Source organism: Diorhabda carinulata, chromosome X, assembly GCF_026250575.1.
Source record: "Diorhabda carinulata isolate Delta chromosome X, icDioCari1.1, whole genome shotgun sequence".
NCBI lineage: Eukaryota > Metazoa > Arthropoda > Insecta > Coleoptera > Chrysomelidae > Diorhabda > Diorhabda carinulata.
In genome coordinates this window covers 12,441,383-12,986,826 of record NC_079472.1, presented here as the reverse complement: position 1 = coordinate 12,986,826, position 545,444 = coordinate 12,441,383, and the positions used below count along the sequence as shown (strand labels likewise).

At 32.3% G+C, this 545,444-nt stretch overlaps 34 protein-coding genes and 4 non-coding genes across 94 annotated transcripts in view; 19 read left to right on the top strand and 19 right to left on the bottom strand.

Moving 5' to 3' along the window:
* Window positions 1-39,546: 39,546 nt before the first annotated feature.
* Window positions 39,547-64,621, top strand: LOC130902795 (homeobox protein DBX1). The gene is made up of 4 exons (XM_057815123.1): window positions 39,547-40,116; window positions 53,920-54,099; window positions 57,448-57,671; window positions 64,090-64,621. Exons 1-4 carry the CDS (start codon window positions 39,687-39,689, stop codon window positions 64,393-64,395), a joined length of 1,140 nt encoding a protein of 379 aa, XP_057671106.1. The 5' UTR covers window positions 39,547-39,686; the 3' UTR covers window positions 64,396-64,621.
* A 6,590-nt stretch (window positions 64,622-71,211) lies between these two features.
* On the top strand, window positions 71,212-73,928 carry LOC130902800 (uncharacterized). The gene is made up of 4 exons (XM_057815128.1): window positions 71,212-71,291; window positions 72,755-72,835; window positions 73,161-73,411; window positions 73,582-73,928. The coding sequence occupies exons 1-4, from the start codon at window positions 71,246-71,248 to the stop codon at window positions 73,792-73,794; spliced, it is 591 nt and encodes a 196-aa protein (XP_057671111.1). The 5' UTR covers window positions 71,212-71,245; the 3' UTR covers window positions 73,795-73,928.
* Window positions 73,929-74,603: 675 nt separating this feature from the next.
* LOC130902785 (mitogen-activated protein kinase-binding protein 1) lies at window positions 74,604-151,755 on the top strand. 11 transcript variants are annotated; one of them, XM_057815078.1, is made up of 25 exons: window positions 74,604-74,732; window positions 83,799-84,051; window positions 124,677-124,765; window positions 128,108-128,223; window positions 129,647-129,780; window positions 129,892-130,104; window positions 130,203-130,385; window positions 130,446-130,606; window positions 131,397-131,532; window positions 131,608-131,799; window positions 132,576-132,744; window positions 132,814-133,093; window positions 135,500-135,710; window positions 135,763-136,103; window positions 136,190-136,368; window positions 137,676-137,937; window positions 138,002-138,143; window positions 138,425-138,569; window positions 139,483-139,643; window positions 140,750-140,834; window positions 145,073-145,174; window positions 146,598-146,819; window positions 147,003-147,155; window positions 147,266-147,346; window positions 149,023-151,755. In XM_057815078.1, exons 2-25 carry the CDS (start codon window positions 83,971-83,973, stop codon window positions 149,376-149,378), a joined length of 4,194 nt encoding a protein of 1,397 aa, XP_057671061.1. In that variant the 5' UTR covers window positions 74,604-74,732; window positions 83,799-83,970; the 3' UTR covers window positions 149,379-151,755. The 11 variants fall into 11 exon arrangements, with proteins under 11 accessions (XP_057671061.1, XP_057671068.1, XP_057671069.1 ...); XM_057815081.1 differs by lacking the exon at window positions 74,604-74,732 and adding an exon at window positions 114,199-114,411 and having other exon boundaries at window positions 83,804-84,051; XM_057815079.1 differs by lacking the exons at window positions 74,604-74,732; window positions 83,799-84,051 and adding exons at window positions 88,226-88,472; window positions 114,199-114,411.
* Window positions 151,756-153,323: 1,568 nt separating this feature from the next.
* Window positions 153,324-154,437, bottom strand: LOC130902799 (ATP synthase subunit C lysine N-methyltransferase). Its single transcript, XM_057815127.1, has 4 exons — window positions 154,273-154,437; window positions 154,042-154,221; window positions 153,813-153,994; window positions 153,324-153,526 (listed from the first exon to the last, which is right to left on the bottom strand). The coding sequence occupies exons 1-4, from the start codon at window positions 154,355-154,357 to the stop codon at window positions 153,350-153,352; spliced, it is 624 nt and encodes a 207-aa protein (XP_057671110.1). The 5' UTR covers window positions 154,358-154,437; the 3' UTR covers window positions 153,324-153,349.
* Window positions 154,438-155,365: 928 nt separating this feature from the next.
* Window positions 155,366-158,052, top strand: LOC130902796 (uncharacterized). Its single transcript, XM_057815124.1, has 3 exons — window positions 155,366-156,089; window positions 156,201-156,476; window positions 157,910-158,052. Exons 1-2 carry the CDS (start codon window positions 155,469-155,471, stop codon window positions 156,453-156,455), a joined length of 876 nt encoding a protein of 291 aa, XP_057671107.1. The 5' UTR covers window positions 155,366-155,468; the 3' UTR covers window positions 156,456-156,476; window positions 157,910-158,052.
* A 58-nt stretch (window positions 158,053-158,110) lies between these two features.
* LOC130902793 (TRAF-type zinc finger domain-containing protein 1-like) lies at window positions 158,111-167,346 on the bottom strand. Of its 5 annotated transcripts, none has more exons than XM_057815117.1 (6): window positions 166,990-167,346; window positions 166,609-166,919; window positions 164,929-165,611; window positions 164,670-164,876; window positions 163,142-163,249; window positions 158,111-158,519 (listed from the first exon to the last, which is right to left on the bottom strand). In XM_057815117.1, the coding sequence occupies exons 2-6, from the start codon at window positions 166,644-166,646 to the stop codon at window positions 158,221-158,223; spliced, it is 1,335 nt and encodes a 444-aa protein (XP_057671100.1). In that variant the 5' UTR covers window positions 166,647-166,919; window positions 166,990-167,346; the 3' UTR covers window positions 158,111-158,220. The 5 variants fall into 5 exon arrangements, with proteins under 5 accessions (XP_057671100.1, XP_057671102.1, XP_057671103.1 ...); XM_057815119.1 differs by having other exon boundaries at window positions 166,609-166,931; window positions 166,990-167,246; XM_057815120.1 differs by lacking the exon at window positions 163,142-163,249.
* Window positions 167,347-167,384: 38 nt separating this feature from the next.
* Window positions 167,385-175,791, bottom strand: LOC130902794 (arrestin domain-containing protein 3-like). Its single transcript, XM_057815122.1, has 10 exons — window positions 175,437-175,791; window positions 175,069-175,200; window positions 174,945-175,015; window positions 173,845-173,954; window positions 173,175-173,343; window positions 172,505-172,758; window positions 172,326-172,449; window positions 171,213-171,327; window positions 170,133-170,223; window positions 167,385-170,045 (listed from the first exon to the last, which is right to left on the bottom strand). Exons 2-10 carry the CDS (start codon window positions 175,178-175,180, stop codon window positions 169,988-169,990), a joined length of 1,104 nt encoding a protein of 367 aa, XP_057671105.1. The 5' UTR covers window positions 175,181-175,200; window positions 175,437-175,791; the 3' UTR covers window positions 167,385-169,987.
* On the top strand, window positions 173,514-173,585 carry Trnat-ugu (transfer RNA threonine (anticodon UGU)). The gene has a single exon. It is a non-coding gene; the product is annotated as a tRNA-Thr (tRNA).
* Window positions 175,792-178,460: 2,669 nt separating the features above from the next.
* Window positions 178,461-268,332, bottom strand: LOC130902787 (enolase-phosphatase E1). 21 transcript variants are annotated; one of them, XM_057815089.1, is made up of 22 exons: window positions 267,899-268,332; window positions 235,498-235,605; window positions 233,896-235,233; window positions 230,326-230,448; window positions 227,909-227,965; window positions 227,564-227,635; window positions 220,799-220,885; window positions 217,477-217,551; window positions 217,221-217,313; window positions 213,243-213,373; window positions 211,133-211,227; window positions 201,808-201,879; window positions 198,066-198,225; window positions 196,483-196,961; window positions 194,393-194,502; window positions 194,075-194,251; window positions 191,221-191,383; window positions 190,945-191,096; window positions 190,746-190,885; window positions 189,450-189,531; window positions 181,436-181,566; window positions 178,461-178,797 (listed from the first exon to the last, which is right to left on the bottom strand). In XM_057815089.1, the coding sequence occupies exons 2-22, from the start codon at window positions 235,603-235,605 to the stop codon at window positions 178,650-178,652; spliced, it is 3,993 nt and encodes a 1,330-aa protein (XP_057671072.1). In that variant the 5' UTR covers window positions 267,899-268,332; the 3' UTR covers window positions 178,461-178,649. The 21 variants fall into 21 exon arrangements, with proteins under 21 accessions (XP_057671072.1, XP_057671073.1, XP_057671075.1 ...); XM_057815090.1 differs by lacking the exon at window positions 201,808-201,879 and having other exon boundaries at window positions 267,899-268,292; XM_057815092.1 differs by lacking the exon at window positions 217,477-217,551 and having other exon boundaries at window positions 267,899-268,292.
* LOC130902792 (MAPK/MAK/MRK overlapping kinase-like) lies at window positions 222,738-224,329 on the top strand. The gene has a single exon (XM_057815115.1). The coding sequence runs from the start codon at window positions 222,801-222,803 to the stop codon at window positions 224,268-224,270; it is 1,470 nt and encodes a 489-aa protein (XP_057671098.1). The 5' UTR covers window positions 222,738-222,800; the 3' UTR covers window positions 224,271-224,329.
* Window positions 268,333-268,880: 548 nt separating the features above from the next.
* LOC130902801 (protein phosphatase inhibitor 2-like) lies at window positions 268,881-272,536 on the top strand. The gene is made up of 3 exons (XM_057815130.1): window positions 268,881-269,041; window positions 269,095-269,256; window positions 269,308-272,536. Exons 1-3 carry the CDS (start codon window positions 268,953-268,955, stop codon window positions 269,570-269,572), a joined length of 516 nt encoding a protein of 171 aa, XP_057671113.1. The 5' UTR covers window positions 268,881-268,952; the 3' UTR covers window positions 269,573-272,536.
* A 357-nt stretch (window positions 272,537-272,893) lies between these two features.
* On the top strand, window positions 272,894-281,521 carry LOC130902797 (ras-related protein Rab-7a). 2 transcript variants are annotated; one of them, XM_057815126.1, is made up of 3 exons: window positions 272,894-273,207; window positions 275,769-276,033; window positions 279,085-281,521. In XM_057815126.1, the coding sequence occupies exons 2-3, from the start codon at window positions 275,775-275,777 to the stop codon at window positions 279,450-279,452; spliced, it is 627 nt and encodes a 208-aa protein (XP_057671109.1). In that variant the 5' UTR covers window positions 272,894-273,207; window positions 275,769-275,774; the 3' UTR covers window positions 279,453-281,521. The 2 variants fall into 2 exon arrangements, with proteins under 2 accessions (XP_057671109.1, XP_057671108.1); XM_057815125.1 differs by lacking the exon at window positions 272,894-273,207 and adding an exon at window positions 273,230-273,575.
* Window positions 281,522-282,815: 1,294 nt separating this feature from the next.
* Window positions 282,816-284,076, bottom strand: LOC130902802 (ubiquitin-fold modifier-conjugating enzyme 1). Its single transcript, XM_057815131.1, has 5 exons — window positions 284,021-284,076; window positions 283,637-283,768; window positions 283,449-283,580; window positions 283,228-283,395; window positions 282,816-283,174 (listed from the first exon to the last, which is right to left on the bottom strand). The coding sequence occupies exons 2-5, from the start codon at window positions 283,757-283,759 to the stop codon at window positions 283,091-283,093; spliced, it is 507 nt and encodes a 168-aa protein (XP_057671114.1). The 5' UTR covers window positions 283,760-283,768; window positions 284,021-284,076; the 3' UTR covers window positions 282,816-283,090.
* Window positions 284,077-284,247: 171 nt separating this feature from the next.
* Window positions 284,248-298,823, top strand: LOC130902790 (mucin-2-like). Of its 2 annotated transcripts, none has more exons than XM_057815113.1 (13): window positions 284,248-284,558; window positions 284,630-284,836; window positions 286,914-287,066; window positions 287,128-287,284; window positions 287,426-287,591; window positions 287,673-288,027; window positions 288,403-289,258; window positions 290,195-290,498; window positions 290,588-290,909; window positions 290,975-291,417; window positions 291,470-291,757; window positions 291,812-292,160; window positions 293,428-298,823. In XM_057815113.1, exons 2-13 carry the CDS (start codon window positions 284,725-284,727, stop codon window positions 293,772-293,774), a joined length of 3,852 nt encoding a protein of 1,283 aa, XP_057671096.1. In that variant the 5' UTR covers window positions 284,248-284,558; window positions 284,630-284,724; the 3' UTR covers window positions 293,775-298,823. The 2 variants fall into 2 exon arrangements, with proteins under 2 accessions (XP_057671096.1, XP_057671095.1); XM_057815112.1 differs by having other exon boundaries at window positions 291,812-292,190.
* Window positions 298,758-309,954, bottom strand: LOC130902791 (cytosolic 10-formyltetrahydrofolate dehydrogenase). The gene is made up of 14 exons (XM_057815114.1): window positions 309,675-309,954; window positions 308,449-308,602; window positions 305,947-306,181; window positions 305,615-305,885; window positions 304,527-304,794; window positions 304,291-304,471; window positions 303,954-304,230; window positions 301,321-301,658; window positions 301,075-301,268; window positions 299,745-299,938; window positions 299,458-299,668; window positions 299,238-299,397; window positions 298,982-299,181; window positions 298,758-298,926 (listed from the first exon to the last, which is right to left on the bottom strand). The coding sequence occupies exons 1-14, from the start codon at window positions 309,684-309,686 to the stop codon at window positions 298,871-298,873; spliced, it is 2,751 nt and encodes a 916-aa protein (XP_057671097.1). The 5' UTR covers window positions 309,687-309,954; the 3' UTR covers window positions 298,758-298,870.
* Window positions 309,955-315,407: 5,453 nt separating this feature from the next.
* LOC130902784 (THAP domain-containing protein 5-like) lies at window positions 315,408-324,325 on the top strand. The gene is made up of 5 exons (XM_057815077.1): window positions 315,408-316,451; window positions 316,525-316,771; window positions 316,900-317,223; window positions 318,369-318,517; window positions 323,675-324,325. The coding sequence occupies exons 1-5, from the start codon at window positions 316,381-316,383 to the stop codon at window positions 324,273-324,275; spliced, it is 1,392 nt and encodes a 463-aa protein (XP_057671060.1). The 5' UTR covers window positions 315,408-316,380; the 3' UTR covers window positions 324,276-324,325.
* A 1,483-nt stretch (window positions 324,326-325,808) lies between these two features.
* On the bottom strand, window positions 325,809-334,030 carry LOC130902783 (bleomycin hydrolase). Of its 2 annotated transcripts, XM_057815075.1 has the most exons (9): window positions 333,807-334,030; window positions 333,495-333,658; window positions 328,699-328,944; window positions 328,462-328,641; window positions 328,183-328,389; window positions 326,556-326,782; window positions 326,376-326,496; window positions 326,090-326,318; window positions 325,809-326,018 (listed from the first exon to the last, which is right to left on the bottom strand). In XM_057815075.1, exons 1-8 carry the CDS (start codon window positions 333,823-333,825, stop codon window positions 326,103-326,105), a joined length of 1,380 nt encoding a protein of 459 aa, XP_057671058.1. In that variant the 5' UTR covers window positions 333,826-334,030; the 3' UTR covers window positions 325,809-326,018; window positions 326,090-326,102. The 2 variants fall into 2 exon arrangements, with proteins under 2 accessions (XP_057671058.1, XP_057671057.1); XM_057815074.1 differs by having other exon boundaries at window positions 325,809-326,318.
* Window positions 334,031-334,976: 946 nt separating this feature from the next.
* On the top strand, window positions 334,977-337,399 carry LOC130902781 (uncharacterized). Its single transcript, XM_057815072.1, has 3 exons — window positions 334,977-335,282; window positions 335,336-335,857; window positions 337,189-337,399. Exons 1-3 carry the CDS (start codon window positions 335,261-335,263, stop codon window positions 337,323-337,325), a joined length of 681 nt encoding a protein of 226 aa, XP_057671055.1. The 5' UTR covers window positions 334,977-335,260; the 3' UTR covers window positions 337,326-337,399.
* Window positions 337,400-337,849: 450 nt separating this feature from the next.
* On the bottom strand, window positions 337,850-338,836 carry LOC130902782 (uncharacterized protein F58A4.6). The gene is made up of 2 exons (XM_057815073.1): window positions 338,362-338,836; window positions 337,850-338,294 (listed from the first exon to the last, which is right to left on the bottom strand). Exons 1-2 carry the CDS (start codon window positions 338,729-338,731, stop codon window positions 337,999-338,001), a joined length of 666 nt encoding a protein of 221 aa, XP_057671056.1. The 5' UTR covers window positions 338,732-338,836; the 3' UTR covers window positions 337,850-337,998.
* An 846-nt stretch (window positions 338,837-339,682) lies between these two features.
* On the bottom strand, window positions 339,683-362,727 carry LOC130900624 (uncharacterized). The gene is made up of 7 exons (XM_057811347.1): window positions 362,270-362,727; window positions 352,233-353,163; window positions 343,520-343,703; window positions 342,013-342,213; window positions 341,444-341,953; window positions 340,154-340,538; window positions 339,683-340,096 (listed from the first exon to the last, which is right to left on the bottom strand). Exons 2-7 carry the CDS (start codon window positions 353,148-353,150, stop codon window positions 339,760-339,762), a joined length of 2,535 nt encoding a protein of 844 aa, XP_057667330.1. The 5' UTR covers window positions 353,151-353,163; window positions 362,270-362,727; the 3' UTR covers window positions 339,683-339,759.
* Window positions 345,560-345,631, top strand: Trnat-cgu (transfer RNA threonine (anticodon CGU)). Its single transcript has one exon. It is a non-coding gene; the product is annotated as a tRNA-Thr (tRNA).
* Window positions 346,210-346,281, top strand: Trnat-ugu (transfer RNA threonine (anticodon UGU)). The gene has a single exon. It is a non-coding gene; the product is annotated as a tRNA-Thr (tRNA).
* On the top strand, window positions 359,123-378,537 carry LOC130900623 (dynein axonemal intermediate chain 3). Of its 3 annotated transcripts, none has more exons than XM_057811344.1 (17): window positions 359,123-359,312; window positions 365,220-365,342; window positions 366,982-367,136; window positions 367,241-367,391; window positions 367,445-367,634; window positions 367,695-367,901; window positions 369,848-370,093; window positions 371,017-371,178; window positions 372,243-372,429; window positions 374,309-374,520; window positions 374,593-374,845; window positions 374,913-375,172; window positions 375,229-375,400; window positions 376,756-377,055; window positions 377,108-377,279; window positions 377,336-377,562; window positions 378,266-378,537. In XM_057811344.1, exons 3-17 carry the CDS (start codon window positions 367,022-367,024, stop codon window positions 378,430-378,432), a joined length of 3,021 nt encoding a protein of 1,006 aa, XP_057667327.1. In that variant the 5' UTR covers window positions 359,123-359,312; window positions 365,220-365,342; window positions 366,982-367,021; the 3' UTR covers window positions 378,433-378,537. The 3 variants fall into 3 exon arrangements, with proteins under 3 accessions (XP_057667327.1, XP_057667329.1, XP_057667328.1); XM_057811345.1 differs by lacking the exon at window positions 359,123-359,312 and adding an exon at window positions 362,685-362,882; XM_057811346.1 differs by lacking the exons at window positions 374,309-374,520; window positions 374,593-374,845.
* A 68-nt stretch (window positions 378,538-378,605) lies between these two features.
* LOC130901034 (tetratricopeptide repeat protein 28) lies at window positions 378,606-404,217 on the bottom strand. Of its 5 annotated transcripts, none has more exons than XM_057812104.1 (34): window positions 403,685-404,217; window positions 399,722-399,781; window positions 399,436-399,644; window positions 398,270-398,489; window positions 398,061-398,212; window positions 397,546-397,705; window positions 396,574-396,819; window positions 396,247-396,365; window positions 396,019-396,191; window positions 395,677-395,958; window positions 395,149-395,325; window positions 394,880-395,092; window positions 392,622-393,018; window positions 392,332-392,570; window positions 392,078-392,278; window positions 390,429-390,587; window positions 390,156-390,373; window positions 389,914-390,106; window positions 389,612-389,860; window positions 387,560-387,865; window positions 385,718-386,289; window positions 385,499-385,663; window positions 384,225-384,415; window positions 383,895-384,165; window positions 383,686-383,839; window positions 383,484-383,634; window positions 382,174-382,325; window positions 381,941-382,121; window positions 381,692-381,881; window positions 381,153-381,326; window positions 380,669-381,101; window positions 379,615-379,809; window positions 379,351-379,552; window positions 378,606-378,925 (listed from the first exon to the last, which is right to left on the bottom strand). In XM_057812104.1, the coding sequence occupies exons 1-34, from the start codon at window positions 403,706-403,708 to the stop codon at window positions 378,706-378,708; spliced, it is 7,248 nt and encodes a 2,415-aa protein (XP_057668087.1). In that variant the 5' UTR covers window positions 403,709-404,217; the 3' UTR covers window positions 378,606-378,705. The 5 variants fall into 5 exon arrangements, with proteins under 5 accessions (XP_057668087.1, XP_057668086.1, XP_057668083.1 ...); XM_057812103.1 differs by having other exon boundaries at window positions 379,351-379,561; window positions 403,685-404,196; XM_057812100.1 differs by having other exon boundaries at window positions 379,351-379,561; window positions 381,680-381,881; window positions 403,685-404,178.
* A 2,195-nt stretch (window positions 404,218-406,412) lies between these two features.
* Window positions 406,413-407,175, bottom strand: LOC130901035 (cytochrome b-c1 complex subunit 6, mitochondrial). The gene is made up of 2 exons (XM_057812106.1): window positions 406,937-407,175; window positions 406,413-406,661 (listed from the first exon to the last, which is right to left on the bottom strand). The coding sequence occupies exons 1-2, from the start codon at window positions 407,066-407,068 to the stop codon at window positions 406,488-406,490; spliced, it is 306 nt and encodes a 101-aa protein (XP_057668089.1). The 5' UTR covers window positions 407,069-407,175; the 3' UTR covers window positions 406,413-406,487.
* Window positions 407,176-407,730: 555 nt separating this feature from the next.
* On the top strand, window positions 407,731-420,947 carry LOC130901372 (histone-lysine N-methyltransferase SETD1). 4 transcript variants are annotated; one of them, XM_057812711.1, is made up of 19 exons: window positions 407,731-408,003; window positions 408,078-408,312; window positions 409,728-410,013; window positions 410,064-410,422; window positions 410,476-410,803; window positions 410,855-411,202; window positions 412,469-412,654; window positions 413,037-413,220; window positions 414,474-414,494; window positions 414,584-414,610; window positions 414,923-415,262; window positions 415,322-415,904; window positions 415,973-416,224; window positions 416,321-416,596; window positions 417,083-417,419; window positions 417,477-417,770; window positions 417,827-418,008; window positions 419,442-419,612; window positions 419,705-420,947. In XM_057812711.1, the coding sequence occupies exons 2-19, from the start codon at window positions 408,080-408,082 to the stop codon at window positions 419,876-419,878; spliced, it is 4,581 nt and encodes a 1,526-aa protein (XP_057668694.1). In that variant the 5' UTR covers window positions 407,731-408,003; window positions 408,078-408,079; the 3' UTR covers window positions 419,879-420,947. The 4 variants fall into 4 exon arrangements, with proteins under 4 accessions (XP_057668694.1, XP_057668696.1, XP_057668695.1 ...); XM_057812712.1 differs by lacking the exon at window positions 414,474-414,494 and having other exon boundaries at window positions 407,733-408,003; XM_057812709.1 differs by lacking the exon at window positions 407,731-408,003 and having other exon boundaries at window positions 408,065-408,312.
* Window positions 420,948-422,422: 1,475 nt separating this feature from the next.
* Window positions 422,423-423,434, bottom strand: LOC130901977 (mediator of RNA polymerase II transcription subunit 21). 2 transcript variants are annotated; one of them, XM_057813711.1, is made up of 3 exons: window positions 423,095-423,434; window positions 422,823-423,041; window positions 422,423-422,677 (listed from the first exon to the last, which is right to left on the bottom strand). In XM_057813711.1, the coding sequence occupies exons 1-3, from the start codon at window positions 423,134-423,136 to the stop codon at window positions 422,498-422,500; spliced, it is 441 nt and encodes a 146-aa protein (XP_057669694.1). In that variant the 5' UTR covers window positions 423,137-423,434; the 3' UTR covers window positions 422,423-422,497. The 2 variants fall into 2 exon arrangements, with proteins under 2 accessions (XP_057669694.1, XP_057669693.1); XM_057813710.1 differs by having other exon boundaries at window positions 422,423-422,683; window positions 423,095-423,418.
* A 438-nt stretch (window positions 423,435-423,872) lies between these two features.
* On the top strand, window positions 423,873-423,944 carry Trnat-ugu (transfer RNA threonine (anticodon UGU)). The gene has a single exon. It is a non-coding gene; the product is annotated as a tRNA-Thr (tRNA).
* Window positions 423,945-424,222: 278 nt separating this feature from the next.
* Window positions 424,223-430,758, top strand: LOC130901972 (glucose-6-phosphate exchanger SLC37A2). Of its 5 annotated transcripts, none has more exons than XM_057813701.1 (13): window positions 424,223-424,493; window positions 424,749-424,868; window positions 425,476-425,639; window positions 425,689-425,909; window positions 425,992-426,124; window positions 426,180-426,343; window positions 426,408-426,500; window positions 427,461-427,502; window positions 427,700-427,901; window positions 428,558-428,706; window positions 428,764-428,965; window positions 429,017-429,203; window positions 430,454-430,758. In XM_057813701.1, coding segments are annotated over exons 1-12 (1,665 nt in total). In that variant the 5' UTR covers window positions 424,223-424,491; the 3' UTR covers window positions 429,190-429,203; window positions 430,454-430,758. The 5 variants fall into 5 exon arrangements, with proteins under 5 accessions (XP_057669684.1, XP_057669683.1, XP_057669685.1 ...); XM_057813700.1 differs by having other exon boundaries at window positions 424,722-424,868; XM_057813702.1 differs by lacking the exon at window positions 427,461-427,502 and having other exon boundaries at window positions 424,224-424,493; window positions 424,722-424,868.
* On the bottom strand, window positions 430,579-432,995 carry LOC130901976 (gamma-secretase subunit pen-2). Its single transcript, XM_057813709.1, has 3 exons — window positions 432,395-432,995; window positions 432,238-432,342; window positions 430,579-432,133 (listed from the first exon to the last, which is right to left on the bottom strand). Exons 1-3 carry the CDS (start codon window positions 432,453-432,455, stop codon window positions 431,994-431,996), a joined length of 306 nt encoding a protein of 101 aa, XP_057669692.1. The 5' UTR covers window positions 432,456-432,995; the 3' UTR covers window positions 430,579-431,993.
* Window positions 432,989-436,755, top strand: LOC130901974 (beta-ureidopropionase). The gene is made up of 7 exons (XM_057813704.1): window positions 432,989-433,178; window positions 433,447-433,706; window positions 434,061-434,155; window positions 434,209-434,526; window positions 434,578-434,784; window positions 434,859-434,945; window positions 436,584-436,755. The coding sequence occupies exons 1-7, from the start codon at window positions 433,078-433,080 to the stop codon at window positions 436,674-436,676; spliced, it is 1,161 nt and encodes a 386-aa protein (XP_057669687.1). The 5' UTR covers window positions 432,989-433,077; the 3' UTR covers window positions 436,677-436,755.
* A 135-nt stretch (window positions 436,756-436,890) lies between these two features.
* Window positions 436,891-444,607, bottom strand: LOC130901970 (glycogen [starch] synthase). 2 transcript variants are annotated; one of them, XM_057813695.1, is made up of 12 exons: window positions 444,321-444,607; window positions 443,839-443,982; window positions 442,537-442,910; window positions 442,274-442,474; window positions 442,099-442,207; window positions 441,766-442,040; window positions 441,501-441,667; window positions 440,069-440,261; window positions 439,830-440,004; window positions 439,563-439,774; window positions 439,302-439,499; window positions 436,891-437,235 (listed from the first exon to the last, which is right to left on the bottom strand). In XM_057813695.1, exons 2-12 carry the CDS (start codon window positions 443,975-443,977, stop codon window positions 437,209-437,211), a joined length of 2,070 nt encoding a protein of 689 aa, XP_057669678.1. In that variant the 5' UTR covers window positions 443,978-443,982; window positions 444,321-444,607; the 3' UTR covers window positions 436,891-437,208. The 2 variants fall into 2 exon arrangements, with proteins under 2 accessions (XP_057669678.1, XP_057669679.1); XM_057813696.1 differs by having other exon boundaries at window positions 444,378-444,607.
* LOC130901971 (bromodomain-containing protein 7) lies at window positions 443,583-448,669 on the top strand. Of its 2 annotated transcripts, XM_057813698.1 has the most exons (8): window positions 443,583-443,660; window positions 444,986-445,228; window positions 445,511-445,773; window positions 445,863-446,223; window positions 446,290-446,566; window positions 446,640-446,917; window positions 446,973-447,266; window positions 448,466-448,669. In XM_057813698.1, the coding sequence occupies exons 1-8, from the start codon at window positions 443,627-443,629 to the stop codon at window positions 448,609-448,611; spliced, it is 1,896 nt and encodes a 631-aa protein (XP_057669681.1). In that variant the 5' UTR covers window positions 443,583-443,626; the 3' UTR covers window positions 448,612-448,669. The 2 variants fall into 2 exon arrangements, with proteins under 2 accessions (XP_057669681.1, XP_057669680.1); XM_057813697.1 differs by lacking the exon at window positions 443,583-443,660 and having other exon boundaries at window positions 444,736-445,228.
* On the bottom strand, window positions 448,653-451,652 carry LOC130901975 (E3 ubiquitin-protein ligase FANCL). 4 transcript variants are annotated; one of them, XR_009060344.1, is made up of 5 exons: window positions 451,413-451,652; window positions 450,790-451,360; window positions 450,514-450,687; window positions 449,815-450,017; window positions 448,653-448,864 (listed from the first exon to the last, which is right to left on the bottom strand). XR_009060344.1 is itself a non-coding variant. In XM_057813706.1 (5 exons), exons 1-5 carry the CDS (start codon window positions 451,518-451,520, stop codon window positions 448,769-448,771), a joined length of 1,050 nt encoding a protein of 349 aa, XP_057669689.1. In that variant the 5' UTR covers window positions 451,521-451,652; the 3' UTR covers window positions 448,653-448,768. The 4 variants fall into 4 exon arrangements, 3 of the variants coding, with proteins under 3 accessions (XP_057669689.1, XP_057669688.1, XP_057669690.1); XM_057813706.1 differs by lacking the exon at window positions 449,815-450,017 and adding an exon at window positions 449,611-449,783 and having other exon boundaries at window positions 450,514-450,615; XM_057813705.1 differs by lacking the exon at window positions 449,815-450,017 and adding an exon at window positions 449,611-449,783 and having other exon boundaries at window positions 451,413-451,645.
* A 43,407-nt stretch (window positions 451,653-495,059) lies between these two features.
* LOC130901430 (chitinase-3-like protein 2) lies at window positions 495,060-503,546 on the bottom strand. The gene is made up of 6 exons (XM_057812824.1): window positions 503,316-503,546; window positions 503,131-503,267; window positions 502,692-503,079; window positions 500,127-500,363; window positions 499,741-499,956; window positions 495,060-498,695 (listed from the first exon to the last, which is right to left on the bottom strand). The coding sequence occupies exons 1-6, from the start codon at window positions 503,375-503,377 to the stop codon at window positions 498,332-498,334; spliced, it is 1,404 nt and encodes a 467-aa protein (XP_057668807.1). The 5' UTR covers window positions 503,378-503,546; the 3' UTR covers window positions 495,060-498,331.
* Window positions 503,547-505,036: 1,490 nt separating this feature from the next.
* On the bottom strand, window positions 505,037-518,369 carry LOC130900969 (uncharacterized). Its single transcript, XM_057812001.1, has 3 exons — window positions 518,181-518,369; window positions 508,877-508,999; window positions 505,037-507,976 (listed from the first exon to the last, which is right to left on the bottom strand). The coding sequence occupies exons 1-3, from the start codon at window positions 518,258-518,260 to the stop codon at window positions 507,844-507,846; spliced, it is 336 nt and encodes a 111-aa protein (XP_057667984.1). The 5' UTR covers window positions 518,261-518,369; the 3' UTR covers window positions 505,037-507,843.
* Window positions 518,370-529,747: 11,378 nt separating this feature from the next.
* On the bottom strand, window positions 529,748-533,993 carry LOC130901235 (testis-specific serine/threonine-protein kinase 3-like). The gene is made up of 5 exons (XM_057812443.1): window positions 533,671-533,993; window positions 533,100-533,324; window positions 532,766-533,042; window positions 532,566-532,710; window positions 529,748-530,074 (listed from the first exon to the last, which is right to left on the bottom strand). The coding sequence occupies exons 1-5, from the start codon at window positions 533,919-533,921 to the stop codon at window positions 529,776-529,778; spliced, it is 1,197 nt and encodes a 398-aa protein (XP_057668426.1). The 5' UTR covers window positions 533,922-533,993; the 3' UTR covers window positions 529,748-529,775.
* A 6,225-nt stretch (window positions 533,994-540,218) lies between these two features.
* The window catches only part of LOC130902190 (uncharacterized), a 21,891-nt gene continuing 16,665 nt past the window's right edge, over window positions 540,219-545,444 (bottom strand). The window contains exons 17-24 of the mRNA XM_057814091.1: window positions 544,660-544,726; window positions 543,446-543,572; window positions 543,307-543,382; window positions 541,800-541,900; window positions 541,239-541,307; window positions 540,937-541,102; window positions 540,503-540,682; window positions 540,219-540,450 (exon numbers count right to left, since the gene is read on the bottom strand). Coding sequence (XP_057670074.1) covers window positions 540,290-540,450; window positions 540,503-540,682; window positions 540,937-541,102; window positions 541,239-541,307; window positions 541,800-541,900; window positions 543,307-543,382; window positions 543,446-543,572; window positions 544,660-544,726 — 947 coding nt within the window. The 3' untranslated portion in view covers window positions 540,219-540,289. The remainder of the gene's footprint in view (window positions 540,451-540,502; window positions 540,683-540,936; window positions 541,103-541,238; window positions 541,308-541,799; window positions 541,901-543,306; window positions 543,383-543,445; window positions 543,573-544,659; window positions 544,727-545,444) is intronic.

Genomic DNA, 545,444 nt, shown 5'->3' with positions numbered 1-545,444 from the left:
AGAAATATCTACAGAGGCTAGGATTTATCGAAAAACCATGTAGAGGCTTGAGTTTTGCTAAGAAATTATCTAAAAATGTAGAATTCATTGAAAAAGCATCTAGAAGGCTGGAATCTGATAAAAAATCTTCTACAGAGGCTAGGATTTGTTGAAAAATTATCTGTGGAGGCCCAGATTTGTAGAGGCTTAATCCATTGAAAATATCTACAGAGACTAGGATTAATTGGAAAACCATTTAGTGGCTAGAGGTTTGCTGCGAAATCATTTAAAACTGTAGAATTCAGTGAGTAAGCATTTAGGTGGCCGGAATCTGATGAAAAATCATCTACAGAGGCTAGGATTTGTGGAAAAATTATCTGTGGAGGCTCAGATTTGTAGAAAAGGTTATGTAGGAGGCTTAATTAATTAGAAATTCATCTACACAAGCTCGAGTTCGTCAAAAAACCATCTAGGAGCTTGAGGTTTGCCAAGAAATCATGTTGTGTAGAATTAATTAAATGTGAAAAAAAGTGAGAGAGTAGAGTTTGTTAAAAAATTTTCTAGGAGGTTAGGAATTGATAAAAAATCATCTATAGAGGCTATGACGTATTGGAAAATTATCTAGGAGCTTGCAGTTTGTTAAGAATACATTTGAATGTGTAGAATTTGTTATAAATTTTCTCAGGAAGCTGGGAATTGATGAAAAATCATCTATAAAGGTGAGAAATCATTGGAATGTGTAGAATTTGTTGTGAAAAATTATCTAGGAGGCTAGAATTTTCTGAAAAATCATTCCAAAGGGCTAGGATTTGTTGAAAACCCATTTATAGAGGCTAAGGTTTGTAGAAAAGATGATCTAATATGTTTTGATCCATTAAAAAACCCTCTACAGAGAATAGGATTTGTTGAAATGCCATCTAGGAGCTTGACGTTTATCAAGGCTACGAATTGGTGAAAAATCTTCTATAGAGGCTTGAATGTGGGAGCTTACGACTGATTACAAAATTAGATATTCAATCTCACGTTTGTTTTGTTTGCCATACAAAAATAACAATCATTATGATGGCTAATACATCTCATCAAAAAATTAATTTGTTGCTTTTTCTACAGTGTTGCTAGAAAAATACTAATCCAAGTGAATTTTCCATAATTAATTCATATTATTTTTAATTAATAAACGTTTAAACCAGAACTAATTTATCAAAATTAAATTTTTCCCTAAAATTTCAAGCTTTCTTTAATCATCTTGATGCACGAAAGAATTAAAAGACGTAGAGGAGAATGATTAAGATTTTCTTAGGCAGGAAATAAGTCAGACGTGGATCGAAATAATGAAAAGAGTGAAAAGAAAACGACAGGCCCCTGGGCTCGGGTGAAAAACAGTTTAAAAATTTAATTATCTTGACATAAACTGCGGAAAAATCGGTAAGTGGAAAAGCTCTTTTCAGAACCAATTAACTTAAAAAATCAAGCGACGTCTGTTTTACTTTTTTCGTTTATTTAATGGTAGTAGAATCGGGGTTTTATTTTATGCTTTTTATGACCCAAAAAGGGAGAAATAGTCGTTTGCTTTATTTTGGATTTATGTAAATGTAATTATCAAAAGTTGTGAAAAGAAATAACACGAATTATTTTTTTTTTTAATATTCAATTGAATTACAAATCAAGCACAAAAAAGGGCAAATCCTTGGAATTTCTGAGCAGTGAGTGGGATCAAGATGCAATTAAGTGCATTCCATTTGGGAAAACCTCAGAAAAATCTTTGTAGTAGTTATGAAATTGGCCGAAATTATGTATCCTATAGGTTTTCGAGGTCGCTGAACACGAATATCACAACAGAGATGACCTGCAATCAATAAGCTTGAAAAACAAACAAGTGTTTGTTATAATTTCATAACCAGATGCTTTTGTGGATTGTTTTGAGACTTCTAATCTTCTAAGAAGAATGTTTAGAAAACAGGTTCAATTAGAAGTTATTAGAAATATTTCTCCTTTTCTTTCTTTTCTTGTATTTCTTCGTTCATATCCTTATAAAAATCCCCACGGGCCGTTTTCATACATCCACAATCCCTCTTTAAAAGCTGCATAAACAAGTTTTCATCGAGGGTGCTTACGATATACAAAAAAAAAATAAAAATTCAACTGGCATTTCCAAACGATACGTCTATTACGGTTATTTGGTATGTTACATAATTTGAGTATGGTTTATTCTACGAAAGCATCCGAGTTGAAAATTGGAGAGAAAACACAAAAGGCTGAAGGGTTCAAGGGTTCTAATTGATGATAAATTGATGAATCTTTGTATGTAAATTGTGTATGCCCATGAATCGAAACTAGAGCTACCAACCAGAGACGTATTGCAATTTTAACAATTTAAACAGAAAAAATCAGTCTCATGATTATTTTAACGAGAGGACAGAAGAACAGTAAAACAAAAAAGGAAAAGGTAAGATAAAGGAGACGGAAAGATAAAGGAAAATACAATAGAAAAGTAAAATAACAGGCAGACAGATTGGCAGGAGGATAGAATGAAGGACATATAGATAGAAGAATAAACAAAAGAACAGTAAAACAAAAAGGCAAAAGAACGGAAAGACAATATGGCAGAAAGACCGAAAGATAAAAGGAAAGGATAATAGGAAACTAGAATAACAGGAAGATAGATTGACAGATTGGCAGGAGGATAGAATGAAGGACATATAGATAGAAGAATAAACAAAAGAACAGTAAAACAAAAAGGCAAAAGAACGGAAAGACAATATGGCAGAAAGACCGAAAGATAAAAGGAAAGGATAATAGGAAACTAGAATAACAGGAAGATAGATTGACAGATTGGCAGGAGGATAGAATGAAGGACATATAGATAGAAGAATGGACAGAAGAACAGTAAAACAAAAGGATAAAAGGAAAAAAAGACAAAATGATGGAAGGGTTGAAGAAGGACATATAAATAGAAGGATGGGTAGGAGATCAAAACGAAAAATAGAAAGACAGTAAGATAGAAAGACGAAAGCCAAAGGACAAAAATGTGAAAACACAAGGCGACGGAAAGAAAAAATCATAGAGTGGCAGAAGGTCGGAAATACAGAACGATCCAAGGAATAAAGGAGGATGTACTTAAAAAAAGGATAAAAAAGAATGACGAAATGAAAGGAGAAGAAGGAAAGGAGGATAGAAAAATCTTGTGATAAAATGACATAATGACAAGACAGAAGGACAGGTGGACAGTGGAAGAGGATATGTATGGAACAGTTAAGCTGAAAGTTCAAATAACTGAAAGAGAGAAAGACGAAAATATAAAAGGACAAGAATATTGAAACATAAATGGACCAAAACTAGAACATTGGGACAGAAATTTAGTTAGAAAAGCAGGGAAACCGAGAGCTATAAATACAGAAGGAGAGTGGGATATAAGGAGAGAATAACAGGAGGATGGAAAGTTAAAATGATAAAGCGACAAAAAAATGAAAAGAGAAAATGATAGAGTGACAGAAGAAGAGAAATATAGAAAGATGTGATAATAAAATGACAGAATGACCAGACAAAAGAACTCGTGGACAGAAGAAAGAACAAATAGTAAAAAACAGAGACAGGATATGAGATTAGAAGAAATAAAGAACAATACAATAGAAGTGTGAACGGATGGGAAAGATAAAATGACAGAAAGACGGATAAACGAATAAAAGAGAGACAGAAAGACGAAAATATAAAAGGACGAGAATATAGAAACATGAAAGGACAGTAGATAAGACAATTGGGCATAAAATGACAGAAGACATGTTAAGAGAAAGATAGGATAGAACAACAGGGAGATAGGGAATAAGGCAATAAGTAGAATGACAGAAGAACGGACAGGTGGAATGTGAGTCTTTTCTTCAACTAACTCATGATTGGCAGTTGTAACCCCTTATCCAGAAATATAAATATATCGAAATCGTTGGATGAGGAGGGGGAAATTGATGGAATAGTCACCGCGTTTACCCGATCTTAACTTATCAGATTTCTCGTTGGCAGATGGCAGAATTATTATTTCACATTCAACAATTTTCAGTTTTTGTGATTTTTCGTACCGAAATTATATGAAAACTACATTTATTCATAAAAATATGAAATTATGTGATGAATTTTAAATGCATTCTGATTAGTTATTTTCTATATAAATAGAACGTCTTCTATTGATTGCTGATTTATATCCGGCTCGAAGGACCAGACGATGTAATTGTAATAAATAGCACATTTTACTTTGTACATATAACATTATATACTAAATATGTGTTTTTTGGGCGAGTTAGTCCCTGTATTATCCGACACCCAGATAATACATCATAAGGTGCGAGCCGAATATCACAAATGACAATTGAGTAAATTTGTAGCCATATACCAGGATTAGAAATTTAAATTTGTTTGACGAAATTAAAAATAACTGTTTAATATGCACGTCGGCAGGTTTTTGTCACGGTTTATTAACTTCAGATAAAAGTTAACAGTCGGTTAATTGCTGTCTAATGGAAATCGGGGAGACCCACTATCAAAGCTCAACTTAAATTTATGGGTACGGCAATGTTTAGTAAACAATGCTACTAACGAGAGTCGTTGAAGATATTTATTAGGGTTTATATTTGATTTGATTGTTCTTTTCATTTAGTTTTTGAACGGTAAACTGTTTGGTTCCTCGGTGATTAATTAATTAAAGATGGCGTGAACCTGCTAAACTACAATTCTAAATAAAGATCTGATTGGGTTATCTGTTTAATTTGAATAATTTCAATGTGAAATATGATACCGAATAGAGAAACCTTCCAACGAAAATTCAAGAATTTTCTCGACCCTTTGTCCCTCAATTTTAATTTAATATTTTTCCACGAATTTAACTGGAGGAAGACATCTTTACGTAGCCGTTGCATTTGACAAGTAAAAAATTATATCGGGGTGTATTTAATTATTCTTTATTAAATAAATTAGTTCTTATTCTTTCCCCCAGTCGGATTTGAAAAAGGGCCGGTTCTTCAGCTTGCCCAAAAAGGACCGTATTAAATTCGTTTGAAAGTTTATAAGACGTTGGATTTGTATAAAGTGCAGGTAGATGTTTTTTAATTATTTAATTTATTTAATTATTGATTAGTTTCGGGGTATTTCTCCTTTTTGATAATGCTGCAAATCGAAGAAATTTCCAACACCACTCCTACTGCTTATTAATTGCACTGTTTCATCAACATTTTCACATAAATATTTGTCTGTTAATGATTTTTCTTCACCATTAAAGGACCCTATTGAGTGAGAATTAGTTTTTCCTACTATGTTTGAGGTAATTTTTTATATTATTAAGTTTGAAGACACGTTGTTTAGTACTATCTTGATAGTCATCAATAGTGAACGTTTTCATGTAAATATGTAAACAATTGATCATTGCAAAAGCCTTACTCTAACCAATATAAAAGCTGAACTAGATTTAACTCTGGGTGAGAATGCTCCTTCGTTATTAACAGTAAAATATTGGGTAGCAAAGTTTAGACGAGACCGTACGATCTGCGAAGACCAGCATCGCAGTGGTCGACTAAACGAGGTGACAACTCCAGAAATGTTGAAGAAAACCCACTGGATGATGGTCGACTGGAAGTGTGCTAGCTACCAGACATAGTAGGCATTTCAAAAAGTGCATTACATCGTATAAAAACTGAAAATTTAGAAATGAGAAAACTTTGCCTGGGATGATTGCCGCGTTTGCTCACATTGGACAAAAACAGCGTTTCCATCGAACGTTTGGCAATGTTTCTTAGAAATGGAGCCGTTTCATAACCATGGATGAAACGTGGGTCCATCACTTCACGTCCAAATCAAAAGAACAATTAAAACAATGGATTGAAAAGGGGGAATCGACTCCAAAGAAGACAAAGACCGTTCTATCTGCAGGCGTCGGGTTTTTAGGGTGCCCGTGGGATAATTTTCATTGACTATGAACGACGAGTGTTATGCGAATATATTGCAACGTTTCAGCAGAGAAATCCAGCAAAAACGGCCGTATTCGGCTAATAAGAAAGTGTTGTTATTGCAATGGCCAAAATTGATGAATTAAAGCTGGAATTGCTACCCCATTCGCCAGATTTAGTCCCTGCAGACTATTTTCTGTTCCTAAACTTATAAAATGACTCGAGGGTCGAAGATTTTTCAATAAAAAGGGATTGCGTTGCAAAATAAATATATTTTTTCCAAAATTTTTGTTGGGTTTTCCTTGTTGGTCCATATAAAATGCAAATAATTAATTTAAACAAAAAGTTTATACGGATTTGTAGACCCCGAGATACTCGCGCGTTTTTAAACTGAAAATAAAAAAGGTTTTTCGTTTTGGTAACGCCGAAAAGTAATACGTAATAATAAAATCCAACCCCGTCCCCTTCAACGTTACCAATATACTATATCCATTTTAATTGATATACATTTAACAAGCGTATCATTATGACTATTATGCAATGGAATGATCGATCGTTATGGAAAGCGCACCTTTCCGATTCTACGATCGATCCCACTGATTATTGTCGATTTCCCATTGTCGTTTGCAATGGCAACAAAAGCTCGATGACAAATCAGATTTTATTTGTGTGATTGATGATAGGAAATCGCTGAACTCGATTCTTGAAAGGTATTGACGATGGGTTATTGTCGAGAATATGTCACTTGTACATGGTTTTTTTGGATATAGCGAAATTTTACCTTAACGAATTCATTTCGAAACGAATCCAGTTTGAATATTTGTCACTAGCTTGCAGAATGTACTACAGAATGTCCCTTAAATACTTTGAGTTAAGGACGAAATATTTACAAGCAATAAAAATTTCTTCTTTCATGACAATGTTCGTGTCCACACGCTTTCCAAGGCTACTGTACAAGAATGTGTCTTCACGGGGATTTAACACCCACATTTGTTAATACGGGTAATTATTTAGAATTGGGGCTGCGGGCAAAAATCGTTCCAAAAAAGTTTTCACGCATTTGGGGTTGTTTCTAAGGGTATAAATAGTAAATTTAAGGCGAGGGAGACATATCATTTTAGACATTACATGCTACAACTCACATATAATACATCAATGAAACCTAACCTAACCAATTCTTAATATTTACCATCTTGGTTTGGTTAGGTTAGGTTAGGTTAAGTTAGGTTAGGTTACGTTTCATTGATTTATCATATGTAAGTTGTACCATCTAATGTCTAAAATGATATGTCTCCCCCGCCTTAAATTTACTATTTATACCCTCAGAAACAACCCCAAATGCGCGAAAAATTTTTTGGAACGATTTTTACCTGGAGCCCCAATTCTAAATAAGTACCTTAATACATGCTAATTAAGCAAGTTGTCAATGCCAAGTCATATTTTGTTAAAGACCGAAACCAGTTTTAAAATCTATTTTTCAATCAGAAGAGACCTAGAATAGATACAATTTGGCAACAAAAACATATAAAAGGTTCTAAGGAATACGAAATTAAAGAAATTTATAATAAAAATATAAACTATGTGTTTGGGTAATCTACATGTGGACGTTTGCTTCATAGACTTAAGTCTTAAGGTAAACTTAAAAGAAAAGTCTATTGGAGTCAGGTACGGTTTTTGTACCGGCCAGGGCAAGTCTCCTCTTCGAGATGTTAAAGAAAAGTGGTGTTAGAGGTATCAGCAGTTGTGTTATTTTCTGCTTTAAGGCTATGCGTCATGGTTATTCCAGTAGCGACAATTTTGCTTGTTGACATGACTATTGATGTGGAAGTGAGCCTCATCAGACAATAACACTAGTTCTTTCTATAAAAACTTTATTACAAACGACGCTGGTTGTCTTCTAATGACAACAAAATATCTAAATTTACATCGTCGCTTGCAATGTTGCTTACTATGTTTGTAGCAATTACAGATCTTTCAAGAAGTCTATATCCATGACCTACTTACATTTGAATTTTCATCCTTTTTGGTTAAAGGAACCTTAATAATAAAATTAGTATCAAACTAATTGCAAGAGTGACACAAACAAAATAAATGATTCATACTATTCAACTCTGAAATAATTTCGAAAATGTACCGTTTTTCGAAGGAGAAAACAACTACTTTCCTGGCTAATGCCTTGACTAATATTCAATTACAACTTCTCTGAAGATCGTGATCGCCCTTTTTGTTTATATTACCATCTCCAATGGCTCGCAATTACAATGAGAGGTTCGTAACCACTGACTAGTTTCGACGTTACTATGTCTCATCAGAGGTTCAACAACTCTCGTTCATGATTGAGACCCGGACTGAAGACAACGTCAAAGAGCGTCGCTCTTTTGTTTATACAATTAAACAGTCCTCAGTGAACAATAACTGGCGCCATTCATAATCTAAGCAATCAAAAATTAATGAAAATTCCTATAGTAACCAGAATTTTGAATTCTATGAGTTTAAAAATTTTTACAAGCTTTAATAATATGAAAAATCACCGGAAATCTTAATTAATTATTGTAAGTAAAATTTCATTGTTATACATTTATACATATTTCTTATTTGACCATAATTCCAGTCCCAGGCGATGAATATATAAGTATTCGAAAGCTCGGAAATATATTAGTTAGTACACTTTGGTGTTTCCTTGCAACGTTCCCAAAAAAAAACCGCTCATTATATATATATATATATATATATATATATATGAAAAAAATCAACTAAAAATTATTTTGGATAATAAAGTTGGTTTAAAGGCATTGTTCCACTTTCTCGCTCCTCCACGAACGGGCGTCTATGATCCCGGCAGGAATCTGACACCCTTATAAAAGCTGTCACTTGCAGAAACTCGTCCTACGAGGGCCGCGATCCGATCCCTTCGGGGTCCTTTTCGCATTGGGGCACGTCACCGCTGGACTATTAGTAATACGATTAACGCCCGTTTTTGCAAATACACTCGGTGTACACTGATTGATTTTTACCGCATCCGGCACAATGGCTATTGTTTTTGACTCGTTTCAATTAATAATACGCGATGGTCTTATTGGGCGCTTTGCTTTTTGTAACATGAACGAAACCGACAAAAGATATAAAATAATATATAAGGATACAAGAAAACTGAGGTTTTCTGGGAAAATCACCATCTACGTCAATGCATTTTTGGAAGTGAAGTTTATACAATTTAATGATGGAACGCTCTCAACGAGTTATTCCATCTATTATATTATCTTCCACAGCAGTGGCTATTAGAACTATTACATACAAAGAAATAACTATAAACGAAGCAAACCAAAAAGTACAAACGAAGAAAGTATAAATAAAAATCATAGACGTAACCTAACTTTACATGATGCACGTGTCATTTCTTTAAATCAACGCTAAGTGTATGGATTTCCTTGATGTTTTTAATTGCTAGTACAGCTATAGTTTATTTCAGAGAGGTATAGAATAATAAAACCTCATTAGGTATGCAAAGGGACCACAGAGTGACCCAACGAATACTTAAACCACTTTCATACTTTAGCATTGATTTCATTGTAAAATTCTTTCTTTTTATCAAGTACAGGTACTACCACCCGGGATCAATTTATGGGTTTAGCCTATTGTTATCCATTCCCAAACACTGAAAATAGTGTGCCAAAGGCGTGCTGATAGGATACTCCTAAAAACGAAAGCCGAATCTGAAATAGGGTTGGAATGAGGCAGAGGCATTAATAGAAGGTTAAACGGTACCTGTTAAACGCAAAACGTAACTAATAATAATCTACTACCTAAGTAATCCCTACCCAATATTTCAAGACCTACACCTATTGCCGACACCAAAATTGAGCCGAACTGGATAGAATTCCCCATTTTATTACTCTATACCTTTCAAGACACTGAAAGATCGTTCTGCCGTTGAAGTAGATAGTCAAAAATAGTTGCAGAAGTGTAAACAAATGGGGAAATACACAGACTTGAATTAAGAAACCAAATGCCGTGTGGATATTGATCTTGAACTTTCGTAGTTTGTTCGGGGCAGACGTGTCTTGGTAGCTGATTCCACAGTGCTCATGAACCACGTCTGCCTGTCGAGGAGGTCTTGCAAATACTTTAGGGGTTCTGCTGGACAGCTCGAAAGAGGGCTAGTATCGGTAAAATAGAGTCTACGCTCTAACTGTCGAAACTTCTGGTCAACTCTGGATCGCCTATAAATCGAATTGCTCTCTTCTGTATTGAGTCGAGCTGTGATGCTTGTGAGCCGAGCTCCAAATGTGTGAACGATACTCCAAAGATGGACGAATCTGAGCCTTGTAGAGATTTGGAAGCTGTTGCGGAATATATTTCTGTGAAGCGAATTTGCGGTGATTTTAGTTGGTATGGCTAAATCCTGAGCTGCAGTACCACCGTTTTTTGTAAAAACAGCAACCTGGGTCTTTGCTGCATTAAACTCAATCAGATATTGTCCACCAAACTTCAAAATGATTTGAAGATCGCTATTAATGGTGATGATCTGTTACAGTCAACGGATTTGGGTGGCAGAGTTCATTAGGACGGTTGATTTTAACGACTACACTGATATCGTCAGCTAAGCTGTAAATCGAGTTTGCAGGTTTGTCGAGTAGATGCAACACCAGCGTTCACCTCAAAGGTTTCTGAAGTGTTTCCATCGATAGCGACCTGGATGGATCGATCTTCGAGAAAGTTACTAAGCTAGACAATAAACCTTACGATCTTAACGGCACAACAAACTCTGTCAAAAGCCTTCGATATGCTCTAGATTCCCCATATTTATCTATAGCTTCAGTCCATATGTTGGTGATATAGGCCAGGAGATCTTTGGGTGATCTGTTTACAGAATCCGTATTGATTATTGATGATAATGTTATTAGACTGAAGATATCTCAATCTAGAGCAAAAAATGGAAAAAATAGTTAATGCAATGGAAGCACCATTCTCTGGAAAAGCACCAAAAACCATAACAATAAAATTTTTTCGATCATATCGACTTTAGCTTTAATCATGTATGTAGCAGCATTGATCCAAAAATATTATGGTTTATTATTTACTTTCTATAATAATTTCCTCGTGGTCGAGATTAACGACAGCCACCTGTTTGTAGTTATCTGAAAATATGTCCGGTATTGGTGTTTGAAATAACACAAAGCGGAAAGCGATATATATATATGAAAGGGAGTATTTCCTTTGGTCACTTTTACACCCCCGTCAAAAAATCAAAATGAAAAATAACACCGTCAAATGCACTTGCGTTCTGACGCAAGGGAGAAGTCGACTTTATATTTTCGTGTCGCTTTTCTATTAAGTTGTGTTTATTGTACATTGAAAACGGTCGTAGCCACTGATGAACAATGTCTTATCTACAAAAGATTCTAATATATTTATGTAATGTATGGAAAATTTCTTTATTTATTATATTATCCACCTGTTTATCTTGTTTCATAACCTAACTTTAAGATCGTTTCCATGAGAGATGATTCTCCCTGAAGTAGCACGCAGCTAACCTAACCTAAAATATTGAAAATCCCTACCAAATAGTTCAGTAAACTTTGATCTACTCCGTATATTAAAATTAATATGGATACTATTTTTTTTTTGACAATATTTATATGTTTCCAATTAGTTCCAGCCCACCCTTCATCTTTGGTGTACAATACGATGCAATTTATAATTGTAACCAGACAGACATAGAAATTTTACACACAATAAAAATTTCCGCCGTACCAAATAAGTTTAAATTAATAAATATAAAACATTTACGAATGATATTGAAAGGGACACGCTTCCTAGATACCAGCACCGGCTTTCAAACATTTGTATAATTTATAGGAACGTTTTGATTTTATTAAAATCAAAACAAAAAGAAATGCATGTCAGTGTAGTCCTTCATTTTAAATACTTATACTTTAACATATGAAAACCATATTTATATTTATCACTTGTAGTTTTTACTGCTTAAAATGATTCCAAGATATTAATAAAATCAATATTTAAAAAATTGGGCTACTAGAAAACGTTCAAACAACTGGGTTGTATCGATGTATTACATCACTCAATCGTATGACTAACACACAGATGGCGCTGCCATTGTCAAATCCTATATGACGTTTATTAAGTACCAACTTCCATATGACTGTGGGTGAAATTTCATGACATTTAGATTATTTATAAAAAAGTAACAGCCATTTAAGTAAAGGTAGTTTTGTTATTTTCAAAACATCGCATTCAGAACAGTTTCGTGTGTAAATTAAGCATTAATTCTTGGCGAAAAAAATACTGTGCAAGCTCAGCGATGGCTTCAAAAGTGTTATCCGGACTCTATTCCATCGAAAAGAACCATTTATTATTTGTTTGCTAAATTTAAACCGATCATGGTGAACGTTCTGGTCCTCCGACTGAATATTCTGTCAACTGTCATCAACGAAAAATATTACGTGTGTTACCAGTCTAGAACTTGAAAACGTTCAAACAACTAGGCTGTATTGATGTAATACATAACTCAATAAGTCATGTGACTGACACATAGATGGCGCTGCCATTGTCTAATCCTTTATGACGTTTATGAAGTACCAACTTTCAAAAGACTGTGGGTGAAATTTCATGACATTTAGATTAGTCATAAAAAAGTGACAGTCATTAAAGTGAAGCTATTTTTGTTATTTTCTAAATAATGAATTCAAAACAGTTTCTTGTGTAAATTTAGCATTAATTCTTGATAAAAAATACTGTACAAGCTCAGCGATTGCTTCAAAAGTGTTATTCGGACTCTGTTCCATCGAAAAGAACCATTTATTATTGGTTTGCTAAATTTAAACGTTGTTTTACTCACAGTTGATCAAAAACAACAACGTGTTGATGATTCTGAGCAGCGTTTGTACATGTTTAGACGTAATAAATTAGATTTTTTGCGTCGATATGTGACAATGTATGAAACTTGGATCCATAACTTCACTCCAGAACCAAAACAATCATCATCTGAATGGAATGCAGTCGGTGAACCATGTCCGAAGACACAACAGTCAGCTCGGAAGGTTATGACTTCAGTATTTTGGGAATATTATTCATCGACTATCTCCAAAAGCGAGAGACAATCAATAGCGAATACTAAATAGAATTGTTGGATCGTTTGAATGCAAAAATCAAGAAAAACGGCCTCATATGTCGAAGAAAAAACCACTGTTTCACCAAGACAATGTCGAATTGAATCATCATCCACCAAACCGATTTGACTTAAAATGGGTGGGAAGGTAGCTTAGAACCAGAAGGCAATATTATACTTTTTTTTACCGTTTCTGCAGAACATGACATCAAAAATCAACGCAACAAATAGAAACGAAAAATATCGAATCGATTGAAGTAAACTGATGCGTACGACGAAAGTCAAAGAAAAATTCGAAGGTGAGGAAGTTTTCATTCCGAGGATCTCGATGTTCCCAGCCGATTTGCCGTTTGAGTTTTCATTCGCCGTGACCGTGACATCAAAAGGCCAATCTTTGAAAGTGTGTGGTCTGAATCTATAAAATCCATGTTTTTCCTATTGGTTCCCAAATATTAATTATCGTAATAAAAAATTGAGTATAACAAAATCCAAAATCTGAACAAAGCTCGCTGGTTTAGCTAGTAAGTATATTATATTGTAAACTCCGGATCTGTATGAAACGCATATGTCTTTTCATCCTTTTGTTTGCGCCTTTTTTTATACATTTTCCACGGTTACATCCCTTGCCTTCACTACCACCCCTTCTATTCGATATACGATTTTAATGAATCGAAAGACCATTGGTTACAGTCAAAAATTATTTTCGGTTTACATATTACCCCATCATATCACCATGAATAACATTTAGTACAAAAAATAAGGTTTTAAAGGCAATTATTATTATTTTGTTTCAAAATGCACACGTTTTTATTGGCTGAATTGTATCGATTGCTGTTAATATTCTCCAACCAACTTGTTTTGATTCGAAAAGTAATCAGCCATCATCCAGAATTCGTCTTCTGATAATGAACGTTTACCTTTACTTGAAGGATGTTTTAGTCCAGTTGAAAGTCCTTCTAAGTGAGTCCCTCTGGTGTTATAATGTCCTTGTCTACCCATGCTTAAGTTATCTGCAGCAACCCAGGTCTCATTTAAATAACAAACCTTCATACTTTCATACCATCAGGTTCATTAGAAGGACATGTAATGGAATATATGGGATAGTTAAACTTTTGTATGGGGCTTATTAGCTTTAGTCTTTTTCTTGCTCTATCTGGTACAACAGCCGATTTTTGGACCATCTCCACGAAATTCATTCTGTATCGATGACGATTGGATCCAAAAAACCAGCTCGATATGGTGCTTCATCGCCAAAAATCGAAGCGACTGCTGTTGGTTTAATCGTTGGAAGTCATAGAAAATGTCAAACTTTATAATGACAATGTCAAATTTAACATATTCACGTCGGTGCTGCCACATCTCAAAATTCAAAGAACAGTCCTCAAATTGCGATCAAGTCTCAATATATCCGGATTTCTTCCCAATCGAGAAAGTTTAAGACGGAAAAGGTTGATAGAGATACAGAATTTTCTTCTAGCTCATCTTAGGGCTCTTCAATTTTTATTGATTGTTCGTGCTTTTAAGTATATTTCCATATATAAATGGTGTGAATATTTAAGAGAAATTAAATTAGAACAAGTAATTTTCTCATCAAACATTACTTAACTATTTCTATAGTGAAGAAACCCGATAAGACTCAATTTAATCGAATAAAGAATCCGGATATATTTTGGGGAAACTATGACTTCGTCATTTAGTGGTCCATTTGTAATATTATACTTTCGAAAGCGCGTGTCAAATATTTGCAGATACTTCAGATATTTCGCGAAACATATGTCGGCAAATATTTGTTTTACAATTATTGATTCATTTTGGATACATTTCTATTATTTTTTAATGTAAATTGATCTGAGACAGCTATAAGTAGATTTATTATTATGGACATAATTCGATAATTTTAGTATTTAGTAAAAAATAAGATTTCTATACTAAATTAGAGGAATTGTATGTTCTTAAATACAATAAGTAATTTCAAAATAATTACTATAATCATAGTAAAAAAGATGAGAGTAATTTTCAGTATATATATTCGATATTATTCAAATTAATTCATTCCACTATATTGAATATTCTGTCAACTGTCATAAACAACATATATCACATGTGTCATTTAGTCTAGGACTAGAATACGTTCAAACAACTGGGTTGTATTGATGTATTACATCACTCAATAAGTCGAGTGACTGACACACAGATGGCGCAGCCATTGTCAAATCCTATATGACGTTTACGGTACCAACTTTCACAAAGCTGTGGGTGAAATTTCATGACATTTAGATTGGTTATAAAAAAGTGACAGCCATTTAAGTGAAGGTAGTTTTGTTATTTTCAAAACAACGCATTCAGAATAGTTTCGTGTGTAAATTAAGCATTAAATCTTGACGAAAAAAAATTCTGTGCAAGCTCAGCGATGGCTTCAAGTGTTATCCGGACTCTATTCCATCCAAAAGAACCATTTATTATTGGTTTGCTAAATATAAACGTGGTCGTACAGATACCGATCATGGTGAACGTTCTGGTCGTCTGTTTGAATAGTCTGTCAACTGTCATCAACGAAAAATATCGCGTGTGTAGTCTAGAACAAGAAAACGCTCAAACAACTGGGTTGTATTGATGTATTACATCACCCAATAAGTCGTATGATTAACACACAGATGGCGCTGTCATTGTCAAATCCTATATGACGTTTATTAAGTACCAACTTTCAAAAGGCTGTGGGTGAAATTTCATGACATTTAGATTGGTTATAAAAAAGTGACAGCATTTAAATGAAGCTATTTTTGTTATTTTCTAAATAATGGATTTAAAACAGTTTCTTGTGTAAATTTAGCATTAATTCTTGTTGAAAAAAATGCTGTACAAGCTCAGCGATGGCTTCAAAAGTGTTATCCAGACTCTGTTCCATCGAAAAGAACTATTTGTTATTTGTTTGCTAAATTTAAACCAATAATGGTGAACGTTCTGGTCATTCCATTGAATATTCTGTCAACTGTCATCAATGACACATATCGCGTGTGTCATTAGTCATTTTGAGTATTAAATTATGCTCCCATCTGTCTATGAACCTAAGTAAGTCATCTGTCACATAAGGCAGCCATCTTGTGTGATGTGATGTCTTTAGGAATTTTCAATAAGAATAGGACAGTCCTCCGAACCAAATCTGCCCGACTGTTTTCTGATGTCACAAATTAGACGAAATAACCTCACTTTGAGGTAAAATTTAAACAAATAACACAATAAATAATGTGGTTTCTGTCACATAAAAATCAATAATGAGGTGAATAAAATTTGAGTAGCTTGTCGAGTTTGAAAAAAATGATAATCGCAACATGAGAAACTGATCCAAGAAACTAGAGTTTCTGGAATAATAGTTTTGGGGATGGCATCGCATATCTAATATTATTTTTGGTTAGCAGAAAATTTTGATTGGGATAGAATCGTCTAAAGTTAAATTTTCAGTGGTACTACTACTCTGCTTGTACCGCGACAGACCTCCACGTCCATCACAGCATCATTTAATAACACGCTAAAGCTCGGCCAAAAACTTTTTTAGCTGAATAGTCATTGACCTATATATCTTGGGGATAGCAGGCGTTTTTGGCACGAAGGACATCGTGGTCATAAGGATATAATTTGACTTTTTTTGTCTCCTGCGCTTTTACGAATTAACAAGTAATATCTTTAACTGAAAACACACAATCAAAGATAGAGATTATTTTAGAGAAAATCCTGGTGCAGAATTTAGGACCGTCTGTAATTTATTTATGCCACGTTTCAGCGAGAGAACAAGCTCTTCTAACAAATTAGCTGCATTCTTACTCCCTAAGTTAACTCTAGGTAGCAAAAACAAGATCATTCAAGAAAGATTCATCAGTTATATCTTTTATTTTCCTTATTTCTTGAAGCTTGACTCGAAATTTCAAAAGATCTTTTGGATATTCCTCCCACGGCAAAAGTTTTGTTTTACTCGAGTTGTCGAGCTAGAATAACTGTGATGGCTTGGAAAACTTCCATTGAGGATATTTTCTCAAAAGTGATTGAACAATTTCCACGCCTCCTCTATGAGAGAGCTTATTTTTTCTGAAAAAAACATTTCCAATTACACCAATTTGTAACTCATTTGAAGAGTTAGGTTAGAATTGGAGCGAAGTAGAAAACTTTATGAGCGGTTTGATTCGAGGCACCCCAAATGCGGTGGATCAGATTACATTGCTACGAATCAAATAAAAAGTGAACCGGAGCAATGGATTTGTCCGAGAAAGGACTTGGAGACGTTTGGATCCCCTTCGAAACGATGTAGCAAATGATGAAATTGATGATAAAGGCGGAATATGTAACTTAGAGTTCACAATAATAATCCAATTATGTGTTTATGGCTATGACTTTGATCTTGATCTTAGACTGAGACTTATGCGGTGCTACGTTTGGTCAGTGCTTCTTTACGGGATGGAGGGTTGGACCCTTAAGGTAAAAAACATCAACAAATTAGAGGCATTCGAAATGTGGGTATATCGTAGAATCTTGAAGATACTATGGACTGCCAAAGTGAGGAATGAGGATATTCTCAGGCGTATCAATAAAGACCGTGAACTCTTTAACATCGTGAAGAAACGAGAGATTGCATATCTTGGCCATATAATGCGAGGCCATAAATATTAATTCCTTCAGCTGATAGTCGAGGGCAAGATTGAAGGTAAGAGAGGATTGGGACGGAAGAGGATGTCATGGTTGCGGAACGTGAGGCAGTGGACGGGTATACAAGATATTCAGACATTGATCCATACCGCTAGAGTTAGAGAAGCCATGAAAAATGTGGTCGCGAACATCCATTAATGGATAAGCATTAAAAGAAAAGATGTAGATGGTTAGACGAAAATATTGATATCGATATTGGATTCACAATGATAGAAACGAATATAATAATAAATTTAGTGACAATGACCAAGTTTTCGATACGCCTCGTAAAAACGATTATCCACGCCAAAATTATTCCTCGGCCAAAATGTTATCGTAATAGAAATAATGAAAGTAAGAGAAAGAGAAAAGGAGCAGCAGTCTCGGGTGTTTTTGTGCAGCGCCATGTGCTTTTATAATCTTATATTAATAATTCAATGTTCCCTCTATTATAGTAATAAAGTAATATGTCATAAAGAAGCCCGATGGGACCAGATGTTGGAGATTTAATATCGTCCCCCTTATCGTTTCGTCCGTCTTCGGCCGTGTTCGGCATCCATCGGCGGATGTAACACTTGAAATCGACGCCGGCAGATAATGGGAATTATTAAAATCCAGCCGGCAATTGTGACTTCATTTCCGGATTTATTTCACTTTTATTGGAGTTTGCGACGATCGTAATTTCATAAGGATTATTCCATAGATAAATTTAATTAAATTCTCATCGACACTCGATTCTAAAAAGATGATTTTCGATTTATTATCTATTATTAAAAAAAATTATATTAATTACAAACATACAAAATAGAAGTAGAAAAAAGAAAATTAAAGCAATGAAAGACAAAAGATAGTGGAAATGGAAATGTACCATTCGAAGAAAAAGAAGAAGCATCGGTTTACCACTCTCTATTTCTCTCTACTCATTTCTGATTAGCGTGTCCAGCCGCGAGGAAATAGAGAAATATAGAGAATGGAAAACGATGTTATTTCATTCTCTATCATCTTTTCGAATCCACTTAAACAACCCCCTCACCTTGCTCTCTTCCTCTTTAATAACTATATACAGGGTGTTGATGCAAAAAATTCGGGAGGGAGTATATGACGTGAAAATAATACTGGGTGATAAAAAAATGTCTCATACGAGTTACCAATTTCTTTCTACATTTTAATGTTCTACAGTATGTAGTTGAATTAGAAATGTTTGTTCGTGTTTTAATAACTCCTGTTAGCATTTTCAATAAATAATCACAATTTATGATAATTTTCTTCAGAATTTCAAATTCTACGTATCTCCTAATCCTTAAATTTCATCGAGTTAAACAAGGAGTACCTTTTTCCTAAAAATCGATTGAAAAATCCATTATTGCTATCTTTAGATTGTGTACAGGTTGTCCCTGTAAAAGTTACGTATTGTTAACTATTGGGCATGAGCCACTCCTGGCTTTCAGATAGTAGTGTAGAATTATTTAATCCGTCAAATACACTACATGAACATACGTAATCATCCATTAAAAATTCATGATATTCGAATTTATAATTTAGAAAATATACTTGAATATAAGTTCTAATTTCGCAACTTTAAATGCCTATAACTCATAAACGAGGGATCGTATGAGAAATTTTTTTGTCACAGCATTATTTTCACGTCTACTCATTTCCGAATTTTTTGCATACAATCCTGGAATACCCTGTATAATAAATTCCATATAATATTTGAAAAAGAATATACAAAATAGAGAAATGATAACGAGATGAAAAGTTAGGTTAGGCTAGAACGTTAGAACGTTCAATAAACACTGCACACGAACATTGTACCAATTTAGGAAAACAAAAATATTATAGGTTAGATTTAGTTTAAAACAATGAGTCCGGTCCAAATTTGATCGGACCGTGTGTAAACTTTTTGCTAGTAAAAAATTCAAATCAACCCAACAAAAATAAAGCCATTGAATGATATTTAATAACAGATAGAAAGTAAAAAAAAAAACTATTCAATTCAAAACTCCACATTAATGCAAATTAGTATTGACACACGATTTGCCTGTAAACAGAACTATGTTTTGTAGTGAGCTCTGTATTGGGGACATATCAGTAGCGTAGACGTATCGCAAATATGGTATTTGATATATTTTGGAAAAGCGGCTTAAATTTATCCCAATACTTTTAATTTGACATGCAATATTAATAATTATTACCACACATAAAAGTTATGATATTTTCAATTTAAATCTCCTGCTAAAACACTTTTTACCAATATGGCGGTGTTCTGACGTCAGTACATAGTAAACTTGTAAACAATTGACGATATTCTGTATTGTTTATTATTTTTTGTCCTTTAAATATGGTGGGAAGTCTTATGTTATTTTATTTTTTATAATATTTTAAACAAAATACACAGTTTCGTAGTTAGAACACTTGTTTTTAATGCTTTACACTGAAAGGTTACTTGTCTTCTACTTTTTTATAACATCCTATTACCTACATTTTTAACATATAGTGCCTCAGTGTACTAATACTTCTTTGAAACTACTGGGAAAATTATTAATTCACGTACCTATAGAATAAAAGACTTTATAATCAAATTATTACAATAACGAAATGAATTTCTCCCCTTATTAACACTAATATCATAATTACATGAAAATCTTCCCATTTCTAAATTCAGCAGTACAAAAATTACTGATTGCAAAGAAGCCTATCAACAAATTAACTTAAAAGGTCTCTGGGGGCCAGATCTGGAGAATACGGTTGATGTGGAAGCCCAATTTATGCGATTTTGTCATATTTTTCATTGGTGCACTTTCTTTGTCTTCCAAAGGGGCAGTTTCTCCTCGATTTCGTTCTCCAAACTCTCCAAGAACGTTACCAAATAGTTGATGTTCACGATGTTTTCCTTTTCAAGAGAATCGTTAAATACTATACCATGTGCTTCCCATGCCAGCCACTTGGTGAGTCTTTCCAAACTTTGGAGTCGATTCATCACGTGCAATCCACTTGGCTGATTGTCGATTGGACTTTTGATATGACATTATGAAGTCATTTTCTGTTTATTGTCACACTTAGACGTAAAAGTTTGATTAAACTCCTCCAAACATTTCTCTTAAGCAACAGCTCGTTGTTATTAATCTCTTGTGAGCTCGCGCTTCACCTACTTTGAATCTTAATATTCATCCACGATATGTCCAACAGGCTTCTTCGATATCTTTAAGTTCGTGGACTGTGGGGGGTCCACAGCGTGCATCGACCTTGAAGTTCATTTCGCTTCACTTAAACCTAATAAATAATGTTTTATTAACACACAAAAATCTTTTTTATAAATTTTCTCCACTCAAATAGTATGATAGCTGTCAAATTTATACACGTGTTTTTTGGGAATTAATTCTAACTGGAACTACCAGTAGGGCCATCTATGTATCAGCCCACGTACTTTTGCAAGCTGGAACTACAGCTTATTATGGTAAATTCACGTATTTACTATTTAGTGACGTCAACGTTGAATATTTCTGGTTACGGTTAATTTTTTAATTTAATGACTTTCTTCAATTAAAATTATGTTTTAAACAAACAATGACGAAAAATTGTTTTAGGAATTTGTGAGATTTTTAGTAATGAATAAAAATCAGTATGAATTTATTTTTACAACTGTCAAATACCTTATTAATGTACAAGTGAATATTAATTTGCTCTCCGATAATACTCAAATCAATATTCGGTGGTAATCTATATAATAATAATAATTTTGATTCTATTTACTGTCTATATCCTTATATCGCTAATTTTTTTTAATAATGACGTATGTTATAAAAAATTCCCTTCTCCGTTGTATAAAAAGCGCCGCTGCGGTAAATATTCGAAATCTATACACGTCCAAAGGGTAAATATTGTGACAAGAACCGAGGGAACACAACCCATTTTGACTGATTAACATATTTGCATATACATATCGATATATAACAAAAGACAACACGATAGAAACCTTTAAAATAAACATTTACGTTGGGCTTGTTAGCATAAAATGAAGTCAATATTTAATGTTTCAGAATACTATGTATTTTTTGAGTCTTTTAAATTCGAATTAACTTAACAATCAAAATATTTTGATAAAGACTGAAAGAGGTCGAACTAATTTTATAACAAATAAGACCTAATATCAAGGAGGTTTATCAAAAAAAGCATTGGGAATTCACCAATCATATAAACTCTCACAAAAACGACAATAAATGATACCCTAGCAGGTGCTGGTTTGCTTCACATGTTTTCTATGAGGATCATTCTATGGATTATGGATCTGGCGTTTTGAGAACTGGAAATAACTTTAAAAATCGTTTGGTTTCGTAAATACCACATATTGCTCAAAATGACCAGTGTATTAATTAAAAAACTGATTTAAATAAACTTGGTGTGGTTTTTGCATTTCTTTTAAATATTTGAAAAACAAATTATATTGAAAATCAACGTCATCAGTAACCAACTAACCTTACATAACCTATAATATTCTACTTCATTCATAACGACTTAACCTATTCTAACCTAAATAAATTCAATCTCATTCATAACGAAAATTTATATACGAGGATTGCTACTTAAATTTAAGACAAACAAAAACAAATATTTATAATTGGATACGGTTTTCTTGAATTTCAAAATTTACTTCATTATTATCAATACATCTTTGCATGCATTTGAACGCTTCTTCAGGTATAGAAAAACGTTGACCTTGAATTTTTTTTTTGATCTGAGAAAATAAGTGAGTAGTTTGAATTAATGTGTGAGAGCTTGCATTTTCGAGGTGGAGAATGATTCGTCTTCAACAATTGGCTTCCTTGATTTTTTAAAACAAATGCTGGTGTACCATTCAGAATTGACCTTTCCACGTTTCTCTAATGGAACATGGAGACATTACAGCCGATTTTGGACGAAGTAATTCATTCTGTAGCGAAAAGAGACCACGATTGAAACTAGCAAAACACTGTTGCTCGAGATGGTGCTTCGTCGCCAAAAGCTGAAGCGAGAAGATCGGCAGTTTGCTGTTGGTTCATTCCAGGTCGAAAGTCATAGAAAATCATCGTACGAAAATGTTTAAACGATTTAATTCAATTTTTCGTCCGACTCTATGAAGGCAATGCAATCTCGCAGCAGCAGGAGTCAACAAATATTGGTTTTTGATTATGTTATTAAATTTCTAATGTTTTTAAACTTTTATATGTATTATGACATTGCACTTTGATCAAAATTTGTCTTCAACGATGACGTATTCGAAAGCTACACTACACTAGATCAAACAGCGGCTTATAATTACGTCATCAAAACTAATAATGGTCCGGAACACATCCCATCAAGAACCATCAAAACCACTATTCGGCCTAGAGACCATTATCCTCAGGATCTCTGCATCTACAAGAACTTTTATATAACGGCGACGTAATGGCCACGTGTCATTGCTATTGCGGTAGTTGTACATATTATACATAAATGTCACTTACATGTCTTTGGAGATGGGGTCGCCGGACTGGGAGTCATAGGATATTTAAACGCCGCCTTAGGGTATAATTGCTATTAATCGTGTGTGCGTTAGACAGCCTGGCTGCCTTTGCATGTTATGGACACGATAATGAGGCACAAGAAGCGGGGACCGTTTATATGCATCGTCGGTTTCACAAGGCCTCTCGAATATCGGGACCTTTTCTTCTTCATCGTCTCCTTATTCTCTCTCATTCCCTCTTCGACCGCTAGCCAACCGTACCGTTGATCATAAGGTTATATTACTAGATTATGATTTTATTTTCAGATTATGTCCGTTATCAAATAAATTTATTCGATAAATTAGGAAATTTTACTTTAAACGTCCTACTGATTTTATAATAAATCTTTTCTATACAGAAATTTGTGATACAGTTAAGTAATCAAAAACAATCCTTTTCACAGCGGCGCATCATCATCAATTACCTATTTATTATTATGAACTCTAACCTCATTAAGTTATCGTTACTATAAATTGTCTGTGCTTAGTATTTCTGTCAGTTTTATAGATTCAACTTCAACCCCATTAAGGTATCATCTTCAATTATTTATTCGTCTAGTACGCCGGTCAGATAAATGTAACTTGTAACTTTAAATTATTAAATCCTCAGTTTGCTAAATAAATTTTTTAAAAAAGCAAGTTGAATTTGTTTCTTTGATATTTCATGGTTCGTAAATGCAATTTTATTTTTTTTATCGTATTGATGACCTTTTAGTCTATTTTCTTAATACTGAAATGTCTGCCCTATGTACACAGAGTCCCCATTAGTACAAGGCACTTGATATATAATATTACTTCTTTTGTTTTTTGATGTTTTAGATACTAATTTAGTGAAATATTTGGAAAATTGTTGGGAAAGTCCTTGTACATATGGTAAGGAACAATGTTTTATGTTTTGATGTTTAGTTTCTGTTTTGTTTTTTCATTGATTATTAAAGTTAGAGATGTAAATGTACTTTGTAATCTGTATAACACTTTCTGTTGTATTTGTAAATTTCAAATAATAAAAAATAGTGTTAAATCGACACAACTGTCCGCATTTATTGAATCGTACAACAAATTTTTCACTCGACTTCTTTTCACACTAATATTCCACAACATAAAGAAAACGATTTGTCACTTTTTAAAAGGAAGATCATTTTCAACGCTCCAATTTTTTACAGCGAATTATTAAATGTTACCGTCAGGGTGGTCTCTAATCAAACCCTAGAGGGTTAAAAATTCTCAAAAGCTTTTATGGGGGCTTGTTAAGAGCGATTAAGTTTTTTTTTTATACATTTGTTTGATAAATAGTTTGTTTTGTATTTTCTATTATGAAAATACAATGGTATACGAAAACTACCCTTAAATTTACAAAATCTTGTGTGAAACGAATCACTTTCTCATTTCAGAAATTGCCACAATGTTATAGTGGCTGAATTCACATCATAATAAATCAAATTCATACTTTCAACTATTGAACTCAATTTCTAGTAAATCCCGTTGACGTTAAACAAAACTCTCAAGCTCCTGTCTTTAAATACAGACATAAATCCGGCAACACTCACGAAAAATCAACATAAGTCTGACAACGCTGTCGAAAAAGATTAGAACGAAGCATGTTCGTGCCTCAGACAAATATGTCTGTGTCATGATAACACGTGCTTGTCGAGTAGACGCTTTTTCAGAATGAATAACCGATATGAGCTCAACAGTGTGGAAGACATACTAGAAATTGTTAAAAACGGGCTCTGTTGGCGACGCGCCGCGTTTTGGACGACCGGTATCTTAACCAACTAACGGCGTGTTAGTTGAGCAGCCGAACCAATCTGCAGTGCAGCTAGAACTTCAAATATGCATGAACTATCGAATTTATCGTCCGCGTCTTCTCTTTCACGATGATCATGATTTTGTGGTCGATTGAAGCAACCTTCAAGGTCAAACGGCGTAACTGCGTGTACTGGATTGACCAGAATCCTCACGTCTTCATTGAGAAATAATTAAACCTGCCTTGTGTGTGTGTGTGTGTGTGTGTGTGTGTGTGTGTGTGTGTGTGTGTGTGTGTGGGTAGCTATCGTTGGTTCGTACTAGATTGAATATTTGGTTCCAGTTTCATTGCTCTACACGTTGTGTTATGTCTAGTCGATTTGTTTTACCAGTACTTAAATCATTTACAGCACACAAGCTAAAAATAAAGATGGAAGGTGTAGCAACAACTTTTGTTCATATTTGCTTAAATTTTAGTAATTGTTTAGTCTTTTTTCGTCGCTTCTTTTACATTAAATAAAGTTTTAACTCATTACTTCATATTTGTTACATCAGTAAAGTAAAGCAGTATCAGTGACTTGACATTTTTTGGTCCAGTTTTTGTTGTTAATACAAATGTTTTCGATATATTCTTCCCGTAATTTATAACTTTTTGTAGAAATATTTAAATGATTCATCATTTTGCAATGTTGTGTGTTTTTCTTGATACTGCATATTTGATATATCAGAAAAGTAAAGCGGTATCAGTTACTTGACATTTTTTAGTCCAGTTTTTGCTGTTAATACAATTTTTTTGATATAATCTTCATATAATTTATGACTTTTTGTGGAAATATTTAACTGATTCATCATTTTGCAATGTTGTGAGTTTTTCTTGATACTACATATTTGATACATCAGTAAAGTAAAGTGGTATCAGTTACTTGACATTTTTTGGTTCAGTTTTTGCCGTTAATACAATTTTTTTGATATAATCTTTATATAATTTATGACTTTTTGTGGAAATATTTAACTGATTCATCATTTTGCAATGTTGCGAGTTTTTCTTGATACTACATATTTGATACATCAGTAAAGTAAAGTGGTATCAGTTACTTGACATTTTTTGGTTCAGTTTTTGCCGTTAATACAATTTTTTTGATATAATCTTCATATAATTTATGACTTTTTGTGGAAATATTTAACTGATTCATCATTTTGCAATGTTGCGAGTTTTTCTTGATACTACATATTTGATACATCAGTAAAGTAAAGTGGTATCAGTTACTTGACATTTTTTAGTCCAGTTTTTGCTATTAATACAATTTTTTTGATATAATCTTCATATAATTTATGACTTTTTGTGGAAATATTTAACTGATTCATCATTTTGCAATGTTGTGAGTTTTTCTTGATACTACATATTTGATACATCAGTAAAGTAAAGCGGTATCAGTTACTTGACATTTTTTAGTCCAGTTTTTGCTATTAATACAATTTTTTTGATATAATCTTCATATAATTTATGACTTTTTGTGGAAATATTTAACTGATTCATCATTTTGCAATGTTGTGAGTTTTTCTTGATACTGCATATTTGATACATCAGTAAAGTAAAGCGGTATCAGTTACTTGACATTTTTTAGTCCAGTTTTTGCTATTAATACAATTTTTTTGATATAATCTTCATATAATTTATGACTTTTTGTGGAAATATTTAACTGATTCATCATTTTGCAATGTTGCGAGTTTTTCTTGATACTGCATATTTGATACATCAGTAAAGTAAAGCGGTATCAGTTACTTGACATTTTTTAGTCCAGTTTTTGCTGTTAATACAATTTTTTTGATATAATCTTCATATAATTTATGACTTTTTGTGGAAATATTTAACTGATTCATCATTTTGCAATGTTGCGAGTTTTTCTTGATACTGCATATTTGATACATCAGTAAAGTAAAGTGGTATCAGTTACTTGACATTTTTTAGTCCAGTTTTTGCTGTTAATACAATTTTTTTGATATAATCTTTATATAATTTATGACTTTTTGTGGAAATATTTAACTGATTCATCATTTTACAATGTTGCGAGTTTTTCTTGATACTGCATATTTGATACATCAGTAAAGTAAAGCGGTATCAGTTACTTGACATTTTTTAGTCCAGTTTTTGCTATTAATACAATTTTTTTGATATAATCTTCATATAATTTATGACTTTTTGTGGAAATATTTAACTGATTCATCATTTTGCAATGTTGCGAGTTTTTCTTGATACTGCATATTTGATACATCAGTAAAGTAAAGTGGTATCAGTTACTTGACATTTTTTGGTTCAGTTTTTGCCGTTAATACAATTTTTTTGATATAATCTTCATATAATTTATGACTTTTTGTGGAAATATTTAACTGATTCATCATTTTGCAATGTTGCGAGTTTTTCTTGATACTGCATATTTGATACAGCAGTAAAGTAAAGCGGTATCAGTTACTTGACATTTTTTAGTCCAGTTTTTGCTGTTAATACAATTTTTTTGATATAATCTTCATATAATTTATGACTTTTTGTGGAAATATTTAACTGATTCATCATTTTGCAATGTTGCGAGTTTTTCTTGATACTGCATATTTGATACATCAGTAAAGTAAAGTGGTATCAGTTACTTGACATTTTTTAGTCCAGTTTTTGCTGTTAATACAATTTTTTTGATATAATCTTTATATAATTTATGACTTTTTGTGGAAATATTTAACTGATTCATCATTTTACAATGTTGCGAGTTTTTCTTGATACTGCATATTTGATACATCAGTAAAGTAAAGCGGTATCAGTTACTTGACATTTTTTAGTCCAGTTTTTGCTATTAATACAATTTTTTTGATATAATCTTCATATAATTTATGACTTTTTGTGGAAATATTTAACTGATTCATCATTTTGCAATGTTGCGAGTTTTTCTTGATACTGCATATTTGATACATCAGTAAAGTAAAGTGGTATCAGTTACTTGACATTTTTTGGTTCAGTTTTTGCCGTTAATACAATTTTTTTGATATAATCTTCATATAATTTATGACTTTTTGTGGAAATATTTAACTGATTCATCATTTTGCAATGTTGCGAGTTTTTCTTGATACTGCATATTTGATACAGCAGTAAAGTAAAGCGGTATCAGTTACTTGACATTTTTTAGTCCAGTTTTTGTTGTTAATACAAATTTTTTTGATATAATCTGCATATAATTTATGACTTTTTGTGAAATTTTTTTTAGAATATGTGGCTCATAATGATATTTCAACCAAGAATTATTTTTGAGTATTGAAGAATATGATATAATGAGTAGCAAAATTATTTACAGCATGCCTGGAATTAAATATTATTATTAGAATGGAAATCGTTTACGAAGTAGAAGGTACTTTCCAGTTAGTATTGCAAAGGCAATTTCATAGATGAATTTTATCTTCGTCTATATTTGTGTTGACATTATACTTTGTCATTGACGACATCCATCATTAAAATCAGTCTCGAAGACCTCAAAGGTTTACGCCAAAAGTTTTATTTTCTAGATAATATTGTTTTTAAAATTATTTTATTAGTTTTTTATTATATGATCACAAGACTGAATGCCCCTCTTTATCACCAAAAAACGTCCATATACATGTTTCCGATTTAACTAAAATTGAATGTACAATAAATAATCCTGAACCGATATCTTAAAAAGACATTTCTATTTCACATAAGGCACGGCCGGCCATAATTCACAGAAAGCAACATACACTTGCGAATGCCAATATATCATTTAGTTATGACTTTTTGTTGTGTCGTAAATTTAAAAAAATCCTTTTGACTCGAGAGAAAGAGAATCACCCCTTTCTCGCCGAATCAATTCCATATCAATAAATATTGATTTACGAACTAATCGCTCCGAAAAAAGTAGTTTATTTAGCTATAATGTGTGCCATAAATAAAAAAATAAAGGGGTATAACGGTATTTCATTTTATATATATTTAATATAAAAATTATTTGAATTTTATCTATTTAATTGCAAATAATAATAATCCCAAAAGTCAGATGGCTAGGACATGCTTGCAGAATGAATGCAAACAGAATTGCCAAAAGAGCACTAATGGATTTGGTCTCATGGTAAATGGAAATGCAACAGCAAAGAAAGAATCAAGTGGAAAACAGACACAATTGGTCCAGATCCCAAAAGTCAGATGGTTGGGACATGCTTGCAGAATGAATGCAAACAGAATTACCAAAAGAGCACTAATGGATTTGGTCTCATGGTAAATGGAAATGCAACAGCAAAGAAAGAATCAAGGGGAAAACAGACACAATTTGTCCAGATCCCAAAAGTCAGATGGTTGGGACATGCTTGCAGAATGAATGCAAACAGAATTACCAAAAGAGCACTAATGGATTTGGTCTCATGGTAAATGGAAATGCAACAGCAAAGAAAGAATCAAGTGGAAAACAGACACAATTGGTCCAGATCCCAAAAGTCAGATGGTTGGGACATGCTTGCAGAATGAATGCAAACAGAATTACCAAAAGAGCACTAATGGATTTGGTCTCATGGTAAATGGAAATGCAACAGCAAAGAAAGAATCAAGTGGAAAACAGACACAATTGGTCCAGATCCCAAAAGTCAGATGGTTGGGACATGCTTGCAGAATGAATGCAAACAGAATTACCAAAAGAGCACTAATGGATTTGGTCTCATGGTAAATGGAAATGCAACAGCAAAGAAAGAATCAAGTGGAAAACAGACACAATTGGTCCAGATCCCAAAAGTCAGATGGTTGGGACATGCTTGCAGAATGAATGCAAACAGAATTACCAAAAGAGCACTAATGGATTTGGTCTCATGGTAAATGGAAATGCAACAGCAAAGAAAGAATCAAGTGGAAAACAGACACAATTGGTCCAGATCCCAAAAGTCAGATGGTTGGGACATGCTTGCAGAATGAATGCAAACAGAATTACCAAAAGAGCACTAATGGATTTGGTCTCATGGTAAATGGAAATGCAACAGCAAAGAAAGAATCAAGGGGAAAACAGACACAATTGGTCCAGATCCCAAAAGTCAGATGGTTGGGACATGCTTGCAGAATGAATGCAAACAGAATTACCAAAAGAGCACTAATGGATTTGGTCTCATGGTAAATGGAAATGCAACAGCAAAGAAAGAATCAAGTGGAAAACAGACACAATTGGTCCAGATCCCAAAAGTCAGATGGTTGGGACATGCTTGCAGAATGAATGCAAACAGAATTACCAAAAGAGCACTAATGGATTTGGTCTCATGGTAAATGGAAATGCAACAGCAAAGAAAGAATCAAGTGGAAAACAGACACAATTGGGCCAGATCCCAAAAGTCAGATGCTTGTAGAATGACCAAGAGAGCAGATATGTATAAGGGAGGTAACATCAGATTTGAGAAGAATGGAGAGAAAGGAACGAGTATAGAAACGCATGGAGAGGTACAGTAAAAAGAGTAGAGGAATAAGATCGAAGCGGAGCTTAAAAAATTTGAAATATATATTTTATAACTTGTTAATTATGAAGAAAAAACTAGCCATTGGCTTTCAAGACATTAAGTGCTGTATTACATGTATATAATTATAATTCATGCTCGGGGAACCTATCGTTGAAATACAAAAGAAGCTACTCCAAGAAATACTGCACCAATCTTCCTATCCATCATTGTTGAAAGGTTTTGCCATGGAAGTAACTCCAAGGACTACTGCATAAAATAAAATTTTCCTATCCACTGTTATGGAAAGTATGTTTATCCTTTCTTCGTTTTCATCGTCTTCTTTTTCACTAATTTCATTAATTTCTTTTTTAGTTCAATATTATCTTTTGTTCCCATAAGCAGGTGCTTTAAATATGAGATATTTCCATTATTTTTGCCTTCTCTGTTAGAGTTCCACCATTTTCATCCTTAATGTATATTTCGTTTTGATTCTTACCCTTTTTTGAAAGTTTAATTGTTTATTGATTGATTAATTCTATTTATAAATTGCTTTAAAAAATTTTACAGCGACAAGTCTTCAATTTTTCCAAATACTTATATCTTTATGTTAAAGTCTTCAGAATACGAGGTGTGGCTATTGAATAACGAGGCTGGAGATATTATGTATATTTATTCATTATCAGCCTCAATATATACCCTTCCTTTATCCCTACATTTATCCATGCGAATCTTCCATTGTTCAAAACAGTACAGTCTTCTTCTATCAGTTCCTTCTAGACGCGCTGATTTTTCTTTCCCAGCTTCCACAGGATCTAATATTTCTCCTTTTAATGCAGATACAACATTAGGAAATAGATAGAAGTCGCACGGTGCAAGATCCGGCGAATAAAGTGGAAGGTATTATACTGGGATGTTGTACTTGGTTCTACTTCTTGATGGACAGTGAGAAATGAGCTGGGCCATTGGCTTGATTAAGAAGCCACAATTTGGATCGTTTTTTTCTTATTCTTCCAGGAGTTCAGTAAAAACATGAAGATAATAATGTTGATTAACAGTTTAATCTTCAAGAATCCAGAGAATAATTACATGATTATTGAAAAAAAAAACAATCTTAATTGCTTTGAATTTTGACTCTTTTTCGATATTTTCATCGTTTTTGACATGAAAGGGCGACCCGAACGTAAGTCATCTTCAACATCTTCACTATTTATACGGCAAAATACAAAACAAACCCCTATACAAACGAAGACCGCGGCTACACTGGTTTATCTACAGACATTCGAAAGAGTAGGTTCCATACTAAATAACTGACAGTTCTTTGGCGCATGCGTACTCTTTCTGTAGCAGACAACCTCGTAAATTAGAGCATATCTTCCTTATTAATAGTTTTATAAATTTTGAAAAATTATTTAGAGCTTTATAGGTAACATAAACCAACGTCCATCAGTGTTATAAATATGACCATTATTGGATTTTGTCGGGGAATATTTAATAACATGTAAATAATTATATAGTGTATACAAATTATAGTTTACAATTCGACAAAATGAAAACGGTTCATTAATTTAATGATTGACATATAAATCGAACGTCAAATTATAACCAGTTAAGCATCGCCATGCTTTATATCCGACGATACAAAAATGTTCATGATTTTACAAATATTAAATTCGTAGAGAAAAGCCGCTGCTCACATCACGGTGAATGGCAGCCCGTCAAGAACAGGCCATCGGGAAAAAATTGAAAAACGTTTCATTAAAATCACGAATTTCAGCATTGTTTTTCTTTTATTTTTTTTTTTTTCAAATAATCCCAGCGCATTGTACAGGAAATGTATTTAATCAGGCACGAAGCTATACAAAAAATGACTTTAATGTTTCATATTAAGTTTTATTTTGGTTAAATCCTGCGGCTACGTAAACTTTTTTTTAAAAATTCGATAATTGAATAATGACATGATGTTAAAATGCTAATATACCCTCTTTTGTAATTAATATTGGTGTAAAACCTGCATCCCATAGGCGTGCTAAAAAACATCGATGTTCACTGCCGAAAAAACCATCGACACGCATGTCATTCAATGGAAATATCTCGAACTAACCCTAATAAACTTCTTTGGAACAAACATGAATAGGAGAGAGGAGAGATCCTGCTTAGGAAAGTAACGCCGATCATCACGTTTGAGATAGATGCCTGGAGCATTAGAACTGATTCTAACGCCACTAGAATCAATCTGTAAAAAGTAAACTCTTCTAGAACAAACAAGAGAAAAAGATAATCGGTAAAATCACGAAATCCCTGCTAATGTGTAGAAACTTCATAGGAAGATCTGAAGCTGTACCCCAAAGATCCTGCTGGGGAAAGTAAAACCAGTCATCACGTTTGAGATAGTTGCTTGGAGCATTAGAACTGATCCTAACGCCACTAGAATCAATGTTTAGAGAGTAAACTGTTCTAGAACAAACAAGAGAAAAAGATAATCGGTAAAATCACGAAATCCCTGCTAATGTGTAGAAACTTCATAGGAAGATCTAAAGCTGTACTCCAAAGATCCTGCTGGGGAAAATAAAGCCGATCATCACGTATGAGATAGTTGCCTGGAACATTAGGACTGATCTTAACGCCACTAGAATCAATGTTTAGAGAGTAAACTGTTCTAGAACAAACAAGAGAAAAAGATAATCAGTAAAATCACGAAATCTCTGCTAATGTGTAGAAACTTCATAGGAAGATCTAAAGCTGTACCCCAAAGATCCTGCTGGGGAAAGTAAAACCGGTCATCACGTTTGAGATAGTTGCTTGGAGCATTAGAACTGATCCTAACGCCACTAGAATCAATCTTTAGAGAGTAAACTGTTCTAGAACAAACAAGAGAAAAAGATAATCGGTAAAATCACGAAATCTCTGCTAATGTGTAGAAACTTCATAGGAAGATCTAAAGCTGTACCCCAAAGATCCTGCTGGGGAAAGTGATGCCGATCATCACGTATGAGATAGTTGCCTGGAACATTAGGACTGATCTTAACGCCACTAGAATCAATGTTTAGAGAGTAAACTGTTCTAGAACAAACAAGAGAAAAAGATAATCGGTAAAATCACGAAATCTCTGCTAATGTGTAGAAACTTCATAGGAAGATCTAAAGCTGTACCCCAAAGATCCTGCTGGGGAAAGTAAAACCGGTCATCACGTTTGAGATAGTTGCTTGGAGCATTAGAACTGATCCTAACGCCACTAGAATCAATCTTTAGAGAGTAAACTGTTCTAGAACAAACAAGAGAAAAAGATAATCGGTAAAATCACGAAATCTCTGCTAATGTGTAGAAACTTCATAGGAAGATCTAAAGCTGTACCCCAAAGATCCTGCTGGGGAAAGTGAAGCCGATCATCACGTATGAGATAGTTGCCTGGAACATTAGGACTGATCTTAACGCCACTAGAATCAATGTTTAGAGAGTAAACTGTTCTAGAACAAACAAGAGAAAAAGATAATCGGTAAAATCACGAAATCTCTGCTAATGTGTAGAAACTTCATAGGAAGATCTAAAGCTGTACCCCAAAGATCCTGCTGGGGAAAGTAAAACCGGTCATCACGTTTGAGATAGTTGCTTGGAGCATTAGAACTGATCCTAACGCCACTAGAATCAATCTTTAGAGAGTAAACTGTTCTAGAACAAACAAGAGAAAAAGATAATCGGTAAAATCACGAAATCTCTGCTAATGTGTAGAAACTTCATAGGAAGATCTAAAGCTGTACCCCAAAGATCCTGCTGGGGAAAGTAAAACCGGTCATCACGTTTGAGATAGTTGCTTGGAGCATTAGAACTGATCCTAACGCCACTAGAATCAATCTTTAGAGAGTAAACTGTTCTAGAACAAACAAGAGAAAGAGATAATCGGTAAAGGCACGAAATCCCTGCTAATGTGTAGAAACTTCATAGGAAGATCTAAAGCTGTACCCCAAAGATCCTGCTGGAGAAAGTGAAGCCGATCATCACGTATGGTATAGTGACTGATCTAAGCACCACGAGAATTAAGTAGAAGGACTGTCTGTAGTAGTATGTACAAAAGGGTCGATAAGAACATGCCCAACGACTTCATTATAAATGATTGGATATTGGAAAACCTGGGGGTAAAACACTTAGATTGTTTAGAGAAGAAGTCATCAGTGTTGAGCGATATGCTATGATGGTTTATTAAAGTGAACAAAGCTAAAAGAAAAAGTTGAAAAATGGAAATAGATTAGGAATCGGATGATGTAAAGGTGAGTAAGAAAGTAATTACAAATTTATTATAAATAAATTAATATTATCGATATATGCACATCAATTTTTTTTCTATTAATTATTGACAACCCTTTTGTATTTAAAAATCACACAGATACCATCCTCCCCATCGAATACAAAAGAAATTATCCGAAAAGACCCGTTACTAATTTCTCTATGGATAAACGGATGCTACTTTATTAAGTATTTTGAAAATAAATAAGGGCGCTACGGCTCATTTGAATGATTAAATTTGCATAATTTACACGCTAGTCCCTAACACTACTACCGCATGACCTTGTTTCCGAACAATCTGCTTCTAATTTATACATTTCTATGTCTGTTCTAATCTATATAAACAGTGTTTCTAAAACGTTAGAGTTAAATTTCAAGATGAAATTAACCTAACATATTGTAATGTAATATAACAGTAACATACTAAAAACGTGACTGAAAGATCCTAAACGAGTTAATTACGAAAAGATGGATGAAATTCGAAAATGTGAGTACGCTGGGTTGTCAGCTTCGGGTGACAGAAATCCGGGGCACTACATTAAGTTATGAAAAGCTCGGTTCTTATGAAATCCGCACTGCAGAGGTTTCTGGACTTTCTCCATTTCTACTGCAAGTGAGAAAATACCCTTTCGACATAGAAGCATCAAAAAGAGCAGCTTCAGAAAAAACTAGTATTACAATAGAATGGATATCGAATAAATGATCTACGGAGATCTTTTCTCCAAGCTCAGTGCAGTTGCAGCTTTTAAAAGACCTTCAAAAGAGATATCCTCTGTCTTGGATAGACAAGATATTTTCTTTAAAGGGTTATTGTCGCTGAAGTCACAATCAAAAGTCAAAAAATTGGAAATTGGAAACTAAACTTCTATGTCTGCTTGATTCTCAGTCATCCTCAGGCGGAAATCAAAAAATTATTCTTCTATTCTATCAATTATTTCTTCTTTTGAACTTTCCATAGTTCAAAAGCGCTGGTTTCAGTTTGTCTAATGAAGTCTATTTGATTTTTCTATGGTGGCGCATATATTTGCAAGAAAATGAAGATATGAAGCGGTTTCTAGTGATCAAATGTTTCTGGTTGATCTTGGCCCAAATCTTCTAAGCTCAACAGTTGTTTCAATGCATTCAGGCAATCTTCTATCAAAGAGAGAAAATACAAATAGAAGCATTTCAAAATTTTAGATCCTTCTCTTCATGTCTGCTTGATTCTTAGCCATTCTCAAGCGAAAACCAAAAATTTATTCTTCTTTTCTATCAATTATTTTTTCTTTTGAACCTTCCCTAGTTGCAAATAGTTCAAAAGTGCTGGTTTCAGTTTTCTGAGGAAGTCTATTTGGTTTTTCTATGGTGGCGCAAATATTAACAAGAAAATGAAGATATGAAGCGGTTTCTGGTTGATCTTGGCCCAAATCTTCTAAGCTCAGCAGTTGTTTCAACGCATTCAGGCAATCGTCTCTCCACGAGAGAAAATACAAATAAAAGCATTTCAAAATTTTAGATTCTTCTCCACGGTAGGCTTAATGACAACAACCTAGTTGGTACAAGTTGGGCAAGCTGTTTAGAGCATACGTTTTCTAACAAATATTGATTGGTCAAAGCGTGTTTTTTAATTTCTTTTAAATCCATATTTGCAATCGAATAGTTGCAGTAAAATGGTTTCTAGAAAACAACATTTTATTATTGTATATTTTTCGATTAGTAGTGAGATAAATATTTTCCGCTATTCTATATCCAATTTTAGCTAAATAATTAGCGAAGTGAAATATCCAGTATTACAAAAATAAATTTTTAAGCTTCAGAAACACGCGGAAATCACTTAAAACAGGCGCTCGAGTTTCGTTTATCTTTAACTCATTTAAAAACAGTTTTCCATTAATAATTTAAGTGCAGTTAGTTAAAGTGTTGATTAAAAATTAAATTTTTTGGGGAAAAAACCCTTTTTCAAGACTATAAATTAAATCAAACCCAGACTCAAACCGTCGGGTTTTACCATTATAACGGCTGACTAATTTTCAATTTGCTTACATAGATTGGAGCCAAAATAACCAAGTGAAAAAAAATACAAATCGGGATAAAAGTCAATTCGACTTATTATAAAACATTTGACAATACTCTTTCAATATTTTTTCATCGACAGCATGTGCTCTGATCTCTAAACTCTAACCTATTTCTTCCACAAATCCACTTGCACTTTCTACAAAATTTGATGTTAATTCTCACACTCTCTCATAATAATAAATATAGTACATAATTATAATTAAGTTAAATTCAACAAATTTTGCAGACTAGTAGCACTTGAAGCAGAATTGTTACAAAATTTAATGGAACGGGAATGCTCCAAAATCTGGAAGAGCAAAAATAAGCAATATCCGTACATAAACACGGATGTATTTAGATATATACTTCTCTATCGACATTAATCTGTCAAAATAACTTAATGCGGGAATACCACATTTTATCTTGAATGTTAAACCCGGAAAATGACAGAAATTATCCCAAAAAAAAACACTTTCCCATATTCGAGGTTTTCGTTTGCCTCGTCACGAAATTAATGTACCTTGGGGTCCCTCTAGTGAGACTGACTCTTCCTTTATAGAAGGTTAAAAAGGTGGATCTCGCCTTTTCGAATCGTGACCTTAGTTCCTGGTTCTTGGTCAAATCCTCGTTTACAGTAATACCAATACATTGTTTGACTCTTTTATTGAAACTTGATTAATATAAAGTTGCCTTTCTGTGTCGAAGTTGTTTCTATGATCTTCAAATAATTTTTCAAGATATACTTTACAATTTTGTATTCTTTATTCATGATTATATTGCTTTTCGCGTCCGTCAACTTTCGTTGTTGCATCGTTTCATTTCTTTCTATAATTGTTTTCTCTACGTCGTCTTTTCTTTCTGTTAAACGTTGAGGTTATGGTCTTAAGAGACTTTACCTCTAATCTGCGAGGAAGATAATTTGGTAATGGAGATTCTTCTCAATATTTTGACTTTAATATCTCACGAATATAATAAAATGGTTTCTATAAATCAGTCATCATCATCAATTTTTGTCAATATGCATTTCATATTTTGTTTATTTAGATATGAGCGTGGTATCAAGTCGAATCAACATGTATCCGGCGAAATTTCAGTAAAAATAAAATTCATTTCCCGGGATAATAAAAAATCATTGATTTACTGCAAGTCTTTACAGTTGTATAGCGTAGCGGGGGTAGAACCAATCAAAATAGATTATTTCCGAGGCACGCCTTTTATAAATGTGCTTCTCTTATGTTTTTATTTCTTTTTTATGAGGATTTTATAGCCCCTACTACCGCAACAAAAGCCCTCTTGTTTTTATTTCGGTATTATTTTGTGTTATGCTAGGATACTAGTTAGCGAGGTTGCCGTTTATGTTCGTTAAAATTATTATTAACCGATATACTTAACGAATACGTTCAACTTTCTCAAATGGAAGTAAATATAAATATAATTCGTGGGATATTTGTCGTTTAAAGTCCCAATATAACGATTTATGATGTAGGCAACAAAAAAAATATTTCATTAAGAACGAAATGGAAGTAAGAGACGCCCTACTGCGATCTAAATAGTAAACAATTTGTCCAGGTCTGCTTTAGAATATTTACAGAATCATTGAATCATTTAAAAGTATAGATAAACAACATCATACAAAATATTAGTTCTTTTGAATTCCTAAGAAAAACTAGTTACTAAATCGAATAATAATAAGTAAATATTAGATAGATTTTCGATTCTTAGTGTATTAAAGGTCAATTTATATTTAAATAAAAGTTCTCTGTAAAATAAAGTATGTGGCAACCGTGGCTTCAAGATCAACCATCAACAAGTCGATTTGTAGATTCGTTAAACGTCCTACAGGAGCCTAGCACAGAGAGAGGACAAACAGTTACAAAGGATGTCAACCTCTATCAACAGAGGTTCAAAAATTGATTTTAACTATCTTCAATCAACTTTGCAGTCGAGGAATGTCAATGTTATTGACAATCTACGTACGTTCGCATTAAACATGATGCAAAATTGGAAAGGAAACATATATTTGAGGTATATTCGGCACGATTACTAGAAAGATTTAATAAAAATCTAGTTTTAGATACATAACAGTAGATTACTTGGTTGAAACATGGTTTGACAGCCATGACATGGTTTGTGCAGCGTGGACAAATGATAATTGGGAATGTAAAACGATACCACCACATTCTAGAAGCAAACCCTCGAAGGATGTTAAGGATAGCTCTTTAGATTACCACCAGGATATTGAAGGGACCTTTTTCGAGTCTTCGAGGCAGGAGTTTCTACCCGAACAAAGATTTATATTTCGGAGAAGAAGTTTTAAATCCAATCAAATTAATATGGTTCCAACTATGAGGTTTTATGGGAGAAACATTCTGGTCTAATTATTCGAAAGTAGTGAAGAAATTACGCGGAAGAGCTTGGTGGTATTGAGCGCCTACCATATCCAGTATTTACCCCGGACCTTGCACCGTCAGATTATTATTAATTGTTTTACCAAGGTCTTAAAGACCTTGCCAAACGTTGAGCTAAAAATGATGATTTAAAAAACGAAGTAACCTTTGAAAATTGATATTATTTATGAGACATACCCTGTATAATTCATTTTGTGAATTGACCTCGTACGTTTTCAATATTATATTTAACCGAAAAATCACCAGATAGCCGCTATAAAAGTGCAGCTTAAGGGTGCTACAAAATCGAATCAAAATATAAAGAAAACTCCACCCCTTCGAATAACTCAAGCCCAACCCCCTTTGCCGGTAGTCTAAGGGTGAATTTCAGTAGAAATACATCAGTTCAGTTAAATAACTACCGCTGCGCAGAAGGGTGCAAATAAAAACCGTGTTCATTACTGTGTATATGTATTTATTCAAATATCACATTTTCCACGTGTTTCTTTATAAAATGACAATTACCCTGTAACGAGAACGGATTTATTATGTATCAAAGTACGTTACAATTTTTGACCAGCCATCGAGAAAAGATGTTGAAAAGTATAAACAACAATCAAAATTCTTTTTCGATGGAAAACCTCTTGTCCAACGGTAAATTATCTCCTGAGAATTTAGAAACTAGTAAAGATTCAGAAGAATTTAAAAATTCTCACCTAAACAAAATCGAGGATGACGACGACAGATTATCGCCTATATCTTCGGGTAGTTTACAAGCTGAAAAAAATGACGTTTTCTTGAGGTTTAATAGTTGTTTGAGAAATAGGTTATGTTCGAACTGTGGAAGATTAGACTGTAATTTTATTCAATGTAGATTAAGTGAAGGTGTTAAAGATTCTAAACCGGTATTGAAGTTTAGTGTAAGTGCCATTTTGGGTGATGATAAAACGCAACAAAGAAATAGTAATAATAATAATGGTGAGTATTCTACGAGTTATTGTTAAACAGTACATTATTCACTAATGTATAATGGAAGTTATTATTCACGAGGCGGAGTTTACTGCCTCGATTGCTAGCGAGTGAATAATAACTCATTATACGTAAACAGAATACTATACTTTACCCACGACTATTAAATATTTTTGTTGGAAAATTTTGTTATATTATTATTTTATTCTTACAAATATTCACTAAATTTATTAAACATAGTACATAGTTATCGAAAATTATAATAATAAATTTTATTAGGAAACTTCAGCAGCTCCTCTAATTTCTGGTGGTGCTAAAGAAAAGGAACTTTCATTTTCTGTCAATTTTTAGTTGATTTTTAAACCTAATTTTACATAAAATATCAAAATACAGAAATGTTGACAGTTGAAGCTATTTCGATTTATAACTTATTTCACAAACCATGATACGTTAAGAAACAGATATACGTCAAACACATTAATGTTACTGACAGCTCAGAGTTAATGTTCCGTGCCTTCAAAATGGAGGTCCCGGTTTCGAATCTTGTTTCGGAAAATTTACTTTTTTTCAATTTTTTTTTTTTTGTGTAGAGAACTAAATTGAGAGTATGTAAAAGTGTTTTACACGATAAAATTATAAAAACCTATTTATTGTGACAGCTAAATGAAGAAAGCATCTGAAAATATTGATTAATGATTCATTAATAAGGATTGAAATTGGGACCTTCCATACTCTAGTCTATTTTTATGCACGAGTGAGTAATAAAACTTACTAATCTAAAATATAGTCCGGTCATTTTAAATATTAAAAAAGAATAATGTGAATATTTTCAAAAATTCCTTGACTTTTCCGGCAATGAACAAATTAGGCAATTTCTCAAGCTCCTGTAATTTCTGGTGGTGCTAAAGAAAGGAACTTTCATTTTCTATGTCAATTTTTAGTTGGTTGTCAAACATAATTTTACATAAAATATCAAAACACAGAAATTTTGACAGTTGAAGCTATTTCAATTTATAACTTATTTCACAAACCATGATACGTTAAGAAACAGTTATACGTCAAACACATTAATGTTACTGACAGCTGAGAGTTAATGTTCCGTGCCTTCAAAATGGAGGTCCCGGTTTCGAATATGGAAAATTTACTTTTTAAATTTTAATATCAAATATTGATTAAGAATAATCTGAATATTTCCTAAAATTCTCAAAAATGTTCCTAAGCTAAAACAAGTTTTCGCTCTGTTATTAGTCTTTTATAACTATAAGCTGTACAAACATTAGAAAAAGGTTTTGACTGGTCGTGTGTATTGAAGATTACATAGCTGCATCATAAGATTTTTTCCAATAACTACCTATTTGACAATAAAAGCTAGAAATTTTGATTCCAATAATATCTTCTTGAAAAATTCCATCGAAAATACAATTTAGCTTAGTTGCAACTTGCCAGCTACAGTGTGCAATTTATTGTAAATTCTAGTGAGATTATGGAAAATCTGGAGAAATCTGTAAAGGCCTAAAAATCGATCTTTCAACAGTTAATGAAAAAACATTAATATATAATTGTTTCAAATCATTTAGAAATAAACATTTATGTAAAATGTTAAAACCACAGTGAAATTTGCACTACGCCTACGCTTGGTATTGGGAAATCAACGATTTGCATAGTTATTAAAGAAGAGGAAACTAAAATTTCATACAGAAAATCATTTGAAAGGAAGAAAGTGTATTTTCAAAATAATTTCAGACAGTAGGCTAAGGACGAGATGATAAGTACTACCCTAAACTGAGCTGAAAGAATTTCAGAAAGTCTGTTTTAATAGTATTACGGCCTCGTCCCCGATATGAAGCCGGCCCTGTCCGGTTATAACGAAGTTCTAAGATTTGGCCAAGTCACGTCCCATTTCATTTTTTCATATAATAGACTATAGAACACTCGCATAATGTGAGATTCTACAATATGTAGTAAATTTATATCAAACACTCTATATAATCTGTTTATTTTGAAATAGTTTAGTGTACCACAAGTGTTGAAATGAAAGTTTTCACACGAGTTTGCAAATTTGAGCAAACGAGTGTGATATCGAATTTTCAACACGTGTTGGTCACAGAAAAACCCAGCGGTATTCATTTCTCAACTTAAAGAAATTGGTATAATTCTCTCAAATTCGATCTGTCACTTGTCAAGGGTTCAAAAGTCAAATTTAAAATGACATTCGGCAAAGCACAAAATGAATGCTGTTGTGTGGAAATGTAGATATCGGTAATCATCGACCTATGTGCAAAATAAAAATACACAGCCGACGGCCAATCAGATTTCCCAAAGATTTCAAATTGGTATACAGTTCGTTCGTTCACTTGTCAAGGGTTCAAATGTCAAATTTAAAATGACATTTGGTAAAACACAAAATAAATGCTGTTGTGTGGAAATGTAGATATCGGTAATCATCGACCTGTGTGAGAATAAAAATACACAGCCGTGATCCAATCAAATTTCCCAAATTTTTCAAATTGGTATACCGTTTGTACGTTTCCGTGTTGACAGTTCTATAAGTTTTCCAATCTCTGTCACTTGTCAAGGGTTCAAATGTCAAATTTAAAATGACATTTGGTAAAACACAAAATAAATGCTGTTGTGTGGAAATGTAGATATCGGTAATCATCGACCTGTGTACGAGATGAAAATACACAGCCGTGATCCAATCAAATTTCCCAAATTTTTCAAATTGGTATACCGTTTGTACGTTTCCGTGTTGACAGTTCTATAAGTTTTCCAATCTCTGTCACTTGTCAAGGGTTCAAATGTCAAATTTAAAATGACATTTGGTAAAACACAAAATAAATGCTGTTGTGTGGAAATGTAGATATCGGTAATCATCGACCTGTGTACGAGATGAAAATACACAACCGTCGGCCAATCAGATTTGCCTAATTTTCACACAACTATGTCGTTCGTTCGTTCGTTTCAGTGTTGACAGTTCTATAATTTTTTCAATCTCTGTGGCTTGTCAACGGTTCAAAAGTCAAATTTAAAATGTCATTCGGCAAAGCACAAAATAAATGCTGTTGTGTGGAAATGTAGATATCGGTAATCATCGACCTGTGTGCAAAATAAAAATACACAGCCGACGGCCAATCAAATTTCCCAAATGTTTCAATCGGGTCACATTTTATGATATTGAACATTTAGAGATGAACCCGTCAAATAAAAAATGACAGAAACAAAAAATAAATATTATATAAATTACCACTTATTATTTTAAATGATTAAAAACATAAATAGAAGAGAGTTTCTCTTCCTTTATTCCAAAACACCTTATCAAAACATCCCATTATGTATCTATCTATTCACAATGTTCAACAAACCATTGTATTGCGGGTTCACAATGTTTTTTTTTCGTGTTAATCCCTCGTATATTTACAGTAAGGATTTAAGAAACGCACCAACAAAAGGGCATTTTTATTAGCTTCATAGATACATTGTGTTTTCATAAGTCCCTTTGCGACTGTTCTTTTCAACGCAATAAATTCAACAATATCATTCAATAATACATAACATGATCGTTGTTTTTTTAATGCCTTCGGTGATTTTTTTTTCTTATATCCCGCGATAAAAAAAAGGAAAAATGGGCGTACATATTAAAAATAAATGTATTTCGGGGATTTGTCATGGGCGTGTGAATATTATTGGTTGGTTAATGCCCGTTGAAACGTATCAGAGACGGGCTAGGACATGGGTTCCCAAACTTTTTTGTTTCATACACCACTTTCAAAATGCTTTTGAATCCGGTGGAGCTACATCACTACCAATTACCACATCTCGAAAAAAAAAAATGATTAGATTAGATTAGATCCAGTATCAACGACGAATTAATAGTTTTCTAAAAAAAAAAGTTGGAATTGATTGCTTGATATTTAAAAATAAAATCCATTGAACAAATTTTCAATTAAGCGTTAATTGATTGTGGTATTTCTATCGACAGAATATCTGATTTTAAAATCATCAAGCAATCAAATCTTGAACATAAGAGGATAGTCCCAGAGCTACCTGGTCTGACCCCTAGATGACGGTAGTTGCTTGAAAAATACCAGCCCCCCTCGGACTATTTTCTGTTCCCAGACTTGAAAAAATGATTCGGTGGTCAAAGATTTTCCAACAATAAAGAAGTGATGTCGGCAGTTAATGGGTATATTGAAGAGCTTGACGATGCCTATTATAAAAAGGATATCGAACTTATTGAACATCGCTGGTAAAAGGTGTATGGATCTTAAAGGAGATCACGCTGAAAAATAAATATATTTTTTTCTTCTGAGACCATTCTCGTATTTCTGAATATCTTCATCGAGGTATTCCCCTCTGCGACAAGTTTGAAAACAAGTAACAATCGCTGAGAACTCCCTTGGAGTGTCCCATGGACCCATGTTGTTCCATTTGGATCACTTTGGTAATCACGGGGTTAGTATGTTACTACGATTTGTTTTCAACATGATTCTTTGAGGATTCAGGTTGAAAACCTATATTTACATTAATGCATCTAAACGTTCTTGATTTTAGATCTCTTCTGTTTTAAAATTAGTTTTTTTTTGATAATTTTTAAAAGAAACATAAATTTTGACGTTTAGAAACAATTGAAACGAAATTGCAGATCAACACTTCAAAGAAATCTCTTCAGGAATCTTAGTCCATAGCTTGCGAATGATATCAAATGTGTTTTCAAAAACCTCATCTAAGAACCTTGACTCTATTATATACCTAAACAAATATCATGAAAGATTGAAGGAATAAAAATCAGATCATGTTTTGAATTTGATCCACACTTAGCACATAGATGATTTACTAGATTTCAGATCATAATTTTCGAAAAGCCTTCGCGAACAAAGACAATTTTTATACATCTATATTTTTAACTAAGGTACGCTTGTTTATATCGGTGATTTGATGTTTTGTTTTACAATTTTTCCCTACTCCTACCATAGATACTCTAATAAAAATCCCAAAGAACCTCTGGCTACGGCTAAGTTACAATAAAGACGGCTACGTTTCACTATAAATAGTTTCAACTTCAGAAATCTTTACTATTATCGGTGTTTTCGATTTTGGACGTTTTTTTGTAACTTGGTGAAACTTCGTGCCACCGACAATACCAGTTTGCAAAAGAAATGTCTCTCACTCGTGCGAATTGTTTGTTTCAATTCAAATATTTGCACTTTATGAAACAATACACTATGATTACACGCATTTTATTTAACTGAATCAGTATCGAGTCAGCTCGCTTTCCAAAAGCTCCCACAACGTCTTTTGCATAATGAGCAGTTACCTCAGACCTACGAGTGAACCACAACAAATCTAGATCAAGTTTGTCCACACTAACTGAAAGAGAAAGATCAATAATCAAAGCTCCAGAACTACTTAAAACTTACATATACATAAAAAAGGTGAAATTAAAATTAGCCGCGCATGCCTAATCTCTAAGAGCAGCGTAGAAGCGTCTAATGGCCCTTACACACCAAACGAATCCGAATCAATCAGAATCACTACGAATCAAGTTGAATCTGATTGACCAAGATTCGACTTCGAGCGCTCCGTTTAAATGTGAAGGGAATCTTTTCCCGCCTTCAAGCCGGACGAATCTGGTTCAATCAGGTTTGATTCGAGGTCGCACTTGATTCAACTTGTCAGATTCCTCGTCCAGTCAGTCTTGAAACAACAACCATACGAGATGGACGTGGAGTTATTAATTTTAAAATTTAAAGAAAATAGTGCGATTTATCTCATATCTTCTGTGTGGAGGAAAATTGGCGAAGAATGATGATGATAGCTCAAAAGCAACTAAAAGAAGGAAAACAAAAAGAAGATGAAAGGATTTTTATAGATTCAGGTTGATTCAGCTGGTGTGAAAGAGTGGAGATGACGAATCAGATTCAACTTGATTCGGAGTGATCCAAATTGATTCGGATTCGTTTGGTGTGAAAGGGGACTAAGCTTTTGAGATCTATTCGCTTCCCTGTCCTGAAAAAGAGTGACTCCTAAAGAAATAGTATGGGGTGTCGTAACATAGTGTGGAAGGTAGAAGAAGAACCAATTCGGAAGAAAATGGATTAGAAGACGTAGATTAATGTAGTGGCCACCTAGGTAACCAGATCTTACTTTTCTTAATTTGACTTATGAAATAAATCATATACTTCCGCTGTAAATGAGGTCTACGTCTACGTCGTGAACAGGAGGACAAAGTTTGAACAATTGCTGTAAGAAATAATTTTTAAAAAATGAACACGAGACAATATTTACAAGTCTGTTTTTCACAATACTCTAAATCTTGTAATCAAATGAAAGTCACGTTCGAGATAAGAAAATTAAGACGATGGCGGCGTCACAAAAACCTTTTCGAGAAAACTTTTCACCATCAATAAACAACAAGGCTAAATTGTCCGCTCGACGGAAATGCTCGTCCGAGTTACGAGGGGGTTGATTCCGGCGTGCGTCAGCTGCGGCGGCACTTATCTACTGCTTAAACTGTAACGGTCTCTAAGTCGAAACGCCCTAAGGGTTCAAATCCCGCCGCTCTCGACTAAATCTTTTCCTCTGGCGGCGGCTTTTCGGCTTCGGCCTGTCGAAAAAACCTGCCGCCGCATTTCGCACGTATTAATTCAAACGCGCCATTCCGAATGCTAAATTCGGGAATAAATTGACTTGCATCCGTACGGAATTTTATTTTATTCTATTCAGATGCCGACGACGATGTCGAGGTATCGTATAAATCAGGGAATGTGTTAGGGAAATTTTCTCATTCTCCGCGGGATTGTTTTTAAAAACGCTTTAACTGCAAACTGCCCATTGATATTTCACCGATTAATTGTTATTGACTTTGTGTTTTCAACACGTACAGCTAAACAGACCTATTGACTGATAATCTTTTATGCTAAAAAAGAATATTTCGTATATAAAGAGACCTCTTGACATGATGGAAAATAGAACGTAAGATAAATAAGAAATCCTTGGCATGAGACGTAAGATCAGCAGATCGGAAACTCATTTCTCCATGGAATTGCACCAAACCCATAATGTTGCGAGATCGTGTATCAAACAATCAGCTGGCGCATTCTTTTCATCATTAATACTTTAAGTATCCATTGCATTGCACGTTGTCTTGTATCATGTCGAGCTAGTAAAACTTTCTAATAACTCACGGACTAAAATAAACTACATAAACCTATTTATTTTCAATTTTTTCACTAAACGTTTCTCATCCCATACAAGAAACCCCAGAGTTGAAAGGGGCCAAGCCTGAGCCAGTCCTAGGAAGCCTAGGTTCGACGTACCTGTTTTGCCAATGCGTGGGCCAGGCTACCTAACCCAGCTTCGGCCATACCAATGATTACCAAGCTTGGACCAAGCCTGGATATCCCAGCCTTGGCCATTCATTGAAAATCCAGACTTGAGCCAAGGTTGGGCCAATCCTGGTTAGGCTGTTTGGTCGCATCCGGCGTGTTTCGAGTTTTTCGCCCAACACCCCGACGGCAGCTATACTTTTTTTTTATTATGGGTCTGGTCAATTCGATCTCTAGTTTATTCAGTGTGTGTGTTTTTTATCCAACATCACGATAGTGGTTGGCCCTGTCCTGGCATTTAAGCATGGCCAGTCTTGGCGACCAAGCTTGGCCCATCGTTATCACTCCAGAGTTTTACCAAGACTGGGCCAAGCATGGCTTACAAGCTTGGTACAGAGTTCTAAATAGTTGGGCCAAGCCTGGGCCAAGTTTGTACCCTTGGCACTTTCCTCTATGGGATGTCATGCGTGGAAATGAGAAAAAATCACATAAGACCAAGTCAAACTAGTAAAAAGAGATGCATTATCATATTGAAAGAATCAATTTACAGTCTACTACAAACAGCTTTATTTTGATAACTACTTTGAGCTGACGACATTTTTTGTACCACTGCGTTTTCCATTGAGTATACTATTACTTTGATTCCAAATTATACGAGGGTTTGTATCCGTAAACAATTCAAATAGCACTCGTATGACAACACGTTCTGAGTACGTTCACCATTAAAATTGTCAAACTTCAACAGAGTTGCCATATCTCAACAATTAAGTAGCAGTCCTCGTAATTATATCAGCTTGACTATTTACCAGTAATGATCAGATTTTTCAAAGCACGTTTCGACATTTTAGGATTTAGAGACGTAGAGAACGTTGTAAGAGATCAAACAACTAAAGCCTTAAGAATAGCGGCATGTTTGAACGAAACCTCATGGCGAGATATTGGAATAGAAGCCAAATCGAGAATATACAAGACTTATAATGACTTACACCGCAGAGACACGGCCAGAAACGGCGAAAACCAAAAGATTGATGGAAACAGCAGATATAAAAGTGCTACGCAGTATAGCCGGAAGAACCCTACTGGACAAGGAAAGTAGTGAGAACATCAGAAGATTGTGCAAAATAGATGACGTTAACGAATAGATTCTATTAAGAAAGAAAGAATATAAAGAATTCATAAATCGTATGAATAACAACAGACTGGTCAAGATAGCGCGCGATAAATCCGCATTGGGCCGAAGGAGTACCGGCCGATCCAGAAAAAGGTGAAGCGACAACCTTGAAAAAGGATAGGAGGCAAGGATATCAAAGATAAAACAAGCGACTACGCCTTGTAAGGGTTGATACAACGATGCCTTCTTGCAAGCCAATGGAATGTGGAGTTCCACAAGGCTCAGTACTAGGCTCTATGTTGTTTCTTCTGTTTATAAACGACATTGTACATGTAGACATCAGTGCTACTAGTTTCTCTTGTAGCAACCCTGGTATCACCGCACTTCATAGGACATATCTAGTGACTTAATCATCTTTAAATCATGGTGTGATTCTAATTTTTTCTATCTCAACGTTTCTACAATCAAAATTTTATCATATAAAAATACATTGCAACCACCATTGATGTCGTTGAATCTGTAAAATTCTTAATGCTTGTTGTGGACAATTCCTTGAAATGGTAGCTGCAGATTGTCGCCTTAATTAAGTTCCTCCTGTTTTGCGCTGAGATCTGTTTTCCAAAAAACTGAACTTATCCACCCCTTCAACAGTTTATTATGCTCTTCAAACTACACAAGAGATCTGTTGGATATTTACTCGAACTAAGGGCTGATTGCAAAGATTTTAAATGATTGAAAATTCAGACTGTTTCTTTTTTCATTGAATTCGTTTGTCTAATTCCACGTTCAGAATTAGTTGAGGGCTCAATATTTTACAATACAAAAAAATGCACAATCACTTGCTAATTGAAATCAAATTGTAACATATTTTTCCTGATTCCGCAATAATTTGAAGGTATATTTACTGGAAAGTGCCTTCTACTTCTGTATATTGAAATTTTATTGAATTTGTAACTTTATTTAGTTATTTTTATGTTTGCTGTTCAGTTTTTACAAGCTTTTGTCTACTTTCTTCAATACTCTAAAATAATTCTTGGTTGAAATATCATTATAAGCCACATATTTAGTGAATTTATTTCTTTGAATCCGTTTGCCTAATTGGTAAGCACGCTTCTCCAATTTTAGAACGATCGTTGCATGGCTATGCACTTAGGAACTATAAAACAACATATACCTACACGTTCAGAATTAAATAAGGGCTCAATATTTTACAAAGCAAAAAAATGCACAATCACTTGCTAATTGAAATCAAATTGTAACATATTTTTCCTGATTCCGCAATAATTTGAAGATATATTTACTGGAAAGTGCCTTCTACTTCTGTATATTGAAATTTTATTGTATTTGTATCTTTATTTAGTTATTTTTATGTTAGTTTTTCAGTTATTACAAGCTTTTGTGTACAAATTTTAACAGTTTTTTGACAATTTAACGTCTTTCTATTTACAATGTCCTAATTTACAAAAATTTCTTCTATCGGCACAACAAAATAACGCATTTGTCACATACTGATTTTTTTGACAACCCTGTAGTAGTTTTCCATTGATCATATTGTGTTTCTCTTTTCATTATACAAGAAATTTATCTAGCAAATAAATCATCAACAGTAGAATTTGGGAAAATATTCGTACAGTTAAAGCAACTTGAAACGTCACTGTAACTATGGTAACGGTCTTGGGAAGGGCGCGTACACTTGACGAAGGTGTTGAAGTGTGTGACATCATTTGCTCCTCCGGTGCAGCCGACGGTTCAACTTGGCACTTTCCCGACGGGCGTCCCAACGCCACCCTGTTGCAGACAACTTAATAATATTACGTTAGAACAATGTAAACATAATTATTTATCTCTGATTTTACGTGATTTAAATTTGTGTTTGTCAAATAATAATTCAGTAGAAATTAGAATTTCAGAAGTTTAATCCATTAATACAGGGTCTTCCACGACGAACTGAATCGTTATGCATATGGGAACGTACTGGGACTAGTGTTATGAAAATTTTCAGCTAAAATAATTTCAGTTTTTTTAAACTTCCGGTTATTTTCAAACTTCGTTATTTTAAACGGAATGCTATGGTTTTTGTTAAATTTTTGGAATCTACGAAAAATTTCGATATAACTTTATATAAGGCATCGTATGCCTAAAGTCCACCATATTTTAATTATTTCACATTTTCGAAATTTTTGAATACATGCAGCCCTCCACTAAAAAAATTATATTTCCAAGTTTAAGTGAGTCAGTTCTAATATTTTGGGATTTTGAAAAATAACACTTATAGTATTCGAAATCTGTGAAAACCTTGACAAAAATATATATAGGGTGTTCAGAAAATGGTGCCGAATTTCGCTGTCTAAAAAATTTAATTTATTCAAAACACAACCCTCATTTTTCTCTTTACCATTTAATTAAATTAAGGGATTAGTTAGTTAGTAAATTCATATATCTCAAATTAACGGTTTTTTTTAGAAACTTGATCTTGGGGACAACCATTTCGAACATTTACTTTAGTTTAATTTTTAGTTTTGTTCTCTTAGTGTAGTGCTTTTAAATATTTTTCAATTAACTAAAGTATTTTAATTTTTGATACGTTAACTTTTGTTATTCGATGTTGGGTGACAATTCAGAACCATTCAACCATTCAAGTTTCTACAAAAACCGTTAATATATGAATATTTAGATAGCGAAATTCGGCACCATTTTCTGAACACCCTATATAAATTTTTGTCAATGTTTTCCCAGATTTTGTTTGATTAGCTGTAAGTGTTATTTGTCCAAATCCCAAAAATATTTAAACCTGACTCAATTAAACTGGGAAATATTTTTTTAGTGGAGGGCTGCATGTGTCCAAAAATTTCGGAAATGTGCATTCCGTTTAAAATAACGAAATTTGAATATAACCGGAAGTTTCAGAAAACTGAAATTATTTTAGCTGAAACGAACATTTCGGAAAACCCATGCAAGCAAATTTTTATAACACTAGTCCTAGTACTTTCCCATATACAAACCGAATCAGTCATGAAAGACCCTGTACATAAAGTTTGTTATAGTACTTAATTCTATTACTATGATAAATAAAGGACAATTGTGATCAAATTAAGGATTTACTTAAAAGAAAACCACGCATCTATTTAAATTTATTAACTTTTGGGTCCCAAAAGCACCTGGCCCAACAAAGAAAACAAAAAAAATTTCGAAAAAAATATATTTATGTCGTCGACATCGCCTCTTCATTGTTGGAAAATCTTTTTTTCAAGGCTGGAAACAGAAAATAATCCGCGAGGGGTAAATCTGGCGAATAGTGTACATGAGGTAGCCATTCAAACTTTAACTCATTAATTTTGGCTTTTGTAATATTGGATGTGTGAGCTGGTGCATTATTTATGAAACAACACTTTCTTCTTAACCAAACGCGGCCATTTTTGCTTGATTTCTTCGCCAAAACTCTGCAATAAGGTCGCATAACACTCGCCGTTGATAGGTTCTTCATTTTCTCAAAAAAGTCAATGGAAATTATTCCACGCGCACCTCAAAAAACCGACGCTTGCAAATGGAATGGTCTTTGTCTTCTTTGGAGCTGGTTCACCCTTTTCAGTCCATTGTTTTGATTGTTCTTTTGTGTCCGGTGTAAAGTGATGGACCCACGTTATGAAACGACATAAAAATTTGACTTTATATCTGTCAAACATAGTCAAACCCTCGATGGAAACATCTTCACGACGCTGTTTTTGTTCCATTGTGAGCAAACGCTTTTTCATGTCATCTTCAGTTAATTTACGATGTACCGCACTTTTTGAAATGCCTACTATGTCCCCTAGCTCACCCCCTTTTAGTTGACGATCATCCAGGAGATTTTCTTCGACATTTAAGGAGTCGTGACCTCATTTGGTCGACCTCTGCGTTGCTGGTCTTTGCAGATAGTACGGTCTCGTCTAAACTTTGCTACCCAATATTTTACTGTTGATATCGAAGGAGCAATCTCCTCCAGAGTGAATTCTATCACATAATGATAACCAATGTTTTCCATGTTTACAAATTTATGATTGCCAAACAAATAATAAACAATGTGGCGTCTTCAAACTTGAAACATATGCTGTATAGAATAAGTACTTTCTAATACGGTGAAATTTCTCAAACTACGGCCATCTTTAGGTCAGACCAGGTACTTCTGGAACCATCTTCGTACACTAGATGTTCAGCGATAAAAAAAATACGTAGTCAGACATCCTGTAATCGCTGTAGCCCCATTCTTCCCTCTCAAACTGATTGACATCTTTTAACGGGCAGCTCGTAACACGGTTAGCCCTTATTGTGCCAATCGCATAGTAGCCAAACTCTCGCAGATATCAACGAGGCGAAAAAATTGTCAAACACTTGGAGCTGTCTTTCTAGACACAGCTTCACCCAGTGTACAAACTACAAGCCGCCATGTAACAAGTACTGACACATATACTAAGTTGGAATTTCTGGAACCGTTGGTGATGTTCATGGTGAATACACTGTTTACACTGCCACTATACCAACACTCACAATTACACAGTATAACGCGCGTTTCGATAACCAAGTTATCGTCTTCAGAGACCGAAAGTAAACAGTTTACCTTTAGTCGCGCGCGCGCGTGTATTCAGTGTGTTACATATATCCCAATTTTTGTAGCCAAATCTTGTGGGTTTTTGGCTTTTGGCTTTTATCGTTTTTGAAATAATTCGCCCAAACTGTCTAGCAGCAGACGCTTCAAATCTATCACATCTTAAACTTTCTGCAAGAATTTTCGGCACCCAAAATCACATAAATAAATAAATTTTTCTGTCCCGCGTAGAGGTTTGTTTGGTCTACAATTATTTCATTAAATCTTTGTGGAAAAAGAACCTGAAATATTCTAGGAAATCCTGATTTTCTTCAGACTTTGATTGTGTGTTGTAGTCTGTGTATGGAGACTTAGATAATTATCGTCATTTTCTTATTAATTTGTGATTTTTTAAGCGGCCGCAAAGTTCTGGTATTTGACGATTGGATTCCTGAAGATATTGAGGGCAGATTATCATCTCTAATTGCTTAAAAAACGTAGTAGTTCAGATCTAATCACGTCGTGGTTCAACATAAATAAAGTTTCATTAACATCCTCGCATTCCAAAGCAACACCATCGAACCCAATGCGCATGATTTATCTTGAATTATAAACAACATTATTTTCTTTATTTCTTTCCATCGCTAACACCTCCTAGAGTTTTCCAAACATCAATATTTCTTGTAAACAATAAATACGCACGTGAATGTCGAATCAAAATAAAAAATTCTCGTAATTCCAATGACAATTGACAAGTGTGTGCTTTGTGTCGATGATGTTCTTCAATTTAACAAAAAATTTTCGTTTGTCGGCAGATAATTTAGTGCACGTTACGACAACAGCGGCGCCGACGGGTCCACCTAGTTTATTAGGCCTCTCGACCTACCTCAACAATCATTCTACTTCGATAGCTAAACCTGTTGCGAGTAGACCACCGCATTTTAATCCTCACCTATTACTAGCAGCGCACTGTAGGCCGCAACCTTATTTAACAGGTAAGTCAATTTATATCGTGAATAATTTTCGAAAGAGATGCTTTTCTACATTCATATTTCGCCGTAAATAATGTCTAAATTAGTAAAGTAATGCACCAAATTTATAAAACGTACTACTTTATACTTTTCTGATAGTCTTTCCGATTTTGGAGCTGTGTACTAGCAATTGGAGCTCTTTCAATATGTGCTTCGTTAAATTAAATCACAGGATATCAGTTCACGTGAAGGTGCGGTCCATTCAACTAATCCTCTTCTTCCTATCCATTCTCCAAAACGAACATTAAGGTACTGCATGAAATGACGGATGTTCGCGAGTGTTGGATCGATATTCATTTGCCCACGTAAATCTCCGAGCGTTTTCAGATCAATTTGGCCCGTCACGTGACCATCAAAAAAGTGCGGACCCACGAAACATCCCTTAAAGATACCTGCCCACAAACACATCCCAGGCAGGTTTGATTCTTCTTCAATGGTAGACGTGAAGATTCTGGTCGTTTCAGTACATTCAGTTATGCTGATTAACCGTACCGTTCAGCTTGAAGGCTGCAGATACAATTGTATGAAGCAAGGACATGCTTCGTTTTAATATTTTTTCGATTTATTACGACCTCTGTATATTATTAAATTGAGCATTTAACAAATAGGGGCGGCTACACGTAGAAACTTGTATGAAAATAACTTTTATAAATGTTTTTCTCTTATAAGAGCTCAAATTTCTTTGGTAGCTAGAAGAAATTAGTTAATATAATTATAGAAATCACAAATCCATTTGTCAAACTCTGGCTCAGCACAGTCACTATGTGCCCAGGGATTACACATTTCCGGGAAAAGTTTCTAACAAAACATACACGCTGCATCGGCAGGAGTTTCTCTTCCTATTGGGGCATCTGGTTCACTATCTGAATTAGCTTGGATATCTTCTGGACCTTCACTTTATTCAGTGTCCCTGGTCTTGGTTTTTTTTTACTTTATTTTCCAATTTTCTTCTTATTTGTTTCAATGAGATCATTTTTATAAGATGACGAAGTTATAACCGAGGACAGAGCAGCTTTTCTACTTCTAGAAGATGTCTTTCTACTTTTTTTGCGCTCGAGGTTTATGTCTTAAGGAGATACTAGACCTAGACTGCTGCTATCAATTCCGTAAGATCAAGATTTGCTGTCATATATTGGTTCAATGACCAGTTTCAGAAGTAGATTCTTCTATGTGAGTATCAGGTCTCAGTGGAAGCTCATTTTTTGACTCAGACCCATATTTAAGACCCTTTGCCATTCAACGTGAATACGATTCGGACCAATAGTGCATATTTATTATACCACTACTATAAAATGCAGTCTCAACTGTTCATTAAATTCATGAAAGTATTTCAGAATCGTCGTGTATCAAATTTAACAACGGCCAGTTATAATAATCCAGTCTAATATCAAAATAACAACGCCATCTAGGATTCACATTAAATAACTTAGAATTTATTTATTTCATATTGCTGGATAAAATATCTTCAAAATAACAACAAATTTATTAAAATGAACTAAACAGAACGGGACTTACAAGCATTTTCTCATAACAAAGTTCCCATTCTCCCCCACGTCTTATTTTAAGAGATAGATTAAAAGTTGTTGAATAAAAAATGCGCCGAATTTATTGAAGAATTTGATTATTGTATAAAAAGTGCCACTGAATTGGGTAAATTCTAAAAAAATTCCCTTTTTTAAATTTAATTTTAAATTAAATATAATCCATTCCGGATATATGGCCGACGGTCTTTCTTAGTTGCTCACCCGGTATAATATGTTCTCTGATAAATAATTATGCACCTCAATGTGTATTGCTGGACATAATATCTTCGAAACAACAACAAATTTATAAAAAATGGACTAAACAGAACGGGACTTACAAGCATTTTCTCATAACAAAGTTCCCACTTTCCCCCACGTCTTATTTTAAGAAATAGATTGAAAGCTGCTGAATAAAAAATGCGTCAAATTTATTGAGGAATTTGATCATTGTATAAAAAGTGCCACTGAATTGGGTAAATTCTAAAAAAATTCCCTTTTTTAAATTTAATTTTAAATTAAATATAATCCATTCCCGATATATGGCCGACGGTCTTTCTTAGTTGCTCACCCGGTATAATATGTTCTCTGATAAATAATTATGCACCTCAATGTGTATTGCTGGACATAATATCATCCAAACAACAACAAATTCATAAAAAATGGGTTAAACAGAACGGGACTACAAGCATTTTCTCATAACAAAGTTCCCACTCTCCCCCACGTCTTATTTTAAGAGATAGATTAAAAGTTGTTGAATAAAAAATGCGCCGAATTTATTTAGGAATTTGATCATTGTATAAAAAGTGCCACTGAATTGGGTGAATTCTAAAAAAATTCCCTTTTTTAAATTTAATTTTAAATTAAATATAATCCATTCCGGATATATGGCCGACGGTCTTTCTTAGTTGCTCACCCGGTATAATATGTTCTCTGATAAATAATTATGCATCTCAATGTGTATTGCTGGACATAATATCATCCAAACAACAACAAATTCATAAAAAATGGGTTAAACAGAACGGGACTACAAGCATTTTCTCATAACAAAGTTCCCACTCTCCCCCACGTCTTATTTTAAGAGATAGATTAAAAGTTGTTGAATAAAAAATGCGCCGAATTTATTTAGAAATTTGATTTTTGTATAAAAAGTGCCACTGAATTGGGTAAATTCTAAAAAAATTCCCTTTTTTAAATTTAATTTTAAATTAAATATAATCCATTCCGGATATATGGCCGACGGTCTTTCTTAGTTGCTCACCCGGTATAATATGTTCTCTGATAAATAATTATGCATCTCAATGTGTATTGCTGGACATAATATCATCCAAACAACAACAAATTCATAAAAAATGGGTTAAACAGAACGAGACTACAAGCATTTTCTCATAACAAAGTTCCCACTCTCCCCCACGTCTTATTTTAAGAGATAGATTAAAAGTTGTTGAATAAAAAATGCGCCGAATTTATTTAGGAATTTGATTTTTGTATAAAAAGTGCCACTGAATTGGGCAAATTCTAAAAAATTGCGCTTTTTTAAATTTTATGTTAAATTAAATATAATCCATTCCGTATATATGGCCGACGATCTTTCTTAGTTGCTCACCCGGTATAATATATTCTCGGATAAAGTATTATGCATCTCAATGTGTATTTTGAAATTTAAAACATTGAGTCAAATATGAATGTAGTAAATTAAGTCATACGAATTTTTAATGTTTTGATGAAGAGCGCAAATTAAGATAAACCACCGAACTTACGTATAATAATAAATTTTGTGGGTTTATTTCAGTATCCACACCTATATCCGGTAACCATTCGGCTGTTTTTCCTTTACCCGGTTCGTTTCCATGGGCGCACAGCGGTCGGGGGAAGCCCCGAAGAGGTATGATGAGGCGTGCCGTGTTCAGCGATTTACAACGAAAAGGACTCGAGAGGCGGTTTCAAATACAAAAATATATCTCGAAACCCGACAGGAAGAAACTTGCCGAAAAGTTAGGATTAAAAGATAGTCAGGTTAGTTATGAATAAAACACACATAATTTCGATATAAAACGATTCTTTGTGATAAGTCGACGCATATCTCCCGTGAAGAATTTTGATTATCAACATTGCAATCTAGTAATGTGGAAGAGTTGATGATTTATTGAACCAGAGTCTTCAACATGATGTTCATCTCCTTTCCAAACATTTTGCCTTTGCTTGGCATATCCAGATTAAAAAATCTCGGCTCTTTACTTTTTATTCCTGTTTCTCCTTAATTTTTCCATGGTTGATTCGATCGAATGCCTTTTTATAGTCTATTAAACATTGCAATTTATCTCTCTGCATCTTAAAAACAAGACCTGTACTGAGTACAAAGTATGTTTAAGCCCCAAATCTTCTGGGGATATTTTGCTCTCACATTTTGTAAGATTTTTGGAGTGTCCACTGCCAAAAAAACAATACAAGAAATTCCTTTTTGGCCATTGTTTCAAACAGATAAAAGTTTTTTCACTCAAAATTTTATAATAGGTACACAAACTATTTGTAGTATAGCTGTTAAATTTATATACGTATAGATTTAAAGCTAATAGCGCGCCATCTATGTGTCAGTCTACAAGGTTTTCATGATACTCATAAGCGTTTTCGTAGTGAGAATGTAGTAAAATTAAACACCGAACACCAAAATTCAATTTTCAAATTGACCCTCGATAGAAATTATCAAGTAAAATATAAAAAATTTTGGTGTTTAATTTTGCCACAATCCCACCTCGAAAACGCTGATAATCTAACGGACATTTAGAAATGTATTAAATTTAAAAAAGGAAATGATTAATCGATAATCAAGGAAATAATTCCACTCCAAATTAGAAGAAAAAACGTAAACATATACCGATAATCCGATTTTCAAGAATGAATCCAAACATTCAAACCGATACACATTTTCTGTGTGCGTGTGTGTTTGTGTGCGGTTAGGAGGGTGACTGCAAGTAAATATTCGCATCCGTAAACGTCGTGTTTTTAAATGGAGATAGAACTACCCCTTGTTAAGAGCGCTATCAAAAACATATGTTGCAGATCTAACGCAGAGGATAATATAATAGCCGAGACTTTTGACTGAGGGGAAAGAATCTATTAGGAGTCGGTTTCTCTGTTGATGTGCCATCGATCAAAAACATCGGTTGTAGTACAATGACTTATTATTTCGTTTCCAGGGCTATTTACTTATTTCTTTTTTTTTATTTTAATTAATAAAAATAAACAGAAACACATAGGAAAATGAGAAATTGAAAAAAACTACATACTGTCCCTAGAAGAAAAATGACGAATATTCAGCAAAGAATGAGATAAAGAAAACGGATATAAACGGCACAAAATATGAAGAAACGAAGAAAAAATAGCAAAAATGCATAGGGAAGGTCAGAAAAATGTAAATTATGAAGAAATTCAGAAAACAAAACAGTATAAAGAGTACCTAGAGGAAGAACGAAGAAGATTCAGTAATAATAGAGATGAAAATAACGAGATAACTGTCGTAAATTATGAAGATATAAAAAAAACAAAAGGACTGTGAAACAAAATGACAAAAAAAACACTACAAAGAAGACGTAGATGAAGAATGAGAAATATATAATGAATGAGAGCAAAAAACGAAATAAACGACGTAAATTATGAAGAAATTCAGAAAAAGAACAGTATAAAGATGATATAGAGGAAGAACGAGGAAGATTCAGCAATAATAGAGATGAAAATAGCGAGATAAACGTCGGAAATTATGAAGAAATAAAAAAACAAAAGGACTGCAAAACAAAATGGAAAAAAAACACTACAAAGAAGACGTAGATGAAGAATAAGAAATATATAATGAATGAAAGCAAAAAAACGAAATAAACGACGTAAATTATGAAGAAATTCAGAAAAAGAACAGTATAAAGAGTACCTAGAGGAAGAACGAAGAAGATTCAGTAATAATAGAGATGAAAATAGCGAGATAACTGTCGTAAATTACGAAGAAATAAAAAAAAACAAAAGGACTGTGAAACAAAATGAAAAAAAACACTACAAAGAAGACGTAGATGAAGAATGAGAAATATATAATGAATGAGAGCAAAAAACGAAATAAACGACGTAAATTATGAAGAAATTCAGAAAAAGAACAGTATAAAGATGATATAGAGGAAGAACGAGGAAGATTCAGCAATAATAGAGATGAAAATAGCGAGATAAACGTCGGAAATTACGAAGAAATAAAAAAAAACAAAAGGACTGTGAAACAAAATGAAAAAAAACACTACAAAGAAGACGTAGATGAAAAATGAGAAATATATAATGAATGAGAGCAAAAAAAACGAAATAAACGACGTAAACTATGAAGAAATTCAGAAAAAGAACAGTATAAAGATGATATAGAGGAAGAACGAGGAAGATTCAGCAATAATAGAGATGAAAATAGCGAGATAACTGTCGTAAATTATGAAGAAATGAGAAAAAAACAAAAGGACTGTGAAACAAAATGACAAAAAAAATACTACAAAGAAGACGTAGATGAAGAATGAGAAATATATAATGAATGAGAGCAAAAAAAACGAAATAAACGACGTAAATTATGAAGAAATTCAGAAAAAAAACAGTATAAAGATGATATAGAGGAAGAACGAAGAAGATTCAGTAATAATAGAGATGAAAATAGCGAGATAACTGTCGTAAATTACGAAGAAATAAAAAAAAACAAAAGGACTGTGAAACAAAATGAAAAAAAACACTACAAAGAAGACGTAGATGAAAAATGAGAAATATATAATGAATGAGAGCAAAAAACGAAATAAACGACGTAAATTATGAAGAAATTCAGAAAAAGAACAGTATAAAGATGATATAGAGGAAGAACGAGGAAGATTCAGCAATAATAGAGATGAAAATAGCGAGATAACTGTCGTAAATTACGAAGAAATAAAAAAAAACAAAAGGACTGTGAAACAAAATGAAAAAAAACACTACAAAGAAGACGTAGATGAAAAATGAGAAATATATAATGAATGAGAGCAAAAAAAACGAAATAAACGACGTAAATTATGAAGAAATTCAGAAAAAAAACAGTATAAAGATGATATAGAGGAAGAACGAAGAAGATTCAGTAATAATAGAGATGAAAATAGCGAGATAACCGTCGTAAATTATGAAGAAATGAGAAAAAAACAACGAAAATGGATAGCAAAATTTAACAAATAGTAGGAAGAAGACCTACAGGATGAATGGAAGAGAATCAGCAACAAATATGTATAAACGAAAAAAATCAATAAAAACGAATTCGAAAATGAAAAATACAGAACGAAACAACACAAAAAGGAACCTGTGGATATTTACAACATAAACCAAGAAATATTGTCAGTTATAGTGGAAGAAAAACTATAATGACGATACTAAATCATTGACTTGGAAATATATTTATGAATTTTGAATGATGTATCGTTATTTCTTAATAAAACACGAATTTCTGCGAGCAGAACCTTAGAATAGTCGCGCGTACCTAAAGCTCAAGGAGTAGCTTAGTTCCGCAGCCACCTAGGCGTTAGAGAACTGCTATCTTCTCTGTCCCCAGAGAGAATGAATTTCTCTTCGATTTGAAACGTCTCGCCTGGGTTCTTGTACGTGTGTTGGTTTTCCCTAAAACGTGTACCAGGTATATCAGAGAAAATAAACTGAATTGCATGCAGTTAAATCATAAATAAATTTATAACAGAATCGGAATCCAAAAAAAAGGAACTTTGAAAATTTGGCGACGTGGGTATTTATACAGGAGTGAACGAAAAGCATAGGAAATAGTCAAACAAGCTGCGTTAATGGTATTCTTTGGACCGAAACCCTTCTGCGTAACTAAAATTCATCACAAAACTGATCAGGTAAATAAAAGAAAACAGTCAAAACCCTGATGAGTTCAATAAACCACACAGACGAGTCTTTATTTTGCGTTTGTGATTTGGTGGATAAGAAAAAAGTCGAATGACGATAGATCTAGCGAATAGGGTGGCTGTGGGTGCTAAGCACGGCGTCATAACTAGCAGTTTGCATTGTTGTGATAAAATACGTAATGTCAGGGCAATTTATGACAGTTTCACGTAGAACACACATTTTAGAGGACCGTAGGATAAACGAAAAATTTAATTCGAACTTGGCATTAGTATTGGTGGGGTACCTAGAGTCTATCATCCGGAGTCGGAGTGGAGAAGGAAAGAAAAAGGATCGGCGAAGTGCCATTCTTCTCCAGGACAACCGCGCCTTCATACCGCGCATCTCAGAACTAGAACATCCCCCCTACAATCCGGACTTATCATTCTGCGACTATTACATGTTTGGACCAATGAATTTGACACCTACGACGAGATAGAAGAGTTTGTATGTACATAGCTGTCCGAGTTGTCTCTTCTTGGATATCGGCATCGAAAAACTTCCGAAGACGTTGCAAAAATATGTAATTAGTGAAGGAAATTACCTGTGAATATTTTCGATAGTGAAACGAGTTTGTTTATTCACATTTTGTGATGTATTGAATTCTAAGTTTTTTGGGGTAATTATAGTAAAATAATGTAAAAATCCAGATAAGAATCTCCTTGCCTTAAGAACACGTAATTAAAGAAATACACCCGAAATCAAAAAGAAAATAAATCTTGATGAAATGATTTCGTAAGATAAAGCGTTTTCCGAGGAAGTTAGCGTGGTACACAGATCAATTGTCGGGACAAACCAAAAAAAAAAAAGAAATATTCTACCTCGAAAATTCACAGCAACGAGTCTGACGGAAAGGTTCGAGTTTTTCGTTCTCTCACAAGGGGTGGTCGATTCATCCCTGAGAGAAGCGACGAAAGGCATTTGTAGGAAGAGAGTGGGGATTTGTCGTCGCTTATTGGTCGAGATTCTTACATAATCTTCCTCGACGGCCCGCCTAGTACGATTTATTAAGTTGAAAGGGAAGGGGACGAGGTATTTTCAACCCCAAACAGAGCTCTTAAATACTCGTTTAAATCAGTTCCTTTGAGATTAAATCTAATATAATGTCGTTTAATTATGATTGCGATAAACCTTGATTGTTTAATGGGAAAACTGTTTTTCCTCCTTTCTCTCTTTCTCACTATATAGATATATCCGGGTTTTCCGGTTACGGAAATTCACGCCTTAACGTTTTGATATACTATACAAGGGATATCGTAAATGATTTATGCATTTCTCTAATTTAATTTCGAAAATTGTTCTGTCAGATTCGTCCAGCATCTCTGTAAGTTCCTTTCGGGTGTTAAACTTCTTGAATGCACATTATTTTATTTAAGAGGGTTTCGTGTTAAAACGTTTCATTAAAAGGTTGTTTATACATTCATTGACCTAAAAAGTTACTGTTTTTAATATAATGCAGCTGCGTGTGATTTATGCATTGCACAAAGCGCCGAAAAGGAATTGAGAATGGAAAAAAAATCGATAACGATTGAAGTGTAAACACCAAACGGGGTGTGTGTGTGTGTGTGTGTGTGTGTGTGTGCTTCTAAACACACACGGCGTGTGTCTAATTATTTACAGATCAATGGGATTAAATTGAATTTTCAAAGAACGACATTTTCGATTAGAATATAGTACGAACTTTGTTTCTAACAGTTTCAAAGAAAAAATTTGGAAATCAACTGGAGCGGAACAAGCTTTTTACATAGTTTTATTGTTCACGCAGCTAAAGGTCGGTTTATAAACTTTTACGCTCGCGCCTGGATCGGCGTTCAACATAAATTCAACGAAGTATGAGCCCGCGCTAAAGTTGCAACGCTCATCCAATGAGAAGTAGAACGTAACGTCTACGAGAGCGTCAGCACGGGCGCGAACGTCAGAGTTCATAAATCCATCTTAATTTCCAACGCGAACGCGCACGTGAGCGTCAGCGTAAGAATTTATAAATCCATCTAAGTTCTTTGTGGTTTGGATGAGAACGTCATGTTGAGAAAGATTTGTTGTGGAGGGTAGAGTCTGAAAGACAAAAGAAAAAGGAAGAAGAGGAAAAGAAAGTAACCACTACGCTTATAGAACGAAAGAACAATCAAGACAGTTGATTCATATAAGTAATACTCCTAAATGGACATCTGATATTGGAAAAAACGTCCCTACGTTATAGTTCCGTCAATATTCATTTTCTCTCTCGTTCGAGACACTTTATCTATACTGCGCATGCTTCAAAGATATGCTCGGAGGAGAGAGAGAAAGAGACACTACTTGTTTCACTTATAGGAACAAATGGCGACTTTTGTTAATTTCATCAGTATCTAATATTTCTCCAATGTACTGCATTTTTCCAGTTTTCACTTGTTTTAGATCGGGAACATTTAAAAAATTATAGAAAATATTGAGATTATTCTGTAACGATATTTGAATTGGCCGTACTTTGGATTAGAAATTAGTTAAACTTATCGATTTATTTCAGGTGAAAATTTGGTTCCAAAATCGGCGTATGAAATGGCGCAATTCCAAAGAAAGAGAACTTCTTGCCGCCGGTGGTTCCCGCGAACAAACCCTCCCCAATAAAAATAATCCACATCCGGATCTCAGCGACGCTGACGGTGACAAACCCAAACTAGACCTTAGCGATATACAAGATATTTCGCCAGCCGGTTCGCCGATTGAACCAATGAGTAACGTCGTTCATACGTCAACTGTCAACTATCAAATGTACGACGGAATGGATTACGAAAGTTCAAATGACAGCGACGAAGAGATAAACGTCACTTGATTTGTTATTAGGAAAAAATTGGAATCGAATACATAGAAACGATTCAATCTGATAGCTTCATTTTATGTATTATAAAATTGTTTATGATGATTTACAAAAATATGTACTATAACAGTTTTAAAATTTTGAAAATCAAATTTAAATGTTATCAATTCTTTTTGGACTGAACAAAATCAGTAATTTTTAGAAGAAAACGATGATTTTTCCATTTTCTACAACCAAAAAACGAAGTCACCGCCATAGTTTGAAATTATTTTAAATTTTATGCTCTTTTTCATTTCGATAATTGTCAAAAAAAAACTTTTACACTCAGCACAATCACGAGTAAATATTTTTTTGTAAATAACAATGGTAGAAATAAAAATCCCCTTAGATATTCTGTAATTATTATTGCAAATTATTGTAAATATATAATTTCGAAGATATTAATGTATAAATAAAATATTATAAATGATTTTTGTTTTAATTCATACCAAAAAACCTATTGAGTAAACCATCACACGTACGTAATCCTCGCAACCATTTATACACTTTTACCCCATTGGAACTTTCCAATTTCATACTCGTAACATTTGGAACTATATATTTTGAACCTCCTTCACCACATAAACGATTTTATCTCCCCTCTAACAATTGAGCTACTTAGTTATTTCACCTATTATAAAACGTTTTTCTAATTTTTAAATACGTTAAATAAGTTGTAATTGAAAAAAGTTAATCTTCAGATATTCATGATTTCGTATTTTTGCAAGAAAAATTACATTACAGTCTAAGATGTCCTCCATCTGTCATATGTCAACAACGCGGTCAGTAACGTGTATCATCTGTTCTATGCTCACATTTTGTGTGTCATCTGTCACCGGCCATTTTGTGTATCCTATATTTTATACGACATTTATCATCTTATGTATCACATATTATAATATCCAATATCGTGAGTCATCTAAAGGCTTAGAAGGTGGGTAGCAAGTGCACTGTTCACTATTTTAGAATTTGACCCTAGACAAAAAGTAAAAATTTCTTCCAAATTTATCAATTATATTAGTTTATTCATGTTCAAAAATTTGTTTCATTAAGAGTATACATTCATAATGAAATACGTAACAACACTGTTTATAATAGTCAAAACCATTTGTCATATGTCATCTATTACCAACATGTGTCATCTGTCATTTGTTCCATGAACCCATTTTGTGTATCATCATCAGCCATCTCGTGTTTCTTATATTCTATAACTTTCTTGTGTAAGTCATCTGTCATCAGCCAACTTGTGTTTTATGTGCAATATAGTGTCTAATGTAAACGACTAGGAAGAAAATGACAAAGAAAATAAACTGAAGATGACCTAATTATTTTTAATAGCGTCTTTCATAAAAATTGATATAAAATATGTTTTCAGAGAATTTGGTCCTGTACAGAATAATTAAAAATTGAAATTACATCTAAATTGTACAATGTAAAAACTTAAATGTAAAATATGATAAATTTCACTTAAATTTATATCAATTGATATTGGAAGATCTCAATTTTTGAAATGAAAAAGTTTAAAACAACTTGGGAATTTCCATTTGTTTCATTATTTTTATACGTTTATAATGAAATACGTAACAACACTGTTTAAAATAGTCAAAAATCATTTGTCATATGTCATCTATTGCCAACATGTGTCATTTGTCATTTGTTCCATGAACCCATTTTGTGTATCATCACCAGCCATCTCGTGTTTCTTATATTCTATAACTTTCTTGTGTAAGTCATCTGTCATCAGCCAACTTGTGTTTTATGTGCAATATAGTGTCTAATGTAAACGACTAGGAAGAAAATGACAAAGAAAATAAACTAAAGATGACCTAATTATTTTTAATAGCGTCTTTCATAAAAATTGATATAAAATATGTTTTCAGAGAATTTGGTCCTGTACAGAATAATTAAAAATTGAAATTACATCTAAATTGTACAATGTAAAAACTTAAATGTAAAATATGATAACTTTCACTTAAATTTATATCAATTGATATTGGAAGATCTCAATTTTTGAAATGAAAAAGTTTAAAACAACTTGGGAATTTCCATTTGTTCCATTATTTTTATACGTTTATAATGAAATACGTGGCATCACTGTTTAAAATAGTCAAAAATCATTTGTCATATGTCAATTATTGCCAACATGTGTCATTTGTCATTTGTTCCATGAACCCATTTTGTGTATCATCATCAGCCATCTTGTGTTTTATGTACCATATAGTGTCCTCATGTAAACGACTATGAACAAAGAAAATAAACTAAAGATGACCTAAATATTTTTTAAAGCGTCTATCATTATTGTACAAATTAGCTATTGATTTGTCTCGTTACCGAAAAACAGAAATCAAAAATTGATATAGAATATGTTTTTAGAGAATGCAGAATAATGAAAAATTAATATTACATCTAAATTGTACAATGTTAAAACTTAAAAGTAAAGAATGATAAATTTTAATTAAATCAATATAAATTCATGCTGGAAGATCTTAATTTTTGAAATCAAAAAGTTTAAAACAACTTGGGTATTTCCATTTGTCTCATACTGTATATGAATTTATAATGAAATAATGTTAAATATAGTCAAAACTTCCTAAACGGACCATTAAATTAGAGAAGCTATTAGTTAAATCGTTTTTCTTTTAATTTGTGACATTATTTGTTTTTACACAGGACCGTAGTCAGCATTTTAAGTTTAAATATTGTTCTAAGGAAAATTGTGCGTGAGTTTTTGGTCGAAACTTAATCACCGTGATAGACCACTCGCCTTATTCACCCGATTTAGCCCCTTGTGACTTCTTTTTGTTCAGACTAGTGCTTCGGGGACGGGACTTGGGAGATGTGGAAGTTATCAAGGCTAAAACGATACAGCAACTGAACAGCATCACAACTGAAAACTTTCAACAATGTTATCAACATAGGAAACGGCGTTAACAGAAGTGCATCTTGTCTCAGGGATAGTACTTTGAAGGAGAAACCTGAATAATTGTAAAAATAAAATTATAGTTCAACTTTTATACGTATTTTCCAACCTCGTAGTTAAGTCCGTCTCTGATCATCTGAAATTGTCCCAACGCCCAAATTACTTTCTAATGTATAGTAAATAAATAGGACTGGAAGAAGTGACAGGTGTTTGGTTTTTGGGAAAGTTTGAAAAATGTTAAAAATATCGTTTTTAAATATTTGGATCTGTTTTTGTACTTTTGGTAAATATGCTACGAAACTATCTGTTCAGTTTCTTATTTCTTTTATATGTTTTCGTTACTAAATTATCTCAATTTCAGACTACTTCAAATTAGAAATTAGATTTTATAGCAGGTGAAAAATCAACATAAAATAAACACAATTTAGCTCGAAATTAAAATTATAATTAAATAATATCAAATTTTACGTGGAATTTTAAAATTTTCTCTTTTTTTCCAAATTTCTAAATTGTTCACAGCTCTGGAAATATTTGTAATAAAACGAAGTGAAAGTTAAAAAGTGTTTTATTTATTTTATATATTTGTTTTAGAAATTAATTCTGCTTTTCTCATTATACCCGAAGAGATAATGTCATTGGGTCCACCCATCTATTCCCAAGTTCCAACTGTACATGCAGGTAAGTTTATTAAAGAAAATACCGATCGATTTTGAGTCATCTATGTAACCCACTTTTGTTTTAATTATTTCGGTGTACAATTTTGGCTTTCTCTGTAAAAAGAACGTACTATAGTTTCTTTTCATATTTTTTTTAGCTTTATTTCACCAAAATCCTTTAAATTTTTATCAAATATTCCCTCACCCTTCCTCCAAAACATCCCCAAACTATCACCGAGCTTTGTTAAACGTTTTCTATCGCCAAAGCTTCTGGTGGATGCATATCTTTTCACGTTGTAGTCCACGGAAACGGGATAAATACTTTTCTATGCCCTTTTCCTGGTTCTAATATACCTTCTAACCAATTTTGAGCCAAATCGGTTCAGCCGTTCTTGTTCTTTTATATAGTATAACCAACACGACCTCTCGATGGTGCGGGTCCAACTCAAACTTCGCTCACTTATATCAGTCTACTTTTCCACTTCTTTTATATAATGACCTCCAAATTACTTTCTATTTTTCTTGTTTATGCATTAATTAGTTAGTTAGATACACTGGCAAGACCTTTAAAACGATTTATTACACGACGAACATCCATAATTTAACCGCACACTGTATATTTCAAGTTATATCTTTTATCAGGAACTGATTCACGATTTGGTTGGGGATTTCGACTAGGTAGATATGCTGATTTTCAAGTAATGGTTGAGCTAGGTCCTCAAACTTATACTCAACCTATTTATCAAGAAAACAAGGCATCTGGGAGTAGTAACAGCTTTAAGAGAAGTATAACAAATAATATTGGATATAATACTAGAAAGAAAACTCTATCGGGATATCAGGGAAGTGGAAAGGTAAATCAAATATCTCAAAGAATACATTATATACGAACTTTTAAGACTTAACATATGTTAAACTACCTCTATTCTTAGATATTCTAGTGAATATTTGATAAATTTCTATTTTTCTAGGGGACAAATGTCAATAGTGTAAAAACAGTTTCAGAATTAGTACAAAGATGGAGGAAAGGAACAAAGAAAAGAGAAAAAAATTCAGTAATTGAGGAAAAACCCTCAAAAAAATTTTAAGTTGATGGAAGTTAATGAATAATGTTTATAATTTACTATGTTTGTATCATATGAAACAAAATAAATTAGATTCTTTTGAAAATAAATTCGTTTTATTAAAATGGAAATGTATGTTGTACTGCCATCTGTGAGACAATAGATGTACTAAATTTGTTTATAATACAGTTTTGTGAACGTAGCTTCATATAAGATTTAACGTAGTTTGTATAGATGTCATCACCTGTTTTATTTATAGAAAATAAAAGTAAAAAGATATTAGTTAATAAGTTTCAGCTCCTAATGTACTTTTTTCAAATTTTTTATTTATTCTTTCATCATTTGAGCTATTTATTAATTGAATATAATGCTATACATATATTGTTATACATGCTATATTGGGAATCAATTAAAAGTGTATTCCTCGTAGTTTCATCATGACTGACAATTGAATTGATAGTTTGGACGTGAAAAAAGAGGATAAGGGCCCTTTGGAATTGGAAATAGTTTATTCATCAACTATTTTAATAATACTGAATCACATTTTACGCAGTAGTATTATGTATTGCCTAACTAATGGTGTCTAGGGAATCAAATATTAAATCTCTCTAGTTTCGCCATTATTGATGATTGAATTTATAGTTTGAGCGAAAAAATAAGAATAAAGGCACTATGAAATTCAAAATAGTTGACAATGTTTATCAATCAACAATTTCATTAGTAGTGGAACCCCTTTTTGGTATAAGGTAATGGTATATTGGAAATCAATCAAAAGTATTATCTCTCTAGTTTCGTCTTTATAGATAATTAAATTAACAATTTGGACATGAAAAATCGACACTTTGAAGTTAAAAATAAGTGTAAATATTCATTAATCAACCAATTTAATAGTACCATACGTAGTAGTATTGTGTATTGCCTATCTAATAGGTCTAACCTCTTTTGCAGTATCGTTTACGAAAAACGTAAAGTTGATTAGTTGATGATTGATAATGATTGTGAAGTAATTACTGAAATGGTTGAAAAGTAATATCCATGTCAAATATAATCACAAACATGAATTATGATCTCATGAACGCGAATTCATCATGACAAATATATAAAAGGAAAATATAATTAAGTTTATATGTTTATCCAAGTAATTGTGCAATATAAACCTTGACAACTTCACGATCTTACGAAATCACATTAGAAACCAGAAGCGGAGACACACCAATGTAAATTTACACATTTTCACTTTAAATATTTAGTGTTATTGAATTTCATAAAACTAGTATCACATTGACGAACAGGGTTAATTGATGTTCGAAGTTCTTTGTATATACGAGGGGCATAAAATTTATACGTATACCTAGTAGTTTAGAAACTAACGTTTTATTGTTTTGCATATCTTGTTATTTAGATATTAACACAGGTCCATTTTTATGTTTCGGAAAATCAGACAGTATTTCAATTGTATAATAATCCAAGAAGCTAATAGAAATGTATTGCGCATATGCAATTGTAGGGTTTGTCAGACACAAAAAAACATTGCTAAAGCGCAATCGCAAACCAGGGCTGTCGAAACTAGAGCAAAAACGGCGGGTAAGGTGCAACACTAGTATTTGTCAGACAGAAATAAAACGTGCTGTCAAATGGAACGGTAATGGCGGGTAATGTGTATTGCTGGTATTTTTCAAATGGGAAATAATACGTGGTGCAGTAACAAAGTACTTTCATTTTTTTTATTTGGACCTCCTGAGCCCTTCAATCATTCACTAGGTTAGCGTATTCATAAAGGGTACGTATATATTTGTATTGTTGTGCTTTTCTCGGATTTTCCACGGTTATTAATTTTTTTCAATTATTCATTTGTTGTAGTTCAATTTCTTATTACGTTATTTTTGAAATTATTTAAATACGGACCTGTAAATGAATGTATCAATACATACTCGCATTGACTAAGGTATAAGGGAAAGTTGATATATTGCAGCTGCCTCGTACGCGCGATTTGGTTTTTCTTGAAATTTAAAGTTCAGTTTAAAAAGTGCTAGGACACCGAAATGAACAAAAAAATGTCTAAACGATGTTTATAGTCGAAGAAATTGCGTATAAATAGATAATTTTTTTTTCATTCGAAAGTGAAATCGGTAATTGACACACCAACGAACATATTTTTTGTTTCACTTTTAGCGAGACTGCGGAATATGAAAGTGACAGTGTTTTTAAGTGTGTTACTTTGTTGTCTATTAGGTAATGTAATTCAATAGTTAAATAAACAAATATTGTTCAGAATATGTCACTATAAAAGTATTACAAATAATAAATTAGATATTTTGTATCAACTTGAATAAAAACATCGCTCTCTATTCATCAAATTATATTTAATTCAATACTATGTACATAAAATTCTATTCAAATCATCTAGAAGCTGTAAGATTTCAATTTATAGCTGTTGAGGGATGAAATTGAGGCGCTATCTATAATTCTACCTACAAATCAAATATGGTAATAAAACAAATCAAACACTACAGACTCTTCATTCGACTAGATTTCTACATATGATTTTTCTACTTAGTTCTAGCTTACATTAATAGATAGCGCAATTGCATTTTCTTCAATTTTCATAGTAAAAAACGAGAATAAACTAGATCCCCATTAATATCAGCTTAAATAAAGTGAATTTGACGAAGCCATTATTATTTATGTGACTTTAAATCATTTAAAACCGTTTTTACATTTGAATACATTTTATTTATTAGTTATAACCTATCTTAATAGATAACGAAACTGCGTTTTCTTTAATTTTTATTGTGAATAACGAGAATCAATTCGATTCCTGTTGATTGGATTTTAAATAAAGTGAACTTTGAGCATATCATCGTTATTTATGTGGATCAAAATAATTTAAATCTGTTAGTGCACTCGATTAATTGAGAAATACTCATTAGTTCTAGCTTATCTTAATAGATGACGCAACTGTTTTTTTCAATTTTAATTGTTTATAAGGGTCAATTTGAGTTCTATCGATTGTAAAATGAATGAAGTAAATTTTAACGAAACCATTGCTGTTTTTTTATTTAAAATCATTTAATGCCGTTGGTGTATTTTGTTAATTGAGAAGTAGATTACTACATCGTATATATTAGTACTGACCTATCTTAAGAGATAACGCAACTGAGCTTTCTATAGTTTTTATCATAAACAAAGAAGATCAATTCGGTTCCCATTGATTGAATCAAATTAAAGTAAATTTTGATCAAGTATTTATTATTACTATGACTTAAAATCATATAGAGCCGTTATTACATTCGATTGATTGAGATTACTACATTTTATTTACTAGTTCTAATCAATCATACGAGATGGAGATATAGTATCATCTATAATTTCAATTTTATGTGCAATATAATGAATTGAAGTAGCAATTAATATTCTCCTAAGTGTCATAAAATAAGAATATTATATCTAATGGATAATACAATACAATACAATAAATTATCAAACATAATTTCTCTTAAGAATTCTAATCAATCGCAAGAGATGGCGTAACTGCGTAATATGTTACTGAATACTCCAGTAGGTGTCAGTGTGATATATTTTTTCATAAATTCTTATAAATGTTTTTCAAAATTTATTTCGATTTAAAAGTGATTTATTGGATTATTATCGTGTTATTAAAAACTGATTATCTTAAATCCGATAATTTCTTCTAGGTTGCGACACTTTGATTGTCCCAGATGAGATACCATCTTTACTATCAGTTGTTTACTCAAATATTCCAACTGTAAAAAAAGGTAACTATATTTTGTTTTTATTTTGAGCTATTATCGATCTTCGTAGTTTTCTAGTAAATACAAGACGGATCTTTTTGTGAATTTTTTTATATATATCAATTAAGAATACAAAACTTTTCATGAAATTTATTTATTTATGAGATATTTGCGTGTTTTTCTTTACAACGTTTTTGATATATTCTCAAATTGCCATCTTGTACGTGTATATTCCATGTTAATCCAGAAACTATTTCTTTTTATGCATAATCTCGAATATCTTATTCTAATTACGTTTTTATGTTAAAAAATAGATCCTACAAGTACTATAAGAATTGTTTCAATGTAGGTACCGACTCTAGGATAGGTTGGGGATTCAAACTAGGCAACAGAGCAGATTTTCAAGTGCTGGTAGAATTAGGACCGCAGACTTACACTCAACCAATTCAAAATCAAAACCCTAAGGAAAATACCAACAAAAGGAACACTTTAGAAACTTTGGCCGACACCTTGTATGCCCAAAACAATGAATTGAAGAGGTTGAAAGCTCAAATTCAAAACGAAGAAGCTTCAATACCCGTGAAGAATGAAGAGAAGAAGGTAATTCATTTTAACCACTGACAAATTATTTTCCAAGCATAATAATAATAATTAGATTCAATCAAGTCTGTCTTTTATATAACAATATCAATAAAGCAGGATTAAATAAAGTAATCCATACCCTTGGACGAAAATATCTACCTAAATATTTTTTAATAATAATTTTTCAGTCTATTGATAACATCGCTGGTTCCGAAGCTGCTGATTGGCTGAAACGTTGGAGTGCATCGGCCGAAAAAACATCTGATTACGTCTCTGTCGGAGTAAAACCTGGTTTAGGTATTGGGGAAATTGATGCGAAATCTGTTATTCCAGAAGATGAGGACGATAAACTAAGGAACAGTGCAACAGAAATGCAAAACAAACATTCAACGCAAAAATGAAAAAACACGTCACATGAAGATGGATTAAAAATTGTTAAAATGGATAAATAATTTAATTTTACTATGTTATAATGTTTATATTAAATTATTAGAAATATATAATACATACATACATGTTCATTTTATTCAAAGTAAAATATTCCCTAATTATTAAGACTTCGAATTTTTTATCAATCAATATATTATGAATTTACGAAAGCCGGTCCTGTTTGATTCTTATATCGTTAGCTTCTAATCGCGTTCGACTAACGCCGATATTGTCGCGTCTGGCAACAGTAATTTCAACTATAAGCATTTTGAAACATAAAAAAGAAAACAGTCTTTAGAAAAAGTTATCTACCTGCTCAATATAAATTTTGACTTACCTGTTTGTATTTATTAAAAAATACCATTGAGAAATTGAACTCTTATTGTTTTCATTGTATTTCTGCCGCCTATTGTTACATTTTGAACAATGTTGTCATATCGTTAAAAATCAATCGGGTTTGAAGAATTGACTCCATAAGAGCTTTTTCTTAAAATGTATAACAACAAATTATTAAGTATTAGAAGAAAATTATCAAATTTTCCAATATTTCTATATATTAACTACAATTAGTATTTTTTGAAATCATACATTGATACAGCGTTTTATTACTTTGTCAAATCAAATACATTATAATGTTATGTAAGCGTATTTATAATTTAAATTTAATATCAACATTAATTTGATATAAGAAAAATAATTATAAATCACCTTTATTTTCGTCTTATAATTTATAAAATTAGATTAATCCCAGTTTATTAAGTCTGACAACGCCGCGTTAAATAGACAGATCAGTTAAATATCCAATATGGCGATATCTCTGTTTTTGTGTTGTGTAGTGTTGATGTGATTGTAGTAGTTTAATAAGACTTTTTGAGGGTTTAACCACAGATAAAATATAAACCATCAAATGGTAAGTGTAAATAAAGATAATTTTCTTTTTTTTAATTCACAAATTTTACCTACACGCCAATCCAATTAGTGAGGTTAAACATTGAAAAATCAATGTTATTAGGTTAGGATACAAATGATTTATCACTTTATTGTTTGTTACTGTTTTAAATTTTATAACTGTTGATGATGAATAATACATTATCACGTTTTTTTGTTCAAATAGAATACAAAAAGGTTTTAATTTGAATAATAAAAAAGTAATTATAACAGGAGGAAATGAAAGATTTTTTTTTGAATAGATCAACATATGAAAATAAAACATTTGTTTACCTTTTGTAATACAAAAATCAATAAATTACTTAATTAAAGGGCTCTAACCCTTCGAGCCCTACCTTTAACTTGCATGTTAATATGTGTTTTAATCTAGGGGAGACTTTATGTTCTAAGTAAACTATAAAAACTTATTTTCTTATCATATATACGATATATGTTTTTCAAAATATTCATTTTTTTGCCTGTCATGCTGTATATTGATATGTTTCGTTATTATTTACTATCAGAAATAATTTGTATAAAGCAAGTTTTTGTATAATCCAAAATGATGATACAAAATTTTTATATTTTGTTTAAATTATGATGTCAAATAAAAGCAATTTATTGTAAATTAAGTACGAGATATAAGTAAATTGCAAAGAAGATACATGTAACTTATTGATAAAAAATATACAGGGTTTATTGAAATTATGTAATACTACATACATACAAATCTCAACATGTTATAACATACAGGATGATTTATTTAAAAAGCAAAATTTATTGTATTTGTTAATGAGGAATCTATAGTAAAACAGGTTTATCAATAAATCATACCACTTGATACCAATAATCATATTTTCTAGGAATCTCTTTGTATAATTTATGTTCCTTTGTGAGTTATTTATGCATTAATATGGTAATAAAGACGGAAATGACCTTCAGAAAAGACAACAGAGAAATCTGTGTCTATTTCTTGAGAACAATACGTAAACTAGACAACCATTGTGTCAGGCAGTCTAACGTTAGATTTATTTCTATTATACAGGGTAATGCATTTCGAATACTAAATGTTTGAACTGTATATTATTAGTACTACACTGTAGGATCTATACTAAGAGAGGAATATATTTCTCAACACGACTTTAAGTGATAACTACCATTTCGTGACGGATATTTTCTTTTATTCGTGCCAGGGAAGGCGCTGTATTAGCTTAAACTTTGGCCTAACCCCACAGGAAAAAGTCCATAAGTGTTAAATCGAGATTTATGTCACCTCTTCTGGAGATCAATTTGTCAGAAAAATATCACGATTTCGTTGCAGAGATCTATTGGACGTGTGTGAAGTTACTTCTTCATGTTGGAACGATTTTCTTTGGTTTTGCAGTTCATACATCTGGCACAAAACTTTCTGAATTCACTGTAACTGTGCGTTCCCTTTCAAAAAAGTGCTCACATCGCAACCCATACGGTCATTTCAGGCGAATGCAAGGTTTTCTGCTGTTTTAGATTGGTTACACTCCAGTAGCGGCCATTTTTCTTGGTGACGTCTACATTAAGATGAAAATGAGCCTCGAAATCAAGATGTTGGTAAACGTTGGAACGCGTTAAATCGATTGGTTTACGCAGTCCAACCTCTCACCAACATACTGAGGCTTAAATATTTGCACGAAGTGGATTTTGTAGCCCCAAATCGCTACATAGCCACTAAATTCCCAAGAGCCAATTTTTCATCGTATTAATGACTTCTTAATCTATTTTCCAATTACTTTGATGTGTGTCCTATATAAATAGCATCACAATTACAACGAAAAATTTCATATACGACGATTTGACCATGAAAATGTAGGCATCTTTTCAATATTGATGCTCCCATAGTATAGCAATAATTTTTTTGATATGGGGTGAGCAAATATATTCGAATTATTCATAATGGATTCTGTTTTAACTATTAAAATAATGTTTTTGTTATTATATGGTTAGTTATTGTTGTTTTTTATCGTATTGATGACTTCTCAATCTATTTTCCAACGATTGTGATGTTTGTCTTATTTAAAAAGTATCATTATTTAATATGGATACTTCCATTGGAGAGGAATTAATTGTGTTCACGAAGTTTGTAGCTAGTAGATGAAAAAATATTAGAAATTCAATTTTTTCGCTTAAACAATTCGGGCAAGGCCTACACTGACTCGATTCAATGCAGAATTTTCGTGGATTAATTCGAGGCGTTATTATTATAGTCCAACCCAGTTGAAAAGGTTTGCTAACCATAATTAGCTACTTACATAAATCATATCTAGCGAATAACCTATGTGGAATGAAAAGGGCTAGGCAGAGGCAAGTAGTCAAGGCCAAGATATGAAATTTCTACAAAAAATTTAGTTCTATATTTGGATATAAACGGCTTTCTCGATTTTTTGCATTAATTTACTAGTTATAGAATCATTTGCTACCGCATTTCTAAGTTCGTACCAAATATAGAAACATGCCAACTTTTTCTGATTGTTTATACATGGTGTCAATTTGAAAACGTCTACAGGGTGTTTGAGAAAAGTTTTACCTCGAGTATTTTTATATGAAATTACATTTTTATAAAAAGCTGACGAATATGCAGACATTCCCAAAGGGGGAATTTTGAAAATTTCATTTATCAATTGAGATTTAAATTTATATAAAGAAAACTGTTTTCGTTATTAAGTAAATACAGACAAAAATTGAGATTCAATTGAACATATTTTTCACGTGGAAAAATAACGAAAAAAAAACCGATGAAAAGTTACAAAAATATTAATTCTCCATCCCGTGGAATGATTTGTTTTCTTTTTGTACAAATATCGTTTTTTCGGAACAGTGTTTTGGGTTTCCGAAGGCGTAAACTTGCGCGTAATTTAAAAATTTCACTGACTTAGAAAAAAAATTATATTGAATTTGAACATACTCGTTCTCTTATAGGAATTCACTTTTTGTTGCATGTCGTTAATCTCATTAATCACGTAACTCAGTTCAAAGTTGTTACAAAAATTAATAATCTCACGATTAGGTCATTATGTATTGATAAAATTAACTGCTACAAGGAGACGATAAGAATATATTTATTTTTTTTTATCTAATTCGTCGTCAACGTATCACCATAAAAATATACAAGGTCATGACGAAAAACGTCATCGTAATACGTTACATTCAATACTTATAGGATACGAGGGTTGTACTGAAGTTTTTAGATATGGCGAATATGTCAAATCTGACATTGACATTAACTCGATTCGGCTGTTGGTGATAAAGCAACATCTCGAGTGACGTGTCGTGGTTTTCCGAATTGTATCGTGGTCGCACATAAATTGATCTTAAAGGATAATATTTTGAAAACCAACAAATCCGCATACAATTAAAAATATTTGTTTTTATTTGTCTTCATGGAAACTTAAGTAGAAACCCTCGTATTCTATGTTTTTTTTTTGGTTATTCCGTATCTGTTTTACACGCCCTTCTAAACTCATTTATCTAATTCAGTTTTATAATTTGATTGGTGTTGAAACCGTGATACCATCTGCCCTTTCAGACTGTTAACAACAGGAACCAGATCAAACCAATTAATTGAACTTAATGTGTGATTTATGTCTGTGGATATAGGGTGGGTTCATCGAACGTCACAAAAATCGCAAAAAATGCGTCTACAGTTTAATTTTATATGTAAAAAAGTAAATAAAAACTTTCTTACAACCAAAATTGGATATAACTTAGTCCTTTTGGAATGTTAGAAAATAAGAAAGCAAAATCATTTCGACGCTTGGTACGGGGATTTTGGAACCTTTAAGGTTTAATTAGGGTTCCTTTCATCCATATTATTTGTAATGGCTGAATCTGCGACGTTATGGAATGAATAGTATTGAAAAACCTTCTTCTGGAAATAATTTTGTTCTTCTAAAATTTTTCCGTTGATTTTAATTTAAAATAAAATTCGAAAGAAATTAATTTAATAAGATTTAAATTGCAAAATTGATGAGGTCGTTATATTTATATGTAAATGGGGCGATTCCAAATGACTTTTTAACGATTTTCCTGAATATTTTTGAAGAAAAATGGTAACTTTTACCCCATATGACACAAACAGCTGTTTTATGCCGCAGGTGACATATGACAGCTTTGAACATTTTTGCTTAAGAACCGGCTTAATTTTAATTCTTATATAAACGAAATATTCTATTTTTTTCTTTGTTATTCTATAATAATATTTTGAATCTATTTAACTCGATTTTACAAATTTCATTTGCAAAAAAAGCACCACGTTTCTCTTGCTATTCAACTTTAGACTGCAAGAAAACGACGTCTCTGTTGTTACATCACCTTTACAAAAGACGACGTCTCTATTGCTGTTTAACCTTTAAACTCCAAGAAGACGACGACTCTTTTATTATTGTACTTTGGAATTCAAGAAGACGACGTATCTCTTGCTACGCAACTTCGTACTCCAAGAAAACGTCGTCTCTGTTGTTACTTCACCTTTAAACACCAAGAACACGACGTCTTTGTTACTACGCAACTTCGTACTCCAGGAAAACGTCGTCTCTCTTGCTATTTAACCTTGAGGCTCCTAAAAGACGACGTCAATATTGCTGTTTAACATTTAAACTCCAAGAAGACGACGTCTCTTTTAGTTTTCAACGTTGGACTCCAAGAAGACGACGTATATTGCTATTCAACTTTGGAATCCAAGAAAACGTCGTCTCTATTGCTGTTTAACCTTTAAACTCAAAGAAGACGACGTTCCTTTTATTATTCAACGTTGGACTTCAAGAAGACGACGTATATGGCTATTCAACTTTGCAATTCAAGAAGATGACGTCTCTCTTGCTACGCAACTTCGTTCTCCAAGAAAACGTCGTCTCTATTTAACCTTGAGACTCCTAAAAGACGATGTGTCTATTGCTGTTTAACCTTTAAACTCCAAGAAGACGAGGTCTCCGTCGCTACTCAAATTGGACTCCAAAAAAACGACGTTTCTCTTTTTATTCAACCTTTAGACTTCAAGAAGTGGACGTCTCTTTGCTATGCAACTCCAATAAGACGTTCTTTCTTTTGCTACTCCTAGAAAAAGACGTTTCTCTTGCCTTTTAACCTTCAGAATCCAATAAGACGACGTCTCAGTTCTTTCTCAACTTAGGATACCAAGAAGGCGACATATCCATTGGTAAGAACGTGCGTTAATTTCGAGATATTGTGTATAATACAAAACGGAATTTTATCTAATCATACTGTACAGTACAACGAACTTAAAAATGTTGATAAACTCAACTGCTACAAAATAATTTCTCCCAGATTACGTAATATGTTTATTACCTACATGACGCGGTGGTTTCGGATGCCCATTGTCTGTCTAAATACAATTATATAGTGCAATTACTTGGATAAAAGTGTCCCGTTAAGGTTAGTCGTCGTTAATGCCGTCGGTATTCTTTTTTATTTTCGTTCCTTTCACATTCGCTGAGATGCTTTTTATTTAACCAGCTATTTAAGTGACATTTAAAGTTATTTCAACTATCGATACTGTCTCGATATCTGGCTGCAGTTTATAAATAAAATGTGTAAACATGGGCGTACACTTTTCGATTGTATTTTCAAAATTATTAATAATTTATTTACTTTATGGTTATATCCTGTATCGGGCGCCTGATTCTCTGTATCTCAGAAACTATCCATCGTATATATATATATATACCGAAAGTGATGAACTTGGTTACCGAAATGCGTTTAATTTAGTGTTCAGTATAATTTCTTTCTAGAATTTTCGACTTAATAACTGAAAGCAATAACAATACGATTACATTTACATTTATTTCAATATGGAGTCCTTCAATGGACTCGCCCTGACATAAAATGCACTTCTATTTGTAAATGAATTCCATATGCACATCTCCCAAGTATTTGCATTTCGGAAACAAGGAGGTAAATCGGGTGAATCAGGCGGATGGTCTATCACGGTGATAGATTCGTGCGAAAAACTTACGCTCAACGAGCGACGTGTAAGTGGGCGCATTGTTCTGAGACGTCTCAAAACTTCATCGTAATAATTCACGCTTACGATTGAGGGGAACAAATTCCCCGTAAAAGTGTCCTTAGAATCAAAGAAAACAATCAACATTGATTGCAGCCTTTTTTAATCTCGGTTTTCCCGCTAGTTTGTATTCTTGCTTTGAGATTTTAGTTCCACATTGCATTTGTAAAACCAGGACTCGTCTCCATTGATGGCTAGATGGAGAAAGTCCCCTCTTCGGTACGATTTTCGCACAAAATTTGTTGATTTCTAGTTTTTGCGTCGGAATTTCGTTAACAATTGTTTTTGGGATTGACAGCTCGTCAGCTATCGCTCTGACTGTCAATCTACGTTTTTTAAGAACACAAGCCCGAATTCGTTTTTTTTTTCATCAGAACTCTTTGTCCATACGCTTCCCTCAAAGAATCGTCTCCGTAAATGTGTTTAAAACACTCTAAGATATCATTCTTGCCCAGCTTTGCATGGAACTTGTAAATGATACGCTGTTTCTCAATGAGAGCTCCGTGCCGACGGTAGGCGTAAAGGGACATCTTTCAACAAGCAGCTTCTCACTCCAACTTACACGCGGAGCGCTCTGAATCGCACCGAGCGTTGATGGGATTGGATATAGCAGCAGTACAACCTAGCGGCGCCTGCAACCGATAAAATAAAGTTATTATTCAACTTCTATACGTATTTTCCGGACAAACCTCGTATATCGGTGTCTGTAAGTCTCTGTTGCAGGCCTGTGGACTTCCGTACGTGTCTGTGGTCACTTATTGATATCTGTTTAATGTCTGTCAGTATCTATGTTGACTTGTGAATGTCTGTTGCAGCCTGCGGATTTTTGTAGATATCTGTTGATGTCTGTCAATATCTGTTGATGTCTTCGTTGACTTTGTGAATCTCTGTTTCAGTCTACGGATTTTTGTAGATATCTGTTGATGTCTGTCAATATCTGTTGATATCTTTGTTGACTTTGTGAATATCTGTTTCAGTCTGCGGATTTATGTAGATATCTGTTGATATCTTCGTTGACTTTGTGAATATCTGTTTCAGTCTGCGGATTTATGTAGGTATCTGTTGTGGTCTGTCAATATATGTTGACGTCTGTCAGTATCTGTTGTCTATATTGACTTTGTGATATCGAAATTATGTGTTTTTATTCGCCAAAACGAATTTTTTAGCCTTAATCTCGCCTTGTCCTAGTAATGATGTTATACTTGTACGATTTGTTTTTGAAATACAGCGCGCTATCGAAACATCCCGTACATCTAATAATTAGAGCAAGGTTTGAATTATTACCATGATGGGTCGATTACGTGATATGTTAGGGCATATAATCTTCGAATCAGCACCAAATTGAGCATAAAATTACTGTTAATGAACAGTTTAACTGAAAATTAAAATAAAATTCGTTCCAACGAGAACAAAAAAAAAAATCAGAACAATGTGATTGAATCGGTGACAGCGTAGCGTGAAAATATTTCGATTCTCGATGCTGTTCGTGATCTCCTCTTCGATATTCTTCAGTGAGTATTTAGATTGAATACGCGGCATCTACGAGATTGTTCTAAATCATTCGTCTTTGTTTATTTATAATGAAAATTCAATTTTTAATTAACAACAGATGCGTGTGTGTCTCTAGTGAATAGAAGTGAATTTCTAAGCTCTACAATCGAAAGAAAAATATATACAGTATGTATAAAATGTAAAGTACTTTGCTGATATTTCGATTTCGTTGGTTTTAAAATTTTTTAGGGGGATTAGTGTGAAGTTAAATTGCAACCCTTGTCTCTCAACCGACATCTTTAAAACAGCTGTATTATAGCGTTATACAGCCAGACAAAAAATTAGAATACATGAATATCAGGTTTTTTTTATTTATTTAAGTACTTTTTAATCACAAAGCGCTGGGGTTAATTTGCAAACACTCGCGTAATTTATTTTATGTAACTCAACTGCTGCTATAACTCGCTATTTATTACACTATATCACTTTCTAGAATATTCGATTTCCTGGAAACCTTGAAAATTAAAAATAAAAAATAGTCACAGATAAACAATATAAATAGGTAGATTCTCCAGGAAGGAAAAGTTATAGTGTATATTTTTGTTAATTACTTTGTTGTTATTAATTTTATCGTTAAAATCTATAGAAATACTTGTAGAGAATTTAATTTACAACAAAAAATGTCTGCACAAATTCGTTCTTCGACCAATAGATCGTGGAATAGAGCATAAATACAATTCCACCCCTTTTTTCAATATGGCGATCGAGGGATAAGGGTTTTGGTACTACTATGAGGTCATAAAGTTACTTCGAAAGTCATTTTCTATGGAAATATGAGTACTATAAGAGATAAGATCAATTTTTGTCAATTTTTAATAAAATTGGTCTCTGTATGTTTCTAATAATTTACCGCCATCTTCCGGCAGTGGATATTTATTAAACATTATGCCTCTAATATAGTAGATTTCGTTTATGAGGCTGCATTTCCGAAAGGAAACTGTTAACCTGATGTACCTGATAAGGACAATGAGACAAAATTATTAAATCACTATTTTGTTATCGAATTTTGATAGGTGCGTCAATTTTTATATTCATATCACCGTTTTAAAGTGGGTAAAATCAACAGATTTCGTTACGTCCTGGTTATCCTAACAAGAAGACTAATTCGAATTTTTAAAATTAGTATTTCGACATCAATAAGTCTACAAAAATTTTTGATTTTTATGTGGGTAGAAATCGAGTTACCAAATTTTGTAATATCCTGCTTGGCCTGACAAGAATATTGGCGCGAATTTGTTAAATTAGTATATTGACGTTTATTCTTGATAACCGTGCAAAATTTTATATTTTTCTAAGCGTTAAAAATTGTTAAAAATCGAGTAGACAGATTTCTTGACATCCTGTTCATCCTGGCAAGAATTTTAGCACGAATTTATTAAATTAGTATATCGTTATCGGTTTTTGATATATGTGCCACTTTTATAACTTCTATAATTTTTGTTTCAGATATAATAAAAACGAAAACTAAAAACAATGAAAGTGCCAATCGCGTCGCTGAAAACGTTGTAGTGATAATAGCAATATTTTCCGTTACTAAAATGTAAAGAAAAAAAAAGGCCGTGACTTTTCGTGTAAATTCGTGGTATCGAAATTTCTAAACTACTTCGGAAAGTGAATTATGGATAAATTCGATGGCGGTAAAGTCATTAGAGCAAGAAAATTGAAAAGAGGAAAGATAGAAGAAAGAATAACTGATAGGGTGAGTACGTTTTTCACTTACAAATGATTTTATTTTTTACTTAAATATTTAATTCGCATAATTTACGTGATTCAAGTACTTTGATACTCAATTTTACATAGGACAAACATCTTATAATTGAGAAATAAGATCAAGGAATCATCAAAACGAAAAAATTAATAAAACACGCGATATAACGTTACTACTTACTTAAAAAATTCAGTGTTGCCATTTCGAACTCTTCAATTTACACAGATTGACCTTCATTTACAACAATCAATTTCTGTTGAGACTGTTTTACTCCAACTAATAATTTCTAGCAATATTCTTTTCTAATTTAACAGAGATTAATTGTGATATTTACGTAATTTGAAAAATTCGACGTAAATTTACTGTCGACTCAGAACTGCCGCAGTTTACATAGGACAATCATCTCAATATTAAGAAAACAGATTAAGAAATCATAAATACGAAAAAAATGGATAGAACACGCGATTCAACTGAAAACGGTAGTTACTACTCAAAAAATTCAGTGTTTCCGTTTCTAATTCTTCAATATATACAGATTGATCTTCGTATTCAGCAATCTATTTCTGATTGACTATTAACTTTGAAAAAATATGAAGTAAATACATTATTTCGACCCGGCGCTGCCGCAGTTTACATAGGACAAACATCTCAATAGTAAGAAAATAGATCAAGGAATCATGAATACGAGAAAATGGTTAAAACACGCGATGCTGCTGACATCGGAGGTTACTACTGACTCCAAAAATGCAGTGTTGCCATTTCTAACTCTTCAATATATACAGATTGATCTTCGTATACGGTAATTCATTTCTGGTAAATTGTTTTATTTACCTAAATTATTAATTTCGCACGATCTTATATATTTACGTAGTTTAAACTAAATTTATTTTTCGAACCCGGCGCTGCCGCTTAAATAAAATATCAGGATATAAACGTCCAACGTTTAACTTCTGGGAAATTTATGTGACCGTAAAAAATGTATGATGCGTTTTTGCAATTTCTAGCCGTCATTTTGAAACATGAATTTATTCTAAAAAAACTTCGAAACTTAGATAGAGAAAAATTGCTAGAGAAACATTAATAAAAAATTAATGTTTTCAATTTTTATTTGGATTTCAATATAAATCTGATTAGTGATACTAGATTATACAAGGTGTCTCAAAAGATAATACCTTTTTTAACATCGAGTACGTAGATGAGATTCATGACGAATTCAGTATCTTGAATGTTGATGATACAAATTTGTTTTGGCTTAAAAATGAGTCAGGAACGGAACAAAAAGATCAGTCTTTAGTTGAAACAAGAATTATTTGTACCTATTGTCATAAGCTTGCTTAAAATCTATAAATATAACATGTAGGCCTAGATTTCACTCATAGCTTTTACTCATTATCGTCTTAAGGGTAAGGATCTGATCAATTATTCCTCCATTTTACTTTAAACCTCCTTGATATTTTTCCACTATCATTTCTTGGTACTCGTTCACACATTTAACTTTATTTCCATCCTTGAATGTTATTCCATCTCCAGGGCCTCTAAAAATTTCTTTTGGATCTGCTGGATCCCCGTTTTATTTAAAATTTTCTATCTGTTTCAAGATTTCTTTATCTTTTGGTTCCTCCACGATATTTTCTATTTCTCCCTTCCATATTCTTTCTAGAGCATTCAACAATTCTTTAAAGTATTAATCTCGTTTTTCAACTTCTTCTTGTGGTTTATTCATAGTCTTGTCTCATTATTTCTGATAACATCAACCAATAAGTCGTGTGACTAAGAAAAACAGATTTTTTTTTTACAAAAATCGATTCTATATAATCTTCACGAGCAATACAATCATTTCAACGCTTCTCTAACTTCTCGAGTCCGTGCTTGTAGAGGGATTTGTCTTTTGCTCCAAAATAGGCTTCAGTTTTAGTAATTGCTTCTCAATTTGAGCTGAATTTCTTACCGACGAGAATTTTTTCGAGTTCAGTGAATAGACATTAGTCACTTGGAGAAAACTCTGAACTATTTGTTGGATGAGGAGGCAATTCGTTCAATTTAATCATAATTGCCAGCGACTTGTGCATGTGGTTTCCTCTTCGACATTTGAGGTCGTTTTTCCATGATTTTTGCATTCAATAATTCTATCTAGTATTAGATATTGATTGTCTCTCGCTTTTGGAGATAGTTAATGAACAATATTTTCAAATTACTGAAGCCATAATCTTCCCCTTCTCTCTGTTGTGTCTTTGGACGCTTAGAACGTGGTTCACCAGCTGCAGTCCACTCAGATGATGATGATGGTGGTTTTGATTCCGTAGCGAATCCATGTTTTACCCATTGCTTGGTCGTACTAGATTTCTTCCCTCCAGTTTCTTTTTAGACCTCCCTTCGAACCATCCTTCCTTCTTTACTCTCCTCTCCAAGCCAAAGGGCCAATCCTAACCTCGTTTTGCATAAATTCCTGATTACAATTCGTTTTATTGCTTTATCTCCGGATCAAATCATTTGTAAAATTTCAATCTTCTAATTCTGATGCAACTTGCACCTTTGAGGAGTTATAGGGCTTCAAAGTAATGCCCAAAAAATAGCATCAGCGCGACTTGAACCTGGGACTTTCCGCATGTGAGCCTCGCGCTTTAACCACTACACTACGGAGACCTTAATAATGCACTACTGTTTAAAGCATGTCCTTTGAATTGAAAATACTAAATTTGGTAAACAATATGAAACTGTTGAGGTTATCAGTCATTTTCTTGGACTATATTTGTAGTTTCTTACTACCTTTTTCTATTTCTGTCTACCCGACATGCAGCCGTTGAAACAATGACCTATTGTTCATTTAGACCGATATCAATTTGATCATACATATCTATAATAATAAATTATTCAGACTCGTCTTTTTCCTTTTACCATAGCTGGTAGTTGAATACTAATAAACAGTTTTTACGTAGACAAAAAGGAAGCCATGTCCATACGCCACGGGCAATATAAAATATGATAAATTATATACGTATGCACTTTACGTACTGGGTGTTTCGTAATTTATGCGACAAAAATCAGAAGGTGATTGCTAGCATGAAATTAAGATGGGTCTTTCCTATAACAAAATTTCCTCAGCCCACCCCTTTCCTAGATAAAACCCTTAAAATGTGGTGACTGAAATTGAGTTATTTTTCAAGCTCTTTTACTTAGAAAATTTTCCTGCACGAGTTGATTTTGCGAATGAAATCTTCAATTTTTCGAGGCACAAGATTATCTATCATAAATTTTGATATATGGACAGACGGGAGTCCCTACGAGATTATGGAGCAGCATTTTCAGTGAACGTATGGATTGGTATTGTCGGGGGTAACTTAATTGAACCATAATATCTCCCTCAGCCATCAAATTGAATTTCTCATACCAGTTTTCTCGAAAATGATCTCCCTGAACTTGTTTCTCTTCACTCGGACTGCTAGGCATCAGATTGGGCGGGTAGGGCTCCAACTTTGGCCTCCTCATTGTCCAGAGCTAAATCCTTGTGATTTATGTTGATATCAAGAATGATATTCATATAACGTGCGACACCATTAGAAATAAACCTCAAATTTTTGAACTACGTTCATTTATTTTGGTTAAATGTGGTTTAATGGCTTTAATTAGTGGGGCTTTAAAAAATAATTAATTATGTAACAAATGTGTAAAGTAGACTTTTTCTATAAATGTGAATATCGTCGCATAAGTGAAAAAAGGCCTTTCCACACGAACTGCACACAATATTCTTCCTCCTAGCGAAAATTTTATCAAAATCAAAATTTAATTAAAACTAACAACAGACGAAATTTATCAACGCTTCTCTTTGAACTTGAACCTGAGACCTTAATAATGCACTACTGTTTAAAGTATGTTTCTTTACGTACTTTACGTAGTAATGCGTGAAGTTTTACGCACTCGAAAGTGTATGTATAGTAGGTACTTAACGTACGGTAGTAGAAAAAAATCAATTTTACAGAATTTTTTCAATTTCAATATCTCGTACATCGTAAACATCTAATATGTAATTAATGGAGGTTGGGTTTGTTAATATGACCTTTAACGTATACAAATAAACAAATACATAATGAACAAAATAGGCGAAAATGAAAAAACGCGATATGTAGTTGAGTTTTGAGTTCGTAGCTTGCCCCCCACGTCCATAGTCACTCTTCGGTTCTCGTGACGTACTTTCGGACTGCGAAACGTCAGTTGTTTTTGATATCTAGCACCTTGCGGACGGCGATTGTCCGCGTTTGTTTATATAGTTAATATTTCCGTACAACAAATATTGTTTAGTATTACAAAATTTATGTAATTTGTGTTTATTATTGTTCATGATGGATAATGTTTAGAAGTTGTTTCGTTCGTGATTAGAGTGATTGTTTTCGTTTTGTAGCATGAATATGCAGCAGGTCTGTATTTACATAATTTTTATAATGTATATTTAAAATAAATGTAAAATTCTTTTAAATTTATCGTGGTAATATGTTGGAATTGAAAATTCGTAGGTCCCCATTGCTAATAATCAACCAATTGTATGGAATTAATTCAATTTATTATATTATTGTGTACTATGTGAAAAAAAAACTGAAACAGGTCGATGTTTATTCTTAAATTGATTACTTTACCTAGAATGAAGATGATGATGTTTTTGTTAAATATTTAAACCAAATTTGGTTTCAAATTTTTAACATACACGCCCCCGTTTCACCCCGAACAAAATTTTAATGAACATGAATTAATTATTGAAGAGTAAGGTTCAGACATAATGAAAAAAATGTTTAACTATTACTTTTTCTAATTATTCAATAAATCATCAATTTCTAGAGGATACATTGCCGATATTTCGTTAAAAAATTTATTTATTCTTTCTACATACGAAAAACCTAACCTAACCTAAAATAAAATAACCCCACCCCGCGCCTGGACCCTATCAATAAACATTGAATGTTTGCAAGATATCAAAATTTCAATTAACATTAAACATATTAAATTTTCAAGGTCATCGAAGCTGTGAGGGTTAAACTATACAATTACCTCAAAATGACCACCATTTACTTCTTGACAATAACCGAAACGATTTTGGAAGTCTCGTACAACATTTTGTATGACCTCAAGGGTTATTTTTTTAAATTCTTCCGTTTTGCTAACTTTTAAATAAACGATATTGTCTGGTCTATAAAAATATACCTTAAATTCTTAATAACTCCATAAGAAGTAATCGAGAGGAGTCAAATCGGGGGGTCTAGCCGGCCATTCGAACGTTCCACGTCTTCACCTATTGAGAAAAATCTCGTTTAAATAATTTCTAACTGTATGTGATGATTAACATCGGGAAAAAGTCTTTGGCTCTAAGAATTTATTCTAAATCAGCCCCACTATTAACTGTGCCCCCTCAAACTTTTACTTTTTTAGGATATTGAGTGTGAGCCTCAAACATTTACTTTTTTAGGATATTGAGTGTGAGCCTCAAACATCCAGTGATGATTTTCTCTGCTCCAATATCTACGGTTCTGTTTGTTCTGTCAAGCTTGATGGGTTTGAGGTTGAGTTTTTTCTTCATAGTAAAGGAAATTGGGTAGTTCTTGTTCGAATTGACGCTTAGACCCATCCATCGACACCAACTTTTTGTACAGTTGAGTCCTTTTTGAACTATGTCTCTCAAAATAGATGATTCACTTCATCATTGTCGGCAGTAAGTTCTCGAGTTGTCTTGTGCGGATTTTCTTCAATCTCTAGAAGTACATATTAATTTCTTTCATCAGTTAATTGTACCTAGGTTTTCAATATTTTTCACATGTCCAGTTTCACGAAACTTGTTCAATTTTGTTAACTGTAGACTGCGAAACGTTTTGGCCAGGGTTTATTTGGCTTCTTGACTAATATTTTAGTATCTTCAAAAAATTATTCTGATGCTCAACAGAACAGATACGAAAATACCTGATTATTTCTAAAGTATATTCTAATAGACCAGACAAACAAAATTTTATATTGCTGAGCAGAGGACTAAAACCCCTTTCCAGCAAGGTGCTACACGACCCCCTTTCCTATTTAAAGCTCAAATTCAGGAGTGCTACTGGAGCAGGATAATATTTTATATCTTTAATGAAAGCTTCTCAACTAGGCGTAATTTTCCGCGAACTGACATGATATTAAAATACAAAATCAACTAATTCAGTAAGACACTTGTTGAAATACCTTTCAGAATCTACAGCTACAGCTCTCGAACTATTTGTGGGAAGTGGTTTGCTAAGCTTAAACGAGGAATGAGCCTTAATTTGGTCGCCACTGACAAAAAAATATAAAATAATTTCGGATAACTGTAAAATGAAGCTGATTGAGGTAACTGGACACCACCGTTCAATTACGAGGATGTATTGATATCTAGTTAGCCTAGACCAGTTCCATGCATAAACAAAATATTGCGTTACCATAACAACGAACAATAACTTATTAGAAGTGTCAGTGTAAAGTTTGACGTCAAAAAAGTAAATCAGAGTTACGCTATAAATTAAAAGAAAAAATATGTCCACCGAAATTGTGAAAATCGAACAATTGGAGTATCAAGAACTGTATTTAAAAGGGTTAAGAGGTAAGCAGATTTACGAAGATATGCTTAATACCCTTGGTGATCAATGTCCTTCGTATGCGATGGTGAAAAATTGGACTGCAAGCTTCAAAAGAGGTAAATTTTCCATTGAAGATGATGTCCGATCGGGAAGGCCAGTTTCTGTGTCAGTTCCCGAAAATATTAATGCAGCTCATGACATGATTTTATCAGACCGTCGAATTGAGCTAAAACGGATATCAGAAGCACTGAATATTTCATACGAACGCGTTCATCATATAGTTCACGTCAATTTGGACATGAAAAGATTGCTGCAAAATGGATCCCCAAATGTTTGAATGTTGACCAAAAGTGTGCAAGGGTAGAAGCATCGCGTTCGATCTGTGCTCGATTTAAAAACGATGTAGATTCCTTAAACCGAATTGTTACTATGGATGAGACTTGGGTACATTTCTACGATCCAGAAACAAAGAAACAATCGATGGAATGGCGACACTCTGGTTCTCCAAGACCTAAGAAGTTTCGTGTCCAAAATCTGCTGGAAAAGTTCTTGCTTCAGTCCTTTGGTAGAACAATAACTGGAGATTACTATTCCACATTACTAGGGGAAAAATTTAAAGAGAAAAGACGCGGAAAGCTATCCAAAGGTGTTTTGTTTTTGCAAGATACTCCCCTGCACACAAATCTCATACAAAAAACTTCGCGATTTAGGGTTTGAATTACTAGAACACCCCCCTCATTCACCAGATTTGGCTCCGTCCGACTATCATCTCTTGCCTCAACTGAAAAAAAGTTTAAAAAGTCGTAAATTTTCTTCCGACGAGGAGATAATAAAAGCTGTGGAGCTGCAGAGCAAGAAGAAAATTTTTTTTAAAGATCTAGAGATGGTTCGCTGTAATAAATGTATCCAATTAAGAAGAGAATATGTTGAGTACTAAAAATATTTTGACATTGAAATTTTGTTTGGTTCTATACCAGGCTAAGAATTTTTCAATATATCCTCGTAGAGTAACTTAAATGGTCAATTCTGAATGGTTCAAAAGCGTTTGTTTGCCAGAAGTGTTCGAAAAATCAATAGTTGAAGAGGAATTAATTTCCACCACGACAATGCGAGCTCTTACCAATCAGATTACTCACCTTTCGGAGTTTTCATAAGATTTTTCACGGTATTAAACTATCCCTCTTTAAAGTGTGACTTGATTTGGATTTATTTTTAAATATTCTTCAAATATAAACTGTGGTACTGTTTCAAATTAAACACGTGTATATGGTGTATTAAAAATAATTACTACCATGTAAGTAAACTTATAATTTCCGTTTCCCTTATTATGTTATTGATGTTTGCTACATCGGAGAAAGACCCGATAGACTCTTACTTGTCTTTATATGGTTATCAAGTGGTCACTTTTACCTACGAGATTAATGAACCTTATTTAAACAAGAAGTACGCTTCAATTTAATGCAATTCTATAGAGAAATTTCGAGTTTTGGTCTCATATACGAGGATATATTGAAAAATTCTTAGCCTACTATAGAACCAAATTTACGACCTTTTAAACTTTGTTTTAATTGAGGAAAGAGATGATAGTCGGACGGAGCCAAATCTGCTGAATAAGTGTTGTGTTCTAGTAATTCAAACCCCAAAACACCTTTGGATAGCTTTCCGCGTCTTTTCTCTTTAAATTTTTCCCCTAGTAATGTGGAATAGTAATCTCCAGTTATTGTTCTACCAAAGGACTGAAGCAAGAACTTTTCCAGCAGATTTTGGACACGAAACTTCTTAGGTCTTGGAGAACCAGAATGTCGCCATTCCATCGATTGTTGCTTTGTCTCTGGATCGTAGAAATGTACTCAAGTCTCATCCATAGTAACAATTCGGTTTAAGGAATCTACATCGTTTTTAAATCGAGCACAGATCGAACGCGATACTTCTACAGTTGCAAGCTTTTGGTCAACATTCAAACATTTGGGGATCCATTTTGCAGCAATCTTTTTCATGTCCAAATTGACGTGAACTATATGATGAACGCGTTCGTATGAAATATTCAGTGCTTCTGATATCCGTTTTAGCTCAATTCGACGGTCTGATAAAATCATGTCATGAACTGCTGGTTTACTTTTTTGACTTTACACTTACACTTCTAATAAGTTATTGTTCGTTGCTATGGTAACGCAATATTTTGTTTATACAAGTCTAGGCTAACTAGATATCAATACATCCTCGTAGTAAATGCTTTCGCACGCATCGTTACTTGTAGTCCAGTCATTATTATAGTAGGTTAACCTCTGAAAATCGACATACCCAGTATATTACCACGTAAAATTTTGTATTTTGGCACCCTGAAACTATTCTCAAAATTCTTATATAATTAAATGGTCGTAAGTTGTGGAGAATTGAATTCTCTACAATATTGATAATAAAATAAATAGCGTAAAACCCTTGGAAAACGAGATATTTGCAAAAAATTTAAAAAAAATCGATTTTTGTGTCCTTCCACCCATAACCTTAAAACTTGCGACCATCCAATTATATGTGAATTTTGAGTATAGTTCTAAGATGCCAAAATACAAGTTTTTACGTGGTAATATACTGGGTATGTCGATTTTCCCAAATTATCACCTATTTTGGCCTAAGATGACTGGACTATTGTTGCTTCGATCCACGATCGAACGATCACTCAGTCAGTAAATTAGTGGAAGAAATTGTTCTAAGTAATCGGCGCTTAAAAATACAACAAATTGCAACGTCTGTGTTGCTATTTCCATGCCATATTTAGAACAACGTAATTAACTTATATTTTGAGGGTGAAAGGCTTGAAATGCCATTTCTTTGGGGGAGGACTCGTCCTAATACTAATGATCCCCCTTTTCAATTCCCTGGATCCGCCATTGCGATGCTCCAGTCCAAAGTGCTTCGCTTTCCAAGGCTACTCTAAAAGAATGTGACTTCGCAAAGATTCAACATTCATCATATAGCCCCGATCTGTCTCCGTCCGACTATTTTTATTCGTAAAGCTGAATTAACATTTTGATTCTAAAGATGCATCTTTTTATAGGGATTATAGAACTGGTTTTTTAACGATTGATAGTGTTTATAAACAAAACAACTTATAAGAAATTTACCAATATCAATATACGAGGTTTGTCTAAAAAATTTCCGACGCAACTTATATCATCGTAAAGTCGGAGTCCGGTATTTGTCAGACAACCTTCGTATATATTTACAAGCCGAATGGTCGAAGTGGAACACTCCACTATTTTTAATGGAAAAAGTGATGTCACTCAATGAGATGACGACTCCAGAAATTATGAAGAAAACCCACAAAATGGTACTGAATGATCATCGACTGAAATTGCGCGATCTAGAAGACTTAGTAGGCATTTCTGTGTTTTTTTTGTTGGTCCAGTTACTTCTTGGACCATCCTCGTAGACTAAATCAATTTATTGAAATTGATATAAGAAACTTCTAACATAACCCACAAGCTAAAAAATATTTCAGCAATTTATGTGGGCATCTCAAGGTGAACCATCTTAAGATCTCCATTTTTTACGTTTCAAGATATTCATTTGAACGTAAATAAAATTAGCTATATACAGGATGTCCAGAAAATGTTTCAGTGATCTAAAAAGAAACGTAATCGTATTTAACTTCATGGTTCTTCACTAAAATTCATCGTATTTAATTTCGTTGCAAAAAGACAACATCTATCGTCTATTTTTTATGTATGTGAGAGTATTAAAATAATAAAGCATTCGTTATGAAGTATAGAATAAATAGAAGTTGGGGTAGATACCGAACAATTCGCGGAAATCAAAATCAACAACTTTGGCCATTTTGTCCACAATCTCCTAGGAAAATCATTCGAATTGCTTTCGTTCCTTATCAGCCACTTACTGATTGAGTTTTTCCCATCCGCCTTAAGTTTTAGTATCCATTTTTTTCTGTAAAATTGCCCTTATTGTCTGTACCCTTATGTCATATAAAAATAAATATAAATTAAAAGTAATTTATACTCCTGCTATATGTCATCCTCACGTGACAGCTGTCAAATTATCACTTATTTACTTTGAAGTTATAGTCTATGTTTATGAATGTGAGAGTAATAAAATGATGAAGCATTTAGTCTTCTCGAACCGCTTAGTGTGAAATGTGTGAGCTGCTGACAGTTTTCATGTCACGTTAGCGACTTCATTTTCAACCCTCAAGCCCTTTACGCTCAAGGCTATCAGCAATTCTCTCACGTGATTTTGACGTATGACGTTAGACCGTGATGTTGAGGTTATTTGTTTTCCTGTTTGTTTGTTTATTGTTGTTTTTTGACTTTGCTTGTTTTGCTTAGTTGTTTTTTAATATCGTCCATTAATACCAGATTACAAAGAAAAAATAGTGTAAAATAAAATTTTCACCACTGTTCGATGACTCTTAAGGACTATTCATAAACATGACTTCCGTTCGCCGTTGCCGTTTGCTGTTACAAAATTAAAAACATTGAAATGCGTAATACCATTCATAGTTGCCGTTTGACGTCGCCATCTGTAGTTGGTTTTATAAGAGTCAATCACATCCTCTTGCGTTTGTCACGTGATTTTGACGTATGACGTTAGAGCGTGATGTTGAGGTTATTTGTTTTCCTGTTTGTTTGTTTATCGTTGTTTTTTTTAACGGCAAGTCAAGTTTATGAATCGGCTATTATCAAGCTTTTGACCAGTCCAAACCTTTTCTATTGTTCTATACAACTTATTGTCAAAAAAGAGGTCAAAAATTGGGTTTTATTTATCACCCCTAAATAAAAAAAGACTATAAACATAATATATTCTCGAGACGCTTAATTATTACTGAATATAAAGAAAATTCATCCTTGCAAGGACAGTTAATACGGTGGTAATAATAAAAAAAGTCCTCTATGTTTATTTCAAATAGGCTGGGTGTGAAACAGGTGGGACATACTTATTAAATTATCTGAGCATAGCCTACACGTTTTCATTGTTTTTATTATGAATAATGATGTAGACGATATGAATATTCTCAAGGTCGTAACATCGTATAACCTACAGATATAAGAAATATACAAAAAGGCATTAAATATTCATATTTAATCGAATTATAGGTTATACACCTATATCACAGACTTGAATCGTCAGAAATATGTAATGAAAAACTGTATGATACAGTTCAATAACCGTCGCGGTGTATAGCCGGATGATTGTGCCCGATTTGAGGTTAATATCTGACAGATGTACGTGTGGGGTTATTATTACGTTCTTGACTCAAAATGGAGTGTCTTAACACGTTATGTAAGCTTAACATTAAAAAAAATATTAATATATTGTTTTCTATAATATAATGTGTATAATTATAATGATAGATCAAAGTAAATGATTTTTAAAATGTATTTATTCTTAATCGAAGATTTCAAACAACTACCGCCATCTCTAGGTCAGACTAGGTACTTCTGGGACCGTATTCTTAGTTATCGGATTTCGTTATTAATATTAAACCAATTTCCATAAATCTATAAAGTAATCAAACTACAGTTTTTGTATTAAAAGTTAGGTTAGATCAATAACTTTCAATCTCGAAGTTGTTTTTTTCTACTAGACGACGAAACTTTTAGGTTAAGTTATTTATTTTTCAGTACCAATTTCAGGAATTCAGTAATCATTACGATTTGTTTCTTTCCTGCATAATTCAATAGTTATCACAAAATAGATTCTTTGAAATAAATTGTGAGAATCGTTTTTTTTACACAAATCTCCGAGCTAGGGAGTGTCAGATAATGTGTGAAAGTTTCAATGAAGTAGGTACTTTCATTAACTGCATGTTCACATTCAAAGGAAATACTTTCTATAAAAATTTACGTTATTATTAGTAAAATAAACAAAGAAAAGATAAATTAGGAGTGAAGGTATTCAAAAAACCTTTGATTATACGAGGTCTGGCTATTAAATAACGAGAGTGCGCGCCTAGAGGGCGCCCTAGACGGATGGGGTGAAAGACTATTATAGTATTTGTGCACTATCGATTTGAAACGAACGTATCAATCTCAAATGTCTTAAATTGAGAAAAAAGCTCCGATTGAATGCAATAAATTGTTGCAAGAGGCCTCTGGGACAATTCTCTATCTCCTGCGCGTTTTTTTGAGTGGTGTAGGCCCTTTGGTTAGGGCCGAAAGAGCACTGAAGATGACCAGCGCCCGGATCGCCCCGTTACTGTTTCAACTCCGCAAACAGTGACCAAAATCAACCAAATTATGCGTGCAGATCGTCGAATGAGCATCCGGATGATTGCCGAGGCTGTAAACGCCGAAAAAGAAAATTTTACACGAGGAATTACACATGACAAAAATGTTTACGAAGTTAGTACCAAAAAGTCATAACCAAAAGCTCTTGCGTCAACGGGTCTGCTCAGATTTCCTTGAAAGGTTAGAAAAAGATCTGCTTCGAAAGGCACTAACCAAAGAAGACTTCCAACACTGCTTTGATCAATGGAAAAAACGTATGGAAAAGTGTGTGGCGAGGGCATGGGAGTATTTTGAAGGGGAGCATTCGAATGTAGAATAATTTTTGTAATAAAACCCTTTTTCCTAACCAGTCTCGTTTTTTAATACCCAGACCTCGTATGTGATATTGAAATTCGTCGTATATTTTAAAAATATACAAAAACACTTTTAATAAAAACAAATTTGAGCATAATTAAAAGCTGTAGATGACTAAAGGAATTAAAACTAATAAGAATAAGGTTCAACTTCAACAACTGTACAATAAGTTTTTCCACTTTTCTGAAAATCTACGAAAAATATTTTTCAGGTATAAAATCATTGTTGATATAATTTTTAAATTTACCTTGGTTTCCTCTTCTATTTTATTACCCATATTTGAAAATAATCATTTGGAAGATAAGTAATTTGTTTTTTGATTTTATTCCTTTGTGAACATTCGCATCCTTTTTATTAAATTATTTTGTAAACAAATAAAAAAACGCTATCTGGGTATCAACATTTGATTAATAAATTATCAACCTCCCTCATCGCTGACAGTTTAGAAGTTTATACCGGACCGAGTGCACATGAAATCAGTGCACTTGTATTGATAAATTGGTGTTCTAGGCGTTTGTAGGCATCACGTCTGCCTGTCGAGTAGTATTTGAAAATACTGCTAAACAGAACATCTGCCGTGGTAGTATCGGTAAAACAAAAACTGTTTCTAGTCAACTCTGGATCCCCTACAAATCGAATTGCTCTGTATTAAATCGATCATCCTCGGGGTATACTTGGAAACCGAACCTATTTAATAGCCAGACCTCGTAGATATGAAAATTCCGTAATTATTCGTATTTCAATTCGATCATAATAATAATGGCAGAAGATGAAAAATCAAATATGTATCAAAAGCTTCAAATACCTTGGTATGACACTGACACAAGATGGAAGATTGGAACTAGAGGTTAACGAGAGAATTGGAGCTGCTGGAAGATTGTTCGAGGCGATTAAGAAAGACACAGTTTCTAGCCCAAAAGAAAATTCCAAAATAAATAGAAATAGATATTTCTTAGAAAATCGAGGAATAAAACAAGATAAGACAACAATATAAGAGAAAATTTTAACTTGAAACCCAGTCAAAACAGAATCGAAGAAAAACCAATTAAAATGGTTCGGCCACGTTAGGCCGCGTTAGCAGGCGAAAATTGAGGAATAAGACAGGAAAAGAAACAAAAAACACATGACAGGAAAGAATGGAAACTGCCATGGAAGGAAACAATGGAAGCTGCTGCGGAAGGAAACAATGGAAACTGCTGTGGAAGGAATGAATGGAAACTGCTATCGAAGGAATGAATGAAAACTGCTGTGGAAGGAAAAAATCGAAGCTGCTGCGGAAGGAAACAATGGAAACTGCTGTGGAAGGAATAAATGGAAACTGCTGTGGAAGGAAAGTATGGCAACTGCTGCGGAAGAGGGAGTGAAAGGTAGAATGGCAGAAAAGCTTAAGGCTTAACCAAAGTAAAGTACATTTCAATTTGTTACACGTTAATATTTAATTGTGTCTTTTCGAAAATCTTATGCAATCTTTAGATATGGCTGTCGATGTTTTTTGAAAAATTCCGATAGATGGTCTCTTATATCCCCAAATCTATTTCTTTGTGATTTCCTATTTTCTCTAGGAAAGTTTAGTTGTATAGGGTTTGAAAATGTTCGTAGAGACTTTATTTTACAATTAAAAATCGGAGGCTTGGAATGAATCGAAAGTTCTTATTTCTAGAGGCTATGATAAGACAAAAAAATCCATTGTTCAGTGTGTTTGATTAATTTTTAAAATCACGTTTTTTTTAAGCGGACATTTCACTTTCCTGCCCCGAAGGAGAATCTTCGGAGGACCTTCACCTTGATATTTGTTTCGATAAGTCGTTTTAATGTGATGTGTATATTTTAGAAACTGAACCAAGGAAGAGATAAAAAAACAGAGAGAAATTCGTTCGTTAAAGTTAGGTAGGATAAAAAGTATTTTTGTAAGAAAGGTGGTTTTTTTGAGGAGACCCTGATGTAAGAATAGATCCTCTGCAGGGCTGAGGTTGTGGTGGTTTCGTTGGGTTGTGTTTGCCTATTTCTAGGGGAGATTTTGGCCCAATCAAAACGAAATTATACCTTGTAAGCAAAAACGGTCCTTCTCGTTTGTTTTTTTTTTTATTTTTGAGGGGTTTTATTTGTTGTTTTCTTTGGTTTTTTGAAATTTTGTGTTTTTTTGATTTGTTTATTTTAAATTTATTTTGGGACGGGAGGGTACAGCTGTATATATAAATATATGTTTCTTTATAACTGTTTCAAAATTAAATGAGAAATCAGATTTTTATAGAAATGAAATAATTATTAAATTTATTCTACTTCAACTTCCATTGAAAAAAAAACAATGTTTTGTATGCTACATCTAAATGTAGTAATCGCATATCTATAAGACAACGTAAAATAGTGAATTGACAATACTAAGAAGTGGGAAATTACTTCATAAGTGGTGAGAGGTGTTAGTTACCTTAAATGTCAACTGTCACTTGTCATATGTCACGAGCTATGTTGTGGACATAGACAAAGTAATACCAGACTGCACTTTCAATAAAATTCGTGTTCCAATATTAGAATGATATACAAAGAAAGTTACTGTCAAGACCAGAGGATGTTTCATTCTAAAATTAGCACAACTTTTCATTATAGAAATTATATATTTTCAGCAGTCTAGAATTGCTATGTCTATGGTTGTAGGTCATCTATCATATATACTATAACAATATCTGTCACAGATGTATGTCATCTGTCAAATTCTTTTCTTCTTCAGGGGTTGAAAGTGAAATGTCATTGGTTTCATTGTGGTTTTCAATATTCTGTTAATTTTTATTCACTTTTCGTTTTATATGAGTTGTTTTTATGAATTTTCCCGATTTCCCCGTAGATATTCCACTATAAAAGAAAACTACGACTACGACTTTATACGAAAATTTTCCTCACAAGAAAAGCGTTTTTTCGACCTATAAAGTCATGTCCATGTTAATTTGCGATATCAAAGGTGTCTTGTTGACTCGTTTTGATTCGGTGAATCATGATGGCTATTACTCATTCATCCATTATATTAGTAGTAGTAGTACGGTGAATTTCCAGTACCATTTGATGAACTTTTTCGATGATATCGCAGGTTACGGTCGTCCCGAACTCTTATCCTCAGGCTAGGATTCAATTCAACTGACCAAAATTTTGCGTAAACTTTTTACTTCTTAAAAACGAGGTTGATGTAGAAAACTTTTCATATAACTCTCGTAAATTATTATAAATACGAAACGTAACCATCATTTCTTATCAGTAGCCAGTATTCAATAATTTCTACCGATAATTTATAGGTTATGTGAAATATCGGAACAGATCGTGGGAAGTTTCATTATATTTACAACCGGAATTTTTGGTTTCCAAAACAATGTTTCCAATATAACAATAAGAAATTAATTGTTTTAATAATAATAACAAGAAATCATTGGGTGCTAAACTAGGACTATATGGAGGATGACCCATCAGTTCGATGTTATGACTTAGTAGTCGTAGAAAATCATTGCACGAAAAGGTTTACGATTTAATTAAATTTTTTGACAAAAACGATAACATGTTTTGAGTACGCTTACCATTAAAACTGTCAAAATTCATGATGGCGATGTCAGATTTGACATATTCACATCAGTGTTGCCATATCTCATAACTTAATTAGCATAATTAGAAGAGGGATAACCTTGCTTGGATTTACGATAGAAAATACTCTGAATAATACGTAGAAATTGAAAAAATATATGAAATCACTATTACCGAGAAATTTCAATCGAAATATAATCCAGTATGCTATAAATGCAAATTATCGACCTTGTATATTGAGAGAAATAACTTAAGCCAGTTTTTCTATTTATTTCTTTTCATACTTACAAAATGACAACACGTTCTGAGTAAACTCACCTGCTGTCAAGTGTCAACTGTCAAAATTCATGATGGCGATGTCAGATTTGACATATTCACATCAGTGTTGCCATATCTCATAACTTAATTAGCACAATTAGAAGACGGATAATCCTGCTTGAATATACGATAGAAAATACTCTGTATAATACGTAGAAATTGAGAAAATATATGAAATCACTATTACCGAGAAATTTCAATCGAAATATAATCCAGTAGGCTATAAATGCAAATTATCGACCTTGTATATTAAGAGAAATAACTTGCGCTAGTTTTTCTATTTATTTCTTTTCATATTTAAATTGCTGTCGTACCGATTAGTAGAAAAGGCAACATTGCTCTGAAACGTAAATTGTTATTAAGTAATATTTTATTAAGTTGAAAGAAAATTTCGTTGTTCAACACGAACAGGTTTAATATTAAGAAATGGCTCGCCCACTATTTTATCAAATCTATCAAAATGGTATCTATTAAAATAATTGAATATGTACGAGGTTAATTGTAAATAGAACAAAAAATTTTTTAGATAATTATCTTAATTTTTCATCAAGCGGCTTTTATGCTGTTTGAGGGAGTTGAATGAATTCAAGTGATATGTCTACCAAACCATATTGTATCTGAATCAAACTGCGTCTATTCGCGTTCAGTCCAAACTGACGAATATAGTGGAAATCACTCCACTGAACAATCTATTCTATGCAGACTAGAACATGCAAGATCTATAGAACACGTTGAATAATGTCGCCAAGTGCTATGAGCTCTCAGGCTTTTTATTTGGTGTCGAGGATTGCACCCTTAAGACGTATTGTCTAGTTAAGACTAGAATATATGTGGGCCAATCGTAGGATGCTTAGAATATCATGGAAATATCGTGTGATCAATGTAGGTGTTTTGAAAATAATTGAAAAGGACGAAGAAATCCTTCATAAAGTAGAAATAAGAAAACTATCTTGGTCACATCGTTCGGGGTTCAAAATATGAGATCCTAATTTAGGGAAAAATTCTAGGAAACAGATCTAGCGGCTTAGGAACCTGGAAAAAAGGTTTAATGTCACATCATAAGACTCATTCAGAGTTGTAGCTCCAAAGTCGGAATATCTATGATGAAAACCAACCTCCGAAACGTACATTTGAGCAGAATTTCTTACCGGCGAGCATTTTCTTGAGATCAGCGAATAACCAGTAGTCACTGAAGGCCAGATCTGGACTATACGTTGAATGAGGAAACGTAATTCGTTCAATTCAACCATCGTTGCCATCGACTTGTAAATGGGTGCATTGTAGGTTAAACAATGGTTTTTTCTTCGTCATATGAGGCCGTTTTTCCTTGATTTTTGCATTCAAACGATCCAACAACTCTATGTAGTATTCGCTATTGATTGTTTCTCCCTTTAGGGGCTGCCATCCCAAAATACTGAAGCCATAACCTTCCCAGCTGACTGTTGTGCTTTTGGACGCTTCGGACGTGATTCACCGGCTCAGATGATGATCGTTTTGGTTCCGGAATGAAGTTATGGATCCATGTTTCAATCATTGTCACATATCGACGCAAAACATCTGGTTTATTACCAAACACTGCTCTGAATCATCAGCACGTTTTTGATCAACTACGAGTAAACGCGGCACCCACTTTAAAAAAAGCTTTCTCATGGTCAAATGTTCATGCATAATTGTAAACACATTGCCCTCTGGAGTCTTTACGATCTCAGCTATCTCATGCAATTTCAATTTACGATTAGGTATAACCAAATTGTGGACTTTTTTGATATTTTGACATCAAGTGGACGATCAGAACTTTCACCATCATCGGTGTTTGTACGACCACGTTTAAATTCAGCAAATCAACGACAAATGGTTCTTTTAGATGGAGCAAAGTCCGGATAACATTTTTAAAGCCATTGCTGAACTTGTACAGTATTTTTTCCACCAAGATTGTTTTGAAAATAAAAGTAGCTTCACTTAAATAGCTTTCACTTTTTTCTGACTAATCTAAATGTCATAAAATTTCACCCACAGTCTTTTGAAAGTTGCTACTTCATAAACGTCTTATGGATTTGACAATGGCAGCTCCATCTGTGTGTCAGTCACGCGACTTATTGAGCGATGCTTGTTTCAACTCGAACATTCAATTGTTACAACTTCCTCTTAGTGTTTCCTGTTCAAAAACTAGACGTGAAGTCGTTTCAGTCATGTAAAGTGTCAGTCGCGTATTTTGCTACTGAACAATATGTTTTTGATGGTTTGAAAAACTTCTCAACTAAGAGTTCGTTGGAAAGTCACTTTTTTGCAAATTTTCGTCACTCACTACAACTTTCCTAATTTTATTTTGTGAAATAAACATACAACGATCTAATACCATAAAATTTTTTGTGTACGAGTATCCAAGTAGTATTTTTTCGAACATTTCTGGCCAAAAAAACAGACGACCATTGTCTTCGTGCGAACTTTGGTCTTTTATAATATAAAAAAGGGCTTAGACTTGTGAAAATTACGAATGCTTAATCATTTTATTACTCTCTAGTTCATAAAAATGTACTATAGTGACCTATTAGCCCATATTATTAAGCGTATTATTCTAGTATTAAAAGGCGATGAAATTTTTTCAACAAAGTGTGTTTGTCATTATGGTAATTATTCACCACAATCACTTTTCACTGAATTGTTTTCGTTGTAGGTATTAAAGATAATAATATTCCATTCACATGTGCCACATTACAAAAAACAAAAATCTAGTTCATTTAGTTTGTTAAGAAACGTGATAAAGAAACATTTATACTGTGGATGTAAATGTTCAATTTCCACTATACAGTTATTATTATCAGGTCTATTAAAAATAGTTAATCACTTTCAATAAAAGTTAATATAGAAAAGTTTAAATAAGTTTTTAAATTAAAAAAGTTAACATAAAAACGTTTTATGTTCCGAGATATCTTAATAAAGGTGTAAACAGCCTTCAAGTACTTGACCCAACGAAGAAAACAAAGAAATTTTGGCAAAAAAATATTTATATTTCAACGTAAGCTCCATACACCTTTCGCTTCGATGTTCAATAACTTCTATACACTTTTTATAATAAGAATCGTTAAGTTCTTAATTATTCCATGCGCTTCCCAAAAAACCGACACCATGATGAATATTCAGACTCTCGCGTCTCTCCTGCATTTCCTCATCTATGACCTTTTTCTAGCTTCTTCGTGGTCTTTTTTTGTTCTTTTCCCTTGTGGTATCCACTTTATGACCTGTTTAGGTATTTTTTTCTCTTCGTACTATACCAGATTAGTTGTTTGGTTCTTATGTCATCGATTAATGCGTGTCTCTCCTGCATTTCCTCATCTATGACCTTTTTCTAGCTTCTTCGTGGTCTTTTTTTGTTCTTTTCCCTTATGGTATCCACTTTATGACCTGTTTAGGTATTTTTTTCTCTTCGTACTATACCAGATTAGTTGTTTGGTTCTTATGTCATCGATTAATGCGTGTCTCTCCTGCATTTCCTCATCTATGACCTTTTTCTAGCTTCTTCGTGGTCTTTTTTTGTTCTTTTCCCTTATGGTATCCACTTTATGACCTGTTTACGTATTTTTTTCCCTTCGTACTATACCAGATTAGTTGTTTGGTTCTTATGTCATCGATTAATGCGTGTCTCTCCTGCATTTCCTCATCTATGACCTTTTTCTAGCTTCTTCGTGGTCTTTTTTTGTTCTTTTCCCTTATGGTATCCACTTTATGACCTGTTTAGGTATTTTTTTCTCTTCGTACTATACCAGATTAGTTGTTTGGTTCTTATGTCATCGATTAATGCGTGTCTCTCCTGCATTTCCTCATCTATGACCTTTTTCTAGCTTCTTCGTGGTCTTTTTTTGTTCTTTTCCCTTGTGGTATCCACTTTATGACCTGTTTAGGTATTTTTTTCTCTTCGTACTATACCAGATTAGTTGTTTGGTTCTTATGTCATCCATTAATGCGCGTCTCTCCTGCATTTCCTCATTTATGACCTTTTTCTAGCTTCTTCGTGGTCTTTTTTTGTTCTTTTCCCTTATGGTATCCACTTTATGACCTGTTTAGGTATTTTTTTCTCTTCGTACTATACCAGATTAGTTGTTTGGTTCTTATGTCATCCATTAATGCGCGTCTCTCCTGCATTTCCTCATTTATGACCTTTTTCTAGCTTCTTCGTGGTCTTTTTTTGTTCTTTTCCCTTATGGTATCCACTTTATGACCTGTTTAGGTATTTTTTTCTCTTCGTACTATACCAGATTAGTTGTTTGGTTCTTATGTCATCGATTAATGCGTGTCTCTCCTGCATTTCCTCATCTATGACCTTTTTCTAGCTTCTTCGTGGTCTTTTTTTGTTCTTTTCCCTTATGGTATCCACTTTATGACCTGTTTACGTATTTTTTTCCCTTCGTACTATACCAGATTAGTTGTTTGGTTCTTATGTCATCGATTAATGCGTGTCTCTCCTGCATTTCCTCATCTATGACCTTTTTCTAGCTTCTTCGTGGTCTTTTTTTGTTCTTTTCCCTTGTGGTATCCACTTTATGACCTGTTTAGGTATTTTTTTCTCTTCGTACTATACCAGATTAGTTGTTTGGTTCTTATGTCATCGATTAATGCGTGTCTCTCCTGCATTTCCTCATCTATGACCTTTTTCTAGCTTCTTCGTGGTCTTTTTTTGTTCTTTTCCCTTATGGTATCCACTTTATGACCTGTTTAGGTATTTTTTTCTCTTCGTACTATACCAGATTAGTTGTTTGGTTCTTATGTCATCGATTAATGCGTGTCTCTCCTGCATTTCCTCATCTATGACCTTTTTCTAGCTTCTTCGTGGTCTTTTTTTGTTCTTTTCCCTTATGGTATCCACTTTATGACCTGTTTACGTATTTTTTTCCCTTCGTACTATACCAGATTAGTTGTTTGGTTCTTATGTCATCGATTAATGCGTGTCTCTCCTGCATTTCCTCATCTATGACCTTTTTCTAGCTTCTTCGTGGTCTTTTTTTGTTCTTTTCCCTTATGGTATCCACTTTATGACCTGTTTAGGTATTTTTTTCTCTTCGTACTATACCAGATTAGTTGTTTGGTTCTTATGTCATCGATTAATGCGTGTCTCTCCTGCATTTCCTCATCTATGACCTTTTTCTAGCTTCTTCGTGGTCTTTTTTTGTTCTTTTCCCTTGTGGTATCCACTTTATGACCTGTTTAGGTATTTTTTTCTCTTCGTACTATACCAGATTAGTTGTTTGGTTCTTATGTCATCCATTAATGCGCGTCTCTCCTGCATTTCCTCATTTATGACCTTTTTCTAGCTTCTTCGTGGTCTTTTTTTGTTCTTTTCCCTTATGGTATCCACTTTATGACCTGTTTAGGTATTTTTTTCTCTTCGTACTATACCAGATTAGTTGTTTGGTTCTTATGTCATCCATTAATGCGCGTCTCTCCTGCATTTCCTCATTTATGACCTTTTTCTAGCTTCTTCGTGGTCTTTTTTTGTTCTTTTCCCTTATGGTATCCACTTTATGACCTGTTTAGGTATTTTTTTCTCTTCGTACTATACCAGATTAGTTGTTTGGTTCTTATGTCATCGATTAATGCGTGTCTCTCCTGCATTTCCTCATCTATGACCTTTTTCTAGCTTCTTCGTGGTCTTTTTTTGTTCTTTTCCCTTATGGTATCCACTTTATGACCTGTTTAGGTATTTTTTTCTCTTCGTACTATACCAGATTAGTTGCTGGGTTCTTATGTCATCCATTAATGCGTGTCTCTCCTGCATTTCCTCATTTATGACCTTTTCCTAGCTTCTTCGTGGTCTTCCTTTTCTGTATATCCTTCTCTTTGATTGGTGTATCGAGTATTCTGTTTTGTAGTAACTTACAAAATTTAAAATTTCACCATTTGTAACTTTTTTATGGTTCGATGTCGATTTCTGGGAATTCATTTCAAATTTTAAACCCAACGTCTTTACGGAAATTCAGTTCATCGAAACTATTTGTTATTAGAATAATATTTTTTGGTATGATTTGTCGTAAACAATTAATATGTTAGACCACTATGTATGTTTTGTGATTAAATTAAAAAAAATACAATTTTTACGATATATAAATTTTATTATAACTTATCGCCTCATATTATCTTGATAGATTACACTTGAGAAGTATTCCGTCCGATAAATAGATGAAATGTGAATTTTTTTATTACCTAATTGTATTCCTTAATACGTTTATAAACACCAATGGAAAGTGTTAAGTGTTCGACACAGAAATAGCTATGACATCAAAGATTTCTTTCGCCGATGAAAACAAGGTAACATGCAATTATTTATACTCAAAAACCACTTTGGAAACTTCCTTATTAAGTCCAATATTGAGAGACTACAAAAGCTTTTCTTCTTCCTGCTTCCCTGATCCTGAATTCCTGTTTTACATTCTACCCGTTGAGGAAACTTCTGCTCGAACATCATCGTCGCTCTTGAAGCCTTTACCACCTTCTTCCGATCACAAACTACTCTCATCATAACCTTTACTGCGAACTGCTTTGTTTTGGTTGTGTTTCGTTTCAGTATAAAGTCTAAAAACTTCTTTTTACCTACCCCTCACTTTATCGAATAAAAAAACACAGTCAAGGCGTTGTTTCTTGTGACCGTCTGTCAGCATTCGGGAGACCTAACAACCACTCACTTTTGGAAGCTTCAGGAATGCATCCTGCAAGCTTACGGTCACTGACTTTCTGTTAGACGATCGTATACGAAACCGGCATCTTCCGGTCCGTTTTTCATCGTGAACTTCCATGTGATACTGAACAAAAGTTCGTTGTCGGATTTAGCCTAGCACCTTTTTTCGGGACCGTAGCTCGATGGGAATTTTACTTTTGCTACTCCCCCGTATGTCGACGTAAAATCTAACCTTTTATTAACATGAGCCATTAAAGTGAGAAGTTTAGAATGCGTCACAGATATAACCTAGCGGTAATAACTAAGTACCCAAGTAGTTTTTGTGCTAAACTTTTCGACGAACCCATTGTAAGAGGTCATTTATAATACAGGGTGCGGCAGCATAACTTCCTTTTTTAAAAAGTTCGCCATTTAGTCGGTAGATGTCGTAACGGAGTGCTAGTGGTCTCGTTCGAGAGGGGGGACTATAAAGTTTTGTCCCGGCACAGTTCAGTCGCCATCATGCGTTGGAACAGTGAGGAGCGTGCGTTTGCCGTTGAGGTTTACTTTTCGAGCGGATGTTCTGTGATCGCAACCCAGCGCGCCTTTCGGAATCGCTTTAATTTAGCCCCCTTGGCCCCTGTCCCGGACCGGAAATCAATTGTTACGTGGGTCACTACGTTCAGACAAACTGCAAGTGTGACAAGACGAAGAACTGGAGTCCCTCGGCCCATTAGATCACCGGAGAACATTGAGTTAGTTAGAACTTCAGTGTTGCGATCACCACGGCGTTCTGCGCGCAAACATGCGTCTGCCCTTGGACTTTCCGATCGTTCTGTGAGGAGAATACTTCATGATGATCTTCATTTTCATCCATACAAGATGGCAATTGTGCAGGAACTTTCTGAACGTGACTTCAATTCTCGGAGGAACGCGTGTGAGGTTTTTCTGGAAGTCGTTCCTGAGGACGCTATTGTTTTTTTTAGTGATGAAGCCCATTTTCATTTGTGTGGATCCGTAAACAAACAAAACATGCGCTACTGGGCTGATACCAATCCTCGACAATTGCATCAACGGCCTTTGCATTCACCTAAAGTCACAGTGTGGTGTGCAATTTACTCACGTGGAATTATTGGTCCCTGGTTCTTTGAGGAAAATGAAGTCACAGTGACAGTGAATTCGCACCGGTATGTAAACATGTTACAGGAATTTTTTTTCCCACGGCTAGATGAGTTGGACTTAGGGGACACTTGGTTCCAACAAGACGGAGCAACGGCACACACTTCAAGAACATCGATGGCTGTTTTGAGGGAACACTTCCCAGAGCGCCTTATCTCAATTAGGGGCGATTTGGAGTGGCCAGCCCGCTCTCCCGATTTGACCCCTTGTGATTATTTCCTATGGGGTTTTTTGAAATCCCGTGTGTATGTGAACCGTCCAAGGACCCTACAAGATTTGAAGACGAACATCCAGGAAGAAATTGCCAACATAACGCCTGCTATGCTGGCAAGAGTCATGACAAACGCCAGAAATCGGTTTACTCAGTGTATGGAGAATGGGGGACGTCACCTAACTGATTTGATCTTCAAAACTCAGTAAAACAAAACTTTATGTATGTGCCTGTATTATAAAAAACGAATAAAAATTTTCTGATTCATACAATAAGTTTTATTAACTTTTGAAAAAAGGAAGTTATGCTGCCGCACCCTGTATAATAATTCGACGAAAAGCGCGCGAGAGTCAGTTAGTTGCTCAGAAGACGTAAGCACCACTGATTGCTCAAGATATTCTGTGATTCCGAAAGACGTTTTATTATTTTTCAAGACTTAAAAGACGTAAAGTCGACTGAAGCCTGAAGGGGTAAGATTACATGTCCGAGTTCTTTCAGATTCCCAGCTCCATCTCAATACATTCCCCACTATCGATTCAATTCAAATCGCGAAATGTTCTAGGCTCGGTGTGCAAAATCTTCAAAAATTCTAGCAACTGCAGAGACAGTTAAAGAAAATACGAGACATTTCATGAAGAACAGAGGAAATGGTTCAAAAATTTCAGCAACTGAATAGACAAATGAAGAAAATAAGAGACATTTCTGAAGAACAGAGGAAATGGTTCAAAAATTCCGGTAACTGCAGAGGCAGTTAAAGAAAATATGAAACATTTCATGAAGAACCCAGGAAATGGTTCAAAAATTTCAGCAACTGAGAAGACAGATGAAGAAAAGACGAAACATTTCATGAAGAACAGAGGAAATGGTTCAAAAATTTCAGCAACTGAGAAGACAGATGAAGAAAATACGAAACATTTCATGAAGAACAGAGAAAATGGTTCAAAAATTCCAACATTTGAAGAGACAAATGAAGAAAATACGAAACATTTCATGAAGAACAGAGGAAATGGTTCAAAAATTTCAGCAACTGAGAAGACAGATGAAGAAAATACGAAACATTTCATGAAGAACAGAGAAAATGGTTCAAAAATTCCAACATTTGAAGAGACAAATGAAGAAAATACGAAACATTTCATGAAGAACAGAGGAAATGGTTCAAAAATTCCGGTAACTGCAGAGACAGTTAAAGAAAATATGAAACATTTCATGAAGAACACAGGAAATGGTTCAAAAATTTCAGCAACTGAGAAGACAGATGAAGAAAATACGAAACATTTCATGAAGAACAGAGAAAATGGTTCAAAAATTCCAACATTTGAAGAGACAAATGAAGAAAATACGAAACATTTCATGAAGAACAGAGGAAATGGTTCAAAAATTCCGGTAACTGCAGAGACAGTTAAAGAAAATATGAAACATTTCATGAAGGACAGAGGAAATGGTTCAAAAATTCCGGTAACTGCAGAGACAGTTAAAGAAAATATGAAACATTTCATGAAGAACAGAGGAAATGGTTCAAAAATTCCGGTAACTGCAGAGACAGTTAAAGAAAATATGAAACATTTCATGAAGAACACAGGAAATGGTTCAAAAATTTCAGCAACTGAGAAGACAGATGAAGAAAATACGAAACATTTCATGAAGAACAGAGGAAATGGTTCAAAAATTCCAACATTTGAAGAGACAAATGAAGAAAATACGAAACATTTCATTAAGAACAGAGGAAATGGTTCAAAAATTTCAGCAACTGAGAAGACAGATGAAGAAAATACGAAACATTTCATGAAGAACACAGGAAATGGTTCAAAAATTTCAGCAACTGAGAAGACAGATGAAGAAAATACGAAACATTTCATGAAGAACAGAGAAAATGGTTCAAAAATTCCAACATTTGAAGAGACAAATGAAGAAAATACGAAACATTTCATGAAGAACAGAGGAAATGGTTCAAAAATTCCGGTAACTGCAGAGACAGTTAAAGAAAATATGAAACATTTCATGAAGAACACAGGAAATGGTTCAAAAATTTCAGCAACTGAGAAGACAGATGAAGAAAATACGAAACATTTCATGAAGAACAGAGAAAATGGTTCAAAAATTCCAACATTTGAAGAGACAAATGAAGAAAATACGAAACATTTCATGAAGAACAGAGGAAATGGTTCAAAAATTCCGGTAACTGCAGAGACAGTTAAAGAAAATATGAAACATTTCATGAAGGACAGAGGAAATGGTTCAAAAATTCCGGTAACTGCAGAGACAATTAAAGAAAATACGAAACATTTCATGAAGAACACAGGAAATGGTTCAAAAATTTCAGCAACTGAGAAGACAGATGAAGAAAATACGAAACATTTCATGAAGAACAGAGAAAATGGTTCAAAAATTCCAACATTTGAAGAGACAAATGAAGAAAATACGAAACATTTCATGAAGAACAGAGGAAATGGTTCAAAAATTCCGGTAACTGCAGAGACAGTTAAAGAAAATATGAAACATTTCATGAAGGACAGAGGAAATGGTTCAAAAATTCCGGTAACTGCAGAGACAATTAAAGAAAATACGAAACATTTCATGAAGAACACAGGAAATGGTTCAAAAATTTCAGCAACTGAGAAGACAGATGAAGAAAATACGAAACATTTCATGAAGAACAGAGAAAATGGTTCAAAAATTCCAACATTTGAAGAGACAAATGAAGAAAATACGAAACATTTCATGAAGAACAGAGGAAATGGTTCAAAAATTCCGGTAACTGCAGAGACAGTTAAAGAAAATATGAAACATTTCATGAAGAACAGAGGAAATGGTTCAAAAATTCCGGTAACTGCAGAGACAGTTAAAGAAAATATGAAACATTTCATGAAGAACACAGGAAATGGTTCAAAAATTTCAGCAACTGAGAAGACAGATGAAGAAAATACGAAACATTTCATGAAGAACAGAGAAAATGGTTCAAAAATTCCAACATTTGAAGAGACAAATGAAGAAAATACGAAACATTTCATGAAGAACAGAGGAAATGGTTCAAAAATTCCGGTAACTGCAGAGACAGTTAAAGAAAATATGAAACATTTCATGAAGGACAGAGGAAATGGTTCAAAAATTCCGGTAACTGCAGAGACAATTAAAGAAAATACGTAACATTTCATGAAGAACAGAGGAAATGGCAGATTTTAGGTACATTCTGCTTGAAAAAGGAAATTCGTTGAAGTAGAATATTCTAAACTTTACCTCATCTATTATTCAGTAATATTCAAAGCGATCATTGATGGTAGCTCATGAAACTGTGATCTTGAAACACGGTAATACAACTGGACATGTTCTTGTCTACGTTGAATGTGTTACCCAAAATTTTGGTTTTTGTCTTTCTTTTTTTGTGTTTTCTGTGTTTAGTATTGAAATCGTCATCAAAACCTTCTCCATCTTGTTACATCTTTTGAACTCCATATACGAGGATGGTCCCAGAAATACCTAGCTTTACCTAGAGACGATGCTAGTTGCTTGAAACGACCACTGTATCAATTTCTAGTATTATGCGAACTTATTGCAACGTTTGGGCAAGGAAATCAAGCAAAAACGGCCGTATTTGGATAAGAAGATAGTGTTGTTTCATCAAGATAATGCACCAGCTCACAAATCCATTATTACAATGGCCAAAATTAATGTATTAAAGTTGGTTTAGTTTAGTTATCTAAGCTTAGCTGGGACATATCTTAGCTCTTGGTCAACAACCCGCTTCAAGCTTCAGTGGAAATGGTTAGAGAAAAAAAAGTAATTGGGAGTTTCCTAACGTCCCTTCACTAATATCTGAGATTTAAACGTCGCAGATACGAATAGAAACAAAAAGATATGTTGACTAATCAAACTAATATTTACATATCGTTTACAATGTCGTCTGAGAACAAACGTAGGTTTTACACCTTCTTAATTGATTACAAAGAAAAAAAAAACTAGATACCGTTCAATACTTTTCACATGTTTTCAATAATATCGTATTTGCATAAAAATAACAAGCACAAGGTTAAAAGATGTATTAGGTTTCATACACGTTTTGGTACAGGATCGTATCTAGAAATAAAACACAATCAAAATAAAAATTTTAAGGTGAATAACGCAATTCCAATAACTGGAATACATTTCATTTTTTTTTCAAATAATTCCGATACGGCACTCAGTGAAGTGTGAAATAGTTTGAAACATAGGCAAAGTGAATTAAGAATGGATTCAGCACTAATGTAAGCTGTAGATGGTGGCAAGAACAAATCTGATAATTGGAGTTTACTGTGTGTGTGAGTCGGTACATTTGAACTACTTTCTGTTTTTCATTCAATCAAATATCTCTCCAATTATTTTCGATCTTCTATTTATTCGTAGGGAACTTTCGATACCGATTAGATTCGAACAATGCTTGGATACAACTTTTTCTGTTTTCTTACAGGGTGGCACCTAATTAAGAATGGGGCCCAGCAGTAATGTGAACTGTAGATGGTGGCAAAAACAAATCTGATAATTGGAGTTTACTGTGTGTCTGTATTCTAAAGAGTCGGTACATTTGAACTACTTTCTGTTTTCCATTCATTCAAATATCTCTCCAATTATTTTCTATCTTCTGTTTATTCATTTTGTACCTAAAACAACCTTGACGAAATCACGACGACATGAATGCAGATTGGTTTAAATCTGTCCTATAATATGTCAGCTATCACTTTATTACCCCGGGGTAAGGTACAAACTTTCGTAAGGGGAGGGTCAGGGCTGCTGTTGTTATTATGGTTCTTTTCACGGGACATCTGGGCTTCATCTCTGTTTCTAGATTTTTAGATTTTTTTGGAATATGAACTGAGTTGAACTTACGCGAGGACAAGGTCGATAAGATATTTCACTATTCCATGCAAGTGACAAGTCATACCCTTCTATTTCACGTTATCCATCTGTTTTGAGTAATAAAAAGAGAATGATTAAATGAAATTGAAGCAATTTCATGAAATTAGATGTAGTAATTGCTGATTTGCTTTTAGTCCACTCTGTTTTCATGTATTTTTAATTTTGTTATAGGTATTTGGTAATCTGCTCCTTCAGGAAAACGATACATTTCATATTTCAAAAAAATATAGATACGCTTATTGAATTACTAGAGATAGAAAATATAGTGAAAGGTGTTTAAGTCTTGTTTCATTCGTAAAGATATGCGACGCGGCTTTCGTTGGTAATATGATGCCGAGAAATTCATCTCCGATTATAGAAAAAGAAGTGCTCTGCACGTATCAGGTAAAAACAAAAAACGAAAATACTAAAAAATGATTAATACAATCATCTTTTACTAAAAACAATTACATTCTAACAAATTTATATTTCCATCCGTTTTTGACGTGGTACGGGAATTATCTTTAACTTCTTCTCGGTCAAATTGACAAAATTATTCAAAAACACGTGAACGGGACAAATCTTCATTGTTTTACACTTGTTGCAATAAATTATAAGTTTCAATTGCAGTTTTTACAAGTTTCATGTGAAATTTCACGACAATCCGTTGTGTCTCGTTACTTAATAGTCGCACCTCGTATATTTTTCTTATATTTTATCAACTGTCTAATTGAATTTCAGTTTATCAAACTTTAGTTAATTATTACGCGCAAAACAAAATTTTTTACAAATAAAAATACTATAAATTAGAGGGAATAATTTTGAAATATCATCAACAGAAATTCAAATTTTTCATAGGCTACCATTCTTTAAAGAAAAGTCAATCGTATTACCTTTGTCGAATTATATGATAATCCTGTGAACATAGACATTTTAAATGAGAAAATATTCCGACAGAGCAAAGTTTTCTCAAAAACTTTGGGTACTCTAGCAGAACTGAAGATCCAAACAAAGGTCCGTTGCATAGGCTACTAATCTTTAAAAAAAACGTCAATCGTATCACCTTTGTCGAAATCTATCAATAATTCTGTCAAAATGAACAATTTAAGTGAGAAAATATTCCGACAGAGCAAAGTTTTCTCAAAAACCTTTGGTATTCTAGCAGAACTGAAGATCCAAAAAAAAGTCCGTTGCATAGGCTACTAATCTTTAAAAAAAAACGTCAATCGTATTACCTTTGTCGAAATCTATCGATAATTCTATCAAATGGACATTTCGAGTGAGAAAATATTCCGACAGAGCAAAGTTTTCTCAAAAACTTTGGGTACTCTAGCAGAACTGAAGATCCAAACAAAGGTCCGTTGCATAGGCTACTAATCTTTAAAAAAAACGTCAATCGTATCACCTTTGTCGAAATCTATCGATAATTCTGTCAAAATGAACAATTTAAGTGAGAAAATATTCCGACAGAGCAAAGTTTTCTCAAAAACCTTTGGTATTCTAGCAGAACTGAAGATCCAAACAAAAGTCCGTTGCATAGGCTACTAATCTTTAAAAAAAAACGTCAATCGTATTACCTTTGTCGAAATCTATCGATAATTCTGTCAAAATGAACATTTTAAGTGAGAAAATATTCTGACAGAGCAAAGTTTTCTCAAAAACCTTTGGTATTCTAGCAGAACTGAAGATCCAAACAAAAGTCCGTTGCATAGGCTACTAATCTTTAAAAAAAAACGTCAATCGTATTACCTTTGTCGAAATCTATCGATAATTCTGTCAAAATGAACATTTTAAGTGAGAAAATATTCTGACAGAGCAAAGTTTTCTCAAAAACCTTTGGTATTCTAGCAGAACTGAAGATCCAAACAAAAGTCCGTTGCATAGGCTACTAATCTTTAAAAAAAACGTCAATCGTATTACCTTTGTCGAAATCTATCGATAATTCTGTCAAAATGAACATTTTAAGTGAGAAAATATTCCGACAGAGCAAAGTTTTCTCAAAAACCTTTGGTATTCTAGCAGAACTGAAGATCCAAACAAAAGTCCGTTGCATAGGCTACTAATCTTTAAAAAAAAAACGTCAATCGTATTACCTTTGTCGAAATCTATCGATAATTCTATCAAATGGACATTTCAAGTGAGAAAATATTCCGACAGAGCAAAGTTTTCTCAAAAACTTTGGGTACTCTAGCAGAACTGAAGATCCAAACAAAGGTCCGTTGCATAGGCTACTAATCTTTAAAAAAAACGTCAATCGTATCACCTTTGTCGAAATCTATCGATAATTCTGTCAAAATGAACAATTTAAGTGAGAAAATATTCCGACAGAGCAAAGTTTTCTCAAAAACCTTTGGTACTCTAGCAGAAAATTAATTTCAATCAATAAAAAATCAATTAAATAACCTGACTAGCGTTGCTACAGAAAAAGTACGCATGCGCCAAAGGTTATCGACTGTCAGTTATTTAAAATTGTCTGTAGACAAACAATGACAGTTGCGGTACTTATTTTATTTTGACGAAAAACCGATAAAGAAACATAAACATATCAAAAGAAATAATAAATTAAAGAAATTTACATCTTTATGTTGAGGTCGGAAACTTGTCAGACAACCCTCGTAAAGCGTCACCTATGTAGTATAGGTTTAATCTAAAGTAAAATGATTTATTATACGCCCATAAATAAACAACAAATACCAGTTTATGGCGGGCAGTTATTTATAATCTTTTCTAATAACAGACAAATACAGATGATAGATAAAATACGAGGCCTGGCTATTAAATAACGAGACCGGTTACGACTTTCCATACGTTTTTTCCATTGATCGAAGCAGTGCTGGAAGTCTTTTTTGGTGAGTGCCTTTTCTAACCTCTCAAGGAAATCTGAGCAGATCCGTTGCCGCAAGAGCTTTTGGTCAGGAGTCAGTTTTTTTGGTACCAACTTCGTCATGTGTAATTCCTCGTGTAAAATTTTTCTAACCGTTTCTTTATCGGCTTTTACAGCTTCGGCAATCATCCGGATGCTCATTCGACGGTCTGCACGCCCAATTTGGTTGATTTTGGTCAATGTTTCCGGAGTTAAAACAGTCACAGGGTGGCCTGGGCGCTGGTCATCTTCAGTGCTCTCTCGGCCCTCACAAATCGCTTACACCAATCGAAAACACGCGCACCAGATAGAAAATTGTCCCCATAGTCCTCTTGCAACAATTTACAGCACTCAATCGGAGTTTTTTTCAATTTAATAAGACATTTGAGATTGATGCGTTCGTTTGAAACGTGTTTTAGGACGTGCCCGTCTAGGGCGCCCTCTAGACGCTCAGTCTCGTTATTCAATAACCGGACCTCGTCATTTCAACTATATTTTTAACACGCTGACGAAGTCCTTATTATTTATGGCGAAAGAACACACTGTAATTCAATTATACAATTCAATTTTGATATAATCGCCTCCGTAACTTTTTTTATTTGTTATTGTATAAATATTATTGCTAAATTGATATTAACGAGACTTTAAACCATTGCGTAAAACAATAAATTTTTATAAACACAAAATGCAAAATAATAGTCAACTAGTCTATTAATAGTTCTTATGGTAGGTATATAGGCATCTCACAGGTGTTACCAAATGATCCTTTTTTACTGGGAGACGTTTATTACAATAAATATTCAATACACAGGGCCGGGCTTTCCCAAATAAATCGACTAAATTTTTTAAAAATAAGTCGTAGTAATGGGCAACTAAGAACAGTCGTCGACGATTATATTTCAGCTTCAGAGAAAAAAATTGAAACAAAAGTGGTACTGAAAAACACGTGGAAATTATTTTCGAAATATTTGAAAATTAAAATTTAAAAAAAGCAAAATATTTAAAAATTCAGTCTACACCTTCAACTAAGAGTTAGGAGAGAGTAGGAACCTTGTTATAATAAATTGTCTGTAAGTCCGGTTCTGCTTAGCCGATTTTCATAAACTTGATATTATTTGAAAGAAAAATTTACTCTGAAAATATTTAATTAAATCGAATATCAACGTATAGCGTGAAAATATCATCTCTGTCACGGCTGAACGTCGATTAAAGAGATACAGCGTTCCTAACCTCGAAATTCCCCCATGAAAAACATTATTTTGGTAATTATACGACACCCTGTATAAATAAATTCACAAGAACAAATTGCTCGACATAATGTTATTCATAAAAATACCTATTAAAATAAATAGAAACAGTTACGGGGATACCAAATGTTGTCTGGATAATTGTAGGTATTAATAATTATAGAATCGAACTTTCTCCACACTCACTGATCTTTTAACAAATTGTAGATAGGCATCTAAATTGCATTCCGTTCCGTCTATTTTGTTACTTTTTTTTTCATTTAAAACAAATTAATGTAACTATTGTTATGTTTTAATTTATTCAAATCACAAAACTTTGGAGTGAATTTATATTTATCTTACGTGATTTATCAACACACTTCACCATTCACTAACACTAACACACTAAACTATTCGCTAACACTCACACACTAAACTGTTCGCTAACACTTACATTCTCAACTATTCGCTAACACTTACACATCAAATTATTGACTAACACTTACACACTAAACTGTTACTAACACTTACACACTAAACTATTGGCTAACACTTACACATTCAACGAATAAACGACGCATTCACCAAACTTTAGCTTCGATTGCGTATTGGGACGCGGTCTACATCATTGGACGAGTTCGTTTCATTATTTGTTGGATTATTGAATCTTTTCGATCAAAATTGTTCGACTTATGATATATATTAACATTTTCAGAAATACTACAGGATAAATCGAGATAACAGAGCCGTGATTTTATTGTACACATCCGTGACAGCTCAAAATAATTTTTTTGGAGCAATTTATTTTAAAATGACGACTGTGTAGCTTTTTTACGATAAAGACTTGTTTTTATCAAGGTCTACGGCTGGTCTAACAGCTCTTGTAATGTTTATAAACATAATAAGCCGATGAATTTTTTCGATTTGGCCGATTGTCAGAATTTTTTCGTATTTCCTGACTTGAAGAGCAACACCGCTCATGTAAGTGGTTATCTGTCATTCTATTGTCAAAATTTGACTCGAAATTTAACTAAAATGGGGTTAAAAAATGGTTTTACTATGGTTTCTTCGTGACCAATCGCCCAGGTTGAGGTTTTTACCCCCTAAACAATAGAAAAATTTCACGATCTGCTATTTGGCTACCGTAGATTGAAAGCATTTGAAATCATTTAACCAATACTGAAGTTCTTTTGCACCAGGAGAAGGCATGAGTGCACACGTGTGCCTTTCCATTATAAAAATCCATGAATTAGGTTATCAATTACACCCTGATAAACCTATATGAGTCGGTATGCTCATATTAGCTCGAAAAGAAGCCTATTTTGAGGGTGGCACTAAATATTTGGATGAGCATACGTAAAAATGTTATTTTCTAGCCAGTTCGCTTCAAATGTGGTTTCTTAAAAAAAAACTTGACAACTATTTTTGTGTTCGAAAAAGATATAAAATTGTAGAAACGTTTAACTCATTAGGAATTAATTGACAACTAGAAATTGAGTACATTTAATATAAATGATCATTTCTTTGATAAAATACAAACTTTCCTTTCTTCATTAATGATCAAAATCATTCAACTGAAATAGTTCTGTCCGTTGAATATTTAGAATGTCCGATATAATTTCAGATAAATTTGATTACTATACATAAAAGAATTGATTATTCTTACAAGTAAATTACCAATTCTAAAACGAATAATAGTTGTTGAATATAACTAAACAAAGTTCGATAACTTAACCTTACAATATAAGATGAAATTACGACGCGCGAGCTGAATCTCTGGAAACGGCGTTGTTTCACTGAGATCTCGCCATTCGAGATCCGTTCGCTTCGCTGCCTCGAGACAGAATGAATTTCTCCTCGATTCCAAAAGTAGTGATGTCACAAATACTGAGGAATTCACACAAATAGACATTTCTGAATATTCCACAATCTTAATATTAACAGGAGAGACATAAGAGTTCCTTTTTTGATAGGAGGCTCTGCATGTTTGGTTTTCTGTCTCTGGGTATTCTGAGTAGCTTTGTGGTTGTCGTTACCGGTGTCAATTCCTTATGGAGGAGCAAGTTTCAGTGGTAATATAGTATACATACAGTATTCGAAGAAACAACGATGATGCTTGTACTAGACTTACACAACGACATATGTTGGACAAGCTAGGAGGTCTCTTAATGTCAAGATTGAGGAGCATCAGGCTCTTTTGAAATTTTTAAAGAGATTGAAAATATATGGAGATTGTTGGAATAACTTGAAAACCAATTTTGGTCTTATTGCTTCTCATCGGCGTATATTTTCTTTCAGAAATACGTTTACTCGTTAACCAGTTTGGGGGTTATTGTATCTCATCCCGTATATGTGTTTTCTTTGACTAAAAGTTGAAGAAGTTAGTTTCGAATGGTTTTAATTACTGGTATTAGACAGTGTCACTAAAAATGACAATAGTATTGATAATTCTTTACAGTATACGAGGGTTGCTACATAAGTTTTTTAATAGACAAATAATAACAAATATTTACCAAGGGCCGTTTTTTTTCACCTCCGATAGGCTATAAATAAAAGACAAGTTCATATAAAACGATAATTTTATCAACAAAAAAATAGTACGCTTACATATGTCATATCTGTGGACAAGCTTTTCTTTTCTCTTTCTCTTTTCTCCTTCAAAGAAAGCAGACCTTGAAACTTCTGGAAATTTCGTAGACAAAGCAGTAATGGTGAATTTGCGGTTCGCTTTAACCATTCTGTGAACTGTTTGAACCAGATCATCTGAACCGAAAGATTTGCGTCCTTGACCCCCTTAATCATTCACTTCATTACGGCCATCTTCAAACCTATGGGCACCATTCACATACCACACCATCACTCATGAAGTTTTCCCCATATACCCGACTCATTCTCCGATGGCCTTCAGCCTGTAGAAAACGAAATACACTTCGCAATTCACGCTTGATGGAATCATCAGTAATGGCGGGTATGTTTACGTGGCTGTAGCACAACGCCGACTGACGCCTGAATGTCAACAATGGCGGAGTGTGTAGTGCGAGAGCTTCGCTTTCTTCTGCCCAAATAAGAAAACACAACAACTTTGGAAAAATATAGACCTCTCTGTGTACCAATAAACACAACCATTTTTGAACGATTGTCAAATTATGCGGTATCCAAACAAATTTTTTTGCCAGCTAAACGTTCATGTAATATTGAATGTATGCGAGTGGAACTAATGCCCAAGTATGCCTCCAACTCACGGTATGTCACCATTTTCCAATATCAGTTTACACACAGCATCGATATTTTCTGGCACTGCTGATTTTGGACGATTTTCACGAAGTTCATTCTGTAGCGAAGTGCAACTGCAAGATTGAATTTGGAAAACCAGCGAAACACGGCGGCTCGAGATGGTGCTCCATCACCAAAAATAGAAACGAGTTGATCGGAACGCTTCTATTCGAAAGTCATAGAAAATCATCGGACGAAAATGTTTTTAAATATGACAACACGTTCTGGGTACGTTCACCATTAAAAATCAAACTTTATGATGTAAATGTCTTATTTGACATATTGACATCAGTGTTGTCATATCTCAAAACTTAGAAGCAACCCTCGTAAAAGATTAAATCGAGACGAAGTGTTTATTAGATAGGAATTGAGTATGGAATTTAAGTACATACAAGTATGTCACCTTTGATATATATGCCGGTATTGGTATAGTGGTAGTAGTTAATTTTCTGTCAATTATTAAAATATTATTAATAACTCATATTGCTAAGCCGTGGCGCTTGTTTTATCTACCGATGACGTCGCTGACTAATCTCAATTTTACTTTGTTATATTATAATTATGATCAAGGAAAGAACAAACTTGGAATAAACACGCAAATAAATCTAAATAAAGGTTGTATTCCGAATAAAGCGCATAGTTTTTCTATCATAAATTACAAAAAAAAAATGTCGCATTTACACTCGACGTTGCCTTATACATTCGTGTTATTTATTTACTAAAACAAGATGTGTTGATGCCCATGAGAAAATTTATTATGATACCAGAAATCGACTTTAAACGACAACGGAAATCAATGTTTTAAAAAAATAAAAAAACAATTGATGTTATGCTGCTTCCTGAAACAGAAATTACCCCTATAAACTTAAGATTGTATGAAAAGTGTCCATCTATCAACAAAAATAAATTATAAAAGTGACCTGCAAAGATTTGTTGTGCTGACTGAAGCTGAATCAATCAAGTAGTCATTGGATATGACCCCGAGATCCGCGAATGGACGGGAACTAAAAAAAAGCGAAGATGTCCATCGATGGTTATGTTTATTCGTTATCCACAACATCGGGAATATGCACATGCAGACCAAACAGTGACAGGATAGTTTGATGGCACTCGTTCCAGTTCCCTATCTATCCCTATATTGCATCATGCGACTTTACGTTACCTTTTGCATCATTAGATCATCATACATATCACTATTACTAAAAATGAGGAGGCTTTGCTGGTACTAATTGCTTAGGTAATTTATTTGTCACTAGAATCGGTCTATCCCAAAGAGGCTCTTTGATTAGGTCCAATCCTTAGATTTTTCCCAGTATATGGAGTTTTTTTTTGGCGTGGTTACAATCATCTTCATTTCTCTTTCCCACAGTTTAATGCGCTAGTAAGACCACCAGCTCGTTCTCCAAAAAAAGCTTACCTTCCTAAGGGTAGGACATTGCACCTCTCTATCACTTTTTGAAGGTAAGCTGATCTAATTTTGGTTCCATTTCTTCCTACCGGTAATATCCCAACTGGCCAGATCGTTTTCACGATTTAATGAATACAATTATTTCATTATTGAAGCTTTTTTTTTCGATTTTTCAAATCCTAAACGAACAAAAATGAAAACATCACTCACATAGCGATCTGATCGAGCTTCCGTCTCGCTCTGACGTTGCAAACTCTCGCGAGGCGTGCTTTTTAGCGGCTCTCAACTCGAGTCTTGGCGAGGGGACGCTAGCGATCCACACTCTCGATTTATACTATAATTAAATAACTCAATTCACCAACTTGCTTTTTTAAAAACAATTTATTTAGCAAACTCAGGATTTAATAATTTGTAGTTACAATTAGTTGCACCAATCTGACTTACGTACTAGACGAATATCAAATTGAATGAACGAAGCTTCTTTATATATTAGTTCTAATCTTATACAATAATAATTATGAAATTAGATAAATATATTTATAGTATGGTTAATAATAATTAAATAATAAATTATTGAAGAAGATACCTTAATGGGGTTGAAGTTGAATCTATTAAACTGACAGAAATACTAAACAGAGATAATTTATAGTAACGATAGCTTAATAAGGTTAGAGTTCTTAATAATAAATAAGTAATTGATGATGATGCGCCGCTGTGAATAGGTCTTTTGACTCGCGCCCGAAAAACCGATACAGAGGCGAGATGAGGGACAGTCCCCACTCGCGCACTCACGTATGTGACGCAGTTCGAGTATAAAACTGAGTACAATAGATACTTTCTTTGCTATTGCCATTTCCTGTCTCACGTTTACCCGGAAAATGAATAATAATAGAAAGTATACGTTGGGTCGTTAATTAGTTCATTTCAGTATCCATTTAATATGTGTAATGTATGAATCCGAAGAAGCGTGTACCGATCTATGAAATTTCAACAAATTATAACAATTTGAAATAATAAATAAGCGTTAAATTCCGTATTATATAACCGTTTAAGATCGTATTCTATTCGGGATATTTTGTAATTGATATTATGTATAAATGAATATGATATCATATTTTTTTTATTTGCATTACGTGTAGGTTACGGAATACATTTATTAAGAGTATAGATAATGCCCGTGGGACGTAATGGTGCGATTTATTCGATCACCAGTGTCGTACAAACTCTAATGATGATAAAAAATCTACGATCGATTAGAAACTATCGTTGACTGATGTTTACCGAAATTATGTTGTCTCTTTTCATGTGAGGAGAAAAGAAAAGGTCACGTGAAGTCAAGTCAGGCGAGAAAAGTGCACGGGGCAGCGTACTCATGCCATTTTTAGTCGAAATGGAGATTACTGTTTGTGCAGGTGCGTTGTCTTAATGGGAGAACCGCACAACAGATCTTTTTTGACGAACACTGTAGCACAAGCTTCTCAACACTTCCAAATTAAGAGATTGATTGAGGCTTTGACCTTGGATGCATGAATTACGCCCTTGGCATCAAAAAATCTAATCAGCTAATCTAATGTTTGACTTTACGGCATTTTTTGACGATGGCGTCTTCCGTTGTTGTTATAACCATGGAACCAAGACTCGCTACCTTTGGCAGAATTTCTTTATTACATCATTGTCTTTGATAGAAATTTTGTCAGTTCTAAAATGTTCTTTCAACTTACAACATTTTCTTTCTGATTGTCAATCAGAACAATCTTATAAACCTTGCAGTTGATAGTTGATCAGTTGTCACTCGACCGTCTGTAGACACAAGAATTTTCGTCTGTTATCCAACTCCTTGCGTACTACCAAAAGCATTTCATAATACAACTTTTTTTCCTCACGAATCTTTTTGTTTCAGATAAAATTAGAAAAGGTATTAGGAGTGACTGTTTCCAGTAATGCAGCCTTAACATGTGATAATAATGGGTTGATAGCATATCCAGCCGGGTAAGTATAATAAAACTTTTCCACCAAGTTAGTAACCCCCACATCGAGTGCAATCCTGCCGATTCCGAAAAGCAAATAACGATGCATTCCATCTTATTCTTCCTTAGGTAAATCCATTGCGTCTTGAAGTACCAAGAGGCGTTCATTGTTTATTTTTGGCTGATGTTCTACAGAGCTTGAAGCTTCTTATAATTTTTCATACTTTAGATACAATAAGGGTACGTTTGAAGAGGTGGTTCCAGCTTAAACAGTCTTCCAATGAAAACTACCGTGTTTCCTTCTGCTTTCTTTCACTTTTCTACTCGATAGTCGTGATTATTTTTGAAGAATCTTCTCCACGTTGATGCTGATTCTCCATCAGTTATCGATTCGAAAATTTTTGCGATACTCCTGTCAGGAATATCATCTCCTGCTATTTTCTTTTGGTAGATCCACTGCGTCTTGAAGTACCAAGAGGCGTTCATTGTTTACTTTTGGCTGATGTTCTAAAGAGAAGTAATTTATTGAAAGCTTCAACGAATATGATCTATTACCTTTTTTCGGGTGGACTCTGGGTGAAAAAGATTTTGGACTGAAGGCTTGGTCAAGACGCTCGGCGAATTAGGGGAAGCCCACCAACGAGATGGTGCAACGATATTAAGAGAATGCAATAGAGAAAAAAATACCATGGACGGATCGGGTAACCAACGACGAGGTGCTAAGACGAATGAACAGAGAACGAGAACTATTAACCATTGTAAAGAGAAGGAAAACTTTCCTACTTTGGCCACATTTTTAGAAATCAAAAATATGCCTTGTTACAGCTGATCATGGAAAGGAAGATAAAAGGCAGGCGCGGCCTGGGTAGAAAAAGATTTTCATGGTTGAAAAACCTTTGAGATTGGTTCCATGTACGTGATGCCATAAATCTAATACGCATGACTGAAGATCGTCAGGAATTCCAAAGGATGATTGCCAACCTTCATTAGAATGAAGCAGGCACTGGAAGAAGAAGAATAGAGAAGGATTCTTTTATGAGAGAATTAGTCCAGCAGTGGATTCAGATGAGCCGAATCAAGTTAATCAAAGGCCACGACATAGATTTAGAACTCACAAAAAAAAATCATGTAGAAATCTAATTCAATATTTTTTTTAAATATTATTTTATTAAATATTAAAGTATTTTCTAAATAATCCTTACATTTATATCCTTTCAAAAAATCGTACTTATCTATGAAGTATGTTGCAGATCCTTTGCAACGAAATTATCGACGTGCCCCAATTTTTTTACTCTCAATTCAACCCCTTATCCGCTTTCGGTGCATCAATCAAATATGAATTTAATTACAAGGATGATTACGTGACGAATACTCTATACCCTCTATTATTTTCTATTTTCTTTTCGGTTCTGTCCCTTTCAGTTTTCTTTTTTGATTTGTAGTATACGAGGTGCAGTTATTAAATAAGAGAGCGACCATAAACCACGTGGTCATATTATAGTCCTTTCGAGACCCGTCCCTCCCCGCATGTAGTCTATTCATGTCCCTCCCCGCATGTATTCTATTCATGTCCCTCCACCCCTGACCGATTTTACGTGGTTTTGTTTCACAATATTGTACATTTTCATGTGCCAAATAAAATCATTTTCTTTAACGAAATTTCATCTGATAGAGCTACTAGTTTTTTTTTTCACCTCCTCCTCCCTGTCTCGTGGCTCAGCTTAGTATTTGAACTTACGGACGTTACTTAACGAAAGAAAATACGCATGCGCTAAACGACTATCAGCTGTTTAGTCTTAAGCCTACTTTTTGGAATGCGATGTCTACCGTGTCTGTAAACAAACCGGTGTAGCCGTTTCCTTTGTTTGTATATATAAGGGGTTGTTAACTAGTTTTTGAATGGTTTAAGTGTGTTTAAGATGGCCGAGAAGATATTGAAGATTATTCACGTTCGGGTCGAATCAAATCTGATTTAAAAGAATGTACGTCCTGGAGGAACCTACAGAAAAAGATTTACTGCACTGTTTCGAACAATTCGCTTGGATGGATGTATATAGTATCAAAATAAAATGTTTTTTTTTTTATCACCGGTTACGTTATTTAATAACCGCACCTCGTATTTTTATTGTACAATTTGAAAAATTTATTGTAATGTCGAATGTGTTGAATTGAAGGTTTTACTAGTAATGATGCTTCCAAATTAACCATCAACTTTCCAATTTCCATTTACCTGTAGGAAATGTACCGTAATTGATGAATATGAGTCGTAGTCTACGAATTTCCTGTCCCATTCCTTGCTTCGTTTAATCCCGAACCGAATTCGCAGAACTAGGTCACATTTTATAACGCCCGGAGGCCGTAAAACGATTACGCGATAAATTTTGTTCAACAAGTGATGAAAATTTCCGAAAAATTCGATTTTTTTGACTTAAATCTTCGGATTAAATATAAAAATAAAAAACTTACTATGACTAAGAGTTTTCGGATTCGTTTTGACATTTGACTTGTCAATTTTTCAATTTTTTGGACAGCTGTTATGTTGTGTTATTTTTTTATTTACGAAACTTTAATTCGAAAAATGAAAAAAGCAGTGTTGTCTCAAGATTTAGTGGAAACCAATTTAATTATCATTTTCGAATGAATCCGGAAACATTTTAAAACCTGGTATTTAAATATCCGTAATGTTCGTTGCGGCGTTGGATATTCCCTATATCACTAATTACTGTTGTGACAGCTGATTTCAATTATTTTCGGTTAAGTTATTTTCGTAGAACGTATAATCACACGACACAAATCGCACTCTGCTCGTTCTGTTCCGCGAATAGCTAATCTATGTCAAAATGGCGCCCGTAGGGTAAACAATCGATTTTCAATTTCAAATTTCTTAGACCTTTTGATATGTTTATGTTTCTAAATCTTCTTAATTTTAGGTCTCATCTGTTTCAAAATTGTCAATGTCAATATTATATTTTGATATAAAGACTTAAAGATGAGTCGAAACGTAAATTTAATCTATCTTTCAAAAATTATTAAAAAAAAATAATTTTCAAACAGAAGAGACCTAAAATCAAGAAGATTTTGAAACATGAACAATCGATTTTATTGTTAAATGGACTCTGTAGATCATTTTTATATATGTTTCAGTGAAACTAATGCAGTTGAAACTGAGTATTTTTGCAGTTTATTTAGTCAGTCTGCAAGTCAGCTTACTGTAAAAGCATTTATCCCACAGCGGTCATATTTAATTGGGCATCAGCTGTTTTGACAATTCTTTCACTAAAGAAAAACATTAAAAATTGCAGCTAACTTCTTTCTAATTTCGAAAAAAGAAGAAGAATAATCTATTTTCTTATTATTATTTCAGGTGCACAGTAGTTCTTTTCAATACCCGGACAGAACAACAAAGTCATATAATAAATACATGTCGAAAAACTATTACTTCACTATCGTTTTCAGCATGTGGTCGATATATTGTTACAGGTAAAATTATTTTTTCCACTTGTTTCGCCCCATTACAATTGTCCCTAAATGTACACTACCGGCCAAAAGTTTTTTTCCCACCCCATAATCCATTTATCAAATAATACACTTCAACAAATTCTTCTTTCATATTGTGAAGCAAAGGTCAATCATCTAGACAAGGTTTGGTCTCATTTGGTGAACAAACAAGCAGAAACTGAACAGGATTCAAAGGCTGATCTATCACTACCCCTCTACAGTCTTAAAGGCGCTACTAAACCTGCCTCCCCTTCAACTTACAGTGAAAAAGAGGCATTTAGCGGCACCTACAGGCTAATACAGACAGAAAAACTAAAGCCAGGAAATCTGATAGGTTACCTGAAAATTCTACAATTGGTAAAGCTAGAAAGTGACAAACCAATGAACCAAATAACCTCCAACCATGGATCAATAAAGATCTCTCTGATATAAAAATGGTTTGAGAAGCTAGCGCAAGGAGTTGGATTGGGCTAAAATGCAAACTTTCCGTTCCAGTAGGAAAATCATTCACAATTTTCAGGTAGAATTGCTAGCAATTAACAAATGTTTGTCAGGAGTGTTTGGATAGAAATTTATCTAGAAAGCACATTTACATCCTCTCAGATAACCAACATTGAAGACAACCTTGCAAAAAAACGGTCAACGACACCTTACTTAGGTCCAGAGTCCTATTATGGCTTCGTGAGATGCCACATCAATAACAAACAATTGGAAAAACACTCTTCGCTAAAGATAATCCAAAAGATTCATTACCATGTTAGTTAAGAAGTCTGAGAAATCGTGGAAAGAGCAGAGCATCCATGTCCTGCCCATTAAAAGGCTGAAGTATTTCGAAAGAATGCTGTAGCACTAACACCTTAGGAAGGAGTCTACGTATCTTGGAAGTAGAACAATGAGATGTAGACTCTTGTCCAAAATATCTTCTAGGTTTAGCTACGGAGTGACTGAAAAACCAAAAAGACTTGCCAAACTATCTACAATATCTAATGTGTACCGCAGTTTTGGTTAACAAAAATTTTATGAATTCGTATCAGTTAAAAAGTCTGAGGAACTTCTCGTGATTAGCAGAAACGACATTAAACTGATAGTCGGTCTTCTGACAGGTCACTGCCTTGCCAATTACCATCTTAAGATGATAGGTAAGGTAGAGGACGACAACCACAGATTCAGCGAGCTATCCTTGAAAAAAGTGGAGCATTTACTCTGCGAATGACCTGCTCATTTCATTAAAAGGTTTAAGTACTTTGAAGAAGTATTATGGCGCCAACACCATGGGAAGTGGGACATAGGAACCCCCGAAAAATAGCTTCCTTTGGAAGGAGTCTACGTATTTTGGAATGAGAACAATGAGATGTAGAGTCTTGTACAAAATATCTTCTAGGTAATGACTCGGTACTTTTTTTAGGGGAATGTGGACACCAACCGGCCGTAAGGGTATGGGATCTTCAATCAGATCCACAATCGGGTCAACCAGGTCTAGCTCCTCAGCCCCAACAAGTAGCCGAATCTGTTGTCCACAAATTTGGTATCAACTGTGTGGTAAGTAGTTCAAACAAAACCTTTTTGGATTTTTCTCTGCAGTAATAATTCCAAATTTAACAGTGCTGTACAGTTTGAATGACTTTTTTTGCATATTTCTTTTCTTTGCAGGCATTTTCACCTACAGGTAAATACGTTGTTAGTATAGGTACCCAACATGACATGATAGTAAACGTATGGGATTGGAAAAACAATATAAAAGTGGCTAGTAATAAAGTGAGCACGAAAGTGAAAGCCATCGCATTCGCTGAAAACGGTAGTTATTTTGTTACTGTCGGTAATAGGCACGTGAAATTTTGGTATCTGGAATACGGAAACGCCAAGGTAAGTCCAGTTTATATCATTCCTTTTCCATCTAGTTGTTTGTCCTCCCTTATCGCCACCAACATTCTTCTTGTTTCCATATCGTTGAAAATTTCTAGTACAAGGACACGGTTCCGTTGATGGGTAGATCGGCCATATTGGGTGACCAGAGGAATAATTATTTTTGTGACGTTGCTTGTGGTAGAGGCGACAGCGCGGATAGTACTTACGTTATCACTAGATCGGGACTTCTTTGCGAATTCAACAACAGAAGACTTTTAGATAAATGGGTAGAATTAAGGGTAAGGAAAAATCCGGTCAATTTTCTGCAAAAAAAAAACAATCGATACTTCATGTTTTAGACTGCGAGTGCCAATTGTATAACTCTAGGCGAAAAATATATTTTCGTGGGCTGTGCAGAAGGTATAATTAGGTGTTTCGATCCGGCTACTCTTAGATTCGTTACGACGCTTCCTAGGAATCACTATCTAGGTGTTGACGTTAGTCTAGGGACTAGTATACAGTAAGTACATGTTATAATCGATTTTTCATTTTTTTATATTTTTATTTTTCCCAAATAATGTTACCCCATTCAAAATAGTCCCGTCCGGAAACTGTATACCTCTTACTAGCACTACTGGAAGTCTTAAACTGATATTCTTCTCAAATAGTTGGTAACAGTGTCTAGAATATTTCAAAATTACATCATTTCGAAGGATATTTCAATTTTTGGATAAGGATATGTCATAAGGACTCTTATCGGTTGAATATAGGGCTTAGGGAATGAAAGAAATACGTTTCAATGTCAAATACTGGAATATTGAAGCATCGGTTTATTTATGACGTTTACTTTCACATTATCCTTTCAAGGACACTTTCATAAAACACTTGATTGTCAGATTGTACTGGTCAAAATAATAAAAAGCATGGTTTGACATTTTTTATTACAATTAACGTCATATTTCTATTACACCTCGTATATGTTGATATATCAGTTGATCAATTCCAAAGATAAATAACATATTTTGTAATCTTAAGAGTTATAGAGAATCTAAATAGTAATTAAAGTTAAAGTATTGGATGTTCTATTAGAAAAAATAACTTTAATATATTGCGACCTTATGAAACACCCTGTATATTAAAAAATAATTTCGAAATATGAAGTTTTTTTTTCTCTAAAACTTTGTTAGAAAACTTTTTTTGATATATTTTAATATAATGGAGTTATTGGGGTATATATCTTTTCATGGTGTAAATGACATTGTTGCCAATTTTGTTAACGATTTTTGTTAATAAAAATTTAACTTTTATAGACATATGGCGACCCCCCCTCAAGATGCCAAATATCCAGATACAATAGCCATAACGTTCGACGAAACAAATAACAAATTAACTTCGGTTTATAATGATCACTCTGTATACGTTTGGGATGTGTTCAATATTCAAAGGGTAAATTTTTGATTGCGCTTGTATACAATAGGATATTATTAATGTCAATTTCGACTAATTGAATATATGTTTTAGGTGGGAAAATCGTTTTCTTTCCTTTACCATTCGGCTTGCATATGGGGTGTGGAAATGGCCCCACCGAATAGTCAACTACCTCCTGGTAGTTTCTTAACTTGCAGCTCAGATGATACAATACGGGTGTGGATTCTTGATAAAATAAATGAAAACAATTCCAAAGGAATATATCAACCAAATATTTATAGTAATGTGAGTAAATTTTCATTTTCTTCGGGAAGTTTGTTTATTATTGTCAATTACGTTTATATAATTGGGGTAGTTTCGGAATATATGGGCTCTAAGTTAGTGTGTGATGGTCTAGGGCTACCATAACCTTTTCGTTGGTCTCTTTATCTAATTTTTTATACTTTTCTTCATTTTGAATTGTTCTATGGTACATATAAGGTATCGGAGTGTTTTTCTGTGTATAAACACCATTAATATTCCATTTAGGGATATAACTGTCTCCTCTAAAGTAAAAATCAAACAATTATTTATTTTAATCTGAGTTAATTCCATTTTCTCCCTTAAATTTGTTTATTATTGTCAATTACACTTTTAAAAATGAGGTGGTTTTAAAATATATGAGCTTTACATTGTTATGTGAAGGTTTATGGCCACTATAAACATTTTTTAGGTCTCTTGATCAAGTTTTTGACACTTTTCTCCATTTTGAATTGTTTTATGGTACAAAATAAGGTAACGGTGTGTTTTTGTGTCTATAAACATCATTAACATTCCTTTTAGGGGTAGAAATGTCTCCTCTAAAGTAAAAATCAACCAAACATTTATTTTAATCTGAGTTTATTCCATTTTGTCCTTTAAATTTATTTATTATTATCAATATAACTATACTTTTGAAAATGGGGTGGTTTCAAAATAAATAGACGTGTGAAGGTCTAAGGCCACTATAACCTTTTCGCATGCCTTTCGATCGATCTTTTACATTTTTTTCCAATTCCAACGGTTTTCATATAAATTTTCAGGAGTTACTCAAAGTTATATACGTAGATAGAGACTTATCCTTCATTAAAGACTTAGATATATCGGGTACAACGGAAAAACAAGAAAATACATCATATGATGGTCGAAATGGGGTCAGATGTATAAGAATCAGCCCTGATGGTAAACATTTAGCATCCGGAGACCGAGCCGGTAAATATATTTTTAATATTTAATCCTCAAAAAGAATACTTTATATATAATTGTTTTTTATATTTCCAGGAAATATCCGTATCCATGATATTGCATCGTTAAGGGAAATCTGCAAAATCGAAGCTCACGACGCCGAAGTTTTGTGCTTAGAATATTCGGGTACTAATCTCAATTTAATGGCTAGCGCCAGTCGGGATCGTTTGATACACGTCTTCGATATGCAAGAAGGTTACGAATTCATTCAAACTTTGGACGATCACTCTTCTTCTATAACAGCTGTACGATTTTTGAATCACGGAGGAAATACACAGATGGTGTCATGCGGAGCAGATAAAAGTCTCATATTTAGGTACCGTTCAATTTTTCTTTTCGCAGTATTTCTTCGGAGATGATACTTTGAATAATGATCTTGGTGGTGTAGTCTTTTTCTATGTATCTACTCCCCTTATTATTTCTTCAGGAAAAAATGTTTTCCACAGTCCTACAGTACTAAAAAAATGTTTCTTTTTTCAGATTTTTTTTGTGATAAATATTTTTTCTTGTTGTAATTTATGTCTTCTCTGCTACCAAAATTACAAAACTTTAATATAATTTAATAAACCAACTTTAATGCCCTTTACTTCAAATAATGTGTTGCTTTTTATATTTTTGGCCTACCAAAAACAAAAAAACAAGTATTTATGATCGAAAATAGTTTTCATGGTTTTCCGAATATTCTCTGTTGAGATTAAAACATTTTTCCATTTGTTTGAAACAATTTTCCAAACACTTTTTCCACTTCGATTGAAGTAGCTTTAAAATATCTATTTTTAATACAAACAACTTCATCTGGTAGTGAAAATTATTCTTCATACAGTTTATTTTTGATTCTGTGAAGAAAAAGAAATCAGTGGGTGTTAAATCAGACCAATATGGTGGATAGACCGTTTGACTAATTGAAAATGCAATTTTTGACTTGGCATTGTGATAATGCAAAATTATTATTTTCTAAGAAACAAAAATTTGTGTTCTATTTGAAAATTGACTGTCTTTAAATTGATCTGTAATGCTTGGATGTGCTTTCAACTTTCGAAGCACTTTTACCACTTCAATTGAAATAGCCTCAAAATATCTCTTTTTAATACAAAAAGCTTCATCTGGTAGTGAAAATTATTCTTTATACAGTTTATTTTTGATTCTGTAAAGAAAAAGAAATTAGATGGTGTTAAATCAGACCTAAACGGTGGATAGACTTTCTGATAAATTAAAAATGCAATTTTTGACCTCGCATTGTCATAATAAAAAATGATTGTATTCTGAGAAACTAAAATCTTTGTTCGATTTGGAAATTGAAAAACCATTTGCTTCAATGTGCATCTAACTTTGGTTGAATTTGGCTGTTTATAAACCCATACAGTTAATTGCACTTTTTAATTATCAAAATTAATTGCACTTAAATGATTTGGTTCACAATTAGCAATCTATGGATGATAGATTTTTTTATTTAGCCCTTTTTAACTTCTTATTTTCCAAATTGAAACGTTTAAAAACATTACTATATCAATTCCTAGTCATCTGTCAAGTGTAGGTAACGCACAATTTATACTTTTGTCTATAATTTGTTTAAGCACAAATACCTGGCTTATTACAGATTTTATTTTCACAAAAATCCCATTGATTTTGATCTGTTTTCCCTTCAGGACTATAATTTTGCAAATAGCACAAATTTGTACTGCAGTGTTTTTAAAAAGTGGTCGTACTAAGCTTCCTTTCAATTTTGGGGCACCGTATCCTGTCTCCAAGATTTTATTAATGTAACATCTACTTTTTATTTTCTCATAATTTTCTAAGTAGTTCAAATGTACCATCACAATATATATTACATGATGTATCATTCCTATAGCACAGATTTATACTTAAATGTCTTCATAAAGTAGTTGTACTACGACTTCTTTTTAATTTTGGGGCCCATATCCTGTCCCCAGGTTTTATTTATCAAGTGAAATACATTTTGCATGAAAAAATTCTGAAAAGGGACTACAATTCATAGTGTTAGCTATAGTTCGTTCCACCATAGATACCTGTTCTATTTAAATATTTTATTTCCACAAAAATCTCATTTATTTTAACCTTTATTCGTTTTGGCCCATATATTTGATCAATTTTTAAATACGTTTGGTATAGTATGGCATCCGGGGCTATAATTTTGCAAGTAGTACAGATTTGTACTTCAGTTTCTTCATAAAGTGGTTGTACAACAGCTTCTATTCAATTTTGGCACCTCGTATCATGTCCCCTGGTTTTATTTATTAAGCAAAATAAATTTTTCACGAAAAATTGTTGAAAAAGAACTACAATTCATAGTGTTAGCTATAGTTCGTTCCACCACAAATACCTGATATATTTATATATTTCATTTCCACAAAAATCTCTTTTATTTTGATCTATGTTATTTTTTGTTTAATGAAGTTGACTCATAAACCTGTTAGCTGAAACTAGGTTAGGTTCGATGTTTATTCTTCTTTTCGCTTTAATTAGACCTTTGTCTATATATTTATGTAGCTATTGAATATACTGAAGTGTTGAGATTATGTTTGAGACATATTCAGCAGTGCACAAGGGAAAGGAAACAAAACTGATTTTAGTAATATTTTAATTTATTAAATTTTCTTTTTTAATAGAAAAATGTGTATTACAATAAATTCGACCATACTGGCCATGGTACTGATTCTTTTCTGGTTTTATCACATTTTTTTTTACATTTTAATCATTCCAGATCATTGGGTGAATTAGGTGGAAAACCGCAATTCACCAGAGCTCATAACGCTACTGGTAAGACTACTCTTTACGATATGGAAGTAGACACTGGTCAAAAACACGTTTTAACAGCTTGCCAAGATCGAAATGTTAGAATTTATAGCGTAAATAATGGAAAACACACGAAAAGTTTTAAGGGAAGTACAGGCGACGATGGAACTCTCATTAAGGTAAAATTTTCAACGATAATTGTTTCTCGTTAATTTTTTTTTTCAATGGTAGGTCGTCTTGGACAGATCCGGTATATATTTAGCTACATCTTGTACCGATAAATCTCTTTCTGTCTACGATTATTATTCGGGGGAATGTATGGCGACTATGTGCGGACATTCCGAATTAGCGACAGGACTTCGGTTCACCAACGATTGTCGTCGTTTAATTTCGGCAAGCGGAGACGGTTGTATATTCGTATGGAGAGTACCCCACGATATGGTAGTCACCATGCACGCCAGATTAAGTCAACAAGCCATCAGACAGGGTAAACAATTGGAACAGGAAGTTTTCAGCGATGGTAGCACGTTCGATTTTTACGATGGTATTAATACCGTCGATACCAACTATAGGTAAGGAAAAATATGTTGCGATACCCTTTCCGGTACATTCCTAGTATGGTATGTAGTCTGGTATTGACCGATTTAATTTATTTCAGGTTTAGTATCGGTCAGCTTCCACAGTGGGCCAAAAAACAATTAACTGAAGATAATAGTCAACCTTCTAGTCTGAGTAAAGGGGTGGCGGTTCCGAAAGGTAGATGGGCTGAAAGAGCGGAAAATGCGATGGGCGTTAAGTCGTTTTATTCACATCAACCGTATCCATTCCCACCGATAGGTAAGAAAATGAAATTTATATGGAATATAGGTTAAGGAACTTCGGTTCATAGTCTGTTGGGGATGCATTTTCGATCCAGTAAAGATTTTAATGGAAATAAAGTTGATGAATCACCAAAATCAGCAATTTTTTATCTTTCGATAGGAGTTTCGATATATTTGGCGTACCAGGTATAACAGACATTGATTTTTTTGGTCGTTTTGGTACCTCTTAATAGGCCATTACAACCTTAGATATATTAGATAATTGTTGATGTACCCCAATTCTTACTATCATCTCAATAATAGGCCATAAACACCCCTTATGCATGGTTTTAACCTCTTTTTTGCTTCAAGTATCGAAATAAAATAATATAAAGGAATTTCTTGATTATTTTTCTATAATGTCCAATTTTTTTGAAAATACAGCGTTTTTGTATTATTAAAAAATATATTGTTATATATACAGGATGTACCATTATGAGTGTGATTGGTCTATGGTATACCAAAAGTGGGTTTTTTAATGGAATAACGAGGATTTTTAAAATCTGTAATGATTCTCTTTAAAATACAGCAACTTTATATCCAGTTGAAAGCAAAAAATATATTGTTATACATACAGGGTGTACCATTATGAGTGTGTTTAGTCTACGGTATACCAAAAGTGGGTTTTTAAATGGAACTACGTGGATTTTTAGAATCAATAATGATTTTTTTGAAAATACAGCAACTTTATATCCAGTTGAAAGCAAAAAATATATTGTTATACATACAGCGTGTACCATTATGAGTGTGATTGGTCTACGGTATACCAAAAGGTGATGAATTAAGGGATTTTTAGAATCTTGTCAAGATTATTTTGAAAATTTCAACATAAACAGATGTTCACAATAAAAAATTGTAAAAGAAAGAATTAGGTCAAAAATTACCTGAAATAAGTGTTATAAGTACAAACTGCTCCTATTTTCCACTTACTCATTGAAAAAAAAAGATAAAATATTCGAAATAGACATATAGTTTTTTTTAATATTTAGGAAACTTTATACATTCTTTCTGGATGTTTTTGGCCTCTTTTTTTTATAGCTATATCAGTCAAAATTTTTCAAAAATTGAAATAACATTAAACCTGAACCCTTTAGACACATATAAAGCAATCTAAACCAAGTTGGGATCCATTTCCGGTACAACAGGAAGATATAGACAACTAAATTTTAAAATATCCCCTATTAAAATTTAACATAAAATCTCAACTGTAGTTTCCATTATAAAAACTCAAATTATGGTACACAAAAAATTCTTTTACCTCCTTTTTTAACGTTGAAATTTTAGATCGTCGATTCGATTCTGACGGAGGCTCGAAAGATAGTTCATTAGATAGCGGCACCGAAGTGAAATATTCCGAATTGCGTAGAGAAGTAACGTCCGTGTCAAAATTGACAGCTCGAACTGAAATTAGTAGTAGGAGAGGTATAATGACTGACGATAGCGCCATAGGTGATGTCGAATGTACTGCACACGATGCCGATATCGATTCCGATATGGAATATAGGCATCGACCGATTTATTATCCTACGCAATCGGGATCCCAAAGGTGAGAAACTGTTTTTAATTAAAAAAGAAAAATGTGATTATTATGTAAACGATTTGATTTTTAGCGGTAGTGAGTTTACAATAACAAATATAGATGCGGATGAATTGAGAAAATCTCAAAGGAAAAAGAAGGCACCGCAGATTTTAATTCAGCAGGCTACATCTCCAACTTATGGTAGTAATGATTCAGACGATGACGATGATGAGGTAAATCCCCCAATTCATATCTTTAATGATATTTCCAATCGGTGCTCCTGCTGCTACTCCTTTTATTGTCCTTAGTAAAAGAAAAGTGGCAAAATATCTACTAGGACTAATAATAAGTAATAAAAACAATTTTCAATTTCTATGGAGTCATTAGATGGACTCAAATGGATCTTAATTTATTCGACTTAATACTTTTACTACATGTTTTGTCACTTTTCCGGTCAAACTAACAGCAATAGGACAAAAACACCACCATAATGATGTTATAACCATTTTTTTAGGCATCAACTCCAAGCGGAGAAAGGAATCCTATGTCTCTATTTTCCTTAAGTTCGGAATCATTGGATCAACTCGTCAGTAGAGAAAGGTATCTACAATCGACGTTTGAAAGTATGTCCGGGATGGATAATGATGTACAAACACCTTGTAAGTATGGTAATAGTACTGGAATGTATAACCATTCACCAATTCAGACCTTATATGTTATAAATATTAGAATTTCCAGCGTGTTTTATTAAAAATTTGAACGATTTGTATCCATTACTCTCTATTTGACATATGCATGTCGTAACAAGAGGTGTGAGGCAGTAGTTCAAATGTACCGTTATTGAATGTATCTTTCCTAAATCTTTCACACCACAATCACTTATCCTTTTAGTACGCCACTGATTGTCGGCTATGGAGTACAAGTAGTGAAAGTGAATATTTTATGTTATTAATGAAGGATTTACTTTTTATTTTCTCATAATTTTCTAATTAGTTCAAATGTACCACGAAAGAATATGTATTACATTCCTATTTCCTGCACCACAGTCACTTTTCTCTTCGTGCATCTATGATTGGTAAGAGAAACCCTTTTTTCAACATCCTGTAGAATATTTACATTCTTTTTTGACAGTAATATGTCAAATAGTTTGAAAATACGAAGCACAGGTTATTAAAATGAATATTTTCAGTTAATAATGACACATTCAGTACTTATATTCTCATAATGTTATAAGTAGTTCAAATGTATCACGAAATAATAAGTTTTACATGATTTACCAGTCACTATTACTGGCGAATAGAATATTAGAGGTAGCAATTGAAGTTTTACTTTGGATTTTCTTTGCCATTTAAGAGTTGTCACCTCATTTAGTGGACCGATATGATTATTATGTTGGTAATCCGTTTAAAATGTTGTAAACCAACCAACAGAATCCCAAAAATAGTCTCTAGTTTATATTTTGGTTGGATCGAATCCTTTCGAATAAAAGTTTTGTAGTATATAATGATGATCAATGTCGTCTATTTTTACAAATATCCTCAAATGTATAATGCGTCGATATACCCTTTTTAGCCAACAAAACTTCAATTTCTTCAAAATTTTTAACAAAATCGAGCGAAAGGAATTTAGAGGCCATAAACGCTGTTAAACAAACGAAAAACGATCCAGATGCTATAAGGAAGAGACAAGAGCTGAGTAAAAGAGTAGCGGAAACTAGAAAAAAATTAGAAAGTGTAAGTTAATAGTTTTTCCTCAAATTTTATATGCAAACTTCACCCCTGAGATTTTTCTGAAACATCTCGCCCCAATATATCTGTTGTAAATATACTAAATGACATAGAAACACCAGAACACTCAGTATTGATAAATTTATTTCACACTTTTTTGGTGTAAATGTGTCCTAGAGTTGGGAAAGTAATAGTAAGAGCTCTTAGAAGATCAGGTAAATGGAATAAACATCATATAATGTCTCAAATGTGTTCTGCGATAGAAATATTCGTAGATCTATGGAAACAAAGACGATTAATCTACTGGATCGTCTTCAAAATGACCCGATATGATTCTAGCTACATGTAGCATTATCGTGTAGGAAAACTGGGTTGGATAATGTGTTCAACAGCTTCCACTACCTCTTTGATATAATTCATGGCGATAATGGTGCTTCTGATGGAAATCAATGGTGTTTCCACGACCTTTTGGATATAATCCACAATGGTCATGTTGCTTCTGATGGATATCAACTGCACCACCTCTTTGATATACTCCGCAGCGTTAATGGTGCTTCTGATGGAAATCGATAGTGACTCCACGACCTTTTGGCTATAATTCACAATGGTCATGTTGTTTTTGATGGATATCGACTCCACCACCTCTTTGATATAATGCACGATGGTCAATTTGCTTCTGATTGATATCAAAGGTGATTCCATCACCTCTTGGATATAAATCTTCTGATGGATACCGACTCCACTATCTCTTATATATAATGTACTGTAGTCAGGTTGCTTCTGATAACCTAAATTCATTCTTCAGTTGAGTGTACAAACTTCTTCACCTTAATATATATTCAAACAAAATTTTCATATCATAGTTCAGCGATTCTTTGTACCAAGCGAATAGGAGTGAGTAGTAGGACAAACTGAGAATGGTATGAAGTAAATCCAAAACTTTATCTCCACTTGGTTGAAGATTTTGAAGTAGATAAGGTTGTCCCGGTGCTTAGATATTGGGTGTGCTGGTTTCTATGTGTCTTAGTATAGATGATAAAAATATTATTATTACAGATCATCTTTTTATTTAGCTTAATTGGTGGTTATTTGAAGTTAATTTTTATTTTTAGGTTGGTCATAGTCCTCTGAAGTACAGTCAATCCATCCACGACCTTTCCCATATTCCGGAACGGGACAGGTGGTCGAAAAAACAAGGTAACATACCATATGATCCTACATTAGACCCGTCAGATCATAACAATTGCTTGCGCGATTCAGATGCTAACCAGTATCATCATTCTAATAAAGGCAGTATATCGATTACTAACTTAACTAATAGCACACACGCAGATTATGAGCAGAGCGGTTCAGTACCGTCAGATTTACAACTGTGCGGTTGTTTTATGAAAGATATAGCGAAAAACACTTCACAGCTTTCTTGTATGTTGAATTTGAGTCACAGGTACTTAGATTACAACACCAAAGACAGTATAGTAGGCGCTAGGCTCAGTAATGTCACCAAAAGTCCAGAAAAAACTTTAAACGATCTAATCCGTCCTAGGAAATTACAATTAGATAAAACTTTGGTTAAATATAAACTACATAAGAGTTTACCAGTTAGTCCGGTAAGCGAAGAACGACAATTTTCTGATTACGTAGACCAAAAGAAAGAATCTACCCCAACTACTAGAAAATCTTTTAGTTATTTCATAGATTTCGATAAACAGAAAACAGAAGAAGGTTTTAAACAAATTTGTAGCGACATTGAAAAATTTAGTGAAGATTTTAGTAAAAAATACGAACAGATTGAAGAAAAATTCGATAGCCAAATAGAAAAACCAAAAGAAGTAATTAAGAAAGAAGAAGACGACGGTAATTTTAGCTCTGATTCATTAGAAGATTACTGTTTTACAACTGTATGTAATAAAAAAGATAAAAAATTAATACCGCCTAGAAGATGTGTATCGAGTAACGAAATTTACAAACAAGATGATTATTTCGAAGAAATACCGAAAAGCGAAAGTTTCTATTTGAATCAAAATATAAAAAATTCTCAAGACAGTATCCTTTCCGATGAAAATATGTTGGAATACGATTATTATACCGGTAAATCGAAAAGTTATTGCACAAGTTTAGAAAGCGTATTATCAAACGAATCTGAATGTAAATCTGCGCCACTAGAAATATTATTCGAATCCCAAAAAAAATCTCTACCTCATTCCCAAAGTTTACCAAAAAATATGTTCGAAACTGATTTCATCGGTGACGTCGGTAGTTCAAAAATAATTAAATCTACAAAAACGTGTCAGACTCAAACGGATTTCGCTACCCCTCAAGAAATAGTTAATAAAAAAGCTATAAGGGGTAGTGAGGAATTTCAAAAAAAACTACTTAAATTCGAACAAAAAAAACCGATTAGTTTTTTTATTGAAACGAAAAGTGCCAAAGAAAATCAACCGGTAAAATCGAAAAAAAGTACTGAAATGTATATACCGAGTTTGGCGAGTAAAAATAATCAATACAAATCGAAATTTTGTAACGTTCTTAATAATAAACCCGAATTTAATACCGAAATTTTCGAAACTGGATCTAAAGACACAAACAGTACATTCGCTTTATCGAAAATTAATTTCGGTAAAAATACCAATAAACAAATACAAGAAACTACAAGTCTCGATAGACATTTATTCACCAAAAGTTTATTAACTAGCGACAAAGTTTGTCATAAACCCCCCAAAGCGATAAGAAGACACAGTTCGAAAATAAAAAAAACCAAAACCAGCTACGAGTATATAAGAAAAGAAGATTTTTACACCAACGCCGTTAAATGTAACAAAATATTGAATAACCTCACAAATCAAGATATAGTAACCGACGAAAACACCATAGAATTCAATTTTAAAGAAAAAATAATAGACAGGGAACTCGAAACCGGCAACAACACGAATATACTAAACGAATTATTCGATAGTTTGGATAAAAAAACCTTTTCAAAAACAAAAATCGATTACGATTCTTTAGAAGTGAATTTAAACACCGAAGATAAACCATACGATAGTTTAGAAATGAACGTTTGGTCGAAAAGTAACGTGATGTCGAAAAATACGGCGTTGCAATTGGAAAACGTTCTGAAAAAATCGAATCCGACTTGTCGCAAAGACAAAATAGCCTTCGCCATAGAAAACATCAAAATATTAAACGCCATACAGAAAAAGATACACAAAATCAACGCGCTAGTAGATGTTTTTAAAAGGAATATGAGTTCGGGAAAAGTTAGAACGCTTTCAAGTATGTATGAGTCTATGCAGAGTTATTACAACGATCTTACGAAATTGCAAACCACCCCGATTCGATTTAGGAGAAGAAATTTGAGTCTACCGAGTTTTGTCGAGAGGAGGTTGAACTGTGTCGGCGGTAAGGAAGTTGTCAAAACGGAAGGCGTCGAACAACAAACCGAAGGTGATTAACGTAAATGTCAGCATGGAATGTATTGCGAAAAGAACCCTTATAATGGCTTCCTAAAAAGGACTTTACTGTCGTCTAATTTTATTTGCAATTTTTTTGCATGATATTATTTTAGCATGCGTTGTATACTGAGCTACAATATCGCGAAACTTCGTGATTTAATCGTATGAACGAGAATAGGACTGGCTCGAAAGTTTATGTATAACAGTTCCTACCGCGCTTGTCAATTCCTACCACAATGAATTTTTTTAGATAGGGAATATAGAAAGAAATCATCTCACATTTGTAAAAAACCTCATAATATACTCAAATTAAAAATACGAGGTGAAAATGAGAGAGACTGCATTTGATTTTTTCACCTAACCTCAAGGTTCCAAATAAAAACGTATAAAATGGATTTTTTTCTTTCTTTCTTCCCCTCCATTTCTGGAAACTTAATGAACTCGAGTTTCTATTTTAGTTTTGGGGGAGGTTAGATCTTCGCTCCTACAAGTTCCTTAACATTTCTTAATTAGTTTCTGCTTGATCTAATCACATCACTGCTTCAGGAAGCCAGTGGGAAGGTTTTTGTTCAATTCTAAATGCTGTTTGAACGGTAGTGAGGTTTTTTGTTCAGCTCTAAACCCTTTTGAGTAGTGATTTGTTTTTTAATAGGTTTCTAACCCTTATTAGGTAGTAAAAAGGTTTTTTGTTCAGCTCCAAGCTCTTTTTTGACAGCTCGGAAAGTTTTTGTTCACCTCTAAATACTTTTTGGACGGTGGGGAGTTTTTTATTAGGTTCCTAACCCTTATTACATAGTAAAAAGGTTTTTGTTCAGGTTCAAGCTCTTTTTGGATAATCGGGAAGTTCTTTGTTTAACTCTAAACCCTTTTTGGGTAGTGAGTAGGTTTTCGTTAAGCTCATAATCCTTTTTAGATATTAAAACGGTTTTTTGTTCAGCTCAAAACCTTTTTTGGACAGTAGGGAAATTTTTGTTCATCTAAAAACCCTTTTTGGACAGCGGAGAGAATTTTGATCAGCTATAAACAATTTTTTGACAGTTGGGAAGTTCTTTGTTTAGCTCTAAACCCTTCTTGGGCAGAGGGTAGGTTTGTGTTAAGCTCTTAACCCTTTTTGAGAAAGTAGATTGGTTTTTGTTCAGCTCCAAACCCTTTTTTGACAACGGAGATGTTTTTGTTCAGCTTCAAACCTTTTTTGGACAGTAGGGAAGTTTTTGTTTAGGTAAAAACCCTTTTTGAAAAGTGGGGATGTTTTTGTTCAGCTCCAAACACTTTTTTAACAGCGGACAGTTTTTTGTTCAGCTCCAAACTCAGTGGGGAGGTTATGTTGTTCAGTTAAAAACCCTTTTTGGACAGTAGGGAATGTTTGTTTAGCTAATAACCTTTTTTTGTTTAGTTGGTAGGTTTAGCTTGTTTCTGTTGAGACCCAAACCATTTTCAGAGTGATCCAACTCAGAAAAGCATCATCAGATTCCTTCTTTTGATACTGTTCGATGTAGAAATTTCTTCCTATGCCACCAAATGGTTTCGAGCTAAAAATTGACCAGATACTACAAATAGAAGTTAACGATGACTAAAGTTTGAAGAAAAATTTATGTTCAAAAATGTTTTTTTCTTCACATCATCTATAAAATCAAAAGGAGTAGTATATTTATGTAAAAAGAAGAGAAAGTACCCAAAACTTGACCTATAGAAGAATTTTGATTCTAATTAAAACATTATCCATGGGGTTATGCTTCTCAAGTTTTATAAATATATCAATTTTGGTATCGGAATGATTTTTTTCTCAAAATTTTCTTTAAAAAATAGTTTAATAATAATTTGCATCTACCAGTGGCTTCAGATTTCAATCTGGAAGGCTGAGTTGTCGTACCCGTTTTCGTTTACCTGTACGAGCTACAATCTTTATTTATTCTTTAACCGTCCGGAAAAAATTGTAGCTTAGTACTTGCACTTTTTATTATTATTTTTTTCTGCATGTTGTTTCAGTCTATTTGGACGAAAGTTCCCCAGATAGCAGTTTGCGTAGATCATGCAGCTTAAGCGATTTAAGTTTGCAATCTTCTGTGCCAAAAAGAAAAATCGAACAAGGTAAGTAGAGCTTCTATCGGAAAATGTATTCATTGTCTTTTCGGAAATGGAAATATTACCAACCGAATGGTGAATACCACAAATAATATTCGGATCATTCTTCGGTGACTTTCCAGCAAAGAAACATCGATATTTATTTAAAAATCCACCCCTATTACATTGTAGTAGCACGATTTATTTAATAAATAGTAAAATTAACACACTAAACTTATTTAAAAAAAATAATCATGTCGGAAAAGACAATCTATACATCGCTTGCTTTTTAATTTCTTGTCTTGTTAATTATCACTAACTTTCATTTATTCTTTTATTTAACCACTCTTAACATATTTTTCTTCGGTTCACTTTAATCTTCACTTTGCTGTCTGCTTTTTAAATGTATTAAACTGCGAAAAGACTTTTTTTTAATCATAGGAAATATATGAGGGTGGGTCAATACATCAATGACTCTTTTTTAGGTTATTAGATGAAAAAAAAAAATTAATTTCAACTTTTCTCCAATTTTTTTATCGTTTTCAAAAAATAAGGTTTGTAAGTGTCATTATTTCATCGTAGAATCGATTCTATTTTCGCCAAGCCGTTTCTTCATATTTGGAAACAAGAATTAGTCACTCTGGGCTAAATACGGAGAAAAAAGTGGATTTGAAAGTAATCTGTAGCATATTCTAAGGATTTTTGTCATGGGAACTGCACCTTTGATTTATACTGATAGAAAAGGCATCTTTTTGACTAAAAGTAAAGTTTTTAGATGAAAAAAACTTAGTCATTGAGGGTAATACACTTTATCCACCGTTTCCCTCTTTTTTATCCGTTCCAAAAAAAATCAGATTTGACGATGTCCTTGTGTGATCCTCGCTGTCAAATATCAAAGCCGGAGCCATTTCTTCACGTTTAAAAACAAAAAACAATCACTCGAAGATAAATCTGGAGAATAGGGTGTATGAGAAAGCAATCCACAGCCTAATCCATGTATTTTTGCCGTGAGAAGTGCATTGTACTGATGCAAAAAATGGTAGGCGCATCTCAAAAAATTGTTGCCATCATTTTTATTTGCTGACAAACCTTATTTTGGCGCTGATTTATCCCAAAAAAATTCCTTCGATCTGTCAAAACTATAAAGTCTTATTCTTTATCAAAATATTTTAATAAAAGAAGTCGAAAAGTTAAATTTGTATCAGTCTCTAAAAAATTATAAAAGAAACTAATTTTAAAACAGAACAGACCTAAAATGTATTTTTGGTTTGAGATGTTCTAATATATTAAAAAAAAACTGATTTTCAAGGTGGTTTTTCCCATTTTTCCACCCTCAACTATCAAATAATTCAATTGTATATAGTTAAGTGAAGTTAGAAAGATTTTTCGCAAGTTGTTCTTGACATGAAGTTAACCAATATCCTTAAATGAAAATACAAATCCCGTATAGTTTCAGGAAAGAAAACGGCCAGTAACAACGTATCCAGGAATAATTCAAGATACGTAAAGAACAATTTAATCCAACGTAGTCGATCCAGTTCGGTTCTGAATCAATCCGATTCAGATCCAGAAGAAAAAACTGTTTCCAGACTTATGAGACCGACGATTAGTTCCCACAACAAAATTAATAACAAATCGTTGCAAAATCGAAAGAAACATTCTTATTCGGCAAGTAAGTAGATTTGATTTAACCGATTAGTAACTTGAACCGATTAGAGTAATTGGGGGCTTAGCTTTCCATTCATACAATACGAAATTAAATTGACATTAGTGATAATTTTATATCTAAAATCACTCAATTTGTTGGCCAGTATATGGAAAAACTTGTACGGTACATTATATTTTATTCCATTAGGTAATCTTAACACCCTTGGTACTGTGGATAACATATCAACTTCGGACGAAGAAACAACCCCTACTGCCCCTCCTAGAAACAGGCAATCATTCGAAAATGGTTCCCCTTCAATAACACCTAGACGCCATTTGAACAACAAAGACAAACATAGGGGTAAGTTGAGATACGACTGGCCAACATTCATTTATCATGCTTGAAAATCACTAAGTGCTTTCGTAATTTAGCTTTTTTGTTATTGTAACCGGCGCTTGTTTATTTTGTAGCTGCGAGGCACACGATTCATTTCGATGATCTAGTAACGAACGACGATTTCGAATCGAACGAAAGTTATTCATCGGTGGAAAGTAAGTTTTAATCATTCCGATGCATGCCATGTACAATAATTTTAGTTTAAATCTTCTGGTATTTAAAATAAAAAAAAATTAAATCATTGTCGTTAGAAGTCCGGTCCTGTCGCTTATTCACATTACCTTTTTAGATGTTTTGTCATTTTTTCATCAAAAGTAGCAGTTCATGTAACTTAACCTAAATAAATGTTCTTATAATGTTGGGCCAACATAATTTGGTCATTAGTATACAGCAAGAAACAGATAAAATGTATTCACAACCTACAATAATTCAAATTAGAAAAAAATAATCTTTCTTTATTTAAAAAAAAAACTAATTCACACCTTTGGTATCATTTGAGCCAGTTCGGTACTGCTGTTTGTTTACATTTTTAAGCGAATCTGGCAAGTGTCTTGAAATGTAAACAAACAACAGGGTCGGACTGACTTGTACGTTCCAAAATATTTATATGGCCGACGATAGGACATAACGAAGCCGCAACTGTTTCCTATTAGATATTAAACAATTCAAAAAAAAATTACAAGATATATTTTGACTGGAGTTTTTCTCTTTTTTCTTCTTTCTTCAAATCCAGCTTGGTTGTTCGTTTTATCTCTTTTTGAACCTGTAGCAGCACAATCACAACCCCAACCCCACAATCTTTCTCACTATAAAAAAGTTTTTCTCATCCCACCCAAAATATATCCAACGAATCTCTCCCCCTCTCTCTGTTATAATAATACATTGGTTTTACACAAAATTAAAAACTATATTTGTTTCTTGATCTATTTTTTTCTTCCGATTTATACAAGTGTTTAATTTGCCATGTTCAGTTTTTTAACATAAAATAAAAAATTTTCATATTAGGAAGAAAAAAACTTGATGTTTGGTATAGAGCAACGTTATTTCAAAATGTATTCATTTCCTGACAACTTTTGAATGAAAAAAAGAATTTTTCAAAAAGAGAACAAATTCTTGTATAAGAACATTGGAGGCAGTTCGGCGCTGCAGTTTGTTTACATTTTTAAGCGAATCTGTCAAGTGGCGTTGTGTCTTGGAAATGTAAACAAACAACAGGGTCGGACTGACCCGTACGTTCCATAATATTTAAATTGAAATATATCCAAAGTTGTATTTAAAAGCACTATATTATGGGACAGTTTTTTTACTCATGTCTCTCCTCGTATTTTTTCTTTTTCATAAAGACCAGTAAAGCATTGTTGTTCATTTAAAAATAATAATCGTTTTTTGCAGTTGTACGTATTTTTTTTAATTTGTACAAGTCCTATTTGTCTCATCATGGATTAAATATTCTCATAATATTTGGCTCAAATCACTTGGCCATTAGTACGCAATAATTTTCAAAATTTCAAAAAATTACCCCTCCCCCACGTTCCAATACAAAATAACACTCATTCTTCTATAGAACAATATGAGCCAGTTCGGCTCTGCAGTTTGTTTACATTGCTGTCAAGTGGCATTATATAGAAACCGCGCTTGAGATGTAAACAAATAACAGGGCCGGACTTACTCCAATTTTAAACTGACTCAATTATTATAAAAATTGAGATTTGCGCAGATGTAGATAGATAATTTTAAACCTGCTATTGAATTGAATTTTTTAATCTGCCTTTAAAAAATATTTTATATTCCTTTAAAAACTTGAAAAAACTATTACCATCTAAATTTTCAGTTTCCAATCAAGTTTGCGATGACCTGATTGATCAACTAACTTCAACAGCGGAAAAAGTAGTCAAACTTTACGACCGGCTTAACGAAACCGACGTCGGTCACGAATCTCAATTAGATAGAATCGATAAAGTGAAAATGTCGATGATACGCACCCACAAAATCCTCCACGATTGCATTCTCAAAGAACTGAAACAGAATAACGGCAACACCGACGTTAATCAAACCGATACAGTGAAAAAACTCAACGATTTAGTGTCTAAAGGCCCCAGCGGACCGAACGTCATCAATATAATGGAACAATATTCCGATATTTTGTTGGATATGGTTCAACAGAAGATGCACAGTGCAAACATGTGACATCCGTTGAGCGTTAACTTTGAATTATCGTGTTAACCTGTGATTATTATCCTGTATGTATGTGTGTATATCGTTTTTAATTAATTTTTTTAACCTAACCTCTTTTAGAGTATCATCGTTACTCCATTTAAATTAAACAAAAAATATTCAATTTGATATACTTTTTGAGTATTTTTTTGTTTTTCATTATTTCAGTAACTATTTGTCTAGTATTTTATTTTACATCGTTAAATATAGATATTTAAGGTGAAAATTTCACTAAAAACATTTCATTTAAACTTAAACTTTAAATTTCAAAATACTTCAGAGATCAGTTTTAATGATGCATTGTTGAGATTTTTTGAAAGATGCAGTTTTTTCTTTCAATCAAATTAGCACGAATCCATTTGGATGATTTGCTTTGAAGAATTTGGTTCCTACAAGTTGCAAATTGAAGAAAACACTCGAATTTTTGAATTTTTTTTTCCATTATTTACTACTACTGCTTTTCCTTATTTTTGTACGTTTCCTGAGAAAATTGAAGCCATTCATTTAAACTTGATAAACAGTTTGTTGTAGTGGATGATTTTTGCTTTCGTTTATTTTCTATGTAACGGTATTTCCTGTATTAGTCTTTATATCATAGTTTCTCCATTTTTTTTATATTTATACATTCAGCGATTCCAGTTTTTATCTCCGAGAGCTCTGATTCTACTTGTTCTTTCCATACTAACTTCCATTATCTCTTCTATCTTCCGTGCAGATATAACTATAGAAGATAGAAATGATAAAGGAACTTGTTGTACGTATCCACTTTTTTTCAATTTTTTTACCTTTTTTCCATTAGGTATTTTTCAGTTTTGACATTAATTATCGACTTATGTCAATCTTTTTTTTTTATTAGACATTCTCAGTTTTCACTTGTTCTTTCCCTCTTAACTTAGGTTTTCCCTTCTATCTTCTATTTAGCTATATCAAATCTTCTTCTTCTGGTGTTATACATCGACTTTTCTTCATTTTTTTCTCTATTTTCTATTAGAAGTTTCCAATTTTCACATTCATTTATTGAAGTCTATTTCTACTGATTCCTTCCATTATAACTTCGGTTGTTTTTTCTATCTTCTATTTAACGTTATCAAATCTTCATATCTGGTTTGAAAGACCAACTTTTCTTCATTCTTTCTCTCTATTTTCCACTTTTCACTTCTATTTTCTTGCAGTCCGATTCTACTTGTTCCTTCCTCTTAACCTTCATTATCCTTTCTATCTCCTATTTTGTTGTATTTAATTTTAATCTTATAGGTTCCATACACCAGCTTTTCTCAATTTTTTCAGTTTTTCATTCAATTATCTTAAAGGTTTATTTTACTTGTTCTTTTCATATTAACTGTTTATCTACTAATTAGCATTATACAGACTCCTTCATATTGGTCTCTTGTACAAATTTTACTTCATTGTTTTTCCTATTTTCCATTAGGTGTTTCCAATTTTTTCACTTTAATTTTCCTTAGGTCCAATTTAACTCTTTTTTTTTTCACCTTCACTTGTATACTTTATCTTTAGTGGAATCCGGTATCCTTTAGATTGCTCTTTTGCACACAACTTTTCTTCTTTTTCTTTTCTATTTTCCAATTTTTTACATCAATTTTCTTTACTTGTTCTTTCCACCTTAATTTCGGTTGTCTACCTTCTATTTAGCTATATCCAGTTTTGTTATTATGTACCAACTTGTTTCCATTTTTTTTTGTATTTTCCTTTCGATGTATCCACATTCATTTTCATTCAGACTGATTCTACTTATCATCTCCACCTTCACATTGTAGAATCTCATTGTTTTCTTTTTTATTCGATCTCATGTGTATTCTTTCATTTATTTTGTATCCTTTTTGACTTCTTCCAACATATACTTCCCAATTCTTTACTCTGTCATACTTTTGAGTTTTCTTTTCCAATCAGTTTATTCCTAATCTTTTTTCTGGTCTTTTTGCCATATTGTTTGAATTGATTTGTTGCTGATTGTATCGTTTTCAAAGTTTTTCTGCATTCTTATTAAAACTCTTAGCAAACACTGAACATTTAGTTACATGAAATCTAATTTTTTTAAATTGTGTGAATGAAATAATTTTTAATTAGCAAGTTTTTGTATACGAATTTGTAATGTTTTTTTGGTTGACAAATCTTTTTATCAAGAAATTCAAATTAAATATCAAAATGTTCAAAAATATGTCTTCGGTTAACTGAATTCAATATAAAAATAAGGTTAACTTCCACGAAAGCTCCTCGATTCAAATTCCGTTGAATTACTTGGAAGCAGATAGAAGTTCAGACGAATTTATTTTAAATCCTGTTTTACTTTCTGCTCGAGAAAAGATATACAAGGATTTTAATATTGAGAAAACTATTAAGGGCTTCCCATTTTCGTATTTGACTCTACCAAAAAATTATTGCAAATGAAACTATTTCTTGAAGACCGATATTTTGAACTACAGCACCAACTACTATGGTATATAACTTAGGGAAAAAATGTGTTTGAGATGTTGTTTAAATTCATGTGATATCTCAGAATGTTTCTTCTCCAATTCCAGTATTTCCTTTTTTGTTTCGAAACAGTCTTTAAGAAATTGTTCATTTCCTCTTAATGTTTGTTGTATCTAAACCATTCCATTTACCGCTGTCTGGCTGTAGAATGTCAGAAGAGCCAAAAATCACTTTTGTAGCGCCAAACTAGATATTAGTAAGAAATTTAGTGAAATAAAATTGGAATTTATGAAAATGGAATTGTTATGTTGTGCTTCCTTATCCAAGTACACACCAATATTTTTTTGTATATTTACCATAATTGCATATAGTGTACAATGGTTAATTTCTTTAATTGTGAAAATTGTTTTATATGTAAAGTTTATATTTAATGTGTTGTAATTTTTAACTCTTTTTTTTTAATAGTGCGTAAGGAATTTGTCAATTTTTATTGTAAGCTCATAATGTACACACTAAATAATTATTTGTAACCATCAGACTGTATTAATTAATTGTAATTTCATAATAAAGCATTATTAGAAAAAAATTCTCTCTATTCCACTTTATAGACCCCCTTGACCCGAATAAGTGAAGATTATATAGCTAGCAATGTCTAATTTGAATTAACCGAACTGTCATAAGCTGGAAATCTCGAAAAACTTTTTTTTAGGAAAAGTTTACCAACTTACCACTTTTTAATTTTGTTTCAATAATCTGGTCTAAAAAAAAATGGTATATTTGGTGACATCTAGTGAAAAAAGTTTGAACTGACAATTTTTTTTACAAAAGTGGGAAAACTGCCTCTATTGTTTGAATTTCATTAGGAAATGAGAAAGTTTGTTAGATATTCACATTTTACATCACCCCATGACTCTTCCATTTTATAGTGACTTATTTACATAGTCTGGCCTCAAGTGTATGTAAACATGGTATAGTTGATGAGATCTAGTAAAAATAGTTTGTACTGAAAATTTTTTTTAGTCGAATGTGGGAAAATCATTACCAAGCTGCCTTTTTAGTATGAATTTCATTTAAAAATTACAAATGGTAGAAAATCACTACAAAACTACCCGTTTGGCTTGAATTTTACCGGAAAATCACCAAGTTTGTTAAATATTTACATTTTACAGGACCTCACGACTCTTGCAAAAGTATGAATTTACCAGAGAAAAGGGAAGTTTATGATTTGAATTATTAATTATCAAACACATTTTTTAAGTAAATTGCTAAAAAAAACTCAAAAAATACAAAGGAGTCCCAATAAAACCAACTAAAGGTTTAGATAATTATATAATACTCAACTTTTTCAAAAAAAATATTAATAAAGGCAACACTCCTATAAATCAAAATTTACAAACTGTATTGTACATTTTCCATTTTTTTTTGAACATGCACAAAATTTTAGGAACATTTATTGAAAAAACACAATATTTCAATTATAAACTCATGGGGGGTTAAATAATACTTTATTGTTTTTAATGAGACAGTCGATCAACATTTAAATTCAATTTTGTCAAATTATAAACCCACACAGTGTCTATCCCATGTCCAACAGTCTTTATGGGTTTGACATTAGGTAAAGGAAACCTGCATGCTACTATATTACAATCTAATTTACATTCTCGAAGAAATTTCTTCTCTAAATCATTCATCTAAAAATACAGTAACATTTACTATAAGATTACTCAAAATAAGCCCTTATGTTTGCCATAACTTCTTTGATAGAAATTTCTATCCCCAAACTAAATTGTTACATAAGGAAAAGGGAAAAAGTTATTAGGAACAAAAAAATGTAATAAATTCACCCCTTGTAACATATTTCTTTGATACCTCAGAAGTTATGAATAGCTTAAAAATGCTAGGAACAACTAATCATGGAAGCTAACACTGAAATTTCAACATTTATTGACAATTTTGTACAGAAATATTAAAACTTACCATATGTTCCACTCCAAAAATTACTACATTATCATAAAGTGAGAGATCGTATTTCCACAAATCTTTTCTATAAAATTTAACCTTATTAGATTTGCCTTCCCGAATTGCATTGATTTTAGAAAATAATAATAACCATGGATTAAGTTCTACACCATGTGAAATGAAATTATGTTTAGCAGTTTCTGAAAATACTACGTTATTCACACATTATTAAATACAGAATACATACCTAAAACTATCCGTCCATCACCTGATCCTAAATCTAAAAGTGTTCCACTCCTTCCTTTCAAAGCAGATAAAATATTGGCGATTTGTTCATTTGTGGCGGGTATATAAGGTAGACAATACTTTCTTAGTGCGGGGCTAATAAATGGGGCACATATTATAGTTAAACCAATAGCGATACCTCCTAGAATTAATTATAAATATAACAATTATAACATAGTATAAAATTTTTTACCTGTAATTCCGACGAGCGCTTTACCTATTGAAGATATTTTTCTTTGTGGATTTGTATTATTAGTAGTTTCTATGAATTGATTCATTAATAATTACTTTACCGTAATGGTAAGATTAGTTATGACTTCCTTATAACCTATACATATTCTTCTTCTTCACTGTTGTGATGGGAAAAAATCTATATATCTGTCAACCATAGACAAATTAAAAATATAGCGAAGATTTCTAATCAACATAAAGGTGTAATTTCATGTTGACGCTCGAGCATTAAATGAGACCACGTAGTATAATCACTACTGAAGCGCTTAAATTACTGCAGCATCCAAACTAAACATTTTTCAGATTTTTAGATTGGATGTTATAACGGGAAATGTTAAAATATATTATCAGTGTTCTGAAAGTTGCAATAAACTACGAGGTTATTTTATCAATAACATTATTGGTATAATGTGTTAGTGTCAAAACAATATAATTTAATTGCTTGGCTATAATTATACCTGTATATGATTTAATATAAATCGACAATATTTTTATTGCGTTGGTATGTTGCGATTTTATATGGAATAGTCGCTAAACACGCTCTTTTAAGAAATTTTCGATGAAGTTTTGAAAATACCCATTTCCCCGATCAATTTGAATGTGGTTGATTCACACATATATAACATTTCCCATTCCAATAACTCCAAAGAAATCAATCTCAAGATGTTGGTGGTTAGTTGTCAACGGTGTTTCAGGAAAGTCGTTTTTGTCCCCCAGAAATCACTTGTTGGTCAAATAAAAACCATTCAGTTTAAACCCCAGATATATCACCTCCTGTAAATACTACAAGATCTCCTGTTACTCTAAGGGGGTCATATTCAAATTGTATTTTCTTATAGAAACCCCAAAAAAAATTACGATGAATCGAAAATATTAATGATGAGGTTACTCATTTTGAAATTGTCGAAATGAAAACTTTGAAAATTTCAAAAATTCGTTTTATTTTAAATCCGAAAACTATGTATTCTAAATTGGTTGGTAACAATAATAGACCCAAGAGAATTCTCTGTGGAAGGGTCCTTGCAATATACCGGGATACGTGGGTGTAAGAAAATCAAAAAGAAGAAGAACCAATGCTAATATTTATTTTTAATTTTTTTATCAGTTTTTTATTTTAAAGATGTTTATTAACGATTCAAAGATTAATAACCATTAAAAATGGTAGTAATGGGAGAAAATAAGAATTTTTCTTCAAATCATCTGGATCAAAGTGAATATGAAATACCTTATTCATACGACAAGATTAAATGGAAATTAGGCGAAACTTACAGAATTCGTGTCGGCAATATTTACGATCCTTCAAAATTTTGGATAGTTCATTTCGAAAACGAATTAAGCTTATTTTTCAAATACATGAATAGTTACTACGAAACAAAAAAAGAGGAATATCGAATGCGACCTGCATCTATTAAAATAAAACGTTATTGTGCAGCTTTTACAGATGGTGCATTCTACAGGGGAATCATAGTTGATATACCTTTATTTAATAAAAAAGAGAAACAAGTAGTAGTTTTTTTATTTGATTTTGGGTTTACTAATGTCGTAACAATTGATAATTTGTATTTTCTCTGCGAAAAAATGTATAGCATACCTCGGTATGCTATAAGAGCTCGACTACATGGTCTCGAGCCATTCAAAACTGATACTTGGACCAATAAATCTGCTGATACTTTTAAAGAGATGACTCAAGGAAAAATACTGTTATGTGTGCTGACAGAGATTGATCCAGTGCTTAGAACGATTTTTATTAGAGTAATGGATGTACCGCAGTTTAATAAGGTAATAAATGATCAAGTTTTATAGTATTTATTCCCTATAATGCCATATTTAGATTAGATTTGTTTATTTATGTCTTTTGTTTATCAAAAATTATTATTTCTTAATTTATAGATAGTCGATATTGGTCAGGTTCTGATTAGTGAAAAATTAGCGAAACTAACTACATCGAGAAAATCTAAGAAACATAATAAAAGTAGGCTAGTTTCCAAAGTTAGGTATCCTTATTTATTCCCATCTTTTGAGGCACTAGAAAATGGGAATATGCCGTCCACTGTATTCATTAATGAATCGCTAAAACAGTGTATAACGAGTTCCATATTATTTAAACCTTATTACAATTTCAATGGAGTTGAGCTTAGGGATTAATATAAATTTAAATAAATATTGGTAAGTTTTTCATAAAGAACTCTAGAGAATTCAGCTATTTATTAATAACTCGGGAATGAACATAAATTATATTTGAAATTTTGAAGTATTTCTATCACTTCGACAACTTGACACTTCCCTCCTCTTTTGTAGTGAATTTAATCATCATAACTAGCGCTACAGCCTTACAGGAGGCCTCGACTGTCTCTAGCTTCTAACGCCATTCTTTCCGGTCTTCAGTTTGTTGCACTGATTTTTGTAGCATCTTCAAAGACCCTGTCTCTCCATATTAGCCTTAGTCTCCCTCTTCACTGGTTTTGTTAGCAAACATTAAGTTATTTGGTAGTATCTACCAAATAGGTGATCTGAAGACCACACCAGTTGAATATTCACTTGCTTCTATCTAAACACCACTGGAGCTTCATTTCACTATTACAGTTGTCTGAACTGACCACTTCTTTAACTGCATCTTTATCTTTTTGGGCCCATCGCCTGTTGTACTTCATTCAAGTTTTTTTACCACTTTGTCAACTTTCATAGTGAAATTATGTCTCAAAGTGACAATTTATAGTGAAATACTGAGTTTAATTTAGTTTTCTTCCCTCAGGGTGACATTCTGTAGTGAAAATACTGAGTTTTTTGTTTTTTTTTTCACTTAGGTTGATTTTGTGTCCTAAAGAGACAATTTTTAGTAAAAATACTGACTTCCTCTTGTTTTTTGTCGCTCAGGGTGATTTTGTGTCCCAAAGTGACAATTTTTAGCAAAAATACTGAGTTCCTTTTGGTTTTCTTCTCTCAGGGTGAAGTTGTATCTGAAAGTGATATTTTATAGTGAAAATTCTGAATTCTCTTTTTCTTCTGCCAAGGTGAAATTGTTTCTCAAAGTGACAATTTTTAGTAAAAATACTGAATTTCTTTTGGTTTTAATACCCTGGGTTGAAAAAATCTCAAAATGATATTTTATAGTTGAAATACTTCAATCCTTTCAGTTTACTTTCCTTGGGGTGTTTTTGTGTGTCTTAATTAACATTTTTCCAGCTTAAATCATCATTTCTTGTTCTTACTCAGCTATTTACCATCCTCTTATACATGTAAACTTCAACGGTTTCATGTTTTCGGTATTACCATAGTTTCTTCACGCTGTTTTTCTGATATCATTCACCCAATTGCGTTCATATCTTGCTATCTTTTTCTATGCCAGTCAGTCATTTTCCTCGGGGTGAAATTCCACAGATAGATATAGTAAATTATATTATTATATATATAGTGTTGTCATATTTAGTTTGTCCTAGAAGTAGAGGTAATTTGCAAAACTGAAAAATCATTGATGTCAGTAAAACTTCGACAAATTTTGTTTAACCCCAATATAAATATATTTTTAAAACAGTAAGAGTTGGGTAATTTATTATTAACCATTTATTTTAATTTTTTAATGTATTTTTCCGTTTTTGTAGACACAGCGCAACAATGTATACCCCAGTGACCGAAATTATATTGCAAACATTATTTTTTGTAATTTTTACAAATTTATTATATTTTTTGGTTTTATTTATTATCATTGGACAAAATTATGATGAATATATTAATTGATTATTAATTTTTGCAGTTTTCTTGCGTATAAAAGGGGTTCAAATGCTGCAAATGAAAAAATCACATTAATTAAATAATTTTATTGAGCTGTAAATTTCATATAAACCATAATAAATGTAATCCTACTCTATATTCCACACGATTTAGCACAAAATGTTTAATTGCGAAAAAAAATTTAATTGCATTGAATTTGATGGGAGTATAAGCGAGACGCCGGGATCATGTCTCCGCAAAACTCACAAGGCAATTCCTCATCGTCGACAGAATTCTGTCTAGGTTCAACGTAATAATCATCTTCTGATGATCTTCTTCGTCTCGTATTCAATCTAGCTAAATCTGGACGACATCCGGTTTCGTGTTGAATTAAATCTTCGTGCGGAATTGGCACGTTACAAAATTCGCAAGGTATAACTAATTCCGTGGGCGGATTACGACGTCTGTATACAGGAGGTGGCGTTGGCGGACCGATAGGACCTGAATAAATCGTATATAATAATATAAATAACTGAAAAAAATATCGAAAACATATGCCGTTATAAGATTATTATTAATTCGTAGCCGCGTAAATTGAAATGGGTTTAACTCTACCAAGAGCTTTAAATTTAACTTTGTACTTTTAAAAAATACTCACTCATGTTTGATTAATTTGAACGCACCAGTGGAAATTGATTTCCAAAAAAATTTTAGTATTATAAATTTTGAAAAAATACTCAGTTTCATCAGTATTACTTCCACTGAAACAGATCCAAAAGTATCTATGGAGTCCTCTTAGCACAATTAAAAAAAAAACAATACAAAACAACCGAACCACTGGAAAAAACAAGAAAAGCTAACATGAGTACATACAAGAAAGTCGATTGTTTACCCCACGGTCGTCATTTTGCTGTAGATTGCCTAAATTGAACCAAAAGTGAAGGAAGGAGTAATCAGTTTCGTACCCATGATGGCGGATGGCATTATCCTCTTTACCATATACGTGCTATATAAAAATTATGTTATAGCGAATAATAAAAATAAAGAGAATTGAAAAAAAATTGTCTTGTAGATACAATAAATTTAATGTTATTAGTGAATAGTAATAAACATCAATCAATTTCAAAATAAAATATTTGATGATTGATCATAATATTCTTTTTTATAGAGCGTTCTTGAAATTTTTTAGACATTAGATTCAGTTTTATTTGTAAAAATAGATATAGTTTAAGCAAACCATTAAATTTACTATATTTACACCTTAAATTTTTCTCTGTTTTCTGGATTTACATTATTCGCTACAAAATAATTTTTATATAGCACGCCTATGGTAAAACGGAAGCGACAGCCATCATGGGTACGAAACTTCTGTTTATTCTTCTTTACTTTACTTCTTATCAGATGTTTTATCATTAACTTGATATATATAATTTACTAAAAAAGGCCAATTTATAGAAAAAAGAAGAATAATTTATCTAACCTCGTAACAGTACAATTAGTGTTTATATATTTGATTTCAAACTACAAAATAAAGACTCAAACAAGCAATTCATCAGTATTTAGCTTAAATAAAATTAGATATTTTATTGGGAAGCACTAAAATCTACTACTCTTGAATACTATATCCATTTTGTATAAATGTTACTTTGCACTGGAAGGTTTTAGTACAAGATACATATAATTAAATGACACATTTAAATTCAAAAAATATAAATGAATAAATTGCGATCTAGAAATGAAAGTTTGCGGAAGTTGATTTCACCAGTCTTATCTCATAAGTAACAAAAAATTTAAATAACAGAAGTGAAATCTTATAATTTTATGTATATAACATTTACGCACTGAAAACTGGCAAATTTATATAAAATTTGAATTTGATTCTTCTAATCATCAGAATCAAGTATTTTGAAAATAATTTTGGGCAGGTTTTGACGTTCTTCATATGTGGCTTGATACAAAAAAATTATGGAGTGCGAAAGAATCGAATTTAGTGCAAGTGTTAATACACAGGATGTCTCGTAAATTACGAGAATATTTACATGTTCCAATAGAATTGCCAGCAGGTTTTTATATCTAATGTGATACAAAGTAAAGGAAAAATGTGTTTATAATCAGATTTTCACAGTATAAATGCTTCATTGAAATAAAGAAACTTGTTTTTTCTCCCACGAAGATTGGTTAAACGCATATAAATGTATTGTTTTTCGTGATAATTTGTCTTTTTTATTATTAATTATATTCTTTTGCTGTGGCACTAGGTATATTGAATGAAAAAAGTTGAGAAGCACTGGTTTAAATGCTTTTTGTAACTAAATTGAACGTAAATATAATTATTTGTGTCACGAGTTGAAAGTACTGTAGGTATATTTCAAATTTGGATCGAATCCAAATAAATGTCTACTAGAATATTTTTATGATTTTTGCGTCTGACGAACTTTTATTAGATTTTCGATTGTTAAATTTTAATAAGGTCAAAGAAACGGCTTAAATTTGGTCTCTGTTAACAAATTTGGATCGACGATGGACGTAATTTCATTGTTATAATCACAAAAGAATAATTTTTCGTTCGTCGTTGTTATTTTCAATAAACGACAAAATATTCATATTTTCAGAAAGCTTATACCTTATTAGTTATTTTGTTTATTTTTCATAATTAATACAAGGCCATTGACACTAATTCCAAATAAAAAACTATACTTTGTTCGCGGTACTTAATTCGAACACATTCCGAATAAATTCTAGATATCTTCTGAACGTTTCCAGGGTACATGATTTGTTCAAAATGTGCTTTGAACATGCATTATTCCTCGAACGATTTATTTAGTTTCATTTCATTATTTAGCCAGGTATGAAGAGACATTTATTCAGAACACGTTCGGAAATAGTTATCAGTGCTCCACGAACACAAAATTTAAATTTTCAATTTCAAACTGCACATAAATATGATGAAAACATGTTCGGGATCACTACGGCGAACAAAGCATGTATAAACATATAGGTAAAGGCTCGGGGGAGGAAGAAGAAAAACCTAACCTATTTAGTTGTGTTATCATACTAAAATAAATGATTTTATAAATGGAAAGATTCTGAAATAAGTAGAAGCCATTTGAGATGAAACCGATTGGATAAGTAAGAGAATATAAAAAAAATGAAAGGAAAAATAACTTGCGGGGGATTTGAGGTCGGGAAAGGAAGGGGATGAGTTTTTAGGGGTAAAAACGGTTTACCTTGATTTGAGGGAATACTACTAGTCCTATGGAAAAAAGACAAATTGCGAAATTGTAGATAATGAGATAATGAAAAGATCTACAGTTTATGTACACTTTTTTCACATAACCTCGGAATTTATGTTAAAAATTCAATATTAGTAGAGTGGGAATAAAATATTCGAAATATTTGAAAACATATTTTTTGGAGTATTCTACAGATTGAAATATATACAAAGTGTCTATGTAAGTACATGAGCGAATATTTTTATTACCTAGAAAATAAACTGTTATTGGCAAACGTTCAATGTTATTGTATTAATATTGAAATTTCTACCTGTGTATTTATCAAAACTACGCACGTTTCTCTTTTCCATGAAAAGTTAAATGAGTTTAGTTGTTTTAGAGTATCCTACAATTCTATTTTAATAACACATCCATCAATAAATTCCAGTTCTAATAAACAAGTTTTTTAAGCCAAATTTCGTTTTATTTGTCAAAATAGTTTCCTTTAACAGTAATTCAACACTTTTACACGATTTTTTGTGATGTTTAAAAAAATTTTAGTCTTATCCCAATATTGCTTCCGTTTCAGCAACGGCTTTCTCATTTGTTCATTATTTTCCTCTTTATATCATTTTTTCAAGTTTAAAAACAGCCAGAAATCACTGAGAACCAGATCTGGACTATATAGTGGGCGGGGAAGCAATATATTGAATATGATAATGGCGTTCGTCGAATTGTGACATGATGACACTAAAAAACGGGTCTAATAAACAAAAATTAAAATTGTCTAAGCTAAATTCCGTTTTATTAATGAAAATAGTTTCCTTTGATAGAGAATCAACAGTTTTACACAATTTTTATGTGATTTTTTGAAAGGATTTTAGTCTTGTCTCAAAATTTGCTTCAGTTTCAGCAATGACTTTCTGTTGATTATTTACAGTGGGTTTGGGTTTGTAGTTGCAAATAAATTGAGTCCAATCTTGATCAATGTTCGATTTATTGAACAGGATTTCAAAGTGCGTTCAAATCGCATTCAAGGTTTATTTTATACCATGCAAATTGTTTGTTTGTTTATAATAATTACAAATACTGTGAGAGAAAATAATGAACAAAATTAAGCATGTGGCGACAAGATTTGAGTACAAAAATACAGTTTAATTTGTTACAATTTTAACATATCTTTTGAATATTCTGACACTACTTGTTTTGTTAAACAAAACTCTCGCCAAACAATCGACGGATTGTTGCGCAATACTTTCAAACAAACGGAATAACAATTTCGGAGCACGTTTGTCTTTCGCCTTTCTTTTCGCTTGTGTCACTGTTACATGAAACTGTCAAAAGGTGCTATATAAAACAAAAGTATAGTGTTAAGTAGGATAGGGTCAAGGTTGGGTTGGGTTCGGGTCAGCTGTCAATTGATCAATTCTCAACACTCCTCCTTGATCAATTTACAGCGAAGTGTTTCAAAAACTTTTCTGTTGAGTGCTTTTGTGAAAATGTCTGCAATCTGTTTGCTGCTCTCGACGTGTTGCAGTGTCACAGTGTTGCTGAATGTGTTTTCGTGGTATCTCAATTCTCAACAATTTCTCATTTTTCTCCTTAAATCATTTTTTGAAGTCTAAAAACAGCCGGAAGTCACTGGGAACCAGATCTGGGGAATATAGTGGGTGTGGAAGAAATATATTGATTATGATAATGGCTTTCATGGAACAGCGACATGATATATCCACCCAAAGATCATTATTAGCAATTTTTAAAATAGCAAAATTTATTAATGAGCAAATTGTAAACATCTGCAACACAAACTATAGCAACTTGTTTATTGCCTATTTAATGCAATTAAGCGTTGTTTTAATTATTATCATTATTGCAAAACAAAAAAATTTCATGCAATTGAAAAACCGAGACCTTTCAAATCGTGATAGAAATAATTTCTAGGGGCGGTTCCGCTTCTCCTTAAAGGTACCGTTATAGCAGCTGAATCATGAAGAATATTTCTAATGTATTCCGTTTTGCCTAAGAAGGAAACATAAATTAACCAAAAAAAATATGTTATTTCAATTTGCACAAAATGGCATCACTAATAAAAATCATGTAAGTAATTTTATCCCTCTTTCTGATTGTGTCCTTCCCCTCTCCCTTAAATCTATAACTTCTCCCTGTCTTATCTCTCTCTGTCACTGTTATATTTGTCTTGTATCTCTATGTCACTGTTATATTTATTTTGTCTCTCTCTATCTCTGTTATATTTATCTTGTCTCTTTATGTCAATGTTAGATTTGTCTTGCCTCTCTTTCTGTCTTATTACTGTGTTACATATATGTTTGGTCTCTCTCTCTCTTTCTGTCTTCTCTCTCGATTCCTCTAGCTTCTGACTGTCTCTCTCTGTTTTATTTCTCCACGTATTTATCTTCTATGTCTAATTTATGACTGTGTTGTATCTATCTATCTTTGTGTTGTTTCTCTATGTCTTTGTGCCTTTGCTGCTCTGTCTGTCTTCAATTTACTCTCATCTATTTTCGGACTGTCTCCCTCTTTCAGTATAGTCCCAATGTTGTCTTTGTCTTTATGTTATCTATGTCTGTCTCCGCCTTGTCACTCTCTCTCTCTCTTTCTCTTTTTGCGTTGTCTCTTCTCTGCGAACTTTGTCTATCTCCTGTCTTGTCTCGGCTTCTTTTCTGTACAGTTTCTGTGTTGTCTCTTTATCTCTACCTCATTCCTGTGTCCTCTCTGTCTCCCTCTGTTTATATATCTATGTCTGCCCCTGTATTGTCGATCTATCTCTGTGTCCTCTTTGGTTCGTTTCCATCTCCTCTCTGTCTTGTTTTAATCTCCTCACTATTTAGTCTCTGCCTGCCTCTTTTTATCTATCTTCATCTGTATTGTTTCTCTCTGTGTCTTCTTTGCCTGCCTCCCATATCTTGTCTCTACGTTTATCTCTGTTTATCTACCTCTGTGTCCTCTCAATCTCTATGTTCTCTTTGTTTACATCCCCACGTTCTTTCTGTTTTGTTTCAGTCCTCTCACTGTCTAGTATCTATCTGTCTGTCTTTATCTGTGTTTGATTTTTTCTGTCTCCTATGTATTGTTTCAGCTTCCTTTCTGTCTAATTTCTGCTTGTTTCTGTGTCCTCTCTGTCTGTCTCCTACGTCTTATTTCAGTTTCTGTCTGTTTCATTTATCCATATCTCTGGGTCCTGTCTGTATGTCTCCTATGTCTTGTCTCAGCTTCCTTTCCATTTTGTTTTTGCTTGTTTCTGTGTTGTCTCTTCTTATCTAGTCTGTGTGTCCTTTTTGGTCTTGTCTAAATCCGGTCTTCTTCTTTCTCTGCATGTCACGTACCATTAATTATTGTCAAAAAGGCTTATTTCTGACTACCATTATCAAATAATTCATTGAGTGTTAAAAATTCTGATAAATAAAAAAAAATAACTCACAATCCAGCCTTCTAGATATCTCTTTATAGCTGTCCCCTTCCTTTTTCCTAGCACCGCCGCCTGGTGATTGATAAGCAGCAGGTAAATATGGCATCGGATCATAGTCGAATTCACCAAAAGTTCTAACATTTCCATTTCTTCTTGACCGGGTATCGGATGATGCTTCGTCACGTTGAGTAGACGAATCCCAACCAACGTTCCTTTTACCTAAAAAAATAATTAAAATGTTGTAGATCATACAAAAAAAAGTGAAACTCACCTTTTTTCTTCAAATGCCCGTGATTAGAATCCATATGGGCTTGTTTATCCTTGAACATGACTAATTCTCCGCATTCCAAGCATTTATCTGTCCTTGATCCACAATAATTTTCGTGTTCTTCTAATTCCAGTTTGGGCAGATCTAAGTCGCAATATTTACATGCTAACATTCCAGATGATTTGGATGGTTCTGATCTTTTAACTAGAGGTGGTACTGGAGGTTGTGCGGTTGCATTTTCTTGACCTACTACTTTTTCTTTGTTTTTAACTTCAGTTTTACTTTTGCTTGTTAATCCGTTTTCTCTTGATTCGTTGGTATTGTTCATTCTAGTTGAATATTTCGAATCCCTACTATAGCTCGGAACTTCTCTACTATTATAGCTACTGGAATTGTTTTTTAATGTATATCCAGTATCCACCAACTTTTCCATACGTTGAAGGTAACGTTCTTTTCTTGCATCAACTTTTTTATCTTCGATAGTTTTCCTAGTTTGATAATAGGAACTTTTTTCGAAAGTTGTTAGAGGCGGTGGTAAAGGTTTGGGTTCGACTGGTCTACATGATTTTTCGTGAGATGAAAATTGTGATTTCGGTATTGGTTCTTTGCAGGTTTTACATAAAGTTATGTTCCTAGCACAGTGCATAGTATGCATGACATAATTAGGTTGAGGGATTTCTTTTTTACTAAAAATCAACACAGAATCATAAAAATATTATTAAAATACGGATTAGAATATCTAATAAAACCTTCAATTAACATTTTTTATAAAAACAGTGTGTATGAATATAAGACGCCCCTCTACATAAGCTCATATTTTAAAAATGGTTGTTGTTAATGAATTATAGATAGTTAACCATTGGGCTCAAGCCCCTTTTGGATTTTTGTATGTAATAAATAGACTAGAAATATAGCACGTGGATCCACGTAATCGAAATTTTATGATAATTCAATATAGAATTTAAATTTTATGTATAAATATATTTCAAAAGTTTAGAGATTTGAATTTGGTATCAAGTTTCTGGACACCCTTTATAAATAACATATATAAGAAGTCAAATAATAATGTTTGATATTAGTTCAATTAGAAATAAATATGTATTATTATCAATAATAAAACTGTTAAACAAAGTTACTTGTTGAGTTGGAAAAATTGCGTTTTATTACACACTTTTTGCCTATTTTCTAATCAACGAATGGAGGTTATCAAAATTGTTTCTTCAACATTTCAACCTCAATCCTCAATTTGTATGAGAACTTTTTTTTTCAATTTTTGGTTTGAAATTTAAACCTGACAATGTGTAGTGGATTATTCAGCAACTATTTTTAGAAGCAGTGAAAACTTGAGTGGGCTAACATTCAAACACACATTTATCACAGGGAATAGACAATTTTACGTATTAAATTTTCGATAAAAATATAGAAATATCTAAAAAACGTTAAAAAATGTATAAATTGATGATAATACTCAAGAAAAACAGTTTTCACACCACACCAACAATAAGGATCTCACATCCACTGTAAAGTAATTAGAAAAATCATCAAAAGATCTCACATACTCAATAAAGTTAGGTTAACTTATTTTAAACCCAAATAAAACGAAATGATACATATAAATTAAGAAAAGAAAACTGCTAATAACTAATTTTCAAGTATATGAAATATTCAAAAAGATATACTTACCAATTATTACAGATTTCATGTTCGATGTTATTGTCCATGTTTCCTTGCACTAATTAACTAATTTCACTAATAAAAGCACAAAGGAATAATTACGTAGTAAAAAACTATCTAGAGCGCACAATTTGATTTTTTTGATGTGAATGCACTGAACATTTAACAAATCTGCGAAACAAAAAGTTAAAAACTTATTTTTAGAACATCGTCCGTGAATATGACTGAGAGTCTAAAGATATCAAAGTTATTTTTGACCAAACTGTTGACTTATCAATAATCTGGCTACTTTTACGTGCACTATACTTCGAATTAAAACTCTGAAACAAATTCTGATTAGGTATTGTGAAGTTTCAATTACGCTATTTTAGATATATCTAAATTACTTACGTGGAACATAAAAATATGTTACTATTGATAATAAACCACACTTGTATATATTAAAAATGTGATACCAAACATGACAGTTAGCTTATGGGAACCCCCAAAATATAATATCCTTACAATGAATATCACAAATATTAAACAACTCATCTATTCATTAGAAAAGTGAGGTTAAAGGTAAATTTTCATGTGAATTGGAATTCTATGATTGGCGCTACAATTTATGTTCCGTTTATAGCAATTACTATTATGAGAACTGTGCATAACTGGAGATTGCGTAGAAAATATCTGTAAACGATTCCAAGAACGGTCTAGATTAGCAGGTTGGAACAAACCGATTATCATTTATTGTGATTGACATTTCACTTGAAACAGTGGCGGGTACGTTTAAAAATTCTAACTTTTATTTAAGTTTAAAACATTTATTTTTTAAAATTGTACAACAATTAACAATATAAATATATATATATTACCGATTTAGGCTACTCCTATAAACATTTTAAAACATTCATTTTCTATACATCCAATTTAAATATATTTTTTTGTATTAAGATTTAACAACACCCAAATTACAAAACAATTATAAATGAATATTATTAACAAATAACTAAGTCGTTTCTATAGAACAATTAATTATGAAAACACATTCTATATTTTCAAAGTATGTATTTAAATTTTTAGGTTAGGACAAGCACAATGTTTTTTTTTTTGAACTTATTGCCGTTGATTTAGCAAATTTTTGCTTTTATATTTAGTTGTTTATAATGAAGTATTTATTATATATAATAATTTGCAAAAAATATGAATTTTTCCAAACTAGCGGGGTTGCCATGTATTGTAATTTTGTATAATAATTACTCTATATATTAATTAATTTTTTTTAAAACTCATATGAGAAGTTATTTCTTCTTCTTCTAACTAGGAAAAGCCGGGAACAGATGTGAAATAAATACGAACATCACTAATTTAAACCATAGACAAAATTAATGGAATAGAGGTTTTGACAAAATTAACCTTCATTGCTTGTAATCCAGTTTCCTGTGTTTTAAAATGTAAGCAATCAACAACTACAAACCATAGAGCACAATATAATGATTCTGTGTTCCATACGCAATAAAATACGACAATGCTATGCTGCCAAATCGATAAAAAATGGCAAACTTCCAGTAAATAACGTAATATTTCATCATTATTTTGATATTTATTGTGTTTCCAATATAAAATGAAATCATTTTATATCATCATTGTTTGGAAATCCAGTATAGCTAACTTAAAGTAATAATGGAAACACAAACCATAGAACACGAAATAATGATTCTGTGCTCCATATGCCATACATTATGATCATGCTATGTTGCCAAATCGATAAAAAATGGAAGATTCTAGTAAATATCATCATTTGGTTACTGCTCCAACATTATTTTGATATTTTTTGATCATACGTTCAGTAGATTTGTATAAAATTGTTACCTACCTAGAGAATTAAATGAACAATAATTAAAAAACTGATAATCACTGTTCTAGACTTTCCCTCAATTCACGATATTAAATTCTTGTGGCAATGGTTTTAGCTATTTCCTACTTTTATTGAGCTTTTCTCCCTTATTTAACAATTGACATAATATATATAAAAAATTTCTAAACATCAATCACTTCTGTTTGTGTCGAAAATAACGATTTCGAAATAAAATTCCAACGTACCTTGTATCTATATTAATATTCGTCGACCGGTTTTGATCTCTTTGGGTCTCATCAGGACATAACAATGCCTTATCTTTCGAAATATTTGATTCAAACTAAATTTCTCCACTTTAATTGCGGAAGAACACAACTTATGACTAACATTGGTCTTGGAAGATTTATATATTTTGAAGTGTACACTGTATTTGTGCATTTATGTCTATTTCACGCTATGTAAGATTAAAATGTAAGTATAATATTATGAAAATTGATGAAATTGTTTTGAATATGTATAGATAAAATTTGTTTTGGCACTAGATATTATAATAACGTTGTAAAACACGTTCAATATGAGATGACCAAGAGCCACAATGTGATAGAAACTTTAATCGTTGAGCTTAAATAATAACTGTCATTATAATGTTGACAGCTGTTACAGTCATCTTGATAAAGATAAAAATTACAAAAGTATCGATAATTTGCATTGATAAAATGGCAATATTAGTAACGTTGTACGTTGCCTATTTCCATAAACCATGTTTATTGTTAAGAAAATATTTTTATATCAATTTTTTTCCAATTTGAACTATTCAATAAACAATCAATGCATATATATTACATTTTTTACATATTTTATATTTTAGTTTGGTTATAAAAGATTTTATGATACGTCACTGATGTCATCTGTTGATTTTACTCGTTTAAATTATTTGCGAGTGAAAGAATAATCAATTGATAAAAACAGTATAGATTTTTTTCTATGACAGCTGACTGTTAAAATATGACGTAGTATCTTTTGTCTGTTTCTAACACATTGTTACCTGTATTAGGCCAAAGGTACTTACCTCATTCTACACTGTTAAAAATTTTACATTATTAAATATTTTCTTAATATAAAAAAGTCAAGATGCAGGTTATTTTACGTCTGTTGATTTATTTTCGGTATTTAGAATTGTTTGGAAAGTTTTGGTATTAAGTAATGAATTTTTTCGTGAATTGTGAAGTATAAAAATTATATTTATATCTCAAACTGAAATAAATATTGATAAAACTTTTGCATTAAGCGTAATTTTCACTCGAATGATTTTGTACTTTTATGAATTTAAAAATGGCTTCATATATTTAATAAAAATCAAAATAACCCGTTCTTGACTACGCATTAGAAGAATTTGGAAAAATTATCTACAAATTTGTCATTTTTCAGTCTTAATGGCGATAAAAATAAATTGAGGTAATACCCTGTAAAGGTAATTATTTTTGTTTTTTTAAAAATTTAAAAAATACACATTAATAGTTATTGCATTCACCCAACATTCCGAACTAATTAATTGTCAGACTTGTCAACTGTCACGTATAAGGGTTTATAGAGAATCAAGGGATCCCTGTAAACATAAATTATGACAATAAAATTCAACATATTCGAATTATTTCTTTATAATAATTGTTTATATGTATACGTAAAAACTTACTTTAAATGATGTTCATTTCCATCGTAAACTTGTCCTAAAAGAAATTCCGGAGCTAAATACATTCCACCTTCCACTACTGGACAAGCATGTTCTGAAAAACATTGAGAAACAAACTGCACTAATTGTCTAAGTACACTAATTCACGTAATTACCACACACAATTGCATTATATACTATTTATGGAGGGTACCTTTCATAATACTATTATAGAGTTATAGAACTGTCAACGAATTCAGCCAATAAAATCAATAGTCATACCCTTTATATCGATTTTCAATGATCAATACTTCGCGACAAAAAATAGATCCAATATTTTCGACTAAGATATCCATAAAAATTATTAAATTGAATTAACCACACTAATAAATCACATAAATAATTTGATTGTTTTTTTAGTAAATTTCAAGTAATAAGTGATAAGTATTTTTTTAATGCTTCGATTTCGATTGGTCGGTCGGTTTGACAAAATGTCAGAATTAGAGCGTCAATGATTTCAAGTTGTTGCAGTGTTTGTGCCTGTGATCGTAGTTTATAATAAAAGGTATGTTTATATATTTCAAATATTTATAATCATAATGTAAACTAAAGAAAAAGTCTTTTTTCAAATATTTATAATAATTCGACGTCCTATTTTCCTTTGTGTTGTATAAAAAATATCACAATTGTTATTAAGCAGGAATACAAAATGGTTGTTGTTGTACGAATATTTCAACGACTTATCCAATTTACGGAAATTTCAAATTGAATTTGTTCTTCACATAAAACTAGTCCAAAATAATTAATTACGCGTTAAATATTAATTACCAAGATTTGGTAATAAAGCAATGGTTAAGTTACACTGTCTGACGCGCGTTTCGAGAACCAAGTTATCCTCTTCAGAGACTGAAAATAAACTTTTTTCCCTTAATATCTGAAGACGATAACTTGATTCGGTTCTATGAGTGTTGGTGTAGTATAAAAAGTTTGCTGTGAATAAAGCAATTACAGATAGATATATAATTAAAATATTAAATATAGAAGCTTATATCGAAGTGATGATATAAAAACATAAACAAATTGAAGTAGAAAGAAAGAACTTACCATATTTGATGGTCGGTTTTTTATTTGTATTCGGAATTCTGAACGGGACTGTACCTATTGTGATAGGGCAACTGACTTGTAAAATATCGAATTCTTTGTCAGTGTCCAAGTAAACCTGAAAATAATTTTAAAAATAAATAAAAATGAGGTTATTACAACAATTATGAAAAAATCCATAATTATGTACAAACTATTGACGAAGTTTAGATACAGGACATTTAAACTTCGCAACGTGACGTCACGTAACACGACGCATGACCGAAAGTTGCTACGTTGCCAAAGTGAGATTTTTTCAAGTTTATTCTCGTTGATTTAACAAACTTTTGCTTTTATGTTTAATTTCAGTTGTTTAATTCAAAATGTTTGTTATATAATCTCATATGAGTTTTTTCAAAGTAGGTATGTTGCTAGTGTTGAATAAAACATTAATCGGCAACATGTTGATACGCCGTGAAGTTGTATGCGAGTGCAAAATATACATTTCTGCGTAACCGGAATTAGGTTATAACAAAAATGAACTAAAACTGCAATTTCATTTTAATGAAAGAATAACAAGATTCGAAATTAATACTTCAAATCATAGACAAATATTATGGAATAGAGGTTTACGATAATAACCTAGAATGTTTGTAACCTGCGCCGAATTTAATACGAAAGCAATCACGAATCATAGAACACAAAATAATGATTCTGTGATCCATTCACGTATTCAAACCATAGACAAATCTCATCTAATTGAAGTTTACGACAAAGTTAACATGAATGCTTGTAATAAAAAAGAATGAAAAATAATTCACTCATCTACACCATAGACAAAACTCATCTAATAGAGGTTTACGACAAAGTTAACTTTGATTGCTTTTAATTCAAAATGGCCTTGCTGAATTTAAAATGATAGCAATCAACAATCACAATAGATCGATAATGATTTTGAAATCCAAGCGCGTTATAAAGTCACCACGAGGCGTAGTAACAATGCTATGTTGCCAAATCGATAAAATAGCGTAATATTCTAGTAAATATCGTAATTTTCATAATTATTTTGGCACAAATTGTGTTGTTAACCTTAGATTTTGTAAATTAAGTTGTATATAGAACCTCATAAATACTTACTGTTAACAAATAGTAAATTTGGACTAATCGACAAATATGTACTAGAGTAGTAGGCAACGGTGGTATCACTAAACAATTTGAGCTGTCCCATTTATTTCGTGTGTGCGGTTTCACGTGGCATCCGCTAAAAATTAATCAACTTAACGATACGTTTTGTTGCCAAATTTAACACCATTTACCCGTATTCGAATATTAGATGTTTAATATCTTTGCTTACACCCAAAACACCCCTGTCTATAAAAAATTCACAGACTTGTTCCAATTTAACTCTAAGTTTTACTTCTTCTTCACCTTGATTGTCGATTGTCACTTTGAGCTTTATGCTTTCCTTGCATACGTAAGCGGATCGTGCTAATACGCACCTCAAACTGATGGTACCTTTTTTACAGCACCAACAACACATAGATTTACGGTTTTCCAATACTATAGGTTTCTAAAAAATACCAATCATATGTTATCTGAACACTATAACCAATCTTACAGTGTAAATTTCATTAATACTTCACGATAAACTTAACTATTCCACTGGATTTTAGTTTTACACTATTTATTATAATCGAAATCGATCAGTATCAAAATGAGAACGATAAGGGATACGTCAAGAATTGCTCAGAAATGCGGGACGTTAATTTTAGGATTAATTTTAAAATACAAGAGAAATAAATATTTGTCTCACTTGTAATTTCAAAAAATAGTGATATATACAATTATTTTTATCGCATGGCACGATTTAGTAGCCTCCCCAATTACCAGATTTATTGAGATGTGATTTTTTCGTTTATTTATCAAAATATAGTGTCCCAGTACTGAGATAACGTTTTTTTTAAACACGCAGTATATTCTACTTACCAGATATTGTTCTTCCATACAATCTATGTGCGGTCCGATTACCGTGAAATATTTAATGCCTTGCGGTGGACTCGCGTACGGAATATCGATTGTTACTTTGAAAAAATATCGAATGTAACACGATTTGCTTTCGAATGAACAGGGTAAATTTGATTCTGGTAAGGAAAATCTAAAATACAAGAAAATTACGCTAAGTAGGGCATGGATTTGAAAAAAAATCAATCGAGAAATTTTGAGACTTTTTAGTATCACCCTGTATAATTAATTTTATATAATTTTTAATTTAGTTTAATTTTTACTGTGGTGTACTTGTTAGGTTTTCACAAGATTATTTATATCGCCTCTTTAGCTCAGTGGCAGAGCACTGGTCTTGTAAACCAGGGGTCGTGAGTTCAATCCTCACAGGAGGCAGCGGTGCTGAATTTTTTTTTTTTCATTCTAAAACAGTCGATTAATTAATATGTTGATGTATTACGAGGATTGTTTGAAAATTTTTGGCAGAAAAAGTTGTTTTAACTTTCAATATCAAATAAGAGGAATTTTAAATACAATGTTAATTAGTTTCGAGTTATTATGAATTTTTATCTTTGTTATGGAAAAAATACATAGAAACGTTTGAAATAAATGGATGAAATTGTGAATTTTTTTTGCTTTAAAATATTTTACTCACTTAAATGGAAATTTATGTACCCCTCTAGGAAGAATTGGTATCGTCGATTCTAAATTATTTTCCCCCCATATTATTTGCCTTTCATCGACAAATATTTGATCGTCTTTTACCTGAAATAAATATACAAGGTGTGATCGAAAATTAATATTATTACATAATCAAAAATTTGCATACATTAAACCACGACACACAATCATTAGAGGAAAATTAATTTAATATACAGGGTGGAGCAACGTAAACTAAAAAAATTGAGGAACAAAACTTGCGGAGCACCTTACAATTTTGCGAGTCCAACGTTTATTCTTGCCTATTCTATTCTTATTTACTTTTTGATTATTTGATTATAGTGACAATTGTCCCACTTGTAATTACAAAATTATCACGAAAAACGGTAACATATACAATTATTTTTATCACGTGGCACGATTTAGTGAGAAATAGTTCATATATAACTTTTATTATAATTTTTTTTAATTCTTTGATCAATATTTATAGAGAAAAATTATTGAAAATTAAAGAATTTTGTGGGTAGTTTAAACATTTCAGTAAGGCCGTCATATTGCGTGACGTCATATGTTAAAAAATAAACATATGATTCAAAGTAAATACGTCAGTTATTCTAAAATAATCGTTATAATTAAACTTTGTTTAATCTGAAAATGGTATATAAATCGTGTTTTGTGCCAAGGTGTAAAAATAAAAAAAGTTCAAAAAAAAAGTGTCAACTTACAAATTAATGCCGGAAAGTCTCATTTTATCAGAATATCTTGACAAAAATTCTTTTTTTGGTATTTCAACTTTTCTTAAACCTTCTAAAAATTTCATTTTGCGTCAAAATACAGGAAATATTTTTCAATAGACTGTATTATAAGAGCACACGTTACGTTGCCGGCAACGATAACCTCGTAATCATCAACCAGACATCTACTCAATGTTTTTATTAAACCTATGACGTCATGTGAGTATCCGAATAATACAAAAAGTTTCTTCGACGAGTTTTAGTTTTGAGTTGGTTGTTTGCGTGTATTTATTTAAAAAACAAAACATTAATTATTGGGATATTTAAATTTAAAACGAAAAAGAAGTTTTCATGTACTTACCGTTCTTCTATCTCCAGAAAGTAAAACTTTCCATTCGGCGTGTGCCTTTCCTCTCAAAATGACTCTAATACCTTGAAATACAATCGACATGTGACATTTTCTAATACATTCCATTCAAACTTACTTCTCAATTTGAAATTTTCCACTGTATCCAACACCACGTGACCTTTAACTGTCTCTCCGGCGTAATAATATTCACGTTCGAGTTGTATGTCGAATTCTCTGATATAATCCATGATTGTTGTTAATAGAGAATCTAAAATACTACACTTAGACAATACAGGGAAAAATAAGTTTTATTTTGTTTTATATATCATCTAAAATCCATTGGAAGAAGAAGGTTTATTGAATAGCATGCAAGATTGCCCGATTTAACGCACCTAGATTTATTTTTGTGAGGTTATTTAAAAGGCATCTTTATAAAATCGAACTTGATTACTCACAATATATTAGAACTTTAAAAAGCCACCAGGTTTTACCTGAAATACTTACATTATATAAATCTGGTGTAGATAGAAAATTATCGATATAAACTGTACCAGTAAAATTTGAACATTTGGTAGAAAATAGAATTGTCACGTTTAGGGAAGATCTGGAATTAAAACTGATTCTCTCAGCTGTTTTACGGATCAATATTCAAGGAACAGACGCACGCCGATATCGGATACGCAGCTATAGTTGAAGGATGTACAGGGTGTGGTATCGTGAAAACAAATATTTATGATCAGTCTTAATGTCAAGGATCTGATCGCTTCGTTGTCTCCTCGATTCCAAGCGTCTCGGTTGGGTTCGTGTAAATATGCAACATTGAGTGGGTAGAAGAATACAGTATATTGGTTTTTCCTAAAAAGTGTATAAGGTATATGCTATTAGGATATTAAAAAGGTTATTTGGAATTTTCTTGGTCAGGTATCGGTCAGTCGGGGGTGCAAGGATGATTGTTTTGTTGAGGAACTATTATACCAAGTGTTTTCAGTAAACTCCTCTTGAGAAATTGCTTCGTATGATTTTCACCTGATTATAATTAGTTAGGTTATATGCGTCTTCCGAAGTTTTTCACTTGCGAGTATTAACCAGGATTTAACTTTTTCATACATTCAGGTTTAGAAAACGCATCAAAACTTGTTTTTTGTTATAGACAATTTTGTAATACGAGGGTGATTACATTGTTAGTTTCCGCCGTTTTTCTGTCAGAAGAAAACTGCTTTTATTGAATTGAGTTGAAATTACTTTTTGATTATTTTTAGAATGTTTTTAAGTTTTTAACTAAGAAAAACACGTTTTTTGTCAAAAATCGATTTTGTTCAACAATGTTATTTCCTTCAATAGCTATACAATCATTCCAACGCTTCTCTAACTTCTGGATGCCGTACTTGTAGAAGTATTTGTCTTTTTCCTCAAAATAGGCTTCAGTTTCATCAATTGCCTCTTCATTTCAGATGAAGTTCTCACCGGTGAGCATTTTTTGATATGAGCGAATAGCTAGTAGTATTTGGGGGTCAGATCTGGTCTATACGGTGGATGAGAAAGCAACTCGAAGTGTAATTTGTTCAATTTAATCATCGTTGCCACTGACTTGTGACAATTATTGCATTGTCTTGGTGAAACAGTCGTTTTTTCGTCGACAAATGAGGCTGTTTTCCTCGATTTTTTGATTCAAACCATACAACAACTCTATGTAGTATTCGCATTTGATTGTCCCTCTTTTTTTGGAGAAAATGGATGAAGAATATTCCATGCGCATCCCAAATACTGAAGCCATAACCTCTCCAGCCGACTGTTGTGTCTTCGGACGTGGTTCACCGGCTGCAGTCCACTCAGTGATGATCGTTTTGGTTCCGGAGTGAAGTGATGGATCCATTGTCACATCGATCCAAAATATAATTTATTATGTGTAAACATGCCCAAAACACTGCTCTGATTTATCAACTCGTTGTTGTTTTTGATCGACTGTGAGTAAACGCGGCCCCACTTTAAAAAAACTTTCTCATGGTCGAATGTTCACGCATAAACATAAGCACACTGTCTTATGATATCCTCAAAGCCTCAGCTATTAGTTAGTTACGATTAGAAATAACCAAATTGTGATTTTTTTGATGTTTTGACGTCAAGTGGACGACCAGAACGTTCAATAACATCGGTGTTTGTACGACCACGTTTAAATTCAACAAACCAATAATAAATGGTTCTTTTCGATGGAGCAGAATGCGGATAACACTTTTGAAGGCATTGCCGAGCTTGTACAGTCATGAAGCTGGCGGTCAATCCTCTGAAAGGTCACTACCCAGTCAAATACCACCTTAAAACGACAGGCTCAGCAACGGACGACAACTGCACATTCTGTGAGCAAGAAGCCATGGAAACATCGGGGCAAATACTTCGAAGGACTAATACTAACACTTTGGTAAGTGGGATGCAAAAACCCCATAAAAATAAATAACCTTTAAAAGGAGTCTATGTATTTTCGAAGCACAACAACGAGATTGTACAAAATATCTTCTAGGTATAGATACGAGTCTCCAAATAATCTACAACAGAAAGGATCTATTGGGTCCCCTTTTCTCCTTGTGGCACTGGGGATGCTCTGGTTATTTATAAATCCCACTTTTTTTAGACAGTTCAGGATCTGGGATAACTCTAATCACTAATAATTAGATATAATCAATTTGTGGACGTTTTTTGGAGTTTTCTGGAGTAACCACCACAATTGGACGACCAGAACGTTTACCATCATCGATGTTTGTACGACCACGTTTAAATTCAGCAAAACAATAATAAATAATTGTTTGTAGCCATTGCTGAGCTTGTACAGTATTTTCAGTTTTACAGTAGCTTCACTTAGTTCGCTGTCACTTTTTTCTGACTGATCGAAATGTCATGAAATTTCACCCACAGTCTTTTGAAAGTTGGTACTTCATAAACGTCTTATGGATTTGACAATGGCAGCTCCATCTGTGTGTCAGTCACACGTCTTATCGAGTGATGTAATATATCTACCAGTGGTTTTAATTCCTCGGTAAAAACTTGCTTGTTTTCAGCACTGATCGCGGCATATTGTCTGAGTATTCATATCACTTACACCAAAAGTTTTTTATATTATTAAATCCACAACTGGTGACCCGGTTTTACAAGATCATATTTTTAATATGAAAGCCAACCATTACTAAGTTGCCTCTAGAACAGTTTTTAACTAATTTTAAAACTTCGATCTTATGCATATTGTTTCCCGCCACTATTTTCTAAAAAGCGGGAAGATATCAGTGTTGCCTGAACTCGGAGGTCTACGACTTTTGATTCTACAACCACATAGAGATACAAGCGACCGAACATAGGCAACTAAATATACTGTGAGATGTGAGGTTGGTTGCCGATATTTGTTGTTCTTTGCGTCGTTTTTTCGCAATTAACCGTTTTGAGAATGTATAACATCGTTTTGATACGACAAAGTGAGGTTAGGGTTGAATTCTAATGTATCGTAGTCCATAGTTTTAAGTTTAAAAGGAAGCAAATACAATATAACTTTTATAATATAAAATTTATTGTAAATAATCACAAATAATGGGTAATGTTTATAAAAAAGTGTTAGTAAAATTCTATACTATAAGACATTACAAATTAAAAGCAATATTTTTAATTTATTCTTAATGATACATATATATGTGTACTTTTAAGTACATAATATTTATCGGCAATTATCACATTATATTATGCCATTGTTGCATTTACGTTATTCCATTTTTCTTTGTGTTGATCGAATCCGAAGCCCGTGTCGTAGTTCCCTTTGGAGATGAACAATCTTTTAAAATGTGGTGTGCAATAGAGCAATCCTTTATTATAAGAGTAAGAATCCATTCTGCAAATTTCCAAAAAAAAAAAATAATATTTCAACCAAAAACAGGAGATGGGAAAGTAAAAAAGGGTTGGTGTAACCCTTAGTTCTAAACAGGACGTACTTTCATTAAAAAAGGGACTTTTTTATTAGATATCAAAAAAGATTATTGATTTGACAATGAAAGCTGTGCACAGAATGATCGCGAACATGACGCTGTTCGCACGTAAACATAATCTTAAAAGTGCATGTATATAAATAAATTTGAACAGTGATTAACGCCCCAATCTCGATATTGTGTTTGTGAGATCAATTTTAATCTACAATCGATATTTTCATCAAAATAATCGTTTTTTTAGAATCGAGTTGAACCAATCTCGATTTGATTAATATCGATTCTCATTCGATGACTTCGACAACACGAAACTTATTACATATGATGGTTATATAGTTTGTACCGTTTTCATGAATCGACTCACATTTTTTTACTACTTGTTAGTTGGATCATATTAAATATCATCATTGGTATCCATTTTAAATAAGTATAAATTCCAAGTCGATTTCAAAATGAAAATTCGACTTTTTCGCGCGCGATTTCCATCCCAGTTTTCATACACACACAAAATTGTTGAGGTTATGTTCACCAAGGTATACTTCACACCGGTTATGTCAATAATAGGAACAGTGTTGCCAATGTGAAAAATATAAACAGCAACCCTCATATAAAACGGTGCACAGAATGAACGCGAACGTGACGCTGGTTCGCCAGTAAACATAACCTTGAAAGTGCGAATTTGAACAGTGATCAACGTTTTTTAAATTATTTGGAATGTATTATATACTTACAGCATATTTTAAAATGAACGAAACAGATCCAGATGAATTTTTTAAACATAGAAGAATGAATCGAGGTTTATATTGTAGACGTTGCTTAACGAATTTGGGTTGGTAGCTGGGATAATATTTTTGTGGAAGTCAACGAAGTTAATTAATTATTTCCATATCATGTCTGTAAACGAAGAGGCTCGTTTAGGGATAGAAATTATTTTTTCGCGGTATTTCCAAAATGTGCAAGATGTATTACCAGAATTTGATACTGTCAAAAACGACATTGAAATCGATTTGTGGATAAAGAAATCGAAGAGTTTGGAGAACTGTATGATTGGGATGAGGAAGCAGTCAAGCATTGTGCTTTATCTAAACTAACTGGCGTAGCAAAAACATGGAAAGACAGCCGACCATCAAAATAAATCATGGGCTGATTGGAAAGCTTTAATGGAATATACTTTTGAGTGCATTAGCGTGGTCCTAAAGAACGTTTTTCTAAAATAGATTATATTTTTATAACAAAGGTCCAAACTATCATTTGACTGAACCGTTCGGAAAAATACGACAATATGATCAACTTTTGAACTTATTGAACAAAGATTCAACAAAACATTCAATAAAAGTTACGATTGTCGATTAGATCACGAATATGGCATGGAATTTTCAAATGAGAAAATGATTTCTAACAAATTTTAGTTTTCTCATATCCAGCCGACTGTTTTTTATACAAACACTCATGAGCACGTACAAATTCCATCAGCGTTTCGCTCAAAGAAGTTATTTTGAACGTAATTGCATCTACAAACTACACTAGATAAGTGAGGTTATATTTTTGACATTTATGAACGTCAGGAACGTAAACAGATCCTAGAAATTGTGATAACGCACGTCGAAATTAAACAGCTTTCTACTTTTTACTCGCTGATCGTCACCGATCGTCAAAAATATAACCTCACTTATCTAGTGTAGTTTGTAGTTGCAGGTACCCTGAAAAATAACTTCTCCAAAGGAATTTGTACGTGCTCATGAGTGTTAATATAACAAACAGTCTGCTGAATACAAGAAAACTAAAGTTTGATAGAAATTATTTGCTCATTTGAAAAGTACATGCCAAACTGGTGATTAACTCCCTGATCTAATCGAAGTTCAAAAGTTTATATGAGGGCTGCTGTTTATATTTTTCACATTGGCAACACTGTTCCTATTATTGACATAATCGGTGTGATGTATACCTTTGTGACATAACCTCAACAATTTTGTGTGTGTATGAAAACTGGGATGAAAATCGATTTTTATCGACTCGAGATTGGTTCAACTTGATTCTAAAAAAAAACGATTATTTTGATGAAAATATCGATTGTAGACTAAAATCGATCTCACAAACACAACTTCGATATGGGCATGCGCCCGCTGGTGAATTGAAATTTGACAGGGCCGGATTAAGATTTATAAGGCCCGGGGCTAAAATAATGACGGGGCCCCCTTAAGGAATTCGGAAACCCGGAAAAATTCACAAAATAATATCAATACGTTAGATTTGTGGTATCACCACATCAAAAAATACATAATGATTTCCAAATGATGAGGCCCTCTTGACCCTGGGGCTATAGCCCCCCCAAGCCCCTGGCTTAATCCGGCACTGAAATTTGATGAAAGTATAGTGACAGAAATTTACTACGTGAGTCTTTCAAATTAAAAACTGGTACAAACTAAAAGCAACACTCGTGGCTGACAGTGTTGTTGCTGGAAAAGGACTTACAAATAAGATAACAATTAGATGTGAAATGAATGTTTCCTAGTCTTGGCGCAATAATTAGAGAACCTAAATGCTTACCTTAAAACACAAGAACATTCCATACATTTGAAGCATCTTTTGTGGTACACGTGTCCGTGGACGGATATTTTTTCTAATGGGTAGACTTTTTCTTTGCAACTTTCGCATTGTTCGAAAACGCTCGATATTTCCTTTGCAAAATGAATATATAAAAATTAATTTTCCAGAAAAATTGATGATATCTAGAAATGTATGACTTATAACGTTGAAAATACATAACGTCATACAACATTAATTTATTTGTGATTTAAGAAAACTGTCATTTGTATATTGACACTTTGTAATTGATGCAGAAAAGTGTGAGGTTGGTTCATGTTCAAACTCCTTAATTTTTGGCCTGTTTATTAAAATTGACAGTACTAGAACGACCATACCAAAATTTGACAACAAATCAGGCCTTAAGCACAAGAGATGCGGCTTGGATCTTGTTAAAAAAATCCAGAAGTCAAATAATAGTCAAAGAAATGGAGAGTAATACAAAAGAAATTAAGAAGCATGCTCTCATCTGGTTTTATCCTGATCCACGACAATGCTCAACTCTAAAGAGCAATGTGACGAAAGAACTACTAAAAAAGTTCAATTGGGAAGCCTTATAGCCTTCATTTAGCGACTAGAGACTATTATTTCGTTCTAGAAGTAGCTTATATGGATAATACTAACAACGAAGAGGTTAAGAAGATATAGGGATTAACTAAGCCCACTGGCAGAAGACATGGTAAAAGACTATTCAAAAAGTTCAAGTAGAAAGCCTTATAGCCTTCATTTAGCGACTAGAGACTATTATTTCGTTCTAGAAGTAGGTTATGTGGATAATACTAACAACGAAGAGGTTAAGAAGCTATAGGGATTAGCTAAGCCCGCTGACAGAAGACATGGTAAAAGACTATTCAAAAAGTTCAAGTGGGAAGCCTTATAGCCTTCATTTAGCGACTAGAGACTATTATTTCGTTCTAGAAGTGGGTTATGTGGATAATACTAATAACGAAGAGGTTAGAAGCTATAGGGATTAGCTAAGCCCGCTGACAGAAGACATGGTAAAGGACTATTCAAAAAGTTCAAGTGGGAAGCCTTCATTTAGCGACTAGAGACTATTATTTCGTTCTAGAAGTAGGTTATGTGGATAATACTAACAACGAAGAGGTTAAGAAGCTATAGGGATTAGCTAAGCCCACTGGCAGAAGACATGGTAAAGGACTATTCAAAAAGTTTAAGTGGGAAGTCTTATAGCCTTCATTTAGCAACTAGAGACTATTATTTCGTTTTAGAAGTAGGTTATGTGGATAATACTAACAACGAAGAGGTTAAGAAGCTATAGGGATTAGCTAAGCCCACAGGCACAAGACATGGTAAAGAACTATTCAAAAAGTTCACGTAGAAAGCCTTATAGCCTTCATTTAGCGACTAGAGACTATTATTTCGTTCTATAAGTAGGTTATGTGGATAATACTAATAATGGAGAGGTTAAGAAGCTATAGGGATTAGCTAAGCTTTTTGGCATTTTTTTGCTTTTCTGCCTGATCGTGACTTTCTTTTGATCGAAACGTCGACACGCCGATAAAAGTCGTGAATTTGTTTGTCCGGCTTGAAAGATTTCTTCAGATCTTGATTTCGTTTATACAAGTTGGCAATAACTTTACTTCGTTTGTTTTTTTAGATCTCCCATACTTCTCACAAAGACGTAAAGTTTGTACTTGGGGGGACATTTGATAACTGCCAAATCACGAGAAATAATAACATTTGCTAAGCTGTTTAAAAATGTATTTTTTTTGTCCCCGGACCCTCAAATATATTCGGTAACAAAATAATTCGATTGATGACTGCATTTTGTTGATAATTAAAACACGAAACGACATTAAAAAATTCAATTTATTTTCACTCAAACATCAGTATAAATTGGCACAAATATATCGAATAAAATATAAATTAATTTATCGAAAATTATAATCTCGTAATCTAAAAAATAATTATATCCATTGACGGAACGATTTCTTTTTTTTTTGGTTCTAATTTCACAGATTCAAGAATTACCGAAATATCTAACAATTACTCATTTACAACATAAACGAGAATGTACAACAAAATATTTTATTTCTAATTATTATCAGTATATATAATAATCACTTTAAAATATGAAACAAGCACTAAAATAGGGAAAACTTAATAAAAATATCTAGATATATATTTAATAGAAAAATTACCATCTAGAATTATTATTGCCTGTTAAATCTAAAGGTCTTATCTACAATTTTTTCGTATTACGAATCTTCTCTAATGCACCTCCCTGTACTATTTCTAGTACTCAGTCCGCGAATCTACACTAAAACCTCTTAAATGTTTATACAGAACATCCTGACGAACATTAAACAGAATCTATATAAGAAATTTTATTTTTTCACAATTCTAAACAAATTTTTTTATCCCTATAATTTTCTCTAAACTTTCCGTTATAATGCGAAAATGGAAAGTTAGTATAACTTCCAAAAATATCATTAAAAAACTTTGGTACCAAAATGATTTCTCATAAGCATCAACTTAACCTCAAAATGTCATATTTCGATTCGATTTATTAATAATGAAGTTTAATTGTATGGAACGCGGATATTTCAAAATGGCGTTGTTGCCACTAATGCGTAGTACCTGTTTAGGTTTCGTCAAGTCTCCTGTTTCAACAATATTTATTAATATATTACGATACATTTGCAAGGACACGTGATCCTCTTTGAATTTTCACTTCATATAATCACACCAAAAAAGAATAAGGAAAGTAAAAATAAAAATTTCGATCTAACCTAATCTCGATTTAGAAGAAAAACGAAGCAAACGTTTGGCAACACTGTTTATGACTATCACTGACATTTCCGGTGTATAATTTACATTTTTGAACATAACCTCAAACATAGTTTGTTAGTTCATTTAGTGGCGTTTAAACTTATTTTTCAAAAAAAAGCGCTTTAGTGATCTGAATACATTATACGTGGTGGATGTTCACTATAGAACGAAATATTTGAAAGCCATCGAAAATTTCTCGTTGGGCTTAAGAACATCGATGCTGTGATCGTCGACATAAATTATTGTGGCTCGTGTAACTTGACCAATACTCAAAAGCAGTCTCGAAGCGATAGGTGCATTGAAATTTGCATATCAACTGTCTAGGTCTTCCAAAACGAACCAAATCTAGCAAAAGTTGTTTCTAGAAGAAGCCCACGGAAGAAAATGGTTGCCTGTTTCTCTGGAATCACCAGCAAACTAAGACGGTCAACTTTGAATTATATACAATGGTTTTGTATGTCATTGGAGGAACTAGTAAAATGTAAAAGCGAGGGCGAATCACGATAATAATGGACTCCATCCACCTTATAGCCCTAATTTGGCACTTATTCCTTCCCACACAAGCTGCGTGATAATTTTCGACTTAAGAAGTTGCGTTGGTGTTGAAAACGTATATTTTGGAGTTAGCTAAGCTGAAATGGAGAAAGTGCTTCTAAAATAGGGTGAAAACATGGACAAGGATACTAATTTGATGGAGAAAACTGGTAGGTCTTTCAAGACGAACCCAATCAAACAAAAGTTGTTTCCAGAAGAAGCCCTTGGAAGCAAATGTTTCTCTGGGATCACCAGCAAACTAAGACGGTCAATTTTCGATTGTAAACGATGATTTTGTTTGCCAAAGTCATTGGAGGAACTAGTAAAATGTGGAAGGAAGACGAATAATGATAATGGAAGCTCCATCCACCGTATGGCCCATATTTGGTACCCAATACTTCTTGAAGATAGTCAAATTTGAATTGTACACAATAATTTGTTTGTCAGAAACCATTGGAGAATTTAGCAAAATGTGAAAGAAGAATCGATTTATTCACAATAACAATAAAAGTTTAGATGATTAAAATCCACCATATGGCCCTGATTTGACACCTAATATTATTTCTTGTTACCATATAATCTACTTGTTTTCTCGTTATTAGACCAGAAATCTAAATAGTAAAATATTTAGCAGTGAGACAAAAAAAATAGAAGACGAATCTAACCTTGCAATAAGATTGTTATTTAGTATGACGAAGTAATTAACACAAATTTTGACAATACTATGACGTAATTAGTTATATGACAGCTGCCCTTTCTTAATATTGATATTGGAATAATATCCTTATGCAAATGTATCGTAAAAAGGACACCAACATAAAAACATAATATTATAAAAAACAAATTTATTCCAAAATTGATTTTGAAGAAAATCTTGTAATTATCAGTATCTAGACGATTTCATAGATAAAATAAAGATTAAACTGATTTTTACAAGACTTTTTTTTATATTTTGGATTAATTTTTAAATATTTTCATAAAATTGATAGTCATAATTCAATAATCGAGAATTGAATGATTTCAGTTTACTTAAATTATTTTTTTTTTCAATAGAAGTTATTAAAATTGTTAACAAAGGGCTTTTTTAACTTCTAATTTATTCGAAATGGGGTATATTACGAAATTAAAAACCCCCTTAATTTTTTTTATATTTAAAAAAAACTTCTTAAATTTGTTATGTTAAGTTTTATATTTTACATTTAAAACAATATAACTAGTTTTTGAAAATATACAGAGTGTTTGTATAAAATTTAATATCGATTTTCAGTATAACGTGATATTCTATTAGAAAAAAATATTAATGTGGACCAAAAAAATGATTATTTAACATGGTATTAGTAAACAAACATTTGACATCTCAAAAAAATGAACTACGTATTATACAATAATTATACAATAAAAAATATATATAAAATTTGAATTAAAAGATTTATCAGATACGACCTTTATTGGCAATTTCTATTGTGCAGATTTACATTTACAATTCACTTAAAAAGACATGAAAAATCAGGGGGGCAATCAGAACTTGACGGTATTTAGTAATGGGAAGAAAGGGAACTGTGCAGGCGAATAAATTTGTAAGTAGTAACTAATTGTAGATTATTTAATTAGGCTTAAATATTTTGGACGATTCCGATTAGTTATTTTTTTTGTCGTTCACTGAAAAGATAAAATTCTTGTAATATAAATTAACCATTCGATGAATTCGTATTCGTTATATAAACCGTAGAAACATTTGTCTATGGGTATGTAAGTCTACTGTGAATTCGCTACAGAACACTGACACCCTACTGCAAATTCTGTGGGGGAGGAAAACAAATTTTGATTCATCTGGCCATATATAAACCGTAGAAATATTTATCTATGGGTATGTAAGTCTTCTCTGAGTTTGCTACAGAGCTTTGACACCTCACTGCAAATTCTGTGGGGAGGAAAAACAAATTTTGATTCATCTGGCCATGTATAAACTGAGAAAATATTTATCTATGGGTAGGCAACCCTTCTCTGACTTCCCTTCAGAGCACTGGCACCTTAGTGCAAATTATGTGGGAAAGAAAATTGAGCTATGATTCATCTGATAATTGAAAGTCAACAGAGATGTTTGGGATAAGAAATTTGGAGTCATACCATATAGTGGAGTTCATCGGAAGAGCTTTGATAGGAGTTGTAGTAGATTTTAAGGTTGCAGTGCTATGTAACACCATTCATTATTAATTTAACACAAATTCACCATAATAACGAATACAAATCACTATTTATTAGAAGAAAAATTAAAAAAAAAAACAAAATTCTAAACATCATCATGCACAATAAAACAAAACAAAATGTTAACTATTAGTGCAAATTATCAACAAAATGCAAACACCAAACAAAAAACATTAATTTCGATGGGAAATATTTATTGTAATGTTGATGGAGTTTAGTGCAAAGCAAATAACAGTGGATTTAGGTTATTCTTTTGTACTGAAACAATTTGATAAACTTTTAAACATCAAAATTAAAATGCATTTAACATTTACAGCATTACTATACGTATAATACCCCCTGCAAGTTAACTAGTTTGTAGATTGTATATAGGTTAGGTTATTCTTCTTTTCCATACAACTCGTCCTTTACCTATATGATAATTCAGTTATCGATTATGATCTACACTGTTCTAAACGTGTTTAAAGGTTCTATCTATCCGGGATTTTAAATATTTATAACAAAAATCGGGGTAGATAATGTTTCCAATGAATTTTTTCTAAAATTCCATCTCATTTTCTTTCGAATATTCGGTCATAACGGTCGAAACACTCCAGAATATTCGATAATTGCGTAATCATATAGACAAAGGCTAGTGGAAAAGAAGAATGACAACCTATTGAACAAAATATTGTTCATGAAGAGTTCATTACAGAAGAATATCGAATTTAAATTATTGCAAATAAAAATGGCGTAAAAAATGAGTATGGTTTTTCTTTATATATATTTTAATCCAATTATATAATTTCTCGTAGAAAAATTAGAATTTTTTAATAAATTAATTGAATTCAGTGTTTATTTTTAAAGGGAAACCACAGTTCATAATGTTTTATTTGAAATTTTTGAGTTTTAATTCCTTTTCGAATATTCTGGTAGATTCCACAAACACAATCAGATTAATCCAGAATTTTCTGTGTAATTACATAAGCAAAAGCAAACTTAACAATGGAAAGAAGAATCTAGTCAATTTATAAAATTATTATTGGAGGAATAAATATACTCAAATGTAGAATAATAGAATAAAAATAAAATAAAATTGAGGTATTATATATACTTCATAGTATCAGTTCGAAGTTTATTATGTGAATGTACTATCCTGACGGATAGATGGAGTTGAAAGGGGTTTTCAGTGGAATTGTTATCACCCCATAAAAATACTTGGGATATATTGCAACCAAAAAGATGAGTTTGAATGATTACGTTGGTCATTCAACAAATCCTTGTATTTATTTCAAAGAAATGAGTTGTTTTGGTTTTGTTTGTTGTAGGAAAATCAAAAAATATTTATTGTTTCCAGTCATTCTCTCCAGCTTTTCTAGATCAATTTAAGATCTACCTCGAGTGTTGAGATGCTCAATTATAATCCTACCTCCTCCTATTGCATCAATTTAAAAAAAAATTATAAACTTTCGGTTTTCAAGACACTGAATTCAAGTAATAAATATTACAGTTGACATATTACCAACTTAGTATTGTTAGTAAGTAAAAAATTATCTGTTAAAATTGTTTATTAGTACTATAATGTTCGAATCGATTGAGACAATTTTTTTTTTCAAAAACCTCAACTTTTATTCACTATTCAGTACTGTCAGATATGAAATAACCTCAATAACACGTATTGGCATCGATTTCAATACTATTTTCGATTCAATCATCGTGGCAACGCACTTGTATTATTTTTTCTTTCTTAGAATTGGATTTGGGCCAATCAAACCAACCTTTAATTTATTTTCCCAGTTGAAAGTCAGTGCTGATTTCGAATTGTGCCAAGAGGACAGGTCTTCTTGAAATATACCCCCATTTATTGTGAAACCCCCCAAAACATTTGTTTAGAAAAGTGTTTAGTAGCCTCTTGTATATGATCACATCTTCTAACACCCCTCTACAAAAAGAATTTTTTCCTTCCGGACAACTTCCAAAAGCCTTTTCGCTACAGGGCAATATTAAAATCCAACAAATCTCTTTAAAGTTCTGTGTTTGTCTTTATTCTTATTAAAATTTCATTAGTTCTTGGTATGTTTTTCCGTTTGCGCCCACATTTTTCTTTCCTTCTCAACTAAAATGATCCGGAAACATTAAATTTTTTTAAAATACATGAAACACTCTATTTTCTCAAACCAACAGTTGTAGATTCAACAAATGACGCTCTAATACCAGTCAAACAAGTTTTTAATATCTAAGGTTAGGTCTGCTGACATCTTCTAGGTAGATATAACCAGTTTGAGGGGTTTTGGACTTCATCAGTAACCGAAATATTAAGAAAAATTGTTTATCTCAATTAATTCAAACAGTATAGTGAGTCAGTAATAAATTTTAATATTATTTATATGTAGAGCTTCTTTTTTTAATCAAAAATAAATATCCTTTGAAAAACCACCCTCTTATCAATTATTTAAGAATTACTTACCACAAATCTATTAACTTTAACGCGTGGTGTCCTTGTTTTGTCCGAACTTGTTTCCCTCATTGATTCAAAACGTGCCGTCAACCTCGAAAATGAATTAAATATGTCAAACAGACAGATAAAAATAAAACATTTATACAAAGTGATCAGGTAATAGATGTCAAAAGTTCGGAAGCAAGGAAAAAAAGGTCTGTAACGACTTTGAATTTTTGTTATAAGACTTTTCATTTCAAAATTCATAGCACACAGAAATCTTGAGACAGATAAACAGTCTGTAATTTTCAACAGGGACAATTTGTATAATTTTTCAAACATTACTACTAAATTCTTCGATGTACCTCTTGCTAAAAAAAATTGGAGGTAAAACAAGACTCCATTCGATTTGAAAACGAGGGAAATCATTGTTTTTAAGAAAATCGAGCTTTTAACAATTGCACCTGCCTTTGATCTATAGAAAAGTCATTTTTAGTGTTCATCGAAGACGAATACTACAACTTCATCTCATTAACCACCTTCAAAATCTAATTATTTAACGAGATAAACGTCCTATAACAATTAACCTCTTATATCGGCCCCCGAGATCATCAGATTTGCTACCAATGGAACATGTGTAGAAAATAATCTGTAAAAGGTTAAGAAGTTTACAGAGAGTAAATGGGATCACAACACCATAGTAGAAATATCATTAAAAGTATAAGGGGATGGATCCAAAACGGCAAGAACTGAAATTGGAGTGAAAGGGATCAGATAACTTCGAACAAATTGAAAAATGTATTCAGTTCAATTTGGAAAGGAATTATCGCCATCTTGTTCAATAACCGGACAGACATTAGAGCTTCGAGCTCCAATGTTATAATTTGGAAATGCCTGGTCAAGTTCAGAGCTAGGCAAAAGAAATAAACTTACACTCCAATGGGTTCCAAAACAACAAGCAGAAGAAAATAAAATAGCAAACAGACTTGCTGAAGTAGTGGCTGATATATGCTTTATAGGACCTGGCCCTTCGAGACTCGCTAAAGTAGGGGTCAATATAGACTTTATAGGACCCAATGCCTTCTAGATTTGTTAAAGTAGTGTCTGATTTAGGCTTTATAGGACCTGACCCTTCTAGACTCGTTAAAGTAGGAGCCAATTTAGGCTTTGTAGGATACAATGCCTTCTAGATTTGTTAAAGCATAAAGGGGACCTGAACCCTTCTGGACTTGTTAAAGTAGGGTTTGATGACTTTTCGGTAAAGCTATGAAAGGAATTTTCTCCCATTTTTTGATGGTCGCTTCGTTCATTGCCATAAAAACTTACGATTTTGTCGATTCAATTTGCGAATCGTCTCCATATTCCTCCAATATATTGATGGCTTGATTTTGTTCTCTTTTTATTTCTTGCGCCTCCCATTTTTCGAACTTGGCCCTGAGCTGTTTGGCTCTGGCAGCTTTCTGAGCCTAAGAAAAAAAATTACAAATCAACAATTTGTCATTCAATAATATACAGATCAACTTACTTCGATCAATTCTTCGGGTAACTTCTGGTTATCACCTTGGTTATATTCTTCGTCTTCTTCGTTTTCATCTTCGCTTGCAGATCCTTCTTCGCTTTCACTTTCCGATCTTACGGGCTCCGGTGGAGGGGTGAATCTTTTCAAAGGTTTAGGACCTGAAATATATCGAAAATTACTACAACTAGAATTAAAAACGTCGATTTTATGTGGGTACGGGAAAATTGTTTTCGTATTTCGAAAATTATTGTTAAAAACATAATTTGGGGAAATATTTTTTACCTATTGCTTCTGGTTCTTTGGAACGATTCTCCTCCATCTCTCGAAATTTGCTGAGCATTTTCGATGCGGTGTGCGAAGCTTTGGCAACCTCGGAATCGTCTACGTTTTCATCGGACCGGATGATTTCTGGATCGTGATAGATTTCTCTATCAGGAGTATCATTCTAAAAATAAAATTAATTATATGAAAAAAAACTGTTTTATATGAAGAAAAATGAGGTTAATATGAAATGTAACACAGAAGATGCAATAATATTAAAAACGCACTAAAAAGATGTTAGTAAAACAGTCAAATTGTTATAGTTTATAATATTTTCTCCTGGTAGTTTACTTTGTAATTTATATTTCGTCCTAGGTTTGTTAATTCAAATTTTTCTTTTCTTGTACAGCATAAAATTGGAGTGAAAAGAACACTGTGGTATTTTTTTCTATATATTCTTTGTTTTAATAATAATTAATTTCATTAATACGGTCCTGTCTATAAAATTATGATTCTATAGAAGAAATATGCTCAGATAAAACAAAAACCTCAAAGAAAATCCATCAAAAACAAACGTTATATATATTTTTGGACTTGGCAACGCTGTTTCTGATTGTCACTGACTTTTCCGGTGTGTAATCTATATTCTAACCTCAACTATTTGCGTTGAAGTAAAAAGGACGATGTTGTATTTTATGAATACGGTCCTGTATATTAAATTATGGTTCTATAGAAGAAATATGCTCAAATAAAACAAAATACTGCTAAAAAATTCTATCAAAAACAAACGTTATTTATATTTTTAGACTTGGCAACACTGTTTCTGTCACTACAATTTCCGACGCGTAATCTATGTTAATGAATAAACCTCAACAATAAAATTAAAGTATATGATCGTTTTATTTTATTACGAAACCTTAGTTGACCGTCAAAAATTTGAGGTCATGTCTGAAAGCAGCGCTTGAATTAATTTAACAAATGAAATTTGAAAATTATATTTTCTGAAAAAGTCAAATGAATTTTAGGACGCCCTTTATAAGTGGTTAGTTTTTATATCTAAATTAAAATCATTTTAAGCGCACAAAACGATTCCAATACTCAGAGGTCTCGATAACATCTTCATAATACATCGAATGTCATTTAGATTTTATTTTTTAACATTTTATTTCCAAAATAATTATTCCTCTATGCGAAATTAAAATTATAACTCGGGAAAAAATTTTCTCGAGCATAAGTGACGCTAGAGAAATCGTTGGACGTGATTTTCAAGTTTTCAACTTGATATCCAGAGGGCGTACTGTGTAAAACTAATTGGATATCAATATACCATGAGTTTTAAGACATTTTTAAAAATAGATAATAATAAAGATTTCAAACTGACACTATAAACTTTGACCGGACTATTTTATTTGCCCTCTCAAGAATCGGTTTGCTATTCTTTCCGAGCTCTTAATGAGACTTATTTTTTTACCGCGATTCTCGCATCCCTGGAACAACGAAACTTCTACTGCATAAGCTGGTAACTCTGCTTATGAACCGTGGAGGTGCGTTCCGTTGATATAAAGTTTTTGGAGATGATTCTATGAACCGTAGAGGTGCGTTCCGTTGATATAAAGTTTTTGGAGATGATTCTATGAACCGTAGATAAGCGTTTCGTTGGTATAAAGTATTTGATTATGATTCTATGAACTGTAGAGAAGCGTTTCGTTGGTATAAAGTGTTTGATTATGATTCTATGAACTGTAGAGAAGCGTTTCGATGGTATAAAGTGTTTGATTATGATTCTATGAACTGTAGAGAAGCGTTTCGTTGGTATAAAGTATTTGATTATGATTCTATGAACTGTAGAGAAGCGTTTCGTTGGTATAAAGTGTTTGATTATGATTCTATGAACTGTAGAGAAGCGTTTCGTTGGTATAAAGTGTTTGATTATGATTCTATGAACGTAGAGAAGCGTTTCGTTGGTATAAAGTGTTTGGTTATGATTCTATGAACGTAGAGAAGCGTTTCGTTGGTATAAAGTGTTTAATTATGATTCTATGAACCGAAGAAAAGCGTTTTGTTGTTATAAAGTACTTGATTATGATTCTATGAACCGTAGAGTAGCGTTTCGTTGGTATAAAGTATTTGGAGATGTTTCTACGAACCGTAGAGAAGCGTTTCGTTGATATAAAATTTTTAGTGATGATTCTATGAATCATATAGGAGTGTTTCGTTGATATAGTGTTTGGGGATTATTCTGTGAACCGTGGAGGAACGTTTGTTTGATATAAAGTTTTTGGTAATGATTCTATGAATCGTGAAGGAGCATTTCGTTGATATAGTGTTTGGTGATGATTCTATAAACCGTGGAGGAGTGTCAGAATCAGAATCATCGGTAGCTATCAATTAATTATCAAAGATTAAAAAAATCAAGGCGAAAGTGACAACGACGGATCTTTTCCTTTGACAGCGACGGGGTGGTTAATTAGAAGTTCGATTCACTTGGACATACCGTGAATTTAGTATTATATCGTTAAAGGGGGGTCAATAGGATGCGCGAAAAATCGACGGTTACTTCACTATCTCTACGCGTTGAGTTAGACGCTATTTTTAGCTTTCAGGCTTACTACAACCACACTATTCGCCGGATCTATTGCCTTAAGACACTTTCCCAAAATGAAAAAATTCACAATTTGAAACGATTGGGAATATCCAAGCGACTATGACGAAGGTGTTCCGGTCAAAGATTTCTATGATTGCTGCAAAGCCGGTATCGATAAATTGAACTACTTGAAAAATTTCGCATGTTTGTGCCAAAATGACGTATTAAAAAATAAGTTATCGAGCCTCAAACGCAAAATAAAATCACAACGGTCATGCTCGGTTTATTAACCTTCACTTGAGATGGATCTCTAGGAGGAGTAATTCTAAATTGTTTCCTCTGTTTTTCGGGTTCTTTGTACGTCTCGAAAAACTTAAAACGTTGCTGAATATCGGCGGTTTTTACTTCGATAGTTTCTTCAACTTCCGACGATCTGACTATATCTTCGGATACGGATTTCTTATAGGCCTACATAAATTTTAATGTACAAAAATATTTTTGGCATACGTAGTAAAAAAAAACGCTTGCGGTAAAAAGATCGTGCGAATTAATAATACTCGATCTACTTCGCTTTCTATATGTGCCTACGTTTATCTACTAATTACTTACCTCTCTAACTTTCTTCACGTCCACTTTCGGTACGGTCACTATCGTTTGCGGTTGTTTCGCTGCGTTCGCGTCCAACTCGAGGAACAGAGATCGTGATTTCTTACTTATTTCTAGAAAAAAACATTCCACATTTGGACTAAAACCACCGAATCGAATCTAGATATATGATTTGAACAAATTCGACACGAACTAAATTCTGAACTTTCATAGCCGTATCGCATCGGTATCAAATTTACGCCCTTTGGGGATGTGAAAGAGTCTTCAGTCTGACCAAAAATTTTCCTTTGGATATATACCTCAATGGTCAAACTCCTTTTCACGTTTGATGACCCTACTACAAAAAAGCAAAAACAAGAGTACGACTGAAAAAAATTGAGCGCCTTAGTATAATAGGGTCCATGCTTACTGACCCTTCAAGCACTAAGGGGTCCACTTTTGGTTCTAACACAATTTAATGATACGAGGTCAGCATAGAGGTTGAACATCCTCAAACAACTGCACGCTGAATCAACTCAATCTGGACTCGAGCCACGGGTGAATGTTCAATCATTTTAAAGACAGTGACCTATGACTGTTGATAATAAGAACTCGGTGGCACACATCACTAATAAAGAGCGATTGACTGGTGACTTTAAGTCTTCAATATTGAATATTCTGATCTAGAGATGGCTGTAGGATGAATCGTTTAGCCGAAGCATTCTTGTGCGGAGGAAAATCCAATCTTTGTCGCTTGATGTAAGTAGCAAAGTTGCCCTTCAAGCCATAACGGCCGAATTGTGTTTATGCTGGAGTATAAGGAAAGTCCTACAAGAACTATTGGACCCAGAACTCATCTTGGAGTTGCTATTACTTTTCTCAACGGTGTACTTACAAAGCAGACTCTGCGGATATAGATAGAGACACTTAGCATGAGACAAGCTAAGACATACATATATGGACCTTCCGCTTTTCTCACCAAACAACTACTCCAGGTGATAGTTGCTAAATTCGACTGCTGACTGGACTTTTAACCACACTATGAGCATCACGGACGATCTGGAATGCATTGATAAGAAAGAACCTGCAGACGAAGTCATCTGTGAACGCCCATCACTTACAAAAGCGTGGTTCGAACACCTGGGCGTCAAAAGGTTCAAGTAAAAGTGTCTAATCGACTTAACAAATATGATAGGGCTTTGTTAGTATCAAGTGGGGTTATCCGTAGTCCTACGTGCTAAACCACCTGGCGTGAGAAGAGAAGACTACGCCTCGAATAGCTGGACCACGACTATAAGTGTAGATTGAAGAAAAATAATGAACAAAAAGGAGAGATACACTACGTATTAGAGATATTGACACATCTAAGGATTCGAAGGATTCACGATAGGCACATCTTTGACAAGTGTTTCGAGTTTTAATAAGCCGGTTAAGAAAATAAGAAAAAGGCCGGAAATACCTACTAAATCTAGTAAGAAGTAAAGGGAGTAGCATAAAAGACTGAAGAACCCATACAGGAGATCTTGGAAGTGGATGAAAGCTTTTCGCTGAATGCATTATTTTGTGAGGGATGCATTTTGAAAGCATCAGACAGACTACTCTCTTCGAGACTTAATAAGTCAGTTAAGAGTTGAAGAAGCTGCGAAAAACACACCAAAAACAAAGTAAAGTGGATGATGCTACTCCGGCGAAAAGAAGACAGTAGGAAGAAATTTCGACTAAATCCAGTAAGAAGAAGAAGGAGTAACACAGAAGACTGAAGACTCCATAGAAGAGATTTTGGAAGTGTTTGAAAGCTTTTCGCGAAATTATGCTGTGAGGGATCCATTTCGAAAAAAGCAGGCAGTGGTGGAGGTGATATGAACATATGAAAACGCGAGAAAATGTATTGCAGTGTTGTCAATATCTTGACACAGAATAAATATTAAAAAATCGAAAACTATCTATATATTTTTTTTTGAAAATGCTACAAGTTATTACAGCACAAGTAAAATCTGTTAAAAAATAAATACCTACAACAATTTTTGTTCAGTTTTATTTAAAAGTCCTTGGTAATGGTAAATTTTCGAAAATAACACCATTTTGGATGGCTAAATGATATAAAATGAACTTACCGCTTTGGAAAACTTCAGTTTCATCTGTATCTCCGTTCCTATCTTCTTTATCGTTGATCAGTTCTCCTTTTTCGAATCTCTCTTTGAGTGATTTCGTATCGCACGATTCGATTTTTTCCGCTTTAGTTAGATTCGCGCAAGATTCCGATTGCATGACCGCTTGTTGGTAAGCCTCTTTCATTTTACCTTGTTTACCCAAAAATAATTTATTCCTAATAGATTGGATCTCCTGTTTCCTCTCTTCTCGCCTTTCGTCTCTGGACGTCTGTTCTCCTTGTTCCCATTTATTTTTCACTTCGTTTAAATTGGTAAAGTGGAAAGGTTTCTCTCGTTGCACCTTCTTAGCCCTATACAAGGTGGGATCTTCTCCGTCTGGTACGTCTTCTTCGTCTTCCTCTTCTTCGGTGGAAGATTCTTCTATAGGGATACCGTTTAAAGCTTCGTCCGTTACGCCCACGTCCATACCTTTAGCCTGGAATCTAAGAGATTCTTTTTTTATTAGAATATCTAAATATTTTCAAATATGCGAGCAAAATAATGAAAAATTTGAAGCATTTAAAGATTTTACTACCTGTGCTTGTTCTTAACGTAAAAATTAGAAGTATACTGAGACCAATAAATTGTAAAAACTCTACAAATAAAATTTTATTTCTAATATTTATGATTTACAGAATAAACATTGTATCTTATCGGGCATAAATGCGGATTGCATGACAGATAAATTCTTGGTAAACATAAATTGCAGGGATTTTCAAATTCATATCTATATCTGTCTATAAAACTCAATACAACGCACTGTATGAATCAGAAAGTTTTTATTTGGTTCTTACAATATAAGTACGTGCTTAAAATGTTGATTCGCATAGTTTTGAGGGGCAAATCATCTAGGTTACGTCAACCACTCTCGATATCGAATATCGATCTTTAAATCCTCAACGGTTTACATATACACGAGATTTAAAAAAAATCACAAGGAGACAAATCGGAAAATTGGAGCGACCACTGATTGAGAAAAAGCTTTCCCTCGAAGTTGCATCGTCTAAAAGTCTCCCAAATCCCGTCCCGAATTCACCGAGATTTTATTTTCCTCATTAAAACCAGGGACTAATAAATCAGTTTCATCCTAATATAGCCGATAATGCCGATAAAAAATTCAATAGCATTAAAAGTATCTTCAAATTACAGAATTTTTACATGGATATATCGAAAGTAACAACATATGATATCAAAAGCTATCTGAAAGGTGGATGCCGCGATTGTTTAATGCCGATGAAAAACTCGATAGCATTACAAATATCTTCAAAGCTAAAGAACTTTTCAGATTTTCTGATTTGTGGACGCGTTTTGATATTAAACGACCGCTCGGTCGATGAAAATATTATACAGAGTTGAATTATTGAAGAATTGGGAGTTTCAGGAGTTGAAAATTTTACATAAACTTTGACGCTCTGAATTTGATGTTGTTAATGATTTTGATTCGTCCCGTTTAATAAAATCATTCGTATATTGAATACTGATTAAAAATACGAGGTATGGCAATTTATCAATGAAAAACGAACAAACCATGTCAAAAAAAAACTTACCTTGCGAGTTTCGATAATATAGATGGCGATTTTTTGACGTTGACGGGCGTGAGATTCCTGTCGGAATCCGTTTCTGTTTGATGTTGTTGAAAAACTTGGAATCTCTCTTTGACGTTTAAACTTTGTAATTCCTCAAGACCCAAATCAGGTTTGTCACTCGCTAAAATATAAAAAAAATGCAAATGCCACAATTTAAAGCAGTTTATTCATTATTAAAGCCGAGACCATAAATCTGTTATAACATGCTATACACGTAATAACGAACATTTGCAACCGTTTAGTGGTTTTAATAAGGTGAGTGCCGCGATTGTTCAATGCTGATTAAAAGCTCGCTTGTATAAAAAACGTATTCAAAGTGTTTTTTTGTCGATATATCATAATAGATGAAAGTTGGGTACAAAATGATACCCACGAAACCAACAACAGTCTAAGTAATAGAGATATAAGAAACATTTTTTTGGGGGTCAAAGGGAAAATCCGACAGTTTCCACTATCTAAATTAAATCACTAGAGGAGTAGACTGGAAATAGTGGGGCTTGTGACAACTTGAAAATAAATTTTAGTGTTATTGCATCTCATCTGCGTATATTTTCTTTCAATTGTTTACTTGTTAACCAGTTTGGGTGTTATTGCATCTCATCTGCGTATATTTTCTTTCAATTGTTTATTTGTTAACCAGTTTGGGTGTTATTGTATCTCATCTGCGTATATTTTCTTTCAATTGTTTACTTGTTAACCAGTTTGGGTGTTATTGCACTCATCTGCGTATATTTTCTTTTAAATGTTTACTTGTTAACCAGTTTGGGTGTTATTACATCTCATTAGCCCGTATATGTGTATTCTTTGACAAAAAAATCAGAAAATAGTTTTGAAGTGGTTTGAATTACTGGTATTACAGTCAGTGTCACTAAAATGACGATAGTATTGATATTCCTGTACAGTATACGGGGGTTGCTACTTAAGTTTTGAGATGCTAGAAAAACCTCACAATTAATTTTCAATCATTGGGTGCCAAGTAAGGACTATTCCTCGTTCTTGAAAATAACGAATCATGCCTTTGTTTAGGCCTTCTGGTAGTTCCGTCATACCCCACTTAAAACTACCAGAGTCCATGGAAAAGTCGTCAGATTCCCAAGCTTGAACTTTTGAACGTCTGCTGGTCTGCAGTACTCCTTCTCCAAGCACTAGCGGCATTATAAATCGTCATGTACCAAGGTTATGACTTCTTAAATGACGTTTTCAAAGTATTTAGCGGAGCAGATGATTGGTCAGACAGGCAGTAGGACCATCAATATGTGATAGGTGTTTAGATCCATCGAGACTGTCAGCGAGCGAGTTCTGGGTCCACTAATGATGTAAAAACTACAAGGTGTGTTCTTCCCGAGGGCTCATTTTGACTCGTTCTGCGTATTAGGGATGGGAGCGAATAAAATTAAAAATACAAAATAATTATATTGAATTTAATAAAAATATAAAATAACGGAATGATTGTCTGTTCGCAAAATGATACATTTTTCATTTCCTATATTCATATGGAACTCGTCTTTTCTAATGACTCTTTAATAATTTTCACAGTATTTTGTATACCGGTCGTTAACTTTAAAAAAAAACCGGTTAATGTTATAACATGTACTATCTTGAATATTTATAAACAAAAAACGTGTTGGACGAGCTTGCAACTGTCGGTTTTAAAAACTTTTTATTGTTATTAAAAATACTTATAATTCCGGTTTACGTTTACCGTATACAAATTTCATACAAATGCCATATGTTATTCGCTTATAATTCAAATAATCAACATTTTCAATTAAAATAACTCGAGTTATACGAGGGGAATTCAAAGATTATCGTTAAGACGACATTACTTCTCATTTTTGGCCAAATAATTTAGGCTGACTTTACTATATCGTATTTTTTTATTATTTATTTCTCGTATTTCCGCCATCTTTTTTCTTTATCTAGTACCTAAATCTCAAATCTATGAACTGATATTGGAAAACCTATTTAGCTTCTTTATTTGGCAATTGACAGTCGATCTTCATAGTTCAAAGGGCCGTTAAGCAGATAGGCCCATTGTGCCCCAGTTGACGTTATCAAATGCCCTATCGATGTCCTTTAAGAAGCCGATCAGGTGCTTTGGTTTGATGTCATTAGACAAGGTAGTGAGGCTTGCACAAGTGCTTAAACCGCGCTCGAATAAGTTCTAGACACTCCGGATCGTCCATGATGCTCATGATGTGGAGATGGCGTCTTAGATAACAGTGCCCCGATTGCTTAGAGAAGTTGTTTGGTATGAGACGCACAAGGTCCATTTATGTGCGCCTTAGCTTTTCTCTTGCCAGGTGTCTCTTTCCATCTCTGTCGAGCCCGCCGTTGAGCACATAGGCCTTCAGATAGGCCCATTGTGCCCCAGTTGACGTTATCAAAGGCCTATGTCCTTTAAGAAGCCAATCGGGTGCTTTGGTTAGATGTCATTAGTGCAAGTTGTGAGACTTGCACAAGTGTATAAACCGCGCTCTTAGGAGTTCTAGAGACTCACAGATGACTTTGTCTGAAGTTTCATTCTCCTCCATGCACCAGCGGCATTCCAAATCGTCCGTGATGCTCTTAGTGTGGAGATGGCGTCTTAGATAAAAGTGCCCGGTTGTTTGGTATGAGACGCAAGATCCATTCATGTGTGCCTTTCCATCTCTGCCGAGCCCGTCGTTGAGAGACGCGATAGCAACCCTTCTAGCTACACCAAGGATGGGTTTTGGGCCCATCGGTCAGTTCGCCGATCCCAGTCTGGCGAGTGAGACCGATTCGTCGTCTTTGAAGTCGACCATCTTATAAACGTTTTTAAATACCAAATTTGGTCGTTATACAATATTGCATAAACTATAAACCAGTTTCAGTACTCTTGAACCTCAGCAGCATATCATATAGATATTTATGGCAAGTAAATTATTCAGATTCATCATATTTTCATAAAGATCCTGAATTAGGTGGATATTTAACTTTTCTTGAAGAAATCTTACAGGAGAACGTTATACCAGGTATGGTAATATGATTTTTAATTACCACAGTTTTCCAGTGAGGTGGATTGGTAGACGAGGACCAATAAAATACCCCACCCCCCAAGATCTCCAGATTATTTCTATGGTCCCAACGATTTTATCTTGTTTTCTAATTTCTAAATTTTGCTTGCATTAAAAGATTAAATAATAAATAAAAGTTTTGAAGCAAAAAATGTCTTGTCTGTTTGTTAGATTGGAAACAACCCTCGTATTTGATTTGAACCCAAGGATAAGTTACGCACGCACGAAATTAGTTGCAACCATTCCGATGGTGAATGAAGATCACTTTACTTTTCCCTGTCACTATAATTAGTGTTTTTTTACACCCCTATGGGGTTGCCAGAAACATTTTGAACGTAATTTTATACATCAACTCTATTCAGTTGGAATAATAGGATGGCAAAGTATTCGATTTCAAATTATATCAAGTGACTAAGAAATTGAAAATAAAAAGATTAAACGTGTGTGAATAAAATGCTATGATATGATTTGTGAAGAATTTCTACCAAATTATCACATGGTTTTGTGATAATTGGACATGTTCTAACAGGTATAAACACGAAATAATCTTAGTTGTGGACACACTATAGAAAAAATTGGAAAACTCAACGCATTTTTAGTGCATTCGACGATTTGTAAAAGTACAATTAGGGTGTTAAATTGAAAGCAACACACTTTTTTTATACCTCTTACTACGTCTGGAGGTAATTCGACTGGTTGATTCTCCCGAATTATCAATTCGGGTTTTCTTGGTCTTGCTGAAATTCAATACAAATTATGCATACAGTATTTTGAAGAAATAAGTTAGGAAAGTGTGTAAATATTGTAAAAAACTACCCCTTATCTCCTCAATTTGGCCGCCAATCCTCCAATATAAAGATTGAAAAATCCCAGCTGCAAAACCACGAACTAATAAAAATATTTGGTTCAATACGAAAATTCTTGCGCACATAAGTATTCTAATAAGTCCATTTGAAACTACCAAAAGCCTATGTCCACTAGGCAAACTGTACGGCTTCCCATGTGTTTAAGCCTCGACCTCATGTGAGTGCTAGACCCTCACCGGTGACGTGGTCTACAATTTCTTCCTCCTCCATACACCAGCAGTATTCAGTATTTTTTTTTATACCCAAGGGGGTAAATCCGTTTACCTTTTAGTAATTCGAGTTGTTCATACCCTGTGCAGATGGCTCTGGATAACTTGTGTAAGTTTTAGTATTCGGGAAAGACGTGGTAGCTTCCATTTCCCCAAAGAAATGAGTCCCAATAAATTGAAGTTCTGGACGTCTGCAGGCGATATCGATGAGCCATGTTTGCCTGTCGAGTAGGTCTGGTAAAAACTGCTCTAGGTGGGATTATGTTGGACATCTCGGAATAGTCTCTTTAAGCTGTCCAAGTTTCTGGTCAACTCTAGATCGCCTATAAATCTAACTGCTCTCTTCTGTATTGAGTCGAGCATCTTCATGGTATGCTTGGAAGTCGAGCTGCGAATGTGCTGGCAATATTCCAAAGATGGACGAATCTGGGCCTTGTAGAGGATTAAAAGCTGTTGCGAAGTATAAATCTTTTTGGTCTTGAAGTTTTTGTGAAGCTATCGGCCACGTGACTACGCCAGGACATATTGCTTTAAAACCTCAACACCCAACAAGCGAATTTACGATGATTGTGATATTTTAAGTCCAGACAGGACCAAATCCTGATCTGTAATGCCAGTCTTCTTTGTAAAAATAATGGGTCTTTGCTGCATTGAGTATCGTCCGTTATGATTATAACATGGATATGGCGTCTTTGTTTACCATTAAAATGCACGTTTAAAGAAAGTGGTTGCTTTTTACGATAGACAGTAGGCCTATTTACGTGGTCCTCAGCTTGTCTTATGCCAAATGTTTCAATTCTGCGAGCAAACTACTCAGATATGTGTGTCCCTTCCAACATAGATGTTTCTCGCTTTCCAATTACAGAAACTGGTTCCAAGGAGTTTACGTTCATGTTCCTACACAATTTCCGTTCAAAAAATTCCTTCCTCTTCTCCATAGACTCTGCGTTTGTCCAATTTCTGCTAATCACAGTTTCATCAGGTGCGTTTTTATAAGAAAGTCGGTAGAAAGATGTATTAGATCCAGATATTTTTCCGATGTCACACGATTCATCACCTTTTTTGATACTTCCTAGACCGGGGGTTCTTCTATCGGTAAGTATATTGACGTCGTCGATAACTGGTAACCCAAATCAAAGACGCTCGTATAGAAGAACCTAACCGAGAGCAATTTTGATAAGGCGCATGTCCTTGATCAAAATATATTGCGTCGTTTTGCTCAATGTCAAAATATTTCCACTACTTATTAGAATACAAATTGATAAGTATAAAAATAAGTGTGACATGATGGAAAATCCAAATCTTGCAGAAAACAATAAATGTACGAACCAAAATTTTTTGTAAAATACTTTTCGAATAAAATTGTTTGTTCACGTGGCGACCTCCCAAATCGCCAGATTCATATCGAAATGATTATTTGCTGCTTTTGTAGACTGGAGATCCAAATACACTATTAGATTTGATTTCCGTAAAATTTGAACAATACTGTATAATAATTTCACCACATAAAATAATTAAAGATATAACAATGCCGTTAGTAAGATTTAAACAATCAATTTTAATGAAATATTCAATAATTACTTATTTAAAAAGTCTACAAGCTATAGCTCTGTGAGGAACAACCTCGAACATATTCAAAATATGTCATTTGAAACACTCAACATCATTCAATAATTCGCGTGACTGACACCCAGATGTCCAACCAACTTTCAAAAAAGTGACAACCATTTGAGTAAAGCTGCTTTTGTTATTTTCGAAACAATGGATTTAAAACAATTTTATTTGTTAATTTATCATTGCTTCTTAAAGCAATGATACTGTACAAGCTCAGCAATGGCTTCAAAAGTGTTATCCGGACTCTGCTGGTATTTAAACGTAGTCGTACAGACACCACCGATGATGGTGAACGTTCTGATCGTTCCATGCATGAACATTTGACCATGAGAAAGCTTTTTTCAAAGTGGGTACCGCGTTTATTCACAATCGATCAAAAATAACAACGCATTGATAATTCGAAGCGGTGTTTGGTTATATTTACACGTATTAAATCAGATTTTTTGCGTCGATATATGGCAATGGATCCATAACTTCACTCCAGAACCAAAACAATCATCATCTGAGTGGACTGCAGCCGGTGAACCAGGTCCGAAGACACAACAGTCAGCTGGGAAGGTTATGGCTTCAGTATTTTGGGACGTATATGGAATTTTGTTTATCTAGTATCTCCAAAAGGGAGAGACAGTCAATAGCGAATACTACATGGAATCATTGGATTGTTTGAATGCAAAAATCAAGAAAAAAAGGCCTTATATGTCGAAGAAAAAACCATTATTTCACCAAGATAATGCACCGATTCACAAGTCGATGGTTGAATGGATCGAATTGCATCCTCGTCCACCGTATAGTTCGGATATGACCCCCAGTGATTTATTTAAAAAATATAGTACGCATTTATAATTGTTGAAATGTAATATTTTTTTTACCACATATTTCTTCTTAATTTTAACGTATGGCACTTCACTAACACACACGACTGCACACTACAACTACCAACGATGTTTTCAAAAAAGTATCGAAGGCGTTCAATATCAGGAAGTACAAGATCGCAATATGAATATTAACGAATTCGAAAATGAATCGGCGGATATTGATTTGAATGTTTTCAGAGTTTTACAAGCAGATGAAAAAAAAAACAAACAAATTCTGTTGACAAAACAGATAAATTTATATTTCACTTAATAGGATGTACCAACCGGATGTACGTACTTTATTTGGAATGCACATAATGAATATACAGAATGGCACGCGAAAAAAAACAATCCAATCTATTATTTGCCTCGTATTTATCGATCGCAATTAAAATAAATAAGAAGCATTTTACCCTCTAAAAACGCCAAAAAAAATCAACGATCGATAATAATAAACGCCGGAAAACCTTGTAAAATAAATTCAAAAATGCGGCAGCAGCTAAATACTTTTATGGCTCTCTCGACCGCTCGATAGGGAGGAACTTAAGCGTTCCACAAGTTTTGATTGGCCAAACCTTGCGATTAATCTATGTGTTATAAACATGTGATTGTTTGGTGATTTTTAATCGATTTTTTTCGCTTAATGCAGTTATATATGAAACACCGTGTATACAGGAAATATTAGAGTCGATTTCCTTAAATCTTTGCAACGATATTTATTCACATTGTTGTCAAAAATTAAAAGCAATGCCTACGATTTGCTAATATGTAATATTTTCTCTTAAATCAAAAACAAATTTCAAAAAAAAAACAAGTAAAGTCATATTAAGGCCAGACTCACACGTTACGGCATACCATTTCACTCGCCGGCCACCTCAGATCCAAATAACGAGGTGATCGAAAACTTGAAATCAATTTTTTTCAACTACGCAAGCGTCTAAACGTGCCGTTTCTGTTATATCTATACAGTTTTTCGAATAGTCTTGGTAATAGCGTAAAATGGTTCAAAAAAGTTTTGTAATCATCATATCCAGCCGAAAGCGGAGGTTAATTGTATCTATCTTGTGTATTTATGATCTGAAATTATTTCTCTCGCTAAACCAATATTTACCAATGCTATCTAGTTGGTTTACCGTCACGTGTGAGATATACTTAATTACCGGATCGTGTGTGCTCGACCTAAGAGTGTGTTGGAATAATGTTGGAACGCTTTCAGAGTTTGAACGATAATCTGTTCTCCGAAAAAGCCCATTTTCACTTAAATGGACATGTCGATAGACAGAATTGCCGTTATTGGGCAACAGAGAACCCAAAAGCCTCCGCATTAGCCGAAAGTAACCGTTTGGACGGCCATATCAGCGCACGGAATTATCGGACCCAGTTTCTTTCAAAATCAACAGGGGCAATCTGTCACTGCAAATTCTGAACGATACATAGCCATTGCAACTGCAATAATTGGAAGCCTATAATCGTACGACATGGTTTCAACAAGATGGCGCGACATGTCATACTTCTAATGCCGCTTTGGCATTCGTAAACCGGATGTACGTTGGGAAACTGATATTTCGCCGAGGTGACATTGCATGACTGTCTAGAAGTCCGGACCTAACACCACCGGATTTTTTTATGTGGGGATACTTGAAAAGTAGAGTCTAGAGAAAAAATAGCAGCTATTCCCCGCGCGTGTACCAATTTGAGATCCAGATTCGAGGAATGTTTGCAGCGCGATAAAAATTTGTATTTCAATTTTTTTTAATTATTATTTTTTTAAATACGCAAAACTTTCTGGCCCACCCTGTTAGTGAGTGGACTGTAATTATTGAAACGAAACGAAATTACTGATTCACTATATTATTACCAAATATTAGAATTGTGCAAAGTATAAAATTGTATGTTTACTCTACAAATTGAACAACGAAGCTGGCTTCCCAACCGTTTTCAACGCAAATTTTAAACTCTGCTTGTCTCTAAGCTAGAGCGCGGAGAGCGGGGAGATGTATTCTGCTTCGCCACGCTTGCAGCGTTGCCAGATCTGGCTGAATTAAGATTTTACTAAAAGTTGTGGAATTTTAGGGAAATACTAAGAACACACCATGTATGAAGAGATTTTGTAGGGAACTCGTGATAACTTTGAATTTTAGAGAGTCGACTGTATTCATTTATGTCAAACACGCCAGTCAACGTGTTAAAAATTAGTGTTTTAGAGAGTGGAATTTCCCTAAACATCAAACTGTTTTTATGATTCACTCTGTATTTTCATAACGTAAATTAATTTTTATATAGATTTTTTGATAAATCTTTTGGGTTTTAAACAGAAAAAAATCTTCAATCACCACTAAAATATTTTGTTAAAGATCGAAATATGTCAAAACTTTGAGGTTAAGGCAATCTTAACCTATAAAAAATTATGTCGCATTTAAATAATTCTACTAGTAAAAAAAAGTTCATTTTTCAATTATATAAAAAACTTTTACTCGTAATATTAATAATAAAACATTATGTTTACCTTCTGGATACATCTAATCTAGATATATTTTTTTCGATATCCAAAAAAATGCACTCGTGTGACTGTCTACGAAACGATTAAAATGAATTGTATACGAACCGAAGCTAACGTGGAAACTGATAAAACTACAGTTAAAAATAGTGTTCATCCACTTAAAAACTGAATCATATTCATAATACACAGTACAGTTTCTTGAAACTGTATATTTATGCTTGACACCCGGTATCGACTCTCTGCAGACAAGCCGAACACGTTCACCGACCATATGACTCGAGTCGTACTCCCCGATTCTTAAGATACCAACTGAGAAGTCGTAGTACGGTTTTTTGATTGAACACGATCGTTAAATTTATAATAAAAAAAATAATTTATTCGTAAATTAATCACGTGACTATTAGTTTATAAAAATACGACGATTTTGGAAAGCCTATAAACCATTGATAAAACCGATCGTATTCCAGAGACGTACTAGCGATAAATAAATAGAAAAAAAATATGGATGCTTCTTAAAAGCCTTTTTTACGAGATACAAATAATACCTAATCGATTTTTAGTAATGGGAAATGTAATATTATATATAGGGTGTGTTCAAGAAATAAATAGCCGAATCTAAAGTGGTATTAAAAATCCTCTGGAACTGTTTTTAAATGTTGTGGCTATACAAACAAAGTACGATCGGAAGGAGACAAGAAGTTGACGAAGGGAGGTACATGTCAAAAATACGTCTTTATAGCGAAAGTATGCGAAAACCATAGAATGTTATGTATCGTTTTCCGAAAAATACAATTTTCATTTATTTTCCTCAATTTTTCGCCTATAATATTATTTCTCATTCCACAAAAATTTAGCAGAATTTTTTCTATTTTCAGAGCAAATTTGAAATCTGAAATTTTGTTCCATAACTTCTAACTTTTTGTTATATAACTTGTTTTGTATAAAGCTGCTGTATTTTTTCTATTTTAGCGTTACGATATCGTCCACGACATAGGCTGTGAAGCCTGTCCAGTCCGGTTATAATGGCATTCTAAAATGTGGCAAATTAGCGGTGACTTTTGTTTTTATCACATTGTTTTTTTTAGAACTAATTTCTAGGAAGGTCTTTTCATTTATTTGTTTGTCTTTTTGTATTACAACGTTGCCTTTCTATAAATGTATGAATTTATAAAGTTATTTTTCAAAAAACGAATTACTCCCACTTTAACCCTGTATATTTTTGACAAATTTCAACTGAAGAAATCAGAAATATACAGTCACTTAGACACACGTTTTCTCAATTGATTCATGTGAAAAATAACTCGATATCTGGAATTGCTTCAAAAATACGGAATATTTTATATAACTGTGTTAAACTTTTTTTAAATTCCTGGGTTTTTTGACAGTTAACCATGAAATATTGTCTGTTGGTGTCCAAAAAAGTCAAAAATGTTTCCAGATAAAATTGAGGAAAATCCAGTTTTCCGTGTATAAACTGAAAAAGTTATAACTTAGGTGCTAATTTCACCTCGTTTCCCGGGGCTCTTCTGATAATTATAATCGATTGAATGCTCTAGTGAATCGATTATTTTCTGATTATAATCGATTAAGCCACAGAAGAAACGAAACACTTGGACAAAACGAAGAAATCGCTCAAGTGAATCGATTATTTTCCAAACTTTTCTGATCATTATAATCGATTACACAACATACGAAACGAAACATTGAGACAAAAAGGAGAAATCGCTCTAGTGAATCGATTATTTTCTGATCATTATAATCGATTAAGCCACAGAAGAAACGAAACACTTGGACAAAACGAAGAAATCGCTCTAGAGAATCGATTATTTTCCAAACTTTTCGGATCATTATAATCGATTACACAACATACGAAACGAAACACTTGGACAAAACGAAGAAATCGCTCTAGTGAATCGATTATTTTCCAAACTTTTCTGATCATTATAATCGATTACACAACATACGAAACGAAACATTGAGACAAAAAGGAGAAATCGCTCTAGTGAATCGATTATTTTCTGATCATTATATTCGATTAAGCCACAGAAGAAACGAAACACTTGGACAAAACGAAGAAATCGCTCTAGTGAATCGATTATTTTCCAAACTTTTCGGATCATTATAATCGATTACACAACATACGAAACGAAACATTGAGACAAAAAGGAGAAATCGGTCTAGTGAATCGATTTTTTTCTGATCATTATAATCGATTAAGCCACAGAAGAAACGAAACACTTGGACAAAACGAAGAAATCGCTCTAGTGAATCGATTATTTTCCAAACTTTTCTGATCATTATAATCGATTACACAACATACGAAACGAAACATTGAGACAAAAAGGAGAAATCGCTCTAGTGAATCGATTATTTTCTGATCATTATAATCGATTAAGCCATAGAAGAAACGAAACACTTGGACAAAACGAAGAAATCGCTCTAGTGAATCGATTATTTTCCAAACTTTTCTGATCATTATAATCGATTACACAACATACGAAACGAAACATTGAGACAAAAAGGAGAAATCGCTCTAGTGAATCGATTATTTTCTGATCATTATAATCGATTAAGCTACAGAAGAAACGAAACACTTGGACAAAACGAAGAAATCGCTCTAGAGAATCGATTATTTTCCAAACTTTTCGGATCATTATAATCGATTACACAACATACGAAACGAAACATTGAGACAAAAAGGAGAAATCGGTCTAGTGAATCGATTTTTTTCTGATCATTATAATCGATTAAGCCACAGAAGAAACGAAACACTTGGACAAAACGAAGAAATCGCTCTAGAGAATCGATTATTTTCCAAACTTTTCGGATCATTATAATCGATTACACAACATACGAAACGAAACATTGAGACAAAAAGGAGAAATCGGTCTAGTGAATCGATTTTTTTCTGATCATTATAATCGATTAAGCCACAGAAGAAACGAAACACTTGGACAAAACGAAGAAATCGCTCTAGAGAATCGATTATTTTCCAAACTTTTCGGATCATTATAATCGATTACACAACATACGAAACGAAACATTGAGACAAAAAGGAGAAATCGGTCTAGTGAATCGATTTTTTTCTGATCATTATAATCGATTAAGCCACAGAAGAAACGAAACACTTGGACAAAACGAAGAAATCGCTCTAGTGAATCGATTATTTTCCAAACTTTTCGGATCATTATAATCGATTACACAACATACGAAACGAAACATTGAGACAAAAAGGAGAAATCGGTCTAGTGAATCGATTATTTTTCAATCTTTACCGATAATTATAATCGATTATTTTTATTAATTATTCGTGTAAACGGCTGACAGATATAAAACCACGGACGTTGCATTCGGGTATCCTTTTCTCCCAAGAATTTATCAAAACTTTTCACTTCTGTGATTTTCACATAATTTGTTTTTGTTATGATCATAATTAAAATCTAATTGTAATAAGGAACGGAAGTTAATTAAACGCATATTTATTCGAATGTTAACGAACTGAATTAAGCTAACGAAAATTGTTGATCTCGATCTATTCAAATTTAAAAAATTGTTTAGTGAGATAAAAGAGAAAAAAAAACAATAGCGGGAAAGAAATTTCGTTAAAAGCAATGAGAAACAACTAAATACACTGGGAAAAGTTTCACGTGTCGAGGTGAAGTTGTTGATATCGCTGCTCTTAATATTTAGAGCATAAAATATTAAGATTCAACTATTTCAACTGATCTATCCTATTTTTTCGTAATTTTCGTTAAAAAACCATAAATTACTATAAATTCGAGTCCAATTTTGATAAAAAAAATGTTAAAAATCACCGGAAAAACCAAATAACCGCAAACTTAACCTTAAGAACAACAGCATTGTTATATCTCAAATGATGATCAAACATCCTGTATAATGAGAAGATAATTTTAATGAAAACGTTGATAAAATCGAAAAATACTTACTTGGAGTATCATCTTCGACAACTTTAGGTGCAAATAGCGACTTGAAATGGGGTTTGCAGTACAGGTTACCCTCGTGACTCACATACGTTTCAACCCTAAAAAAAAGTATTGTTACGAGCTCGTTCACTGACATAGACAGTGAAGCTGGTCCTGATGTATTATGCAGAATCTAAAGTTTGAGGGTACATTTCGCATTTACATTATGTTTTTTATATATATATATATAAGGCGGTAGTTTCTTCAAACTGTTTTTATAACCTGTTTACAGTATGTTTTGGCCATTTTTAAGAAAAACTTTTCATTTGTTTACGGCAAATTGTATTTAGAGACGAGACTGTATTTTTCATAAAAAAACTGTTATTTGTCTTAATAGGCTGTCTTTATCAGAAACAAATCGTTATTTGTTTTTCGAGATTGCCTTTTCAGAAAACAAACTCTATCCTATATTATTGAATAATGATCAAATTCGAATTATATTATAAACACACGACCCTGTATAATTAATATACGACTTCGTATAATAAACACACGCTTCTGTATAATAAAAAAATGAGCCTGTATAACGAACAAACATTGCTCTTTATAATCATCAAACATCAAACCTATATAATTGATAAACACCACCCTGTATAATAATTATAATGAATATACTTCCCTGCAATTGTCTTTGGAGACTTTTTTAAAAATTAACTGTCATTAGTCTTTAAAGACTGTCTTTTCTAAAAGCAAGTTGTCATATGTCATTAGATACTGCCATTTTTTTGAAGCAAACTGTCATATGTCATTAGAAACTGTCTTTTTTAAAATAAACTGTCATTTGTATAAAGAGCCTATCTTTTTTGAAAAAAAATTGTTATTTGTATTTGTCTTTTAAAAAAAATAAGCTGTGATTTGTATTTAGAGACTGTATTTTTAAAAGCAAACTGTAAGTTGTCCTTAGAAAACGTCTTTTTCAAAATCCATCTGTTATTTGTCGTTAGAGGCTGCCTTTTTTTAAAAACAAACTGTCATTTGTATTTAAAGACCGTCATTTTTTAAAAATAAGCTGTGATTTGTATTTAGAGACTGTATTTTTAAAAGCAAACTGTTAGTTGTCCTTAGAAAATGTCTTTTTCAAAATCCATCTGTTATTTGTCGTTAGAGGCTGCCTTTTTTTCAAGCAAACTGTCATATGTCATTAGAGGCTGTCTTTTTTTTAAATAAACTGTCATTTGTATAAAGAGCCTATCTTTTTTGAAAAAAAATTGTTATTTGTATTATTTAAAAGCAAACTGTAAGTTGTCCTTAGAAAACGTCTTTTTCAGAATCCATCTGTTATTTATCGTTAGAGGCTGCCTTTTTTTAAAAACCAACTGTCATTTGTATTTAAAGACCGTCATTTTTTAAAAATAAGCTGTGATTTGTATTTAGAGACTGTATTTTTAAAAGCAAACTGTTAGTTGTCCTTAGAAAATGTCTTTTTCAAAATCCATCTGTTATTTGTCGTTAGAGGCTGCCTTTTTTTCAAGCAAACTGTCATATGTCATTAGAGACTGTCTTTTTTTTAAATAAACTGTCATTTGTATAAAGAGCCTATCTTTTTTGAAAAAAAATTGTTATTTGTATTATTTAAAAGCAAACTGTAAGTTGTCCTTAGAAAACGTCTTTTTCAAAATCCATCTGTTATTTATCGTTAGAGGCTGCCTTTTTTTAAAAACAAACTGTCATATGTCATTAGAGACTTTTTTTTAAACAAACTGTCATTTGTATTTAGATACTGTCATTTTAAAAAACAAAATTTTATTTGCATTTAGATACTGTCTTTTTTAAATTTCATATGTTATTTCTTGTTACGCCACTGCTCTTTTAATAACATATTCTAACAATATTCCAACTTAACCGTGTAACTTTCTATATCAAAGTATGAGAATGAAAAAAATTATCTCTATGTACATTTTTAAATATATTTTACTTAAAAAACATAATTTTAAACGTTTTACGGCCGTTCCAATGTCACGGTTAATGTTTTCTCGGTAAAAACCAACTACTTATATACAAACATGTAAATCTGGCGAAAAATTTCAATTTTTTATTTTCGACGATAGCAAATATCTAAAAATAGGTCACTTACGTTAATTGTTTACTACATTCGGTGCACCTGAAACAGTTTTTGTGCCAAACCGCCTTTTCGGCTTTGATTTGTTCCATTTGAAAAACTTGTTTCGAACAAGCTTTGCAATTAGTCGTATCGATTTGGGTACCCTGTAATATAAAATAGTTGATATGTACTTAATTTTTCCATTGTTTTTATTTCGTGTCACAAAAAAAAATATTCTTGATAAAAACTAGACTAGAAACTCCAATACTTTCAATACAATTGTAGTCGATCGAATTTTTTAAGTAGGTAGTATACGAGGGATGATCAGAAATATTTTTGATGCTATTAAATATAAAAGTACCTTAACAATCTGAAAAAGTATTTCAGATTTTTGTTTATGTAGAATAGAAAAAATAATACAAAATTCACTTAAAATCCACGAAATTTCACCCGAAAAAAATTTGTTTAAGTAAAAATATATTTTATCTCTTCTAATTTGACTCGAAAGTTCACAAGGTCGAATGATATTCAATAGATGGCGTCATCTATAACGCTGATGCCTGAACCTGCTTACTGAAAAAAGTGTCAAATTATAGATGTCTCAGGGAGAGTTGTGTGAAATCCTTGAAAATTCCAACCAAAAAAGTTTTTTTCCAATCAAAATTAACCAAATTTGACTCGAAAATCCACTTTTTCAATTGACATTTACTTAAGAAAGTGTCCTACCAAAGATGAAAAACGTTGATCTCGCAATTTATTTTTTATCTGAGGAAATAAGAAGAAATCATTGGGTGCTAAACCAGGACTGGATGGTGGATGACCCATCAGTTCGATGTTTTGACTTTACAAACGTTTGAACTAATGTGTTCGTCTTCAACAATTGGTTTCCCTGATTTTTTTTCCAAACACTTCTTGTAAACAAATTCTGGTGTACCATTCAGTGACATGTCCAGTTATTTCAAAACATATGCTTCTAAATGCTTCGTGCGCGAACAACTTTTGTTGGGTTTAGCTATTTGGTTAGTCTTGAAAGATCCATTGATCGATTAATGTTTAGATTCGAGTTCATATGGATAAATCCATGATCCGTCGTCTGTCACGATCTTATAGATATTTTTTGAAGCTCCGCCATTACATTTTTTCCCGCACCAATCGACACGGGCTTTTTTTGGAACGATTGTCAAGTTATGCGATATCCAAATTTTCGAAGCGAGTTTACGCTGCTGATGATTTAAATCATGTCGAAAATCGTTTTTTGGCCAAAATGAATGTTTCCAGTATCTGTAAACACGTTCTGAGTACGTTCACAATAAAAAATGTCAAACTTCGTGACCGTAATTTAAAATTTCAATATTCATATCCTAAAATTCAAGTAGCAACCCTCGTACAATAATAAAACTTGTTTCTTTAAATGGGGGGACATCTACGAGGTCTGGCTATTAAATAACGAGACTGCGCGCCTAGTGGGCGCCCTAGACGGGCACGTCCCAGAACACGTTTCAAACGAACGCATCAATCTCAAATCTCTCGTTAAATTGAAAAAAAAAAACTCCAACTGAGTGCTATAAATAATTGCAAGAGGTCTATGGGGACAATTCTCTATCTGGTGCGCGTGTTTTCGATTGGTGTAAGCGCTTTAGTGAGGGCCGAAAGAGCACTGAAGATGGGCGTGCAAATCGTCGAATGAGCATCCGGATGATTGCCGAAGCTGTAAACGCCGATAAAGAAACTGTTAGAAAAATTTTACACGAGGGATTACACATGACTAAGTTGATGCCAAAAAATCTGACTCTTGATCAAAAGCTCTTGGTCAAAGGGTCTGTTCAGATTTCCTTGAAAGGTTAGAAAAAGATCTGTTTTGAAAGGAACCAGATTTGAGTCGATTGAAGCGGTAAAGCAAAAAACGGTAGAGCTCCTGAAGGTCCTCACCAAAGAAGACTTCCAGCACTGCTTCGATCAATGGAAAAAACGAATTGAAAGTCCGTTTTTCGTAACCAGTCTCGTTATTTAATAGCCAGGCCTCGTATATGTAAAAATTAAAATTAAAGATAGATATTATTGTAAAAAATGTTTCTTCATCAAAACAACGATTGCAGTAATAATTTTTAGTGAGAAATCTTGATAAAATAATAATTGAATATTATTTTAATAAATTATAGAGATTATAAAAAATAAAATTTGTGATGGTAAACGTAAATTTTTTATCAACTCACTTCCATTTCACCAAAATTGGAGATAACCAAACCGCACCCTTAACTAGATTGGGTCAAAGCAAAAAGAAAAAGATACATCCTCTGTTTATCTTTGTGGGTATATAAATTTGATAAAAATCCACTTTAGACTATCACTTTTCTGACTCAGAGCATCAACGAATAACCAATAAACAGAAATTATTTAAATATAGATGATGATTTACGAATTGACATAAAAATTTTTGTAATTGACATAATCGCAATGACGCATCTCCCATATGTGACAATGTGAGGACTAAAATGCGAGCTAAATTATATAGGGTGTTCATCGATAGAGAAAAATTAATTTTATTTCCAAACAAAAACGTTTTTTGAAGTCTATAAATGATTTTGTTATACAAAATACCAAAAACAAACTTGATAGAAAAATCAAACCCATGATACAATTTCGATTTGATAGATGATACTTACAAAGCAAAAAGAAAATATGAAGAAAAGCATAAAAAATATGTCAAGTAACATCAGTACAAAAATAAAAGAGAGAAAGTAAAAATGAGGTAACACAGTTTCATAAAAAGCTGCAGAGAAGAAATAAGACATGGAATTAAGCCAAAAATATTACACAGAACAGAAAATTTCTCCTCCTGCATTGTTTCTTACGAGTTGGACGTTTTCCTCCCCTTTCATTTCAGTCTCAGTCTTATCGCCCATCTAATGTATGTTTTCCAGAGTTGGTCATTCTCTAAACCTTCTTATTGGAAGCTCCCTTATTCTCTTATGTATCACATATTAAAGCTGGTTATTCTCTGCGTCTTCTCCCTGGAGATTCCCCTTCCAGTCTCCTACTCTCATAGCCTGTCTAATGTATATTTCCCAGACTTGGTCATCCTCTAAATCTTCTCTTTGGAGGCACTCATTCCAGTCCCTCACTCTTTTGGTTTGTCTAATGTATGTTTCTCGCAGTTGGTCATCTTCCAAATCTTCTCAATGGAGGATCTTATTCCAGTTCCTCACTTTCTTAGCTGGTCTAATGTATTTTCCTCATCTTAGATCTGGTCTTCCTCAACGTATTCTCTCTGAAGGCTCCCATTTCAGTCTCAGTTTCATCGCCTATCTAATGTATGTTTCCCAGACTTGTTCATACTCTAAATCTTCTCTTTGGAGGCTCTCATTCCAGTCCCTCACTCTCTTGCTTGTCAAATGTATGTTTCCCATCCTTAGAGTTAGTCTTCCTCTACGTCTTCTCTCTGAAGGCTCCCATTCCAGTCCCTACTCTCTTAGCTTGTCAAATGTGATTTCCCCAGAGCTGGTCATCCTCTAAATCTTCTATTGGAGGCTCCCATTGCAGTCCCTCACTCTCTTGATTTGTCTAATGTATGTTTCTCACAGTTGGTCATCTTCTAAATCTTCTCAATGGAGGCTCTTATTCCAGTTCCTCACTTTCTTAGATGGTCTAATGTATTTTCCTCATATTAGATCTGGTCTTCCTCAACGTTTTCTCTCCGAAGGCTTCCATTCAGTCTCAGTCTCATCGCCTATCTAATGTGAGTTTCCCAGAGTTGGTCATCCTCTTATTTTTCTCATTGAGGCACCCATTCCAGCCTCTATATTTATTCGATTTCTTTAGGAAGAATGGTGGGCTAAATCGATCTATGGGGGTTTTTAGGCTTGTTTTTTTCATGGTTTTTTTGTCTTAACATTTTAGCCGACTCCCAAATACAAAAAATTGCATTAAAATGTCCCCCAAATCGATACAAATACTTATTTATAAAAATTTCACTAGATTATTTTAATAACAATAAACTTAATTAATACTTACGTTGAATTTTTCTTGAGCTTTGGAGGAATCCGATGATCTAATGTGTAATACATTTTTCTTTTGGAGAGCATCGAATTTACTAAAGCTGGATTTCTAAAATGGAAAAGATGCTATAAATTCCGAATCAATCTACAGCTGATTCTGTTTTTTAAAATAACTCGTTTCTTATAAAACCTTCTACAGTACCATTACTCTAATTTTCTATATTTTTCTACGAAAATTTGACTAGACAAAATTTTTTTTCGATTATACATACCGGTAGCATGTTTTTGAAAGACGGTTTTACAATACCCAAAGGATCTCTGTTCTCCACGATGTTAAACTTTTCTTTCTGTTAGAAATGCCATGCAAACAACATGCGAAAAAATCAAATCGATAGTTAGTAATTTTAATAAAAATAAAATACATTTTTTCCCTTAAATTCAATTTTATAAGGTAACCTTGTATATTCATTAACAATAAAACAAAAAAATGAAGCTCAAACTTTGAAATCTATGTCGTAATGTCGTAATGTTAGTTACGCCCCAGACTTGTTTAGAAACTGGAACTTTATCAGTGGATAGACTCAAGCTAGACACTGACTTGTTTAAGCCCGAGATCCTTAGAAATCAATTATTTTTCTAAGAAAACTGTCTTTTACAAAAATAAAGATCATAATTTTTCGTTTATATACGAATTTTCAAAAAAATTCCGTTAGATGTCGCTAGCTAAGCAGTTTGCATTGTTGCTTGAGTCTAGAGGACTCAAAAAAGTCTTTTATTAACTGTGAGTGGTAGGGTGGTTAAAGAACAAACTATTTCATGTCTTTAGAGACTGTCTTTCACTAAAATAAACTGTCATTTGTCACTAAAGACTGTCTTTAAAAAACAAATGTCATTATTTTCGTTTTTATACGAATTTTTTTAAAAAATTTTATAGTTGTTGCTAGTTAAGCAGTTCGCATTGTTGCTTGAGTCTAGAGGACTCAAAAAAGTATTTTATTAAGTATGAGTGATAGGGTGGTTAAAGAACAAACTATTTCATGTCTTTAGAGACTGTCTTTCACTAAAATAAACCGTCATTTGTCGCTAGAGACGTTTTTTTACAAAAACGGTCATTATTTTCATTTCTATACGAATTTTTAAAAAAATTTCGTTAGATGTCGCTAGCTAACCAGTTTGCATTTTTGCTTGAGTCTAGAGGACTCAAAAAATCTTTTAACTGTGAGTGGTAGGGTGGTTAAAGAACAAACTATTTCATGTCTTTAGAGACTGTCTTTCACTAAAATAAATCGTCATTTGTCACTAAAGACTGTCTTTAAAAAAACAAAGGTCATTAATTTCGTATTGATACGAATTTTGTGAAAAAAATCGTTAGTTGTCGCTAGCTAAGCAGTTTGCATTGTTGCTTGAGTCTGGAGGATTCAAAAAATTTGAGATAAGATGGTTCAACGACAAATTATTTCGTATATGTAGACTGTTTTTTACTAAAATAAACTGTCATTTGTCGTTAAAGCCATGACATGATTTTATTGGCAAGCTTCAACCTCAGTATCAAAATGGATCGAGACGAGCAAAGAGTAGATCTCTAACTAATTCATAAAAGGTTGTACATTTCCTCCAATAACTTGATGTTTGCTAAATGATATTTTCTGGGGATTTCTGATGAACCTACGAGAATATTCGATATAAAATTACCGAACTACAATAATTGAAAGATGAATTTTAAAAGAAATTGAAAATTATAAACATCTCTGTAGATGTTTATTTACGTTACTAAATAATTAAAACTCCCTGACATGGTACAATGAGATTTCAAATTCAATTGGGCAGTAAATTTTTTTACATTTATGATTAGTCTTATTTTTTCGAAATAAATGAAAATCAAATTACTACGACGAAATACTTTTGGAAATATTTAAATTTATGTGGAATCCAACTCCTATTACCTTATAAAAACGAATTTGAATCAAATTTCGAAATAAAAAAATACATATACGAGGTATGTTTATTTGAGTTGTTTTGATAATTAAATAAATCGGGTTTTTAATATTTTTTTTCTTCAAATTTGATTGGAAATATATAATTTCAATCTTCCTAATTTTTTCGCTTGAATTAAGAAGCTTTATGAAGAACTTACACTTTAAAAATAGACGTTTCTAGACAATAAAAATGTGTCATTTTTGTTTATTTTGGATATACCTCGTATAAATTTTAACGATTCATATTAGTAAAAATAAAACCATATAAAATTAAATGTTCAAATATTATTTCCTATCATTACATCATTTTCATTGAGTATCACTAATCTACTAGTTGATCAAAATATCAATTGGATATTTATTTACTACGAGGATGGTCCCAGAAGTACTTGGTCTGTACTAGAGGTGGCGGTAGTTGCTTGAAAACTACCACAGTATTAGAAAGTACACAATCTATACAAATTTGAAGACGCCACGTTGTTTAGTATTTGTTTGGCAGCCATCAATAGTAAACGTTTTCAGTGATTGTTATCTGATACAAAACTTTTATTTGAAAGCCTTTAGTCCAACCAATATAAAAGCTGAACTAGATTCTACTCTGGGCGAGACTGCTCCTTCGTTATTAACAGTAAAATATTGGCTAGTAGAGTTTAAACGAAGAGGTATGACCTACAAAGGCCAGCATCGAAGTTGTCGACCAAATGAGGTGACGACTCTAGAAATGTTGAAGAAAATCCACTGGATGATCGTCGACTGAAAATGCTCGAGCAAGCGGACATAGTAGGCATATCAAAAAGTGGGGATACTAAATGAAAATTTGTGATAAGTGCCGCGTTTACTCGCAATGGAATAAAACAGCCAAGTGAAAATGTTTCTATCGAGTGTTTGACAATGTTTCACAGAATTTTTGCGCCGTTTCATAACCATGGATGAAACGCGGGTCCGTCACTTCACACCCGAAGCAAAAAACAATCAAAACAATGGACTGAAAGAAGGCAAAGGTCGTTTCACCTGCAGGCAAGGTGATGGCGTTGGTTTTTTGGGATGCGCGAGGGATAATTTTTTATTAACTATATTGAAAAAAGAAAAACTATCAATGGCGAGTATTATGCGAACTTATTTCACCGTTTGAACGAAGAAAACAAGCAGAACAGCTGCATTTTGCTAAGAAGAAAATGTCACCGTTATTGCAATGCCAAAATAAATTAATTGACACCCCCTCGGATTATTTTTTGTTCCCAGACTTGTTGGTCTGGGAACAAATTTTCCAGTAATGAAGAGGTGATGTCTGCAGTTAATAGCTATTTTGAGCAGCTCTACGATTCTTATTATAAAAAGGGTATCGAACTTATTGAACATCTCTGGGAAAAATGGGACCATCCTCGTAAATCCTAAATTTACACGTTAAAAAGCTTTTTCCGATATGAAAAAAATAAACCCTTTACGATATACGTAAATTTTTTACCCTCCCTCGTAGTTATAATAAAGTGAGAGCTATCGTTAGTTCCGAAAATGTATCCCATTAATTTTAAGTTTCTGTTCTAATTCTTAAAAAATTTAGTAAAAAGAAATACAAAATTTTAAATATTTGGTTTGGAATATTATAGAAAATGCTTACCAATGCCCTCACAGAGACTTCAGAAAAGACATTCTCGATATTTTTTTTGTTAGATGAAAGCAATACGTCAATCATTGATTTAGATCTCTACAAAATAAGCAAAATATTTTACATGCGCAAATAATATCGAAGCAACTACAAATATATTAAATATTGAATAAATATAAGTACGAGGACTCTATAAATAAAAAGTAATTCCGAAATCTCATGTCTAAAACTAGCCACTAAATGTCATCCATTAAGCAAAAATGAAATAAGGAGACAATATCTGATGAGTGATAGTTGCAAAATCCAGTTGGTTTGAGTGCCCGGTCACTCAAACATCAAGGGAAACGACGAAGCGAACTTATTCGTTAGATTGACACCGATAAATCCACCCAAACATCCAAAAAAGTTGCTATTACGCCTTTCAATGGTCTGTTTGCAAAGCAGACTCTTCGCAGATGCATAAACACACTTGGAAAGAGAAAAGTTAAAACACACATTGATGAGCCTTTTGCCTTTGTTCTTCCCAACAACTGCTCCACTTAAATAGAGGGGGAATTCGACTAGAGACTGAACCTTTGAGCACCACGGAGTGCCGCTGATGCATGAAAGAAGGAGAAACTGCAGACCACCTCATCTGTGAGTGTCTAGAACTCCCACGAGCGCGTTTCAAACACTCATAGCTTGCCTGAAGTTGCTAAGAGGTTGAAACCAAATCGATTGATTGAGTTTTTAAAGGACCTCAACCTATCAGAAGTTCTATGTGCTTAACGGTCCTCCTATTCTACTGTGACTCTGAGATAAGGAAAGTTGCTGATGTGCTCCATGGTTTTACATACAGGTTTTGAAATGTCAGACCACCTCATCTGTGAGTGTTTAGAACTCCCACGAGCGCGTTTCAAACACTCATAGCTTGCCTGAAGTTGCTAAGAGGTTGAAACCAAATCGATTGATTGGCTTTTTAAAGGACCTCAACCTATCAGAAGTTCTATGTGCTTAACGGTCCTCCTATTCTACTGTGACTCTGAGATAAGGAAAGTTGCTGATGTGCTCCATGGTTTTACATACAGGTTTTGAAATGTCAGACCACGTCATCAGTGAGTGCCTAGAACTTCCACGAGCGGGGTTTAAACACTCGTAGCTTGCTTGAAGTTGCTGAAAGTTTGAAATCAAATCGCATGATTGGCTTTTCGAAGGATCTCGGCCTATCAGAAGTTCTATGTGCTTAAAAGTCATCAGCAACCTCCTATTCTACCGCGATTAACGTTCCTTATCCGCCTCCTATTCCACTGTGACTCAGAAATAAGGAAAGTTGCTGATGTGTTCCATGGTTTTACATACAGGTTTTGAAATGTCAGACCACGTCATCAGTGAGTGCCTAGAACTTCCACGAGCGCGGTTTAAACACTCGTAGCTTGCTTGAAGTTGCTGAAAGTTTGAAACCAAATAGCATGATTGGTTTTTCGAAGGATCTCGACCTATCAGAAGTTCTATGTGCTTAAAAGTCTTCAGCAACCTCCTATTTCACTGTGACTCAGAGATAAGTTGAGTTACTGATGTGCCCTATGATTTACCATACAGATTTTGAAAGGAAGATACTAGAGGTGGTTCATTTTATGGGAGACAATGCAAAAGCATCTACGACTCTCAATTGGTGAAGATTTCATCTATAAACAGTGGTTATAGCCCAGAAGTTTAATCACATGACGCCTGCCGACCGCCACCTGTTGTCTGACGCTGGAAGTATAATGAAGAAAACAGACGAGCACTTCCCCTGAGAGTACGAGGCTGTCCATCGAGAAAGGTTATGGTGTATACGTTCAAGCTGCTCAAAACACCAGCAGAAGTAATGTGTGACTGTCCTAAACAGTCCGAGGATTGCGCAATGGATCAATAGATCAAAGTTCAAGGCGATTACTTAAAAAAGAAGAGCTTAACCAATGTTTCGGGCGACGACGTTTGGCAGTTTGAAATGTATAATGTCAAGTTACCAAATTATTATATTTTAATTTAGGATATGAACCATTTCCAGTCTAAATATAAAGTGCTCGAAAAAATAGGGGAGGGATCATTTTCCGACGTACTGAAATGCGAAAACAGAATAACGAAAATCTGTTACGCGGCAAAGAGACTGAAGAACACTTACAAATCCGAATCGAATATAAAAACATGCGCAGAATTAGTGGCGGCGCAAAAGATACCGAGTCATCCGAATATAGTAAATATGTTGGAATACCATTACGACACGTTTACCGGTAAGGTGACGTTCATTTTCGAATTGATGGATATGAGTATGTACGATTATTTGAAAAGCAAAAGGAGAGGTTTATCCGAAGCACGCGTCAAATCTTATTTGTATCAAATGTTAAAAGGATTAGAACATTTACATAAAAACGGACTTTTTCATCGAGATATAAAACCGGAAAACGTCCTAATCAAATTTCCTTCGATACTATACGCTCCGCTATCCCAAACTAGCTGCGAGGAAATAATCAAATTAGGCGACCTCGGTTCCGTCAGAGGTATATTCAGTTCTCCCCCTTACACCGAATATATATCGACAAGATGGTACAGATCCCCGGAATGTCTCCTAACTGTGGGTAATTACGGTCCTAAAATGGACGTATGGGCAACCGGATGCGTTTTTTACGAAATGCTAACATTAAGACCTCTATTTCCTGGTAGTAACGAAATTGATCAATTGTATAAAATACACAACGTACTAGGTTCACCTAATACGCAACTTTTAACACGATTAAAATCTCGATCGAGAAACTTCATCTCTTTTCCAAAAGTAAAAGGCACGGGATTTTATAAATTGCTTCCATATATAACCAGAAACGGTAGGAATATCTTGAGTTTAATGGTGGAATACGATTGGGATAAGCGCATAAACGTCAAAAGACTTTTAAGACATTGTTACTTCGACGACGTTAGAGAAACTTTCGTTAAAAATAACATATGGAACGAAACAATAGGAGACGTGTCTCCTTCCAAAGAAAAATTAATAAAAAAGAATCAACTAAAACGGGAACATTACAGCGAAGAAATTCGAGTTAGTTCGAATCAATTGTACATCGAAGAACCTCCAAAAATGAAAAAAAGTCCGATGAGTCAACGATCGAAAAACAGCAGCAAAAGTTCCGATAGCAGCGACGTCAACGACATACCTTTTTACAACAAAAAACAATGCCAAACGAATCATTTAGATTACAGAATAACCTCACTACCTTTGGTCAATTACAAAATGATAAGAACGTCAGAAAGTAAAATTCCTATTGCGAAAAAAAGATATAGAGGTGAAGCCGGAAGGTATTTGAAAACTAGCAATAATCTAAATCATATTAAGAAGCACGACGTTACCGACATCTATCAGAAACAATTCGAATCGAGATCGTTTTATATACCGAGACGTCACGATTTCAGGCAAACGGACGAAGAACAAAGAAAATTTAAACGATTGTATTGCGTTAGAAATAATACTTGACATCGGGTTAAGAATTAAAAATGTTTTTTTGGGAAACAATAAAATAATTCGAAAACAAACGACATTTATACGTTCTTTTGTTATTTATAACGATTGTTTATTTGATTCAAATCGAATACAATGCTACGTTTCCACGCTTGCCGTCTTAACAAACGCTCAAATACCATTCACGCGTATTCCAGACCGTAAAATTTTAAAGCTAATGGCATTACCTTCAAAATGATATAAAATATTAGAATATTTTTGCTCTCACAGTCCAACAGTATGAAATGATCGGTAACTACCCTTTTTATGTTAATTAGGTTAGGTTATATATCTACTAGTTAGCCATCACACGTCAACCGATACATATTTTTGTTAAAAACAAACAAAAATTCTGCCTGAAATTGGATAAAACAAATCATAAAGCTTCTCAAGCGGTCAACCTATTGCGAGAATGCGCTGAATGTAAATTGTTACCAAAAGACTGGTAATCTTCATCGAAGACGCCCTTCCCGAAGAAAAAGGTACACGTCCATAAGACATGACCGATTCATAGTCAGCAGAACGTTAAAAAATCCGGTCTCGCTAATTTTTAATGTCCAACAAGAACTCAGAGGAACGAGAAAAATGTCTGGACAGTCAGAAGAAGACTTGAGGCAGCTAATCTTGAGCCAAAAAGGCCAATTAACCCCAGTCCACCGATTTAGTTACCAAAAGACTGGTAATCTTCATCGAAGACGCGCTTCCCGAAGAAAAGGGTACACGTCCAAAAGACATGATCGATTCATTGTCGGCTCTCGCTAGTTTTCAAAGTCCAACAAGAACTCAGAGGAACGCGAAAAGTGTCTGGACAGTCAGAAGAAGACTTGAGGTAGCTAATCTTGAGCCAAAAAGGCCAGTTAACCCCAGTCCACCGATTTAGTTACCAAAAGACGCGCTTCCCGAAGAAAAAGGTACACGTCCAAAAGACATGATCGATTCATAGTCAGCACAACGTTAAAAAATCCGGACTCGCTAGTTTTCAAAGTCCAACAAGAACTCAGAGGAACGCGAGAAGTGTCTGGACAGTCAGAAGTAGACTTGAGGCAGCTAATCTTGAGCCAAAAAGGCCAGTTAACCCCAGTCCACCGATTTAGTTACCAAAAGACTGGTAATCTTCATCGAAGACGCGCTTCCCGAAGAAAAGGGTACACGTCCAAAAGACATGATCGATTTATTGTCGGCTCTCGCTAGTTTTCAAAGTCCAACAAGAACTCAGAGGAACGCGAAAAGTGTCTGAACAGTCAGAAGAAGACTTGAGGCAGCTAATCTTGAGCCAAAAAGGCCAGTTAAAGTTAAACGCCCACCGAGCAGCACCATTCTACGATTTACCAGAAAACACGTTAATTGGACTGACGTTTAATGGGAATCAGAGTGTGCCTGCAGGGTAGCGATAGAAGAGGACGAGTCTACAGAAGACTCGCGCGGTGTTGCACAAAAAGAAAACGTAGCTTTTGAAGAAGGTTCCTGGATGGTTTGGGCGAACAAGATCGAAACTTATTCGATAGAAACCTTTTCGTTCAATATTTTTTCTATCCCAAAAAAATAACTTAATAACAATAAACACCACTAATTCTAAACTCAGATTAAATGTTTCGAGATGCTGGAATCAGAAAAAGAATGGAAGCTACAGATTTTTTTCCTAGAGACTTTTGATCGCAAGCGCGGTTTGACACACAAAACACAAACTTTGTTTAATCTCTGTTCAAACATCGACACTAACTCGTTTACACTCTCGCGTTTATCGAGGCTTGCAACGCATGTAAACGTAGCTTTAGATGTTGTTTCAAGGGATACACAGAATGAGCACACCGTTTACACTACCACTACACCAACACTCACAATTACACTACCTGACGCGCGTTTCGATAACCAAGTTATCGTCTTCAGAGACTTAGTAAGGGATACACAGATTTCTGTCATTTGGTTTTAATCGTTATTTTAATCCTATTCAGCTAATTTGGACGTCTCTTCAAACACTATGGCGCTGCCAACAAGGTCTCAAGTGTGAAGATTTTCTCGAATTGGAACCAGCTTTAGATGTAGCAATAGACTTTAGTTAATGGATGTAAGTTGACGCGGAGAAACGAATTTATAGTGAAGAAAATATATTTATCTATGTTATTTTCCCCTAAACAACGATTTAAACTCTTTTGGTACGACAAAAATTCAGTTCTGGTTGATTCTATGAATATTAACAAAGGAAATCTACAGCAAGACCCTTCTGGAGGACAATACAAATCAAACGAAAAGGCATAGTCTTACTACCAACTCCCTTTGGTTAGGTATAACAGTTTTTTGAAGATTTTTGTCACTGAAAATGATACTAGGAGCATACAGGATTGTTCAAAGACAAAAGAATCGTCAAAGCCATCAATGTACAAGCTTCACCAAGAGGAAAAACTCGCTTAAAGTCTTTTGGTACGAAAAATATATAGTTCTGGATTATTCTATGAATATCCACAAAGGAAGTCTACTGTAAAACCCACGTCCCTTTTGGAGGATGATACAAAACAAAAAAAACATAGTACCAACATTCTTTGGTTAGACATAAGTTTCTTGAAGATGAGACTTGGAGCATGTACGACAATCCAAACACCAAAGAAATAGATTGTTGGTTATGTATAACAGTTTTTTGAAGATTTTTGTCAATGGAGGTGAGTCTTAGATCATGTACGGAGACTCAGAGACCAAAGAACAATTTAAGCAATAGATGTAAACGTTTATCCAAAAGGAAAACCACGACTAAAGTCTTTTGGTACGAAAAAGACATGGTTCTGGTCGATTTTATGAACAACGTTAACAAAGGAAGTCTACTCTAAGACCCTACGTTACTTCGGGAACCAAACGAAGAGGTTAAATCTCATCTATCGAGATTTTGATGCACGACCGCAGAGTGAGACCAAAACTTGGAAGGTTCAAACGCAAAGTCTTACTAATACCTAGTTTACTCTTCCAAGGCAAAAATTAACGTCACTAATGGATAGCTCAAGAGGTTGTAGGGACCTAACCGAACTCACTAGAAACAGATTTATTCACAGACGATCGACATTCATACATCATTTCGTAATAGAAATACGAAAAAAAAAATAGACCTCGTATTTGGTCAATATCCCTACTGCCGAGCCCTTCTAGACGCCGTAAGGGTTTCCGTGTTCGAGCTCGGGTGGAGTGATTCAAACAATTCGAAGAAAAGGAGCGAACGCGCTATTCAATGACAAATACGTGTTAGTCGATGATTTCTAATAATTTTAAATGTTTCGAAATCTTACCCCGCTATATTTGATGTCCGGAGCTCGATGAATTTCTTCAGGAACTTTGGTAAGATCTCCAAAACTTCTACACTGAGTGAATCAAATGCAGTGTCAAGCAAATCATGCAAAAAAATGCGAAAAATAATAAGTCTATGAATACTCGAAAAGCTAAGCAAAACGTTACTACGAAATAATTTTTTTTTTAATATACGAGGTTTGATCAAAATTATTTTGCATCTGTTTCAATTCTGTTGAGGAAGTAAGCATTGAACGACAAGATTTTTTGATTAGACCTCGTATTTATACGCGTATTTAATTTTGTAGGAATATTTTGCGTTAATGAGGTAAACGAACAATTCTTACCAAGTTTTTAACATTAACGTTATAGCAATAGTCCTCATTTACTACCTCAACATTGGTCTAAAATAAAATTTTTAGCGATAAAAAAAATTGTTAATATCAAGCTAAAAAATCAAAAATATAACGAGCACAAAATTTAACGAAACCAACTTTTATATTTTTACCATATGAGGGTGGTTCAAAGATAAATCGAGATTTTGAAATAAAAAAAATTTGGAATTTTGTAGAGTTTTTCTAAATGGTCTCCAACACACTCTCCGGTAGCTTTCGGATGCCTTTTTCATAAAAATATCTCGAACGATTCTACCTCGAAGTCCGCTGAGTGCCTCTTTCAATAGACCAAAGACATAATAATCACATGGCGCCAAATCAGGACTACAAGAAGGGTGTTTCGCAACCGAATTCGTTCAACGTCTCCATCGTAGGGCCGAGCTGTATGCGGTCAGGCGTTGTCTTGCAGCAACGTCGTACTACAGATTAGAATATCGCGTCGTATTGATCTGTAGACAGGTTTCGTCGTGTTTTAAGAGCAATTACCTCCCCCGTTGACCGTGCAATCTTCGCCTTAACTGGCGCGCCTTCCTCCACCTTCCGCCACCCAATTCGTGAATTATATGGTCAATACTACTGACGTTGATGCCCAGTAATATCGCGTCGGTCTTCCAAAATGACAGCGCTGGCGTTCTGGAGAGCCGCACAAGTAGCAAATCACTTCTCGGAAACACCATTCATACACTCGAGCCTTGGAGAGGCACCCCCGAATTGCAAGGTTACGCAGTCCAAGTTTCGTCGCTTCGTAGCAGACCAATTCAACATCCTGTACAGCCACTTATACGAAACTAAAGTTTTCGCGCGTTTATTAAAAAAAAATTTTTTTTAATCACCCTCATTATAACACTTTATATCTAATTTCTCTTCCAGTAATGTTTGGTTCAAACTGACAACAGAAAAACAACATTTTCAAATCAATATAACCAATCTTAATCACTTTTCCCAACACTTGTTCTAAGAATCGTTTGGAATTGCCTTCAAAACACAGTTTCGACGAGATGATAATCACTAAAGCTACAAAAGCCCTGATGGTGTACAGAAACTTAGCAGGGAGGAATCGGGGTTGTAACCGTGGATGTACACGGCAATTGTAAGACCAGTCATCACATATGTGCAACCGATGCCCAACAGCTTCAGCTTCAGCCCAACATGCTGCACTAGAAGTGATTCTAGATCTTCCAGCTGATAAGCTCGCTAAAGTGTGGACAAACAAGCCCTTCATGGAACCCGAACCCTTCTGTGGTATCAGCTACAGAATAATGGAAAAGACATTGAAAAAGAATGTAGATATGAGCAAATCCTATTATTGAGACAACCTACAGAGTCTGAGAAGACAAAGACTCTTTTGGGAAATTATAACCCGAGAAGATCTCTATAGCAACAATCTACGAATACTAATACTAATACTATCGGGACACCTGAAGAAGCTAGAGACGGATGAGCACTACACCTGGGAGCGTCTGAAATAGACGACGAAGGTATTTGGCCATTAAAGCCATCCCACATTCTAGACTTTTTGAAAGAAGTGTAAACAATGGTTTCTTGGGTATCGCAGCAAGAAAGGAGGTCACAGTAGGTCCTTTGGATCGCGTGGTTCTCACAGGTCTTTTAGGCTCATAGCATGGAAGTGATTCTAATGTTTTGCTTTCGTTTTCCAGTCCTAAATGCCTCTCTCTTATGTCTTCCATCACCTCTGCGTACCATCTTCTCCTTGGTCTTCCTTTTTTTCTTGTTCCTCCTTGTTCTATGTCCTTCATTTCTTTTGTTACTCTAAAATCTGGCATCCTCCTTATGTGACCCAGCCACTCTATTATTTTGCTTAGTTCCCCTTCTCCAAATAGATTCCTTATCTCATTATTGGATCTCCTTGGCCTTTCTGGAGATTTTGGGATCTTATTATCACTCCCAACTGTTTACTTCCCCACGTCATCCTCGCTTCCAGATTTTCTCCCTCGTCACCGTCGTCCTTGATAACCACCCCAAGATATACATATCTTCGAGCTAAGCTCGTTGACTTTTCTACGTTTAGTTGTATCGACAAACTTTACGACGTTTCGGCTCATTTTTTGGAATGCCATTCGCTAGATTGTTGGGCCGTTTCGACGTAAAATTCTCAAACATTATTCCTTATATTCCTTTCATGTTTAAAGTTACGTGTACTTCTATATATCGATGAGTAAATACATTGCGATACGAGGGCGAGTCATAAAATAAAACTTCTATTTGAAATTTGATTGAGCTACGTGATTTAGTTTGTTTTTGACCCGTCCTCGTATCTGGTTTCAAGTTGGTTTCGCTACGATTATTAATTACTACATTTAATTTCAACATTAACATGCCCAAAATTCTACTCGACTCGCCATACTCACCACGGAAATATTTTCTTTTTCTTCTTTCCTCGATTTTTTGGTTTTCTTTTTCTTCAAAACTTTTTCTTCGGGTACATCCGATTGGATGGTTGTTGTTTCTGTGTAGGTTTCGGTAACGGTGCTCTAAACGCGAACAAAAATAAATAAAAGAAAATGTCAAATTGAAAATATTTATATTCTGTTTGGAATGTTAAACCCAATATATTTTTTAACTGTTTTTCAGTTTTATTTTCATAATAGATGAGAGCAACAACGCATTACATCGCTCTGATGAGGTCCAAATAGACCGAAATCGGTATTTTTGAGTATGAAAAAGTTTCGTAACTGTAAAATCAAAATTTCTAAGACAGCTCTACAAAAACCATTCAAGACTAACAAGCTATATATTCCGCAACAGCTTCTAATTCTCTGCAAAGCTCAGATTCGTCTATTATGTATAATAATTTAGTATCGCCCTTCGAACCATACAGAAACTCATTTTCCTTCAAGATGCTCGTCGCTTTTTCATTTAAATCTTCAACGGACTCGAATCTTGTTCCTTTAATACAGATTTGACCTTAAAAAAGAGGTAGAAATCGCACGGTGCAAGATCCGGCAAATAAGGTGGGTGGTTTAATGCTGGAATGTTGTACTTCGAAACGTCTTAACGGACAGAACGAAATGAGCTGGGATATTGTCTTAATGAAGATGAAGACTTCTCCTAATACAATTCGGGTCGTTTTTTTCTTATTCTTCCAGGAATTCCATAGAAACGTGAAAATTATTATCATGATTAACAGTTTTACCTTCAGGAGCCCAGTGGAGGTATATAAATCCACGAATATCGAAAAAAACAATCATTATTGCCTCGAATTTTCATTTGATTATTTTTTTGGCTCTTGGCCAAGTTAGTGCATGGATTGGCGCGTTGTTTCAGGATCATAGATAAAAAACCAAGATACTTCACACGTTATTAACTTTTCTATTAAGTTTTGAATCGCATTCAAGGTGAATATTTTTGCGAGAGTACCGAAAGTTTCATGTGAAATTTCATAACAATCCGTTGCTCAAAACAGAACAAGAAACAACTCCTATACAAACTAAGGAAACGGCTATACTGGTTTGTCTGCAGACACGGTAGACACAGCATCCGAAAGTATAGGCTTCAGGCTAGATAGCTGACAGTCGCTAACCTTTGGCGCATGCGTACTTTTCTGTAGCAGTGCTAGTCTTAATAACCACACCTCGTATTGCAAATAAACATATTATAACTAAATTCCAAACAGATTATAATGAAAAAATATGTAAAGTTGGCAGCGTATGGGACACTCTTTTATTATTAATATCACGTGAAAAAATATTCAGCATTATTGAAAATTAAAAATTTCCAGTCGTATACGAGGTATTATTAGAAAATTATAAGGGATGTAAAAAAAATTAAATATCGGGAATAGTTATGGTAGTATTTAGAAATATTAATAATAAAAAAGGTGCGAATTTAATTGGACCGTATATTAAGCAGTATCAAAAAACAAAATTTTTGCGAATTTGAAAACCGACAAACATGCAAAAAGCTGCGTTATAAAACTTACTTGGAAAGTTTCTTAGATTTCGTTATTTTTTTCATAGAAATAATATTATTACTCATACGGGGTGAGTCTTGAATGCGGTCGTCTTATGAGGTAGACGGAGATAGATAGATCTCATTTTTTTTTGAAAAATCGACGAATTTTTGTCGCAAAAGTTACAGAATTCACAATGAGATTAATGAGCGAGTGAAAGTATGTGTGTCTTTCTATTAACAAAATTTTCTCATTTGTACAATCATCATGAGAAACAAAATATTTTTTGTTAAATAAGGGAAGCTATGGGAGAAAAACTGAATACCTACTCGGCTGGAAATGCTTTAAAAGAATGAAATCGATCAAGAAATAGGAATACTAAAAGTGGGAATTAACTATCAATTATCTCTTCGGTGTTTATGATTGTAGTTTAATCCCATTTAGACCTGCGAGACGCTAGAACGTACTGCAATTGTTTACCTTCTAGCAAATTCAAACTTGTGATGAAACGTGAAAAAATATGCACCGACCACAAGCTTTGGCGATAGAAAACGTTCTTGGCGGTCTCGAAAAATCACAACCGCTGAAGATAAACGTATCGAGGACTCACAGGCCCAAAGATAACAGCTCAGATCAATAAATCTTGGGGGATTGCCTTAAGAGATGCTGCAATGGGCTAAAGAACCTAAAAATTACACGCATAAAGTGTGAGAAAAAGTTTCAAGGAATCATGAGTGTTTATTCGTAGGTCAAAGGAAAATCCCGACGATAAAACACGCCGGAAGTTCGGTGATGGTTTGGGGATGCTTTGGAGAAAATGCGACTGAAGACTTGATAAAAATCGATCGTATTTATTGTATAACACGCAAACTATAGGGAGGGGAAAAACTATTGACCACGAGTGTACGTCATTAAGCTACTTAACTCGATAAATCATAGAAGAGTATAGAAAATGGGGTCTTGAAGTGAATGTATGTGCATCGGAGCAATAGCACAATACATCGACCAATTCAGGCGTCAGTCGGCGTTGTGTCATAGCCACTATTGACGCTCCCGCCAAGTGTGAATTGAGATGTGATTCGTTTTCTACAGGCTGAAGAAAATCCACCGGAGAATGAGTCGTGTGTATAGGAAAAACTTCATGTGTGATGGTGTTTTGCGTGAATGATGTCGAAAGTTTAAAGATGGCCGTAATGATGTGCATGATAAAAGGGGCCAAGGACGCAAATCTGTCGTTTCAAATGACCTGGAGTTAACAGAATGGTTAAAGAAAACCTCAGAATATCTAGAAGTTTCAAGGTCTGTTTTGTACTCTTTCTTTGAAGAGGGTACTGAAAAGCTTGTACACAGATATAACAAATATCTTAAACTCTTTTATATGAACTTGTCTTTTATTTATGAATAGAATAAAAACGGTCCTCGTAAAATACTGCAAGGAATACAAATAGTTAGGAATGAAAATACACTTGACATTGCAAATCAAAGAGGGAAAAACGCTAATGACGATCGAAATGAAGTTCTGGAGAAAAGCAGAGGGTAAATCCAGGATAAAAGATGACAGAATAAGGGAGATAATGACACTTATTAATCGATAACATCAAAACTAAACCAAATAATTTACTAGTACGGTACAAAGAGAAAAAAATACATAAACAGGTCTTAAAGTGGACACCACAAGGGAAAAGAAGAAAAGGAAGAGCACGAAGAAGACAGCACAGATGACAGTTAGGGATTGTAAGACTTCGAATAACGTTGTAAACAGAAATTGAAATCAAAAGAAACCAACAAACTAACCTTCGAGATTTTAAAAGGGAGGTTTCCGCTGGAAATCCTCCCTAAATGTCCTCCTCCTCTCTAAAGAGGCACATTAGATTACCAGCACTAACCTAACCTAGTTCTGATTTGATTCAAAGATAAATTTACTTATCGGATGAACCCTGTTGCTTGTTTTAAACTGTCACCTTAAACCTTCAAGTAATATGTAAACCGAATAATGAAATTCAAAAAAAAAATCGTCATCTATACTTACATCATCGTCGTCATCGTCTTCTTGAGTATCTTTCAATTCGAATTTGTTGATCTGTTTAATGATATTGACCATCTTCAATTGACTAGCATCCTCGATTTCCTTTTTTTGATTCGCATTAACGTCGCCGTCTCCTTTTTGGAATTGACTTTTTAAATTTTTAACGATTTCCGGCGGAACTGTTTCCGTATCTTTCTCCCTATTATTAACTTTCACATTTTTCGACATCACCTCCGCGTATTTTTCGTAATAATTATTCTCGGTTTTACTGTGATACAAAAATTCCGTATAAGTCTCTTTAATTTTATCTTCGAACGACGATTCTTCGTATTCGACGAGATTTTCTTCTTTTTTAAATTCTTCGATGGATTCTTCTATGGTGACGGTTTCTTCGATTAGTTTCGCGCCGCTATCCGAGACGAATTCGTAATCGTTAACGCTATTTTCGCTAGCGTCGAGATCAGTGACGATTATTTTAGCTTCCTCTTCGTTATCAACTTCATTATATAAAATATTCTCGATCATTACGTCTTCTTCTATGTTTGTTTTAGATGGAACATCGACTGGTTCGTAAATATCTTTTGGATCATCGTCGATATCTTGATATATATGCTCTTCCTCTAATTCTTCTACTTTATCTTTTACATCTTTAAGATTTTCGTAAATATTTTCTTCTATTGGTTGTTTTAAATTTTCGTAAATGTTTTCTTTAACGTTATCGATATCGTTATTTGAAATTTCTTCTTCTTTCGGTGGAGAATCGTTGGATTCTTCGGAAGTTTCCGTATTTTCTCTTTGGAAGCCTTTAAGGAAGTCGATGTTTTCTTCGGAAGGGGTTAACATAGGAGAAGTGACTGTTTGAGTAAATAGAAGCGTCGCAGCGTCGTCTGACGTTAATAGCATACGATCCTTAACAGATTTAACGTTATCTTCTTGAGTTTTAATATCTGAAAAATCCGTGGTATTCAAACTAAACGTCGGTTTATCATTTTCTACCGTTTCGTATTCATCGGCCAAATCCATTTCGATCTCGGGATTTAAATTAAGATTAAGCGTTTCGGGTGCGGTTTTTTCAACATTTTGGTCCGTCATTTCAGTCTTAGTTGGTTCGGGTAACGTTTCGTACAAATGCTCCGTTTCTTCCTCAATGTCGTTTCGGTCTTCGGAAGAATCGCCGTTTTTTATATCGAATGTTATAGCGGGGGTGTCGTAATAATGTTGTCGTTCGTTTTCGATGAAATCGTTGCTGATTAACGCGATTTTCGATATTGGGCGAATGTTATTGCTGATATTTTCGTAGAAATTTTCTTCCGGATACTGATCCGCCTCTTGAAGATCGTCCTGAAAGTCACGTTAGTAATACACAAAAAAAATATAGCGGGTTAGTACTAAAAACATTTTCAAAAATTATCGCGCCTTCATGTATGGCCAGTATTATTAGGATTTATACTGATGAGGCTCAATTAATTCAGAAATCGGTTACTACATTACAACCGTTATTATTCAAACATAAAGATAAATGTTTTTATATACGAAAAAATCGTGTTTTTGTCAAAATTTTTGAAAATGTGCTAAAGAAATGCCAATAAACGAAAAAATACACACTTTACTCATGCAGTTTTTTAGTCTCATGTTAAATTCTTCCAACAAAGCTTCTTCAAGATTCTCTTCTTCTTCACTTACTATTCTAGATTTTTTCACAGTATCTGCCATCTGAAACAACAGATGATAACATTGAATTTATTCTAAATAAACGTCATACGTTTTGTCATACAGGAAAAGCAAAAAACCCAATAAAATAACGATATTTTGATTATAAATGTTGTATTTACAGAAAGGAAATACCCAGAAATCCTCCGGAGCTAAATCTAGACCCTACGCAGGTATCGCAAAATTAACTGCTGAGCTCTTAACAACCAATCCGTTGACAAGTTCTACAAAGGACGGGCAACGCTCTTTCGGCATATGTCCGGCAAAAATCATAAGTCTGTCAACGCTGTCGAAAAAGGTTAAAACGCAGTATCTTCAGACAGTTGTGTCTGTGTCACGATAACACGTGCTCGTCGAGTAGACGCTTTTTCAGAATGAATAACCGATACAAGTTCACGTTTCGAGAAATCGCCGCTACCAAATCGTTCAACTGTATGGAAGACGTACCACAAATTATTAAAAACGGGCTCTGTTGTCGACGCGCTACCAAATCCTTTTATAGTGTGGAAGACGTACCATAAATTCTTAAGAACGGACTCTGTTGCCGACGCGCCGCGTTCTGGACGAGCAGTATCTGTAACAACTAACGATAATATGGATTCAGTTGCGCTGGCGTTAGTTGATCAGTGCAGCTATCGGGAGAACTTCAAATATCCTATCGTTCTCTACGACGATTGCCGAAACACATGCACTATCGAATTAATTGTCCGCGTCTCCTCCACGCACTTCCTGGGGATGTTTTCGATCGCAGATTGGAATTTTGCAAAGTGGTACCTCGGATGCGGCGATCCGCAGTTCCAGCATTCCATTTTGCGGTTAATGGTATGATGAATCGGCGTAACTGCGTGTTCTCCAGCGACCAAAATTCTCACGTCTTCATTGGGAGGTGTCACGGATCTGTATTGTTTTGAGGGCACGTAACGGGCCAAAGTTATTTGAAAATGCTCTAAGATTGGCCCGCACGGTCCTGTGATCTGGCGCCCTATGATTTCTTCCTGTGGTGTCTTCTCAAGAACCGCGTTTTTGCAAGAGGACCACGCACCTTTCCCGACCTACGAACTGCAGTTGAAGAAGATTTTTAAAGTTCTCGAGGACATCTTGATATGCTTCGTCTGATCTGACTCTCATCAAGATGGGCATCAATTTGAACACTTACAATAACCCTTTTGGAATATCTTTTGATAAATTTTTTGCCGACCTCTTTGAGAATTCCTCCGCAGAAGACCGCTTGGTTTGATGATAATATCATTGTGGATTACACCTTGGATATCAAAGAAGTTTATGGTCTGGTAATTGGTGACTTTTCTTGTTTTCTAACCTCGAGGTTTCACTTGCATTACTTTATTGAAAAAGTAAACGCTTATTTTGAAGATCCAATTTTGATCGCCAGTCTTTATTTTTCTTTTCATTTTTGGCCACTAATTTTTCCGATATGCATACGGAGTTTCTGTATCAAGAATCTCAACAGAGAAAAAATGAAATATTACGTTCAGTACGGTCCTTGTTTAAACATGAACACGTTGGCAACAATGCAATTTATAATGTCTTGAACTGAGGCCAAGATTCTTTCTTTGTTTCTCATGAATATTCATAAAAGTTACTATGCCGTGAATCATTCTCTTACAGACAAATAACAACATTCTTTCATTTTCATGACACGTATTGATCAATGATTATTATTTCCATTGAAAGTTACGCAAAATTTGTTTTTATAAATTGCGAAATTAAACTGTCGCGACAAACTAATAACGGAAATATGTAAACAATTAAAAACAACTTTGATAATGATGATAAAAAAAATGCTCATATCATTAAGCAGTTATCTCTAATACTTAGTATTGTGGAAGATTCAGAAATATATTAGAAAAAGGTAATAGAGAATAGAGTACTAATATTTTTTTTCTCTTCCAATATTCTATCAGTGTAGATTCCACAGAAAGGCGATTATACACACCAGTGTACCTAGAAATCTTTTGCAAAGTTAGCAAACACAATCCCAAGCAACCGCAACAATCCCAGTCCTGCAGAGGAGCAATTCTTATATCAGGGCCTACTCCAACAAACCTTCCTCCTATTAAATTTTCCTTATCCTACGAATTTCTCTGATCAGTGCACCAGGTAGCTAACCAAGACCGGCTGCCGACTACTAGAGAGGGTATTTGAAAATGTAAAGTTGAGGGATCAAATTTTTTTTGTGTTTTTGTTTGAACTGATTTGTGAAAGCTCGCTTCGACTTCTGCGATTGGTTTTTCTGATTTTTTAAAACACTTCTGGCAAACAAATGCTGAAAACTCAAAGAAATACACTCGTCATCAAAAGAATTGACTCAAATCGCATCCTGGCGATTGATCCAATTAACCTATTCGCTAGTAAATCGTAGACGAGCTGCGCGATGGGCTGGGGTTACTTTTGGGCCAGTACCTGGTGTTTTTGGTCTAAAATTAGCTGCCTTAAGTCTACTTCCCACTGTTCAGCAACTCCTCACGATTCTATGATCTCTTTTGAACACTTGAACCGTTCGATATGACTGTAAACCCTTTGAGCAGCTTTATCATGAGTTGTGTCCAAGAATTCTTGTTTGTAATTGATGTTTGATGGTTAACTGATAGTGGTGGGTCAAATAGATAACCTTTTATAAGAGTCAGTTAGTCTAATGGAACTGTGGCGACATGTCTAGTTATTCCGAAAAAGCAGGCCATCGTGGAACTAGTGTCCAATATCAGTTTACGGGCAGCATCGATGCTTTCTGGAACAACAGCCGATTTTGGATGACCTTCAAGTTAAATGCGACCACGATGATTGATTTCAGGAAACCAGCGAAACACGGTGGATGGAGATGGTGCTTCATCATCAAAAGTCATTTTTGATTGGTCTATCTTTTCGAATAAGATGGGGGAGAATGGAAATGAAAAAATATGTATAAATTCGGTTGTACTTAGCCGATTTTTATAAACTTGATGTTGTTTGAAAGATCTTTTGTCCAGTAATACAAAATATTTGAATTCTAAGCAACCCTAGATCTCCAAACCCAACATGCTTAGATTTTTATTCGTGTGAATAAAAGATCTAGTTTAGACCAATAGACCCACGACAAGAGATGATGTGATTGAAAGATTACAGCAGAAAATACGAAGTATTTCAATGGCAGAAATACATATTTGAAATGACAGCATCTTCCAATAGCGTAAATGCAAATGGAGGATGTGTTCATAAAGCTTCCAAAATGTTTTGTTCCTCTAATTAAATGGAGGTCTATCTTTAATTCCCGCAGAGGTTTCCCGTTATCGATTTATATCTAAATTAGGATACTTGAACTGAATAGCCGAGTTAGTTGGACAGGGACAAAGTTATCGTGAAGTGGCAAATCTGTTTGGCGTACACCACACAACCATTGGCAGATTGATGCTAAGATTTCGAAAGACCGGTTCTAGGAGGCCTGGTCAAGGACGTCCTTCAGTTTTAACTCCTCGAGATGACCGTTTTTTGCAATTAAATTCATAAGAAATCGATCAATGACAAGTGTCGAGCTCAACAGACTTTTACGAGAAGTCCGAAATGTAATTATCTCTGATAGATCAATAAGACGACACCTTCTACACAGCAGAAAAGTTCTCCAGGCACCTTTACGAACCATGCAGCATCCTGTTGCTAGACTAAGATTTGCAAGGCAACATTTAAATTGGAATTTAGAATATTTATTTACTTATGAGACAAGAATCAGTCTAAAAGGTCCAAATGGACGTAATCGAAGACGGCGAGGAGTCGTTCCAAGGAGGGTCTATCATGTTTTGGGGAGGAATTTGTTTTGATTCCCGCACCGAATTAGTGTCTCTTCCTAGACCCGCTCTTAACGCAGCAAGATACATAACTGATGTTACTGAAAATCACGTCATCCAATTTGGGCCATTTATTGGTGATAATTTTCGTTTAATACATGATATTGTTCTGAGTTACCTAAACGAAGTAGGAATTTATACCCTGGACTGGCCACCACGAAGTCCAGATATGAATCCTGTCGAGCATGTCTGGGATATTTAAAATGTTAGCTACAGTTACATCCAGAGGCGGAAATACACGTTTTAAAAAAAGAATCATTATTGTTTAGACTGCAAGTTCTATTTTTAAGAAAATTTCGTTTTATTGCAATGTTTTTATTTTTTTAATCATTAAAAATCATTCAAAATCACTACACATTTCTTATTATTGCGTCAAAATGATTGGAAAGAAGTTAAATAAGCGAAATATTAATTTAAATTTATTACCCAAAAAAACATTTTCAGAAATCGGGGTGGTTATTTTTGACTACCAGTGTATATAAATCATAAGTAATTATTATTTTATCATATGGAAAAAAAGAAAATTCAATAACAATTTTTTTTATAGTAAAACAGAGTAAAAAAGGATCAAGGGGTAAAAAAAGATGAGTAGACCCTAACCTAATTTATCCTAACCTAACCTAACTTAAAAACAATGATCTAGCGCCCCCTACAACCCCAAATCGATATGGTATGGGATGATTTTTAGATAACGACCAAAATGGAGATTGTTTTATAAGTTAACAAGAATTGTTTCACTTTTACGTGGACACATTGTATAATAACCGTAACCAATAATAGATAATGAGTCGATCCTAACCCGACAATATTTTACATAAAAACTAAATATGAATTGCTAATCACGTGATTTGTTAAAATACTTTAATTTGCTACATATATATAAATATAAAAATCTAAATGCACTTGACATAGTTTCGAAAGTATTACAAGTTTTTTTTTTATAAACGACCTTGTAGAAGTATCGTCCGTCCTGCTTATGTGCCAAAAGAAAATCAATTTACAACACTCGTCAGGTAATAATTAGAAAAAAACGTACGCTGAATATATTATAACGTTTATTGGTATTATCCACCTCACGATTTACCACACCGTAATTTTATGGAAATAAATAAACACACGATGAAATTGTGGGAAAAGATGTTGAAAAAAAATTAAAATAGAAAAGAAAGTATCACTATCTTACATTCATAAAGAGGTAAATGAAATTCCAATTAAAATAGTAAAAAGAATGTTATTTCCGTCGTTTGATACTGTTTTAACCAGCATCAATACTTTGTGAATTATAACCTACATTATAGTCTAGGGAATAAAGCACGAAATAAGACAAAACAAAAAGAAATTTATGAGTTTTTGAATGACGTTTTTATAATCTTGAAAAGTGTTTATTTACAAGTGCGAATGTAGCTTCACGAGTATCGATACGCAGGATACATAACCAAAACCAAAACAATGATCAGCGCATGATCATTACGTGAACATGCCGGGCGAAACGGCATCGGCATCGTTATTGGTCCACACCAAAATATACCACAAATAAAAAGCCAGGTGGAAGGATCTACGTCGCATTGCTTTAAAATGGCATCGTATTATCGTACATTATAGTCGAGGAAATAGAGCCCAAAAAGGACAAAACTTAGAAATTTATGAGTTTTTGAATGACTGGAAAGAAACTCGAGAAACTTGTTGCACAACAATTATGAATAAGAAATGAAAATTGCATTCGAGCAGGGTTAAATGCATTTCGAAAAGTGCTAGGGGATTTTCTAGCTCGCTGAATACGACGGCGATGACCCGCGAGGTACAAATATCGTTTTTATAACTTTGAAACGAGTTTATTTACAATTTCAAATGTAGCATCGATGCGCATGAATCCAACTGACTGAAAAATAGTAAACCAAAACAATGATCAGTCCATGATCATCACGTGAACATCTCGAGCGAAACGGGGCGCACCATCGTTATTGGTCCACACCAAAATATACCACAAATAAAAAGCCGGGTGGAAGGATCTGTGCCGAATTGCTTCAAAAGCCGCTAGATCGGGTGTAGCACAGGGACGGTATCGTATTTATTTTTGTCTGTTGCGTGATATAGCATGAAATGAAATACAAAAAAATGATGAGGTTATTACATCAGGACTCATTTTCAAAAAATTAATCCATGAAATTGTTTTGAATTGTTTTCTCCATTATAGTTTTCTGTTTTTTAAAAATCATATACTACGAGGACCAAACCAATCGAATGGTATCATCCAAAGAATTGTAATTTCTTTCAAAAATCACTATAAATAAAAATAGAAAATGTATAAAAAAGATTAGGTAATATCTGTTAGTAAATATTTTCGTTTGTCAACGATTCATTCCACGGGGTGTTCCGAATAAGAGCTTACTCAACATAATTTTTGTTCGTCCCTGTATATAATAAAAAACGCAGAAAACAGAGCACTACAAAGGTGGAACAGAATTGTTTTTGGAACCCAATACATTCTCTTCCTCTATTTCTAATAGATAACATTATTTTTTGTATTCCTATGAAGGCGATTTGACTGAACGTTTTTTTTTGAGTTTGCCATCAACATCAGCTTTTATAGTTTTCTTTTTTTTTCCAGAATTAGCTTAATGCCGCTCCCTGTATGTCGGTGGTATCAGCAAACCCCCACAATTTACGCCGGTTCCCATTGGACGAGTGTATTTAAATTTACTACACTCGTTCCTAAATTAAAAATAGATGTCTAAAATTCTGCGTCTCACAGGTAGGATTCCAATATTTGTCTTTTTACGTTCGGGGCTAGTGACCGAAGATAAATTATGCAATATGATCCAGATTCTAAAAACTATTCTTGTTGTTGTAAATATATAAACAGGATATTTTCGAAATTTGAATATTTTGAATTTACAATAAGTAAAAATTATTAGCAAGTACATTTTAAGTATCATGTACGAGGATCGTCCAGGAAGTACCTGGCCCATTTAGCTCCATACAGTTTTCCCAGCGATGTTCAATAAGTTTGATACCCTTTTTATAATAAGAATCATCAAAATAACCATACCTCGTCATTTTTGGAAAATCTTTGACTACAAAGCTAATTTTTTAAGACTGGAAACAGAAAATTATCCGAGATGGCTATATCTGGCGGAAAGGGTGCATGAGGTAGCAATTCAAAGTTCAATTCATTAATTTTCGCCATTGCAATAACGGATCTGTGAGCTGGTACATTCTCTTAGTACAACGCTTTCTTCTTTAGACGAATACGGCCGTTTTTGTTGGATTTATTCGTTCAAACGTTGCATAATACTCGCCATGATTCCACGCGCATCCCAAAAAATCGACTTCATGTCCTTGCCTCCAGATGGAACGATCTTTGCAATCTTTGGAACCGGTTCTTCCTTTTCAGTCCATTGTTTTGATTGTTCTTTTGTGTCCGGGGTGAAGTGATGGATCCACGTTTCATCCATGGTTATGAAACGGCGCAAAAATTCTGCTAAACATTACCAAACACTCGATAGAAACATCACAAGGCTGCTTTTGTTGCATTGTGAGCAAACGCGGCACCCATCTTGCACCCAGCTTCCTCATGTCCAAATTTTCAGTTAGTATGCGATTTATCGGACTTTTTGAAATGCCTACTATGTCTGCTAGCTCTTGCTCTTTCAGTCAACGATCATTCAGTACCACTTTGTGGATTTTTTTCAACTTTTCTGGAATCGTCTCCTCATTTGGACGATGCTGGCCTTCGCAGGTCGTACGGTCTCGTTTAAACTCTGCTACCTAATATTTTACTGTTAATAACGAAGAAGAAGTCTCGTCCAGAGTAGCATCTATCACATAAGGATGACCAAATTCACTGAAAACGTTCAAGGTACTTTTGGAATCATCCTCGTAAAGACATCAATATTCTAAGAAACACACTTTTTTTAATGGTTCGGCATTCTTGAACGTATCTATAAAAATGGAAAGCGACTTCCAGAAACAAATCTTCGGCTAGACAAAAGAAATTTAGATTGGTACAGACAAAAAACTTATTCACGTCTAGCTCGGCGACGTTCTTGTACTATCACATTCTCCATTTTCGTTGTGTGAAGTGGATTTATGATCCATGGTGATATTTCCATCAACAGTAAAGTTTATCCTTGACGTTAGAAGAATCGAGCAAGTTCGTACAAGTTTGCAAGCACATACACCACAAGTCGGTTCAACTTGCAGGTCTGAACAAGCTTTGCGGACGGGACAGAAACGGCAAGTCTCGACGCGTTGTACTGAATATGGAATATGCAAGTTTATACAAGTAACAATCGCAGATATTATCTGCCTATATTGATAGGAGAAGTCAGGCCGACATTTTAGTTCTTTACTATCGAAACCAAATAAATTTTAATGGAATGTGGACTTCCTTTTTTTTGTCACGCTCAACCGTAGAATCTCCCGTGGTTCCCGGTGGTCCACCTGAACCATTTTTGAAATCACGGGTTCAAATAAATAAGAAAAGCATTATCTATCGCACCAAAACAAGATAGCAACCTTAATTTACCTCAGGTTCGTCCAATTGCAGATTTTTGGTCAAATTTATCTCGCAAAGTATATGATGGAGGGTGGCAAGCCGAAGATTGCGTCGTAAAATGTGCTAGTCGTCAAAGATGATGTAAAGTATTCAATAGAATGCAGTATGCAATTTAAAATATTCATTCCAGGAGGGGAGACTAAACTAAAAGTAATTTTTGTTTCGTCAGTCTTTAGTATCTTTGTTTCGTTCAACAACAACAACATTCCGAAATTCCTTACCGCGTTCCAGTTACCACAGGTATAAATATATAACTCGGTTGATTCAGATGTGTACCGCCATTAAATATAACCGTCGAAAAATCAAATTTCGAAAATAGAATCGGCGAATGTAACAGTTACCTACAGAAATTCTCCGACCGGTGAACTATGAATAGAATCAAACGCGGTAGTTGCTAGACAATTTTACGAAAAGAAAAAAATTGAAATTAATCACGCAGATCAAGTGAGTTCTACTCTAACGTTTCTTGATGTCATAGTCCAACGAAATGTTATGACCCTTTTTATGTTAATTTGGAGTAACTGACCCTTATAAAAGGTTATTTACCTGACCCGCCACCCATCAAACCTACATTAACAACAAGAATTCTACTTGAATATGGACAAGGCCAGAGTCAACGAGAAGTGGCCAGTGCGCTGACCATGAGTCAGTCTGCTGTTTCCAGAATTTACCGTCGTCACCAAAAGACTAGTAACTTTCATCGAAGACGCGGTTCCGGAAGAAAAATTCATTGTTAGCAGTGTTGCAGTCCAACAAGAATTCAAAAAACCGCGAGGAGTAGCTGGACATTTAGAAGACTACCATGAAGATCAGCTACTTGCCCCAAATTAACCCCAGCTTCTCTACGCAGAATACAAATTAATTGGATTGACGAACAATGAAGCTGCGTTGTCTTCTAAGTATGTGCCATCGTGGTAACCATAGAAAAGGACTAGTCTACAGAAGACCTGAAGAGAACGTAGTTTCTGGAGAAGGTTTCTGGATTGTTATTTCGATGGAAGCAAAACCGATTTGGTTTTTATTGGAACTGGTAGTGGAGCCGTCTTTCCCCAGGTACTTTTCATTGGCAAAAACTTCATCCTAGATTCATGTTAATGTCCTTCCACATACTGGTTTCGTATTTACAGGATATCGAAATTTCCTGATGGTTTGGCTAGCGCGCAGCCCAGAGTTAAATTATATCGAGCATTTATGGTTTAAACATAGAAAATAAATTATTATTTTGACGAATATAAGCTTGTAATTTCGTTTTTCATGATTAGGGATTCCTTTTCGTTTGATATTTTTTCTTTACCAAACGAATAACTCAATAACAACATAGACCACTCATTATAAAGCTAAGAATGATCGTTTTGAGACATTAAAATCAGAAAAATGGAAGTTGGAGGTTTTTGAACGTCATCGCGCGATTTGAGCGACTTTAAAACCATAGACTTAAGTGACTTTCAATTTGATCCAGTGACCTCACTAGATGTTGAAAGGTGCGTTTCGAAATATTGAAATATATTGTAAGATAAAAATGCTAAATTTCCAGATAATAACAATTAATTACCCTGTATCTATTACAAGATATTAATCCGTTTTGAAATTTAGTTTGCGATTTATATATAAAGCCAAATATTTAAGCAACCCAAAATAAGTGTGAGTTAATTCAAGTTATACGCAATCGAATTCATTTAAACGTAAAGTGCTTGACAGAAAAAAAAATATAATTAAACGATTAAACGACTCAAGAGACAAACAATCTAATATGGATATTAAAAAAATTAAAGTTTGGGTTTTCGGATACGATCTTTTTATTTATTTCCAAAATTCTACTGGAAGTCGACTGTAACTTTGTTATTTTGAATAGAACACCCTGTATATTAATACATTTTTGAAATCTACGTAAAATTTTTGTATACTCTTGTCTAAAAACTTTTTTCAAAAACTGCATATTTTTTGAGTTATTAATTTTTTTGTAAAAAATTTGACCCTTGCAGACCCTTATAAATTATTTTTTTACGATAATACCCTTAATGAAATGAAAATGGTTTCTGTTCAGTTGCTTTCAGCAAGGTCAGACGTATTTGAATCTATGTTGGAAATTTTTTCATTTTATACAGGGTGTGTATGAAAAGTGTTCAAAGTTTAACTTCATAAATATCAAATTTCTCAATTTTTTTAAATAGAATCACCCGGTTTTTTCTATTTTAATTTAGTCAGGATTAAAAGTAAAAAAAAAAGCAAATTCATGTATACTTTCCTATACCTAAACCTTACTGTTATCCAGATATTAAATATTTTATATAAATTTTTAGAGATGCAAATGTGATTTACAGAAAACATTTAATATCTGAATAACGGTAAGTTTTAGGTATAGGAAAGTATACATGAATTTGCCTTATTTTTTACTCCTGTATGCATTAAAATACAAAAAACCGGGTGGTTCTATTTTAAAAAATAAAGAAACTTGATATTTATGAAGTTAAACTTTGAACACTTTTTATACACACCCTGTATGAAATGAAAGATTTTGAAAAATAGAATCAAATACGTCCGACTTGGCTAAAAGTAACCGAACAGAAACCATTTTCATATCTTTAAGGGTATCTTCGTAAAAAAATAATTTATAAGGATCTGCAAAGGTCAAATTTTTTACAAAAAGATTAATAACTCAAAAAGTATGCATTTTTCGAAGAAAGTTTTTAGACAAAAGTATCCTAAAATTTTACGTAGATTTCAAAAATGTATTAATATACGGTAGAACCGGAAGTCGGCCATCTTTGAAATTTTTTTAGTTAAAAAGATCATATCCGAAAACCCAAACGTAGAAATTTTCTTGATTTTACTATGAATATTTTGCCATATATAGATATTTTTATCTAGTCGTGGGACACCCTGTATTGTGTATCACGCAAACAATAACGCGGGTAAAAATTTTTTGCTGGTAGTGCACAAGGTCTGTGATTTTGACTTTTTCTAACGACTATAATTCAATTAATATTCATTGCAGAAAATTTATTTTTTAAATTTTATTGTTTTTGTGTACAAAAATGTATCGTCATTTTTCGGTCTATAAAATGGGAATTGAAATCGTATGACTAATTTGACTAACTCATCGTATCATCGTGATTCAGTGCACATGAATGAGATTTATGGAAGTAGTGCCAAAATGTGCGAAGCAATTGAAAAAAAAAAAGAATATTTTAAAAGTAGCCTCTAGTAATCACGATTTATTTATAGAAAATCGTCACACGAATGTCACAGAAGAGTTCAAAGTAACGTTAACGAGTCGTTTTGAATATCAGTCATGGTTTGCTTTAGTTATAGTGTATGGTATTATTAAAACGGGATAGAAAGCTAACTTGATTGTATTAGGTTCGAAATTTATTGTCGAAAACCTACACTTAAAAAAAAAGAAGAATACGATGGTCAATCATACATAAAAGTGCCTGTTTAGATTAATAATGAGGATAGAAAGTGTTTCCAGTTCGAGAAAACTACCCTTTCATGGTCAATATTCTTATTTTGATACGAGGAATTCAAGGAGAGCCGTAAACGTGTTGCGAATCAAACCCATCTTCCTAGTTCGCATTTATCAATTGCTTCCAATTCGTTTTATAGAAGAAGGGGGAGCTTTTTGAATGAAAATTTTCACCTGACACTAAACAATTTTTAAAAACTAAAGTAGATAAGACAGTATCTGAAATCAAATCAAGGGTTGTTAAAAAGACAGTCTCTAAAAACAAATGACGGGTTTGTATTTGTAAAAAACAATCTCTACAAACATATGACAAATAGGGTTTGTAAAAGACAGTCTCTAAAGACAAATGACAGTTTATTTTTGTAAAAAACGGTCTCTAAAGACATATGACGGTTTGGGTTTTTAATATACAGTATCTAAAGACAAATGAGAGATTGTATTAGGGATAGATAGGCTCTAAAGGCAAATGACAGTTTTGTTTTTGTAAACAACAGTCTCTAAAGACAAATGACAGATTGAATTTGGAATAGACAGTCTCTAAAGACAAATGACAGTTTATTTTTGTAAAAAACAGTCTCTAAAGACATATGACGGTTTGGGTTTTTAATATACAGTATCTAAACACAAATGAGAGATTGTATTAGGGATAGATAGGCTCTAAAGGCAAATGACAGTTTTGTTTTTGTAAACAACAGTCTCTAAAGACAAATGACAGATTGAATTTGGAATAGACAGTCTCTAAAGACAAATGACAGTTTATTTTTGTAAAAAACGGTCTCTAAAGACATATGACGGTTTGGGTTTTTAATATACAGTATCTAAACACAAATGAGAGATTGTATTAGGAATAGATAAGCTCTAAAGACAAATGACAATTTTATTTTTGTAAAGAACAGTCTCTAAAGACAAACAACAGATTATGTTTGTAAAAAACAATCTCTAAAGACATATGACGGTTTGAGTTTTTTAAAGACAGTCTCTAAAGACAAATGAGAGATTGTATTAGGAATAGATAGGCTCTAAAGACAAATGACAGTTATATTTTTGTAAATAACAGTCTCTAAAGACAAATGACAGATTGAATTTGGAATAGACAGTCTCTAAAGACAAATAACAGATTATTTTTGTGAAAAACAATCTCTAAAGACATATGACGGTTTGAGATTTTTAAAGACAGTCTCTAAAGACAATGAGAGATTGTATTAGGAATAGATAGGCTCTAAAGACAAATGACAGTTTTATTTTTGTAAACAACAGTCTCTAAAGACAAATGACAGATTGAATTTGGAATAGACAGTCTCTAAAAACAAATGACAGATTGAATTTGGAATAGACAGTCTCTAAAGACAAATGACAGATTGAATTTGGAATAGACAGTCTCTAAAGACAAATGACAGATTGAATTTGGAATAGACAGTCTCTAAATACAAATAACAGATTATTTTTGTGAAAAACAATCTCTAAAGACATATGACGGTTTGAGTTTTTTAAAGACAGTCTCTAAAGACAATGAGAGATTGTATTAGGAATAGATAGGCTCTAAAGACAAATGACAGTTTTATTTTTGTAAATAACAGTCTCTAAAGACAAATGACAGATTGAATTTGGAATAGACAGTCTCTAAAGACAAATAACAGATTATTTTTGTGAAAAACAATCTCTAAAGACATATGACGGTTTGAGATTTTTAAAGACAGTCTCTAAAGACAATGAGAGATTGTATTAGGAATAGATAGGCTCTAAAGACAAATGACAGTTTTATTTTTGTAAACAACAGTCTCTAAAGACAAATGACAGATTGAATTTGGAATAGACAGTCTCTAAAGACAAATGACAGATTGAATTTGGAATAGACAGTCTCTAAAGACAAATGACAGATTGAATTTGGAATAGACAGTCTCTAAATACAAATAACAGATTATTTTTGTGAAAAACAATCTCTAAAGACATATGACGGTTTGAGTTTTTTAAAGACAGTCTCTAAAGACAATGAGAGATTGTATTAGGAATAGATAGGCTCTAAAGACAAATGACAGTTTTATTTTTGTAAACAACAGTCTCTAAAGACAAATGACAGATTGAATTTGGAATAGACAGTCTCTAAAGACAAATGACAGATTGAATTTGGAATAGACAGTCTCTAAAGACAAATGACAGATTGAATTTGGAATAGACAGTCTCTAAATACAAATAACAGATTATTTTTGTGAAAAACAATCTCTAAAGACATATGACGGTTTGAGTTTTTTAAAGACAGTCTCTAAAGACAATGAGAGATTGTATTAGGAATAGATAGGCTCTAAAGACAAATGACAGTTTTATTTTTGTAAACAACAGTCTCTAAAGACAAATGACAGATTGAATTTGGAATAGACAGCCTCTAAAGACAAATGACAGATTGAATTTGGAATAGACAGTCTCTAAAGACAAATAACAGATTATTTTTGTAAAAAACAATCTCTAAAGACATATGACGGTTTGAGTTTTTTAAAGACAGTCTCTAAAGACAAATGACAGATTGAATTTGAAAATTATAGTCTCTAAAAAAAATGATAGTTTAAGTTTTTGTAAAAAGCAGTCTCTAGAGATAAATGAGAGATTAAGTTTGTAAAAAACTATCTCTGAAGACAAATGACAGATTGGATTCGTGAAAAAGTGTCTCCTAAGATTAATGACAATTTATTTTTATAAAATATAGTCTCTAAAGACAAATGAAATATTGTATTTAAAATGTATAGTATCTAAAAAGAAATGACTGTTTTGTTTTTGTGAAAAACAGTTTTTTTAAAACAAATGACAGATTTTATTTGAAATATACAGTGTCTAAAGACAAATGACAGTTTTGGTTTTATAAACAACAATCTTTTAAGATAAATGACAGGAGGTATTTGGAATAGATAGACAAGAGACAGATTCTATTTGGATTAGATAGTCTCTTAAGACAAATGACAGGTTGTATTTGGACTAGTAAATACTATCTGATACATTTTCAATGTTCTTCAAGAAGTATATGTCTAAATATGTAGCGTCCTTGGTTATATGGTGAAACGATATAATGAAATTAAATTGTACAAAGTTTTCTCGTTTTCTCAATACAGTCTTTCTCAGGAATAGAAAACTCGCCATAAATCCGCTAAAAAAGGAATTAAAACAATTTTACTTAGAAAATACTAAGACAATACTCATCCCAATTAATATCCCAGTTAATATCGGAAAACTTATAAGGAATAAGCTGAAAAAAATGATTCGATGTATTCAATCCCTGCTGTAAATTATAACCAACTCGTGACGGTTGATACTGGAGAATGGGATTTTTTTTAAGCATATTTGCCTAAAAACCGGAATACAACAAATGAAGGTTATGTTAAGATAATGTTTGTATGATTTCTAAGTTTCCAACATTATTTTATATATTTGTTCACCCTCGTATCTTATATGAGCAAACTTCTGGTACACGTTATAGGGTTTATTTAACTAACAGCAATTATCTATATATCCACGAACAACACTCGACACATTTCAACATCCGCCATTTCCACAAACCGCCACGGGGCACATTTTCCGTTATTACATTAAATAAACACGATTGTTCTAATTAGAAATCATAATAAAAGAACGCTCTGTGAATATCGTTGTGTGGTGAGAAATGATCGAGATACAAGCGGAAATACTGAGCATATGTTATAAGAAATTAAAAAACGAACAACAACGCAAAAAAAAATACACAACTACATGTGGCCTCCGCATCTGATCGCTACTAAGATATCGACGAATAAGAATTTTCAAAATTAGTACCGTTTTGTCAAAATACAATAATATGACCGACTGTTTAATAGGTTATGTTGTTCTATAGAAATTATAAAATTTTCGTGCAAAAACAAACTTAGACAACCGTGGAGAACATCAAAGCCACCATGCCATTTCAAGGCAGTTATTTCATTCTCTTATCTGCCGTTTTGAGCTTATTAAAAGTTATTAACTCCACCTTCAGCTTTGCAAACAAAAATTAGTCGAACGACGCCAGATCAGGGCTATATAGTGGCTGTGAAGCCTCATTCGTATTGGAAAGCGAAGCATTATGGACTGGAGTATTGTCATGAAGCTAGCGTACACCTCTACTGATTTTTCCGCTCTCTTCTCCGATAATTTCTTGAAACAACTGTCTTAATAACTCAGAGTGAAGCATACACTGTTTCAAAATATTGTAGCCATAACTTTTGTTGAAGCTTTTCGTGACAATCGATCTTTTGGACATGGGTTTTCCTTTCCAAAACTCTTTTCATAATCAGATCATAGTTCCATCACGAGTTCACCATTGATCGGTTGACATTTTCTTGGTTCTCGCGGCAAAGCTCTAAAAATCGCTGCTTTTATACTGCACTTAGAATTTTTTTTGCTTTTAAGCGCCGGTCACTTAGATTAAGCTCGCCATTTCATTTTTTTAGAGGTATTCACCGCCACAGGACCTCCCTTCTAATGATTCTCGTCCCCCCACTTTTAATTGTTGAAAATGGTGGATACAAGTCACCATTTTGTTTTTGTGTTGGTGTTAATCCTTCTTTAGTCAAACAGCGCGAAACTCAATTTGAAACATTTTTCAAACCGACTTGACTGAGTGTTCATTCGAACTCTACTTTAATGAAATGGAGCAGCAAGTTGAAAGTTTGTGCAAAGCTATTTGAGACTTGTCTCTAACGCGTGAATATTCATTCAAATCCAGTGAAAACGGATTTCAGAGAATCGAGCCTTTTTGGAAGAGTGGCAATGAAAAAACCTATTTCAAGACGTCAAAATGAACTTAAGAGGTTGCAGTGGGCTAGAGGAAACAAAAAGATTGGACGGCTGAGACTCGGTGATGGTTTGGAGATGTTTTGGAGGAGTGGCAACTGGAGACCTGGTCAAAGATATAGTACCTTCTCGGCAGCACCTGATGGGCAGAAAATTTATCTTCCGACATGAAAACGGTCCCAAGCATTCCTCGAAGCTATTCAAAGAATATTTGAAAGAATTGGAAAGGAAGAATGTACTAAAAGTAATAATTTGGCCGTCATATTCGCCCGATTAAGTTGTGGAACAAATTGGATAGGAAAGTCTGAAAGCATCTTTGGAAATTCCTGAAAATTGTTACAGAGAATGCCAAAATTGTGCAGCGATATAATAAAAGCAAAAGGGGGTTACATATTGGTGGAAGATAATTTCTAATATTTTTTGTTCGTACTTTGAGAATATGAATAAAACAACTGAATACTTACGGTAAAACTACACAGTAATTCCTCTAAAATTTATAAAACTGGAGGTTTAAAAGTCATCAACCTGAAGAGAAGTTTTTTACAAACACTAAGTTCGTCTTTATCTTCTTCGACTTGCATACAATACTGAGAAATTCATTACGACAATACAAATAAAATTATAGTTGTCTGTAGATAATGAACTTATCGATTTTTAAATGTGTAAACCAATCGTTAATCACTACTGTACGGGGTTATTCATTATATTACTATCTACATACTTTTGGGTAAATATGGCAAGAAACAAGTTATTCAAATGTAGAAAAATAATTAAAAAGCGATGAAAAGTTACATAAATGTTTTGGGATTGATATTTATATTTAAACCATAGATGAAGATATCAGAAGTCACTTCAAACAAAACACTTTGCTTATCAGAAGTCCACTACATTGCCTAGTCAAAGAAAAGGTTATTGACAGTAAAGATAAGATTATAGTAGCCTTCATTGAAATAAATGGTGCTTTTGACATCAATTATCCAATAGGACAGTAAAAATTTTGCTCTAACAGCCTTCATTGACGTAGAAGAAGTTATTGACATTATTTCTTCAATAGAACCTTACAAGAGACATAAAAAAGGCTGTAGACATTAAATATATTGCTCTAGCAATCATCATTTCTTCAATAGGACCTTACAAGAGACATAAAAAAGGCTGTTGACATTAAATATATTGCTCGAGCAGTCTTCATTGATATAGAAGAAGTTATTGACATCATTTCTTCAATAGGACCTTACAAGAGACATAAAAAAGGCTGTAGACATTAAATATATTGCTCTAGCAATCATCATTTCTTCAATAGGACCTTACAAGAGACATAAAAAAGGCTGTTGACATTAAATATATTGCTCGAGCAGTCTTCATTGATATAGAAGAAGTTATTGACATCATTTCTTCAATAGGACCTTACAAGAGACATAAAAAAGGCTGTAAACATTAAATATATTGCTCTAGCAATCATCATTTCTTCAATAGGACCTTACAAGAGACATAAAAAAGGCTGTTGACATTAAATATATTGCTCGAGCAGTCTTCATTGATATAGAAGAAGTTATTGACATCATTTCTTCAATAGGACCTTACAAGAGACATAAAAAAGGCTGTAGACATTAAATATATTGTTATAGCAATCTTCATTGACGTAGAAGAAGTTATTGACATTATTTCTTCAATAGGAGCTTACAAGAGACATAAAAAAGGCTGTTGACATTAAATATATTGCTCTAGCAATCTTCATTGACGTAGAAGATGTTGTCGACATCATTTCTTTAATAAGACCTCTCAAGAAACATAAAAAAGGCTGTAGACATTAAATATATTGCTCTAGCAATCTTCATTGACATAGAAGAAGTTATTGACATTATTTCTTCAAAAGGAGCTTACAAGAGACATAAAAAAGGCTGTTGACAATAAAAATATTGCTGTATCAGCCTTCATTGACAAAGAGGGTGCTTTTGACATCAATCCATAAAGAGGGAATTGCAATCCCTATTTTCAAATGGACCGAGACGATGCTACAACGTATAATTAAGACAAAAATAAATGGAAAAAACTCCGCAAAGCGGAGTCTTATCACCCCTACCGTTGGAAAACTAGACTAGCATCGCTGAATTTCTGGTAAACCTACCCTATATTATAATGAAAAAAAGAGGGATTTAGCGGTATCCAGGAGCCTATCCAGGCAGAAAAACTAGAGTCAGTAAATTGACAGGGTTCTAGAATCGATAAAGCTACAAAGCAGTGGGAAATCAATGGACCAAAATGCATACCACGATGAATTCGGACATCCCATTGCATATGGGTATTTCTGCAAAATCTCCATAACACCAGGAAAAGCACTTACTGTTTTTCAGACAGAGCTGCTAGTTATGTGCTCAAAAATGTTGGAATAGAACCCTCTTCGATAACCAAGCGACTTTGAAGGCACTGAAGACACGTCCAATCGGGCGTGGGACTGCGAAAACACTCTAAGGACACTAGCTACCGCCAATAGAAACAAAGTAATCATATTATAACTGCCGAGCCACTAGAATATATCAGGTAGTCGATAGTCTTGCCAAAAAAGGTGCAACGACTCCATATTTGGAACCAGAGCCCTACCGTGATCTCATGAACATTAGATGGAGTCTTACTGTAGGAACCGTCACAGATCAAATGCCACCTCAGGGACGATAGGCTTGGGAGTAGTGCCCACATCTTGAGAAGTAGGACAAAACCCTTGACAGCAGTCTACGTGGAGGTAAAAAAAATAAGATGAAGAGTCGTGTGCAAAGTATTCGTTTAGGTATACGTGTATGGAAAACCAAAACGGTTCCTCAAACAATCTACACTGATTCAAATTATATTGAGTATACTAAAAAATACGGTGAATAGATTTTTTTTATATAAAAATGAGTAGTACAACCCTCGTATAATGTGTACTATTTAATCCCGAAGCAACTCGAGTACGTTGTAGCTGCCAGACTGATTTCTGTAAATACTTCAGCTTGCAACGAGACGCATACTTATAAAACTATAAGGAAATGCGACATGCCTTACACCCACGAAGACGTTTTCGTATCCAAGATTTATTACGAACTAGGATACGGTATTTATGTCATTTCTTAGTGTTCATTTCACTTTAAATGAGTTGGCACTAGAATAATAAAATTATAAATGCTTCTAAATGTTCTTGATTTTAGGTATCTTCTGTTTCAAAATTAATTTCTTTTAATAACTTTTGAAAAATTGATAAAAATTGACGTTTCGATTCACTTCACTGCCTCCTTTGTCCTTTGAGATATCAATTTGAAGGATTATAGCTATAACTAATCTTCACATTTCAAAATTATCTACTATCTTCCAAAATACCGTGCCATGTCAATGCTACATTAATTTAATTAGTAATATACAGGGTGTAAATTCACGCGACATATTTCAAGACATGATTGCTCGAAAGAAAGTAAGATTGGTATTTTCTAAAACAAAAATTTTCCTAGCCCAGCCCTTTTCGAAATATGACCCTTAAAAGGTGGTGACTAAAATTAAGTTTTCAATTTGAAATTCTCTAATTTTCGTGCACTCGCACTATGGTACTTTATTTCATATGTTTTATCACAACCTTTCAAGGGTGATATCTCGGAAAGGGGTCACCTCCTGAATTTGTAGTCCAGGTCAACCCCCAAGGGTATACGGTGGACTCGATCTACGTAAATTTCCTTCTTTACATCATATTGTTTAACGAGTTTTGAAAATATGACAGAAATGTATACGCAAAGGGTCTCCTGAAGCCAGTAATATAAGAAAAAAAAGGAACTTTTGGTCTAGGCTAATACTTTTCTTTAATATAAACAGCTCTTCGTTTTTATGATTAAATAGTCAAATAAAATGGATTATTTTACAATTTCCGTTCACTTTTTTCAGATTTTTGTCTAGTATAATGATGTTCATGATGATCGTTAAGCATTATCAGTAAGTTTAAACTTCGCGTAATGATGATTGATTTCCCCGAAGAAAAGTCGCATTTTTTTTAATAGAGAATCGTATTTATAGTTTTAGCAATCGGACGACGTTTACACGCGTATAATTGAAGTAAACGTTAAATCAATTAACTGTTTCTTTCTCACTGCTCTTTGTTTATTTTCCGATGCTAAATCTGATTTAGCCGGGTTTTTATGACTTGCGTTTAATTGGATGAAATTGAAGAACGTTGAACTGATACTGAAAGAAAAATGTTTTGTTTCTTTGTAGATTGTACGAAGGTTGCTACTTAAGTTTTGAAGTAGATAAAAAAAAACAAATATCTATAATTGAATAAGATTTTATTGTATTTTGCATTAAGATCAATACACTTTTACATGTTTTCGAAGCATTTTTCCAATTCCGATTGAGGTACCTCCGAAACACGTGATTTGAACGCATCAACCACTTTTTCAGGTGTTGACTGAGATGTTTTGACTGTTCCAAAAAAGGTTTTTGTTTGAACTGATGCACGAGAGCTCGCATTGTCTTGATGGGAAAATGATTCGTGTTCTGCGATTGATTTTTCCGAACACATCTGGCAAAAAAACGCTGGTGTACCATCCAGAGTTGGCGGTGGCGACATCTCCAGTTATTCCGAGACAACAGCGACCATTTGCTTCGAAGTGCTTCATGCGCGTAAAACTCTTCTTGGGTTTGGCTCGTCTTAAAAGACCCATACAGTCAATTGCTATTTAGTTTTGGGTTCCTATGCATAGACCCATGATTCGTCGTCTGTCACGATTTTAGAGACGTTCTTTGAAGCATCGGGATTGAGCTTTTTTACCGAGTTTTTTTTGAGTCAAATTATGGGTATTCAATGCGAACAAATCTTTTTGACAGCCAAATGTTCATGCAATATTGAATTAATGCCCAAGTATGCCTCAATCTCATGATATGTCACAAGACACTCGACATGTTCTGATTACGTTCACCATTAGAAATGTCAAACTTTATGACGGCAAACTCAGATCTGACATATTAATATCAATGTTGCCATATCTTAAAACTTAAGTAGTGTATAAAGAGTTTTTAAAATGATTTATTTCTCTTCGGCATTAAATTTTTATAAAGAAATATCCTGCTGAACACGCAATCATGTTGTACCACTCTAAACAGGAACAGAGTTAGATGAAAGATTGCCTTTTATAAATAGAGTGTGTCGGATGACAGTAGCCAATACCAAAAGCAAAATATAAAACCAGTTTTATCACGTGGAATAGATAAAAAAAATAGTTGCCAATACAGTAAGTAATCATAGTATGTATTTAGTTTAAAGAAAACCCACAAAATATGTCTAGAAACGAGGTGGGGTTCATATTTTTGAATTATTGGACACACTGTGACATAAATTTTGCAGTCTCTAGCACTCATAATAGCGCCGATATGAATTTTCAAAAGTAGACAATTTTCGTTTCAATCGCTTGCTTACGTCACCAGCGCCGATCAAGTTACGTTCGCCAAGCTACAGCAGCATCCACACCCAGTTGTTTTGTTTTACCATACTATTGATTTTGTAAATTTTTTAAAAATTTTTCAAGCCAATTCTGGTCCAAAAACAGCCTCGCTGCTCAACATCAATTTTTTGAATATTAAAGAAAAATAAAATGCATCTCTATAAAATGATATCAATTGGCAACAATGATGGCAATATTAGATAACAATGTGATACAATTAGAACAAGTTTCCTGCTTTTTTTTTGTGGGTTCTCTACTTTCCAATATAAGAAAACTAAGTATTTACTCATTAAGTACGCCGCTGATAAACTGCGTAGTTAAATTTAATGATATAAAATATAACAATTTCTCGTCAAGTTCAACAACTGTAAATCTCAATTCACTGACTCAGTTATTAAATTCTTCAACATCACTTTATATTAAAAACTGGTCGTTTCACACCTCAATTCATCTTCAGAATTCAAAGCACAATCGTGTCGAGAATATTAAACAAAAAAAAACAGTGCGAAAATCATGTTTTTTTTGTTTATAAGAAATGTAAACATACAAATAAAATAGTATCAAATACTACGGAGGTTGTACCAAAGTTTGTACAAATAGAAAACATTGTTTATTGATATTAATTTATCCATAGTTGGAAAGCTTGCGCTGTTTTTACGATTCTCTTTTGAAAACAGTGTTCTAGCTTTTATATTACTAAGGGCCAATTTTATCACCTACGTTAAAACTATAGTTTGATCTAGTAACTTGGAAGGAAAAGGAAAAAAATTTTAGAGTAGTTTTCAAGGGGAATTGAATGATGAAAATAACGAAAATTGTCACGTTTTAGATAAAACCACAACAAAAAATAAATGGGACTATTCAAAGATTAGAAAGACTAAATGAAAATAATAAAACTAGGTAAAGTAAACAAGATAAAAGTGATCAGTGCATCACTAGCAATAATTAAAACTTCTACTACTTTGCTTTTGGAGTGTGATGGACAGAAAAGTGTATTAATCAAAATCCTAACCTCAAATTTCATTTAAATTTTGTGTCTAGTTTCATGAAAACTGCAACTAATGTTGCAAGTGCGAAATCTTGCATAAAAAAATAAGCTGCGCATGCTTTTGATCAAGAAATATGGTGTCTTGTATGACATTGCACGTTGTCTTGCATCATATCAAGCGGCCTTAATTTCTTCATCATCATCGTCGTCGAGTTCATCAAAAAAAAACATTCATAATATCGTAAAAATGTGAACAATTTCAAAAGTTAGGTTCAGTTTATCCGATCACGTTAAACTGAAGTTTGAACTACCCTCGGACCGGTAAAGTTTAAACCGAAGATTATCGGTAAACGCCATCTATAAAACGTGAAAAAAACGTGCTATATAATACGAGGCTTGTCCATGAAATAACGAATTTCCATAATGAGATGCATGTTTATTAGCATCGTTTGAAAAACTTATTTTTTCGACTTAATCGACTTTTATATCAATGCATTTTTTTCCTCCGATGTATCGTCTTATTTCCTGAGTCGTAGACCTCTTCTTTCAATTCGAAATGATTCTTTAATTCAGTAAAATGATGGTAATCACTGGGAACCCAATCGTGAGATGTAAGAGGTTTTTGAGACACAGAACGTAATTCTCACTTGGCATCAAAATCTAAAAGAAGCTGCATCCTTCACAGCTACCAAGAGAAAAGGAGCTCAACTACACACTAAATCACGGTTACCAAGAGAAAAGGAGCCTAACTACACACTAAATCACGATTACCAAGAGAAAAGGAGCCCAGCTACACACTAAATCACGGCTACCAAGAGAAAAGGAGCCCAACTACTCACTAAATCACGTCTACCAAGAGAAAAGGAGCTCAACTACACACTAAATCACGGTTACCAAGAGAAAAGGAGCCTAACTACACACTAAATCACGATTACCAAGAGAAAAGGAGCCCAGCTACACACTAAATCACGGCTACCAAGAGAAAAGGAGCCCAACTACACACTAAATCACGGTTACCAAGAGAAAAGGAGCCCAACTACTCTTACCAAGAGAAAAGGAGCCCAGCTACTCACTAAATCACGGCTAACAACGTTCCTAGCATCTTTAGCTCCTTGGGAACTTCTTTTTATGGTCAACTCTCGTGTATTGCATTCGCAGAAACAAAGACACAAGCTTTAAATGATCCTTACGTAGCTGATATGAGTTTTTCTATGATAAAAAGCAACGTCTTAACTTTGAAGTAATCACCCGCAGCTATTCCAATATCTGCATAAGGTGTTTCAACAAATATTTTTCTTTTTTGTGGTCTATTTTCCGTAGAAAGGGTCTCAAACGTCTGCACACCAAAGAGTTCTCTGAACGATGGGTTTTACCCTCTATAAAATCATTAGATTCCCTTAATTCTATCGCCTTTTCTTCGAAATACCACACCGAATATTAATATTGGGTGTAAATACTTAGAATTATCTCTTTTAGCTATTAACCCTCTGACCGGGTCATCTGACGGATTTGGTTTACTTTAATCACTGCTCAGGGCGTTGGTTTCGGTACCTGGCCTTCTGTGGCAGCTTCAATTGTATCACTCGACATTCAGCGGTGAGTAATTTTTATTTGAAATCTAGTGGGTCATTATGACCGATATTCCATCTCGAACATAAATCAGATGCAGGTCAAATTGACGGTGGTTCTCTGTGCACTGACTCTGAAATAGACGAATTCACAACGCTGATCAAATCTCATCAAAACTCGTCTTCTCTGTGTGAACAATATATTTGTTTTTGTATATTTAGTAAATCAATATTTCAATCAATATTTTTCAACAAAATTTGTCGCCCCATGATATCTGCCACCTACTCAGTCTGCTGGTGGATTCACAACAAAATATTGCATCGCAACAACACAAGAAAAACATTGTTCTTACAGAACGTGCAAGGCAACGACGAAGCGCTAGGCTGGGATCAACGAACCCACCAATGGGTCCAGAACACATCCTTGGTGTGGCCAAAAGCTCTGTCATCACGTATCTCATCAGCCTTCCCGCAAGGCGGGCTCGAAAGAGATGGATGGAGACGCCTGGCATGAAACAAGCGAAGGCCCATACAGACGGACCCAGTTAGTCTCTTATCAATCAATTGTTCCATCACACCAAGGGCATCACGGATGATTCGGAGTGCAGCTGGTGCATGGAGGAGGACGAAATTGCAGACCACGTTATCTGTGATGCCCTGCAATCACGCAGGCGCGGTTTAAACCCCACAATCTTCCTAACGACATCAAAGGGTTCAAGTCAAATGACATCGGACTTTGGTGACGTCAAGTAGCGCACGACGGGCCTATCTGAAGGCTTCTATGCTTCACGGCCACCCACACTTACTATGAACTATACAGAACGTGCGATTTGCTATAAATTTAATAAAATTATCATTTTCTTTATAGTTATTGTTTTCATTTCCGAGAAGCACATTCTGATAAGGAATTTCTTAAACAATTAATAATTGCTTTCGATTTATTCAGTAACCGATTAAATTCCTATGTCAACTTGTTTTTAATTGAGATATTTAAAAAAAAATAACTATTACGTGTTCGAGATTAAATTTTTTTTGTGTTGTGAGTCACCTAAACCAAAACATACAATAATTCCAATTTAAATTAAAAATAGTTTTTGGTTGTCTCTAAAGTTTCAAGTTTAACCCTAACCTCCGCCGAATCGACGACGCGAAATAGAAAGTGTCGTGAATTTTAAGTACAGGGTCGTACTCATCATATTACGAGGGTGATTCGAATATAAACAGAAATTTTTGTCTATTGGGCCCGATATGGCTGAACAGAAATTCATACGCATTCAGACTATCCAAAAAAATTTCGGTAATTTTATACTTTCGCGGTCTTTCGCTCTAGAAAATCGAAAAATCGTCCAACTTCGATAATTTTTTTTAAATCTTCACGGATTTACGAAAAATGTTTATGAAAATGCACTTATCCACGTATAATTGTTGATAACTTTTTTACAAATAATCAAATGAAGTTGTTATATTTTTTTTCATAATCTACACAAAAAAAAACCAACAATAAGAAAAGAAAATTATACAAAAATGTTGATTTAACATGTTTTTACAATTAAAAATAATTAATGTTGCATATAATTGTTTGTACCATGGAACCATATAAAATCTTCAATTTCCTATATTTTTTACATAAATTCGCCGTAGAAACGAAGATTTTAAAAAAAAATTGATCGCAATCGGACGATTTTTCGATTTCCTAGAGCCAAAAAACGAGGGGACCGCGAAAGTATAAAATTACCAAAATTTCAGCTCTGAAACGTAATAATAAACATTTTTATAGCGAAAATCCGGTTTATATTTGAAGTACCCTCGTATTTTTACGTCAAATAATCTTCAGATTTTAGTATAAGACAATAGTGACTAAAGAATTGACCTATAATCAATCCGACACTCTTTTTACTTCTTAGACCTTTTTATATGTTTTAGTTGCTAAATCGTCTTGATTTTATTTATCTTCTTATTGAAATCTAGATATTGAAAAAGGTCGAAACGTCGAATAGAAAATAGTATCTTATATGACGTAGCATTGTTTTTATTTTCTGAATGAAAAAAAAAACAAAAAAATCTAATTGTGTAAGTTTTTTTATTAGGACTTATAAAAATCAATACCGTGACCGATTTCATTTTATTTTTCCTCAATTGATGTGGATAATTTAATAATCGAAAACGAGGATCATGGACCGGATCGGTCTGTTTATCAAGACTTAAAACTTTCGAGTCGGCCGCCTTGAAATAAAACAAATCTTAACATCTGCATAAGAATTATAATTATACAGAAAACGTTTGATATAATACAGTGTCGTTCACATATATCGAAGATTACTATTTTCGCGTCGATAGATTTGAAGCGAAATGTTCAACCATATAGTTTTTGTAATACAAGGTTTCGCCGGAAAATACTCATTTTTATACAGGTTGCTTTGCTGCTATAGACAATACCATCGACGCTCAGTTCGAGTCAGAGCGCTCCGCGTGTAAGTTGGAGTGCTTGTTGATTGAGCAACAGCGCATCAACATCAAGTTTCTTCTAAAGATGGGAAAGAAGGAACCGACCGTGAAGACGTGTTTAAAAAAGTTCCGGAAAGGCCGAGAAGAAGTGAACTTTGTGCATTTTTGAAATGCTCGAAATTTGATATTATTAACCTGATTAGATTCGCCGGGATTCATACATTTCTTTTTTGTATCCATTGCATAAGTGGACGATTTACGTAAACGCGCAGTCCCAGACTTACAAAATCGAGATGCAACCATCTACACATCTGAACATATTAAAGACTGGTGAAGATCCTTTTTAATCTGTATATATATATGAAGGGTACCCAAAAGTAACCGGAATAGTATCGCCATTGCCTGCCTAGCGCAACTCGTCGCCAGTTCAGTGCCGCGCGGGCCGTTGACCTGCCACGTTCTGTTCGTCACTAGTGACCGTTTTTGCTAGTGCTGTGTCACTGCTGCTTCGTTTTTTTATGATGGCAAGTTTAAGTGAACAACGTTTGTTTTCGACTCTGTAAAAACGCTGCTGAAACTGTTTTAATGTTGAAAAGTGCTTACAAAGATGATGCTATGGGGAAAACTCAAGTGTATGAGTGGTTTTCTCGATTTAAAAATGGCGACATGTCGATTGATGACAAACCTCGCTCTGGACGTCCATCAACTGCCCGAATCGATGAAACTGTTGAAAGAATTCGAGAGCTTGTGCGCACAGAACGTCGAAAGACAATTCATCAACTGTCTGATATCAGTGGAATATCTCGGAGCTCGGTTCATCAAACAGGTGACTGGTTCTTCCACCACGACAACGCACCTGCACTCAGCCATCACTGTTAGCCAGTTTTTGGTTAAAAATAACATGTTTCCGGTGCCCCACGCACCTTACTCGCCTGACCTGGCTCCGTGCGACTTTTTCTTGTTTTCACGCATGAAAAGGGGCATGAAAGGACGGCGATTTGAAAACATTGAAGACATCAAGAAAAGAACGAGACAAGAGCTTGCAGCCATCTCTAAAGATGAGTTCAAACAATATTTCGAACAGTAGACAAATGTATTAGTTGTAATGGAGAATATTTTGAAGGGGATAAGGTTGTTTTGTAATTATATTTTGTTTACATTTGAGTTTTGAAGTGAAAGGTTCTGTGTAGTTGAAAAAAAATGGCGTCGCAGCTAGCAAGTTTCGTTATATTTGTGTAGAATTTTTGGTGAATTCATAAAACAGATAAATTTCTATAAAAATCTTTTTTCCTGTATTTTGATGTTGTAATAAAGGTGTTGTCCAAACAATTAGCAACATATTGCTTCGGGAAATAATGGGAATCGTGAAGGCTCTTCATAAAGCTCTGCGGAACCCTGGTTCAAGTTCCGGCGAACCAAATTTGTTCAAAAGTATTTAACATTAATAATTTGGATTTGCCAAAGCAACATTTAGTCTTTTTTGATTTACAGTTCCGAAGAGAAGCAACTTTTAGGAAAAGTGCAGCATTTTTCTCATTTTACAATACGTAAAATTCGTTAAGACATGAGGTGTGGGTGGCCGTGAAGCCTTTGAGCACAAATGCCTTCAGATAGGTCTTACTTGACGTCACCAAAGCCCGATGTCCTTTGAAAAGCTGATCAACCCCTTCGGCTTGAACCCTTTGATGTATTGTTGTGTGGTTTGCCCAGGTATGAGTGCAGGGCACTCACAGATAACGTTGTCTGCAGTTTCGTCCTCCTCCATGCACCAACGGCACTCCGGATTGTCCGTGATGCTCATGGTGTGAAGATGGAGGAGCTTAGAGCTGGGACTCATTCGTAAATGTCGCGAACAGATATTTGGACAAAAAAACGAATGCAAACTACTAATTGGTAGTTTACAAACTTCAAAATTCTTATACAATAGTTTGGCTCCCGAATGTCATTGAAATTATTTCTTATTTATCATTTTTTCGTGAGGATGTGGGCGTTGTCAGCGATAAGAGAGGTGAAAGGTTTCATCAAGATATCAGATCGATAGAAATTTGGTACCAATGGCGATGGGATCCGACCATGATCATTATCGTTAGTTTTTGAAAGGGGAAGATATGACCCTCCATAATAGAAGTGAATAGAATAAATATTTTTGTTTTGTTATGTTCATTTCATGTAATGTGCGTTTTTTCTTGAGCTTTGCTCGTTTAATTTTAATTCGTATTAACTTTTAGTTATTATTCATATGAGAAAGTATCGATAGTGATTTTTATTCTGCTCCACAATCCCACAATCACAACTTGAAAATTTAAATATTATAAGTGGTGAAATCATCATGTAATTTTACAAACAAATGAAAGTAAAATTTGAAAAACTGTTAAGCGTAGAATTTTAACTAAAATATGCTGTATAATATCCATCAAGATGAAGAGAGCATAAATAAATTAATCACAAAATACACGGAAAAGAGGTTATTCGCCTTGATGAACATCATACAATGAGCGTTATTAATTAACTTTCAAAAAAAATATTATTAAATCGATTTTATTATGTAAATATAATAAAAAAAAAAACGGCTGTATAATATTATTCTTCAAAAATTGCGTAAAGTAACAAACTACCCCTATAAAAAACCAAAATAGCCAACCAAAGCAGTCATGATTGGAAGTTTCTCTACCATTAAACCCTTATTACACATTTGGTTACCGAAAATAATCCAAATGATCTAAATCCGGATTGAAATAAGTACGAATAAACTCGCAGTTTCTTAAAGACACTGTTTTCTCTATCACCACCAAGTCAATCAACTTCCCGTTGGGGTGGTAAATACCCCTTGGTTTCCAGGTTAAGGTACGGGAGTTTAATCGCGGTGGGTGGAAATGGGTGGTTGTGGGTGGCGAAAATATGAAAAAACATATTTCTGTCCTTTTCTAACGCAATAGAACTTTGAAAAGATTTCTGGAAAGGTCTAGTTAGTACTTAAACTATTGTAATCGATTTAGAATGTTCTAGTAAGTTCTAGAGATTTCTTATGAGCGATTTAAAATGTTCTAGAAAGTTTTAGAAATTTTTGAATTGATTTGGAAAGTCCCAAAGTGTTTTCGAGTGTTATTATTGATCTAAAAGAAACAAAGCATAAATTTCTGTCCTTTTTTCCCGCAAGACTTTGAAAAGATTTCTGGAATGGTCTAGAAAGTACTAAAGCTATTATAATCGATTTAGAATGTTCTAGAAATTTCCCGAATGACCCGGAAAGTTCCAAAAGGTTTACGAGTGTAAAAGAATCAAATCGAAGTGATGTACATTTGAACATTCGATAGTATGAGTGAAAACAAATTGGTGAAGCAAAATGGGCAGTTATATACGACTTTCAACACTCCGTAATAAATATTAGATAATATACGATGAATTAAGTAGTTCAACCGTTTTTAGAAAGAATTGTCTGTTTTTTAGTACCGTTTATAAAATAAGAAGAATATTTAGCAATAATTTCAAGATTTCATCGATAATTTGATGTAGAAATAAGCTGTTTCGAGCTTATCAAGCAAGAAGTACGCTTCGAATACTCCCAAACACAAAGCCCCAACAAAAATCTACGAAAACTGTTTGTTTTTCCTTGAAAATACTAAAAAGTTTGTGACTATGAGGTTATAAATGAAAATGGATGACGTTTCCTTGCTTCGACATGAAGTTGCAGTTTTGTCTATGGCGCGAAATTTAAACTTATAAATATGAAAGATTGTGGGCCACCTTATCCATTTTTTTTTCGTTTTAATATTCCAACAGGAAAAGTTTTTGTAGATATGTACATATTTCTGCCATATCTATGATATACAACTATAAAAAATTACCGACCACAAAACTAATATACGGGGAGGTCTTTAATTATTTAACATTTAACAATGGGACGGCAGATTCCTTGTTGTGGTTTACTTTTACCGATCTTATACACAACTGAAAAGAAATCCTACTACATTTTTTTTTGAGTCAAAAACGATAAAAAACAAATTTATGTAAAAAATCACTTAATGACTGATGTTTTTTTGGACATCTATTCAAAGTTAACACATTCTATAAACCTGTTTACACATATCCATCTAGTATAATGTAAACAATCTGAGAAGGGTAGACAGAAATTGAAAATTTCATTGCTCGTCTTCGGAAATTGTTAAATAAATATTTTTCTTTTCGATTCGAAGTATCAGTATCCAACCAACCGTTTAAACGAAAATAACACTACTAGGAAATATCAAACGCCGTCTTTTATATATTACCTTTATATAAATACACGTAGTTATTTTGGAAATATTTGGAATTGGTCCAAATGTTTTAATAAAGCATAAAGAATCAGTGTAGGTGATATAGCAATGTTATCTATTCGAATTTGGGACAAACTGTATATGTATAAATATTTCATATAAAGTTTGTCACGTTTTCTAGAAAAATATGGAAATTCTTCATCAAAAAAAACATTTTTAACTAAATTTATAAACGCTGTATAAACATAACCTCAAATTATGCATATTTTTTCTCTTCGGGCAATAATATACGCATTTTAGTTTTATAAATAAGAAATAATTTATAGATAACATAATAATTTATTTTTTCACGGGTTACCATGTATATTTTAATTCTTTGTATAGTTTTAAGTATGTAGGTATAACTATATAAAAGCATAGATAATATTTTTATTACTTTGTAGTATATAGTAAACAAATTTTTATCTTTTGCATACGTTTGTAAATAAATTATTTACGACAAAAGATATTTGACATATAAACAAACATTTAAATTCTATTATAAACAAACAATATTGACTAATTAAATAACAATTATTCAATTTGCCGAGTTTCAAATACTATAACAAATATTTATCAATAAAAGTAATTAGATTTTTTACCAAAATTTAAATTAAAATGATAAAACCGGTTCCTATTACCGAATCAAAATTTGTACAATACAAAAATCATATCTATTACTACCCCTTTTCTATTTATAAACAGTTAATTTTTTGATGACACCTGTGTAATGATTTGGTTTATAACCCACAATACCGACCATTCCACCCTTGACTTAAGAAACAAAAGAACATTGAACCGAAACCGACGAGACTTCAAGGTTCTTTAGAATCTCGTCTACCAATACAAGGATAGCTTGCAAAATTATGATATTCCAAGAATTAATTATAAATTTCACTCACCCTGTGTTGTGTATTCTTGTTTTCCACAAAATAACACTTTCACCAACAACAACTACACCCCTCCTCACTAAAGATGAGACTGAAAATTTTCTTCTACAGAAATTTGATACTGAAATGAACTATTAATAAATGCGCGCATGCGGACTACAAATCGTGCATACTATTCTTTTTGTAAATTCCTCTCTCCGTGTTTGTCCGATACGCGGTATTGATGAAACGGTTTTTGCTAGAGAACTATAACACATTTCATTTTATTTATTTGTTTTAATTTTGAATTTAATTTATTAAAATTATGACATTTCACAACTTATAAAAGGTTACTTCACACGAAGGATTTTTTATATTTTAATAAGAGTTCTACAACAACTGAAGGTTTTAAACGACTACAACTGATAAACGCTGAAATATTTCATGTAAATGACACATTACTTTTTAATTCATTCAAAGTCATGCACAATTATTTATATTCCATTCTTTAATATAAAGCACCGTTTACACGTTATACTACAAACCGTAAGGTTTGATTCTTTAATACAATGAATGGTATGCAAAAAGCTGTCGCTCATATTGGTGGTAAAAATCTTCACTCCCATCTTCGCAACCACTCCCATTTTATTTTTTTAAATACAGCAGAAGAAACTATACAATAGCGCCTATAACACGGCGGTATTTATAATGGTATGCGTATAACAGAATTTATTATTGTATGTTTTGGAAGTACATGTAATCATTGTTTACTCCCATATTTCCCAATTAAATGTTTTATTTTCTATATTAATATGGAAAATAACAATCATTTTATTCCATAATGTACATATCAGCTAATATAATTTGAGAAATAAGTTTTTTGGTTACATTTTAATTAAAAGCAATTACTGTAATTATATACGTCGTATGAAGTAATAATTTTCAGTATGTGGGTTACGTTTTGCGTGTAGTATACATACATACCGGCTTAATGTGACAAATGACATTGACAACCGCATTTGACGTTTTTCATTTAAATTTGATGGATGACACTGTGCCCTGACACCCTTTTAATTTTTTTTGTGCGATGGCAGAAAACCTGAAAAGACGGCCCAAGAAAAGTATTTTAAAAAATTCTAGTAGTTTTGACAAACAAGAACAACAACAAAATGCAAAGTTAGTATTACCTATCGCGATTTTGTAACCTATTTCAAAGATGTTTATTTCAGAAAACAGAAAGAAACGAAATGGGATGAAATGAATATAATAGCGACTCTTCATCCTGCCGATAAAGATTATGGTCATATGAAAATACAAGAACCTAAAACGCCGTATAATTATATGGAAGAAGATACTATTGAAGAACTAGATGCGAGTGAATTAGCAGAAAGGTACGTAAAAATTTTATTATTTTAGTTATATATTTCGTATCATATTTTAAGGATAAGAATAGCAAGACAACAAACTCCTAAGGTATTACAACCTGACGAATCCGACGACGATTCGGAAGAGGAATTGACGGAAGAACAAAAAAAGAAAAAGAAGGAATTCGAATTAAAAAGGAAAAAACATTATAACGAATTTCACGCGTTACAATTGGCGAAAAAACTTTTAGAAGAAGACGAAGATGATGACGACGATCCACAGGAACAAGGTACCAGCAGTAAAGCAGCTACTGGATCTAATCCAGCTAGTAAGAAAAAGTAATACTGTATATTAATTGGATTTTAGTAATAAGTATCCCATGTGTTGTGATCATCAAACTGATATAAAAAAAAATAGTTAAATCTGTGAAAAGGAATCTGTAGACCATTGTTTTACTAATAAGTTCTCCAAACTAAGTTTAAAACAGCTAAATGTTTCTGTAAAGGTGTGAAAATAAAAAAAAATTCTATTCTCTAGCTGGTGATACTACAAATCAAAGCTCACGTTTCAATTGATAAAAAATTATAATTAATGGTATGATAAAGTAAATTAATGGTCTATAAATCTACTTAAAACTAAACGTATATATATACATTATTTATTTAAACAATAAAAGTAGCTCGTAGGGATTGCCTTATGTGTATTTTAGACCTTCATCATGAATTATCCGGAACTTCCAGTCCAATATATTTTTTTCTAGTAAAACATTCTGCAAATTCATATCCAAGAGTCCAATTTATTATGCTCTTAGGTAACTTTTAGTCTCGATTTTTAATGATCTGACTGAATTTAAACTAAAATTTATTAACTTAACTGATTTAAACTAAATTTTTCCACCTAAAACAATTCCAGAGGGATAACTTTCTTGGTGGAAAGCTTCCTTAACTATTAAAATATAGATTGGGCTGTAAGGAATTGAAATTACTAGATGTAAAAACAGCTTAAATAGGGACATAGGGCCCATTAGTAGTTAAGGAGGATTCTTGCCAATAAGGTTTTCGCTGGAATTAATTTTGGTGGAAAAATTTAGTATAAGTCAAGTTAATAAATTTTAGTTTATCTTCAGTCTCTGAGGATGATAACTTGATTAGAGAAACTCGCGTCAGACAGCGTAATTGTAGTGTAGTGGTAGTGTAAACAGTGTGCTCAGCTGAATCTCTATTAAAAATTGGAAAATGTTGACTCGATAGGTTTTCTCCACAGTGTATAGAGTCAAAAAATTGGTTATTGTTTGTACAATTTGTAATAAATCTTATAAATTGTCTACAAATTAAGGATTTTTGAAATAATTCGATGTGGGGATATAAAAACAATCAATATAATACCAAACAACAACATGTACTGGATTCATATTCTTAAATAACACAAAAATCAATTTTTTTAGTTTGTTGTTAAAAAAATTGATCTCAGCAGGTTGTTACCTCGATTATAAAGCTAACACGTTGACTCTCAAGACGATTTGTAGGATTTTTATGAAATGGAATTATATAATTAAAAATTCTAATTTAAATAAATAGTTGACAACAGAAAACACTAAATCCTATTTTTTTTTTTTTTTTAATTTAGTTGACAACAAAAATTTTGTATTTGACGGTCTACGTGTTGAATAAAATTTTGGTTTTGGGGCTAACTTAGTATAAATATATACTAGAAATATGTTGGGCTGTGGAAATAATTTACAGAACTTTATTTTTGATGACAAGTATTATTTATTATAAAGATTATTGTGTATATTTTGATAATAATAATAAATATCAAAGGATATATTATCTAAATCAGATTTATTCTAATATACAACAGAGGTCTATTAAAAATTAATGTTTTCCAAGTGTATGTACTGGTAATAGTTATAAAAATCACAATTTTTTCAAATAAGTTTACACACCGATAAAATCGTGTATCTGCGTTTTTTCATTAAAAACTCATATTTTTTATAGATATTTACAATTATCACATGTTATACTGTTTTCTACATTTATTTTTGATAGTTGTAGGCTAATCCTCCGTTTAGATCTATAGACCGGTTCCTTTTTGTCCTCTTCTTGTTTGTAATTTTTGTTTTTGACATTTCCATCATTATACAGAGATTCTTATGTATTTTAAAGACTTCCTAACCTTTTGCGGGGGCAGAACAATCTACATTTGGTAGATTTCTCATGATTTACTTAGCCTAGGGCTTAATCTTCTATTTCCTTCATTTATCTTGTTATATTTTGCTCTACCAATCTTCATTGGTTCCTTTTATGTATTAGTCTACAGTTACACCAACACTCACAATTACACTATCTGGTCCTTCGAGCCTTCCATAAGTCATTGGTTAATATCTGGCTTGAAGGACCAGATTTTGTAGTGGTATTTATTTTTGTAGGGGCAGTAAGCAGGGTGTGTAAATAAAGATAATTGGTAAAGAAAGTGTGAATTGTAAACTTCTGTATGTATATATATTGAGACGTAAATATGGTGTTCATAAAATAGTACGTGCAGCATGAGGTTATGTATTTTTTTATATAAGTTGCTCATGGACGACGATGTGCTTCCATTCAGAAAATATCTGTGCCATGCTAAATTAAACGGGAATTTTTTGACACTGGCGATCCTACTGACATTATTTTACAGTACATTGGCTGTGTTGAAAATAATATAGTATCTAGGCATTTTTTCGTAAAATCTAAATGTATTTATATAAAATTAATTTCATGCGAGAAACGGAAGAAGCAGAAAGAATTATATAACGAGGAAACCGCACTTTTTCAAAATACAGGGTTGTCAAATCATACGATTTTATGACAATAATTATCCTGCAGATAGATTCCACGTATTTCCTTCATTTTATCATCCACAATCATTTTTTTACGATAACCCTGTATATACACTTTGTCAATTGTTCAAATCTTTGAATAATTGTGGTTATTTTTTGTCATATATTTTTCTAAATACTGAAAAAATAATTATCAGACTTTGATCGTAATTAAAGTTTTCTCAATTTATTTTTTGACTAATATATATTAATTATTAGTCCACTTTATTATTACCTGTTTGTTTTTTTGTAATGACACAATATACATTGACTAAAAATACTATAAAAATATAATTCAGATAATTTTACTGCAAGATATTGTTTTTTTTTTTGGAAAAAAGCGGTTTTCATCAATGGCACTGCTGCAAAAAAATAAATAAAAACACATAGTTGCTTTTTGTTCGTTAAATATTAGTAACAAAATGCTTGAGTAAAATAATGAGTACTGACTTTTTGTTTTATTTGACTTACCAGTTAAAGTGAGGTTAGATAATAGTTTCGTTCGCGAGTTTGATTCCGAGAGTAACGTTCGTAAACATACTCTCCAAATTGTCGTTCTGAATTTATAGTAACTGTTCAGTATTTGCGAATAACATAAATTCCGTTGATTTTATTAATAAAGAATCAGTTATAACAATTTTAGGGGTTTTATTAGGCTAAAAATCTGAATCTGGTTATCTAATGATTCGAAATCGATTCTTAATTTGCTTTGTTCGCAGGTCTGATTCCGAGTCATTTTGGAGACCGTTCGTATGCTCTCTGGGACTGGTTTCAAATCCACCCCGCGAACGTAGCAAATTCAGAACCGGATCCGAATACTAACTAATTTGAAATGTTTTGTTCGCGGGTCGGATTCGAAACCAGTTTTGAGAGTGGTCACGGATGAACTTTGAGATCGTTTAAAGTTCTTTGTTTAGTGTGGAAGATTTAATACCTAAATGTAAAAACCATGCAACAGTAGTGAATAGTAATTGGTTACGAACTTAGTTGAAAATCAGTTCTATTTATGATCCGTGAAGAAATACTACAAAAACGATAAAAGAGATATAGTGAAATGAAAAAAGAGTAATAAATAGATCGCAAATTGCCAAAAAAAAAACATTCAACAGAATATAATAAGGTAAGTATGCTAAAGGTCAAGTGGTTTCTATATATACCATTGTCGTGTTTATAACTTTGGTGATATTGTTCAACTACCCTCAATGTTAAATAAATAACTCTTATCAATGATTGTGTTACAATTGACTCAAATATATTGAAAATTAGTTAATATAACTTTAAAAACTACAAAGTTAAATTAATTATCAACAAAATTCGATATATAGGGGATTTCTAGACTTTGAGTTGGTAGAATTGTTCCAATAGCTCTCATAACAAATAAACACGAAAAAAGAAACGCCATTTTCTGATTGTCAAAGGTTGTACGCAGTTAAATTTTTGTGATAAATCAACGAGTGTATCTTTTTAAACCCATAATATCCATTTAGAGTAAGTCATTTATCATTTTATAGTAAAAAATTATTTTTTTAAACATGACAATCATTTAAAATTGTTCATATAGTATATCAGCTGATAAATAGGTGCTTTTTCTTTCGTCATTGTTTGATACATACGGGTGTTTTTATCTGTTTTATAAAACTTGTACGCCCCCATTATCGAATTAATTTTACCAAATTCATTTTTTTATTGAATTTTTTAAAGATATGTACACAAAAGAATTGTTTTTTAGTGATGTCACAATCTTATTAGTGAAATCCCATGAAAACTATTGTGTCACCATGTAAATGTTAACACTCTACTAGTCATCATATATCATTTTTATCATTTATTCTTTTGTTGCAAGCATAGCGTGTATCTAACGACTCAAATAAACGATTTTGAAAACAATCTTACATGTAATTCATTAATATGGAGTCTGTATGTTGTGTACTACTTTGTGTTAATAAATTTATTGGAATATTTATTTGGTCTTGATGCTTTGTTAGTTGATGAAGAGATTATGGGTTTATGAAGAATTTTCAATCTGACTTTCTATTAATTAAATTAAGAGGAAATTTTCATTATTAGATTGTAAATCTCTAGACATCCTATCCCTACATTACTTTTATTACTATTATCATAATAAAACCTATTCTTTTTTCAAAATTATGAAATTTAGACCGACATAATTAAGTTTATACAACAGATTTCATCTTATTATTGAAAACGGATATTTTTTATTTTGAATAACGAACTGATGACCTTGTTGTATCTGCAGAATTTCTGTGGGAATTTCCCTATTTAATTACATTTGTTGTTCAGTAATAGTATATTATATTAAAGATAAACTCAAAACACCCTAGATATGACTTATTAATGGCTGAAGTTTGCAGTGTTTTGAGAAAGTTCATCAAAATATTATTTTCTTTTTAATGTACACTACTGGTTAAATATTTTACTCTCACTACTGTTTAATACGACCCGCGCACAAACATTCTTAGATTCAAAAATCTCAAACTTTGACTTATTACTTCATAAAAGAGGTTTCCTCGCTGCAACCCTTCCAAAAAGGCCAATTTCTCTTAATATCCTTTTCACTTGTAGAAGTACTCAAAGGTAAATCGCTACATTCATTAACCTGTTTATCTTCAGCAGTTGTGGTTTTTCGAGGCCGTTCTAAACGTTTTCTATCGCCAAAGCTCCTGGTGGATGCATATTTTTTCACGATTTTCAACCAATAGTTCCTTGATATTACCCATTTCGAAATTTACAAGTCTGAATTTTTGGAATTGTTCATCTTTTTATTACATAATCATTTTTTCTTTGTGTATGTGGATTATATACCAGATGATACCAGTGGCGTGCGCCAATTCGTGATTTTATTACCCGCCATAAAATTTTGACTTCTGTTACAATGTGCCAACTCGGGACGTACCATCCACATAAAATGTTCTAGAGTTTTTTAAACAATTGAAATTTATTTCAGATCGAAATGTAATTATGTAAGTTCTGTATTATTTATAAAATTGTGAATTTAGGTTAGCTCACCTAACCTAACCTGAAGGATTTAGAAATTCTAGGTTTGAATTTTTAGATTAGGTACGTAATACTCTTAATGAATATGTCACTAGATGTATTGTTACCTTTTCGTTTACCTGAAATATCCCTGTCTCGAGTTGGCGCATCCTTGTCTCAAAGGATTGTAGGTGCCTGGTGTTAAGGCAACATGACTTGGTGTGAAAAATGGTATGTAGTTCTTTTTTAAACAAAACTAACCTTTTTCTGTGATTTTAAAAATTAAAGTATATCAAAAACAGTGTTATAATTACCATAGAAAAAGAAAAAATTCGTTTCACAAAAGTAATAAGATCAATCTGCTGGTATACCTGACTTTAATTGGTTGTTAAAAACCAAAATGTACTAAAATTCCAACTTGCTTGGAATAAAATGGTACTAAACTGATGATCATTACATGGTTTTTGAATAAGAATATTTTACATTGTGTTGTATTACTTCATGTTAAAAGTCATTTATAGCAATCAGACATGTTTCAGATTCAGTCGCCTATTGACTAAAAAACTTCCACTAAGTTTTTTTTCAGTTCAGTTTTCCATTTCGTCCATTAATTTGAACTTCCTATCGTGCTTCTTAGTTTGCAACTGATACAATAACCCTATTTGTCTATCAGATATTTTATCTTAGGTAACCATGGCTAGTCGAAAGAAGACTTTACTAAAAGTCATCATCCTGGGAGACTCCAGTGTGGGTAAAACATCTCTAATGAATCAATATGTAAACAGAAAATTTTCGAATCAATATAAGGCGACTATTGGTGCAGATTTCCTAACAAAAGAACTTACTGTAGATGATAGAACTGTTACGATGCAGATATGGGATACAGCAGGTCAAGAGAGGTTTCAATCGTTAGGTGTAGCTTTTTACAGGGGAGCCGATTGTTGTGTCTTAGGTAAGTTGATAATCTTTCCAAATATCCCATTTCTTCTCGAATTTTAATAAAAATGAATAAATAATTATATTTTAATTTTTTGTTTTTTCAATTTCTTTTAGTTGTCTTTGAACTAAGATAAGGAAATGTATATTAAATGGTTGTAATTGTTAATAAAAACCAACATTATATCATTATGTCAATTAAAAAATAACAGTGGTTCTATGTTATTGTAAATTATTTAAATCTTGTGTAATTTACTGACCATTTTTCATTGATGTTTTAATTTTTATTTCTCAACAGTGGAGCAGATAGAAAATAATGATGAGAACATGTAAATTAATCATGAGATTTGTTGACTTATCAATGCATGATTCATTCAATATATGGATATAAATAGCGCAAAGGATTTCTATGATTACATTTCGTAATATACACAAAGGAACATTAAATTAAAACAATTTTATAATCATAAAAACAAAAAAGTTCCTATAGTTACAATGCTTTTAGTTGATATTTTTTTCTTATTCATTTTGACAAAAAAATAACTTTTCTATTCTGAAATAAAACTTAGTATTTTCTATAATAATTTATTATTTTGTAACGATTCTTGCCATCTTATTACATGTTAAGGCTTGTTGGTGTTGATTAAGAAATGACTCACCTTTTCTTTTTCCACAACTGTATTCATTCTTACCTATCCTGTGTCTTTTGTTTTGTATCCTGACATCCTTATTTCTTGTATCTATTTCCTCGGTCTTTGTTTCTTGTTTTAGTGAGTTTGTTCTCTTATATCTTCAGTATAAAGTGTTCTTCTTCAATTATCGTGACGTAACCAAACCATTTCAGTTGCTTTACCCAATTTTGTTTAGAATTGATTTTAAAGTGAAATTTTCTCTTATAATTTTATCGTATCTTGTTTTATTCCCTAATTTTTTTTTCAAAATTTCATTTCTGTACACTGTATTGCCCTTTTCTGTTTCTGATCCAAATGCATAGATGAGTATGGCTACTTATTTTCTATATTTCTTTTTGTATTTCCTTTTTGGCTAGAAACTGTGTTTATTATTCTTCCAGTTGTTTCAGTTCTCTCCTTTATCTCATTACAGTCTTCCATCTTGTGTTAATGTCAAACTAAGGTATTTAAAACTTTTAACCTGCTCATGATCTACATTTGCTCTACTCCTTTTGTTGTTTCAATCATATTTGGTGCCTCTTGACTAATCCTGACATAACTTTTTGTCTGCTTATGTAAATCTCAGTTTATCAAATTGTCTTCTATTCCTCTGGTTTTACGTATTTTCTAACATTCATTTAAATAAGAACGTTTTAGTTGTGGGATTGTGGCAATAAAAACCATAATGTACTTTTTTTTAATATATATTTCGAGCTTTTAAATATTTTATTGTCACGTTACAACTAAAAGATTCAAAAATTAGTTGGCAAATACTTTTTTCCAATGTATTATTTAAATAATATAAACTAAAAATAGGGATAATGAATTAATAAAAAAATTAACCAATTTCGTTTAAAAAATAAAATAGTTTTGAAAATTCCCGCCGAAACGTTCCAAACTGTCATTTGTCTATTATGTGTGTATTTTGTACTTATTTTTACTAAATACTACAATTAAGTTTAATAAAAATAGATCAGAAAAACTGTTTTTATACGTTTTAACATGTTCTGAATAGGAAGAAAGTGATAAACATTCGTTGAAAGACATTCAACATCATTAATTATAAATGATAAGAAACCAATATCTAGTTTTTTCGAATATTTTTGTTATAAAGCAAAAATGAAGAGAGAAATAGTCCTTAGTAGTTGATTCTACATAACTAACTCTTCATAAATCAGTTTATTCTACAAAATTATTAATATTCTCCTGGAGATTAGGAATACATAAAAATATTGTTCTAAAACTTTTACATAACCAAACTTTTCTCATTTTGTTACTTTAGATGCTAAAAGGTTCTAAATATGATGAAATAAGGATTAAAAAGCCACTATTTGCTACTAAAATCGATCTCGAGTGATTATTTTCACGTTAAAGCTGCTTAGAATCAATATTTTCATTAAATCTGTCATTACTTTGATTAAAGAAGCTAATTCAATTCCAGAAAAAGAAACATTATGTATCTGATTATGATTACTAGAAATGAAAAAACTGCATTAAAAGTTTTGCTAAAATTTCTGAAGCCATGCTATTTATAAACTTTTGATAAAATGTCATTAAAAAATGAGCGAAGAATATTCCAACTTGATCTATAGAGATATTGATGGAGAAATTACTTTATATAAAAAAAGGAATATTTTAACCAAAGAAAAAGCCAACATGTATGAAAATATAATGGATTCGTGAAGCGTTACAAAATAAATATAATAAAGTTTGCAACACACCTATTACCACAGATATAATGAATTTAGTCTGTACTGCACTCAAATCCTATAGAATATATTTGGAAGAACAAAAAAGGATTCAGGAATCCAAATTTAAAAGGCAAAAAGGGGAGAAAGAAAAAAGAAGACAAGAACATGAGCTAAAACAAAAAAAATTGGAAAAACGAAAGAATATTGCATAAGCATATTGATGAATATGATACCGAAGACGGGCTTAGATGCTATTAAATTAAATAATTTTGAGAGTTTGTAACGCTAAGAATCCTGTAAAATGATTCAGATGCCATTTTAATTTTGTAATACAGCATTTTAATGTTGAATCATAGGTTCTTATAAATATTTTTACGTTTAGGTACACAAAAATCCTTGTTACCATCAAAGAATTAATCTTTGTTAAGTTACAAGGTCTTAATTTTAATTTAAGATGAATAATTAAGTTCTTAAAATGATTTTAGGTGCTGTTTCTCTTTATGAATGTGTAAAATGACTCGTTATTGCTATTATTAAAATTATAATCATTATAAGGAAGTTATGGGTTGACTACGGTATCTCTAGAAGCCAAAGGTTACGAAAACTTGAGATAAATAATAATATAATCAAAAAATATTAAAGAAAAAATATAAATAGTTGGCCAAAATTCTATTGAAACTAAAAAATATTTTTTTTAAATTTCAGTTTTTGACGTAACAGCCCCTAATACATTCAAATCTTTGGATAGTTGGAGGGATGAATTCCTCATCCAAGCTTCCCCTAGAGAACCAGAAAATTTCCCTTTCGTTCTCTTAGGAAACAAAGTCGATTTGGAACCGAGGGCGATTTCGCCTAAAAGGGCGCAACAATGGTGCCAATCCAAAAACAACATCCCTTTTTTCGAAACATCAGCCAAAGAAGGCTTAAACGTAGAACAAGCATTCATGGCCATTGCCAAAAACGCTCTCGCCCAACAAAATTCCACCGTCGATTTATATAACGAATTTCCGGATCAGATCAAACTTACCAACACGCAGAAAACCAATAGTAACGGTGATAGTTGCGCTTGTTAAGTTAATTTATTATTAATATAATTTTTTTTATTATTATTTTCCATCGCAACTGTCAGGAAAAGGATGTTTAGTATTGGTTAATAAACTGTTCGATTATGCCAAGTTTTTTACTTACAAGTAACCATTTTTTTTGTTAGTAAAGTATTAATAGCAGCTATTAACCTTTATTAAACTAAAACTCGTGTAATTTCTACAAATATTGAAAAAAAAAACAAAACGAATGTTATATTTGTGATAAATATAAATGGCATTAGCGGTATTAAATTGTAAATACGGAGCTAGTGATGGTAGGAACTTGGGTGTTATAATATTTACGGTTTATTAACTGTTAGTTTCTTTCTTTTTTTTTTCTTGTGACTAATTGATCAATTCATAGTTGTCTGTTTTTGGGGAGTGTATATTTAAACGATTGGCAGTACTGATATTTTATTTTTCACATCCATCTCTAAAGTTTTCTTCTTACTACCAATACAATATGGTTCTGTTTTTGTGTGTAGTTGGTGTACCGACTCACTGTCCGACGCTTAGTTTTGGCATTTATTGCGAATTAATTGAATATTTGATTTTTCGGTTGTCTCAATGTCCAATTCATACATATAATAAAATTTTTGTATTTCCAACATATTCAAGTCTATTTTAATAGTGTGAAAGTCTTACTTTTATTTTCTTTTGTTCTTTCATCTATAGGTGTGTCTGATGATGGATATTCTGTTGGTTTTATCCAAAAATCTTTCGTTTCCATATTACCAAAGGTCCGTTACCAGCGATGTCTTTAAATTTGATTTTATTCTTGGGAAATTGTCCAAAAATTTGGACTGTTCCTTTAATTCCATGTTTTTCTCAATTTTTCATCTTCTATAGACTTTTTTGGCCCAAAATTGGTCATTTTCATATTTTTAAAGGTTTTTTTCATTTAGGATCTTTGAGTTTTATTTTATTTATTGGAAATTGTTCGAAAATTTTAACTGTTCCTCTAATACCAGGTTTGTCTCAACATACCATCTTCTATAGACTTTTTTGTGTTCTTCTCAGTGTCCAACTCTCATTTATTCATTAGAAATTGTCTAAAATTTCCTCTTGTTCCTTGAGTTAATCTGATTGGAATCTGCTTTTTTTCAGTTTCCAACTTTCACTTTATTACAAATTTTCCAACATTTTTGGAAGTTTGTGCAAAATTTTACTTGTTTTAAACCGATATCGTTCTTTCCATTAATGAAAGTGTCCATTAATCTTAATGCCCTTAGTATTGTCTATTAATATTAATATATTATAATAATAATATTAGGGCTCTTTTACCATTTCAATGAAGATGTTAGTTGGTATATAATTTGTAGTAAATCATATCGATACTTTTTTACTTTTCCAAATAATAAAATTTATCAGAAGCATTTTTAATGTTTGTCATCTCAAAAATCTGTCATCAAGTATCATTTGTAAAGAGTTTTAACTATAAACAACTTTATTTTATCAACTTGGGACTAATCGACGGTTTTTTTATTATCAAAAATGTTTTTTTTGCCAAATTAACATCACTAAAAATTGAAATTTGGTTTTTCCTAGGGACTGTGTGCCAATTTATTTTCTATATCGATCGATTAAAAGTATACTCCCCTGTTGCACTGAAAATTTTTGCTTTCTCCAGGCTTCGGATGTGATACTTCTAAATAGTAGTGTATAGTATTGAAAAAAAAATTGTTTCGCCTTCTTTTTTTTTATTTACTGCAATATTTTTAAATGTATATAAAATGTTATTTATATTATAGTTGCGTTTAAATAATATTAACAACATTGCAAGAGAGTTTTGAAAATACAGAAAACTGTTGATAATTATGCATTTTCTGTATTTTCCGAAGTGCCTCGGTATCTAATATAAACCAGTTTACAAGTTGAGTTCGTAATATTCATATCAAAAATGTTTTTCGGTAGATTAGAAAAAATTGCAGTACGAATTTTATGCAACATTTCGAGTTGTTGCGTAGAGCTTGTGTGGAGTTGATTTTATTATGAAATATTATAAATTTGTATATTACAGGTAATTGATATAATAAATACAATAATTTTAGGTTAAATTTTTTGTTTTTCTTCCATTACAAATCCGGCTTCTATACTTGATTCCCAAAATTCTAAACTGTCCACTTTGACAACGTTGTGCTATCAATTTATTGGTTACATGATGTTCTAAATATATCTCGAATGCTCTAGACGCCACTCATCACGAAATACCTAGAAAATGCTCGGACGCAGGATCGGACTAGCTTTTATGAAACGCACTACATATTCTGGTTAATTGGTATTTTTTTGTAATCGATTTGACGTTCCATATCAATTTCGAATGTTCTAGATGCTCATCTCCAGGTCAAATATTTATATAAAATCTAGAGAAGGTCACTCGACAATCAGAAAGAGCAAGACAGAATCGGCACTTATCGAATACATCACATTACAGTTAGGTGTTGGTTTTATGTAATCAATATGACGTCCCAGATGTGTTTAGAATATTCTAGATGCTTCCAGAAGAACCATTGGCGCCGTATATCGAATTTTTTAGAAAATATCACTTGGTAGTCAAAGAGGTTATGATTAGCTTTAAACCTTCCAATTTGCTCTAATAGAGTGATTACTCCATTCCATAGTAGGTAAAAAATATATACGAGGTGTAGTAAAAAAATAGTGGTCATTTATTTAATTACTTAAAAGTTGAATTAATTGTCCCCATATCACTGCTCTTGGCTTACAATTGATATATGGAAGGCTTTGGAGCGGATTTCATCTGCCCTGTCGTGACTCGTAGTTATTTAGTGCGAAATCTAGTTATATTGGTTATATTGACAGAGTATTAGCATGAAAAACTGGAGAATCAAATGTGAATTGTGGTACAACACATTACCATGATGAAAATTGAAGCCTTCGACTGATTTTTCAGCTCTCTTCCTTCAGACATTGTTTTGAAAACGTTCTAGTACCCAATATGCCTATTAAGCTAATGTTTTTGTGTGGTTTTCCATCTTTTTTTGAAATCCAACAACGTTTCAAACACATTTTTATGTCTTGTACTACTTTTAAGCAGTCTTTAAGATTTTGACATTGTATGAGATTCTTTGGCACTTTTTGTGACTTTATATTCAAGATCCCATTTTTAGCAAAAGACTTCAAAGAAAATCTTACTAAAACAGTTATAGTAGCAGCTAAAACAATCACCTCCAGCCTCAACACTTGTGAATATGAAGAATACTACTTGAAATAGATGCAGAGTAAGTAATCGGATATAAAAATCAATTTAAGGTATTTTTAGTAGACACCTCGTATATTTAACAATTAGGATAAATGTAGCAGTTCTATTTGTATTAGTATAAAATAAAAAGGTTTATTGGCAAAAAATATATTTTTATAAACATATATAATAGAAAAACTTATATCTCATATATTTTCATTAAATATTATTAGAAATGGTATTCAAGTATAAAATTTGGAACCTGTATTTAATTAATTACAAAATTAAAAGAATTGTATAATATTTTATACATCTGTAGAAATGCTGCAAATAATTTACTTATAAGTATTGAAATACCTTTTTTTCTATACCATTCCAAGCAAAATGGAGTAAATTTTACATAATTGTTATTAACGATTAATTAGTGTTATGATTGCCCAGTTTTTTCTTTATAAGATATCACTCCTTTAGCTATTAAATCTGGAATTTCCACTGCTAACCACGGTCCAAGCTGAAACACAAAAAATCTGTTAATAAACTAACAAAATATAATAAAAACCTTACCCCAAGAGCCATTGCATGCCCTATTCCAAACTTAGGAACGTTTCTAGCCCATAGCGGTTTGAAATGATCGCTCAAACAAATTTTTCCTCCTCTGTACATTTTTGCCGTTTTCCCATCGAGTTCAGGTAAAGCGATTTCGGGAGCAGTTGTGGGATAAGTGATAGGAATCTAAAAAATATAAATGTTGATCAATAAATTAAAAATGATATTATTTATCTCACGTCAAATTCCACATCAAACTCGTATTTTAGTAAGTCGTGAATGTACCAACATTTACCAAACCACTTAGTGCCTTCTTTATTGGACTCGAGCCTAAACCAATCATTATCTGATCCTTTATTATTTTGGACATACTGAAAACCATATGTTAGTTAAATGTACTAATTAACGTATTTAAACATTGATTTACCTTGATTAAAGATTGGTATTCTTCTTTTAATCGTTGTACCCAAAGTTCTTTATCTCTAGGTCCTGCTTTAGTCTTCAATAGTGGGATATTACTTAAAGTTTTTCTTGTACTTTCGTCCACCATATTATTTACCTATATATTTTCAATTTAAATCTAACCTAATTTTTAAGCTTTAAAGATCATAGAATTTAGATCTTCATCGTCTAAGAGTCTACTTATTTTACAGGAAAATCCTCAGACGGAAAACCGAAAAACTATTTGCAATAAATTAATTTAAATGTAAATGATGCTTGATGACCGATTGAACAATATTTATATAGAGTATTTTTTCATAAAAATAGTTCAAATACAAACAAGATGAAAAAATAAAAAAGAGTTTCTTACAGATATCACGCTTTCTGTACACTTAGTCACGTCTTGCAGTTTAGTAGGTAACAAAGAATTGATAAAAAGAACTAAATTTCGTGGAATCAATCTAATATGGATGAAATTTATTCATTTCTAATGATACAATATCCTCTTAATATTATTCGGTTACAAATAAACCGAAATTAATATTTTTGCAAAAATTCGAATTGGCGAAAAAAACGAAGCAAATCGTATAACGAAAATAAAATTAAGTTGGCAATATGAAAAGTAGTGTTTGACTTTGTGGCAGTTGTCAACAAAAAACGCTAAACGTAGAAAGATAAAGAAGAAATAATATTGATAGTAATAAAAACGCGTGTGTTTAGAATCTCGCATTTTATTTATATATATAATTATTTAACGTTCAACTTTACTTTTGCGAGTTAAATGTGCAATGACGCCATTTTTATCCGTATCTGTCAAATCTTCTCAAGATTGGTCTGTCAAACATTTATTTTCGAAGTAAACAATAATATTTATTAAAAAACCAAGAATTTTATTAACTGTTACTTAGGTAAGGCCAATTTCAAGTTATAATCCAAATACATTAGCATTTACGAGCCTGACCTCTTTCATTCTTTTTAGGTCAAGTACTTGTGACCAATATGGGCAATACCACTGATGATATGGGTTTCCAAAAGGTCAGAATATGAAAAAACTTGATAAATAATTCTGGGATCATGCAAGGATCCACAAAAATACCTATTACTGATCTCAATGCCTATATAACTTGCAAAATATGTAGTGGGTATTTTGTTGATGCTAGTACAATAATTGAATGTTTGCACACATGTGAGTACCCATTTTATTATACCATTTTCGTAATGTCGGAGTAAGTCAATATTTCCCAAATATATATATCTATAAAACGAAAAACTTCCCTAGTTTTATAGTAATAACATATTGAAACCTGTAGAAAATACACTATTTTAAATTAACATTGTTTATGTAATTGATTATAAACAAATAATTGCTGACTCAAATAACTCTCTGGTGTTTACTAATGAAAATATGGTGAAAAATTGAATGGGAGATGGTTTTTTAATATCTTGATGTAATTATATGATATAAAATATGCTCAGGATATTTAAAAAACATAATTATAGTGACTTAAATCTACAAATCACATAATAATGTTTTCAAATGACTCATTTAGATGCCCACTTTTGTTTTTGACTCACTTTGTGATTTGTCAACTTCACTACTAATTTTGCCATTATGTTTTTATTTTCAACCATGAGTCTTTAACTGTTTTCCAAAAGTCTTCTTGAGAAGTTGGACAACATTTTCATGCATTTCCATTAGTTTGTTGTCATTAAGATGCACTTTGACATATATTTTTTACTATACATACATACTTTATTTTTTCTTCTCATTTTTCCTTTTGCTCTCTCTGGGGAAATGTATTTACTATCCACATTTTTCTTGTTTTGTCATTTTCTCCCTCCTATAGTTCTTGCTTTCCATATTTGTTTTGTTAATCTATCTTGTTCCATCCATATTAAACGTACAAAGCACTTTTAGATTCTCTGATTATTTTTCCTTTGATTGTTTTTTCTTATAAGTTGTTCCTAGGGTTTCCTTCTATTTTTTGTATATACTTCTTCTCAATTGGGTTTACTTTTTTATCTATTTTATTGTTAGTTACCCACATTAAATTTCCGTGTGTCAGTGTTGGAAGTGTTATTGTTTTGTATAAGTTTTACTTTGTTATTACAGTTTCAAGATATTCAAAAGTTGTTACTTGTTCTATTTTTTTTTTGCTGATAGTCTGACTTTGTTCTCATTTTTCTCATTTATTATCATTTTTTGCATTTTTCTAAGTTAATTTCCATTTGCAATTATTCTATCCAAATTTTTGTTAGAGCTTCCATCTTTCTGTGATTGTCTGCTATAATTACAATCATGTAGAGGTATCCTACAGTTATTTGTAGGTGTCTCGTCCTTTTATTTACATTTTTTGGTATTTCATCCATTGTTAGTATGAACAAAAGTGATTTTAAAATATCCCTTTTTCCATCATAAAGCCTACTGATCTTTGTCCATACAGTTTTACTTTGCTTTGATTCTTTTATATATGGATCATTTGTTATATTTCCAGTTTCCAGCTAGTCTCTTAGTCTTTCTTCTATTATCATTGTGTATATCTTATAGAACACTGAAGTTAGGCATATTGGTCTGTAGTTTTCAGAATTTCTTGTGGATTGAAACTAGAAGATTCTCCTACCATTCTTGTGGTATCGTTTCTTCTTAAATCTCCTTGAAAATTTTTCAAAATGGCTAAATTTCAGTTGCTTATAGTACCCCATACTGAATATCCAGATGCACTTAAGAAATTACTTTGTATAATAAAACTTTGTTGGATATAGATAAGTGGGATCTTCTACCAATCATCCAGTATAATTTTTGTAATTGTAGATCAAGAAGTTCTTACTTTGCAAATATATGTTTTTACCAATTCAATCTACGATCTAAATGTATGTCAAGATATTTAACTTCTATTTTGCATGAGTTGATTGTTTATTGTTGAATTTTACATGACAATTTTTTGTTTTATTTGTGAACATTTTAAGAACTGATTTACTCTCAGACATCTGATGATAATATTATGGTATAATAGTAGGCATATCAGCCATATATAACAAACAAAGCGTTAGTCTTAACACAGGAAGGCCTGCTTGAATTTGTTGTTGTATTTCTGTACATTCATCTTGGTGTTCAATCAAAAAGTGTCTGTTTTTTAAGAATTTAGTACTTCAAACATGTGATAAGGCAGATTTTTTTGAGTTTTTATAACAGCTTCAAATACCAGACCTTATGGAAGGCTAGTGATATGTCTGTTGCTGAAATACTGTGCTCCTTTTTTCAGTTTGTCGCAGTTGTATTATCAAGTATTTCCAGAAAAATAAATACTGCCCAGTGTGCGATGTGCAAGTTCACAAATCAAAACCATTACTCAATATCAGACCTGACAAAACTGTACAAGACATTGTCTACAAACTTGTTCCAAGGTTATTTCAAAGTGAGTTTATTTAAAAAGAAATATTATCGTTAGTATCTTCATTATATTAATTTAATTCAAGATGAAATGCAAAGGAGAAGGGAATTTTATGATAATCATCCGGAAGCGAAACCTTCAAGTTTGGAGCAATGCGGTGTAGTTGCCTATCAGCATTTGCTGACTCCAGAAGAAACTATTTGCCTTACTCTCAGTTACCATGGAGCTGATAATAAACCCAGGTGAGTAAAATGTGATTAATTATTTATATTGTTGATAATGTATCAATAAACTTGATTTTGTAATATTGTTTCTTTAGGTTATTCAATGGCTCAATTTTCATTTGTTGAAATCTGGGTTTTGTTCACATAACTGTTTTGCAGGTATTTGCGTTGCCCCGCAGCAGTTACAATGGGTCACATAAAAAAATTGATCCGTGCTAAATATGACCTCACAGAAAGTCATAGGGTCGATGTCTTTTACAATCAAGATTGCCTTAGTTCTTCCCTAACTTTAATGGATGTAGCATATATTTATTTATGGAAAAGGGTGAGTATTTTGACCGATAGATTTCGTGAAGGGACCTTTTATTGAGAGTTTGATCGATAATTTGTAAATTATTTATTTTAGAAAGGACCAATAGAACTTACGTACCGAATATATGAAAATACTGCGAAAAAAATAAAACTCGAAGTTCCACACCATAATGAAACAACAGGAACAAATGTAGCCAATAATAACAATAATAATAATAATAATATAAGTAACAATAATAATTGGAAGGAAGTACAATTGAGAATAAGTGAAAATGGTGAAATGTCGATAACTGGTATCCAGGACGCGGCTTTAAGTCCGAGTCTATTGGAAATTGTAAATAGTGAACCAAAGTACAAAAGTGATGTTACAACGTTGGTGGAAACGCAACCGGTTAATAAACAAACAACGTCTAAAAAAGAAGTACCAGGATTAAAATATATCGGTAAAGGTATGTACTACATTCCAGCAAAAGGGTTAGAAGTAGTGCTAATACCTTGAGAAGTGGGACAAAAACCACCTAGAAAAAGCCTCTTATTTAGATCAAGGTGCAGAGTAGTTGGAAAGCCCAAACAGTTTTTGATTCTTATTCTGTATCTTGTTTCACAAATTTGTTGAAATTACTGGAATTTGAATATATTGAAACTTATTTTCTGCATAATTCTCTAGTTGTTACAATTTTTCTTGCATTGGGCATTTCATATGTTTTCGAACTTTGTATTGGTTTTTAAAGTGATATTTTGAAAAAAATCCTTAATTTGTACGTACAAAAATTTGTTATGGTTATAATTTTGCTTCATAAAATGTATTTTTTTCTTTATTTTAGTGACCACAACATGTACAAGTTTATTAAATAACATAGCAGTTTCATCGCATACAATATCCCTGGGTAATGTCACGAATACTTACACATCAGTAAGTTTACCAGCATTTGTGGATCCGATAATAAGCACTCCAATTACTAGCGTCACATTATCAACGAAAAGTGATTTTCTAACGGTTTCCCTACCTTCATCTTCTATTAGCTGCGCCACATTATCTTCGGGTGGTACCACAATGGTTTTCAGTACTATAAACACGTCAAAATGTAGTACGAAAACAGAAGATAGCATATTGAAAGCAGCTCAACCCGATATAACCGAAATAAATTCAGAAAGAGATACCGAAAAACCTTTGAAAAGGAAATTAGAACCGAACGTAGACGTCGAACCGCCCGCTAAACAATCCAAACCTATAATTTTAAACCACAACATAGGTTTACTGAACCTTTCGAATAACCATCCGTTGAAAAAGCATTCGAAACTGAACAGAAATGGTGAAAACTTGAAGGATTTACAAAAAGTCACGTGCGTATCGGAAATTAAGATAACAAATGTCGTTACAACATCTACGGTTACAATATTAAATTCCACTAGTTTACATAAATTCAATCCCGTTAAAAAATTAGAATCCGAACCGACCAAACCGAATATCATCAATAAAAGTATTAGTAATATACAAAGACCTGGAACTCCAACGTCTACGACAAAACCGCTCGCAATGAGAGCTAAAACATTGATTAGTGAAACCGGCGTGAAACCCCCATGTTACCAACCGAGGACAGTATACGGATCATCCATTAATGTCCCTAAAACTTTAACATCGACCACTACACTTTCAATTGTTAGTGGAAGTGTTGATATGTAAGTATTTATACTGTATAAAAAATGTCTCTTCTTTTTTCATCTTTTTCTATTATAAATTTGTTTATTATATTGTTTTCTAATTTGTTTTATGAGCAGTTAGTATCAATTGATTACATTCTCTTGGTTTTAACATACTAAAAGCAATTTCTAATAGAATAGAGACTTGATTTATGATCCTAAGTTGCTTATTTTATCTTGTTATCGGTTTTATTTTTTTTTATTACACTATTTTTGGGTCACCCTATAAGTATACTCTCCTATCTTTCCCTTTTCATTATGTTCACTCTCCTTTTTTCATTTTAATGTCCTAAGTTAGTTTCTAATAGACTAGAAGTTTGATTTATTTTCCCAAGTTACTTATTTTATCTTTTTATTGGTTTTAGTTCTTTTATTACGCTATTTTTGGGTCACACTATAAGTACTTTTTCCTATTTTTCAATTTCCATTATGTACAATCTCTTTTTTACCTTCTTATGCACCTAAATTAGTTTATAAAAGAAAGGAAGTTTGATTTATGTTCCTAAGCTGCTTATTTTATCGTGTGATCGATTTTTTTTTATTAAACTATTTTTGGGTCACCCTATAAGTATACTCTCCTATCTTTCCCTTTTCATTATGTTCACTCTCCTTTTTTCTTTTTAAGGTCCTAAGTTATTTTATAATAGAGTAGAAGTTTGATTTATGTTCCTAAGTTGCTTATTTTATCTTGTTATCCATTTATTTTATATACACTCTCCTTTTTTCCTTTTATTGTACCTAAATTAGTTTCTAATAAAGTGGAAGATTGATTAATGTTGCTTATGTTGTCTTGTAACTCATTCCCTTTCTTGATTTCATTCTTTTTGGTTAACCCTATGTATTCTTTGTGGACTATTTGTGCTATTTATATTCTCAAATTCTCATTTTTTTGTTTAATTTATAATAAAATTTCAGTCCAACAACAGCAGATGTGAAATCAACACCAAAAGTATCAGTTTCACAAAAAGTAGAAAAATCAGTTGCTGTTACTTCAGTTCAACATTCCCAGTCAAATCAAAACAACAACAAAATCCCCATGACGACTCAGCCATCTCAATTAATACAAAATGCTCTTAATAAAGATTCAACAGCCAATCAACAATCCACTATCGGTACAAATAAAATTCAAAATATCACCGGAATTCGACCAATTTATTCTGATTCGGGCAAATGTACAGTATTAAGTGTTCATACTTTCCCACCACCTCAAACAACACAGGTCAGTAATTCTTCTATAGAATTTTGTTTCAGTTCTCTATTATTCATTTTATTTATTTATTTAATATTTTTTTTATTTCTATCGTTTAGGGTATAAACGTCAAAACTACTAGTTCAACACAACTACAAACGTCCCAGGTTGTTACTAGTATTACCAATGCAGTTGGTAAAACAACAATTGCAGTAACTACCAGTCCACCTCAAATTACATCTAACAAAGTATCTAATATCAAAACTAAACCCAGTACTCCAATAGGTTACAAAACTTTAAGGGATCCACCGAAAAGTTGGAATTCCCAAATATCCAAAGCCAATATCAGCAAATCGAGTCCGGATCCGAAATTTTCCGATCTGAAAAACGTCAGACCAGCAAAGTTTTTCAAAATGAGAAACAATCTTCCAAGATATTTGGGTAAATTTTTGATATCACTGTGTGTTATTTTTATAATTTTTATTTATATTATAATATCGATTTAGGTAATCCTGCTTCTGGAGTAAAACCTATGTACCAAGTCCAGGCTAGTCCTGAAAAAGATAAAACTACCGAGTCAGTTAAAACGGACAAAAGTGAAATCAAGAAGCACTCAATCGTGAAAATTGATCCGAAAACTTTGAAACCCGTATCGGAGAAAGCTCCTGAAACGACAAGTCTCAGTAACCAAAGTATCACCAATCAAAATTTGAATAGCCACATGTCAGGACAGTTATACCAAACCCAGTGCCTAAATAGTAATTTGAATATTCCTAACAGTCCTGGTATTAATCTACAGAACGATTTAAAGATAAATACTAGTTCAGTTTCTATTTTTAATCCCCTCAAGTTACAAAGTTCCCCTAAGAACGAAAGGAGATCACCAAAAAGTCCTCATTCGCCCAAAATGAAATCCTCCAATTCCCCCACTGGGAATAAAAGAGATAAGGTAAATAAATTAATAGTGATTTCATATAGATATCAATAATTTCTCATTTTAGGTAAATTTAAACTTTACTCCACCGAATCCCTTCGTTCCCAACATACCTTCAAAAACATTGAGTCCCACTCAGTTTATCTATCCTAACATGCCCCCGGGATTCACTCCTTACGATCCACGAGTCATGGCCGCTTACTACAGCCAGTGGTACGGTCAGCGGATTGCTTTTCCTCCAGCAGCTCTTCCCGGACTTAACCTAGATCTGAATCAAAGGAAGGGTTTGGATATTCTGACATCTCCAAGCAGTCCTAAAATAGATCCGTTGACGCAATCGATGCTCAATCATCAAGTGGGTAACAACCAATGATTGATTCTTTTCATTTTAATTATGTTTATGTTTTAGATGCCCATACGACCACCACCTTTAGCGTCTACCAGTACAACCCCTCTACCAAGGAGCCATAATACTTCTCTATCTTCCCCGACGATTACCAAACCACCGTCGGTTTCGAAGAAATCATGGAAAGAGTCGAAAAACGATAAGAGTCTGGAAACGGTAGTGGAAAAAATGACCCAGAACCTCAATAAATTGACCGGTCAAATCCATCAAGATGCGAGTAGTCAGCGTGCTAAAGAGGTTGAAGTTAAAAAGACGGAAATGGAGAAGAATTCCCCTAGGATAGAGGAAAAAGTCGAAAAAGAAAATAGCGATGGTAATAGTGATAATTTGGTGAAAATTGTGGACCAAAAACGTGAGCTCAATAAAATTAATAATGGCAACGGTATGTTGTTATCTATGTTGTTTTCTTATCCAATTAATTTTTTGATCACATATTTCATCTCCAGTTGCCTCTTCCTATTGTTCTTCTTTCTACTTTCTTTTATTTTTCAGTTAATCTTTCATTGCTCATTTGTTTTATACTACATATGTCCCCTTGCGGTACCTTTCTTAGTCCTTTATTGCTTTGTCTTTAGTCCATTTTCTTCTTTCCTTTTTCCTTTCTGTTTCTCTAATTATTAGTCCATTACTTCGTTTACTTTTCAATCATTTTCATCTTTGATTCTTCTCTAATTCTATTTTTTTTATGTTATCCTTTTTTTAGTTCTTTGTTGTTTATCTTTACCATATTTCACATACTTTTATCTATCATTCTTTATTTTCTTCTAATTATTACTCCTTTTCATATATTTTGGCTTTTCGTTAAGTTAATCTTTTTCGTTTCCATATACTTTGTTTTTTCCTCATTCTTTTTTATGATTTCTTTCATTGCCCATTCGTTATTTGTATCTTTGAGCTTTTCTCTAATTCTATTTTTATCTTTTTCATAATTTCCTTTTTTATTTCTCATTTGCTCATCTTTATAATATTTCATCAATTTTTATCTTTCATTCTTATTTTTCTTCTAATTACTACTTCTTTTCGTATATTTTGGCTTTTTGTTTAGTTAATCTTCTTCGTTTCCATATACTTTGTTTTTTTCCTCTTGTATATCTTCCCCTCATTCTATTTTATGTTATCTTTTATGATTTCTTTCATTACTCATTCGTTCTAAAGGAAACAACCATTTTAATCTGTGTCTTCTTGCAATATGTATTATATCAGGTTGCTGGAATATTTTTTTATTGTATTTTCTTCTTATTTTTGCTTCTTTATTATTTTTTTTTCTTCTAATTCTATTGTTTATTATATTTTTTATGATTTTCATCTTTTCTCATTCTTTTTATGTGACATTCATCTTAATTTATGTCCTTTTATTGTGCTATTTATATCAAATTGGTGGAATACCTTTCTCTGTTCTTTATTGTTTTGTTTTTGCTATACTTAGTCTATTCTCTTCTTTCTTATGCATTTCTGCTCCTCTAATTATTAATCTTTTCCTGATACTTGGTCACCTATTCGTTTATCCTTATTCATTTTGCTTTAACACTTCTAATTTCTGTTATTTTTCACTTTTTCCAATTTGTCAAATTCAATAACTCAATAAAGAGCATCGATAATGGTTAAATTTTTATTTACAGACAAAGTCGATAATGGAACAAATCGATTATCGAATGTTGCCGAAAGTGATACTGATGTGAATGTACCGGTTAGCGATAATTCTAATAATAAAGAGGAAACAAAAGTAGAAAAGCCCTTAACGTCTACTCCACAACCTCCAATCATACTTAACGCTACTGTCGCGACGGTACTCGATACCAGTGATAACAGTATATCGACAAAAGAATCTAACGACAAAGAAGACACCGTCAAAGAAATCACGGATGAAAAGTCCGAAGTGAAAACAAAACAAGAAACCAAGATAAACGACGACGTAAGTGATATGATTAAAGATAGTAGGCAAACGGAGTTGAAAGAAAAAGAGTGAGTAGTAGATTTGTACATTGTATATACGGGGTTTTTTTTGTTGAATATTTTTAATATATTTATAATGATAGTCGTTCAAACAACACTTAGGAAGATTTTCGTTGATATAAAACAAAAACATATCTACTGCTAGTATTCTCTGTTTTCCTTTAGAAAATATTTTAAACTGAACACTCGGTTTACTACAATCGTGTAAACGCTCACGATAACACGTTTCGATAGCTATTCCGTCATCTTCAGAAATATCGTAGCGAGTTTGAATCCCCGAAGATGATAGAATAGCTATCGAAACGTGTAATCGTGAGTGTAGCTGTAGTGGTGATAATAGTGTTTTCAATTTGTTGTTTCACAGAAAAATTACAGGACGTCGTGATATTGTGTATACTGATGTCGAATAACCAGTTTTGAATATAAAAAATTTTTTTTAAATTACTAAACCGTATTTATATCTATATATGCATAATTTCCTGATGTCTTGTGTTATATAAAGTGCGATTAGTTAGTGTGGAAACTTTCTTTAATTCGAAACTAACATTTTTAAGTGAAATTCTTTATTTTCTCGTCAATTTCCCAACAATCGGTTAATTATACCTCGATGTGGCATTCTTCACTAGATCTCTCTTTATCCTGTTTTTTTGTTGAATCCCCCGTGCCTTCCTCAATTTTTTTTATTCCAGATCGTCTTTTTATTCTGTTTTTTCCTTCCCCTTTCATTATTTTAAAATCTGTTTTGCCTCTGCTCCATCTCTATTCTCCGCCATTTATTCATATATATTTTTTTATTTTTTATTCAATAGCATATTGTTGTAGATTCCAGATGATCTCTTTATTTGGTACTACTTTTCTGAATAGATTAATTTATGATTACTGATAATTGACGTTTGACAGTTTCTCGTCGTACAGAACAAATTTGAGTACTACAGTAACTGTAATCTAACAAGGCCACTGTTTGTTAGTCTCTCTCGCAGACGAGACCCTCGTTTGCTTCCTTTACAGGTTGACTATTCTTTGCTATTCATATGACTGGTGACCTATGACAGATGTGACATTATAAAATTGACGTTAAGAATCGTTTTAATGTTAAACTTTTCATAGGTTCTAAGAGATAAGTATATATATTTAACAGGTTAAAAGGGTTGATCTTGTTTGGTACTACTCTTACTACTAGTAAGCCTTAAATATCAATTTACAATCATCACTGACAATTGACATGTGACAGATTCTTGTCTAACAGAATAAATTGGAATACTTATTATTCTGGGTTAATCTTGTTTGGTACTACTTTTCTTAATAAGCTTTAAAAGTCAATTTATGGTCACTGACAATTGACGTGTGACAGTTTATATAGGGTACACTGGGCCACGATCGGTTGGTCTTTCTCGAGGACGAGACCGCCGTTTGCTTGCTTTAAAGTTTGACTATTCTATGGTATCGATATGACTGTCGACGTCTGACAGTTGTCACATCATAGAATTGGCGCTAAAAATTGTTATAATGTGGTAGTAAGAGGGGAATTTAACTGGTAAAAGGTGTTTATTTTGTTGTTTGGTAGTTACTAATCTTCATTTTCTTCGTAAGAATTATACTCGAAATATGAGGTTTTATTATCGTCAGTAATTCAATACACTTCATTTCAAGATGTCAATCTACTTTTTGTTTCCTCTAGTACAGATCTTTTTAGATTCACTATTCCTTTTGTTGTTATGTTAAACTGAAGAACTTTTTCCATTTTCGAATTAAAGATTTGTTTATACACTATTTTTTCATAGAAATATATACGTGGCAGTTTTTGCTTGGCTGTTGCATTTTTAAATACGTAAGTAATATTGCATTGTATAACTTTTTATCTATTTTTTATTCGATTTATTAAGAAGTCTTCCACTTTTTTTTTAAATTTTATTGAATATCAAATGTGCTTATAACAATTCCAAATTCAATTGGAAATTTTTTAATAATTTGAATTTTTTTTGCGAGGTAATTTGAGGTTTTTGATCATTATTCCAGTTTTTTACTAGTTTTAAATCAAATCTGTATTGATCATTATGGTGTTTTCACGTAAAAATATAATAAACAAGCAAATATCTATTTTTTTTAATAAATATCAACTCAATGCAATACTCTTACGGAGCTGTAGTATTGTCTTAACTGTTTAGTATTTTTAATTCCTATACAAAAAAAACAAAGTTTGTCGGGTATTTGTATTATTTTAAAAGTTTTTTGGAAAAAAGTGCCTGGTCCTAATTAGTGTAGTAAGAGTAAATTGGTTTTTTGTACATTATTATTGTAAAATAGCAGCTCTGAGGTGCCTTTGAGACAATTTTCATTTTCTAGATCTTAAGCTTATGTATAAAATATCAACCATCAGTTTTAAATTTAAATACTCCGCTTTGATGGACACATAAAGTTTATTTCGTTGTTTTTGTCTTGAAGCCAAATCGTAAATGTAAGTTTTCCCCCAATTTAATGTTTGATAAGTTCTAATAAAAGAAAATCAAATTTTCAATGACGTGAGTCAATTATTCTGAATCAACAGCATTCCACATCCTTGCAACATTAATAATACAAAAATTGGGCCTCAAAAGTTTATTTTTGTAATCAAGGAGAGGATCGCCATTCAAAAGACAAATTTTCCGGAAAAATTTCATTTTACCCTAAATTTCAAGGATTTATAATAAAAGGGAGAATGAAGAGTATTCAAAAGCTACCCCAAAAATCATATTTGTGCAAATACATTTCTCACCACCGCTTAAATAGTGTCAAAAGTTAAAAAATACTTTGGAGTAATTAGGGTTTGATAAATCTGTGTCTTCTAAATGATTAGAAGCTCTTGAGGAGTTGATATTCAGTAGATCTTCGGTTACAAGCTTCCAAGAGTATCTTTGCTTGACTTACTGCTATTTTTCTAGTTTTTATTCTGAAGGGCTTATTCGTTACTACTTTATTAATTCTGTTTGTTATTTCATTTCCCTCTACTCCAATATGCCCTAGAACTCATTCTTTTTGATTACTTATTCAATTTATGCATTTTCTAACCAGTAGTTCAAATGTTCATTCATTGATCCTAACCAGCTTGGATCTTTTTAACAATAGTTCAAATGTCCAGTTATCGATCATAACCAGCTTGGATCTTATTGCCGGTCGTTCAAATGATCAATCATCGATTTTTGTAGATAAATGTTCCGATATACCGAATTTATTTTCCAAAATATTCAATTCAACAATTTTCTACTATAAATAGTTGAAATGTATGAACTCAAATTACTTCTGTAAGAGTTTTGAGGATGCCTAATGCAGTTGACAATAAGTGACCCATCTTTTAGGGATTGTAGATTAATAAATATAATAGGAAGTATTTTATCTATATATTTATATTATATATTTTTTGGCTTTTTTCTCAATTTTTCTTTCGCATCTCATTTTAGTCATTTAAGAGATATTTCCTTGATAATTTTAATGATACTAACAAAAGGGCAAACTTATGTTTTAAATGATTTGTGCCAATTTGTGTATATTTTTCTTTATTTTTATCTTTATCATGTAATTTTGTTGTCTATAAGTATTGTCCGTTTTTTACAAGAAAAAAAAATGAAAATAATTTGTTTTCGACAATTTAAAACAAAATTTATTCTATCAAAAAAAAATAATATATTTATTAACAAAAATATAACTTTATATAGAAAAAATTCCCGATTTTGTAGCATTAAAAGTTGTAGATACAATTAGCAGAGGTTTCAAGATGTACACGGAGAGGTTAAAAAGTTTTAAATCGAATTCAAGACAAAGTGTAAAAAAAGTATGTAAAGAAAATATCAAGTCAAGGATTGCATATATTCATAATATACCAACCCCCTGAACCATTTTGATAGAAAAACATCTTTGTTAACTGTTTTTTCAGAGTATAGGTCTCTTTACTCAACAAAAATCAAGTAGGTTCTTACTGAACACACTGTTCACTACTACAATCACCTTTTTTAAAGATTATAATAGTAACAAATATCACCAACAGCTGCAGTTGTTCCAATCTAAGTAGGTTCTTATCGTCTAAAACAGTTTAATTTGGATATAATGTTTTGATTATAAACTCCTTCTATGAGTTAACACAAAGAAAACATTTAATTCACACAATTTCCAATTTCTACGCAACCCATATAATTTTAACGAAACAAGCTTCAAACGTTTCAAATAAATTGTAAATGACATAGATGGGCGAGCAATATTCCAAGGATGGATTAGTCTGGATCTCATAGAAGCTATTGCGGCGTTGATATTTAACAGATCTTCAATTATGTGCTTCCAAGAATGTTTTTTCTTGTCTTATCCTCTATAGAATACCCCCATTTTTCTAATATTTAGTTTATTGTTGATTCTCCAGAATAATTCATGTGCTCTGAAGTGTTTGGCCGTTCCCACTTCAGCAATTGCATCATGCGCTATAAAGTACCCCTATTTTAATAGTTTTTCCTCTATTGTTAATTCCGCAGAAGGATTCATGGACTCTGAAGGGTTAATCTGTTACTACTTTAGTAATTCTGTTTGTTATTTCATTTCCCTCTACTCCAGTGTGCAACGGAACTTATTCTTTTTGATTACTCGTTGAATTTATGCATTCCCTAACCAGTAGTTCAAATGTTCAATCATCGATTTTTATAGATAAATACCAAATATATTTTTGAAAATATATTTCAGTTTGTAAATTGTTAGAATAATGTTACAAAATCATTATTTTTATTTTTCTGCTTCGAAATAAGTACTTTGATTAATGTTTTACTTATTATTTTACGTGTTTGACAATTTTTGAAAAATCTAAAGGTTTCTGTGATTATAATAGATGAAAAATGGACAATTATTGCTCACAAAGCTTGCGTTTTCTCTTATCGCGCTAATATATAACATTAAGACGTTTTTTTTAATATTTAATTGTAAAATGGAGATTTTATTATTGTACATTGTATATACGGAGAGCACAGATGATTTAATAATATTATTTATAGTTAAAAATTTGTTTTATTTACGTACGAGTTAAATAAAATACATCTAATGTATAAAAAAATTATTATTAAATTAAACACAATTAATACGTTTTAAGGTAATCTAAAATCAATATTCGATGGTGACACATTTAGTTTTCAAGTATTCGTTCAGTGCTTCTTTACCTGTAATATTAAAAAAATTTTACAACTGGTTTGGATAAAAAATATTCAAATTTACCTAAGTCCTTTCCGAATCCTGATTGTTTGAATCCTCCAAAAGTAGCTGCGACATCCGTCTTATTGTAGGTGTTTACGAAAACTGTACCGGCTTCGATTCTTTCTGCAAATCTTAAAGCCTTTGAAATATCTTTTGTAAACACTCCCGAAGCTAAACCGTATTCAGTAGCATTAGCCCTCTTCAAAACCCCATTGATGTCACTAAAACAAAAATTTATTTAAAAATAAAAACACTAAATTTATGTTTATATATTTACCCATTATTAAATCTACTTATAACCATAATTGGTCCAAAAGATTCTTCTTTTGCCACGAACATATCATCCTCGACGTTACTTAATATTGTAGGTTCGAAGAAATATCCTTTTCTATTTAATCTTTTACCGCCGTATTCCAATTTAGCACCTTCTTTTAGTCCTGGAAACAAAATTGTTATTGAAATATTTGAATTGGAAGGGATTATGAGGAATACGGTACCTATTTCAACGTATTCAATCAATTTCTTCAGATGCGCTAAGTGATTTTGGGGCCCGTGTGATGTAGATCTACTCAGTGGATCACCAATTTGAATTTTTCTCGTTTCTTGTACCACACGTCTTACAAATTCATCGTAAATACTGTCTTCTACGAATAAACGACCGGCTGCTATGCAATTCTCTCCTTTGTTGAAAAATACACTTTGCATACCCTAAAAATTTTTTTTAGAACTTAGAGTTATATTATAAAGAAATCTAGATGAAAGATGTAAAAGTTTAGTTACTTACTAGTCTCACTGCTTTGTCGAGGTCACAATCCGAGAAAATAACAAGCGGCGATTTTCCTCCCAGTTCTAATGATACTTTTTTCAAATTAGAATCAGCACAACTTCTCATTATCACCTGACCGATTTCAGTACTTCCAGTAAAACCTAATTTCCTCACTTGTGGGTGATCAGCTATCGCTTGACCAGCTACTGACCCTGAGAAAAAAATTTGTTAACCATATAAATAAGTTAAAGTAGTTCAAATAATCAATCAACGATCCTAACCAGATTGTATATTTTTAACAGTAGTTCAAATGTGCAATTCACGGTTCCAATCAGCATGGATCTTTTATTAGTAGTTCAAATGTCCAATCATCGATTCATCATCCAATGTCCAATCATCAGCAAAATATTCAGTAACATTTGGAATACGGATGGCCCCAAAAGAGGAAAAATAGTGTAAGGACCTATAACCAAACCCTGGGAAACACCCCAAGCATTTTTTAAGTAGAAATATCTGCAATTGAAAAATGTGTCCAATACAATCTTGAAAGGTGCTATTATCCTGTCCGATAGTCAGCTCTAAGCTTCAATGCCATGAAATACAAACTGGTTTGGGAATGCTTGATAAAGCTAATCGATAAAGTTACCCTGCAATGGATTCTGGAACACACTGGAGTAAAGGGAAACGAAATGGCGGACAGATTCGCTAAAGTAGGAGCAGATCTGAACCTTTTTGTGGTATCAGTGCCAGAATAAGAGTTCACACGGATAAAGACACTCCGGAGAAGATCTACTTAATGTATCAATCTAGGTGAGAACAACTAATAGATGTCCTGTCCTCTGTTGTCCAATTTAGTTAGCAAAATCTTTTATATTAAAAAAAAACCAACAAGTGGATCTAAGACTTCACGGTACGATGAAATGGCAAAATTATTTAACGAAACAGGAAGAATTAAAATGTCAACGGACCAAGAACAAATGTAAAAATATCACGAACTATATTGTTAACGAAGCTCATTATTCATATCGTGATTTGCACGCCATCTCACGGCACCGGTTATAATTTAATGAAATGGAATTATAAAAGATGGCAGGTGGCTTCTTTTACTATTAGGTAACCGTTAAAGTATTGTTCTAGATGTTTCTAGAAGAAGAAGTAAATAGACAGAAGTTGCTACAATGTTCTGGAATGATTACGAAAGCGTAAAATATATAAGGCAGAAGCTTGCAGTTCGATACAAGCAATCTGGGAGTTAAAAAGTGATGTAAAGTGAAGTCATAGTTGCTTTGAACGTAATATGATATAAAGTATATAGTTAACAGGAAAATGAGATAATTATAACATATACCTGATCCAGTTACGACATTTATGACACCAGGTGGGATTCCGGCTTTAACAGACAATTCTGCAAACTTCAGAGCAGTTAAAGGACACACTTGTGCCGGTTTGATTACAACGGTATTGCCAGCTGCCAAACAAGCCGCCATTTTCCACGAAAGCATCATTAACGGATAGTTCCACGGTGTTACCAATCCGCATACACTGCAAAACAAAATTTTAGTCAACCAGATTCGAATGACAACCGTTTACTTACCCTATCGGTTCTTTCCTTGTAAACGACAGATTTCTGTTGGGTCTTGCGTGCGATACAGGTATAGTAGATCCTTCTATTTTATCTGTCCAACCTGCGAAGTATCTCCAGGTTTCGATGCTCATTCCGACGTGGGTTTTCAAAGCCAATGTGTAAACGGCTCCTGAATCTATAGATTCTAATGTGGCTAGTTCTTCTTTGTGTTGTTGCATCAAGTCTGCAAGCCTGTAAAGCATAAGTCCCCTTTCTCTGGCACTAATTTTACTCCATTCGCCGTTTTCAAATGCGTTTTTAGCGGCCATAACGGCTTTGTCGACGTCGTTTTTCGAAGCCCAAGCAACCTTAAATACGCCAAAGTACATTTTAGTTGAAATTACTCCCTTTTATATCCCTAAATTCAGTACCCGATAACCTTAACCAAAACTGTGATGCTATTTACATAAAACAAACAACACAAAATTTAATTTGGAAAATAGATAAATTGACATCAATAGGATTAAAAACGAAAATGCTACGAAGAGAGTGTCTTGAATGAGTCGATAATTTGACAAATACCAACCAACTGCAAAATAGTGCTCAGACCAATAAAAAGAGGGTAGAAACTAGAAGACTTCCAGCAGACAAATTGGAAATGAAATAGCTGAGAAGAATGACCGAAAAAGAAAGTGTGATAAGAATGAATTGTGTATGTTGAATTTGTGTAAACATAACCTAAAAACCAAGAAAAATAACACTGAAATTACCAATGTAAAAACAAAATGGGAGACTAATAATGTACTAAATACGCGAGGGAATGAGACTTTTCGAAAACAATAGAATAAATTTATTTCTTTTTAGTTCTAACCAAATGTGTGATGCTGTATACATAGGACAAACAACGCAATATTTCGAGAATAGATAAAAGGACATCAATGTATTTAAAAAAATAAAAAGTTATGGAAAAATATCTTGATTCAAGCAGTGCTTTGACAAATGGAAGAAAATATGAGGGAAAGGCAAGTGGAATAAGATAATGAATGTAGATTTTAGAGAAGAATCACAAAAAAGCTGAATTTGTAAAAACATAACCTAAAAATAAAAAAAAAAATAACGAAGATGGAACTATCTCAGTAGAAACAAAATAAGAGACGAATAATTAATAAATAAAAACACTAAATAAAGAAACTGGTGACATAAGGAAACGAGAAATTTTCTAAAAATGAGTCAAGATCGATAGGAAAAGACAGCAGATTATTTTTTTTAGTGTAATTTTCGTTTTATTAATAGCTGTGTATCTAAATTCAGTATAAGGTAGATCTATATAGGACAATAAACGCAATATTTGGAGAATGGATAAAAAGACATAAATATGATAAAAATAACGCCATGGGTATAAATAAAGCGTCTTGAATCAGTCAATCTTTTAACAAATGCTTACCAGATAGGCTTTAACTGCTAAAAAGATTAACAGAACTACCAACTAAAACACTAGAAACAGAAAATTGGAAAATCAGGAAGGAAGATGAGACGAAAACCCAAAGAAAACGAGAAATTTGAGAAAAATAGTCGTAAAACTAAGTAGGACAAGAAAAATAGAGAAGACAGTAGGCTAGAATTACAAAAATTTTTTTGGAACAACCTAAAAATGAAAAAAATAACGGAAGTTACATTATTAAAAAACAAAATGGACTAAATAAAGAGACCGGTAATACGAGGAAACGATTTAAAAAAAAAAAAGGAATTAAGGAAGAAAATCATTCCTTCGGGATTATTTTTTTAGTGTAGTTTTCGTCTTATTAATAGCTGTATATGTAAATTCAGTAGATAGTTCTAACCAGATCTACGAAGCTGTTTATATAGGACAAACAACGCAATATTTGGAGAATGGATAAAAAGACATAAATATGATAAGTTTGACGAATACCAACAAAGGCAAAAGATACTCAGATTAATAAAGAGAGGGTACAAACTAGGAGACTTCCAGCAGCAAATGGATAAACAGAAAGAATGATGAATGAAAACGAAAAACATGAACAAAATATCGGGAGAAACAAATGGGACAAGATAAAGCAAGAATACATCAGACAAGAATCACAAAAAACAGATAAATTAATATAAACATAACCTAAAATGAAAAAAACATTGGAGACTAAGAAATAAACGAATGGACTATATAAAGAAACTGGTGACACAAGGAATCGAGAATTTTTTTTAAAACGAGTTTAGGTATAAAGCAAAAGACAGAAAATTATTTTTTTTTATTGTAGTTTTCATCTTATTTAGAGCTGTGCATCTAAATTTAGTTCTAACCAAATCTGGGATACTTTTTACGTAGGACAAACAACGTAATATTTGGAAAATAAGTAAAAGAGCATCAGTATATGCAAAAGGCAATAAAATGTCATTGATTGTTACGGAGAAAGTGTTTTGAATTAGGATAGGACAAATAACATGATATTCGAAGAATAGATAAAAAGGCATTTAAACCAACTGATCTTGTGAGCGAATTAGAGCAAATGATGGTTTTTAAAATGACAAAAAAGTACTTAGAATTTAAAAAAAAATGAAAAGAGATCTGTTTTTTTGCAATAAACAGTTTAATAGTTGGAAACTGTTACGATATTTACCAATTTTGACAAATGACACGTAACACTTACATCGCAAATAATTTCTTCTGTTGCAGGATTAACGGTAGGTGAGGTTTTTCCATTTTCGGCGTCGACGAATTCTCCATTAATGAACAATTGGCAAGGGAAACGTAATTTCATATTATTAGCTTCAATTTCGACGGCTTTGTATACAACTTCTAATTGCTGGTTACCGCCGCGACTTTTTTGTACAACGTTCAAACAAAATTCCGAAAAAGTAGGCGCCATAAATACGTCCTCGTTTTCCAATTCGGTCTTGAATACTTCCTTAACCTCTTCGACAAGTCTGTAAATAATATGATTTAAAATGTAGTACAACATTCATACAACGGAGTGAAGAATGTACCTCACAACATCCATGGATCCACCTCCGCTAGCAAAAAAATCTGTATCGTCCTCGATATCTATGTTCAATATGGCTTCCCAAATCGTTCTCACACATTCTATTTGAATCTTTTCTTCTGCTGTGAATTCTATTTCGACTTGTTTAGTTATTTGATCTAAAGTTGCAGCATTTTTCATTCGTCCTAAGAAATTTTCTTATCGGATTAAAAAATTTCTCATTTTATGTACTAAACTTACCGTTTATTTTAACTCTTTTAACATTGACATATTCCCCATCAGATCCTGCAAGCAAAAGTCCTTCTTCGTGTATTATTCCCGATTTGGCACCTTCGATTTCTATGTATTTACCAATGGGGACCGCGGCTTTCCAAAGACTCGATCCGAAAAGTAAAGCTTCCTGGAAATCGTCAGATCCTGGTAATTTCATCAAACAGCTTGCTCCTGGTACCGAATCCATACCGCGAATGAAATTGTGAAGGTCTGATGCTGTTTTGGTCCAGTCAATCTATAGAAAATATTTCCCGATAATCAATTTATTTGTAGATAATTATTTAAATATTTTCATTCGTAGTATCAAAATTTTCATGCAACTCCCAAGATTCCTTTTCCTCCAATAGAAAGACAAATTATTGGTTGGCAAGTAATTTCGGTTTTGTAGTATAAAAAAAAAACTTTTGCCATCATTCTTTGAGTTTCGTGATTACGCGTTCATAAAATATCAGCAAAAAAATGAACCAGGAGCAATTGAATCAGATCAGGGTTGTATGGGGGATGCGGCATCACTTCCCAGCCAAGCTCCAATAGTTGCCAAAGATGTGTGAGGCCTGGAATACTACACCTTTCCGATTTGACAATTCTCGCCGTTTTTCTTCGATTGCTTCATCCAGTTTCATTAATTGTTGATAGTAAACATCAGAATTGATCGTTTGGTTTCTTGGAAGCAGCTCAAAAAACACAACAATCCCACTAAATTGTTTTTCAGATTTCGATGTGATTTGTGCTGGTTCATCGTGTTTGCTCTATGAACTATGTTACTGTACTGGATCCATTTCTCATCACCAATGATTATTTTTAAGAAAGGGTCGCAAATGTTGATTCTTTGTGTTAAATGTCTTTCAAATCGTGAGGTACCCAAATATCAAGCTCCTTAGGTGGTTTTCAATTGTGTGCGATACATGTAGCCTCTCGAAAGTACCAGCACCAGTATCACGTGTGCAAGTAAAATACTAACGTAAGTTATTTAAAAAATGAAGCGAGACTCTCTGTCAGTAAAAAACGAACGATGGCTGTAATAGCAAAAGTAAAAGAAAATATTTTTTATTCACCTTTTGTAATTCGGGTTTGTTCAGCATTGGATCATAAGTAGCCCCCTTTTCGCTCTGGATTATTCTAGGAGCACTACCGTCTGCTACCATATCAACAGATCTAGCAACCGCCGAAACACCTACTGGATACAAAAATCGTTTATACAGTGTATCAACTGTATCGTTCTCTTCCACATCGCATTCCTCTTGCAAAAGGATCGGACCTGTATCAAGACCGTCGTCGGCCCAAAATATAGTCAATCCTGCTTTCTTATCACCACAAATCAAAGTCCTGGAAGAGGATATTGAACATGTTTTATTGTTTGGTATATTGATGTCAGTTTACAATTTACCAATTGATAGAACTTGCTCCTCTATGTCTGGGCAAAATTGAGGGATGGTAACAAATACTTTTTAATCTAGGATAGTTGATAACATCCATCGGGATGAACTGGGAACAGTAAGGTAACACATTTAAATCTGCACTGACACTTTTGTATTGATCCAAAACTTCTGGTAGTGGTTTACCAGCTTTTCGCCATGCTTTTATTTTGAACACAGGAATATCGCATTCTGCTGCAGCTTTAGCTAAAGATCATAACCAAAATTACAAAAAATCACCTCGAAAATGTGTATTTATTTTAAAAAAATAGTTATTTGTATGCCAAGGACTGAAAGTGCTACTCTACAATGTAGTGCACATTTTTTAGACGACGCATAAGACCCAAAACTTTGTCAATTACACTGAGGAAAGAAAATAAATAATTGAGAATTATAAACAATTGATTTATTGAACAATATAATGTACTTAATGATATTTGCAATGTCAATATTAATTTTTTTCTTTTTCATCATCATTAATTGTTATTAATTTAGTCAAAACTTCGGATAAAACAAATAATTTCAGAAAATTAAAAATTTAAGGTTATGCAAAATTATCGAAGTGTCAACTGTCAAGTGGCTAGAGTCACACCAGAGCGTCCCGAAAGTGTTTTGCAGTACGTAACTCTCATTTTCACTACATGGAACACTCAAAACAGAACTTTCGGTATGTAAATGAATACAAAACGAACAACTTTCAGATGGCGTCGTCTAAAAATATATTTTATGACTTAATATGCAGAAATCGCCAACAATAAAAGAAAAAGAAAAGCGTCAAAACGTATTACGAGTGTTCAAATTAATGCTCATGTTAATCTAGGCATTCGCGGTAACGTTTCTAAATGCAGAATCAGTTCCAGCGATTTATGTCAAGCAGTCCGCGAAGCTTTTAAATTCTTCTTCATTTGCAGTCCGGAAATCGGGAACTATGCGTGATCCTCTTGCAAAAACGCACCACCGGAAGAAATCACAGGATCGTGCGGACCACTCAACGAATCCTCGTCTGCTTATCCATTTCCCAAATTGAACATTAAAGTACCGCACATATAAAGCGTAGTGCGACGAAGCTCCATCCTGCAAATTCGCGAGTATTGGATGAAATTCTCCTTATTCCAGATACCGGTCGTCCGCAACAGAGCCCTTTTTAAGAATTTGTGGTACGTGTTCCACACTGTTGAACAATTTTGTTCGGAAACTGTTGTTGAAATTCTGTAAACACAATTTCGTAATTCGCGTTCGTACGCAGATACGACGTAACAAAGAAAACTCTTTCTTGAAGCGTGAACTTGTATCGGTTAATCATTCTGAATGGCCGATCCACACTCGAACGAGAATCACGACGAGAATAGCAGCGCGAATCGCGGACAAGATTGCCAACGGTCTACACTCGCAGATTCCCGCCGGACTCAAAGTATAGTTCGCGCTCTTGATATTTTCTCAATCAAAGTTTATCTGTAGTGAGTATGTACTACAGTAGGTGCTTTACTACTTTGCGATTTGGCAATTTATAGTTATAGTTAAAGAAAAACGAAGTACCACTCAGCACTAAAACATTCAATAAGTGAGAATTCTAATTCGTTATTCTACACGCCACTCATTTTGTAGGCAAAATCGTGGTGTCGAAAACACAACAGTCCGTGGCAATTGACTCTGAGTGATCCGCGAATATGCTTTGTTTTAATCTTTTTTACAGCGTTGCAAGATTTATGAGCTTTGCCGACTATAATACACATCACGTGAAAATATTCAAGGTTAATTTTATGAAACATCAATTACGCATTCTTTTATGTATGGCATGTAAATTATCTGGAGAGATAAAATAACTACAACAATCATTAAATACATATTCAAAACATGTCGATAATCAATGTAATACAATTAAATGATACGACAATAATTATGTAATCGATGAGGAAATTATAGCGGACTCAGCAATAATTTAGAAATTTCTTATCATAATAGTATAAATTCATTATCTGTGAATTTTAGGTTAGAATACAATGAGCAGAATGAATGTCAAAGGCAGAACAGTTGAACTGATAACATCAGATCATTTGTAAAGTGAAAGCTATGATCCGATCACTTCGAACGAAAGCGAAAGTGATAAATAATTTTCCGAACATTCAGATCTTGATCAGATCAGATAATTTTCAAAAAGGAACATTGTACATAACCCTAAATATGTTTTGCTCATATATAGACTATTTTAATTACATTAAAGTTATTGTGCAATCTTAATCGCTTAAAAGTGATGTCGAATAGCAAAAAAACGAAAAAATTTGAAACAAACAGAAAATAATTGAATTCTTGTAACGTATAGAGGACTTCTGCGATCTTTAAATTGATAACATAACCTCAATATTAACGGAAAACTTCAAGTTTTAAATACATAACCTCAAATAATCTCACTCTAGATTCAAATTATATGCAAAATATTAGTAGTTAAATTGATATAAATCAATTTAAATACTTGCCTAGTGGATCTTCTCTTTTTCCCTTGTCTGTAATTGTGAAAACACCAACAATAGCGTGGCCGTGTTGTTTCAATTTGTGCATAACATCAACGGCAAACGCACTTTGTCCTATGATGGCAATTCTTAAAGATGGCACCGAAGATACGGTGGTTTGCTTAAATCGAACGAAAATTGAAATTAAATTGTGGAAATTGAAAAACTTAGAACCAAACCATTCGAGTTTGTAAAACTTTAATAAGATTGTTGTACAATTTAAAGTTGTAAAAAAATATTTCATAATATCTATAAAATAATATTTATTCAATTTCTTAGATGCCTTTATATGTTTTTGTTGCTAAATCGTTTTGATTTTAGGTCTCCTTTAATTCAAAATTCGTTTTCAAAACAAGTAAAAAAATTTGTTCATATTTTCGTCATCAAACTTTTTTTTACATGTTTTTAAAACGAATTTTCTACAAGAGATCTAAAATCAAGCCGATCTAGCAACAAAAAAATAATTACTTTCAAGGTCGATTAATATTAATTTTAACCCAAGTGCTAAATGTAGGTAACCAATCATCTATTGTTGGTACTACGCAGTTAAGAACCTGCATTACAAATTAATTAAAAAATAATATTTCTACTTGATTCCCAGATAAAAATACGTATTATTATTATTTTTTATTAAATATGTCACCCTGTATAATCAAATTCAAACAGCTCACTCAATAATTGCCGTTTTATTCTATAGGGATTGCCCACACTGTAAATATGCAAGATTTAAAATGTCATTTTTTCACTTGCTTTTTTTTAAATTAATTTTCTATATAATAATCACAATCAAGATTATTTAACGAGAAAAAAAAAGAAATATAAACTTTATAATAGTTTTATTGTCTCGTGGTTACTAATAGTTCATTTTTTCGTAATTGGGGCAAAATCATTTTATTTATTAAGCATAAAGACTCGTGAAGGAATCTTCATTATCGACATAATCAAGCTAATAAAAACTTCCTATGTTTAGAATACCATAGACAAATTTTTAATTAAGAGCAAATATGAAACTGCATAATATCATCAATAGAATTAAATTTTAAAAAAGGGAGCACAACAAAAAGTAAAAATCAAAACAAAATTTTACCTAAAAAATCTTTTTTATGGATATTTATATTGAAATTATTAGTCAAGTTTTATAATTTTGTTTTACTAATATTTATTTAATTGTATTAGTTTTTTTCTATACTTACATGCGGTGGCATTTTGTGTATTAGAATCACAGTAACACTTCCTACAAATTATGATTTATGAATATTAGATCGAAAAAAGAGAAACTTATTTTTTTCTTCTCGACTGGTCAACGCAATAACTCACTCTACATCTAATTTGAAATTGAGAATGTATTTACCCTGCCACTTGAGTGGAACTATGAATGGTCATCGTAGTTTCTGTTTTATACGTCCTTACGCGAGCATTATCAGTTTTATTCACGCGCCAAGATTGTGCTGGTTACATTTCCATTATCTCATTAATCCTTTACAATTATTTGAGAGCATTTTTTATCAACAACCTTTCTACCCCATTACTATCACATAATATTAATTTACTGAAGCGAATTATGAGGTTATGATATAAAAAATGCGAATTAAATATTTAAATCCTTTAATCAGTTCAATATTTGAGGTCTCTTAGCATCATGTTACTGCCTGGAATTATGAGGTTATGATACCTTTAACGGGTTATACAGGGTGACCAAAAAGTATAGTGAGAAAAAATTATATTTCAAAAAACTCGAATCAAATATTTAACTCGGTTCAATATCTGAGGTCATAGCATCAATTTAATGACTGGGATAATGAGGGTTATACAGGGTGGAAAAAATTATATTTAAAAAAACTCGAATCAAATACTTTAATAAGTTTAATATTTCAGATCATAGCATTAATTTAATGACGAGGATTATGATGTAATGAGACCTTTCACGGGTTATACAGGGTGACAAAAAAGTTTAGTGAGAAAAAATTATATTTCAAAAAACTCGAATCAAATATTTGACTCGGTTTAATATTTGAGGTTATAGCATCAATTTAATGACTGGGATTATGAGGTTATGATTTCTTCCACGGGTTATACAGGATGGAAAAAATTATATTTCAAAAAACTCGAATCAAATACTTTGATCAGTTTAATATTTCAGATCATAGCATTAATTTAATGACGAGGATTATGATGTAATGAGACCTTTCACGGGTTATACAGGGTGACAAAAAAGTTTAGTGAGAAAAAATTATATTTCAAAAAACTCGAATCAAATATTTGACTCGGTTTAATATTTGAGGTTATAGCATCAATTTAATGACTGGGATTATGAGGTTATGATTTCTTCCACGGGTTATACAGGATGGAAAAAATTATATTTCAAAAAACTCGAATCAAATACTTTAATCAGTTTAATATTTCAGATCATAGCATTAATTTAATGACGAGGATTATGATGTAATGAGACCTTTCACGGGTTATACAGGGTGACAAAAAAGTTTAGTGAGAAAAAATTATATTTCAAAAAACTCGAATCAAATATTTGACTCGGTTTAATATTTGAGGTTATAGCATCAATTTAATGACTGGGATTATGAGGTTATGATTTCTTCCACGGGTTATACAGGATGGAAAAAATTATATTTCAAAAAACTCGAATCAAATACTTTAATCAGTTTAATATTTCAGATCATAGCATTAATTTAATGACGAGGATTATGATGTAATGAGACCTTTCACGGGTTATACAGGGTGACAAAAAAGTTTAGTGAGAAAAAATTATATTTCAAAAAACTGGAATCAAATATTTGACTCGGTTTAATATTAGAGGTTATAGCATCAATTTAATGACTGGGATTATGAGGTTATGATTCCTTTCACGGGTTATACAGGGTGGAAAAAATTATATTTCAAAAAACTCGAATCAAATACTTTAATCAGTTTAATATTTCAGATCATAGCATCAATTTAATGACGAGGATTATGATGTAATGAGACCTTTCACGGGTTATACAGGGTGACAAAAAAGTATAGTGAGAAAAAATTATATTTCAAAAAACTGGAATCAAATATTTAACTCGGTTTAATATTTGAGGTTATAGCATCAATTTAATGATACGGATTTTGAAGTTGATTCCTTTCACGGGTTATACAGGGTGGAAAAAAATTATATTTCAAAAAACTCGAATCAAATACTTTAATCAGTTTAATATTTCAGATCATAGCATCAATTTAATGACGAGGATTATGATGTAATGAGACCTTTCACGGGTTATACAGGGTGACAAAAAAGTATAGTGAGAAAAAATTATATTTCAAAAAACTGGAATCAAATATTTAACTCGGTTTAATATTTGAGGTTATAGCATCAATTTAATGATACGGATTTTGAAGTTGATTCCTTTCACGGGTTATACAGGGTGGAAAAAAATTATATTTCAAAAAACTCGAATCAAATACTTTAATCAGTTTAATATTTCAGGTCATAGCATCAATTTAATGACGAGGATTATGATGTAATGAGATCTTTCACGGGTTATATAGGGTGAAAAAAAGCATAGAAAGAAAAAATGATAATTTAAAAAACTCATCAAATACTTTTAATCAGTTTAACATTTGAGGTCATAGCATCAATTTAATGACTGGGATTTTGAGGTTATGATTCCCTCCACGCGTTATATAGGGTGAAACAAAAGTGTAGAAAGAAAAAAATTATATTCCAACAAACATGGAGTCGAATTCTTCATTAAGTTTAATACAATACAGTCTGATCAATTCAAAATTTATGTTCATTCAAAATTGACAATTATTAAGAAATGTTAGAACATTTTTTTGACAATTGAATAATTTGATGACGATCTTTTTCTACGGTAACTTGATCCATTTTTGAATGAATTGTGTATTGCATTGATTGACTTTGATAAACTGGAATATACTTCCGTATCTACCCGGATTGGGATCGATAAAAACACGTTAGTTCAGCGTTTACGAGGTGGCAGAATCCATTTATCAAAGTCCAAAATCTCGTAGTACTTCCTGATATACCAATAATTGGATTAGTTGACTTCCGGTTTGGTTTCTGGACCTAAGTATACAATTTAAGCGAAAAATATTATTTTGGAGGGCCTGTTTTTAGGAGTTGGAGGCCTAGCTAATGAGGAGAAAGATATACTTCCATTCATCCAACTTGAAAACTATCTTTTGACATAATAAAGCAGACTGAGAAATTGTTCGATTTTCTGGTTAAGTTAGGTTAGGTTTACTTTAGCTTCGATTAGGTTATGTTATCTTAAATCGTCGATAGCCGGAGTAAAAATTAATATTTCTATGAAATACGATGTTTTTATAATCCGGAATTGCCGGAAGTACTAATTATTTGGGAACGTCAATAAACGGATTCTACGACTTCGATAACATTTATTATTTACATGTGTCGTCAATTCAAATTAGTTGATTGATTAGGCCACTTCTAGTTTTAGTTCCTGGCGTTTATATTTAGTCTCTAGCTCTATTTGTTCTTGAACTTGAAGGCTAAATATGTTCTGAGAACGATAAAAACACCATTTAGATATGCTTGTATATAATTTTTTATCGTTATTAAAAAATAGTTTATAAGCAAATGATAAAAAATGCGATTAGAATTATTTTATTAGGTATTTTTGTTTTCTCTCAAGGTAAAACTAATTTATTATAATTTAAAATATTATTTTATTTATAATTCGCAAGTAATAGTTGTATATTCGTTTCATATAATAGTGTAAATTATCTGCACGCAAAATGTTTTTTTTCGAATTATTATTCCTTAATAGCTTCAGAAAAATCGATTTATCGTTGAAAAAAAAATTGTTTGATAAAGTACGCAGTCAACCCTTGATCTAATTCATAAAAATATTCCAGTAAAATGTATATTGGAACCCTTAAATAAATTCATACCATTTCAAGTGATCCTGGATACGGACCTGTCTTGAGTTGACAAGCCCTAGTTGTATTTTAAATTCAAATTCTTTGTTATAAAACATATTTTCGGTTTGTCTGGTATATTTCGACCTTGGTACCAAATATCTTCTACCTACTACTAATTTTTTTGAAAGTATGAGCTATTTGAAAAATTGTATCATATTTTAAATATAAAAAATACGAGAACTAATTCGTTATTTAAATAGTGAATACTAGTTTTATTTTGTATGTATTTCAATGATAGATACGTAATCAAACAAATGTTTACATAGAAAGGACACCAGGTCAAGCTAAGAACTGCAATAACTGGATATAACCAGTTTAAGAAATTTTATCACTAGATAATTATAAGATTGAACCCAACAGCAACTCGTGATAAATTGTCTGGAGTACTATCGCACCAATGGTATATACTAATTTGTTTGTTGGGAAATGGTCTTGATTTTGGAACTGATCTGATTGAAAATTAGTTTTTGAAAAAGGAAAAAATATTGACGTCTCGACATATCCATCAAAATAGACTTTTATTTTAATATCCACTTTCTAGATAATCTATTAGTTTTTTTGAAATTTTCTATCAAAAAAAACTTTTTCAAAATATTGCTTGACGACGGAAACCTAACCTAAAAATTTTTATTTGTACAGATTATCCAAATTGTGATATCCAATTTGTTTTTTCAAATTTTGGATTTTTTCCACGTCAAGTGGAATTTTGATTTAAAACAAAGGTCTTATTTCTATCCCAAATGCGACGAAAAAATAATCAAAACGATAAAACATTTTTAAAAATTTTTCGGTTTCTTATGATCAAAATCCCAATTCTAAACAATAGGCGAAATTTAATAGATATTAAAACATTTTATGACGCATATAATAATAATATCCTAATATGAACAAAAACCAGAATATAAATTAGAAAAACAAAATAATCATCACACATAACCTCAAATAGACAATCTCCTGCTTAAATAATCCTTATTCGTCCTATAAAGACGTATTTATAAACAATTTTTCTTTTAATTGAATTAAAAATATGATATGCATCCAACTAGCACAAAATTATTTTCCTTATTAAACTCTTCAGAGAAAAATCGGGGAATTTGTGATTTTTGGATTGCTTCTAGGTCAAAAAAAGTGTTAATATTCTGATTTTCAAATTTAGGTTTCATTTTATCCCAAATGCGACAAAAAAATGAACAAAATGATCATTTTTTTTCATTTTTTATGACCAAAACCCCATTTCTAAATAATACGCAAAATTTAATCAAAGTAAAACTAACAAAATAATCACCGTACATAACCTCAAATAGACAATAGTCCTATAAAAACGTATTTATGAACAATTTTTCTACTAATTGAATTAAAAATATGGTATGCTTTAATAATAGCATGATTGATATACTATATTTAACAAAAAATAACCCTTCCGGTAACTATTCCTTTAAATCCAAAAATCGTTTTCAAATTTTGTAATTCTACCCGTGGTGGAAAAAGCTGCATCCAACTAGCACAAAATTAGTTTCCTTGTTACGTACGAGAACTATTTAACATAAAAACTATTTGAAAGTGTGCAATGTATATTAATTAAACATTCATGGTAATACTAAATTTAAATATTATATAAAGGATGTCCTCATATAATATTTCGTTAGGAAAATTAATAGAATGTAGTTCCATCATGGAAGTATATTTCAATTTCCAATAGCTCCATAATTCGTCATATGTATCAAAATTACATAAAATAATGCAATTTTATTATAATAGGTTAAATTTCGTATTAAAATGAAAAATAACATTGGAGATAAGCTAGGTTATCAAAAGGTTAGAATACGTCGTTTTTATAAGTTTATTGTGTCAATTAATAAGGACTATGATTACTTGGGATTTTTGAATAAATTAAAAAATAATAATCATCATTAATCTGGTTTAATTTCTTCTTATCGTCGATTCGTAGCTTGTTTATGTAATATACAAAAATAACCAGTTTATTCCAGTTTCTAAAATTTTGTTTATAACTTTATACTATCTATTATCACTTTTAAAAATGTGCATATCATTGATGTTGACATAATCTCCTATTTGATTTTCTATAGTGACTATATTTTGACATTCATTTTACAACAGACAAAATATTTCGATTCATCAATTTCTAAATGAGATAATACGTTCTTTATCAACAGTAATTACAAAATGTTAACTCTGGATATAAACAGAACGTCGCAAAGTCATTTTACTACCTGAATTCATTATTTTGATTATATTTGTAGTTCAATTAATACTAGGCAACACACATATCACAAGAGTGCACTTTGCTTCGGTTGCCCCGCTCTATCCTAACTTTTCGTACCTTTTCTTATCTATACTTATTGGGTAGCTTGGTTTTTGTTCATTATAAGTATTATTATTAAAATAAAATCTCTATAACCTATCGTTTTGTCTGTTATAAAATAGAAGAAGTATGTCAATTGTTCGAGTTTCCATCTACATCTATTTGGAATATTCATGAATCATCAATCAAAAATAACATAAGTTTTGCCCAATTTTGAGGTCGAAAAATATTCAGGTATCATTATATATTTTTCAAATATTTAGCTCGTGAAATTATTCTGCTAAAATCAATCCATATGATAAGAGCTCTTCAATTCCAAAAAAAGAAGAAGTAGTGTGACAGTTTTCATTCTAATTGTTTATATTTTCGTTTTTTGTCTCAATAAGAAATATTTTAACAAAAATAATAGTTTATTCAGACCTAAAGTGAGCATATATATTTTGTTTATCAAAAAATCTGAGTTTATTATTTTGTTTAAGAACTAAATTCATTACGTGTAAGTAAATTATAAACAAAACATAATTGTAATGTAATGTCTTCACTAAAATATAGAAAAACTGGAACGATCGCTCTAACGCGAGAAACATCGTTAAACTAAGCCTCCGCGTTGTAATTTTGTAAAATTTGTAAAAATGGTTAAAAGTTGTAGTGCTTATAAGTGTAATAACGTGTGGAGCCCAAATCAAGACATCCAATATCACAGGTGAGTTATTTATAACCAAAAAACCAATAAAAACAGAATGCATAAATATTTATAATGCTATTCTGTTACATAGATTTCCCTTGAAGAACCCCCCTCTTCTAGAACAATGGATAAAAGCGGCTAGATTAGAAAATTTCACCCCGACACCTCATACCCTTATATGTAGTCAACACTTCAATAAAGAAGATTATTCAGAATCAACTGCTTTCAAAAAAAGATTAAAATCTAATGTAGTACCTTCGGTATTTAGTTTTCTGGAGTCTCGGCAAAATAAATCTAATCAAATAAAATTGGGCAGAGCTCAGGATCTTGATGTGGAGGTAACCTCTATAACACATTCCCTAATATTTTTCCAGTTTGTCTATATTTCAGTAAATTTCTATGATTTAAATTGTTGCCAATATTTTTTTAAATTTCCATGTTTTAAACAGCAGTGTATGTTTGTTAGACTAAAATTATGGGCTTAGTCGAGGACTCATCCGGATTAATAACCATGGATCATGCATATGCAGCACAAAAAAATGTTGTAGTTAAAATTGAAAACGATGATAGTGAAATGTTTACCCCCAATGAAACGATAGATTCAAGTTATATAAAATCAGAAGATATTTCGATAAAAAGTGAGATAAATGATGAAGATACAGATTTAAATTCATCACTATGTCAATATGAATTTGATACAGTTCATATTAAAAAGGAAGAATCGCTAGATACAACTGAACAGAGTGAAGGAGATAAGATAAGTCATGCATTAGTAAAGGATGAATTTGAAGTAATTATGCAACTTTCTGTTATTATTATTACTATAGGTGATTAGGAGCAGTTAATGATGAGAAAATATAGGTTTCAGTGTGAATAAGTTCAATAATAAGACATATTTTTATATTTTTCTTCTCATTTTTAAGATTTATTAGATTTTAAGTTAAACTATTAACTGATTATTCTTCTAAGATTTATAAAATGCTTCGTGGAATCCAGATAATTTTAGACAATAACTGTATTCATATATTGAGGTAGTGGTATCTCTACTAATATAAAAGCATGTAGTGTGACAGTGCAATGAGAAATTAGAGTTTCCTTGAAGTATTTCAATATTTTGAGGGTCAAAATTCAAAAAAAGGTGGCAAAAATTTAAGCTGAGTTATAGAAAGATAGCAAATTTGTTTATCTATGTCAAAAATTTGATTTCTACGAATTAACCAATTTATTTTTTATATATCCGAGGATTGCGACTCAAATTTTGAGATATGGCAACACTGATGTGAATATGTCAAATCTGACATTGCCATCATAAAGTTTGACACTTTTAATGTTGTCAAATGAGTGCTATTTGAGTTTTATATGAATAACTGGATGTGTCGCCACTGTTCTATTCGGTACATTAGCATTTGTTTCCAAGAAGTGTTCAGGGAAACTAATGGCAGAAGATGAATCATCGTATACCAGGACAATGCAAGCTCTCACACATCAGTTGAAATGAAAATGTTTTTGAACAGTCACAATATCGAATTGATGGATCATCCACCATACAGTCCTTGTTTGGCACCCTATGATTTCTTCTTATTCCCGCAGATCAGAAATAAGTTGCAAGATCAACGATTTTCTACACCTTGAGAAGAGGTTGATGCGCTCAAATCACATATTTTTCTCCAACAATTAGTTTAAACACGTATTGCTATTAATAGAGAATATTTGGAAAAACAATAAAATCCTATCCAATTATAAACATTCGTTTTTATTTATCTATCTCAAGACTTGAGTAGCAGCCTTCGTACTTCATAGCAGATTTGATAATGCATGTTTTCAATCAACTAAAACAGATTTTCTAGCAAAAGACATCAAAATTAAAAAGAATATGATGTTATGACTCAAACGAAGCATTGCACAACCACCTTCAATCTGTATTTTCAATTTTAGATAACTAAACAAAAAATTACTATATTAACAGAAGAAAATAATTTACTAAAAGCTGAAAATGAATTATTAAAATCAGAATTGCACCAATATTCTGAATTAAAAGCAGAAACGGTTGAGTTAAAAGAAACAATTAAGTCATATCAAGCAGAGTAAGTATAATTTCATTGTAATTTTGATCATATACAGGTTTGGTGTTGGTTTTAATCTACAATTTAGTTAAACTACAAAGGAAAATGGTTGAATTAATTCAAATGATAGGTTAAATCCTTCTACAATGAATATTTTATCCAGAACAGTTTATATAACTTCACGAATATAAGATATCTTCAAAAATAATTAATAAATGATGTATGCTATTAATTAGTTGTCTTAAATTCAGTATTTGAAGAAAACATGGGAATATTATGATATGATGATATAGGGTGTTCCAAACGTAGTAAGTTTCAAAAGAGTGAAGAAATAAATAGTTAAAGGAAATAGATTTTTAAAGTCAAATATCTTGATATGCATCTGAACAGGAAGAAAACAAATGGGTCGTAATTTGATAGCATGCACTGGCTAATGTATAAAAAAATCGAAATTATCAATATCAATAACATTGTTTCGGTTGAATAGATAGATTTTATTACTCTGGGAAGTTATTAAAAAAATTTATTTCGACTTATGATAAAAGAAACACGATCCCAAAATATTTTAACACGTTGGCTGCTGAGAAATATCGATAATTTGGAAATTTACCATAAAAATCTTAGTGAGTATGTTATTTTGCCTTTAGAATGTATACATATTTATATATCAGTCCTGTCTGGCTCTCCGCTTCGAGATCTTTCACTCTTCTTTTATATTTTTTAGTCAGTCCCTCTCCAATTGTTCTCAAGTCTCTTCTAATCTCCCCCAAACGTTTTTTCTTGGTATTCCTCTCACTTTTTTCATATTTTCCACATATCAGGTTTATCTGGCTCTAGGCTTCGAAATCGTTCACTCTTTTATTTCATTTTTTTTGTTTTTTGCTTTATTTTGCCATCCCCTCACTTCCAGTGTTCTCAAATCTCTTCTAACCTTCTCCAAACATTCTTTTCTTGGTCTTTCACTCTTTCATTCCTTTTTTTGTTTTTGCTTCATTTTGCCAGCCTCTCACTTCCACTGTTCTCAAATCTCTCCTAACCTCCTTAAAACATTCTTTTCTTGGTCTTACTCTTTTTTTTCTATCTTTTCCACCCTTATGGTACCCATTTTACCAATCTATCTTCTGTCGTTCTACCAATCTGTTCCAACCATCTCGCTCTCTATCCTATATGTATTATACACTTGGTGCTTGTCCAATTCTAATCGTTCTCTACACACTCTCTCCGTTATTTTATCAGCCCCACACTTTTACTGTTCTCAAATATTTTCTAACCTTCTCCAAATATTCTTTCTTTGTCTTCCTTTCCTTTTTTTTCTTTATTTTCCACAGTTCAGGTCTATTTGGCTCTTTGTTTCGAGATGGTTCACTCTTTCATTTAGTTTTTTTTGTTTTTTTGCTTCATTTTATCAGCCCCTCACTCCCACTTTTCTAAAATCTCTTCTATTTTGGTCTTTTTGTCCAATGGTCTGGTTGCATAGGTCTGACATTGATTGATAGGTATCTGACAGTATTGTAATTGTTTAGTACATCCTTATTTCTGTTCCTGAATTTTTGACACCATTCGTGCTGCTCCACTGACTTTTGCTATTCCTTTTTCTAGTTCCCTTTCATCTTTCTCTTTATTTGTAATAGTGTCTCCCAATTAGTCTTCTACTATTTATAATATCGATTTTTTCCATAAATGAAACCCATGGTTTTGATATCACTTTTTCTTGTTTGAATTAGGTTGAGGAGGGTTATGTTTAATGGATCTCTTTGTCTCAGACCTTATTCTTAATTTTATAGAAGTACCATCCTCCAAAGTTCCATTTTTTCTTAAACTAAAACTTTCGAATTTTGCAGATTTTTGTTACTTTGCCCCGCCATTGAAATAACTCGTTTCGAATTTCACGTTGTTAGCGTATCAATTTTTAGAAACATTTCAATGTCCCCCTAATTTTTAAATATCTCTTTTAATTCTTTCAAAATTATGGTTTTGTATTAGTAACTTTAGGAAACCTTGTATTTGTATTATTTTTATCACTATTTCTAGCCAAGTAAAACACTACAGCTAAATTTTACATTTGGCTTAAACCTTTATATGTAAAGCTGAATTTTCAATAGTTAAATATTTCTAATTATTGATAAAGGTCTTCAAAATATATAATTAATATTAATAAGAATGTTGTTTTATATATAATATTAAAAAAATTACTCACGTTACACCCATTTTCACTTCCCCTCACATAACTGTGTAAAAACAAAAAATTTCATTATGGCCGTTTGCTAGATTACCAATTTTCCAGTTATAATTTAAAAATTATCATTGGTTATGTTTTATAATTTACGTTTTCCGTACTACACTTTTATAATTTTGCCCATATTATTTTCTGTTTATTATTTTTTGTCAAAAACATCTTTTAAAAGTGCTGATTATTGTCGCTAATTTCTACGTACATTACCACAATATTATCCTCAACTGCTGTTAGATGAGAGAAAATTATAGAAATATCTACAATCAAGTAGTTTTATACATTTAAAACTAATTACTTCTTGTAATATGAACAAAACTAATTGTAATCACTTTATAATATCAAAACTTTCTACTTTCCCGGTTTATTTTGACAATCTGACAACACAACAATGCTGGGACGACATGATCTGTGATATGTAACAGAAATTTAGTATTGGCGCGTCTTTGAAATAAAATGGTCTGCTTGCTTTGTGATGCTTTGGTGTGTTTGTGCGGGTTTTTATTCTATACAATTGGTTTTTCATCTGTTTCTATCCGATTATAGTAATTTCATTTGAAATATTGTACTTAAATAGTTCAAGTCAGTTATGATATTATTTAATCGACTATTAGGAACGGAAAAGTGTGTGATAGAGCAAAGTGTAGATTGCAGTGAAAAGTTATTGTTATTGTCTTCATATTTGTTTCACAAAAAATATACGGTTTTAAACTAAAAGGTCAGTAAATCATATATTTCAAATATTCAATTGTTAATTTGAGGTTAGAAATATAATGCCAACAACCCGCTTAATTTTCTGCACATGCGCGCTGATTACAAGCATACATGCGTTTCAACTCTTATTTCGTTTATACCGGACGTCCCGTGATAACGTACTAATAAATTCATTAGTTTTGAATTTGCCATTGTATAAAAAGACGCGAAACTGGAAATTTTCATAGTTCACTAGATTTATGCTATAAAAAATATGAATCAAGTGCTGTTAAAGTGAAAAATATTCAAATAAAAACTGAAAAAAGACGAAAGTGTTGTTCAAAATTTGCTCTTTCTAGCAAAATTTCAAAATTAGCGCAAAAAATGTAAAAGAATAATTCTGCTAAACAAATAAAATATTTATGGTATTCCCATAGTCCAGGCAAATTAGCTTAAATTGTTGATTTTGGTACGTAAATTGAATGTCCTGAAAAAAAATTATAATAAATTTTTTTTGTAACAGATTCGTAAAGAATAAGAAATCAAAATTCAACTAAAAGAATCCAAAAGTAAAGTTTTCACAGCTATCATACACTGCCCAGCATAAAATAGGGGTTACAACAGCTTTTTAATCTTCTGTTTATCTCTCGAAATAGTGAAAAGAAGAAATTATATTTTCTTACGGGACCACTCAGTTCTTTACCATGTCTTGTGACACCCTTAAGTATGAAATTTAGTGGTTCAAAGTGCTCCGATGGGAAAATATCAACAAAATATAATCTTTTTTATATTTAATTTTTTTGTAAATCTAAACACCCTATATATTATTCAAGTATATTCTTAAAAACACCTTATACATTGTTTGGTTATGGTTCAGTGGAATTATATAAATTGTTCTGATTTTGATTGTAAGTCGATACATTTCCAGAAATTAAAAAAATAAAATTGTATAAATTTAAACACATAAAAGGCTGATTGATTACCATATGAACATACAGTGTAATCCATTATTGATAACCATTTCTTCCCCAAAATTATAACAGATTTGAGATGAATCACCTTCTAAGGATCCTATTTATTAGTTCCTTTATCTAGAATTACATAAGCATTTATGCTCCAGGAGGTTTTTGTGAAAAATACCTCTTTAAGACTTTGGGTAGAAAGGGGAAACTGGAATAGAAGCATCTGGTATTGATTTTTTGATCTGAATTGCTCTAGTACCTTTGATCAGCCGATTTTTATTTTCTATTTTGTTGCTTGCTCTTCTGGTACATTTAAACATTGTTCAATGTAGCAACAAATTGTCCTCTTCATCTTTTATTTAGTTCAAGCGCTAGCATGTAGAGGAAAAAGCGTCCTTTTTATTTAATTTTTTGTAATACCCACACAAATTTTAGTTCAATAGTTGACTCGATATTCATTTCTTTATTAAAATTTTATGCTAGCTTCATATGAATTTAGCAGTAATTGTGAAACAGCAACAAAATTTTGGCTATTTGACACTGCCAACTTGATAGAACTAGTTAGATTTCACCAAATTCACCTTCGTAATAATACAAAAATCTTTCTGGCAAGAAACCTGTGGGAGGAAAGGTTTAACCTTATTGAAATCATTAGGGGTATTAAAGTGAATTAGAACTATGGAATTGGAAGGAGATGTCAAAATCAGCTCAGATAGAGGGTAGAGTATCTCTTAACATTGAAACACTTTGTATATTGTATAGAAACAATGGGTTTTTAAGAGTTTAGAACCAATTGTCTCTTTATATCTCTTCCTATTCCAAAAGGATTATTTTGTATTAGGTATTCTCGTATGTATGTGTTTATTAGGGCTTCATGTCCCCCTTTCTTACAGTAATAATGGGTATACTAAGTTTTAACAGTAGATACCACTCCTTTTAGAAAGTTCAGAATGTGATATGGCTCTAGATGTTACAGATCTTCGTCTTCTATTCCATCTGCTTCCAGGTGTAGTGCTCTGGAGTTCCACAGTATCGTCCTCTGCATTGAGGCAAAAGTGCTCCAATAAGACACCTGTTAATATTCATAGGTTGATTCATTTAGCAGATCTTCTCTGGTTATAGTTTTCTTAAAGGTTTTCTAGTAAGATTGGTTCTCAGTAATGAAGAAAAGAGAAGAAAAAATTCTCAATTAACAATTAATCCTCTTAAGCAAGTAGACAGAAAAGTGGGAGTTGTTCATTAGCAAAAAAATTGGAATAAATTTAAAAAAACTTAGTTGAATATATTTTGTAGATTATCGGCGTTTGATGATCTCAAACGTTACCATCAGCAAATCGAAAATCAGATAATTCGATTGAAAACCAAAATGACAGATTTTTCAGAAAACATTATACCTTCCATGAAAAAAAATCACTTCAAAGAAGTCCAACAGTTGAAAAATGAAGTAGAATCAAAAAATAAGTCACTATTGAGCCTCAACAAAGAAATAAATAGATTAGTGAAGTGTATAAATAATATTAACAAAAAACTGACTTCGGTGAATGAAACAAACAGGAATAACTACTTGAAACAATCTCATAGAGCAGACGAATACGAAGCGAAATGGAGAAAAGCCGTTGAAAATCAAAAGGACGTGGAAAGTGCGTTGAAATTACGGGAAAATGAGCTGTCGAAAACGAAGCAAGAATTGAGTAACTTAGTTCGAACTTATACGGCTTTAATAGATACGTATGGGAATTGTTTGAAACACAACGAAGAATTGAGATTGGATTTTGGTGAATTGAAAAAAAAATTTAATGATAAAGTTGAAGCAAACAGAAATTTGCGTGAAGAATTGAACCAAGCTCATAATAAAATTAGTGAACTATATCCTTGTAAATATTGTGGATTGTGATACTACTCTATTTCGTTTTGTTAAAATAAATGTATACAAGGAGAAGAGAATTATTCTTTCGACCTATACCTATAATTCCTTCAAGTTTTTACTTCTTAAACCTTTTTGTATGTTGATAAATGGTTGTTTTGAGATATCTTTTAAAATTAATTTTGTATAAAAATATATTATTACGATATGTTTTTAATAAACTGAAATATTAAATCAAGTTTACTAATCACTTTAACAAAAACATTGTTAATATGCAAACTCAAAACATAACCTCTAATACACCCATTTCTTCTTTTTCAATTTTTTTGGGTTAATCCCAATGAATGATTCATCCAGATATCAGTCTTCTTTTTTTGTAATCCCTAGAACTATTACCTTGTCAAGTCTTCTTTCTCGCTCTTGTGGAACTTCTCTCACAATTCATGTGTCGCTACATTTACATGTTATAGAAGACCAGTACCGTAGCATTATATTTATTCACGGACATTTAATTGTTTTCGACCAGTGGCATAACACATTTTTTTCAGTAAAATCAAAATAATGAATGAGAATTCATTCGAAGATAAATTAAAAAAAATGTATTTGAATAATATCTGTTTAAAATAACCAAAGTTAGACTAATTAATTATATTAATAAATTGATTGTTCAATTCTTAAAATTAAAATTTATTCTTAGTATTCACTCTTTATAGCAAAAAATTATTATTGAATTTTTTCAGGGTATATAACAAGTGAAAAAACGAATCCTTGGGGTTATCGTTGGCCTAATAAAAGTCATTTGTGCTCATTTCTTTAGAATACCTTGTAACCAAGAACCTTAACTAAAGAGGCTCAGTTACCCTCATATTTTTCACCAAGGGGAGCTCAGAGTCCAAAATACACCAGTATCAGCTTATGTTGTTATTTATGAACCATTTGTGTACCATTCCATAGTACTTCTTTTGAAAGTTTTGTTGGTATATTTCCATAACTACATGATTCTGATTGTTATTTTTCTACCCACAGAATTTGCATTTGTCAGTTTCTCTTCTGTTTGCTTTTCTGAATGAACTTTTTGGAGTAATCTAAACTTATAAGGCACCTCCAGAGTGATTCTGTCCCGTTTCTGTTTTTCTACTGAAAACCGTTTCTTATAGGAACATTTTCTTATATAATAGGCCCAATAAAAGGTGTTTCTGCTCTACATTTCCTTCCAGATTTATTTCCATAAGTCTTTTACTGACAGATATTTCTACCTGTAAGATGCTCTGACAGAAACTTAGTTATGGAGTATTTGGTACCAGTCCCAGCTCGAGTTGTGGTTTATGAACCATTTGTGTACTATTTTATGGTACTTTTTCTGAAAGTTTTGTTGATATATTTACATTCTATATTTGTACCAAAAATTGTTAAAATTGAATACAAAGTTGTTCGAACGATTTTAATGATAAAATAAAAAGCAATAACATAACAAATAGGGTGTGAAATAATATTTGTTGTACCATTTATAAAAACAAATTCCAGCAAATTTATTGTTATTAAAAAATATAAAAACGATGTTCGAACATTTTATAAGCTTTTATTATTTGTTTATTTACAAATTCGAAAATACACAATAAAAATGGTAACTGACAGTGACATCTAACCCAAGTTATTACTTAAATTATATAAGTTGTACGTTATGAGACATTTCCTTAGAATTTTACCATGGGTATGGTGCCGAGATGCCGTTTGATGAATTTTACTGAACACATACGATTCAGTAAAATCTATCTACACGTAAATTAGAAGCTATTAGACTGTAAACATAAAAACCATCAGTATAGTTGTTGCAATTCACTCACCAATGTATCTGTATTAATTAGCCAAAGTCCCCATAGGATCCCATGCGGGTAAAACAATCGGTTCTTGTTTAAAAACGTCCAATACATCCTGAGGGACGTACTTTTTATCGACAACTACTTCGAATGTGAATTCTTTAAACCAATCGGATGTCATAATTAAATATCCTTTTTCTCCCCTATCTTCACCCCATGAATTTTCCACTCTCAGTTTGGTTACTTCTCCTGCATCCTATATAAATGAAATATTCGAAAATAATTTAATTATACAACTTAATAAGGTACTTACGTTAGTGTTAACCGCTGTGAAAACCATTGCGTGAGTCATTGCGCTTTCGCTATACAACAACCGATCAGCTTTAGATAAAGTAACTTGAATATCAACGCCGAAAACCAAAGGAAAATCATGCCTGAACATAGAATATGTTATTAGATCGGATTATATATATAAATAAATAAAATATCTTACGCTTTTAAATCTTGTATGCCCTGTTTGGCGACATATCTTTTAGATACTTCACATCCGAACCAAACCGCTTCTCCTTCTTTAATACTCTTAGCAGTTAGATCCAATAGCAAATCCACCGGTTGGTTATTGTAAATGCATTTTCTACCACCGACCATATTGCCTAAGCAATCTACGGTATAACATTTACCGTATTCATTCGTAGGTCTAGGATCTGTTACCAAACAAACCTAAAATTAATATAATCATTGAATTTGTATTGTTTTTAGCTGTAAAAACATCATTTGTGGAAAATATCAATACAAATAGATGTTTTAAGCCAATAAAGTGAGATTTGATGTTCAAATCCTACATTAAAATCTTGTTTCATCCAAAATTTCACCATATTCAATGGCTAAAACAAATAAAACTATATCTAGTTATCAAACTTTTATCCATAAAGTCCTTCACATGATGAAAGTAATCAATTACTTAACCTATAATAATAATATATCCTCATATGTATCTATACCATACAAGTTTATATATAATTTTTTTGAATTGAAATGTGAAACCCTATGTTTACATAGATATTTACTTACAGCAAATTAAATGATCATTATTTGCGGTAAGCAGTTCTATAGGGTTCCATATAGCCTTTACGATGACATTTACTATAGAATCTTGTCATCCATTAGTTCAATATATGTTAGCTCAAGATGCCACTGCATTTTACACCATTTTCAAAAAAGTTTCGTGTAATGAAGTTCATAGCAGGTTTGAAAGTCTCACAAATTGTTCAAATATAAATTATATTATCTGTGCTGCCTACTTTTACATTTTGACCCTAATAAAGCCAATATTTTAAGGAGGAACCACCTTAACTGGAAGACCAAAATTGTTGAATTTGTCACATTTTTTTTTTATAAAATTAGATCAATTGATAGTTATAGAAACAAAATGTATTATTTTGAAGAAGCCCCACATAACTAGAAGCCAATGTCCCCGTGTACTAATTCATTGAAAATATTGTTTTTGTTCAAAATTATTGAACCTTTTATTAACTTTTTAATGAAATTAGATAACAACAAACTGCATTATTTTAAAGGAACTCCAAAGAACCTACAAGACTATGTCTCCATAATATACCTACCAATTCATTAAAAAATTATTGAATATTTTACTAAATTTTTTGATCAAATGCCTCTATAAGATCGATAGATGTTTATAGTAACATAATTTGATACTTTGAAAGGACCTCAAAGAACCTAGAAGACCATATCCCTATAATTTACCTACTAATCTATTAAAAAAATGTTTTCGTTCAAAGTTATTGAGTATTTTACTAAATTTTTTGATCAAATGCCTCTATAAGATCGATAGATGTTCATAGCAAAAAAATTTAATACTTTGCAGGAATCTCAAAGAATAGAAGACCATGTCCCCATAATTTACCTATTAATTTAGTAAAAAATATTTTTTTGTTCAAAGTTGTTGGATATTTTACAAAATTTTGTGCCATATATCTCTATTAGATCAACAGATGTTCATAGCAATAAAAAGCTCCACAGGATAAGAAAACAATGTCCCCATAAAAATTTTTCGATCAAATATGGTAACAAGTTTTATTAGAAAATGAATTTCAACTTACCTTATCATCTACATTAAAATGGGGTTTCACATGCTGCTCATAGAACTGTTTGGGAGTGATAGGTCCTATGCTGTGGTATGCCTTATTCTTGTCGTAATAACTCCAGATGAATGTTTCGTTAGGTATACCCAAACATATCCCCACAATCCTGTAAATGTTGCCCATTTGGTCTGATATAAGGTGTTGTATATCGGCATCACTACCACCCTAAACAATTTAAAAAAAAAAACCATAAAAAACCCCCCGGGATGGAATTTCTTGAATAAACAAACAACTCACTTTGGAAATTAGTTCTCTTATGGCTCTAGCATATTCCCTGAGTTTACTTTTGAGGATTTGGTTCATTTTAACACTTTGTTCGCAGCTGAACGATTCCGGAAAGTTCTTTTTCGGCATTAAACCGTGTTTGTTGATGAGATTAACTAACATGTCCCATTGACCACCGTCCGAAGTTGGATCCTATATAAAAACAAATAGATTTCATCGAATTGTTGGTTTGTTTATTAATCGACTTACGTTGAGTAAAAATGAGACCAAACGACCATCGACCGCTTCGTTACGTCTTGCAGTTAAAACAATATTATTGAGAAAATTGTTGCATCTTTCGATTTTATCCCAGAAAAAGAGATAAGCTTGGGAGAATTCGAAGTCCTCGATATTGAAATGCTTGATGAATGGTAAACGAACTACGTTTAAGGCTGCAAACAACCAACAACGACCCGAACTTCTTTGGTTTGTCACTGGTTTTCCTTCCGCTTCAATCTGGAAGTAAATATATGGAGACTAAACTAAAAATTTAATTACCTAATTATTCTTCAACAAATATGGACAAAAAAAGTATTAATGTATTTTCTAGGGGTTAGGTAAATTGCAAATTAATATTTAAAGCACCCATGCCATCTAGTTGTGGTTTTTAAAACTGAATTTAAGGTTATGTTTAAGAGTTGAGCAATTTAACGAATTGGAAAATGGCCGCCGAAGTGTAAACAAACGCTTTTACCATACGTTTATGTGTAGTATGTGAAGTTATTTGTTGGGTTTTATACCAATTTAGGGTTATGTTTGAAATTAAACAATCTAACTAATAGGAAAATGGCCGCCGTGGGGTAAACAAACGTTTTTTTCGTACGTTTCTATATAGTATTTGATGTTATTTGTTGGGTTTTAGACCTTATTATACCGCAAGTTGATAACGTTCTTCTTGTAATTCACGAAAATATCATTATCTATGAACTCAGTTTGAATTTCCGTAAAAAGGAAAGCAGTATTCCACAGGGAGTGACCGGCTAACTTAAGTATCAATGTATCGTGCCACCCCATGGAATATTAGTACTTCTGCGACCATCCTCGTATACCGTTCGTAACGAGTGGAAAAATTATAGAAATTACAATATATTGTAAATATTTTCAGTAAAAAAATGTTTTGAGGATAAAATAGAAGTCTAAACTAAATATTCACAGCAATGCCATCTGATAAGTGTCTTATTCAAATAATACATATTTATACTAACTCATATTTGATAAGAAATACTTATTATTTTAAATATATTCAAAATGAAATTAAAAAATACATATTTGCACGAAATATGTCAGTTTTTTAAATCAATTCGAGAAAGTCGAATAGATTATGTCGAACTATACACCCAGAAATGCTTTGGGTAAATGGATTTCGAAACCTTGACATCATTCGACGTAAAGTACACTGAGAAAACAAATTTTGAATATTTTCGTACATCAATTATAAGACCACATATTGTTTAGGAAAAAACTTTTCTCGGTGTGCTATTCCCTAGCTAAACATTTAGTTAACTAATTCGCTTATTTCGGTGCAATTTGAATTTCTTTTGTATGCATTTTTCTATTTTTAGCGAAAAATTGGCAGTCCGAATAAAAGAATTCAAACTTTATTATCATTTCGTGAAATTTGGCGTAAATAAATAATTTTTTTCGTACAGTCATGTAAATAATTTTCAACACGATCGAATTAACTGTCGTAGGTATAAATATTTTAGGAAAGAAAACAATGTTTCCAATTCTATAATTAGAAATGGCCGGATAATTTTATATTTACAGAAGTTGCAATTTAGTTAGTCAGAAGAATATTCAATAAAAAATAACTAAAATAACCACCTGAAAATAGAAATAAATATATTTATTACGAAATAATGAGACATTGAAGGAATAGATACGGCAGGTCAAACTAGTGGTCACTACATCCACTACAGAAGAGTCTATTTATACCTATATGAGAATTTGTAAAAAAAATTCAAAGAATGTAGTCAAAACCATAACTAGGTACTTTTGAGGTTATGTAAAGAAAGCGCGAAACAATTGAGAAACAAAATGTTTAGAAATTAGAGGGGGTTGCATAAATTACAGTTTTTTATTGATTTTTCTGACATCATTCTTTGAAAAAATCACTGTCAATAAAAATTTGAAATATTACTGTTTGGATAATGAGCTAAACGTCATTCAATAGATTAATACTTTTTAAAATTGCAACATTTTATAGGATTTCACATAAAATAGACTATAAAAAACGTTGTATTTCATCTTTTTATTTGGTTTTAGTACAAGCAAGACTTTTTCAGCTAAAAATAATCGTGTCAGACAAAGTTTTAATTATTTCTCTTAACATTATTCCAAAAATGACTGTTAGTTTTATCAAAAACTATATAATTATAATAAACAAACCAATATCTCTCCTTTAACTTTGAATAAGGACATTAGTCCAAGACTAAATATTATGAAACACTAGCAAATATCTCAAAAAGTATGAAACAATTAGAAACAGAAGATATCTCTCCTAATAAATGTTATGAAACACCAGATCTCTCAAAAAGTATAAAATAATTAGAAACAGGAAAAAACTGTCTTCAAACTTTAAGTAAGACATTATTTCAGGAATAAATGTTATGAAACACTAGCAGATATCTCAAAAAGTGTGAAACAATTAGAAACAGAGAAAATCTCTTCCAATAAATATTATGAAACACTAGCAGATATCTCAAAAAGTGTGAAATAATTGGAAACAGAAGATATCTCTCCTAATAAATGTTATAAAACACTAACAAGTCTCTCAAAAAGTATAAGATAATTAAAAACAATTGTCCTCGAACTTTTTAGATAAGAGCATTATTCCAGGAATAAAAGTTATGAAACACTAGCAGATATCTCAAAAAGTATGAAACATTTAAAAACAAAAAATTTAAACTTTCATGTTCAAACTTTAAATAAGATCATAGTGAAATGGTTTACAGGTAGATAGTCCCGTTAGGGGTCATCTACCTGTGTAGCAAAAGGGTTTTTACTAAGAAATTGAAAAGAAAAAAACAGTTGCCATTATATGATACTTTTATGAAATTCTTTGAATATAAACTCAAGTATTTGTTAAAGTCCTTTTAATGATAATTTCAATATTAAAAGTCTCCAAGAACAATTATTTGAAAATCAGTCATTTTAGTACTAAATTTGATTTAAAAAAAATTTTCTCCGTTATTTTAAAGATGAATAGTATCAACATATAATTCTTATCAATAATAATTGTTATTGTAACTAATCTAATAAACAATGCTTGAGGTAGACCATGAAATAGATCATAATGAAAATATTTTTCAAACGAGTTCATAACAATAAAGAATGTGGTATAGCTATTGATAAACATATAAATAAAGAAAGACAACAACTATAAATATTATATTTAGTAGATGTAATCAAAAAATACAACGAATTTTATTAAAAACAAATTAAAAAGGTATCAAAAATTTAATACAAGGTACAACTCATAGTTAGCAATGCATTTATCTGCACTTTAACGGAAAGACAAAATGACTTTCGTCTGTTCTTCAATAGGGGTATCAAAACGATTTTCATTTAGCAATTTTTTTTTATATCTGGAAGACCACAAATCGCGTAGAACTAAATCATAACTGATGTTAGTAGACAGGAAGAATTTTAGAAGACAGAACTAAGTTGTAGACAATTCTGAAACAACTTTTTGCACATTTTTGTCTACTATTATGTTCCAAGATTCATTGGATCATTCAAAAAACAAACTATCCTTCCCAAACAAGCTAATCTGCTTTGATTTTGAAGATATAAGAATTTCAGTTTAAATTAAAAAAAAAAGAAATTAAAATCTCCCCCCTTCATATCCAAATGTTACTGATATTTGTTTTATAATAAGAGGCTTAAGTGGTGTTGCCTTAAGCATTAATGTAAATGGTGTAGCTACCGCCATCTATCAAAAAAATTTGAAACCTTAAACATATGAAAACTCTATGAAATAATAACTATCTATGACTTAGAAACTTTGTTGTAGAAAAACTCACTGTTTTGACATATTAATTTCCTATTTAAAAACATGGCACAAATGTAACCCAGACAGAGATACAATCTCTTGTGTAAATCTGTGTCATTTAGTCGAAGGATACAAAATGGTCCTTATTTTTATCCACCATTAACGTATCCTCTCGGATGACCATTTTTTTTTTGTATTAATGTTTAATGTATTAAGATTTATGGTACACGTTCTTAATGGGGACCCACATCATAGATGATTGATTCCGGGTGTCCCTTGGACACTTGAGTTCCATTATTTTGTATCGATGTGACTCCAACGACCATACTTATCGATAATTTTAACCTTTCATGCAATAGGATTTTTTAGTATTAAAGACCGGTCTGTAACCAGTTAGATGTCTTAATATTCTGGCGTTCGTTCGAGTATGGTCGTTGAATTATTGAAACTACTTATAAGTTAATAAATAGTTTATTTCAAAGTAGTTTTGCAGGGGACTAGCTTTTCCGTTAGAACTGATGGTTGTCTTTATTCCATTTCTCTAGTATTTATTTATGCTTATTTCTTCAAAATACTTAAAATTCTCTTATACATCTATGGAAAATTTATGAAGTGATTGATGAAAATCAGAAACGGTCATAAAGTCTCATCAAAACTTGTCTTCCTAGGCTACAGCCTATTCAGCCTGATGCTAAATACACCATTTATTTTTACACATTCACTAACTACTACATTCAATGCCATCTTTTTATACTAAGAGCGATTGATAAAGTTTTAGTACATGTGTAAACTCAATCTGATTCAACTCATGTTCAACTTTTTTTGTGAAGTTATATTGAAGAAATTAACCACTGAAAGATCCGAAGGAAACTGAACAATCACATTTAAACCAAAAAATTTTCAAAGTAATAAACCTATAAATATATTAGAATACCTTGCCCCATAAACATATTTCCCAATAAGAAATAAACAGAAAAACAATATTTTTTTTAGTTATATATAGAATTCCTACCTTGTGATTGAATACATGTTGAGTTTCTTCGAGAGTTTTTCTTTTCAAGGCGACTTCGAAAGGGTCTGTTTTTGTACACACGTTTTGTGCCAGGAGATTTTTTTGTTCGGCATAAAATTCCTTCCTGAATTTGGACAAAGTTTCTTCGTCTAAAGCACCTTGAACTAATCGTTTTAACGTCAGGTATGTTCGTTTCTTACCAGAAAGTGAAATCGTAATTTTAAATGGATAGAACGCAAATTTTGACAACTTCATTTTTAATTAAAAATAAAGTTGATTTTCAGCTAAAAATGAAAAATATCTATTTTTTACCTGATTTGTTTGAATCCATAATAAATGATTGTTCAATCAAACTTTCCAACGAATCGAAGAGAAAACTGTCGAGAAGAAAGTTAGAGAGAAGATAGGTGGTTATCTATGCTAACATAAAATACACACTGACTATAATTTTCGCTATTTAATAGTTAAGGTTGAATACGTCAAATATTTGCCTGTTAAACTTCATTTCTTGTAGTGTCTAATAAACCGTTACAGTACTCTTAATACGCACACTACGTTCGAGTCATTTCGCTGGAACCATCGACATATATACTGCGTTCCGCTATGTACCTCTGATTACTCTGACTGTTCGGTATCGTTCGGAAATCCACTTTATTTCCATCTCACTGCTTCGTGTTCCGATATATAAAATATATATATATATATAAAACTCTGAGTAAGAACTCTTTGTTCCTAATCTTAAAAGAAGAGTTTCAGATTTGTTTTGATTTTTGACGTTTCAATACTTACCAATTGAGCAATCTAACGAATTGTCTATAATCCATTTAAAAATGGTCGCCGTAGGGTAAGCAAATTCTTTCCTCCCGGAAACATTGCTTTTGTTGTGCTTAGTGTAGGTAACCGGTAAATATAATCTGAGTTGCATGTATATTTGAAACTTGTGGAAAATGGTCAAGATTCTGACTAGGGCTCTTTTTATCTAATGAAACTTGAACTCAACAGTGAAAAAATCAAAAACAATATAAAACAAGTTTCGCTATCGGGAAAAACTCAAGAAAAGTTAACACGGGTATATACGGGAAAGTCGATTGTTTACCCCACGGCCGTCATTTTGACGTAAATCATCTGCCTCCTCAGATTGCCTAATTATTTGGCAGTTGTTTGTACTTATGTTTTTTTTTGTATATATAAAATGAATAATATAAAAACTGAATGATAATCAGCCCAAGTACGAATTGGTTCTCCATTGCTATGCAGCAAATAAACATTTAAAAAGTCAAATTTTGTACATTCATAAGACTTCATACTTCACTAGTTACTGTTCGGACTAGCTGACTTCAAATATTTTGGGTTAAGTTTTTTTTTGGTTAATCGTTTATTGTTCGGCAATTACCATGATCAATCTATTTAATTTATGATCATGTGATATAAATCGCTCTCTGCATAACCTATAATCACGTGATACAAATCGCTTTCTGTTCCGTGAACAACATTACCGAATGTATCTATAGAAGAACTGCATTAGACGAATGCAATTCCGTGTCAATTGTCAAGAAAAGATTAAATCAAGTTGTTAACGTTTGAATGTGTGGATATTTTCTAATTTAAGTTTTAGCTGTTGAATTAAATGTTTTTTCGTTATATGTATATTTAGTTTTTGTTAATATAAATCAACAAAAACGTTCAAGCTCTATCTATGATATATTGAATGTTTGGTGAAAATATAAACTTAACCTCTAAAAATTGATAATTTCAATTTTTTTATTATGGACAAGCAAACTTTATTCAGTATTATATTAATAACTATTCGTGTTTTCTTTATAAAAATTGTGAATTTTTAGATATCCTACATAAGGAGCTTCCAACTGAAATTACAAATTTACCTCCAATTTGTATTGAAGACTCTTCTGATTTTATCAAACGTTTCTTGGTGGAAAATTTACCGAAAACAGATAGTAAAAACGTAACTACCGATTTAAAATGGAATTTTCTCTTGGAAAAACATTCATTTGAAAAGAAAAAGAAACAACTTAAAGGCAAGAAAAGTTTTCTTACGAGAAGACAGAGAATTAATTTAAATTTGCATAAACTACCAAAACAAGGTTGGAACTACGGAGAATTAGACACGTTGAGACAAATGTGGAAATCATACATGAGAGAGAACATCGATATGGTAGAAGTACCAAATTATTTGGATCCAAATTGGAATGCTTTCAGTATGGTTCTTGCAAAATCTGAATTAGTTGGAGCTGAACTAACTATAATCAAATCGAGAGTTCCTAGTTTGATAAGAATGACAGGAACTGTTGTGTTGGAAACAAAAATGACTTTCCAAATTGTAACCCCAAAATCTCAATTGAAAGGTAAGTTAAAAGTCTCTACCTTAAAACCGGGGGTTTTGTTTGAAAAAATTTAGTTCAAAAAACTGATAAAAGAGATTTTTGTTTTGTTCTTTATTCATAATTCTTGAATACTTCGGATTGTTTATAAAAAACAGTTCTTGAAAAGAAGAAAGGCAGTAAAACAAGCAGTTTTGATTTTAAAAATGAATTTCGAAAGATAATTGGTGGAAATATTAAAAAAAAAAGCTGATAAAAGATTAAAAAAGAAAGAACTGAAGAAGAATTTGATCAATATAATTGTTGTTGAAATTGGAGAAAAGCAGGAAAATGAGAAAGGACTCTTTAAATGAAAAACTGACTAGTCTATTCTAACCCTGAAAAAATATATTTTATAATTTTTTTCGTAATTACCCTAATCTAGCTAAAATTGTTGCTCATTCTCAAGCTTAGAGCCATTAAAATGCTGATAGAGCCCAAATGAGCTGTAGGAATCTCTTACTGGTGGATTAAGGAACACCATAAGATATGTGGAAGGAAAAAAACAAAGATCAATGGATGTTATAGACCATAGATGAGACAAAAACTTGTACTGGGTGGAGGAATTACTACAATTATATAGAGGCAATCGCAGATACAGTACAGACAGGGAAAGACAATGCAATTGTTGTAATCAATACAAGAATAAAATTTCAAGGATTTAACTTAGTGGAAAAGATTTGCTTCAAAACAAACAATACTGGAGGATTCTTCATGAGCTATGGCGACTAGGCCCAGGCAATTAGGACTGACAATGTCTTCCAATTCTTATTAATTGTAAGAATACTATCGTTCATCACAGTATTTCGTGTAAAACTTCGTTTTAGTTTTACTTGAAGATGATTCTGTGATTGAGTTTAGTTTGAATGATACTAATGAATGGATGAACAACCTGGGCAAGTTTAGAGTCATTCAAACGCTGATAGGGCTCAAATGAGTTGTTGTAGGAATCTCTTACTGGTGGATTAAGGAACACTATAAGATATGTGGAAGGAAAAAATAAAGATACATGGCTAATATAGGCCAAAGATGAGACAAATGTTCGCACTTGGTGGAAGAAATACTACAAGTAGATAGAGGCAAATACTGTGATACAGACAGTGGAAACATATCTTCTGCAACTGTTGTTATTAACAAATAGAGGAAAATCCAAGGATCTGACCTAGTGGAAGAGATTTGCTTCAAAACCAGAGGCACTTGGAGGATTCTCGTTGTGCTAGTGCGACTAGGTCCAGGACTGAAAAGGCCTCCCTATTTTTAATAATAGTAGAAATACTTTAATCCGACTTAATTATTTATGTGAAATTTTATTTTAGTTCTGCTTAAAGATGGGTCTGTATTTGAGTTTAGTTTGGATGATATGAAGTTCACTGTATATGGAAAATATTTGATTACAAAACCTAGTGAAAGGAGCGTTAAGAAAATTAAATCACAAATGGTCCCCTATATTTGATTATTATTATTTGTAAAACGAAGTTTTTTGTTACATTCATAATAATAACAATTTGATTTCATAAAATAATAAAATTTAATGTCTAATTTAATTCTCATTCTCCCTATTTTTTTTAATATCTAATTTTCAACTTATTGTTACAACATTTTGAGTATTATGTTGCCTTCGCCCTTCAAATGACATCTCTGCATTGATTTATTGTGCAGTTTCATGTCTTTACGACGTTTTATGGTGAATTGATTGAACTCTTCTTATTGAAAACAATGTTTCTTGTCTTTCAATTGAAACTACTATAGTTTGAGTATCGAATTAACTTAGAGACGAGTTGTACTTTTGATTTGTTGAGAATTTGAGCTACCAATTGTATACGTTTCTCATACAGATCCTTCTTCCTATTGAGGGAATTTATACCAGGGAATATATTCTTCTACTGGTTAGATTCTTTGAAACATTTAATCTCGGTGTGGATAAATACTAAGAAAAAGCCACACTTAATACACAAATGGGTGATAAAATAAGAATTCGACATTTAAAAACATGATTTTAATATTCAATATTAACAGATTATTGTTATTATGAAGTAACAATCAGATCAGAGTTAATTGTTGTTAATTTCATACATTTTTCGTTAATATAAAAATACACAAATGGTAGAAAAACAATTGTTTGAGATTTATTCAACATATTTTTTATTTTCCTTAAAAACGGAATACTCATATTGTAATTTAGACCATATACCTTTGCACATATTCATAAGTCGAAAATCGATTTCTTTAAATTTTTTAGCGTAATCATATTCGCGCTCAATTATCCTACGTGCTTGTTTATATTTCTTTTTTTGAATTAAACTAAGGCTTAAATAAAGTCTACATCTTGAAGCTATACTAGGATCTCCTAATCTAAGAGCAAGTTTCAATTGATGAAATGAGATTTTACCAGCCGTGTCGGCACAATTTGGAAAATAGTCACCTTAAAAAATATACTGATCTTTGTAACATGTAATTGAAATGTTGTTTTAAGTTGTTATTGGACTTACCTAGTGCTGAAAAAGCTCCTCCTAAAGTTGATAACCACGATAACGTATGATCTAATTCACATCTTTCTCTAATTAAGTAGTACATTCTATCATTCCATTTATAATCTATTAAATCGTATTTTGTCGGTGATAAATATATAATTACGTTGTTGTTTGTATTTATTGACCAGCAATAGATAAAATGAAATCGATACCAATAACTGAGAAGTAATTCTTTGTATAAATAGTACCAAAACGTACTATCTATTTCTATTTGTTTAGTATTGTTGTTTGGAATGTTTGTACCGTTTTCGGAAATACTATTTCTTTTTATTACGTACACTCCGTAATGATATGTCCCATCAGTTAAATACAAATAAAGATTTTTCATTTTTTACTTAAGTTAACTACTCGCAATTCATTGTATAATTTGATAGTAAAATCAGATTATTCTTGTCATATTTGTGTTATGTTATTCTTCTTTTTTATATAGACAAATTACGGAAAAACAGTTTACTCGCCTGTCAGGAGAAATTACATTCTATGTTTTTCAGTGTTGCAAGATTTATTATTGACAAAATCAGATGGTTTTTTTGTTGTTACTTCTTGGTGTTAATATATAATTGTGTAAGATATATAAGATGATAGAACATTCAGTCACAATGCCTCATCAAGTAATTGTAACCTTAATATATTTTCGAACTTGACTTGGATTATTGTGTACTGCTAATTACAGTTATTTTTATTTCCGAAATAGATTATTACATCATTCTATTTCAGTATTAATAAAATATTGAAGGACATTTTTTTAGGTTATATTATATTTAATATTATATCGATAACTGGAAAAAAATATAGTACGGCAACAAAGTTGAATCTATATAAATTTAATTTGGTCGAATGAATGACCGTTGCAGCTAAGTCCTTTTTAATTCCAAAAAGAAGAAGAACTTATTCTGAACGTTTGCATTAAAAACATCTGTAGTAATGAAGTGATTAAATGAAATGTTGAAAGCGTATAGATTTATTATTTATGTGTTGATCGAGGATATATACTTCCTGGAACATTGTAATATAATCGTATGATTCATATTTTGATCTCAAATAGGATTTTCAACGTTTTAACTATTCAGTATAATTTGTCAAAAATTAGCTATTCTAAACTATTAGCTTCTCTCAATTTAATCCGTCACAAATGGGTATTTTTAAATTGAATTTGATCAAAAATTCGGGCTCAACTGCAATATAAGTGAAAATAGTATTTTTTGCATTTATTTGATTATATACTGGCTTTTTTTATTCTTTAATATCTCAACAGTAGTGGTAGTGAAATAAAAAAACGTTTTTAAGAAGACATTATAATAATTTTTTATTTACAACAAACAGTATATGTAACTTCAACGTAACTTATACATAAATTCAAATATATTCTGAAATAAATACTTTTTTGAAATCTGGTATGCTATGGATACACTTTTCACCGCATTTTTCATCACAAATCTTATCGAAACACCCAGAGGAATCTTCGATATACACAGTAGTTGTATTAGGCAAATACTCTTCAGATTTAACTTTTTGCCTCACTACTTGGAATGATGAACAACCAGACTCCTTACAACTACTTCTCAAAAACCTGTCGTTCCAACGGATTTTACAACGATCTTCTAAAGTCATATACGAATTAGATCTTTGTAGAGAAAAGTTGTTCCTCAAGTTCTCTTCAGATTCGATGTAAGCTTGAAAACCTTCCAAAGATCTAAAAAATAATTATCCAAAGTAAATTCACAAATTTCGATATAATTTCTTAGCTAACCTTTTTGAGTTCGATCTTGTTATCCTGAAATCGTTTTTAGGGGTGTCTTTTTCAGTTCCAGTTCTATAAGAAGTCATCACCGGTCTATTATTAATGTTATTTATAACGAAATATTCATTTTGTTCTTTGTTTTCTTTACGTTCTTCCTGATGACCGCTCTGGAAGAAGTCGAAATCGCAATTTGCTTCCGTGGTGATGGAAAAACAACTCTTAGAACTCATCGAGTCGAAATTTTCGTTAATATCTGTTATATAATCATCGTCGGAACTGTAGTTATCATTTTTGTCGACAACATCAATTTTCATAGAATTTTGATTAATGTTTGATGATTGTTGTTTAGTTTCTATTTGTTTGGTTTGGGATGAGTTGAAATGAAGAAAATTATCTGGACAAAAAACACAAAGTACAATTAGTATTAAGATAAAATAAGATAAGTCTCTGTACAGGAAAGCCTGGGCACGAGCGGTCGTTGGTTAAGAAATTAATGGCGGCTCCAATAAGAGAAGCGCTCGAAACAGTGGTTTCAAACAATGTTATTGACTATTGCTGAACCACTGTTTCACCAAGACAACGCACCGATTCACAAGTCGATGGCAACTATGGTTAAATTTAACAAATTACACTTAAAATAGCTTTTTCGTCCATCGTATAGTCCAGATCTGACTTCCAGTGACTACTCGCAAAAAAATGCTCGCGCAGTAAAAAAATCAGCGCAAATGAAGAAGCAACTGATGAAACTGAAGCCTATTTTGTGGCAAAACACGAATCCTTCTACATTTAGAAGTTGCAAATAGAATTGTTTAGAATAAAAATGGAATCTACGGAATATTTAATTGCAATCTATTAAAAAATGAATAAATAAAATTTAGTTGTCGACATCAGCGATATTTTTGATACGCGACAACATTGTCATACCACGCGATCATTTATAGTAAAGCACCCGGTATATAAAAAACACTTTATCGATATAGAATTTCAACCATGAAAAACGATTCACAAGTGATTACAATAAGCGAAAAACAAAGTAATTATTACGCCAAAATCGCTGCAAATTATCTCTGATCGCGTGACCTTGTAATTATAGGCAGATGCCGCGCTTGCGCTGATTACTACTCGTTTAAAACACGTGACGGCGTCGTGCCCCAGGCGATGCAGTACTGATGCCTACCTGATTGGATTTATGAGATAGATTCAATCAAATATTAAGATTAATGTAATTAGATGAATTATATGAAATCTGGCAACAATGTACACACTTTATTAAAAACGACAACAAATTTCATTACTTACTGATTTGTTTGATATCCAGATCATTTAAACTATCCTCGCTTCTACTCAATCTCATATTATTAACTCTAAATAGATTTGTGGAATTTCTTACATCTTGTTTATTATCGTGTAAATTTCCGTTAAAATCGGAATTTTTATGAAACGTGTATTCATTATTAGCAGCCGTATGAATCGATTCTTCGCTGTGACTGATTCTTTCTCTACGAGTATCGCGATTCTGAACGAACTGATTCGAATCGTAGCGCGCCGAATTCTGTGAATTGATTGGTGTTAGATGATTATTAGGATTTATTTGACGGTTTTCTATTGGTTTGAATTGGTTCAGTTGATTGAGTTGTTTGTTTATGTAACTAGTACTCAGATGGTGTAGATTCGAATGACTAGGACAGAGATCGGTCTCGCAATTACCGCAGGATTGAAATTTTTGAGGATTCTCGATAAAATCGTGACGGTTGCTTAGCAGGGAAGTGTGAAAAGCCACGTTCGCTTGGTGTTTATCTCCTTTCGTACCTGTTAAAAACATAAAATAATTTTATATTTAAAAAATTTAAAGTGATAAAATCGTTTACATCTTCTGTTATCCCTGTTTCTTCTGTAATTGTGAATAACGGGGAGTCTGCCGTCGATACTTGTATACAAGGACCCGTTCGTTATCGGAAATCTATGTTCGACGGCTTGGAAAACTGGTAAATTTCTTTCCGAAGTCGGTAGTTCTAAGCTTTGAGGTGGACTGGCTATACCGAATGTCCTAAATTTTCCTACCAATCCAACTGAAATTATAATAAAACAAAAAACGTAATCTACATATTTCTGACAAATCTAGTAGACAAGGTAACGATTTATTTTCAAAATTACGGTATTCGAAGTTCGAAAAACAATAGCCCATTTTGTGAATACGAGGGCGACTCAAAAAGTCTAACGTCACAAAACTACAGATCAAACGACTGGTATTTGAGGTTTCAAAGATGTAAATACCTGGGTTACTCAAGAAGTTTTACTAAAAATTATTTTAAATATTGGATTCGTTTGCTAAAGCTGCACCTATTCGAGTTCCTATCAACTGTTACGGTTTCGCAGATCCTCTAATAAGTGGTTTCCCTCCTTTCTTTGTCTTTTTGTTCTACAGCTGGTTGGGGTTCAGCTGTTTTCTTGATTGGATGTTGGGCTACGTTTTCTTGTATCTTCTTCTAGTAGGTCTGAGTTAATCTTCTAGGTTTTGATGCACCATGAGTTCCTCAATGATTATATCAAGTTCTACTAACTAAGAGCTTCTGGAGAGATCTCTCAACAGTGTATCTCCAAGTATTTTCACGACTGGATGTTGTGGTACGTCTTCGTCTTTTTGAATATTATCCTCCAATGTTGTCCTGGTATATCATGGTAAATCTGCTAGGTCTTGATATGTCCAGGGGTGTCCATTGATTACATCAAGTTCCATTGGACTAAGAGTTTCCTACACATTCTTGACATTGTATCCCCAATATATATAGGGGATAAGGGTGTCTTTGATGATGAAGAGCTTGTTATTCATCTTCAGCTTGGGTCTTCCGAGTCGCCCTTTTCCCTTTCTCGTCTTATCCACTACGTAGTTGACCAAGTCCTTGAATGACAATCCCTGCTCCATGTTGAATTCTTACTATTTCTTCTCCCTTAATATCCAAATTATCTTCTGGTATATTTGTAAACATCACTGCTTCGGTTACCTCTTCTTCGATTCGTTACACGACTTCTTTAAGTATTACAATACTTGGTTGGGTGTTCCTGGTGGATATGTCGATGTAATCGTCGTTGAAGGCCATCAAAACATAGTATGTTCAAGCGATATCCACCATGTAGATGTTGGTAGAGTACTTCTTCTTATAGTTCCCTACCTTTTCTTAGTTTTGTCTCTGCGTACATGGCGTATCAGTCGGCGTCCAGCCATTGCAATCAACTTTACTTTTTGAACATTCTGGATAGCCCTCGTACATCAAATGTTTGATTTTATCAATTATCTTTAGTGTTTACTTGGAAAATTGTTGTTACGAGCACACCAAATTTTGGATTAAATAATTGTTATTTTTATATTTTGCTTACCGTGGGGAAGTTTTTCCTCTACGTTCGATCCAGAGCATCTGTAAACGCTAGAAACCCATCTACAAAATCTGGAATCTACTATCCCTAATCCGACAGGTATTAATACGTCTTGAACCAATCCTAACCATAACGCAATTCCTGGTACGGGCCAAGGATATATCAATTCAGGATAAATACAAAGTATCTGTAACGATTTGAACGTGCTGTATTGTTTGGAATAACAGTTATTTTGTAACATGTAAATGTCTAAATAGAGTCCCACCTCTATACTTATGATTTAGTTACAAGGAAATAGGCGATTTTTTAAAAAAAAACGATTCTTACACAACTAGATATTAATGCTTAGTTATTCGATTAAAATATCGATTTATAATAGATTACGCAACGACCTCGTGTATCGTACAAGATTTCTTATAATTAACAAGGATGTTAACAAATGTCTGATTTCACAAAAAATATGTTTATAAAGTAATTTTAGAAGATACATTTTTTAACGCAATAAATATGATGTAATTTAAGAACGCGTTAATTAAATTTTCACGGTTGATATTACTATTAATTGAAACTAATTATACAGAGTGATTCAATTAAAAACAACGAACAAAAAATATAGGCAATATAAACGTTGTGATGCCATAGCAAAAACTGGGTGGCCATCACGTTTTAGGAACGATACAGCCATGTATCACCCAAGTGGTACAGTAAAATTATTTTTTGAAGTTAATAAAATATAATTCCCACTGTTTATAAATTCACGTACGTGGTATTCACGTACCAGCTCCTTCGTCTAAGTTCCAGCATAAGTTGTACAACTTAGGAAATGTTTTGTATACACTTTTCCATACTATTGGACTGTTTTTACTTATATAACATTTAAAAACAATAATTGATCAATTTTATAACTACTATTTGGTCAACAAATATTTATTTCCTACAATATCTGAAATAAAGTTGAACTTGACAACATCGCATATGATAAATCCAATAATATCGACTAACAGAAGATTATTCATTCAAATGGTATATATCAACTCTTGTTTTTGTTTATTTATTTATACAAAGTCTCACTGTATTCTTCAAATTCATCGAGAAACGTTTATTTCTAGTCTCAATTACCCGAGAAAAGAAGTGACCCGGTTTTCACGTCTTTGCGAACCTAATAAACTTCTCAAATTAGTATCGCTAATTTATGATTAAATTTTCCGTATTTTATTGAGTACATAGCATTAGAAAAGCATTTATATCAAATAGAATTTAAAAAATGTTACAATACACATTGTATAATTTATCTATCTTTCACCTATTATCATATTTATTACTTGTATCTGACGCATATTGGATAATTATGGATAATTGTTATAAGCATAGAGTTTATATTAAAGATAGAGAGGGCGGAATGTAAGTGGGCGTGTATTATTGGAAAATGGAGAAATAGTATTGGTTTACCACTCTCTATCTCTTTCTACCCGCCATTGAAACTTGTTAATCTTCTGTTTTGCCGTTTATACACTTGGCATTTCTACGTCATGGTTTTCCAATTAGAATAGAATAGAGAGATACCTATGAGCAGTTCGAGATCACAAGATCTCTCTACTTTCAATATTAGCTCTATGGTTATAAGACGTTCTTTATAACCTAAAATTTTTTTATATCAATTATAAAATTTTTAGTTTATTCAATGATATTCATGTTTTTCAATTAATTTTACGCGTAATACAATATTGTCTATTTTAAATCTAATTAAACTTAATGTAAATTCATTGTGTTTATATTAGTTGCAACCGCTATATAAGTTTGAAAATGATGTGCGTACGTGTTTGACAGTTCTTTATATGGAATGAAAACAAAATTAGATATACACATTGCGACATATTACAAATATGAGTAGACAATTAATGAATTAATATTTATGTTGTATTAAGCCAATTTTCATATTTTTGTATATACGATTTAAATATAAATACCACTTAATGAGATAATTTTATTATTGTAAACATCGTAATCGTTGCACATCGTCATTTTCACTTTGCCCACGCAAGTGCCTCTTTAGCTCAGTGGTAGAGCACTGGTCTCGTAAACCAGGGGTCGTGAGTTCAATCCTCACAGGAGGCAAACGCAATATTTTTATTATATTTATATAAGAAAATGATTTTTTTCTCATCTTAGATTATTTTGTTCTTGTTGCAAACTTGACTTGATTCTGATCGATATTTTTAAAACTGGTTTAGACCTCTTCATCTTCAATTTCTGAATAGATAATAGAGTTTAATTCATATCAATCCTCCAATTCTGCAAACAACGCAAATAGCCCTCGTATGACAACACGTTCTGAGTACGTTTACTATTAAAAATGTCAAATTTATGTTGGCAATGTCAGATTTGACATATTCAACAACCCTCGTATAAATTTCTTAGACCTTTTGATATATTAATGCTTCTAAATGTTCTTGATATTAGGTCTCTTATGTTTTTTTTTAAATAATTTTTTAGAGATTGTTAAAAAATTGACGTCTCGACTTAACAGTCTTTATGAAAATAGACAGAAGATACCTAAAATTAAGAAGATTTAAAAGCATTAACACGATTTTTTTCAAAACAAGTATGTTTAAATATATTTTATTTTTATTAAAAAAAAAAAATGTTTTGTCTGGATATGTTTTGAATATGTGCTTTAAATAATGTAAATTGTCGCCTCTTTAGCTCAGTGGCAGAGCACTGGTCTTGTAAACCAGGGGTCGTGAGTTCAATCCTCACAGGAGGCATTTGCATAGTAATCCCAACATTTTTTTTCTTGTATTTCACGATTGGACTAAATAAATTACCGTTGAACATTCTCTAATAGTAATTTTCACCTTAACATTTAAAATGAGAAACGTGAATGAATAATATTTTCCCACAATTCAACTATATACCATACAAGTACATAACCCTGTTTATTGCTTCTTTGTTCTCATATCCGGTTCGATATAAACAATTTATAAAAAGTATATATTATACAGGGTGGGTTAAAAAATTGCTTAAACGAATTATTACTCTATTTGAATTTCGTAATAAAAATAATTGTCTTCAAATATGCACAAAATATGATGTAACATCAAGAAAGTATCTGACTAATTGAAAGTACAATAATTAGAAGAGAAATTTGTACATAATTTAGTAATTTTTCAATAAAACGATTATTAAACTTGGTATTGGAGAACTTTCAAAATTTCTCTGATCAACTATGCAGATAAATTTACTGCATAAAAACACTATAGGGTGGTTCATAACAATTAAGACGTACGCCAAGTAGATCATTTGAAAGAAAATATGGCCTAAATAAATGAAATACAGGACGGCTAAGTTAAAATACAATAATTATAAATTTTTAATGTCAACGATTTTATAATTTCAAATACTTCCTCGAAATCATTCATTCGTTTAAATTAGCATCCGTTCTCGCCCATTTATCTACAGCTGATCGTAATGGCGTATATATATATATATATATATATATATATATATATATATATATATATATATATATATATATATATATATATATATATATGTTTGTGTTTTAAATCTCCATCTCAACTCGATCTACCTTTGCTTGACCTACTTGTTGGAGTAGATTGCACATTTCTTGTACGAAAACCAGGGCCGTACTTCCGATAAGAAGAACCCGTACGTTTTTAACAAATCTGTACGTCTTAAGGTCATAACTGGTTCAAGAAATTAATGTAAGTTGCAAATTACTTGTTTACATTGTTTTTGAGCCATCTGGTCGTCAAAAGGGAAATATGTGACATCCTCACCCTTGCACATTTGATAGTTGTAAACACTCTGGTTCACTCAGGACAATAAAAAACTACGAGGAACGACGGTTAAGGTCATTAACCTTTAAATATCGTCACAGAATATCAAGGTCAATCTAAAATTGATTTATTTAATTTGTTTTATTTCGTATTTTTATTATTCTATGATAGTTATTGATTTTACCAATATAATAACGATTTTTTTTTGTTAAATAAATCGTTTATACGAGGGTTGATACTCAGGTTTTAAGATATGACAACACTGATGTGAATATGTCATTGACGTCATTAAGTTTGACATTTTTAATAGTGAACTTGTTGTTATACGAGTGCTATTTGAATTGTTTAAAGATACTTGAAACTTTCATCGTGGTTAAAAACTCGTAAACCTTTTCGTGCATTGATTTTTCTCCTGAGAAATAAAAATCTCATTATAAACCGCTGTTTGTTGGAAAACACTGTCGATAAACCTTCAAGTAAACTGATTTTGAGAGGTTGTGCCAATGGTAAACTAACCAATATCTCGTAGTTTACAACACAGAGTAGTATATAGGGGAGCTCAAAATTAGGGGCAATTAATTTTTATACGAAGTTGCATTTGGCAAATTTGAAATTCACGCTTGATTAGATATCTGACACCTCGCTAATAAGCGCCAAGAATGACAAATCATATATCAGGACGTTTTTATATGTAAAAACCAAGCGCAAGAGGACAAATCCTTTTACATTTTAGTAGTTTGAGTGGTGCCTGCCGTGTGGAAATGCCTGTGGATATTGATTTTGAACTTCTCTAGGTTGTAGTGTCTTGATTGCTGATTTCACAGGCTTGCACTTTTCCAAAGAAGCGATTGTCGTTCTGGGCATTCGGGTGTCTTACAAATTCTGCACTAGGTCTGGTCAGCGACTTTTCTTCTATGTTCTAAGTTGTCAAAGTTTCCGGATCTTTCGATTTTTCCGACAATTCCTGCTAATTCCCTCATTTCAGGATGAGTACAAGTTAATTCATTATCAGTAATTTTTACCTATGACTTAATTACGCAACGAAATCGTCTGCAAATCGCAATGAAAACACCAAGCAGAAAAAAATTTTGTTTTGGTTTCTGCGTTTCTTTTTATTGTTTAATTTTTGTCTAAAATTTAGCTTTTGGTACAAAAATAAGCATATACACCACGATGGTGAAGACATTTATATGCGTCGCACCTTATTATACATAATTTGATCAATAGTTATAGTCCTCACCATCTTATTATTAACCCCCCAGAATGATTCGATTACCTTCTACTTACCATTACCTAAAACCATTAACATACTCATACTGTACACCAAATTTGGTACTTTTAAATTGAAGGGTTTCAAAGAAATTAATTTTGAAAATTTAGATCTCATAACTCCTTAGCGATATAACTTGGTATAGAGTCAAATTTTGGACTTTTCTATATTTTTCTACTCCGTCTGCTCTTACATGGGACACCCTGTATGTTAATTTTGCAATCCCTTCATCGTTAGGACTATTTCTATGCACATATAATGTAGCTGTCTAATTTCGATTTTTGTTTGTTATACAATACATGGAAATTTGAATAGGAACGTGCTCATTAGCCGAGTTCGACCCTGTTCCTTCTAGTCTTTTTACTTATACAACTTTCATCTCGTTTTATGCATTATTAATATAAGTATCGTATTGTTTGACGAAACTGGGCTTGTCTGTATGATTTATTGAATATTTTGAATGGGTTTGTTCAATAGGTCAATCTCACTTCGATCTAAATAAATTTTAACACAATTTTTCATCGAATTATAAACATTATCTAGTACTCTTAAGAAATATTTCATTTTTTGTTTTCTAATACAGAGTGTTTAAAAAAAAAGCGATCTTGTCTCTAGGATGGATAGAAAACTGAAAAATATTTGGGGTTTGCTCAGTAAAAAAATGAAATGAGGCCTTTTTGTAGAAAATTTAGTGCTCTACATTTTTTATTCGGACATTTTTTTTCCAATTCCTCTTAGTTTTCGAGTTATTCGGGTACCAAAATTTGGAAAACCCGTGCCCGTAGGCTTATTCAGTAACCTAACCTAACATCTGAGAATCTAGAAAATCAGAAGCGTCCAATTTAATTTCGGATTTAATCATATTTTACCTGTACTATAAATTAACGGAAAACATTGTTTAAATGTACGCGTTTTCATGTAATTCAGTCAATTACCGTTTCTGTGTTTTTTTAAATTAGTACGACAGGCACTTCACCGATTCCGGGCAATTTCAAACAATTGACAATGGCGTTAAACGATTACGTAATAATCTTAATGGGGGTATTACGCTTTGTTGTTTATCCGTTATGCGAAATAACACACATTAAATTTTTTTAAATTAACCGATATTACGAGACAAACTAATTATAATTTATTATTAAAATGTTTACACGAATTTAAAGCGTCCATAAACACTTGTATATATCAATTCTATTTTTTTAAACGTTTTCACTAAGAAAATTTCATAGAAAAATATTTTTTTCATAGAACTGCCGACCTTCGTTCGTGACACAAGTTATGATCTAGCTTTCTGTTATAATTACAAACCTCTTCTTCAATTTATTGTTAATACAGTGTCTCTTTATATACAGGGTGTCCCACGACGAGTTAAAACTATCTGTAGATGGCAAAATACTTACATTAAAATCATGAAAGTTTCTACGTTTGAGTTTTCGGATACGATCTTTTTAACTAAAATATTTTCAAAGATGGCCAACTTCCGGTTCTACCGGAAGTCGACTGTAACTTTGTTGTTTTGAATGAAACACCCTGTATATTAATACATTTTTGAAATCTACGTGAAATTTTAGTATACTTTTGTCTGAAAACTTTTTTCGAAAAACGCATACTTTTTGAGTTATTAATTTTTTTTGTAAAAAATTTGACCCTTATAAATTATTTTTTTACGATTATTCCCTCCAAGATTTGAAAATGGTTTGTGTTCGGTTGCTTTTAGCAAGGTCAGACGTATTTGAATCTTTGCTGAAAAATTTTTCATTTTATACAGGGTATGTATAAAAAGTGTTCAAAGTTTAACTTCATAAATATCAATTTTTTTTATTTTTTTAAATAGAACCTCCTGTTTTTTCTATTTTAATGCGTAGAGGGGTAAAAAATAAGGCAAATCCATGTATACTTTCCTATACCTAAACCTTACCGTTATCCAGATATTAAATGTTTTGTGTAAATTTTTAGAGATACAGGTGAGGTCCAAATTTTATTTTGACCGGTTGATACAAGCACTAAGAAATAAAAAAGTTTTTTTTTTTTATCTTGCCAAGGTATGTAGAAAAAATCAAATCAAATTTAAATCTCAATTTAATATCTAATGAATAAAATTTAGACCACACCTACATCTCTAAAAATTTACAGAAAACATTTAATATCTGGATAACGATAATGTTTAGATATAGGAAAGTGTACATGAATTTGCCTTATTTTTTACCCCTGAACGCATTAAAATAGATAATACCGGGTGGTTCTATTCAAAAAAATGAAGAAATTTGATATTTATGAAGTTAAACTTTGAACACTTTTTATTCACACCCTGTATAAAATGAAAAATTTTTCAACTTAGATTCCAATACGTCTGACCTTGCTAAAAGAAACCGAACAGAAACCATTTTCATATCTTTAAGGGTATTCTCGTAAAAAAATAATGTATAAGGGTCTGCAACGGTCAAATTTTTTACAAAATGATTGATAACTGAAAAAGTATGCATTTTTCGAAAAAAGTTTTAAGACAAAAGTATACTAAAATTTTATGTAGAATTCAAAAATGTATTAATATACAGGATGTTCCATTTAAAATATCAAAGTTACAGTCGACTTCCGGTAGAACCGGCCATCTTTGAAAACATTTTAGTTATAAAGATCGTATCCGAAAACCCAAACGTAGAAATTTTCATGATTTTACTATAAGTATCTAAAAAAGGTAAACTCTATAAGTATTCTTTTGAACAATTGCGCAGTATGTGCTCTGGAGCCGGTCCTGTCCGGTTTTAGTGGAATTCTAAAATTCTGCTAAGACGCAGCACGTTTGATATACCCCGAATTCGTTTTTACCATAGCAGGCGATTTGTTTACATTGTTTCTTTCGAACTAATTTCTAGGTCTATTTATTTCTCTTTATTTATGAAATGAAATAGTGCGCAGAATCGCCGGAAAAACACTTTTTGACAGGGAGAGAAGCGAGGACATTTGAAGAACATATAAAATTGACACAACGTAAACGAATGGATATTGGGAAGAAAGATATAATGCAACGAACACATAGATCGAATGAATGACGACATAATGGTCAAAATACCTAGAGACAAGTCGCCCCTAGGGCGCCGAAGCATTGGAAGACCCCGCAAGAGATGGACCGACAACCTCTCTAATAATTCAACGCTAGAGGATACGAGGAAAAACAAGTATTTTGCTTACATTAAAGAAAAAAGAAGAAGAAGTCTATTTATTGTATATTTTCCAGAACTTTTCGGAGTTTCTTTTAGGATATATAAACGAGTTTGTTTAAGCGCAGTCAAGTTAGTTTATAATAAATAGTCATAGTGAACAGTACCAAATAGAAAGTAACCGAAAAATTTGAATAAATTATATAAGTTAGTTAAGTGTTAGTAATAAGTTAATTATTATAAGTTAGTAAAGTGTAGTGTAAAGTTCACGCTTTGGTGTATGGTAAATAAGTGCATTATAGTCTTTCTTAGCGTTTTACTCCGAAAACGGTTGATTTTACGAAAAAAATGCAAAAGACATTTTTTGTAGATAATTTTACTAGAAATTTTTTTTATAATAACCTCTATCGATCTCCGAGCAATAGATTGCGAGATATTTGCGAAATACTGATTTTCGTTATCTTTTGACCTTAAAAATTAATACTTACAATGATCGGTAGATGGTAGAATAGATAGCAGACGATAAGAACCGGATGAATAGTTTCTAACCCAGTGCGATTCTCTTCGGTTCGTTTACCACCTTTCAGACTCCTATCCAAGCAAGGCCTCTTGGAATTCGTAGAACTGACCGTAGTAGATAAATCAGAATTCCAATTAACGTCCCTGTTTCCACAAAAATAATTATTCCCCTCATTCTGTCCTCTCTGTATCGTATACGTATCGTAATAGTTTTTTTCGTCGTTACCCAAACTCAATTGACTCAAATCCGAATTAGATTTTTTGATATATTCGAAATTGTTTTCCCTAAATCTGTAGAAATTGTAGCATATTATAAAGAAACTAGTGAAAGATATCACAGATAGAAACATGTGTAGTACCATTATGAAAATGTTGAACTTTATGTCCAAATCGAAAGGCATGAATTTGCATTCGAAAACTGTTCGAGTCACCCGAGTCTCCTTGTCGGTTTGAGCTAGGATAGCAGCCACGCCAACGCAGGCGCACAGAGTAGTTAAACAAAATAAATGATATATAATGTGAGTAGGTGTTAGAAATATATTTATATTTTGATCTTTTCTATAGAGTTTCATAGAAAACAAACCGATTATGGCTACGGTAGTTAGAGAACTAGCTTGGAAAGTATGGATGGAATTGAACATCCAAACGACGATACTACAATATTCTAATGTGATAATACTGGGTTCGGATAAAGTATTGATCAATAGATAACATAATATGCTCAGATTTCTTATTATTGATAGAACCAAAATGCATACTATCGGTATATCGTACGGGCCCCATTTTTTACGATTTTTGTGAAAAATCACTAGCGTCCATATTAGTAAAATCGTGATAGTTGGTAAGGCTGTGATAGTGATCAGCTGTTCGGTGGTAAACTGGATCATCTTGAGGACGAATCTGTAAGAAAAAAAAATTCTCTTGGATATTGCTTTCGAGATAGAAAAATCAAAAAACAAATATTTATAATTGGATATTTCTTTATTATTTTTAATAACGCATATGTTTGAACGCAACAATCCCTCCCTTTGTTTGACTCGATGTGTAAGAGCTCGCATTCTCGAACACTTTAATCAGAATTAAGAGTTGTACGTTGATCTAATGGAACTATTTCAAAAAAACCGGCAACTATTTGCTTCCAAGTGTTTCCGGCGCGAACAACTTTAGTTGGATTCGGCTAGTCTTGAAAGACGCGAACAAATTTTTTTAACAGTCAAATGTTGAGGCAATATGCGAGTGGAACGTACGCCTCAATTTCACGGTATGTCACCTGACGATCATGCGCACAACATCGATATTTTCTGGCACAACAGCCGGTTTTGGACGATTTTCACGAAATTCATTCTGTAGCGTAAAGTGTAATCACGATTAAATTCGAAAAACACAGCGTAAAACGGTAGCTGAAGATGGTATTTCATCACCAAAAGTCGAAACGAGTTAATGACAACGTCAAATTTGACATATTCACATAGATGTCACCATATCTCAAGTAACAACCCTCGTAACACGCATTTTAAGGTGATTTTTTTCTGTTTTTCTAATAATGGTACTATTTTATATGGTTTTCTCTTCTATTGCTGTTAATTATGATGTTTAAGACATTTCATAATACAGAGTGGGCCATAAATTACGATGATATGACGATGGCTCGAACAACTTTGCTCGGATATTAAAGTTGGACATGAAACTGTAGGAATCGAAAGTGAAAATGTTTGATTTTGAGGTAAATCTTTCTTGAGATAATTTTCAAACGTTTTTGTAATTTTCAAAACTCAATTGGACGTCTCAATATCAAAAGTCGAAAAAACAAAACTCCCAAAAAAATTTAAATAACAGAGACCTTTAAATTGATCAATTGGTTTTGTGAAGTTTTCCTGTAACCTGGTGAGTCTTGCTTCTTTTCTAATCCTGCAGAGGAAAATGTCTTCTATATCAGGGCAAAACCTTGAATGTTCCCATCCAAATCTGAAAAATGCAACGAGCCTCTCCCCGAGACAAAAATTGAAAACCAGTGAGTTATATCTTACCAAAGAGGCAAAATCGGACATGGAAGTTCGATTTTGTAGTTTAGAGTTCGTTTTAAAGAGAAGAAAACACCTCATAGCAACCTCTTGGTGATACTTCAACCAAAGCGACTGTTGGTGTTTTTTTTTCTCGTCATTTCTCTTCTACCATGTTATCCGCTCATCCTTTGCAAGCTAGTACGTTTTTTTGCAAATTCTCTTTACTATTCTGCTACCTTTTCCTCCATTCATATAATGCTTTTATGAAAATTATGCTCGATATGACTAATTATGGAGAACTGTAGACATTTCTAGTTTATGTCCAGTCTACGTTCTGAGCATCAATAAAGACGCGCAGCTCAATTAATAGGTCTCTAGATCAAACCATACCAAAAAAAAAGGAAAAAACATAGCTCCCAATAACTACACCGAGATTGCTTTAGTCTCAAGGTCACGTAGAAGAACATTAACCAGCAAATCTTGAATTATCTTTGTCCACCACCAACATCGAAACTATAAGCAATTGCTCTGGAAATATCGAAAGCTTTTGACAGGGTTTGACAGTTCTGAATTCAAGATCATTTATTTATCATCTTCATTAATCCACTGGTTTCTTAAAGACCGATCCATTAAGGTCGCAATCGATGCACATACTCCAGAGAAGTTTGAGCTCAACGCTGGTTGTTCTTCAGGGATGATCTTATCACCTAGCATAAAGGTGTCGTCGGCTAACACCCAATCCTGCAGACAATCAGAGATCAATACCATTAATAACTGATCAGAAAAAAATTCTGGTATATGGTAGAAGCAATCTGATTGAATAAAATGCGGGCGAAGACAGAAGCTGTTGTTTTCATTTACGCTACGGCTTCGGATTTGGTTGGAAATAATGACCATAAAGACCAAAAAGTTGTTCAATCCCCAACAGCTTCTAGTGCAGGCTTAATCCCACCTGGAGCTGTATTTGCACGATATATTGCAAGTCTGTGGAATCAACTGCTGCTGCAGCAAAAAATAAAATATTTTTTTTGGATTTATAGGAATTACGTACCGTTCCAAAAAAAGTTCCAGGCAACCTCTCCTCACCATTATGAAGTTAATAGAGCGGATTCACTAATATAATTATAAACGGAGCACAGACACAAATCATTTTCGTTAGATTATTAGTTTCATTAGACAGAAGACACTTCGACGTACAAACATATTTTTCAATTTAAAGTCGTAGCACAACTGATCATAAATTGAGACTGGATGATAATTTTTTAAAGGTTAAAAACAAAACAAAAGATTAGAGAAAGTAAAAGCTTCTTAATAATTAATTTAAGATAATATAAAACTGCGAGGTACGTGTGAAAATAATAAATCATTATGGGAAAATCTTTTGTTTTTAATTTTTACCAACACAGCGGCGGGTATTTTTAGAACGATACCTTTTAACTTGCATAGTAACTACTAATACTTAGTTATCGTGTTCGCCCATCTCTATTAATTCACCTAAGTACCCAGAGTAGCGTTCGTGCTAATTCAAGGCGTAAGAATCGATTTGAAAGACGCACGGTTCCAGAAAAGATGACAAATACATTAATTGGAGCTTAAAAATCAGTTTAAATTTGATAAACAATAAACTTAGTTCATATAGTCAAACATTTCTTTGTCTTTTTTTACAAAGGGTGAGATGGACGTTTTTTGTTAAAAATTCAAATTCAACATAACCTAACCACAACTATAACTGAAACCCGCCCTTGAATATGAATGTGCTATCGGAAAAAAAACTAAAAATACATAATTTTTGTGGAAAGGGGATGTTTTGTCGCAAAAATTATATATCCCAATATACGAGGGGAACGCCCATACCTTCGTAACAGTTGGAAAATATGTCAACAATGCAAAGGCACTTTTAAGGGAAGTAAAAGATTTGTCGGGGTCCTTTCCCTACTTTATAAACGCTTTTTAAATGTGTTCAATCGCCTTTGATCTTCCTTAGAATCATGGTGAATACAAATTTTAGAATTCCACATTCAACTGGTGCAGTACTGAATCCTAATTATGTGTTGAGATTAACTATCTACGTACGGCACTCATCGAAATTAAGTAATGAAAAATTATGTTTAAAAGTTTGGTAAATATCTAACAATCCGTTAGTCTACGTGGACTCATCATTTCCTCTGTTTACCAATCAAAACATCGAATTGTAAATATAAATGCATTTCTATTGGCCTAAGCTGTCGGAAGGCGTATGTACACAATTTCTTTGAAATATTCCTGCTAGACAGTCTGCGATAAGCAGTGTCGTGGCTTGGTGAGATTCATTTAATTCATACATTTCTTTAAATAAATAGAAATATGGTGGTTTTTCGTCAGGTATGAATTTAATAATAAAGATTTAGATATACAAACACAGCAAGTTATTTTAAAATTCGATTGTTTAAAAATGGAAAATATTCAGCAATTTGATAACGCAATCATAATAAGAATTGCTAAATTAACTAGAGTAAACAAATTTTTCATTTATCGATAAGTCACGAAAGGGGTTGCTGTGGATAATTCATTAAACAAAAAAGAAGGTATTCCAGAGATAAAATCCAAGATGAAGGTTAAATCAAATAATCCAGGTGCCCTTGCTGTACATGAAGAAGACAAATGTACTCTGAAGGAAAAAAATTCACGAAAATCAGCGATTTATAATAAAAAAGATTAGGAGCAGAAGCTAAAATAAAGATGGGCGTTGGTAAATCAAAAATTGAACAATTCTAAACGACTTTTTTTGTATGACTTATAACCTAAGAATGTATTCGTAGTATTTTTTTGTCGCACCTCGTATAACCCTTGGCGAAACTCATTTTGTTTATAATAATAATTATTATTTAGATTGGTAATAGTAAAAAAATGTATTCGTAGTATTTTTTCCTCGCACCTCGTATAACCCTTGGTGAAACTCATTTTGTTTATAATAATAATTATTAATTAGATTGTTAATAGTAAAAGACTCAATTAAATGATATCATGAGATGCGACTAAACATCTTGCCGCTGTAGTCTTGAAACCCATTTCCAGGTAGTGAACCCGACGACAATCTCAATTTACTTTCACTGAATGAATGTGAGCTCTTTCTCCGAGTTAATTTCTACAAGATTTTCCCATTAAAATAGTTATTAAACAATTAATTTTCAAACAATAGTTAACAATAACGAACAACAGCTGCTTTACGTTAATTGACTTCACTTCACGGTATACTCCTCAAGCTCAATCTTAAATCGAATTAAACATGTTTACTCTGATTGATAATGTGCATCAGTTAATTTTATTATTTCGATTTATTAGACTGAAAATATATAAACAAACAAATGTAATTTTTAATAATATTGACATTGTCGTCTTGTCTGACATGGATCTTCTTTTTCATTTTTCGTATCGCGCCATTTTGAACAGCTGATAGTTGCGGCGTTGCCGTGTTTATATTACCAATTCAGTATATGCTTGATATAAATGTCTTCAGAACGATTTTTGTTATAAAACTGAATCTAATAAACGAAACAACTAAAGCGTATCTTCAGTTTAACTGTAAAAAGACATCGAATAACGGATTTGAAAATGTTTATTCAGTAGGAATATTTAATACAACGTGTCTCTAAAGAAACTTCGCATCAAAAAAAATAGAGTTTATTCAAAAAATGTTCGTTACATATTAATTGCTTGGGAATTTATTTTTTGAAAATAACCGTCCAAATATTCACGTCGATATGTTATCGTAAACATCGTAAACAAGATATCAACATTGACATAACCCCTCAGGAAAAAATCCATAGGTGTTAAATCGGGACTGCGTGGAGGCCAACTTATGTCACCTTTCACGAAATCATGGCAGATATCTGTTGGACGTGTGTAAATTTGCCCCGTCCTGCTGGAACCATGTTTTTCGGTTTATAACTATAAAATTTTTGCAGTTCAGACATGAAGAAGTCGTCTATCATCTCCACAAAATGCTCCGAATTAATCTTGAAGAAAGTAAAAGCCTATAATCAGCACATACGTTCACTTTAGGTGAATGTAGAGGTTCAGGCTCGTTACCAACAAACCCAATTACATTTTTGGACGTTCTAGGAGACCTTGGACGCCGGCGCCGTTCACGCAATAAGCAATATACAGGGGAACTTTCTTTGGAAACCTCTTTTTAAAATGATTTACTAGAATATAAATCCTATGATGACATCATATTAAATGAATAAAAAACAACAAAATTATTATTTGGGGTCGAAAATATTTGTTGAAATTTTATCAAAAATAATCTAAGAAAAGTATTGAAATTATAAATAATCATGTAAAAGCGGCAACGTTACAATCTTAGAAAGGAGACTAACGTTGCCGATTTTTATTTACCATTAGTCGTATGGTTTATCAACGTGGTTCGTAGGGTTTAACTCAAAAAATACATAATTCTTAAAATATATAACAAAAAAAACCGCTTCTAAAGTAAGTAGGATCGAATACTGTTCATATTGTAGGTGTTATTTAATTTTTTTTCTCATTTAACTCAATAAAAATCGTGTGATTTACCCCACTTCACCCTTAATACCTCAAATAGCAACCTATGATATTAAATATCAATATATAATTCATAAAAGTACAAAAAATGGCGATTTTAGAGAAAATATTTGAAATATTTTGAAATTAGTTTGAGTTGCGAAAATATTTTACGATAAAAAAAATAAACAACACGAATTGTAGTGTAAAGCTTTGTTTTAAATTAAATTGATATGAAAAATACCACACCTATGTTCAATAAAGCCGATATGGCAACTTTGCTAACATAATGAGTTGTAAAATTATGACCGTCGCTGTTTAAGGTTTTCGTCTGTTATGGTAGAGGGCAAGCAATTATCGCGCCTATAGCGTCTGACTGCAATTTTGGGTATTTGTTGGATTATTTTGATTAATTCACTTATTAAATAGAATTTTTGTGATATTATGTTAAAATATAACAAATTATATAGTACGTGTATGTGTGTAGTGTACAAAAAAGGGGGTATTTAATTCCAGATTTACCTTGTAAGTATTTTTAGGTTAAGATATACTTTGTTAATATAATGTTTAGCAACGCTACTGATTCTATTCGTGAAATAAATAAATAAGATTACAAAAACAAATTAAGAAATCTTCTGCAACAATTATTTATGTCAATAGAAGTAAAATCCATATATCCTCTGTGTCTTCTTCTACATCCGGTAAATGTTTATAATGTTTACAATGTTCTAGCGAAACAAAAAAAATTATATTTTATAATAATACATCGTATTTAAACAACCTATAGACGGATGAACGAATTTAAGCACGGAATGTATCTATTTGAATGAAATGTACTCGATAAAATTATGATCAAGTGATGTATGAATCCTGTCGACAATTGTTATACTTTGCGGGTTGTTAACTCGAAATCACCATAAAATTTGACTGTACTATTTTAGTTGCATTTATGATTTTTCGGTTCTCAAATTAATTATTTCGAACAAAATCGAGGAGTATGTGTTTTCAAGGTCATTTCGAGAGAATGAAACATTTCTGGTATGTTTTTGTCTTACAGCTTGTCCGAATGGTATTAAACAGTTTTTTATTAACAAAAAAAAATTTAGAAGCAGATAAATTCTTTTGAAGTACAGCGCTGTAATGAAAATATTAAACGATATCAAATGTTGCGTGTCACCTTGACTAAATTCAATAAAATTAGTTACATTCAATCCAATAAACAACAGAGGAGCATTAAAAATAGATCTTAGCGTTCTTGAATATACGCTATTATCCAATTACGTAATCCAAATGCATAAAAACGTTGTTAATTTCGTTATTATTTATTTACAAGCTTTATTTTTCAGTTAAAATTTTATATTCTAAAGTAAATAAATGTATTTTTTTTTAAATCCTATATAATACGTAAAGTAACTTCGTGATACGTGGATTTATATTCTTAAACGAAAATAAACGGTTTCTTTTGATGATATTATAATATCAGACTATTTATTTTATTCAAAAATGGTAAATAAGATACTTTGATTATATTTTATGGAAATACTTTGGTTTTTTATAAAACAGGGGCGGCTAGTTTATAACCTGTAATAAAGAACGTGTTCCACACGCTCATTCCATGACCTACGTTATACTTTCCGCAGTCTGAAACTGCAATCAGTTCAACGAAATGGGTATTACGGTGGTTAGTTGCCGAGTAAATCCCTTTTTTCGTGACTTTTCGAACTGTACGGTTCTTTAACACAATTTGAACTGATTAACAATGTACCATAAAAGAGTACGTGTGATTTTAAGCAGTATTAAGTAATATCCAACTAAATAAATACGTGGAAAATCTCTGAGCGCATGCGCATATATTGATTAGTGCTAATATCTTTAAGTTGAGGTCGGAAATTTTTCAAACAACCCTCGTAGAAGGTGAGTCGTATTTTCGGTACTAATTGTTTGTATTTATCGATGACACCCTCCGACATAAGATGAAATTAGTACAGTACAAAGTACAGAAATGAGATTTCTAAAAAAATAGAAAAGAAATCAAGATACGACAACATTTATAAGAGAAAATTTGAATTTGAAACCGATTCAGAACTGAATTGGGAACGACAACTGACATGTTTTGGCTACGTCACGATAACTGAAGATATAAGAAGGGCTCACGATAACAAAGGAAGACAAAGGAGGAGCTGGATACGAGAAATAAAGATAGCAGGAAACAACACAAAAGACACAAGATAGGAAAGAAGACAGTTTTGGAAAAAGAAGCCTACGCAATGACTTAACTCCAACAAAAAATTGAGATGACAGGAAACAAAACAAAAGACAGCACAGGAAAGAATGAAAACAATTGTGAAAAAAAGGAACCTACGCAATGGTTTAACTACAATAAAGATGGCAGGAAACAAAGGAAAAGACACGATAGAAAAGAATGGACACTGCTGTGGAAAAAGGAAGCCACGTAATGATATAACTCCAGCATGCCTTGTACCTGAAAGCTTCAGGATTAAGTAAGGTACTTATTGGAAAAAAAATTATGATTAGGCTACGTAATATTCAATACACAGGGCTTAGGCCTTTCCAAAACTCTTTCCATTGTTCTGTATAGCTTACCAGAGACTGGAAACTTGCACATTTATGAAAATTTTAGAAAATATTTAGATTATTCTGTAATAGTATATAAAAATGACCCTACGAAGTTTTACAATTAAGTTTTATGATTCTCTCGTATATAAAAATAAACCATAGTGACTCTTCCAAAAATCTGTTAAGTAAAAATAGTCATTAGAATCTTTTTTAAAAAAAAATTACCACTCTCCCCCATCCCTCGTATCCCAAAACCACAGAAAATAAAATAAACAATATAATTAATAATTTTTTTAATAAATTTCTTTCTGAATTTTATCACATCCATTTAGAAACACCCTGTATGTAGAATATGTTGACGAAAACAATTGTGATTTTTGTTATGTCTCTTAATTAGATTAGTTTTATGTATAAATTTATTTATGTTCAATTACGTCCTGTAGCAACAATATTTCATCAAATAATATTTTTACTATGACCCAAACATTCCTTTTTATTTTTAATAACTTTAAATGATTTTAAAACGTTATTATTTTCTAAAAACGAAACAATGGTGAATTCTGTATATTTCAACTTCTTTTTGTAAAGAGAAATCTACCATCAAATCAATTTTTATATACCAAAATAATTCAGTAGAATTAAAAAATCTTTTTCGTGTCATCGATACTAAACTCATTAAAATATTTTTGTTCAAACGGATTCCAGTTGAGGAATGGAAAGTTCTTCATAGTACGGTACAAACTAGATATTTTTCGTAGTTTTAACCATACAAATAAATATAACAAACTATTGGTACACCTTGTATATATTAATATTTAGTTATCCGCAACTTTCTAACAAATTTTTATTACCGCTATGTATCATATTCATAAAAACGACACACCTATAAATCATGTATTACATACCTAATTTCTTAAATTTCAATACGCGGTAATCCTATTAAAAAATCCAAAGAACGTCAAGGTGATTAAAGCGAGCCCTATCACTTCCATCAGTTTAGTTTTTCTATTATAAAAGATAATGAAAAAAAAATATTTCTTTTATTTTCACCACACACCAACTTTATAAAACCACTTTATATTTATAAAAATATCGGAAAAAACGCGGTCACATTTTCCAAAGACCGTGTTAAATGTGTTCGAGCTATGCATATACAATACGAGCTCGATTGTTTTCATCGGCCGAACTGAGTACAGAACACCAACGACTGGCACTCTTTGATGTTGTTGAATGTAGGTTATGTTCGGTTACGACGCGGTGAAGCCATACGTGCCAAAAAAAGGGTTTCTATCTTAAGATACAGCGGCGTATTCGACTTCAAAGATACTCGATAGGTTAAAGGTTGAAAAAAAAAGACAGTGGCGGGTTAAAATAAGTTTATTATTTTTATATTTGAATATTTCAACTACTGACACGATATTAGTGGTAGGGGTAATAATAATAAACAATAGACTTATTTATATTGTAGTTATTGTGATAGTGTCTGGCAACATTGTTCGTTATTATAGTATATAAAAAGTGAGTATTAAAAAAACGAACTTGTTTATATTTATACAGTGCTAGTTAAAAATGACATGAATATTTGTAACTGTTTCATTTTGAATTATCGAAATGTAGATATTACTCATAGGTGACGTCACATTATGGCGATTAATTTATGACAAGTGACAAGTCATATTATACTATTTAGAATGAAATTAAATGTTAAATTTAATTTCATTCTAAATAGTCGCTGTAATATACTTATAATATACCGGGTGGGCAAATATCAATAAAAAATTCTAATATACAATTATGAAGACTCCGTTTAAATTCTGAAAATAATTTCTACGTATTTCTCGGACCTACAGTCGTTCTCAGTTGAACACACGGTACAATTTTCAAATAAACTAGTGCGACATTCTGCGTATTATCACGAAACAGAGTGAATTCTTATTATGAGATCGCCAACTAGTCTGTTATCACGTTTTAGCATTTAACTATCGGATCGACATTCAAACACGTTCATTGAAGTTTAAAAAAAAATGTAAATAACAACTAGTACATAATATATGGACCATGTATACGTATGATTAGTCACTGCCAAATGAAGGTAACGCCAAATATTGACGCCTTGGACAATATTTCACACTTTTGTACAAATTGATGAAATTTTTAATAATGATCTATGCTATTAAATTTTTTAACTCGGCATACTTTAATTTGTATACTTTCATACCTTACCCTTTGTCTACACCAGCGCTGTTGTGGTAGGTTTTTGAACTATCGTGTACAGCTTCAATTTCAACAAAAATTTTCCTCCTTTTCTCTACCTCCATAATGTTTAAAATTTCTTTGATTTCGTAAACGTATTCAGAAATTTTTATTTTTTAAACGTTATTAAGTATTTATTTGTTATTAATAATAATGGCCGTTGTTTTATTTTCGTATACCGCTTTAATATTATACAGATGTATATTTTCTACGCATATTCGAACGTTTGATTGAATCGACCATTGTTTGATCAATAATTTCCACTATTTGCTAATAGTGACGTGGTAAAAAGTTTCTTTACGTTTTTATTTCAATATGGAACAATTACAATTAATTACAAAACACGAGTAAGTTGTTTAAATTAATACAATTGCCAAAAAATTTGTATTTGTAAAATAATTTAGTTCTAAAAAGAACATAGAAAAGTTTTTGTTCGATACTTATGTAATTGAGCAATCCAACAAATCGTCAAAATCAGCTGATGCCGATTTAAACATGGCTGCCGTGGAGTAAACTTGGTGTCGCAAGTATTCTGTGATTCACAACGCATCAGTGCCATCTAGTTGTGGTTAAGAATATTTAAGAATTGTCAAAATTAGCTGGAAAATGGCCGACGTGGGGTAAACAAATGCTTATGCCGTAAATTTCTGTTTAGTTCGTGAAATTATTTATTGGATTTTAGACCTCATTATACCCAGTTTTATAACGAAACGGTTGTTTGAAGAGTTGCTACTTGTAGTAGTACGAAATTTACTCACGGAAACGAGGCGATAAATTTGAATGCAACAGTGGAAATTACTTTCCAAACTAAGTATTCTAAATTTTGTGAATTGCTTGAAAGTTTACTTGCAGACTTAACCAATTTCACTTAAACGAAACCGGAAAAAATCAAGAAAAGCTAACATGGTTGCCTACGATTATTTACCCTACGGCCGTCATTTTGACGTAAATCAGCTCAACGAAACTATCAATCTAAGAAAACAGCTGATTTACGTCAAAATGACGGCCGTAGGGTAAACAATTGATTGTATATAGCTTTGTTAACTTTTCTTGGTTTTTTCACACTTGTTTTTGTAGGAATAGGACTCTATAGATACTTTCAGTCAGTCTGCGAGTAAACTTTCAAACAATTGGCAAAATTTAGAACAATTGGTTTTTTTTGGCAATTAATTTCCACTGAACCCTTTTCATTAGTTGAAAAGAGCTGTAGTCAAAAACCTAGTCGTTTTCATCAAGTTTCCAATACTCTAGCATTTCATACTATATTTACGATTTACATCCACTAAGTCCAACACTGCATGGTAAAAAAACCAACAAACCCACGTTTCCGGGGGGAAATTTCGCACCATTTTAAGAAACAACCCTTTAAGAATCCATTTCGCAATAAAGCTGAAAATAATAAGGTCTAAAATCCAGCAAATACCACATAGAAAGTTACGGCGCAAGCATTTGTTTATCCTACAGCGGCCATTTTTCAATGGGCATCAGGTGATTTTGACAATTTGTTAGATTGGTTAATTTTGATATTGACTTTATCTATGATGATAGTGTGAAGTTTGACGTTGACATTTCTGTAAATAATTTTAAAAAAATGTCAACTAGGAACGTCACTGCGCAATATGCATCCGGCAAAACGAAAAAGAAAAAAAGAAAGAAGAAGGATATTTTCGATATATCTGGTGTGAAAAAAATCGTCTTAAGCGAATTAGCTCAGAAAATAATAGGGTAAGTATAATACCTTATAATAATTGTAATATTAGAATATTTCTCCCACCATGACGTGATAGAATGTTTTTTATTATTCTAAAATAAAAAAAAAACTTGACATGGTCTATCTTTGAAATAATAGCAGTTCCAAAACTTATCATATCGTCGCCTTGGAGTGTAAACTAAAGTTGCTAAATCCAAACGATTCAAACTTTCGCGCCTAAATCCAGCGTCACCGCCATTTTGTACTTAAGCGGTAAACAGAATGAAAGCGAGCATGACGCGCTCTAGACGTTTATAGATGTCAAAAACGCACACAATGATCGCGCTTGTACGTGCTCTAGTTTGTAGTTGCAGATACCCCGAAAAAGGACTTTTTTGAGTGAAAAACTGATAGAATTTGTACGTGCTCATGAGTGTTTATATAACAAACAGTCGGGTGGATACAGGAAAACTAAAATTCGGCAGAACTAGCGTCATGTTCTAGTTCATTGTGTGCACGGCTTTAGTCTTTTACTGCGTTCGACTACGTAAATCTGACACGTCTCTCTTCGGTATCGTTCGTCAATCCATTTTGAATCAATCTGACTGCTCAGTTCGCGTTCGGTTATATCAATATTTGAACACTCTGAGTAATATTTCTTCGCCCCAAATTATGAAATGTGATAATCGCGCTTGTACGTGCTGTTGACGTCGAACTTAACTACTTTTTACGCGATTATCATCGTTAAACGTCAAAAACATAACCCCACTTCTCTAGTGTAGTTTGTAGCTGCAGATATCTTAAAAAAGGACTTTTTTAATGAAAAACTGATAGAATTTGTACGTGCTCATGAGTGTTTATATAACAAACAGTCGGATGGATACAGGAAAACTAAAATTTAGCAGAACCAACGTCATGTTCTAGTTCATCTTGTGCACGGCTTTAGTCTTTTACTGCGTTCGATTATGTAAATCTGACACGTCTCTGACTGTTCGGTATCGTTCGGCAATTCATTTTGAATCGATCTTACTGTTCAGTTCTCGTTCGGTTCTATTTGAACAGTCTGAGTAAGATTTCTTCCCCTGAATCATGAAAGTATTTACTATTCTGACCGACCGTTAACAAAAAGGGTTTGGAGGCACACATCACTGAGCGGGAGCAGTGGATCGGTGACTCCAAACCCGCTATACAGAATAATGGCACCATCTGGCACAGAAACGGCTTGACCGGAAACTGTCATCTAAAGGGCATCACGGACGATCCGGAGAGCCACGTCATCGGTGAGTGCCCAGCACTGACATGATGGCGATTTAAACACTTGAGCCTGCCTAATGACATCAATCAGTTCAAGCCAAAGCGCCTGATCGACTTCTCAAAGGACATAGGCTATTGGTAACGTAAAGTTGATCACGACGGGCCTCTCTGATTGCCTATGTGCTCAACTGCCCCTTGGCCGTCCACAATGTAACTATGAAGTGGCTTTATTGAATTGTTGGTATTTATTTGACATCAGACATGAACTACCCAGTGTTATAAAGACAGATTACCATTTAAGAAGTGGTATATTAAATCTGAAATCTACACCTACAACAAAAGGTAGTGTCCTGAATCACCAGATTTCAATCCATTAGATCTACTTTTGCTTGTACACCTTTTCATAGATTGGTTTCTTAGATGTGTTGCTGGAGAGCAGGTAACCGCAGAAAATCCTTGGATGTTTGTCGGGAAAGAACCAATAGCAGACAATTTAGAATTACATGAAGAAAGTTCGGAATTTTTACCAGTAAAAAAGGAAATTTTAGCTTTTCCTGGCAATAAGATTTTGATGGGTAATTATTTAAATATTTAACCGTTATCCTACTTTCGTTATTACCAAAATTTATCGTTTAATTCCATATTTTATTAGTTTTCTAGTTAGTTTATTACTCTTTAGGTTACATACCGGACGAATCGAAAGATACAGATGAATTTTATATTTGCATAACTGAAGCAGCCACCAAAGCAGTAAAAGACATTATTGAAAAGATGAAACAACAACAAGAGAAACGATTATATAACACACTGAATAAAACAATCAGAGATTGGTACTTTCAGATCATCTTAGCAATAATGTCAAGTTGAAGTAATATTTTCTTAGGGTACCAATGGGATCTGAGGAAGAGGTCGACGAAAATCTATTAAAAAACAACAGACCCTTAATAGAAGTCGAAATTGAATCCCAGTATCCGATATTTTCGTCAAAACCGGAATTTCAAATTGTTAAAGCCGAAAATAGAAGAGACGGTTACGTGGAATTGAAATGGACATCGGAGGAACGTATTATAAACGTATGAATTCTAAAATTATAACAAATAAATTATGTAACAAAAATTTTGTTTTAATTGAAGGTGTATAAAAAGAGAATAGATCAACCGGTTCAAGCGGCTCCAAGGTTCATTACTATGGAGGTACAGACCACTTGCACTTACCCCTCGAATTCGGCCACTCAGTATTCATACGAAGTTGAAGATACAACTAATATTTTGGAAAAATACGCAAAGTCCATAAAAAACTACGTTGAGGATAATATGGATAGTCTATCGGATTTATTGAGGGTAATTTAATTTATTAATTACTTTACAGAGACAGAAATATCTTCGTATATATAAGTAAACATAAACACATAACGAAAAGAAGACTCGAATAAATATTTGAAACTAATCAAATGTACCAGAAGACATACAGAGAGCAAGGAACATAGATAGCAACGTAAAAAGACAAACAGAGACGTAGGAACATATACAGAAAGGTAGAAATGTCTAAAGAAACACAGAAAGATGGACAGAAAGAATAGAAATAAATTTAGGAAGCTATTTAGCTGAAGAGATGCACCAGAAGATATGAAGAAAGAAAGAAAGATGAATAGGAACGTGAAGTAAAGATAAACATAGAAGCAGGGATATAGACAGGAAGATAGAAACACCTAAAGACGGACAGAAAGAATAGAAATAAATTTAGGAAGCTATTTAGATGAAGAGATGCACCAGAAGATATGAAGAAAGAAAGAAAGATGAATAGGAACGTGAAATAAAGATAAACATAGAAGCAGGGATATAGACAGGAAGATAGAAACACCTAAAGACGGACAGAAAGAATAGAAATAAATTTAGGAAGCTATTTAGATGAAGAGATGCACCAGAAGATATGAAGAAAGAAAGAAAGATTAATAGGAACGTGAAATAAAGATAAACATAGAAGCAGGGATATAGACAGGAAGATAGAAACACAGAAAGATGGACAGAAAGAATAGAAATAAATTTAGGAAGCTATTTAGATGAAGAGATGCACCAGAAGATATGAAGAAAGAAAGAAAGATGAATAGGAACGTGAAATAAAGATAAACATAGAAGCAGGGATATAGACAGGAAGATAGAAACACCTAAAGACGGACAGAAAGAATAGAAATAAATTTAGGAAGCTATTTAGATGAAGAGATGCACCAGAAGATATGAAGAAACAAAGAAAGATGAATAGGAACGTGAAATAAAGATAAACATAGAAGCAGGGATATAGACAGGAAGATAGAAACACCTAAAGACGGACAGAAAGAATAGAAATAAATTTAGGAAGCTATTTAGATGAAGAGATGCACCAGAAGATATGAAGAAAGAAAGAAAGATAGACAGGAACGTGAAAAGAGGAACAGAGAACATAGAAATACTTAAAAACACACAGAAAGATGGACAGAAAGATAAGGAAGAATAGTAGACCTAAAGAGAGGAAGTTGGTCATAGTGGAAAGCATACAGACATAAATGTAGAAAGGCAGACACACAGATAGAACCATAGCAACAATGTCAGAACTGTAGGATCATTAACAGGCATTAGAAACGGCAGTCAAGTAGACAGAAAATGAGGAACAAGGACAAACAGGCAAAGTGAAAGATGAAAATAAACAAAGAAAAAAGAAGAGGGCAGAATAGTAGGCATGAAGAGAGAAAAAGATGTAAAAAGAGATAAATGTAAAAAGGCAGACACAAAGATAGAACCATTGGAACAATTTCAGAACTATGGGATCATTAGTCAAGTAGACAGAAATTGGGGAACAAGGACAAACAGGCAAGCGAGACACAAAGAAAGATAGGAACAAAAATATAGGAGAACAGACTAGCAAGCATAAAGAGAGAAAGACGGGTTTAGTAGAAGGTAGACAGGGATAGATGTAAAACGGTAGACACGCAGATGGAGAGACAGCCTCAAATATAAACCGGCCGACAGGAACGGCTGATAGTATAGTGGAAGTGAGCACAGTCGGTGGTTTAAATATTTAACTTTGCTACGTAGCTAGATACTCTCTTTGAACTAGCGTTACAGTCTTACAAAGAAGCCTCGAACGTCTTTCCAGTCTCTGGTAAGGACCGGCCACTACACCAATCTTTGTTGCATCTTCAGAAACAATATATGAGTAATAAAAAAGGTTGATATAAGGGTGGACAGAGACAAGTTTAAAATAGATATCTACCCTTATTGTCTTTTCGATTGATTAAAGTCATATTTTAAAGGTGAATTCGACTATTAATTTTTACACGGACGATTATCTGGAACTGATCAATACGAGCGCCAGTTTTTTAACCGGTACTACCGTGGAAGAAGTGAAAGAATACATGTCGTTTATGGACGTCAATCGTTGTAAAGATAAAATGATAGCGGATGTCGTTTGGCATCCGATGTGGTCCGGAACCGTGGCTTTAGCTTACACCGACGAAGCCCCATTCATATATCATTACGGCCCCAACACAGAAGACAACGTAAGTACATTTTTGCATTTCGAATATCAACCTAACCTCGATATTTTTATATTTCCTTAAATTACATCCAAATTTTTAAAAAGTGGCAACGCTGTAATTTCATATTCGCTCAATAATACTTAATAAAATTTGGGTGGCAAAATTTTTAGTCTACAAGATCATATATGAAATATTAATGATTCCACATATTTTTTATCGTACCTCGTATTATATATTTTTCTCCTCAACACTGGTTTTTTTGATTAAATAAAAAAATATTTACTGCTGGTAATTATTTTTTGTTATAAATTGATTAACGAATATTAACATAACCTCGATATTTTTATATTTCCTTAAATTACATCCAAATTTTTAAAAAGTGGCAACGCTGTAATTTCATATTCGCTCAATAATACTTAATAAAATTTGGGTGGCAAAATTTTTAGTCTACAAGATCATATATGAAATATTAATGATTCCACATATTTTTTATCGTACCTCGTATTATATATTTTTCTCCTCAACACTGGTTTTTTTGATTAAATAAAAAAATATTTACTGCTGGTAATTATTTTTTGTTATAAATTGATTAACGAATATTAACATAACCTCAAATTTTTTTACATTTCATCAAATTAGATACTATTTGTAAAAAGTGGCAATGTTGTAAATTCAAATTCGCTCAGTAAAAGTTACCAAATAAATTGGGGCGGTAAATAGTACACTGAAAAAAAAATTAATATTCACGCTGCAGACCTAAAATGAAATAATAATTTAACATGTTTTTTTTTCGCACCTCGTATATAATTTTCAATGTGAAACTATGGGTTACAAACGTAATGTTTTTATATATATTCACTTTTATTTTAAATTAATTTAAAAAACTATTTAGTTTTCTCACTGTAGCGATTTTTTTACAGTGAAATATCGAATGACGTTTTCAGGTTTTAAAAGCGGTTCACGGTAATAATTTAACTCTAATTTGGAGCTGTTTGGACGGTCTAAGGCCGAAACTTATACTAGAATCGCCTAGAGAAGTGACCAAATTGGCGTTTTGTAAATTCGATGAAAATATTTTGATCGGCGGTTTGAAAAACGGTCAAATCGTAAGTATAAGAAAATCGATTCGTTTTAATCACCCGATCATTTCGATTGGTATTTTCACTTGAAATGCGGCTCCTACAAAACTGATAAAAATTTAAATTATTAATTATATCGATTGTTAATATACTGACACGAAGATACAATAAAACTGATAATAATTGAAATTATTTCTTATATCGATTGTAATCGATTGTCGAGATATTGACATGAAGAAACAATAAAATTAATAGTAATTGAAATTATTTCTTATATCGATTACAATCGATTGTCGCGATATTGACAGAAGCTGCTTGAAGTTGCAGTCATATGCTTGAACTTGTCAAGCGCCATATTGTAAATCGATGTTAGTTTTAAAATCAGTAGCGGAACTATTGACATTTTACAGGATAATACGAAATTGGAATATTAATTCATTTATCGTGAATACGTATACAGAGTGTGTGATAATACATATTTAGCAATTTCTCTCGAGAGTGCAAGTGATAGACTCTAGTGATCCTCTTGGGACTGTTATCTCGCGAGAGCAAGTGATAGACTCTGGTGATCCTCTTGGGACTGTTATCTCGCGAGAGCAAGTGATAGACTCTAGTGATCCTCTTGGGACTATTATCTTGCGACAGCAAGTGATAGACTCTAGTGATCTTCTTGTGACTGTTATCTCGCGAAGACAAGTGATAGACTCTCGTGATCCGCTTGGGACTGTTATCTCGCGAGAGCAAGTGATAGACTCTAGTGATCCTCTTGGGACTATTATCTTGCGACAGCAAGTGATAGACTCTAGAGATCTGCTTGTGCCTACTGTCTGGCGAATGCAAATGATGGAGTCTGATCAGCCACTTGTGGTTGTATCTTCGAGTATACCAGTGATACCCTCTACTGATCTGCTGGTGCCTATTATCTGGGGAGTGCAAGTGATAGACTCTAGTGATCTGCTTGTGCCTATATATACAAATTTTATTTGTAAATTTATACAAATAAATCGAAAATTAAAACTTTCATCATCAATTAATTTCGTTGGGGTGATTTTTTTTCTCTCGTAATTTGTGATATATCCTCATAATTTTAGATTATATGGGATATTCGTAACAAGTTACAGAAAGTTGAGGAGCTGGAAGTTTTGACTACTGCTCAACAAAAATATCGAGCTTATATGAATTCATTGATGACTTGGATGAAAAATATTCACGATCTGGCTATCATAAGACCTACGGCCATTTCAGATTTGAGACGTTCGCACAAAGGACCAGTCACAGGTTATATTATAGAATATTGTTTTCAAATTTATTTATAATAATTCGTACTACAGTAAAATTGACGTCTCCCTTCACAATTTTCATCAATTGAAATTACTGTAACGTTTTTCGTATTTATTTACACTCTTTATATTCGTGGGCCGAATTAAAAAGTCTCTTTCTAGAAATCATTTAGAAGAAATACTGTAAATAAACCGTCTGCTACTGAAAACATCAAACGAGTTCCGCTATTTATAAAAAATGTGAAAGTTGCCGCGCGAATTCGCCGAATTTTAAAATTTCATTGTAGTTAAACAGTGCCGGCCTAAGATCCCATTTCGCGAGCTTCTTCGTAATATTACAATATAAAAGAAAATTTTACATTTTTAATATCAGTTTATTTTAGTATATGTTTGGAGGATTCAAAGAAAATGTTGAGTGTTACTCTAAAAATCAATTTTTTGCAAAATATTTCCAAAAATTGGTAAGAAAAATTATTCTGGGGGGAAACGTCTTATAGAATTAAAAATTTATAATGGAAAATCCAGAAACTTTAATTTTTGAACTTTATTTTTATTTTTTATCCTTACAAATTGACCTATATCTTTATTTTTGTCTTCTGTTATCCAAATACACACAAAAAATTGATTTGTTTTCGGGTTTCCTTTTCATGTTCAACACTAAGTTGGAATCTCTGGAACCGTTGGTGATATTGACACCGTTTACACTACAACTACACCAACACTCACGATTACACTCTCTGAGGCGCGTTTCGATAATCAAGTTATCGTCTTCAGAGACTGAAGGTTACTTTACCCAAACAGTATAATTGCGAGTATTGGTGTAGTGGTGGTGTAAACAGTGTCTTCAAAACTGAGTCCCAATCGATGTTTATTTTTCAACGACATGTATATTAGGGTACCATGTATACCACGACCCAAAGGATCTATTGTGTCCCCTTTTTTGCTTTGATACAGGATATACTCAGTGTTTACTGCTGATCCATTAATCCCACTTCTCTTAGAAACCTCAGAATGGCTCTAGCAGCCAAAGATCGTCGTCTTTTATTTCATACACTCCTTGGTATATGGCTTCATAGTTCTGTGGTGTCTCACACTTTGAGATAATGCGGTTAAAGATTCGTTCCTCTTCAGAGTTCCATCGAATCGACAGCGCCCCGACAGGACTTCTGTTAGTTGTTCTTTTCCATGTTGATACATTCAGCAGATCTTCTCTGGTTATAGCTTCCCAAGATTAGTTCCGTCTGTCTCAAACCCTGTAGATTGTTCCAGTAACCGGTTTCATTCCTATCTACTTTCTTTTCCAATACTTTCTCTTTTATTCTGTAGCAGATGGCACAAAAGGGTGCAGGTCCTGTGAAGAGTTTGTATGCTTCTACTTCAACAGGTCTGTTAGCTATTTCGTTTCCTTTCAGTCCAGTGTATTCCGGAAACCATTGCTGGGTTGCTTTATTTTCCTTGCCTGGCATGGTATGGGAAATTTGGTTATGGCTTTGCCCGAATCTCTTTGTCCGTCTCAACTTCTGTAGATTGTTCCAGTAACCGGTTTCAACGAGTCTGTTAGATATTTCGTTTCCTTCCAATCTAGTGTATTTCGGAAACCATTGCACGGTGATTTTATTTTTCTTTCCGATGTCGTTTAGCTTCTCCCGACATTCCCGAACTAATTTAGCCATTAGAGCTTGGAGCTGGGATGGATGCTTGATATCCACATGGAGAATAATGAAAAAAATTGATCCAAGAATCCAATTTTGACAAAGAAAGTTGGAAAAAAATATACTGAAAGGTTTTTTTCTTAAAAATAGTTATGACGAATATATTGAACCAATTTTCCAAGAACTCGGGACGATCCAAGTTGATTATGACCATATTTTCTTTAGGTATAATTTGGTTATCGCCTTTTTATGAATTCTCTAAACTCGGAATGTTGAAAGAACTACCAGAAGATTCCGAACATTCCATGCAATTTATCACTTCGAGCGAAGATGGTAACGTACTGTTATGGGATCTCCTGAAAAAACCCACCATACAACCGGGGGGATTTAAACCGAGAAGATTAAGGAGACTCAAACAAAAACCTAGCGCTTTGATGGTACGTTTCCGGAACGTACATCCTCTATTTACAGTTGTCTTATTAAGTTACCCCCGATCATTTAATTTTTAGTCGGACGTATCGCCTTATAGAATCTATCATTTGATTTTGAAACCGATATATAAAGTAATAGTACCGAGATCGAGAAAATTACCACTGGCGATAGCCAGTTGTCACGAAACTTACTGTTCGATGAAATACGCCGAAATCGATCCGAACAAAAGTAAAAAAATCGCTCTGAACGAAAGAATCATGTACAAACCGATTTTCAGCAGGGTCTATCAAAAACCTTTAACGCCAAACTTGTTTATCGGTAGTATGGAAGGTAATTATATAATTGAAAACAAATTTCCCTATTTTGTTGTATAAATTAAAACGATTTGGCAACGCAGGTGATTTCATCCAAATGGTGTGGGAAGGTCAGGATTTCGATTCCGGCGAAATAGTTAATAGCGAATCGGGCGTTATAGTTTCGAGGGGGCGTTATCACGACGGACCTATCAATTCGATCGAAATATCGCCGGCGCACGATATTATTTTAACCGTAGGCGGTAGGGTTTTCGCCCTTTGGACGCCGGAATATCAACATCGACCATTACTTTGGAGGAAAAGGAAATATCTGTATACTTCCGGCGAATGGAACATTCACGAAGTGAGTCGATAATATATTATACCGTTACTGTTATCTAATTATTTTTTTATCCTCAGCCTCATTTATTCACCATTAAAGTTGTAAATGGAGACGTCGAATGTTGGTCTCTAGCCTACGATTCGAAGTACCCATCGTTTTCTTTACCGTTTTCGAGTAGTACTTTAACCGCTTCAGCTTTCCATTCGCTCAAATTGAAGAAACAAATTTACGGAGCCGCGGATCAATTGGGTAAGTTAATCCGATTCTACAAACAGTTATTTGTAACCGCTTTAACAGTAGCCATAAATTACCATCTCTCTATATCAAATTTTTCACAGATTTTCGTTCCCCAAGGTGAAATTCGATTCGTAAAATGGTTATTTTCTACCCGTTATAACAGTAACGAAGAAGACTTATCTCCACATTCATATTATTTCGCCGAAATTTTTTCGAAGGATTTTTTGTTAATTTGAATTTTTCTTCGTTCCTGAAGGCGAAATCTGGTTCGACAAACAGTTATCTTGTAACCGTTACAACTGTAACTATAAATTCCCATCTCTCTATATCAAATTTTTCACAGATTTTTGTTAATTTCAAGTTATTTTCGTTCCCCAAGGTGAAAAACTATTCGAGAAACAGTTATTTTGTAACCGTTATAACAGTAACTTCAAAGTCGCTTCTCTACATTTATATCATTTTGCCAAAATAGAATTTTTCGACAGATTTTTTGTTGATTTGAGTTTTTTTCCGTTCCTGAAGGCGAAATCTGCTTCGACTGTTATTATGTAACCGTTAAAACAGTAGCTATAAATTCCCAACTCTCTCCCTCTATATATCATTTCTCAAAAATCAAATTTTTCACAGATTTTCGTTGATTTTGTTATTTCGTTTCCAAGGTAAAATCCGTTTGGAGAAAAAGTTATTTTGTAACTGTTATATCAGTAGCGATAAATTCCTATCTCTAAAAGGATATCATTTTTCCCAAATCAATTTTTTAATTAATTTTATGTTTTTTTCGTTCCCAAAGGTGAAATTTGATTGGAGTAACATTTATTTTGTAACCGTTATAACAGTAGCTATAAATTCCCGTCTCTACATATGTCATTTCTAGAAAATCAAATTTTTGACAGATTTTTTGTTAATTTTTGGGTAATTTACGTTTGTTTTTTGTTCCCGAAGGTGAAAGACGATTCGGGGAGCAGTTATTTTGTAACCGTTATAACAGTAGCTATAAATTCCCGTCTCTACATATGTCATTTCTAGAAAATCAAATTTTTGACAGATTTTTTGTTAATTTTTGGGTAATTTACGTTTGTTTTTTGTTCCCGAAAGTAAAAGACGATTCGGGGAGCAGTTATTTTGTAACCGTTATAACAGTAGCTATAAATTCCCGTCTCTACATATGTCATTTCTAAAAAATCAAATTTTTGACAGATTTTTTGTTAATTTTTGGGTACTTTACGTTTGTTTTTTGTTCCCGAAGGTAAAAGACGATTCGGGGAACAATTATTTTGTAACCGTTATATCAGTAGATATAAATTCCCATCTCTACATATGTCATTTCTAAAAAATCAAATTTTTGACAGATTTTTTGTTAATTTTAGGTTCTTTTCGTTTGTTTTTCGTTCCCGAGGATACGGCGCCGGGATCTACGGAATCTAAATGCGAAAAATTCAAATACTTCATTCTGCGCGAATTGGATAGAAAGAAAAAGTTTGTGTCGTGGCAGAAAGTTTGGAACGAGAAAAACGAAGAGCTGCTATTAGAAAGGGGCACCGAAGAGCAAGATTTACACGAAAAAGAATTGGAGGAAAAAAGAGCGAAACTGGCGGAGAGTTTGGATAAGAAGAGCGCCGCGGACGCCATCGACGCCGCGGAAGCTAATAAAAAAGGACCCCAACCAGGTAATATACACCAATAAGTAATTTATTTAATCATGAAGATTTTTTTTTATAGGAAAATACGTTGAATGGATTATCGCTCAAAGACAAGCACAAGAAGAAGCGAGAATCAAAGCGACAATAATAAGTAAGAAGCAATTAGACACGAAAGAGCTGGAGAAGAGGAGAAAACCTTTACAGAAACTAGACGAGGAAAACGAACGCAAGAAAAGGAAACAGAAACAAAGGTAACTTAACACTTTATAATACACCCGTAGATGGATTTATTTTTCCATATTTTCAGATTGAAGGAAGGAGAATCGATTTTTATGAATACGGTGACGTCTCTGTTTCCAGATATTATGAAAGAAAAACCTCTTCCTCCACCCGATCCGTATTCCAGTCTAGAATTGGATTCCACATCGCTTCAAGAGACCTACGTCGGTTTCCGTGAGCTGAAGGAACATGCAGAGAAATTTATTACCAGTCATCCGTATAATTATGTATTTTATTGGAAAAAAGTTATTGCTAGTGAGTAGATATTAACATACATCTGATGACACCAATACCCTAGCTTTCGAATACAATTTATACCGATAGATATCAAACTGATAACAACTGACAGTAACAGACAACAAGTGGTACCAATCAACATTAACAGACTAAATTAGTAATACCAACAGTCAGTAACAGACATTAGTGATACCGACTGACAGTAACAGACATCTAGTGATAATGATCAACAAAAACAGGGATCAAATATTACTAACAGATATCGGGTGACAATAGTCTGACAGTAAGACAGTAAGTAAAACATTAGATGACATTAGACATTAAGTAACAGACATCGAGTGACAACAACCAAAAGTAAAACATGAAATGACACCATCAAACAGTACCACCGATAGCAACAGATATTAACTGACATTAGATATTAAGTAACAGACAGGGAGAGACAGTAGCCAAAAATAAAACAACAAATGCTGTGATTAGATATTAACAGACATCAAATGGTACTAAACAACAGTAACAGATTTATAGTGACATCAACCAACCAAAAGAGGGATCGAATGATACTAATTTGACATTAGATAGTGACAATGACCAAAAATAAGACTTCAAATGATACTATCTGGCAGTAATGGACGTCAGATATCAAGTGATACTATCGGATAATAACAGACGTCTAATGTTACAATATATAATTTCATTGAACGGTTTGTTTTGTTTGCAGATGGCAGAAGGAGAAGAGAAAAGTTGGCGAATATTAAAAAAGATACAAGAAAAGCATCAACCAGGTCAACTATTGCGTCGAGTATGGCGATCGATTTCATGGAGGAATTCGACGAAAAAGACGAAAATGAAAGTAACGAAAAAGAAGAAAAAGAAGTCACCGAATGAGGTTAATTTTTTTAAGTACCGCAATTTTTTTTTATATACTTTGTTGTAAATATTGTTTTCAGTTTTATTCCATTATCAATAGAAAATAAAATATACACAAAACAATATTGTGTTTCAATTTAGATCGGCATAATATAACTGTACGAAAGCTTTCAAATCAATGACGTTTAAAATACACTGTGAAATTTTTATTAAAGCTTTTGTTTATTGTACAAAATTGAAAAATTATATATTTTCCTTAAAAATACATTTTAAGTTCACTTAAATATTGCGTCAACTTGGAAGATTCCTTCTATGTAATGAAATCGTCCTTGATTTAGACGAAGGTTTCGTTGTTTTCTTGTACGTACCCTGGTACGTCATGAACTGATTTTTGTAACTCGAGGAATTCGAATCTGCTACACTCCGACCGTCGCCTTCGTCTCGACGAGACATTTCGGAAAATGGAGAAATACGTTTCGAATCCAATTCTTCTTTCGCCTTACGTTCGGATCTGAAACACATTTACAAAATCATGATCATTAGAATACTCTATTTTCTTCCCAGTGCGGAACCAACAGAGTAGACATAACTTATTGTTATGGTCCTCCATTACCTCATCCTCCTTGGTGTTGGTCTCAGATTACAAACTTTTGTTGTGGGATATAGCTTTGTTGTTTTGCTGTGTAATGGAGCTGTCTAAAGAAGAAGTACTAACTTTGACACTGGTATCAGTATCTCTATTCTGGTTTCACTACACCACTAAGGAACAAGGAGCAATACTGTCAATTACAATCCAAAAGGACCTCTAGACCTTGAATCCTCCCAAAGACCTGATCTAGTTTGTGTTTTCACTATTCTTAATCCTCTAATCCTTACATAGATCAATGTATCGTCTTTCCAGGACCTTGAAATATAAGTGTTATTAAATTTACTCACCTCATCAAACTTTTCTTATTTTTGACTTCCCTTTCAAGTATATCTGCCGTAGTTAGATCAGAACTTTGGATTTGTTGAAGTGCGCTAGCATTTTCAGACAACCAAGGTTTGTTAGGTTTCGATATTTTGCAACTGCATTTGTCCGATTTGCATTTTTGACAAATTACTGGTTTCATTTCATCGTTAGTGTCTTCCTCGTCATCTACAACGTCTTCAAAAAGTATTTTTACGATAACTTTTATCGTATTTCTATCAATATCTTACCTATGTTGATATTTTCTAAAGCGGTATGGTCAATCTTCAAATTAGATACTTGTGAAGATTGATTCAATAACAACTTCGATAAGGGTGGTGCCAAACCTAGACCGATATTTCTTTCGTGATATACTTCGGATATTGTTGGTGTCAATTCTCTATTGATATGTCTTAATTGGGTTGCAAGAATCGTATCGTGTATAGCTGAAATATGAACAAAAATAAATGTCTTAGAACTCATGTGTTCAACCAAAAAAAATTGAAAAATCATTTCTTCCAAAGACCTCAAATAATTCAGAGAAAATTCATCAGTAGGTATAAACAGAGGAGATAATAAAGAGTAGAGTAAAAGTTACTAATGTTATTTGTATATAAAGAAGAAAAAGTGAACTAGACACACACCTAAATGTCGCTGGAGGAATGGGATCATCAGTTTTAGAAAAAAAATGAGACTAATTCTAAAAAATAGAGCCTCAACAAGCTGAATTGGTCAAAGATCTCCAAACAACCCAGAGAAGGTTGTAATGGTGAGTGTGGACGTAGTGGTAGTAAGCAGTGAGCTCAGAAAGAAGCTACAAGAAGGAGCAGTGAACATCAAATGTCTGTTTTGGTTAGAATTGACCAAGGAAGAGACCAAAATGTCGTTGGGGAAATGGAATTTTCAATTTTTAAAAAAAATGAAGCTTCAAAAAACTAAACTACACAAAGATCTCCAAACAACTGAGTAAAGAAAAGTTTTTTTTTAAATTTAGAAGCTGAAATAAGTTGAAACTTCTGGAACCATCGATAATATTCGTACTGAATACTTCGTTGACAACACAAGAGTGAAGATGATAAGTGAATTGTCGAAACGGAGTGTCAGGCAATGTAATGCGAGTCTTTAAGTATTGGGATTAAACAGTGAGAAAATGAAAAGGAAGTACATGAAATAGGAATGACGGATGGACCGTCAAAATGCGTATAAAAAAACCAAAATCGCTAAAAGGAGAAAAGTAACCAAATTGGAGTCATTTGTGACTATACCGTTAAATACAGATGATCATTACCATAAAAGTCAACTTACTCAATGAAGAACTTCCGGATTTTCCATCGGCTATATTCAAATCTTGTTCCGATTCTTCTTTATCGATGGAAGAAACTAATGCAACAGCATTATTATCACTATCTTCATCAGTTGGTGAAAAATACAACAATCTTTCGTTGGCAGGCAAAGTTTCTTCGCTTGGTAAAGTAATCGGCTTCCTGTTTTGATTCTGAACCGGATGGATATTTTTCGAAGGCGTCACTTCCGTACGAACGCTCAATCTATCGAAAGCGCTCAAAGGATTTCGAACTTTCTTATAAGATATTTTATTCTTGAGCGTTGCGGAAAAGAATTTAGCTTCCATTTTTTCCAGTTCGCTATCTGAACTATTCTCCAACATACCAACCGGAAGGTTATTGTACAACGGTAACTCGGATAGTGGTTGTATTCGAGGTGGCGGTAGGGGTGGTACCTTAAAAAAAGTTGTATATCGATGGAAATACGATTGACATTCGAGTAGTACCTGATTTTGTGCCTGTCTTCTTAAAATGGTGGCATGTCCGCTGTCCCAATCCGTTGCGGAACTCGTAGAACTCGAACTATCCGGTCTTGTGTCACTTTTACCGTCGCTGTGTGAGTAGAGGTGTCTTATTCTAGATTGATGAGCTAGAGTTAGTGCCATATTTTGATTATCGGACTGAAACAAAAATATATATGGCTCAAAGAATACTCATAAATAAATTTTGATAATCGAAAATAAATGACATAATCACAATAAAGAAAGAAATGTACATTAGAATATGGAAAATATCAATAAAAAACATGAAATCAAGATTATTTACGATGGAAATAAATAAATAAAAGCAACGGGAATAATATTATAACGCCCTCGGTTAAAAATAATGAAATTTGACGTTTCTGATTGTGTTAACTTATTGACCTCATCCTGTAGTACGGAAGACTTTCAAAGATTCGAATGTTCTGGAACATATGTGGATTTATATATACAGAAAAGTGACGAAAGTAATCAAATAAAATGTGTTTTCATACTTTGTATATTACCTGGAGGACCACCGGAGGGCTTGGGGTAAAAGCAATATCCGAATCTTCACCAGTCGGTCGTGGTAGTGTTAAATTTTTCCTCGATTTATTATCCAAAGTCGATTTTCCATCGGTAGGATTTGCCGTTCGTCCGTCCGGTTCTCCTCTTCTTCTAACGTAAGACGTAAACGCGCCACCACCTAATCTTTTACTGCAAAAATTAACCACCATAAAAAAAATTCGATAAATAAATCCCAATGGGATTTTTACCTTGGTAAGACCGTTCGAGAAAGTCCTAAAGGTAAACGAGGCATCGACTTAGTAGACGGCGTCGAGGAGGTGCAAATGTTTAATTCGTTATCGGAATGAGAAAAATCATCATCGATAGAAGCCAATGATTCGAGACTGCTCGATGAATCGATTGTTAAACTTTTGGGTGCTTCTTGAGTATCTGGAAAAATAATATTTTTAAACCTAAATTAAAAAAAAATTAAATTGCTTACCGAATAAAGCTAATAATGCTTGCATTGTAAATTGGATATTTCTCCTATTGGCTTGTTTGCCGGTTCTTAATGTTACTTTATCTTGGCCGACATCTATCAAATCGAATCCTAATGATGCAAATAACTCATGACAACCAGGGACTCTCCATAATCTGCAAATATGAAGATGATAAGAAACGATAAAGACAATAAAATCATAAAAGTTATTTTTATATGGTACTCCAAGTAGAAGAAAAACACTATAAGTCACAATGGAATAAACAGTGAAGAAGAGAAAACAATAAGTGAAACTAGTTTGGATAGCCAAAAAAAAAAGAGACCAAAGAAACATAAGGAAACAGTACAAGATACGTGAAAGCACAGAGACTCAATTGGTTACATAAGATTATTCCGTAGCCTAAAATGTGGTCCAAACCAATGAAGATCTGAATAAAAGAGATAATTGTGAATTGTGAAGAAAATATCACAAAAATATAAAAAACTATAGAGAAAAATATTTTAGAATGAAGGTAAGCCTCTAAAATTATTTTTGCAATAATTAACAAAAAGGAAGAAGAAGAAGTAGGAAATAGTCAAGCGAAAGATAGTAAAGGGAAAAATAGGGAAGATTATACTAAAAAAAAACAATAAAACAGGTAAGATAAATAAACGAACAAGAAGAAGAAGTGAAAAATAATCAAGGGAAAGATAGTAAGGATAAAATAGGAAAGATGATATCAAAACATGACAAATCAAAGAAAAGCACAAAGTCTTAACTGAACTGGATACAAATGTGACTTTAAAGTAGATGTCGATCAAGATAAACGTGAAGGAAGAGATAAAGGACGATAATTGTGGGAAAAATATGACTAAAGTAACTATGAGAATATAACAGTTCAATGATTAAGGAAGAAGAAAATAGTTAGAAAGAAAGATAGTGAGGCAGATTGGACTAAAATAAAGAAATAAAATAAGCCAATATAGGTAAAAGCACAAAGACTAAACTGCTCTGCATACATAAAATTCCAATGCAGCTTAAAAGAAGATGCAGATCAAGGTAAATATATAAAGAAAAGGGATAGAGGGTAATAATTTTACATTAGAAGCAAAAAACTGAACCAAAAAGAAATTATAGAGAAAAATAAGTCAAAATAAAACTGATGTACCTCGAAAGACTGAGAAAAACTTGGGAGGTTCAACGTACTGTACACAAATATCGATAGATGTATCTATGGTATAGAAGAAGGGATAAAAGAAGACCTGGAGGACGATAAAATTGTATCCACGTCATAATTTTAAGGATGAAACGACTTTATGATCATAACAATTACCTGACGTGAAGTGCTACATCTACACTATCGTTTTCCACTCCTTTCGACGAATATTGAGCTAAAGCTGATTGAATAACTCCGATAATGTCATCGGCAACTTCAGGATTTGAGGTTAACTTAGACAGAGCTTGAATAGATGTACCGGATAGACCTAAAACGAAAAACTGGTTTAGTAAAAGTGATTGAAAAATTGTATATTTACCTAAAAGAGCTTGTAGACTCGCCGAGCATTGAGTTAATCTCTCATCCAAATCCGATTGAGGAAAAAATACACTGCTGGGTATACCGTTAGATGCAGGTTCGAATCTAAATCCGACCGACATCAACAATTCTTTCCAACCCCCAACAGAACCAACCTTGAAAGTTTTTATTAGTAATATTAGTGGAATAATCAGTGAATAAACGACTTACTTTATTTTCTATCGATTTCTGGGTGGTATACATCGCATTTTTTTGTCCCCTATGGATCCTCTGTAGGCTTTTTTCGACTAAATGTAGAGTAACTCTCAAGGCGTCTCTGCATTTGTCCGGGTACTTCAATAATTCGCAAAGTGCTTGTCCCATCAAGGCCACTTTACTCGACAATCTCACGTTGGAACCTATCAAAACGAATCCAGCCCAATTAGCCGGATGAGCGAAGTGTTTGGTGTGTTGAACGGTCTGCATCGCTTCGACCAAGGCCCTGTTTAATAAAAAAAATATTTATTTTCGTTTAAGGAGTTTATGAGGATAACAGCTCACCTCGCTGCTCTGGTACCTTGAAGCAGGGCGGAATAAAAGGCTCTTAATAATATTTTGGTAGCTGTATCAGGTACTGGCCATAAGGATACAAGAACCGATTGGGCTCCTGCGGCTAACAGTGATCTAACTAACGCCACTAATCCGTCTGACGTCGCCCAACCTTGTGGTTCTCTTGTATGGGAAGAGCTTATCTAAAATTACATTCATTCATATGAAACGTTGATTTTTTTAATTATGAATATTGATAATTACTGTTGCTGATGATTTGATTTGACATTTGTCAAACCTTTTCAGCCATAGCATTGGAAAAGCAAATTTACAACCAAATTAGAATTGGAAAAGCCCATTTATAACCATATTAGCTTTGAAAGGCCAATTTTCAACCGTATTACCATAGGAAACGCCTATTTGTAACCAAATTAGAATTGGAAAAGCCAAATTTCAACTTTATTTGAATTAAAAATGCCAATTCTCTACGAGATTAGCATTGGAAAAGCTAATAAGTGACCAAATAATATTGTAAAATCCAATTTTTAACCATACTAGTATTAGAAAAACAATTTTTGACCATATAGCATTGGATTATTCAATTTTTAACCATATTAACATAAGAAAAGCCAATTTTTAACTATATTAGCATTAGAAAATCCAATTCTCAACCGTAATAAGAATGGAAAAGCCAATAAGTGTCAAATAAACCTGGAAAACACATTTGTAACTATATTAGTATTGGGAAGGCAATTTTCAGCCATAAAAGCATTGGAAAAGCCAATTTTCAATCATATTAGCATTGAAATATCCAATCTGTAACCATACTAGCATTGGAAAAGTCTATGTGTGACCAAATTAACTTAAATATGCCAGTTTTGTCTAAATTAAACCCAAAGTAAAATTTTGATCAAATTGAAAACAGAAAAAGTCGATCTGAACTTAAAATGTCGAAATATCGACTAAATAACAAAAAGAAAATTCAAAGTTTGTCCAAAGTTATCATATTTAAAGTTATACCAATTGTTGTCGAACCTGAATTTCAAAAAGCCATTTTTTTGACAAAAGTCAATCAAGATCAGTCAATTTTCGACTAAATTAAAATAACAAAATCCAATTTTCAACCAAATTAGATCTATCTTTTAACTTTACGCCCTTCCGGCTACCCGGTACGATACAAGAGAAAATATATAATTCAAATAATACAGCAAAAAAATTTTAATAATCTAAGTTATTTTAAATAGTTAAAATTACGATAATATCTCATGCTGAATGAATATACATACAACTACTAGCCTAGCGGAGAGTTTCAGAGACAAGATATCAGCGGCGCTAAGTAAAAATTCCGAAATAGGTGGTAGCTCCACCGACACCGATAATTCGTTATGTTCCGCCTCATCGATATTAGCCTCCGAAACGTACAACCTCTTCGTTTGACTCTGTTCCATAACCTACAATAAAACTATTCAATCACGAATCCCAACCTAAATCACCTCTCATCAAACCTCTCCAGGACTCAACACCAAAGAAGACAATTTCCACGAGACGTGCGTGGCGAAATGAATACATTCCGCTTCTTGTATCTGATTTAAAACTTGTTCTTTTGTAGCTGAAGATCCGACCAGAGCTTGAGTCTGTAATAATTCCGCCACCATCGTCGCTTCTTGTTCAGATTGCGGTATATCTTTCCAACCCCAATGGTCTGTAACTGTAAGGGGTAGATTCGGATTTCCTATCACCACGCTCCTAACAGATTCGTCTTGTTTCCTCAATCTACTAGAACGTAGAGTGGCTAAATTCGGTACGACGAATATGGAGAAACGTTCGCACAAATATTCGGAATTTTCGTTGGCGGATCGGAGTAATGGGAACGGTACTAAATATAGATCGCCTTCCAGTACCAAGATCAGTTCCCTGCGGTTGGTACCGTCCTTCGGCGTCGATTTGGTCGTTAGGTATTCTTCGAAAGGTTGAAGTAGCATCGTGTACAGGGTGTGTAAACAACTGGGACCTTTCCAATTTTGTCTTACGCCTAATCTAGTGGAGCCTTGAGTGCTTGCGCTCGATCTGGTACTTCCTGAAATAAGAATAGAATTAATTATGGATATATCTACAAATGTATACGTGGAAAAGTCGACGTTTGAACAAAATAAGTTCGGAAAAACCGATTTTGGGTTAAAATAATTTTGAAAAAGCGAATATTGAACGAATTATGATTGGAAAAGCCAAATTTTTAACGAATTAAATCTTGAAATGCCACATTTTGATCGAATTGAAATTTGAAAAACCATTTTATGACCAAAACACAATTAGAAGAGCCAAATTGTGACCAAATCAATCTTGAAAAGGACAATTTTTGTCCAATTTAAATATGGAAAAGCAAATCAGTATTTAGAAAGCCAAATTATGAGTAGATTACTTTAGAAAAACCAATTTGTGACCATAATAAGTTCGGAAAAATCAATTTTGGATCCAAATAATCTTTGGAAAAACGAAATTGCTAGAAAATTAGTCTTGGAAAGATCAATTTTCATGCAAAGGCAACAAGGAAATGAAAATTAAAATTGAAAAAGTTAAATTAAACTTAGAAATCCCAATTCTTTTCCAAACTACCTTCAGACAAGTCAATTTTTGATCAAATTGAAATCAGAAAAGTGAAATTGATCTTTGAAAGTTAAATTATCGACCAAAATATAAAGGTAAAAGTTAATTTTTGACCATATTTAAGTTTTATGTTCAAATTGACCTCTAAAAGCAAATTTTAAAATTGGAAAAGCGTTAATTTGAGTAAATTGAAAAAGAAAAGCCAATTTTTGACTATTTAAGCAAAAGGAACGCCAATTATGAAACGAGTTAAAAATGGAAAAGTCAATAAATAACAAATAATATTGGAAAAGCAAATTTATAACTATATTAGCATTGGAAAACCAATTTTTAGCCATATTAACATTGGAAAAGACAATTTTCAACCTTATTAGCATAGGAAAAGCAAATTGGTAAAAAAATTAGAGTTGGAAAAGCCCATTTGTAACCATATTTGCATTGAAAAATCCAATTTTCAACTATATTAGTATAAGAAAAACCAATTCTCAACCAACTTAAAAATGGAAAAGCCAATAAGTGACAAATAACCCTGGAACAAACATTCATATCTATATTAGTAATGGAAAACCAATTTTCAACTATATTAGTATTAGAAAAACCAATTTTCAACCAACTTAGCAATGGAAAAGCCAATTTTCAATTATATTTGGGTCGGAAAAACCAATTTTCAACCTCATTAGCATTGGATTAATATATTATATTATAATTAATTACAGATATATCTAGAAATTAATGTATTTTACCTTGAAGGGATGCTACAGATCCTCCTACGCTACCTAAAGAAAACAACGAACTCAACGAATAATTACTGGAGTTCATGAGGTGTTGTCGATTCACCATTCTGAGAAAACCCGTACGTTCTGATAGGGTCTCTTCGGCGTGGTCTTCCGATATAGTAGGACAAGGTGATATTTCAATACCGAGACTATCTCGAACGGAATTTACTAATTTTTCCAATAGACCGGTACCGGATGGTACAGGATCTACGTTTTCACAAACCGAATTATCAGACGTTTCGGTTAATGGAACGTAATGGAATTTAACGACTCCTGAAATATGAAAAAAAAATTACATAAATTAGAATCAAAAAGTGACGCGGAAGAACAGCAAAGTGGGCTGCTTAAGAACTGAGGTGAGAAAGCAGTTCAGCAATGCGAAGAATTACGGTAAACTATGCCAAGGAACTCAGAAAATCTGATAGAAAAGCTCGGAGATAGTTTTGTGAGGTAAGACATGAGTTAGCACCAGCATAATATCTCGAAAGTGTCCTAACCTCAACCCATTCAAAAGGAATTGTAACCACTACTAAAACCAATCGGACAATATGACAATAATGAACAAGAAAGTTAAGAGGTTCACTTTTTCTGGCACAGAAACTGTAGAAATATTCTGGCACAAAAAATTTGATTGATTGAGAGCTTCCTAGCCTTAGGGGCGCTGCTGAATCCACCTCCATTTCACATTATTGTGAAAAAAAGGCACACTGGCTAATATAGACAGAAATATCAAAGTCAGGAAGTCTGACAGATCCCCTAAGGTTTCTAGAATTGATGTTATCAGTTATCAAATGTACAGAGTAATGAACACAGACATTGCAATAGAAATGGTCAACAATAACCGCCAATTACTGTTCAATAAAAATCTCGAAATGTACTTTTTTGACAGACGGGAGCTGGATTGGGCATTTGTGGAGTAAAATACAGACCCGTCATACCACTAGGAAGGTTATTCACTATTATTTTTCGAAATGTTTAGAAACACGATATTAAACGGTTGTAGTCTCATTGGAGAAACACTTCAGGACACTCCAAGACTGAAACAACAAAGATTCATAACGATATCAGTCGAGGAAATTCTTTAGATGTCAAGAAAAGGCATCAAACTGTTGGAGTTTCATTGGAAAAACACTCCAAGATTAAGACATCTAAAACTCATAATCATATCAGAAAGGAAATTCTTTAGATGTCAATAAATGGCATCAAACTGTTGGAAGTTTCATTGGAGAAATACTCCAGGACACTATAAGACTATAACAACAAAAATTCATAACTACAGCAGCCGAGGATCCTCTCCAGAAGTCCAGAAACTAAATTAAACTGTTGGAGTTTCACTGGGGAGCCCCTCCAGAACCAAGTCAACAATAATTCATAACCACAGCAATCGAGGATCATCTCAAGAAGTCCAGAAATGTTATTAAACTGTTGGGAGTCTCACTAGAGAACCACTCCAGAACCAAGTCAACAAAAAGACGATAGGCATGGCAGAGGACGACAATTTCAGATTCCGCGGGCAAGTCTTGGAAATCATTTCATCAAAAGGCTCAAGTACCTCGAAGAAATCGCCCAAGAAAAAATAGCTTTCTTTAAGAGAAATCTACAGACTTCTCAACTGATACGCTTATGAAACTTTTGGATTCTTTTAAACCTGGAGTATCTCTATATATCTTATCCTTTAGTCCTACATTCAGTTTTTTTGTTAATGTGACTGTCTGCTTCTTGGTAACGGCATTAATGTAACCTTTAATTTTTTTTTTCTTTTTTCACCTTAAGGTGAAGAAGAAATAGGTTCAGCAGGGCCTCTAAGGGTAGGATAGGTTATTATTACTCCTGTAACCACCAAACAAATGATGGGGATGTAAACATGGATTTGGTAGACCATATTAGGCTCAAAACTCTACCGCAGTGGCTTGTTACCAGATAAAACAGCGTTAAGATGAAAATACGTTAAATTTGGGGGACGGTGGAGCTTAGGAATCACGTTGGAATGTCAAAAATCAATCTCGTAATTCTACTCACCTTTAGTAGGTAAAATAAGCCAAGCGTATAAAAATCCCGCTGCTATACTGTAATATAAAACAGTGGCCCTTTGCCTGTTCACTATATCCTTGATTAGATCTAAATTGTTCATCCTGAATTCTTCTAATCTGTTATTCCTAGTTTTTGATTTTGAATCGGTCAAACCTTGACGTTCCAATAACAGATCGACGAAAGCTCTATTCCTACCACGTTCCGCCATCAACAAAGCTTCTTCGTGCCTATTTAAACCTAAGAAATTTTTTTTTCAAATTTTGTTTATTCAAATTATTTTAGTTACTTACACACTAAAACCCTTTGTAAAACTTGATAGCTTGTCGATTGTAGTTCGAATAAAGATAATTTGTAATCTTGTGTACTTTTCGTGTCTCTGCGGATATCTTCTAATAGATGAGTGGTTATTTCGAGTTGTTTTTTAGATCCTTCCAAATCACCGTTCCTCCATAGCGCTAGACCCAATCTATTCCTTATTTTAGCCTAAAAATTTTCATTATTTATACTATATAGACATTGTATATTATAATACCTCTTCATCTCTTCGTCCTAAAGATTCGGCGATGGTTAAACCTTGTGTTAAAAAGTTAACAGCTTGTGTACTGTTACCTAAAAGTTGATGTACCCTTCCTAGTGAACTGAAAGCTACTGTTTTTGCTAATTGGTCGTTGGTGGATGAGGCTATCGATAAATGTTGTTGCTGGTATCTGATAGCTTCTTCGAAATTACCCAAAGCTTCGTATACGGCACCTTAAAATTGAAAATAATTAATATTTCTTTCTTGTTGTGGATACTGGATTGATACCTAAATTTCCACAAGCTCTACTTTGTAAATTGGGCAATTCTAATTGTTCCGTTAGTTCTAATTCGTTCATGTGGTACCTCAAAGCTGAAGAATACTCCCCCATTTGGAAACAAACTAAACCCAATCCGCAAATGGCATCGGATTCCATTACTTTATCACCTAAAATATTAAATTAGTCTAATAAATTTTAAATATAAACAAAAGTTTATTAATTAATCAGTTTTGTATATAATTTTTTTAATGAATAATTTACTATAGTTGTATAAAACTGAAGTTCACTGAGTAGTTCAAATTTACCTCTCGAAATCCACAAAAGAGAGTCGATAAAAGTTTGGGGGTCTCTGTTCTAAAGCATGTTATTTGGTTATTAACAAACATAACAATCTTATATAATTTTTTTATCAAAATTTGCTACTCCAAAAGATCCTAGGACATATCAGGAAGGTAGCACGAATAGAAGGAAGGTTTTATCTACTCTATACTCAAAATTTACTATTCAGATACATCCTAGAGTAGATTCCCACAGTAGTTCAAATGTACCCACCGAAATCCACAGATTATTCAATAGATAGTCGATAAAAGTTTGGGAACCTCTGTCCTAAACGTTGTTACTTGGTTAATATAAAACTGAAAAGACTCTCATTCACTTTTTATTGAAATTTACTACTCCAATAGATCCTAGAACGTATCACAGATACATCCTAGAGTAGATTCCCACAGTAGCTCAAATGTACCCATCGAAAACCACAGATTATTCAATAGATAGTCAATAAAAGTTTGGGAATCTGTGTCATAAGACATGTTACTTGCATAATGCGATACTGGAAACACTTTTATGCCCAATTTATCAAAATTTGCTACTCCAAAGGATCCTAGAACATATCAGGAAGATAGTACGAATAGAAGGAAGGTTTTATCTACTCTATGCTCGAAATTTGCTATTCAGATATATCATAGAATAGAGATTCCCACAGTAGCTCAAATGTACCAAATAAATGAGACCGAAAAAATAAAGGATTTCTGGTTTTGAATAACATATTTTGTCGGTTTTACGCTGTATTGTAACAAGAAGGAACAATTGAATATTCTCTAGATTACACTGAGAAAAGGTTTATTAGAAATATGAAATACCTGATATTCAAAACGAAATTATAAAAATAGATAAAAATATTTGGTTTTTCACATTTAATGAATATCCCAACTACGTGTGGCCCTATTACTAGACTTTATGAAAAAGTGATTGTTTAAATAGCTCAATAGGGATGCAAAAATAGTTTCGTCAAAATTTCTTCCAAACAACAAATATAATTTTAAAAATAATGATTTGAAATACATTTCATTTAAAATTCAATTTTTTTTATTATAAAAATATAAATTTTTCTTAGTGCAGTGATTAGAATTTGTTTCCTCGGAGTATTCTGATAATTTAATTATATCTCTCAGCTACATCTAACTAGAATTAAGCTCATTATAATAATAAGAATTAAAGATTCCTAACTTTCGTTTCCATTTTGAATATTTTTGGCGGGATGTATGTGATTATGGAAAAACAAATAACGGAAAGAGCAAAAGAACTTTGTCTCAACGATGAAAAAGTTTTAAAACAGACATTTAGAATAAAAAACGTAAAATATCATCACTCAACTAACCCAATTCCAAAGCGATATTTCTTTGTTGTTCGAGACATGATACCGCTTGTTCCAAATTCCCTAAAGTAGCGTGTAATTGACCCAATTCTCCATAAGCGGCAGCTTTAGCGTCCAAATTACCCAATTCGTGCGAAACCACTAATCTCTTCTCCAAACAAACTAGAGCTTGTTGGAGATTCCCCAAAGACCTCTGCGATTGTCCTAAAAAACAAAATCAACAATCTAATTATGATAATAATCAATTTACCAATTACCTAATCCTCTATAAGCTCTCTCTTGATCTCTAGAGCTCTTCAATTTAAGCGATATGGCGAGATATTGTTCATGGCACTTAACGGATTCTTCGGGATCTCCCAAAGCGTCGTAGCAATCCCCCAAACTACCGAAAGCTCTCCCTTTATCTAATAGCGCCGTTGGAGTATTCAATCGTTCCAAAGTGGCAAGTTGTTGTTCGAAATAACCAATGGCGTCTTCGTAATGTCCCATATTCAACCTGGAATATCATATGATTATATAAATCAATAATTATATCGTGTATACATACCTGGCTATGCCTAAATTTCCATAAGCTTGTGCTTCGACGGCGCAATCTTGTAGCTCCTGAGCTCTTTCTAATTGTTCTTGATAGCATTTGACGGCGTGCGTGTAGTTACCCAGAGCCATGTGGACCGCACCCAAATGCCCGTGGGCTCGACATTCACCGGATAATTCGGACATTTCTTGTCTAAGGGTTAGTTCTTGGGTATGGTATCCTAATGCTTTGTCGAATTTTTTTATCAGTCTATGGGATGTACCTAGGGCTCCACAAGCTGCTGCTTCCATACTTCTATCACGATTACTTCTAGCTAAAGCTAACTGTCTATGATACATCTTAATAGCTTCTTCGGGTTCTTCTAATTTGATTAGTACGTCACCTATGTTACCCAGTGCCCTGAATTTACCTGAAATTTCAATAAATTTTTAATTAAAATTAAAAAGGTTCAATTATTACTTGCATGTTACTTGGTTAGTATGACATAGAAAAGAAGGGAGGTTCATCTACTCTATACTCAAAATTTACTACTTAGAAAGATCCCAGATTAGAGATTCACAGAGTAGTTCAAATGTTCCCACGAAGTTCAAAGGTTTCAAAAGCAGGTTACTTGTTTAGTATGACACCCAAGAGATTTTTAATCACTTTTTATCAAAATTTGCTGCTCCAAAAGATCCAAGAGCATCTTTTAAAAGAGGTACAAATAGAGGAGAGGTTCATCTACTCTATGCTCAAAAATTGCTACTCAGATAGATCCTAGAGTAGAGATTCACAGAGTAGTTCAAATGTACTCCTAGAAATCCACAGGTTACTCAGCTGAGAGTTGATAAATGTTTGGGAGCCTCTCTCCAAAAGCATGTTAGTTGGTTAGTATGACACAGAAGAGACTTTTTTTCAGTTTTTATCAAAATTTGCTGCTCCAAAAGATCCTAGAACATTTTACGAAGGTAGTACAAATAGAGGAAATGTATAAATACTACTCTATACTCAAATTTTGCTACTCAGATACATCTTAGAATATAAATTCCCATAGTAGTTCAAATGAGCATTTCCACAGTTTTTCTACCCTATACTCAAATTCTGCCTTTCTAATGCTTAGTTGGAACCATAAAAGTTCATTCTGATAGTCGAGCAGTTGTCAAAGTACTGATTTCCCATGTCATTCATATGAAAATGCCCAAAAAAATTTGTTGAAAATGCCAAGACTAACTCAGTCTGGATTTCTAATCACACAGGGATCAAATGGAAGACTGAATAAAATGGAAAATAAATACTGGATCCCTACACTTTCTAACTGGCTTATATGATATTGGGACCTCAAGAAACACTTATTGCAAAAACTAAGCAGTGCAGTACTGGGAGAAGGATAAAACTTTCGATAACTAGTTCTAGAATGCAAACAGCCCTTTTGGCATTGCTTATCGGTTTTGAATGTGAAATATGCGACAATTATGATGAATGATGCTAGTAGTTCAAAAAACTGAACAAGAAATTATTAAATAACCCTCTAATAACAACTCAACGTTGAATTATTATTACAAATATAAATCAAATGAGTAGTTCAAATGAACTAAGGGAAAAAACGAATCCTTCACTAACTATCCATTCAAAGTTTTTTAAAAAATATGTTTTCATTAGAGTTGGATATGATTTGAAATACGATTATAATAAATCATACGAATAGTTCAAACCAACCAAAGAAAAATTTAATCTTTCCTGTATTCAATATTTTCCTTCAAGTTTTGAATATAATGCGTATGACAAATGTTATATATCGAATTAGTAGTTCAAACAAATCAAGAGAAGAGAAGAATTCTTCTGTACCCAACCTTAATATTATTTTTCTTGTGTTCGTTCTTCAGATTTATTTATAATCTAAAAACATAATTATAATGAAACCTAGGAGTAGTTCAGATGAACGAAGTAGAAGAATGAATCCTTCATTATCTCTAGAAAAATGCTTCTACAGGAAAGATTTAAAAAAGTATGAACTGAACGAAAAGTAGTTGGATGGTGCTTTTTGGGACTGGAATAACTGACGAGTATAGATTCTGCAAAAAGGGCAAAATTCCTGTAAATCCAGTTTCTAAAATCCTTCTACACGGTAACATATACAAAAAATGTTTTATATAAGAATCTAGTGGAAACGGGGATGTAACTTTGTTCAAATCAACTCAGATACTGTAGAAAAGGAGGAAATAATAGACCTCAGGACTTTTCTACTACCAATTGCTGCTGATATCCTTTCAATTCAAACAAAAATTCCTCACCTGCTAAATTATTGGTCATATGTGCTATTGCTAAAAAATACTTTTGGCATTCCAAAGAAGTATCTAATTGTCCTAGAGCCAAATGTGCCAATCCTAAATTACAATAAGCCCTGCCCATATTCATCTTGTCTTGTAAATCTTTGGCTAAAGCTAAATCTTGATCATAATATCGAACAGCTTCTTTATAATGTCCTATACAATAATGAGCGTATCCTGAAATGATATATTAATTAAAACAAAATATTATGAATGTTTTGTTATCAATTTACCTAAAAAATGACAAGCTTTGGCTTCTCCTTCGACATCAGAAAGTTCCTGTGATATCATTAAATATTGTTCATAATACGGTATGGCTTCAGTGAATTCAGATCTGGAACTCAGACAATTCGCTAGATTTAATAAAGCGCAAGCTTCCCCAACGGCATCTTTAAGATCTCTCGCAATTCCTAAAAAAATATAGTTGCATCTATATCAATTATGAGGATGATTAATACAACAAATATAAATCATATCCAGTAACTATCCTTTCAATGTTATTCTTAATGTATTTTTTCCAGATTTCTTCATAATTTGATAGATAATTATAATAAATCCTACGAGTAGTTCAAATTAACCATGGAGACAAACAAATTTTTCACTAACTATCCATTTAAGGTCATTTTTAAGGCTTTCTTCAGATTTCGATACAATTTAAAAACATAATTATAATAAATCCTAGGATCAAATGTATCAAATAAAAAAATAGTTCACTAAATTCAAATATTAACATCAATATAAATCATATTATAGTACTTTACCTAAGTGAGCTCTATAATGCAACAAAGCCATATCGTGAGCTCCTAAAGCTTGATAAGCAACTGCCAGATTACCATGAGTACTAGCCTCAGAACTTCTATCGTGCACTTCCTTGCTTATAGTAAGCTCTTGTTTGTGATACTTGATAGCAGATTCGTAAAAACCGGCTGCCGAATAAGCATTTCCAATGTTTCCGTAAGCTCTACCCATTCCGGCTCGATCTTGGAGATTCCTTGCTATAGCCAAATGTGCTTGATGCAATTTCAGAGCTGCATCATATTCACCTGTAAAAATAAGACTCATTACATATCAGATCAATTAATGGTAAATTTCTGTTTAAGTACCTAATAATTGATACACGATTCCCAAGTTTGAACAGGCTCTTCCTTCTCCAACTTTGTCTCTAGTTGCCAGAGCGACGTCTAGTTGTCTTTCGTGCCATTGTTTAGCTTGTACGAAGTCCCCAGCACATCTCGAGGCGTGTCCAAGACCGGCATAAGCTCGAGATTCTACAGATCTAAAAAAAATTAATAAATAAAGAAATAAACAACAAAAATTTAGTTTTTACTCACTTGTCTCCAATAGCTTGTGCTAAATGCAACACTTTCTCATGATAAACAATAGCTTGTGAAAAATTTCTTTTGTAATGATGACTAGAGCCTAAATTACTATATGCTCGAGCTTCTTCTACCTAAAAATATTTTTTTGTAGTGTAAAATAAAAGAAAATTGTTATTTCTATCATTTAACATAAAAAGTCGAGGATATTTACATTGTTTTTAAAATAAAACACAATTTTCTTCGAAAATTATTAGAGACAACAGAATACACTGAGAAAACAAGCTATATTTTATTTAGAAATCTAGTTGCGTTGATTATTTCATTATTGCAATATCTTACTTGGTTTCCAAGTCTTCTAGCAATCCTTAAATGTTGTGTATGACAATCCACTGCTGAATCAAAATCTCCCATTGCTAAATAAACTGCACCAACATTACCAATTTCTCTGGCTTCTTGTAACTTATCGCCCATTTGCTTTACCAATTGAACGCATTGTTTATGGGATGCTAGGGCGTTCGGATAATCTCCTATGGCGGTATAAACGTGACCTAAAGACGTTAAAGCCGCAGCTGCAGCTTGTGTATCCTATATGAAATAGATACACTTGAAAAAAACTTTTATTCAAAATTGTGAGGAAATAAAACAATCTATTTTATAATATAGTTTCTGTAATGAAAATAAATCGACTTGGTAACACCGGTGACGTAAAATACTGAAACATTTTCATATATTAAGGCCATTTATAAAAATAACAAAATACCCCGATCGCCCCCAAAACTAAATTACATAAAATTTGTTTTCCTCAAAATTTGCGTCATAAATTATATCTAATGAATTCTTTTAGTATATATAACAAAGATTTTGATTTTTTATCAAGAATTTTGTGTAATTTAAGAAAATATATACAAAATTACAATTCGAAATTTTCCCGGTTTTCAACGCCATTTTATTTTATAGAAAAATCAAAAATATAAAGGTACAATAGAGGCATAGATAAAACTTATTTTTGATAAAACACAGATAAAGTACGTTTTTTTCATTAGTAATATTAAATTTTAAAATAAATTGATAAGTATTTAATGTTTTTTCGACACCATAATCATAAAAAACAGAATTAAACGTCGCACTATTAAATTTTAAAATTTTTTGAAAATTTGTATATATTTCGTTAGTTAAACCTCTACGGTTTTACTTTATCTATTGGATTCTATTGAAAGGAATCGTTCAGCTGTCAATCGAATTATAGGTTAAGAATAACAATTTTCACGAATTTTAAACGTAGTGACTTATTCCCCGATCCCAAATACTCACTTTGCATTTCATAGCTAACACTAGTTGGTATCTGTGAGCGGTTAGAGCTTCTTTGAAAGACCCTTGGCTGAAATAAGCCGAACCTAAATTGCCGTGAGCCCTGCATTCTCCGGCAGTATCGCCTAAACTTTTAGCTATAGCCAGATCTTGCTGCATGTACCTACATAAGAACGAATCAAAATAAAAAATCAAGTTTCACAGAGATAATTAATGTAAAAAGTAAGTAAATTCCCTTAATTTCCTACTTCTTAAACTGTTTTTTGATTATGTTATAAATAGTATAAATAAATCGATAAATTCGTTAAAAAAAATCGAAAAAAAAGTAAATCAATATTCCTAGAGGGATATAAATATATATAAATATATTATATATAATATATATATATATATATATATATAAATATATATATATATATATATATATATATATATATATATATATATATAAATATATATATATATATAATATATATATAAATATATATATATATATATTATATACAGAAAAAACTTACCCAATTGCTTGATCTAATTGATTCAAAGCCCAATGTGCAGAACTTAGTGCACTAAAAACTGAACCGCGCAATTTTAAAGAACAAGAACCTATTCTTAAAGCCGATTCCAACACAGTTACTGCAGAATGATATAAACCAGCAGCCAAAAGTTCCTACATAAAAAAAATAAATCAATAAAGTATTAAACTCAACAAATATGAATTGTTTACTTGTCCAACAACGGAAATAAGTACAAAAGGACTCTGGTCCAATTTCATAACCTCCAATTGTTCCAAAGTAGGTGCTAGATTATGCCTTAATGGAGATTTTATAGATGCCTCGACCAAACCAGCTAGGAGTTGTTGCGATGTCGGATCTTGAGCCAATCCTTGACTAAAAGCTGCCAAGGCGTCTCCGTGTCTACCCAGACACTGCAAAGCGACGCCTTGTCTGGAAATATTGTGAAATTACGGTAAAGTCGATAATTTGTGTTCGAAATAAGAATAAAGTGACTCAAAGTTGAATATCTTTGATGGGACAATCAGTGTAACAATTTATAAATATTACAATGTATTATTTAAATATATAGAAGATTTGGGATAAAAATGAAGAAAATACATAGAAGTGGACATAAATATTATATCTTGAGGCACCAATCAGCAACATTAGTATTCAAAATTAATTTTGTAGATACATAGCATTGGTTAATTCAGCTTATAATAGTTCAAATGAACCAAGGGAAAGAACAAATCCTCCTCTAACTATACATGCAAGGTTATTCTTAAGATTTTCTTCAGATTTCAATATGATTTACAAGATAATTGTAATAAATCCTAGAAGTAGTTTGTATGAACAATAAGAAAAAAAAGATCCTCCACTATCTCAACGTTTTTTCAGATTTCCTAATAATTTAAAAACATAACCACAATAAATCTTTGGAGTAGTTCAAATGAACCAAAAGAAAAACAAATCCTCCACTATCTATTCAAAATTGTTCTTAGTGTTTTCTTTGGAGTCATAATAAACCCTAGGAGTAGTTCAAATGTTTCATTAAATTCAAATATTTACATTGATATAAATCATTTTATGGCAATTTACCTAAGTGAGATCTGTAATTACAGTGGATTATCGGGTTAAATACAAGATTTGGGATAAAAATGAAGACATAAAAAATTTCAATACAGAATGTATGAACAAAAACAAGTTTCTACACAAAATTAGCGATTCCAATTGGTTTTATAAACTATAGCCCTTCATTCCATGTCTCATATTATTTAAAAAATCACTTTAGATACAAAGATGGCACTAACATTTCAAAAATTTATTATTGAAACAACATATTGTGTTTGTTATGTAAATACTGCAATTTGATGATAAGGAACATTTCATCACTTACCTGAAATAAGCCTTCGGCCACGTAGGACACAGATCTCTTGCAGTAATGGCATCTTGTAGTGCCTGGGCGAATAGACCCTGTTTTAATTTGGCTGCTGATCTATTGGAATATAATATGTGGTTAGTTGGATCTAGCTGTAGGGCATCTGTGTAAAGGGCCACAGCTGTAGCGAAATCTCCACTTTGGCAAGCTGCATTTGACTGGCGAACCTAATGGAATATTACAAAAGAATCATTAAATTAAATAGGAGAGAAATGAAATCTTTTGAATATTTTCGACTAGTCACCTTTTCGAGAAACAATGTTCTACTGGCAGCTGGTAGTTCTGTTGTACCTTCTGGTTCAACCTGAAATTGGAATTATCGATGATATGACGATAATTAAGATAATTAAATTAATTAAACACCTTAAATCTCACTACATTTTAATAAAAATATATGTATAGGAAACACAAGACTCGTGGCTGTCGACAGTGTTGCCATTATACATATGACGTTTTGGAACAATTCATCACCATCATCAAGAAAAAGATTTATGTAAAATTGACTAAATTACAGATTTAATTCAATAAAATGTTATTCGACTTATACCATGTTTGATCAAAAATTAAAAATTATTTAATAATTAATAGTGCCCATAGATAGATACACTACCGGTCAAAAATTTTTGCCCACCCTATAGTTTTCGTGATACATAATTTTTTACGTGTTTGTATTAAGCCAGGAACCAGCGGAGAAAAATGTTAAAATTGTAGAATTTTGTTAATCAACGTCGATTTTTTCGAAAAATTGGATTTAAGCTATACTCTCTCCCTTTTTCAAAATCTACTCTATGCCGAAGGGTGCTTTTTGTTTTTAGGGGTGAAAATTTTTTATAATTCCTCGACTTTAGCATGTATTTCAGTAAAGTACAGTTGAATGAATTATTAGATCTGTTGTAAGACACTACTTTCTGACTTCCATGTAAATTGGGTTGAGGTCGGGTGATTTAGAGGGCCAAATCATTACTATCAGTACTTTGTTTCTATCCAATTCTTCCAAATACTCTTTGCACAGCTTCGATTAATGCTTGGGATCGTTGTCATGTCGAAAGGTGGATGTTCTGCCGATTAGGCGCTGGCCAGAACATACTACATTTCCCTTTAATATTTTTTTTATAACCGTTCTTCAAAATCTTTCAATTTTGACCAGAGTTCCAGTCTTCTTCCAAAACATCCTCAAACCATCAATCATCCGCCGTCTTCGACACTACAAATGGATCTAACATGCGTTCTTCCTTTGACCTGCGCACAAACACTCTACTTAAACCCAAAAACCTCAAACTTTCATTGTTTTCACCAACAAAAACAATTCGTGTACGAACTTCACAATAATATGTCTTGGTGCATTGAGTATAAATCACAGAACGTTGTTGCGTATCACAGGGCTAACTGGGACTAAACTACAATCATAAACGCGGAAGAAATAATTCACAGTTAAACCCAATGGTGGATCGAGGCATATCTGAAAATTTTTTTTTCGGAATGACGTTGACGTTTTCCCGGAAAGAGCTAGAAGTCGTACGATACTAAACCTGGTTGAAAGAGCGATCAAAATTGTACTTTTATATATAGTACCCTGACAATTGTCATAGCCGTTAACTAGTTTTGAAATTTCTTTAGTGATACGAATCTGTCATCGTCAAAAACTGTGTTTTCATTTTTGGTAAGGTGTGAAAATAACTAGGTGCAAAATCTGGTGGGATTCTAAATTGTAGTGGGCGTTTTAAATATAAATATCGAGAAAACTGACTGCGAGGACAGGTTTCATTTGTACTGAATAGGTACTGCTCATATAGACACACATTTAGAATGTAATTTAGCAAAATTATACATATAGTATATTGTTTATCTTCATTTGATACATCTTTTTTGTCTCTAGCTTCTTCTTTTTTATATTCTTTTGGTTCGATAAATTTTTAATCAAATTCTCTTTTGTTGACGGAAAGGTATCACGAAAGTGGACACACTCTGTATATCAGAAAATCTTTTATGGTATTAAAAGATGCGTAATTTTCAATGGGAAATAAAACCGATATCATATTTCCCAGACACAATATAATTTCAAAAAAAAAATACGTCATATAATAAAAGCTGTCTTCCGCACAGGAAGTTGCGGTCGGAATCCGGTACTCCGGTGCAGAATAGGGTATCATTATCTACCTACTCAGATCGACGTACCTGCGGTATCACGGTACCAACAAAAAATATTTATAAATTAGAAAGAGGGCTCATTGCCGTTGCGGTTTCCTTTGAACTTAAGAAAACATGATACCCATCATAACGTGACTTCGGTTCCAAAGGAAATATTAAAAAGGTTGGTACGCACTCGTAAGTATCTTTTTTGTAAGGATTAAGGCGGATCTTCATTGGGAGGAATGTTTGATTGCTTTTTGGAAACGAACCTTGTAGTTTTTCAACAATATATTTTCGTTTTTTTTTATATATTAGATCCGATAAGTGACGATCATATTCAAAATTATTATAGCGGGCGTCACAATAAAAATGAACTTCGGTTATACGACAGAAACCTACAGCTGTGCGTCGAAAATTTTTTTATTTCTATTAAAATTCTATTTTGACCTCTTCTAACAATTTAAAATTGTACGTTTTTGTATTAATAAAAATTTTAGTCTAAACCAAAATGTTTTCTTTTTATTCTATAGTGGTTTGTATCGTAAACTAATAATAAATCGTCAAGAAAAGGGGTAAGAGATGTGGATTAAAGCTCTAAAGAGGGGTTCTTTGAAAGGAAAAAAAGTACATTAAGAGGAAATAATTATTAAGAATTACATATATTAAAATGTGTTTTACATTACAAAAAATAAATAATCTTACCTTTCTTGTAACAACAAAAGCATATTCATTATGTTTTTCGTATATACTTTGTCAGATTTATAATATCCGTAAGAACACTTTTGAGAATACTTTTTGTCCGTGTAACTTAAGGTAAAATATTAAAACTGTGAGGATCTTTATCATCAATTATTTTAAAGTTAAATTCAGTTTTTAATTCCATAATAAACACTTGAGTTATTTATTTCACTAAAAGCACTGTTTTGATACACAATTTTTCGATTTAAACAAAACATAACGTCCCTAAAATCACTTGAGACTTAAAAATGGTATATTGGAGGTAAATTAATTATATACTTAAAGATTACTTTCAAATAACCTCAAAAATTCAATCCAAAATAAGCTCAATCGATAAGTCGATAATCCAAAATGGCTGACTGTTAATATCAGCTGTTACAAAATAATCGATTGTTTATTGAGATTTATTATGTCTAAAAATTCATGTTACGGCATTATTATCTATACTATAAAAAAACTTTTGTTTTAGAACACAATACTAAGAATTATCACACGATAATTATTTTCTAATTAATTAGCAGATATAAAATAATAAGAATATACTGTAATATTTTTGAGCAAATAATTTAAAAAATTATTCATACAATACAGTAACAGTAGATACTTTCAAATAATTCTATCAATCGTGTTTGGATTATTAATATAAAAAGATTTTTTTTGTGTACTTTTATAGAAAAATAAACAAAAAAACTAAGAAAATTCTATAAAAAAAATTAACTAGGAAATAAAATAATTAGATTTATTGTTAAATGTAATTAATGTGAATATAGGTTATATATAGACACAAATTAGATACTTCTGAATGATTGTAGGGACGCGTATGAAGATACTTCGAAGATCACATCAATATAGATATATTTAAAAAAAGTTTTCACATTTTTTTAATTAGTAAACCCGATTATTTCGACTGTATATGATTGGTGAGCTTTGTTTCACCTAAAACTTTAAAATTTCCAATCAAATACACTACTTTCTCTCAAGTTCGGCATTTTTTAAAACATTCTTAGTCAATAATCGACGTTTATTTTGTGAATATAACTGTTAGCTATCGATTTATTAAAAAAAAAATGTAAATTTATACTTTGCCTATTACTGAATTTCGAAATCATCGTGTTAGTACAGTGGCTCACGAACAAACACTGTTAAAAGACGAACAACAAAAACATTGTACTCGATCTTCAAATACCGCTTTAATTTTTATTTTGAACGATAACCTCAAAATTGTAGATTTAAACAAGTTTTCAATTAAAACTACCCTAAAGATTATATCCAGTAAGAAAAATCACAACAATTTCTTTTAAATTATCTATTTAAAAAAATATAACTAAGTGTTACTAACCTCTGTAAAATCTCTATGCGACATATTCCACGCTGAAAATATCTTTCGAAAATCATATTAGCTTTTCAATAAAATGTTTATTAAATATTATTTCCACAATCACGTTTATTTAGTTAAAATTTCGTCGCGAGACGATACGTTTCTTCACATTTTAACTTTTAACTCCAACTCGTACCAAAAAACTGCACATTCCAGCTATTATAAAGAGAAAAAAACTCAATGCACTTTTTTTATTCACGTTCCACATAAACACTGTTAAAATCCTTGAATTATAATGTAAACACCGATAGAAATATATTTTCTCAAAGTTTTACTGAATTTCCAGTAAATTCTTCAATTTACACAAACGAAATAAATAACTGTAATTCCGATATTTACTCTTTGCACGCATTCTTTAGCTCTCTACGGCCATCTTTGAGGTTGGAATGCAGGTAATGCCTTCGCAGGTGATTTGATTTAGTCAGTACGAGATCGGCTTTTGTCTTTTACCTGAGAGAAGAAAGAGACATGATGACGTGGTACGTGGTAAGCGTAAAACAGGTACCTAGAAGCACACAGCCAGAGGCGGATACTCAGCTGTTCTTCAAGGGCAACTAATTAAAGAAACCCCGTTGTCATCTTTATTGTTACAGTTTTCAATCGGCCTACAAATTATGTATGAATGATTGTGTAAACAATAATATTATTTATACATCCAATTCGAAATTATCTTGATTAGCATATTTGTATTTTTGATTGACAGTTAACATCCATGTTATTAATATTAGAATTTGATAGTTTTCTTTTAAACAGGTTAGGCCGTTAAATTTATTGTTACAAATTTAGATAATTCAATTTCCTCCTGAAATTACTCATATAATATCGAGCGAAACTACTTATTTTATTATTTTGTTTTAATTTTATTAAAGAAAAAGAGAAACGAAACTAACGTCATTTAATTTTGATTCCCATATGTTCTTTTATTTTATTATTTTTCTCATATTCCATTAATCGTTCGTCTTCTACGGTTGAATAACCAAGCTGATGTTGGTTATAAAAAAATTCTACTGAACTCAGACAACGGTGTTGCCACATAATAAATTTTATCAGCAACTTGTTGATGTAGATCGCAACATTAAATAGAGGTATAAACGAGTTATATAATAAATGTACGTAAAACAGGTTATGAAGAAAATATAAATTTCGTTTTCGGTTTTTTAAAAACACCAATTTGTTTGAAAATTAAAGTTAAAATAGAACATGTGAGTTTCATTCTACATCATTTTATTTATCATGATATAACATCGTGGCAACGCTGCTGACTGACGAACCGGAAACCTCTTGCAAGCGCCATTTTGACAGTACGATAGTGTAAATCAACAATGAAGTTAATCAGTTTTAAGGAAATCCTATTCAAATTTAAAGTTATATTTTCCTTCAGAAAATACTCAAAATCTGGTTTTATCTTGACATATATTTTGAAATTTTTGGGAGTGCAAATGGAAGCCCATCTCTATTCTTACTGTTTATGTAAAACATTTAATTTGTCAATTTTAAACTAGAGGGCGTTACGCAAAATTTAAATTGATTAATAGCGTTTTGTTTTTAAAAAAATTCTATCTAAAGGTGCGATTTCATGTTGACCGTCAAATGAGGTCACGTGGTATAATTTCGAATGCCATCTTAAATTAATGCAGCGTCAATAATCTGTTAACCTATAAATATACGTGTTAAATGTTAATTGTCAGTTATTGAATATTAAATAAATAGATCATCCGATTTAAAAAGCTAAACAATGTTTCATTTTGACGCCCCAATCACAATTGTACCATGTGACCTCATTTGACGCGTTAAGCCAGCGTCATTATGAAATTGCACCTCAAGTGATTTCAGTTTATTTTATATATTTAGAAGTTACGTGAAAGAAGCATAGAGTTAATATCAAATTAAGTGGAAATGTGTTATTAGAAGATAGAGAAAGAGCGTCGGCTTACCACTCTCTATCTCTCTATACTCGTTATTACACCACTCGAAACTTCAACCTTTTGGCGATCCAATTAAAATAGAGTAGAGAGAGATAGAGAGTGGTATACCGATTTCTTTCTCTTTTTCTATCAGCTGTTCCAGTTCATTCGAATACTCACTATGAAAAAATTTTGAGAACTTTCTCCAAACAAGGTTATGTTTGTGACGTCCCTAGGAGTCCTAATTGTTTTTAAATAGCTTTCGATAGATATTATGAAAAAATGGTTTTATACGTTCATTTGACTTGGTAGATTGTGAAATATAAAGATATGATTTAAATTTCTCTTACGTAAATTATAAAAGGTAGTACCTTGACGCCCTCTTACGGTTCGGCTGTGAAAGTTGGAAGTATTACTTTAAAGATGGCCGAACATTTAGATAGAAATGATTATAACTAATTTCCTTTTAAATCCAAAATTTACAAATACATTTCACTTGAAAACGTTTATTTTAAATATTCTATGTAAAATAAGTATTCCCAAAAAAAAATTCAATTTGGCTATTTTTAAATCTTAAATAGTCATGCCATCTACATGGTTATTATGAAAGTTTTTATGTAGGTGTTATAGATTTCTGTAAACAATATTTCAGTTTGAATTTGTAGATTCTAGGGAAATGGTTTCAACAGTTTGGCATCACAGTTCTAGCTCATTTACGAAATTAAAATATTTACTAGAGGAAAGGGTGGAAATGTGGGATATGTTTATATTAAATAAAAGATAAATTCATAAGTATATATTTATTTCCACTAAATTATTTGCCTATTTTGAAACATCAAAAATTTTTTAACCTTAAAATTTTATTTTAACTTGCTAAAAAGGTCTTTAGAAACACAGTGATCTACAGCATGCATTAAATCAAATAATTCCTCAACGCACGTTTCTGTAGTGTGTGATTTGGAATTAACTCTATCATTACATGCTTGGTATTTTTCTGCTAATTTTAAACAATGAGCATTTGCTTTGCATTGTTCCTGAAACGAAAATTTTACAATTGAATATAATCAAGCGAAATGCGTTAATAGTATAAATATGAAATACTTAAATAATGAATAAAATTTGTTAATTTGGTTGATATGGCATAAAACAATCATTATATAAAAATAGGTTAAGTCATACGTATTAAAACAAAATGAATTGTATTAAACTTAAGTTGTATAAGAAAGTGATCAATAAAACCACATAGATTATAATAGTTTTTTTTTTCATAGAATTCAAATTAGAATTTATATAGTTTAAGTAAAATTACCCGTAAGGTTTCTTGAGGATCTACTAGCTCAACTTCTTCCTCTTCTTCACCACCACCTTCTTGTCCCTCTTCTTCGTCTTGTGCTTTAACTGACAACAATTTTGGGAACTTTAAAAATTTGTCAAAAAACATTTTTATAGATATTAGAGCCTTTTTTATTAAAACTTTTTCCTTACGTAACTTTACCTAAAAGTAAAGGTACTTTTACAAATATAACTTTGACATACGATCGGATTGTGACAACTGACATTTCTGAAGTTGATTTGACAAATATTTTGTATACACAACCAATCACTTATGAAAATAGTATATTTATTACGACGAAGTAATTTATTATTAAACAGAAATTTCGAAATTTATAATTTAAATTGAAGTTAGTAAACTTATATGCAAGGTTAACATGTATAGATCTAATTTTCAGTAGAATATTATTTGTCAAATATCGGATATTTGTGATGTCTATGGGACTTTTTAATAAATTTAGAATACGAAACATAATATTGGTTTCTAGTACATTTCTTAAGGACATTTCTTCCATTTCCAAAGTCACCCACAGATTAATTATAATAATACATTCATATTCTATGTTTCAAATGAGGCTGGATGCTAGGAGCATTATACATTTTTTGTTGATTATCAAATCAGCAACTATACAGTATTGAAACAAATTAATTTAAATAAAAAAAATAAATATAAATTTTTTAATTCACAATACGTAATAATATATTTCTGTGAATATTATAAGATTTATATTATTTGTATAGTTTTTTTTTGATAAAAATTATCTGATTAGTGTAGTGTTACTATGACATTTATCGAGGTTAGGTATAGACAGTGTAAGAACTGTGCTTCTCGCTGGGCTTTTATTTCAAAATATTGTCGCTCAATACATTCAAATACAATTAATATTATAATTAAGTTTTAGTTGTTAGTAACAATATATCATCTAAAATTATTTCATTAAAAGTACCATGCCAATGTATTTCATCTTTGAACCCAGTTGAATTCTAATTGTTTATTTCATTCTAATTTCGTTACTAAATTTTGTTACTGAAATCCGAGAAGAGGTAAGTTTTGTTTTTAAACGCGAGTTACTTGTTCGATTATTAATTTAATAAATTGTATGTTTTTCATTTAACAGATATGAATGGGACTACAATGGATCGTCATGGACACGGCCAGACAAATCCTAAATTGCCTCGAAATTACAAATTAATGGTTGATCCATTCTTAACAAAAGGAGCTGCTAAACTTTATAGGTACGATGGATTTATACCAAATGATACTTCATGTCCTCAAGTTGTACCCAGGGATCCTAGATCTCATCTAACTAGAATATGGACAAGATTGGAAGTATTAGACCTACCAGTTCCGAGGTAAAGTGAAATAATATGAAATTTTTACATATAATGTACATTGTCTTTTACGAATTTTAATTTGTTTTAAATCTTGGTTATTTATGATCAAAAGATACTTTTTAATAGTATTTTTTTTGTATTTGAGAGTATTTTATGTTTTTATTGGCTTTAAAACTATTTTTACGAAAATATTTATTGTAAGTTTGTGAAAATCGTAAAAATTTCGAAAGTGAGGTTATGTATACATTGAACAACTTCAGCATCAGTTTATTGTTTACATAAACAAAAATTTAAAATTACCTTGATCATAAATTCGGTTATATATCTCATATGATAAATTTTTGTTAGGAAATTTTTCAGATTATAATTTCTTGAATAAATAATTGCAATGTCAGGTTTTGTCAAAATTTTTGAGAAAACAAAATAAGTTATTTTTGTTTTTTTAATATAGTTGAAAACTTTCTTTTTTTTGCGTTATGATGGGAAACTTTGAATCATATCCCCAATATTGCATCAGATATTTCATTATTTTATATGTAACACTTTTACGTATAGTTAAGATTCGATTTTCTTCTAATCTCTCTTTTATTTCTTCAACTTGTGGTATTATTTTGTCTGGTTAATTGATTCGAACCAAATTAAACTAGATGGTACTAAAATATTAAAACAGTGTTCCAAAAAGACAAATTTTAATCCACGACGAAAAAAAAAACAAAGAAAAAATATTATTAGATTTAAACAGAGGAACGATAAGCTATTAACAGAAACTTCCCAAAATTCTGTAATGAATTTAATAATCTAACTGTTAAGAAGTTCTAGATTTGACATTATACTAATGAAAACCTTGGATATTAGTCCAGAAAAAGTTTGATTTAACACTTTAACTGCCAACGCAATTTTCACAATTTTGTTTAATCTCATTATTATCATTAAAAAACTAATTTAAATAATTATCACCGAAAGGGACTAGTTGAATTTTGTAACTGAAATCTCCTAGAGGGAGTTCATAGTAGTATTGTGGGCGGCCAAGGGGCCGTCGTACCAGTGGCACTCCGAATTGTCCATGATGTTCATGGTGTGGAGATTTCGTTCCTATTTAGTTGGAGCAGTTGTTTGGTGTGGGGCTACGTGCGTCTTTGCTTGTCTCATGCCAGGTGTCTTCATCCTTCCAAGCAGATTGTTTATAGACGCGATAGTCACACTTTTACCTACACCCAAGATGGGTTTTGGGTCCATCGGTGAGGTTGCAGATCCCAGTCTGGCGAGGGGTTCACCTTGTCGTTGCATTTGTTGCCTGAGTGACCAGGTACCCAAACCAGCGCCTCGAGGTAGTAAATTATAATTTTTTTCTGGACTTGGCAGTCAATGTGTTGAATTTGAACTACTTAACAAAACAGATCTGTCATTATTTCAACATTATTTTCGAATTTTAGGTTCAAAATCGATGTTAATTACATTGGTGAACCGCCAGCGATTGAAGTAACAATATTTCACTTGAACGATAATATAGACAAATTATTTTTGAGAGACATGTTACAAAAATTTGGCCCAATTGAAGAATTATTTATTTATTATCACCCGGTTACAAATAGACACTTAGGAATTGGTAGAGCCATATTTGAAACAATACAAAGTGCCAAGACTTGCGTCGAAAAATTGAATCAAACTAGCGTTATGGGCAAGGTTTTAGAAGTATTTTTGGACGCATTCGGAGAAAAGGTATTTCATATAAATTCCTTTAGTTTTCGAATAATTTATTTTCTTTCCAGTGTAAGGCTAAGTTTGAAGAGATCACAACAGAAAAAAAACCAGCGGCTCTTCCACTAAATACCGAAACTACGCCAAAACCAGAAGTGAAAGTTGAAGGAGAAAAATCTTATGATCCCAAAGACGAAGAATTCGATGAATCAGCAGAGCGATACAAAAAGGAAAAAGATAAGGAGCTGGAAAAAAAATTACGAGACAGTAGTGATAGACCTAGAGAAAAGGAAAAAGATAGATACGAAGGTAGGAGGAGTTATAGGAGTAATGATTTTTCAACTCCAAGTAGCACGGATCTCGGTTATGGAACTGCTCCTAGCGAGTTTTCCGCCGCTAGTTTCGGATCTGCTGGTACAACACCTTTAGCGTGAGTAAAAATGATTTAATTTCGTAATAAAATATTACTTTATAATTTTCTAGATACGATTATCACGGTCACCATATACCACCCCCTATTCCTAATCATTTTCCCTTCACCACACCTACTTATCATCATATTCCCGCACCCCCGCCTACTGTATGGCCCACAACTCCAATGGCTACTCCCCAATGGCCTCCAGAAAGCTGGGATACATCTCCTGCGGGTTTAACGACACCTGTAGCCTCTAATATGAAATGGAGCAGTAATGTTGAGGAGAAACCCCAACAAAAAAATAAGGAAAGAGAGCATAAAGAAAAAGAAAGAGAGAAAGACAAGAAGAGGGATAGCGGGAAGAGTAAAAAGGAAAAAGAACGCGAACGGGACAAGGTAGATTCATCTAAAATTCAGAAGTTCAATTAACAGTATTAATGCTTTTAGGTCGAAGAAGATAACAAACCACTAGATCTGGATACTCGTATCGCTCTTCTTCTAAAAGATAAAGGATCTTGCGGTATGGCCCCGCCTTTTCTAAGTTTCGGCGCCGATTCAGACGACGAATCCAAATCTACTGATTACCTGAAACAAGTTCCTATTCCTACATCATTGGATAGTGACGATGACGATCGTTCTAGTATATCTTTGAGTGATATGGCTATAAATCCACCTGCACCTGATACGGATTTCGATTTTTCCAAAAATGATGAAAATTCCCCTCTCTCTGTACCACCATCGCCTTTCCTTTCAATGGAAATTTATTTAAATTGCCATCAGCTAGCATTAGAACAGGTAAGAATGTGTCTTTAATTTTAGTTGAATAATTTTTTTCCACAGTGAGAAGCATCCAAGTCAATTTTAGAGAATTAAATTTGTTGTAAACTAGTGCCAGTTGTGTCGTGCTGAGTGAACTTTCAACTGACATTATCTAGTGACTATAAGGACAAGCCTAAAATACTTTGAGAAGCCTGTAGTATTTTAATTGAGTATAAACTTTATCGAGACTATATAATTCAATTGACTATATCTTTTTATATAAACAGTGTTGTGTTAGTGAATTCAAATGACAAAAAAACTGTTAAATATGCTATGAGCTAGTGTTGGAACCAGATAAAGATGTTCTGGTTGTTCTCAATTAATTAAAATAAACCTACAGTGAGAAATATCTGAGTCAGTCATGTTCTGTTGAGTGACATTGTCCAGTGACTTAATAACAAGCCTAAAAGACTGAAAAGTCTCTAGTGTTTTAATTGAGTATAACTTTATCAATTTAATTTAATTGACTGTGTGTTTTTATACAAATAGTGCTGTGTTGGTGAATTTAAATACTGAACAAACTGTTAAATTTGCTAAAAAATAGTGTTGAAACAGTGTAAAGATATTTCACTTGTTCTTATTTAAAGAATCTAGATCTACAGTGAGATAATTTTTTATTTACAGTCTCTTGCTGTTTAGTATTTAAAAAAAATGAAAGTCATTTTTAGTACAGTGTATATTTGAAACCAATGGGAATGGAAAATTGAAACTTTGACTATCTTATAGAAAAATTTTTTACGTACAGATTGAACACAGAAATTGAATACAGAAATTGTCTTCAAAACTTCATGAGTTATGATCTGATTTGTGAACCCATGTTATTTATTATTCTAATAAAATTAAAATCCCTTTTAAGACCCCGTATATTTTAAATTAATGGTAATAGACATTTGAAACTTTGACTAACTTATAGAACAATCTTTTACATACAGATTGAGCTAAAGCAGAATTCGTTTAGGAGTTAGGAGCTCATGTTATTTAATATTTAAAAAAAATGGAAGCCACTTTCAACACTCTGTATATTTGAGGCCGTTGGTAATAAAACGTTACCAAGAGGGTTTGAATCAATTTAGTAGTGTCAAATAGTACAGTGTGGGGTTAATTTAACTTATAATTGATTGTTTTATAAGTGATAGTGAATATAAATTTAAAAAAAATTCTTTCGGAAAAATGGAAGAATTGAACAGCTAGAGAGTGACTAAGTATAATTAATGGAGGTGAAATTTGAGTTTTTTCTTTTAGGCTGTAGTAGCGAAGCAGCGGGAGGCTTTGGAAACGACGGCATTATTGAAAAAGGCACAAGAAATGAACAAAATCGGTAGCGATATATCTTCCAGTGAGGATGAATTGTTGATTGGTGGCCACAATTACAGCCCTATCAATACATCCGAATTCAAAAACGAATTTGTTATGGAAAAAGTGAGTAATGTAAGTATACAATTATTATCAAATCACAAAAACAAATAAAAAAGGGCATTTACTTACGGAAATACTTGGATTTAAGATGAAATAATTTAATTTTTTTTATTTTCATAGTTTTTCTGATGTTTGATTAGGATCCGATTCATTTTGTCCCTTCTTTTTTCCCTCAACTCAATTATCTGGTTTATCCAACTATTTTCTACCCCCCCCCCCCTTTACCTCTTATGACACTTTTTTTGTTCATTTTTCCTATTCCTCATTTATTATATTTTCCTCTCTATATTCTTTTCAAGTATTTCTTTCCGATTACATGTACTTTTTGTCTCTTGTACTTTGTAACATTACAAGGTATCCTGTAAACGATATTAAAATTATTTATTAACTCAAGGACGACGATCGGATGAGTTTGTCATCGTTAAGTAGTAACGAGAAGATAGAAGAAGCGAAACCGGAACCGCCGCCGCCTCCGTTACCTCCGAATCCTCCTACAGCAGCTCCACCTCCTTTACCACCCATACCTGGACTTTACCCGCCGCCGCATTATCCGCCAGGCATTCCGCCACCTTATCCAGGTAAGACTTCGATTATTTTATTTTGTCATTGTTGTTTTGTGTGTCATCCTGTATATCTACTATAAGTTGCTGAAAAGAATCTACAAAATTTTACGTAATATTCATATATATCACGGTGCTAATTAATATTGATTAATTGATTAGCAAATGCTGTTGATATTAATAACAATAGTATTAATAACAATGCTTATAATTTCCAAATGCTGTTGATATTAATAACAATGCTTATAATTCCCAAATGCTGTTGATATTAATTACAATGCTGTTAATATTACTATAACTATACTACATATAATTGGTATTAAATAATTGATTAGCAAATGCTGTTGCTGCTGATATTAATAACAAAGCTTATAATCCCCAAATGCTGTTACTATAATGCTGTTGATTAGCAAATGCTGTTGCTGTTGATAAACAAACATTGTAAATAACAATTTTATTAAAAATGTTTTTGATCAGCAAATGCTGATATTAATAATGCTGATGCCAATCAAATTCAGTTATGCTTATAATTACTAAATGCTGTAGATATTAATTACAATACTGTTAATTAGCAAATACTGTTGCTATAACTAACAACTATGCACATTATAATTAATTAATTGATTAGCAAATGCTGTTGCTGCTTATATTAATAACAATACTATCAATAACAATGCTTATAATTACCAAATGCTGTTGATATTAATTACAATGCTTGTTTTAGTATTAAATCGACGATGTTGCTATTGATTTTTGAAAAACAATATTGTTGATCAGTGAATGTTGATACTGTTATTCGAAGCAGCAAATGCTCATAATTTTGACTAAGAATTGTTCAATATGGTGATTCCCTTATCAATTTAGTTGAATTGGACTGTTTTTCAAAATCTATACAATTAAAACATCAATTTTTTGGAAATACAGTTTCATAACATCAACTTTTAATTCAATAGTTCATATATACACTTCAGTATTTTATTAACTTATGGTTTCTATGAAGAGTTTTTACACGTCAATTTCTATTAGACTCTAAGATCCAAATACTCTATTGGATCTAGCGGTGTCAATTTTTTAAATTAAACCAACTTGAAGGAGGCACCTCTAGGTTGTTTCTATTTCGGTATTTCATTTCGAAACTCTTATAGTTTGCGGTCTCTCCGTTTATTGACTAGGAACTCGGAACAAAAATATTTCTTTGATATAATGACTTTTTGACTATTTTATTCCACATTTTTTGATAATTTATTGTTTTAATCGTTTTATTACTATAGCTGCGTTATTAGGACGACCAGGTATATATTTTTCTTTCTTTCGTGTTATAAATAATCTTCTTCGTTTGTAAATATAAGTAGTTAATTTATTTTTGTATTTTTATTTCAAGCTACGGTTCTACAAGCAAATTTAAGAGGTAATATTTTATATTTATTTGATAACCGAAGTGGAAAAGTAGATTAGATTATAGTTGAAGCAATTTTTTTGAAATACACCACTTTCTGAACCCTTTAGTAGTGCATTTATTTCACAAACCGTAGAAATTAGAAGTGCTAGTAAACTTTGGGGCCTTTAAGTAAAATTTTTCTTCTTCCCTTTCCAATTGCTTTTACTATGATCCTGAAATTTTAATTCTAGTTGTTTTTTCTATACCTTATTCAGTGTATTATATTATTATATATCCCCACCAATTTAATGGAAAAAAAATTTTTTATTGTTTATTTTGAAGGTTATCCAGGTCCTCATTATGCCACGCCGTTTCATCATTACCCGACTCCTCCTCCTCCACCTTCGTACGGTCATCAAAACTGGCGACCTACGTATCCCTACGGTGGTCACCACATGTACCTTCCTCCGTTCCAATACGCCCAATTTCCACAGTACCCTACACCGCAGTATAATCCTTATCAACTTCCTCCTAAAAAAACGGAAGATAACAAAAATTACCCCCATGCCGCCACCATTAATTCCGTGATACAGCAAGTAACCCAAGAATTGAAGACCATCCTTAAAAGGGACTTTAATAAAAAAATGGTGGAATCTACGGCGTTTAATAAATTCGAATCTTGGTAAGTGGTAAAAAAAATTTCATAACCACGTGTAGTAAATTAATTGATGGATAATGTAGGTGGGAAGAAGAGAGCTGCAAAGAAAATAAGATGAAAGATAAGGAAGATCAACAATCGGATAAAGCAGTTTTGTCTCGAGACAACATCAACGTACTTTTAGAATCGACACGAGAAAATCTCTACAGTAACATAAACCTTGATTCTTCTATGGGTATGGGTTTGGGTTTGAAAGCGTCCCTACCGAAAATGCCGAGTTTCAGACGGAAGAAGATCCCGTCTCCCATACCAGAAGATGAGGACGGTCGAAAAGCATCCGATAACGAAGAAATAATCCACGATTCCGATTCGGAAGCTACGGCTAGGAGGGAAAGAAAGACTTCCGTCAGTAGTACCAGTAGTTCGTTTAGTACTTTCACGTCATCGAGCGACAGTGACAGTTCAGACGAAAGTTCTTCGGATTCGGAAACCGAAGCAGAACAAATAAATAGGAGCGGAACTCCTGTAGCTAACGAAATTAAAAAAATTAAAGAAGAAGAAGAAGAAGTGGAAATCGAGGATCGACTAAGCGAACCTATGGAAGAAAGTAATTCGCCGCTACGCGACGATATACAGGCGATGAATAAAACTCCCGAACCGATACAAGTAAGTCAAATGTTACACAATCTCAACATGTATATATTCGGTAATTTTGTGTCGTTTGTATATTATAGATCGATCGTGACGATTTGGCAGCTATTAAAAAACCATCACCGGAAACTGTTCATAAAAAATCTCTAATTTACGATAGCGATAGCGATATGAGCGATACGGAACGAATGATTTTAGAAAGACGTAGATTAAATACCGAATATATGGAACAGATTGAAAAAGAAAAACAAGAAATGTTAGTAAAACAAACCAAAGATAATAAAATTACTACGGATGAATTGAAATTAGAAGAAGAAAGTTCGATTGAAATGAAGGTACTATTTCGAGACACCTCGTATATACTGATTTATCGAAAATTTGTTTTCGTAATACCTCGTATATACTAATTTGTTTTCGTATTGGAATTTTAGGATGTTATGGAAAAATCCTTGGAAGAATTGGAAGCGGAACGGGACGCTTTATTACAACAAGTCAGAAATCCTGAACCGCCTTTTATAACAGACACGAAAGATAAATTGAAGAGGGTATTTGATGAAGTGGTGAAAGAAAAGTTCGTAATGAGTGAATCGGAAGATGAAACGAATCGTGATAAGAAGAAGAAACAACGGATGGATTTGAACGGAGATATAACAACGGTTAAAAGGTTATCCGAAAGTTCAACTGGCGAAAGTAGTCCTTCAAGTCAAGTAAGTGATCATACTTTTATTATTACCACATATATGTTCACTAATTTCCTCATTAAATCCAATTTAGTTTTTTAATTTTATTATCATTTATATACTTTGATGTTTTTTTTTTCTTATTCCAATTATTTCTAACATTTTTTATTTTGTTGTTGTCTGTATAATGATTCATATCACTCGATTTTTCAAATTAGAATCAATATTTTTCAATATTCACAATACATACATTTAATTTATATCGGATTTAAATTTAACGTGTATGGTCCGCTATAGTAAATTATTGAGGTTAGGTATGTGGATTTTTATTTAAATTTTTTAATATTTATAATTTAATTTTATATTTTTCATCAATATAAGTTACATATTTTCATTTATGTACAATATTTTATTAGTTTTTTCATTTTTTTGTAATAAATTTTACAAATTTAAGTAATTACTTTAGCTGATCACACACTAATATATAATTAATTGTGATATAAATTATTATAGGTTGTGATTGAGCATTCGTATTGCATGCAACGACCAGATTTACCGAATACGGAACAACAAGATCAACAACACGATGCTACTGTCGTCCTTAAGGATCACGAATACCTACCGAAAGAAGAAAAAATTGAAATTGAAAAACCGGTATCACCTAAACCGGTTAAACCCCGTAAACAGAAGGGACGTAAAAAATTACAAGAATTACAAAATAAATACGATTACGAAAATCAATATTATTGGAAAAAATCTGATATTCCTTATAATATACATGGTGGGATTCAACATAAGATTAGAGATCAAATGTCTGAATTCGGTATTATTTACGAATTTCTCGCTAAGGGTGAGGTTAATAAACTATTCAACCCTCAAAATTCACTGAAATGTATTTTTGTTTTAGGTATCGACAAAGAAGATGTGGAATATATTAAAAAATCTTACGAAGAAATGCTCTCGAATGACACTATGGGTTATTGGTTGAACGATACCCATTGGGTGGATCATTGTATTACGGATCTCTATTCTAGTCCTCCAAAACGAAGAAAAAAAGACGAAAGACAACACGTGACCGGTAGTGCTCGAACTGAAGGTTATTATAAATTATCGGCACACGAAAAATCTAGGTACAAATATCATCATGCGAAATCGCACGCCATTACTACGACTTTGGCGTCGGCGGCTGTTAATAAACAAGGTAAAAATACCATAAGATAGATTTTTTTTTGTATATTTTAATATTTTCTTTTGTAGGATTAAGTAGGGAGGCGAGATCGAATCAGAGGAGGTTGCTAACCGCTTTCGGTGGTGATACCGATTCAGATTTGCTTAAATTCAACCAACTGAAATTTAGAAAGAAGCAACTTAAATTTGCGAAATCTGCCATTCACGATTGGGGGCTGTTCGCCATGGAACCAATCGCAGCCGATGAGATGGTAAGGAACAACATGTTTATAGAAAAAATTACAATTTTGTCTTCTTTTTCCATTTTTTTTTTATTTTTTCGTTCAAGTTTTGTTTTCTTATACTGTTTTTTTCAAGTCTGAGATTCTTAAACTACACCACTTTGAAACATTATTGATTTTAATGAAAATGTCCCTGTTTGAGCTTCTCTTGGACTCTACAGAGACCACTTTGGAACCACCGTTTCAAATTTTATCAAAAAAATTGACTATTTTTGATATTTTATGACATTTTGGCATAAAATCTTTTTACAACTTTTTCTTTAATTTAATTGTTGTTTTCTTTTCATTTGAAACCAGAGGCTCTTAAACATTCAAAATTGTACTGGTTTTTATTTAAATGTATACATGTATCTGTTAAACCTCCCTTGGACCTTCCGGGGATTCACCTGGATCAATTTTGGAACCACTCTTTCAAATTTTATCAAAAAATTTTACCGTTTTTGATATTTTTATATTTTGATAGAAAATCTTTTTCAACTTTTCTTTAATTTAATTGTTGTTTTCACTTTTCTTCTTTTCATTTGAAACCAGAGGTTCTTAAACGTTCAAAATTGTACTGGTTTTTATGTAAATGTATATATATGTATCTGTTAAACCTCCCTTGGAGCCTCCGGGGATTCACCTGAATCAATTTGGGAACCACTATTTCAAATGTTGTCAAAAAATTGTTTTTTTTTTATATTCTTATGCCATTTTGACAGAAAATCTGGTGAATATGTCAGTTAATGGTTTATAAGTTCTGCAGGATCAAATTATTTTTCATCATCCTTTTTTTAGTGCTTTTTTTCTTTGTGGTCCTTTTTATAATTTTTTTCATTTAATTGTTATTTTTGTGATTTAATACAAATTTATAACATTTAACATGCTATTTTTTATATTGTTTTAAATCTAGTTTTGATAGAAATGTACATGGGGCCCTGTTTTATCACCTTTGAAGCTCTGGGGGCCTCCGGAACTACTTAGAGAATCCCCGATTGACTGTTTTTGATATTTTTATGCTATTTTACCAGAAAAGTTGAATCATAGATTGATTTACCTATTTAAAAGTTTTGCAGGATCAAATTATTAACAACAATAAATTTCGTCTTATTTAAAATTTACAAACATAGTCTAAACTGGTAGTTGATAGAAAGTGGATATGAAATGAATATTATCAAAAGCAGATAATTGTCGAAATTATATCAAAAATTTTCAAATCGAAACATTTTTTCAAATGATAAATGGTTTAGTACAGAAAATTTTTTGTAAATAAAAGATTAGAATAGATAAAGGTGACCTAATGTTATATTCTGTACATATTCCACTTCTTTACTTAAATATTCAAATTTAACCAATAAATTTTGTAATTTTCTTTCAATATTCATTTTTATGTATGTTTAGAAAATTTTGATTTCGTGTTATAGGTTATTGAATATGTTGGTCAAATGATTAGACCAAGTTTGGCCGATCTAAGGGAACAGAAATACGAGGCAACAGGAATTGGTAGTTCGTATTTATTCCGTATAGACTTGGAAAATATTATAGACGCTACAAAATGTGGTAATCTAGCCAGATTCATCAACCATAGTTGTAACGTAAGTACAAACATCAAGTTTCCCTTAGGATTTTAATATGATACCTCCTTATTGTTTTTATATTTATATCAAATTTTGTTATTAATTTTCAGCCAAACTGTTATGCAAAAGTGATAACTATCGAATCACGTAAGAAAATTGTGATATATTCCAAACAGAACATAGGAGTTAATGAAGAGATAACGTACGATTACAAATTCCCCATTGAAGATGAAAAAATACCGTGTTTGTGTGGCGCTCCCCAATGTAGGGGTACTCTCAATTAAATTGGTTCTGAAGACATGGATCTAATCTAATGAATTTAGTTATTCGTATCTTTTAAAGTGTCTGATAAGGATTTCGGTACCTCTTTTACCTTTTTGACCCTAGTTTATTTCCCATTTCTTCTATCACCTTCTCTTTTTTACCCTTTCATATCTAGTTTGTTTGGTTTATCAATTTCTGTCTTGATCTCTCTCTTTGTGTTCCACTGGTGTGTTTTGTCTACTCTATTTGTACTTTTTCAGGTGTCAAATGAGGTCTTCGGTACCTCTTTCATCTTTTTAACCCCAAAGTATCAAATTTTGTCTTGATATTCCTGTTCATCTTTTAACAGTGTATCTTACCTACTTTATTTGTACCTTTCCAGGTGTCAGATGAGGGTTTTGTACCTCTACCCCTTTATTCTACCGTCTCCTCTTTTTTATCTTTTTGTCGCTAGTTTATCAATTTCTGTCTTGTTCTGTTCCTTAGTTTTTCAATGTTGTGTCTTATCTACTTCATTGTGTCAAAATAGGCCTTCAGTACTTCTCCTATTGCCTCTTTTACCTTTTTGACCCTGGTTTATCAATTTTTGCATTGATATCTTCGATTTCAGTTCTTCTTGTACCTATTTTCTTCTTTTCACCTTTTTGCCCCGAGTTCTCCTTCCTTTTTTAATTGTGTGTTTCACCTACTTTATTTTTTTCTTTATCCTAATCCATGACGATTCAGAAGTTTCTTTTTGTTTTCTATTTTTGCCTCTGTTGTTACATTATGTTTCTAATGTCTTTGTTCTTTTTGTTCCTCTATTAAATATACATTGTGGGAAAGCGACTAACGATGAGGTGTAAATATTTTGTACAAATCGGCGATCTTTATTTTTTTGAAAAATGGATGTGTGATGTTTTAATAAAAAAAAAACATTCTAGGTTAAGTGTGTATTGTATATAATAGAATCGATAATTGTGAACTTTTTTAATTGAGTTATTTTTTATTTGTAAATATATATTTCCTTTGTATATATTAGTTATAATCCATTATTGTTAATATTGTTTTTAATTGAAAAAAATAAGCTGAAAGAGAGAATATACAAAAAAAATTGTAGTTATGGCTATTTATTTTCTACTACCCATTAAACCTTTTCTTACAAATTTGTTATTAGGGAAGGACAAAGAAACAAATTTAACTTTCTCTTTTTGTAATTTCTACATTTCCTGATTCTTTCATTCCCTTTACATTTACTCAATTTCTTTTTTTTTGCTGGTATCCAATTTTGAACACATTTGTCTTCTAAATATTCTTATAACATTTCTCTGTTTCACCTCCTTCGTCTGTTGATTTTTTCTTCCTATATTTTGCTTCTTTTCTCCAATTTTGAACACATTTGTCTCTAAGATTATCTATTATCATCAGTTTCCATGGTCTCCCTCTTTTTGAATCAATCATTAGATTGTTTTCACATTCATCACTTCTTTCACCTCTTTCAATGTATCCCAGTTTTTCATTTTGTTTCTGGTTTTTCCTACCTTTTTCTTCACTTTTGATCTCATTTGTTTTCCACATCTAATAATGATTACATCCTTTATCTCCTTGGTCTTCATTCTTTTATTTTACTCTCTGATATGTTTAAATTTATTTTTTTGCGATCTCGTTTCTTCTATTCTTATCTTTCCGGTTTTTTATTCGTGACTTCTCATATTTCTTTCCAATTTCGAATTCATTTTTCTTGTAAATCTGTTGTTACCTCTTCTTTCCATCATCTTCTTCGTCTTCCTTTATAACTTTTACTTTCTGGTTCTTGTTTCCAATTTTTTGTAATTTCACTCTTATTTTTTATACTCATTTATCCTTTAGATCTTCTAATACTGCTTTTCTCCATTTATCTTTTAGATCTTCTAATACTTCTTTTCTCCACCATATCCTCAATATTTCTATCTATTTCTTAATCTACTGTGTTGTTTTGTTTACTCTTCTTGTCTCTTCCTTTCTCTTACTTACCACTACTTTATTTCTGCTTTTTGCCATTTGTCTTCGTTTTAAACATCATTTGTCTTTTAGATCTTCTATTTAGAGCTTCTTACTCATCTTCTTGATATTACTCATTTCCTTTTTTAGTCTTCTATTATTCCTTGACTCCACTTCTTCTATTCTTGTCACTCTATATTTTCATTTCCTTCTGTCTATTGCCACTTCTGTCCATTTTGAATATTTGTCTTCTAGATCTTCTATTAGTGCCTTGGTCCTCCTCTTTCACATTTTTTTTTGCTTTTTTGTTATCTTTGCCATCTATTTTTCCCATTTCCTTGTGTGTTTTGCTACTTTTCTTCATTTTGAACCCATTCGTTTTATTTTTACTATATATCAACTATGCCATTATTTTCTTCGTATATCATTGGCTTCTAATTTTACAAGATGTTTGTTCAAATAATAATGTATAAGGTATGTATATTTGTTTTTTCTCATCTATCAATAAATTTTTGAGAATTTTCAAACTAAAATGTTGAAATCTAAAAAAATACATTTAAGACATTTTACCACAAGTACAGCTAATAGTAATAAATAAATAATAATTGTTTCCAATGTGTTAAATTTTTAATTAAGGACCTTACACACTATAAATATAAAATTTTAAAAAAACCTATAAACTAAAAATCCCTGTTTTCGCTTTTAGTAACAGCCTTTGTTAAATGTTGCATGTCAAGTTGTGCTTGAGCAATATCACTAAGAGCAGCTTGGATCTTTTCTAACAACTCTTGGCCATTTCTAACAACGGCTTCCAATCTTTCGGCAGCTTCTTGATTCTCTTGTTCCAATATTCGAAGACTCTGTAACTAGAAATATCTACATCCAAATACAATTGTACATATTCTCCTTTAAATATGTTACATCAGAAACAAATTACAACTAAGTTTGAAAAACGGGCAGGTATTCAAATTAAAATAATAAAAAAACATCAATTAGAAACCATACCTGCAATTCTGTAGAACTTTCTTCGCTAGGTAAAGATTCTATTAACGTATCTATATCTTTTGCACATCTAGCTATCAAAGTCGTGAATAATTGCACATAATCCTCCTGATTTTGTTGCTGTTGAGGAGTCTGCGATCCACTTCGGTCGAAATTGGGGAATTTACTTGGTGGGGCGAATTGTTGTAGAATACCAATACTGTTACAGAAATGTTCTGCTTGCTAAAAAAATAATTTACTGTAGTTATTTTTGTTTTACGGTAAAGTACACTCACTTTATTTATACAATCTTGAAGTTGAGTGAGCCTATCTGCCATTTTAGGATATTGAAGTTATTCGTCAACAAGACATTTATTTTTTTACTATTTTAAAAATATAAACATTGGAGTACCTTATTTTCATTATCTGTTTCGAAGTAAAATGCAAACGAAATATCGATTCCAAAAATCGAATATATTATTCATCTGCATCGATGTTAAAACCATAGAGTTAATATTAAAGATAAAGAGACGAAAGTGTAACTGCTGAAAGAGACACAAAGAGCATCACTTTCTATCTACTTTACTCACTTTTGATTGGTATTTTATGCATAGCAATATTGAAGATCCAATCAGAATGAAGATAAATAGTGGTATAGTAGCGTTAAGCACTTTCTGCCCATCGTGCTCTAGAGAGGGGTAACCAATGTACTTTCTCTCTCTATCAGCAGTTCGGATGCATTTAAACAAGCTTTCATCTCTATCTTTAATATCAATTCAATGGTTAAAATTCAAAATGTCGATTATACATCTTTCTCCACGTTTTATCAAAGCGTCATCTTTCCACCCGTTCGTGTACAATTATACAGATACCTGTTTTATTGATCCTTTTTTTGGAAAATAACTTTTTATTACAGAGAGCTAAAATAAAAACGGTTCCAAAGCCGAAATTTATTCGGTATTTGGTACAATATGCTTCCTACTCTATATATAATATTAATAAAATAATAATTATTTAATATGAATTACAAATTAACTGAATTATAAAATAATTTTCTCCACTGCTTATTACATAGCCTCTTTAGCTCAGTGGCAGAGCACTGGTCTTGTAAACCAGGGGTCGTGAGTTCAATCCTCACAGGAGGCAGCGATGGGAAGCATTTTTTTTTCAATTTTGCCCAATAATAAAATTTAACCTACTTACTTTTTATAAATTAATTTTTTTTTATAAGCTAATAAATCATATCATTTTGAACAGTACTGAATTTTAACTATTTCAAAAATTTGTAAGCGTTGCCCGTTTTCGTAAAGTCTACTTTTTATTTACAAATTCTTTAATATTGATAAAATAAAAAGTGATAGCTATCCACTTCATATCTTTCAATAAAAATACACAATAGTATCTTATATAACGATTTTTTTTTGTTTTCATAAAACGAAATATAACTTAATATAAAAAATTTGACAACGTTGTTATGTTTTCCTTCCATAACCCTATTTTTTTTCTATGATGTCATCAGTTCAAAGTAGAATCTGTTATCTCTTGGTAGAGGAAAATTAGTAGATTAGTACAGAGAAAAATTTTGCGAAATATTTATTTTAGTTTAGATTATTTGTTTTATACAGTATTAATTAATTAATATACACAAAAACATGTTTGTAAAGTGTACTTCATAGGTGTGTGTGGTTATTTCATGTAAGTATATTTTATTACTTTTCTTGATGCAATTGTCCTTTGTTTATAGTAGTACTTTTAATTAATGAATCCAGAAAGTTATTAATATAGAATTGTGTATTTATATATTGAATATTTCTAAACATTCATTAACAAACTTCACAATCCTTGATATTTCGTAAATTTAGATGATGTGTAAAAGTATTAAAATAGTAACAATTGGTCTACATGTTTGAAATTGTGTTTTAGATTTATGCTTTGTATTTTTGGATACAGGTTAAGATACAACAAAAAAATTAAAATGAGCTTTGGTTCGGATGTTCCTTGGGGTATTAGATTTATACAGAGATTTGCTGATATTTGCTGTCCTAGGTTTTATTTCAATAGGGAATTATGGTAAGTATAAATCTGATTTTTTAACATATTTTCAATCCCTTTTAATTGCTTTTTATATTTCCTTTTAGAAATAAAATACTCTTATGATGATACTTCAAATAGTAGCTTTATAATCTTAAAAATGTTATACTAAATAAAATAACAGAGGTTAATGTGATACTAAGATTATTTACTATCTTATGTGTATTTACAAAGACAAATATTATTCTAGAAGGTTTTAAATGTTGGTTGTTAGTCCCATTTTTAAAAATAATTTGATTATTCTTTCATTATTAACAATCAAGTTGATGGGAGTAGTTCATTTGAACCATAGGTCTGTTTGCCAAGTTATTCTTAAACTCAAATATGTTAATTTCTCATATATTGAATTAAGAAAGATGACAGGAAAAAATGAAAAATCTAATTGTGATTTTTTAATTAATAATACAAGGTTTGATCAAAAAGTATGAAGAAATTTGTTCATTATATGTAGGATTTTATCCAGTTTTGTGGTTGAAGGATGTCCCAACCGTTATTCTTGAACTGCTTGTCTCAACACACCCATTAAAATCCCATATTTGCTACATTTCTGATTCGAATCATTCTTATTGTTGTTTATTTCTTTCAGTTATCGAGGAAGCATCGTATTTTTAACTTATATATCTTACATGTGCTATCATTTATCAAGAAAACCCATTTCAGTTGTGAAAACAGTGTTACATAGAAACTGCAGTAAGCTAGTACCTCCGGATTCAAATGAACCCAGTAATTGGTGCGATTGGGCACCATTCGGTGAGTAAAAACAAAGAAATGTAACACATAAATTGATTATACGTTTCAGATGGTACTGATGACAGCGCCTCACAGATGCTAGGGGAGTTGGATTCCTCCTTTCTTTTTTGTTATGCTATTGCTATGTTCGTTTCTGGTATTATAGCTGAGAGGGTGAATATAAGGTATTTTCTCAGCATTGGTATGATATTGTCAGGCGTTTTTACATACTTATTAGGATTCGCCAAAACTTATAATATACATAATCTCTTTTATTATGTCATCGTTCAAGTGAGTGCAACAATTTATTATTTTATAATTTATTTTGATTTGCTTATTTTTGTGTGTTGCAGTAGAGTACCTATATTTTTAGGGCATGGGAGGGATATTTCAAACTACAGGATGGCCTGGAGTAGTAACAGTTATGAGCAATTGGTTTGGAAAAAGTAAAAGGGGGTTAATATTCGGTTTGTGGAATTCACACACTTGTATAGGAAATATTTTGGGTAAATTGCTTGTGGTTTTCTTCACATATCATATTTTTATGTTATGTCTATTTAGGTACTGCAATAGCAGCAGAATATGTGGAAAAAGATTGGGCGTTATCGTTCATGATGCCGGGACTTTACATTGGAATTGTTGGTTTTGTTGTGTTTTTGTTTTTGGTTGTTAATCCGAATGATGTAGGATGTGCTTCTCCTGATAGGGGCGTGGAGATTCGACCGGTGAGGATTTACTATAAAAAATAGTAATAAGTCCTCTTTAATGGAATGTTGATGATTTTTTTAGAAAAGAAACAGCCGGTTGGAAAGTGGGATAGTTAACGATTCTTCTGGTTTCGATTCAGACGTAGATGATACTGAAATTATTATAGGAGAACATGTGAGTAATTCGTTTGTACTTGGATGTACTGTAAGCAGATTTACTCATAATTTTGATGAAATTTCGTTTTTTCTTCATATTTGGTTGCAAATTGTCCATTAACTTGTTTTGTAAATATTTTTGCTTAGTATACCTATCATAAGGTACGAGGGTGAACCCTTATAAAATAATATTAGTCGTTAAAGAAGCATCAAACAATTTAATGAGATCTCAAGTTGGGTACTGGAGAAATTGAGAGAAAACTGCCTCTCCAGGTCCTAAATAAAGGAAGACATACAAAAGAAAAAACTGCACTATATAAATGCCTAGAAGGAGAAGATACAGAATTTTTCTTCAAGACTTCATGTTTTACAAACGTAAATGGTAGGAAGACATAAGAAAAAGGGAAATTACACATATAAATGCACCAAATCAATCACGTGAAGAAGTAGAGTCTCCAGGTTTCACATAAAGGATAGATATATACAATAAGGAAAGAAACTGCACACTCAAGGTCTTGAACCAAATAATGACCACAAGAAATTAGGAGAAAACGGCCTCTCTGAGATTCCAGGTCTTATTGATACCTGGAAGAAGTAGATTCTCTGCAGGGTTCATGTAAAAGACATAAGAGAAATTTCCCAAAGTTGTAATAAATGCCTTAACTTCCCTTTGAGAGCCTCTGTCTGACACTTGTAAAAGGTAAACATACACAAGAAGGAAATATGAACACAAAATTTTGCACCAAATAAATAATTTGGAGAAATGGAGAAACTTCATTTCCGATATTGTATGTCTTCATACGAAGGGAAAAAGATTGAGTAAATAGGTGTCGATTTTTTGTTTAGAGTATTTTTTTTTAATAAATATATTTTGTATAGATCCTTCGACATTGATTTACTTCTATTATGAACAGAAATTAGTAAAAAAAATTTGTTTATTTACAAAAAAAATTGGATAACTAGTTATATGATTTTGTAGGATATCCTTACTCGTTCGCGTCATTCAGCCACAGATTCCTTAGTAAGTGCTTAATAATTTTTTTATAATCGTCATCGCTTGTTTATTGCTTGAAAAAAATGGAAATTTTTGCTTTACGGTTGATGCTTCGGTCGATAAAAATGCCTATTAAGGTGAAGGAAAAAGGGGAGCTGTGTTTTATAGTTGTAACATACCCTTTTTGTACCTTTATCTATGGTATGTTCAATTTTTTTTTCCAGGAAGTTCAACGTAGGGCGACAGAAAATTCGCTCTTACTACCTAGATCGAATTCTGATTCGATTCAAGTAGAACAAGAAGCCATAGGATTTATAAATGCATTTCGTATACCGGGTGTTGTAGAATTTTCATTAGCTTTGTTTTTTTCAAAGCTAGTTAGCTATACGTTTTTATATTGGCTTCCTTTGTACCTGAACGCATCTAGTAAGTAACTATAATTTTTTACAAAATTATGTAGTAACTAAAAAAACTCGATGTGTGTTGAAAATTAATAATTTTCTTCAACTTTTTTTACTTTTCAGATCTTTTTATATGTTTTTCTTGATAAATCGTCGTAGAAGCTTTGGAGCCAATCCGGTTCTGCTATTTGTTCACATTTCTCAAATCTAGCCACTTGATATGTCCACTTGGTAATGTAAACAAACAAAAGGACCGGGCTGGTTCAATAACTTCTACGACAAATAAAATTTTATATCTATTTTGTTTTATTGGTCTGAAGTTATATTTGTTACAAAACTTATTAATTTTTCTTCATAAATCGTCTTGACTTTAGATATTTTGAAACAAAAAAACAATTTAAAATTAACATTTTGACCTATTTCAGACTTTATATAAAATATTTTACTCACTACTTTAAAACAAATCCATTTATTTTTTGATCAGTAAAACTATTTATAAATAATAAAAAAGCAAAATAAAACTTTATTTGTCTAGAAGCGTTCGAGCCAATCCGGTACTGCTGTTTGTTTACATTATCCAAATTTAGTCACTTTACAGGTCTGCTTGATAATGTAAACAAATAACAGGGCCGTACTGGCTTCTCACTACATAATCATTTATGAACTGTTTTTTTTTCTCAGCATCGATGGGTGCAACGGACAGTGCAAATTTCTCCATATTATTCGACGTCGGTGGTATAATCGGAGGCATAATTGCTGGATATGCCACCGATAAAACAGACATGCCGGCAGCCACTTGTTCACTAATGTTAATTTTAGCAGCTCCTATGGTAAAAATACTGAACATACTTTATCTATGAATACTAATTTATTACTATTTTTTTCAGATGTTTATCTATGAAAAAATTAGTGTTGTACATCTAGGACTGAACATGATTTTGTTAGTAACAGTTGGAGTGTTAGTAAACGGTCCCTACGCCCTTATAACAACGGCAGTAGCTGCCGAATTAGGTACACACCATTCGTTAGAAGGAAACGCTAAAGCCATGGCTACTGTTACGGCCATTATTGATGGTACTGGATCTATCGGTATGATTCTTGTCACTAGTTATCATTTTCTTTGATAATATCTTGTTTCAGGTGCTGCTGTGGGTCCTCTAATGGCGGGATTCATCAAGAGCTACGGTTGGCAAAACGTATTTTTCATGTTGATGGTATCGGATATATGTGCGTTGTTCCTTTTGGTCAGATTAGTTAGAAGGGAAATCGTAAAATTGAGGAATTCCCGAAGGACTGCCATACGTATTGAATGATACCGAAATTTTAGGTATATAATTGAATGTTATCCACTTGAACGTTTCTATCTAGTTACCACAAAACGATCAATTTAACTTTCGTTTGTTGTCTTGTCTTGAATTTTGTAAAATTCAACATTTTTTTTTAGTTTATTTGATTGATTTTTTCCAAAATATTCCAGATAAATGACAAAACTGACAAAATTTAACATTATCTCATAGAATATCAATTTTTTTATCATACTTTTAACAATTGAAATGGTTACTGGAAATGTTTACAAATCTTTTTCTCTCTGTTCTTGGTAAAGTATGCGTTCATAGTCCAAATTAAAATTGAAATTCAGCTAACCGGGGTTGATTAAATCTTTTCCTTTTTTAAATTTTCTGGTTATTCTAACAAAATTTGACTTCAATAGTGGCCTTTTAGGCTTTTTTTTTCGTCCAAAGTACAATAATACATCTTTAGGATGGGAAAATTACTCGAAAAAGTATTTTCCGATTGATTCATTGCGCGGATTATTTTATTGATAGGGAAAATCGCTCAAAATAACATTTTCACACTGATTTATGTTGCAGATGAGAAAATCATTCAAATAGTCTATTTTATATCGATTCATTGTTATGAAACATATATTAGAAAAAAAGAATCATCTAAAAGACACTTTCCCATTGATTCATTGTTCTGACACTTCTATTGGATCAGAAAATGGCCCAAAAACACACTTTTGAACAAATTTTTTGCAGTAACCCATTTATTAGATCAAAAAACCATCTAAAAAGACATTTTTTCTTTGATTCATTATACTAAAACATTTTTCCACAATTTTTTTGTGGGACCCATTTGTTAGATCAAAAAATTACTTAAAATGATTCTTTCCATTGATTCATATTGCTAAACCATCTATTAATTTGGAAAATCTCCACAAAAGACATTTTTCTACTGATTTTTTTGCGCCGAAACATTTGTTAGACCAAAAAATTTTTAAAAAGACATTTTTATTTTGATTAATTTACGGAAACTTCTATTGGATCAGAAAATTCCTCCAAAAGGAGGGGTTTCTCATTGATGTGTTTTTTTCTTTTAACGGAGTTATAAACATATATAACTGCTATAATTGTTGAGTTACCTCTTAGTTTGGGCCCACTTAATCTTTTATTAATTATTTTCCCATTTCTGGGTATTTAGATATGTAATACACAATTTTTTTAATCAGAAGCTCAAGTAATTTACATAAGAAACGTTTTTATCACATACAATTGATAATCTCTGTATTTTTTATAGATTTTCTTTATTTCAATTCAAAACTGGTACTCTTCATATATAAATATGATCCAAACGAAAGCATTTTTAAATTTTGTGGAGCAGACATTTTCCACAGAATATGTTGATTAATAAATCATACAGCATTCCGGATATCTAGTACTCCCTATATTCAATGTAATTATTACAGTTTTTACACATTGTTTTTTTGTCACTATCAACTAATTATTACAAAAGACTCACTTTAAAAAACAAACGTACTGTGATAAAATATTATTTAACAATGATAAATGTATTTTTTGATAGAAATAAATATCAAAATTGAATTATCGCTTTGTTTTTACCTAGTACTGATGTCATCTAGTATATTAAAAATAAAATTATCACAAAGATAAAGGAGAAAGTCCAACATACTAAACAAAACTAGATAAACTATTCTTACTTCTCCTGTAATCTTTATCTAAATGAATAATACGAAGAATTAAATGTTCTAAAGTCTTCAATTGATTATAACAGCAACATAAGATAGAAAGTAATAATGTGATTACCAGGAAATGAAGAAGCATAAAGAGCTATGACACTATTTTGAACCAGAACTCTACTGTAAGTTCAAATGATGTTACATCAACAACAAACTGAATAGAAAAGGATTATAAGGAGTCTTACAGGAATCCTAATAATGGCTACCAAGAAAATGAAGAAGCAGACAGGTCTATGACTCCATATTTTGAACCAGAACCCTACTGTAGCATCAAAAGATGTTACATCAACAATAAACTTAACAGAACAGGATCATAAGGAATCTTACAGGAGAACTAATAATGGCTACCAAGAAAATGAAGAAGCAGACAGGGCTACGACTCCATATTTTGAATCAAAGCTCTACTGTAGCACCAGGAAATATGATCAGAACGGCATCATAAGTCTTGCAGGAAAAACCAACAATCCAAAAGAGTCATGTCAGCCAGGGAGTCTCAGAAACTTCTGACATGTCCAGAAACGTCATTAAACTGGTCTCTGCTTTGTTAAATACCACTTCACGTTAGCAGTGGTAGAGGACAATTGAAGATTTTACAAGCAAGCCACAGCATTCACTGTGTGAATAGCCTGCTCATTTCATCCCTGGATAGTGTTTTACGAAGATAAGAAAGGAAATATATTGCTGATGCAGTTAAACAACCCTCATATTAAAAGCCTTTGTTTAGCCATATTTACCCACTTTCTATCTATTTTAATTGAAACTCAAGTCACAAAATTGTGTTTTGGAGACAAACGAAACAAATTCTACGTGATAACCACTTAAATGTATCTTTTATTGGATATTTTTAGATTGAAACATTTCACAATGTCCCTGTCCTGGATATTACTTTATACAGAGCTCAGCAGGTAAAAAAAAATGTTTGAAACAATAAGGAAAACTTAAGATTAATCAAATTTATTATAAAAAGTTATTACTACAAATTAAATAATAAAAATTTGGAATTAGTCTTGAAGTATCAAAACAATAAGGTAATTTTCAAATTAAAATGTTTTAAATGGTTAATCACAAATGATAAATACCTCATGGTATTCCAACTGGTATTATAAAAGAAATATAATCTGCATATTCACCCCAATTTGCTCTATTGAGCTGAAAGACAATTATCCATATAACAATAGCAATAAACCAGATTGACGTACCTATTGCAGAATAGATTACATCTGTAAAAAAGATATTGACTTTAACTATAAACTACATAACAAATGAGTAACGAATGACTATTGAAACTCAAAAAAACACTAAGTGTATAAAAAAATTATCTTACATTTTTTTATCTCTTTTTGTTCTTCGAATTCTGGTTTTCGAAAACCTTCATTGAAAAACCAAATAGCATTAACTAACCATACGAACGGCAATAGAAAGTACCCAACTAAAACATATTATCTATCAGTAGATGCCGATATTTATAATAATAAACATACTTTTATAATATGTCTTGCATAAAATCAACTTTTTTTCGTTCTGCAATTTTGATAAATCCATATTATAAATAAGATACGAAACGTTTAAATTTATTTTAGGTAAATAAGCTTTAGTTTTCGTTAAACATTTTTATAGGATTTCTCATTTAAAGCGATGACAAGTAATGTCAATTGTCACTGTACTTCTTCTTGAATACACTTTCGAAAGTGTTCGCCATTAAAGACATCCAGCTATATTTCTTTTAATATATTTATTCTATATTATACATAAACTAATTCCATTAAAATTAAAGGTCGAAGCCCGTAGTTTTAAAAAATAAACAATTTTTATTTCAAATAGAAAGTATAAAGACTAGTTAAAGAATAATATCATGTAAATGGAATGCATACGTGAAGGTATTTTGTTATGAGAATCCTTTCTGCCTTTCTCAATAAATACGTATCATATTTAACGAGACTTAGCTAATCTCCAAAATTTATTATTTTCCTCAATAGTACAAACGTATTTAAAGAACAAAAAACAGATTTTATTGAAATAATGAACATTCAACACATGGGCTACTCCATACCTGTTTTTAACCTTCTTTTGACATCATTTGTTGTATATTGTAAATAATAAATATAATCTCAACAACGTTTTAAATTGTGCTGGTAATTTGTTTATTCAGTAATCATTTTTTAAAATGGCAGAATCAGAATATAATAGTATAGAAGGTATTTTAAAAAAATTACCCACAGATGACTATCAAAAAATACAGGACGTACTTTATGGTACAGGGTGTAGGTAAGTAAATTTGATATTTCCATTTATATGTGATGTAATAAAGTATCAATAACTTTTATTTCAAGGGAAAAATGCCTGATATCCATTTTGTGATTTAAAAAATATCGCAACTAATCAAATAGCATAACTTTTTAACTCATATTCCACTTACTTTAGTTACCATAAAACAAATGTGGTTATTTTTAATTTTTTTGAGGTGATTTGCATCAAAATAGACACGAAAAACTCTCCTGGTTTCTTGAATTTATACCTATTTTTAATATTATAGAACAATCCCATTATCAAAGGAAATCTTAGATCTATCTGAGAAATATGACTTAGAAATTGCAGCACACACTTTTAATTGTAAAGAAGAACAACTTCGGGTACCACGAAAAACTATAGTCGGTTTATTTCAAAATAAAACTCCGCTACCGACATGGACTCCAATAAAACAAATGAGAGACGCCATGTTGAAAATGGCCGGTGAAACTTTGGAAATCGCATTTAAAGGAGGCGTCAACGTTTTTTGTTTTCAAGAAGCGTGGAGTATGATTAAAGTTTTATTTAATTAAGTATATTGAATTCTTACAATCTTATTTTCCTAATTTCCAAATAATATGTTGTTTGTGAACATTATTATTATTATGTTTAGTAGTGACATTTAAATTTATAGGTTAGACTGACGTGTAGAAATTCTAAGTACGATAGAATAGCAAAATAAAATACACTGAGAAAAGTTATTTCACAGTAATATATGGAATATTAAAATTTTAAATTTTGACGATTTTGACTTTTACTAGTTTTTTTTTCAACAATATGGGTGTGAAATATTGATTGAAGGTTGTTTTATCGGTATTATAATCTGTGGTACTTTACTTCAAATTTGAAAATTTTTTTTAGATATGCCTTTTGCTTTTTGTACTCGAGAAAAATCACCGTGGTGTGAATATGCCGAGGATGCGGAACACGGTCCAACTACTGTATATTTGCAAGAAGTAAATAAAATAAATCGATAATTATTATTTACTCGACTTTATAATTATTTTAGTTGGCGAAACGGTATAATATGGTGATATTATCACCAATTCTAGAACGAGACAATCGACATGGTGAAACTATATGGAATACATGCGTAGTAATCGACAATCACGGGGAATATTTAGGAAAACATAGAAAAAACCATATTCCCAGAGTGGGAGATTTCAACGAATCCACTTATTATTTCGAAGGAAATACCGGACATCCGGTTTTCCAAACGGAATTCGGTAGAATTGGAATTAATATTTGTTTCGGAAGACACCATCCATTAAATTGGTTGGGTTTCGGAATTAACGGAGCCGAAATAGTTTTCAATCCATCAGCTACGGTAAACATCAAAATTCAATTTAAATAATTAATTTATTATAATTTTTTTTAGATAAATGGTTTAAGTGAACCGTTATGGGGGATAGAAGCGAGGAATGCCGCTATAGCTAACTCCTATTTCACCTGCGCAATTAACAGGGTGGGAACAGAGATATTCGAAAACGAATTTAGCTCAGGTAATGGCTTACCGGCGCATAAAGATTTCGGACATTTCTACGGTTCCAGTTATGTAGCAGCACCAGATGGTTCCCGAAGCCCGGTAAGTATTTGTAGAGAAATACATTTATTAGAGCACTGTAAACAAATTAAATGGCATTTTTTTTTGTATTTCAGGGATTATCGAGAACCAGAAACGGTCTACTTATAGCAGAACTTGACCTTAATCTATGCAGACAAGTGAAAGATCTTTGGGGATTCCAAGTAAGTTATGCCTCATTTGATTGTTCATTGAACATTTTTTTCAGGAATAAAATATCTTTATTTTGAGCCTATTTTAATAAATAAGTTATTTTTCAATACAAGTTTCCGAAACTAATTAACGAAATGTTAATTAATTTTCCCTCTTAGAAAGAGACTAAATGCTCACAAAATTCATTCATGAAATTCGTTAATTCTAGAATGATAATGTAACGTGTCAATTTTTGACAGTTTCTTCTGTCAAAATAAGAATTATTTATCAAAACATAACCTAGTTATATCGAATTATGAGATACGTATTAATTTTTCATTTTTTGACGTTTCTTCCTGTCAAAATATGAATTATTCATCATAACATCACCCTAACTTCATCCAATTAGAAAGTTTCTATTAGGATCCTTCCATTTTAACATATCTACCTGTCAAAATATGAACAATCTTTCAAAACATAACCTAGTTTGATGAAATCAGGAAATAAGTATTAAGATGTTTCATTTTTTGACATTTCTTTCAGTTAAAACATGAATTATTTATCAAAACATAACCTTTTTGTGACCCATTAGAAATTACGTACTTCTATAGTAATAACTCTGGTTTATTTTTTACATATTTTCGTCAAATTATTGATATCAGATCAAAACATAACCTAATTAAAAACTATTTCCCACTTTGTTGATATCAACATTTGACATCAACAGCTTATGGAATTTTTTTAATGTACGCCAATACCTACCAATAGTGAAATATACCAAATTTAGTTGAAAAAAAACATTTACAACTTACCTTATATTCTCCTCGTTAGTAAATTCAAAAATACACTTTTATAAATACGCGCACAATATAACACAGTATTTTAAAATGGAAAAAAATATCTCAATATTCTTAAAAACACAAAATATTTTTAATTAACTATAAACTGATTTAAAAAAAAGTATATTTGTTACTGGTTATACATGTCTTTCCCAGTTCAATTATAACTGACCTTAAGATTATATACTGACCTACGTTTTGTCTGATTTTAACCTAATATTTATTTGATATAACTACTCTACAATGAGATGGTACGTTATTTTAGCAATGTTACAAAATCACAGTAATTGTAAATAGGATTTTTAATAGTTTAATTGAAACTGTTTTTTGTATGAAAAATTTGGTGATTATATAGATTTCGTTAATAAAAAAATAATAGAAAATAATTTATTACCAGTTAATTCTAGTGTATTAAAAACAGTTTTATTTTCGAAAGTGTTTCTAAGTCTCTAACCTAATATTTATTCGATATAACTACTCTACAATGAGATGGTACGTTACTTTAGGAATGTTACAAAATCACAGTAGTTGTAAATGGGTTGTCAATTAATTTGATTGTAACATTGTTTTTATGTAAAAATTAGAGTAATTATAGGGGATGTATTAATAAGATAATAATAATATATAACTTGTAACTGGTTAATACTAGTGTTATTAAAAATAATTAGTTTTGTTTTCGAAAGTGTTTGTCCAACTGTAACCTAATATTTATTTGACATTTCTATTTGGTTTCAATTTTTGACAAAATTTGCCCAAATAGCACTTTAAGGTTATATAATAAAAATCACCATTACGAAGAAATTGTTTTCTAATTAGCTACATGTATTTCAGATGACCCAAAGATTGGAGTTGTACGCCAAGCTTTTAAACGAAGCCACCAAACCAGATTTCAAACAACAAATAATAAGAAAGGGAAGCGATTAAACGATTATCTATTGAAAGTAAGCCAAACTGTTTATATTTTTACACTATTTATCGATATTAAAAATTGTATAAAGTGAAATTATTTGCATTTTCCCAATATAAAAATTGATATACTACGAAAAAGTGATACACTACGAAAATGTAACAACGTTGCAAAACTTTTAAAAAAGTTTGTGGGAATTTAGAGTAATTGAGAGGTAAATAAATTTAAATATATAATAAAGTTGATTTTATTTTTTTTAATGTACCTAAATAATGTAAATGTCCTTTATAGTGACGACGTTTTTAAAAAGTTAGGTTATATTATGGCAGTTAATCGTCAAGTATTATTCATACTAATTTTGTACTATTTATTTTGGCGAAAATAAAAAATAATAATTTCATAAATAATATTATATATAAAGTCATAGAACCAACGATACACAAAGATAAAAAATATATATATAAAAAGTAGGAATAATACTCAAAAATTGCTCAACAAGTATCGTAATCAACGCAATTATTCATCATCTTCAAAGAGTATTATAAACTTCTACAGTGTTCTACGAAGTTCTTCCAGCTGAAATAAAAAATTAATTGGAATAGGTTTGCGGGAATACCGAGGAAAATGTACTGAATGATGAAATTTCATCTTTTTTCAACTAAAATTCTACGTAATTGTTTCATTGGAGATTATGATATTAATTTAAAAGTATCGAAGTAGGTTCTACATCAAAAAATTACTACTTTCCATTTACTTCTAGTAAATGGAAAGTTCTATTTATTTTTTGTTAGTTTCATTTTTCCTGTTATCTTTCGATGTTTTTCTCTTTCCACTTTGTTTCCATTACCCTATAGCACGAAAAACTTTTAATTTTTATCAAATTCTCACTACGAACACGAATCTGTAATGTATTACCATAGGCAAGTGATAAATTAGTAATACAATTTCAGTATTTTCTTTTTTTTTACGATTCTTTCTCTTTATTCAATTTATAGTCATCATGATGTTTCCGTTCGTTCACCATGTTTCTTTTCTGCTCTTCTTATATTATTTTTCTTTCCTATCCTTTTTCTATGTTCCAATCTTTCTCTATGTTCCATTATTTTCCGTTCTGTCGTCCCTATTCCTTCTCTATGTTTCATTATTATTCGTTTCTTATGTGTCTGTCTTACCTATTCATTCTATTATCTATTCTCTATTTCTATTTCAGTTCTATCTCCGTGTTTCTTCCCTATTCTTTCACCTTGTATGTTTTACACTCTTTCATCTATCATTTCTTCAGGATTACTTCCAATTCTTCCTCCACGTTTCTTTCATTACTACTATTTCCTCACTTCTTATTCCCTCATTTAGTTATTTATTTCACTTCATATTTGTTCCGTTTTATCCAGCATTCTCCGTTTCTTTATGTGCCTCTCTCTTTCTCTTATTTTTATTCACCTCGCCTTCATCGTCTTTGTTTCCTAATGTTCCTCTACGTTTCTTTATTTTTTGCCCTTTGTTTGTGTTTCTTTCCCTTTCTTTATTTTTAATTTCCCAATCCTTCATTTCTGTTTTTTTGCGTTTTTGCTCTTCCTTCATGTTACTTTTCTTCTCTTTCTTTTTTCCCATTTCTCCGTCAAGTTTCTTTCCTATTCTTTATACACGTTTCATTTATTCCTTCTTCATTTTCCATTCCTCAGTCGTATTTCTTTCCTATTTCTTCTACAAGTTTCTTTCCTATTCTTTTCCTAATTTTCTTATTTCTTTTTTGCTCTTTCTTCGTGTTTCTTTCATATTATTCATACACGTTTCATTCTTTCCAATCTTTACTTCCCATTCCTCTATCATATTCCTTTCCATACCTTCACCTACGTTTCTTTCTTTTCAACTCTTTCTTCGTGTTTCGTTTCCATTTATTCTTATGCTTTTTCCCCATCCCTCTACATGTTTCCTTTCTTATTATTTACGCATGTTTCTTTCCTGCTCTGTCTCAATTTTCTGTCTTCCTTGTTCTTATCCTATCTTTTCTTCGTGTTTCCATCCTCTTCCTCCTACTCGTTTTATACGATTTTTAATCGATATCTTTCATTTTGAGTTGTTTATTTTTTTTTCCAATTCTCTTCATCTTTTTTTTCCATTTAGCTTTCCTATTTCTTATTTATTTCTTTCTTGTCCGTTCCTCATGTTTCTTCCTTTTCTCTTCGTTATTTCAAAATGTATTTTTCCTTCAAATTTCTCTCCTAATCTCTCCATATTTCATTATTAGTCTTTCCCTATGATTCAGTCTTTCCTTTCTATTACCATTTATTGATTTTTCTTAGATTTCTTTCTTCATGTTTCTCTTTAAGTTTCTCATTTTTCCTGTCCCCTCTCTTCGTTCTTTTCTATGTTTTATGCCTTTTCTTTCCCATTGTTTTTTTCATTTTCTGTCTTTGTCTCTTTTACGTGTATATTTTTGTTTCCCACCCTTTCTCTCTGTTATTTTCTTCGCGTTTCTATATCTTTTCATGTTTAATTATTATCCTTTCGTCATGTTTCTTTTCTATTCTCTCCTATTTCTCCATGATTCTTCTATTTTTTTCTTAATTTTTCGTTTTTTATTGCTTTTTCTTTGAGTTACTTTCTCCTGGGAAAATGAAAAAAAAAAAACAAAAACTAACCTCTGCCTCGGAATCAACGGAATCGCCTTCGTCATCAGATCCATGTACCGATGCTGCCGGCGTCGTAACTTTACTAGAACTAGGGGATGGAGGTTCGGAAATGGGTCTCGGATATCTAAAAGCGAGTCCCACTTCCATTTCTTCCTTATAATCCGGAAATACTTTGTGCAACGCTTTCATTCTGGCTTGACGGTAGTACTGCGAAATAAAAACAAATATGCAAAAAATATAGTACCGCAATCACGGCAATTCAATATTTACCACCCCCAAATTCCTCCAATCTAAAAGATCGCTAAGTCTTTCGGTACGATTCCTCTGAATAATCCTTTGTCTTCTACTAAGCCTCGCGAAATCGTACATGTATTGAGCTAATTGCTGTACCGAATCCTCTAGACCGATGTACCTACGATCCACTATATAAATACCATAAGACATGGGATCCGTGATGTGTTCCTGCATGAAACACCCGAAACCTACCGAAGAAATAACGATAAATACAACGAACACACCAACTATGTGCGAAAATACCTGATAAATTAGTAGTAATACTCGGAATACCCATAACGGTACATTCGGCGGGAGTATACCCCCACGGTTCGTAGTAACTAGGAAATACTCCCAAATGACAACCCCTAACGAATTCTTCGTAATCTAAACCGAACAGGGGATTAGTCGAACTGAGGAATTCGGGATGGAACACAATCTGAAATTTTTAAATTAAAAAGAAAATAACTCGAAAATGGAAGGGAGTTTTGGTTTCGACTCACTTTGACTCTATCGTGTGTCGTATTGAACAGACTGCATCGTCTGACGGCGTTTAATACGGGATCGTTCCAATCGTCGTTGATATTGTGAGTGGTTACGGGCGGCAAACCGTCTCTTTGTAATGAGTAAATACATCTCTTGAGTCGCACCAGTTCTTCTTTCTCTAACAAATCGTTTCCGTCCGGTAAACGACCACTACATGGAAAAAAAATAGAAATTCCAATACCAATTCGTTAACTTAACGTAATTTTGAACCACCCTGTATATAACATTCATTAAAAAGTGATATTTTGATGTCACCTTTCATTAAGTTGTTGAATTTTGTAATAAACAATTAATTCTGGATCACCTCGTATGTAGGAGTCATTAGTACGTCACAGTTTATGTCTTAAACGTCATAGTTTTATGCCACAATAAATAACGTTGCCCAATTTTGTAATAAATACTTTTATTTTTGACGTACCAGCTTGCGACATTAATAGTCGCGATCACCTTGTACGTAGTACTCATTAATACGTCACATTTTTATATCTAAAACGTCACATTAAATAACGTAGCCAATTTTTGACATAAGAACATTTATTTTTGAACATAAAGTTTAAAATGATAATTCTGGACCACCTTGTATGCATCATTCAAGGAGGTTATATTGGAACTGCGTTGCAAAATTTTGAAAGAAATAATTTTCTTTTTGTATATAGCAGAGAAACTAATGTTCGCTGACGTTCGGAAACTAAATTGGTCATTGACATATGACGTCATGGTATGAGGTCACATTAAAACAGCTTTGATTTATTAACAAAAGTACTTTTATTGTTGGACGTATATATTATTTGAAAAATTTAAAGTACATAATTTTGTACCAGCTTGTATGTATTACTCGATAAAATGTCATAAGGACTTTATGAAAATTATGAAACATGTTAACCGCTTACGTTCGATAGAGTTCGGAAACTGAACAAAATGATCATGTCATTGACATATGACAGGATCCTTATTTTCTTAGTGCGCAATCAGCTGCTGGTTTGTTTGGTTTTATTTAAATTTTTTAAACTCTAAAAGTTTAATTTTAATGTAATTAAATTAATTCCTCATAATTGCCGAGGAATTTTTGTGAATTTTGTTAATATATTGTATAAGTTGAATTTTAAATGTGAAACTTTTATGGAAAACAAAATACAGCGACAACCTATAGACGCTATATTCGATCAGCGTTGCAGGACTTTGAAAAAAGTATGTAGATCGTATAAAAAATTTAATATAAAACATGATACGGATGATGGGAAACAAAAAAATTAGTGAAAAAATAGATAAAAAATTTTTATATTAATGTATGAAATATTTAATTTTTCTAAAAGAAAACTAGTTTCAACGAAATATTTTTTATATATTTGTTATTAGTACGGATGAGAAGATTGAAAATTTAAGACTCACCTTAAACAAGTCTCGTACATTCTTTTTCCGATTTTATTCTGAATATCGTGAATGGTATCCCTCAATGATTTAGTAACAGCATGACCTCTCAAAGATTCTACGTTAAAATTGTGAGTTTTCGCAGGAAATATCATAAAAGCCACCACCGTAATATCCGGATGAGTATTCTACAAAACATAATACGCTGATGAGACTCAAAAAGACAAAAAACCGGTAAAAACTTTAATTTAATGAAGATAAATGAATAAAATTGATTTCTAGTCACCTTGAGATAATGGTTGAGCCTAGCTAGGGCCTCGATGAATATATCAGCTCCCTTATTACCGAATTCGTAACGTCCAGCGATGAAAAAATAAAGAGTTTTATCTAAATTAAAGTCGTAATGTCCGTAAAAATGCCCCCTGACAAATTCGTGAATTTTTTCTTTGGAAAGAGCGTGTAAATTTTGGAATTCGTGAAGCGCGGAAAATTTCTTGACGTTTAAACCGTTAGGCGTTATAACGTCAGGTTTCTTCTTCAATAAATGCTCAGCTTCATAACCTAAATGTAAAAAAAGTCACTAGCGGTTTATAAATTAGTGTATACGAGGGGATGTTACCGGTTATTTCTGAAACGGTGGTAAAACTGTGAGCCAAATGAGAAGCGGCTCGTTCTATACAATACCGATGATAAATCTGCCTCTTTCCCGCTTCTTCATCGACGCTGAACTTGAAACAAATATACATATCGATAGTTAATTGTTTTTATTCGATGGATAATGATCAGCAACTTACTTTGCTGAGATTATTGTAGAAATCTGTGTTACCGGCACACAAATATCTTCCTAAAAGCGTTGCGTGAGTCGTGAAAACCGAGGCGACGTTGACATGTCTAATTCGAATCATTATTAACCCGATTCCGGCTTGCCATTCGTGGAAATGAGCTACGATACGTGGTGGAGTACCTTCACCGTATTCTTCCGAAGTAATCCTGAACTAAAATTGGATTTTATTTATTAGTACACACTGTATATTCGTTATCTTCAAATTAAACTTACAGCCGCTAGAAATTCTACTACCATACAACCTAAAATAATGGCATCGTTGGCTTCAATATCCAAATGGGGTACTCCGATATTGGTTTTTTCCCACAATTCTTGTTTATATTCGTCTAATTTCCATGCGGCGGATCCAATATCGAATAAAATGATTTGAGGATTACCATCCACTAACCATCTACCGGTAATGACTCTGAAACCTTTGTTTCTTACCATTTCAACGGCTTTGTTTAATGCTTCGCTACCGAGAGGACCTTCTTCAACTTCCGTACGAGCACTGTGCTCCTTGTACGGACCCATGAGACAGTATTGGTCCCCCATTTCTTCCACGGAGACGTAAGCTTTCGATCTAATTACCGTGTAAATTCCTCCAACTAAAAATATTTGTCTATTTTTAAAATAATAGCTGAAAAACGTAGTTATGCCCAAAATCATTTATTAAAAAAAAATAAAAACTGAAAATATTCCCCTTTTGAATTAAATTCAAATAAAAATAAAAGACTTGAGTGTTCGAGACTTTAGTATTAATGCAAACGACGTAGCTAGCGACATCTATCAAATTTTTTTGGAACTTTCTTATAAATAGAAAAAATAAAATTTACTGTTTTTGATAAAAACAAAAATATTTTTATGGGAAACTTTATTTCTAAAGATGTTTTAAGGTTAGTAGAGGTTAGGTTGCCCGGTAACGTGGTTGCCACAGACAAAATGTGAAAGCCGTTATGTCATTTGTTGAAAACGATTCAAGCATAAGCAGTGTTTACCTTTAATTTGTGCCATTTGTGCATTTTTGTTGTAAACTTTTGTTTTTTTATGAGTTTTCGATAAATATTTCATGTAGAAAGTAGTTTTGCGAAGTAAATTTAGGTTAGTAAATATTTTTGTGTCATACGTGAATTTCAAAATATTTATCAAAAGCGTAATTATATAAGTAAAGACCAAGTTCCATAAAAAAAAGAAGAATAACCTATCTAGTTGGGTTATAATAATATTAAAGATTAAATTTTTTATTCAATATAAGGTCAAGGATTTAATTACAAAATTCACTGTTTTATTTTCATTTTGGATGCTGGTATAGTACATAGTATAAATGAATGTATATAGTGTGTTATACGATGAACTAGGTAAATATCAGAATCATTTAATCTAAATTGAATGTTATTAATATAAAAAAACAAAAAAAAAATATAGTAAGACGAAGAAATGAACATAAAAAATGGTATAAAGTTAGATATAATGAAGGATAGACATAAACGAGTTACTTAGAGATAGATATAACAATAATAATAGAAGAAAGTTTACCTTTGTTGGCTGCTTCCCATGCAATTTCGAAACACCAACGATTTTCTTGTTCTGCAATCATCCCTCTGTCCAAACATCCTAGTAGATTAGTTGTTGATTCTACTCGGTAGAATCTCCTCGATGCCCTTTCTCTAGACATTTTAACTATAAATAAATCCAAATTATCGGAAATATGAACGCGTTACCTAACGTTAATGGATTTCGATTCAATTATATTTAGTTATTTTTAATATCTATTAAGTCACAACTGATAAGAAAAGTTAAACTGCCCAAAGATAAATATGCCGATTTACGTAATTCATACTCTTCTACATGGTTTACTATGGTATATTATCATCACGTATTAATGCCATTAAAGTGTAAATTTGTTTTTATATTGTTATTAAAAGGTATAAAGAAAATTATAATAAAAACATAACATTTGTTATCTAGTAAACTAGATGATAAAAGTAATAAAAAAAATAGCGAATCTTGACCCTCACCTGACGTTTTCTTTCAACTTTTTTCAAAAATAAAGCAAGTTCAATTAAACTACAAACCTATCGCAGGAGAAAATTCAAACACGTTTTAAATAAAGAGGCAATTATGCGGTACTAAAACTTCTAAACAAGATAAACACATCACACATGTAGATAAAACCATTTAACTCCTTTATTGAAGGTCACCTCGAAAGCACGCACTCTGTTGAAAAAAAAATGTGATGTTTGAGAAGAAGGATCATCAATATGATATTTAAATGATTATTTGATTGTATTAGAATTTTATTACTATATAATTGTAATAATTATTGAAATTTTTATCCTAAAATTCAAAAAATTTTGTTTTTTCGTAGATTAATAGGCAACATTATATACACGTCAGTTTGAAAATTGTCTATCCATAAACCGCTACTATCTATGTATTTAACATTTCATGTCAACGTATGTCAAATGTCAAACATAACCTTATAAACAAAATTACAAACAATTCCTCGATTCTGTATGAATTCGTGTTGTAATTATGTAGTAATTAATTAAAAATAGAAAATTTGTTTTAACAATGTCCTCCCCTGTGGTTTCTCCCACACCCCCACAGAAAAAACACAAGAAACATAAAAGTGAGAAAAGAGAAAAAGATGATAAACCCGGTCTAAAGTTGATATTAAAAGTAGGTTCACAAACGACCCCCGAACACAATCCTGATTTTGGTACTGGTCTACCTTTAGTAGGGGAACGAATGGAAGAACAGATGCAAATCGATCCCAATGATCCGTATTTCGCACTCTCCAGATCACACCACAAAAAATCCAAGAAGAAGAAAAAGAAAAAGGATAAAAATAAGGATAGGGAAAAAAGACACAAGCATCATCATAAAGATAAGAAGAGAAAAAGGGAAGAAAACGAGGAAAACGGTATGTTTTGTTTAATATTCTGTGACAGCTTACTTTTTCTGAAAAATTTCTCTCGATAAATCTTCAATAGTTTCCATGTATGTAGAATTAGAAGAGCTAGGGCGTAAAGGTCGTACATCTACCTCACTAATACGTTAATCTAATGTGTTTAAAGAGCAACCTCACAAAGCTCATTGATCTTTTTAATAAATTTACTTTTTAACAGTTTAAAACTATTCAATTCTTGTGCTATGTTCATATCAGAAATATAATATTCATTCTTTTTTTTTTCTGTGGATGTAGAAGATTTAATGGTATACCCACAAATAGGAAGTCCTGGCAGAGAACAAAGAACATGTGTTATTAAAAAACTACAAGAAAGGACACCTCTTTCTAAAGGATTGGATCATTTATTGACACAATTAGAAAAAAAAGATCCGCAAAATTTCTTTGCTTGGCCTGTCACAGAAAACATTGCTCCAGGATATACTTCTATTATAACAAATCCAATGGATTTTAGTACCATGAGGCAGAAAATCGAGGAAAATCAATACTCTTATTTGGATGTAAGTTAAAATATCTATATTATTAATTTGAAAAAAATTGAGAATCCTTATTATGCTGATTTTTGTTGAATAGTAATAATTTTCCTCAGCAATTCATTGAAGATTTCAAATTGATGTGCACTAATGCAATGAAGTATAATCACGTGGACACAGTGTATTATAAAGCCAGTAAAAAGTTGCTGCAAGCTGGATTGAAGATGATGGTACCAGAAAAACTCGGTTGGATGTTGAATTTAGTACCGGAAATAACCAGTGAAGATGTTGGCTTTGAAATAACAGCAGAATTAAGAGCAGTTAAACATCAAGAAGATCATGAAGATAGCGATCACGCACATGAAACAAAAAAAAAGATGCCTGCTACTAAATTTGAACCTATACCTGAAGATTTAACACCAGAAGAGATATTAACTAAGTCTCAAATAGCTGCAAGAACTGCTAGAGCAAAACTATGTGAGTTTTTATTTATATCTGGGCATTTACACTTATATTTTCATGTGGTATTTAATTATGTTTAAGTGATGAAGCGTAATAGTACAAATATGGGATTTTTGAAGCAAAAGAAAGATGGAACAACTCACTTGAATATTTTAGTGGGTGGTGATGGGGTAATTCCAGGTACTAAGAAAAGACCTATTCTTTTGGGACAGTTGTGTGGGAAACTTTCTGAAGGTACAAGTCAATTGCAAGGGTTTAGGGAAGATAGAAGAAACATTGCTAAACCTATTAAACCTTTATATTATGGAGCCTTTGGATCCTATGCTCCAAGTTATGATTCTGCATTTGCTAACCTTAGGTAACTTTTTATTACAGAAATTGTACCGAATAATGTTGTTATTAAATTTTTTTTTAAATATTATTTTTTACAGTAAGGAAGAAAGTGATTTGGTTTATCACACTTATGGTTCAGATACAGCTGTTCAGTATGCAGAAAGTGTCCAAGATTTTGTAAAAGATTCTGATTATGCAACACATTTAGTGGATTCTTTGCTTGATCTTCTTACAGGCGGCGATCATTCCAAAACGAAGAAGATACTCGAAGATAATAAAACTCTTAGAGAAGAAGAACAAGCGGTTAAAACTATGCTGGAGGTTAAACCGATTGACGCAGTTAAAGTTAACGTCGACGATTTGAAGAGTTTACAGAGTAAGAATATATTCTTATTTAATTTCTAATGCTATGATTTTGATTTTGTTTCAAGATTTGGGTATCGATGTCAAGTTTTTGGATAACATGGACGACGAAATTCGATTAGCAGAAGAACGCCACGAGATGCAACAACGATTGGATGGCATGTATCATTTATTGGAGAAACTCCAAAATTCTCAATATCAACGTCTCTCGGCTCCTCCACCTTCCAATCTCAACAATTGTCCGCCTCCGACTGAAGATGAAACGCAAGTAGCTGAAACTATTACTGATAATCTAGCTGAAATAGCCAAGAGAGTGAATCCTGGTGATGTGGCGCCCATCGCTGGTATTAGAAAGGCATTAGGTAAATGTAATTTTTGTTTAGATTTATTTCTGATTTTCTGTTTGTTAAAAAAATATCTTATTAGCTACTCTTACTATTTTACTGCTTCTCCAGAGTCTATTACTCCCAAAAAGTTCCTTCCTTACCATAGTTCTTTCACTACCCCTAGTTTTTCTTATTTCACTAATATTATGAAGTTGTTTCAATGTCATACATTCTGTTTTATTTGTAAAAAATTAATATCATTAGTTTTTCTATGATAATTGAACTATTTTCTCGCTTTTCAACAAGTTATCACTCGAACAAGTTCTTTAGAAACCCCTCACCAGTTCGAAATAAAATGTATGAAACAATTATGATAAATTAAATGAGTAGTTCAAATGTACCAATGAAAAAATTCATCCTTCACTGTTAATTCAAGATTTTTTTAAAAATAAATTTTTGTGAGTTTTGAATATGATTTATTTTATGAAGTTGGGTAGTTTAAATGGCATACATTTTGTTTTATTTGTCGAAAATTAATTTCATTAGTTTATATATGATAATTGAACTATTTTCCCGCTTTTCTATAATTTATCACTTCAAAAAGTTCCTTAGAAACCCCTAATCGGTTCTAAATAAAATGTTTGAAACAATTGTGAAAATTATGTGAGTAGTTCAAATGTACCAAGGAAAAAAATTGATCTTTCACTGCTAATTAAGAATATTTTTGATAATAAATTTTCTAAATGATACTAATAGTTGAAAGCTGGGTAGTATAAACAAAAAGACATTTTGTTTTTTTTTTTAAATTAATTTTATTAGTCATTCCACAATACAGAAGATCCGAAACTGCAAATTTGACAGATTTTTTGTGTCAGTTTGTTGCCACTTTTATTAATTATTTATTATGCGATTGTTAGGAATAACAAATGTAGATTCTGAGTAGAGAAAGAAGCAATTCCAATTCACCTAGTTTCCCCATTGCAATCATATATAAAAAGGCAATAAGAGGAGTACAAAGCCAGCATATGTATCTTTGCAGATGTAGTGTTTTCCCATCCAATAATCCTATTTCCTGTATCGATATCTTCAAAATTCTTTGTATTTCAACTATTTTGTCCTTATCTTTTATTGTTAACATCCATATTTCTTACATCAATATTTGAAGGAATCAATGTTCTCAGATATTGTGGGATTTTGATGTGGAAATTGTATTTGATGAAGTATTTTGATTCCAGGTGTACCCATGCCCGATGTTCATAGCACAGAGGTTGTTAACATTGATCTTGAATCGGAATTGAGACAATTCTTAGAGAGCGAACCGAATTTGACGCAAAGTCCATTAAGAGATGATAAGACGATTGAGGAAATTCTGATGGAATGATTTAGGTTAAGGTGTAATGTTTTTAATAAATAATAAAACTATTCATTAATGTGTATAATATTTTTTTTACTTTTTATATACAGGATGAATATAATTCGAGTATTTTTAGGAGTGTAAATATTTGTTTTAGTATTAATGTGGTATCTTCACAGTCCTGTTAATTCGGGATCGGACAGGAAATGTTCTTTTCGCAATTCGGACAACTTCCTACTACTTCTGAGAAGAATCTTCTTGCATTTACCGACATTAACCACTGCAAAATGGAAATAATATATTAGAATGGACAATTTGCTGGAAATAATCACGAAAAATCATTCATGTTATAACTGAAACTAAAGTGTAGTAGTTCTGATGTACCAACTTTCAAATTTTATGAAAATATGGAATTAATGTCATAAAGGAGTCTCACATTACTGATCTACAAATCTAAAAACAGTATAAAAGAAGAAAATGAAGTGCAAGATATATAAAATTAATGAAATTGACATAATTTTGTTTAGAGTTGGAAAAAAGTTCCAAAACAACAACTTTTAAGACTTACAAATGATTTAAGAGTTAAGAGTGGAAATAAGTCAATTAAGGATAAGAAACGATCCTTATACTTCAAGAAATATAAAAATATGCAAAATTCTTGGTTCAAACAGGCGATTGAGGTACTGAAATGTCGGTGAAACTATGAGCAAAGAAAGAGGCTTCAACAATGCACCAATGAGTTTCTTCATTATTATATCGAGTTATAACACAATTTACTTATAATTCGTGAGATTTTTGCTACTAAAAGTCTATTTTATTCAACAATTTAGCATTAAGCAACTTATAGCTTTTCCAATAATTAAAATCTATGCTATAAAAATTTCTGGAAACTACAAGGTTAATTCAAATTGTTAACGACGTTTTTGCTTTGTTTCTAATAAAATATGTGTCGTATTTTCAAAAACATATTAGCAAATTTTTTTTTATAAATTTATATATTTTTTTTTTTGAGAAACATAATAGTACCTCATATAAGCAAGCAATGTGATAACAGTTACTGCAGTATTCGTTTTTACAGACTATTTCGGGTAAATTATCAGCCAATCGATATGAGAAGCAAATGCTGCATTCTCCTACATCAACTAGAAGCCCATCTGCTCTGGGTTGATCAAATTGTTTCGCTGGAAACTTTTCTAAACCTGAAATAACAATTATACTGAAAAAACTTACATTTTTTTCATCAATCTAATGTGTTCAATACTTCAATGGGAAATCAGAAGTGATTTTATTTGTGAAGCCGAAATTCTCTTTTTTATATACCTCTTCAAGTGTATTGAATTAGAGTTCTGGTTCAAAGTTTGTCCTTGTTTTTCCCACAAATCTCCTATTGGGACTTTCCAATCCTCTTTTATCTACCCATTTTATAAATGTGTCTACAAAAATTGTAAATTTACCAAAAAATTGTGTGTTTAATACAAAATTCAAACACAGTTTCCATTGATTTTGACCTGCACATTTATTGTTCCAAAATGTGATTAAAAGGGAGATAATTTTTTTCACCATGTGATTTTTGACCACTCAAACTTTTAAGGTTTATTATCCATTTCCTAAATGGTTTTCCGTTCAAAGTTGTTCTTGAGTTACTAGACAGAAATTTTTCCAAAAATAAATACCACTATTGTCTTTATTCATTTATCCTGTCCCACTTATTTTATCTCGTCATTCTTGATAATTCTACTCTCATTGCATTTATTCCTACCTCAACGTGTTCTCTAAATTCTCAATTTTCTGCTCCAGTACCTTATGGTTCCATTTTGTCAATTTATTTGGTGTTTTAGCTAATGCTGCATTTATTATCCTATCTTTCATCAGTATACATCGCCCAATCCACAATTTTATGTTATAAAGTGAAAAATTGGGTTAACGTACCTATTAATTTGAGTATTTCTGAAAAAATGTAATTGGTAGGATCCCAATTTTCTAAATTATTGTTCATCGTCGATCTATATGCTTCTACTATCCTTTCAGGACCTAGAAATACAATATTAGGTAGAGCACAGAGACAAAACGGATCCACGGTTATTATAATTGAAACAGTCTCATCTGAAATAAAAAATAATATTTTCAAAATTAATATAGTCGCTGAAACAGACACAATTCTACACTAGAGTTGTACCTGCATGTGTTTTTCCTCTAATCCCTTACCTAACCAAATTCTCCTATAGTTGTACCTTCTATTTTGTGGTATAGGATCTAAAATGTGGCAACTTTTGTCAAAATCTTCCATAAGGTTGAAATATAATTGCAAAGTTTCGACGATTTGTGCAAATTGATTATACACCATTTTCAAATTTGATGATTTTTGGAATTTATCTCGACCACAAGGTAAATCATATTCAATTATTTCGAAAATATTCTTTTTATCATTATAATTAACGCGTATTTCGATTTTATGTTCTCTATTCGATTCATCCACCATAGTTGCAGTAATTTTACTTAAATCGTACGCTAGATAACAGTCTTTCAAATTGAGGTAATAGTTTGAAAATTCTGAATATTCGTATAAAATTTGTTTGTAAATATCACAATTGTTTAATGGTACTTTTGAAAGTACTTTAGTAGAAATATGCTTTTCAATAAAATCTAGAAACGTTACTATATCTGAAGCTGTTTCTTGTATATTGTTTATAACTTGTTGATCTACAAAATCGAGATTTTTTAGCAAAAGAAATTTATTTTGGAAAGTTTGTTTGACAATAATTTCGAAATCTTCATTCTAAAACCAATTTATACTGATTTACAACTTCTTAAATTGTTTACTAACTTACGTTAATTTCAATCAATCCTTTATACATTATTGAATCCTCGTATTCAGTTTTAGACATTAAAGGATATTTGAAAAGTAATTTTAAATCTATTTCGTCTGTAGTATCCATTCTTTGTATTAATATGATTTGGATTATATGAATACGATTACAAACTGCTAAAAAAAAAGAGTAAAAATAAGGTTATGTTCGTTAAAATGTCAAAACATAATTAGCCATTTTTTCGAAATGTACATTAGTACTTTGGTCAGTCGTAATGACGTCATGAAAAATACGTAGTAACCATTTTTATAATTATTTTATCGGGTAATAATTATAACTTTTTGCTTTTTTATACGCATATTAATTATAAGCGTCAGATTTTTTATACGCCATTATCATTGGATTAGTCTATTTTATTAAAACATCAAATTATGATGTCATTAACACTAGATTGTAATGTATAATACATCAATAAAAAATTACACGTGAAATAATTACTTTATTTATAATTATATAATAAAGACAGTATGCTTTTTATAAACTATAATTATATATATTAAACAATTAAGTCATGAAAGAAAAAAGAGAAGAGGAAGAAGAAATGTTTAACCGCCAATACCCGAGTCGCAAACTTGTGAGAGTACAAGTGACGTCACAAGTAAGGGTCTCAGGGACATGGCGAATTAACCTCCAAATTCTTATTTTTTTCTAACAATTTTTTTAAAAGAAAGTAAATATACAAAATATTGACTTGACTTTCCAATTTTTTTCAAAATAGATGATTTGAAAAATCAGAATAGAAAAAACAAGAATTTTGATGGTTTTTTTTGTATATCTACCTATTTATTAAGATTATCACATACACTACCGGTCAAAAGTTTTTGATCTAATATTAAAAAAAATCGGTACAGAAAAATTAGTTGCTGGGTTGCCCCAAGTCTATAAGTGAAAATAGAAGTGTAATTGTTAACTTTGAAAATAAATTAATAGATATTAAATAGTTTGTTTAAAGATAATTTTTGAAGGTCAAATACTTTTGAGTGATAGTGTATATAAGTCGAAAATAGGGATAAACTTCGGAACGAAATCTTTTTTTTATTAATTTTTAGATTTTTTCTTCGAAAATTGAATCCCTATTTGACTGGACTATGATAAATAAAAAATCAAACTATTTACAATATTTAAACATAAATTTCTATAAATAACTAATGAATTTTTTTACATATTCATAACGTAGTATAATTGACCGAAACTAATTTTCCCGCCTAATCGCTTTATGAAGTGTAACGTGTTAGATGGTTGCCTATATTCCAGACAATGTATAATAAAAGAATATTCAAATAAATTTATTTATATACTATACACATAAAAATGATTCCAAAATATATTTTAAAAAGCTCTAAATCGTTTCGTTATAATATGTATTAGTTATTTCGTGGTAAATACAACAATAAAGAATGTATTGTACAAATAAAACAATTAATTACCAAGATGGCGGATTTTTCTGAAATTCCACCTTAGAAATCTTATTTTCGTTATATATTTGACAATGAAATATCGAAAGAACAATTCCGGTAAGTAAAACAATATATATATTTAATTATCCAGGTGATAATTTTAGTTAACGGTGACGTTACGCTTGTGATTATTATTCTAAATCACGTGAAAGAAAGATAAAACCGTTACCGGTATCACGTTACCAATAGCTATAGATTTCTGTATACGGGGGTTTATTCGAAAGTTCGATTTAGATACTTTATTGAAATTATTGTTAAAATTTAACGTATATGGAGTAACGGTTGAGGCAATTTCTAAAAACCTTATAAAATACAGGGTATTTCAGAAATTATATATATGATTTAAAATTGTATGAATATGATCGGTTTGGCCACCTTTCTCAATAAAACGAATTTCCTATCATGTTAAAATTACAAATATCTAATTTTGTGACCAAAAATAGAAGAAAATCTTCTTTGTATTCAGTTTTTTATTATAAAAAAATTTAGAACAACAAAAAGAAGTAAAATACTGAGATACTGAGCCGGATTTGAACGTTTATGCTAGAATAGGGGGGGGGTAGTTAATCTACGACGAGAGTTTAGTGTTAATACATTGCAAATGTCAAATTAGCGTATTTTTTCATACTGTATGTTGTGTATTAAAAAAAATATGATTCACTAGCTGAATTGATAATTTTGTACCATCAAGGGAGGAATTTAGAAATAAAAGTACCGGAATCTAATCTATAATTTATTTCAATCATTACAATTTCTCTATTAGAAATATTGTAGTCGTTATTATGAATGATAGAGTAATAAAATTACGAAACATTCATAATCGAGGTTATACCATATTTACTTCATTATGTTATGTCAAACTGGTTATGAGGATGTAAACTTTGTTTTTTAAACAACGTTACGTTCATAAATAATATTTTTAATATAAAAACTCAACAGTATACGAGGGTTGATGCTTGAGTATGGAGATTTTTTTTATGCTAAAAACAAGCAGTAAACTCGAGTGGTGCTTACTGTTTACGTTGACGTGAAGATGTTTGACATTTTTAATGGTGAACGTACTTAGAATGTGTAATATTTGAGTTGTTTATAGATACTAAAAACATTCATCTCAGATACAAAACATGGAAATTGCGACTTTTTGTGATGAAGCATCAGTTAGAGCTCCGTGTTTTGCTGGTTTTCCGAATTCAATCGTGGTCCCACAAAGATTTGTTCGCTTTGGATACCATTAAAAAAATAGTTCGTGTCGATTGGTGTGAAGAAATTCAATCGAGGTGCCTCAAAAGACGTCTATAAGATCGTGACGATGATAAATTATAGATTTATCTATATGAACCCGAATAAAAAAATAAAGGTACATTTAAAAGTTAGTATTGCAACAAAACAGGAAATTTGACTAGCTTACTTATAAAAGCTTAAAAAGAACTATCCATAACAATGAAATAGTAGCTGATCATCAGCTGCTGATGATACTATCAGTAGCTACAATCTCATTTTGAATTTGTAAATCTTGATTTTCCATTTGTCACATTGAACTCAAAACGATTTTTAATTCCTGCTTTCGTGTGCAAGGCATCTTTTATTGTGATCGTAGGATGTTTATTTGTTAGATTCGTTTTCAAAAGATCGATTTTGTAGCAGCTAACATAGAAAACAAAGTTGGTCTGTTATATTTTCTGGACAAATACTTGAGATATAATATTATAGTTCGATATATGCAAACACTTCAGTGCTGGTTGTTCTTTATCATCGAAAGGAAGCCTTTGTTTGATTTGGGCTGCCACCTTTATGTTAAACTCGTAAATTTGGTACCATCCCTCCAACATGTTTGTAATGACGATAAAATGGATTCGCATGACATTTTTTTGTTCTTTGGCATTCAAGATATTTTTGGTTTTGTCTATCTCTTATTTTGTTAGTACCAAATGTATCGGTTGTTATATAAAAGATCTTAAAATTGTGGTTTTTGGTTTTTCTGTAGTATAACTACACGGACTACTACGTAGCAAATAGAATAGATGGTACTAGTATCTTGAGTAAAAAACTGTAGATTTCGAGACCTGAAAGAGTTTCGAAAAAACTGTGTTGGTCTACAGTTAAAACTGTAGGATTGGCTACACAGACACAGATAACAAATCGTAGAACGTTTAATTCTGAATGGTACACAAGAATTTGTTTACCAGAAGTGTTCGGAAAAATCAAGGAAACGACAATTCGATTTCTCAAAAATCATTTCAAATAAAAACGTTTTTGAACAGTAAAACATCGAATTGATGGGTCATCCGCCGTTTATTCTAATTCCCGTAGATCAAAAATAAATTGCGACGTCAACGTTTTTCTACACCTGAGGAAGTATGTGTTGGAGGTACCTCAATCGGAATGCAACTGCTCGATCTTAATGGAGAATATTTTGAAAAATAAAGGCATAACCAATTATAAAGATTTCGTTTTTATTTGTTTATATCAAAACTTAAGTAGCAACCCTCGTACATTGACAAAAGATATTTAGATAATTCTGTAATAATTTTCGTATTAGAAAAAAAAAATATGACGTTCTCATACATAAAAAGATTATTCAATGGAATGGGATTCAATATTTTATAAAATAAATTCGAAAAATAAACAATTTTTATGTTTCTAAATAAAAATATCTAAAGTTTTCATAACTATTAGGACATAAGTTAAAAGTATATCAATATTCATGTATTTTTTTGATAAATTATCTCGATTTTAGGTCTCTACCTATTAAAATAATATTGACGTTTCGACTACTTTCAGTATTCATCAAAATATGACTTGACACTGATTTGTACACTAATACATCACTCAATAAGACACACAGCGCTGTCATTGTCAAATCCATATGACATTTATGTATTACCAACTTTCAAGTGAAAAATTTCATCGGTACAGACACCGATGATGGTAAACGGTCGTCCAATTGAGGTGGTTACTTCAAAAAACATCAAAAAAGTCCACAAATTCGTTACATCTAATCGTAATTTGAGTGAGTTGATCAATAACAACAACGTGTTGATGATTCAGAGCAGTATTTGGTAATAAATCAGATCACTTAATTCCGGAATCAAAAGGATCATCATCTGCAGCCGGTGAACCACGTCCGAAGGTTATGGCTTCAGTATTTTGGGATGCGCATGGAGAATTGTTCAACCACCATCCCCAAAAGGGAAAGACAATCAATGCCAAAATGTCGAAGAAAAAACCAAGACAATATACCGATTCACAATTCGATTATAACGATGGTTAAATTGAACGAATTACACTTCGATTGCTTTCGTATCCACCGTATAGTCCAGATCTGGTCTCCAGTGACTACTGGCTATTAGCTGATTTTAAGGAAATGATCAAATCAAAATATTTTGAAGCAAAAGACAAATTGATAAATAAAAACGATTTTTGGTGAAAAATGTGTTTTTTTTAGTCAGTCACACGACTTATTACGTGAAGTGATCGAAACGGCAATTTTTTATGCTTTTAAACGAAATTTTAATTAAAAAAGAAGTAAAATCAAAATATTTTATCAAAAAAACCATAAAAAAGAGGTCCAAGAAATAATAAATTAAATAATTTTTTAAATATTTTACCGCCTTATTTATAATTATATAAAACAATATTCCTTATATAAATCTAATGTTTCGGACATATTTCGATGACTAGGACTGAGATCAGGAAAGTTAGCAGGCTGTACAGTACTCCAAAATGGTGTAATACTTACTATACAACCTACTACCTCACATGAAACCCAACCATGCTGTCCTTTTTTTAAAAAAAATATGTCAACACATCCGGTGTAAAATTTCCTAGGTTGTTCACACCAGAACGTATCCGTAAAAACGAACTCGTGATTTTAAAATAAAACACAAGTTCGGATCTACGGGTTCATTCAGATGAAAATTGCTTTTTATCGATGATTTTCTGAAATATAGAAAAATACTCATATTAATCGACATAGTTCACAACCGAATAAAAAAAAATAAGTAGAAAACGCGATTTAACGTATGCATTTTGATACATCATATACACTGCGACCCAAAAGATACATCGTTCCATAATACGGATCTTTCTGATGTCACGTCATTGATAATAAATCATAGCAAACTCAAAATTAATTGTTAAATAACTGGATATAAGTGCATAATTATAGTTTTGAACAGAAAAAATCAAAATATTCGCAACAACTAATAATTTTAGGTATATTCATTAAAAAAAATCGAGAAATAACGTATTAGTACTTTGTTTCACACTGTAACTTTTACTATTCGAATGCTTTGGTCGTAACAGATCTTCATTCTCGAGTTTTCCTTATATATATTGAACTTGTTACGTTTTTTATTGAAAATTGGTTATAATTTTTCAAATACCCCGTAACATATCACAACCCCATATTATTATAATAGCTGATTCCAAATATGCGATAAAATACAGTGTTTCATTTAAAAAAAATGTAGCTTTAATTTGGCACGGCATTTTGGAACACCCTGTAAGATTTTAAATAATTTTAATATGTGAAGATTAGCGATAGCTAAAATCCCTAAAATTTTCAAATTGATATCTCAAAGGACAAAGAAGACACTGAACTTTAGAACACTTATCAATCACCCTGTATATATGTTCTTGTATTGTTTTTATTTGATTGAAGTAATCCATTTTTTTTAAACACTTGTATATTTTCAAGTATTTACATCTCAATAATGAAGAGTTTCTCAATGTTATACAAGGTAATTCAAAAGATATAAACTATTTTATACCCTGTAGTATTATATACACGTGATGTAAAAAAATATGGGTACACTATCGAAAAAATTTACCCTTAAATTTCCGTCAATTTTACTAAATATTCCAAAAAAAATTTAAAAAATAAAAGGAAGTTTGTAATAAGCTGTTCAAAAAAGGTTATCTGCATTTTTTGATTAAAACTATTCGTTTGACTGTTATCGAGTCTAAATATCTCGGCAGGAGTCAAATTGACTAACGTGACGTAATCGTTTATAAGCGAGAGACGCGAAAAAATGGCCAATTCGACTCCTATCGAGATATTTTGATTAATAACAGTGAAAAGAATGAGTTTACGTCGAAAATGCATATAAACTTTTTTGTAGAGCTATTTATGAGCTTCATATTTTATCCGAAACTTTTTTCTTTAAAATCAACATTTTCGAAGATATTAAGTAAAATTGTTATAACCTTAAGGGGGTCTGGGGGGTGGTCAAACGAATCCTTTTCCGAATTACCTCCTATAACAAGGGACAAGTTTTGGCAAAAATTCCAGTAAAATTATCTTTATGCAAAAATCTATTCAATTTTGAAAAATCTATTTCGTTTTAAATCCACGCATTTCATTTAATTCACTTTTTACTCACACTGTATTCAAAAACGAACAATATTCAAATGTCTCAAAGTGTGAATAGAATTTTTTATATAAAATAAATGACCCTGTATATTTTTAAAATGTGCGTTTCAAATTTCATCTCAAAATAACAAAGTATATAGACTCATCCGCAGTAATGCCGCACTCTGTATAAATGGAACACGCTGTTATATTTTTTCATCGTACTTTTCATGATTCGGAAAAAATCCGCTTCTTTCATTTAGAACTCGACGTGGGATGAAAAAAATACGGTCGTGACCCCCCCAGCTATCATCTACCTGACTTATAAGTTATTTGTATGAACATATGTGTACCTGTACCTATCTTAAATAATAGGTAAGATATACAAGGCGGTTAAAGAGAAAAATAATTACTGTCATTGAATTTTAAACAGTCGTCAATCATTTCAATAAATTATATCTTGCCCCCTTTATAACTTTCCAATTATTCTCTACGTAGAAAGTGCGCATGCTCTATTTTTAAATCGAGTTCTACTTGCATAATGTATTAGCAATTAATAATAATAATAGGTAATAGTTACGACGTTGCCAATTATATTTCGTTATATTATAAATTTAGTTTATACCTTTATAATTTAGTTTATATTTATGCCGCAAATATTGTCGCGTGAATTTGGTAAAAGATCATTTTTTTTGTGCGTGTGTCTATAAAGTGTGTGTGTTGAACTTTGTCTGGATCACGGTGGCGTTCGTAGCTACTAGCGGCGGTGGCGGGCCAGCAACCAGACACTGCAAAAAACCGCACAAAGGTTAACGACCTATCCAACCGACCCACCGACAGCGACAACTACGATCGGCGTTGCCAAATATTAGGAAATCTCCGTCTGGCTGCTCGATACACAGATTTTATAATCAGAGGATATTTCCTGATGTCAATTTACGATAACGTAATTGATTATACAGGGTATATAGATGATTAGCAATTAGAATGAGAGAAAATGATTACATTACTTATTTTGTAATAAAAACGGCAACGTTGTTTATTGCACGTGACTGATAGCGTCTATAAATATTTTATCGGTTCCTATGGAGAATAAAATCTAATAGAAATCAAATTTTATGTATTAAATTATTATCTAGGAGATATTTTCAATAAAAGGGAATATTCAATTGAATAATTAGAATGAGAGGAAGAAATATTTTAATAATTGGTTTTAGTTACGCTTACGCATTTACCTACAAGCATGTCAATCTGTAAAAACTTAATCTTTTTATAAAGACAAATGGTTTTTTAAACGGTATAATTATATAGATGAGAAAAAAAAACGGGTGGAAGGTTGTGATGTTGCACGCGTGACATGTCAATTGATTAGACCCAGTTTTTAAATTCATTCGAATATAAAAAAATATGTAGAACAAGTGTGAAATTTTTTTTAATATCAAAAGAATAATTTTATATATAGAATGCTTCAATTATTTTGAAATTAAATTCATAAATCTCGGTTTGGTCCATCTTATCGTTGTTATTACACAGTTGTCAGGTCTACTTTAGGTAAATTGGGTCCATCCTACGTTTGGGCATAAACAATTGATATTTTCAATGTTTTTTTCATTTTTTCGACACATTTAAAATAAAAATGAGATCTTAATTTGAATATCATAATATTCTAACCAATAAAAAATCTACAAATCATAATTTTCCCGATTTGTCTCTAAAAATAGTATTCAACAGTTTTTTTTTTTTCGAAAAATGTATTTTATTTTTCAGAAAGTCCAAACAAAAACGCAAAATTCGAAAAAATAAAACAAAGGATATTCTAAATCCAAATTTTATAGTTTGTTCATTCAAAAAAATTTCAACACCTTTTGAATTGTAACCTTACCTTTCGACTTTTTATGGCCAAGAATAGAATTGATCCCATTTCAAAATAATAACTCTATTTTATTAAAGAAAATTTTGCGCTTCAAATTATTGAATATATCTTTATTGTATTCAAATTTACAAAAAAATTATTAATAATCTGATTCTACCAGATTTATAAATCCCAGTAAATTTGCTTATAACTTCATTAAAAACTGTCAAAAATGTCAAACTTCAATATTACATCCGACATAACAACGTTGCCAGTTTTTGAAACATTAATAATTTTTTTCACCATTATCAAATGCCATATGTATGATACATTGAATAATTTCTGAATGGTCATTGGAAATTCAGATGTATTTAAACTTTTGGCAACGCAGCCTTTCTTTTTTTGTCTTGGTAACAAAAAAATCAACGTACGTTTGAAGACGTTGGATACTAACTCAATATTCGAGATTCGTGAATTAAGAGAGAAAGAAACCGAGAGAGATAGAGTTCGTCCAAGAAAGGCTGTCGACCTGAAATAAAATACGAAAAGAAAAAAAATTTAACAGGTTTACTGCTGATTACGAGAAAATTCTTCGTTTAATATTTAAATGTTTTTATTTCTATTTTTAGTTTTTTTGAGCGATTTTATATAAACAGTATTAGATAACGGAATATATATCATAGACAAATACCAAATCGAATAATCAACTTATGTGAAGGCTTTTGTTCGTATTATTAGTTTTATAAACAAAATTGTCGATAAAACACCCCATATAAGTAACCATAGAAAATATGAAATCAAATAAAAAATATATTTTATGATTTTTTGAAAGATTTGTTGTATTTTACCAGCTGATATACGACCGCCATGCTTTTCTTATTATGCGCGTCATTTCTGTCACGTGGTCAGTTTCTGAAAGATCAACGGTATACATTATCAGAAATGATTTATTTTGATTGTTATAAAGAGTGTCTTTCGAATTGGTGTATCGTGTTTAATTCCTATGTAAACATAACCTATTAATACTTGAAATCGGTCATGTTGTTAATACGAATTTCGGTTGTTTTTACACTTTAGTGTCTTAAAAATCTTGTAAATACAAATTTTCAATACAAAATACTTTTATAATGGATAAAAGTGTTAAATTCCACTTTTCCGTAGCATATTTCTTATAATAACAGAGGTAAGTTACTTTTTCTCTATATATAAAGTTCAAAATCAGTGTGGCAAACAGAAATTCACACCGAGAAAAAAATATTTTTGTTACCGAATAATAGAAATAAAAATTATCTTACCTTCGAACTAATCAAAATAACCTTACCTGAACTTACCTTAAAAATGTTTTTTTTATAAAAACCTGTAACAAAAATTTGTTTGATCAATTATTGAAAAAAAAAAATGTAGACATACGAGTGTAGGTGTACGAAAAATGACAGTTGTGTTATATTATACGAGGGGTGATCACATATTTCGTTTAAAAATTGGCTCATTCAATCCCTTCGCTTGGGATAAATCGAGGTAATATATTGAAATATTCATATATAAAGCGTGTCCCAGGTAATATGACATGCCTATAAGTACAGTCCTTATTATGTTATGAATATGTCACGAAGTAACCTTTTCTAAAGGGGTTATGTCTGTGTCGTCGATTAGTGACGTAATCACCACTGGTCAATATGCTGATGTATACGCTCTATATGTTACAAATTCGGCTAAAACATCGTCCTTTATAAATTTAGTTTGATGCAGCTCACCGAGGCGTTACGTAACAGACCCTTCCTAAAATCCATTCACACATTAAACTTCCAACCAATTCATTTTGAATTCATTGAACATTAAATTGGTGTTACATACTTTATCGTTGAACTTTTTTTTATATATAATTCCACGGAAGTAACTATTTTCGAATTATAATATACACGTAATAGTTTATTATACAGAGTGTTTATTACTAAACACTATTTTCAATTCTAATATGGCAGATATTATTATTGCATTTACATCGTTGCCACTTTTTTCGGTTTTCTGGTAATATAACGAACTTTTTTCGATATAGTCAAATTTATAATAGTTTAAAGTTATTGAAGCGAAATTTTTTTTTTTCAAATCTGATGGAATGTTTAGATGTCACAACATTGTTTGTCTGCCGGTGTAAAAACAATTTTTTTTCTAATGAAATGTCATATAACTATCGTTAATTACTGACAGATGAGAAAGATCAGTATGAATAATTCGAATTTCAAAGTTTTTTTTTGTAATAAATTATACGAATAAATAAAATATTTACTTATTTTTTTGATGTTTAAATATCAAATTAGATATTGCATGAAAGTTAATATGAAAAATATAACAAACTAAACATGAAATTAATCGGTATATATTAAAGTCGTACTGGAAAGTTTAATAACATGACAACACTGCTTTATAAAACAATCTCGTACTTGTAGATGGATCGTTTGGCATTGACATTTATTATGATATTGAAGAATATCTTGATTAGTTTTCCTCTTCGTGAGCAATGTTTGTTAAATTGAAATAATTTAGATTAGGTACTGAATTCTATAGAAATGGGGTACATGTTTTGGAGAACGAAACGGGGCTGGAGTATCCTACATCTTCACACGATAAATAAGTTTTCCAAAACGGAATTAATACGATTGGGTGAATTGAGCGAAGCTACAGGGTGAATAAACTTAATCGTACTAAGGAAGACGATTTATAAAATTATATATCGTTGAACATGTTGTCAATATTTTTATTATTATCGCTACATACTGTTTTTAAAAATAATTTTCTGATAAACTTGTTTACTATTCATTAATCATTTTATTTTTATCCAAGTACAATGCACCATTTAAAGAACAATGAATGTATATTTATAAGCGCGAAACAAAACACAGGTCATGGAATCGGTTTTTTGGGATACGCGGGGGATAATTTTTCATTGACTATCTTGAAAAAGGAAAAAAAACTATCAATGTGAACTTATTGCAACATTTGAGTAAATAAATCAACCAAAAACTGATGTTTCATCAAGACAATGCACCAGCTCACAAATCCGTTATTACTGTGAACAAAATTAATGAATTAAAACTTGAATTGCTATCTAAGGCACCCCATACTCCAGATTTAACCCTCTCGGATTATTTTCTGTTCCCAGACTTGAAAAATTAGCTCTATGGTGAAAGATTTTCCAACAATGAAGAGGTGATGTCGGTTATTTTGAAGAGCTTGATGATTATTATTATACAAAGGGTATTGAACTTATTAAACATTGCTGGGAAAAGTGTATGGAGCTGAAAGGAGATTACGTTGAGTTTTGTTTATTGGGCCAGGGATTATCCTAGTACCAGATATGCAAACTCTCAACTGTCCGCACAGATATCTAGGAGAAAAGCCACCAAATCATATTATTTTATCAAGGTACGTTACATCCAAAAAAAAACATCCCACCATTGTCAAGTGGATAATTTATAGAAAAATTATAATTATCTATAATTGAAGAAATTACTATTGAAAACGATGCGACGTTAGATAAAGAATATTTGACTACATCATTCATAGAAATTTCAATTGATAAGGATCGAAAAAAAGCTGGACAATTTACTGTGTACTAGGAATCGATTTACTACAGCGCCATCTTTCAGATTTAGATATAAAAATAAATTTATGGGATCCAAAATACGCGGATTACGGATGCTTATTATTTTAATAATTTTGAATGATTTTTTCCCCTAAATGTAATAATTAAAGTTTTTTATCTGGCATACACTGTGTATATATCTATTTGAAACAAATATTACATAATTCTTTCCTATAGAATTAGATAATGGATCATTTTGACACACCTTTGACATCGCCTGAATAGGTGCCAGCTACACAATATGATATAAAAAACAATATCGTTTTAGCTTTCTAACGAATGTTATGAAATTTTTGTCATGCCACAGGATGTGAATAACGATAAACTAACATCGGTGTAAGTCTGGCAACGATGTCGAATAATCGGTATAAATGCGGCAACGCTGTCGAATAATCGGTATAAGTCCGGCGACGCTCATAAGTCTGGTAAAGCTCTCGAATAATCGGTATAAATGCGGCAACGCTGTCGAATAATCGGTAGAAGTCCGTCGACGCTCATAAGTCTGGCAACGCTGTAGAAAAATATTAAATCGGAGCATGTTCGTGCTTTGGATAGTTATGTCTGCTTCATGATAAAACGTTCTCGTCGAGTAGAGGCGTTTTCGGAATGAATAACCGATACAAGTTTACGCTTCAAGAAACAGTTGATGTTAAGTCATATCTGCGTACAAACGCGGATTACGAATTCGAATCTCCGAAATTCTTAGAAACGGGCTCTGTTACCGACGCACTGCGTTCTGGACGACTCTTCAACGCACTTCTATCGCAGATTGGAATTTTGCGAGTGGTAGCTCACTGCATTTTTTTCTCTTAATGCAAATTTGTTGACTTTAGTCGACCTCTGTACTTAATTAAAATTATTTTAATGTAAGAAATTAAGTATCACAAAACCACCCTGTATAAATATGTGTATACAAACTTCTTATTCACCTCATAATTTACTCTACAAATACGTATTTTTTTTTCTAGAATTTCCAATACACTAGTAACTAATTCCAACTTTACTATTCACCAGAATGAAAATAGTTGACATCATTTTAAACTTTTGTAATACAAAAATTCATTTTTCACACGTAAGAAAAATATTTAATTCTGTTTCAAACTTGTATTTAAATTTATTGTGTATTAACTATTAATATATGGCACCACCCTGTATAAAAAAAGAAATTTATATCATTTATATAAATTATTAAAAGCGAATTGGAAAAATAGATTTCTACCTGTTTATATAGAAAGCAGTCACGTCTAATTTAAGCCATTCACTGTCACTAATGTCATTTATCTCGACACGCGGTCACAAAAACTTCGTTTGACGTTTACGCGGTTTTGATACCCTAAATTTTGTTAGACGACTACGCACCTGACGCTTGGAAACGCATTGGTTTGATCTCAACAAGTGACATTCTACTAGTAGGCTTTTACGCAATTTGCAAGCTCACTGCGATTTTTGTTGCGTAGGTCCAATTCTACAAGGCAAGCGCCTGTCTAGACACCCAGGTAACTATTTGTAAATATTGAATTGCCACGAGAGAAATGGATTTCTAGGTGCTTGGTTGCCGGCGCGAAGAAAATTTACGCAGATAATTGGAATAATATAGAAATTTTTTTATATATATACGAAATAGTTGATTTTTATGATATACTGGGATTGTGAATATTTAAAACTCATAATCTAAAAATAACATTATAGTTATTAAAAGTTATAAATCATACAAATACCGAGGTCAAAAATTTATTTTAACATATTCGTTTGTAGTATTATCATCCTCTTCCTATTTCTATTCTGTTTTTGAATTACAAATTAAATTTATTTAATCATAAATCAATAATAATAAAAACTTATTCGAAAAATTTCGTCTGAAATAGAATTAGCTTTGGCAACGTAGCACATATCATTAATTTTATTTTCTATAGTTGGTACAATTGTTCGTACCAACTGCTTTCGTTATCTTAACCAATGAAAAACCGTCTAGGATATTATTAGATTTGATCAGAATCTACTACAGCGTTGCCAAGTTAAATATAAGAAGACGAATAAACGTTTTTAGACGAATTACTGCATTTAGTAATAATCTTCCGACAGATCAAATCATTTTTTATTTGAATAAAAAAATATGAATAATACCACCCTGTGTGACGGTCTGGTTAATTAACCTTGTTTTGTTTGCGTACGTAAAAAAATCTGAGGGCTGTTAAAATGTCAAACTACCCGGAAAATACACTCGATTTATTTAAATAAAATGAAAATACATTTTTTTTAATAGAAAAATAAAAAATCCGTACCGAATAAATATGTAGAATTCTTGTGTCCCTTAGCAACACATAACTACTGTAAATGCGTAATAACGAAAAAAAACCGCCTCACCTTGTACTAATTACAAGTATCCATCGGTACGAAAATGGAAACTTGAACTGTATCATTCGGTATATTAACCTCAAAAATGGATATCCTGTTTATAGCAGCTTACATAATAAATTCGAGTACATCGAAGTGACAACGTCGCACGCGTAATTTGCCGAGATTCCTTCTTTCAAGGGCGTTCGTTCGCACACACACCAGACGGAGGCGCTGTTGCCGAAACTATTTTTATACACACCGATACGTTCAACACCTGTAGTCTATTGATTGCTAGATGTTTGTTGATATGATTGATAGATGTCATAGTATACGCGAATAGTATATAAAATTATCTATACATTTATATATATAAATATCGTGTTTTAATGCTTCTTCTAATACACTTGGATACTCGTATCTGGAATAAATATGGCGTTTAAAATTCTTTGGTGTGTTGCCAGTTGCATACCTTCTAGTTAGATAGAAAATTTCAGTATGGCATGTGATTCAAACTATTAAAAATCAAAATAGCATCTCACATACAGACACAAATTTTCATGATAGTTTCAAGTTTTTTATTTATGACTCATCCTGTAGATACCATATCGTCGTCCAAGCCAACTGTGATTTGCGCTTTTCTTTTCGGGGTCTCCGGAAACTAACCAGACAACTTAGATAATGGTATAAACAGTGCAGTACCAATTTTAAATTGAAGGTTCATTTGATGGTATAATCAGCCGACATCGTGCCGCAATAAAAAAAAATTACGATGATGACTTAATGTATAATAAAAAATTTTTCCCAATCTTACGACCTTCATTATAGTCCAGTCAAATTGTTAATCAAAGTATAACTCAAATTATTTCCATATAGTTTTTCCTCAAAAATAGTTTATTTAAATTGTATACAGGATTCGTTATATGTATATACGGGGGGGTTAACGAATATACATATCAAATAATTTATGTACAGATTTTAAGGCGATTCTATACCAAAAAGACAACGAGTCAAATACGAGGTATGATGTGATCAAAAATTCATAGACAATATACAGGGTGTTCAGACTTTATCTACTTTCGTAGTTATGAAATATGGAGTAAAAAACATCTTAGCAATAACGTGATTGTAGTTAATTATAAGGGGTTATAAGAAAGTAGCAAAGATTATATATCTTTCGGTCATTATATAGATTGTAGTCTACAATATTCGGATAATTTTTAATAGCCGATGGGAAGACATGTATTTTACCAGTTTCAGCGTTTAGTGAACACCCAATATGATCTGTTATTATGAAATATTGCATCTAATATCAAATTCTGCAGTATGAGCGTTGCATCTACAAGCTTCGCGAGCCTAGGAGCCAATATTTCACATCTGATAGCGATCTAGAGTCGTCTGCAATCGCTCTAGATCCGTTAGAGCTGTTAACTTTATGAGATGGACAATTTTTCTACAGAAAAATACTGTTTGTCTAATGTTTATCACGAATTATTTGTGAAATTGATTAATTTCCAGGAAAACAGCGGGAAGATTAAAAACCCTATCGGAGGTAGGGAGAAGGACTATCCTCCTTCATTTCAAATATAGTCCAGGCATGAGAAAAATTTTCGTAGGGAGGCTCAGATAAAACAAAAAATTATGTAGTCGGACCAAAAACAAATTATAAACCGTGTAGTTTATTTTCGATTTTTGCATAGCACACAATTTATATATCCTAAAATAATAAAAAGTTGAAGAAATTCTAAAAATTGTTCGTAATCTTGTAGAAATTGGGATGAGTTGCTTTGCAGAAGTCGTCGATTTCTAATGCTGTTTTTGCGGGCCAGATTATACTGGCCCGCGGGCCGTAATTTGCCCTTAACGGGTCTAGTCTAACTTATTTTCTATTTTATAAAATGAACAATTGAAAAATTGATGAGCAATTCAAAGATATCGTAAAAGTAGTTCAAAATGTAATGAACCTTGTGTATCATATTCATGTTACAATAATCGAGCCTGATATCAAAATCTCTGGTCTAGAATCACATGATATAGGCGAAATCTTGTAGTTTTTAAAGATATTTTGGGACAAAGAAAAGTTATCGACATGCAGTTTTCGTTATTTTAATTTTAATTCATTTTACTTTTACAAAATTTACTTGAAAATTTATGATTATATTCAAATTTGTTAAATTATAAGAATCAACGCCCTCTAGCATCCATGTTGCTAACTAAATTGCTTAGAATTTATATATTTTGTATTGCTAATAAAAAGTTTATTAAAATCGGCTGAACAGAACTGAACTTTTAGAACAGGCATTTTTACATAACAAAGTTCCTACTCTCTCCTGTCTTTTATTTGAAGAGATAGACTAAACCTTGAGCAACGGAAAATCCTCAAAATTTGTTGAAGATGTCAATTATTGTATATAAAATTCCACTAAATTCGGTAAATTTCAAAAAACTTTGCTTATTTAATTTTACATTTTTCTCCATCTTGGTGGACCTAAAAATCTGATCCACATGTTCCTCGGAGCCACTTATGTCGTACTTTTTTGTCCCTTTTTTTCGTTTCTGAGATATGGCCGACGGACATTATCAATTGCCCACCCTTTTTGGGTAGTTTTCGAAATTTTGTGTGTTGTGTAGCTTTTTGAAGTACCTGTACATAGTAAATTAAAATTCACGAAAATCTTTTTAGTATAGAATAATATCATTTCTATGTTTTACTTTCCATAATGAGAACTCATTACTTTTGATTTTTAATTCGAATTTTACAACTCTAGTATATTTTTACTTTATTTCCTGGACTAAACCGGCGTTATACTACACGTCATAAACTAACCTGACAAAAATATGATTTATATTAAATATCTTAAATTATACGATTTTTATGAACTAAATAAGTTCTTACTCACATTTTGATTTAAAAAAATCTAATCACAAAACACTATAGGTACACATAGAAACACTATGAAATTATACACATAGTAACACCATAAAATTAATGTAATCACGAAAACTATATATAAAAATTGAATAAAACCATCAGTTGTATAATTATAGAACGACAACGCCAACAATATATACCAAACATTAGTTGGTGACTAAAATCTACTACAAACACGACCTACGAACTTACTGTCGACACTGCCAACTTGATTTCTCTGTACGGTGCATCCGCGACGTTGCCGGCTTGTTTACGTAAAAGTATTTATAAGAACGATGATATATGATGATTTGCTTTTTTGAAATATATAACCGCGAAATGTCTAAAGAAGAAGATATAAATATACACACATATATACAGGGTACAATTTTTTTTTCAATATTTCGTAAATTTTTGTTTTTTGCAAATAAATTTTCACAATTTGTATATATATATTTATAAGAGTGGTAAAATTTATTAACTTGCAGAAATATTTAACGAAATCAACGATTACATCATATATACACTTTGGACGACCTGTATAGTTTATTATTACGTTACCGTTGGTAACACCGATCAAAAAGATCGAATTTTTCAATACAAATCACTTTAAGAACATAGGGATTTAATTACAGTCTCAAATGTGTTAAGTTGAAATGAAATCAAGCATTACGTCTAATTTTCATATTAGGACGACCTGTATATTTCATTATTACGTCACGGTTGATAACACCGATCAAAAAGATCGAATTTTTTAACCACAAATCTCTTTAAGAATATAGGTATCAAAATACAGTGAGTACCAAAGTCAAAAATTATGTCATATTTCTAACTTGGGACGACCTGTATATTTTATTATTACGTTACCGTTGGTAACACCCATGGAAAAGATCTAATCTTTTAACACAAGTCACTTTAAGAACATAGTTATTTAATTACAGTGTGTCCCAAATGTGTTAAGTTGGAACAAAATCAAGGATTACGTGGGTCAACCTGTATATTATATATGTGTATATTATTACATATAATAAAATCATGATTGGTTATAACGGTCAAAGAAGTTTTTTTTTTAAATATAAATGTCATTTAGAACTTAGATATCAAACTATTGAAATTAAAGTTGAATATATAGAGTGATCCGTTTTTTCACAAACCAAATCTAATTCCAACAGCTTTTCAATATAATGATATGATGAAATAAAACACACATAATATATGTTAATGTGCATAATATTTGGCAACATTGTATTAAAATGCTGCATCTCATTGAATGCGCGTGTAACGAAAACGCATCTAGCGCGCGTCTCGTGCACTTGCACTACCATTTCTATCCGGTGGCACTCCTGGCGGTTAAACATTCAACTTCCAACTTTCTCCTGCGACGGGTTCACGTCCTTGCTGGAACGAGGAGGGGTGGGTGCCATGTTAGCCACGCCTACGTGCATCCAGTGCTTGTTGTTGCTAAGCGACACCCTCCACGGTATACTTTATTTAGCCCAGTCGTCAAGGTTACCGCGAGGACTATTCTGCTACGAGCAGGGATATATATTTCATAAACTGTGCAGGAGATCATGAATACTACGAACGAGTACGCGTATGTAATTTTTTTCCAAAAAAAAATTCAAATATTACGGTTAATTTGTTTAATAGGAATATTCAGTTGTATTAACTTCAAAATAATATTTGATAGAGAAAAATCTGCGGAAGTTACTATAATCGACCTTGAATTAATGAAGCCTTATCATATTCTTATCAAAAATTTATTTACACAGGTAGTTAAAAAACAAAATCAGCGAAAAAAGTTTTATTTATATCGAAATTCATATACAGGGTGGATATATATATATTGGATTGATTCAATTTGGTACCGTGGTGTGTAATATCGATCGTGAAATTGATATACCAGGGGGAGTTGAGAATTTTACTAGTTATAACTAATAACTAACATATTATTGATCGCATTGTATAAAATTATACACTAAAAATAGTAGTTTAGTTACAAAAATAACTATATTATATACCTTGAACCACGCTAATGTTTAACGAATGCTTAGTTTTTTTAAACTCATTTGGAGATAGTTACTTAGTTCGTTTCTCGTAAAATCCAGAACAGCAGCCAACAATAGCCGATGGACTTCCCTGATCTTAAGCACAGGTACGCATTTCTGTGAACAAAATTCCTCGATAAAAGGATAAACCATCCTGACTGACCGATACCTTACTTAGGAAAATCCAAGAAACCTTCTTAATGTCCAAATGTCGAGATCTCAGCGATGATGTGACTCTGTTTATTTTGCTACCTTCGCTTTTCGAAGCTACTGTACACAAATGTTGCCTCACAGGTAATGGATACCTACCATATAGTCATGATATGGCTCCATTCTACTATTTTTTATATTAAGGTGTGAAAGATTTAACAACGACGATGAACATTTTGACTCTAAAGTTGCATGGAAGCTTTAGTCGGACGTTGAGAAAAGTGTTGACACCCAACGAGACCTTCCGCTCTTATTGCCCTTTCTTTGCGACGGATTTTGGGAATTTTCCTTAGTCTAACCACTGATTTTCCATGTTTAATGAAACGATTACTTTTGGACATTGCCAGGATCTATTTACACGCTTAATAAGGTCTACTGCTTTTCTTGTAACCTTAATATCCCACTTGAGCAGGAACGATCCTCAAGCCTCAAATCTCCAGTATCGAAACTATTAAACCAACGTTTTGCCCCTTCAATTTTACACAATTTCCTTGTGGCTACGACTGATTTGAACTTTTGTTTCCAATAATGCATTAGCAAGAGATATATTGGTTGTTCCTAAAACGTGCTCTATAGGTCTATCGGAGAGGTTTAATTTAATCGTATGCTATTAGGACATTAAGAAAGGAAACTTGGAATTCCCCAAAAAGAGGTTGTTTGAAATTTCCTGTCGTCCAGAGACCGCTCAAGTTTAGAAGTCTCTCACGAAGGTACGATACGGGACATGGATTATGACGACGACAAGTGAACGGATTTCAAACTGCTGGGAACGTTAAATCCTACCAAAGATTTTTGGTCCTATTTGCGAGAACGGTGCGTGGAGGATCCGGAGTGCTGAGACAGATGTATGCTGAGCTAGGTTTGGTAGCTTTCATCCGGTTGGCGCGTTTGAAGAGGTTGGGACACGTGGAGATTTTGCCTTCTGATCGATACTCTCGCAGAATCATGTGTGGAGTCCCTGGAGGCACCATGCTCAAGACAGACAGAATTGGCAATAGATTGTTGAGAAACGAATCGTAAGTCCTGATGCATATCTCTTAAATTTCCCGTAAACCCATCCAGGTGACTGTGGAGGAAAAGGAGTACGTTTTGAACTATCAGTTTAGTGTCTGAGGAAAGCATTTTTTATTTTTTCCAGTCCTAATGCTTTAGAAAGATTTAAATATCTTACAAAATCATCTAACTCATTTATGGAAAAGCAGCATTCGAACTACCTCCAAAATCAGTACATTTTGTGACGCCCTACATTGCTTTGAAACAACTAGGGCCATCTATTTGTAGAACGGTGTTCTAATGGCCCTGGGTCGCTGTAGGTGAACTCGCCACGTGTCACAGCGGCGTAAAAAATGTCATTTTTGATTGTGCTTTTGTTGCAATATGTATTGTCAATAAATTGAATAATTTTATTTTAATTTTAGTATCTAGAGTATTGAAACACGTTAAATACCTAACCTTGAAATTTCACATTGATTCGAAAGTGCCTAAAAGGCAAAACGGACCCAACTGTTTTAGATAAAACATTTAGATAAAAAATAATAGACAATCATGGGATATTAGGTAAGAAACAAGAAAAAGAACTGAGTTTGTATCTTAAAGATATGGAGGGCCTAACTTGAAAAGACTTTTGGAGACTTGCCTATGATCTAACAGAAAAAATAATTTGATCACGACACAAAGATGACTGGTAGATATTGGGTAGGAAATTTCTTAAAACGAAATCTGGTTAAGTTTTCGCAAACCAGAATTAGATGTTTGGGCCATGTAAGAAGAAGGGATAAAGAGACAATAATAAGAAGAGTGTGGAGAGGTCAATCAGTGGGAAGATAAGTTGGAATGACCAAGTGGGTGAAGATGTAAGGAGACTTGGTGGAGAACTGAACATGGTTGAAGAGGCCAAAAATTAACTTGGATTTGAGTGGCCACAGTAGTAGTAATGGGTTTGTTGATATTTTGTAGGGAAGCCGATGGACCCTATATGTTCGTTTTCCCTCGAAAAAGGATGAAGGATCAATTAATGAGATATACTCCACGAGGATCTTGAGAAATGCGTCATTAGAATGAACTGAATTTCAAATTGTTGAGATTTTTACACTTCCAACAGCTTCTAGAACTGATATCACAATAAATAACAGTAACACAGACGATGAGTAAACCAAGAGACCAGGAATTCTTCGTAATCGAGCCTCAGTCGTCTACTTCGAGGAATGTCTTAGACGTTAGAAGAAGAGATAAAGAGACAACAATAAGAAGAGTGCGGAGAGGTCAACCAGAAGGGAAGCGTCCACTGGGAACACAAGATGGAATGACCAAGTGGGTGAAGATGTAAGGAGACGAAGACATGATTGAAAATAGAAAATTAAGTTCAGAAACCAATTCGTCAGTAACCGACTGGAATAAAGAAGATAATAACGAGATTTTTGTTGATCTAAAAATGATAATGCCGTTTACAGAAACATCCCTATCCCTAAAAGAATCTTGTGGAAATTGAAACAAAGACGAAAAATCAACACAACAGGAGGAAAAAAAAAACATGAAAGATTCGACCGCAGATTAGACATTTTACCGTCGGTCTCCCAACTGGACTTGGATACTGTTAGCTAGCTAACCACAGATTCAATAACGAGAAACGTCTGATGAGATTTGAATACCCAGCTTCGACAATTAATTTTTTTCTATCGCTTTACATATTTTCGTTAAATAAGTAATGAATATCATTAATTCTAACGCCGTTCCTGTCCTGTTTCAACAACCCCTTTTACCGAATGTAGTCTTTCTGCACGTGCACGTATTATTGTAGTTTTTATCGTATACAGTGTTCAACAATTGCCAAGGATCATGAATATGTTTTTAAATATGAATCTTCTTAGTTTTTTTTAACACGTTTTAAATGGATTTTTCATAAATAACTCAAATACTTTTGGTTTTATCAAGAAAAGTGTAATAAACAAAAATGGGGGTTATAAGGAAACAAAGAGATTGTTTTTTTTTTGAATTTGCTTTAAGTAGGTCCTAGACTATCAAGCGGCTTGAGCAAATTGATTGTATCAAGCTTGATTGATAGTTATAAAAACCCGTCAAGCAAGTATCGCTTGATGATAAAAACCATAAATTATTGATAAAAACCATCGTCTTTTTTTATTTTTTTGGTTTCTCCCCTTCACATCAACCAATGTTAAGGCCAGGAAGCCCAAATCCACATTTTACACCATTATACGAGGATATATTGATATTTAGTTAGCCTAGACCAGTTCCATGCATAAACAAAATATTCCGTTACCATAGCAACGAACAATAACTTATTAGAAGTGTAAGTGTGAAGTTTGACGTCAAAAAAGTAAACCAGAGTTACGCAATAACTTAGAAGAAAGAAGATGTCCATCACATGTATTTAAAAGGGTTAAGAGGTAAGCAGATTTACGAAGATATGCTTAATACCCTTGGTGATCAATGTCCTTCGTTTGCGATGATGAAAAATTGGACTGCAAGCTTCAAAAGAGGTAAATTTTCCATTGAAGATGATGTCCGATCGGGAAAGCCGTTTCTGTGTCAGTCCCCGAAAATATCGATGCAGTTCATGACATGATTTTATCAGACCGTCGATTTGGGCTAAAACGGAATCTGAAGCACTGAATATTTCATACGAACGCGTTTATCATATAGTTTACGTCAATTTGGACATGAGCAAAATTGCTGCAAAATGGATCCCCAAATGTTTGAATGTTGACCAAAAGCTTGCAAGGGTAGAAGTATCGCGTTCGATCTGTGCTCGATTTGTAAACGATCTAGAGACTTCTTAATCCGAATTGTTACTATAGATGAGACTTGGGTACATTTCTAGGATCCATAAACAAAGCAACAATCGATGGAACGGCGACACTCTGGTTTTCCAAGACCTAAGAAGTTTCGTGTCCAAAAATCTGCTGGAAAAGTTCTTGCTTCAGTTTTTTGAGATTGCCATGGAGTAATCATGATTGATGTTTTGAATAAGGGTAGAATAATAACTATTCCACATTACTGACCCCTCTACGGGAAAATATTCAAGAAAAAAGACACGGAAAGCTATCCAAAGGTGTTTTGCTTTTGCAGGACAACGCTCTTGCACACAAATCTCATGTTGCCATTCAAAAAATTCGTGATTTAGAATTACTAGAACACCCCCCTTATTCACCAGATTTGGCTCCGTCCAACTACCATCTCTTTCCTCAACTGAAAAAAACTTTAAAAGGTCGAAAATTCTCTTCCAACGAGAACGTAATAAAATCTGTTCAGGCCTGGTTTGCAGAGCAAGAAGAAACATTTTTTTTAAAAGGTCTAGAGACGTTGCCGGTTCGCTGTATTAAATGTATCCAATTAAGATGAGAATATATATGTTGAGTAATGAAGTATTTTGACATTGAAATTTTGTTTGGTTCTATAGTCGGCTAAGAATTTTCCAATATATCCTCATACACTCCACACTGCCCATCAATCGGAGCCTCAAGCATTTGATCAAACTACTTGATAGTTTAGAGCCTCCTTTGGGAATAATACAAACCGAGTTATGATTTATAGGAAGTTGAATGTTATTATCGAACGAAAATTTTTTTAAATTTAACGTCGAGTAACGGAAAAACGATAAATGTAATTCGAGGTAATTGCATATAATCTTTTTCAAAGTTCCTTTGAAAAGCTTCAAAATGAGAGTTAGTCGAACTCTCTAGCATTAAAACTAGGAAAGTTTTAGCAGAAATAAAATCGATTTATATTTTTATTGTAGAAAAAAACCCCAATTTCACCCTTAGTAATAGTTTCCAAATCACAATAAAATGAATTATGAAATAATAATATTTTCTGGAAGTTTGAACGATTTAGAATGCAAAAATTTCTCCGTTTTTTTCAAAATATCTAGAAAACGATAGGATATACATAAAAATTGATGAAGAACAAAAAGTTAGTATTTTTTTAACGAATATTTTTCTTTTTCCAAATTTTTTGTAACTTTTAAATAACTGAGATATGACCTTACAAATCGTACCCTAACGTAAGACATTTTCGAACTCTTTGAACGTTGCCCTTTGAAAAATAGAGGACTAAAGAAATTTAAAACGCTTCTAGGTTATAAAATTCCCAAAAAATCCTCATTTTGAGAGTCTAATTTGCGTGAAAATTAACGGAGTTAAGGCCAAAAAACTAAATACAAAATAATTCTCTTTTTTAATTTAACAAATTTGCAGTATAAATAAAAATTTTTCTCCATAACACATATTTTACAAATCTTGTAAACAATTTTTTCATTTTTGTATCGTAAGGGATGATTTATAGGGGTTGAAAATGTTGAATACAAAATATTCAAGTCGAAACTGATAAAAAGATGACCATTTAAAATAAATAAATCGTCTAAAAGAATAAATACGTCTATAATTTTTTTCGAAATAAGGGATGATTTATAAGGGTTGAAGACTTGGGATGCAAAATATATGAGTTGAACATAAACAAAAAGATTCAATTTAATATAAATAAGTTACCACAAAGTAATTAAATTTTTTTTCAATATTATATTAAGCGTGAGTGCTTTATAAGGGATGAAATACATCAAGCAAGGTTAGATAATTATAAATACTATATTAAAGCATTCAACAACTTTGATTCAAACATTAAAAGTATTTTTCTATTCATTAAATGCTTTTACTTATGATTTTATTGATTTTTTGCAATAAGGGGTAATTTACACCCCCAAGAGTAATAAGCACTTATCGGCATAGGGTAGATTTTGAAGATAAGGGTAAGTCCAGCTTAATTCCAAATTTTCATGCAAAGCGATGCAGGTTTATGGAAACCGTAGGTATTTTTATCTTGGTTACCTGGACTATATATTACCTGGAATATTTATTATACTATACGAGGTTTGTACGTAAAATAGTACCTTGCCAAAGATAGGCCAAAAGGGCCGTGAGATTTTTGAAAATTTACGGAGATAGTTCTCTGGATGAAGCGCATGGACATTTTCTGATAAAAATTTCAAACAAATTCGAAATGTAATCTTAAAGACAGTAGATTGACAATCCCCCCCACCCCCAAAAAAACAGAAAAACTTGAAATAAAGAAATTCTGTTCGTACAGGACAGGAAAGAGGGTTGAGCGCTGTGAAGATTGGTTGGAAACAAAGGATTTACTCAACCGAGTCATCAGTGGTTTTAAGATTTCGATGTGGAGCTCTAATCTGAAAGCAAGGGATGAAAACCAGCAGAAGAATCCTTCGTTTTCTTTGATTCCAGTGGCATTATTTATAAGGAATGAACGAAAGTTTTTACGTTGAAGATTTAAAACGTCTCAGGGCTTATGTGCCCCGAGTTCAGGGGCAGGTGGATCCTTATTCACCCCCTTTATTTACCCGATTTAAGCATTTGTGACTTTTTCTTGTTCCCTAGCGGCACTTAGGAGATGTGAAAGCCATCAAGGCAGAAACGACACGACAACTAAAGACTTTTCAATTCGTCTGGTTTCAGATGTTGCCAAGATCGTTTCCATTGTTGTATTTATGGCATATTATAGTTACGAGAGTTGTACGTAATCTATACAGTTGTTTCAACGATGCACTAATCCTAACCATTGTATCGTCTTCAGAGACTGAAGGTAAACGGTTTACTTTCAGTGTCTGAAGACGATAACTTTGTTATCGAAACGTGCGTCAGACAGTGTAATTGTGAGTGTTGGTGTAAACAATGTAACTGACTAACGTGAGTTAAACAATGTCTAGACAAGTACTTAGTAGCTCTAGTGACCTTTCATGCATGGTTAATGGTTAATAATTGTTTGCTAATGATTCATTTTCCACTTGATAGACCGTATTAATGAATTGATTATGGTTTCAAACTAAGGGTGTGTTTGTTTTAATTATTTACACTTTACTCCATGAAATGATACTCCATCCACCCCGATATTTGAATTCCAAGTAACCTTCTTAATGTCCTAATAGCATTCAACTAATCCTCTCCAATATACATGTTTTTGGGAAAAACCCAATACCTTCTACCTGCTGTAATTGTTTCATATTTTCACGAACCCAGGCGAGGCGTTTGGAATCAAGGAGAGATTCATTCTGTCTCGAGACAGCGAAGCGATCAGATCTCGAATGCTGCGATCTCAACGAAGCTACGCAGTTTCCAGAGACTTGACTCGCGCGATCTAGTTTGGTCTTTCGTTGTATATATATAGTTTTGTTGAAGTATTATAGTAAGTTTAAGCTATCGAACTTTGTTTTTTTATCCTTCTTCTACTCTCCCTCGACGCTGAAACTAGTAAATTGACGCTCTGTGGGGGCATGGGCTCCACAGTAGGAAACATCGGTCTAAACTAATTCCAATTCAACGTTTTTGATGGAATTTGAAACCAAGGTTATGTTTTTGATGGTTGGGAAGCAACTACATTATAATTGTGTGGTATTAGAACATTAAGGAGATTACTTGGAATTTTCTGCGTCAATCAGGAGTGGATGGATGATCATTTCATTGAAGTTTGTTGTTTCTTTCGCTTTTGCACCTGACCACGTGAATGTGGCAGTGTAATGACTGTGATTTATAGTGTTTTCTTCACTATAAAAAAGATGGACATCCGAGAGAGGTGATCGATTCATTGTCAGCACTTAGCTAATAAATCGGGTCCTCATTGGTGTTCAAGTCCATTAAGAGCTCAGAGAAACTTGAGGAGCGTCTGGATAGAAAAAACCTTAAGCCAAAAAAGTCCAACTACTGGACCTCAGTCTACCGAGTAACTTGTCTACGATTTGTCAAAGAACACTGTGGTTCTGATCCCTTCTGATTGAAGTAGAAGACTTGGAGAAAGATTCGCGCAATGTTGTATAAAAGGAAACGTGGCCTTTGGACGAAGTTCCTGGATGGTTTGAACAGACAGAAACCAGATGCGGCAGGTTACGTACAGCAGTATTTTTCGGATGTCGAAATTACTGTTGTGGATTGGCCAGCGCGTAGTCTGGATTTAAATCATATCGAGCATTTATGTGTAAGAGAAAAGATCAGGTCACGAAATTAGACCTCGGAACGGCGCTCACTTAAGAATGGACTAGCATCGAAGGGAACATGACGAATTTAAACTTGTCTTTTCTTTATCGTTAATTATAAACTTTTTTTATTATTTAAAATATCGTGTAGAGTTTGGTAGGATAATGAAAATTTTTAATAGAAGAGTGGTTTGTTGGAGTGGGACCTGATATAGGAATTTTTTTCCTCTGCATTGCCTTTTTTACTTTTTACTTGCAAACGCCATTACAAGAGCAAACTGCAGTGGAAAGTTTGAGTTCTGCCAAATTTTTGTCACGCTATCTCCTTCAACCAATCAGGTTTCATCTGGAATCCCTGGTACCACCATAACTAGTAGGTAAAAACCGGATATACAATATTAGATGAGGAGGTTCTAAAATTTGAGTTATTAGAGAGTGTGGTTAATGATTTAGTTTTGAGATATGGCAAAACTGATGTGAATATGTCAAATCTGACACTGCCTGTCGTCTCCTATGTGAATAAATCGTACTAAATTGGATGTTATGTCAGAAAACTTCGATACTGATATTGCTCGTTCGTCATGTGAGATTGAGGTACTCTTGGGCATTAATTCCACTCAATACTGCATGAAAGTTGGCGGTCAAAAAAATATGTTCGAGTTGGATACCGTTAATAATAATTTTCATAATGTACGTACAAATAATTTGTATTGAAATTATCGTTTTGAATTTTTGAGGTCTATGACTGATCTTCTAGATCTGAACTCTCACTAGTAACTAGTACCGTGTAATTTCCTTTTTTTGCATATTGTTTATTGACATTTTCCACTTTTCCGGTGTTTTCTCTTGTTCCCATATATTCCTCATGATGGATTTTCCTTTTTAGTGCAATTCCACCATTTTTGATTTATTATGGTCAACCCATTAAGGGAGATTTGGAAATCTCAAAACAAGGTAATTTGGAATCCCTGGGGTCGAAGGATCATCGATTTATTATGGAAGTTGTTTAGGGAAATGATCCAAGGACAAAAATGTCGTTCACCCCATTAAGGGAGATTTGAAATTCTCAAAAGAAGATAATTTGGAATCCCTGAGGTCAAAGTATCATCTTTTTATTATGGAAGTTGTCCAGGGAAATGGTCCAAGGACAAAAATGTCGTTCACCTCATTAAGGGAGATTTGAAATTCTCAAAAGAAGATAATTTGGAATCCCTGAGGTCAAAGTATCATCTTTTTATTATGGAAGTTGTCCAGGGAAATGGTCCAAGGACAAAAATGTCGTTTATCTCATTAAGAGAGATTTGGAATTCTCAAAAGAAGATAATTTGGAATCCCTGAGGTCAAAGTATCATCTTTTTATTATGGAAGTTGTCCAGGGAAATGGTCCAAGGACAAAAATGTCGTTTATCTCATTAAGAGAGATTTGGAATTCTCAAAAGAAGATAATTTGGAATCTCTGGGGTCGAAGGATCATCGTTTTATTATGGAAGTTGTTTAGGGAAATGATCCAAGGACAAAAATGTCGTTCACCTCATTAAGAGAGATTTGGAATTCTCAAAAGAAGATAATTTGGAATCTCTGGGGTCGAAGGATCATCGTTTTATTATGGAAGTTGTTTAGGGAAATGATCCAAGGACAAAAATGTCGTTCACCTCATTAAGAGAGATTTGGAAATCTCAGAAGAAGATAATTTGGTATCCCTGAGGTCAAAGTATCATCTTTTTATTATGGAAGTTGTCCAGGGAAATGGTCCAAGGACAAAAATGTCGTTCACCTCATTAAGGGAGATTTGGAAATCTCAGAAGAAGATAATTTGGTATCCCTGAGGTCAAAGTATCATCTTTTTATTATGGAAGTTGTCCAGGGAAATGGTCCAAGGACAAAAATGTCGTTCACCTCATTAAGGGAGATTTGGAAATCTCAGAAGAAGATAATTTGGTATCCCTGAGGTCAAAGTATCATCTTTTTATTATGGAAGTTGTCCAGGGAAATGGTCCAAGGACAAAAATGTCGTTCACCTAATTAAGAGAAATTTGGAATTCTCAAAAGAAGATAATTTGGAATCTCTGGGGTCGAAGGATCATGTTTTATTAAGGAAGTTGTTCAGGGAAATGGTCCAAGGACGAAAATGTCGTCTTCCACCGGGAAATTTGCGTTCTTGTGTCACTGTATTAATTCTAGTATATCCTCCTTTGGGGTGGTGATATATTTCATAACTACTCTACAACTTCAATTCATTTATAAAATTAAATTAAATTTATAGAAAATATTATATTTTCACGATCGCCCTACTACCAACCCTGCATTTCGTAACCCTTATCGTTTTTCTGACGTTATCGGGGTGTGAGGATACCTCCCCATCCCATTTTCGAGCCAAATGGCACAGTAGGCCTAGGCGAAAATGGGGTGGGTCGAAATAGAAAAGCCGACGATGTTATTGGTTATTGTTGGACGGCTTGCCGAGTTTCTTCTGTTATTTTGTATCACCCCCTTGAAGAATATTTCTAATGAAGGCGCAAGGGAAACAGTCGACCTATTCGTAGTTCTTGAAAGGGTGGTTTTTTATGAATAGAAAAAAATCATGAAGGGGTTCGAAACTAAGATTGATGGTTTCAAATATACCCAATACTTCTCGTTGGTTATGTATGTTTAACTTGATAGATACGTCAAAAATATATATACAGGGAGATCATAAGGTAAGAAAAACTTCGTTTTTACATGTACAGCGCGTTCGTAAAATGTTTTTATTATACTGATCTGTTAAAGGGAACGGTTCGCAGATGTTTCCATTGAGGAGGGTTAAAACATTTTCGTTGTACTTCTAATTTTCTTTGTATGGACTCTTCTATGTATCCGCCATATTATTTTATTAGATTTTTATCAACCAAAATTTAATTTTCTTTCATTAAATGCAGACAAACGATTACCTAAATGCCTTTTATGCAACAAAGTTTTGAGCAACGACTCTATGAAACTATCAAAGATACGTAATACGTAAAGATTTGAAATATTTCTAAACATTTAAGAAAAACTCCGTGCAGGGTCTCTGATTACTTATAGAAAAATCTGGAAAACCGCACATCATCGGAGAACAGTTAATTTTTCAAAAACTGTTCTGCGCATTTGACATAACTCAAAATAATTCCTTCGAGTAACAACATTGTACAAAGACGTATTCAGCTGGACAAGTCAATGAAGCATTTGGTTCATAGTTGTGGGCGTTGAGCACATGGGGCTTCAGAAAGACCCATCGTGCCCCAGTTGACGTCACCAAAGTCCGATGTCCTTTGAGTAGCCGGATAGAGAACCCTTTGATGTCGTTAGGCAGGTTGTGGGGTTTATCCAGGTGTTTAAACCGCGCCCGTGGGACCGCAGAGCTCTCACAGATAACGTGGTCTGCAGTTTCGTCCACCTCCATGCATCAGCGGCACTCCGGATCATCCGTGATGCCCATGGTGTGAAGGTGACGTCTTAGATGGCATTGTCTGTCCGGTCACTAGTATGAGTTCGCGCCTATTTTGCTGGAGCAATTGATTGGTAAGAGACGAGTCGGTTACATCATTTCGGCGGCAATAGATGGAGCTTCTGCCATGGTCGAGCGATATCTTAAAAAAATTCTACCAGAGGTAGATGCAATTCACTGTGTTATTTACCGACAACATCTACTAGCGACTAATTTGAGTGATAGATTGAACCAGTCGCTTCGATTTGTGATTAACGTGATACTGCTCGTCGAAACGTGCATGTTTATCAAGATTTTATCTACTTTTTGACTTAGTTTTAGCATTTGTGGAAAGCAAAGATTCTAATTTAAAAGAAAAACTGATCAAGTATTTGACAGATGAGCTTACAAGGGGACAAACTCAATTTAATAAAAATAATGAGTGTTAATTTCAACTTTTTTTGGTAAATTGAAATTTAAGAAGGAAAATATTCGAATTTTCACATTTTTCAAACGAGTCGTAATTAGAACACGTTAATAAAGATATTAAGACATACGTTTCAACAGTTGATGATTTTAAAATCATATTTAAAGATATTCTGGCAATGGAAATACCATTATGGATCATAAATCCTTTTGATGAAATCAAAATGGAGGATGTGATATTGCTAGAAGAGATACTCGAGCTTCGCGTTAATGAGAAGCTGAAATAGGGTATCAAAAATTTCGGTTGCTGGTGGAAATACCCTAAAAATATCCCGGACAGTGGGAAATTGTACAAAAGCGTTTCCCTCGTCATATCTGGTCGGAAAAGTGACGATACAAACTTATTAACAAACAAAGTAGTAGATTGACCATCACATAAAGGGAAAATTTGCGATTATTCCTTACAAAACTCAAGCCAAACATGATAAGTTGCTATCAATCCATCAAGAACATCCCTTTCATTAAAATTATGTTTGTAGAAGTTTATTGTCAAATCCATATGACGTTTATTCCAAAAAACTATGTGCAAAATTTCATCGATAGAGACAACGATGATGGTGAACGTTCTGGTCGTCCAATTGAGATGGTTACTCAAAAAAACGTAATTTGGAATTGCGTCAGATAGCTAAGACCTTAAAGATATCAGAAGGCAGTGTGTGCACAATCGATCAAAAACAACGTGTTGGAGATTCGGAGCAGAATCATGGATCCATCACTTCATTCCGGAATCAAAACGACCATCATCTGAGTGGACTGCGACCAGTTAACCACGTCCTAAGGTTATGGCTTCAGTATTTTGAGATGTGCGTGGAATATTGTTCATCAATTATGTCCAAAAGGAAAAAACAATCAATAGCGAATATTAAATGCAGTTGTTGGATAGTTTGAATGCAAATATCAAGGAGAAACGACATCAAATGTCCACTGTTTCACCAAGACAATGCACCGATTCACAAGTCGATGGCAACGATGATTACATTCATTCAAAACGATGGAATTTTGTACAAGATTAGTGATGGGTATTGTTGAGTAAATGTCAAAATTTTATCTTCTAATCTGACCCGAAGATGCTCGACTCAATACGGAAGAATTCAACTTATAAGCGATCTAGGATTGACCAGAACCTTGGATAGTTTAAAGCATAGAAAAAACGTCGCTGATCTAACTTCGTTTTATCGATACTACCGCGGCTAATGTCCATCATAATCTCGCCTAGAGCTGTTTTTACCAGATCTACTCGACTCATTAACATCGAGTTCGTTTGCAGACGTCCAGAACGTCAATTTAATGGGACTAGTTTCTTTGAAGAAGCTACCAAGACACCTACAGAAGTTCAAGATCAATATCCACCACTCGAATTGAGTATAAAAGAACATAGAGCTATTTTTCGTAATTTAAGACCCCCAGAAAGGCAAACCATAGCGAAACTGCGATCCGTACAACTTGTATTAAGCTGTTAAAGCAGTACGAGAATCCAGCTGTTTAGACATAGATTTAATGGCAAAACAAACAGAAAATAATAAGGTTTCTATTGGTACAGACCATTGAAAAGCACCGTTAATTTGTAGAACAAGAAATTGATCGAATTTGAATAATATATTAAATCATTGTTGAGTTTGAAAGGTTATAAAACTTGTATTTAGGATAAAACTACAATTTTCTCAGTGTAATACGATGGTAGGATGTAAAGTTTTGTTTCTTAACCACTCCAGGTTACAACGCAAATACAGTGAATTAAAAACATTAAGTCTAAAACCGAAAAAAAAAAATACCTAAAACTAAACCCTGAGGTACACAACTTCCAACTAGAAACTCTACCATTAACTCGTACCAGTTGTTTTTTACATTCAAGGTAAGATAAAAACCATTTTAAAGGAAGACCTCGGAAGCCATAATACTCTTAGTTCGTTAATCAGAATTCCATGATCGACACAATCGAAAGCCTTATTGAACTATTTGAATTGCTAAGTTGGTGATACTTGTATCGATGTTTTTTTTTTTCAAAAATAACCATAAAATCAACTAAAATTCTTTCACACGAGAACTAATACTGTTCAAAGAATTATCTGAGGTACTTTTCTGCACGTAGTTGTTGATAAAAGCATCCGATCGACATCCAAATCTAGTTCTACGTTTTTTAATAATCTATCATCTGCTAAAACAGTAAATCTAATAAGATCATTCAATTCATTCAGTTGATTTTCATTTAAGATGTTTTCTGGTGAATGTTTATGTATGAACGTGGTGTTTCCATGTGATTCTTGGAGTCGTTTATGATCTCTTTGTCTCCATATTTTTTTTTTTATTGATTCTACTTATTGAGTTTTTGAAATTTGGAGAATGCTTTGCTGTTAATACTCTAATACTTACAAATATAGAAATAATGATTCCAAAACACATAGAAACCCATATTGTATTAAAATTTTTGGTTACCAATTTCATAAATAGAGAATTTTGTATAGGTTTGTTTAAATATTACCATATTACGTACGATGGATTTAACGAAAATTGCATACAAAAAACAGAAGGTGGTCATTCAGTACGCACGTGAGAAAGCTTCGAAAAACTACTAGTTAGTAGGGAAATTTGGAAATGAAGATTTACCATACCCAAAGTCAAAAAGTTATTTTAAATATGTTTTAAGTATCTGAAACGACAATATAGTGAAAAAAATTGAAAATTAGACGAACAGATTTCGGAAATATTTATAAAAAATTAAACTTTGAATCTAAATTACGTAAAATGTAATTTAAATGTGTTCATGAAAGTTGTGAATATAGAAAATATTTTCATTTGTCTAAAATATGTATAAAAATTGACTTTGCCACGACAAAACCAACTGCGCAAGTGCAAATGTAATAGGAAGACGATGTTATGAAAGAAAAATAAAAATATCCACCATAAATTTGAAGTAGTTTGTTTAAAATTTAAAATAAAAGTATTAATTTCAATAATAAATTGATAGAATTTATACATATACATATGTAAAGTTGACAAACTGTTTTTTTTAATGTTTAAACTATTTTCACAAGTTGAGGTTAAATGAATACCAAAATAATGGCGGTTATTATGTACAATGGGAATTATCTATGAAAATTAAACTATCTAGTAAAAAACGCATTCCAAACAAAATTTGAGGTTAGATAAACGTAAAATAATGTAATAAGATAAAATTAAACAGCTTAGAATATACAAAAAAAACTCTTCTAAAGATGAATTGTTTTAGCTAACTTTAAACTTAATTCAAAAGCTAAAAACGCCAACTCACTACATGAAATACTTCAAAGCTATATTACTGCAACTTTTTTAACAAATCGTGTATACTTAGATTCCAATAAATAGATTGAAATTAATAGACAATTATATTTTTTTAACGATAAATTCGATAATTATTAATAATTAAAGAAATTTCGTTGGTTTTAATGTTTGTAAAAGCATAATAAATATCGAAAATCAATTTTAGTACTAAAAAACTCACCTTGATCACACCCCGACATAAATTTATACGTATCCACATCAAAACTTCACAAACACAAATCGAAAAAGATCTTTTTACATAACTATAATTCTCATGCCACGTTAAATAAGAGGGATATTTAACATTTTCGTATTTATTTGAACGGTTTTACAACAACGATAATTCCGACGTAATCATACGCGGTCTAATTGCAAGTTATATGCATTCGCGAGTGCAGATATCGCAGTGAGCGGCGGAATGAGTAGAATCGAAGCAATATGGCGAACAGTGCGCCCCCTAGCGTGTCTGGCGATAGGTAACGCGGTGCATCAACTAAACTGCGACCCCAGCCAAGCTGATTTATTTTACACTGTCGTCGTCCTCCTCGTCCTCGACGTCTCACTCTTCCAGATAAGAATGCACCCGACGAACAGATCGAGGGGATATTATTATTGCGAAATACAACGTTGCAACGTTTATTTAACAACCGTATAACGAACGATTTGATTTTTTTTCCAATTATAAATCTTCTGATTTACTTCAATTTATTTGATAGGGGCAACATTGCGTTTTAATACCCATAGGCAATAATTTGTTGACATTAATGAAAGATATAAAAATATTACTCAATTATAAGTGTACTCGTTTAGGCGCGAAAGTTACGTGGTGTATAAGTTCTTTACGACAGTGTTGCCGGATCATGTTTAAAAAAAATCAGTGGAAATGTTGGTTGCATAATATTAATATATTATGACGTATATACTGATATAAGATCGTTTATTCTCATTTCTTTTTTAATAAAATAAAGATAACAATAGTTCTCCGATTTTCAAAAATATAAAAGTTATATTTTCAACAAAAAATGAATATTTTTTGGAAAATTTGCTTTATAGTTCGAATTCATATTTTGTAAAGTAGTTGGATGAACATTCCAATTTTAGTAGACCAACAAATAAAAAGTAAAATTAGTAGATCTACTGAATAATATGTCAACTGGCAACGCTGTCACAGTTTAATAACCATACGATGTCATGTTTGTTTGAAAGTAACGTATTTTGCTCTGATTCATGTGTAAATTATCATGGCGGTTACTATTTGTCACATAAATAATTTTTTTAAGAAGAAAACAATAATTTTACGAGAAATATGCTTTTTTAAAAAAAATTCACAATTTATACGTTGAATAAACATTCCAATGTTGATAAATCAATAATCTTATTAAATCAGCAGATCTACTGAAAAGTAAGTAGATTTGGCAGCGCTGTCACTATACAATATCATACGATGTGACGTATTTTGCTGTGTAGTTAGGTGGTATCAATTATCATGGCGGATTTCTATTTGTCCCATAAATTTCATATTTTTGACTGGAAAATGTGTATTTTTAAAAAATATGCTTAGTAGTTCAAATGCGCGCTTTATAACGTAAGATAAACATTCCAATATTATATATCAAAAAATAATACGTAAAATTGGTGGATCTACTGAAAAAACGTAAGCCTGGCAACCCTGTCACAATACAATAATCATACGATGTGACGTATTTTACTCTGATTGGTGTATCAATCATCATGGCGGATTGTTATTTTAATTGAAAAACATTAAAATTCTTAATTTAAAAATAATACCCAATGATTTTGGATCACATTGTATACTTATATTTTAATTCTAATTACTAATTACATATGCTGATTTGACTTAATTGAGGTAAAGTCAACATGAAACTATAAGTAGTTGTTTTAGCTCAATAATAATTTTATTTTACGTCATATCAATAATTTTATAGTGATAATTTATTTCTAATCTCGAAATTAATTTCTCGTGTAAATTTCGACTGGACTATATAATTAACTATCTCGAATATAACCGAAGATACTCGATCTGTATTTATTGATCTCTGTCGGTGTTGAGAGAAACTTTTGAATTATTATCTAAGTGCAATTGGTGCAACTGTTGGCACGGTCGCCTCTTTTTCTCCTTTATAGTAACGTGCGGCTGTCTTTTGTCATTACAGACCTCCAAGACTGATTATAATAAGACCATTGTACATGTTAATGCGAATTTGTCGACGTTTGGGGAATGCATAATTTTTTCATACACATTATACTATTGGGTCACAAATCTTTATGATAAAAAGGTGGATGTATATTTTAAAATAACGAAGACAATTGAAAACGCGGAATTTTTAATAATAAAATATCCGTTTTAATACTAGAAATGTCTCGTACTTAACCTCACATTCTTTTAAAGTATTTTAAATTTCTTCTTTTTTATTATTAAATACCTCAACCTGTGGACTATACTAGTTGATACGTTTCGACCTACATTTTTGTTAAATATCTTAGTAATTCAACGCTTTTTGGACATTCTGCGATAGGGTTAGTGACCTTTCCGCATCTCTAGACTACGATTTTACTTCCAAGGGTGGTTTGGATGCACGTTTAACGTCTAGAGTTCCGTCTAGACTTAGTTGTACGTATGTATGTGTGTTGCTGCGACTTGGAAACGGAACAGACAGAAGATTTTTGCCACCGTGGCCCACTGGATCAATAAGAGAACCGTAGTAGTTTCGTAAATATTTTTGATAGAGATCCGGGTAACGCTAGACAAATAACGCTTCGAAATTTTCGTAGTAAAATGAGATTGGATCGTTTTTTATAGCCCACTCCGTATATTTACACATCTTTAAATTACCTTAATACAACTCTCAATTAATTCTTAAAAAAACTGGTTTAGTTCGAAGTCAATGACCTAATTTAATTTATATTGCTAAAAATGTTTAGATAAGATAAAATTCAAATATATAATGTATTGGAATTGAGTGAACAATACTGAAATTATATATTTCATATAGGTACGGAATATATTATACAGTATGTCCTTGAAATACGAATTTATACGGGGTTATAAAGGTTAGAACATGGTAGACTTTAAAACAGACTACTTAAAAATATAATTATCGAAAAAAATCATTTCTAATGTTACTTCTAGAAGTTTCCATTAATTTTATCGACTTGTTTACCTTTTCCCCCTATTTACAACATTTTTTTTTTCTATAATAATATTAGGTAATGACCTATCTTTCATTTTTAATGCTGCGTTCGAATATTTCATGAATCTATTGGTATTTATTAAGTTAAAAACAACTTCTATACTACAGAAAATCATACACACTCTATTATAGTATATTGTTAATCACTTCAAATCAACCCCACGAATTGGAAGATTCGAAAACTCGCGAAAAGAAGTTATTTACTCGTCATTTAACCACCGTTAAGTTCAACTGAATGCACCAAACTTCTCCGGTTAAATCATTGTTTTAGACTATGACGTGGATAATGGAAAGAGCGCGTAGAATACATTCGTGTATTTACAATGAATATAAACGTTTCAAATGTTTTATTCTCACTCTACCAATATTCTAGGAGTCAGTACTATATAAAAATAATATTATTTATCGTATTTCTAGAAGACTTTGATGTGTTTTTGGTGTTTTATAACAATAAGTTGTACAGAACAATAGAAAACGATTTCTCCTCAGAAGACTGAGGAGAAATGAAACGAGATTCTCGCCCAGGACGCAAGTCGATATCAAGTTCAGATCAAAAGTTGAACGAATTCGGGATTGTGTTCTTGAATACCGTAGATTTACAGTCAGATTGATAGCTGACGAGTTATCAATTCCCAAAAATAGTTCACTTAATCCTGACACAATCACTTGAAATCAAGAAATTGTGTTTTGAGCTTTTGGGTAAGGTCTTATTATGACCAAATGTCTACTAACGAAGTGATACTCCTATGGATGACGAATAATTTTTTATTTTAATACTCGCCCATCCATAAAAATAGACAATAACCATCGACAAATTCCATACCATTTTATTCTGAATCGATTCCACTATGACTGAATCAACAGCGCGATTCCCACGTGTCACAATTGCAAATATTTTTTCCGACAAACAAAAACCTTTATACAAACATCAAGAAAAAGTTACCGTGCAGAGAACGCACTCAACGCCATCAAAGAAACCAGTTACGAGAACAAAATAGAATTTTTGAATATTTTTCTGTCTGTGTTTTTCACATAGGGGAACAAAATCCAGAAAAATCGGAATTTTTACAATTCATAGACCAGTTATTTCAAGTATAACGATCGTTTTAGATTACGAGTATTGTTCGATTAAAAGGGTTTATTATTATTTTTTTTTTAATACGGTATAATACGAGGGAGACTGCGATACAACCAGAAGTTACATACGACGACGCTAAAACTACGAGACTAACAAATATGGACGTTGAACAACTAAGGATTTATTAGAATAGAATAATTCATGGACCAGTCAAATTTGGAGGGCACATGAACTATATTTGACGTCTAATAGTTTGCTGAATACGTTCGAAGATATCAGGATTGTTACGAATAACATTACTGCCTTGTATGATACGATTTTGGGATTTGATATCGTCGTTATGGTTCCAGAAGTACCTATCCTGACCTAGAGATGGCGGTAGTGGTAAATAACTTTTTTAAGGTTAGATTTATTGATCGCGAATTTCAAATGAACCTAAAGCGTTTACTAATTATTTTGATTTGAACGCTTCCAAGAGGACGTGATCGTTAACCACACTTTTATTGCTCACTTGACCAGTTAAATTAGTTATTTAGTCGAAATTTTTTGATAATTTTAAAGTATTATCAAATAAATTATAATATTGCTTCAAAACTTTCTTTTCCATGATTTGAAATCTAAGAAATTGATCATTGACGAAAGTATATAGTTACGAGGTTGGCAGATAGACGTATAAATGGTTGCCTATACTCTACGTTCAAGATTTATCCAAACGTAGTATTTAAGTTTTTAAAATCGTTTGAAAATATTCATTAAAGCTCAATTTTATCTAATTTAGAGTCATTAGAAACATATTTTCTTAAATACTTAACTCTGAATCAAAAGGATTGATTTTGATTATTCCTTTCGTTACTAGAGGATGATTTATGACTATACTACAAATAAAAAGTCCTAAAAACGCTATAAATTTTTCTATCCTAATTCAAAATATTGTCCAAGTCAACTTATAAGTACTTCATTCTAATTATTAAATGGAAAACTGATCAAAAAATTATCATTTGATGTGATTGAACGTAATTTTCCGTGACCATCTTAAAATCAATTTTTAACTTCTAATTTCCCGTCGGTTCTCAATGGGCACTCCTAGAAAAATGGCCGTCGGCCATTGTAAATAAAATTTGGGGTGTTACCATACCCTATGAGAGGTACTCGAATTTATCTAAGCGGTAAAACGGCCCTTTTTATCTAGTACAGTTTCTATTTAAGAAAATGGTGTCCATTGAACCGAAAAATTATTCCAAAAATGATAGAATGACTTGCTATTATAAATTTTCTATTATTTTTGAAAAATTTCAATTTTTAACATTCAGGAACCTACAGATCATAATTTAGAATGTAATTAATTAAGTTGATATCATCTAATAATTGTTATATTAACTTTAAGACACCCTATATACTTTCCATATCGAAACAAAATCACTATTTATAGAAATATTTGCTCACAATAAAATCAATAAATAATAAATTGATTTGAATTGGTTATAATATTAAATATTGACTCCAAAATAATTTACACGGCATTATACTTAAACTTACTTTATTATAAATAATGTTTTTTTCAATGTTACATATTTGAAATAGAAAAAATAACGTTCTATATAGAATAGTTGTCTCAAAAATATATAGTTAAATAGATATTCCAAGTTACTTGCTTTAGTCCGCTCCCCATTTATTCTTGAGAAAATTTTATAAAAATTTGTAAAGGAAAAGTCGAAATACGAGGTTAATCTATTATTAGTTCCAAAAAAAATCATAAAGATAAAACAGCAACCTATTTGTAAGATAATACACACCAACCTAATTACATAATTAAATCAGATATTTCCATATATATCATAATTTTTTTTCCAAAAAATATGAACGTGGAATCTTAAGAAGAATACGTGTCAGTTTTGAAATTAAAAAATTCCAGTTAAACATCACTTTTTAGGTTTAGTTTCAATCTGGACCAAATCTTGTATGAAAAATAACCTAAAAATTTCACTATGCCATTTGAACCGATATATCAAATATTTAACGTAAATCTTTTAATATACGAATTCCTCAAACAATCTTAACCATATTATAAAAAAAATATTGTAATAACGCCAAATATTTCTACCAAAAATAGCAAATTAGGTCAAGAGAAATTTTTACAAATACTTACCCTAAAGAGATAAAATTTACACTTATAACACAATGGGATTGATTCCACACTAGTTCCATGTATTCCTTAAAGGTTTAATTCATCAATTTAACTTAGAAAAATCTTCTAAATAAACTCAAAATTGGTTAAAAAGTCTTTAAACGAAAACACTACACATATGAGTTACGGAGCTATGTGCGAATTTAATACTAGCGCCATCTATTAGGATGTACTGGAAGCGAAATTCGCGATTCTTACCGCCTACTCACGGCGTTGTCAAGTTGAATTATAATTATCAGAAATATGATATTCATATGAGAAACAGTGAACAAAAGTGAAGATTATTTATAAAAGAATCTCGCATAATTTAGAAGATAGTTTATTGTTAATGTGTTGATTAATTTTAAACCTCTACAAATAAATGAATATAAAAATACAAAATGGAGATATGTAAACACGTGGCTCCTGATTATTTTTCATAGTTTATTGTAACTTATTTATCTAAAATTTTTCAAAAGCTAAAGTAGATATTAATAAAATTATTTTATTTAATTAACTTACTTAGGAGCTTCTCACAAGTTAGAGAGGCGTTTATTTGGTGGTAATACTATTTAACTTGTACAGATACCTTCCTAACCAACATTAATAGATGCGTAATTTAATAAAATGTTAAGTATATTTCTATAAATGATTATTAATATGTCAAAGTAGAATATCATTTATGTAAAATAACGTTATAAAACTTCCCATAATTTATATCAAATATAAATAACAAGTAACTTGTTTTAGTAGGCGGCAATCGCGCTGTTGCCGGCTTGCGAGCTATGAATTTCTTATATAATATTTTAAAAATGAATATGCTTTATATATTATTTTGAGAAATTATTAAGAAAATATCAAAACAAGTTACAGATATAAGAACAGTCTAAAATTTCGATAAACGTGTTTCAAATAATACATACATAGTTCATACAGGATGTTCCAATGAGAATATCGACATGAAATGACCGTAAAAAAAGCAGATCAGTTTTTATACTTAATAATTCTAACATAAAAGTAAAAAACTACGATTTTTTCCAATATTAGGTTATTTCATGAACGATTTTTTTGTCCAAATAAAAGTTATATTACATCAAAGTAACGTGGTTACTACCTCGATACATATGATTGTTCTTGCCTTGAAATTTGAGAATTAGGAGTAAGTAGGGTATATACAATGTTTAATAAGTAGTCGTTAACACAATGAAACATTAGCTATGACTAAATATTAACATACAGATAGAGTTAGTGGAAATTTTTAATACATCGAATCTAGTTATCCGAATTATAAACTTTTTATTTTACATTTTTTTCCAAATATGATAGTTTTGCTCTAGACCCCCCCCAACATAAGATAATGACCCCTATACTTACCGTTGGATAAAATGAGTGTCATCCTTCTTTTGTTATACTAATAATTTTGTTTCTGTTAAAAACTTGTGAGTTTAATTTTATCTCTATAATTGATTTAGTTTTTATTTTAAATTATTATTAATTATAAAATACATATATATTTGATATTTTCGATCTCTTTCTACGACACGCTACGTTAGATCTACTCTTCTGTTTTATTTGTAAATGTAAATTTGTAATGAAAAAATCAAAAAACAAATTATATTATTTGAATGAATATTTTCGGTTTTTATATTTTTCAAAATTATACGTAACGAAGCATTAAAAACTATTTAAAATTATGATTATTCTTGCTAAATAAATAAATAGTAAGAATTATGACATGTCAATTTTGCTGATAGTTTTGTTAAAAATGTGCTCGAAAGAAAAACTACACTTTTTATACTCGTTGGGTAAAACAATATTAGTGAAATGTTAATCCTAGTTTATTAACACTTGTATATTCTTTTAGAAAAAAATTACGTGAATAATAATTGATGCAAAGATTTATAGAAGTATTAGAATAGAGCACACTCTTTGATGTGTTCTACTCTATGATCTTTACCGTACAGATTAATGGTGCGACTACTACATATTGACAAACGTAGCTGTCCATTTCGATGGTTTGATGTTTGACTTGTCAAATGTGTTTTCTCGAAATTGTAATGTGTTGCCTTATTTTTTGGGAAAAGTATTTTGAAAAAAGGATTGGAAAGTTTGGAAGAAAAACAAATTACACAATATCAGTTTTAATAACGTAAACAAGATAAGTTGTATATTTCAAAATTTTACTTAGCTAGAAATTTAATTAATACAGTGCATGTAGAAAATAAAGTTATTAACAATTACATTTAATAATTGTGTAAGAGTCGTATTTATTAATATGATATTAGTTATAACAAAGGTTATTTGAACCATTTCACTATCAGTACTTATTATACATATTTCTATATGTATATAATTGATAATGAAGCTTGAGTTTTTCTGAATTCCAGAATGTGATTTCCTTGAGTTTTTTAAAAATTAGACAGGATTTCGATGAAATTTTCGCTTTAATGTGGGTTTTGGAGCATAATATCTGAAGTAGGGGTTTTTATCAGATTTTTTGTGAAATTTTTAGAAAGTTATAGTGGGCATTTCAATGGCTTGATTGTAGAATTTCAAAGATTGATGAGTGTTTTTTAGTCTGAGTTTCATCGAATTTTAGAAGTATGGACAGGTTTTCGAAGCTTTACTATGAATTTTGAAGTATATTATCTGATAGGCATAAAGAATTTGGGTTTTCAGTAGGTGTACAATGGAAAACAGGAATTTTTGGAGTAATATCGAGTCTTGTTTTGTATAAAATGAGTTTAGTGGGTATTAAAGAGTGACCGAGGAGTTTGAAATGAGTTATGAAACTTTCAGAAAGTTATAGTGGGTATTACAATTGCTCGATTGTAGGATTTTGAAGTCTGATGAGGATTTAAATCAATTGGAAGTATTTGAAGTAAATTTATGACAATTCTAATAGATTTTTGCAGTTTAATGTCAAATTAATGAATTTTTGTAAGCGAAAATGAGTCTTTGAGACAATTTTATTCAATTCGGGAATGAAATTTCAGGATTTGGTTCAGTTTCTAAGTATATTAACTGATATAAACAAAAAAAATTTGGAATTTTAATAGTTTTACAATAAAAAAAGAGAAATTTTTGGAATAATACAGAGTTTTAAGTTGGTTTTAACAGTTTTTCACTGTACAAAATTAGTTTAATGGGTATTGAAGACGGGCTGATGAGTTTAACATGGGTTAAGAAACTTTCCTAACGTTATAGTGGGTATTACAAACGATTGATTGTAGGATTTTGACGTCTGTTGTGGGTTTTTAGGGTTTGAGACAATTTAAAAGTGTTGAAAATAAATTTGCAATACTCCTAATAGATTTTGGCAGTTGAATGCCAAATTTATGAAATTTCAAAACGAAAATAAATATTGAAGTCAATTAGACAGGTTTTCTAAGCTTTAATCTGAATCTTGAAATGTATTATTTGAAATAAGCTTTGTGTTTTTAGTAGATTTGAAATGAAATTTTGGAGAAATTCTGATTTTTGAATCTGTAAAAAACTTCAGTGGGTATTGAAGACCTACAAAACTTTCAGAAAATAAGATGGAGTACTCAAATATATTTCTGCAGTTTTCAAAGTCCCATTTTTTAATATTAAGAATATTGGTAGGATATGTTATCATTAAACACCAAAAAGATTGAATTATGAAGCTTGAAGTGGGTTAATTGTAGTTTGGAGTAGTTTTCAGAATTTAAAATAGTTTTTCACTATTAATATAAGGAATGTATATCAAATACTACCTGAAACATTACATACAGATTATATTGGATTACTAAATAACCTGATGAATATTTTTTTATTGATTTTATAGTAGTATAATATGAGCCAGTCCGGTACTGTTCGTGGTTTAAATTTCCTATTTATATTTAGTAATGTGGCAACATCGTGACGCGTCTAGAATGAACAGGAACGGATTGGCCCGGGCAGTACTATTTTACTATATCATTTTTTTCAATTTGACTAGACATTTTGTCATATTTTCGTTGAATTGATACATAGACGTTTTTTTATTATATATGTACAAGAAACTATAAAAAAAATACCAAAATAATTATTTTTTTATACAAAGTTCGTTTAAGATGATTTATCCACCTTTGATTGAGCAGAGATTTTTTTTAATGGAATTAGTACAATTTAATCGCAAATTGTCCTAATATATAGGGTGATTCATAAAAGGCAGTTACTACGCTGTTGCCTAGACGTAACTAGGAAACAGCGAGTCATGTAACTTTATAAAAAAAATGTATATGAATCACCCTGTACAAATTAGGAAGTTGAAATAATGTACCATTGTGAAGTATTAACCCTTAACAACGTATATGCGTGTATATTTTTCGTTAATAGATGGCGCTAAATATTTTTATTTCATATTTACATTATTCGGTACTAATTTATGGTATTAATGGTGATATTTATATTGACGCGTGTTTCGATAACTAAATGAACATATCTTATCTTCACTTTTAGTGGAATACTGAAATTAGTCCCCGAAGTTGATTATTTGGTTATCGAAACTCAAGTTTGACTTGATATTGTGTTTAGTGTAAGTGAAAAGTGTTGACATAATGTTGATACAGCAGTAGGTTGACTTGTCAGAAAATTTTAATAGGAAATATTCGTTTTTCCACTATTTACAATATTAATGATTTTATTTTTGAAAAATCTCAATATTTTAGAAATGGATTCTTATTTTCTAAAATATAGAATAGAGTGCCATTTAGAACCAAAAAACTCCCCCTACTGGTTTTTAAAAAAATCTATCAATTTATAAACGAGGAAAAAAATTGAAAACCAAAAAAACACAGATTTTTGAGGTTAGATGAAAAAAATTTATTGGTATATATTGTAGCTTTTTCAATTCTCTACAACTTTTACTAGACAGATTTTTATTATGGAGGTGTCATTTTCTCATTAATCACGATTTTACATTAAAAAACCACTTTTTCACCTCTTTCATTTCCCATATTGCACTATTCCCAATCCTAGTGTAACGAAACTTCTTTCCTTTATTTAAAACTCATTTTCACTAAAATCTACTTTTGTTTTCCTTCAACAAGGCAATATTTAAATATTAAATTTTTTATTCAAAACAAAATAAATCCCCTTTCAGGGACAAAATTGCTCAAAACGTTATTAAAATATACAAAGTATCGTTAAGAAACACAAAAAATCGATAGTACTAGTTATTACCAGATATTTACACTCCATAATGGTACCCTTTAAACCAACAAATCTGCCTATTAAATTAAGCCATCTCAAGAATTTTTTCTCATTAAAATGTATCAACAAACAAAAATTCTCAACAACAGATTCTTGTAATGATGAAATAATATCCGTAAATATAAAATATGTCAAGGGTTAATAATCCTCACATTTCAACATTATTTCACTCCCTGTTTATTATCTCGGCGCGAACAAAGCATTTTTAATACTTTTAATTAACGGAAATTTGTCATTTTCCCTACCGTCTATTCGACAGTTCAACTTATAATCATCAGAATTCAAACTCCAAACCATGGCTCCACCGAATTGTTGATCTCTGATGTATTCCGCTTTGTAAGTGAGACTTTGGGTATTTTCGAAAGATATCCATTCGTAAAATTTGGAAGCGTACGGGCTTTTCACTTCCATATCGAACACAGGTGAAATTTGATTCATAGTTAAAAATTTACAAACGTCGAAATAATCTACAAAACCTAGACTACCTAACCTGCCGTAACCTATTGCCGGTGCATATATACCGTTGTTTTTAACGTTTACTAATCTAAAAGAGAATACGAATTAGTTATACTCTACCAAAATGTGGTTAGAAATATTAAAGTTTTTACTATCATAACCTAGAGTTTCAATGATTGCCAATATTTGTCACAACCCTGTATATTTAGAACATTTCTATTCTAAAATTATATACACTTTATGAAAATTTGAGTGTTATTGTTATTAGAAAACATTAAAATTAATAAAAAAGGGAACGAATTTTCTCATAGGCATTACTCATAACTTTCACCACACTTTTCCTTATGGTTATTTTCGTCGTTAAACGCTTGTTTAAAGTAACACCATAAACGATGGAAAGTTATTAAAAATAAAACAAAAACACTTTTTTAAACAGAAAACGATCACAAACAAAACATAACTAAACTTGAAAAAAATTATGACAACTGTCAATATAACCCAATGTTGCCAGACTTCGTCGATGACTTTTCTTTAACAAAGCAACAAAAACTTTTCATACTTTCAAAAATTTTAATGAAATTTTATGACACAAATACAGTTTTTTCTTTGTTTATTTAGTAGAATGTTTGGTAAATAATCTATTTCAGCAATAAATTACTCAAACAATAAATAAGTTTAAAAGAAATTCAGATAAAATCCTACATATTCAAGTAATTCCATAAAATACCGGCAACACTGATTCAATCATCACCTGATCAACTTAGGAACATTAGAACTACAGTGGATCAACTCAAATCAGCACAGCAGACCAAACGAATATTCTTAAAATGTCACATACCTACTTAATGTAATACTCTTGAATAACAGAGATGAAATATATATAATTTAATGAGATAGACGAAGATCCCAACAGCATTTTGTACAACGTTGACGCGAGTTAGAAAATTGATTAAAGAAAAAAATTTAATTATAGTATGAGTTTGAATATACAGGGTATTTTATCATTAAAATTGACATAACCATAGGGAAGTAGGGAAAATAATGAATAAATACGTTTGTTTTTTCATATTTTCGCCATTTTTTTCCCCAAATTTCTCTATTGATTTATGTCACTTGAAATCAAAATAACTCACTTAAACGTATGTCCGTAAGTTGGCAGTCCTACAATTATTTTTGATCGATCCATTCCCAAATGATTCCAAAGATTGGCTGAATAATTTACGTTTTCTGTTTGAAAATAGAAAATTTCTTGGTCTGACGCGTATAGGGGACTATTGAAACCAGTAAATGGGGTCCATTTCGAATAAAAATGATAATCGTACGACATCATATTTATAAAGTCTACATAACTGAAAATACAAATTCAATAAAATATCCACGAATCCACACACTAATTTAATAATCTTGCAACGTTGTTCAATTGTGACCTCTGTAAAACGCAATAGGCCGCTTAAATGTCGATAAAGTAGAAAACATCTAACCGACGGAATAGTTTGCATGGTTACACAAATCTACTTACTCATTCATATATGCGACGTCATAACAGTTGGTGATTAGAGTGATGGGAGATGCTACGGCAACTGTCAAAAGATACGGATTTGTTTGTTTGTTAATATTTTTACGAATTTCCTGGAGAAGTTGGGTGAAATGCACCCTCTGCAAATTATCGTTGGTATCTAGATTCGGAAATTCCCAATCCAAATCAACCCCGTCAATATTCATGTTTTTTACATAATAAACTACCGATTTTATGAAACTAAAATAACAATATTAAGCATTAGGAAATACAGGGTTAATCATTATTATCGTTGGAAATACAAAAAAATTTTAAAATGATTTCAAACCAATATTTGTATCCTAAAAGATAGTAAAGATTATGAAAACATTTCAAATTCATAAGGATTATTTGGACGAAAAATGGCGGTAGCGTGTTGAATCATTAGAAGATTTGAGAAGAAGATGGCGGTACAATATTTCTTCAACAAACTACGAATATTATTAATAAAATATTCAATATGTATATATATATATATATATATATATATATATATATATATATTTAATTCAAAAAAATATTATCAAAGATTACAATCAAAATTTCATATAGACGTTTATGATTATGATTATTTGATATGATTTATGATTATTTGGACGAAAAATGGAGATTGCTCGATCATAGATACAATATATAAAGTGAAGATGGCGTCACAATTGAAATAAAAAATCTTTTGGTATATTCCAAGAAGATTGAATCTAAAAGATCCAATTTATATTTGATATTTAATTTATCTAAGGTCATTTGCCAAAATTGTGGGGAAAATATAAAATTATCTGAACTGGTATCACTACTTTAAAAATGGTTACAATATAAGTGCAGTATATAGCGTCACTACACCAAAAAAATTGTTCGATAAAAAAATGAACATATATATATATATATATATATATATATATATATATATATATATATATATATATATATATATAATTGGATATTGAAACAGAATAAATCACACAAAAATGAATATTATTGTCATTTATATTCATTTGAAAATTTCGTATAAACGTTTGGTTACAATATTTGGACGAAAAATGGAGACAGGGACTTGATGAATTACAATCTTTGATTAGTAGATTGCGCCACGGTAACAAACAATATTTTTAGCGAAAAACTTCGAATATATATATGAATATTCAAACAAAATTAAATGATTGATTTTATAATTGGAGATCGTTTTCCAAAATTAAGAATCGTTCCGGCCAAATTAAACATTATTGGGACGAAAAATGGAGATAGTAGATTATATCATTTGATAAATAGATAGCGCCATGTTAGCTAACATTCAAACTACAAACTTCATTTTTACATATTCGAATAATTAAAAAAAAAATCATTTGATTTTTTATAAATGAAAATCTTTATTTAAAATTCAGAAGAAACGTTTCGTTCAAATTCAAAATTATTCGGACGAAAAATGGAGGTAGCTTACTACTATATTCTGATATATAGATACCAGATGGCGGATAAGCGCATTAAAAACTTATTGCATTATTTGGACCAGAAATGGAGATGGTAGAATACAATATTTGATAAATAGAGCCACAATAGCCAATATTCATACTATAAACTCCACGTATACATATTTGAATATTTCAAAAAAATCAAATTATTCTTATAATTAAAAATTTGGAGGAATCTTACCGTTTAAATTCATAATTATTTGGACGGAAAATGGAGGTAGCTTGCTACTTGATTTCAATGTATAGATACTAGATGGCGTAGAGGCGCATGAAAAATTGATTGCATTCAAATAATTTAGATGAAAAATGGAGATGGTAGAACAACATTTGATAAATAGATGGCGTCACAATAGTGAAGAATCATACTATATACTCCACATATTTGAAATATTTACTGCTACCTCAAAAACCAAATCCCCATACATATATAACCATAATATACGATTTCTCTTAAAGATAAAGTTAATTCACTCGATATAATTTGAACAATCACATTTTATGATATGCTAGTAGATAAAATAGGATTAGAAAAACAATAATGATCATTTTAGTTGCTCTCTAGTAGCAGATACATATAATTCCAATAAAAATAAAATCCTTTGTTAAAATTATTGAAATTTATGACCCGATATCTTTCAAATTAATATAAAAATCTTCCAATTTTATTAAAAATTCTTCATATCATCATTGAAAATTCTTCAAATCTGGCAATATACTTCATATAGTAGACCAAAGAAATGTTATTATTTCACTAATAGTAACTGCATTTTAGAATTGTTTAAATTTGAGTTAATTGATAATAATGATCAAATATCTTCCAAATTCATATAAAAAACATTCAATTTCATTTTAAATTTCTTCATATAGAAGAAAATCTTCTAAATCTGGCAACACAGTCTATATAGTAGACCAAATTGAATGAGTACAGATACAAATATTCTCATTTCCATATAAATAGTTAAACTTTTTTTGATTTTTTAGTTGCTTGTTAAAAGTAATCCAATACAATTGAAATAAAACGAATATATTTCAAATAATTATGGATAAAAAACGATTTTAATACCTTTTCCTGTTGCTGTGGTTATACACCATCTCAGGAAAGCCATTGTCTTGGTTCCCAGCACCGCCGACACTAATTAAAATCTTCAAATCCTTATTAACCTCCTTCAACTTAACCAAACTTTTCACTGCTTCTATTTGCTTATTGTTCAAATATAAACTGTTATTAACAATTTTACCAAAAGCTGCATTGATGTGCGTACAAAGATGAGGATCCAAATCTTCTATTTTCAAACTATTTTTATCACTAGGTAATGTATAATAACAAACAAGTTTGAATTTATCCACTGGTAATTTTTTATGGATTTTAAATTGTGGAATACTATCGACAGTTTTGTTAGACATGTACATTCTACTGTAAATTAAAGCTCTTTGAATACTTTCTTGATTAACTGGAAAATAAATATATCATTAAGAAATTACGTTCTATTTATATTTATTACCTTTCGTTGATGTTTTGGGGTAAACAATATTTCTATGAAATCCAAATAATACGCCGTACAAAATGAAGAATAGAACAACTGGCGATACTAATACGACTACGAGTAATGATAATTTTCTTTGTTGATACCATCTCGTTCTGAAATTTGACATTTAAACTATGTTAAATAATTGATATAATATTTACCTTGTATATGTTACGTTAGGTGTAGATAATACTGTGTATCTATAAAAATCTTCGTTAAACATTTTCACTTTCTATAACAACTACTTCATTAAATGCAAATTCGTGATAAACTGCGTATAAATAATAGAAACCTTTCCGTTCGATGCATTTAAATGATTGTATATATGTGACATAAATATGATAAAATCTTTTATAGGTTGACAAATTGTCTATTGACATTGACACAAAAACAATTCTAGATTCACGTGTGGAATGAGCACAAAACATCGATATACTATATTGACATTTGTAGTTAATAAATAATAAATATACAATTTTTCATAATAAAATCAAGCTCCTTAGTAAAATTAGTACAATAAAATGTTTTTACAAGATATTTTATATTTTTGAATTATTTTTGATTCCACTGGGTGAGTACAATCGGTAGGCATTCACCATGACATCTGTGTATGTAGAGTTGTCTATACGCATCACCACAAAACTGCACATCACTTGCTATTTACTTACCAATTTACTTACTTTGTAACATATTTTAAATAAGTGAATAAATTTTAGTGTCGATCTCTACGTCACGATCTAAGAAAGCAGCTGATCTACGTCAAAATGACGGCCGTGGGGTAAGCAATCAATTATCGCGTGAGTTCCTATACTAGATTTTCTTGATTTTTTTTGGTAGTTCGGTTTTATTGTATTGTTTTTTTTTTTGGTTTATTGTGTTAAAAAGGCTAATATAGAGGATTAATATAGTGGAAACTAAGAAGTTTTGCAGTTTTCTTAGTTAGTGTATAAGTTTTCAAGTAATTCAAAAATTTAGAATATTTAGTTTTTTAGGAAATTAATTTCCAGTGCAGGGTTTAAGCTTATCAAACATGAATAAGTACTATTTGAGGTTGCAAAATATTAATCCAGTGACATCTGGAAGGTACAAGAACAAACTTAAGATTTTAGGTGGAGCTTTTTCATTAGATGAAAAGAGCTTTAGTCAGAATCCTGCTCATTTCCCACTAGTTTCCAATATACTTGAATTCCATCTATATTTACCGCTTACCTACATTAAACACAATTTATAGTAAAAAAAAAACAACTAAGCCTCGTTTCTGGGACGAAATTTCGCAATTCTATAAGAAGCAATAAAGCTGGGAATATTAATATCTAAGATTCAAGAAATGATCTCTCAAACTATACAGAAACTTATGACAAAAGCTTTCTACTCCACTGCGGCTACTATTAAATGAACATCTGCTTATTTGAAAATTCGTCAGATTTCTCAATATTCGAAGCTTGATATATGACGTGTGATTTTTTCCATGACGTATCACATTTAAGGAGAAAACTCAACCATTACGTTACTTGAGGTCATCTATTGTCATGAAACACGTTTTTATCAAGAGTTTGTTCTTAAAACCATATTACCTTCGCTGTTGTTCATAATTCTAATTATTATTTAGTTCTGCCTTCTAGTTGAAGGTGGATCAAGAGGTCAACAAGTTCTCCTGGCCGAAATAAAGTAGAAGTTGTGGCTAGCTTTTAGCCGTCGTGTGACTATTATTTTTTATACAATTCTTTACAGCAGGTATTTTAAATAGGTGGTTTTACTGATATTCTGAAACTTGTTATTTTATACACTCAAGCATTCTAAAGCTGATGAGGATTTTTTTAAATAACTGTGTTGGTTGGATACTATATTGATAACTGTCTATTGTGAATAAAAAGAAGAAGAATAATGACACAAAACACAAAGTTTATTTATTTATATTGGTCAACAGAATTCTTATTTAAAAATTATAACAATATTATAATTTTATTGCAACGAAAATTAATAAAAATTAATTCAAATTAACATAAAAAAGTAAGTACTAGTTTGTTATTAAAATAAAATAATACAGTGATTAAATATTTACTACAAAAAAGTATAAATTAGAATAAATAGATTAATAAATATGTAGTTGACATTTTCTTAACATTTTTACATCGAAAAATAAATCTATCGACTAGAATTTTTACAATATAATACTGAATAGGTTATGGAAGTGACAAAAAGAGCAATTTCATACAAACAATTATAAAGGAATATCAGTACTCAAGTAGTAACGTATTAATTTGGAATACATTAACTAATTTAACGATATTTTTAATGAATTTGTGGATGTTCTCCATAAATATATTGTTTGCTTATACTATCCAGCATAATTTGAATATTGGTAAATCATTAACTGGAATTTAATCAATATTTTCATATATAGATATTGTTTACATTAGTACATTACCAAAATCTTGAAAATACTACTCAAATGTATCATTTCTTTAAATTATTTCAAGCAAATTTAAATCTACTGTTAGTTAATGAACACAAACATAAAGAAATGGTGGAATTTTAAGTGTGGTTAAAGGGGCCTAATACTTCAGTCTTAAAGTAGAATTGAACAAAATGCAATTGTTTTCTAGTCCTATCTAATTCACAGATTCCTGCAGCTGTCAGATGTCAAATATCTTTTAATTTCTGAAAGAGTTTAACAAGAATTTCAAATCATTACAGTTATAGTCTTGTGTTTGTAAAGTTATCATAATATTGATTTGCAAAATTGACTGTGACTTTTAATTTAATTTGCCATGATTAACGACTAAATATTAATTTTGAATTCGAAATTAGTCAAATTAACACGTAAACTGCCAGTTTGCACTAGATTCAATCAACAATGAATATTTTTTCTAAAAATGGTATCGAAACGAACGATTATTTGATAGCTTTATCATATCATCCCGATATTTGTTCAATTTGAACACGTTCACTGCCGGCATGGTACCAATATAAATGATTATTCTGTGAACTACGCGACTCTTAACACGTTTACTGCCAGTCTAATTTGTAAAAAAAAATTAATTTATACATATATGATACACGTGGTCCCTAACTTCGATGGTCATGTATACAGACGGTCGTATACGACTAGAAACGAGACATTTTGATAAAGGTAGGATCTATTTCCAAATAACTGTTGCATCTCTGTTTTCCCCACGAAAAACTTCCAACAAATGATCTGGTGGGAACGTTTTCTCATTAAATGTTGGTTTTTACAAATTCCTTTAATAAAAAAAATCAGAAGAAGCAGATTCAAATGTCTTGAAAAGCAGTGACAAAAACAGAAGGATTAAGTATTATTGTATGAAAAATTTGTGAATAAACTATTTTTATGCGTTTTCGAAAAAAACATTTTTTTTTCCACAGTTAATTCAGGAAGAACGAAATTCCTTCCTGCATTAACCTGTGCGATCTGTAGTTCTCTCAGTATTGTATTTTATACAAATATTCGCGATCTAAGAAATGTCCAGGCAAAAAATGATGGGGCGTACTCTATGTCGCTTAGGGTTTTTTTTTCAAAAGAATAGACAAAAGGTAAACTGAAGTTACAGCCCATGAAAAAATAAATACAATTAGATCGCAAAACCGAATGATAATTTACTTAGATGATATTTGGTACGACATCCACGATACACCTAGTAAAAGATGGATTGCTAGTCCATGCATCCTATCATAGTAGCTAAAAGAATAAGATATCAAGTTCCAGTAATAAAAAAGTGAAATACTAGACTTTTTCAACCTCCGATTGCTCCGTGCAGACGCTACGCTGGTAGAAGAAAGCGACTGTAGACGACTGCGAAGCTTTCACAGTACACACTCCGCCATTGTTGACATTCAGGTGTCAGTCGGCGTGGTGCTACAGCCTCGTAAACACGTCCGCCATTATTGATACTCCCGCCAAATGTGAATGGGTAAAACTTCATGAGTGTTTGTATTGTACATGAATGGTGTCGAAAATTTAAAGATGTGCATTATGAAGGGTGCCAAGGACGCAAATCTGTTGTTTCATAGGACCTGTTTCAACGAGTTGACACAATGGTTAACAGATTGACCATTACTGCTTTGTCTACGGAATTTCCAGAACTTTCAAGGTCTGTTTTGTACTTTACTTGAATTTATTGGTAGCAACTTTCTTTGAAAAGGGTATTGTCCACAGATACGACAAATGTCTCAATTTCTTCGGTGACTATGTCGAAAAACAATCTTTGGCAATGAAATTATGGTTTTATATGAACTTGATTTTTAATTATAGTCTATCGGAGGTTGAAAAAAAAACGGCTCTCGTATATATCCACGAAATTTGTTCAATAATTGTTGGAAATCGCAATTTTTATATTTTCAATCGGCTACATTGCGTATTATATAAACTAAATAAACAAGCATTGAAATTAACTAAATTTTATAAATTTCGGTAGTGAAGGCACTTCCTTAGATTGTGAAAAATACCAAAGCGTGTTTTAATAGGTAAAAAATCTAGTCAGTTAACGTGTTAATTAATTTTTTTCAAGATTCTGGTACATCCCTACACATTTAAATACTACTGCTTATTTTTGTCTCTCCTTTGTTGGTAATTTCAAATTCCTTATATTACATTAAGATTGTTGATTATTTTGATATTCATTGCTTTCGAATGATATATTTTTTTCCAAAAATTAACTCTAAAATATTCTATTGTAGATAATTATTGTTATAAATATATTCGTAGTCGTCTGTATTGTCTTCTTCTGATGACGATTCTATTTTCTGTTGAAAAAACGGGTTTAGAAATCTGGTTTCCACACCCGATCGCCGTTTTCTACCACTATAACAAAATAAAAATATTATCAATTACGTTCATGTCTAGAATCAAATGTTATTAAGGCCCGGATACACCAATCAGATCTTCAAAATAGTGCGAAGATCACAACGGACTTGGAAGACGACACAAGTTATTACAAGACACGGATATATGAACGTCTACTACACACGTTTTAAACTAAGAGACACTGTTTTGCTGATTTTTGGAGTGCAGTTGCTGTGATTGGTTCCGTTGGCAGGTGTTTCTAAGGAGACAACTGTAGGCCTGAACCGTGGGTGCGAATAAACCATTTTACTCATATCTGAGATGGAAATGATACTAGTTTGCACACCATATTTTACACCTTTCCAAAACGTTTAACGGCTGCAGGTCGCCTGGAAGTTGGAATCTGTTATAATGTTTTTTTTTCACTAAATTGGTAATAATGTCGGGTATAAAAAACAGGAAAAGCTTATTGAAGAATTGAGAAAATATCCAGTACTGCATTCTTACTTATCACATACAAATTAGAGGCATAAATACAATAAATTAAATAGAAATCAGGTCTATAATAAGGAAATATGTACCCAAAATCTGCGTTTTCCACTGTTCTCCATGAAATATTTCTGGTTTTCTTAATCTTCCTCTTCAAAACAAAGTACCACCAGAAGTAAATTGCAGTTGTTTAATTTCTTTAACATTTTGCGCACAGAAACTTTAACGATTTTAATTGAATCGAGACGAGCGAAAGTAGTGAATGTATCGAGCTCGAACTGAAAATCGGAAGCTCTTCCGATTTCGCATCCATCCGTTCTTCGGCGGAAAATTGGAGTAAGATCGGAGCGCCGTATGATAAGTGTGTCTGGGTTTTTATTTCACGCGCCTTACGTAATTTCTAGGAAACTTATTGGAAAATATACTTACATTTGCAAAGGATCTATTTTCCCACCTCCTATCGGCATGGTTATGGCGAAACCTTTGATTCTGTTATTCATGGCGATCTTAGTTTCTAGATCTGCTAAATGTGAATCTGACACTCGTTTCATTCTGGAAATAAAAAATTTCTTATAGAAAACTTGAAGTTTCGTAAGGAAAATTATATTAAGAGCAGAAAGAAACGATAACTGACGCATAGATGGCGTTGTTACTGTCAAATATATATGACGTTTATGAAGTACCAATTTTCAAAAAACTATGTGTCAAATATTATGACATTTCGTTTAGTCAGAAGAAAGTGACAGTCATTTAAGTGACGCTACGTTTGTTATTTCCAAAAAAATTTCGTGTGTTAATTTATCGTTGCTTCTTGATTAAAAAAATACTCTACCCGGACTCTGCTGGTATTTAAACGTGGTCGTACAGACACCGATGATGGTGAAAGTTCTGGTCGTCAAATTGAGGTGGTTGCTACAGAAAAAATCAAAAAAGTCCACAAATTCGTTACATCTAATCGTAAATTGGAACTGCGTGAGATAGCTGAGGCCTTGAAGATATCAGAAGGCAGTCTGTTTATAATCATGCATGAACCTTTGACCATGAGGAAGCTTTTTTCAAAGTGGGTGTTGCGTTTACTCACAGTCGACCAAAAACAATAAGGTGTTGATTTAAAGTAGTGTTTGGTCATTATTACACGTAATAAATCAAATTTTTTGCGTCGATATGTGACCATGGATCCATCACTTCACATCTGAGTTGACTGCAGCTGGTACAGCATACGTTTCAAGCTTAAATGGTACAATAATTTTATCCAAAAGGCTGTGGGCAAGGTGGGTGCTGTGAAGATGTTTTCATCGAGTGTTTGGTAATGTTTCATCACCATGGATGAAACGTGGGTCCATCATTTCACACCCGAAGCAAAAGAACATTCAAAACAATGGATTGAAGAGGGATAACCGACTCCAAAGAAGTCAAAGACTGTTCCATCTGCAGTTAAGGTCACGGCGCTGGTTTTATGGGAAGCGCGTGAGATAATTTTAATTGATTATCTTGAGGTAGGAAAAACTATCAACGGCGACTATTATGCACCTTATTAGCCAGATTTAGCCTCTTTGGATTATTTTCTACTCCCATATTTGAAAAAATGATTCAGTGGTCAAAGATTTCGGCAATTAATAACTTATTGAACATCCTTGGGAAAAGTGTATGGAGCTAGAAGGAAATCGCGTTGAAATTTTTGTGTTTTCTTTGTTCTCCCAGGTACTTCTGGGACCGTCCTCGTAACAATGTGTAAGGAAACCCCGATATGTTTTTTGTTCTATACGCAGTTCACATCTTCGATTCAATTTGCGTCAAATTAAAAGTGCTCTCAGCATGATATCGATGTAATTGTTTTAGAAAAAGAAAATCTTTTATTGAAAATGTTCGCGAGAAAAAGTTGAAAGAATTTCCATTATGTCAAATGGAAATAACACACTTTGTTGTCTAATGGTATTATGCGTAAAAAGTAAAATCAAATAAATCGCAAAGTGGGACTATTCATTATTTTTTTTAGAGTAAGCATAAAATTATGTCGTATCTATTATAAAAAAAGCGTTTCAATAAAAAATATCAACTTGAAAACCCACAGTTCTAATTAATGTGAGGTTAGGTTTAGTTCATTTTGATCTAAGAACCCCAGTAAATGAAACCCGTTTCGACCTTCGTTTGACAATATACAATGGACGATGGGTTACGTAAAAACTTTTTGAACTCTAGTGTATACCATTAAATAGTAGTAAAAATACGGAATATTTTCAAAATGGCTGGGAATTTCCGACACCCTAGATCGCCCCTGCACAAGATCGAATAAAAGACATACCACACGGAAACTCAACAACAATATAAATTTAATAATAAACCGAGTGTATAGAAGTACACTTCGTGTACACGCTTTTCGATAGGAATATTTAATTTTAATATAACCTAGTTTCTATTCGCTATGCACTCCATTTTATCTGTCAAATTCATTCATACAATTATGTGCATCATGTGGATGAATACGTGTGTTGAAAATGCGTATAGGTAATCGACGTTTTATATTGTTAAACGTAATTCAATTGAAAAAATGGTGTTTTTCGATGAGGAAAATATCAAAAGTGATGCGATTTTTGAATAAATTTGCCTCCCAGTGTAATTTGATTCAGTTTTCGAACAATAAAGCTGTACGGAAATTGAAATATACGAACGTCATACGTCATAAACAATAAACACGCGAAATGAACTGTCAGGGAAGTAAAAATGAAGTGGCTACTGTTACTTTACCGTGATATTAAGAATATAGTTTGTTGATGTGGGTGGCTGAATTAATTTTTTTTCACATTTCTTCGATTGTATCTTGTATATTATATATTAAATAGTTATTTCAAATTACCGCTCGTTTTGTATCAAAATATTTGAATGAAGCGCGACTTTTCTTCAAAAATAACTGAGAAAAATTTAATGAATTCTCGTCTAACAAATATTAATAACGAATTCATGAAAACTCTGTTTGAAAACTCCTTTACAAATATTTATCTCTCTGAAATATAAAGTTGGTAGTACTGCAGATGAAAATAAGTAAATATAAAAGAAAGTTGAAAAGTATTAGGTATAAAAAATAATTGTTTGAACTATGTCACAAAAATTCTGTAGGAAAAATCTGTGGATAAAGGAATATTTTATATACAAAAAAATATTTTTAATATTCAAAATTACGTCTCACTTTTTCAAAACTTCACTGTATAAATCTTTATGATAGTTTCATTTGGGTGGATACAAATCCGGATTGTTCCAGTTGTGTGAGTATAAATCGGAAAGAAAGTTAATGAAAAAGTTAATGAGGCACGAATCAGTAGATTTTTTGAGATCTATAATCCTTATTGTATCTTCCTCAATGCATATTGAGGATAAATCATCTTTTGATGAATGTCAGTGGGTGTTTTACGAGAACAAATAGCTGCCAATATCGATATTTATATACATATATACAGGGTGTCCCACGACGAGTTAAAACTAACTGTATATGTATATACAGTATAACTCTAACTTTGTTATTTTAAATAGAACACTCTGTATATTAATACATTTTTGGAATATAAGTAAACTTTTAGTATAGTTTTGTTTAAAAACTTTTTTCGAAAAATGCATACTTTTTGAGTTATTGATTTTTTTTGTTTGAAAACTTTGACCGTTGCAGACCCTTATAAATTATTTTTTTATGAGAATACCCTTGAAGACATGAAGAGGGTTTCTGTTCGGTTACTTTTAGCAAAGTCGGACGTATTTGAATCTATTTTTAAAAATCTTTCATTTTATACAGGGTGTGTATAAAAAGTGTTCAAAGTTGAACTTCATAAATATCAAATTTCTTTATTATTTTAAATAGAACTACCCGGTTTTTTCTATTTTAATGCATTCAGGGGTAAAAAATAAGGCAAATTCATGCTTACTTTCTTATACCAAAACATTACCGTTTACGGAAAACCGTAATTATTATTGGAACCGCACAATCTGCTACTAGAGAATTCCCACTTCAGGTTCAGGGTCTTGAGTGACTAAATTTTTTAAAACTAAAAGCATTTAATGGTCTATCCGAATATAAAAAAGGAAAACCATGTCTAAACCTCCCAAAAAGTGGAATACTAAGAGTTTATCCCCGTGAAAGACAGGTAAGAAAAGTCAAATACAGAGGGTTTCCTTCAAAAATCTACCGCGTGAATTAACAAGAAAATGGAAGAAAAATATGAAAATCAAGCGTCATCTAAGGCAGATACATTTTGCAAATGAGCCTACCTACTTGGTCCATTGTATCCATCGTAAGCTGAGGTGTATGCTGCCCGACGTTGACTTGCAGCAATATATCGCACTACGGATTGGAAAATGGCGTCGTTTTGGTCTGTAGATAGGTTTCGCTGTGTTTTTTAGGAGGTTACTATAATACAGCATGTTCATAGTTTGTAGTTTAGTGAAAAAATCAACCGTAATCACTGGCGGCGTGTATGTCGTAGGTTTGTCACAACTTCTTGGGCTTGTCGAAATGCGGAACATCATTCATATAATTGAGTCGATTTTAGACGAATTTAACATTATATTAGATCAAAAAATTGGTACATCTCTCTCGCTCATGGCTAAAAAATGAGGTTATGCGATCCCGGCTGTTTTCTACGCTCCGTAACAACCCAATCTAACACCCAGTGCATCCAATTTCACTAGACAACATTTTTAGAGCGTTTATTTAAAAATTCCGGTTTATACGTGAACCACTCCAGTAAATCAAAATAAAAAAACAATCAAAATATTGGACAAAAGGCAAATCTGCTCCAAAAAAGGTAAAGACGGTTCCAATCATTGGAAAAGAGATGGCATCATTGGTTGATAACGCGACCACATGAAGATAACGATTCTTCTTACACTTCAACGAATCTCCACCTCGTTTTAACGTCGGATCAACTTTTTTACCCTTCTGTCGTAGAACTGTTTTACTTGGGGAAGTAATCAGCTTGTGATAACGTCTTTAGTTGTACAAAATAAAACGTGAAAAACACTAGCAGCAATTAGAACGAATAAAGGTCAAAACCCGCTAGTAAAACGCCACACCACGCCACGCCGCGTGTTCAATATGCGCCATTTCACGTGGGACGATTCAAAATTTTCAGATGTAACCGACGCGTGTGATACTAGAAAAGCACCATGTCTTTCATTATTTTTGTTAATCTTAGGGACCCAAAATCTTCTTTTTCTCTTAATGTGCAAAACCACAGCCGCAGCAGCACTTCCTCTTAAAAATCTAGGTCACTATTGCTCTCCATAACGTACTCAAAGCTACTGGAAATGTTTCTGTTTAAAATTATAGAATAAAATAAGCGTATCGTGGCGTGGCGTGTTACGTCTCATGACGTGGGGTGGCGTGGAGTGTTGCTCGCAGTTTTGCGTCAACGTCGTATCAAAATGACATGTAACAATTCATCACTGACTTGGGTTATCATAATAATATGTTTTCTACTATATTTTTGAACGTATAAGGTATTCGTAGAATATTATTTAGTTTTAACACTCTTTTCATATTTACTGGGCTTTTTAGAATTCGATTACTTTTGTCCGGTAATATTTTTAATTCTCTTCAATCGATAAAATACATTCCGATTGAAATAAAAAGAAGTATCAAGATGAAACTCAAAACAATGGAAGATTTTGCGTGGTTCACGAGTAGAAGATTGAATACAGCATGATTGAATTATATACGACGAAACAATATACAAGATGGACTAAATTGATGTAGAAGGATCTCAAAAAATTGGTTTAACTTAATAATATATTTGTTGACGTACGTAGGTTCCAAATTTAATAATATTTGAATCCAAACCTATATCAAAACAAAAATTCGGAGGCGATTTAAGTCGTTTAAAAATATTAACTAATGGTTTGCCATTAGTCATTTGTTTTTTTCAAAGATAAATATATTTGGAGACTGTCTATTCTCAACAAATTCGTCATTTGTCTTTAAAGACAGTTGTTTACAAAAGAAAACTGTCATTTGTGTTTAGAGACTGTTTTCTTCAAAACTAAACCGTTAATTGTCTTTAGAGAGTGTCTTCTTCAAGAACTAAATCTAAATTTGTCTGAGAGACTGTTGTTTACAAAAACAAAACTGTCATTTGTCTTTAGAGACTGTTTTATTCAAAACTAAACCGTTAATTGTCTTTAGAGAGTGTCTTCTTCAAGAACTAAATCTAAATTTGTCTGAGAGACTGTTGTTTACAAAAACAAAACTGTCATTTGTCTTTAGAGACTGTTTTATTCAAAACTAAACCGTTGATTGTCTTTAGAGAGTGTCTTCTTCAAGAACTAAATCTAAATTTGTCTGAGAGACTGTTGTTTACAAAAACAAAACTGTCATTTGTCTTTAGAGACTGTTTTCTTCAAAACTAAACCGTTAATTGTCTTTAGAGAGTGTCTTCTTCAAGAACTAAATCTAAATTTGTCTGAGAGACTGTTGTTTACAAAAACAAAACTGTCATTTGTCTTTAGAGACTGTTTTCTTCAAAACTAAACCGTTAATTGTCTTTAGAGAGTGTCGTCTTCAAGAACTAAATCTAAATTTGTCTGAGAGACTGTTGTTTACAAAAACAAAACTGTCATTTGTCTTTAGAGACTGTTTTATTCAAAACTAAACCGTTGATTGTCTTTAGAGAGTGTCGTCTTCAAGAACTAAATCTAAATTTGTCTGAGAGACTGTTGTTTACAAAAACAAAACTGTCATTTGTCTTTAGAGACTGTTTTATTCAAAACTAAACCGTTAATTGTCTTTAGAGAGTGTCTTCTTCAAGAACTAAATCTAAATTTGTCTGAGAGACTGTTGTTTACAAAAACAAAACTGTCAGTTGTCTTTAGAGACTGTTTTCTTCAAAACTAAACCGTTAATTGTCTTTAAAGATTGTTAGAGACTGTTTTCTTCAAAACTAAACTGTTAATTGTCTTTAGAGACTGTCTTTGTTAAGAACCAAATCGAAATTTGTCTGAAAGACTATTATTTTCAAAAATAAATATATTTGAAAACTGTCTATTCTCAAAATATTCGTCATTTGTCTTTAAAGACTGTTGTTTACAAAAGAAAACTGTTTTTTGTGTTTAGAGACTGTTTTCTTCAAAACTAAACCGTTAATTGTCTTTAGAGAGTGTCTTCTTCAAGAACTAAATCTAAATTTGTCTGAGAGACTGTTGTTTACAAAAACAAAACTGTCATTTGTCTTTAGAGACTGTTGTTTACAAAAACAAAACTGTCAGTTGTCTTTAGAGACTGTTTTCTTCAAAACTAAATCGTTGATTTTCTTTAGAGACTGTCTTGGTTAAGAACCAAATCGAAATTTGTCTGAAAGACTGTTTTCTTTAAATAAATATGTTTAGAGGCTTTCTATTCAAAAAACAATCGTCATTTGACTTTAGAAACTATCTTTTCTGCAAATGAATTTCTTTTGAGATTCTTTTTTCTTAGAAATTAGAACATTTGTTTTTTGTCTCTGTTCTTCAAAAGCAAATCGTCTTTTGACTGTTTTTTAAAAAAACATCAATTGTTTCAATGTTTCTTCTTACATTTCTTATAATTTTACACATACTTCTTCTTCCCTGGTACCAACATTTTCCTAGTTATTCTATTCTCAATTGTGTGTCGATGATTAATTGATACAAAAAATACATTTCTTTGTTTTATTGTAATCTGAACTTCTCATATTTCAATTTTCTTTGATCTCTTTACTATTTTCAAAACTTGACTACGCTGCTCAAATGGAACTAGTATGGTATAAAAAGTTGATTTGATTGTTGTATTTCAACGAACAAGCGATCGCACTATTAATTTATATTGTACGTAGTTTAGTATATTTCTTCATATGTGATTATTTCTCAATTCAATCGAAAAGTGTCTTCACATAAATCTTGTAGAAAAAAATTGATTTTAAAACGTCAAATACGTGATAAATTCGAAATATAAAATCAAACGCAATATGACATTATTAATTTCGATAAGTTGACAGTTCATTCATCAAAAAAATTTAATTATCATTCGATAAAGTGTATTTCGAAAATGAAATACAAACATTGTGAAAAGATCTTTTTCACGTATCAACCGAGATTAATACGTATACGAGGGCGATTTGACGAAAACGTGACTTTTTTATATCTTGATCTTGACAAAATGACAAAAAAAAATATTTTCAAATAAAAAATGCAATTTTTGATTAGAAACTAAATATTTTTGCTTCTTATCGAGCATTAACGTCAACGTGAACGTTTTTTATATCACTTATATCATTGACTATTTAATTTTAAACTCAATTTGATAAGTTGATGAAGAAAACTATTTATTTCATGTTTACTAGTGTATAACTTCAATTATAATTGCTACAAATCAATTTTATAGAAATTATTCCAATGTATTTTTAGTAGTAGGGTTACACTTAATGCTGATTAAAAGCTCGATCGTATTAGAACTTATAACTATAGTTTTGACATTTGAAACAAAAACACAATTTAACCAATGGACTCTATTCGAGAAGAGTATTTAGTTTGACCTTTGATTACTTCATGTTGACTAATTCTTTATTATTTGCTTTCTCGATAATGGAGAGCGCAGTGTTTACATCTGATCCATCAATCCCACTCCTTTTAAAAAGTCTAGAATCTCCCAGGTGCAGTGCTCTGGAGCTCCTTAATGTTTCGAGAGAATGTGACAAGAGGTTTAGTCATATTTGTACAACAAAATGTGCACGCCGCATTATCTGCTAGGTCTAACATGTTCAGGTGTTTGTTAACAGGGAATTGAAGTCTACAATTGAAAGCAAAACTCTTCGAGTAAACGACAATGACAAAATAAATGACAGTCCAATCGACCATCAAGACTAACTCTGTTGAGGATCTTAAGAAGCACTATGATAGTTGCATCATGGAATTCTTGTGTGTGGAATTCTTGTTTATCGCTCACAAACAAGTATTCCACCTGAAAATGGACACAACGAGTGATAAAACTGCTCAAGCGGTCATCTTAAAGCGATAAGGCCAGACATGATTTATTGCCAGCACATCACTGAGAAATCTGGTGTTCAAGTCCAAAGAGGAGTAACTGGTCAAAATTAAGGCAGTTAACCATGAGCTACTGGCCCCAAATTAGCCCCAGCCCATCGAGCAGCCTTTCTACGATTTACCAGAGAACACGTTAATTGGACTGACGAATAATGGGGCCCCGTTCTCCACTCATAAGGAAGCAAAATGTAGATAGAAGAGGACGAGTTTACAGAAGATTTGGAGAAAGATTCGCGCTGTGGTGCATAAAAAGAAACGTGGCTTTTGGAGAAGGTTCCCGGATGGTATAGGTGGGCATTTGAATAAGAGCAAAAACGGAGTTGGTTTCTATTGAATCTGGTGGTGGAGCAGGGCCAATTGCAAGACAATGCCCGTCTACATATGTACAGGATGATGACAATGCTGCGGTGGTTTAGCTAGCCCGTAGCTTGGGCGTAAATACTATGGAGCATTTAGGGGATGAACTAAAAATAAAAGTTCGGGCTAGAAATCTTACACCAGCTACGAAATTAGACCTCAAAACGATTGTAAACTGTTATGATTAAGTGTCCTTTTGGTCCTACTACTATCATAAAAATAATGGAAACTATATTAACAAACTTAATGAACAAAATCTGGTTACGATCTCCCCTACTAATATATATTCCTGTAAATCAAATACGGACACTCTGAATATATGGTAGTTTTAAAAATTTACCTGTTGTTTGGCCTGGCAATTACGTGGTTAAAACCAACCATAACAATCAACACAACAAACACTGGTAGTACCGATTTCATGTCTTATTACTTTTCAAAACTTTCCCACCAAAAAAACGTAGCGCGCTTTTTTTTTTCTCACAATCGAGACTCGTCACTAATTTCGTCACTATCGGCTTTTTTGAATGATGAAATGGACCCGCGTTTCATCGGTTTTATACTCGAGATACGGGGCGGCGCAAACTCACATTTTTCACGAGGTGGGCCATGGATATAGTACGGTAGATTACGTGATTATATCTGTGGGTTTAATGCTTGATAGTTTATTGCGCTTAAACGATATTAGTTCTTCATATTTATAATAATTATCGCAATAAAAGGAAATTTTCAGTTTATCATCATTAAAACAATAAAATTAATAAGTATGGTAAGTATGGAAATGATGGAAGTAAATCAATGCGTTAAAACCATCTAGGTATATACAAAGTGTCCCCCATACACATCTAATGACTTATAAAAAGCGCGTTTTGGATAACTAAATTATCGTCTTCAGAGGGTAAAACTGGTAGTTCTTCAATCAGGTGTATCTGAACATGAAAACGTCAATTCAAATTCTATTAACTGATAGTGAGCATGAATCTAGATCCATTTTAATAAGAATTAACTTTGTCTTTGTGCTTTTTTTATTTTTTATTGATTATTATCGAGATAATATCAATTTCGGCACATTAATTTGATATAAAACCAGTTTATGAAGACTGGACATCAGATATACCATTGATTTAAATCTAGGATTAATGGAATTAATAAATTATAGACTTTCGAAATAAGCAGAATCCTAAAAATAAGTTGGACAGCTAGAATAACTGATGAAGAGATACTACAAGCAGAGAGATCAAGTTATTCGCCTGTTTTTCCAAAATAATTGGACATGTCGCTACAGTTCTATTAGATCAACGTAAAACGGTCAATTCTGATTGGTATACCAGCATTTTTTTGGTAGAAATGTTCGAAAAAACCAATCGAAGAAGACGAACCATTCTTCATCACGATTTTGCGAGCTCTCATACATTAATTCAAACAAAAACGTTTCTGGACAGTCAAAACATCAAGTTGAGGGGCATCCACTGAACAGTCCTTGTTTGGCCTTTGATGATTTCCGCAGATCAGAAATAAATTGCGTTTTTCTACACTTGATGCCTTCAAATAACAAGTTTTGGAGGTAACTCAATTGGAATGTAAATAGAGATTCGATAATTGGTTCCAACGGATGCAAAAGTTTATTGATCTCAAAATTTAAGTAGCAACCATCTTAATAATTACCGCAAGGAATAGAGAAATAATGGAAAATCTTCTTCATCGTACGTTAGGACTAAGTCTTGTGTTTGCATCAATGGTTGCCTTTAGGGACTGTTTTCTTTAAAACTAAACAGTTGATTGTCTTTAGAGACTGTCTTGGTTAAGAACCAAATCTAAATTGGTCAGAGAGACTGTTTTTTCAAAAATAAATATGTTTGGAAACTGTCTATTCTCAAATCAATCGTCATTTGTGTTGGGAGATTGTCTTTCTAAAAAAAGCAACTGTCATTTGTCTTTCGAAACTGTCTATTTTGCTAATGAGTATCTCTAGATATTCTGTTTTCTTAGAAAATGTGTCATTTGTCTTTAGAGACTGTTTTCTTTAAAACTAAACCGTTGATTGTCTTTAGAGACTGTCTTGGTTAAGAACCAAATCTAAATTGGTCAGAGGGACTGTTTTTTTTTCAAAAATAAATATGTTTGGAGACTGTCTATTCTCAAAATATTCGTCATTTGTGTTGGGAGACTGTCTTTCTAAAAAAAGCAACTGTCATTTGTCTTTCGAAACTGTCTATTTTGCTAATGAGTATCTCTAGAGATTCTCTTTTCTTAGAAAATGTGTCATTTGTCTTTAGAGACATTTTTCTTCAAAACTAAACCGTTAATTGTCTTTATAGATTGTCTTCTTCAAGAACTAAGTCTATATTTGTCTGAGAGACTGTTGTTTACAAAAACAAAACTGTCATTTGTCTTTAGAGACTGTTTTATTCAAAACTAAATCATTGATTTTCTTTAGAGACTGTCTTTGTTAAGAACCAAATCGAAATTTGTCTGAAAGACTATTATTTTCAAAAATAAATATATTTGAAGACTGTCTATTCTCAAAATATTCGTCATTTGTCTTTAGAGACTGTTGTTTACAAAAGAAAACTGTCATTTGTGTTTAGAGACTGTTTCCTTCAAAACTAAACCGTTTATTGTCTTTAGAGAGTGTCTTCTTCAAGAACTAAATCTAAATTTGTCTGAGAGACTGTTGTTTACAAAAACAAAACTGTCATTTGTCTATAGAGACTGTTTTATTCAAAACTAAACCGTTGATTGTCTTTAGAGACTGTCTTGGTTAAGAACCAAATCTAAATTGGTCAGAGGGACTGTTTTTTTTTCAAAAATAAATATGTTTGGAGACTGTCTATTCTCAAATCAATCGTCATTTGTGTTGGGAGACTGTCTTTCTAAAAAAAGCAACTGTCATATGTCTTTCGAAACTGTCTATTTTGCTAATGAGTATCTCTAGAGATTCTCTTTTCTTAGAAAATGTGTCATTTGTCTTTAGAGACATTTTTCTTCCAAACTAAACCGTTAATTGTCTTTATAGATTGTCTTCTTCAAGAACTAAGTCTATATTTGTCTGAGAGACTGTTTTTTTTTTCGAATATAAATATATTTCGAGACTGTCTATTCGTCATTTATCTTAGGAAACTGTCTTTATAAAAAAGAAACTGTCATTTGTCTTACAAAACTGTCTGTTCTACCAATGAATATTTCTAGAGATTCTCTTTTCTTAGAAAATGTGTCATTTCTCTTTAGAGACTGTTTTCTTTAAACTAAAACCGTTGATTGTCTTTAGAGACTGTCTTCTTCAAGAACTAAATCTAAATTTGTCTGAATGACTATTTTTTTCCAAAATAAATATGTTTGAAGACTGCCTATTCTCAAAACATTCGTCATTTCTCTTTAGAGACTGTATTTCTAAAAAAAGCAACTGTCATATGTCTTACAAAACTGTCTGTTCTGCCAATGAATATCTCTAGAGATTCTATTTTTCTGGAGCATTTTTCTTTAGAGACTGATTTCTTTAAAACTAAACTGTTGATTGTCTTCAGAGACTGTCTTGGTTAAGAACCAAAAATTTGTTTGAGAGATCGAAGTGATGGGCCATCCACCGTAAATTCCTTGTTTGACCTTTAATGATTTCTTATCATTACCGCAGATCAGAAATAAATTGCGAGGCCAACGTTTTTCTACACTTGATGCATTCAAATAACATGTTTTGGAGGTAACTTATCTTCATCGTACGTTAGGACTTAGTCCTGTGTTTGCGGCGACCAGCTTTCATACCATCATGTAGGTTGTCGTCCTGGTCGTCGGGATGTATTCAGGGATATTTGCACGTTGAAAGTTGAAAGATATTTGTTCAAACCTGTATAGTAGCCTTTGTAAGTTATCTTCTAACATATCATTTCTATTACTTTGTTTCCCATCCGGTATCCTCTTCCAGCTTACTTTACCTTGTTTATGATCTCATCCATCGTGATGCTGATCAAGATCTGGCAAGTCTGGCAATCCTTCAATCGTACCACATCAAATGCTTGGGTGAGATCGATGAAGATAACTTGAAGAATCATTGTCAGACAGTTTTTTATGCGTTGCATAATATTAACTAAAATTTCATTTTACAATAATATAGAAAAAGTTTAGTGAACTAAAATTTCATAAATCATTCATGGAGGGCAATAATCATGTTGACTTAAGACTTAGATATTAAGTTCAAATGTCACTTTGAAAAGACTCAGCAAAAATCCAATACGGAAAAACTACTGAAAGAAAAGATATTGGTAATAAAAATTGATTAGCTTCGACCTTCCGGTTCATTATCGCAAATTTTTTTCAAAATATACAGAGTTCAAAAAAAGTTGTTCGATGTTGTGTGTTCGTTAAATAATTTATGAAAGCGAAAGGATATACAAGAAATTGTAGTACTAACAGTGATAAATGATTCACAAATAGTATGGGGATTGAAATTGGGGATGAAAGGGATAAAATTACAAGTTGAAATGTTTAAGCTTGATTTACAACAAAACTGGAACTTGTATTGCAAAATTTGTTTAATAAAAGTTATAGAGAGTTAAAAAAATGTACAATTAGTATCAATAAGTTTTTCCACTTAACCTCAAAATTTATTAGAAATATTCAAAAAACTAATTTTTGGTTTTAAATTTTTTTCTCGTCTAAATATGCATCGTTTTTGTTGAAAATTGATAAGGAGGTACTTTTTTCTATCTTTAACAAATATTTTTTTTCATTTCGAAAATTTTTTATTAACTAGTTTCAAAAATATCGTGACTTATTTGGAAAAAAAATGATCAAATCGGTACGACGTCAGATGGAAAAAAATCAATTTTGATTAAAAAAATTTTTTACTATTAGTACTAACTAAAAGTAAAATAATTTTAATATGCTCGGAACAGAAATATATGATTAAGGGGTTGAAAGGGGTGAGAATGAAGGTTTATAAAGTTCAAGCGTGATTTACGATCAAATTAAACCCTGTATTAAAAGTTAAGTTAAAAATGTACAATTAGTATCAATAAATATCCCACTTAAACTCAAAATTTATTAGAAATATTCAAAAAACTAATTTTTTGGTTATAAATTTTTTTCTCGCTCAAATATGCATCGATTTTGTTCAAAATTGATAAGAAGGTACTTTTTTCTATATTTAACAAATGTTTTATGTTCATTTCGAAAACTTTTTATTAGTTTCAAAAATATCGTGACTTTTTTGGAAAAAAAATTATCAAATAAATTTTTATTTTTTAATATACTCGAAATAGAAATATATGATTAAAGGGTTGAAAGGGGTTAGAATGAAGGTTTATAAAGTTCAAGCGTGATATACGACCAAATTAAACCCTGTATTAAAAAAAGTGTTGATTAAAAGTTGTAGAGAATTGAAAATTGTATAATTTGTGTCAATCATTCTTTCGAAAACTCAAAATTTGATAAAAAAATTCAAAAAACTATTTCTTTTGGTTTTAAATATTATCAAAAACGTATCGATTTTGTTCAAAATAGATGGAAAGGTAGGAATTTTACAAAAATTCTTATTTTTAATTCAGAAAAATAAACAAATTTTGAATTTTTATGAATTTTTTTTCTCAAAAAGTCATAATTTTCTACTTTTTCATCTTTTTATTAATAGTAGTATACTTTTAACTCAAAAACAATAAAAAAAACAATATGGGGGTCTCATTTTTTCATCAGTTCTTTTCTAGTATTTAAATTATATTATACTATTATTTCTCACCCGGTATATATCGTAATCTATTTAAAACTAGTTCAACTCCATTCTTTTAAAGCACCTCCCACTTTATATAAGGTAGTTAATTATCAAGTTTTTTCATTTAATATAAAAGCTGATGTAAGTTGATTTGCTACTGCAAGAAGAATATGTCGTCGAATATCAAAAAGATGATGCAATTAATGAAATTTATTTCAAATTAGATCGATCAGGTTTATAACATCACATTTCCAGCCACATTAAGAATACTATGCACGTGAAATAATTTAAATTATTGATTAAAATAAATTTGATTGAAGTTGCGACCCAATTCAAAATGTTACATTTAAGAAAAAGGAATATTTCGATTTATTATTCTTCATCAAGCATTTTGTTAATAAAAAGTAGAGTAAAGTATGGGTTTTACCAAAATTTTCGACAAAACTTATCCTTGATTGGAAAAAATAATCCCTTTATATGCAAAGTTTCGAATGCAATTCAACCCCCTTCAAAGTTAAGACAATTTTACTTAATATCTCTGGAAATACTTATTTTAGAGGAAAAAGTTTCAATTAAAATATAAAGCACATGAAAAGGTCTATAAAAAAAATTATATACATTTTTTTGTTCAATCGATTTTTTTGGCTGTTATGACTCGAAATAGCACATCAAGAATTGATTCGACTGAATATTTCCGAAAATATTCATTATAGAGAAAAAAGTTTCGGACATAAAACAAACCTCATAAAAAGCTCTATAAAAAAGGTTCTATGAATATTTTATGAAAACCTACTCTTTTCGAAAGTTACGACTCGAAATATCTCATCTAGAATTGATTCGACTGAATATTTCCGAAAATATTCATTATAGAGAAAAAAGTTTCGGACATAAAACAAACCTCATAAAAAGCTCTATAAAAAAGGTTCTATGAATATTTTATGAAAACCTACTCTTTTCGAAAGTTACGACTCGAAATATCTCATCTAGAATTGATTTGACTGAACATCTTCGAAAATATTGATTATAGAGAAAAAAGTTTCAGATATAAAATAAAGCTCATAAAAAGCTCTATAAAAAAGGTTCTATGAATATTTTATGAAAACCTACTCTTTTAGAAAGTTACGACTCGAAATATCTCATCTAGAATTGATTTGACTGAATATCTTCGAAAATATTCATTATAGAGAAAAAAGTTTCAGATATAAAACTAACATCATAAAAAGCTCTATAAAAAAGGTTCTTTGAATATTTTATGAAAACCTACTCTTTTCGAAAGTTACGACTCGAAATATCTCATCTAGAACTGATTTGACTGAATATCTTCGAAAATATTGATTATAGAGAAAAAAGTTTCAGATATAAAATAAAGCTCATAAAAAGCTCTATAAAAAAGGTTCTATGAATATTTTATGAAAACCTACTCTTTTCGAAAGTTACGACTCGAAATATCTCATCTAGAATTGATTTGACTGAATATCTTCGAAAATATTCATTATAGAGAAAAAAGTTTCAGATATAAAACAAACATCATAAAAAGCTCTATAAAAAAGGTTCTTTGAATATTTTATGAAAACCTAATCTTTTCGAAAGTTACGACTCGAAATATCTCATCTAGAATTGATTTGACTGAATATCTTCGAAAATATTCATTATAGAGAAAAAAGTTTCAGATATAAAACAAACCTCATAAAAAGCTCTACAAGAAAGGTTTCATGCATATTTTATGACAACCTACTCTTTTCGCTGTTACGACTCGAAATATCTCATCTAGAGACAAATTGACTGAATATTTCCTGAAAATATTCATTCTAGAGAAAAAAGTTTCAAACAAAAAACGAAGTTCTTAAAAAGTTCTACAAAAAAGGTCTCATACATGTTTTACGTAACCCCACTCTTTTGGCTGTTATGACATCTAGAGTTAAATCAACTAACCTAACCTAACTTTTTTATAGGGAGGTTTAGGACTATTAGACTTCCAAGCGAGATTTCTAGTGATATTGATCCCCAGTTTCTTCTTTCCTTTTTTGGTCTACAATATTCTCCATCATTTTGCCCATTGCCTTATACGGGGGTAGTTCTTTCTTTCTTGTTCTCAAGTTGGCCTGTAGAAGATTGTACGCTGCGCAGTATCCACTTCCCCGCAGTAGGTGCATACATATTCGACAACTACTGTTGTCTGTGAGGAATTGTGTGATAAACCTAACCTAACTTAATTTCCTTCAAGTCTGTAAGCGAGCGTTAGCCACCTCCCCCTGTAACTCTACGAAAAAATAGCTAATTGGACTCCTGCTTAAATATTTCGTATCATAACAGCCAACTATAAAAAGATTCATTAATAATAATTATTATAGAATTATTCTACGAGACGTATTACTTCTAGTATAATGTTTACGTAACTTTTTCTTGGTTTCTTCATTCGTTTAACATCGCGTTTCTTATATATTCAGAGTAATTCTTCGGCTTTCACAATATACAATCATTATCATAAAAACACGTGTTTTTATTACAAGCAAAAAGTACATAGAATTGTAGTTTTAGTTAAAAGTGCACTGATTACATCAATTGACCGTCAATATCTGTGACGTTTCGTATTTTTCCACAGATATAATCACACTACGTTTGCTAAACTGAATATTATAATTTTTTTGTGTAATAAGGAAATTTAATGAATGAAATACTTCAAAAATAAAGTTCAATATGTTACATTTTTCGTAATCAGTAAAAATGCAGCCGTTACCCATTTACATGTGACGTAATTTTTCATAAAATTAGTATAATCGAACAAATATTTTTCATACAAAATCTTTTAAACGACGATCAAAATTGTTTAACAGAAGCAGTTTTCATAAGTCGTCCGTTTTCAGTACTAACCAGTCAACCCTTGTATATTTTCACATTATTTTAACAATATATGATATAATAACCGACTTAAAGTCAAATATCTTTGATTGTTGTAATTAATATGCCCAAAGTTAACCGTAATAATGATATGCAAATTATTTCCCTCCGTAATTTCGTCGAAAATCTTATAGGCCGTAATACGAATGATGACGATGATCAAAGCTTTGTTGTTGCGCTGGTAATGAAGTTACCTACTTTATACGTCAGTCATATAATCCTTTTATAGAGCTATGATTTATATATTCTGTCATTACGACATTACAGTGTTGTTTGATCGTAGGAATAGTCGAAATTTTTGAAATAGTGACGTTATATTTATACGTTATATTAAATTATTTTTCGTACGTACGAAAATAATACAAAAAATATACAAAGCACTATAATAATTTGGTGACACAAAATTTGGCAATCTAGTAAGCAGGAATACCAATTGGCATAATAAACAAATAGAAAAATTATTTGTTGTAATAATTGATTGATAATTGTACATTATGATATTGATAATATAATAAAAAAATTATAATTCTCTTGATAGGAATATAAAAACTAACCTATATGTCATATTTATGCAAAATTTTGACATATGACAACGTAAAAATGGTGGAAACTTGAGGCAATTCATATTTTGAAGTATACCACCCGTTTTTTCCCACGAAATTGAATCCAAAAAGAATTTTTTATAAAAGATAATCTCGAGCGTCAACCGTTTTATATTTATATAGTAAATAACAATTAAAAACACTTGTTGAACACAAAGAAAGAAACAAGCAAAAATCATATCCGATCGATAACAGTTAACTGCAGGTTATTTATTTACAGTGCGTATAAATTAGAAGTGTCTATTAAACCAATGACTCTTTAAAATTTGTGACGTAATATTTTACTAATAAAAAAAGACGCAGTTTGTTAAACATTTCCATATTAGACTAATGAACATACACTAATTTAATAATTTTGTTTATCCTTACTCGATTATTCCTATATTTTGAAGTGGAATGATGATACAGGTGTTCATTAGAGCCCACGACTCGTAAAATTTGTCATGTTTATGCAAATTTGGAATAATTACATACGAAAATGTTTAATTTCCTACCAACATATCGATATTTTTGATAGTTACAGAAGAATACGCTTCAAGTTTTCATTGGATGTATGAATACAACCTGATGATGTCTTCATAGAGACAACTTGTAACTCTAAATTGCTTATAACATATTCTTATACCTTATTATATAGTGGGATCAGAACCGAAATTCTTATTGTGTGGAAATTCTACGTTTTCTGTTATGTAGATGTCATTTTGACAATTGATAAGTTTGACGTTGACAGCTATCTAGCGGAAACCACCTCAAACTCTAGAGCTTCCTTTAGTCACAACGGAGTCATTATAGATTTTTGAAACAAAAAAAAATAGTAGGATGACATCTAATTGGAAAAGGAGGAGAATGTAATAAAAATGGAGGGAAAAATAATTTACGGGCGATCTAAGGTCGGGAAGGGGAAGGGGGTGAGTTTATGAGGGTAAAAAACGGTTTATTTCGATTTTTGGGAAAACTACAAGTCATATGGAAAAAAGTTAAATAGCAAAGATTCACAACTTTTGTATCAATAATAATCTCGAAATTCATGTAAAAAATTCAAAAAATGGTATTTTATATCTATTTTTTTTAAAAAACGTTGTTTTTCACGAAATTGGATAAAAAATTTCCATGTCCGAAACACATTGTGATTTATTTGATTTGGAATATTGTTTTTTTAACCTTATTTTGATTTGATATCGAAAAGGCACCCTAATTTTCGATCGAAATTCCCCCCATCAAAATATTACCTTTTTTGAAAACATGGTGATTTTTTTGTTCATTTGAAATCTCTACTTTCAGATAGTATGAAAAATGTTACCATCATAATGGTGAATTTCAAAAAAAAAAAAGGTAAAAAAAGGAGAAAAAATTGCATCCGAAAATTTTTTTAATCATTATATATAATTTTTAGTTATTTATTAAAATTTCACAATCTAATTACACGAAAAACGTGAAATTCCATGTTACATTGACAAACTTGAGTAATTAAATTGTAGAATTTCAAGAAATATCTAAAAATTGAACATAATAGTTAAAAAAATTTCGGATCGACTTTTTTTTGTTTTTATTGCCCTTTTTGGGAAAATTTACCACGGTGATGGTAATATTTGTCCCACCACCACAAAGTACAGACTTCAACAAATAAAGAACTCACCGACTTTTGAAAAAAAGCTAATACTTTGACGGGAGATTTTTCAATTGAAAATTGGGGTGCTTTTTCGATATTAAGTCAAAATGACGTGAAAAAATTTTTATTCCAAATAATATAAATTACAGTTTGTTTGGAATATAGAAAGATAAGTTTTTAAAAAATTTCGTTAAAAAAAAATAAAAAATAAAAAATTTGGTTTTCTGAATTTTTCACATAAATTTTGAGTTTATATGAAAAAAGTGAAAATGAAAAAGTTGCAGATCTGTTTATTACATATAAATTCGCGACTCAACTTTTTTCATAGGACTTTTAGTTTTACCAAAAATCGAGATAAATCGTTTTTCACACTCTAGAATTCACCCCCTCACTTTCCCGACCTAAAACCGCCCGTAAAATATTTTTCCTTTCATTTTTATTATATTCACCTCTCTATCTTATGGTATTCCTCCTACTATTATTTTTTAACATTTTTAAAGGTTTCTACCCTAGTCTATAAATGGCCCGCGCGCCAAATCGTGATTTCAATACCGTAAAAACTCGTGACGGAACATTATGCAGTTTGGGATCTGAATCATGAAGTGTATTATGTATTGTATAATGTACTTTGACTACCTTTTCATTTACCTGAAATATCCCCGTCCCGAGTTGGCGCATCCTTATCTCACCGGATTAAGAATCGTCACGAGTTATAGCGCACTCTATATATGAATAGCTTGAACTTTATAAGCATTATGTTTTCTTTAAAAATATTTTATTTAGAATATATATTTTTTCTTGATGTGTCTTTCAACATTAAAAAATATTTGTAGCATAAATTCGGTCCTGTTTCGCCGGACGCTGAGCCACTTCCTTTCTATAAAGTTATTTCCATGTAATGTTTAGCGTCGTGCTGACATTAGAACTCATTTGTTTGGTTTTTATAACTTATTTTGATCACTATTATCCCAGACTGTTTTGAAAACTTAACAGATTTTTATTCAAATGAAAAAAATATTTTCAAACCAATCGTATTCGATAGAACGAAATATTTATAAAAGTACAGGGGCGTATTTCGTAATAATTGTAATCGAGAATCATTAAATTTATTATTTATTCAAAGTTTTTTTATTTTTCTTTGTCCATAGTATTTTTAGATTTTTCAGATTCTCTACGAGATTTAGATTTTTCGCTTTTACTATCAGGAGTATCTGTCGTATTAGCCGATAAACTTTCAGTATCTGGATATTTGGTTAATAGCCCGGTTTCTTCCATTGTACTTCTTCTACCTTTAACTTTCGGTTTAGCAGCGGCTTCTAATTGAGGCTTCGTTATTAACATCGGTGGTTGTAGATCTTTACTCGGTATAGATAACTTTCTTTCTTCTGATATAGATTTACTAGTTTCCGGTTTATCTTGGCTTGGAACTAATTTAAAATAAATGAAAGATTGAAATATTTATGGAGTCTAAAGCCTAAAATGCCATTCTGGATACACCAAACAGTCATCAAACCCATGGTCACATATTCAGCGCTTGTTTAGTGGTCAAAAACTGAACAAACAGCACTTCAGGGGAATGTCAACCAGCCCCACTACAGCCATAGAGGCTCTACTGAATCTACCTCCCCTTCAATTCATAGTGAACAAAGAGGCATTTAGCAACGCCCACAAGCTAATCCAGACAGTAAAAATAAAACCAGGAAATATGGCCTCTAGAGTTATTAAAGCTAAAAAGTCTCGACAAACTAATGGATCAAATGTATAGCATTGATGCCCCATTTGAAGTGTCAATTGACCACCGCCAATCATGGGTCTAAAAACATCTTCTGCAAACTCTAAATGTATATTTCTGATACATAGACAGTTCGAATCTAGCCGCTTACTGGACCGAAATGCAAGCTTTCCATACCTCTAGAAACATCACTCAACATTTTTCAGGTAGAGTTGCTAGCAATAGAAATAAAAGTGCTAAGGAGTGTTTGAAAGTCCTGAAAGCTATTGAGAGCACATCCAAACTAGTATGGGACTTGTAAACCAAGTCCAACAGTACATTTTTCAAGTAGAGTTGCTAGCAATAGAAATAAACGTGCTAAGGAGTGTTTGAAAGTCCTGAAAGCTATTGAGAGCACATCCAAACTAGTATGGGACTTGTAAACCAAGTCCAACAGTACATTTTTCAAGTAGAGTTGCTAGCAATAGAAATAAACGTGCTAAGGAGTGTTTGAAAGTCCTGAAAGCTATTAAGAGCACATCCAAACTAGTGTGGGACTTGTAAACCAAGTCCAACAGTACATTTTTCAGGTAGAGTTGCTAGCAATAGAAATAAAAGTGCTAAGGAGTGTTTGAAGGTCCTGAAAGCTATTGAGAGCACATCCAAACTAGTATGGGACTTGTAAACCAAGTCCAACAGTACATTTTTCAAGTAGAGTTGCTAGCAATAGAAATAAACGTGCTAAGGAGTGTTTGAAAGTCCTGAAAGCTATTGAGAGCACATCCAAACTAGTGTGGGACTTGTAAACCAAGTCCAACAGTACATTTTTCAGGTAGAGTTGCTAGCAATAGAAATAAACGTGCTAAGGAGTGTTTGAAGGTCCTGAAAGCTATTGAGAGCACATCCAAACTAGTATGGGACTTGTAAACCAAGTCCAACAGTACATTTTTCAAGTAGAGTTGCTAGCAATAGAAATAAACGTGCTAAGGAGTGTTTGAAAGTCCTGAAAGCTATTGAGAGCACATCCAAACTAGTATGGGACTTGTAAACCAAGTCCAACAGTACATTTTTCAAGTAGAGTTGCTAGCAATAGAAATAAACGTGCTAAGGAGTGTTTGAAAGTCCTGAAAGCTATTAAGAGCACATCCAAACTAGTGTGGGACTTGTAAACCAAGTCCAACAGTACATTTTTCAGGTAGAGTTGCTAGCAATAGAAATAAAAGTGCTAAGGAGTGTTTGAAGGTCCTGAAAGCTATTGAGAGCACATCCAAACTAGTATGGGACTTGTAAACCAAGTCCAACAGTACATTTTTCAAGTAGAGTTGCTAGCAATAGAAATAAACGTGCTAAGGAGTGTTTGAAAGTCCTGAAAGCTATTGAGAGCACATCCAAACTAGTGTGGGACTTGTAAACCAAGTCCAACAGTACATTTTTCAGGTAGAGTTGCTAGCAATAGAAATAAACGTGCTAAGGAGTGTTTGAAAGTCCTGAAAGCTATTGAGAGCACATCCAAACTAGTGTGGGACTTGTAAACCAAGTCCAACAGTACATTTTTCAAGTAGAGTTGCTAGCAATAGAAATAAAAGTGCTAAGGAGTGTTTGAAGGTCCTGAAAGCTATTGAGAGCACATCCAAACTAGTGTGGGACTGTGTAAACCAAGTCCAAAAGTACTAGCTAACCGAAACATTGTTGCCTCAAATATGAAATAAGAAGGAAGCATGAAGCCTTGTCAAAAAAGTGGCAACTACTCCATACCTTGGACCAGAACCCTTCTGCAGCTTCACGAGATGCCATACCAGTAACGAATTAAATGAATCGCTATGCAGTCTCACTAGAGAAACAGACAATTCAAAATATCCATATCCTTTAAGAGGTCTGAAGAACTTCTCGTGTTGACCAGAAACGATATGAAACTAGTGATCGGTCTTATGACATGTCACATCATCTTAAGACTATAGGGATGGTAGAGGACGACAACTGCAGATTCTGCGAACAAACCATGGAAACAGAAAAGTATCTACTCTGTGAATGTCTCGTCTATTTCGTTGAAAAGTTTGATTACCTTGAAGGAGTAGATATCTAGTGAAGTGGGACAGAAGAAAGTTCAAAAAATAGCATTCTTTAGGAGGAGGAGGCAATAAGATATAGAGTCTCTCACAAAATATCTTCTAGGTATAGGTGCAGAGCCAAAATATGAATTATTTTACCTGTGTGCATATGTACAAACCAGGGATCAATACGGATTCCACTAATACGTATCCTGGATTTTAATGGAGCCAGAATTTTATTGATAAGCGATTTACAAGCACCAGAAACTTTAGGTTCTCTAGGAAAATTAACTTTATTTGAAACCTGTAAAAGAAAAATTCGAATCTAGCACTAAAAGAGTGAATGACAGTAATTTTACCTGTTTAATCAATTCTCTATAGTTGCTGTCATCGAAAGGTAGTCTACCATATACCATAGCAAATAAAACAACCCCCATAGACCATATATCGGCGTGTTGGGGTTGATATGGTATTCCTTTGAGTATTTCTGGTGAAGCGTAAGCATAACTACCACAATAAGTTTCGCTAAGTATATTTTGACCGTTTTTACCTTTCAGATTACCTCTGGCGAAACCAAAATCTGATATTTTTAGATTCCAGCCGGAGTCCATTAGCATATTTTCGCATTTTACGTCCCTTAAAGGATTTAAATCGAAGTTATATTAAATTTTTTATATAATTGATGATAGTTACCTGTGGACTACACCTCTATCATGACAGTATTCCACGCCATCTACGAGTTGTCTGAACCATTTTCTAGCTCTCGGTTCATCGATGAAATTATCTTTTCTTATAATATCTAAGAGGCTACCGTTTTCCGCGTATTCCATGATTATGTAGACTCTGTGAGTGGTTTCGATAGCTTGCAAGAATCTTATCAAATTTTGATGTCTTAAACCCTTCACAACTTCTATTTCTCTAAAAATAAGGACATTATATTTTACAAGGATTCAGTACCAACAAAAAATTTGAACATTAGAATATAAACAACTCCAAATCGGTAATGGGATAGAAGGAATAACCTTCAAGATTACTCGATCTTATTCCCATTAAATTTATGGTTGTTAAGACATTATTGTAAACAAAAGTTTAAAACAACCGTGGCAGTAAAGAAAATTCGAGGAAGAAGTTCCAAGGGACGTAATTGGAAACTCGTACTAGTCCTAGAACGAAGATCTGAAACAGTTGTCGAATACTACCACACGGATTAACTGGTCCAGTTTTGGAAAGCTCCTTGCCCTGCTCTAACATAATTTAAAATTACCTGGGAAGAAATTTTTTCAGATAATCCGCCGGAGCGGAAAACTTGCTAACGATTTTAATAGCTACTTGTCCTTCGTGTCTTTCGGATTGAGCTACACGTACAGTAGCGTACGAACCGGTACCGATAGTCTTTCCTAAATAGTACCCGTGGGATTCAAGTACGCTTAATTTCTTTTCTTTGGGAAGATCTTGTGCAGCTTGAACCGTAGCGGAATGGGCAGTTTGATGAACGCTTGCAACTGGCGATGGCATCGCGTTGTATCTTCGGACTCATTTTATTTGTCCATTATGACGATAAATTTTGGTTATGACATATTGATGACAACTAAATTAGCGTCAGAATGTCATCATCGAGGAAGTATGTGACGAAAAGTAGCAAGACCTATCTCACATTTTTTAAATAGCTCTAATATTTACTTTCTCTATAATTTTATCACGATTTCGAATAGAGTTTATGATCCATACTGTTTAAATTACCAAGTGGTGAAAAAATCAAACTCATTTCTAAATTTTTAACTACTCAAACATAAAATTATAATCATAGAGCTTGATCAGTACTAGTAAATCTACGTACTTTATGTGAATTATAAGTAGAAGTCGGGAAAAGTCACTACAAACTGGCCGAATAACCCTAACAGTTGAGGCCTTACTAACCTCAATAAAAAAAAGAAGTGATATACGTCAAAATGACGGCTGTGGGGTAAACAATTTACTCTCGTATATACTTGTGTTTTGTATATGTATCGGTTGTTGTTTTTCATTTTTTTTTTGGTTTTATGATATTAAGAGGACTCCATAGATACTTTTTATATCTTCAGTCAAAATTAATACGGTATAAACTGAGTATTTTTGCAATATTAATACAAATAAGCTGTCAAGTAATTTACGAAATTCAGAATACTGAGTTTCTTTTTAGTGGCAATGGCTGCTGAAAGGTATAAGGACAAATTTAAATCTTTTGGTCTAATTACAACAAAGCCACATTTCTAGAAGGGGATTTGATACTTATTCAAGTGTAACTTGGAATAATAAGGTCTAAAATCCAATAAAACATCCAGAAATTTAGGCCAAAAGCTTTTGTTTACCAATCGGAGGCTATTTTTGATTCAATAGATTTCTCAATTGGAGTTGTTAACAAAAGTAATCTATTCGTATCGTAAGACATCGTACCGAAAAGTTGTTGGCTCTAGAATAAAAGAAAAAAGATGTAATAATAAATCCAACTTGTGCTCACATCAATTTACTATTAATAAAAATAATTAAATCGAGATCTAGAGTTTGCTAGAAGCTACTGCAGAGTTACAGTAAAGAAATAAGTTTCATTACTCACTTGAGCAATCTAATGCATTATCAAAATCAGGTAATGACCGCCGTGGGGTAAACAAATGTTTGTGACGTAATTTCTGTGTGGTTTTCGAAGTTATTTGTTAGATTTTAGAGCTAATTGTTTCAAGTTGTATTGAGAAATGGATTCGTAAAGACTTGCTACTCGAAGATGTACGAAATTTCATTTTGGAAACGTGGCTTTGTTGGTTTTATTTCGACTACTTAGTGTTTTGTTAATCGTAGATTGAAAAAACTGTAATAATACTCAGTTTTCGCTGTATTAGTTCCTCTGAAATATATTTAAAAATAGTTCTCTTGATATTACATGTGATAAAATTGATTGTTTACCCCACGGTTGGCATTTTGACGTAGATCAGCTGTTTTATTAGTTAGCTCGTTTATCAACATTTGATTCATTATTAGCTCACGTTACTGACCAATATTATAATTTTCTAACTATACAGTATAAAAAAAGCAAACTCATCCTGACAGGGGATGAACCTACTTAACAGACACAGAAATTAATAGTCACAGCTTATCACGAAGATTTGTGACTTTTCTATACATAATTTCCGTATACAATTATAAATTTTTAATTTAATATTAGTGGATTGGCAGCATTGGTATCTGAAAAAAACTATCTGAATACTAAAAATTGTCCCAGAAATTATCATGAGTTTCTCTGTCACGTCTGTTGTAATAATTTAGAGGTATACATGATAAGATTTGCATCAGCCCTCGTAAATGAAAAAATACCAATATGACATGATGACAAGTGAATATGATCAAGTTAAATAGCACACGTTCTGATTACGTTCACCATTAAAAATGTCAAACTTCATTATGTCAATGTCAGATTTGCCATAGTGCTGCCATATCTCTAAATTAGAGTAGCAGCTTTCGTATAAACGAAATTGGATTAAAATATTTGCAAAAATTAGTTAATTTCGAATGAATTTTGTATGAAATATTTTTTTTATCTCGATTAGTTACAAAATTGAAACCAGTATTAAGTAAATCTTATGAAATACCCCGTATATTATATATTATTCTTTATAATTTAGTTATAGAATTTTCTTTTATATCTTTAAAGACAACTATATATAAGTAAACCACACTTTGTATTATATATTTGTATATTTAAAAAATTTCTTTGATTACCTTTCCGAAAAATGTTAATCGAATCATAAGTTCAATGACATGAATGTTGTGTCATTATTTTTGATAAAATATTAAATATTTTAGTAAGGTTGAGGTTAGGATAACCCGACGAACTTGGTCCCGCTAGTTAAATAACTTAATTCACAACAAGACTATACTATATCATATTTATGGTCGTTAAAAGTCATATTAATTACAAAAATAGGTTATTTGAAAAGTTGATGGAATTTCAAGTGTCTAAGGGACATTTGGAATCGCTTAACTACGAAGTTGGTTCCCATGAAGGGACGGTCAGTATCCAATAAATCTTAAAAAATACAATATTAACTAAAGGTTAAATAGGTAGATTTATAATTCTTCACAGTTAAATTAATATAAGACAGAAATGAGGTAATTAAAAACAGATGATCTTTCGACCCGTGCCACATATAATTAACCATGGGAAAATCATGCATTTTCTATATTCAGATCACGAACTTACAAAGATTGGTTTTGTGATTTCTTCAAGGTCACGGCTAATGCAAGACGGATCGGAAATTGAATGTCGTTTGAACGCAAACGGCAAATCGACAAACGACTTTGCACATGCGCCTTTGCATCAGTTTTTTTTTGTTTTCGAGGTTAAGTTTAGTTGGACCGTCTTTTGATTTAATACGGATACAAAAATTTGATTATTTGAAATCAAAATGCGTAATATGACAATTAAATCTGTCATACAATCTGTTATAGAAAAGCTTGGAGTTTACAGCATCTGTTGATCGTATCAGCAAGGTTTTTAGCCTTGAATTGCACTAGAAACGCTAAAATTGTTTTTCGTATGCCATTGAAAATGTTTCCTAGCACGGCGTTTTTCACGTGCAATTTCTTGTATGTATTCAGTCCTTTCAGTTGTAATTTTTCTAATTCAACAACCACACCAATTATTGACCAAAGCAGATCAGACGTTCTTGAATTCTTAAAAATTGTTTTTAACTCCATAACTTGCTAATAAGTATAACCAGTGCGCTGTTGCCGAACTTTCTATTATAATACTATGAAATGATTCTCGCGTGATGTTTCGTGACTATAATTTCGAAATAATTATTCAATAAAACATACTAATCGCTTGAAATGTAATTAGAATATCAAATCGTTTTCATTCATTGATATTATCCATGTAATTAAATCGGGACACAATTAACGAAATGATAAAATGAGAAGTTCAAGAGGTTAGGTCAGGCTTTAACGTAAATTTATCAATACAATATACTATTTACATGTTATTTTTAAACATACACATCGATAACAAAACTTCGAAGTTTTCTATTTGATAATTTATTAAAATAATAAGTACCAACTATCGTATCTAAAAAATGATTAAATTTATTGACGTATGACGTTTAAACTGACATACAAACTACTTATACTGTCCGTCAGAGGACGTTGCTGGTTGCTGTTGGTATCAATCATAGACAAACCTATCTTCACTGTTACTTTAACTAAGAGCTGTTGGCTAGGAGGAATCTTATAACCCTTATTGCGAATCCAGGTTGTGAACGGCATTAAATAAATAAGACTTGATGTTTAACCGTCCATCCACGTCCAATTACCTTTCCCTACCCAAATGGGAAAGTAGAAACATCAAAATCTTCTTTTTTCCTCTCTTACCTATTTCTAATAATAAAAGACACTTTACTGGTGATCCTGGGAACGATAATGATACGAATTTATGAAATTATTGTATAGTCTTTCATATTTAATGAATGTAAAATCTGTCAAATCAATCTGACGTTTTGAGGTGCTTGGGAATCGAGTGTGCGATCGATAAAAAAAACATTAATTAACATATTTTTTTATGAAAATATTCACCTGATAATAATAAATGTCTACTTCTAATCGGTAGATCAAACAAACAATAAATTAAAAGATTTACGGAAGCTTTCGTGGAAACTCATTTAGTTTTACCGACGTATTCCTTTTTACGTCTATTATTTGGTACGTCGTAAATTAAGCTGTCAACCTATCAGTAAATTTTGTCGTCGATAATGAAACCCCATTAAAACGATCCTTTTGATAATATTACTCTTTATAAGCTGGGTAATATTACAACTTTGTTGATGGATTAGAAACAAAAATACCCTTACCAATCAATCGGTTTTCGTTTCATTTTCGAAATAACTTTCGATTTTCTAGTTACAAAATTTGTTGAGTCCTGTCCTGTCTTTTTACACTGATAACGTCATTCAATCAATTTCTTTTGTAATTTTTTTTTTCGTCTTAAAGCTAAAAAATTTCAAAGGAAGTCTCGGAGAATTGAATTAAAGTTAGCAATTCATTTTGTGACCCTAATAAAAGTGTGTTTTTGTTTTTCTTCTATCAAAGAAAAACACATAAATTTTTAATATGATTGTATCTAAACCACTATTTTCTTTATTTCTTTTTCATTATTTACAAATACGCATTCAAAAATTGTTATACCCATGTGCGTATCTGAGAAGTAAAACATCATTTCAATAGCTTCAATTTTCAATTTTTTTTTGTTTTAGTTCAAAATATTTGATAATAAATAAATTTATATTTAAAATGTAAATAAATGATTTAATGTAGGCAATCAAACATATACTTACTAATATATTTATTTATAAACAGCTAACTGATATAGGCAACCAAACATACTTTACGTAATTATATATCAGATTATACAGATATGGTGTTTTTGTATCATAATTGGGTCAATTAAAATATAATCCAATAATTCATTCTCATTTTTTTGAAAATATATTTCTAATAATAATTTTCACTAATAACTGATTTTCTATGGCTATCAAATATACATTTAATTTATGATATTTATTCCAAAACAGTTAACTGGCAACTGGCAACTAAGCATACATTACGTATTCACAAAGCTATATATCAACTGCTTTTGTGCCTTTATTGGGCCGGTTACAATTCAATTAAATGAATTGTTCTCTTTAATTTTTACGAAAATTTTGTGTTATGTGTGAATTTTGACGAATTTTAATAACTTTTCCATTTCATGAAATAAATATTTGATATAATATAGGCAACTAAACATACACTAACCCAGTCGGATACGTCATAAACTTGAGCATACATTGAATATCCTTATATTTCTATTAAATCTCAAAGATATGAATAAACTGTTTTGAAAGACTTTGGTGTAACTTCAAAGTAGAGATAGAAAATGTGTACCTAATTAATTAGTTCAGTTTATTGTATAATGAAGGCTCTCCAAACTAAGTGTTTCAAAATCCTTTTTTTTTTTCAAAGAGTTCAGTAAATTGTGAAAATTATAGACGTTTTTGTGTTCAGTTGGAGTATTTTTAAGTCAATTAAAAGTTTATATTGATATAAAAATCTATTCAAGAAGTATAATGATGATATAAATATATTGATGCATGTAAATATGGATGTTGGGGTTTAAAAATAATGAGCTATCATTTCTCGCATTTATTTCTTTTACAACTGTATTTGAGTTAAAATTCATTCAGTTGTAAAGAATTTCTCAATTACTAAAGGATATTGCACTTTAATAATCCTGTTTACCCATCTAGAACCTTTATTGATAGATTGGACTGAATAAATATTTAATTTTGATATATTTTAACAATATTTTTAAAAATTTCAATTCAATAGTATTGTTTTATAATATTTTTGTTGAAAATCATGTTTTAAACATTGGTTTTAGGGAATTTTCAAGAGATACAGCAACGTGAAAATTTCAGTAGCCCACGTGATATTTGAATTATGAGAATACTAATTATATCATTCTCATATATTTTACTTTATGTCAATATTTCATAATAATTGTATTTAAAATTTTATATTTTTCATTTTATAATACAAATAATAGATATGATTTTGTATAGGCAACTAAATATACATTTACTCGATAAGTGACTGGTATAGGCAACCAAGTATACGTTAAGTGTTTAAACCATAGATATATAAATATTTTGGATGCATAATTAGAGTACAGAAATAACGTTGCTCATATGTCATAAGTTATTTCTTATATTATACAGTGAGGATTGAAAATGTAGTAATAAAAAGCGAAAATTGAGTTAAATGATATATTTAATTATATTTTTTGAATATTATACACATTCCACATTATAATTTATTAATTATTAACGTGTTTCTACCCAAACTTTAGGTCCCTCTTTCAATCTAAGTACTACATTTGTTTTCAATTTGATTTCTTCGATGGTTTTATATTTCGTATAAATCCTGAATCTTCTTAACACTGTTGCCAAAATAGTTTTCATATTCATCATAGCATATTGTCCTCCTAATTAAACGGTATTAATTAATTGACTCTAGATAATAAATTCTATATTTACCTATACAGTTTCTAGGACCATAAGAGAAAGGTATATATGTGCAAGGATGTCGTTTAGCTACATTTTCTGGTAGAAACCTATCAGGATCGAATTTAAGTGGATCCGGCCAATATTTTGGATTCCTTTGAATATGAACCAATCCGAAAAACACAGTACTACCCGCAGGGAAAACTATATCACCTAAAATATCCATAACACATAAAATTTTTCACTTTTGCACCATATTAAAATCAATAAAATACTTTATTATTTAATAAATTGTTAGTATTGTACTAAAAGCGAGTTTCTTTGGAATGTTTGTAGGTCAATTTTGAGATACAGGGTGTTTTAAATGGTCTGAAAGTATCCCCTTCTGTTTCTTAATATCGGGTTTCTCTGTGTAAAAATTAACGAATCACTTTATATATTTCGATTTTGATATTGAATCAACTCACCTGCATCGATATCTTCGGATATTTTTCTTAGAAAAAAAGCAGCTACCGGAAATAATCGTAAACTTTCCTTGATAACTCTTTCAGTGTATTTCAATTCGGGTAAATCTGAAGGAGATACTTGTCTATCGGGTCCTAGAATCGCCAGGATTTCTTCCAAAACGTTTTGCTAAAGTACGAAATTTTCAATGGAAATTATTATTTTCTCTATAATTTTTAGACTTTTTCTTATGTTTCATCGTTCATTACGAAAAAATTATTTTGGTTTTGAGTTAAAGTTATATCAAACTGAATCATTTGTTTACCTGTACATCCTGGAACATACCCAGTACTGTGAAAAGACAACTTAGAGCCGATGCAGTTGTATCTGTTCCCTAAAAATTAAATAATTTCAATAAAAGAAGAAAATAGAATATTTCATTAGGAGTCTGGAACGATAAATTTTATTATCGTTTTATAATAAAAAAAAAACGCAAAAAAGGATGATAATTAAATTTATTTGTGTTGTTATAAAATTTTTGAGCATTTATCAATGTACGAGGTTTATTTTTTGCTAATTATACAAAAAAATACAGAGCAGAAACTATTTAAAAGTGTAATTAACAAAAGAAGCTAATTCCACCGCGGTTATGACATAGATTTCTTTTGCACCTCTTCAGAAGTATTTTCATTCCATAAATTTTACATTTTTGTAATTTCTACGAAACTTAATGCTGTCGAAGTTTATTTATAGTACAGGCAAATTAGGCGATTTTGAGTTAAAACCTCAATTAAATTTCTATTTCTAGGAAGACTAAATTTAATTCGATATATGTTGTTTTTTTTGTGAAAAAATCAATTAATGAAGAATTTTTATTTATACTTACTGCTATTAAGAAAAGTTCTACTTCTTCATTGAGTTCTTCTTCCGTAAAATTCGTATTTTCCAATATAAGATCCAAAAATGCTAATTTTTCTTTTGGAGATTCTAAAAATAAGAAAACTGTGATAACTTATTTTCGCTTAAAAAGTAGTATAAGGAGAATCAATTTTTTTCAAATCATCCCAAACGATTGGAAATATTACTGATTAGTTTGTGGAAAGTAAAAATATGGTTCTGGTGATGATAATGATACAAATTTATGAAATTCTTCCATATATTTTTTAAATGTAATAACTTTCAAATCAATCTGATTTTTTTATGTGCTTGGAAATCGAGTATATACGCATGATTACTATAAAAAAACATAATTTTTCTATGAAAATATTCATCTCATGATACTTAACCTCAAAACCTCCCTACTGCCTCAAAACTACCTCCGATAAGTCCAAGGGTACAATAAGAGTTAATTTTTTTCGAAACTTGGCACAATGATAGTTTTAAGTCAGCAAGCCAATTGAAACCTCAAAGGGTACGAAACACCAAAACCCCACAACCTTGTGAAAACTCCCGCTGAGGTGTCCTAAAGATCCCTGGGAGGAAGAGAATTAGTCACCTGATGATACTGAACCTCAAAACTCCCCTAAAGCCTCAAAACTACCTCCGATAAGTCCAAGGGTACAATAAGAGGAAGGTCTTCGTTAATTTTTTTCGAAACTTGGCACAATGATAGTTTTAAGCAAGCCAATTGAAACCTCAAAGGGTACGAAACACCAAAACCCCACAACCTTGTGAAAACTCCCTCTGAGGTGTCCTAAAGATCCCTGGGAGGAAGAGAATTATTCACCTGATGATACTGAACCTCAAAACTCCCCTAAAGCCTCAAAACTACCTCCGATAAGTCCAAGGGTACAATAAGAGGAAGGTCTTCGTTAATTTTTTTCGAAACTTGGCACAATGATAGTTTTAAGCAAGCCAATTGAAACCTCAATGTGTACGAAACACCAAAACCCCACAACCTTGTGAAAACTCCCTCTGAGGTGTCCTAAAGATCCCTGGGAGGAAGAGAATTATTCACCTGATGATACTGAACCTCAAAACTCCCCTAAAGCCTCAAAACTACCTCCGATAAGTCCAAGGGTACAATAAGAGGAAGGTCTTCGTTAATTTTTTTCGAAACTTGGCACAATGATAGTTTTAAGCAAGCCAATTGAAACCTCAAAGGGTACGAAACACCAAAACCCCACAACCTTGTGAAAACTCCCGCTGAGGTGTCCTAAAGATCCCTGGGAGGAAGAGAATTAGTCACCTGATGATACTGAACCTAAAAACCCCCCTAAAGCCTCAAAACTACCTCCAATAAGTCCAAGATTACAATAAGAGGAAGGGCGTCGGCCACTTTTTCCGAAATACAATGATAGCTCAAAGCACACTGATTAAAATCCTCAATATGCCCAATTCCCACAAGGATTCAGCGAGGTTCTTTGAAATGAAAATTGACATAACGATTTTACCTTCATCTTCAGATACTGATACAGAATCTTTCAATTTCTGTTTGTGATGATAAGCCTCCCACTTCTTTTTAATTACCTAAAAAACCAAGAAAACCGTAAAAAATCAGTTCAGTAGCTTCAAAAAAATTAATTTTCTTACTGTTGACGTAAAAGTTTTGAAAACTTTCAAAACTTTATCGTATTCTTTGCTTAATGGATACAATTTCCAAGTAAATACCAAATGATGCCACACGTGGAAAATTCTGTAAGTTGTTATCTCCATAATTCTAAAAAAAAATATATATAAAAATGGTACCAGAAGTACCTGGTAGACAAATTTAATCTCCTTTTATTTCCAAACACCCTTTTTATAATAAGAATCGTCCAGTTCCTTAGAATACCCATTAACTGCCGACATCACTTCTTTATTGTTGGAAAATCTTCGACCGCCGAGCCATTTTTTCAAGTCTGGGAACAGAAAATAATCCGAGAGGGTTAAATCTGGCAAATAGAGTGTGTGACTTAGCCATTCAAACTTTAATTCAATAATTTTGGCGATTGCATTAACGAGTGTGTGAGCTGGTGCAATGTCTTGATGAAACAACATCTTCTTTTTAGCCAGACGCGGTGGTTTTTACTTGATTTCTACTACTGCCATCTCCAGGTCAGGCCAAGGACCATCCTCGTATTATAAACTAAGAAGAAAATATCTCACAGAAACAGGGGAAAAACAGACCTTTCAGGATGGAAAACGAGGAATATTACTTTGAAAAAGTTGAGTGCCTTGATTATTTAAGGACTAGGAGTCTTTCGATTATATTCTGAAAGCAAAAGGAATATTTAAAAAGATGATGAAGCCGACTCTACAGTATTGGTCTGAGTCCCAGAAAAATGCCGAAAAAAGAGGGGATGGGAAGTCGTCCGAGGGGGGAGGGACGTGAAAGGGGATAACGAATGATGAAGAAAAATAAATTGTCAACAGAGTACAAATAGAAGGAAAGGAAATCAGAAGAAGAAGCAGGCATAGAAAGAAATGGATGGAAGAGTGATAATAACTGGGGGAATTGAAAAAACAAATGACAGAAACTGATGGAGAGATATAGTAAATGGAGTCGAGGAACAAAACAAAAGTTGGATCCAAGCATTTATTTAGTCTTGGAATCAGTTTTTAGAACCCATCTTCAGAAAACTTCAGAACTAGAATTCAATCTATTTAAAATAACAAAGTGTCACATCGAGTCACAACTTTCTATTCGAACTCGGCGTCATTCAAAACGTACAGTTTCGTAATTTCAGATTTTAAACATAAATGTATCCGCCATTACTTTTAATTAAACCTTTTCGCGCCACACCCTGTATAATATAATATCTTACTTGTCCAAAGTCTTAGAAAAATTCGAATTTTCCGTTTGTATATTCATATTTAATCCCAATGCCGTTTCTAAAACAAAAAATTTCAATTAAAAATCATCAGTATGAGTGAAAAAACATTGTAATACAATGAGATCTGACAATGACGTTTGTGGTCATACTGGAACAACAAAATTTCTACTACGGCCACAATATTCACCTGATATATCGTTCTGTTACTTTTTTCTTGTCCCCTAAGTAGAAATCGGAACGTTTTTGGATGCATTTAGGTGCTTAGAACAACTATAACGAAGGTTCCAGTTAATTCCACAATAAAAAAAAAACGAAATGAAAATAAATTAGTTTAACTTCGCCCTCTGAAGATGATAACATGTTAACCAAAACGCGCGTCATAGTACAGGTAAAATAGGATTAAACCCGAAAGATTGGGCGCTTCTGATTTTCTAGATTTTCAAAGGTTAGGTTAGGTTAGGTTAGGTTAGGTTCGGTTAGATTAAGTTAGGTTAGATTAGATTAGATTAGATTAGGTTACTGAATAAGCCTAGCAGCTCTTAACAAAATTATGAGCTCAGGTTTTCGAAATTTTGGAACTTGTAATTCAAAAAAATTTTGATACGCGAATAACTCGACAACTAAGAGAAATTCGAAAAAAACTGTATAATCAAAAAATGTAGAGCATAAAATTTTGTAAAAAAAAGGACTCTAGTAATTTTTTTGTTAGAGTCACTATTTCTGGGTAAATCTCCCTAAACGCCGAAAGCCGGAGCATCGGCTCGCAATTTACGTTC

What these genes read in the sequence shown, in the direction of transcription:
- LOC130902795 (XM_057815123.1), top strand. Translation starts at nt 39,687, where the DNA reads ATGTATCAAAGTACGTTACAATTTTTGACCAGCCATCGAGAAAAGATG. An exon ending in GCCGCAACCTTATTTAACAG is followed by an intron (nt 54,100 to 57,447) that starts GTAAGTCAATTT and finishes GGTTTATTTCAG; the next exon opens with TATCCACACCTATATCCGGT. An exon ending in TAGGATTAAAAGATAGTCAG is followed by an intron (nt 57,672 to 64,089) that starts GTTAGTTATGAA and finishes GATTTATTTCAG; the next exon opens with GTGAAAATTTGGTTCCAAAA.
- LOC130902800 (XM_057815128.1), top strand. Translation starts at nt 71,246, where the DNA reads ATGAAAGTGACAGTGTTTTTAAGTGTGTTACTTTGTTGTCTATTAG. An exon ending in TATTCCAACTGTAAAAAAAG is followed by an intron (nt 72,836 to 73,160) that starts GTAACTATATTT and finishes GTTTCAATGTAG; the next exon opens with GTACCGACTCTAGGATAGGT. An exon ending in TGAAGAATGAAGAGAAGAAG is followed by an intron (nt 73,412 to 73,581) that starts GTAATTCATTTT and finishes ATAATTTTTCAG; the next exon opens with TCTATTGATAACATCGCTGG.
- LOC130902785 (XM_057815078.1), top strand. Translation starts at nt 83,971, where the DNA reads ATGGATAAATTCGATGGCGGTAAAGTCATTAGAGCAAGAAAATTGAAA. An exon ending in ACGCAATCGGGATCCCAAAG is followed by an intron (nt 137,938 to 138,001) that starts GTGAGAAACTGT and finishes TTTGATTTTTAG; the next exon opens with CGGTAGTGAGTTTACAATAA. An exon ending in AAAAAGAAAAATCGAACAAG is followed by an intron (nt 145,175 to 146,597) that starts GTAAGTAGAGCT and finishes AATCCCGTATAG; the next exon opens with TTTCAGGAAAGAAAACGGCC.
- LOC130902799 (XM_057815127.1), bottom strand. Translation starts at nt 154,357, where the DNA reads ATGAATCAATTCATAGAAACTACTAATAATACAAATCCACAAAGAAAA. An exon ending in TGATGGACGGATAGTTTTAG is followed by an intron (nt 153,995 to 154,041) that starts GTATGTATTCTG and finishes TAGTATTTTCAG; the next exon opens with AAACTGCTAAACATAATTTC. An exon ending in TTTTTGGAGTGGAACATATG is followed by an intron (nt 153,527 to 153,812) that starts GTAAGTTTTAAT and finishes CTGTATTTTTAG; the next exon opens with ATGAATGATTTAGAGAAGAA.
- LOC130902796 (XM_057815124.1), top strand. Translation starts at nt 155,469, where the DNA reads ATGGTAGTAATGGGAGAAAATAAGAATTTTTCTTCAAATCATCTGGAT. An exon ending in ATGTACCGCAGTTTAATAAG is followed by an intron (nt 156,090 to 156,200) that starts GTAATAAATGAT and finishes CTTAATTTATAG; the next exon opens with ATAGTCGATATTGGTCAGGT.
- LOC130902793 (XM_057815117.1), bottom strand. Translation starts at nt 166,646, where the DNA reads ATGGACAATAACATCGAACATGAAATCTGTAATAATTG. An exon ending in CGGGCATTTGAAGAAAAAAG is followed by an intron (nt 164,877 to 164,928) that starts GTGAGTTTCACT and finishes TTATTTTTTTAG; the next exon opens with GTAAAAGGAACGTTGGTTGG. An exon ending in TTTCTATCACGATTTGAAAG is followed by an intron (nt 158,520 to 163,141) that starts GTCTCGGTTTTT and finishes CGATTTATTCAG; the next exon opens with GTCCTATCGGTCCGCCAACG.
- LOC130902794 (XM_057815122.1), bottom strand. Translation starts at nt 175,180, where the DNA reads ATGGATTATATCAGAGAATTCGACATACAACTCGAACGTGAATATTAT. An exon ending in CATCTAATATTCGAATACGG is followed by an intron (nt 172,450 to 172,504) that starts GTAAATGGTGTT and finishes ATTAATTTTTAG; the next exon opens with CGGATGCCACGTGAAACCGC. An exon ending in AAATTTACTATTTGTTAACA is followed by an intron (nt 171,328 to 172,325) that starts GTAAGTATTTAT and finishes AATTATTTTCAG; the next exon opens with GTTTACTTGGACACTGACAA.
- LOC130902792 (XM_057815115.1), top strand. Translation starts at nt 222,801, where the DNA reads ATGAACCATTTCCAGTCTAAATATAAAGTGCTCGAAAAAATAGGGGAG.
- LOC130902787 (XM_057815089.1), bottom strand. Translation starts at nt 235,605, where the DNA reads ATGGCAGATACTGTGAAAAAATCTAGAATAGTAAGTGAAGAAGAAGAG. An exon ending in AAAAAGAAAATATTTCCGTG is followed by an intron (nt 227,966 to 230,325) that starts GTGAGTATGGCG and finishes ATTTTATTTTAG; the next exon opens with ACCAATGTTGAGGTAGTAAA. An exon ending in AACTGAAGTTTTCCAAAGCG is followed by an intron (nt 194,503 to 196,482) that starts GTAAGTTCATTT and finishes GTTTTTTTCTAG; the next exon opens with AAATAAGTAAGAAATCACGA.
- LOC130902801 (XM_057815130.1), top strand. Translation starts at nt 268,953, where the DNA reads ATGGCAGAAAACCTGAAAAGACGGCCCAAGAAAAGTATTTTAAAAAAT. An exon ending in GAACAACAACAAAATGCAAA is followed by an intron (nt 269,042 to 269,094) that starts GTTAGTATTACC and finishes TGTTTATTTCAG; the next exon opens with AAAACAGAAAGAAACGAAAT. An exon ending in GCGAGTGAATTAGCAGAAAG is followed by an intron (nt 269,257 to 269,307) that starts GTACGTAAAAAT and finishes TCATATTTTAAG; the next exon opens with GATAAGAATAGCAAGACAAC.
- LOC130902797 (XM_057815126.1), top strand. Translation starts at nt 275,775, where the DNA reads ATGGCTAGTCGAAAGAAGACTTTACTAAAAGTCATCATCCTGGGAGAC. An exon ending in AGCCGATTGTTGTGTCTTAG is followed by an intron (nt 276,034 to 279,084) that starts GTAAGTTGATAA and finishes TTTAAATTTCAG; the next exon opens with TTTTTGACGTAACAGCCCCT.
- LOC130902802 (XM_057815131.1), bottom strand. Translation starts at nt 283,759, where the DNA reads ATGGTGGACGAAAGTACAAGAAAAACTTTAAGTAATATCCCACTATTG. An exon ending in AATACCAATCTTTAATCAAG is followed by an intron (nt 283,581 to 283,636) that starts GTAAATCAATGT and finishes TATGGTTTTCAG; the next exon opens with TATGTCCAAAATAATAAAGG. An exon ending in GGCATGCAATGGCTCTTGGG is followed by an intron (nt 283,175 to 283,227) that starts GTAAGGTTTTTA and finishes TTTGTGTTTCAG; the next exon opens with CTTGGACCGTGGTTAGCAGT.
- LOC130902790 (XM_057815112.1), top strand. Translation starts at nt 284,725, where the DNA reads ATGCAAGGATCCACAAAAATACCTATTACTGATCTCAATGCCTATATA. An exon ending in TGTTCCAAGGTTATTTCAAA is followed by an intron (nt 287,067 to 287,127) that starts GTGAGTTTATTT and finishes ATTTAATTCAAG; the next exon opens with ATGAAATGCAAAGGAGAAGG. An exon ending in CAATCTTCCAAGATATTTGG is followed by an intron (nt 290,910 to 290,974) that starts GTAAATTTTTGA and finishes ATATCGATTTAG; the next exon opens with GTAATCCTGCTTCTGGAGTA.
- LOC130902791 (XM_057815114.1), bottom strand. An exon ending in GGAGCAAGTTCTATCAATTG is followed by an intron (nt 305,886 to 305,946) that starts GTAAATTGTAAA and finishes ATCCTCTTCCAG; the next exon opens with GACTTTGATTTGTGGTGATA. An exon ending in GGATCCATGGATGTTGTGAG is followed by an intron (nt 304,231 to 304,290) that starts GTACATTCTTCA and finishes TATTATTTACAG; the next exon opens with ACTTGTCGAAGAGGTTAAGG.
- LOC130902784 (XM_057815077.1), top strand. Translation starts at nt 316,381, where the DNA reads ATGGTTAAAAGTTGTAGTGCTTATAAGTGTAATAACGTGTGGAGCCCA. An exon ending in CTCAGGATCTTGATGTGGAG is followed by an intron (nt 316,772 to 316,899) that starts GTAACCTCTATA and finishes TATGTTTGTTAG; the next exon opens with ACTAAAATTATGGGCTTAGT. An exon ending in TAGTAAAGGATGAATTTGAA is followed by an intron (nt 317,224 to 318,368) that starts GTAATTATGCAA and finishes TTTCAATTTTAG; the next exon opens with ATAACTAAACAAAAAATTAC.
- LOC130902783 (XM_057815074.1), bottom strand. An exon ending in TAAGAGAACTAATTTCCAAA is followed by an intron (nt 328,390 to 328,461) that starts GTGAGTTGTTTG and finishes TAAATTGTTTAG; the next exon opens with GGTGGTAGTGATGCCGATAT. An exon ending in GGCATACAAGATTTAAAAGC is followed by an intron (nt 326,497 to 326,555) that starts GTAAGATATTTT and finishes TTCTATGTTCAG; the next exon opens with GCATGATTTTCCTTTGGTTT.
- LOC130902781 (XM_057815072.1), top strand. Translation starts at nt 335,261, where the DNA reads ATGGACAAGCAAACTTTATTCA. An exon ending in GGACAAGCAAACTTTATTCA is followed by an intron (nt 335,283 to 335,335) that starts GTATTATATTAA and finishes GTGAATTTTTAG; the next exon opens with ATATCCTACATAAGGAGCTT. An exon ending in CCCAAAATCTCAATTGAAAG is followed by an intron (nt 335,858 to 337,188) that starts GTAAGTTAAAAG and finishes ATTTTATTTTAG; the next exon opens with TTCTGCTTAAAGATGGGTCT.
- LOC130902782 (XM_057815073.1), bottom strand. Translation starts at nt 338,731, where the DNA reads ATGAAAAATCTTTATTTGTATTTAACTGATGGGACATATCATTACGGA. An exon ending in AGGAGCTTTTTCAGCACTAG is followed by an intron (nt 338,295 to 338,361) that starts GTAAGTCCAATA and finishes ATATTTTTTAAG; the next exon opens with GTGACTATTTTCCAAATTGT.
- LOC130900624 (XM_057811347.1), bottom strand. Translation starts at nt 353,150, where the DNA reads ATGATCCAGTTTACCACCGAACAGCTGATCACTATCACAGCCTTACCA. An exon ending in AGAGGAAAAACTTCCCCACG is followed by an intron (nt 342,214 to 343,519) that starts GTAAGCAAAATA and finishes TTATAATTTCAG; the next exon opens with TTGGATTGGTAGGAAAATTT. An exon ending in TCTGGATATCAAACAAATCA is followed by an intron (nt 340,539 to 341,443) that starts GTAAGTAATGAA and finishes TTTTTTGTCCAG; the next exon opens with ATAATTTTCTTCATTTCAAC.
- LOC130900623 (XM_057811344.1), top strand. Translation starts at nt 367,022, where the DNA reads ATGTTTGTCGGGAAAGAACCAATAGCAGACAATTTAGAATTACATGAA. An exon ending in TAAAAAAGGACCCCAACCAG is followed by an intron (nt 377,056 to 377,107) that starts GTAATATACACC and finishes TTTTTTTTATAG; the next exon opens with GAAAATACGTTGAATGGATT. An exon ending in TTGGAAAAAAGTTATTGCTA is followed by an intron (nt 377,563 to 378,265) that starts GTGAGTAGATAT and finishes TTTTGTTTGCAG; the next exon opens with ATGGCAGAAGGAGAAGAGAA.
- LOC130901034 (XM_057812100.1), bottom strand. Translation starts at nt 403,708, where the DNA reads ATGTCGCATAGAGATTTTACAGAG. An exon ending in GCACAAGCTATTGGAGACAA is followed by an intron (nt 396,192 to 396,246) that starts GTGAGTAAAAAC and finishes AATTTTTTTTAG; the next exon opens with ATCTGTAGAATCTCGAGCTT. An exon ending in TTTACAAAGGGTTTTAGTGT is followed by an intron (nt 389,861 to 389,913) that starts GTAAGTAACTAA and finishes AAAATTTCTTAG; the next exon opens with GTTTAAATAGGCACGAAGAA.
- LOC130901035 (XM_057812106.1), bottom strand. Translation starts at nt 407,068, where the DNA reads ATGTTTTTTGACAAATTTTTAAAGTTCCCAAAATTGTTGTCAGTTAAA. An exon ending in ATCCTCAAGAAACCTTACGG is followed by an intron (nt 406,662 to 406,936) that starts GTAATTTTACTT and finishes TTTTCGTTTCAG; the next exon opens with GAACAATGCAAAGCAAATGC.
- LOC130901372 (XM_057812711.1), top strand. Translation starts at nt 408,080, where the DNA reads ATGAATGGGACTACAATGGATCGTCATGGACACGGCCAGACAAATCCT. An exon ending in TTAGACCTACCAGTTCCGAG is followed by an intron (nt 408,313 to 409,727) that starts GTAAAGTGAAAT and finishes TTCGAATTTTAG; the next exon opens with GTTCAAAATCGATGTTAATT. An exon ending in ATCAGCTAGCATTAGAACAG is followed by an intron (nt 411,203 to 412,468) that starts GTAAGAATGTGT and finishes TTTTTCTTTTAG; the next exon opens with GCTGTAGTAGCGAAGCAGCG.
- LOC130901977 (XM_057813710.1), bottom strand. Translation starts at nt 423,136, where the DNA reads ATGGCAGATAGGCTCACTCAACTTCAAGATTGTATAAATAAA. An exon ending in TTCAAGATTGTATAAATAAA is followed by an intron (nt 423,042 to 423,094) that starts GTGAGTGTACTT and finishes TTATTTTTTTAG; the next exon opens with CAAGCAGAACATTTCTGTAA. An exon ending in AAAGTTCTACAGAATTGCAG is followed by an intron (nt 422,684 to 422,822) that starts GTATGGTTTCTA and finishes AGATATTTCTAG; the next exon opens with TTACAGAGTCTTCGAATATT.
- LOC130901972 (XM_057813700.1), top strand. Translation starts at nt 424,726, where the DNA reads ATGCTTTGTATTTTTGGATACAGGTTAAGATACAACAAAAAAATTAAA. An exon ending in ATTCAGCCACAGATTCCTTA is followed by an intron (nt 427,503 to 427,699) that starts GTAAGTGCTTAA and finishes TTTTTTTTCCAG; the next exon opens with GAAGTTCAACGTAGGGCGAC. An exon ending in TTTGTACCTGAACGCATCTA is followed by an intron (nt 427,902 to 428,557) that starts GTAAGTAACTAT and finishes TTTTTTTCTCAG; the next exon opens with CATCGATGGGTGCAACGGAC.
- LOC130901976 (XM_057813709.1), bottom strand. Translation starts at nt 432,455, where the DNA reads ATGGATTTATCAAAATTGCAGAACGAAAAAAAGTTGATTTTATGCAAG. An exon ending in ATGCAAGACATATTATAAAA is followed by an intron (nt 432,343 to 432,394) that starts GTATGTTTATTA and finishes AATATGTTTTAG; the next exon opens with TTGGGTACTTTCTATTGCCG. An exon ending in ACAAAAAGAGATAAAAAAAT is followed by an intron (nt 432,134 to 432,237) that starts GTAAGATAATTT and finishes TCTTTTTTACAG; the next exon opens with ATGTAATCTATTCTGCAATA.
- LOC130901974 (XM_057813704.1), top strand. Translation starts at nt 433,078, where the DNA reads ATGGCAGAATCAGAATATAATAGTATAGAAGGTATTTTAAAAAAATTA. An exon ending in CTTTATGGTACAGGGTGTAG is followed by an intron (nt 433,179 to 433,446) that starts GTAAGTAAATTT and finishes TTAATATTATAG; the next exon opens with AACAATCCCATTATCAAAGG. An exon ending in CAGATGGTTCCCGAAGCCCG is followed by an intron (nt 434,785 to 434,858) that starts GTAAGTATTTGT and finishes TTTGTATTTCAG; the next exon opens with GGATTATCGAGAACCAGAAA.
- LOC130901970 (XM_057813695.1), bottom strand. Translation starts at nt 443,977, where the DNA reads ATGTCTAGAGAAAGGGCATCGAGGAGATTCTACCGAGTAGAATCAACA. An exon ending in TATTACTACTAATTTATCAG is followed by an intron (nt 439,775 to 439,829) that starts GTATTTTCGCAC and finishes TTTCTTCGGTAG; the next exon opens with GTTTCGGGTGTTTCATGCAG. An exon ending in CCGTTGATTCCGAGGCAGAG is followed by an intron (nt 437,236 to 439,301) that starts GTTAGTTTTTGT and finishes TTTTTATTTCAG; the next exon opens with CTGGAAGAACTTCGTAGAAC.
- LOC130901971 (XM_057813697.1), top strand. Translation starts at nt 444,877, where the DNA reads ATGTCCTCCCCTGTGGTTTCTCCCACACCCCCACAGAAAAAACACAAG. An exon ending in GGAAGAAAACGAGGAAAACG is followed by an intron (nt 445,229 to 445,510) that starts GTATGTTTTGTT and finishes CTGTGGATGTAG; the next exon opens with AAGATTTAATGGTATACCCA. An exon ending in CGATTTGAAGAGTTTACAGA is followed by an intron (nt 446,918 to 446,972) that starts GTAAGAATATAT and finishes TTTTGTTTCAAG; the next exon opens with ATTTGGGTATCGATGTCAAG.
- LOC130901975 (XM_057813705.1), bottom strand. Translation starts at nt 451,520, where the DNA reads ATGGATACTACAGACGAAATAGATTTAAAATTACTTTTCAAATATCCT. An exon ending in AAGGATTGATTGAAATTAAC is followed by an intron (nt 451,361 to 451,412) that starts GTAAGTTAGTAA and finishes AATTGGTTTTAG; the next exon opens with AATGAAGATTTCGAAATTAT. An exon ending in AGAAATACTCAAATTAATAG is followed by an intron (nt 449,784 to 450,513) that starts GTACGTTAACCC and finishes TTGTTATTTCAG; the next exon opens with GTTTAGAAAAGTTTCCAGCG.
- LOC130901430 (XM_057812824.1), bottom strand. Translation starts at nt 503,377, where the DNA reads ATGTTTAACGAAGATTTTTATAGATACACAGTATTATCTACACCTAAC. An exon ending in GACGTCGCATATATGAATGA is followed by an intron (nt 499,957 to 500,126) that starts GTAAGTAGATTT and finishes TTGTATTTTCAG; the next exon opens with TTATGTAGACTTTATAAATA. An exon ending in ACTTACGGACATACGTTTAA is followed by an intron (nt 498,696 to 499,740) that starts GTGAGTTATTTT and finishes ATTCTCTTTTAG; the next exon opens with ATTAGTAAACGTTAAAAACA.
- LOC130900969 (XM_057812001.1), bottom strand. Translation starts at nt 518,260, where the DNA reads ATGAAATCGGTACTACCAGTGTTTGTTGTGTTGATTGTTATGGTTGGT. An exon ending in ATTGCCAGGCCAAACAACAG is followed by an intron (nt 509,000 to 518,180) that starts GTAAATTTTTAA and finishes TTTTATTTCCAG; the next exon opens with AATGAAACGAGTGTCAGATT. An exon ending in AAAATAGATCCTTTGCAAAT is followed by an intron (nt 507,977 to 508,876) that starts GTAAGTATATTT and finishes ATTTTGTTATAG; the next exon opens with TGGTAGAAAACGGCGATCGG.
- LOC130901235 (XM_057812443.1), bottom strand. Translation starts at nt 533,921, where the DNA reads ATGCCATCGCCAGTTGCAAGCGTTCATCAAACTGCCCATTCCGCTACG. An exon ending in GATAGAGGTGTAGTCCACAG is followed by an intron (nt 533,043 to 533,099) that starts GTAACTATCATC and finishes AAATCCTTTAAG; the next exon opens with GGACGTAAAATGCGAAAATA. An exon ending in ATAGAGAATTGATTAAACAG is followed by an intron (nt 532,711 to 532,765) that starts GTAAAATTACTG and finishes TTTCTTTTACAG; the next exon opens with GTTTCAAATAAAGTTAATTT.